Consider the following 576,716-nt stretch of genomic DNA (forward strand, 5'->3'; position numbering starts at 1 on the left):
CTCTTTAGACTCAGAAAATAATTCAAAATCTCCTTGCCCCATATATATATTTTATAAACTGAAGGTGGTCCTCAAGGCTAAGAAGGAAGATCTTACACTCTCTGTTCTAAGTTAAAACTCCAAATTCTTTGGCCCACTCTCCTAAGAGTGTATTCTTTTTCATGATTTAAGCAACTGTCTTCATCTCTAAAGCTTCCCCAGTCTCTTCATCTGTCCCTTTATGGATAACTAAAACTAGATTGTAACCTATTGTGGCTCAGAAAAGAGTACTTATACTTACTAAAAGGCCCCAAGTTAACCTAAACGCATCTAAATTAATAAGGTAAAGACAGTCAAGTAAAGTCAATAACTCAATTATTTTAAGATAGCAGTAGGAATAGCAGCTTTTTACTTCCAAGCATGAGAGAATGTGTGTACCTTACATTCAAATCAATAAAACCTGTTCTAGATCTCAATATTGAACTTTAGATTCTAATTAGATTTTAATTTCTAATGTTGGTATGCAATTCAGAATAACAACCAAAAAAGAAACACTTGAAATTGATGCAAGTAACTTCTACAACTTTATAATAAACAATCTTTACATAAAATGCAGTTCTTAAAACCCTCAAACTTCAAAACACAAAAATAAATTTCCATTATAGATTCCCCCTTCCAGTTCCAAAAGTGATTATTTTAAAGTATTCATCATGTAAAATTCAGCTGAAATAAGTAACAACCCCCCAGTGCAAGTATCAATTGGACACACAGATTTTGTGTACTGTTTTCATACTTTCCTCTTGCTTCTTTTCTAGATAAATGCAGAATATTATAAATATTCTCACTAGAAAAATCTGAGCAAGGATTCCAGCCTGAAAAGCAACTCAGAAAAGGTGGATCATCAAGAGACAGCAGTCTTCAGTGTGTTACAGGAGGCACTGACCAGAAGCCTCATGAGTTCATCCCACCAAAGATGGATCAACTGTGCTGTTCATACAGATAAACTCATTCTCCTTTACCAGATAAGCTACAAAAACTTCACTACCAACCATTTAAGTCAGAATATGTCTCACAGTTTTTAGCACAGTACTCTCTCCTCTCAAGAGAGGCTAATTCAAATACACTCATTAGCATCTTTGGTTACAAGAGGAATACAGTGCGTAGATGTTGTTAATAATGATTCTCCAATGGCTATGTAAAGATTGGGAAAAAATCCTGTAGGTAGATATAAATGCAACCTGCATTTTCTAAGCTCCTTAGACGTCTCATATAAAGTCCAGTTCCTTTTGAAATTTTGTACATGTCACTAGCAGCTATCTCTCCATGGGGCCAGCCATAAACTTCCTATAACACAGGTAATGTAATTCCTCCAGTCCCCTCCAGGGCGGGCTAGGTCTCCACGGGGCACACAAAGGACAAGAACATGTCCAGTTGGTTCTTCACAATAACTTCATCTGGATGTAGCTTGTGGGGTAAATAATGAGCCAAGGTCATCTCCCAGGCATCAACGAGATACACTCCAACCCCTGAGAACATCTTCCGGAGGATGGTGTCCAGCTGAAAATTGTACCAGTCACTGTTGAAAAGGCTCACCTCGGGCCCCAGCTCTTGGGCATTGGCTGTTCGAATGACTACAACGGTCTTAGGGCTTCGATCCAGGAGCTGGACCACGGCTCGACGGATATTCCTGAGCCGCCGGATGTACACTTCCAAGGGGAAGGTGCTGAAATGAGACCATATAGCTATGGCAACCACGGTGTTCTTCCCTCCCACGATGCCATTCAGCTCATTGGCCACATAATGGAGCTCATTGCTAAAGACAGTTGTAAAACGGATGGGTGGACCATGGCAGCGATATTTGAGCAGGATGTTGTGCTTCTGGTCCACCGCGAGGAAAGGACCCACATTCTTGGGACTACCCAAATTAAACTCCACTAAATCTGAAACAAAGAAAACTCAAATTCATAAAACTCAAATTCATAAATCCAAGCACATATATTATGTTCATTCTATACTTAGCAGCTTAAAAGAACTTTTTCTTAAATGAAAGCATAACGAAAAGGTACAAGTGCAAAGGGAATAATTATTTCACTGGCCTCAATAGACCTTTAGTCTAACATATTTATTATTTAAACTATCAGTGATACCTATGTCTGTACACCTCAGAAGCAAAATAACCTCTTTACCTCTAACCATTAGGCCAAGATATCTTCCTGTTTGCACCTACTGTTGAATATCTTAAAAATCAACTTGGCATTTACACATTATTCTTCTAATGGACAAATACTGTTTCTTCTAGGACAAGGGCTCTAATGTCTGCTTTTTTAAGAACACATAATAGTAACCAAATACCTCTTTTTGCAATACATGAAAGAAAGGAGCAACCCTGTTTCTTTTGACTTTCTATTTCACCCTATGGATGGAAAATCATAATAATACCTTAGAGAATGTCTATCTCTGTCACAAGAAAAACAAAGACAGCTGTACAAGTTAGAATTCCCTTCTTCCTCCCAATTATCTAAGTGGTGTTTCAGAGTTTATGTCCTCTGAGATCTTCTGAAGATCCCAGGAATCAGTGATTATTTCTCTTTGGTTAACCCTAAAAAATTCTGTCTATACAATTCATCACTTAACATAAGCCCCATAAGGGAAGAGGACCTGTCTCATATACTTAAATGCTCCTACAAGTGCCTTTCAGAGAACAGACTAAGTAGCTTCTGGCAACCCAAGTCAATTAGCACTTCTGAGCACCTACTCAGTGCCATGAACCAGCAAGGATCAGATGGGTAAGTCAACAGTCCTTGATCTCAAGAGGTACACAGTCAATTCTGAAGAAGTAACATCACACTATAATTGGCGTACATTCTTCTTACAGGTTAAAGGTGTCACTTTTCTCTCCTGCAGTCTCAGGCTCCTCTTTTAGATTTTCCTACCTGATTCATTACTACTTCACATTTGGCCCCACTTAAGTTGAATGAACTCAAGCTACCATTTTTTCTTTTGATTAAGATCAAGCACTGACACGAGGCTTTATCAGGTGAAAATCTGTCTGCAAAGGATATAGTGGAAAACAAGACACTCAATGTGATCACTCCGATGAAAGAAAATAATGAGCTACGTCATTAGAACTTAAGAAACAAACAACTACAGATTCTTGGAGGAATCTGCCTAGCCAGCATCAAAACATATTTAGCATTATGCCATTCAAATTATATCTCTTTTTCTCGTTTTTAATTCGTGCTTTATTGACTAAACTCAGCTATGCCTATTTCAAAAAAACAAGCAAAACGAAAACTGGAATTAACTTTCTACTTTGGGGACCATATCTACTTCCTTTCCTTCTAAAAATTAAGTCTGAAACTACGTTGATGTTAAAAAAAAAAAAAAAAGATGAAAAAAATACCAACAACAACTCACAACAAAACTAGGGGACTGTGCTTGGTGGAAAGCCCTGCCATACACAGCCCCCAAAAATAGTTCCCACAGAATTACTTGTCAGCTCTCTAAATTGTAAGCAGGGGCTTTAGTGCTGTTACCCGGGACTCATCCCTCCTAACCCCATCCACACACCTTCCACGAGGAGGAAAAGGCCCTTGAATAAAGATGGCTCTCCAGTGAGTGGCGTTTTATTCTGAGTCTGGATAGCACCCCCAGAGCCCAGCAGTGAAATCGGGAAGCTAAGAATGCTGGGACTGATCAAGACTCCCTCAGTAGGAGCCCGCTCATCTCAGAATCATACCAATGGTATGCCCAACGGACGACACTGGGAAGGTTTTGCTGAATGGATGCATTAAAATGGACCATAGTAAGTTTGTCTGCTTCCTTCCGGTGAAATCTATTACAAACTTGGAGTCTGACCAAACAACTAGGAGAGAAACGATTGGAAATGTCCACTTCTGTAGTAGAGCCCAGAACAGCAAAAGTAAAGGTCTGCTGTAAGGTAACACCGTCCCACTGCCTAATTGCGTGTGTGAAGAAATGAAGGATGGAGAAGTCCTTCATTAAGTCAATAACATGTCCAAGATCACACAGCTAATCAGTCTGAAACTTCACCAAGGACCCAGTGCTTCCATCAATACGTCAACTCCACCATGGATCAGAAACCATCACACAGCTCTTCAGGGTTAGGATACCTCTTTAGTCCTACAGAGAAATAATTACTTCCTTGGCTGGTGCCCTTCCTCAGGCACTGGTGTGAAGCAAGCTGATTCTGTGCATGTGGAAAAGAGTTGTAAAATAAAATGTTAAATACCAACCTGGAACAAACGTAGTAAGGTATTCAAACCATTGCCTGATTGTTGAATCTCCAAATAAGTACACCACTTTTCTTTGTAAGCATTCTGTGATGTTGTCAGGGTCATTAAACTGGCGCATCTTAAACTTTCTGGGCCTCCACTGGTCTTTGTAATAATATCCAGAAGGAAAAGTTCCTGAGCCTTGTGATATATCTAGATTGTTAGTTTCTGAAAAGAAAAAGGAAAAAAATAAGATATTCTGAAAGTCTCCTCCAACAAACTCTACATGGAAAATGCCCCAAGAAACAAAATTATGCCCCTATATTTGTTAGCCTACTTGTATATGGGTAAGATTTACTGTCATCACAATTCAGAGAAATCCCAGACTTTCCCCTTGCTACAAAAGGTTCTCCTTCGCACAAAAATAGGAAGATCTGAACTGTGTGTGAGGGTTTTGGTGGACAGAAGGGGAAAAGGGGACCTTGAGCATTCCTCTCTGATTATGCATGTTTCTATCAAAGCCAAAAATAAAAGCAGGCAAATATCATGGAAATGTGTAGATATAAATACTGTCCAGTATTATCCCAGACTAAGTTTCTCATACAAAAGCCTATGAGGTAAGTCACATCTTAAATTTATATTTTATATTTGTATAACTAGATCAGTCTCTTGCTCAGCCTATTAAAAGGGAAGTTTTAACCTATGGGTCCTATCAAATATGAATTCAGAAAACCACCACTCAATACAGAGAACAAACCAAATGTACACACTCTAAGGAATTATTCCCCAGAACACAGAAGGCTCAGAAGGTCTTTTTGCACAATGAACAGTATTTAACATGCAGCAGCAGGGGTGCCTGGGTGGCTCAGTCGCTTTATTGTCTGCCTTTAGCTCAGGTCATGATCTGGGGTCCTGGGATCAAGTCCCACATCAGACTACCTGCTCTGTGGGAAGCCTGCTTCTCCCTCTGCCTGCTGCTCCCCCTGCTTGTGCGCGCGTGCGCTCTCTCTCTCCCCCGTCTCTGACAAATAATAAAATCTTTGTAAAATAAGATAAAATGGAGCAGCCATTTTATACTCACTACACATGATGACACAAGTGTACTCACTACACATGATGACACAAGTGCCAGCACACGTTTCAGAGGGAGAGTCAACATCCTTCTGCCCTAACACCTCCCTCGGAAAATGCTTCTGCAGAAACAACACACTTTACATGCTTCAAAATAGACAGACTGGGATGGCGAATATTTCTTGTGAGTTTACTCTGCAATTAAACATATTATCTCATTCGATGCTCATGATAACCCTTTAAGAGGTAGGTGCTATTGTTACCCCTACCTTTCAAAACAGCTAAGTGACTTGACCTAGACCCAAAGCTCATAAGTGGCAAAGCCAAGACCTGATCCAGGCTGGTGAGCCCCAGAGCCCACGTTCTAACCACCGTGCAACATCACCCCTCAAAAGAATATGGTTGTAGATGGCAGCCATTTTCTGTTTGGCTTTCTTCCTGAAGCTGTACACTTATTCATTTCCAACACTTATTCGAATCTACATTCTTCAAAAACCACCAATTTCTTCTTGACATCACTTCCTTACACACCCCAAGTCTCCAACCTTATCATAATCCAGTAATTCTGCAGTCTCACCTGTTAAACCACAATTTGAAATCCAAATGTTTATACGACTCAGCAATTTAACTATGAGTCCCGTATTTGTGACTATTTTCAGTTTATCATATTGATATTATTCATATTACACAAAATCATTTTGGTTTTATTCTCTTCAAAGAAGATGCTCTATTTGATAGACAGTGCAAATTTCATCTTTTAACTTAGGCAGCTGCTAATTCTTTGAAGGTTCAGGGCCTAAGCAGAAAGGTAAACAGCATTTTTTTTTTTTAAACTTTACAAGAAAGAAAGAAAGAGAGGGTGAGGGAGGAAAATAAAAACTTTACTTGGAGTGGGGCGCCTGGGTGGCTCAGTGGGTTAAAGCCTCTGCTTTCGGCTCGGGTCATGATCCCAGGGTCCTGGGATCGAGCCCCGCATCGGGCTCTCTGCTCAGCGGGGGGCCTGCTTCCTCCTCTGTCTCTGTCTGCCTCTCTGCCTACTTGTGATCTCTGTCTGTCAAATAAATAAATAAATCTTTTAAAAAAAAAAAAAAAAAAACTTTACTTGGAGAATGTGATTGTCAAAGAAAAACTAGGGCGGGTAAATATTTATCTGGCTTATTCAAAAACAATTTCTCCCCATGTCACCAAGTGTGGCTTTACTATGTTACCATACCCTGCCTAAAGCTCCCTCATTACATCAGCACGTCAAGCTTACAAAGGCAGAGAGCTCTAGAGAAGACACCTGGGCCCCAAAGAAAACATTTACTAGACTGGGAATTAAGAGTGATTTTGAAGTTACCATTTTTACCATGGTTAATTTAGGAGACTTGGCTATTCTATGTCAAATACATGTTATAAAGAAAAGCATATATCACACAGGAAACAATTACCATTTCCATTCAAATATTTATTACCAGAGTTAAGTCAAGCAAAGCAAATCAATTACTGAACCTGCCATTGATTCTTTACACATGCAGCACTAGATAACAGAGCATATTTTTAAAGTAAAATACATGAACCTGCATCGCCCTCTTATGGTCAACTGAAACAAACACATTTCCTTTTTTTTTTTTTTTTTTTTTTAAGATTTTATTTATACATTTGAGAAAGAGCAGAAGCAGAGGAGAGAAGCAGAAGGAAAAAGAAAGGGAAAAGCATACTCTGCTGAGCAGGGAGCCTGATGTGAGGCTCGATTCCAGGACCCTGAGATCATAACATGAGCTGAAGGCAGATGCTTAATCCACTGAGCCACCCAGGCATCCCAACACCTTTCCTATTTTAATAAGACTTTAAGGAGTCTTAAGTTGCTTCAAAGTCAGCATTTCTTGGATCTCAGAATTTTCACATAAAATATGAAAGTCTCTAAAATTGAATATATAACCCTAATGTACTATGCATGTGGAATGCCTGGGTGGCTCAGTTGGTTAAGCATCTGCCTTCGGCTCAGGTCATGGTCCCAGGGTCCTGGAATGGAGTCCCACATCAGGCTCCTTGCTCAGCAGGGAGTCTGCTTCTCCCTATGCCTGCTGCTCCCCCTGCTTGTGTGCTCTCTCTCAATCTCTGACAAATAAATAAATAAAATATTTTTTAAAGTAATTTTAAAACAAAAATTACTTATTACTTAATTTTACAGTTATCTTAAATACTGACAATGAAGGAAGAAGTTTTCCTGGAGGTCGTTATAAAGACAGAGAAGATCTTTATGCAAAATCAGAAGGAATAGTTTCGATTACTTGCAGGTAAGGTCCCTGCTTCTCTAAACAGTATTGGCTTCTTTTTAAAAATCAAAGCTTGGTGGCGCCTGGGTGGCTCAGTGGGTTAAAGCCTCTGCCTTTGGCTCGGGTCATGATCCCAGGGTCATGGGATCGAGCCCCGCGTCGGGCTCACTGCTTGGTGAGGAGCCTGCTTCCCCCCCTCTCTCTGCCTGCTGGTGATCTCTGTCTGTCAACTGTCTGTCAAATAAATGAATAAAATCTTAAAAAAAAAAAAAAAAAACAACCTGTAGCTTATATTTTCCTCCAAAGGGTGTGATCCCATGTCATTCATTAGCCTTTTAAAACGAGGGCTATTTGGGCCACAAATGAGACAAAATGAGAGAGAAAATGCAGAGGGAAAAAAAAATTCCCTAAACTATCTAGAAAGAGCTGGGTGAGAGATACAGTGTGAATTAAGGGTGGGAGGTGTGTGTAAGTACATGTTATGCACAAGTCCCTTAATTTTTTGGCATGGTATTACCTACAGAACAAAGAAAAGGAAAAAGTAGGCCAAAGGAGAATGTACAGGTCATGAAAGGAAAAACAAGACAAGACAGAGAGGAAAAAGAATCAAACAATTCCTTGCATTAAGGAACACAGTGGGCACAGGAACACTAGGGTGTCATCTCAAGAAGACAAGAAATGAGGACGGCATGTGTGGAGCTGTTTAGGGATACCCTGTCAAGTGCTGGGACTGTGAGAAGGTCCTGGCTACACAGTCATTACTGGAGCTTGAGTGTGACTTTACCTTTGAGTCCCCATAGGAAATCCTGGGAATTTAATTTTTTTTCTTTATACTTTAGTCCTCCAAAAGCTAAGCATTTTATAGAGGAAAGCTATAAATAGGTATAGGTAGAAATACCTACATACTTAAAGAATGTTGAAAAGGACTTCAAATAATAGCTAGTCTAAATATCTTTTTTTTTTTTTAGTCTAAATATCTTTTAAAGGTGAAGAAAGTATGTCACAGAGTGACTTGCCAAAGTTTCTCAAAGAGTTGTAGGGACAGCTAGTGGTCAGGGCTATACTGTTCCCAAAGGCATACATTACACTACAGATACAGTTGTGGGAGTAGGCTTCCTACCCGCACATGATATCAATTAGTTAGATTTTATATGGAGGATATGAGCCCTTTGATTTTCTAAATTAGCCAAATAAAATGTATTCTGTAGGAAGTATTTTTTCCAACAACTGAAAGCGCTTGTCTTCAAAATAGTTTTGTCCAATTTGCTACGCTACCACATCAACAACAGAGTGACGTGTCATCCATTACAGCACCAGTCTGGTTTTCACCAACATCCAACAGTGTTTCATCATTCACTCCATCATTTGGATGCATAGATTTTAGAGAGTTGATGGATTCCACTACTGCAGACAAACCCGAACAGCAAGATGTCCTCCACCATACCTCCCAAGCAGGGTTAAGAGACACAGAAAAGGGGCCAGACCTGAGTCAGAGGCTCTGGTGTATGTTTGGCTCCACCTCCCCAATGTGAGACCCCAGAAATCACTTAAACTCTCATCTTCTTAATCCCCTGTAGGTGTCAAACTGAATGAGTCTCTGGAACTTGGTCTCATTATCTACAAAATGGTTAAATTACTAGTTGTTTTGAAGGGCTGTCATTAAAGTCTAATACTATAGTAGTATTAGTAGTCTCAATCATTTCTAAATACAGAGAACACTGGAATGTTGGAAATATTCTATATGTACTAAACATTCTGTATCTTCATGTGGGTGGTAGTTACACTTAATTCATTTTCTATTGCTGTGTAACAAACCACCACAAACTTAAGCAGCTCAAAAACAAGGGACATTTATTATCAAGAGTTCTGTCAAGAGTCCAAGACAAGGCACAGCAGGATTCTCAGAGTCTCACAGGGTGAAATCAAGCTGTCAGCAGGGCTGTGCTCCTTTCCGAAGATGAGAGAAATCTGCTTCCAGGCTCATTCAAATTTTTGGCCAAAACTATGGAAAGAACCTAGATGTCCATCAACAGATGAACAGATACAGAAGATGCAGTATGTCTACACACACACACACACACACACACACACACACACACACACACATATAATGGAATATATTCAGCCATCAAATAAAACAAAAGCTTGCCATTTGCAACGACGTGGATGGAACTAGAGGGTATTACATTAAGTGAAGTAAGTCAATCAGAGAAATACAATTATCATACGAGCTTTCTGATATGAGGAATGTAAGACACAGGGTGAAGGGGTTGTGTGGGGTAAGGAAGGAAAAAGAAACAAGATAGGACAGGGGAGGGAAACAAACTGTAAGAGACCCTTAATCTCAGGAAACAAACTGAGGGTTGCTGGGGTAGAAGGGAGGGATAGGGTGGCTGGGTGATCGACACTGGGAAGGGTATGTGCTACAGTGAGTGCTCTTAATTGTGTAAGACTGATGATTCACAGACCTGTACCCCTGAAATAAATAATACATTATGTGTTAATTAAAAAAATAAAAAATAAAAAATAAAAAAATAATTGTTGGCCAGATTCAGTTCCTTGTGGTTATAAGACTGAGTTTCTTGTTTCCTTGGTGATCATCAATCAGGGAATGCCCTTCAGTTCCTAGAACCTGCCTACCTTTGTGGCCACATGGTCTCCTCCACCTTTAGACCCAGTAACAAAGTATCTTCCTTACATGGAAGCCTTCTCACATTTCAACTCTCTTCAAGAAGAACCTGGTTCCTGTTCAGGGCTTATCCAATTAGGTCAGGTTTACCTAGGGTAGCATATTTTTTTAAAGTCAACTTGTTACATAATCAAATCATGGGAGTGATATCCCATCATATCTGCAGGTCCTTTCCACACTCGAGAGAAAAAGAATTATATACGAACATGGGTCCCTGGGAGTCATCTTAGAAGTGAACTACCACAGTTACAAAGACATATATAAATGCAAATTTCCATTGTACTATATATTTACAATCCATGCATTCTATTGTCTGTAAGATACCCCTCAAAAGATAAAATAGCAAAGGGCTACAAAGATGTGAGTGTTTATTCTATTGCTATTTGATCTAGTTTTATCCCAAACTCCCAGTAAGCTCCCCCAAAAATGAGCTCTAGTTTAGTTGGTGAGGTTAGAAGCCATGAAGGCTTTTATTAGGCTATGATGGTCTAGGGCCCATAGTACAGGTGTTAATGAAAAGTCAACAGCAATTCTGACACTGGGAAAGCCTGTCAGAAACCAGATCTTGTCCCTATGGTTCCTTAATTTGACTAGAATTATACCTATGCTTGGGGGTAGACAGGTAATCTTGAACAATTCAGCAGACTAAATATGCTTCTAAGAATAATTTTAACTTGTAGGAAAATAAGTTAACTAATACATTTAAAGAGCTGGTAAGGAATAAAAGCCTTCGAAAAACAGGATTCATAAGTAAAATAATAAAAGTAGGAAGACTGCAAACCTTTCCAAGACCAGGGCAAAGAAAATACAAGATGGGTCTGAAATATATTGTGAGGCCAGAAAATAAGGAAGTGCTTACACCGGGGGTGGGGGGGGTGGGAGCAGGGAATGACAGCATGTCAAAGGGGCACAGGAGCCTAATGGAAGAAGTTCCCAATTGCCAAAACCGGAGCAATTAGAGCAACAAAACAAATAACAATTGAATTAAGTAATAACGTAAAGAATGAAATAAATAGGGGCGCCTGGGTGGCTCAGTGGGCTAAAGCCTCTGCCTTCAGCTCAGGTCATGATCCCAGGGTCCTGGGATCGAGCCCCGCATCGGGCTCTCCACTCATCAGGGAGCCTGCTTCCTCTTCTCTCTCTCTGCCTGCTGCTCTGCCTACTTGCGATTTCTATCCGTCAAATAAATAAATAAAATCTTAAAAAAAAAAAGAATGAAATAAATAATCATGAGTCATAAGCCTGTAATGCCATAATTAAACAAACAAGAAAAAGGGGAAAACTCTTTCTTATGGAAAAATTCCAATTAATAACTGTCTTAGGAATGAGAGATTAAAAAATGAGGATTACATACTACAGAAATAATTGCTACTGGCAAGATCTACTAATGAATGTAAAAATTAGTGGGTGAAAGTGTAAGCAGAAACAGGACATTTACATCCTGTTTTAATATAGAGACATCTGGAGAGTAGTTTCCTGTGGCTACTATAGCAAGTTACCACATATTTAGTGGCTTAAAACAACACAAATTGATTCTCTTTCCATTTTGGAAGCCAGAAGTCCAAATTCCATATAACTGGGCCAAAACCAAGGTCTCAGTAAGGCCATGCTCTCTCAGGAGGAGCCAGGGAGCAATCTGTCTCATTGCCTCTTCTAGGGCTGTGTTCTCTGGCTCATGGCCCCTTTCTCCACATGTTAAGCCAGCAGCTCGGCATCTTCAAGTCTCTCCCTGCTTCCGTTGTCACACAGCCTTCTGCTTCTGTATGAAATCTCCCTCTGCCTCCCTCTTAAAAGGATACTTGTGGTTGCACTTAGGGGACACTCAGATTATCCAGATAATCTCTCCCCATTTCTAGACCCTTAACTTAATCACACATGCAAGGTTTCCTTTACCATCCATAGACAGCAACATTCACAAATTTGAAAGACTAAGATCTGGATATCTTTGGGGCCATTATTCAGCCTTCCACCATCTCAAAGCATCTCTCCAGAATACAGAATAAATATAAAGAAGAGAGAACCCTGACAGACACCATGTGAACCTAATGATCAAAGGTAACATCATTAACAATACCTATCAACATCATGTCCTCTCCTAAAAGGACACAGCATTTCTGTTCTGTTCTTCCAAAAATGCATGGTCTCACTCCAATCATTAGAAAACATTAGACAAATCCAAAGCTAGAAACATTCTAAAGAATATCTAACCAATGCTCTTCAAAGTTAAGAGTCACCTAAGATAATGTCATAGAGGGAAGACTAAGGAAACACGGTGACTAAATGCAATGTGGGATCCTGCACTGGATTCTGGAACAGAAAAAGGACATGAGTGGAAAAACTAATGAAATCTAAACAAACCCTACAGTGTAGTTAATAATATTATACTTATGTTAAAATCTTAGTTTTGAAAGTATTATGTGGTTATACAAGATGTTAGCATAAGGGGAAGCTGGGTGTAGGCCGTACAGGAACTTTGTACTATTTCTGTAACTCATATGTAAGTTTAAAATGATCTAAAAACCAAAAAAGCAGTGTTTAAAAAAAAAAAAAAAAGGGCGCCTGGGTGGCTCAGTGGGTTAAGCCGCTGCCTTCGGCTAGGGTCATGATCTCAGGGTCCTGGGATCAAGGCCCACATCGGGCTCTCTGCTCAGCAGGGAGCCTGCTTCCCTCTCTCTCTGCCTGCCTCTCCATCTACTTGTGATTTCTCTCTGTCAAATAAATAAATAAAATCTTTAAAAAAATAATAATAATAAAATAAAATTTTTAAAAAAAAAAAAAAAAGAGGAAGGAAGGAAGAAGGGAGGAAGATAAAGAGAGAGGAAGAGGGGCGCCTGGGTGGCTCAGCGGGTTAAAGCCTCTGCCTTCGGCCCAGGTCATGATCCCAGGGTCCTGGGATCAAGCCCCGCATCGAGCTCTCTGCTCAGTGCAGAGCCTGCTTCTCTCTCTCTCTCTCTCTCTCTGCTGCCTCTCTGCCTACTTCTGTTCTCTGTCAAATAAATAAATAAAATCTTAAAAAAAAAAAAAAAAAGAGGGAGGAAGAGAAGGCTGCTAGCCCATGAGTGCACCCTGCTGGTAACAAGTGTGAACTGCAGTGAAGTTCTCCTAAACTGGGTCTAATTATATAAAGCAATTACCCTTCTCTTTTCTCTCCAATTATGTTCCAGCTCTGAGATGGTCTTCTCAAAGCCAGGCTATTATGCTCCTATTGATTTATGGTTCCTTTCCTACTCTAAAAATCTATCAAGGGGATGGGATGCCTATGCAGCTCAATCAGTTTAACATCTGTCTTCAGCTCCAGTCATGATAGCAGTGTCCTGGGATCGAGTCCCACACTGGGCTCTCTGTTCAGCGGGGAGCCTGCTTCTCCCTTTGTATGTTGCTCTCCCTGCTTGTGCTCTCTCCCTCTCTCTGACAAATAAATAAAATCTTCAAAAAAAAAAAAAAAAAAAGATTTCCCTTCGGGGGGGAAAAAAAAAATCCATCAAGTGATTGACTTCAGCTCAGGTCATGATCTCAGGGGCATGGGACCCAGCCCAGCAAAGGGCTCCCTGCTCAAAAAGGAGTTTACTTGGTCTCTCTCCCTCTGCCCTTTCCCACACTCATTCTCCCTCTGTAGTAAATAAATAAAATCTCAAAAATAAATAAATAAAAATAAAAATCCATCAAAAGTCTCACTGGTTACTAAATCTGTCTTCTCTCTAAACAGAACAGTACATCACAAACCTACAACCACTTCTTGGCTGAACACCAAGACCTGTCAGATGCAGATAAACCATCCAAAGCTCCAGTCACTGACTATCCCATCAGACACCCAGGGACAAGGCAGGCTAGGCAGAAGGTTGAGACTGTGGCAGAGAAGGGTAGATGTGGTAGTGGGACGGGGCCTCCTGAGGTGTCGGACACGAGTGTGAGGAGTGCAGGGCTGTGGGGGATAATACGGAGGGGGAGGCCCAGGTAAATAAAAGTATTTCCACTGATGATGTTTCATATATGACTAGATTCACATGTATTATATACCCTGGCCCTGCGGCATCAGTGTTTGCAATATCTGTGTATGGGGGACTATACATACATGCTTTCAGCAGCTAAAAGGACTAAGCCTACCATCTGCATAAGCTTCCTTAATAATATTCATCCTTTCTTCCTAAAAGTCACCATAGCTATTTACATCTACTCTGAAAAAAAAAAAAAAATATATATATATATATATATATATATATACACATTTACTCCAGAATTTCATTGTCTTACTTTTAATATCCCATACCAATGAATCAAAATCACCTAGAAGGTTAAAACACAGATTCCTGGGCCTTATACCCCAGAGTTTCTGATTCAGTAGCCTGAGATAAGACCTGAGTATCTGCAGTTCTAGCAAGTCCGCATGAATGTCAATGTTGCTAACACAGAGATCACACTTTGAGAAAACTGCCATTAACTAACCCGATGCTTCTGATTTCAAAAATTCCTGACAGTTTTATACACATTCTTGAGTATCTCTAGTGCACTGATATTTGACAGAAATTCTGCAATAATGGGTACATTTTATCAAAAATGCTGTCCACGGGGCGCCTGGGTGGCTCAGTTGTTAAGCGTCTGCCTTCCACTCAGGTCATGATCCCAGGGTCCTGGGATCAAGCCCCACATCAGGCTCCCTGCTGCACGGGAAGCCTGCTTCTCCCTCTCCCTCTGCTGTTCCCCCTGCTTCTGTTCCCTCCCTCACTGTCTCTGTCAAACAAATAGATAAAATCTTTAGAAAAATAAATAAATAAAATAAAATGCGTTCAACATGGCAGCCACTAACTACACATGGCTCCTGAAGATGTGTGACGTAAGAACTAAATTTTAGACTTTATTTTATTTTTGTATTTAGTTATTTCATTAACTTAAATAGCAAAGTAGCTACCATATTGGACAGTGTAGCACTGAAGGCTCCTGAGGAGCCAATCAGAGAGGGGAAAGGAGGAAGAAGATGACTTTTACAGGAGTATAAATAGCAAAGCCCAAGATCATACACATAAGGTCTGATTTATTTTAATCAAAAAGCTCTTTCAGTATTTTCAGTTGTGCCCAGAAGTATATCCATGGCATACTAATTTAATGTCCACAGCATATTAAAAGGAGGAAAAAAGTTTTTATAATATTAGTGAAACCAGAGAGCCTCACCCATTTAGTAAGAAAAACAACAAATCATCATGCTCATTCCTTTTTACCTTTTATTCTCCTGGGAATCACAGTCACCCAATCAGGTCCACTGGAGTTGATTGGCATTTTGATATTGACACCACTTTAGAAGGAATAAAAACAGTACAAGCTTAGATTCAAGAACATTTATTTTCTAATATATGTGTATCTTCATTTGCAAATAAAAAAACAGGTATGATTTCACAGAACCCTAAGATGAAATATCCTTATAAATGTTAATCAGCACAATTCATAAACTATGTCTCTTATAATAAGCAGGTTATATAGATATATAAAGTGAATAAAAATTAAATAGGTTTTTAATTTTTCACTGCTTACCAGTGACAGTATAAGCTCCAAAATGACAAATTCTGGTCCGAATTACTTATTCCCTTTGGACTCAGAAAATGGCTCACACTGATGAGAATGTCACTATCTAATTTTCAGGCTACAAATCCTTGTAGAATTAAGTTGCATGTCAGATTCCTTAGGCCTTGCCCAGAACAGAGACAAGTCCCTACTGAAGACACCTGTCCCCAGATACAGGTTTGCCATACTCTGTTCATCATTACTATGACTCTGGAGTGTCTCTTTCCAAGACATACACTCCTCAAAGACACAGACTATGTCTCACTCACCTTTTGTCTTCAGCACTTAGCACAGGCCCTGTCTAGAGTCCAGGCTTGGAAAATATTTGATGGAGGGCTGTGTGAGAAAGTGGGGGAGAGTCGAGTCCAGGGGGAAAGTACTGAAAACTTGCTATAACTATGCCAGAAACTGGGTCACAATAATTACCTCCTATGCTTAGACCAAAAACAAATAAAATAAAATAAAATGCTAACTTTCTAATTTCTTTTTAATTTTATTTATTTATTTGACAGAGAAGGAAAGAGAGAACAAGCAGGGAGAGCAGGCAGAAGGAGACAGAGAGGCAGGCGCCCAGCTGAGCAGGGAGCCTGATGCAGGGCTTGATTCCAGGACCCTGAGATCACAACCTAAGCCAAAAGCAGACGCCTAATCAACTGAGCCACCCAGGCTCCCTGGAATTAAAATATTTTTTTAATAAAATAAAATAAATAATTCTTGGGGTGCCTGGGTTGCTCAGTCAGTTAAGCATCTGACTCTTGGTTTTGGCTCAGGTCATGATCTCAGGATCATGAGACTGAGCCCCAAGTCAGGCTTCCTGCTCAGCACAAAGCCTGCTTAAGATGCCCTCTCCCTCTCTCTCTGCCCCTCCTACTGCATGTGCTTTCTCTCTCTCTTCCTCTCTCCCTCAAAAAAATAAATAAACCTAGAAAAAATAAAGAGTAATAACTCTTAAGCTTCTACCATATGCCTGGCACTGTCCTAGATGTCAGGGATAAAACAGTACACAAAACACACAGCATCTCCTCCTTCATGGAACTGACATTCTAATGGGGGAAAGAAATAAAAAAACAAAGAAGGGCAGTACAGTTGGCCCTTAAACAACATGGGTTTGAACTGTGCAGGTCCATTTATAAGTGGATTTCTTCCAATAAATACAGTACAGTACTGTAAATGTCCCTTATTATTTTTTCTCTAGCTTACTTTACTGTAAGAATGCAGTACATAACATATGTAGCATATGAAATATGTGTTAATCAACTGTAAGGGTTCCGGTCAACAGTCAGATATCAGTAATTTAGCTTTTAGGGAGTCAGAAATTAGAGCAGATTTCGGACAGAGTCTGCGGGTGATTGGAGCCCCCCATGCCTGTGGTTTTCAGGCTCAACTGTATCGAGCACTAACTAGAAAATGGCTTAAATAAGTGGCATTTAAGAGAAGACATGACTTCTAAAATAGCATAAATAGACCACTTTCATGAGAAAGCCTTGAGGTAAAGAAAAGAAGAAAATTTCCCCCTTGTAATTTTCTTGTAAAAATGTTTAATATCAATTTGGTCACGGAGAAACAATAAAGGAGCAAATCCAAACTAAGGGACAACCTACAAAACAATGACATCAAAATTATTTTTTAAACTTTTTAAAAAGATATTATTTGTTATTTATTTGAGAGACAGAGAGAGAAAGTATGAGCAGCAGAGAGGGGGAAGGAGAGGGAGAAACAGACTGCTGACAGCAGAGCCCAACCCAAGTTCTTAATATTGCAAAAAAAACAAGCTAGAGACCTCTTCCAAATTAAAAGAGATTAAAGAGATAACTAAACACACTATGTATGATCACAGGTTAGAGTAGTTAAAATAAGTCTCTTTTTTTCTTTTTGAGGTTTATTTCTTTGAGAGAGAGACAGAAAGAGAGTGGGGGGCGGGAGTGCGTAGAGAGAAGGAGAGAAAGTCTTAAGCATACACCACGCTGAGCATGGAACATGACACCCAGCTTGGTCTCAAGACTCTGAGATAAGGACCTGAGCAGAAACCAAGAGTCCTACGCGCTTAAACCCACTGCGCCACCAAAAGTAAAAAACAAAAACACAGATTAATTAAACAAAAATAAAGAAGTAAATCCTTTTGAGAAATAAAAAGGGGCACCTGGGTGACACAGGCACTTGAGCACGCAACTTTTGGTTTTCACTCAAGTTGTGATCTCAGGGTGGTGGGATTGAGCCCTGTGTGAATGTGGACTCGGCTTAGTGGACTCGGCTTAAGATTGTCTTTCCCTCTTCATCTGCTTCATGCTCATACTCTCTCTCTCTAAAATAAATAGATACATCGTTATAAAATAAAAAAGACAGCCATAAAGGACATTACTGGAACAACCAGAGAAACGTGAGTAAGCACTACGTATTAGATATCAGTATTGTATCAGTGATAAATGCCCTAAGTGTGGTAACTCTGCTCTAGTTACATACTGGACAGTGCATGTGCTAGGAGACTCATACTGAGAGGTGCAACACCATGATGTCTGTAACTTACTCTCAAATGGTGGGAGGTAGGGGATGGGGATGGGGGGAATTACACAGACATCCGCCTACAGAGAGAAAGCAAGAGAAAGCAAATGTAGCAAAATAGTAACAACTGTAAATCTAAGTAACAAACAGGTGGATGGTCATTCTTACTATTCCTGTAGTGTTTCTAATGACTCAAAAGGTTTTTTTTAACACAAACTTAGAAAGAAAAAGATTAAATTATGCTGGAAATATATGGGAAGCTTTTCACATGAGAAGCTCATTCTTTCAAAAGGCCTTCCTTTATACTAATAAGATCATTTAAGCAAAGTATTGTTGTTCTTTCTAAAACCAACACTTTTTCCCCTTCGGATTGAAGAACCAAAGATGAGAGCACTTTAATTGTCCAGTTGTAATTTAGAGAACCAAAGCTTCTTCTTTTTTTTTTTTTTTAAAGATTTTATTTATTTATTTTACAGAGAGAAATCACAAGTAGATGGAGAGGCAGGCAGAGAGAGAGAGAGAGAGGGAAGCAGACTCCCTGCTGAGCAGAGAGCCCGATGCGGGGCTCGATCCCAGGACCCTGAGATCATGACCCGAGCCGAAGGCAGCGGCTTAACCCACTGAGCCACCCAGGCGCCCTGAGAACCAAAGCTTCTTAATCCTTTCTGAATTAAGCAATGTTATAAGCCACCAAGCAAAAAAGGTAAAAATGGTTATCAGTCTAACATATTCAGGCCATGCACTCAAAACAGTACACCCAAGAACACCTCAAAAGATCAGTTTCAATCTTTTGCTTTTTCTCCTCAGTTAGCTGGTACAAAACAGAGAAAACAATGCAAAAAATAAAATCAGCATCAGTACTATCAAATGTTTAGTTTCCAAAAATGCCACCTCAACACTATTTTCCCAGCAAACTTCGAGGAACTGGAATTTCCTAATGATTCTACCACAAAGTGATTCTCCTACAAAGAGCCATCAGCTAGACTTATCCAGGATATGCAAGTAAGGACAGGGACATACATTATTTCATCCTTCATGACTCATAGGTGTTTTCTGGTTTTTAATGGTAGGATTTGGTGTCAGGAATATTCTTAAATTTTACAAATTTTCTAGCCTTTTTCCTACTTTTTCCACATGAAATTTCAATAAACTACAAGCTATACTTCCTCTGTTTTGCTAAGCCACTAAGTGGACTGACAGCACAACTCTAAAAGGGGAGTAACTGAGCAGTGTTCACACACTGGCAAAAAGTACACAGAAATGAAATAATCTCCTGACCGTCACTGATAAAGAGTTTCTCTGAGATCAAACCCAAGATAAACTAAAGCTAAAGTCATTGTGTGCAGAGTTTTTCTCTACACTGAAGTAGCAGGAAATACATTGAGTAGTGCTCCCTCTGCTGGCCTTCTAACAGCATGGCATGGATCCACCAAATAAAGTATTTAAAACTGGTCAGACCAGGGTACCTGGGTGGCTCAGTGGGTTAAGCCTCTGCCTTCCAAGACTCAGGTCATGATGGCTCTGCTCAGAGGGTAGCCTGCTTCCCTCTCTGCCTGCCTCTCTGCCTACTTGTGATCTCTCTCTCAAATAAATAAATAAAATCTTTAAAAAAAATAAAAACAAAAACTGGTCAGACCAAAAGCTGACTCCAGAAGTGAAAAATCAAAGGCCTTTATTGTAGAAGCTCCTGTAGCCTTATATACCTTATGGTAGGCACTTCTCCCCCACTGAGGAAAGAGAGGACATAAAACATAAAATTTTTTAGGGTTGCCTAGATGTACTCAACAAAACTACCCCTCTGCCAGGGAATATTTTTTAAATTATGTATTTCATTAAAAAATAAAAGACATTTCTACATTCTTTCAAATAATGGGACATTTTGGCCATACGCTTTCTAACTTTTTTTCCTTAGGTATGCTATTTTACTTCAGAACTACATGGGATGTTGAAGAAAACATCTTAATTTGAACTGATCCCACATACATTCTAATCTGCACACTATTCCATATATTGATCATTATACTGAAAAAGTTTTATAATTTTGTTCAAAAACAAATTTGTACACAGTAAAACAAAAATTTCAACTATTAATTTTAAAAATAGAGTTGGGGGGCGCCTGGGTGGCTCAGTGGATTAAAGCCTCTGCCTTCGGCTCAGGTCATGATCCCAGGGTCCTGGGATCGAGCCCCACATCGGGCTCTCTGCTCGGCGGGGAGCCTGCTTCCTCCTTTCTCTGCCTGCCTCTCTGCCTACTTGTGATCTCTGTCTGTCAAATAAATAAAATCTTTAAAAAAAATAAAAATAAAAAAAATAAAAATAGAGTTGGCTATGATATTCCTAGCTTCCCATTCTTATCATTAAATCAACCCAGCAATGTTATCATATTCAGTCTATTTTCTTTTTTTTTTAAGATTTTATTTACTTATTTGATAGAGAGATACACAGTGAGAAAGGGAACACAAGCAGGGGGAGTGGGAGAGGGAGAGGGAGAGGGAGAGGGAGAAGCAGGCTTCCTGTGGAGCAGGGAGCCCAATGTGGGGCTCGATCCCAGGACCCCAGGATCATGACCTGAGCCAAAGGCAGATGTTTAACAACTGAGCCACCCAGGCACCCCCATACTCTTTTTTCTATCAATACATGTTTATATGATTTTAACAACTGATAATATGCCAATTGAACTTCTTTTTTTATTTTATTAGACATGAAGCTAAACCACTAGCCTGACTATAAGACCTCTAGTTCTTGGATGATTTTTTTATCTGTTCTGTGAATAAGTTATTTTTCTTACACAGCTCTAGATGTGCTATGTAGTTCTGAAGTAAAACACAGATAGGAGGGTAAAAAAAGCCTTTAATTTGAACTGGAATAAGCTCTTAGTTTCACTTTTTAAAAACTATTCACAAGGAGGCACCTGGCTGGCTTAGTCACTGAGCCAGTGGAGCATGCAACTTGATCTCAGGGGTTCAAGCCCCACGTTGGGTGCAAAGATTACTTAAAAATAAAAAGAAGCTATTACTCCCACAGCACCTGCTCATTGTTCTGTGTCCCTGCCAGTGGTCCCTTTGTGTTTCCAAACTTGGTTTTATAATTACAATCCATATGTCCTAGTGACATTGTACTTTGGTAAAAATGCCTGTTTTCCAAGTCTTTGATGTACATTAGATATTCTTAATAGGGCAATACACTTTGGTTTTGAGGTTTTCCTTTTTCCATTTTTCTTTGAAGTAAATATACATGTATATATATTTAGTTCTGACTTAATTCTGTTATTTATCATAAGGAATTTAACTAATGAAGTAAAGTTGCACACCTGTGACTTAAAACACACACACACACACACACACACACACAATTAACAAATTAAAAAATAAAAAGAACCTAAATAAAAATAAATAAAAACTATTCACAAAATACAAATATTTTCTTATTCACTACCTTTCCCAAAGTTCAGAGAAATATATGAAGGAAATAACCAAAACAAGAAAGTCTCCTAACTGGGACAAAAACAGTGGGAAAGGACCCTTAAATTAGCCCCTAGAACAAGGAGCACGTACCTCTGGAAGAAAGCATTCTCTGTAGCAGTTAGAAGGCCCTTCAGGTATCCACCTTTGAAATGGTTAATTCTACTACTGCATGGGAGCTTCTTTGGTTTGAAGCAGAACCAGGGTTCTCCAGTGTAGAGATCTGTAAAGTTACACAGGGGCAGATTCCCAGGAAGACACACATTGCACTCCGTGGTTTCAGAAATTCTTCCTGAACGGAAGAGACTCTTGAAATAGACCCTGTGTGGTTTCTCTTCCTGTAGGTGCTGAAGAACTCTGATCCCTTCGGTGGGGTGGACAAGAGATATGGACACTTTAACCTTGCCCGGCCACAGCAAAGTGAAAAAGACTTTGTAAAACCCATTCTGGTAGTCTACCACTCTGCCCACAGCCCCTGCCTGCAACTTAGGCGAGTGGATTCTGGCCTGCAGGTAATCTCCACCATATTTCTTGGGCTTTCTTTGAAAATCCTGTACGTGAACCAGCACTTCTAGCTGGCTTCCCACCTTGAAGAAGGCTGCAGAGTTCAAGATAACAAAGTAGCTGGAAGAAGGGTCAGTGCTCTTCAGAAAGGGGACCGGACCCACATCAGGCACCTGCCATTGTAGGGCAGCCAGCAAGGAGTCCTCCTCCATGCGCTCCCGGCTAGACAGAGTCTGATGCTCATAGCCACAGTAAGGATTCCGGTTAACTCCTGTCACCTGGGAGGAAACAAACTGTCCACTACTGTCGATGAATGTGGCTGAAACAGTCTCATGGTCCAAGTACTGAAGAGAAAAAAAAAACACAAAAACAGAAACCACAGACAGCTATAATAAATTTCCTTATATCAACCAAATGCACCTCTGCTTCAGTTTAACTTTAATAAAACTACTTGGGATGACATTGCTTCAAAAATCAGAGTTCAATACTTTATAAAAGTATAGAGCTAGCTTTTTGTAACACAGTGAAATCAAGATGAGGAATAAAGTCACAGGAAGATCTCCACACTTCTATGAATTTTACCTCCAGGAGCTCAATCAGGTTCCCACAGTCAGTATCAGCGGGGAAAAAAACCCTCATGGTTCCAACAGAAGAAGAAGAAAAGGAATCATTTGGAAATACAACAGAACATTCTGTTCTTGACAAGGTCTGCCCTTAAGAGAAACTATTTTACCAAAGCCTAATTTCTTGGGGTTTCATCAGCACCTAACCAAACTGGGGTAAGGGACATACCCAGGTCCAGCCCATTCTAACCATCTATCCAACTGGAGTTGTATAGGGTGAAGACTGAGAAGAACTCTTTTTTTCCTAAAGATTTTATTTATTTATTTATTTGACAGAGAGAGCAAGAGAGGGAACACAAGCAAGGGGATTGGAAGAGGGGAGAAGCAGGCTTCCCACTGAGCAGGGACCCCAATTCAGGGCTTGATCCCAGAACCCTGGGATCATGACCTGAGCTGAAGGCAGACATTTAATGGCTGAGCCACCCAGGCGCCCCTGAGAAGCACTTCTGAAATTCATAGTCCAGTAGCAAAGGCTCACCAAAGGACTGAGACTTACTCATAGGACTATAAAACACTTCACTTCTCCCACACCTCACCATCTCACAACTAAAAGCTTATTTATCAGAGTTCCTTTTACTCAGTACATCACATTCAGCTTTCAACAAAAAACTATAAGACATACTAAAAAACAAAAAAACATAGCTTGAAAACACAAATCAAACATCAGAACCAGGGGCAACTGGGTGGCTCAGTGGGTTAAGCCTCTGCCTTCGGCTCAGGTCATGATCTCAGGGTCCTGGGACTGGGCCCCAAATTGGGCTTTCTGCTGAGCAGGGAGCCTGCTTCCCCCCAACCCCACTGCCTGCCTCTCTGCCTACTTGTGATCTCTGTCAAACAAATAAATAAAATCATTTAAAAAAAAAAATCAGAAGCAGACTCAGATATGACAGAATTGTAGGAATAATAGACCAGTGATTTAAAACAACTATGATTTATATGCTAAGACCTCAAAGGGAAAAAGCAGACTACATGAAAGAACAGATGGGCAATGCAAGGAGGTGGAAATTCCGAGAAAGAATAGAAAAGGAATGCCAAGAACAGAGAATCCAAAAATGGACTCTCAACTCTATGCTCAACTAATTTCAACAAAGCAGGAAAGAATAGCCAGTGGAAAAAAGATGGTCTCGGGGAACCTGGGTGGTTCAGTCAGTTAAGCGTAGGCTTTTAGCTCAGGTCATGGTCCCAGGGTCCTGGGATCAAGCCCCACATCAGGCTCCCTGCTCAGCAGGGAGTCGGCTTCTCTCTCTCCTTCTGCTGCTCCCTCTGCTGTGTTCTCTCATGCTCTCTCTCTCTCTCTCTGTGTCAAATAAATAAATCTTTAAAAACATTTTTTTAAAAGATGGTATCTTCAACAGATGGTGTTGGGAAAACTGGACAACTACATGTAGAAGAACAAAACTGGACCATTTTCTTATGCCATACACTAAAATAACCTCAAAATGGATGAAAGATCTAAATGTAAGATAGGAATCCATCAAAATCCTAGAGGAGAACACAAGTAGCAACCTCTCTGACCTCAGCCACCGCAGCTTCTTGCTAGATATGTCTCTGGAGGCGAGGAAAACAAAAGCAAACATGAACTATTGGGACTTCATCAAGATAAAAAGCTTTGTTGCAAAACAAAGGAAACAGCTGACAAATCCATAAGACAACCTACCAAATGAGAGAAGATATGTGCACATCTTCAGATAAAGGACTAGTATCCAGAATCTTTAAAAAACTTACCAAACTCAACACCAAAGAATAAACAATACAATCAAGAAATGGGCAGAAGACATGTAGTCACTTCTCCAAAGAAGACATCCAAATGGCCAACAGACACATGAAAAAGTGCTCAACATCACTAGGCATCAGGGAAATACAAATCAAAAACACAGTGAGATACCACCTCACACCAGCCAGAATGGCTAAAATGAACCAGTCATTGGCAGGATGTGGAGAAAGGGGAACCCTCCTACACTGTTGGGAATGCAAGCTGGTGCAGCCACTCTGGAAAACCATACGGATATTCCTCAAAAAGATGAAAATAGAAACACCTTATAAGTCAGCAATTGCACTAATAGGTATTTATCCAAAGCCTACAAACAGTGATCCAAAGAGGCATCTGCACCCCAGTATTTATAGTAACAATGTCCACAAAAGCCAGTCTATAGAAATGCCCATCAACAGATGAACAGATAAGGAAGATGTGGTATGCATGTATAATGGAATATTACTTAGCCATAAAAAATGAAATCTTAAAATTTGCAACGATGTGGACAGAAGAACTAAAGGGTATTATGCTAGATGAAATATGTTAATCAGAGAAAGACAATTATATGATTTCACTCATATGTGTAATTTAAGAAACAAAACATAGAATCAAAGAGAAAGGAGGGGAAAATAAAGATGAAATCAGAGAGGGAGACAAACCATGAGAGACTCTTAAGGAAACAAACTGAGAGTTGCTGGAGAGGAGGTGGGTAGGGGTTTGGTGTAATTGGGTGATGGGCATTAAGTTGATGTAATGAGTACTAGATGTTACATGCAACTGATGAATCACTGAACTCTACCTCTGAAACTAAAAATACACGGTATGCTAATTACTTGAATTTAAATATAATAAAATGGGGGCACCTGGGTGGCTCAGTGGGTTGAAGCCTCTGCCTTCGGCTCAGGTCATGATCCCAGGGTCCTGGGATCAAGCCCCACATTGGGCTCTTTGCTCAGCAGGGAGCCTGCTTTCTCCTCTCTCTCTGCCTGCCTCTCTGCCTACTTGTGATCTCTGTCTGTCAAATAAATAAATAAAATCTTAAAAAAAAAAAAATAAATAAATAAATAAATAAATATAATAAAATGAAATTTTAAAACCCTACCAAATAAAAAAAAAAGGAAAAAGGAAAAGCCAGATAAAGCAGAGAGGATTTTTAAGGAGAAAAAATACTCTGTATGATTACTATAATGAATTATTATATGTATAATTATATAATTATAATGAATTACTACATGTATAATGACATGACAGATGTCATTATACACTTGTCTAAACCTATAGAATATAAAATACCAACAGAGAACCCTAGGGTGGTGCACTATGGCCCTTGGATGATCATGGTAGGTCAAGGTAGGTTTTTCCTTGGTTAAAAAAATGTACCATTCCAGGGGCGCCTGGCTGGCTCAGTTGTTAAGCACCTGCCTTGGGCTCAGGTCATGATCCCGTGGTCTTGCTCAGCAGGGAGCCGGCTTCTCCCTCTACCAGTGCCCACTGCTCCCCTTAGTTGTGCTCACTTGCTTTCTCTCCCTGTCGAATAGATATATAAAATCTTAAAAAAAGAAAATGTACCATTCTGGTGAATAATAATGATGGGAGAGGCTAAGATGTAAAGGGACTAAGAGTATATGGGAAATCTCTGTAATCTTCCTACTATAGTGTAAACCCTGGTAGTTGCTTTTGTTTTTGTTGGGCTTTTTTTTTTTTTTTTTTTGGTAATCCAAGTGCCTGAATTTTGACCTCAGTTTTGATTGCTAAGGCATGCACTTCAAAGAGGTAGCCACTTCTAAGACCCCTATCACAGAAAAACACAATGCCAGCCACAAGACTACACAAAGAGCCAGGTCACCACCTCCCCCAACAAGCTCTTTTGCTTTAGAGATCTTGGTAGATTTAGATAAGTGACCATTTCCTGTGTTCTAAATTTCACTTTTATGTTTTAAATTCACCAATAAAGAGTGAACCTGTGAAACCCCAGGCCCCTGTCCTTAGATTCCCCCCAAAATAGCAGAACCCCAGGTCCACACTCTTTATCTCTTTCTCTACCCATGACCTCACTGTGTTGCCCCAGGTGTGATGTATACCCTCCAGAACCTATGAATAATAAAACTTGTTGTTGTTTTTCAAGGTTTCCTGCTTGCAGTCATAGTAAGAACCACAAGAGTCAGTCCAGCAACAAGAGTGGTAATTCAGAGGCTGAGATGAGCACAAAACATTTCCTGTCAATTTTGCTTTAAGCCTACGAAAGATTCATTTTAGACCTAAAGACACCTGCAGATTGAGAATGAGGGGGTGGAGGTAGATGCAAATATATATCAACAGAAAATTCAGTCTGAGTAGCAATTCTTTATTGGAAAAAGTAGATTTTTTTGTTCTTGTATTGTTTGTTGTTGTTGTTTTTTAAGCAGGCTCCATGCCCAGCACTGAGCCCACTGTGAGGCCTGAACTCAGGATCCTGAGATCAAGACCTGAGCTGAGATCAAGAGTCAGTCACTAAACAAACCGAGTCACCCAAATACCCTGGTTCTTGTATTATTTTTCTTTGCTTGGTACCAGGGTAATACGGGCCTCATGAAATGATTTTGAATGTGTTCCCTCTATTCTGTTATTGGTAACATTTTTTTTTAAAGATTTCATTTATTTATTTGACAGAGAGAGACACAGCGAGGGAGGGAACACAAGCAGGGGGAGTGGAAGAGGGAGAAGCAGACTTCCCACTGAGCAGGGAGCCTGATGTGGGGCTCAATGCCAGGACCCTGGGACCATGACATGAGCTGAAGGCAGAGGCTTAACGACTGAGCCACCCAAGTGCCCCCTATTGGTAACATTTGGATAAAGACTGTCATTTATTATGTTTTTTTTTTTTTTTTTTTAAAGATTTTATTTATTTATTTGTCATAGAGAGAGAAGCGAGAGCAAGCACAGGCAGACAGAGTGGCAGGCAGAGGCAGAGGGAGAAGGAGAAGCAGGCTCCCTGCCAAGCAAGGAGCCCCATGTGGGACTCGATCCCAGGACGCTGGGATCATGACCTGAGCCGAAGGCAGCCGCTTAACCAACTGAGCCACCCAGGCGTCCCTATTATGTATTTTAACGTTTAGTACAATTCACCAATGAAACCATGAGGTCTTAGGCTTTTCTATGCTGGGAGATTTTTGATTCCTAATTCAATCTTCATTCTTATTATTGGTCCAAGATTTTCTATCTCTTGGATCCAAGATTCATGATTCAATCTTGGTGAATTCTGGGTTTCTAGGATTTATCTGAGTTTTTTCCTAAGTTATCTGATATTTTAGTATATAATTATTTACAGTAATCTGTTACCACACAATGTGTTTCTGTGGGTATCTGTTGTATTGTTTTCTCTTCCATTTCTCATTTTGGTTTTTGAGTCTTCTGTTTCTTCTTAATGTAATCAAACCATTGCCAATATATATTTTTTTAAACAGATCATTATTTTCAATATTTTGTTATTATTTATTCTTGTCTCTATTTATTTGTTTCTTATATTTTTGTTTCCTTCTCTACTAAACATTAGGTAAGTTTCTTCTTTTTCTAGTTCCTTGAGGTGTAAAGTTGTTTATTTCAACTTTTTTTTAATTTTTATGCTCTTTATTTTTATTTTTTTACAGATTTTATTTATTTATTTGACAGAGAAATAGAGAGCACACAAGCAGGGGGAGCAGCAGAGGGAGGGGGAAAAGCAGGCTCCCACTGAGCAGAGAGCCCCACATGGGGCTTGATCCCAGGACACTGGGATCATGACCTGAGCTGAAGGTAGACACTTAACTGACAGAGCCACCCAGGCATCCCTTTTTTTTGTTTAAGATTTTATTTATTTGAGAGGTTCCTGGGTGGCTCAGTGGGTTAAGCCTCTGCTTTCAGCTCAGGTCACGATCTCAGGGTCCTGGGATCAAGCCCTCTGTTTGGGCTCTCAGCTCAGAGGGGAGCCTGCTTCTCCCTCTCTCTCTCTCTGCCTGCCTCTCTGCCTACTTGTGATCTCTGTTTGCCAAATAAATAAATAAAATATTTTTTAAAAATTCCTTTATTTGGGAAACACAGTGCACAAATTGGGGCGAGGGGCAGAGGGAGAAGCAGACTGCCCCCTGAGCAGGGAACCTGACATGGGGCTCAATCCCAGGACACTTGGATCATGACCTGAGCCAGAGTCAAACACTTAACTGACTGAGCCACCCAGGTGCCCCTCAAATTTTTTTCTTAATACAAACACTTATAGCATAAATTTCACTCTAACATCTGCTTTTGCTTCATCCCATAGGTTTTGGAATATTGTCTTTTCCTTTTGTTTTGAGATAAATTTTGCTTTGCTAATTGCTTTCTTATTAGGTCAATTGCAGTAGTATAGTGCTTAATATTTGCATATTAAATATTTAATATTTATAGTGTAGATTTTTCAGCTTTATTTTATTGTTGATCTTTAGTTTTGTACCACTGTGGTTGAAAAATATACTTGGTATGATTTCAATTTCCATAAATTTTAATATTTGTTATGTCTGTTTTTATGATTTAACCAGGGTATTCTTCTGTGTGTACTTGAAGAAAATGTGTATCCTATTTTTCTTGGATGAAATGTTTTATATACATCTTTTATAACCATGTCTTCTGAAATATGCTTTAAGTTCTTGCTGAAAAAAAAAAAACTTTAATGAAGGCACTTGTTTAAAATAAAGCATATCAGGGGCACCTGGGTGGCTCAGTGGGTTGGGGCCTCTGCCTTCGGCTCTGGTCATGGTCCCAGAGTCCTGGGATCGAGCTCCGCATCGGGCTCTCTGCTCAGCGGGAGGCCTGCTTCCCTTCCTCTCTCTCTGCCTGCCTCTCTGCCTACTTGTGATCTCTGTCTGTCAAATAAATAAATAAAAATCTTAAAAAATAATAATAATAAATAAAGCATATCAGAAGAAAAGTGGTGGTGATGGGTGAAACACCTGAAAGGGATAAGAGAGTACATTTATGATGATGAGCTGAGTAATTATGTATAGAATTGCTGAGTCACTATATTGTACACCTGAAACTAATATAACACTGTATGTTAACTACATTGGAATTAAACTAAAAATCTTAATAATAAAAAAAAATTTTTGTTTTTTTTTTTTAAAGATTATTTATTTATTTGATAGAGAGAGATCACAAGTAGGTAGAGAGGCAGGCAGAGAGAAGGGGGAAGCAGGCTCCCCACCAAGCAGAGAGCCCAACGCAGGGCTCTATCCCAGGACCCTGGGATCATGACCTGAGCCAAAGGCAGAGGCTTTAACCCACTGAGCCAGTCAGGCACCCCAAAATTTCACTTTAAACGTAAAACTTTTCTAAAAAATTCTTTGGGGCATCTGGCTGGTTCAGCTGGTATAGAGCATGCAACTCTTGATATCAGGGTTGTGAGTTTGAGCCCCATGTCAGGTGTAGAGATCACTTAAAAACAAAAGATCTTTTTTCAAATAGTCTTTTGGGGTGCCTGCATGGCTCAGTTGATTAAGCATCTGCCTTCGGCTCAGGTCATGATCCTGGAATCCCAGGAAATATCCCCCGCATGGGGCTCCCTGCTTAGCAGGGAGTCTGCTTCTCCCTCTGCCCCCACCCTGGTCGTGCGCACGCTCTCTCTCTCTCTCTCAAATAAATAAAATCCTTAAAAAAAAAAAAAAAGTAATAGAGAGAACAAAAATGACTGAAAATTTTGTCTTACCAGAATTGACATCAGCATGTAACAGCCTAAGACATTCCTTTTCTGTTCCCCTTTCAACAACTCAACAGGCATCTGTCCACAAACAAAGGGGCCTTTGTGGGAGTTGTGGGGAACAGCACCAGATGCCAAGGGACTGAGGCGCCTCACCCACATGTGCATCCGGTAATAGGCAGACAGACTCAGGATAGGCTGCAGAAGAGCCAGTGAACCTGCCCCAACCCCTTATGGCCACAGTCAGGAAAAATCTGCAGATCCCAATGAATAAAAAAGAATGGGTGGAAATCCAGCTTTCCCTAGAGCAGGAGATTCCAGCATGCCCCTGGTGGTGTCATGGAGTGGTAATCAGAAACTCTGCTGGTGCTATCTCTCCCCAACACAGCACAGTGCAGATGAACTCTCACAGCACCCTCTCCCAAGCAGGAAAAGGAGAGTGGGAGTTAATGCCCAGCCATCCCTGTTGAGTGAGATGCCAGTGGGGAAACCCATTACTCTCTGGCAGCACCCAGAGTACTGAGGCTGGACCTCCACGACTGGTAGGAGGGAGAAGATCAGGAAAAAGGCAAATGAGAATATCAGAGGGCATTGAAGGGATGCAGTTCCTGCTGACTGGGCTCAAAACTTTAGCAGGAAGGTGGTCCATAAGCCTATGGGAGAACCTGACCTGACAATCTCCCCACCGAGCCCACGAGCAGCCCAACACCCTGAGTACTAAACTCACACCTCCTCTGACTCTGTAACAGCTCCTGGCATACACTTCCCAGGTAAGGTGGCAAGTGTAAGTCTGATAAATTAGTGCTATCAGAAAAACAGACTAATATCTATCAGCAAAGAAGAAACCAGAAACTTGAGTTATAGTGCCACTTTCTAGAAAACAAAAGAAGTTAACAACAGCTAGCCTGGTGGTTTATAAGACTCAGAGAAGAGATAAGAGCTTAAGAATTGTGTCACATGAAGAAGCGAAAATGTGGTGAAGACATAGCCACATAAGGAGAAGAAAACCCCAGATACTACAGGACAAACAGTCTACCCCATTTGAAGGTAACTAGCAAAGATTTGAGGTAGTATCTGCCTCCAAAAGAGCAATGCAAACTTAAAAGAACATGAAAAATCCAGGAAACACATCATCACCAAAAGATAACAGTAATCTTCCAATAACCTAACTCAAAGGCACAGAATTTAACAAGCTACCTGATAAAGAATTCAAAATAGCTGGTTAAGGAAACTCAACAATTCAACCAAGTACATCAGCAAAATGAGAAATCTACAAAGAGAGAGAAATCATAAAAAAGAGGTAAACAGAAATGCAATGAATGCAATGAAAAATGCCATAGAGAGCATCTCTATGTAGAGGAGATCAAATGGAAGACATAATAAGTGAGCTGGAAAACAAAAACTCTGAAATAACCTGATCAGAAATGAATAAGAAAAAGAGAATGAAAAAGAACACAGAATGCCTATATGATCTACAGGATAACATTAAATGTACAACTATTAGAATAATCAGTATTTGAGAAAGAACAGAGAGCCAGAAAGTTTATTTAAAAAGACAAGACAGGGAGCGCCTGGGTGGTTCAGTGGGTCAAAGCCTCTGCCTTTGCTCAGTTCATGATCCTGGGGACCTGGGATGGAGCCCCACATTGGGCTCTCTGCTCAGCAGGGAGCCTGCTTCCTTCTCTGCCTGCCTCTCTACCTACTTGTGATCTCCGTCTGTCAAATAAATAAATAAAATCTTCCCAAAAAATAAAAAAATAAATAAATATTAAAAAATAAAAAGATAAAAGCTGTCAACTTTCCAAACCTGGGGATACAGCTGGATGACCAAGTTCACAAAGCTAATAGATCACCCAATTATCTCAATGCAGAAAGACCTTCTTCAAGACAAAATATAATAACATTGTCAAAAACAAACACAGAGAATCCTAAAAGCAGCCAGAAAAAAGACTGTAATCTGAAAGGAACACCCATTTGGCTATCAGCAAGTTTCTCAGCAGAACTCGGTGCCAGGAAAAGTGAAATGACATATTCAAAGTGTTAAAAGAAAGTGTCGACCAAAAATACTGAGTCTGGCAAATTTAGCTTCAAATATGAAGGAGAAATGAAGACTGTCTCAGACAAACAAAAGCTGAGAACGTGTATCACCACTAGATCTGCCTTGCAAAAATGCTGAAAAGAGTTCTTCAAACTGAATGAATGAAGAAACTAATTGGTGACATGAGAATATATGAAAGTATTCTACAGAATAGTAAAGAGAAACATACAGTCAGATTTAGAAAACTGTAATTGTAGGGATGCCTGAGTGGCTCAGTCAGTTGGGCATCTGCCTTCATTGGGCATCTGCATCTCAGGTCATGATCCCAGGACCCTGGGATCAAGTCCCACATCAGTAAAAGGGTAGATAGAGCTTTGTATGCTACTGAAGTTAAGTTGTTATAGGGCTAAAAGGGACAGCTTTAGCTATAAGATATTTTATATAAATCCCATGGTAACCACAATGCAAAAACAGAACAGATTCAAAAGAGAAAGAAAGGAAAAACAGAGCATACCACTACAGAAAAACACCACTTTATAAAAGGCATAAACGGAGGGAAAAAGAAACTATGAAAATATAAAACAATCAGAAAGCAATTAATAAGATGGCATTACTAAGTCCTTATATATCAACAAATAACTCTAAATATAAGTAGACTGAATTCACCAAGAAAAAGGCAAATAATAGCTGAATGGATTTTTTTTTAAAGGACCCCCCCCCCCAAAAAAAAAATAGGTGGACTAAAGGTAACTTCAGATTTAAGGACACACACGGGCTGAAAGCAAAGAGATGACAAAAGATATCCCAAACAAGTAAAAACCAAAAGAAAGAGAGGTTGGTTATGCTTATATGAAACAAAATAAACTTTAAGCCAAGAACAGTAAGAAGTGACAAAAAAGGTCATTATAGAATGATAAAGAGGTCAATTCATCAAGAGGATGTAACAATCATAAATATATACCAACCCAACAACAGAACACCTAAATATATTAACATATATATTAAATACTAACAGAACTGAAGGGAGAAATAGACAACAATAAAAGAATAGTAGGGGACTTCAATACTCCACTGTCAGCAATGGACAGATCATCCAGACAGAAAATCAACAAGGAACTACTGGATTTGGACCATACATGCATTATATCAAATGGACCTAACAGACATTTATAAAGTAATCCCTATCAAAGTTCCAGTGACATTTTTAATAAAAAAAAAAAACAGGGAAAACAAAATTTGTAAAAGACCCCGAATAACCAGAGCAATCCTAAGAAACAAGAACAAAACTAAAGGTATCATACTTCTTGTTTTTAAACTACACTACAAAATTATAGTAATCAAAACAGTACAGTACTGGCACAAATACAGAATAGAATTAAGACCCCAAAATAAAGCCCCACATACACAATCACCTAATTTTTTTAAGCAATTACTATGCCCAATGTGGGGCTGAAACTCATGACCCCAAGATCAAGAACAAGTAAGCCAGCCAGGCACCCCTAGAATCAACTAATATTTGATAAGGGAGACACAAATACTCAATGGCATAGTACTCAAAAGCATAGTCTCTTCAATAAATGGTGTTGGAAAAACTGGACAACAAGCAGACAAATGACTAGACCCTTTCTTATACCACTCAAAATAGATTAAAGACTATGTTATAAGATCTGATATTATAAAATCCTATGGTGATAATCATATTGCAATATATAAATAGCCTATCAACACACTGCACACCTTAAACCTCCATGTTATATGTCATCTATCTCAATAAAAAGAAAGAAAAGAAAATTTTCCCTTATCTACTGATTGCCTATTGGGAAATACTGCATCCAGGGCACTTGGGTGGCTCAGTCGTTGGGTGTCTGCCTTCAGCTCATGTCATGATCCCAGCCTCCTGGGATCGAGCCCTGCATCTGGATCCCTGCTTGGCTGGAAGCCTGTTTCTCCCTCTCCCACTTCCCCTGCTTGTGTTCCCTCTCTCACTGTCTCTTTCTCACTCTCTCTCTCTCTCTGTCAAATAAATAAATAACATCTTTAAAAAAAATTTTTTTTAAAGGAAACATTCCATCCTCCTTCTCTTTTTCAGTTGTTGTAAGGATATAACAAACCATTAAGGACCAAACCATGCGTGCTCCTGACATACCCCCTTCTCCTTCCTACCCTTTTCCTCTCTTCCTTTCCTACTCTTAGTCTTGTTCCTTGGGTAGCCATCCCAGCTATTCAAGACCAACCAATTTCAGGATACAAAATCAATATACAGAAATCCTTTGGATGTCTATATACTAACAATAAAGCAGCAAAAAAAGGGAAATTAAGAAAACAATCCCATTTACAATTGCACCAAAAACAATAAAATATTTAGGAATAAACTTATCCAAGGAGGTGAAAGACCTGTAATTTGAAAACTACAAAACACAATAAAAGAAATTAAAGATGACATAAACACATGGAAAGATATTCCATGCTCATGGACTGGGAGAACTAATACTGTTAAAATGTCCATACTACCCAAAGCAATCCACAAATTTACTGTAATCCTTATGAAATACCAATAGCATTTTTGACAAAACTAGAACAAATAATCCTAAAATTTGTATGGAAGCATAAAAGATTCCAAATAGCCAAAGCAATCTTGAAAAAGAACAAGACTGGAGGTATCACAGGACACCTGAGTGGCTTAGTCAGTTAGGCATCTGCCTTTGTCTCAGGTCATGACCCTAGAGTCCTGGGATGGAGCCCCGTGACATCGAGCTCCCTGCTCAGTGGGGAATTTGCTTCTCTCTCTCTCTCTGCACCCAACCTGACCTGCTCATTCTCTTTCCCCTCTCCGTCAAATAAATAAATTAAAAAAAAAAAAACTGGAGCTATCAGAATCCCAGATTTCAAGATATACTACAAACTGTAGTAAGGAGAACAGTATGGTACTAGCACAAAAACAGACATATAGATCAACAGAACAGAATAAAGAGCCCATAAATAAACCCACGATCATTTGGTCAATTAATCTTTGACAAAAAAGCCAAGAATGCGCAATGGGAAAAAGACAGTCTATTCAACAAATGGTGTTGGGAAAACTGGACAGTTACATGTAAAAGAATTAAAATGGATCATGTTCTTACACCATACAGAAAAACAAACTCAAAATGGATTAAAGACCTAGATGGAAACCTGAAACCATAAAAAATCCTAGAAGAGAGCACAGACAGTAATTTCTCTGACACTGGCCATAGCAGCATTCTTCTAGATATATTTCCTCAGGCAAGGGAAAAAAAAGCAATGATAAATTATTAGGACTATGTTAAAATAAAACAATTCTTCATAGCAAAGGAAATAATCAATAAAACAAAAAGACAACCTACGCAATGGGAGAAGATATTTGCAAATGACATATCCATAAAGAATTACTATCCAAAATACATAAAGAACTTATATAACTCAACACCAAAAAATAAAAATAATAATAAAATAAAAGCAAACAATCCAATTTAAAATGGCCAGAAGATATGAACAGACATTTTCCAAAGACATCCTGCTGGCCAGGAGACACGTGAAAAGATGCTCAACATCTCTCGTCATCAGGGAAATGCAAATCAAAACCACAATGAGTTATCTCCTCAAACCTGTTAGAATGGCTAAAATCAACAACGTAAGAAACAACAACAGAAGGCAAAGATGTGGAGAAAAAGGAACCTCATGCACTGTTGGTAGGAATGCAAACTTGTGCAGCCACTGTGGAAAACAGTACGGAGGTTTCCTCAAAAAGTTAAAAATAGAAGTACTGGATGCCTGGGTGGCTCGGTCAGTTAAGCGACTGCCTTCAGCTCAGATCATGATCCCAGGGTTCTGGGATCAAGTTCCGCATCGGGCTCCCTTCTCAGCAGGGAGCCTGCTTCTCCCTCTGCCTGCCGTTCTGCTTGCTTGTGCTCTCTCTCTCTCTTTGACAAATAAATAAAATAAGATCTTTTTAAAAAAATTTAAAAATAGAATTACCAAATGATCTAGTAACTACATAATGGATACTTACCTAAAGAAAATAAAAACACTAATTCAAAAAGATATATGTCCCCCTCTATTTACTGCAGCATTATTTACAATAGCCAAGATATGGAAGCAGTCCAAGTGTCCATCCACAGAAGAATGGACAAAGAAGATGTGGTGTATATATACATACAATGGAATATCACTCAGCCATAATCTTGCCATTTGCAACATGTATGGACCTAGAGAGTATAATGCTAAGTGAAGTTAGACAAAGACATAATACCATATGATTTCACTCATATGTGATATACAAGAAAAAAACAAAGAAAGAAAGAAAAAGACAAATGAAAAAAACAGACTTTTATATAATATAAAGGACAAATTGGTGATAGCCAGAAGGAAGCTGGTAGGGGGATGGATAAAATAGGTGAAGGGGATTAAGAGTACATATATTGGGATGAGCAATGAATAATATATAAAATTGGTGAATCACTGTATTGTTCATTTGAAATTAATATAACATAGTCTCGGGGTGCATGGGTGGCTCAGTGGGTTAAAGCCAATCCTGGCCTATGAAAATCCAGGAGAGGTTGCTGCAAGTTTCTGGTGGATGCGCGCAGTCAAATCCAGACCATGCCAGTGTTCTAGTAACAGCTATCTGAATTTTAGCTGCAAATGGAAAAATGCAAGTAATCTCTTCAGAGAGTTATGATAGAACAAACTATCTCTTAAGCTGAACATGAACAAGGACACAAGCACCTACTGCTATGACAGCATCCTAAAATCCAACCATGAAAGAGGATGCCATGCATAAAAGCTAACACAAAGAAAGGAGGGTAGAGCTAAGAGACTTACAAAGAACTTACAGAGACTCCAGAGACTTACAGAAAAACAGAGCCTCAGCTGTGCCCAACTACCTCCTGACTCTACTATAAATGAGTAATATTTGTTAATATTACTCATTTAATAATACTAAAGTCAGCCAGAATCAGCTTTCTTTACTTGTAGCCAAATCCCTAACAGACTGGTACTATCTTTACAATCAGAAAAATATATATATTTAAAATATCAGTGAATAAGTGGGGAAAAAACAGGACGTGCTCAATGAGAGCTTCTCAGAGAGATACTAATGATCCCTTCTACAACTTTTGCTGGATACTGCTACATACACCTCCTTCTCATATTATGTGATATTTTTAATTAAAACTGAGTCTGTACCTTTCAGGAAATGATTGGATACTCTAATCACAAGAAAAGCATCATTAGGATCAGAAGCATAGGATGGAAAGGAGATTAAGGGATGGCAGACTGCCAAGCTTCAGAGCATTTCCTGCTCTCCATCCCCTATCCTAACCTTCTTTACCAATTTTCATCACAGTAATAAATTGAACAGTTCAGAAGTCATGGCAATATTCTCAACTTGGACAAGATGACCTCTTTAGACAGGGAAAATGTTTTACTGCACTCTATCAAAAGAACTATTTGTTATTGTCAATGTCAGAATTGTCTTAATTGTTTATCACTGCCCTCTATCTCCCTTCTCCCTTATTGCTGAGATAGTCTTGGTGCAGATAATTAGAGCTCTTAGTTGGCTTTCAGCTCGCAAGTTCTCAAGAACTAAAGCAGGAGTACTAGGGGAATTTTCTCACAATCCTTCCTGCAATAACATCAATGATGTGGGACTCTGGCCTACCCTCTCAAGTCTCTCTTTCTCCCTTTTCCTGCCTCCTCACTCAACCTAGACCCACACAAGTTTCTTTTTTCTATTTGTATACCCACGCTATTTAATGTGGTAACACACAAACACTCAAAAAACCAATGAAGAAGAGTGCGATGCACACCCCTGGTCTTGAAAGTTACTGCCCGTCTATCATTCTGCAGGCTCAGCTCCATCTCCCAACTCTGTTCTTCCTAGCCCCTGCTCACAAGCCTCCAGCGAGTACCCCACCTTCCAAACTCCACCTCCTCTACAGGCAAGAACTGCTTCAAGATCCTTCCCTCCAGCAGCAAATGCATCTACGTTGCCAACCATCACGATATTTTTCCTTCGTACGTCAGAGGAAGGAGCACAGCAACTTCTACGTAATCAATATTAAAATGATAACAAGAACACCCACAATATATGATGTCTCTCAACCTACATAAAGTTTTATGCTCCATTTGTGCTCTAGATCACATTATCTCCTCTCCTTGGTCCATTAATCCTTCTCCTCTCCAGCTTCTCAATGATCACTCTACCCTCAAATTCAAAGCCCTCAGACTTCCACTTCTAGCCAAGATAATGAAACAGTGAGATTTACCCTTCCATCTGAAACAACTTTAAAAAAAAAAAATATATATATATATATATTTTTTTTTTTTACATATATATATATAAGCAGCAATGATTTTCCAGACCCTGAACATTATACAACAAAGGACAATGATGCCTGAAAGATGGAAAACATGGGTGATCCTTTGCTTACAGCCTTGAAAGCATTTCCAGGTTACAGCATCGGGAGGGGATCCTGGGTAGAGCCTGGTCAACTACTCAAGTTGAAGGGACGTGGCCAAGTCTTAAAAGACCAAAGTGAATCCACAAGACAAAGTGGCAGGAGGAGAGATGCAGACAGAGAGAACTCAGGGGATCTGCAGAGGGTCCCTCTCGGGTACTCAGCACTGAGTACTGGAGGGCCAAAGTGCATGAGGAAAACTATGGAGGCTGAAGGAAAAACCTGAAAGCATGAAAGACAACAGTAATCAGAGCTCTCAAAGAGCCAGAATGCCTGGGGACACAGACATTCCACCTATAGCAAAAGCCAATAAGCAGAGAAACACTGTAATTAAGATGGACATGCAACCTGAGAAGCTTCACAGGCCAACAAAAGTAAAAGAGCAGCATCATTTTATCTAGAATCACTCCATAAATTTCAGTGACTTATGAGTGGCGAAGCGGGGGAGAGGGGCATACTAAGTTCATTCCTAGTGCCAGGCACTGGAGAGGGGTCAGTAGGACACAGTCCTGCCCTTGTGTGCATTCTGTAGTCTCTAAGACAGATTCATCAACTCCCTCCTCTGAGTTTTCCTTCAGTTTTTGGCCAGCAGTCAGCTAAAAGGTCCCCTCCTTGGGGCACCATGGTGGTTCAGTGGGTTAGAGCCTCTGCCTTTGGCTCAGGTCATGAGCCCAGGGTCCTGGGGATGAACCCCGCATCGGGCTCTCTGCTCAGCAGGGAGCTTGCTTTCTCCTGCCTCTCTGCCTACTTGTGATCTCTGTCAAGTAAATAAATTTTATAAATAAATAAATAAAATAAAAGGTCCCCTCCTTGAAAAAACCCTCTTTCAACCTCCTAACAACTATAGAGTAGTCTGCTTTCCTTTCTTGACTGTATTCTTCACAATTCCTAATAATCACTTATTATTACTATACAACTATGATTATTATTTTCTCCTATGCACATTTAGAATATGAGCTCTATAAGCGAAGAAATCATGTCTGTCAACTTCACCACTGTACCCTCTGTGACCAGCACAGTATATAACCACTGAAGGTACTCCAACACTTACTGAATAAATGAAAACAAGAGCTATGACCAGGATAAGTTTTCTGATGACCAGCATTTCCTAGGCTAGTTAGCCCCAAATCCTTAGATTTGGTTCCTTTAGTTATAAAGGAGCTTATGAAGTACTCATAAAAAGTACTCACCTCTACCTGAGTAACATTGACGACCAGCACCACCACCATCAGCACTGCAAGCAGACAGCAGAAAAGCCGTAGTTTGAAGAAATTGAGCCACATTGTCTGTCTGTGTCTTGATCACCCATGGCCGACGCCATGCTACCTTCACTCCTCAAAACTCCATGTCTTCGTTCTTCTGATCTGCAGACGAGCTTTTAGTTGAATTTGTTTTCCACTAGTATCATTAAGAGCTCTTTGTATGGAGGAGAGGCTAGGGTTGACTTAAGAAGCACACTTTTCTTCAGAGGAGTCCTTCAAACAGGGAAGATGAGAATACAGATCACCAACTCCAACAGCCAAGTGTGTGGTAAGAGGAAAGGTGCCACACTTCCTCTTCCTGAACCCTCTCAAAGGCCCAAAGTCATGAGGGGAAAGCAAAGAGCCACAGCACAGTAAGATCTGTTGCGCATTCAATTTGCTCAAACCCAATCCCAGAGTTCCATACAAATACAGTGATATTTGTCCTGCAAATTTTAGGTTTTAACTTTGAAGAAGGCAAAGAAGAATGTCTTCAAACCTTTAGGGATTAGAAAATTAAAGTCACTGTTAAATTTCTAGAGGTCTAAGTAGATAAAATCATTCCCCTTCCCTTATAGCTCAAGTTACATAACACCCCTAAAGTGATCGTATTTGACGAGCATTAAAAGGAAACCTGCTGATTTTATGAGGAGTTCTGTGAGACTGTGCAAACTATCCCCACCCCGTCTAGAAAACAAGGAGTGCTGTCCCCCTGCACAGCAGAAGATGTGAAACACCCTTCGGATGTCCAGCTCCTGAGGGAGGATGTTCCCTCAGCAGATTAACAGGGCCCAGGAGGGAAGACACTAACCCTGAAGATAGAGGAAAGAAAAGCTAAGCCTGACAATTAAGAGGAGACCCAACTCCCTCATCATAACTGCTAGAGGCAGAGGACTTCAGAGCCTGCCACTCCTACCTGTTCTCGCATAATGAATTCAAAATGCTCTCCCCAGTTTTTATTTTGGTATAGATAAACAGAAAAAAATACTAGTATTTTGTTTCTAGCTAGGCTCTCCATAGAGGGCAAGTGGAGAAGTCATGGTGAAAGGGTGCATAATTATGGCACAGAGGATCTCTGACTACCTCAACTGCACCGCAACGTTGTACTGGACCTGGCAAGCCGCCCTACTCCCTCTCTCTTTCACTCCACCTGGCCAGTCCATTCCCATGCCACAAGGACCACAACTCCTCCTCATCTCTGCCTCATAAAGGAGATAGAACTAAGCTATTCTAACTTGATCTCCATCCTCAGAAGTCCCACAGCACTTTCTTCTCACTTCACATCTCAGCATTTTCACTCCTCTGTATTTGTATGTACTTCCTGTTCCTCCAACTAGACTATACCAATCATGATTTAAAAAAAAAAAACAAAAAAACAGAGGGGCACCTGGGTGGCTCAGTCCATTGAGCGTCCGACTCGATTTCAGTTCAGGTCGTGATCTCAGGGTCATGAGATCGAGTCCCACATCAGACTCCACCCTTAGGGTAGAATCTGCTTCTCCCTCTCCCTCTGTTCCCCCTCCACAGCTCTCTGTCTCTATCTTCTCTCTCTCTCTCTCAAATAAATAAATATTTAAAAAATTTAAAATTTAAAATTAAAAAAAACAGAAACCAGGGCAACTGGGTGGCTCAGTTGGTTAAGTTTCAACTCTTGGCTTCAGCTCAGGTGGTGATCTCGGGATTGTGAGATCGAGCCCCAGAGCAGGGCTCTGTGATGAACATGGAGTCCGCTTGACCCTCTTCCTCTCCCTCTGCCCCTTCCCCCAGCGAGCTCTCTCTCTCAGATAAATAAAATCTTATAAAAACAAACAAACAAAAAAGGGACAACTGGGTGGCTCAGTCAGTTAAGTGACTGCCTTCAGCTCAGATCTTGATCCCAGGGTCCTGGGATTGAACCTTGTGTTGGGGATTCCTGCTCAGTGGTGAGCCTGCTTCTCCTTCTCCCTCTGTTGCTCCCCCTATTTGTGCTCTCTGTCTGTCTCTTTCTCTCTGTCAAATAGGTAAAATCTTAAAAACAAAACAACAAAAGAAAAAAAAAACACAGAAACCATGCATCAGAGAAAAAGCAACTTAGTAAATACAATGTATCATATTTCTTGGATTCACTCACAGTACCTTCCCCTTACATGATATATATTGATGCAACAATCCACAGAACAAAAAATTATGGAAGCCTACTCTGCAGCACACACTGTACTAAGTGCCAGAAACTCCCACGGAAAAGCTTACACTTATATCAGACAAAAGGTATTTCCTCTCCTAAATTACAAATATTTATCCCTCTGCAGGCTCCCTACACAGGGATACCAAGCACTGTGCAAGACCCCATTTGATGACCCCTCAACCCCACCCCTAACACCCAAGCACCCACTCACCCCAAAGTGCCTATAAATCCTAGGAAGAAATAACTATGAACCAGAAGAAATGACTCTGTCATCAGGGCCCAACTGCTCTTGTGTAGAAGAGCAGGAGTTGGCCATAAATATCATAGGCTTCCCTCATGCCCAGAGAGGGAGAAGACCAAAGACAATACTCCACGGAGATTCAGCAGCACCACAGTAAGCACTGTCTGTGTACTACAGAAACACCAGCAGCTTCGAGAAGGTTAGTGTTATTCAGAGCCAGGTGGCAGCAGTGCAGCTGCGGTCAGGGGTGCAGAAGGATGGCAAGGGCAGCAGACTCCAGAACTACGGGGACCACAGGGACATAGGTAGCAAAGCAAATGTGCAAGAAACCCCTTATGGCCAAGGACTTCTACTGAAAGTTGTTACTGGAGGGGCATGCAAGACCTGACTTCTAGACCCATCTGTATATCTAAGTAGATGTGGTCTAAGGGACATGTAGACCTCTCTCTGAAAAGACATATATGAAAATGTTCATAGTTGTTACCTCTGCACAGTTTTTTTTCTCCTTTATCTTTGTGTCCTAAGTTTTCACCAGGAAATAGAAGTAAAAATAGTACAAATAGAAAAAAAAGCAGGTTTCTAAAAGTAATAATTAACAACAAGCCATAAGAAGAAATACAGCATTAAACCAAATACAGAAAAACAACTGAATTTAAAATGAAAAATTTCGGGGAACCTGGGTGGCTCAGTGGATTAAGCGTCTGCCTTCGGCTCAGGTCATGATCTCAGGGTCCTAGGATTGAGCCCCACATCAGGCTCTCTGCTCAGTGGGGAGCCTGCTTCCCTCTTTCTCTGCCTGCCTCTCTGCCTACTTGTGATCCCTCTCTCTGTTAAATAAATAAAGAAAATCTACTACAAAATAAATAAATAATAAAATGAAAAATTTCAAAGTGAAAGAAGAAATCTCTAATCGTTCTCTACTGTTTTCCTACAAATAAAAAACCTACGCATTACATCAAGAAAGTTATCTAAAAAGACAGCAGGACAATATCATTCAGTATCTCAAACTGCCTTAGAATTGAATAAAAACAAAAGTGCTAGACAGAATGACTCTAAGGAAAAGTTTCCTAGACCAGCCAAAAATAAAAATTTATTACTGAATGTTATTTACCTTTTTTAAAAAAATTTCCAGTTCCCAAGAAGAGATTAGAGCTTACATCTAACTTTCCTTTCAAGCAATCATGACAGCGCTTATTCTTTTCTTGCCACATTCAAAGCATCAGTTGATGTTTCCTCACTTTTATACCATTCTTCCTGCTGCAACAAGATTACACACATGATATCCAGGTTAAAGATACCAAAATTAAGGAAAACATTTGAAATCAAGAGTATAGTTTTATCCCGCGATGCACAGAGAGATTTCAGTATAACAAAGTAGGAGAAACATTTCCTTTACTACTAATAAAAAATAGTAACTGGCTATTTATAGATAGATATAGATATAAACTTAAACATGGCAAGTTACTCCCAGATCTGAGCTGAAGGTCAAATTTTATAATTAGCAAAATAACTGAAAAAATATAAATCAAAGATAAAACCTCCATATGTTACTTTTCTTAAAGACTAGAATAATTATGTACTTCAACAACCCATCCTACCACTATAGAAAGTAAGAGGTATCTAGACAGATCCAAAAGTTATGATTAATTCAGGAGGAATTTAAATTTGAGCAGTCTTGTTTTCAAATCTTCCTAATGTGTCAGTCCATCATTTAGTCATGCCTCATATTTATGTTTGAAGGACAAGCAAAAAGTAAAATGCATGGTCTATTGGGTCTCTTCTGCCAAAGGTGATTAAGACTACTTCCAGCCAATCTAACTTCTTAATGGCCTGTCACAAAAACCCTAGACTGCCACTACGTATGTGACTTCCTACCCCATCTCATAAGAGAATTACAGAGTGACTGTTTACATCACTTGGAATTAAAACTGTCAGTAACATCAATGAGATAGTTCAGTACTAAAAAGAACATTAGGCAGCAAACCCCTCCCCTAGGGAATTAGACAACCATTTCACAAAGATAAGTTATTATAGGATAACTACACATCCAGTTTCTGGGACAGTCCCCATTCTATATACCCTGAACTGCTACCCACGTAAATATAATTGTACATGTCAGACAAAGTATATAGAATTTTAATCCAAAATACGTGGACCCCCTACACAGAAGACAAATCACAGATCTACACGGAATATACCCGAACTTAAATATTTCTAGGTCAGGGGCACCTGCATGATTCAGTGAGTTAAGCATCCAACTCTTTTTTTTTTTTTTTTAAAGATTTTATTTATTTACTTGAGAGAGAGACAGTGAGAGAGAGCATGAACGAGGAGAAGGTCAGAGAGAGAAGCAGACTCCCCATGGAGCTGGGAGCCCGATGCGGGACTCGATCCTGGGACTCCAGGATCATGACCTGAGCCGAAGGCAGTCGTCCAACCAACTGAGCCACCCAGGCGTCCCAAGCATCCAACTCTTGATTTCAGCTCAGGTCATGATCTCAGGGTTGAGATCGAGTTTCTTCCTTTCTCTCTCTCTCTCTCTCTCCCTCTCCGTCTGCCCCTCTCCCCTCTAAAAAGTGTATATATCAAACTTTCCAAATTGCAGCTGTATAACTCATAAACACAGAGAAAAAAACAATGGTTGCCAGAGGGGAGGGACGTGGTGGGGTGCAAAATAGATGAGGAGGATTAAGAAGTACAAACTTCCAGTTACCAAATAAATAAGTCATGGGGATGCAAATGTAATATAGAGAACACAGTCAATAATATGGTAATAATTCCATATGATGACAGACAATAACTACGTTGCTTGTGGTGATCGTTTCATAATGTATATAAATGTCAAACCACTATGGTGAGCACCTGAAACTGATATAATATTGTACGTTAACCATACTTCAATAAGTACAAAGAGCACCTATATTTCACAGGGTGCTGGGTAAGACCCTGAAACTTAACAGGCCAGGATCCAGAGAAAGAACTGGAGCCATATCCATGAATATGACAATGACTGGTCACCAAGTAAGGTCAACCCTTGACAAAGAGGAAGCACAGCAGAAGTCTGCAGGACTTGTTTCCCCTGATTCCATTTCTCTTTCATTTATCCCCACCTCACACACACAAAGTGCTGACTCACCACCCAGGCCTTCCCCTGCCCTTCTTCCAAAGCAGCACCCCATGCTTTCATGGGGGGGCGGGGAGCAGTTGGGAGAGGAGACTAGAAGAAATCAGTTAAGTAAGTCACAGAGTAGTAAGTGCTGTAAGAAAAAAATAAAGCACATTGATAGGCTGTGTTCTTTAAATTCGTATGCACATTAATATCATCCTGTAAGCTTTTAACCATGCCAATGCTTAGACCAGACTCAACTAACTGAATCGGAATCTGTAGGACCAGGGCCTAAGAAACGGGTTTTTTAAAAAAGGTCTCCAAATGACTACTCTAGTATACTGCCAAACAGGGGAACCGCCAGTATGAGGTGGCCAGAGGTGTTATTTCTATCAGCGGGTCAGGCCTTTCCAAAATGATCTCTGAATTGTAACTTACACTGTCCCCTCAGGACCATCCGATTCCGGGATAACAGGGACAGCCAACCTCACTTAGTTTCCCTTCTCAGTAACAAATAACAGCACTTTATCAGGCCAGAGACTGTGGAGAGAAGAGACGAAGTACCGGCAGAGGAAAGCAGAACCCAAACACCTTGGAGCGTGCTGCTACCTCCACTGCATGGAATCAGACAATTAATGATCAGAGTCTGGGAGTCCCGCCAGCTTCAAGCACACCCTGATGTTCCAAATGATAATCACACTGAGGAAGGGGAAGGGCCGCTGAGCAGTGTAGTTCTTCATCTTTAGGAAACTGGCAGCAATCCTCCTTTAGAGTGAATAATGAAAAGAGAGGAAAATTTTACAGACAATTACACACGAAATTTGTATAAATCCTGACTGAGAATGCCACTTACCACCACCCTAGTGGCCTTTAATCAAGCGGAGACGGGTGACAGGCGCGGGCTTCCACATCACACCTTGCAAAGTCACACGCTTCTCTCCCCATAGGACCTGAATCTGATGTCCCAAAGCGTCAGTTCAATAATGCCAGAAGAGTCCAAAGTGTGAGAGCATCGCCAGGCAAGTGGCTGCTGGGCCCCGGGGCAGCAGTGAGACGGGACAATGGGGCGGAGGAGGCAGGCGTCGCAAAGTGCCCCGCACCGGGTTAGGAAGAGGTCTTCAGCGGCTGCACCTGCCCGCGTTGCAGCAAGTCCGGAAAACTGAGCACCGAGATGCTCGCGTCAGCCCCGCCCCCTCCTGCGGGAGCCGCAGCGGCTCGGGCAACTCAGGTCCGAAGCTACGGCAGCCGGAGGCTCCAATTCTGCCCCCGCCGAGGACGGAAGCTTTCCCTTTCTGGCTCCAGAACCCGCAGCCGTGACCCCCCGAGTCTGCAGCTCCTCTACACCAGGCCGGGGACTCAGGGGTCGGCGCGTGCGGAGAAAGGGGCTTCTCAGACTAGAGGCGCCCGCGAGGCGCCAGGCATTGGGTCCCTCGAGCGGCAGGGACCCAGCCCGGCGCCTGCGCACAAGCCGGAGTCCCGCACTCACCGCCGAGCCCTGCGGTCCACTGTGCTCTCTCTGGCCGCTAGGCATTCGGAACGCGGGATCTGGGGAGGCTGCTCCAGATTGCCTGGCCCCTGCTTCCTGGCCCCGCTACGTCTCCTCACCCCCGACCCCCGGCTACAATTGGTTGAACTCCAGGAGAGGCGGGCCGAGGATGCTGATTGACAGCCGCGGGCGCCGTGCGCGGAACGCTGAGCCATGAGGCGAGGCAGGCGTAGTGGGCGCTGTTCGCGCAAAAGGCCGCTTTGCTTCTGCGCGGCAGAGGGTCATACAGCTGCAGCCCTGTGGCCCGAGCTCTAGCCCGCTCGGGACGGGCTTCTCTCGCCTTCGAACCTGAGGGTTCCCCAGGGACGGTCTGTTCAAGGCTTTTTTTCTTGTCAGCCAAAGTGACCATACTGGAGAAGCCCGTACTTGGGCCGTCTTCCCTGTCAGTGGCGGAATGTATTGTTTCTTCTGCCAGAAAAAAACACGATTGGCCACGCACGAGCTCTGGAACGGCAAGTCTTTCAGTCTTTCCCTGCTTGGAATTAGTCGGCTTACTCTATTTGCTCTTAAAACAGCCTCGTTCCTCTTACTCTCCCTGTACATAACATAGGTCTTCTGACAAAAATGCCTGCATACGTTCTCCCATCCCCCAAATCTGGGTCATCCTATTTTGGACGTTCTTCTACGCGGTAGAACGTCCATAGCTATGTGAAATTCAGAAACTGAGAGGAGACCTTGGAAGAGAGATAAAGGACCTGCTCAGGAAGCCGGAAGGGATTGCGGGCTGCTCTGTGTTCTTCAGTGCACAGTGGGGTTAATGGAATTTATCCCAACAAAACACAGACTCTAAAAACAGACCTGCCCCAGACTATTATCTCAAGGTTGAAGAAGAATTAATACAAATTGCAACTAACATTAATTATTTTTACATTTACTGACCACAATGGACTCTACGGGCTTATTCAGATGTTTTCGTGGGAGAACTACATGCATGGGTGACCAGACGGATGGAAGAAAAGCAGTTTCTACAAAACGGCCGCTCTTCTGGAGTAACCATTTCATTCTCCTTCCTGAAGAAAGCCTTCCAAGGCCTGTTCATAAAAGGTGACTTCCGTTGCCTCTGCTAGAAGATGGTCCCCATATGATAAATTTGTGCTCTCAGTCCTGTCTCCCAGACACCCCATCACCTATCTTTTACAGTTTGGCTGCAAATACTTAAACAGGAAGTGCTGACTTCTAAGTCATGGTTTGGGACCACATTAGTGACTTGATAAACCCTTTCTCCCACAGGCACTCATAATCCTGAAGCATTTGAGTCATCTTACCTGTATACAGTCATTTTGGCCACAAAAAAGAGTGACCAGGACCAAGGAGGCCTGCCTATCACTACTAGATAACTGCGTATCACTTCAAATAACTCTGCAAAGTCACCACACACCCAGTGAAAAATACTATCATACAAAAAATTCGCAATTTGGATCTTAGCCTGACTGGGGCTGACACACAGCTCTACCTCATACTAGCAGTGCCAGTCTAGGCAAATGATGTAACTTCTCTGGGCTCAATTCCTCAAGGGGCAACAGTATCTGCACTTAGGAATAAATGAAATAACAAAAGTCCCCTAGCACAGTGTCCCAAATCTCTTCCATTAAATTCCTTACCTCAGGTTATGACACGGCATAAGGAATTTCTGAATACTACATTTATGATAATCAGACTTTGAAAGCTGGATAAAAATGAGAACATAAGGTTTGTATGTCATGATACAAAACCATAGGAACTGTTCCTTTCTGACCTATCTGCAAAAAAGTTTTGATGCTAATTTACTCAGTTTTATTTCTCTAACAACGCATGGGTCTGAGAGTTAGATAAGCAAAAAAGCAAATTAAGCCAGTTTCTGATGTAGTTAATTTGGTGGGTACTTACCAGCAACCTGGCTCCATCTCTAATGGCAGAAACTTGGGGCACAAGCACTCCTGAGCCCATGTCAGTTCCTGATTCAGTTACTTTGCTTCTGAACCCTCTGAACAAGTGACTAAAATTTGGGCCCCCAAACCCCTTAAACCATTGTTCAAAATAAGTGACTACTGTCAGGTTAGGTACCAAACACTCTATTCCCAAAACACCATGAACCATGAGAAGATGTTGCCAAGGATAGGAGACTAGAAGGAAGAGGAATTTGGTGCCTGTATGAGTCTGTTCAGGCTTCTATAATAAAATGCCATAGACTGGGGGGGCTTAAACAACAGAAATTTATTTTCTCACAGTTCTGAAAGTTAGAAGTCCCAGAGCAAGGTGCAAGCTGATACAGTTCCTTGTGAGAGCTTTCTTATTGCCTTGGAGATATATACCTTTTGTTTCCTTCTTTTTTTTTTTTTTTTTTTTTTAAGGAACTCTGTGTGTGTGTGTGTGTGTGTGTGTGTGTGTGTGTGTGTGTGTGTGTGTACACAGGTCTAGAACTCAAGTACCTGGAGGCCTCAGGAGTTCTGCTGGGCAGTGCAAAGGAGCTTCTTTTCCTGCTACTTCATATCCTGTCTTTGAATGCTTCCAGCTCTCCATGCTGGTCCTCCTCCTTCTCAGGGGGCCATAACACCCCCTTGTGCTGTATGACATAGTCCTTAAACCACCTGGCCTGACTGGCAATCCAGAACATAGTCAGCCACAGGGAAGGTTAGGTAGCATGTCCTCCAAAACACTTCCAGCTTCACTCCCATCTTGTTTCTCTATGCCCCCCTCCTCTTATAAGGATAGCAGTCTCATTGGATTAGTGCCCTACCCTTATGACCTCATTTAACCTTAATTGCCTCTTGCTGAGAAAGGCAGTTTCAAGCAAGCAGTCCTTCATACATACCGCCTTAGCCTAGAACACGCCTTACCAAGAGATGAAAGAGTACTCACAGCTTGTGCTGGGCTTTTTGCTTTGTGTGGGACTTTCTTTGTGTGTTCCTTTATTTTGCTTAAGACACCTGAGAGTTCCTTCACTGCTTCCACCATTCGAGGACACACTAAGAAAACGGCCATCTGTGAATCAGAAAATTACCCTTACCAGACACCAAACCTACTGGTACCTTGATTTTGGACTTCTCAGTCCCAGAGCTGTGAAAAATAAATTTATGCTGTTTATAAGCCACTCCGTCCCTGGAATTCTGTTATAGCAGCCCAAATGGAACTATCCACTCAAAAGTTTTCCAAAATCACTTAGGTCATCTCCCTTTTTCTTATGCCTCTTCAGTGGATTTATGTCAATACTTAGATTCAGTTGTCGTAATCCACACTCCATCCTAAGATTGCCCTGACATCCTACTTGAAATTTTGGGGGTAAAATTTTCATATAGTAAAACTTCAGTCTTTGTGCACTAATGGTTTTAAAGCTCAGTATGTGATGATAAAAAGGTCAATTCATCAAAAAGATCTAACAGTTGTAAATAATAGATACAAATATTAGATATTATTTAGATAAATATCAGATATACTATATAAATATATAAAGCAAATACTACCAGAACTAAAAAGAGAAATACAGAGCAGTAATATTTGGAGACTTTAATATTCCATTCTCAACGATTGATAAAGTAACCAGACAGAGAATCAATAAGGGAACAGCAGATTTGAACAATGCTACAGACCAAATGGATCTAACAGACACATATAGAACATTCCATCCAACAGCAGTAGAACACATTCTTCTCAAGGGCACCTGGAATATTTTCTAGGATAGATCATATTAGGTCACAAAACAAGTCTCAACAAATGAAAAGAAGGTAGAAATTATATCAATTATCTTTTGCAACCACAATAAAATGAAATTAGAAAACAGTAACGAGGGGAAACTGGAAAATTCACAAATACATGGAAATTAAACACATTTCTGAACATCCAATGAATAAGAAATTAAAGGGATATAAAAAATATTTTGAGACAAATGAAAATAAAGACAAAATACCAAAACTTTTGGGATGCAGCAAACAGTTGGCAGAATTCTGTCAACTATTTTCAAATTTTAAAAATTTAACTTAGGGGCAGCTGGGTGGTTCAGTCAATTGAGCATCTGTCTTTGGCTGGGGTGGTGATCGCAGGGTACTGGGATTGAGCCCTGCATTGGGCTCCCTGCTCAGTGGAGAGTCTGCTTCTCCTTCTCACTCTGCTCCTCCCCCTCTACCTGTGCTCCCTCTCTCTCAAATAATAAATAAAATCTTTAAAAAGTTTTTTAATTTAGGGGCACTTTGGTGGCTCAGTTTTTAGGCGTCTGCCTTTGGCTCACGTCATGACCCCAGGGTTTTGGGATTGAGTCCCGAGTAGGGCTCCCCACTCTGCAGGAAGCCTGCTTCTCCTCTCCCATTCCCTCTGCTTTTATTCCCTTTCTCGCTGTCTCTTTCTCTGTCAAATAAATAAATAAAGTCTTTATAAATTAAATAAATAAAATTTTAATTTAAAATTTTTTTTTAAAAAAGGAGGATCAGAGCAGAAGGATCTATAAGGAGTAGAATAAAGGAGCAAAAGAGGTATGGCAGGGAGGGAGTGATAACTGATAGATGGTCAGACTTGTGAAACTATTGGGGGAAATCTTAGATGTGTACAGCAGATCTAGTGGAGCACCTAGAAAAAATGAGTGGGGATACAGCCAGTCTTGGGACTAAAAAAAATAAGGCAGTTTTGTTGTTTTGTTTTTAAATATTTTATTTATTTATTTGACAGAGATAGATCACAGAGATAGAGAGGCAGGCAGAGAGAGGAGGAAGCAGGCTCCCCGCGGAGCAGAAAGCCCGATGCAGGGCTCGATCCCAGGACCCAGGGACCATGGCCTGAGCCGAAGGCAGACGCTTTAACCCACTGAGCCACCCAGGTGCCCCAATAAGGCAGTTTTTAATTCTACGAAATTTTTTACAATACAAGAAAAGATGAGGCAACTGGGTGGTTCAATTTGTTGAGTGTCTGACTCTTGATTTTGGCTCAGGTCATGACTCCAGGGTCCTGGAATCGAGGGCTCCCAGCTCTGCAGGAAGCCTGCTTCTTCCTCTCCCATTCCTCTTGCTTGTGTTCCCTCTCTTGCTGTCTCTCTCTCTGTCAAATGAATAAATAAAATCTTTTTTAAAAAAGAAAGTAAAATATTTAAGAATAATTTAACCAAGGAGGCAAAAGATCTTTACACCAAAAACTAAGTCATTAATGAAAGAAATTGAGGAAGACACAAATGGAAAGGAATCTTGTGTTCATGGATTTGAAGAATTAATATTTAAAAGCTCTGTACTACCCAGAGCCATCTATAAATTCAATGCAATCCCTATCAAGATTCTAATGGCATTTTTTTTTTACAGAAATAGAAAAACATTTCTAAGATTCATATAGAACCACAATAGACCCAAATAACCAAAGCTGAAAAATAACAACAAAGTGGGAGGCATATTTCCTGATTTCAAAACTGTATTATAAAGCTACAGTAACCAAAACAGTATGATACTGGCATAAAAACAAACACATAGACCAATAGAACAGAGTCAAGAGTTCAGAAATAAACCCATGCATATATGGTCATCTAATATTTGACAAGAGAGCAAAGAATACCCAATAGGGAAAGGAAATTATCTTCAATAAATGGTACTAGGAAAACTTGATATTCATATGCTGAAGGATGAAACTGGATCTCCAAATTATACCACTCACAAAAATTAACTTGAAATGGATTAGACTTAGACAAAAGACCTGATACCATAAAATTTGAAAGTTGCTAAGAGAGTAGATTTTAAAAGTTCTGAACACATACAATTATAAAACTAGATAAGGTGATGGATATGTTAAATAACGTTATTGTGGCAAACATTTTACAGTATATACATATATCAAAGAATCATATTATATACTTTATACTTACATAGTATGTCAACACTTCTCAATAAAGCTAAAAAAATTTTTTTTAATTTGAAAAAAATTGCAGCAAATATATATAATGGAATACCACTCGGCAAGAAAAAGGAATGAAATATCAGATGAATCCCAAATAATTATGCTGAGTAAAAGAAACCATACAGAATAAGAGGGGTTATGAAGGAAATGAAGAATCTCTCAAGGGTGATAAATGTGTTCATTATCTTGATTACTGTGATTGTTTTATGGGCAGGTATATGAGTCAAAATTTATCAAATTGTCCACTTTATTTTTTTAAGTAGGCTTCATGCCCAATGTGGGGCTTGAACTCACAACCCTGAGGTCAAGAGACACCTCTCAAATTGTCCACTTTATTTTTTTTTTTTTTTTAAGATTTTTATTTATTAATTTTGACAGAGAGAAATCACAAGTAGACGGAGAGGCAGCCAGAGAGAGAGAGAGAGAGGGAAGCAGGCTCTCTGCTGAGCAGAGAGCCTGATGCAGGACCCGATCCCAGGACTCTGAGATCATGACCTGAGCCGAAGGCAGCGGCTTAACCCACTGAGCCACCCAGGCGCCCTCAAATTGTCCACTTTAAATACATGAAGTTAACTGTATGCCATTTATATCTCAATAAATATATATATTTTTATTTTTTTTTTAAAGATTTTATTTATTTGACAGAGAGATCACAAGCAGGCAGAGAGGCAGACAGAGAGAGAGGAGGAAGCAGGCTCCCTGCTGAGCAGAGAGCCCGATGCGGGGCTCGATCCCAGGACCCTGAGATCATGACCTGAGCCGAAGGCAGTGGCTTAACCCACTGAGCCACCCAGGCGCCCCAATAAATATATTTTTTAAAGATTTTATTTATTTGTTTGACAGGCAAAGATCACAAACAGGCAGAGAGGCAGGCAAAGAGAGAGGAGGAAGCAGGCTTCCAGCCAAGCAGAGCTTGATGTGGGGCTCGATCCCAGGACCCTGGGATCATGACCTGAGCTGAAGGCAGAGGCTTTAACCCACTGAGCCACCCAGACGCCCCTCAATAAATATTTTTTAAGGTATATAAATAATTTGGGATTCCCTGCCCTTATCAATATTTTGATTAAGCAACTGTAGTAGTCTGCTCAGGCTGCCATAACAAAATACCATTGATTAAGCGGCTTAAACAATACAAATTTATTTTCTCCTATCTTTAGGGACTGGAAGTCCAAGATCTGGATCTCAGCAGGTTTGCTTTGTTGAGCTCTCTCTTCCTGCCTTGCAGATGGCTGCCTTCTCACTGTGTCCTCAAGTGGCATTTCCTCTAGGCATGCACAAAGAATATCTTGTATCTCTTCCTCTTCCTCTTCTTACTTCTTACCAGTCCTATTGGATTAAGACCCCTTCTTTATGACCTTTCTTAATCCTAATTACCTCCTTGAAGTGCTTATCTCCAAACACAGTCACACTGGGAGGACTTCAACCTATAAATTTTAGCGGGGGATACAATTTGGTCCATAACACCAACAAACTATAGATCCTAACTGGGCCAAACTAGAAGGCTTGTGCTCTATTTACTCATTCACTCCCTAACTTTCAGCACCCAGTTTCAACAGTACCTGACAGTGTCCTCTGCGCTCTGTGAGGGATATCTCCTCTTCTCTACCCATCACCTGGAAGTAATAAAATCTATACCAGAAAAACTACTAAATTACCATTTCTTTCATTTCATATCTATTATCATAAGGCTAGGACTATTTTATTGTAAACTCATTTATATAACAATACTCTGGAACTTCCTTCTAATTCTCTCTGCAATTTGTTCTGAATTTTAATTACCCACTAATTGCAAACACAATGAGTAACAACCATCACTACTAACCACTATAATAAACAGACTAATCACTCAAACAAATGTACAAACTTTTTATTTAGAATTAGACTCAAATACAAATTAAATACAAATTAAATATAATACAAAATATTTAGCTTTCATAAAACAGACCATAACCACTTTAAATCATCTATTTCTAAAACAAAATTAAAGAGAAATCTAAAAATAGCTTAAAAATAAATTTACTTTTAAACTCTTTTTGTTAATATTAAAATTATTACAAAATACTCAAAGAAATTGAATTAGAAAATGAACAAAGCCACTACACAGAGATTCCTGCTATCTACTAAAATCAATTTAGGAATTAAAATGTAATATGATTTCCACTCATTCACAAATAAAAAGCACCTCATTTTAAAAAGACAATTATCTGTTTCACTCTAAGGTCATGTTTTGTTTACTTGACTTTTAATTTTAATATGGCACTGTAGGTTTGATCAGTGTAAGCAATATCACTAAAAATATTTAAGTGTTCCTTACAGACCCTTTCTGTTTTACTTTATTAATAAAGGGATCATATATTTAAAAGTTAAAACATTACAATATAGTAAGTGTCATTAATAAGATACATGGCAAAATAAAAATATACATTAAAAATGAAGTCTTTTGTTTTATTAATGGGAAACCGATCAGACTCATGTTCTATATGCCATCTTCACTCCAGAAAAAAAAAGTTTTATAGTTTACATTGTTATAAATCCAATTCTAAGAATCTGCACCAAAAAAAGTAACAAGGAGATAGTATAGTATCTTAAGCTCATGTTATATCTGAAAATACTTACAAAAAGTATAACTAGACTTGCATTAAGTAGATAACAGGAAAATACTGTTACAGAGTTTACATATCTACAATAACCCAAAACAAAAATAAAAGTCCACACTCAAGAATGGCACCCACATTATTCAAGAATAAAGTTATCTGCATATATGCAAACCAGTGTGTGGCTAACTATTTTCCTAAAACATGCATATTATGAGGCCTTTCATAATTAAGCTTATAGAACCAAACTATATGGTGTTTATATCAACCGTCATGATTGGACATTTCTGCACAACAAGAGAGTTAAAACTCTGTCATCTGTTGTTCTGTAAAACTGAAGAAGAAATATAAACAAACTCAGGATTTCACTAGAAAATCTTAGATATCTCAGCAACCTGTTATACTTCTTGTTATGAAATAAATGGATTCCAGATGCAATTATACTTTTACATTTTTAATCTCTAGAAGTTCTCTTTAAAAACCATTTTAATGGGCGCCTAGGTGGCTCAGTTGGTTAAGCGACTGCTTTCGGCTCAGGTTGTGATCCTGGAGTCCCAGGATAGACAGAGTCCCCACATCAGACTCCCTGATGAGCAGGGAGTCTGCTTCTCCCGCTGACCTCTCCCCTCTTATGCTCTCTCTCTCTCATTCTCACTCTGTCTCTCAAATAAATAAATAAAATCTTTAAAAAATGATCTTAATGATATCACATTTCTTAGAGAAAATTTACTCAGACTTCTGAACAACTTAGTCATTATCTACAAGCAATTTTCATTCAAGTGGTAGGATTCTAGCTCTAACAGTTTTTTTTTTTCCTCTTTCAAAGAGAATGAAAAATACGCAAAGATTTTCCTACTGACTCACTAAATGTATAATTGTGTGTAATAATAAATTTTGGAATACAATAACTTTTTAAGTTTTCACAGTTTATTACTACTAACTAGCTATAACATCAGCAAGTCACTTAATTCTCTATACCTTTCCATCCTTAAAACAAAGAGATTAGAATAGATAATTGCTAAGATTCCTTCCAATTTTCACATGGTAAGATGCTGTGCTTCTGGAGGAATATCTCGATATATTGAATTTTCTATATATGAAGAAAACTGATACGAACTAAAATAACACAGCTAAACTAATCCTCTCCTATAAGAAAAAACACAAAGACCATGTTGAAGCTCAACTTCCCAAACTTTACTAGATTCATTCTCTCTTTAGCCAGACCAATGAATAGCCCATGACATAACACCAAATATCTTACTTAATTACATAAGTTATTTTAAATTACACTGTAAACTTATTAAAATATATTGTCTCTGCCACAATTTTCCTGCATTCTAATTTACATTATTTTCATTCTATCTACATTCAAAATAATCTATACAGTTGAGTAGGGAGCAACTGAATATTCTTCCACTTCAAAACACTAGTAAAGTTAAATCTAATGACGAGCAGAATATTAACCATTACCATAAACTGTCAATTTTAAAATAAAAGCATACTAATATTATTTATTGGCTAGAAAAACAAAGCAAAGGTAAAAAAAGGAAATCTTGCCGACAAACACTAATATTCAATGAATTTAATTGTATTGTGCCATTTCTTAGAAAAAGAGGGAGAAGATATCAGCAGAAACCTACTTAGGCAATACTGAACCACAACATTTTAGGGACTTTTATGAGAAATTAATGTACCATAAATCAGCACTTTGGTATTTAGTGCAGTGCAAGTTGTTTTTTCTAACTATGGGCAGCAAATGAGGCACTTAACTGTAAAATAGAAAAATAGGGTATATTTAAGAAGAAATTCAAAATCATCCATAAAAGATAATTAGCATTATTCAAAAACTAAAAAATTCTATTTTTATTTAATGTGCATTCAACGTTACACATGCTTCAGTACAGAAAATTTTGAATGTAAGACGGCTGTTTCATTTATAAGAGACAGAAAATATTTCCTTTTCAAGAGACTCTGAATTTCTGAGAATGAAATCTAAGTCTTCTCAACCTGAGTGCTACATATTTATAAACCAAGAAAAATACATCTTACCCATACCGGAGAAAAGTTTCTAGCTATCAACAAAGTATAACATGTAATCCCCAACTTTATTCTTGAAGGATCATAAGTTTTTATTTTATATAACTTCGAAGAAAGGGATCTAGTGACTGTAACAGAAAAATGAATAGATATTTAGCACCTAAATTTAGAACACTTAAGTATTGCCATAGTTTTAAATAGTTGTATGTCCAAAGATTAGGGGAAATCAGATATATGCTGTTCAATGATACTACAACATTCTCAAAGATTAATATATTAAGCTTCCTTGATTTGCAAATGCACCCATCAATAACATTCAACACAATATTATCATTTCTTCCTGAAGTTACAGATATATATTCTTCTTAACAAGAAATAAGTGAGGTTTATATTTTTTTAACCACCACTAAATTGCCTTCCAAATGTGGTACTTTTCCAGAGATTTGGATAGAAAATAGACCTTTTAAAAAGTCATATTCTACCATTAATATTATTTTAACTGTTCTTCATTGTGAAGCAGAGGTCAAAAAATGAAGTAAATGGCCATGGACCTTCTGCTGAAATACATAAGCAAATATAATGCAGGGTCAGAGAAGATGAACATATGTTAATTTCTGGCAAGGAAGTTGGCACATAAATGCTTATCTGTAGGGTAAAAAAGCACTGAATGAAAAGATAATGTCTGCTGTGACATTATTCCAAGCAAATGGAGCCTAGCATCTGCTTTCTCCACATCTAAGAGATATTCTAGTCATGCCTCTTTAAATAAGCTTGATTTTAATTCCAGATGGAACACTTTACTTCATATGTTAAAACTGACAGATGGCATTAAAGTTTTCCATGAGTCAATTATATTCATTTCCTCTGAAAAATCTTATAATCTTACCTTTTCTCCCTATTTGCTCATAAAAAGGCTTTTCTTGATTCATAAGGGAGGACAAAAGGCTTAAAAATATATGTTCTTATTCCAAGGAGGCTGGAAAAATTTCTATAGTTCACAGTCCTTATACTTGTCATCTACACTCACTTTAACAAGTTGCATTCCTTACTGCATAATCAATTTCCTCACATACAGAAAAACCTAACTTCTCTTATATATATCTTTAAGGTAAACTGTTCAATTTTCTTGAAAGATATTCTAGTTTATTTTTTGAAAGGAAATGAGTACATTAAAAAACAAGAACACTGTTGATGCAATTCAGTTATTATGAAATAAAGTGCATATAGCTTTTCAACATAAATATTGTTTGACAGATTACAGCTAATAGCTAATAAAATCAAAATGAAGATTCAGCCCAGTCTCTAAAATATGAAAAACATGAGATAAGAATACAAATTATATATAAATAGTAAGAAAAATGGGGTGATATTCCCCTTCACAAAAAAAAGAAAAAAGACAACTGAAATTCTTAAGAAGCTTTCTCCTCCCAAGCAACCACACATGCTACACTGTAATACCAACATGCAATACCTGAAATTTAGAATCACAGTCTGACTGTTGCCCTTGAACTTCAGCATTTAATTTACAATTTTCTGGTGCCTGGCTGATTTCATCTTGCAAAGGAGGAGATATGCCATGAGTATCATCTACAGAAGCACCATCAGACAAGGCATCTAACTTTTCAGGGGAAGAAGGTATGTCAAGCTTACTATCTCCTGTCCCTTCATCAAAATTTGTCCTCTCATCAGCATCTTCTAGCTGTTGAACTGAAGTTAAATACTGCTCAAGTAGACTATTATCCTGCTCATTGTTTAAGCTTTCCTTATTCCATTCACTGTGTTCATCAGTGACATCCCCTGTATCTGACTCTTTGCTATATTTGACTGTGTCAATGGAATTCCCCATTATGGAACTTTCACTGCCTTCTGTGGAACTTTTCTCAAAATCCAGAGAATCCTGCAAACAGTGAACTTGGTCTGTTAGGGAAGAATGAAAACCAGAGTCTGGAAATTCTGGTAAAGTTTTCTCTTGAGGAGCCTCCTCAGGAGCAATGAACCAATCAGAATTTTGATCAGAAGAGGGCTCCTGACTTTGGGTGAATAATGGATGTTTTAGAGGGGCACAAGAGTACTTGATACAGGAGGAACATCAGTATGCCAAGAACTTAGACGCTGATCCACCATCTGTTGCCAAGCTTGTAGAGACCTTACCTGTAAACCAAAGGATATAATTTTATTATAAAACAAAAATCATGCCTGTTTTACAATGTTCTTTGAGCTTTTTCCCCCAACACTCATGAAGTTGGTAAATGGCAGATGGCATAACTGGAGTTAGAAATGGCCTGACTCCCCATATCCGTTCCACAGCAATCCCAGCCTAAACCAGACTGGTGCAAGTGGTACATGTTCTTGGTAACAAAAGGTCCTCATCAGGAGAATCAGGATGAGCCAAAGCAATTCTCTTGCTACTACTAGAAAAACAAACAGAAGCACAATAGCCTTGACTAAGGGGTCAATAATGTACTCAATAGAAACAGAAGTCTATTGAGTAAGACATGTTAGAGCCCAGGGTAAGTAGATTCTCTAAAATAAATATTTCAATGTAGATATCCATTTAGGATAGAATTTTTAAATATTATCTTACAATATAGCATATACAACTCTAAAATATCCAAAAGTACCCTGAGTTCTTGATAATATAGCCTTTACATTTTTAACGTACAATCAAAATCTCAAAATTTTACAATTAAATCTGCAAGAAGAAAGCAATATATAGAATCTTTTAGTTTCTCTTTGACCACCCTCCCAGGAAATCACTGACAGCAGTTTGATACATGTCCTTCTAGACCTTTTACTATGTTTTCAAATATACACAAAGTTTTTCATATCAAGCAGAACCTTAAGTTCTGCAACTTGCTGTTTTTCACTGAACAATGTTATTCTGGAGAACTTTTTACATCAGTCCATACTGCTACCTTATTCTTTTTAATTGTTCCGTAATGTTCTATGGTATTGTTATTCTATAATTTAACTACTCCCCTAATATTAGTAATTATAAAACCTTAGAAATCAATAACTATTTCTTAATCTTATGGATAAAATCCTATTATAGCAAGTTCTTTTATAAAAATATTTCTAAGAAATTATCAAGGAAATGTTTGATGAGATAAAATAAAAGTAAAATTGATTGTCTGCACAGTCCCTGAAGTATGTTATTAGAAGATTTAAACTCTCAAGAAGTCATGTGCACGTTTTAGGACATGCATATCAGAGCTATCATATACTATCTTAGTCACCTTTCATTCAAATATTCCGAAGAGGTAAAACAAGATAGATAGCTAGAGAAAACTTTTAATTGAGTATTTTCTGCCTCTTGGAAAGTTATAACACCCCTCGATTTAGTCACTTTCCTTCATCTTTATAGTTCTTTATCTTTCCCGTCAAAATTATGACAATATTTTTCTTTAAATAAAATCTAACAAAATTCACTGTTCTAATTCAGTTAGTGGCAAAGAACACATATTACATCCTTAACTTCGAGAAACTTCTCAATATGCCTGACTACTCTATGATTATCTCAATAAATCTAGAATTTTTCTTGGTTCACACATTAGGTAAATCAGCAGGAATGGGTTTACCTGGTTCCAAAGGAATCTGACAGCCTCTTCTTGTACAAATTTTTTAATACGTTCTTCATCTCTTTCTTTTCTTAATCTACAATAATTCAAAATCCATTACTGACACAAAGAAGATGCTTTGACTTGCGCCTATTGTTACAACTAATAGACACATGTACTGTATTAATAGTCTAATAACTGCCCTTCCCGCTTTAGAATATCTAAGCTGAAACTTTAAACTATGACTCAATGTAGAAGCTAAATGGATGTAAATAAAACTCAGATTATGTTGGTTCTACAAAGTATTGCTAATGATGAAAAATAAAATAAAATATTAAATGGCTCTTTATTGGGCCTTTATTTCCCAGCCAAAAACACCAAAGGCACAAGAGCCACAGAAAAGAGCAGCTGTTCAAAGGCTACAAAACATCAAAGGATTAGAATCACAGTTGACAAGCCATCTTCTAAGAGACTAATAGGACTAATCCCATCAAACTTCAGTCCCCATTTGCCCAGGTCCCTGACATATTCCTTGCTATCATCAAAGGACCTCCCCATCCATCACTTCCCCTTATTCATTAAATATTCATCTGGGCTCATTGCTGCCCTCTCCATACTTAGGCATGTCACCAACCTAAGGCTCCATTAGTTCTCTGTTATCGTCCACAATGTCACCACCACTTTGTTCTACTTCTGACCCAATTCCCAAGTTTCTCCTGACCCCCAATCTCTTCTCCTGTGCCATCTGAGACCTCAGATTTATAACTGGCAAACTCCCTTATTGTCTCAACCTCTATTGTGAAATCTTTGACCAAATCAGACCTACTGCAGATGACTCTGTAGCCCTCTCAAGTGGAAGCTATTCTGGGACACCTGGCTAGCTTGGTTGGTAAAGCATGTGACTCTTGATCTCAGGGCTCAAGCCCCATGTTGAGCATGGAGCCTACTGGGGAAAAAAAAAAAAGTGGAAGCTATTTTTTTCATTCAAACATCAGGGTCAGAAGATTGCTTCTACTGTCAACAACTGTTCTTTTGCCTTCCTCCTTGAAGAACTCCTGCCATCTGGCTAAATTTCTCTACTCTTTTTCAAGTACTAGCCTCCCAGAATCTGCCTGCAATCACTGAAATCTCAGCACCAGTCTCTTTCCACTTCATACCTATCATCATTTCTAGAGATCTCAGTATTCACATGGATGCCCTCTCTAACAGTAATCCACCCTACATCATTCATCCTCAAAGTCTCTCTCTAGACCCAACCATTTTGTTTTTATTTAAAGTTTTTTCTTTTTTTTAAAGATTTTATTTATTTATTTGACAGAGAGCGCTCACAAGCAGACAGAGAAATAGGTAGGGAGAGAGAGGAGGGAAGCAGGTATGCTGAGCAGAGAGCCAGATGTGGGGCTCGATCCCAGGACCCTGGGATCATGATCTGAGCTGAAAGCAGAGGCTTTAACCCACTGAGCCACCCAGACACCCTAGACCCAATCATTTTTGACTACACCATTTTCAAAAATGATTTCAAGCACCCACACAAACCACTAACCCCATCTTCCCAGTTCACTGGCTCTTGCACCGCCCCCCATGCAACAATCTAGACATCCAACCTTCATCCAGACCTCCAAACTAATGATCCCTGCCTCCTCCTGTCTCTCCTTTTACCTTCTGTAAATTCCAAGATCCACTGTTATAATGATTCCCTCCCAAATATCTTCAGGCTCCTTTGCCCTTCCCTCTCTCTTCTACCATATTCACCTGGGAAAAAAACCATTCCTGGCACACCATGCCTAAATCAGAATAGAACACCTGAAAATTGCTAATGAAACTCATACAGCCTCACCTATTGTTTTGCATTATAAGTTTTTCCTCACAGTAATAGTCCTCCATTTTCCCTTAAGTTCACTTTTAAGATGAATACCTCACACTTCACATCTCTTTTCTTAAACCTTCTACACCCTCAACCCTCTTATTTTCAAATGTTGACCATGTCTTCTGTATCACTGAAAAAAGAGAAGCATTCATAAAACAGAACTTCTGCTTCCCGTTACTGGGTATTTACCCCAAAGATACAGATGTAGTGAAAAGAAGTACCCCAATGTTCATAGCAGCAATGGCCATGGTCGCCAAACTGTGGAAAGAACCAAGATGCCCTTCAACAGACGAATGGATAAGGAAGATGTGGTCCATACACACTATGGAGTATTATGCCTCCATCAGAAAGGATGAATACCCAACTTTTGCATCAACATGGACAGGACCGGAAGAGATTACGCTGAGTGAAATAAGTCAAGCAGAGAGATCAATTATTATATGGTTTCACTTATTTGTGGAGCATAAGAAATAACATTGAGGACATGGGGAGATGGAGAGGAGAAGGGAATTGAGGGAAATTGGAGGGGGAGATGAACCATGAGAGACTATGGACTCTGAAAAACAACCTGAGGGTTAAGAAGGGGTGGGGGGTAGGAGGTTGGGGGTATTATGGAGGGCACATATTGCATGGGGCACTGGGTGTGGTGCACAGACAATGAATTCTGTTACACTGAAATTAAATTTTTAAAAAAAGCGCTATCTTAAAAAAAAAGAACTTCTGCTTCCCTCCCATCCCATCAAACCTACTATCTTACCTGCTTCTGCTCCTGCTCCTACCTCAGGCCACTCCCTCTCCTTGTGCACTGGATCCCTTCTTTCACCTTCTCAAGAACTTCAACCTTGCATTTTTCCTTTCTTTCCACTGCACTATCAGATTTTCCCTCTTTTTTAAATCATTCTATCAACACATAAACATGCTCTCTATCTCCCATCTTTTTTTTTTTTTTTTAAAGATTTTATTTATTTATTTGACAGACAGAGATCACAAGTAGGCAGAGAGGCAGGCAGAGAGAGAGAGGAGGAAGCAGGCTCCCTGCGGAGCAGAGAGCCCGATGCGGGACTCGATCCCGGGACCCTGAGATCATGACCTGAGCCGAAGGCAGCGGCTTAACCCACTGAGCCACCCAGGCACCCCTCTATCTCCCATCTTTAAAGAAGAATTTTCCTTAACTCCAGATTCTATTCCAGCAACATACCTCAAATGGGATCCCCCATAAAGGAACTGGCTACTCTCACTCTTTACCTCTCATTCACAATTCAACCCATTCCAAACTGCCTGATTTCACTACATACTGAAGCTGCTTTTAGGAAATTCACTAGGCAAGAAAGGGTTAACTCAGCAGACTTGGGGTGTTCTAACCCCACACATTCCAAAGAAAGGACTGGTGGGGAGATAATGTCCAAGTCCTTGGAATATCCTGCTTGATAAGAGTATCTGTATATATGTGGGGTTTGGGGCCAAACCAGATAGTTATGCTAACAGTGTGCTTTCTGGTGAATGAATATCTGTTTTGTTCACCTACAGTCCTGATAAGAGACATGGTATCAGTCTGACCTTGGGTAGGAGCTAAGGTGTAAGTAGTTAAGGTTAGTCACACAGGCACTCAATGCCTACAAGATTGACACCCAATGAAAACCCTGTAGTCAGGGCTTCAGTGAGTTTCCCTGGTTGGCAATATTTTGTATGTGTTGTCACACATCAATGCCAAGAGATTCAGCCCTATCTATACAACTCCACTAGAAGAAGACAAGAAGCTTGTACCTGCTCTCCTAGACTCTGTCCTATGCACCTTTTTTCTTTGCTGACTTTAATCTGTATCCTTTCATTTGAACACACCATAGTCATTAACAGAATAGCTTCCCCGAGTTTTGTGAGTCCATTTAGCAAATCATCAAACCTGAGAATAGTCCCAGGGTCCCCCAGTATAGTCACCAATAGCCTCCAGCTTCTAAATTAAACATATAATCCTCTGTTCTCCCTATGGCACCTCTCTTCTCTCCTAAAACATTTCCCTATCAAAGTTGTGACGCACACCCTGTCTTCCTAGAACACTGGCTGCCCCTTCCCAGTCTCTTTTACTGCTTCCTCCCCTTCCACTTGATAATATTAATAAATATTGCTTGCTGCAAAACTAATACTCAAAATAAATATATAAACTCCTAATTTTCCTGGTTGGCAGTCAGTAACGTCAGCCACAGAAGTGAGTAATAATTCCTACCATTGTCCCAGACTTTTAGTCCCTTTTAAGTCCCCACTCCTTTCTTTAATTCTGTATCATCTACTGGGCTCCATGTAGACTTTCTCATCTTCTCATTCCTATGCTTATTCCATTTTTCTTCATTTTCTGTACCTCTCTATGTTTAGGTTTATAAATGCCTATAAGACAAGCCATTGCTCAACATTTATTGCTGCACTGCATCAATGTACCAACAGCCATGCTAACAATGGAGATACATACGGCAGTTCCTGTCCTCAAGATGCTTTCAGTATGTTATAGGAGACAAGGAAACCAAGAATGGCAACAGGGTATGAAGCGTCCTGACCATGACAGCAATGGCTCAGTGTTCTGAATCAACTCTAATACTCTGACACTCCCAAATCAACAATACAGCACCTAAACAAGAACTTTTGACTTACCTCCTTATTTCATCAGTTAAGCAAACAATGTGTTCCTGCATTCTGCGCAGCCGAATTTCATGACGCACATCTTTAGCTTGGGGGTTGTAGTTCCTGACATAAAAGCCCCGCCAATAGGCCTGAAGTTTCGTGGCTGCTTCATTTAATTTCTGAAGGGCAACTTTATCTTGTCCCAAAGCAACAGATCTCTGGGTTAAAACCCCACAGGGAAGTTTCTCTGAAGCTACAGATTCTCCGCTGCCTGGCTGTGTATGGAAGACACTGTGTCCAACTGACTCAGGAAAAGATGTAAGACCATGGGCGTCATCCTTCAAGAGAGCACTAGTTACTGTTGGCTCCAGACATGGTAAGAGCCCATCTTTCTCATTTACCTCTGTAGGGATGACACTTTCCTTCATTTGAACAGAATTCTCATTTGTAGTCCAAAACGCCTTTTCCTCTTCCTTATTAAAGTCCTGGTTTTCCAGCCCTTTCACAGATTCCTCTGCAATACCATCATCTTCTAGGCCCAAGTTAATGCCCTGTAGCCTCAGCTCAACTGTAGGTGATACTGGAGAGAGTCCTGAAGCAACTGGCATAAAAGTGGACTCTGAAGAGAGAAGACTACAGTTTAACTTGTCCTCATCTGTCTGTATGTCTTCCAAGTGCAGATCATTTCGAGAATATCTTGTAGTGTGTACAGAGGTTGGAAAGTTATTCTTAACAGCATATAATTGATCATCGTTACTCTTAATCCCAACCCAAGAATTGACTTGGATGACGGGTTCTAGAAGAATCAACAAAGTATCATTGAAACCACTAAATATTTAAAAAGATTTTTAGTTGTATCTTTGTAATGAAATCTAACCCCTGAAATATAGTACAATATGATAAAATGCTTTGGTGATTTCCTCCAATATGCCTAAAACATCAATAAAAGACTTTTGTTTTTAATTATATCAATTCTTTTTTTTTTCTTTTTTAAATATCTTTACTTATTTATTTGACACAGAGAGAGAGATCACAAGTAGGCAGAGAGGCAGGCAGAGAGAGAGGGGAAGCAGGCTCCGGGAGCCCGATGCGGGGCTCAATCCCAGGACCCTAAGACCAAGACCTGAGCCAAATGCAGAGGCTTAACCCACTGAGCCACCCAGGCACCCCCAAACCAAAGACTTTTAAGAAAACAAATTCTTGCAATAATCATTAGAATATCAAAGTATCAAGTCAATAAAAAAGGCAGCAACTCTCTGAATATTTTTTAAACATTAAAAATAAAGCACAGTGAAGGAAACAACAAAATGGAAAGGCATAGGAGAAGATACTCGCAAATGACATATCTAATAAAGGGTTAGTATCCAAACATTTAAAGAATTGATATAACTCAACACCCAAAAAACAAATAATCTGATCAAAAATCAGAAGACAGGGTGCCTGGGTGACTCAGTGGGTTAAGCCGCTGCCTTCGGCTCAGGTCATGATCTCAGGGTCCTGGGATCGAGTCCCGCATCGTGCTCTCTGCTCAGCAGGGAGCCTGCTTCCTCCTCTCTCTCTCTGCCTGCCTCTCTGCCTACTTGTGATCTCTCTCTGTCAAATAAATAAATAAAATCTTAAAAAAAAAAAAAATCAGAAGACAGTGGGTTAAAGCCTCTGCCATCGGCTCGGGTCACGATCCCAGGGTCCTGGGATCGAGCCCCACATTGGGGCTCTCTGCAGGGCAGGGCGCCTGCTTTCTCCCCTCTCTCTCTGCCTGACTCTCTGCTTACTTGTGATCTCTGTCTGTCAAATAAAAAAAAATAAAAAAAAATAAATCAGAAGACATGAACAGACATTTCTCCAAAGAAGACAACACAGATGGCCAACAGACGCATGGAAAGATGCTCAACATCTTTCAAATGCAAATCAAAACTACAGTGAGATATCACCTCACAACTGTCAGAATGGCTAAAATCAGAAACACAAGAAATAACAACTGACGGCAAGGATGTAGTGAAAAAGGAACCCCTGTGCACCGTTGGCAGGGATGCAAACTGGTGCAGCTACTGTGGAATACAGGATGGAGGTTTCTCAAAAAGTTAAAAACAGAACTACCGTATGATCCAGTAATCGCACTACTAGATATCTACCAAAAAAATACAAAAACACTAATTCAAAAGGATACATGCACCCCTCTGTTTACTGCAGCATTATTTACAATTGCCAAATTATGGGAAGCAGCCCAAGTGTCCATCAATAGAAAAATGGATAAAGAAGAATGTGAAATATTTATACACACACACACAATGGATTAATATTCAACCATTATAAGGAATGAAATTTTGCCATCTGCAACAACACGGATGGATCTAGAGAGTACACTGCTAAGTGAAATAAGTTAGTCAGAGAAAGACAAATACCATATACCACTCATAGGTGGAATTTATTAAAAAAAAACAGATGAGCAAAGGAAAAAAGAGAAAGAGACAAACCAAGAAACAGACTGAGCCACAGAAAACAAACTGAAGGTTACCAGAGGAGAGGTAGATGGAGGGATGAGTGAAATAGGTGATGGAATTAAGAAGGGCACTTACCAAGATGGACATTGAGCAATGCATGGAATTGTTTAATCACTGTATTGTACATCTGAAACTAATATAACTCTGTATATTAACTATATTGGAATTAAAATTAAAAACTTAAAAAAATAATTATTATTGGGGGTTGGGGGCAGGTCAGGCCTATGGAATGCTTTGGTCCTGGGCTGTGGGTGAGCGTGGGTGATCCCCTGAGGAGTGGCCCTCCATCCTGAGGCAGTACTGGCGGCTCCTGGATGCTCCTCCCCATTTTCTTTCCTTTACCTCGTCTTCCCAGTGTGATTTTCTTGAAAAGGCATTTGACAAAGTACAGCCATCCTTTCCTGATCAAAACTCTTCAAAGTGTAGGGATAGAGGGTACATACCTCAATATCATCAAAGCCATCTACGAAAAACCCACCATGAATATAATTCTCAATGGAGAAAAACTGAGAGCTTTTCCGCTAAGGTCAGGAACACAGCAGGGATGTCCATTATCACCACTGCTATTCAACATAGTACTAGAAGTCCTAGCCTCAGCAATCAGACAACAAAAAGAAATAAAAGGCATCCAAATCAGCAAAGAAGTCAAACTATCACTCTCTGCAGATGATATGATACTATATGTGGAAAACCAAAAAGACTCCACTCTAAATCTGCTAGAACTTGTACAGGAATTCAGTAAAGTGTCAGGATATAAAATCAATGCACAGAACTCAGTTGCATTTCTTCACACCAACAAGACAGAAGAAAAGGAAATTAAGGAGTCAATCCCATTGACAAGTGCACCCAAAACCATAATATACGTAAGAATAAACCTAACCAAAGAGGCAAAGAATCTGTACTCAGAAAACTATAAAGTACTCATGAAAGAAATTGAGGAAGACACAAAGAAACGGAAAAATGTTCCATGCTCCTGGATTGGAAGAACAAATATTGTGAAAAGGTCTATGCTACCTAAAGCAATCTACACATTTAATGCAATCCCTATCAAAATCCCATCCATTTTTTTCCAAGAAATGGAACAAATTTCCTAAAATTTGTATGGAACCAGAAAAGACCTCAAATAACTAAAGGAATATTGAAAAAGAAAGCCAAAGTTGGGGGCATCACAATTTCAGACTTCAAGCTCTCTTACAAAGGAGTCATCATTAAGACACTATGGTACTGGCACAAAAACAGACACATAGATCGATGGAACAGAACAGAGAGCCTAGAAATAGACCCTCACCTCTATGGTCAACTAATCTTTGACAAAGCAGGAAAGAATGTCCAATGGAAAAAAGACAGTCTCTTCAACAAATGATGTTCGCAAAATTGGACAGCCACAAGCAGAAAAATGAAACTGGACCATTTCCTTACACCACACACGAAATAGACTCAAATGGATGAAGGACCTTAACATGAGAAAGGAATCCATCAAAATCCTTGAGGAGAACACAGGCAGCAGCCTCTTGGACCTCAGCTGCAGTAACTTCTTTCTAGGAACATCGCCAAAGGCAAGGGAAGCAAGGGTAAAAATGAACTATTGGGACTTTGTCAAGATCAGAAGCTTTTGCCCTGCAAAGGAAAACAGTTAACAAAACCAAAAGACAGCTGACAGAATGGGAGAAGATACTTGCAAACGACATATCAGATAAAGGGCTAGTATCCAAAATCTATAAAGAGCTTATCAAACTCAACACCCAAAGAACAAATAATCCAATCAAGAAATGGGCAGAGGACATGAACAGACATTTCTGCAAAGAAGACATCCAAATGGCCAAGACACATGAAAAAGTGCTCCACATCACTCGGCATCAGGGAAATACAAATCAAAACCACAATAAGATACTACCTCACACCCGTTAGAATGGCTAAATTAACAAGTCAGGAAATGACAGATGCTGGCGAGGATGCAGAGAAAGGGGAACCCTCCTATACTCTTGGTGGGAATGCAAGTTGGTGCAGCCACTCTGGAAAACAGCATGGTGGTTCCTCAAAAAGTTGAGAATGGAGCTACCCTAGGACCCAGCAATTGCACTACTAAGTATTTACTCTAAAGATGCAAATGTAGTGATCCGAAGGGGCACGTGCACCCGAATGTTTATAGCAACGATGTCCGCAATAGCCAAACTATGGAAAGAACCTAGCTGTCCATCAACAGATGAATGGATAAAGAAGATGTGGTAATATATATACAATGGAATACTATGAAGCCATCAAAAGAAATGAAATCTTGCCCTTTGTGATGATGTGAATGGAACTACAGGGTATTATGCTTAGTGAAATAAGTCAATCAGAGAAAGACAATTATCATATGATCTCCCTGATATGAGGAAGAGACAATGTGGGGAGTTTGGGAGGTAGGAAAAGAATAAATGAAACAAGATGGGATCAGGAGGGAGACAAACCATAAGAGAATCTTAATCTCACAAAACAAACTGAGGGTTGCGGGGGTGGGGTGGTGGGAAGGAGAGAGTGGTAGAGTTATGGGCATTGGGAAAGGTATGTGCTATGAAGTATGTAAACCCAGCGATTCACAGACCTGTACCCCTGGGGCTAATATACATTATATATTAATTTTTTTAAAAAATCTCAAAAAAAATTATTATTGTGACAAAACTAATAAAAATTAACACTTTAAAATATAGTAATCTTACATATGTGTCTGTATAGATACATACATAAAATATAAGACCTAAATGTTCACTTAAGTAAACAAACAAAAAATTATGAAAATGTGTATTTATTTCCCTTTTATGGTACTGAACAGATGGAAACAACTTGGAGAAAAAGGACCACAGATCGATCAATTTCATACCGCTTTCCTGGACTATCTGGCCATCTTGAACAGGGCTTGAATGCTCAGGTACAAGGGGTGCTTTTGTATCAACAGGAGCAAGAGAGGCTAGCTCTTCACTTTGGCTTTGGTTCATCAATTGTCTCTGGTGAAACCTAAAAATTAGTAACATCTGATGTGACTTAACACAAACCACAAAAAGAAAGTTTTCCTGCTTCTTACATAATCCTGTCAAAGAGGTAGAGATTTAAGTTTTCAAAGTAGGTATCTTTTATCACCACCAAATTACAAAGTCAAGTTTGAAAGCACTGGATAGAAAGGTTAAATCACAATCACATAGACAGCTTCATAGGCACACACATGCACAAACACTCAAAGGCAGGCTCTCTGATAAAGTGACTAGTTCACACTTCTAGCTTCACTTCTTAATGTTACTATTAAAGAACCCATGTGAAACACCTACATTAAAGGACAAATATATTTTTAAAAAACCCCAGTCTCCACACTGCTCGGCTCTCCCCACTCAGGAAATGACTAACAATGCACCTGCTGTAGAGCAGGCTGGACAGCACTGCACAGTTTAGTTCCCCTGCAGGACTGCTGCAGTGACAAGGGGCCTGAGTGCCCAGAAATGTGGGTCACAGCACTTGCCCCAGTCCTACTAACCATGCAGGAAAGACTGAGAGATATTTCCACTTGTGACAAGGTGCTACAAATAAAGGGGCTTACCTCTGTTTGCTCAGAATCTTCTCTAGTTTGGCATCCTCTGCAGTTTGAAGACCCAGTGTGGAAGTTAGAGGACAGATGGTAGCCAGATACTGCACAAGCTGGATATGCTGGCCTGGCCGGTATGCTCTCCCCTTGCCTTGACTATAGAGCCATTCAGCTTTCAAACTGGAGGTGGGGAACAAACAAGGACACCAGCATAGATACATTTTGAAGCAACAATGATTTTCCTTCTTAACTTAAAGCATCACTGGATGATTTTCATAAATAAAATTCAGTTAAGTTTGTTTTATTTTTTTCCTTAACCTTTCCTTCTGATTCATTCCCTTTGCTCTTCTAATGTTTTAAACCTCTGTTCTCGCTTAGGGGAACTTCCACAGAGTTGCACTCACAGCTCCAAATAACTTTAAATTATTTTCAAAGAAGCAATGAGTATTCCCTCTATTCACCATCAAACTAAAGTATGTAAATATATCAATTACATTTAAATCCATTAATTCATAATGACAGTAAAAAAAAAAGCTAATTGGTCACAGCTAGAGGACGCTAGTGAACCATCAAACTCATTACTTTTAAAAACTGGTTAAATAAAAAGTAAGAATTCAATATTAATAATTCTATCTTTCCTATACAATCTATACCAGGAAGGACCAAATAGAGGTATTCCAGCTAATAAAATGAATGGATTAAAATCTCACCATTTCTCTTGGAACACTGAAAAAATAAAATTAAGTTTAAAAATTTAAAAATTTAAAAAATAAAATCTCACCATTTTGAAGCTGGCTCAATCCCAGGACCCTGGGATCACGACCTGAGCCAAAGGCAGAAGCTCTAACCCACTGAGCCACCCAGGAGCCCCAATATTTTATTTATTTATTTGACAGAGAGAGAGAGAGAGCGCGCACATGCAGGGGGAGCAGCAGAGGGAGGGGGAGAAGCAGGCTCCCCTCTGAGCAGGGAGTCCAATGCTCCCTAGGACTCAATCCTGGGACCCCGGTATCATGACTTGAGCCGAAAGCAGAAGCTTAACCATCTGAGCCACCCAGGCACCCCCAGAGCCTTCATCTTTTAGAGATATATGCTGAAATATTCACAGTTGAAATTACATGTATTTTGAGATTTGCTTGAAAATAATATAGAACAGGGAATGGATAAAGGTACAGACGACAAGGTTGGCCGTGAGCTGTCAACTGTTGAAGTTGGATGATGGATTCATGGGAGGTCATTATACTACTGTTTACTTTTACACATATATTTTAATTTTTTTAATTAACATACCATTGCTTCAATTTCATCATTTTTTTAAAAAATTTTTAAAGGATTTTATTTATTTATTTGACAGAGAGAGAGAGAGAGAGAGATCACAAGTCAGCAGAGCAGGAGGCAGGAGGTGAGGAAGCAGGCTCCCTGCTGAGCAGAGAGCCTGATGCGGGGCTCTAGCCCAAGACCCTGAGATCATGACCTGAGCTGAAGGCAGAGGCTTAACCCCCTGAGCCACCCAGGCACCCATTCACTTTCACCATTCTTAAATCTACCCCTCAACCTAAAGTTGAGGTTGGATCATTTTGGTATGGTTTATTGTTAGAGCATTAACTTGGCATTAAATAGTCTCAAAATCACTTTCAATCTACAACCATTTACTTGGACCTTGATATTAAGGTATCCATATCATACAAACTATACAGTCCAAAACAGTCAAGCCACCCAAGTTCTATTATAGACTGAAATGAAACTGGCCTTTGATAACTGGTTAAATCATGCAAAAGAGTCATGGTGCAAATAAAATAAAATGAGATTAGTTTTCTGTGATTTGCCATTATTACAAGAAAGGAAAAGCTGTTTTCTAACAACGAGATATGAGGTATGCCTAACTGATTAACTGAACTCACTGAATCCTAATCTTAGTCTAAAGATAAAAATTTTATTCTACCTAATAAAAGTAATTCAAAGTATTTCTTCCACGAATGAGTCTATGTATTAAATAAAGATCAGGGCACCTGGGTGGCTCAGTTAAGCATCCAACCCTTGATTTCAGCTCAGGGTCATGGGATCAAACCCTGAGTCAGGCTATGCACTGGGCATGGAGCCTGCTCTCTCCCTCTCCCTGTGCACCTCCCTCTACCTGCATTGACTGGCTTTGTTGCTCTCTTAAAAAAAGAAAAAGAGGGGCGCCTGGGTGGCTCAGTGGGTTAAGCCACTGCCTTCGGCTCAGGTCATGATCTCAGGGTCCTGGGATCGAGTCCCGCATCGGGCTCTCTGCTCAGCGGGGAGCCTGCTTCCCTCTCTCTCTCTCTCTGCCTGCCTGTCTACTTGTGATTTCTCTCTGTCAAATAAATAAATAAAATCTTTAAAAAAAAAAAAAAAAAAAAAAAAAAAAAAGAAAAAGAAAAAAAAATCACTCAGAATGTATATATCTGCTCTAAATTTCTATAAGTTCTCCTACCAAGCAAATGGCTTGTTGAAAATGTTCCCAAAAAAGGTCCATGCGAGTAAAGGATAATCACCAACTTTAATGTTAGCCAGCAAGCAAAATTTCCAAGTTATAGATCATTTGTAGTTGGGAAGGAAAGAAAAGTGAAAATAAGAAGAGGAACAAAGTTCTGACTTGAATATTCAGTTTTAAGTGTGTGAGGAAAATCACAATCTGCAGAGCATCAACTACTGTAACATCTGTTTCTTTGGTTTTGCTTATCATTCATCAATAAACATAACATTACACAAGTTTATTAATCCGTAAAATAGTCTCCTAGGATGAAACAATCTCCTTGCCCATTAAGACATCACTGATATTCAAAGAAAAAATTAAAATTCATTCAGCTCTAACATTAATTTCAAACCACTGGAATATGATTCTTCTCTTGAAATTGAAGGAAAAATTTACATAACATAACATAAGCAACAACTATTAGGAGAGAAAATTTAAAACGATCTGTTTTTATGGCACCTGAGTGGCTCAATCAGTCAAGCATCTGACTTGATTTTAGGGCAGGTCATGATCTCAGGTTCATCAGATCAGGCCCTACATTAGGCTCTAAGGTTTGAGACTCTCTCCCACTCCTGCGCCACCCCCTGCCCACACTCACTATCTCTCACTAAAATAAATAAAATCTTTTTTAAAGGTTTGAGTTTTAAAAACTAGAATAAAATAATCTGCTTTCTCATTTAAAAAAAAAAGAGTATTATGGGGAGCCTGGGTGGCTCAGGGGGATAAGTCTCAGCCTTCGGCTCAGGTCACGATCTCAGGGTCCTGGGATGGAGCCCCAAGTAGGACTCTCTGCTCAGGGGGAAGCCTGCTTCCCCTCTCTCTCTTCCTGCCTCTCTGCCTACTTGTGATTCCTGTCAAATAAATAAATAAAATCTTAAAAAAAAAAAAAAAAAAGGAGTATTAGATGAAATGATACCTGGTATTTGCTTTAAAAATACTCCAACAGAGGGACGCCTGGGTGGCTCAGTTGGTTGGACGACTGCCTTCGGCTCAGGTCATGATCCCGGAGTCCCGGGATCGAGTCCCACATCGGGCTCCCAGCTCCATGGGGAGTCTGCTTCTCCCTCTGACCTCCTCGCTCATGCTCTCTCTCACTGTCTCTCTCTCTCAAATAAATAAATAAAATCTTAAAAAAAAAAAAAAATACTCCAACAGGACCACCTGGGTGGCTCAGCTGGTTAAGAACTGCCTTTCGCTCAAGTCATGATCTCAGTGTCCTCGGATGGAGGACTGAGTCCCATGTCGGGTTCCTTGCTCAGCAGGTGTCCTTCTCCCTCTCACTCTGCCTCTCCCCTCTACTCGTGTTCTCTCTTGCACTCTCTCTCAAATAAATAAATCTAAAAAATAAATATAAATAAATAAAGCCAACCAAAAATGTGGGGATCCATGAAACAAAACTGGCTAAGTTGGTAATTGTTGAAGGGGCATGGTGGGTATTTAGGTGTTCATTATGGTACTCTCTCCACTTCTGTATGTATTTTTAAATCCTTTCATAAAAGAAACATCTTCCAAGTTCTGCTCCCTAAATTCTCATCTCCAACTAAACAATAGAAAACTTGGGCCTAAGTCCTGGAAATAGTCAGAGATGGAAACAAATTCAGAAAGAACTCCAAATACTGAGGTGCTACAGAAGGTGTGGTCTTTCCACAGGTATGCCTCTATCTGAGATAGCACTCAGCCATAGTACCAACAGGGTGAGTGCTCAAATTATCTTTCCAGTGACACACATACTCAAAATCTGGCTACCTGAAGTCATCAAAGCACCCAGGATACTTTTCATGGTGCCTGGCTGGCTTAGCCATAATGAAGAAAATGTTTAATCTGGATGTTCCCTGCAAACAACAGGCTGGGTAGAAACAAAAAACTGGAAATTCCTTTCTATCCTTCAGGAATTTCCAAGGTTGACTGGGAAAATGTTCTAAACACTGCTCAGGCAGCGAATTTTAATAATAAGAGCTCTCCCCTTAGAATACTTCCAGAGTTGTTTTATTTATTTTTTTTTCCCAAATTATTTATTTATTTATTTGACAGACAGAGATCACAAGTAAGCAGAGAAGCAGACAGAGAGAGAGAGGGAAACAGGCTCCTCGCTGAGCAGAGAGCCCAATGTGGGACTTGATCCCAGGACCTGGGATCATGACCTGAGCTGAAGGCAGCGGCTTAACCCACTGAGCCACCCAGACGCCCCAGTGATTCTGTGTTTTAAAACAACTCTGGAGGGCGCCTCGGTGGCTCAGTGGGTTAAAGCCTCTACCTTCGGCTCAGGTCATGAGCCCAGGGTCCTGGGATCAAGTGGTGCATCGGGCTCTCTGCTCAGCGGAGAGCCTGCTTCCCCCTCTCTCTCTCTGCCTGCCTCTCTGCCAGCTTGTGATCTCTCTCTGTCAAATAAATAAATAAAATCTTTAAAAAAAAACAAAAACAGAACAAAAACACAGAAGCACTGTGTAGACTACAGTTGTCTCAGACATCAACTGCAGCAGCATTTTTCTCTACTATGTCATCAACAACAATCTAGGTTCCTTAGTTTGAATATAAGTATTTACTCATTCTTCTACAGAATGACATTTGGATTGTTTCCCAAATGTACCAAATAGCTCCAAAATGTCTGCAGCTATTACAAGTAAGGCTATTGTGAACATGCTTGTACATGTCCTATAGGATACATACACACAAGGCTACTAAACCGAGAATGGGACACTTAACTGACTGAGCCACCCAGGCATCTCTAAATATTTTATTTATTGTTTGACAGAAAGAGAGAGGGCACGCATGCATGTATGCAAACAGGGGGCAGGAGCAGAAGGAGAGGGAGAGAATCTCAAGCAGGCTCCACGTTCAGTGCAGAACCCAACACGGGGCCTGAACCCACAACCCTGAGATCATGACCTGATCCAAAAACCAAGAGTCAGATGCTTAACCAGCTAAGCAACTGAGGCACCCCAAGTCCTTTTACTAATACTGCCCTTATATATAAGATGGATTAGAAGCTTTTGTGGGATTGATCTAAGACCCTAGACAGCATCCATAATATGATTTTTTTAATTAACATTCAATATGTTATTTGTTTCAGGGGTACAGATCTGTGATTCATCAGTCTTACACAATTCACAGCATTTACCATAGCACATACCCTCCCCAATGTCCATCACCCTGCCACCCCACTCCTCCCCACCCCCTCCACTCCAGTATAATATAATTTCTATAGAAAATGCTCTAAGCCCCACAAACAACCAATTAACAAAAGAACTCTCAGAAATCAAATTGTTGTATGTTGGGCAGTAAGTTAAACTCACTGGCCCGACCTCTCAGACTGATATTTCTTTTCCTTTCTTAGAAAGGACAGAATATCCTAAACGACAAGCATATAGTTTGCTACATGATTGCATTAATGATCTTAATTTCTAAATGCACATTTTTAAAGATTTTATTTATTTATTTGACAGACAGAGACAGATCATAAGTAGGCAGAGAGACAGGCAGAGAGAGAGGAGGAAGCAGGCTCCCTGCTGAGCAGAGAGCCCGATGCGGGGCTTGATCCCAGGACCCTGGGATCATGACCTGAGCCGAAGACAGAGGCTTTAACCCACAGAGCCACCCAGGTGCCCCCTAAATGCACATTTTAAAAAATAGTTTAGTAATCTAGAAATGGTCTTTTCTTTTCCATAATAAATGTGACATTAAAGAGGTCATATTCACCTTTCCTTCTGAGAAATCACGTATCCATCTAGGACTCTGAGGTTTAAGCACCAGCTGACAATGTATGGCCGATAGTCAAATCCTGGAATGGATGGTGTTGCCATCACACAAGGATTGTTCATGATGGATAACTGTTCCAATTCAGTTAAGGATGCCAAGAAAGAGATCTGGAATAAAGGATATCTTTGTTGAATGAAATGGACCATTTAGTATTAAGCACAGGGCTTGCTTTGAGTACACATCTTTGGCAGTTTGAAAATATAACAATTTCCCTCTTGTTCTGAAAGGCAACACGTAACACTCTTAACATTATCCACCGACTTCCAAAATTCCATCAACATGGCCATCTGTCGTTGCAGCACAAAATACCTTACAAAGTACCAGCACTGTTTCCTAACAGAAAAAATCCTATTTTGAAAACATAATAGCAGCCAGAGAAAGGTGCACAGTATCCCTTTCTGATCCTTTTAATGTAGATATAACAGTTCCAAATGGAGTGAAAGCTGCAGCATTACAAAGGAAATTGAGCCTTAATGACCCACTGACATTAGGAAAAAGTAGAAAGAAAAAATAACAATCATCTTGAGTCAAGTGTTTCATCTTTTTGGTACTGTCTTCCAAGATGCTGAGTTTACAAGTGAGCTCACAACTTTCTCCTGAGTTTCTTCCGTACTTTGCAGCTTCCTGAATCCCACAGAATACCCTCAAATTTTACCTCATTTAAGTCCCGAATTTCATTTTCTGCCAAGGAAAGTATAGCAAGACTTCTGGGTAGATAAGCAGGTGCCATTCTAAGAGAGGTGATGATGTTTCCATGTAAAAGCAGGGTCTTCAAAGTAAAAACAGGACGAATTACAAATTAAAAGATTACTATTTATCTACTTTGACATAACCAAATGATACAGATAAAAATAAAGGAACCTATTTTATTATACTTTTCTTCACTTACAAGCAAAGACTATTAATGCTACAAGGGTCCTAGGTGGTATTCTGATCCAACTCTCTCTTTTCATGTCCACATTCTAAGCTCAAGAAAGTTTAAAGATTTGTCCAAGAACACATGCTTGGTGTGGTAACAAGCATTTTTTGAGATTTAAATTATTAAAACTTGGGCAATTTCCAACATACTGTTCATTTCCTTTTAAAACATCAAAATAGCAGTTGCCTGGGTGGCTCAGTTGGTTAAGTGTCTGGCTTGGCCTCAGGTCATGATCCCAGGGTCCTGGAATTGAGTCCCACATTGGACTCTCTGCTCAGCAGGGAGCCTCCTTCTCCCTCTCCCTCTGCTATTCCTCCTGCTTGTGTTCTCTCTCTCTCTGACAAATAAATAAAAATCTTTTTTTAAAAAAGTCAAAATAGAGGCGCCTGGGTGGCTCAGTCATCGGGCGTCTGTCTTTGGCTCAGGACCTGATCCCAGGGTCCTGGATCGAGCCCTGCATCGGCTCCCTGCTCAGCAGAAGCCTGCTTCTCTCTCTCTCCCACTCCCCCAGCTTATGTTCCCTCTCTCGCTGTTGTCTCTGTCAAATAAATTACTAAAATTAAAAAAAAAAAAAAAAAAAGTCAAAATAGGGGTGCTTGGCTGACTCAGTCAGTACAACATGTGACTCTTGATTTCAGGATTATGAATTCTAGCCCCATGTTGGGTGGAGATTACTTAAAAAGAAAATATTAAGGGGCACCTGGGTGCCTCAGTGGGTTAAGCCTCTGCCTTCAGCTCAGGTAATGATCCCAGGGTCCTGGGATCGAGCCCCGCAACGGGCTCTCTGCTCAGCAGGGAGTCTGCCTCCACCTCTCTCTCTGCCTGCCCCTCTGCCTCCTTGTAATCTCTGTATGTCAAATAAATAAATAAAATCTTTAAAAAAATAAAATAAAAATCTTAAAAAAAAAAAAAATCAAGGGGCAATTGGGTAGCTCAAATGGTAAGCTGTCTGACTCTTGATTTGGCTCAGGTCATGAACTTAGGGTCACGAGATCAAGCCCCATGACAGGCTCTGCACTGGGTGTGGAGTCTGCTTAAGAGTCTCTCTCTCCCTCTCCCTCTAACCCTCTTCCTCACAGGCTGTCTCTCTTAAAAAAAAAAAAAAAAAAAAGAAAGCAACCAAAATAAAGGGTGAGGAAAGTGAAAGAAAACATTCATTAAAACAATCACATATAGGGGTACCAGGTGGCTCAGTCAATTAAGCATCTGCCTTTGGCTCAGGTCATGATTCCAGGGTCCTGGGATCAAGCCCCACATCAGGTTCCCTGCTCAGCAGGAAGCGGGCTTCTCCCTCTCCCTCTGCCTGCTGCTTCCCCTATTTGTGCTCTCTTTCTTTCTGTCAAATAAATAAAAGCTTAAAAAAAAGAAAGATATAAAGCAAATTTTCCAAGATAAAGAGGTACCCACAACTTGTAATTTATAACTGCATTCTCTTGAAAACTAAAAACTTAAGGAACAATATGCTACTTGCAGATGAAGCTGACTCAAATTAAGTCAACAACAATGAAGAATAACTGAAGGCTTTGAAACCCAGGATTCTGATAAAATAATCATTCCAGAAAAAAAAATCCTTAGTTCATCTGAATTTTCTGTATCTGGACACACCAGATTGTTTAGAGTAATTGTTGCTAAAAATGATTTATGCTAAAAATGTGGGCAAAGTTGCTCTAATAATACTGCTTCTAAAGTTTAATGAGTTTATCTGATGCTAATAATATCCAATGATCCAAAAATATGGAAAAAGTCTGTATGTGATTGAAACTGTAATTGCAACTGTTACTTATTTTGACTACATGACAAATTCCTCTCCATAAAAAGTACTATATGCTACAGGTTTAACTTTTTAAATTGAAGTTACTTTCGATAATGTAGTAATACATATTACTCAAAAAACAGGATTCTCAAGTGTCAGAAAAAAGACTCAAATTCAGACTCAAATGATTATTCCCAATCTTACCAAAATGTTACATATTATATAGCTAAAGCTATTAGTATTGGCTGATTAGGCATAAAGGGGATTTCTTTATGTTCATAGGATGACAAATAAGAATTAACCTTAATTACATTAACCAGTTTTAGTTAAAATAAATCAATTATAAAAATAAATAAATTAATTAAAGAAACTAAAAATAAAGGATTGCATAGTTAATTCCTAGTGCTCTAATAGAAATTTTATCAAAATGTATACAATCTGTTCTTCATACAGAGTAGGCCAATTTTAGACCAATCAGATCACTTTCTTTTGGTATATTAGGATAAAATGTCAGAAATGATATGAAAATGTCAGAAACGATACACTTACCTTCAGTGATACCAATTTAGATAGATCACCTATCTGGGGTATGTTATTGTCTGATAAATCAAGGTGTTGTAGAGCTGCGCAGCTACTCATTTGTTCCATGGCCTATCACAAGAAAAGCATCACACTAGTTCATGAACACAAAACCAAAAAATGAAAATCTTCCCTAGTTCCTCATAGGAACTATGTCTCCTGTCTCCTCTGTTTATTATTGGAAGGATATGAGCAGAGTTTAGCAAAAGGAAGAAGTAGTAATAACAGAATTTGATAAGTTGTTATATACCAAGCTTCTACCTTCATTATCCCTCTGAGAGGAGAGGATCATATCATCCCAGATATTTACAGCTTGAAAAAACCTTAGTGATAACCCATGACAGCTGGTGTAGTATAGAGTTTACAAGGTAAGAGGGAAGTCAAACTACACGGATTCAAATGCTGGCTCTGCAACTTCCTTAAGAAAGTTACTTTACTTCTCAGTATTTCAGTTTGCATTTACATAATAATCGTAATGACTATACCTACTTCATAGGCTGCCATGACACTGAATGATTTAGTATAGTTAAAGTGCCTAGAACAGCACCTAGCATAAATTAACAAGTGAGCTATTAACATCATTTAACTGAGTCCCCTTATCTAACATATCAAAAGATAAGACATGGAGATATTTATTAAACAAAAATACGGAGTTACTAAGTGATGGAAGCAGGGTTAGAATCCAGATCTCTTGACTGTTAAGACAGTATGTTCTCTACTATACCATTAAACATTTACTTAGAGCTTAACTCAGCATGCTCTAGTACCCCTACATTTCATTCTACTCTTTGACAACTTTTCTAAGTATAATATAGATTCTTTGTGCACAAAAGAATATTATAATGCATATTTGTTTCAAAATAATTTTTTTTCAGTTTATGTTAACTAAAATTATCCCTGGGAAGTGGGAGTAGATACTTTCACTTCTTATTCTATTTATTTCTATACTGGTTTAATTTTTTTACAGTGAATACTTTTTTTACAGTAAATATTTTTATAAATTAAAAAAAGAAAATGCAACTATGAAAAAAGAAACAATTCACCTTCAGATTATTTCCTGCCAAATTCAGCCATTCCAAATGTACTAGGTCCTTCAGTCCTTCCACGTAGCCAATGCTATTATGAGGCAAATTTAACACCCGGAGTTGGGTCAGTTTGGCCACACCCATCATTCGCACCAGCCGGTTATTAGCCACTGATAACTGTAAAACGAAAACATATCATTATCTTAGAAATAAAATATGCATATTACTTTCACTTTTTTAAAAGATTTGTTTATATGACCAAACATTCCCAAATATACAAACTCATATTGAACTTCTCACATATTTTGTCTAAATACTCTATAGTGTAACTATTTGTTATTGTTGGTGTTCTAAATTGTTCCTAAGCAATGGAAAATACACATAAAGCTGAGCAATCAGACCCTCTCCAACTGTTCAAAACATTTTTAACAGAGCAACTACTTGAGTAGGGCCCAATATATGGGAGGAGCCCAACAGACATTTGCTGACAGAATGAATGAATGAACTCTTCACCTCCACCATGATGTAATCTAACAACACAATGTTCTGCCAACACAAAATGTTTCGTTTTTCTAACACTTCTTTTCCTAGTCTATTTTAAATGTGGCACATATGTGTTCATCTTCAAGGAAAATTGTCATGTAAAAATTTATGGTAACATTTACTGCTTTCTAGGACTGCAGAGTTACTTTTTGTTAGGTATTTTGTTGTTTTGTAGAATAATAAACACGTGTAACTATTTCCTCAGATGGCAATACCTACCTGTATTAATCGTCGGCATTTCTCAAGATTTTCCAATTTAATAATCTGATTTTTATCCAGAATCAAAGTATGAATATCAGCTTCACAAGGTAAGTTTGGACTTAATTTCTGTAGCCCCTGTCCTGACCAGTTGACCACTGATCCTTGAAAATAGAAGAGAAATTGTTAGAAAACACAATAGCTGAGCATAGAAATGGAATTATATTCATAAAATCTCTAAATTTAGAGTTAGAAAACACTAGAACATAATAAATATCAAGAGTTAAAAACTAAGGCAATCAAGTTCTAAATGACCACAGATTGAAAATGTTCACTTTCCCTCAGAAATATCAAATTAGGGCGCCTGGGTGGCTCAGTGGGTTAAGCCGCTGCCTTCGGCTCAGGTCATGATTTCAGGGTCCTGGGATCGAGTCCCGCATCGGGCTCTCTGCTCAGCAGGGAGCCTGCTTCCTCCTCTCTCTCTCTCTGCCTGCCTCTCTGCCTACCTGTGATCTCTCTCTGTCAAATAAATAAATAAAATCTTTAAAAAATATAAAAGAAAGAAAGAAAGAAAGAAAGAAATATCAAATTATACCCAGAAATTTGTGATACTCTGTTCAAGTTTTTATGATATAATAATACTCTGGAATTCTTCGCATTTAAATATTAACTATTGGGGCCTGGGGGTTCAGTCGGTCAAAGCACCAAATCTTGATTTTGGCTCAGATCATAAATTAAGGGTGGTGGGATGGAACCCCCAGTCAGCTCCACCATTAAGAGTCTCTCTCTTTCTCTCTGCCCCTTCCCCCAGCCCCCCCCCATAGCCAGCACAAGTGTCTACTCTCTCTCTCAATAAACAAACAAAAAAGCAAATAAATAAGAACTATTCCATATTTTGTGGCTAAGTAACGTTTGTCTTTTTTAAATGGAACTAATCCCTTGATAGAGATCAACCTGCTTGCAACCTAACTACTAGTATATCCTAAAGTGCCTAAACTATTTTTAAAATCAATGTATAGTTAATTTATATACAAAATGGGAACAATACACCTAATTAATTAAATTGAGGTGGGGATGAAAACAGAAACCACATGAATAAAACTTAGCCCCGCTCCTGGCATACAGCAATCAATTAAGTAATTTAGTTTCACAGACGTTCAAATCCTGGCTCCCCGATGAAGCGCTGTGGTATCCTGGGCAAGTTATTGTTCGCTTTGGGGCTCACTTTTCCACTCTACAAGATGCGGGTGATAATAGTATCTGTCTTATAATGTTGTTCTACAGAAAGAATGAGATCATGTTAAAAAAAAAAAAAAAAAAAGTGCTCTGTAAATGTTTACTGCTATTCCGGGCGCCTGAGTGGCTCAGTGGGTTAAAGCCTCTGCCTTCAGCTTGGGTCATGATCTCAGGGTCCCGGATGGAGGCCCCCCTCCCCTTCCGGCTCTCTGCTCAGCGGGGAGCCTGCTTCCTCCTCTCTCTGCCTGCCTCTCTGCCTACTTGTGATCTCTCTGTCAAATAAATAAAATCTTAAAAAAAAAAAAAGGTTTACTTGCTATTATTGTCAGTCAGTTTCCCTTGGTGGGCTGAGGAGGTGGAGTTTAAGAGAAGCCGATATCAAAAAGGGGTGGGGCCACAGAAACTGCCAATTTCAAATTTATACCCCAGATTAAGATTACTGTGGGAAATAATTATGCGAGACTGCTCTCCTGAAAGGTTTCAACGTGTTTTCATTGTCTAACGGATTCCAGCATTTGGGGACGGTCATGGGGAGTCCCTGAGAATTTGGTGAAAGCTGTGTACTGTCCAAGGAAAATGTAGTTTTTGCACACAATTCCACGGGGTCGACAGACCTCTTAGAACCATCGATGCTCTTCACCCCCAACAAGAAGTCACGGCCCCCAGATAATGACCCCCTGGTCTAAACTGTTAAGAGAGGCCTTAACCCTCAGCCCGGCCCCCGATCCAGAAGGCTGCTGCGGAGCCTCGGAGCTGTAACCAAAACAAAGGAGCTCGGCTCGTGCCCGGCGACTCCCGGCCACAGAAGCACCCACACCTCACGCTCCGCTGGGGAGCGACCAAACCGGATCCCAGGACCTGGTCTGCAGAACAAAGTGTGGATATCTGTGGGCTCTCGGTCACCCTCAATTTTATCACTGCCAAGGAACACTTCCAAAAAAGGATTTAACGTCGGTCTAAGAGCTATGTTTGAAAGAGGGTTTCCTGAACGGGATAAGAAGACAGAGGATAAGGGAGACGCGTAAAGCGACATATGGAGATCCGGGAATTTTTACTTGGGCATCCAGAATTCAAAGTAAAAATCCAAAAAAGGTCACCGCAGTCCGAAACCCACCATCCAGGCAGCCTCAGAAGCGCGGGAGCTAAGGCGCCCGGCCGCGCGAAGGACCCTGGGGATGTAGTTCCCAGCTCGGCCCTCTCCTCAAAGCTGCAGAGCTAGGCAGCACCCCGGAACTCCAACTCCCAGAGGGCAGCGCGGCTTCGCGACGCCCACAGCCCCGCGTCTAAAGAACTGGTACAGAACTGCACCCCCAAACCCAGGCTTCTTCTCTCGACCAGGTAACTATTTAATTTAGTTCCATGGTGTAAACTTTGGGATTCAAGGCGGGGGGGGTGTCGCCTTACCTTCTCCAGGAGGCAAAGCCGCGTCGACGCGCGCCACCGCCATACTTCCCGCTTGCTAATAATACCAAGCAACCGTCCTCCAGCTGCTCGGTGGAGTTTGGAGTCTGGAGGAGGGAGCCGGAAACTACAACTCCCAGGATGCACGGCAACCAGACGGCCCAATTGGTTGCTGGCGTCTAATGATGTGAAACTCAGGTTTAGAATCTGAACCGCAGTGTGTTTAGGAACCCTGATCTGACAGATAAGCCAACTATTGTTAGATGATCTTTCCCCTCCCTTTTCTAGACGTTTGTGAAATTTAACACTTTTACTTTTGAGATTATTATAATGTCGCTATTTAATGCAGATCGGATTTCAGCGCTCTCTGCTACAAGCCTCTATGGCGGCTGCCCCTTTTGACAATTCTGAATCAATTCAAAGTTTTCTACTCTGCTATAGGAATGACTTGGGCAATCTTGTTGAGATAGTCAAAATGGATATATTTCACTTGAAAATTTAAAGCATTCCCAGATAGAAGGTTTTGTGCAGTATTTTTAAGTGGTTCTTGAATATTTAACAGAACTTTAGACCTGAGGGTATATCTAATTAAGTATGAACCTGGAACGTTTGCAGGGAATATACGAAAGAATTTTACAGTATATTCTCCAAACTCAAGAATTACACTGCCTAACTCGAGGGGAGTAGGCTCACACTTTTGCTTTAACTATTACCTGCTAACTAGTATGATTTTAACTATTAACACAAGATCTTAGCGAATGGAGAAAGAAATGTAAACAATCTTCAAAGAAGACTTGAAGGAGGACGTGAAGCTGAGCTACGGCTTAGTAGATGGGGAGATATGCAGTATCAGATTATTATACAGTTCAGAGGTAGATGAAAAGACATTAGCATGGGCTGCAAGGTAGAGTCAGGTGGTAATGAAGGTGCTCTCATAGGAAATGAGAGACTAACCTAATAGCCGGACAGAATGTACAAAAGGAACTTCCAATCTCTATTACACATGCCTCCATTCCCTCTTGCAACCTTTATTCTGAACTCCCCTCTTTCTGAAACAGCAGTGTACCAAATCTCTGACAATCTGTGTTTGGTAAAATCCACTAACACTTTTAGATTTCTAGGCTCTTGATCCTGTGAACTTTCCCTCCTTTCTGGGATCTCCTCTGATCTCTGTGACTACACCCACCCTTAACGCTTTTTTTTTTTTTTTAAATTTCAAGTGTTTATTTAAATTTCAATTAGTTAACACATATGGTAAAATGAGTTTCAGGTATAGGGATGCCTGGGCGGCTCAGTCTGCTGAGGGACTCTTGATTTTGGTTCAGGTCATGATCTTGGGATTGTGGTGACTCGGGATCCAACCCTGCATTGGCCTCCACGCTCAATGGGAAGTCTGTTGGAGATTCTCTTTCCCTCTGCTCCTCCCTCCTGCTGTCACTCTAAAAAATAAATAAATGTGTTTTTAAAAAACTGAGTTTCAGGTGTAGAATTTAGTGATTCATCACTTACATGTAACACCCAGTGCTCATCACAAGTGCCCACCTTACTACCCATCACCTATTTAACCCATTCCCTTGCCCACCTCCCCTCCATCAAACCTGTTTTCTGTAGTTAAGAGTCTCTTACGATTTTGCCTCCCTCTTTTTTCCCTTCCCCATGTTCATCTGTTTTGTTTCTTAAATTCCACCTATAAGTGAAATCATCTGGTATTTGTCTGTCTCTGACTCACACCCAACTTAACTTTTTCTCACTCGATTTCCCACTGTTTTATTCTCAAGACAAATTTCCTAGTTCTTTAGAGGTAATTAAGACTAGGAATCTTTCTCATCTAACCAAGAGACCCCTTATTTAGGAAACACAATCTTATATCACAGGTGTAAGAACAAAGCAGGTTTGAATACCGCCTCCAACTTTGTTTGCTGGAATACCTGGTAAGGATTGAAGGGCGTCTCTAGCTCAGGGAGGGAGAAAGGATAATGACCTGGGAGAGGGATCCTGGAAGCTCAGAGGGCACCAAAAGGAGCACAGGTTCCTGCACGTTTATAGCAACAGCAGAACCAGAATTTTGTCTGGTTAATCTGACCTAGAATCCAGAGGGAAGTATTCCCTTTATGGAATCAACTAAGTATAGCTGTGGATCCATAAAAGAGTGGCCAGATGTTCCTGGGCACAGTCCCACATCCTAAGTGAACGAGCAACCCTTTAAAATCACACTTCAGGGGCGCCTGGGTGGCTCAGTGGGTTAAGCCGCTGCCTTCGGCTCAGGTCATGATCTCAGGGTCCTGGGATCGAGTCCCACATCGGGCTCTCTGCTCAGCAGGGAGCCTGCTTCCTTCTCTCTCTCTCTGCCTGCCTCTCAGTGTACTTGTAATTTCTCTCTGTCAAATAAATAAATAAAATCTTTAAAAAAAAAATAAAAATAAAATCACACTTCAGAAACTCTTGTGCTTAAGATACAGCATGTACATCTAAAATCAAATTGCTACACTGTAACTAAACTGTCTCATCTTGTGTATATATATTGAACTTTGCAAGTTCAATAGGATTCTACTAACCAACACTATGAACCTCTCAACAAAGTAGCATTTGGTGGGCGGGCGCGGGGTGGGGGGTGTCAGGCCTAGGCTCCATAATACTTTTCCTTTCTATCAGCAAGGCATACCTGATCTCTGCAACAGCGGATTGCCCTGACTTGTATCCTGCAGCTCTAAAGCATCTGCCCAGGGCTACAGGCAGAGAGATAAGTAAAACACCTTTTATCATGTTAATCTTTTCCTCAAATACTTTTCTCTTGTAATTCAACTTTTGAGGGCTAGCATAATCTATCTGTCCTCATCCTACCTCTCACCTTTCATTCCACTACTTTTCACTTGGTGTTTTTGAATGAGGGGTTGACAGAATGAAACTTGTGTTTAAAAAGGTTAAAAGGCTCATATAACAAGGAGGAACTGAAGAGTAGAAGAGTGGCAGGAAGGAGACTGTTCTAATAGTGGATGGTAACCTTTAACAGCAGTTTCAGTTTAGATAACACAAAGAGATGGGAAACTAAAACATTTGTGGATAGTGCAATGTATCTTGATAAAACACAGGAGGTCTTCTAATTAGGATGAAAGCTTATATTTTTAAAAAGTAAATGTAATAATAACTTCGAAGTTTTAAAGTTTAGATAACAAGTTTAGATAACACAAAGAGATGGGAAACTAAAACATTTGTGGATAGTGCAATGTATCTTGATAAAACACAGGTCTTCTAATTAGGATGAAAGCTTATATTTTTAAAAAGTAAATGTAATAATAACTTTGAAGTTTCAAAGTTTTAAAATGGCAAAGCTCTTAATGATGCAGACTGGCCAGGTCTAAGGACCCAGAGGGGTTCCCACAGGACCAGCCAACAGGATCCTTGGCTTCATGCAGGAAAGAAATCAAATTGAGCTGAGAGGAAGTGAAAGCAGAGTTTACTGAAGATATAGAGAGAGCAGATACAGATGGAGCATCTGGGAGACTCAGAAAGGAAAAGGAAAATGCATCTCGTCTTTGCTTGGGGTCTGGGTTTTTACTGAAGATGGTGGTGAGGTATACATGTCCTGTCAGGCATCTAGGAACTGGTCAAAACAAGGGCAAATACTCAGGTGTCCTCCATAAATCACTTACAGCCTGGAGCCAGGGATCTAGGTGTCAAGGTGTCTGGAGTCAGTGGTCTTGGAAAATATTCATGATGACCCCGACTTGTCACTGCTTAGATGTTACCTATTGTGCTGGAAGATGCCAAAAAAAATCATTAACTCCTTGACATTTACAAGGAGGACATACAATTATTGGTACTTTAAGCCATGTGTAGGGCAGGATTTCAGATCCTAGCAAGAATATAAGCAGGAAAAGGAGCAAAAAAAAAAAAAAAAAAAGTTTTCTTTCATGGGGTCCTTTTAGTTTCTGTCTCAATATAAAGAATTTTGACATTGTAAAGGTTTTTGAAATGTGCTAATTTTTACAATAAAAAAATCTTTATATGAAAGTTTAGGTGCCTTTCTTCTTTGGTTAGTATTCATTGGTAGATTCTTATGGTCCTACTCCCTTATCTGTGACCTATGACATGGAAGGAAAGACTGCCACTATGATATATTTATCCATGGGTTAGCTAGAAATCCTAAATGAGCACTATTATTTTTTATTATTTATTATTTATTATTATTTATTATTATTATTATTTATTATTTATTATTATTTAATAGGCATTACACACACATGATAACAAAACCCGAACAGTGCAAAAAGTTATACACTAATAGTTTCATATGTTTTGTCTGTTCACCTGTCTGGAAGAAAGGCTGCAATTTATTCAGATTATTGAAGTGGTCTGGAAATCGAAAAAGAAGGTTAGAACTGAAGTTAAAGAATTTCAGTAACAAAATTCTACAATAATATTTGGACAGAGAAGCTGGTTGCTCTTCCTTATTACTACAAAAAGGTTCCAATTAGGCTCTATCCAGAGATTAGGGGTGAACAAATAGGAAGCTCTTCCAGATAGAGGAAACAAAACGGGATGGGGAACCAGTGAATGACTTTCTCCACCATGCCCACTGGATATAAACTGCTAGCTTACCATTCTCTAAAGCAATAAGATTTCTTTGGTGGACAGAACAGTCTTCAAGTATCAATTATCAATAAATAGATAAATTAATTATAAATAAATGCAAGGGCCAAAATAATGAATATAAAGGACCTAGCCAACTCAAGATGAGATTATAAAATTTTTATTTTTTCCTGGTGTAATACATCAGCTAATACTTGTGGAAAAGAAAAAGTGGAAGTATAAACAAATTTCCAGAATAAAGCCTCTATGAGATATTTTTCAGGTGCCTTTTCATAATTAACTGGGTAAAAGTTGTCTTTGGTTTAAAAGAGTAATAAAAGGGGGCGCCTGGGTGGCTCAGTGGGTTAAGCCACTGCCTTCGGCTCAGGTCATGATCTCAGGGTCCTGGGATCGAGTCCCGCATCGGGCTCTCTGCTCGGCAGGGAGCCTGCTTCCTCCTCTCTCTCTCTCTCTCTCTGCCTGCCTCTCTGCCTACTTGTGATCTCTCTCTGTCAAAAAAAAAAAAAAAAAGAGTAATAAAGGAATCCTTGACATTTTTATTTTATTCATCATGTCTTTTGAAGTGTTTCCAAAAGGAATTAAACCTATAAAAGGGATTCATCATATTTCCAGTTGAAAATTAAGTGAATGTGTAAATAAGAATTTCTCTTTCCTTTGTACTTGGAAAACTGCTTAAATCTCAAAAAGTTCATTTATGAGTGGTAGTATTACTCCCCACCCCCAACTTGATTCACTTTTTTTTTTAATTAATTAATTTGAGAGAGAGTGAGCACAAGAGCGGGTGAGGGGCAGAAGGAGAGGGAGAAAGAGAATCTCAAGCAGACTCCCCACTGAGTGCAGAACCTGGAACCCGATAGGGGGCTCCATGCAGGGTTCAGTCCCACGACCCCGAGGTCATGACCTGAGCTAAAATCAGGAGTTGGTCCCCAACCAACTGAGCCACCCAGGTGCCCCTTGATTCATTTTTTTTTTTAAATGAGAGGGTATGACAGTTAATTTTATGTCAAGTTGGCTAGGCCACAGTACCCAGATATGTGATTAAACATTATTTTGGATGTTTCTATGAGAGTATTTTTTGGGTAAGATTTACATTTAAATTCACAGACTCTGAGTAAAACAGAATGCCCTCCATATGTGGGGTGGCCTCATCCCAACATCTGAAGATATGAAGAGAACAAAAGACCGACCTCTGCCAAATAGCATGGAATTCTGTGGCAGACAGCCTTTGGATTTAACTGCAACATTAACTCCTTGCTGGGTTTCCAACAGCCCACACTGCTAGTTTTGAACTTGGCAGGTTCCATAATCATGTGAGCCAATTCCTTACAATAAATCTCTTCCTATATATATGTGTGTGTACATACTATTAGTTCTCTTTCTCTGGAGAACCTGTAATACGGGGTGAGTGGGTGAGGGGAGGGGAAGAGGAATAATCAACTTCCAAGTAGCTTTTAAATACTGAAATCTTTTTTGGGGGGTGGGGAGGCATAGAGCCCAACATGGGGCTTGAATTCATAACACTGAGATCAAGACCTGAGTTGAGATCAGGAGTTGGATGCTTAGCTGAACGAGTCACCCAGGCTCCTCAATACTGAAGTTTTTATTCTATAATTATATAGGATGGTCCACCTCATTTGGGGCTCTGTTGACATCATATAGAGATATGAAAAACTTGTCCATTTGGAATAGACTTCTCTGAAGAGCAAGAAAATTCAGAGTTTAGGTGAATTATGTGCCTCTGAGAGATGGCATATAACAGTGTGGCTGGTATAAGTGATCCATCTACAGTAATGATTAGAATAGCTTTGCTACACAGTTGCTTATGCACAGAATGTAACAAATTTAATTAAAAAAAATAATATCCAAAGGAGTCTAAATATCTCGAGATGTCCTCTTTGCCCTTCAAAATACACTATTTTGAAATAATGTAGCATGTATCTGTTTATTCTTAAAAATATGTTATTGTAAAAATGTTAGAAAACAGGCAAGCAAAAAATAAAGTTTCCTTAACCCTCCTACTGAGAGAAGTCACTGTTAACATGTTGGTGTGTTTCTTTTCAATCTCTTATTGGTGGGAATATATCTAGATCCTTGCCTCTCATATTTTTTTAAAACAAAAATGAGGGGCGCCTGGGTGGCTCAGTGGGTTAAGCCGCTGCCTTCGGCTCAGGTCATGATCCCAGGGTCCTGGGATCGAGCCCCACATCGGGCTCTCTGCTGGGCAGGGAGCCTGCTTCTTCCTCTCTCTCTTTCAGCCTGCCTCTCTGTCTACTTGTGATCTCTGTCTGTCAAATAAATAAAATCTTTAAAAAAAAATGATTATATACTATACAAAATTTCAAAAAATATGCTTTGAGGGGCAACTGAGTGGTTCAGTGGGTTAAGCCTGTGCCTTCAGTTCAGGTCATGATCTCAGGGTCCTGGAATCGAGCCCCACAATTGGGTTCTCTGCTCAGCAGGGAGCCTGCTTCCCCCTCTCTCTGCCTGCCTCTCTGCCTATTTGTGATCTCCCTCTTTGTCAAAAAAATAAATAAAATCTTTTTAAAAAAATGCTTTGAAAATTTCTCTGTGATTTAATTTTGGCCATCTCATACCCTTTAAATATTTTTTTACTTTTTCTTCTTTTCCAATTGAAAGGATAATATCAAGCATAAAAATATAAAGCATACTGATATGCTGAGGAATGCAAATATATCTGTCAGCTTTTTCCTCTTCTGAAATTATACTTTTAAAATTTTGAAATCACTAGGATTTTCATACTTAACCACAATAAAAAGTCTATAATACAGAAAGAATATGAATAACAATCTCTTTAAACTAAAATATAAACTCCCAACGGGTGCCTGGCTGGCTCAGTCAGTAGAGCATGTGACTCTTAATGTCAGGGTTGTGAGTTAAAATTCCACTGGGCATGGAGCTTACTCAAAATTTAAAAAAAAAAAAAAAAAAAGGAGGAGAGAAAACTAGAGAACAGAGAATGTTATGAAGAAAATCACAAACTCCTTTTCATCCCTTCAAGTAAAATAAACTCAAAAGGCTACTTTATGTAGCTATTCTCCACAGGCAGTTGGGTAACTATGCCCTATAAGCTGAACCCTACCTCCTGCTTTTGTACAGTCTACAGCTTTTACATTTTATGTGGCTGGAAAAAAACAAAAGAATAGTAACAATTTATGACACATAAAATTATATGCAACTCAAATTTCAGTGCCCATAAATAAAATAGTTTTGGAATACAGCCGTACTTATTTACCTACTGTCTATGGCTGCATTTACAGAACAACAGAATATTCATAATTGACACCATATGTGTCATTCTTATCACTTCAGACTGCTGCTACATACTACAAATCACCAAAATATATTTTTACTTGACACCATTTCAAGTGCATGCATATCACCACACTGTGACATTTTTTTTTATTACTAACATATACCTGTCAAGCAAAATAAAAAAAGAAAAAAGTAGACTTAAGATATTCCATCTTCAAGATACAGTGAAATGTGATTATTTTATCAAATTAGATTGCAAGCATTATGTTTATTATGCCATAACCATTATCTGTGCTTAAAGAATACAATATATGTCTACCTTACCATACTAACCAGCCATCACAATAGTCCCAAATCACAGCAATCAACCAGAAAAGTTAGAAAAATTTAACAGATATCTCATCATAGTAAAATTTTTTCAAAGAAGAAAAGAAGAAAGAAAGCTGCAGTTGCTTAAGCAATGTATCCAGAGGGTGCCTGGGTGGCCCAGTGGGTGAAGCCTCTGCCTTCCACTCAGGTCATGATCTCAGAGTCCTGAGATCAAGTCCCACATCAGGCTCTCTGCTCAGCAGGAGCCTGCTTCCCTCTCTCTCTCTCTGTCTGCCAGCCTCTCTGCCTACTTGTGATCTCTCTCTGTCAAATAAATAATTTTTTTTTATAAAATGTATCCAGAAAAAATAAACTGGTTTAAGACCATTAGCCTTTAGGTAAGAACAGCTGCTTTAGGTGTTAAAGCTCTGGGAACAGCACTGATAGTCAATTTAAATTATTTAGTGAAGGAAAATTATTTTGAATGTTTTCCACGGCTCTTTTTTTTTCTTTTTTTTTTCCACGGCTCTTAATAAATGTTACTGATACAGCTGATTTGTGCCTGTTTGTTCAGAAAGTCAACGTCTGAAATGACTGATGAATAGCCTCTAAGAATAGGCTGCATGAAACAGGTGAGAATATTCATAAAGAAGTTGAGAAAACATTAACTGATTATACCTGAAGTGAAATCAGCTATGATGTGTTTCAACTTAAGTAAGTAGGAAAAGGATCAGCTTAACAGACTTAATAAAACACCTGTGAAAAGGTACGGTGTTATATACTATGGTTGCAACATCATTGTACTATCAGTCAACAGGTACTTTGTGGAAAACATTTGAATTTACCATGTGTTATTGAACCAGTAGTGCTAACACTAAACTACATTTGTTCTCATGGACTTCATTTGCTGTCAGTCTACGAATTCTTGTCAGAATTAGCAACTGAATATCTGACTTGCCCTACCACACAGCATTTGATAACTTTTTATTGTGATTTTATTTTAAGATTTATTTATTTAGGGGCGTCTGGGTGGCTCAGTGGGTTAAGCCTCTGCCTTCGGCTCAGGTCATGGTCTCAGGGTCCTGCGATAGAGCCCCCCATCTGGCTCCCTGCTCAGCAGGGAGCCTGCTTCTCCCTCTCCTTCTGCTTGCAGCTCTGCCTACTTGTGCTCTCTCTCCATCTCTCTGTCAAATAAATAAATAAAATCTTTTAAAAAGAAAAAAAAGATTTATTTATTTACTCATTTGAGAGCACATGAGTACAAGCTGGGGGAGAGCCCCAGACAGAAAGGGGGAGAATCTCAAGCAGAATCCCTGCTAAGCACAGAGCCCAGTGGAGGGCACAATGCCACAACCCTGAGATCATGAGCTGAGCTGAAATCAAGAGTGGGATGCTCAACGGAATAAGCCACCCAGGCACCCCTATAGGATTTTTTTTTAAGCTTAGGGTGAAGACTGAAATTGTTCTAAATGAAAAGAACCTCCCCCCAACCACTATCATGAAACACTGAGAGAAAGGCTTTAAAATTCATTTTTCGGGCAACTGGGTGGCTCCTTCTGTTAAGTGCCTGTCATCAGCTTAGGTCATGATCCTGGGTTCCTGGGATGAAGTCCTTCACTGGGCTCCCTGCTCAGGGGAGAGCCTGCTTCTCTCTCTGCCTCTGCTGCTCCCCCTACTTATACACTCTCTCTCTCTGTCAAATAAATAAAATCTTAAAAAAAAAATTCATTTTGCTAATTTGCAAATGTCGATCATTTAATGATGCTTCTTAATGAACTCAACCTAAAATTGTAAAACACAGCACTTAGATGCAAAATTTATTCTATGGTAAAGTCATTTTGACAAGAAAATAACAAGTTTAAACAAGTTTTATAAATTAAAACAAAAAGCAAGATCTCCATTCTCATACAAATTTGCAATGGTTATACTTTCAAGCTCAAACTACATTTTTAGCAGTACTGAAAGACCTCCAAGCAAATACAAAGGAAACTTACATATTTCGAGACCCATTTAACTGTGTAACTGAGCTTTCATTTAACTTTCAATTGGAAATAATTATTAATCATGCTAAAAGGAAAATTTCCAAAGAATAATCTAATTCTATAACTGCCTTCTAGAAGATTGACATGCTCAATTATCATATGGACTGATATCAATATTTAGCAGTATTTATCTGGGTGAAAACATATTTTTCAAAGATGAAATATGTAAAACATCATTACAGGTCAGGATAAGCAAACAATCACTAGAAATTGATTTTGGTGGTAGGGAAAAACTTTGGACCCTAATTCAGAGAAATGTCTAGGGGCACCTGGGTGGCTTAGTCACTTGGGTGGCTACCTTCACCTCAGGTCATGACCTCCAGGTCCTGGGATTGAGTCCCACATCGGGCTCCTTGCTGGGCGAAGAGTCAGCTTCTCTCTCTCCCTTTGCCCCTCCTCCCACTCATACACACACTCTCTCTCTCTCTCAAATAAATAAAATCTTTTAAAAAGAGAGAGAAATGTCCATCCTCCACCTCTCCCAAAAAGAATTTCATTTTTCTCTTTAGTAGACCTGTTTTATAAAAACTCATACTCAATACTGTGGTTATATTTAAATTTCATCAAAGAAAATACTGTGAACATTTTTTTCTCATTATATACCTACATAATGTCCTCAATCTTGCCTATTAGACCATGATGCCTAAAATATTTACTATTTGCAGATCTCTGTTTTAGATGAACTACAATCTGAGTAGGAAGTTAGCCAGTGAAAGAGAGGAAAGGGGCATCTGGGTGGCTCAGTGGGTTGAGCCGCTGCCTTCGGCTCGGGTCATGATCTCAGGGTCCTGGGATCAAGTCCCGCATCGGGCTCTCTGCTCAGCAGGAAGCCTGCTTCCTCCTCTCTCTCTCTGCCTGCCTCTCTGCCTATTTGTGATCTCTCTCTGTCAAATAAATAAATAAAATCTTTAAAAAAAAAAAAAAAAAAGAAAAGAAAAAGAAAGAGGAAAGATTTCCAGCCAAAGAAAATAGCTTGAGTACATGAGTAAGAACCAAAAGAATTAGTGGTGCCTGAGTGGCTCAGTTGTTAAGCATCTGCCATGGGCTCAGGTCATGATCCCAAGGTCCTGGAATTGAGTCCCTCATTGAGCCCCACATCCTGCTCCCTGATCAGCGGGAGGCCTGCATTTCCCTCTCTCTCACTCCCCCTGCTTGTGTTTCCTCTCATGGTCTCTCTATGTATCAAATAAATAAATAAAATCTTTTTAAAAAACAGAATATATGAAAATCGTAATCAGTTACTACATACATACTGATACAAACACCACTACTCTTGCATTTTTGAGCCAATTGGTAATACCAGTTTCTTCCTGAAGATGGCTCCCTTAAATTATTTTCCAACATCTTATTATGAAAAATTCCCAATATATAGAAAATCTGAAAGAATTCCATAGTGAGCACTCAAACTCACTACTTTGATTCTTTTTTTTTTTTTTAAGATTTTATTTATTTATTTGACAGAGAGAGATCACAAGTAGGCAGAGGCAGGCAGACAGAGAAGAGGAAGCAGGTTCCCTGCTGAGCAGAGAGCCCGATGTGGTGCTCGATCCTAAGACCCTGAGATCGTGACCCGAGTGGAAGGCAGCAGCTTAACCCACTGGGCCACCCAGGCGCCCCACTACTTTGATTCTTTTATCAACATTTTATCATGTTTGTTTTACAACATATCTATCCATTTATGTATCCCTTCATCTAGTTTGTTTTTTGACATTTCAGTACACTCCCCTCTATTTACTTAAGCCAGTATTTAGTACTCAATATGTACCTAGTTTCCTTTCTTTTAAAGTAACAGCTACATACAATGAAATGCTCAAATCTTAATGAATATTTCCTGAGGTGTTTTTTGTTTTTGTTTTTAGGATTTTATTTATTTATTTGAGTAGGGAGAAGAGCAGAGGAAGAGGGACAAGCAGACTCTGGTGCTGAGGGGGGCGCTGATGCAGGGTGGTGGTAGGGGGAGAGGGGCAGGAGGGCTTGATCCCATCACCCTGATAGCATGACCTGAGACCAACTGAGCCACTTAGGCACGCTAAACACTCTCTGAGTTTTGACAAACTGTGTAGTTAACCCAAAAATCTATACAAATACAGAACATTACACAGAAAGTTCGCTTCTATACTTCCCACTCAATCCTTCTCTTCTCACTCAGAAGCAACCACTGTTGTGATTTTTTTCCCATCAAAATTTAGTTTTGCACAGTGTAGAACTCAATATATATAAAATCATACAGTAAGAATTTTTTTTTTGGTAAGGCTACTTCTACTAAGCATAATGTTTTTGGTACTCATATGTTGATGTGTAAATCAAAAGTTCATTCCATTTTATTTCTGTGTAGTAGTCCATTGTATAAATATATATTATAGGGCGCCTGGGTGGCTCAGTGGGTTAAGCCGCTGCCTTCGGCTCAGGTCATGATCTCAGGGTCCTGGGATCGAGTCCCGCATTGGGCTCTCTGCTCAGCAGGGAGCCTGCTTCCTCCTCTCTCTCTCTGCCTGCGTCTCTGCCTACTTGTGATCTCTCTCTGTCAAATAAATAAATAAAATCTTAAAAATAAATAAATAAATAAATAAATAAATAAATATATATTATAGTTTGCTTATGTGTTTACTTACTGATGGGACACTCTATTGTTTCCTATGTTTTCCTGTATTTATTATGAATACAGCTGCTGTTCTTGTATAAAGTATTTAGGTTTTTTTTTTAAAAGATTTATCTTTTGAGAGAGAGGGTACACAGGGGGCAGGGGGGAGCAGACAGAGAGGGAGAGAATCTTAGGTGCATTTCCACTGAGTTTGGAGCCCAACTATGGGCTTAATCCCATGAGATCATGACCTAAGTGGAAGCCAAGAGTCAGATGCTTAACTGACTGAACCACCCAGACGCCCCTTATCTTTAAAGTTTTGTTTTGTTTTTAAGATTGTATTTATTTACTTGACAGAGAGAGAGTGAGAGCACAGGCAGGCAGAGCTGTAGGGAGAAGGAGAAGCAGACTCCCTATTGAGCAGAGAACCCATTGTGGAGCTCGATCCCAGGACCCTGAGATCATGACTCAAGCTGAAGACAGGCACTTACATGACTGAGCCAACCAGGTACCCCTGTATTTTTGAAGTTTTATTTATTTACATAATCTCTATACCCAATGTGGGGCTCAAGGTCATGACCCTGAGATCAAAAGTCATGGGCTCTTCCAAACCGAGCCAGCAGGTTCCCCTAAAGTATTTTTTAATTAAAAAAAAAAAATTAAATTACAGGATAATACAAACGGTGCTTACCCTTCCTATTTTCCAGGATTGAATTGTGGGACTTAAATCTTTCTATCCCAAAGCACATTATAATTCTTTGAAACTTTTTATTACAGTAAGTATTTAAAAGAGTCAGGGGCCTGGGTGGTTCAGTTAAGGGGCTGGGCTGCCCTCAGCTCTGGTCAAGATCTTGGGCTCCCTGCTCAGTGGGGAGCCTGCTTCTCCCTCTGCCTGAAGTTCCGCTGCTTGTGCGCTCTCTCTGGTAAATAAATAAAATCTTAAAAAATAAATAAGAAATAAAAAATAATAATAAATAATAAAAGAATACATAATAATGTAGAAACTGTTTTAAGAACTCTGCTACCCAATACCAGCTTCAACTCTTATCCAGTCTTGGTCATTTTTTCAACCATGCCCTTATCCAGTGGCTACTCTCTCATTTTTTTTTTAAGATTTATTTTTGTGACAGAGATCACAAGTAGGCAGAGAGGCAGGCAAAGAGAGAGGGGGAAGCAGGCTCCCCACTGAGCAGAGAGCTCTATGCGATGTGATGCAGGGCTTGATCCCAGTACCCTGAGATCATGACCTGAGCGAAAGGCAGAGGCTTAACTCACCAAGCCACCCCAGCACCCCTGCTCTCTCATTTTAAGACAAATCTCAAACATCATGCTATTTCATCTGTAAATATTTAGTATGTACCTGAAAATATAAGAACACTTTTTAAAATTGAACATGATCACAGTAAAATTAGAATACCTAAAGAACTAACAGTACATTTTAATATCATCAAAAATCCAAATCAATATTCAAATTACCCCCACGGTCTGTCCAGCATGTTTGTTCAAATCAGGCCTCAAATAAGACCCATACATTGCCATTGGTTGGAGAAGTTCTTAAATATCTTTTAATCTGGGCACCTGGGTGGCTCAGTTGGTTAAGTGTCTGCCTTCAGCTCAAATCATGATCCCAGAATCCTGGGATAGAGCAGGGAGCCTGCTTCTCCCTTTGCCCCTCTATCTCTCTCTCATGAATGAATAAATAAAATACTTCTTAAAAATTTCTCAGGGTGCCTGAGTGGCTCAGTCCATTGGGCAGCTGCCTTCAGCTCAGGTCATAATCCCAGACCAGGGATTGATCCCCACATCAGGATCCCTGCTCAGCAGGGAGTCTGCTTCTCCTTCTGACCCTATCTCCTCTTGTACTCTCTCCTTCTCTCTCTCAAATAAATGAATAAAATTTTTAAAAACAATAAATAAAAAATAAATAAAATAAAATATATTTTAATCCATAGGTAGAACCAACTTCAAGTTGTGCAACCAATGCAACTGAACGGGGCCTGACACTCAAGAGCATCCCACACCTGGGGTTTAATGCCCTGCATTTGCTGTCTTGGATAGTGGTAATTGTATCTTTGAATTTGTGTTCTGTAAGTGAAGTACAATGGGAATAATAGGGCATATGCCTGGGGTTTGGAGCCTCAGCTCACAGGTAGGTTCACTTCCTGCTGCTTCCTCACTTTCACACTGACTCCCAGCACCACACTCACCAAAGCAAGCCTAATGGCCTTCATTCAGCAAGCAGCTTGATGCCCACCCCCATCCAGGACCCAGGTACACAACACATCCCAGGGGATTGCCTGTTCACTGTGAGTTAGGCCAGGAACACAGTATAAGGAGATGGCCAGCTTGACAGTGCCTCCCTCACCACCCCAGCCCTGCGTTGCAGCACGTAACATGTTGGTCCAGATCTCACAGTAAGGGCAACCAAAGAGCTGGCTGGGCCTCGTGTGTTCCAGTACATGCATCAAGTCACAAGGCAGGTCCCTGGGCACCTGTGAGGGGCTACACTACTCTAGAGAATGTCCTTGCCTGAGGAAGCATGACATTAAACAGCAAATGAGAAAACAGCATAAAACATCAAGAGATAGATTACTGAAGAAAGGAAATAGCTTAATATTTTATATCTGTATCCTTCTATTGGAAAAAGGGGGTCCAACTTTCATTTTCACTGGGTCCTGAAAATTATTTGTGCAGGTAGTCCTGTCCCTAGGCTCTAATCTCTCTTTTTCCTTTCAATTCACATATTGTTGAAGAATTTAAGTCATCCTGCAGATGCCAATTGCATCCCTGTGGAATTGTTTCACAAGTTCCTGTCCCCTGTATATCATAGAATTAGTAGCTAGATATATGAAGACTTGATTAGATTTAGATTTTAAAGTTACTTCATAATTTTTATTTTAATAATACTTCACAATTTTATTTTTTAAGTAATCTCTATACCCAACGTAGGGCTCAAATCCATGATCCCAATATCAAGAGTTGTCTGTTCTACCAACTGAACCAGGTATGCACCCCATTAATGCTTCATAATTTTAAAGAAAGCTTCATAGTTTTTAATGCCATATGGTTTTTAAACCTACTAATTTTCTAATCTAGTTACTAGGCATTCATTTCAGAGCCTTCCCTGAAGTCAATGTCTGAGAATCTTCGGATTGACCAGCCTTCCAGGAACTATGGTGGTAGATTCTACTTTGGTTCAGTATTGCTCCAGATTCTAAAAAGGTATATCCCTCCCACACCTGTGAAGAGAATGCTATGGGGGGAAACACTAAAAATGGGGCTGAGTCGTTCCAAAGGCATTCATGTTTACATTCCTGTTACTGTCTTACTGGAACTTTATGAGGCTTTTAGCACTGTTGAAACTTCCATAGGCTTCTCTGAAATGACTGTCATGGACTCTATCTCCTTTAACCTCATCTGTTCAGCCTTCTTCAGACGATTCTCCCTCCATTCCCCTATCCCTTAAATACTGTATTTCTGGATTCTTTTTTGCTGATTCACTCTAGTCACTCTTTCTGGGGGTGGTAGACACAGAGAAGCAATGTCCAGATCCCTCTACAAGCAAGGGCTTGCTGTCAAACAGTAGACATTGATCATTGTCACTGGTATCCCCACCTATCAGTAGGATCTGGCTCAGCTACTAAGAACACCTTACTTGGGTCATGATCTCTCTGGGGCAACACACATCTGGTGACAACGTGGGAGTATAAACAGAGTTGATTATTTCGTCAAACATGGAATACTCGGGCAGTAACTGCTCCAGAGCTCCCACTGGGGTTGACTGAGGTTTGGTTGGGCCAGTAATTTATTTAACTTCTGCCACATATTGCTTTCTCCCCTGTCCTTTCACAGGACTTGATCCCTAATAAACATCTTACATCCTAAACACAGTCTCAAGAAATGCTTCCAAAGAAGGCAGCCTGTAATACTAGGTGATATCACCACACATTCTATCACCTGTATGTCCATTACTCTTAAAATATATCATATTACAAACACTCCTTTGAATTTGTTTAACTTCCTAAAACACAGCTCCACCTTAATGTACTATAGGCATCTTGAGCTCTGACTTTGCAAAATCGACCCTTTACCCCACAAACATGCTCCTTTCTTTTATCTGTCCTTTAGACAAATGATATCATTATTCACTAAGTTCCCATCTTCACAATTTCCTTACCTCCTCTATTAACTATCCATTGCTATGTCAACTCCTAAACATAATGGTTTAAAACAACAAGCATTTATGATCTCAGCGTTTCTCTGGGATAGGAATTCAAGACAGTTTATCTGAGTGGAAACATAAGAGCAAGGAACATGTTCTGTCCCTAAGCTTCCAGAGTCTGGAGCAAGGATATGTTGATTTCAGCCCAATGTTATTCATGTTAGACTTCTGGCCTGCAGAACCAAAAGAATGTATTTCTGAACTTTTAAATTACCAAGTTTGTGGTTAATTTGTTATAGTGACCACAGAAAACTAATACAGCAAGTAAGCATATGTAAGAGGTGAAGAAGCAATGAACAGAAGAATGATCTTTTCTCAGGAACTTTAAGAGGCGGAGAAGAAGGCCAACTTTGGTTCAGTATTGTTCCATAAGGAAATAAATGAGAAGAAAGGACAGCTGAGCCTTTTGCCTATAAAAGAGAATGTAAGGTGGGGTGCCTGAGTGGCTCAACTGCTTAAGTGCCCAACTCTTGGTCTCAGCTCAGGTCTTGATCTCAGGGTTGTAAGTTCAAGGCCTGCATTAGGCTCCAAATAAAAAAATAAAAGAAGGGGCTCCTGGATGGCTCAGTGGATTAAGCCTCTGTCTTTGGCTCAGGTCATGATCTAGGGGTCCTGGGATTGAGCCCCGCACCGGGATAGAGCTCCACACTGGGCTCTCTGCTCAGTGGGGAGCCTGTGTCCCCATCTCTCTCTGTCTGCCTCTCTGCCTACTTGTGATCTTTCTGTCAAATAAATAAATAAAATCTTTTTAAAAATAAAATAATAAAAGAGAATGTAAGGATAAAGTAACCAAAAATTTATGGATGCTGTTGGAAGCTGTCTTATACTATATAAAATACTTTTAGGGGCTTTTGTATACCCTCTTCCTATTCTAAGAGTATTTGAGCACAATTTATGGTGTGATAAACACAATGTGTTACAAAGAACCCTGTGTTGCCAACCCACGAATGCCCTCCAAGAAAGAGTAAAGAACGAACTAAAATCCCTAAGATCTAGTTTTCTGCTTTTCCTCCACAGAGCTACTCAGACCAAACTGAATTTTGAAGACCAGTAAAATAAAATCTTCCTAAAATGCTTGGGAAGGTACTATAAATTCTGGGGTTCTGTGGACCAATTCCTGCTTGTACATCTGGGCTCCATCCTCTACTCATATCCAGCTGGGCTTGGAGCTTGTAGAAGCCAGGTGGTTTTCTTCTCTCTCTCTTTCTTTTTCTTTAGTGATCAAACATTAATCAGCGGTGATTTAAAACCAAGAGAACTATATGAATGTCAGGTGACTAAGTTCATCAAGCCATGGAAGCCTGAGGCATCCATCTGCCTACAGTCTATTTGGAGAATGTCTTCCAAGTATACTAGGTATTCTGAAAAGCTGGTCAGAGCTGGTCAGACTGTCAAATTCCTCCTCTTCTCTTTTCAATTCCATGCTGATCTCTATTAATTCATTTTTTTTAAAGATTTTATTTATTTATTTGAGAGAGAGACAGTGAGAGAGAACATGAGCGAGGAGAAGGTCAGAGAGAGAAGCAGACTCCCCGCAGAGCTGGGAGCCCGATGCGGGACTCGATCCCAGGACTCCAGGATCATGACCTGAGCCGAAGGCAGTCGTCCAACCAACTGAGCCACCCAGGCGTCCCTATTAATTCATTTTTTAAATTTTATTTTTCACCCAAGGTGGAGATCAAACTCACAATCCCAAGATCAAGAGTCACACGCTCCACTGACTGAACCAGCCAGGTGGCCATTAACTTGTTCTTGAGACTGGTCCAACATAACTCTACAGCTTTCTTAATATCAGTCGGCCATGTTATTGGACTTTTCAAACCTTTTTAACTACCTTTTTAGAGTAAGCAGCTTATATAGGCAGCATCAGTCAATCCTTATATTAGGTTTCCTAGTCAAATACTCCCAACACACAATTCAAGAATTGTCTCTTGCCACTTCCCAACACGCTTGTTTCTAGTGTCACTTAAGGGCTCAAGCAATAGAAGCATTGGCCCTCCCTGTGGGCTTGGCGAGAGCTCCCTTTTCCAGGTCTCCAGACAAAAGCTTTGCCCTTCTCTGTGCAACCACCCACCAGTCCCTGGACTGCAGTTCGCAGAACTTGAAATCTACCTTTTCCCAGACAGGCAGCTGTCATTTTGCAGTGCTTCAGCGGTTACTTAATAGGGGTTTTGTAACCTGAATAAACTAATGAAAATTATTTGGCATAATTCCTGGCACAGAAAGAATTCAATGAATGCTAATCATAATTAATGCAAGGCGCCGTCATGTACAATTCGATTAGCAAGGCGTGGGAGACAGTTCAGATGTCATTACTATTTTCCAAAAGTGAAACGATAAAATTTAATTGTGTTGGTTGTGGAAATGGGCCAACATGGAAGGCAAAATGTGACTTTAAGTTTACCTGTGGGTATTGTCTGCAGATCACTAAACTATGGAGTTCACATTCCGTGCTGCAGGACGATAGCTCTAGGACACTTGGCCCGGGGAGACAGAATGACTCAGAAAACCACCACCAGCCTAAGTGACCGTCTACCTTCCTCTCGCTCCGAGAACAGGCACGGCTTCCAGAGGAAAGAGGCGGCGGTGATAGACGTCATCACTGAGCGCCGGGGTTAGCCAAGGGACTTGGGGGAGGAGATTGCCCTACTGCCTTATAAGGCTTCTTCCCATGATCCTCTCTTTCTTTTCACCATCTTTCCTTCTTCGTGGCTGCTGCAGCTATGAAGTGAGCAAGAGCTTGGGACCCCAATCCGCTTCCATCCTCGGGCATAGCTCCTCTCCCGCGTTCTGGGTTTCGCTTCTCCTTGCCGTAGACACTCTCCCTAATGGGCTTTCGCTTTTTGTTACAGGGTCGAGCTGTGCAGTTTCAGTGGGTACAAGATTTACCCCGGACATGGCAGGCGCTACGCCAGGACCGACGGGAAGGTGAAAGGCCACGTCGCTCAAACGCAGCTTGTGCTCTTAAGAGGAGAGACCGGTCTAATTCGGTCTGAGCGTGTTCATTTACCGCGTCGTTCTCGGTCCCTGAAAGGCTTGTTTCCGGGACCGTGTGGGCAGTGGTGGTTAGGATCAGAAGCCTCCTAAGTGAGCCATTCTTGAGGTTTGATCTAGGGTGAGGTCGGAAATGGAGTTTGGGTAACTCAGATGTCCGGGAAGTGGGCAACCGAAGTATGTGGCTATTTTAGGGGGACCACATCCTCTTAATGCCGGTAGGCACGGGAGCTAGGTGCCTCCTGGAATTTGATACCCCGCCCTCTCCTGCGGTGTGAGCTTCGGTTTCCCGCTTTCTCTGTAAGACAGGACAAACCCCAGAGCCTTCGCGGTGCCACCCCAAGTTGTGTGACCCAGGCCTGTTGGTCTCTTTGGGACAAATGAGGGGACAGAACTAGAGTATTGATTGTTCCAAGCTCAGCCTCCTGCGTTGCTTAGTTGAGGAGGTGACTTTGAACTCCTTTTCTACAGGTTTTCCAGTTTCTTAACGCAAAATGCGAGTCCGCATTCCTTTCCAAGAGGAATCCTCGACAGATAAACTGGACTGTCCTCTACAGAAGAAAGCACAAAAAGGGACAATCGGTAAGTACAGTGCAGTTCGATCTTGGGGGCTCTGAAGTTTAAGCATCAGTTGCTGCTCTGTGAAATTGTCGTAAATGAGACAGTCTGGGAAAGCGCCCTTAACCCTGTAAAGCACGAGTGATAAAAAATCTCCTTATACATCACAGGCTCACAGGAATGTTGAATTGAAATTTGAAAGCATCCCCTTGCCAGAGTCAATGTCATTTATGCACACTTGAGTTATAAGGCACCGTGGAGGTAATTAAGGGGTTCCAGTGGGTAGAAATTAAATAGTATGGCAACTTGGTTTTGAATATGTTTGTAGGATTAGTCCTAATGGACTTCAGTGGAATCTTGTAGCATATTAGTTTGTTCTCAAGACTGAATGTATTTTGAAGTGCTCTTTAGCTTGTTGGAGATTTTTGAGGAAAAAAACCCGCCATGGCAGTGGGGTTAGTATTCAGGAGGCTTGGGATATTTTAGTGAACACCTCCTGGGTGAAAGACAGCACAGATACTGTGGGAGTTCAGAGGAAGAAAACATTTCTAACTTAAAAGTAGATTTGACACATCCATTAGGACAGTCCTTTCCCAGTAAAGGAGTGGGGGGATTACCAGTGTTGCTGAGGATGTGGGAAAAATAGAACTTTTGTGCATTGCTGAATGTGAGATGGTACAAGCACTGTGCAGATAATTTCAGTTTCTCAAAAAGTTAAATGGAACTATATCCAGCAACCCCACTTCTAGAAATATACCCAAGAAAACTGTTAAGCGGGAACTTAATACAGATCATTTCTATGCCAATGTTCATAGCACTGTTACAATAGCCAAAGGATGGAAATGGCCCATAAGCGGGTGAATGGATAACAAAATGTTACATACATATGATGGAGTATTACTCGGCCTTAAAAAGCTGGTAACTAGCCAATATGGATTAACCTTTAAGACATTGTGCTAAATGAAATAAGCCAGATACAGAAGAACAAGTAACATATGATTCCACCTTTATGGGGTATCCACAGTGGCAAATTCATAAAGACAAAGTAGAGGTTACCAGAGGCCGGGCAGAGGAAGGGAGGAATGGTGGAGGGCTATTTAATGGATGTAGAGTTCGGAATGATGAAGTTACAGAAGTTACAGAAATGGACAGTGGTGGTAGTTACACACAACATTGTGAATGTACTTAATGCTGCTGAGTTACACGCCTACAAATGCTTTAAGATGGTTAATGTTACATATCTTATTTGCAAAAGTTGGAATTTTACTGTCTTGATTCCTGGACATCCCATACTTGGTAGGTTTCTTGTAATAAGTCATTTTCCAGTTGATTTTCTTCTAGTGACAGTCCTTCGGGTAAAAATAAAATAGGTGAGTTGAGGTTTGATAGTTTCTTTTTCTTTTCCGGAAATAAATTGTTTACCATAAACAGTCTTACTGAAATCACTTTTGAAGTGGCTCACCTGAGTGGCTCAGTTGGTAAATTGTCTTGACTCCTGCTTCCTGCTTAGGTCATGGTCTCATGGTTGTGGAATTGAGCCCGACTGGGCTCCAAGTGCAGACTCTGCTTGGGATTCTTTATCCCTCCCCTTCTTTTTTTTTTTTTTTTCAAGATTTTTATTTGTTTATTTGACAGACAGAGATCACAAGTAGACAGAGAGGCAGGCAGAGAGAGAGGGAAGCAGGCTTCCTCCGAGCAGAGAGCCCTATGCGGAACTCGATCCCAGGACCCTGAGATCATGACCTGAGTCGAAGGCAGCGGCTTAACCCACTGAGCCACCCAAGCACCCTATCCCTCCCCTTCTGCCCCTCTTCACTCGCACACACATGTTCCCCCCTCTTTTCTCCTAAATAAATAAATCTTGAAGAAAAAGAAAAAAAAAAACTTTTGAAGTACCATCCAGTTAACTTCATCAGAGTTTTACTTTTGTCTTTTTAACGTAGTAAAAAATGGCCAGGATTTGTCAGAGATTATTTAACTAATTATAATTGGAAAGTTTATCTGCCTGTTGTAGTATTTTACATATATTCTTTTTCTTCTTTTTTTTTTTTTTTAAGATTTTATTTATTTATTTGACAGAGAGAGATCACAAGTAGGCAAAGAGAGAGAGAAGCAGGCTCCCTGATGAGCAGAGATTTCCCGATGCGGGACTTGATCCCAGGATCCTGAGATCATGACCTGAGCAGAAAGCAGCAGCTTAACCCACTGAGCCACCCAGGCGCCCGTTTTATATATATTCTTTATATATTTATTTTCAAATGATTGCATGAATTATTTTTGTTGCTATGCTCTGAATGTATACCCTTTAAATTCATACGGTGAAATCTAACTCCCAGAGTGATGATACTAAGAGGGAAGACCTTTAGGATGCTTGCCCTCAGGAATGGAAATAGTGTTCTTACCTTTAAAAAAAGAAAAAAAAAAGTTGTTTATCAGGTTCTCAGTATGGTATTTTGTTGTAGTAGCCCAAGCTCACTAAGATAAATACAAATCTTAAGATTTTGTTTCCCCCATGTTCATGAAGCAAGGTTCATAAGTACACTCCATTTTTTTTGTTTTGTAGGAAGAAATTCAAAAGAAAAGAACCCGCCGTGCAGTCAAATTCCAGAGGGCCATCACTGGTGCATCTCTTGCTGACATAATGGCCAAGAGGAATCAGAAACCTGAAGTTAGGAAGGCACAACGAGAACAGGCCATCAGGTGAGGAAGCCTTCATTACGAGGATTTCAGCTGTTGGGATGGATTAAGGTTATGTTCAGATTTGTAGACATATGAATCTTAATTTATGTTATTTTGTGTTTTGATACTTGCATCTATATAGAGATTGCCAGTCATAAATATTAAAGTTTAATAATGCAGAAGTTTATAATATGGTATATACTTAATGACTTGTTGAAATTTTTTATGCAATTAAAGCTACTGCACAATTGCTAATCTCTGTTAAGCTGACTTGGTGGTTAATGACATTTATTGACAAACTCTTGAGATTTATCCTACAAATAATTGCAGATGGGGAAGGAATATGATATCCTTCCCAAAACACTCTAGCCCCTTACTAATAAACTCTACTCTTAGGGAGTAAAACACATTACCTTAAGTTATTTTTAACTCCACAGGGCTGCCAAGGAAGCAAAAAAGGCTAAGCAAGCATCTAAAAAGACAGCAATGGCTGCTGCTAAGGTAATTATGAGATTGTCTTGGATTTCTTATTTAAAGTAACAGGAGGGGCCCTGGCTAGCTCACATGTAGCATGTGACCCTTGACCTTGGGATCGTGAACTCAAGCCCTATGTTGGTATAGAGATTACTTTAAAAAATAAGTAATAAGTAGCAGGAAAATTTATTTTTAATTCAAATTCTGATTAATAAAAGCTTCAAGTTAAGGAATTCAGCACAGGGCTTCAGTGAAAACGATGTTTATAACCTGTTTCTTTTTTTCTTTTTTTAATATTTTTATTTATTTATTTAACAGAGATCACAAGTAGGCAGAGAGGCAGGCAGAGAGAGAGAGGAGGAAGCAGGCTCCCCGTGGAACAGAGAGCCAGATGTGGGGCTCGATCCCAAGACCCTGGGATCATGACCTGAGCCAAAGGCAGAGGCTTTAACCCACTGAGTCACCCAGGCACCCCCATAACTGGGGTGGAAGATTTCAGAGGTCCTTTTCCAGACAAAAATTGGGGAAGGGGAAAATAAAGGTGGCTTTTGTTTCTAAAGTTTTCAGTAACAGTACAGGGTTGGCCCAGCTTTTCTCCATGTTATCAATTTAGATAACCATAGTAAAATTTTCACAGCCATTGGTCTCAGGTGACTAAGAATGTCCTTTTTCTGTTCTGAGGACACAGTTCAGGGTCCCACACACATATCTCCTCACTTATTCCCTCCAGTCTGTGATGATATCTTTTTTTTTTTTTTTTTTCCCCGTTTACATACGTAGAAGTGGACTTTTGACTTCTTAGGAGGGTGACTTTTTTTTTTTTATTCAGTGTTTAGAATTCATTGTTTATGCATCACACCCAGTGCTCCATGCAGTATGTGCCCTCCATAATACCCAACCACCAGGCTCCCCCAACCCCCCCACCCCCCTCCCCTCCAAAACCCTCAGTTTGCTTCTCAGAGTCCACAGTGTCTCATGGTTCATCTCCCCCTCCAATTTCCCCCCACCTCAGTTCTCTCTGTCTCCCCATGTCCTCTGTGTTATTCCTTATGCTCCACAAGTAAGCAAAACCATATAATTGAGACTCACTGCTTGAAGGAGGAGGGTGACTCTTAAGAATATTGGGAATGTAGTTAAATAAGGGAAATCTAGAATACATAGAGAATCTGGACATGAGAAAGGTGATTTTAAAAAGTTGCATGGAGGGCACCTGGGTGGCTAAGTGGGTGAGGCTATGCCTTAGGCTCAGGTCATGATCCCAGGGTCCTGGAATTGAGCACCCCATCCGGCTTTCTGCTCAGCAGGGAGCCTGCTCCCCCCCGCCCCCCCTGCTTGTGATCTCTCTCCCTCTCTGTTAAATAAGTAAAGTATTTTAAAAAAAAAAAACGTTGCATGGAATAATGCCACATAACATGTTATCTTTTTTACAGGCTCCCACGAAGGCAGCACCTAAGCAAAAGATCGTGAAGCCTGTGAAGGTTTCTGCACCCCGAGTTGGTGGAAAACGCTAAGTTGGTGGATCAGATTTTTAAATAAACATCTGACTATAACTATATTGTGGGGTTTTTTTTTACTCTGAAAAGGGCATGTATTGGGCCTACATTTAATAGCCGAACTAATCTTTTTGATTATTTTCTTATTGAGTACCCTTTTCCATGGTAGACACATTTTTGTATTGGGCTTGCCTTTTGTTCACTGGTATTTCATCTCTTAACCATTAGTTGATAGCTGAGGTAGAAGTGGTTAAAACTTCAACTGTACTATTAATCTCTTGATTGCAGAAAATAAGCTTTAATGAAGAAAGAGTACAATTTCATTAGCATGTGAGTAGAATAACCTTAACAACTTTCCAAGATAGTTTGTTGAGCTGGGAATTAGAACCATAGTTAAAAATGCAAAAAGAAGGGGCGCCTGGGTGGCTCAGTGGGTTAAGCCTCTGCCTTCCGCTCAGGTCATGATCCCAGGGTCCTGGGATTGAGCCCCACATCGGGCTCTCTGCTCAGCAGGGAGCCTGCTTCCCCCTCTGCCTGCTACTCTGCCTACTTGTGATCTCTGTCTGTCAAATAAATAAATAAAATTTAAAAAAATGCAAAAAGAAAAATGGTAACCTGATGTTTAAGAAATACTTGTGTGTAAAATGTGATAAGGAGTAAATTTGAGTTAAGAATAGGCCTGTGGGGGTGCCTCGGTGGCTCAGTGGGTTAAAGCCTCGGTCTTCACCCGGTCATGATCCTGGGATTGAGCCCTGCATCAGGCACTCTGTGTGTCTGCTCAGCAGGGGGCCTGCTTCCCTTCCTCTCTGCCTTTCTGCCTACTTGTGATCTCTGTAAAATAAAATCTTGGAAAAAAAAAAAAAATAGGCCTGCGCTGGGATGCCTGGGTGGCTCATGTGGTTCAGTGTCTGCCTTTGGTTTGTTGTGATCCCAGGGTTCTAGGATGGAGTCCCACATCGGTCTCCTTGCTCAGCAGGGAGCCTACTTCTCCCTCTGCTTGTGCTCTGACAAATCTTTAAAAAAGAAAAAAGTAGGCTTGCTCTGGGGTGCCTGCAGTTCAAGGGGACTGAGCCCTGCGTTGGGCTCCCTACTTAGCAGGGAGTCTGCTTCTGCCTCTCCCTGTTTGCTGTTTGCATGCACTCTGTGTCTCTAAAATAAATAGAAAGTCTTAAAAAAAAGACAAGGCTTCCACTTCATATAAGGTAGATCATCTTGTGTTCCATGCTGCCAAGTTAGGACTATATACAATGAATAAGCCTCATCCTCATTTGAGAAACCTGGTTTCACACACAGAATACTTAGGTAAAGGTAAAAATCACATCCCACCCTCTCCACACACACATTCTATCCAAGGCAATGGAACTAAATGATTGTTCTGTGTAGATGATGTTAAATTCAAGCACTGTACTAGGTGCTGGGAATAAATATCCTTTTGGGGGACTTGAATACTAAAAATATGTGTAAAATCAATCCTAAAAAAAATATGCAAGATACACTGGCTCTGGTTTAGAAACGTAAGCTTTTGCTTGGGGAGAAGATTGTTTTTATTGTGGTAGTGTTTTCTTTATGAAATTACAGGGAAAAATAAACCATTATTTAGCTATTAACAAGGAAAGTTTAGCCAATCAAAATACCCAACTTGAATTTAGAGTTACAGAGTTCTAAAGTTTGGACACAAAGTTCTTTTTAAAGAACTGCTTCACATCTAATACAATGAAACTGCCAATTCTGATTACCTTTGATTACTGGGTAGCCTGCTGTCCAGCAGGAGCTAGAAATAAACACTGAATAACTGCTGGGAGTATGGCAAGTTTAGCTTTTAGACCAATTAGACCACCTGTAAAAATCTTTTTCTTCATATTGGCGCAAAGGCACAGAGGCGAATCCAAGTATGGTGGGATTCACAATGCTTTTACAGGTTTGGTTTTGTTTGGCAAAACCTGAATTGGGTGTAAGGGGATTTAAGTTTTTTCTATTCACTTACACGATTTGTTAAATTTTTATTTAAATATGTTTTAAATTTAAAGGGGGTCGATTTCACAGCTGAAGAGTGATGGCTGACGCAGCACACAGTTCTCGAAGCACTGATTTGAATATCCGCTTTGGATGCCCCACCCCAAGGAGGGTAGGGGCGCATCTCCACCTTCTAATTCTTCCTTACAGCGCTTGTCTCTATGGATTGAGTGACCCTAAATAAATTCCGTATCTGGTCGTTCTGTGTGTGACTCGGAGCTTACTTATCTACAGCCTGAGTCACTCAAGGATGCTCCTCAAGTATCTAAGCCATCTGCTAATTCCTGCAACCCCCCGCCCACAAGTACTAAAGAGACTGGGTGCCATCCTGTATTTTGAGCCCAGTGCATTCACCTGTTGTCTGCCCCTAACCTCTCTCCACAAAAGAGCCTCACCCAAGGACTGCAGACTCCAGCCTGAGGAGGACGGGTTGGCCAGGAGTTCTCAGGCGCCAATAAAGCACTGTCAGTACCTGCCCCGTGTCAAGCAGGATGTCAGAGATCTGTGGTCTTGTCTGAGCTGCAGATTAAACACATGGAGGATGACAGCAGCCATCACTCTGGGCTACCCGCTAAAAGTGTGAAACAGGACTCACAATGCACACTGGAAAATGCAATTCAAGTCGCCTCAGCCTTTTGTGCATTCAGTAAGTACTAAGTATAAAACTGAGAACTTCCCCCTAAATTTATGTAAAAATATGTGCGAATGAAGCTGCAAGAGTGCTAGCTACGCCTCCCCACTCTTTGCCAACATTGTTATCTTCCTATATAGAAAACTGCCCCTATGTACGATTATTCCAGAAAAATCCCGACTATTCCATGCGTGATTTGGAGCCAACAGTTTAGAAATTACAGTAAGTCCTATCATTAAGGGACTTGGATTTTAAACGTTAACTGATAATTCCTTTACATGTGAATGGGCTGTCTTTGGTCTTGGCGTCCATAGGCTTACATTTCACTAAAAGCCTTAAAATCTGATGCTTTCCTGTTGTCGGGGGATCTCAGAAGGTAGGCGGGGCAAAAACAGACTCGTCTATATCTCAGAGTACCTCGGACAAGATAACAACAGCCCACCAACTCCTACACGTGCTCAGAGCATGGGAAAGGGGAAAAATAAAAGGGGAAACTGCCAGGACTTAAGATGTCTGCTCGAAGCCACTTTAGTCTCCCAGGAAGGGCCTACCCGCTTCCAAAATGTCCGCCCGCAGTCCTCACGTCACTCGGTCGGCTTCTTCAAGCTAGAAAGCCAGTGCGCTCCAATCAGGACTCAGTCCCCGCACCCACTGCCCTTGATCACGTCACTTCCGGTGGTGCAGCAGCCATTTTGTCAGTCGCCTGCGGATCCCGCGCGCTGGAGAAGTGCAGTTCCCCCTGGTTACCAATTCGTCGGTTCTCCCTTCGCGCTGCGGGCGCCGTCGAAGAGCACTCACCACTGATACAGCCGTTCCTCCCTACAGTGCCACCGCCGCTGTTGCATCCGCCCGGAGCTAGTGCCCCGTCTTCCTCCCCCACCACTGACAGGCGCCCTCAGGGAGCCGCCGTCAGCGATGTCAAGCGAGGAAAGCTACCGGGCCATTCTTCGCTACCTGACAAACGAGCGTGAGCCGTATGCGCCGGGCACCGAGGGCAATGTCAAGCGTAAAATCCGCAAGGCAGCTGCCTGCTACGTGGTGCGCGGTGGGACTCTGTACTACCAGCGGCGGCAGCGGCACCGCAAGACCTTCGCGGAGCTGGAGGTGGTGCTGCAGCCCGAGCGGCGCCGGGGGCTCATCGAGGCGGCGCACCTGGGCCCCGGCGGCACTCACCACACCCGGCATCAGACCTGGCACGACTTGTCCAAGACTTACTGGTGGCGAGGTAGGACCTCGCCCGTGGCGAGGGGGCGGGCGGCGGCTTGTTGCCCAGGCAAGGCCCGCTGGCAGAGGCGGGCCTCTTCGTGCACGAGCGAGTTTGGGGGTCCCAGACGCCCCTCGCCGGGCCAACCTGCGCTCGCCGGCGGAGCGGCTGCCAGGCGGAGCCGAGAGGGTGGGGGACGCGAAAGGAGCCGTACTTCCCACAGGAAGGAGGCCTGGGAAGCTGGGGGCGGGCCCTGGCCCGGGGTGGGGCGAAGGGGGCTTCCCCGGGGGCCGGGCCAGCCGCCCGGAGGGGCCGGGCGGTGCGGGCGGCGGCGGCGGGCCCGCCTCCTTCGGCTGCGCAGGAGGCGGCGGCTCCCGCCCTCCCGGGAGGCTTCTCGACCGCGGGGTCGGCGGCGCTGCGGAGCGGTGCGTCGCGCCTCCTGAAACCCTGTAGTGCTGATGGTCTGGGGGAGGGACGGTCCGCCCCAAGCCAGGGCTGTTTGCTCCAGCCGTTTCCGCTGGGGTTCGGCCTGCGGTTTTGAGGTTCTCTGGACCTGCCTGCGCGTATTCCTCAAACCGTGCTACTGCGGCGTAAATAAGCAGTCAGGCCGTTGTGCGCAGAGGTGATCGGAAGGGACTGTGTGGGAACAGCCGTCTGCAAGTTCGATTATGAGGCGAGGACTCAATGTCAAGGATACCAGCCTGCATTCTGAATGTTTTCATGTCCTGCCCTCTGATACTGTGAAAAGCTCTTTGGAAACTCCGAGGCACTGTGTATACCCAGAAGAGATACGGTTACTCCGTTTGTAATAGTCAGGAAATAACTGCGCTCAAGTTTATCCTGACTCCTTGGGAACCAGGCAAGGGTCTTTACCTCTCTCACTGTCCACAAAGTTGATTTGCATTCATTTACGTGGACACTGTTCAGTTAGAATCCGTGAAAGATTTGCAGGCCCTGATGAGCGGTTATGTCTGGAAGGAATCAGCCTCTCACTCTCCTTATGGCTCAGGAGAAGTTAGGAGTCTTGGTTCCTTATCTGTGAGCAAAGAAACTGGACTACTCAGTACTTTCTTTTTTTTTTTTTTTCTTTTAAAGATTTTATTTATTTGACAGAGAAAATCACAAGTAGATGAAGAGGCAGGCAGAGAGAGAGGGGGGGGGAAGCAGGCTCCCTGCTGAGCAGAGAGCCCGATGCGGGACTCGATCCCAGGACCCTGAGATCATGACCTGAGCCGAAGGCAGCAGCTTAACCCACTGAGCCACCCAGGCGCCCCTACTCAGTACTTTCTGAAGTTCTTTTCGGTTAATGAGCTTTGTCATCAATGAACAATGTCATCATTAGTAAGAAACTAATGGGTGGTCCTTCTTTTTGTTCCTTAGAGTTCTTTCGTGTTTTCAAAAACGGTCCAGCTCTTGTCTTCTTAAGAGTTTTCCCGTCATTTATTTTCTATTTTAAACCAATATTTGAATGAAACTCCTCTAAAGGGAAAAAATTTTGAAGGGTGAATACGGAGTAATTGCATTTTGTTAGGGCTGGTTTGGTCAGACCTGGTTTTCTTGAGCAAATGTTTCAGGTTTCATACTTTATGACATCTTGGGGTGCCTGACTAGTTCAGTCCAAGAAGCATCTGATTCTTGATCTCTGGGTGGTAAGTTCAAGCCCCACCTTGGATTGTAGAAACCACTTAAAAAAAAATTTTTTTAAATACTTTATGACATGTTAAAAATGATAGTTATAGGGGTGCCTGGGTGGCGCACTGGGTTGAGCCTCTCTGCCTTCGGCTCGGGTCATGATCTCAGGTTCCTGGGATCGAGCCCCACATCAGGCTCTCTGCTCAGCGGGAAGCCTGCTTCCCCACCTCTCTCTCTGCCTGCCTCTCTGCCTACTTGTGATCTCACTCGCTTTGTCAAATAAGTAAATAAAATATTTTTTTAAAAAATGACAATTACAGCTTAAAGTAAGCTTGATCAGATTTTTATATCAGGTGTAGCTCTGAGCTCTTAGTTTGTTTTTCACTCCTTTACTCTTGATAAAACCTTGTAAGGTGGAAACATTTATAGCTCTATTTTACAGGTGAGAAAACTAAAAGCACCAGGAGGTTATATGTCAGAGGTCCTGCAGTTACCTTTGTAATTTCACACTCTTAACCACTGTTAATATGGTGCTGTAAGAGTTTAGTATTAATAATTTTCCTTCCCAGGACCTCTGGGTGGCTCAGTCGATTAAGCATATGCCTTTCGATCAGGTCATGATCTTGGGGTCCTAGGATGGAGTCCAGCATCTGGCTCCCTGCTTCTCTCTCTTCCTCTGCAGCTCCCCGTGCTTGTTCTCTGTCGCCCACTCTCTCCCTCTCTTAAATAAATAAAATCTTTAAAAAAAAAATGCCCTTCCCTGAATTTGTTATCTTTGAATGATAGCGAATGAAGTTTGGTGGGGCGGCAGGGGTTGTTTGGTTTTTGATGTGCAGTGTCTTAGGCAAAAAAACTGAGACCATGTTTACGTTTAATTGAAAAATGAAAGAGATACATTTGTTATTTGTATACATTTGTAAAATTAAAAGTCCTTAAGCAACTAGGTAGCTATTCTTGAAGTACAGTACTTATGGTACTAAACCCCTGGCAAGGGAGGCCCTGAGATCCTTTCAGAGGATCCACAAAGTCAATTATTTTAATGATAATTCTAAGGCATTATTTGCCTTTTTTACTCATTGTCTCCCAGGTATACAGTGGAGTTTTCCAGAGGCTCCATGACATATGATATATGGTATTAAATTGAATGCAGAAGCAAATATGATGATCTGTCTTCTGTTGAGCCACACATTAAGAAGATTTTCAAAAATGTAAAGTAGTACCCCTTTTCTTACTAATTTTGTTTTGTTTGGGAAAATAGTGATTTTTCATAAAATGCTATTTTAACATTAATGAGTTTTTGTTATTTGATGATCTCGTTACTTATTATTTTAGTATTTCTTCCTTTAAGAATTTGGAGAACCTACCTGGTTCAGTCCATAGAGCATTGGACTCTTGATCGCAGGGTCATGAGTTCAGACCACACATTGGGCATAATTTACTTTTAAAAAAGAAAAAATAATAATTCATAATAAGCATCAGAGAAGTTTGCCTCCCATTATTAGATTTTCATTTTAAAAAGTTTTTTTTTAATAGCTCTTCATTTTGATATTTAATACATGAACACTTGGGTTGTTTACTTGTTTCCACTCAAAATATACATATTCTAGAGCCATGGTTGTATCTGTTTATCTGAAAGCTTAAGATTTGATCAATGTAGGTGCCAAAAAAAGAACTATCCAGAGTCATTCCCCCAGAAGTTGTATCAAGGACAGTTTACTGAGATTCATTATATATTTTGCTTTTTCGGAATGCTGCCATCATAAGTTATACTCTAGTGCTCAGGCAGGTTTGTAGCAATTTTCCTCCTTTGAGCATAGTTGAAAAACTTGAGAGAGAAGGAGAGTGCCTGACATTTACATACAGCACATTTTGGGATGTAAAATGTTAATAAATATTCTTGTCCCCCTCCCACCCCCCTGCCGCAAACACATCCTCTTATTTTATCCTGTATTGAATTATGTGGTGCAGTTTCAAAATAAATGATTCTCTCCCTTGCCTCAGTCAGATGCTGATGGGTAGGGAATTTACAGTGAAATGCTTCCAAAAGCATTATTTTTGTTTAAACTATGGGATAAATGGATTCCACTGTTATTTAGCCTAGAAGAGGAGGTTGTAATCTCTAGAAAACCCACCAAAAACTGGGTCTTTGTAAATATTAGGTATAACTAGCCATTGTAACCTCTTTGAAGAAAACAAAGAAGGAAGAACTAAAACGTATGGAGCTAGAAGTGGGAACCCCCGAACTGGGGGTGGTCACTGTATCCAAAACTGACAGGGAAGGAGGTTCTTGAACAGCTAACAGGAGCAGATTGTTCAGGCAAATAGATCTCTAAAGCATTGGTTCTCAACCCAGGGACGATTTTGCCTCTCAGGGGACGTCTGGCTGTGTCTGGAGACAATTTTGGTTGTCATAAGTGGGGGTGATGGTGGTGGTGGTTGAGGTGTTGCTGTTGACATGTAGTTGAGGAGAGGTCAGGAATGCTCCTAAACTTCCTAGAATAAGAATGGACAGCACAGACCTTTGCACCCCTCCCCACAACCAACAAGAATGATCTTGGCCCAAAATGTCAACCCTGCTGAGGTTGAGAATCCTGCTCTAAAGAAACTGTTTCTCAAGTTGTTTTATTAGACAACTACCCACTAAGGTCTTTCATCTTTGTTTTTTTTGGTGTGGTTTTTTTTTTGTTTTGTTTTGTTTTGTTTTTGTTTTGTTTTGTTTTGTTTTATTCTGTGCTCAGTGAAGAATCTTTTAATGGTAACTTGGTGTTTTATGTGGGTTTTCGGTTTTTGTTTTGTTTTTTGTTTTGTTTTTTAGTACCATAGAGGTTGATCAGTGATTATTACTGTATTTAACAAATACTTATGTAGTAACTATGTGTCATATATTGTTCAAAGAGTTTTATAAATATTAACAATCACAGCAGCACCTTATTGTTATCCCATTTTACAGCTGATGACACAAAGGCATAGAGAGGTTTAGCAACTTGGCCATGGTCACAGAGCTAGTTAGTGGATTCAGATTTTGTTGCATAAGTAGTTTCAACCCTTTGCAGTAATGTAGTAAATTAACTACATTTATACCTTGATGCCTTTTAGTGGTTAACTTGAGTCAGTCTTTCAGTTTAATCAATTCTGGATTAACTAAAGAGGTCAGGTTTCAGAATCTGTAAAGATAACTTTAAGATGATCCCATCAAAACATTAACACTCAGATGAAAGGATTTGAAACATACCAGGTCCCTTTCAAGACAATTGTTAGACTATCATAATCAATAATTTTTTCCTGCAGATTTTATTATTTTCATCCTTTTCAAATGCTTCATTTGTAGTTTCTCCGATACCATTTGAACTCAACCAGTTTATAGTGTAATCAGACTTATGCTGTATGCAGAATATATTGAACTGTGTAGAATCATAAAATGTTTGGAAATACAGACAAAATTAATTAGGGAAAAAATGCCTTCTTTGTTCATTGTGAACATGGAAATTTCCACGGTTTTTGTTTTTTACTTCGAAATACATATTCTCAGGAAGCTTAGGTGGCTCAGTCAGTTAAGTTTCCAACTCTTGATTTTGGCTCATGTCACAAGCTCAGATTTTTGGGATCGAGCCCTACATCAGGCTTCTTGCTCAATGCTGAGTCTGCTTGTCCCTTTTCCTCCCCCTCAGCCCCATGGCCTGTACATGGGTACATGCGGTCTCTCTTTCTCTCTCTCACAAATAAATAAAATCTTAAAAAATAGATATATTCTCTTACATGTCTTCTATTCTTTTTTTTTAAAAATATTTTATTTATTTATTTGACAGAGAGATCATAAGTAGGCAGAGCAGCGGGCATAGAGAGAGGGGGAAGCAGGCTCCTTGATGAGCAGAGAGCCCCATGTGGGGCTCAATCCTAGGACCCTAGAATCATGACCTGAGATGAAGGCAGAGGCTTTAACCCACTGAGCCACCCAGGCGCTCCTCCATTTACTCTTAATTGTATGTAAAATATATATATATCCCTCTAGACTTTTCATCATTTTTTTTAATCTGCTCGCTACATACCTCATACTGGTATAGACTTAAGCATTTTCAGATGTTGGAATGTATATTGTCCTCTAAATGTGCACATGCAAATTCACTTTTTATGGAAGTTTTATTTAACCCTAACCCATTATTTCCTGTTATCTTTTGGGTTGGGGGAAGGGGGTCTTTAAACGAATACATTTGGCAAATTCTTATTAAACATATTTTTCACTATAGAACTCTCAGAGGTTTGAATATGATGATACCTATTATGTGCATGTAAAATGAGAGTATAATTTTCTGAATTTATTAGTCCAGTGTATATTTTTAAGTAAGTATGGGACTTTTTTTTTTTTTTAAGATTTTATTTATTTATTTGACAGAGAGATTGAGCTGTCATAATAAGCAGGGAGAGCGGGAGGGAGAAGCAGACTCCCTGCCAAGTAGGGAGCCCGATATGGGGCTCAATTCCAGGATGCTGAGATCATGACCTGACCCAAAGGCAACCACGTAACTAACTGAGCCATCCAGGTGCCCTGGGACATAATACAATTTGAGAAATATTGCTTGAATATTATCTGAAGGTTGAAAGTACAAGAAACCATGTTATAATTTGACATCTTGAACTTCTTTTCAGGAATTCACTGTCTATATCATTTTAGCTTATTAATGAGTCTTTCATTTACGTTTTACTTGGGATTGTGGGGAAGAGAATTTTCTGTCATAGTGATGGACAAATGTCTTCCTATGTAAATTAGCATAATATACTGAAAATCATAGGGATTTTGGAGGTCTAGTTGTGCAATTTAGTTTAGCATTTGACTTTGGACATGTTTCTTAACCTCCTAGAGCTTCATTTTCTCATTTGTAGGATGGAAATTAATTGGTCTTATTTTACAAGTGGTGTTCCTCCCTGCTCCTTACCCCTACCCCAACATGCTGAGCTAGAAGTTGAAATTCAGAATAGGGTTTTGTGAGTGGTCTGTATACAATCTAACTTTTGTTAGATTGTTTATGCTGTTTTTTCATACAGCCCTAAAATCTCATAAGCTTTCAAAAATGAGATTTATTTTATACTTTCCTCGCAAGTTGTGGTTGTAGTTCAGGTTGCAGTTGACTCCACCTGTCTTTTTCAGGCTCTGTCAATTTGGGCTCTAAAGGATGGCATTTATCTGGAAAATGCCGTCATTTGAGAGAGGAGACAAAGATCAGAGCCCTGGAGGGAAACCGTGCCTTTTAAAGCTTCTGAGATGTGGCACACATTATATTTATCCATATTCCATTGACCAAAGCAAATTGCATGGTCAGGCCTGATGTTAGTAGGGTGGAAAGGTAACCACATTATATTACTGTTCGTGAAGGTTATATTGGCATTTTCATGTAGTTCTTTAGCATGAATGAGTTGCACATGGAAATGGGCACTGTTTCGTAATCATCTTTTATGGTGGGGAAGTGAATAACTAGGAATAAACAAAAATAAGCATAGAAACAAACCATCATTTATAACCTTACATCTATGAAAAAAATGTACTTTATGTCCTAAAAAAATCACTTTTACATACTTTATGGGACATGTGTGTGTCTGGACGTATGCACTCAAACATATATCAGTACACATAACTGACAATAAATAATTTTCAATTTTCAAATGAGAACAGCATTAAATTTGACTTTTTATTCTTATATTTATTATAGGCATATTAAAGCAAGTGAAAGATTACATTAAACAGTGTAGCAAATGCCAGGAGAAACTAGATCGCTCCCGTCCAATATCAGATACTTCAGAAATGCTGGAAGAATTGGGACTAGATCTTGAATCTGGAGAAGAAAGTAATGAATCAGAAGATGATCTGAGCAATTTTACTTCACCTCCAACTACAGCCTCCAAGCCTGCAAAAAAGAAGCCAGTATCGAAACATGAACTTGTTTTTGTAAGTGGAAATTTCCATCTACCTTTAACATCTGTAATATATTAGTATTTATAGTCTTGGTAAATTTTTTTCTTAAAGTACTGAAATGGCTTGACCTATGGCACTGAGGTTGGAAATTTAAGTAATGCACTTAATGTCTCGGGTAATGCACTCTCTTGTTACATACACTAAAAGTATGCTAATACTGCTTTTTCATTAATCAAATATTCCTGTTGTTTCTTCTCTTCAGAAGTTCCTTGGTTTGTTGTTAATCATTCTTCCTGTCTTTTTAAATGGTATATTGGTACAGGTAGACAGAATACATTTCTGGAAGCAGTCTCTAGGTCGTGAAACAAGGTAAAATTAAACTGGCTAGGCCTTTCTTTTTTACCTGCAATCACTTTATACATCATGAAGTTTCTGACTGGTAAGAAAAGGCAGCAAGAAGTGAGATGCAGGTTTCCACTGGGTCAAGTAGAATGAACACAGCAGAAAATAGTGAGAATGACCTATTTAAATATATAGATAATAAATATTTTTAAATATATAGATATTTGAATATATAGAGAATAAATATTTAATTTTTATTTAAATATATAGATAATAAAGAACATCTCACTCTTTTCTTCATATTAATTAATGGAGTCTTTAAAAGTGAATAACATGTCATGTTTTAAATTCTGTTAAAGGTAGAGATACAAATGATATATAATACAACTCTTGGTCTTAAACTTATTTTGATAGGTTGACACCAAAGGAGTGGTGAAACGTTCTTCTCCAAAACATTGTCAGGCTGTCTTAAAACAGCTCAACGAACAGAGACTCTCCAACCAGTTCTGTGATGTTACTTTGTTAATTGAGGGAGAAGAGTACAAAGCTCATAAATCTGTTTTGTCAGCTAATAGTGAATATTTTCGAGATCTTTTTATTGAGAAAGGAGCTGTTTCCAGTCATGAGGCAGTGGTGGATCTTTCTGGTAAGAATTTTCTAATACTCTTGCTTTTGTTTATAAGTACCTACTGGAAGAAGTGGTGTGTGTGTGTGTGTGTGTGTGTGTGTGTGTGTGTGTGTGTGTGTGTGTGTGCGTGTGTGTGTGTGTGTGTGTGTGTGTGTGTGTGTGTGTGTAAGTACCTACTGGAAGAAGGTGTGTGTGTCTTAGAAACTCAGGATTTATGCTGCAGTGGGAGAAGCCCACCTATAGTAGTACACTAAGCCGAATTTAAAAAGTCTTTACTTTTAGCAAAGTTTCCAAGGTAGGGTTATAGAAAAGGCTGTCATTTTCTATCACTACCTCTTTGGTGAGACAAATGTAGTAGCAGAAAAATTTCTGAGATTAACATAGCTAAAAACAGTTTGAGAGAGATCCATAACTGCATCAGTGTTACATTACACTAAGTGAATATGTTATTTAAAAATTGACTGTTAAAAGAATTAACCTCCTGTATCTTATGTTGTGGAACATGTAATAGTAGAGCACCTTTGTAAGTCTGTTTTTTCTTATTTTTAAAGATTATTAGAATTCATTAGTTTGAATAATCAAGCTGTTAATATACATTAATCAAAATTCTAGGTCTGGCTTTTTTCTTTGCTTTTATTGTTATTGTAAATGAATAATTTGACTTTCTTTTGGCCCACTAGAACTTATATATTGGCTTAGGAGTCAACAAATGAAAATTTAGGAAGAATTAAAATAGGTAACCTTATTTATACATTTTTTCATAATATTAACTTACTGTAACTCCTGATTACTGAATTACTGACATCACTGTGTAAAATATTATTTTCCTTTTCCGAAACAAAAAAGTGACTTTATCCAGGTATATAAATACTTAACTTAGTTAACCCACTGGTCCTTTTCTACCATATATATATATGTGTGTGTGTATATATATATATATATATATATATATATTTTTTTTTTTTTTTTTTTAATTTAAAGTAGACTTCACACCCAATATGGAGCTCAAACTTATGACCCCAAGAGTAAGGGTTGCATGCTGTATCCACAGAGCCAGCCAGGCACCCCTACTCATGCTTTTAAAAATCACTTATTCTGGGAAGACAAATAACGTGTATTTTTTTCTTTGCTGTAACTATGTTTAATTATTTAAAAAAAAATACTTATTAAGCATCTGCTGTGTGTGAGGAACCAGCCTAGGCTCTGGGGATACAATGGTGAGCAAAGCTTTTCATGGAGCATAGAATTGCGTTACATTTTAGATTAGCGATATTTTCTTTTTTCTGGGTTCGATGACTTAGGAGAAAATATGTCTTATACTGGGCCATCTGAATAATAAAACTCATCACAGATGTAGTCTTTTGAAATAAGTTAGCTTTGGGATTTTTTCCCCTGTCTTTTATGCATCTTAAGCAGGAAGAGAGGTATATGAAGTGTTCTTTTTCAGTTTCTCAGCAGCTTAGCGAATGAAGTGTTTGCCCCAATTAACTGCAATACAGCATCGTAAAATTCCAATGAAATACCTCATTTGTTTTTCATCCTATATGCTTATTTTTATATATTGTGCAGCACATATAATGTAATTCAATAGGCAAAATAGATGGTTTTTATTTTGTTTAATATTAGGTAAGGAATATAAAACATGTACAGTATAAAAAGATAAAATGTACATCTTTTTAAATTACCCAATTAATGTAGTTGAATTAATTTGTGTTTTCCTTTGTTTATGCTTGTAAAAAATTTTTCTGTACTGTCATAAAGACATGTTCATAGATTTTCTTCTTAAAATTTTCATAGTTTTTCTTTCATATTTAAGTTTTAATCTGTTTGCAGTTTATTTTTGTTGGTGTGAAATAGGTGTTTGATTTCATTTTTTTCCTGTTTTAATCATCGCTTCTCTCAGAGCCCTCCAGTGAAGACGCCATCCTCCTTGTCAGTTCACCATTCAGATTCTCTTAACAAAACAGTCCCAGGAGTTTGGTGCTGATTCTAGGCTTTCTTCTAGTCTATCGGTTGTCTTTCCATACACTATTTTCACTTGTCTTAATTACGTTACCCTTACAATAGTAAGGGGAGTCTCCCACATTTATTATTCAGGTGGGTCTTCGTTTCATAACCCTTTGCTCCATAAAAACTAAAAGCAGCTTGTCAGTTTATACACCGAATAGTGTATTTTGATAGAGATTACATTGAATTAATAAAGTTTTAGAGTTATCCCTAACAATCTCAAACACCTTTTGTAGGATTACTCCAAGATACTTTATATGTTTTGAAACTATTGTATTTATTTCTTAAAATTATATAATTTCAGATTTATTTTGGGTGTATATTTTGTATATAGTAATACTGCTAAATTCTCTTAGTCATTTAGTCATTTACCTATAGATTCTTCGGAATTTTCCATATAAAGAAACAAATTATCTGCCAATAGTGTTGGTTTTGTTTCTACCTTTCCAGGTTTTGTATTTTGCAAACTTTTCTCTTGCTTTAAAGTGCTGTCCAGGACCTCAAAAAACCAATTGAATAGAAATGATAGGGGGTTTACTTATCTCATTTCCATTTCTAAAGAAGGTGCTTTTTTACCACAAAGTATATGACTTGGTAAATGTTTTAAATAGATAACCCTTTACCGTTTTAACATTAAGGATATTCCCTCTAAAATGGGTGCTGGTTTGTAATTCTCTGAGGAGGTTCCCAGGTATAATCTGCACAGGGAGCCAGTACTTATGAGGATTGTCTGGGGCAGCTGCAGGATGAGTAGATCTCTGTGCAGAATCTTAGAAGTTTATATAGAGGCCTTAACAGTGTTCCGTCATGTACTCAGGAGGCTTTAAGTGGGTTCAGTCAGGTACCCAGCCCAGAGGGCCTCAATACCAAGTTTCTATCTCAAAGATGTATTTTGGGGGCAACTTCTGGGAACAGAGAAGGCAAGTGAAACACATTTCAGAAACGGGAGTGGTGGAGTCCTCCACTTGTCTGGGTCCATCCAGCTTGAGGGTCAGCTGGAAGTCAAATCTTTTTGATGACCTCCTCCAGCAGTATTGACTTACCACGTATTTTTTCTGTATTTATTGAAACTGCCTGTATTCTTACCCTTCTGTTAATGTAGGAAATTACATGGATTTTCTGTTAAGCCAGTTTTTTTGTTCTTGAAATAAATCCGGGTTGGTCATATTATTACCAGCTTTTGTATAAATTGCTGTTTGGTTTGCTAATGTTGCCTAGAATACTTGCATGTATATTCACAAGTAACTCTTCTTTTTCACAGTTTCATAGTTTGATATCTGAGTTGCTCTAGTCTTTTTTTTTTTAAGATTTTAATAATTTTATTTGAGAGAGAATGAACAAGAGAGCATAAGAGCAGGGAGGGTCAGAGGGAGAAGCAGACTTCCTGCCATGCAGGGAGCCCAGTGTGAGACTCGATCCCAGGACCTTGGCTTCATGAGTGGAGCTGAAGGCAGATGCCCAACGACTGAGCCACCCAGGCACTCTGAGTTGGTCTAGTCTTATAAAATGTATGCTCCCTCCAATTTTTAGATACTCTGAAATATACTGTGGATTAGCATTATTTTTTCTTGAATGTTTGGTAGAATGGTGGATAAAATTGCCTGGGCTTATGCTGGAGTTGGAGGGAAGATTTTTAACTACTTATCTGGCATATTTAATGGTTAGAGAGTTACTCAAACTTTGTTTCTTTAAGATTTATTTATTTTGAGAGAGAGCGAGCAGGCGAAAAATTGGGGGAGGGGAGGACAGAGGGAGAGGGAGATGGAAAATCTCAACCAGACTCCCTGCTAAGCTTGGAGCCTAATGCAGGACTCTGTCTCACAACCCTGAGATAATGACCTGACCAAAACCAAAAGCTGAACATCAACCTATTGAGCCATCCCCTCATTTGCATTTTTATCATTTTTCTGTAAGTTACTTTTTACAGAGTTGTAAAATAGTCTAGTCAATAGCATTAAATCAGTGGTGCATCTTCAACACTGCTCTTAGTACCTGGTAATCTTTTTTTGCCTCTTACCAAGTTCTGACTAATTCTTCTTGACACACCGTTCAAAGAATAGCTGTTGGGTCACCTGGGTGGCTCAGTCAAGTTAAGCAGTGGCCTCTTGATTTTGGCTCAGGTCATGATCTCAAGGTCATGAGAGCAACCCCCACGTTGGGCTTCATGCTCAGTTCAGAGTTTGCTTGTCCCTCTCTGTCCCCTTTTGCCCCTCACCTGCTTGCATGTGCTCCTTCTCCCTCTAAAATAAGTAAATAAAGTCCTTAAAAAACAAAAAATTGTTTAAAAAAATAAGGGAACAACTTTTATTTTCTTTTACTGATTTCCCTTCATTAATCTGCCTTTTACTGTATTTGAGTGTCACTGTCTTTATTTTTTAAAGTAAACTGTACACCCAGTGTGGGACTCACACTTAGAACCATAAGATCAAGAGTCACATGCTCTGCTGACTAAGCCAGACAGGAGCCCCGTTACTATTTTTTTTGACTGTTAAGTATAATGCTTTTCACTCATTAGCTCCCAGCCTTCCTGACTTTCTGTTGTAAGCATCAAGGCTGTAAGTTTCCCTTTAGTACTGTAGATTTGTTGCTTTTAACCCTACATATGGTCTATTTTTATAAGCTTCAATTTACTTGAATAGAATGTGAGTCTTTTCATTTGGAACCAACATTCAATATATTGTGGCTTGTTAATTCTTTACTGATTATTTTGTGTGCTTGATCTATCAGTTATTGACAGAGGTGCTTTAGAATATTAATCAATGTGATTCATTTGCCTATTACTGAGTTTCCTCAGTTTCTGTTTTGTGTATCTTTTTTTTTTTTTTAAGATTTTATTTATTTGACAGACAGAGAGATCACAAGTAGGCAGAGAGAGGAGGGGAAGTAGGCTTCCTGCAGAGAAGAGAGCCTGATGCAGGGCTCGATCCCAGGACCATGGGATCATGACCTGAGCTAAGGGCAGAGGCTTTAACCCACTGAGCCACCCAGGTGCCACCTGTTTTGTGTATTTTGAGGCATGTTTGTTTGCATATAAGTTGCATATAAATTTCGAGTTACTGATTTAGGATAAAATATCTTTTTATTATTAGGTAGTGATCCTCTTTTATCTTTGTTGGTGATTTTTACCTCTACATTCTAATGTTGGCTCCTGTTATAAACATTTTTTTATTTTTCTATTTTGACTACTTTAGTAAATATTTTTTAGATACGTGAACAATATTTTCATTACTATTTCCCTAGCATGTCTTCCATCTTTTATTTTCAACCTTTTTGTATCTTTATGTTTTACATTTCTCTTTAAACATCATACTTCTGGGGCGCCTGGGTGGCTCAGTGGATTGAAGCCTCTGCCTTCGGCTCAGATCATGATCCCAGGGTCCTGGGATCGACCCCCGCATCGGGCTCTCTGCTCAGCAGGGAGCCTGCTTCCCTTCCTCTCTCTCTGCCTGCTTCTCTGCCTGCTTGTGATCTCTGTCAAATAAATAAATAAATAAATAAACATCATATTTCTGGATTTTGTTCTTAATCTAGCATGAGGATCTTTGCCTTTCAACTGTCCTGCATAAAAATGGTTGAACTTCCTGAACCCAGAAATTGAGATTATCCTTAATCAGTTGAGAAAAAGTCTCAGCCAGTATGCCTTCAAAACTTGTTTCTGGGGGCGCCTGGGTGGCTCAGTGGATTAAAGCCTCTGCCTTCGACTCCGGTCATGGTCTCAGGGTCCTGGGATCGAGCCCCGCATCGGCTCTCTGCTCGGCAGGGAGCATGCTTCCCTCTCTCTCTCTCTGCCTGCCTCTCTGCCTACTTGAGATCTCTCTCTGTGTTAAATAAATAAATAAAATCTTAAAAAAAAAAAAAAAAACTTGTTTCTGCCTCATTTTCTCTCTTCTGCCTTTTGAAATTCCAATTAGATAGACATTTCTCACTTTATATTCTGTGACCTTTAATTTCTCTTCTGTATTTATCTCTGTGTAGATTATCCTGGAAAATTTTAATTGACCCATTATTTAGCTGTATTTCATTTGCTGTTAAATTCATTTATTGAGTTTTTATTCCAGTCTCTTCTCCATTTTTTTAAATTTTTATTTTTATTTAAGTGAATTCTGTGCCCAACATGAGGCTTTGAACTCACAAACCTGAGATTAAGAGTCATATGCTCTACTGACTGAGCCAGCCAGGCATCCCTCTTTTCCATTTACTTCTTTTTCAGATGTCTCTTTTGGGGCGCTGCTTTTTATGACCTTTTGCTCTTTACTGGTGATATGCCACTCTTAACTTTCTATATTTGATTATAGCAGTACTTAAAATCTTTGCGGATTTGATTCATGCTGTTTGTTTCCACTAGCTCTTGTTCATAGTGCCTTGCTTGTGTGTTTGTTTGTTTGTTTGTTTGTTTGTTTTGATCTGTGCACAATGAATTCATATTCTTTAAAACTTTGTGGGAAATGTTTTGAGTTCTGGGTTGAAGTGTTTTCTACAGAGAAAACATTGGATTCTTAAAATGCTGAGGGCATTACCGGTCTGGGATTGCTTTAAATTCTGAGCCTGAGGATTTTTTGACTATGAAACTGCTATATATTCAACAAAAAATCCCACCAAATTAAGCTTGGTTTGTAGTCATGACTAATCAGGAAGGATTTCTTACTTCCTTCACTCAGTGTTGGAGTACCAAGTATATTTAAAGTAATACTTTAAATATTTCTCTCTCTCTCACTTTTTTAAAAGTAAGTAGGTCACATTAGGGTACCTTAGTTGGCCATATTGCTGGATGTGGAAGTCCATCCCTGTCATAATTTTTCTTTCTTTTGGTTCGTAACCCTCCCATGAGCTTCCCTGGTATAATCTGAAATTGGCCCCTGTACCAAAGAAACAGGCAGGCCATTCCAAGCTGGTAGGTGGCAGTTATAACAAGCAAAGGGCACTTATATATGAGGCTCGTCTTGGGCGGCAGCAAGATGAGTGGAACTCTGAACCTCCCCAAAACCAAACTTAAAAGATTAGAAAGATGCCTTAACTGGGTCCTGTCACATTAGTATAGATGTTTTCAGTATCACATCACTGTCTCACAGCTATGTCCTTAGAGCAGCCTCAGGGAGCAGGAAAGGCAAATGGCACCCTCATTCCAAGGATGGGGAGGGGTGAGGAGCCTTTGCCTTAGAGTCCAGGTCACAGGTCAGCTGGAGAGCACATCTTTTTGATGATGTTCTCTAACACTATCTATAACCAACTGTTGTGTCCAGTTTTTTCTTTTTTTTGTTTTTAATTTTGGTAAACACACATTATAAAGTTTATCCTCTTAATGACTTTCAAGTATTAACTCTGTTCACTTTGTTATGTAATGGATCTCTGGAACTTTCTCTTTTTTTTTGCAAAGTTGTCCATTTTGATTAAAATGTTTTGCAGAATCTATATATGTGTATGTGAAAAGGCTGGAGTTAAAAAAAATACTGAAATTATTTGCCATTTCTCTTGGCAGAATTATGAGTGACTTAAAACTTTTGTGGGTTTTTATGTTGTATAGTGAACATGACTGTGCCTTTGGAAAAAATTGTTTTACATATTTAAAGTGTTACTTGGAACAGGGTTAATTCTTTTGTGGGAAATTTTTTCTTACGACTTCAAACTTAAAGAAATTAAATAGGTGCTAAGTAGAAGTCCAAAATATGTTATTCTGTTTGTGGCTTTTGTTTGTTTTTTGAAAGAAACACTTACCTCAAGCTTAATTAACTTGGTCATATTTTGTAGCAAAAGTAACATGGCTTCAGCCTATTTAATTACCAGTTTACCTAGGATGACTGAATTAGCCGTAATGATGATGTCCATGTGTAGTGCCTTCAGTTTGCAGTGGGACTATTAATATACCTCACAGTTTAAGGCTTCCCTTCTTTGTCCATCATTTATGGACTACATTTTATGTACCTTCAGTCAAAACTGAAAAGTAGAGCAAATGTGAGTTTTTAAAAGGTTGCTCTCCCTCTTTATTTTGGTAAAAGATCTCTAAGATAAACTGTAATACCAGAAAAGCAAGGCATAGGACGGTGTATGTAATATGCTACCAACTGTAAGAAGGGGGAATAAGATTATTTGCTTAACTGTATAAAGAAGCTCTGAAAGCTGTACAGATTCATAATCATACTGATTGTGGAGATGGAGTTGGACTTAATACTCTTTTATCTTCCAATTTTTGAATCATGAATATTAATGGCTTTTGAAGGTGAAGTATTGAGAACTTAGAAATAAACTACGTTTATTTTCTCACATAAAATAAGAATGTCATAACTCCTGTGTGTAATTATTTCCTTCCTTAGACCAGGAATAGGCAAACTGTAGCCCAAAAGGGAAAGACTCCCTTCCCTCCCTTTTTGTAAATAAAGTTGTATTGGAATACAGCCATGCTCATTTGTGTGTGTAATATCTTTGGCCACTCTTTTCAGCTACAGTGGCAGAGTTAAGTAGTTAAAACAGACACCTTATGGCCTACAGTAATTATTAATCTGATTCTTTACAGGAAAATTGTGCGGACCCCTATGTTAGATCTTGTTCTTAAATTTTCAGTAGTACAGCCCTTTGTTCACGATCATATTTTTATATAGACTTATATTATTAAAATATACAGTTATACTTACAGAAGTGAGGTTAGGGGACAGGTTGGTTGAACCCTGCCTACTCACCTGCCTCCCTCTCTTTTTTTACCCTCCATTCTCCAGCAGCTGTTTCTTGAGGGGAATTTGAGGAACCCCCGGGGTTCTAAGGAGTACAGTTTGAAAATGACTGCCTTACAACAACTCTTTGAGGTAGTAAGTCTGATATTATTTTCTATTTTAGGTATTGAGAGACTCGGCTCATAGAAGTGAGTTAGTCAAGGCTTATTAAACAACCAGAACACAAAACAAGTCCAGAGTGTTTAATTGCAGAATAAATGGTCATATTTGCCTTTTTGCATTTGTATTTTATTTTATATTGTCATAATCATGTATTAATTGTTTTTCTAAAGTGTTTTAGTGGTTATTTAACTTTTTTGTACCCCCTCTCCTTTTTTTTTTTTGTTCCATGTAGGTTTTTGTAAGGCAAGCTTCCTTCCTTTATTGGAATTTGCCTATACTTCTGTGCTAAGTTTTGACTTCTGTAGCATGGCTGATGTAGCCATCTTGGCGCGCCATCTTTTCATGTCGGAAGTTTTAGAAATCTGTGAAAGTGTACATAAACTAATGGAAGAGAAGCAACTAACAGTGTATAAGAAGGGTGAGGTCCAAACGGTTGCATCTACCCAGGACTTACCAGAACCCAATGGAAATACTGCACCTCCTGTGGCTAGCAGCGAGGGAACCACAACATTATCTACTGAACTTGGGGATTGTGAAATTGTACTGTTGGTGAATGGAGAATTGCCTGAAGCTGAGCAGAATGGAGAGCCTGGACAACACCCTGAACGCCAGGTTTCTTCAGAGGCTCAAGCCACTCTGTCACCAGCAGGCTGTGTAACTGGTTCCCATCCTGAAATGGAGTCTGTGGATTTAGCAACAAAAATTGATGACACAGAACGAGAAACTTTAAACAGCAAAGATAGCACACTTTCTAATATACATCCCAAACTTTCAAAAGAGAATGTAATCAGTAGCTCTCCAGAAAACAATGGTATGGGAAATGACACATCCACTGAAGATATCTGTGCTGAAGACATTCCAGAATCAATGCAGAACCTTGGCCAGTCTTTAAAAGAGCAAGAAAATCTAATCGCACTGACAACAAAGACAGACCTGGGCCCTGATGATGAAACTTACAGAAGCAGGCTTCGGCAGCGTTCTGTTAATGAAGGGGGGTATATCCGACTACACAAAGGAATGGAGAAAAAGCTGCAAAAACGGAAGGCCATTCCAAAGTCAGCAGTTCAGCAGGTATAATGAAGAGGTTACCTTTGTGGTTTTCACTTTAAGTCAAAAAGCATTCTGTTCATAAACTTAATACCTGTCATGAGAATTATTTTGGAAGGAAGTGCAGTAGGTGTAGGAAAGCAATACCAATATTAATACCAAATAAAAACCAATGTTAATAAGAATATTAATTTGAAATATTATAACATGATTCTTGACTTTAAAAATTAAAATGAATTGGGATGCCTGGGTGGCTCAGTTGGTTAAGGGTCTGCCTTCGGCTCAGGTCATGCACCTGGCGTCCTGAGATTGAGTCCTGCGTCAGGCTTCCTGCTCAGCAGGGACTCTGCTTCTCCCTCTGCCTCTGCCCCTCTCCCCTGCTCGTCCTGTCTCTTGCTTGCATGTGTGTGCGCTCTCTCTCTCTTTCAAGTAAATAAATAAAATCTTTAAAAAAAAAATGAATATATTTACTTAGATTGTGTTTTTTGTCTCTTAATTAGGTAGCCCAGAAATTAGTTCAAAGAGGGAAAAAGATGAAACAGCCAAAAAGGGATACTAAAGAGAATACTGAAGAAGCAGCATCCCATAAATGTGGGGAATGTGGAATGGTTTTTCAGAGACGATATGCCCTTATAATGCACACACTGAAGCATGAAAGAGCTAGAGATTACAAATGTCCGGTAAGTAACTGGAAAGCTAATTGAAGATGGCTCTAACTTCATGATAAACAGAATGCAGTTCACTGATTCATTGTTATTCTACTACTTGTGTTCTCTCAGTAAACACTGAGAGACACTCAGAACACTGTCTACTTTATATTGCTATGTAAGAGTTATCTTCTGATTTGTATGTTATTTCTTTGATTCCCCCCCATCGTGAAAAAAAAAAACACAAAAAACAGTGATGTATCTTTGCTTCTTCCTAATACTACCCTAGTAAGACAGGACTGAGATTATCATTTTAAAAAATTATAAGCTCAGGGGCACCTGGCAGTCTCAGTCAGTAGAGCATGTGACTCTTGATCTCAGAAGGTCATTGGTTCGAGCCCCACATTAAGGGTAGAGATTACTTAAAAAATAAATAAACTTTAAAAATTTAAAAATATAAGCTCATAGAAGGGTAAAGAGAACAGAAGAGGAAACCTTAACAACTACACGCTGGCCCCTGATAAATAGAGGGAATAATTGATATAGCAGATTTGAAAGGTCTCATTCCCAGGCTTTCAGTGGGGAAAGCTTAAGAATCTGTCCAAATTGTATTATAGAAGTACCAAATGCCTCAGGAATTAGTGTTACTAGCTACTTTGAAAGTAGAAGTGAGTCTGGTTGTTAGAAACTTTTCAAGAAGCAGCTTAATCACCATTGCTCCCTCAGCCAAAGAGCGGTCTTCTACTTTCTGGGAGAGAGAAAACCGTAACTGCTCTGAGGGTGAATGCACTATCTCCAAAACAAACTTAATGAATGTTGAAATTTTCAAGTTCTCTTAACCTACCGAAGTCCCAGAATATTAGCAGCAGATTCTTAGCCCAAAAACAGGTTTCTCAGAGATGAGAAATCTGAAGCCCAGTAACAAAGGACCTGGAGGGTAGTGCTGAGCAAAGCCTGTGGTTGACAGCTTCCCCCGCACCCACCCGACTTACACAGAAATTCCAGTCAGTTTTTTAACATTTTGACGTGTCAGTAGATGTCAGGCATCATCATTATAATAAATATTTCAAGAAAGGGGTGCCTGGGTGGCTCAGTGGGTTAAGCCTCTGCCTTCAGCTCAGGTCATGATCCCAGAGTCCTGGGATCGAGCCCTGCATCAGGCTCTCTGCTCAGCAGGGAGGCTGCTTCCTCCTCTCTTTCTGCCTGCCTCTCTGCCTACTTGTGATCTCTGTCTGTCAAATAAATAAACAAAATCTTTAAAAAAAAAAAAAAAAAAAAGGATATTTAAAGAAAAATATTTCAAGAAAAAGGAGCAACTTTGGGGGATCCACAAATATAAAAGTCTCAGAAAAATTGGAAAATAGACTAAATGTCTCAGAAAATGATGCAAAAAACAAGCTAGAAAATGAGAGTAAAGAAATTTAGACAATTGGTTTAGGATGTCTAATATCCAAATAATAACAAACAGAAGATGGGGAGAAGGAAATCATTGGTGCATTAAGGAAAAATATCAGAATTAAGTTTCCTTGTGAAAAAGGGCATGTTGAATTCCCACAACCATGGATGAAAGTAAATGTATGTCAAGATAAATTACAAAATCTTCAAATCAAGAGATAAAGAAAAAAATCTTATAAATAATGATACAGAAAAAGACCCATAGAAAGGATAAAGGTCAGAATGACTTCAGGCTTTTCAGCAGCAATAATGGAAACTACAAGACAAAGAAAGGCATAATGTCTTTAAAATTCTAAAGGGAAGTGATTTCCACCTTAAAATCAATAGCCGGATTATCAGTTATTTGTGATGGTAGAATAAGAACATTTTTAGACATGCAAGGTGTCAAAAGTTTTACCTCCCAAACGCCTTTTGTCAAGAAGCTTATTGGCAGAGGTGTTCCATTAAAATGAACAAGACCTGGAAAACTGGGAAACATGGGGTCCAATTCTACAGAGTCCAAGCATAGGAAACAACCAGTCCAGGTTGAAACAGGACAAAATGCCTTGACAGAAATCTCTTTCTTAGGGTGATGTCTTTCAGTCTGCTCTTAGTAGATTAACTGAGGGAAGGGTTTGATGATGAATTAGCAGAAAATATAAAGAGAAATAAGCAAAACAGAAAAAAAAAAAGGAAAGAGAATCATAGTGTACTATATGACCTAGCTGTAGTAATAACTACATCATTGAAAAAATGTGAACACGAAAACTGGTCCAAAAAAGTAAGATAACAAGAAGCATCTGCATAGGTGCAGAGTGGAGGGGTGAAGGGAGAGAGCCCTCATCCATTATTCATGTTTCTTAGAGTTACCAAAATAAGCATCATAAGAGAGTTAAAAAAAAAAAAAGAAAAAAGGCAGAAAAGTAGTAGACCAAAAGAATTTTAAGGGTCATTACAGTTTTATCTTTCTCCTTTCTCTAACCCCTAGTTTTCCTCCATATAAATATTTACTACTCAAATGAGTACTAAGTACTATCTCTCTCTGTCCTACCATTCCTTCTAGACAGACCTGGTCTCCTCATTTGATGCCTTTCTTTATTGCTTCCTTGACTCCCTCTGTGGTTAGATTATAAACCTCCAGAGTAGGGGCTAGGTCTTGACCCCTTTCATCTTTGTATCTGATACTTAGCATATTGTTTTTTATTTAGGGTATGTGTTTATTGATTTGTATAATTATAACAAAATGGAAATTGAAATAGTCAAGTTTAACATTGTTACAGAATTACATTTAAATGGAATTTACTTTTCTTGTAGTTGTGTAAAAAACAGTTTCAGTACAGTGCTTCCTTGCGAGCACATCTTATTCGACATACCAGAAAAGATGCACCCACTTCATCCTCTTCCAATTCTACGTCTAATGAGACATCGGGAACATCGTCTGAGAAGGGGAGAACCAAACGAGAATTTATATGTTCCATATGTGGAAGGACATTACCTAAATTATATTCTCTTCGAATACACATGTTAAAGCATACAGGTGTAAAGCCACATGCGTGCCAGGTAAGGCCATGAAGTTTAATTTATTATATAAAGAAGATTTGCACTTAACTGATGATAATACTGACTTATTCTGGAGTCACCCTTATTCCTGCAAAATGTCACAGAGAATTCTAGGACTTTTTCAGTTGCCTGAATTAAGGGTGTTTCCCAGTTGTGTTCTTTCATTTGCTATTTAATTTGTTGGAATTTGAAATTAATCTACTAGGATACACATGCAACTCACTAAGATTCAGATGTACTGGGTGAGAATAACAAATTCATCATCCCGTTCATCCCTTTAACCTTCAACAGGACCAGTCTGGACTGGAAAGGAACCCATGGTTTAAACAAATCTCCTTAGCAAAAATCCTGCCTAAGCTGTGTGCTTTTTAGAGCTGAGGACTGAGACTATTAAATGCCCAAATAAAACTTCTAAGTAAAGAATCCTGTGATTAGCCAGTTTAGGGCTATTTGAAACAGTGAAAATTTTCTAATAGGCCCTATAGCCTTGTATATAAACATGATCCATTTTTTCCCCAGTGAAATTTTTAATGATCCTCTTTTTTTTTTTAGCTTTTTATTATAAGAGAATACAATAGACCCTCATGTACCCTTTATCCAGCTTTAGTAGTTATCAACACATAGTCAGCTGTGTTTTATGTATAGTGTCACTCACTGTCCCACTCCCCCGCCCCCTCATTTCTTTAGAAGCCATGTCCCAAGCATCATGTTATTCATAGACTTGAAAGTAAGTATTAACTGGGCCTCTGGTCTTTTCATGTAGAACTACTCAAAATGTGTGGTCCATGGAAGATAAGTACAGAAATTGAGAGTAGACATCTAGAAATTGTCATAGCAATTGACATTATTATGACATTTTTATCATATTTAACAAAAAATGGATTGAAGAAAGGAAAAAAAAACTCGTTCTTCATCACAGTTTGAGAAGCACTATTCTAGTCGGTGTAGCAAGAAATTAGTGTATTTTCTTGATTAAGTTCTCATGTCTTTTTTAATAGGTAAGGTATACTGTTTACTAGTCACACAAGGATATTGTGAGGGTCTTTTGTACTGCTTTGAGCTCCTCCAAGGATCACCTGGCTGTAAGAAAAGTAGCAATATTTGTTAAGTACTGAGTCAGAAGATGATCAGTCTGCTAATATCCTTGACATTTGTTTCAACTTTCAGTTTGTCATTTTGTTCATAAGTTTTTTTCTTTAAAATGGCATACACTTTCTCTCTCCTCATTCTTCAGAAACAGCCCTGACTTCTCTTTTCTGTTTTACCGGTTTAAACACCTGTGCTGTCTCAGGTCTGTGGAAAGACTTTCATCTATAAGCATGGTCTAAAATTACACCAGAGTCTCCATCAATCACAAAAGCAGTTCCAGTGTGAACTGTGTGTTAAGTCATTTGTTACCAAACGGAGTCTTCAAGAACATATGAGTATTCACACAGGTAATAAGAAATTTGTATTGACAAATAATTGACAGTTACACATTATATACTCTTAAGTTACTATTACACTGATTATGCTATAATTATTTTAGAAATTATATCAATATACTAATGGCTCTATGTATGCAGTTTTTTATTAATGAAAGTAAGGCTAAAGGTTTTCTTAAATCTAGTTTCAGAGCTGTCTTACTGGTATAAAAATATTCATTGTTTTCCTCAGTATAGAAAAAAGTGTACTGAGTATTAAATTATGCATAATTTAGGGGCACCTGGTGGCTCAGTGGGTTAAGCCTCTGCCTTCAGCTCAGGTCATGATCTCGGGGTTCTAGGATCGAGCCCCACATATGGCTCTCTGCTCAGCGGGGAGCCTGCTTCCCCCCAACCCCTGTCTACCTCTCTGCCTATTTGTGATCTCTCTCTCTTTCTGTCAAGTAAATAAATAAAATCTTTTTAAAAATTTATGCATAATTTAGATCCAGGCACTTAAAGAAATGGTCATGATTTTAAAAAGTTGATGGGGCACCTGTGTAGCTCAGGCATCTGCCTTTGGCTCTGGTTGTGATCCTCAGGGTCCTGGGATCAAGTCCTGCTTTGGGATCCCTGCTCAGTGGGGAGTCTGCTTCTCCCTCTGCCTCTCCCTCTCTCTCTCTCTCTGAAAGAAGGGTATAGTGGCTCTAGAATTTGCATTCAACTCTATATTACTACTCCAGATGATTATGCAGGTAAATGACATTCTTTTTTTTTTTTTTTAATTTTTTTTAAGATTTTATTTATTTGACAGAGAAAGATCACAAGTAGGCAGAGAAGCAGGCAGAGAGAGAGAGAGGAGGAAGCAGGCTCCCTGCAGAGCATAGAGTTTGACGTGGGGCTTGATCCCAGGAACCTGGGATCATGACCCGAGCCGAAGGCAGAGGCTTTAACCCACTGAGCCACCCAGGCTGCCCGGCACATGACATTCTTTGTGTAGTAGTAACCTTGCTAGTACTGTAGTTGAGAGGAAATAGAGATTTTGACCTTGTTTGTTGTTCTTCTGAGTAGATGACTGCCAAATGTAATAGCTTTTGTGTCCCCTTGATAAAATAACTTCCAAAGTAGGATGTAAATTGTTCTATTGGAAGAACACTTGATTGTTTGATTTATGTTGTGTTTTTTATTTTTTATAGGTGAGTCCAAGTACCTCTGCTCAGTTTGTGGAAAGTCTTTTCACAGGGGCTCTGGACTCAGCAAGCACCTAAAGAAACACCAGCCAAAGCCTGAGGTTCGAGGTTATCATTGTACTCAGTAAGTATTTAATAGGTAAACTGATCAGTTTCCTTGTGTTCTTAGTAGATATATTTGAAGGTTCCCCAAAAAAAGATACTTGAAGTCACTCTAGTTGATAACACTATTATATAATAGAGATTTGCTAAAGGAGTAGAACTTACACACACACACACACACACATATATATATCTGATGTGATAGATATGTGAATTAATTAAATAGGAGGAATCCTTTCACAGTGGATACGTAAACCATTATGATACACATTTTAAATGTCTTATAATTTTGTCAGCTATACATCTCAGATTCTCTTTTCTCCCTCTTTTTATTTTCCAAAGTCTCCTGAAATCTCTTTTATAATAAAGATAAAACTCACTTAACATAAAATTCATCATTTTAAAGTGTACAATTCACTGACTTTTAGTACATTTAGTACATTGTGCAATTAGACATCACCACTGTCTTACTCCAGAATGCCTTCACATTCAGCCAGGCTGTTACGACTCTGTCTTGGCCTTCTCTTCCTGTTTGTGCAGTCAGCCAGAGATGAAAGCCTAGGGCCTTCTCAGGTTTTCTCTAAATATGTGTTGCCCTGGGCAAGTACATGGACTTCTCAATTCTTGGGAGTATGTAAGGGTTTTTCAAAGCCCCTAATGCACCACCATTTCATTCCCTAGCCTTTTCTCCCAAGCCCTTGGTTTGTATAGTGTTTGAACCAACCACACTTGCCCTGTGCGGCAGAGGCAAATACATTTGCTCTTAAATGTTTTCTGCAGACTTCTCCTTCCCTACAAAGCCCTCTTACCAACATCTAACGATTTATTTTACTATTATATGTTTGCCTGGTTGCTTTACAGTTTTATTCAGTTTCCAGAGTTCCAGTAAAATTGATTCTCATAGTTTAGGCCAGTTTTGTCTACTGCTTTTGTGGAATAGTGGGCTTGTGGGGCTGCTGATTCTGGATATTTGCTGATATCACTTTGATCAGTCTTATTATAAAACAAAGATTTTATTATCAATAGATTTTTAGTTGCAAGTGAATGAAAACCTAATGTAAACTGGCTTGAAAGAAAGGCAAAGTTTAGGAGTCCAAATGGTTTAAGGTAAACGAGATTCATGCTCATCAGCACTTGATGTCTCCAAGGCTTTCTGGACAAGGCAGTCGCAATGGTTTCAGCCTCAAATCCTCTCAACTCCTAAATCACCAAGCTGCTTTTCTGGTAATTCCTATATATAGGTGCTGAGATCCACACCCATCAGATCTGGTTAAGTCATTTGATTATCCCTAATCAGTAATTATGGCCAAGGGAATGCCCGTGCTCTGATTGACTTAGGCCTGAGGCAGTTGCTCATTCTATCTGTGGTCAACACTGTGGCCTACTCCTAACACATAAACAGAGAAAGGGAGAGGGTAAAAGCGGAGATTTTAGGTGGAGAAAGAAAATCAATGTCTTATAGCCTTTGAGAGCTTTGCGTGGTTCTTCTAAAATGTTTCTAGTACTAGAAATAAACCAGCAAAGGGAAAAAAGAGAGAGAGGGAGACAAACCAGGAAACAGACTCTGAACTGTAGAGAACAAACTGATGGTTACTGGAGGGGAGGTGGGTAGGGGATTGGATCAAACAGGTGATGGAGATGAAGGAGTGCACTTCTGTAGAGCACGGGTGTTGTATGGAAGTGTTGAATCACTATATTGTACACCTGAAACTAGTATTACACTCTATGTTAACTAACTAGAATTTAAATAAAAATTTTTTAAAAATTAAAATGTTTCCAGTACTCCAGAGCTAAAAGAACTTAAAGCCCTGAAGCCTTATTGCAAGATTGGAATAGTAACAAATTCTTGTGTTTTAAATTGGCATCATTTTGTAGAGTTCTAGAAACCCATTAGTATACTGAGTCTTGGAAATTTGTTTTAAAAAAAAGAATAAAGTGATCTGATTGGTTGAACTTTATTATTACAGATGTGAAAAAAGTTTCTTTGAAGCTAGAGATCTTCGTCAGCACATGAACAAACATCTTGGTGTGAAGCCATTCCAGTGCCAGTTTTGTGATAAGTGCTATAGTTGGAAGAAAGATTGGTATTCTCATGTGAAGTCTCATTCTGTCACTGAGCCTTACAGGTAGTAAATTTGAGCAGGATCTGAACTTGCTTGAGATGGTATATGTACTTGGATTAATTCTTTTGGATGCTTGTGCTTTGGGAAAAAAAATTCTTTTTTTTTTTTTTTTACCCCCATTATAGGTGTAATATATGTGGCAAAGAATTTTATGAGAAAGCATTATTTAGAAGGCATGTAAAGAAAGCTACGCATGGGAAAAAAGGAAGAGCAAAGCAGAACCTAGAACGGGTGTGTGAACAATGTGGAAGAAAATTCACTCAGTTAAGAGAGTATAGGAGACACATGAACAACCACGAAGGTAACTGTACTTAATATTATGTATATATATAAGTAGAATGAAAAGCACATCTAATAGTCTCTCTATACCAACCTTCTTGCCTGTTACCTCATCTTCCTTTGATAAGAGTTGAATCCCCATATTATGTGGTACTTATTCAAGTGATTGAGGTGATCCTAAACCTGGGTGCCTAGTTATTATGTACATAGGTAGGTTCCTTCTTTAGTGAGCTTAATATTCTAGGTCAACATTTTTTTTTTAAGATTTTATTTATCTACTTGACAGAGATCACAAGTAGGAACAGAGGCAGGCTCCCCGCTGAGCAGAGAGCCCGACGCGGGGCTCAATCCCAGGACCCTAAAGAGGCTTTAACCCACTGAGCCACCCAGGCACCCCTAGGTCAACATTTTTATGCTGAACTGGACTATTGGAACCTTCTGTTACCTTATCCTAATATTATAGGATCACAGGGAAGGTTAAATGAGTCTGTGCATGGAAAATCAAAAGTTGTCTCTCAGTAACTTCTACTTCTGGGAACACCCGTGGAGAGATTAGTTTGCAGAATCTTGTTCATTCTAAGGTACACCATTAGATCCTGAGTAAAGACTGCCGTAATCCAGATAGAAAAGGGCTATTGGACTTAAAAGCATTATTTATCAGGGAACTTAAATATGTTTTGTTACTTGTATCTTATACACACACACACACACACTTCTGTCTCCCTCACTCTTTTTTAATAGGAGTCAAGCCATTTGAATGCTTAACATGTGGAGTAGCCTGGGCTGATGCCCGATCTCTAAAACGCCACGTCAGAACACATACTGGTGAACGGCCCTATGTCTGCCCCGTATGTAGTGAAGCCTACATAGATGCTCGAACACTCCGTAAACATATGACTAAATTCCACAGAGATTATGTGCCTTGCAAAATTATGCTGGAGAAAGATACCCTTCAGTTTCATAACCAAGGAACTCAAGTGGAGCATGCTGTTAGTATCTTAACAGCAGACATGCAGGAACAAGAAAGCAGTGGTCCTCAAGAACTGGAGACAGTGGTGGTGACGGGAGAGACCATGGAAGCACTGGAAGCTGTTGCGGCTACGGAAGAGTGTCCGTCAGTATCTACGCTCTCTGACCAAAGCATCATGCAAGTGGTTAATTATGTTTTGGCGCAACAGCAAGGACAGAAGCTCTCAGAAGTGGCAGAAGCTATTCAAACTGTTGAAGTAGAGGTGGCACACATTTCGGAAGCAGAGTGACTGTAGCGATGGAGATCAAAGAAGTGACATCCCATGTGTACTGAACTCACAGAACATCTGTTCACACTGCAGTGTGTGACTGTCTGCCCAAAGTTTGTAGGTCAAGGCTCTGGGCTGTTTGGTGATGTTTGAATTTCTGAACGGTTTGTCTGGCTAATGGGTTCTATTGAAAAATCCATTTATTGTAAAGGAATTGAAAGCAAATTTACTTGATGGTAATGGTTTATCATGGTGTACTTTTTATGAATTAATGTTTATAAAGGACTGGACTAAATTAAAAACTGTATAGTTTCACTTGCATTTTGACATTATTATATACTTTGAGTTTAAAAGGCTGCACTAGTCAGATCTTCTTCTCTTTTATTCTCAAAATAGAGAGGTTCTGTGATTTCATTTGCCCTGTTTATAGGTTCAAAAAAATTCTAATATAAAGCATTTTAGTAGGATGCGTAAGTATATTACATTTTTAAAATGCTTCAAATCTGTGATTCTTGACTTACTATTTATTTTAACCCCTTATAAGTCAGGGATTTATTCTATTTTAAAGCACTTAATGAGTTACATGTTGTAATCAAGTTTGCACAGTATACTTAACCTAGATGGGGAACCCTTAAGTAAATAGCTGATTTTTAAAAATGCCATTAAAATGCATGAAATGCCTATTAAAGCCTTACTATATACTATCTCTTCAAGGCAAGTAAATTGACCATGAGCAAAGGACACTGTTATTAAACATTGTTGATGGGAAATTTCTCCTTGATAACATGGGACAATGAATGAAAAAAAAACTCATTCTTTTGCTGAAGAATGAACAAATTAAAACTAGATTTGTTATGTTTGCAGCTTTTTTATCATGTTTAATCGTTCAATTTTGTTGAAAAACTGCAATTTAGAAATAGGATAGCAATACGGACCTCTACAGTGGTCCTGTGTGGATACTGTATAATTGTCAAGTAACTTCAGAATATTGAAAAGTCTTCAAGTCAGCCCTCATTTTAGTATACTGTATAAAGAAGTTAATTGATTATGGTCCACCAAATTGTTGAAAGTAAATTATTTTTAAAAGTTATGTGAGAATTAGTAATTTGTGTGTTTGATTTTTAAATTCCCACTTCTAGAAGCTATCCAGTTTTCTGACCTTCAAAATAACCTTGGGGAGATGCCACATTTCTCTCCTGTAGGAAACTACCACTCAAACTATAATTGTTAAAATTAAACTTTTTACTTTAGGTATTAGAAGCTAATATAAGGTATAAAAAATGAAGATATAAGCAAAATCACAAGTAAATCATTCCTAAAGCACAAGAAAAGAATGTGCCTTGATGTACATATATTATTAAGATATTTATTCCAGTTTACTTTAAAAAATGGCTGAAAAGATAAAGACTAAATGTGATGCCATGCATGCATTATACCTGCATATGTAATATTTGCATTTGCAAATTTCCCATTGTTCCTATAGCTGTGTGGCTGACTTTTTCAATTTTAAGTGAATTGACATACAGTCTATAACTTTATAATGGCTGCTTGTTTATCATACCTTTCAGTTAGTGAAAATGTATTTCAACCTAACTAAAATTTGGAATTGTGTCTTTTATGTTCCATCTTCACCATTGTTACTAGATTTAGTTAATTGTATAAGACCATTAATGTATGTCCAAAATTGTAAATAAAAGATGTTGAATCTTGTTTAAAAGCATAAGCTTTGGAGTTGACCTTGTCACTTTTCTCTTCATAACTCAGTTGCTGTCATAAATTAGTTATGTTATTAAAGTTAATCCATTTTTAAAGGCAAGGGGAATTGAATACATTAAAAAATAACCATTGGGTAAAAACATAATATTAAAACTTCTTACTCATAAACAAAATTTTCCCACAAAATTGGAAGTAGTGTGATTTACTAAATGTGTAGAGTTACAGGGTTACCGGTAGGCTCAGTTGGTAGAGCATGTGACTCTTGGTCTTGAGGTAGTGAGTTCAAGCCCCATGTTGGACGTGACTTTTCACAAAATGTGTAGCATTACATAAGTCCATGTAGAAACAAGTGTTAAGGTTGCAAAAATTCAGTTTTATGTTGCCATGGGGGAAGCTTCTGTATTTAATTTACAATTCTTTCTTAGAAACATGCATTGCTTTGTTGTCAGGTGACTCTCCGCTAATTGTGTGGGGACCCCTGGTTAAATGTACTTAAGACTCCTGCTGCCAAGCAGTTTGAGTCATAACTGTTAGTCACTGAAATGTATAAATTGATAGCAATGAATTAATTCTCTGACATGGGTTTTAATCTGTTTTATTAACAGTGGCTATATACAGAATTTCACAAGGTTGCCTAAACTGCTGAACTTAAAGCTAATCCAAAAGTTCAGTGTTTTGTCTTTTTTGATGCATTGATGCAAACTCTCTGTGCATGCATGATATTTCCTGCTTATGATTCTTCTTGTCAAACCTGTAATCTCTTGGAAATTCCTAAACAGTTTTACATCTAATGCTTCAAACATACATAATAAAAGCCTTTGCTTCCTCTTGATCCTATATATTGATCAATTAGAGTTTGTAGAAGCTTGTGGAGCAAAGATGCATAAGTAACATTTTTAAAAAAGATTTACTTATTTTTTTGACAGAGAGAGAGCACAAGCAGGCAGAATAGCAGGGAGAGGGAGAGGCGGAAGCAGACTCCCCGCCAAGCAGGGAGCCCGATGCAGGACTTGATCCCGGGCCCCTGACATCATGACCTGAGCTGAAGGCAGATGCTTAATGACTGAGCCACCCAAGCACCCCTAACTAACGTATTTAATCAGTTTAAATATACCATGCTTATAAAGTATTACTTGATGCTCTGAAGTTTAAATATGACTGCTTACTGAGTTTTTCCTCAAGAGTCTTAGAGGATTTTGGAGTATGAACTTACCTCCAATAGGGCCTCATCCAATAGGTGGCCTGTGCCACCCTCATGGGTTGAAGAATGAGTCCTTCCAGATCATTTTTTTTTTTTAAAGATTTTATTTATTTGTCAGAGAGAGAGAGGGAGAGCGAGCAAGCACAGGCAGACAGAATGGCAGGCAGAGGCAGAGGGAGAAGCAGGCTTCCTGCTGAGCAAGGAGCCTGATGTGGGACTCGATCCCAGGACGCTGGGACCATGACCTGAGCCGAAGGCAGCTGCTTAACCAGCTGAGCCACCCAGGCGTCCCTTTTCCAGATCATTTTTGAATTTGCTTCTGCTAGGTTGCTCAAGAGTGTTCATGGTTAGGTACTATTTTTATATTAATTCTCCGACTATGGTTTCCTGGACCAGCACCTATAAATTTGAACTTCAGGCCAGTTTGGGAGCAAGCTGGCTATTCTAAATCTTTTTTTTTTTTTTAAGATTTTATTTATTTATTTGACAGAGAACATAAGTAGGCAGAGAGTCAAGCATAGAGAGAGGAGGAAGCAGGCTCCCTGCTGAGCAGAGAGCCTGATATGGGGCTCGATTCCAGGACCCTGAGATCATGACCTGAGCTGAAGGCAGAGGCTTAACCCACTGAGCCACCCAGGTGCCCCTGGCTATTCTAAATCTTCAAGGGAGGTTTTTGCCCACTGACAGCCCAGGCTGGGATGGCCAAATACCCGTATCTGCCTGGACTGGTGAACTGAGTTTTTTTCCTGACTGTTCTTTCACTGAAGATGTAGCTCTTCAGTGGTCCCATTGTTTTGTTTTGTTTACTTTTTAAGTAGGCTCCCTGCCCAACTTTGGGGCTTGAACTCACAACCCTGAAATCAAGAGTCATGTGCTCTACCAGCTGAGCCAGCCAGGAGCTCCGATGGATCTCAGTATTGTGTTTAATTTCTTTTTCCAATTTCTGTAGACCTAAATGCTGATGGTATTGCCTTCTAGCTATCACAAGCCCCCCTCTGAGACTGCCCATCCATTCTACCACAAGACTACTACTACAAGTTCAACTCTCTTTCCTCTTATCTGGGGACTCTGGGACATTTCCTTTCTTACAAACTTAGTATTATAACTTTCAAAGGAGTTTGTTACATTTTATCAAGTGGAGAGTTAATTTCATGTAGTTTGACCTCTTCCAAAGTCTGGAAACCAAATAGCATCTCTTTAAATATTTTCCCTTCTGGTTACTTTGTGTTTCTGTAAGTTTTATTTCTACCCTCAATACCTCTTTCATTTTCCCCATCTTTTTCTCACTTCCTGATAACCTTCTTGGAGTTCCTCAACCTAATCTGTAACTGTTCTTACTCAATTATCTCTTCTTCATTTTAAAATTGTATTTCTTATCTTAGTATTTCCAATTAGTTCTTCATTTTCCTGCTTCCCTTTTCCATTCATCTTATCTTGCTGTTTGGGCGTGTTCTGTTCATTTTAAACTCTTACTGTGTCTATTCTGTGTGCTCTCCAAAAAAAAGGATGTGTATATACCACAACTTCACTATTCTACCATTGATGGATATTTGAGTCATGTTCAGTTTGGGGTTATCCTGAGGAATGAAAGATTTTTATCCTCTTGGTATATACATGGGCATGCATTTCTTTTGGATACATAACTTAACAGTAGAATTTGAGTTACTTGGATTTGTGAACCAAAATATTTCCCAAAGAAGTTATACCAATGTACTCTCACCAGTTGTGGCTGCTCTGCGTGCTTAGTACTTACTTTATCCATTCTGAGAGGGGTATGCTTAGTATCCCATGTAGTTTTAATTTACATTTCCCAGATGACTAGTAAAGCTGAACTCCTTTTCATTTATTTCTTGGCCATTTAGTAGCCTTTTTATGAGGCAATTGAATATCTTACCTATTTTCTACTTCTTTCTGAAAACAAGCTGTTCTGCAATTACCATCTCCTCTATTTTAGAGCTTGTCTTTTCATTCTATTAATGGTACCGGTTGATGAATGTTAAGTCTTTAATTTTAATGCGGTCCAGTTTATAAGCTTTTTTATGGTGTAGATTTCCCAATTGTGCACACAATTTTCTGAGTACTCTGATTTTTTCCATTGTTCAGCCATGCCATTTTATAAACGAAAGGTACATACATATGTAGATTTCTTTCTGGAATCTATTGTGCTTTTTTGCTTTATTTCTGTACACTTGCACAGATTCCTTGCAATACCAAGTTGCAACAATACTAAATCCTTATAGTACTTGCAACTACTGCTACTATCTTAATACTGTAGGTTTATAGTAATTTTAATATCTGATAGAGTAAACCCTCCTACTTTGTTCTTATTTCAGATTGTCTTGCATATTCTTTAACTATAAATTCTATAATGAATTTACCAATTTCTACAGTAAAATCCTGTTGGCATTTTCACTGGAATTGCATCAAACTTCTAGATCCATTTGGAGAGAATTGGTATCTTTTTTTAACTGAATTTTCACTCCACGAACACATTTCTTCACTTATGTAAGTCAATGTTTTAGTTTGTGTAAATATATTAGATACATTTTTATGCAATGGGCAAAATCTGTCCACAAAAAGCTACAGCAAAACATTCTAAAAGGTGAAATGTTTAAAATTTTCTGACATAGGAAGTAAGACCTTTTATCCAACAACCTTTCTAAATTCCCTTATTTAGTTTTTACTTTCTCCATACCCAATTATGTTATTTGGAAATAAGTTCTATTTCTCCAATTCTAACTTGCCTTATTGCTTTCTATAAGACCTCCAGTACAATGTTTAGTTGGTGTGATAGTTGGCATCCTTTTTTCCCATCTCAGAGTGAAAATCTGAAATTAACATGGTGAGGCAGATAGCTTCAGAATGGAGGCTTATTGCCAGAAAAACCAACCATGTGATTAGAGAGTTAGAATTTTAGCTCCACCCCACAATCTCCAGAGGGGAGGGTTCTCTAGCTCCTAATTCATTAATTAATCATGCCCACGTAATGTAGCCTCCACAAAACCTAGAGACTTGTGAGAGTTCCTTGTTGCTGAACATAGAGCTGTACTAGGTGGGTGTCACACCCCAACCACAGGGATAGAAGGTCTTGTGCTCCCGCCTTCCAGACCTTGTCCTATAGGTCTCTTCCACATGGCTTTTCCTGGGTTGTATCCTTTATAATAAAACTGTAATTGTAAGTATAACACTTTAAGTGAGTTCTGTGATTTGTTCTACTAAATTATCAAAGGAGAAGCTCCATAGAAGCTCCCAAGTTTGTAGTCAGTCAGGCAGAAGAGTGGGTGGTTCAGGGAAATCCAAGACTTGCAGCTGGCATCTGAAGCAGCTGCAGTAGTCCTGTGGGACTGAGCTCTTCACTTGTGGGGTCTGTGTGAATTCTGGGTCTTGCCATAAATGAATTGTACGTAAAAGTCTGTGGTGTTTCAAACAAAACCTCTCCTTCCCCAACCATCTCTCAGTGAGGTGGACACACCACTCTGATCTCCCATTGGCTCCCAGTCAGAGGGCTATTTATCTGGGAGGATCAAGACATCAGTCTTCCTTACTCTGCCCCCAGCTGTCTGTTTCTGAGCTAAGGCTGGTTATGTGTGGTTGAGAGGTGGCGTTTCCCGTCTTCCATCCAGCCACCACTTGTGAAACAAAGGTTCTACCTGGGGCAAAGTGAGCTGAGAATACTGAGGCTCTGACCACTGTTGTCTCTGTTCATGAGGTGGTGTTGCCTTTCTTAAATGATTTTTCTCGAACACATGTCTTTCATTTGGTGCTTAGCCATTTCAAGATACTTTAAATGGTTGCTTTTATATTTGTTTTTACAATTTTCACTGGTTTCGTTGCACAACTCATCTATCCTACAAGTTGATCCTCTTCCCAATCATTTTCAGTATTTCAGTATTCTTTTCAGGTGCACATGGGATATTCTTCAGAACAAATCACATGTTAGGCCATAAAACAAGACTCAATAAATTTAAGACTGAAATAGTATCAAGTAATTTTCTGACCACAACTGTATGAAACTAGAAATCAATTATAAGAGAAAAGCTAGAAAAAACATAAGCACATGAAGGCTAAACAATATGTTACTTAACCACCAATGGGACAACAAAGAAAGTAGAAAAGATAAAAAGAAAAGATTTTATTTCTTTCTTTGAGAAGGGGAGGAAATGAGCAGGGGGAGGAGGTGGAGGGAAAGGGAGAAGCAGACTCCCCACTAAGCACGGAGACTGATGTAGGGCTTGATCCTGGGACTCTGGCATCTTGACCTGAGATGAAGGCAGTTGCCCAACTGAGCCAACCAAGTGCTCGGCAGCTGCTTTGTCTTAAATTACTCCTATCAGAGAGTGTAACGTCTCTGGTAAAAGCGATGATTCTAATTTTCTTCCTTAGGGCAACACATAGCCAATGCCTGCCATAGTATTAAATGGAATAGAATGAGAATTTTTTTTTTAATAGTGCTTTCTTAAAAAATATTTATTTGACAGAGCACAAGCAGGGGCAGAGGGAGAGGGAGAAGCAGACTCCCCACTGAGGAGGGAGCCCAACGTGGGGCTCAATCTCAGGACCCCAGGATGACTTGGGCCAAAGGCAGATGCTTAACGGAGTAAGTCACCCAAGTACCCTGAGAAAAAATGTTTAGAAGTTGGGAAAAGTGACTTTTTTCCCTCCAAGTGATCCTCTGAGAGTATAACTACACTGAAATCCTGTCTTGAGAAATTTGCTTATATAGTTATATATGTATGAATGTTTATACACAGTTAATATTCATACAGAGCACTACAGTAGTGTTAGAATATTCTGGGGGTTTTATATCCAACTGAGTATTATATTTATGGTGGAGAGACACTTTGTGACTGAGTTAAACCACTGCTCACATCTTGGATTTTTTTTTTAAATAAACTTTTTCAAAAGAGCAGTTTTAGGTTCATAGCAAATTTAAGCAGAAAAGTAGAGTTCCCATACATTCTGTCCCCATAGATACACCTTTTCACTCTCAATATGCATCTTCCCTGGGGCACCTGGCTGGCTCCATCAGTAGAGCATAAAACCCTTGACCTGGGGGTTGCAAAGTTGGAGCCCCACGCTGGGTTTACAGATTACTTAAAAATCTTTAAATTAAAAAAAAAAAATTGCATCTTCAGGGATGCCTGGGTGGCTCAGTTAAGTGTCTGCCTCTTGATTTTGGCCCAGATCATGATATTGAGCCTTGTGTCGCATAATGATCTCTATTCCTCTACCTCTTTCCCCACCTCTACCTCTCAAAAAAAGAAAGAAAAGTGTCTTCACTTAGATTTGCTTTAATCATTTGGTAATGTTTCGACATCTAACTAGTACTTATTATTCTTTCAATGTTACTTTGTTTGCATTACTGGATTTCAAGTGTTCTGCTTGTTTTGATTCTTTTTTCTTATAGTCAAGATATATATATATATATATATATATATATATGTTTGTTTTATTTTATATATATATATATATATATATATATATATATATGTATGTTTGTTTTATTGAGGCATGGTTATGTGGGTAAATTCACAGTTCTATTGATCTATCCTAAACTTCTATCAACTATGATTTAGTTATGGAATTCTGAAAGCAAGAAGCAGAAATAAACCAACTCCAGGTGTTTGACCAGCATGAAATCAGGACAGTACTAGGCTCCCAGTGAAATGCGACTTGTGGCGCATTTGGATGATATACCAATTAGTGAGAGGCGCAAAGTTCAGGTAACTTTTCCTGCAGTAAAGTTATAGTGGTTATCCTCTGTATTTTACATAGTACACATCAGTTCTTATTTTTTTTTTAATATTAAGCAATGTGAATTCAATGGATACTGCAGATAAAGTACTCCGAGAGGATTTACCTTCAGGAAAAAAAAGATTTGGGGTAACACCACTCTTGGACTACATAAAAAAATGTACACAGCTATGAATTATTTCTGTGTCCATGTACAATAAGTGGTTATCTATTGTGATGTGATGTGGGTCAAAGCTTTTGGTCTAAGCAAGTTCTCACATAGAGGCACCTGGGCTGCTCAGTGGGTTAAGAATCTCCCTTTGGCTCACGTTGTGATCCCAGGGTCCCGGAATCAAGTCCCATGTTGGACTCCTTGCTCAGTGGGGAGCCTACTTCTCCCTCTGCCTGCCACTCCCCTAAGCTTGTGCTCTGACAAATATTTTTTTAAAAAGAAAAGTTCTCACATATCTAATTCAGACATGCTAGAATGACAGCAAACCTAATTCACCTTATTTAGGGATGCCTCTACTCCCACCCCTTTCTCCAATGATTCAGGTAATGTAGGATCAATGTAGGAAATTTGAAAAGAATAGGACAATGAAAAGAAGTAAAATAAATAAATAGATAAATAAATACAAACAAAAAGCAACAATTAGTACTAGCCAACAATGATTCCTGTGGGGGTGGAAGGGTACGTATTACCAGGGATTCGTCATGCAGTTGAATCAGGGATTCCCAAAATTTGTCTTCACTGTTGATGGTGGGCACCTTGGTATGCTGCTCCTCCCAGCAGCAGCCACACCTTCTCCTCAAAGATCTGAAATTTGGCCGCTGAGTCCCTCCTCTAAAATGTTAGATCTTTCCTTTGTTCACTTACTCCCTATGCCCTAGGTGGTAGATGGTCCCAGCAGTTGCTACTTCTGCTACACCTGAAAGTTCTCACAGTAATCTTTATGCAGATCTTCCTTGACTGGGGATGGTGTTATATTCCCATAAATCCACTAGAGTTGGAAATAAAGTTAAGTCAAAAATACATTTAATACACCTAACCTACTAAACACCAGAGCTTAGCTTGGCCTAACTTAGAGGTGCTCACAACTCCTACATTAGCCCACAGTTGGGCAAAACCATCTAACACAGAATCTACTGTATATGAAGTGTCTAATATCTTATGTAATTTATTGAATACTACACTGAAAGCAAAAAACAGAATGGTTGGGCACCTGGGTGGCTCGGAGGGTTGAGCCTCTGCCTCCAGCTCAGGTCATGGTCCTAGGGTCCTGGGATTGAGCCCCACATCAGGCTCTCTGCTCAGCAGGGAGCCTGCTTCTCCCTCTCTCTCTGCCTGCTGCTCTGCCTACTTGTGATCTCTGTCAAATAAATAAAATCTTAAAAAAAAAAAAAAAAAGAATGGTTGTGTGTGTACAGAATAGTTTTAAGTGTATTGTTTACTCTTTAACTAATGGCTGACAGGTAGCTTGCTGCATACTGCCAGCCCAGGAAAAGATAAAAAATTCAAAATTCAAAGTATGGTTTCTATTGAATGTGTGTGTGTGTATGTGTGTGTGTGTGTGTGTGTAATATATATAATATATACATTTCTTAATATAATCTCTACACCCAACATGGGTCTCAGACTCATGACCCTGTGATGAGTCACATGCTCTTCTGACTGAGCCACTAGACAGGTGCCCCAAACGTGTATCACTGTGCACCATCATGAAGCTGAAAAATTAGAAGTCAAACCATTGGTAAGGTGGGGACTGTCTGTATTAGTTTTCCCTTGTTGATATAATCCTGAAAAGGCCTTTGACAAAATCCAACACCCATACCTGATAAAAAGCACTTCAGAAAATAGGAACTGATGGATATTTTTAACATGCTAAAATATGTTTAGCCCTAAAGCCAGCATCTTATTTAATGGTAAAACACTGGAGACATTTTTACTGAGAACAAGAACAAGGCAAGAGTGCCTGTTATTTCTCTTATTCAACACTGTACTAGCAGTATTAAGGAATATAGTTAGGCAAGAAAATTTAATTAGAGGCACAAAAATTGGTAAAGAAGTAAACCCAATTCTATTTGCACGTGGAATGATGATATACCTGAGAAATCCTAGAGAAACAATGATAAAACTCAATAAAAGCATTCAGTAAGATAGCAAGACAGAATTAACATACAGAAATTGCCTTCATATCCTAAAACAACCAGCACACAGTGACAGAGAAGACTTCATTCCAATAACAATAAAGTATTGAGGACTAAGCTTACAGTATGTCAAACCTATATGAGAAAAAAAACACCCCAGAAAGACACAAAGGCAAAATTTTCTTGATTATGATGGCTTATTATCACAAAGATATCAGTTAACTAAAGTTAGAACCTGATCTCACAAATGCACAAGAATATACTCCAAATTAGTAGCGACTTACTTAATTTTTTTAAAAAAATGAAACAATACAAAAACACAAGAAAAACATGGGTAAATTCCTCTGTAATATCAGTATAGAGAAAGGCTTTCTAAATATTAACATAAAATAAAAAATTAATGGGTTTACTACATAAAAAATGAAAGCTTTCTGCACTGCAAAAACACACACACACACACACACACAAAAAACCAAAAAAACACTGAAATAAAAGCCAAGACAATTAATTGGGAAAACTGTAACATATCAAAGATAAAGAGTTAGTATATAAGGAATTCTTAAAATTTGAGAAAGGACCAAAAACCCATAGTAAAATGGGAATGGACATCAACAGACTATTTATTAAGATATTCAGATGGCCCTTGGCCCTTAAATATAGAGGATACCATACCTCATTCATAGCTTGAGATGCAAATCAAAACTAATCTGAAATACCATGTTTTACCTATCTGATTTGGCAAAAATTTTAAAGGATGACCTAAACATCCTGTTGGCACAGCTGTGAAATGAGGCACACTCTTTTTCTGGTGGGAAAACAAACTTGGTACAACCCTTTCAGAGGAGAATTTGGCAAAATCTAACAGAAGTACATATACATTTATATTTTGATTCAGAAATCCTATTTCTGGGAATTTACCTGAAGGAAGATACCTCGCAACAGTATGAAAATACACATGTACAAGGTTACTCAATTATAGCATTGCAATGGCAAAATAATGGAAATGACCTAAATGCCCATACATAGAAGAGTAATTGCATAAACTACAGTATATTCACACTACACAGCTGTTAAAAATGTTTTTGGACTAAAACCTCCATGAACTGGTATATTTTCCAGGGTACACTGTAAAGTAGGAAAAAACCACCAAAATATAAAAGAGTTAACTATAACATGCTATGTATCATGTAAGAAAAAAAAAGGGGGGGGGAAAGTAACCACTCATCTATTTATTCAAAAGAGACATAGGAAGGATAAAACAGAAACCAGAAACAGATTACCTATAGGGGATAGGTGCAAACAGGATAGAAAGGCTAGGAGAAAGAGAAAGAGCTAGGAAAGATAGGAAGAAAGAAACTACACACTTTTTGTATCGTTCCAACTTTTAGAACTATTTTAGTATTTTACATACAAAAAAACCCCATGAAAATTAGCACAGAATGGGCAGCATTCATTATGAAATACAAACAAAAACAAGTTAACTAATTTCATTACAAATGAGTAGCATAACCATACTGAAAGGGTAACAGAAAAGAAGCCACATTACTTTGTAAAACAGTATTTTGATTATGAACTTTAAGACTAAAAAAAAGGAACTATACACAAATACTGCACAGGTTGGTAAGCTGTTTTTTCATTGGTAAATATATGGTTAGTAATTATGAAAGTACTTTATGTGTATTCTAGAAATTGGCAAATAAAAGTAAACATATTACAGTGGATTTCTTGGTATTGGGTAAGTTTCAAATACAGGAAGACTAGAATGAATTCTGGTGTTGGGTCTGGTAGGGGAAATAGCAATATGAATTAATGGAAATACACGTACATATAATATATACATATATATACACACATACATATTGATCTAGAAATAAATATAGATGTGTACATTACAGATACTTTCTAGCTCTGTTAAGCAGGCTAGAAGCAATGGTACCTCAAGCACATCTAGTACTGATTTTGATTTCTAAACACCACTGTTTCTAGAAGGAACCATGGATGCTTAGAGAAATCACTAATTCCAAGGCTGGAAAAGAGAAAATCCAAGATAGGTGCAGTGTATCTTTCGGTGCCAGAAATTAAGGAAGTATTAAAAGGACAGAGACATCAAAAAGACATGAGGATTAACTGGAAGGGGTTTGTATGGGCAAGCCTGGGACATTCTTTAATACAAAATAAGTAATGTAACCTAAAGAATAATATAAGGATACACAGGCCTATTATCAGTAAAATAAATAAAAAATGAAGAGGGGGCTTTCTCCTAGCAGAATTTCAACTACTAAAAGCAGAAGAAATGTTGGGAATAGCAAACCATCACTTGGCAAATACTATACTAACAACTGTTTCAGGAAAAAACCATGAATACCTGCCCTATTAGTGGCCAAGAGTATGAGAAACAGAGTACTTACACAGTCCCAAGAATTTCCCAAGATACTTACTAATTACAAAGAAAACAGTAATTTGACAGTGGAGAAATCTGGCAGACAACACCTTAAGCAAGTGATCATTATTAACATTACTAGCAATAGAACAAATTAAATCATGCACTTGCTGCTACTTTGGGGACACATCAGTTCTGTGCTATTCTTGCCAAAAATTTATAAACTCAATTTAATCATGAGGAAATAGCAGGCAAACCCCCAACTGAGGATCTTTTACAATAATTGCCCTATCGTTTTAAAGAAGTCTAACGTCATGAAAGACAAACACTGAAGTGTTCCAGATTAAAGGACTAAAGAGAGACAGATAACTACACCATGTGGGATAATGAAGTGGATCTTTGACTACAAAGACAGTAATGGAGCAAATGGTGAAATGTGAAAAAAGTCTGCAGGACAAAATACAAATAATCAGCAAAGTATTATAATAATGTTAATTCCCTGATTGTGACAACTGTCCTACAGTTACTTAAGAATAACATTTGGAGAACATGGAAATACCTTGTAATACTTTCACAATATTTTCTAAGTCTGAATGAAGTTTAAAATTCAAAGAAGTACCTTCACATGACCAGGAAAGTAACTTCCCTCCACACTAAGTGAAGCTAACCTTGATTACGAGATCTAAGAAAAATATTTGAAAACCCACAGCCTTCATTTGTAATTATTGAAACTTGAATGAGGCTTAATTCTAAAATGTAGCTCAATTTGTTATTTACTAGGACCTGCACATGAAATGGAGCCAATGGATGGTAGACACTACCTTCTAACACTTAAGGATTTTCAAAGATATGCCTTGGCAGGATTTTCTACAGCACAGGACAGAAACACTTTGGCAGTGAAGGAGAGGGAGGATGTGGATTAAGTCTTTTCCAACCCCAGATACTATAATGCTATAGAACTATGTGCTAAGTTAGGGAGACTCCAATAATACTAATTTTAAATTTCTCATTACTTTGGCCAACAATCTGGGCAAGAGCAACAATCGTAACATCTGAATCTTCTTTTTTATTAAAAAACAAAAAAACAAAAACAAAAAACCCAGCAACAATTACATAGAATAGAAAATAAGAACACTATTGAGTTTGACAAATTTATTGGTATTTTAGTAAAGACATTCATCTCAGTCGTTTCTCTCCCATCTTGACCTTAGGTTAATATTTCACTTGAGTCAAGAAAAGAGTAAGTAGGAGAGGGATGTTATTTTAACATAAGCAGTAAAATGGACAAAAGTGGAAAGTTTGCCTACATTAAAGCAAGTTAAATTCATGTATCTTGATATAATTAAATCATGTAAGAACTAATAGTTCTATATACATTTCCATTGTTTTACTTGGGGCTTACTCTAAACTTAAATGCAAATGAACAAAATGTTAGGAATATATATATACAGGCTGCTTCTCTGGAGTTATTACCTATTAAAAGAGCTCAGCAAGTAGTTACCACCAATAAAATAGTCTGAAGCTGCCTCCAAATTAAGCACTGCAGGAGTATTCAAAGAAATCATTATACTGTTTCTTTATTTGTGACGAAGCTTTTAAAGATGTATTTAACTGTCACATTAAAAAATAATTTATACAAGAATTTAAAAAAAAACCCTAGAATACATAGGTCTAACAACATATATGTGGTCAACGAATCCATAAGATATGTTTAAAGATGCATTTTCTTTCTTTCTTCGGTACCTAAAATGTGCTTTTGAGGCCACTGGTTAATATGTATACACTTCAAATAAACCATATTACTGTACTAAAATAATTCTTGCATTAGGTTCAAATCAAATTTGCTTTCACAAGTTAGTAACTTAAATTAAGCTTAAACGAAGTTATAGCAAGTGCATCTTTCTCATTTTCATCTTCATACAATGTTGTTTTTTGGTGTTTCTACCTTTTAAAAATAAAAACAGCCAAATATTTGTATTATGTACATTTAAATTTTTGGTGGTGGTTTGTATTTTAAAAGAAACAGCTTCCTTACGATTTGCCTCAAGATCTGGTGGAAATGCTTACAGGAACTAGCTAGTAACAAAAACCAAGAGAAGCACATTCAAAATACTGATTTACTTTGGTAGCAAATGGTCTTTGAAGACTAAGGTAGACAAGACCCATTAAAGTGAAGTGGGCTATTTCCAATACTCAACAATTTACATAAAATTAAAAAAATTTTTTTGAAGAGCTAAGCATCTGTACCAACTGATAGCAATGCAATATCTAGTTTACAATGACTTGAAACAAAACAAATGCCCATTAGGGGGGAAAAAAGCCGTATTTTAATTTTATCTAATGTACTTTTTTCAGTCATAGGTCAGTAACATTTTCTTCCCAATACAATACTCCCTCTCTATAAGGCTGTTCCTGGGAGCCAGACACTTTAGGTTAATAAGGGAGTTAAGAGTAATTGCTTGCAGGTTAATAGACGATAACTTTTTGCGTTCCTCTTAATGTGCTAATAGTTGTGTCTAAAAAAATATGCAATTCTTAGAAAGGTACCATTTCTGATTTTTTATTATCTGTAACCTTTGGAAACTAATCACATGAAACTACAAAATTAGCAAATGTCTTGAAATCTGTATATAAAACATAAATTACCTCTAATTTCAAACTCTCATTTATTAGTGTACCACTCAATCTTTAAAAAAAAAAAAAAAAAAAAAGGCGGCTCCAAAGATAGTCTTATACCATTCTTTAAAAAAGGAAACTGTTCCTTTTAACTTTACACCCACCCCTACACCCCAATTTCAACACATCATTTAATTGTCTTGGTCATGGACATTTCCAAGATGAGATTTTATATTTCGTTCCCAGAGCTTCTGGTTATCAGAAAAACCATGCTTTCCTTTATTGAAGGAGTTTGGTCCTGCTGATGTTGGTGTATCCCTGTGTTAAAAGATATGAAATTTATTTAAAAGTTACATAAAGCCTTTTGGGTCATGTTTTTAATTCATTCAAAACATATTTGTTTAGTACCTATTATGAACAGAGGCTGAGTATCAAAAGCCCCTAAAGATTTTTTTTTTTAATATCCTTTCTGTAAGACCCAGTCCTAAAATTTCAGATTCAGTAGGTCTGAGGAGACCAACTTGTTTAACACTTAAGGTGATTCTGACATATAGCTAAGGGTGGCAACCACAACAGTTTTTAAAACTGCTGCTTGAAACCCTTTAATAGGGTCATGAAATCAACTGATGGCTTGCCATCAGCATTTATAAAAAATGAAATAGAAGAAAAACATGAAGACATATTAATAACACATAAAAAGGTTCACTGTCTGTAATAGATTTGTTTCAATTTTACCTCTTTGATATGTTTTCAAATATATAAACAAACAAACTGGGTGTTTAAACTGGGTTACAGTCAGATATATTTCTTACTTTAGGTTCCAGTATGAAAGGAAAGTAGGTAGACAGTCACTGGGACTGTTCCTATTTGAATCCTAGACCCCAAGTCTGAAATGGATGCTTGCATATGGACCTGGTTGTCTATGAGTTTATAATTTGGCAGAAATGGGGACAAACTATGGGTTGCTTTAAATCCAAACTTTCTGGGACGCCTGGGTGGCTCAGTTGGTTAAGCAGCTGCCTTCGGCTCAGGTCATGATCCCAGCGTCCTGGGATCGAGTCCCACATCGGGCTCCTTGCTCCGCAGGGAGCCTGCTTCTCCCTCTGCCTGCCATTCTGTCTGCCTGTGCTTGCTCTCTCCTCTCTCTCCCTCTGATAAATAAATAAAATCTTTAAAAAAAAAAAATAAATAAATCCAAACTTTCTGACTAGCCTCTAAGTTACCTACTTATGTATACAAAGAAAATAGGCATTATGTTAACTTGATATTAATGTTATTTCCATGACAAAAGAACCATGGCGGAAAATTAAAAATCAAAACACTTGTCTTATTTTGGTATTTGGCACCTTAATTACAAAAGGAAAAAAGGGCATGTACAATCAAGATTAAATGTAGAGAATAATATGACAGGTGAATGACTGAAAGCCTTTTTTTTAATACTGAAAAAACTTAAATTTTAGATCAGAAACATTTCTCACATATGTCTGAAGAAAATAAAGATTGTATGTATTTGAAAAGAAATATCCTTAGAATTATTATTTTTTAAAAGGTATTCAATTTCCCTTTCCAGGAGAGAAAATAAGATCACTGATAGCTCACAAAACAAAACTACTTTGTCCAACTATGCAAGAAAAGCCTAAACACTAAAGTTCATTTTAAAAGATCATTCTTAACAATTTTTATAAACAAATATATACCTTCCAATATTCTTCATCCTCATCTTTGCTTCTGGAGGCATTTCCTCTGGCTCACTCTGGAGGAGGAAAAAAAAAGATGATACATTACAGGTTTATTAAATTCACTTGATTACTAATAATACTGAATTTTGTATTGAAGTCTTCTAGCATTTTCCATACTATAAATTTTGGTAAAAGGAGAAAAGTATTTACCTTAACTACATTTTAAAAAGAAACACAGATCTTGTGTGCTGACTCTGCATAAATAGACCTCCTAGAACTCAAACCACTTGTTTACTGTGCGGTATACATTTTGCTAAGTGCTTTAATATGCTTTCTTTTAAACCCTTAACAATCCTCAGGGCACTGGGTGGCTCAGCTCACTGAGCATCCATCCGACTCCTGGTTTCAGTTTGGGTCTTGATCTCAGGGTGGTGGAATCAAGCCCTGAGTTGGGTTCCTCACTGGGGGGTGGGGGGTGTAGTTGGCTTGGGGATTCTCTTCCTCTGCCCCTCCCCTGACTCATGCATGTGCCAGCTCATTTGCACTCTCTAACAGATCTTTAAAAGAAAAACAAAAAAACCCCCTAATAATCCTACTAGGTAAGGATAATTATCATCATTTGCATTTTTAAAATTAAAATGAGATAAACAAGGGTAATTCGTCCAAAGTTAAAAAGCTAATAGCAACACAGCTGGATGCCAAAGCAAAGATTCTTGGGGCACCAGGGTGGCCCAAGTCATGATCTTGGGGTCCTGAGATGGAGCCGCCACCTTCTGCCACCTTCCCCGACCTGTCACCTTCCCCCATCCCCCATCTGGCTCCCAGCTCAGCAGGAAGCCTGCTTCTTCCTCTCATACTCCTCCTACTTGTGTTCCCTCTATCCCTGTCTCTCTGTCAAATAAATTAAAAAAAAAAAAAAAAAAAAAAAGAAAGTGTTCCAAGCAAAGATTCTTAACAACTTTATGGTATTGCTCCTTCTAAAAATGTCTCTTTTACTAAAAAGTATCTTTAAAGGTCATTCTTTCCATACTTCTAAAGATGTTAAAAAGATACATAAGTTAAATTCATTTTAGGTCTATTTTAAGTAGGCACCACGACTGACATGGGGCTTTAACTCATGACCCTGAGATCAAGAATTACATGCATGGTCTACCAACTGAGCCAGCCAGGAACCCCTAAATATTCTTTTTAAAAAGAGTATCCTTAAGATCTAGACTAAAGGAGCTTCTCCTGGTCAAATGTGAGACAATTTGGGCATTACTACCTATAGAATAAAGAATCCACAAACCTACACTTACATAAATAAGGGAAAGCTCTTCCTTACAGGAAGAGAATAAATGTGAAAGAGGTAAAACAATGAGCAAAATCATAATTTGGCAAACATTCATAATAACAGATTCTGGCAGGAATAATCAATGGATGCTAACACTCATGGGAGTGTTTAAAAAATTATGTATTTTCATGTATCCTTTCTTTTTCAAAGGACATTTTACAAAATAACTGCCCTGAACTTTTCAAAAACATTAATGCCATAAAACAGAAAGACCCAAGAATTGTCCAAACTAAAGGAGACTAAGGAGACCACAACTAAAAATATATTTTTACATTTCAAAATTAATTAAATGGATGCCCTCATTGTCCAACATACTAATATATATTCAAGGTTACTTAACTGTGGTCTGCAGAAAAAGGAAAAACCAAGCACACATTCTTTTATCTAAGAGACAAGTTAAAGTTTATATCCTTCACCATCAATTTGTTAATTTCTCCATTTGCAGAATGGGAATAACTACATTACATGATTCACAGGAATATAGGGAAGATAAAGTTACGGGAAAAGATGTCCAAACTGTGAGGCGTTCAAAACCAGTACTATGATGCAGGAGCTTTTCCAGCCTCCCTTCTTTGGCATATGCTGTTCCCTTCTTCCTATAATGCCCTTCCCTCATACATTCTATACATACCAAAAAAGAGCTACCTAGTCTCTTAAGAATATTAGAGATGACAGAAAACATTAAATACTATTAAATTTGTATTTTTCAAACTTTTTTTGAGGGGGTAAAATACTCTTTTCCTCAATAAAATCTTATTTGGGTCCCTAAGTATAAAACAGATTAAAGAATAGCTACGAGTGAAAAAGAGGGCAGTAGACTAGAGTCATGCTTGTTAGGGATCACTTAACACCACAGGAGCTCCTGAGACAATTCCACAGAATCCCAGAACTCTGAGTAGTAGTTTAAAAATACATGATTTAAACTGAGTCTTCATTTTATAGCTGAAAAACTAAGGCTCCCAAAGGTGAAGTGACTTATTCATAGGTTTTCTACTGGTTAGTAACTAGAAAAGACAGGAAAAGAATCCACGTCTTCCCATTGCCAGTCTAGTAGTCATGGTCTTTCCATGCTGTTGCATCTAGTTACTCAGATTCTCTTCCTTCCCTGAATTTCCATACCACTTTATGTCTTCAGATACTTTTGATTTTTATTTTGTACTATTTTATGCCCCGCTAGTCTGAATTCCTAGAGGAACATGTCTGATTTATCTTTATAATCTCACTGTGCCTAGCATACAGAAATCACTCCAATGTGTAAAATGAGTAAGTCCAAAGAACACATTAATAACTACAGTAATTTTTTACCTGATTTGGGCTCCAATCATTCCATAGTCATCCTTGCCCAAACTTCTCCACAGAAATCTCCAGTCCAGTCAAATGCAGCTGCTATTTATTTACTGCTCTCAAAACACTCAGCTTATAAAAGTAGTCCTAGGTTTGTCACAACGCTGCCTAATGTTTTGGTATCCAACTCCTATTTCTTCTCTATATATTCTTCCCAATCACTTCAGTCTACAGTATGCTCCTCAGAATGTATTAATTCTTAACCATACTGCTTTTGGGAGCAATTGCTCATGTACCCTGTTAATACTTAACTGTTACACAATGGGGTCACATTTTAAGTGGGGATTAGTTTCTAAAGTCAGAAATCAAAGAGAAGAATCAGTCAAAATGATGCTTAACATTCCACATCATATGTTATTGATAAGCATAAGAGAGGGACACTGTGAGAGGCATAAGGAAACTAGGACTGCCTAAGGGAACAGCAGATGAGCAACTCATGCTCACTCTGGAACACCTGCTTATTGAACAGACTTCTAGCAGAATCACCTGCACTATTAGCTACTCTTCTTGGGGATACCAGAGAAAGCATTACAGCTGCCTTTTCAAAGCTGAATGCATGCATGATTTCACCACTGAAGACTCCAACTACAGAATTATTAAAGACAGCAGCATTAAATTTCTGGTTTTGGACCCTACATATGTCCTAGCACATATGTGTACCATTACTGTTCATAATAAGCATTTGTTTATTTCTTTTTTCTTTCTTTTCTGAAGTAGGCTCCATGCCCAGTGTGTGGCTCAAACTCATGAATTTAAGATCAAGACCTGAGCCAAGACCAAGAGTCAGACACTTAACCAACTGAACCACCCAGAAGCCCTTGTTGATTTGATTCTAACTTGACTGCTCCCAAGGCAGTATTTTAAATAATCCTACAACAAAATAAAATCAATAGAAATATGCAGATTTCGTAGACATCACACACACAACTATTCAGAATTACAAAGAAAATTCACTAGTACCATTAATACAACCTATAATCAGCCACTAACATCTTCCTTGAAGAACTGGTTAAAGTCAAATAAACAAAACTAGTTGTTGACTTACATCTTCATCTTCATTAAAAGCTGCTGCTACTGAAAGGGTTTTTGGAGCAAGTGTTGGAACAGTTTCTTTAGGCTTCTGAAGAAAAAACACATTAAGAAGTATCCCATAATGTTAAAAAAACATATATAATGTTTTTACAGGCATGCTTAATGATACAAATAACTTATTTTAAAAGACTTGATTTTATGTTTTCATAGAAACCTATAGTAAAGAACTCAGAAAAAACTTCAAAGAAATCCATTTTTTGTTTTTAAAAATCTGGTTATCAATGGGTAGCTTTATCTCTATTAATTATGTGTCAATTTATTTTCATCCTGTAAAACATTTTCTAGTCAGGATAGAGAGTATCATTTAGCTAAGGGGTATCTGGAAAAGGTAAAAGAAAATGATTAGTAGTATTTTACCACAGTAACAAAAAATGAACTGCAGTGTGCCTTGAGAACATAAAAGACACCAAGACTCATCTCTCTACTGGTTAGCTTTCTGCCCTATAGCCTATAAACATGGTTCTCTTCAATCTAACCTAAGTTCAGTTGTCCACATTATCTTCATCCTCTCATCATCCATTTTATCTTCAAACAACTGCAATCTGGTTTCCTCTCATTGCCCCACGGCTTCTCACCTAGAATTGGGTGACCGTGGTTCTATAGGGTCACCAATAACCAGTGCACCACTTTTGACTCTAATCACCAGCTACTTTTTTAAACACTCCTACCTTGACTTCTTTGACAATGCTTTTTAGAGGCTATTCTAATTCTCTGATCTTTTGATCCCTCTTTGTTTCCTCCTGATCCCCCCTTAAATGACAGGCACCCCAGATTCCGTCCTTAGGGATTTTTCCTTTCCTTCTCTGTACTTCGCTAGTCAACTCCATTCACTCCCATAGTTTTAACTTCCAAATCCTATGTCTGCCCCAAATAGGATAGCTCCACTTAGAGCCCCAACGGGTACTTTAGTTTCACAATGTTCTAAGTACCTAAGCCAGAAAACATTTTCCTCAACTTGCATTCAATTGTGAAGTCTTGTTGCTTAAATCTCTATCTGCATTCCCATCAACTACTGACACTTAAGGCCCCTTAGCATTACTTGTCTCAACTACTGTTAGAAATACCATCTCCCCACCTTCTGTGTTTCCTCCCTCTAATCCTCTATAATGCTACCAGAACGATTATCTCTAAAATGAAAATGTGTTGTTCCCATAGCTCTGCTAGAACTTAAATAAAACAAAACTATATTATGTAAGTCCTTTATGATTCCGTTCTGTGGTCTTATTTGGGGGGCTTTCTACCCCTACATTTGGATAGCACTTTCCAACTACAACTTCCTGAATGGCTTCACATCTAAACTGCTTTTGCACAAAACTCTTTTTATCTAAGATGCCCTTTGCCTCCTGTCTACAGTTAAACCTAACTCAAACATCACCTCATCAGTGAAAACTTCTCTGATCTACTGAAACAAAATGAAGCACTCTTTCTTCTAGAACACAAATCCTTTTTGTAAATGTTTGCTTTTGAAGGAATAAAAATGTTAACTTGGAGATTATGCATAGAGCCTCTAGAAATATCCTTTACTCTTTTAAATACATCAGGTGTTTGATGTACATACAACAGATGACACAAGTAAGTGCCTGTTGATCAACTGCCTTTTCATATCATATAACCAAAAGCAATAGTTTCAACTATTTTTTCTATCTTAAAACTCACTTCCCCAAGATGACCCTGTTTATAATAAAGTTTACCTGATAAAAACAGGTTTTTGTTTTCCAAAGATTTAAAAGGTTTACTGAATAGGTTTTATCAACAAAATCCTCCTATCTAAAATGATCAGCAATTACTAAATCATGTTAATGATTTAGAAAAAGTAGGGATTTGGATATCTGATTTAGGGGTGTGCTGACCACAGAAAAACCTGTTAATCAAAAGCAACATCCATATGAAGGTGTATATGAGAATACATGTTTAATGGCTATCAAAAAAATCCTGCAAATATTTATGCAGTTGGTCTATGCAACTTCATTAAAAAAAAACTGAACAGAATGAATCACTCAAATAGGAAGAAAAGTCATGAAGTAATGAACTTAAAAGCTGCATATCTTTTGTTCAGAATCCATTTTTTTAAAGAAAGAAAGAAAATAAAGGCAAAACAACATAGGGTGGGAGTAGGAGTTCTGAGAAATGGTAGCTCTTTTAAAATCAGAAGTGTAACTCAAACACACTGACTCTGGCGGAAACCTGATCCACATTATATCCTTAAGGACTCTGAATGAAACATCAAACACACAAATAAAGCTATATGCATCTGGTAAATGAACATTAATTTTCACAGAACAGATATGAATAAACAATTCAAAAGCAATAATCTTAATAATTTCAGGATTATTTTCCTTATACAAGAATGTAACTATTTTCTAAAGCTAACAATAATACACTGGTTGGAACATATGAAATTGTCACTTTTGTAGGTCAGAAATAGTCAAATCTAGAAACTTCATGTTTCAATCTAGCATTTCAAAACTTTCCAGATACTCCATGGTTAAAAATTATTAATAATTCAAGTTTTATATTTAAAAGAAAGACTCAAAAGTTGATCCTAATAGGACAACATGGCTCAATGTCCATTTGTAGCTCCAAAGTAATAGGAAGTTCTTATTAAGTAATACCTCACTAGTACTGATTTCTACAGATATTATTTTTAATATTACCAGAATTGAAAGATAAGAAAAATAAATTCTTTCTGAAAATATTTTTCAGAGTTTTTGCTTAATTTGGAAAAATTCTAAGCTGTTACTTTATAAATCATATATTGCTTATATAGTTACTCCTTCTCCTATTCCAAACCTTTTTAAAAAAAGTTTTCTGGAGTTATAATATAGCCACACCATTCTTGAATGCAGAGCTAGTAACTTCTTAAATACTTACATGTAAGGTCACGCACTAATGTACCTTTTTAGACTCAATTTTCCATAATCCCCTATAAGCAAGTTCCTGAAACAAATTTTTAAGTCCCATTTTGAACATCATACAGGTAAAATAACAACTCACACTTGATCCAAGTTTGATGGATATGGCTGAGGCTTTCTTTGTCGTCTGACTACCTATGGCAAATCCAAACTTGGAGATCTTTGTAGGTTTTGTTGGGAGGTCTGCAGCTTCTTCTTCAGCTGATCGCTTCTCAGCGCTGCGACTGGAACTTTCCCCTCCATTACTGGAAGAAACAGTCTTAGTTTTCACAGGTTTTTCTGCTTCTTCTTCAGGTCCTGGTGAAGTCGAAACAACTTACCAAGATGAGCTATTTTTACTGAGCAGATTGATGGGAGCAGCAACCTCAAAAATCATCGTTATAAGGAAGATACCTCTGCAGTTGTCACCTACTGACCCAACAGTCTCTTCCACTGTTTGTTAGAGTATACAGCAGGAACTGAGATTGTGTGGCAGTAGAAGAGGCTCCCATGAATTAACTAGCATAAAATACAGAGCAATTTAAAATTATAAACACAGAGTTCACAAAATCTAAGACCCTTCAACTAAACACTATTATAAAAGTTATATAATTAATCATTTGTGGGATTTTGCTTTTTAGAAATTAAGGTCTGTAAGTTCTTCTACACAAACTAGGTTGTGAGCAACTGGTCACATCACAGAATAATACATCTGATTAATAAATTCTGACATTCTTCAATTATGTACTACTAGTTATACAGAATACCTAGTTATGAATGGCTTATTACCAGAACTACAATGTTAATACAGCCTGGAGTAAGTTTCTTGAGTGATGTGCTCCTCACGTACCTCTCACACAATTTTTAGAGTTGAAAAGGAAACTGAAGGAAGACATCAAGTCATTCCCTTTTATGTGATTTAAATTTTACTCTGAAACCTTAATTATCACCTATTTTAACAATCAGTTTTAGGTTTACACACTACTTTTTCTCAAGAAAGAAAGATGAGCTCATTAAAATTTCAAATAAAGCCATATGTAAATTTGGAATACAAGATGGTTTTCAGTGATTTTGCTTGTATTTGTATTAATCAGTGACAAAATAAGTTAGCATCTTGAGTATCTTTGGTCTTTTACACTAGAAAGCTATTTAAGAACATACTGAATGGTAACACAGAAATATGGTTGACTAAAAATTTTATTTTCTTTCCCCAATTCGCCCTATAGAATGTTTTCTGCTACACTAAACAGTTTATTTATGAAGAGAAGATGCTCTAAGCAATAGCCCTGACAACAGTTAACAGGACAAACAACTAGAATGGGGGGAAAAGTGCAAAATCAAACACAAATAGATGGACAAGTAACAGATTAAAATATCCAGAAGTGAGAGCTCTCAATCTATATAATTTTGAAATCATGAGGTCTCTAGATTAATAAGCACTTTGAACAGAACATCTAATTTTGTTTAGAGGAAAGATAACAGAACTCTTTATTCCCTTTGGAAGGCGGTGAAAGCTGTAATAAAATGTAGGGGAGGAATTAAGAAGGATTAGATGTTTTGGGATTTCCTTAGGAGACAAAGACAGCACTGGAATAGTTGCTGGAAGTGCCATTTACTTATTTAAATATGCAATTACAAAAGCACTTGAAGGATATAAGATCAATATTTAATAGCTGAAATACAGAAATCAATTTAGAATTTCTAGGGGCACCAGGAAGGCTCAGTAGGTTAAGTGTTTGCCTTAAGCTCAGGTCAAGATCTCAGGGTCCTGGGATCTAGTCGCACTGGGCTCCCCGCTCAGTGGGGAGTCTGCTTCTCCCTCCCCCTCTGACTCCCCATGGTCTCTCTCTCAAATAAACAAATAAAATCTTAAAAAAAGTTAATTTAGAATTTCTTAAAAAAAAAAAAGACTGTATTATGACAACATTAGTGTTTTCAAAGCCTAAGTATAGAACTAAAAGCATTATTTTAAATTTTATTCTGCATTATATTTACAGTTTTAATCAAGTATGAGTTTTACTGTAGAACCTAAACAATGATAACTATTTCTTTGTGACTGACTAAAATAGAAAATGCAGTCTCTATATATGGGAACACATAAAAACATATAGAAAATGCACTGCATTTACATAAAGAAACAATCTATACACTAAGGAACAAGTTTTGGGCAAACACAAACTGTGAAAAACATCAAAACAAATGGCATAAAGAACATTCAGTCTTGACTGCAATATACTCTGTTCTCTGAACTATGACCTAAGAGCTACACATAATTAGTCAAGATTTCCAGTTCTTTTAAAAAAAAAAACAACCACCTATCTTTTCTTAATTCTAGGTCTCCTTTTACCCAGAAAATAATTCTGGAACAAAGAATCTAGAAAAACTAAAGCATAAATAATAAACAAAGTGAAGAACATTAATCTCATTATAATATTAATACCATTAAGAGTGACAAATGGCTGAGTTAGTATGTGATAATATATGGAACACAATACTATCTGCCCAATCACACGATGCTAAAGAGAAAATTTCTATAGACACTGCTGTAGAAAAGGCAGCATGAACAGGGGAGTTGGGAAAACTACCACTAATTAAGTAATCAACTGGAAGCAATTCAATTTTATTCACACCGCTTTCTTGTCACCTTAAGAGGCAATCTATTAAGACCACCCACATCTCAGGTCCGTTCTGGAAATAGAACATACTATGTCTAACAGCTTATTTCTAAACATGACTAATTCCAGGGATGCCTGGGTGGCTCATTCAGTTAAGTGTCTCCCTGAGGCTCAGATCATGATCCTAGGTCCTGGAATTGAATCTTGCATGGGGCTCCTTGCTCAGTGGGGAGTCTGCTTCTCCCTCCGCCTGCCTCTTCTGCTTGTGCGCTCTTTCTCTCTGATAAATGAATAAAATCTTAAAAAATAATAATAATAATAAATAAATAAACATGACTGATTGCAGATCCAGCAAATTATTTTTGGACGTAGTAAATAACTAGCTATGTTCAACTCTAAAGAAGTTTGTTGGGGTTTTCTTTTCTTTTTTTTTTAAGCCACTGTAAATACATAATAGCTTTGAAAATATCCACACTTCAGAGAAGAGATGAGGGGAAAAGGAGTGAAGAAAGGAGGTGGGTGTACTATCAGTACTCATTACTTAACCTTAAATGGCTCAATGTGTCAGATGGATTGGAGCTTTTATTTTATCTTTAGGTAATCATCCTCTAACAATTATGTAATAAAATACACAGAATACTTAGGAAATAAAGCAAATGGAGTAAGCAATGAAAATGGAAAAGTGTGACACCCAAATCTACGTTATCATCAATGTGACTGTTATTACAGATTCTACAAGTCTATATAGAGCTCATCAGAAAGTTATTTCAACCTAATGTGAACTTTGAAATAAATCACTAAATATGAGCCTTAATTTCTAGGTATATTAGAGTGTTTTTATTTTTTTTAAAGACTTTATTTATTTGACAGAGAGAGAGACAGCGAGAGAGGGAACACAAGCAGCGGGGAGTGGGAGAGGGAGAAGCAGGCTTCCCCTCAAGCAGGGAGCCTGATGTGCGGCTCCATCTCAGAACCCTGGGATCATGACCTGGGCCGAAGGCAGACACTTAACTACTAAGCCACCCAGGCGCCCCTAAAGTGTTTTTCTTTAAATACAACATGTACTACACTTTAGCATTTGGGGCTTTTAATCAAGAACTGTTGTTTTCATTTAATGGGAATTATTTTATTTAATGGGATCTTTGTATTTTGGACCACGGAAAATAAAATTTTTACATGACCATGGATTAGCAATGTGAAAATTCTTGGCAACATGGCTTATATTTTAAAGAATGAGTAAATACGTGATCAGTTTTCTAAAAATAAGAGAATCACAATTTATAGCAAAACATGCATAAAATTATATAAATGTACTAGATTCTTCATCAAGGAATATTTTAATAAAAGGGATTTTTATCTAGTTTGCATTCACTCTGAGCTAACAAAGTGTGTAGTTAATGTGAAATCAAATGACACATGGTACTAGCATTTTTTTTTCTATTCCACTGAGTAGCAGGAGAGGAAAGGTGGCCCTTGGAGGACAAAGTTACCTTACTTAAAAGAAAAAAAAAAGTACCTAATAAGAAAGTTTAAGTCCATAACGATCTATCCTTCATAATCCATTTGTATTCAGCTTAAATGAGAACATATTCAAGACCCTCTTAGTGGCTGGGATAATGTCACTTTCATTAAAGTAGTTCTCAGCTTAAAATAGCACAAGATGGTCATGATTTTGATATGGACAGTTTTCTAAGATCTCTGTTTCAATGAGCCACAAAAATGTAGCTGAAGAGAGAATAAAAATCTGCCCAAAGCCTTATCTTTAGCATTATCCTCCTCTTTAAGGTGAGAACAAATTCAAGTACATAGCTTCTCTTACTGACATAAATTCATTCATAACTACTTACAAAAAGTTACACTCCCAACTTACTGGACTGTTCAACAGGAGCTAAAAATCAGCTCAGTAAGACCCTAAGACAAACTTGAGAGTGTTTCAAAATAGTGCCAACTTGCCACAAAATTAGCAAATCCACAGTATTACATGTTTTTATCTGACATTCAAAATCGATTTATATGCAACAGCACTATCTTCTTGTTAAGGCAGGCACACTGAAGGCATATTACGACAAAGTTATGAAGGGACTACTTATTTTAAATCACCACAAAGGATACCATAATTTTTGATATCATCCAAGTTAACTTTATACTACCACCCCGCATACAAAAACATGCTACAATAGAAACATCAACAGTCACACTAGAGTTAACTACCCCTAACTGAAAGGGTGATGGATAAATTACACAGTCCAGTTATGCTGACACTTAAGGTACATTTTGGTAACACATTAAACACATCTTCAATACTCTCAAGACACTTAAAAAGCTATTCTACAAAGTTAAAAGATAGTCTGAAAGCCAGTTAAGATTCTTTCCTTAGGTTACAGATCTTTGGTTTTCCTCACACTATTAGTTTTTTATCATTTTACTCAATAATACCTCAGATGATTTTGGGGGGGGGGGACCCAACCCTAATGAGATAGTACTATACGGTTTAAATTGCTGTTTAATTAAGTAACTAAACGTTACGTTTTTCTCAGTTTTTGTTCCCAAGGCAATTCACATGAAACGTCATGTTAGTAACGTCCTAATAACTGCCTTCATATGCTATTAATCTTCGATATTTTCTCAAACTAAATAATTTCAGGTATAAGATCTGAAGGAGTCAGAATAGAGAGTAATACTTAAAACGTTCTAAAAAGATATTATGATCACCTCGCACGTGTTAAGTTACTTGCCTTGTTCCGACAAGGGGGGGGGGGGGGGGGGGGGGGCTGGAGAGATGCTTCTTTCCCCTCATGCACAAGGCCCAAATTTACGGGGGTGGAGGATACAGAATGAAGATAGCTGTAACCTGAGTTCGCATCGTAACAAAATGCAGGAAAAGTCACACTAGCCTAGTAAGCCACCTAAATATCTGTCATGAGGTTAGCTAGCAATAGCCTAACTCAGAAAAAGCAGGCACTTTAAAGGCAGTCAAACCCTAACCCTAGACCCCGCAGTTTAAACAGGAGGGCAGGCAAAGGCATTCTTTTCCTCCATCTCGACTCAGGCCGTTACAGGGTCAGTATTCAGCTTGAAAATAAAAGGCCGAGGTCCACCTCCTCGGCGAAAAGGGAGAAGCCCAGTAACTCCCAGGTGTAACTTAGAAGCCAGCACCGTCGGAAACTCGGCCTGCGCCCAGTTCCTGCAGCCACTGCTCGGTGACTCCCACTGTGTGTGTGCGCGTGTGTGTTTTGTGTGCTGTGCGTCTCCGGTGTGGCGGTAGCGGCTCCTGCGCTGCCGCTCCCGGTCCCACCCCGAGTTCCGTCCCCCTTTCTGGTACCCATATGCCTTCTCCTCGGAAGCAGGGCCTCCGGTGGGGCCAGCAGGTGACGGACAGTGGCCGGCTCTCCCCCGGCAAGGAGGCGATGTGGGCCCGGATCGCAAAGGGCCGCGTCGGGCGTGCCCGGGTCTCGTCTGGGCCCAGCACCTGGCCGGGTGAGCGCCAGATCCGCCCATTCTCGCCCCCTTCCTACACCCCCCACCCCGGGGACCTCAAAGAAAGGCCCAGAGTATCCCACGCAGCCCGCAACGCTGGGGTTGTGTTCACCTCCGGCGGCTCCAGCTCGCTGCGGTTTCTCAGGCTTCTCCTCTCCCGCCTTCCCGTCCGCCATTTTCCCCGCCGCGGCCTCCCCTGCAGCCACGCCAAGGACGTCACGGCCCCGCCCAGCAACCATTGAGTGTCGGAGCTAGCCAACGAGGCAGCAGCGTAGAGCGGCCTTGGAAAGTGGAAAGAGGCCATTTTGGAAACGGAAGTGGATGTGACATCATCTGCGAGTCGCCTTTGAACGAAGAGCGGGGAGGGTTGGACTGCGTGTTTATGGGGGACTGCTTAGAGCTAGAGCTTACTTAGGATTTATGGTCCAGAGAAGTGGGGGAGATATGGGAGCACCACACTGCAAACGTTGGTGGAATCTTGTAAGGTTTCTGTAGACCAGGGTGTGACTACAGCTAAAGCGAGCCGGCTTATTCATTCTGGTCTTTCTGGATCTCCTGTGTTTTCTTTAAAAAAAAAAAAAAAAAAAAAAGAGGGCTGTGAGGGCTCCTGGCTGGCTTAGAGGAGCGTAGGGCTGATCTCGGGGTCCTGAGTGCCAGCCCCATGTTGGGTGTAGAGAGGGCTTACATATATAAAACTTACAAAACAAAAAACCTCAAAACACAACATTTATGGTGCGCCCTCTTAGGTTATCTTGCTTAATCCCAGCAACAGTCCAATGCAGAATCATCCTCTTTTTTAATTAGCTATGAGAATTGAGGCCAAAGAGAGTAATTTGTCTAAAGTCACGTAGCCAAATGGTTAAGTCTACTTTTTATGTAGGTCGTAATTGTTCTATCAAGTTAAACTGGGTGGCTCAGTCGCTGAGGTCATGATCCTAGGGTCTTAAAGCAAATCGCACACCCAGCTCCTTGCTCAGTGGGGAACCTTCTTCTCCTACTTCCCCTGCTTGTGTGCTCGCTCGCTCTGACAAATAAATAAATGAAGTCCTTTTTTTTCAAGAGAGAAGTTACTTCATTCAGTTAAGATTAGAGGCATTTCCACCTTAGAAAACTTTAGTGAATCCCTAGGGTTTGCAGAATGAGGTCCTAGTGTTATATTGGGCCTTAGCCCAACTTTCTAGACTCATCTTCACTTTCTCCCTATATTTACACTACTCTCTTGCCATATGAGGTCAATTCCTTGCCTAGGGGCCTGGAGTTTCTGGGTTTGTCCTATATTAAAAGGTGAGTGTTTACAGAAATTAGTCTTAAGAAGGGATGCTTGGGTTGCTCAGTCAGTTAAACATGTGCCTTCAGCTTAGGTCATGATCTGGGGTTCCTGGGCTCCAGCCCCTCATCAGGGTCCTCACTCAGCGGGGAGCCTGCTTCTCCCTCTGCCTGCTGCTCCCCCTGCCTAAGCTCTCTCTCTTGCTATCTCTGTAGAATAAAATCTTAAAAACACACACACACACACACACATTTTGAACATAGTCCAAATTAGCTAACTAGTTAATATTTACTTAGCATTTATGTGCCAGACTCCCTATTGTTTTCTATGAGTCAAGAACCACTTCTAATCTCCTTTTCACAGAGGAGGAAAACTGAAATTTCAAGCGATTAAGCAATTTAGGCATCAGAGCCTATGGTGGAGCTGGAACCCAGGGAGTAGGGCTAGGACTTGGGAGATCAGTAAGGTGCCCTAGAAGCCTTGTTTTCCTCACTCTATGTGCCAGTCCTGCCAGGCAATCCTAAACCCTGTTCTTAAGTACTATGCTGTTTTATCTTCATTGTATTGCAAATGGCTCAAGTATTAGCACCTTGCCACTTAGTTCAGTCAAAGGTTGAAATTCATTCATATCATACTTACCAATTCTAAGTTTACACATCACTTTGTCAAGGCCCTTCCTGATCGCACCCGAGTTTAGGTTAGGCATCCATTGTTTTTCCATTGCACTCCATACTTGCCTTATTATAGAGAGCATAATTTATACATTGAAAGCCAGGGCTTTTTTTTTTTTTTTTTTAAAGATTTTATTTATTTATTTGAGAGAGAAACAGTGAGAGAGAGCATGAGCGAGGAGAAGGTCAGAGAGCGAAGCAGACTCCCCATGGAGCTGGGAGCCTGATGCGGGACTCGATCCCGGGACTCCGGGATCATGACCTGAGCCGAAGGCAGTCGTCCAACCAACTGAGCCACCCAGGCGTCCCGAAAGCCAGGGCTTTAAAGTCAGACAAATCCTTTGAATTCTGAGACTACACTTAAAGGTTGAGTTTTGAGTAAATTTTCCTTATCTGTACAAAAGGTACTATTAGGCAACTAAGTTATAAGTACTATAATAGTTTAGTATAATACATCATAATAAAAGTATAATAGTTGTTTAAATAATTCATGTAAACTGTATATTGCTTGGTAGAGTAGGTACTTAATAGTATTCAGTAAAAGATTAAATCCTGCTTTAAGAAATGTATTGGATTGCATCTCTCATGTTAATTTCCAGTTCAGAAACTAGGTAGAAGTAGTTGGCTATCCATCTTTATTTCCTGTGTTTTCAAAAAAGTTAACAGTGCAGGTAGTCTATAATGAACATTTCCTAAACTTCTTTTCGTAGGAAAGAAGTACACATGTTCTCAAGTATAGTAGGACTTATCAGGTAGCAAGCGGCAGAAACCCAAATACTGGCTTGGGCAAAAAAGGGGAATTTATTAGAGGAATTACCAGGGTGTTGCTTGAAGTTTAAACAACCAATGAATGCTAAAGGCAAATCTATAGCTGGACCTCAAGAATAACCGGAAGCAGGCATTTAAACAGTGCCAAAGTTGGTCTTACTTTTACATGTAAGCTTCACTTCCTCCTATATAGCCTGTCTTCCTTCATAAAAAGGAATGCCTAAATAAAAAAAAAAGAAGGGGTTAAAAAAAAAAAAAAAAAAAAAAAGGAATGCCACCATCAATTCCAGAGCTTCCTGTCTGTCGATGTCCATCATCACAGTGATGCAGGTTTAGTTCTCAAATCCAAAAATCCTAGAATGAGTTGTGACTGGCCTATCTTAAAGTCAGATGCCCATCTCTAAGTTTGAGTGAGGTATCTCCTTAAGGATAATCAGCTGTGGCCAGGACAAGGTCTGTAAAAATATGGCAGATTCCATTCAAATCAACAGCTGGAGAAAAGGAAGTTTTTCCTATAAGAGGAAAGCTGAGGCACAGAGGTGGCTCAGTCAGTTAAACGTCTGACTTCAGCTCTGGTCATGATCTCAGGGTCCTGGGATAGAGTCCTTGATTCAGCTTCCTGCTCAGCAAGGGGTCAGCTGTGCCTCTGCTTCCCTGCCCACCCCCCAGCTTATTCTCTGTCTCAAATAAATAAAAATCTTGGGGGGAGAAGGGAGGAAAGGAAAGCTCTCTATACTGCAATAGGGAAGTGCTATATGTAAGTCATCAAGTAAACCTCCTTTTTCTTCCTTAGGGGACATGGAATGAATTCCATCTCCCCAAGGGATGTCTTAACCTTTTGTTTAACCAAGATTCAGTTAAACAAACTTCAGTGCCTATGACATGCCCAGAACTGCACCAAATGTCACTTTGAACCACCACCTGAAGTTTAAAATCTCTTCTGTAACAATTTTTGATAAAAAGGTAGTTGTTGACATTGCTAAAAGAACAATTAAGAAGGAAAATGGAGCGCCTGAGTGGCTCGGTCAGTTAAGTGGCTGACTCTCAATTTCTGCTCAGGTCATGATCTTGGGGTCCTGAGAATGAGCCTGCATCAGCGGACTCTGCCCTCAGCGGGGAGTCAGTTTGAGGATTCTCATTCCCTTACCCCCTGCTCTAAGTAAATATATCTTTAAAAAAAAAAAAAAAAAGGAGTACCTGGGTCTCAATTGGTGAAACATCTGCCTTTGGCTCAGGTCACGTTCCTGGGGTCCCAGAATGGGAGTCCCTCATCGGGCTCCCTGCTGAGCAAGGAGTCTGCTTGTCCTTCTTCCTCTACGCCCAGCCCCTATTCATGCAGTCTCTTTTTCTCTCTCAAATAAATAAAATCTAAAAAAGGAAATGGAGTCTTAGACTCAGAAATACTCGCAAAAAAGCTGCAGCAATGGTACAATTCTTTTACTGGGCTCAACAAACTTGGACAATTCTTTTTACTAAGATTATTGTTTATTTTTATAGTAAAATATATTTCCAAAGTTTTGCAGAAATTTAATTAATTGGGGAAAAACACTTCAGTTAGCTTGGAAGGACAACCTTTAAAAGAAAAGAACAAGTGAATTCCATTCAGGAAGAAACAGACCAGTAGAATTGTATTTTCACTCCATTTTCCACTCCTTTTTTTCTTCCAGTTTTATTGAGAAATAATTGACATTCATTACAGTATAAGTTTAGGCATACAGTATCGTAGTTTGATTTACATATATTGTGATCATTTATTTAAGTTATCAAATTTTCTCATTTAAGCCACCTTTTCTGTGTGTGTATATTTAGAGAGCCTTTTGGAGATGAATTAAAGGTCTTTGACTTCTTCAATCCGTTGACAAGCTCTTGAGAATGCTGAGAAATTTCCAAACAACCACTGTATTTTCTTCTAGGAACAAACTTCAGAGCCTCTTCCCAACTACCAGTGTTTTTCAGACATAACAAAATACGCATCATTTGATCTAAGGTGAGATTTTTGGTACCAGTATCCCACTGTAAATATCTATCTAATGGAAGGCGCTCCGTTGCCAGCTTCAGCCGTTTTGCCTTGGCAAGGGACGTGCCTGTCTGCATAGCCTTATCAACAAAAGATCCCACTATATAAATTTTATCATGCTTGAAAGTAGTCATAACATTAGGAGAATCTGCAGTTAAATATATAAGACTATCCTTTGGGAATAAATCTACATGAGACTTTTCTGTTGCTGTTAAAAGCAATTTGTCCCATTTTTCTCTGTAATGTTTAACTAACTCTTTATGATAAGCACCATCTATTTTAAGATTGCAGAAATAAAGATGGAAAGGATCAACATCCCTTCTGTTACATCCTTCACTTTCTAGAAGTTGGGAAACAGTATTTTGGAGTTCTTTTGGTTTCATGTAGTTATCATAATCCATGTCAAAAACCAAAGGTTGCCCAAACTGCATGGCCTGAGCACCTTTCCAGCCCATGGCAATGTCCATATTCCTATCCCAAAGTCGTAGAAATAGAAAGTTTTGCTGTTTATCTTCCTTAGTGGTTTCTAGCAATTGCTCTCTTATTGCTTTTTCCCTTGTTGCTGCTTTCCTTTCCTTTTTTATTTGATTAGCTTTTTTCTTTTTTTCCTTAATATATAAATATTTTAAGTATTTTTTTTTTGATGATTTAGAAACACATTCCATAGTAGTTTTGAGTTCTTCTTCACTGATGTGTTCTGGTACTTCTTTGCCAAGCAATCGCCACATCTCAATTAACTCCCTGATGGCAGCTAGAGGATCTTCATCCTTGCTACTTGAGACTGGTGAAACACCTTCTTCTTGCACACTAGACTTCATTGTAATTTTCCACCCATCCAGTCCCAGCTGTTCAGGAGGTGATGTACTCTCCGTTTTAGGATAGGACACTCCTGGTATTTTGGAAGACATGTATCTCTGTAGAATGGCTGAACATAAAACGCTTCTCTTCCTAGGAATGATAAATGGCACCAAATACCTGGCACAAGATCTTAAGGTGATACTACCACTCATTTTGAGGAAAATAGGCATGTAAGACCCCTATAAGAGAAGCAAAATGTAATGAAAAGTTAGACAAACATTTTTTAATTTTTTAAACCTGTCAACTAATTATGCAAGTATAAATTTGAGACACCAAAAGCAAATGACTTTTTAAAAAAAGATTTTACTTATTTATTTGACAGGCAGAGATCACAAGTAGGCAGAGAGGCAGGCAGAGAAAGAGAGAGGGGAAGCAGACTCCCTGCTGAGCAGAGAGCCCGATGAGAGAGCCCGATGAGGGGCTCGATCCCAGGACTCTGAGATCATGACCTGAGCTGAAGGCAGAGGCTTTAACCCACTGAGCCACGCAGGTGCCTGGAGCAATTGATTTTTTTAACACAAAGTGAGGACAACTTTATTTCCTGTACCATTAATTTTTCCTAGACTCCTGTGGCATAAAGCCTGTGATCAAACATCAGGCAAAAAGTTTACAACTTATTTGGGTTCTTATTTTATTTTTTTAAAGATTTTATTTATTTATTTGACAGATCACAAGTAAGTAGAGAGGCAGCTGCTGAGCAGAGCCTGATGTGGGGCTCCACCCTGGGATCATGATCTGAGCCGAAGGCAGAGGCTTTAACCCACTGAGCCACCAAGGTGCCCCTGGGTTCTTATTTTTTACATAAATTTCATTACTTCTTTAGGAAAAAGAATATCTTGAAGAAAGATCCTTTTTAGATTCTTATCTAGGGGCCCAGAATATCAACATTACTGGATAACAAAGTAATGTTCTGCTTATAGGGTTGAGATCATGATACTATTTCTTCTCCATTCTACTCTAAGTCCAGATAGAGACCCAAACACAAGCTCCTTAACATAAGCAACACATGAAGACAGTAAGACAAAGGGCAGAAAAGTTATAGGGTACGGACCTGCTGTATCAATAGGACCTGCTGTATCAATGCTCTCATGTTTTCAAAACAGAAATGGACAAAGATTTACTGATTTAAAAACAAAACAAAAAACAGGGGTGCCTGGGTGCCTTAGTGGGTTAAATTGCTCCCTTTAGCTGAGAACATGATCTCATGGATCCTGGGACTGAGCCCCATATGAGGTTCCCTGCTCAGCAGGGAGTCAGTTCCCCCCCCCAACTCCCCACCCCCACTCACACTGTCTCCCAGATAAATAAATCTTTAAAAACAAGAAAATAGACCTCTTTTCTCCAGTTCAGAGTTTATTTTGCAGCACATAATGTTACTATCAAACAAAATGTCCAAAATTAGGGCAAATATATATAAGCTCCACAATTTTATCCTAAAGGTCTGGACATCCACAAAACAATGAAGATGCTTTAAAATGTGAAACTAGTACAGGATTTGAAGGAAAAAAAAAAAAAAGGAAATCAACTTTTTACAAAATGCAACTGAAATACTTGAAATATTCCTTCTTCCCTCTGCTTTATTTAACAACTCGGCATGCTTCTTAGAGTGGTTGTCTAAGCTGTTCCCTGATGCTCACATGTCTTCCCCTCCTTTAAAAGCAGATGTGCCTCTGAATTCTGTCGTTAGCCTCCACCCCCATTTTTCCCCCAGTCTAAAATTCTCCATGTGAGGTCTGATCTATCTTTGTGGTTTTACCACCATGCATCAGAAGAAATACTTCAAATGCAACATATTAACATAATTGCTCTCCCTTCCCTTCCCAACCTGCTTTACCTTCTACATGGTTTCAGGGAGGGACACTGCCATTCATCCATTTGCTGAAGCCAGAAACTGGGGGTCGTTTTATTACCACCCTCTCTGACACCCACCACATCTAATCTATTTGAATTACAACCACTTTACTTTCTAAATAATCTTGAATCCATTAATTTCTTTTGAATCCCATTATCTTAATTGCATCCGCTAGCCTCCTGATTTGCTCTGTCACATCTCTAAGCCATTTGGAGCTGGTGCAAATCTAATCAATGCACTTGATACTTGTATCAAGTATTCCTCCTACTAGTTCTTATAGCACCCTCTACCTCTCTACCACAGTATTTCTAACACTCTTTGTAACGGCCAGGTTACTTATTTGCCTGACTAATGGTAAACTCTATCAGAACAGACTATTTATATTAACACTAAACACAGTACTTAGCAGTTTATGGCTCGCAGAGTCTCCAATGTGAACTTTATAAAAAAAATATTTTATTTATTTATTTGACAGAGAGAGACACAGTGAGAGAAGGAACAGAAGCAGGGGGAGTGGGAGAGGGAGAAACAGGCTTCCCACCAAGCAGGGAGCCTGATGGCAGGCTCAATCCCAGACTCTGGGATCACGACCTGAACCAAGGCAGATGCTTAATGACTGAGCCACCCAGGTGCCCCCTCAATGTGAACTTTTAAATCCACTGCTGCCAGGCACAAGTTCCAAACTTACACACATGGCTTTTAAAGTTTTCCACAAAATCATCTTTTGCTTACCTCTTCAGATATATCTTTAGCTATTCTTCACCTCAATCCTTAGATCAAGTATTCCTCCTACTAGTTCTTATAGCACCCTCTACCTCTCTACCACAGTATTTGTAACACTCTTTGTAACTGCCAGGTTACTTATTTGCCTGACTAATGGTAAACTCTATCAGGACAGACTATTTAGATTAACACTGAACCCAGTGCTCAGCAGTTTATGGCTCACAGGAAATCACTCAAGTATTTTTCGAATAAATATCCTGGACCAGGGGCGCCTGGGTGGCTCAGTGGGTTAAAGCCTCTGCCTTCGGCTCAGGTCATGATCCCAGGGTCCTGGGATCGAGCCCCGCATCGGGCTCTCTGCTCAGCAGGGAGCCTGCTTCCTCCTCTCTCTGCTTGCCTCTCTGCCTACTTGTGATCTCTGTCTGTCCAATAAATAATAAATAAAATCTTTAAAAAAAAAATATCCTGGACCAATGCTTTTCACATTTAAAATATGTTCAGACACCTTTAAAAAAAAAAAAAAGAAAAGAAAAAGAAAGAAAAGAAAAAAGTTTGGGGGAGGCAGCTAGCTAGCTCAGTTGGGAGAGCGCAATGATTCTTGATCTGAAGGAGAGGGTGTCCTGAGTGCAAGCCCCATAGTGGGTATAGAGCTTACTTTAAAAAATTCTCTCAAAGTTTGTTACTGTTTTGCTTTTTAAGTAATTTCTACACCCAATGTGGGCTCGAACTCAAGTCCACAAGATCAAGAGACGCAGGCTCTTCCGACTTACCCAGCCGGGTGCCCCATCTTCAGACACCTTTGAAAGAAAACAACAGTTTAGTGCACCTCGGTGTCTCAGTGGGTTAAGTGTCTGTCTTGGGCGCAGGTCAGGATCCCAGGTCCCGGGAGCCAGTCCCACATCAGGACCCCTGCTCAGCGGGGAGTCTGCTTCTCCCTCTGACCCTCCCCGGTCTCATGCTCCCACTCACTCTCAATCTCTCTGAAATAAATAAAATCTTAAAAGTTTTGTTTTGTTTTGTTTTTTAAATAAAGAGGGGTGCCTGGGTGGCTCAGCGGGTTAAAGCCTCTGCCTTCCGCTCAGGTCATGATCCCAGGGTCCTGGGATCCAGCCCCACATCGGGCTCTCTGCTCACCAGGGAGCCTGCTTCCTCCTCTCTCTCTCTGCCTACCTCTCTGCCTACTTGTGATCTGTCTGTCAAATAAATAAAAAATCCTTTAAAAAAAAAAAAGTAAAGAAAGAAAAAACAATTTAGACTCCCTGAGATATGATATTTAACGGGGAGTCCTCACCCCAATATGAGAAATACTGATTTCAGAAACCCGTCTTTGGAGTTTTGTCTTTGTAACCGGTAAAGATTTTTTTAGGATATCATAAAAATGAAAACTCAATTTTTAAAACAAACAAGGATATCATTTTTGGTAAACACTGCTCTGTTCCAGGGACTGTGCTACTTATAGTTTAAAAATCACTGGGCTTCCCCTCATCTGTGAGCCTTCTTAGCGCACGTGCTCCACTAAGCCCATTTTAGAAAGGTTTCCGCGTCCTCCCACCTCAACACACACAATTAAGATGTCAAGAAACATGCCCATACCAGGAGTGCGGAGACAGTGGCTCCCACTGGTGTCAACCGCGGGGACGCACACACGACGCAGCAGCCCGCGGTGAAGCGCTATGCCAGAAACCGCACCTCCCGCATCAACGCACGTCGGTTTAGTTTCCGTACCTTGCACGTCAGCCGTGGCCGGAAATCCCGCCCACTCTCTCCGGCGCTTGCCTATGACGTCAGGCCACTAGGGGAAAGCTTTCCAGCCGGAAAAGCGGTGCTGTTGTGGAGAATGCTGGCTGCTGCTCTGGGGCCGGTGCTCGCTAGGGACCATCTCGACTGTTGTGTTCTTGTACCTGGTTTAACTGGGTTACATCACCATTTTAAAAGTTTCTGTTCCTCTTCTCTTAACTTACTCTCTACTTGGTACACGTATTTATCAGCATTTACTCACGCAGTGCTAAAATAAAATGATGTTTTCAAAAGTCTCACTCAACTTTAAAAAACTGCTTGATGCAAGACTTAAACGTATGAAACTTTGTGAGCAGTTTATCAACAGCACCTGACACAATGTTTAGGACATGTTCCGGACACGAAGTATCTCTCACTCCCCTTAGCTCACTTGTTAAATTTAATGTGAAAATGAAATTAAGTCACACACTGCAATTAGTGGCCTTTGGGGCAAAATCCAGTCTGCAGGTGCTTTGTTTAGGTAGTACATTTTCAAGTGTTGTAATTTATTTGTCACTATTAAATCATTAGGGCCAACATCATTCACTGGGGGAAAGGACAGTCTTTTTCAAGGAATGGTGCCGAACAAAGTTGGACCCTTAACCTAAAACCATATAAAAATTAACTCAAAATGGATCAAAATCTTCAACATAAAAGTCAAAACTATAAAACTCTTAGAAGGAAACCTAGGGGAGAATTACATGACATTGGATTTGGAATGATTTCTTGTATGTGACCCCAAAAGCACAAGCAACAGAAGAAAACAGACATTTTGTACAAAATTAAAAACTTTGTATGTCAGGGGACACTACTGACAGAGTAACAGATTTGGAAGATGTGTAAGAAGTAAAAATGATAGAATTTAGTGACTGGTATTTGGGGTAGAAGAAGTCAATATTCTACTTTGAGTATTGGGACAGACAGTGATTAGTAGTGTGGGGAATGGGGGAAAAGAGTAGACAGGATGAGGGAAGAGCTGGTGAGAGCAATTTTATTTTTTTTTAAAGATTTTATTTATTTATTTAACAGACAGAGATCACAAGTAGGCAGAGAGGCCGGCAAAGAGAGAGGAAGGGAAGCAGACTCCCCGCCGAGCAGAGAGCCCGATGCCCAGGACCCCGGGGTCATGACCTGAGCCAAAGGCAGAGGCTTTAACCCACTGAGCCACCCAGGCGCCCCAGTGAGAGCAATTTTAGACATGATGACTGAGCTCCCTTCAAAGTCAGATGATGTCTCCTTTACAATATATGGCAGTTGGCTGCATGGGTCTAGAGTTAAGGAGAAAGGGAATGAACCAAACCTAAAGATTTGAGAGCTACGAAAGAGACTCTGAAACCAGTGTCTGTGAAACCATGTAGGTGGAAAAGATTACCCAGTGTCTGGGTAAAGAGGAAGAGTCAGCAAAGGAGACTGAAAATGAGCAGCTAGAGTTACAGCGGTAAAATAATCAAAACATGACAGAAGCTGAGGGAAGAGTGTTTCCAAGAAGAGTGACCCAAGAGGTTTCAGTTGGACCAACTAGGTCAAATGCTGTCTATACATCATGTAGCACAGACTGAGAAGCGTCCATTGCATTGGGACCATATTGTGAGGTTTGGAAACTGAAGCCAGATGAGAGTGGTTAAGGAATGAGTGGATTATGAGAAAATGGAGTTAGCAAGTGTAAATGTTTTAATGAAATTTGTCAGGGGCAATATACAATAGGTTCAGTTCCTAGGTGTGGCATCCAGGAAATTTTTGTTAGTTATTATTATTGTTACGTTGAGAGAGACTTGACCAACCAATAGGATTTTTAGCAAGGTAATTGTCCCGTTATTTATTTGCCTAATGGTAAGCTCTATATAAATAAAAGATAGTGAGAAGAGTGAACTTCCTGAGAAGACTGAAAGAGATGGTATTCAGAGGACAATTGGAGGGAATTGGTCTTGGATAGGAGGAGAAAATTCTACTTCCTTTATAACAGGAAAAAAAAAGAGGCAGGTGGGGATAGAAGTCAGTTTGTAGATATGGCAACTTACTTTTGAGTTTTCATTTCCGGAAACATTTAAATCTCTTATTTTTTTAAAGATTTTTATTTTATTTTATTAACAGACTGAGATCACAAGTAGACAGAGAAGCAGGCAGAGAGAGAGAGAGGGGGGGGGAGGAATCAGGCTCCCCTCTGAGCAGAAAGCCTGATGCAGGGCTCAATCCCAGGACCCTGGGATCATGACCCAAGCCGAAGGCAGAGGCTTTAACCCACTAAGCCACCCAGGCTCCCCTAAATCTCTTACTTATTTTGTATTTGTTTTTATGTTATTGGAAGACAACTGGAAGGACTTGTCTTGAAGAGTGAGAAGCAACCTTTACTACAGGAGGGAAAAACACGTGTGTCAGTTCACATGGATCATAAACACCGACTCAATCAACTCAATGAACAAACCCCTTTTGTTGCTTTCCTTAGGGGAGAAAACTAGGCTAGATGATAATTCATCATAACTTTCACCTCACATGAAATAAATTTAACTATTATCTCTCTGGCAATTTATTACCTAGTCTTTTTATTTTTCAAAGATTTTTTTTTTTTTTAATTTGAGAGAGAGAGAGAGAGAGCACCAGAGAGAGAACACGAGCTGAGCGGAGAGGTAGAGGCAGAAGCAGACTAAGCAGGAAGCAGGATGTGAGGCTCGATTCCAGAAATCTGGGATCATGACCTGAGCCAAAGGCAGATGATTAACTGAATGAGCCACACAGGCACCCCTACCTAGTTTTTCTAACACCAGTTGCAAAGTATGGTTCCTGGAGCAGCAGGATCAGCATCAGCATCACTTGGAAACTAGTTAGGCAAAATTTTCATGCCCTACCTACCAATTTTACTGAATGAGAAACTTTGACAGTGAGGCCCATCAATCCTTTGCCTTAACAAGATCTCCAGGTTATCCTAATGTACTCTAACATTAGAGCACTACTTTGTTCGAAGAAACATTGACAAGCAAGTAAGAAATTTGTTTTCTTTTTAATAAGGAGTCTTCCCTTAGCAAACAATATGTTCTCCTTTTTTTTTTTTTAAAGACTTTACTTATTTATTTGACAGACAGAGATCACAAGTAGGCAGAGAGGCAGCGGGGTTGGGGGGAGCAGGCTCCCTGCTGAGCAGAGAGCCCGTTGCGGGGCGCTCGATCCCAGGACCCTGAGATCATGACCTGAGCCAAAGGCAGAGGCTTAACCCACTGAGCCAACCAGGCGCCCCCTAATTGGATTTTTTAAAAAAGATTTTATTTATTTATTTGACAGAGAGATACACAACGAGAGAGGGAACAGAAGCAGGAAGAGTGGGAGAGAGAGAAGCAGGCTTCTCACCCAGCAGGGAGCCTGATGCGGGGGTTGATCCTAGGACCCCAGGATCATGACCTGAGCTGAAGGCAGATGCTTAACGAATGAGCCACCCAGGTGCCCCTAGTTTGGATTATTTTTTAAAAAATTTACAACAACCCATACAAGGTAGATAAAGCATTAACATTTTCTTCAAGATTTTGTTTATTTATTTGTCAGTGAGAGAGTGAGTGCTCAAGCACAAGACAGGGAGTGGCAGGTGGAGGGAGATGCAGTCTCCCCACTGAGCAAGGAGCCCATTTTGGGGCTCCATCCCAGGACCCTGCAATCTTGGCCTGAGCTGAAGTCAGATGCTTAACTGACTGAACCACCCAGGCATCCTTTTGTTCTCCTTTTTGTTAAGATGTGCTTAGTTTGGTATCGGAAAGTGACACCCAAATCTTGAAGCACTTTGCTTATGGAAAATGATAATAGCCCATTACCTCTATTTTCCACAAGGAAAATAAATCATATGGTGATATCACAAGATCTTAAGGTTTTCCTGAAGACCTCTCATACCAGTCTTTTCTCTTTCAGGACACATCTCTGGTCTGCAGTTTATAGCCAAGAACCTTGGTTTGGTTTTTTGTTTTTTTGTTTTTGGTTTTGTTTTGTTTTGTTTTGTTTTTGCTTCAAGTTGCAAAAAGAGATCAACATCCAAAGTCAGAGCACAGGAACAGATTAGGTCAACCCCTGAGAGGAGAAAGCTTAAACTTTATTATTAAAACAAGCATTTGTTTGTGGCAAAATGCTGATGTTTTGCAGAAAAAGAGAAAGCAGTTTCTAAATACACAAAGCTGTTTCTTTTTTTTTTTAATATTTAATTTATTTATCAGAGAGACAGAGGGGGAGAGAGCGAGCACAGGCAGCCAGCATGGCAGGCAGAGGCAGAGGGAGAAGCAGGTTCTCTGCTGAGCAAGGAGCCCGATGTGGGACTTGATTCCAGGACGCTGGGATCATGACCCAAGCCGAAGGCAGCTGCTTAACCAACTGAGCCACCCAGGCGTCCCCACAAAGCTGTTTCTTAAAGCAAGAGAAAGGGGCACCCGGGTGGCTTAGTTGGTTAAGTGAACAACTCTTGATTTCAGCTCAGGTCCTGATCTCAGGGTCGTGTTATCAAACCCCGCATTGGGGTCAGCACTGGGTGTGGAACCTGTTTAAGATTCTCCCCCCCCTCACCAAGGGCTTTTGAATGCACATGCTTTTGTAAAAACAAATAAATAAAACAAGAAAAAAATTGAATGATGAGATAAACATGCTCTTAGAGCAGAGATAATCTTATAACCAACAACTGGTATGCTACCTAGAGCAATCTATACTTTCAATGCCGATCCGATCAAAATTCCACAGCATTTTTCAAAGAGCTGGAGCAAACAACCCTAAAATTTGTACGAAACCAGAAGAGACCCCAACTTGTTAAGAAAATGTTGAAAAAGCAAAACAAAACTGGGGGCATCACGTTGCCTGATCTCAAGCTTTACTACAAAGCTGTGATCACCAAGACAGCATGGTACTGGCACAAAAACAGACACATAGACCAGTGGAACAGAGTAGAGAGCCCAGGTGTGTACCCACAACTTTGTGGTCAAATAATCTTCAACAAAGCTGGAAAAAATATCCAGTGGAAAAAAGCCAGTCTCTTCATTAAATGGTGCTGGAAAAATTGGACACCTCTGTGTAGAAGAATGAAACTGAACCATTCTCTTACACCATACACAAATATAAACTCAAAATGGATAAAAGACCCCAGTGTGAGGCAGGAATCTATCAAAATCCTAGAGGAGAACACAGGCAATAACCTCTTTGACATAAGAGGTTATTGTGACATAAGCCACAACAACTTCTTTCAAGGTATGTCTCCAAAGGCAAAGGAAACAAAAGCAAAAATGAACCTTTGGAACTCCATCAAGATCAAAAGCTTCTGCACAACAAAGGAAACAGTCAACAAAATTTGTTTTATTGGAATGGGAGAAGATATTCACAAATGACAGTACAGACAAAGGACTGATATCCAAGATCTATAAAGAACTCCTCAAACTCAACCCACACAAAACAGATAATCAGGTCAAAAAATGGGCAGAAGATAGGAACAGACATTTCTTCAAAAAAGACGTGAAAATGGCTAACAGACACATGAAAAAAATGTTCATCATCAGTAGCCATCAGGGAGATTCAAATCAAAACCTCATTGAGATACCACCTTACACCAATTAGAATGGCCAGAATTAACAAGACAAGAAACAACAAGTGTGGACAGGATGTGGAGAAAGGGGAACCCTCTTACACTGTTGGTGGGAATGCAAGTTGGTACAGCCACTTTGGAAAACAGTGTGGAGATTCCTTAAGAAATTAAAAATAGAGCTACCTTATGACGCTGAAATTGCACTACTGGGTATTTACCCCAAAGATACAGATGTAGTGAAAAGAAGGGACATCTGTACCCCAATGTTCATAGCAGCAATGGCCACAGTCGCCAAACTGTGGAAAGAACCAAGATGCCCTTCAAAGGAAGAATGGATAAAGAAGATATGGCCCATATATACAATGGAATATTATGCCTCCATCAGAAAGGATGAATACCCATCTTTTGTATCAATATGGACGGGACTGGAAGAGATTATGCTGAGTGAAATAAGTCAAACAGAGAGAGTCAATCATCATATAGTTTTGCTTATTTGTGGAGCATACGGAATAACACGGAGGAAATGGGGAGATGGAGAGAAGTGAGTTGGGGGAAATCGGAGGGGGAGAAGAACAACAAAAGACTGTGGACTCTGAGAAACAAACTGAGAATTTTGGAAGGGAATGGGTTGTGGGGATGCGTGAGCCTGGTGGTGGGTGTTATGGAGGGCACGTATTGCATCGAGCACTGGGTGTGATGCATAAACAATGAATTCTGGAACACTAAAAAGAAATTAAAAAAAATTAAAAAACAATAACCAACAACTGAGTTGAGTTGTTACACCATTAATTTTAGTTGGCATCATTTATCATGTAGTGGTCTAAAATAAGTCCTGAAATTCTTTGGCACTGTCTTTAAGAGGTGGAGCCTAATCCCCCTTCCCTTGGATTAGTGACTCATTTCTAACTAATAAAAAAAAAAAGTGGACCAATATGCAACTCAGAGAGCAGGTCATAAAAATGCAGTGCATTTCCTGCTTGCTCCTTCACCTGGATGATTCCCCCTGGAAGAGTTGCCATGTCCTGAAGACATACAAGTGACAAAGTCTCTCTTCTTCACTAAACTTTAGTTAGGCTCCTCTGAGCCCTCTTCTGGGCTAGTCCTTAACCTTGGTCTTCTGTGAGGCTGCAGAGCTAGTCTTAGCAAGAATCCTGCTAAATCAACTCTTTTAAAAATTTTTAAAAAAATTTCTTTTCAGTGTTCTAGACAACTCTTGACAGCTAATTAAGTTCCTTATTCCCCACTCTTGATGTCTAAAGCCCTGGCTTGCCTTTAGCAATAATCTTCCTACCCTAGTGTCTCCTCTTAGTAGTTTTCCATCACTGACACCCTACCTTTGCTATATTCAGAGTGAGTCCAATCCCTCTTCCCTATTGCAATATCCCTAATGACAACAGTTTCAAATTAAGTCTTCCTTACAATTCTAACAAATTGCAGAATATTTTTTTCTTCAGCAGAAGCAGTCTATGGAAGAGGTCTACATGGTGAAGAATCAAGGGCTTCTGCCAAATAGCTGTTCAAGCTTGACTGTACTCTCCTGAGAGATCCCAAGCTAAAATTACCCCACAAAACTCTTCCCGAATTTCTGGACAACAGAAACTGAAATAATAAATTATTGTTATTTTAAGCCACCAACTTTTGGGGGTAATCTGTTATGGAGCTATGGATAATAATATACCCAACTACCAGATTAAATAGCAAATTGGGAGTTATGAGAAATATCAGCTTCAAGTTAGTTAAGTGCAAGACAGAAGAGCTTTTATGGCAACTTCTAAAAAACTTTTTTTAGGTGCTTTTTACATTAACTGTTTTAAATGCACTCTAGATAGACTATGTTGAAAGGGACTTCAAAGCTTACTTCATTCATAAATTGTAAAGTAAAGGCTGGGAAAGAATAATTGATTTGTCCAAGGTTGAGGTTCGTTTAAAACCTGCATATCCTGATTTTATATTTCAGTGGGATTTTTTTCTATTATGCCATTTAAGACATGGTAGAGAAAGAAGAGAAATATGAAATAAGTCTTTGATTATAAAGATTTGTCTTTGTCTGGGATGCTATAACAGAGTATCACAGACTGGAAGGCTTAAACAAAGGTTTATTTCTCACATTTCTGGAGGCTGGGTAGTCTAAGAGAAAGGCACTGGCAGATTCAGTGTCTGGTAAAGGCTGCTTCCCGATTCACAGAAGGCTGTCTTCTTGCTGTGTTCTCACATGGTAGAAGGCAATTCTCTGGCATATCCTTCATAAGAGCACTAATCCCATTCATGAGGATCCACTCTCATGACTGAATCACCTTCCAAAGACCCCACCTCCTGTTATACTGAGGATTAGGAATTCAACATATAAATTTAAGAGGTACACAAATATTCAGTATATAACAGGAATTAGAATATATGCTAGGTTAAAAAACAATGTGAATAGAAACACTAGAAGACACTAGAAATAACTCTATCAGAAAAACATGTACGTCCTATTATATACAGCAGAGTTAATTTTTCTTTTTTTTTTTGAGTGTGCGCTCACACATGCATACACACACAAGTGGGAGTAGGGTAGGAGGGAGGGGGTGAGGGGGAGAGAGAGAGAATCTCAAGAGGGCTTCACACCTACTGTGCAGAGCCCAATGCAGGGCTCAATTCCAAGACCCCAAGATCATGGTCTTAGCCAAAAATTAAAAGTCAGAAACTTAAGTGGCTGAACCATTCAGACACCCTGTGGCAGAGTTAATTTTTCAAATGCAATGTCTGCTATGTGTTCTCTCTTACTCATCTATGGGCAGAGCTAAATTTGTAAACTCCTCCTTTTTCTCTTTTCAGAACTTATGGAACAGCCAAAATAAATTTTCACTAATAGTCACTATTTCATCAAATGGCATTTCTATACATCTAGTTGCTTAAGTCAAAAATCTGGGAATAATCCTTATTATTTCCTTCTTCTTATTTTTGACCTCCAACCACAAAATTTTATTCACAGAAACAAAAGTATTAGCATATAGCCCAAGTATTATGTAATTAAATACTATTATTTAAGTATTAGTGTTAACTATATAGTATTAGAAGTTAAGTATTAGTATCAAGTATTTCTCAGACTACTACCAAAATTTAATTTGGTCTCCCAGCCTCCAAGCTTGTCCTTCCTCTAATCTATTCCCTGAAGTGCAATCAGGATATTCTTTATGTTAAGCTGAGAATATACTTCTGTCTAAAACCATCCAATGTTTTCTATTGTTATGAGAATAAAGTTGAAAATCATAACCAAAGGACCTTGCAGCCTTGAGCAAGCTGCCTCTGTTTATTTCTCTAACTTAAGTTTCCAACTACAGACAAAACTTCTCTCCTTGACCAGATCTGAGCCAGGCTCCCATAAGCCCTCTTCTCAACTAGGCTCCAGTGTTGGACTCCATCCTTGGTCCACTAGTCCAGTTTTTTTGTTGTCGTTATCACTTAATCCAGGCTTAGCAAGCATTCTGCTGTCAGTTAGTGAAAATCTCCCATCTTTGGCATCTGATCATCCTCAGGATCTGGTAAAATTCATCATCCTCTAGGATGTTATCATCCTGGCTTGCCTTCAGTAAGAATTATGTTGAGTCAGTCTATTAAGAATCTCTCTTATGCCTGATGTTTCCTCTTAGCTAATTTTCCACTCACTGACCCTCACCCTACACTTTGGCTATAAGGTTTACCCCCCTCAATTATCCTTGTTGAATCAGAAGTTGAGCCTGATCTCTCTCCCTTACTGCAAAACCCCACTGCAATAATCCTTCCTGAATAAAGTCTTCCTTATGTCTTTAACAAATGTCATGAATTTTTTTCTTTAACACTACTCACCCATAATTTTTAAACTTCAACTGAACTGGACTTCTTTCTCCCACATCAAGTCTTTTGCATATGCTGTTCCTTTGCCTATGAATTTGTTTTCTCACCTAATTGCTAAGCATCATTTAAACTAAGCATCATTTTCTCAGGGAGGCATTCCCTGGCCCCCAAGGCTGTCAGCTCTCATACTAGATGTTCCATGGCACCTTATATTTTCTGCGCACTCGTCACACTTGCAATTTGTTGTTCATTGTAAGCTCCATAAATGTAAATGCAATGCTGGCCTTATTTGCTGGTGTCCTGAACAGCTACAATTGACAGGTACACAGTGTATACTCAAATATTAGCTGAAAGTGTGAGTAAATACCTTTAGTACATTTGAACAGAAGACTAATAAATTTAAGGAAAAGAACACAAAGATATAAAAGATAGAGTTTATGATAATTTTTATGTTCATTTATAGTTTTAATATAGCATTAACAACACAGAAATCAAAGACTTAGTATTTAATCTATATCAACTATAGTCTATTAAATCATAAGAGATATTTTCAAAAGATCCTCTAACTTGAATAATACTCTAAAATATTAATTTTGGTACTGACTGTTCATCAATAGGCTATGAAAGAGAACATATTCACTTTTCAAAGAAAGTAACAAATCAAACCTCAAGCCAGAATATAACACTGAGTATATTGGTTTCATAACATAATACTGTGAAGTATTATTTTTCTTTTAGCATCTACATTAGCAACATTTCAGTAAGACAAAAAAAAATCTTAGATGACAAAAAGCAACTTAAGCATTTTGCTTTCTTTTTGTGCAGCTTCTTGTTACTATTGGCACTCGAGAATAATTAATAGTTGTTTTGGCTTTCAAAGCTTTTTTAAAGTATTTAAAAATTGACTGGAGGCTAGAGGAAGGGGCTAGGGTGTGTTTTTCTGTACCAGCAGAAACCATAGGAAACTCCTTTCTTAAAACAGTAGTTGCAGGTTTATCCAAAGGCTTGGGACTTGTCACCCATTCACGGCAATGGTGCTTTATCCAGGCTAATAACTGTACATCACTTCCCAGCTGGTGTCCTACATGATGTTCAGAGTCAATGAGTGCAACAGCATATACTTTGTTCATCACTTCCCACTTTCTACGAACAAGTAAGTCCATAAAAACCAAGCCTCCATAACCATGTACAATGAAGGCAACATCCTTTCCTTCGGTCTTTGAGATGAAGTAATCCCAAATGTAAGCCATGTGTTCTTCAGGGGTGTTGCTGCATCTTTTAGGGATACACTGGAGGGGTTGCTGGAGAGAGAAAAAATTCTCTGCCTGAACGATTTTTAGGGAAGAGGACCCAATATTTTGTGTTAAAAGACCTTTCCACTCATTCTCCATCTTTAGGTCCACAAAATTGTCATTGGGGTTTAGCACAATTACATCATAATGTGCCTGCAACGCCATCTGAATACACGGTATCTGACTTCCATGTTGGAGACCATGATGTATTATTGCTTGCTGACTCCACTGACCAGCTCTAAAGGCCCCATGGTCTTGAAGAAGGACAAGAAGCACAGAATGATGACTTGTTAATGCTCTCTCACTCATGAAAAAGAAGCTTCTTGGTTCCTTATCAGCCTCTGTTGGAATATACACTTTTTGTAATTTGCATACTTTCTCCAGAAGCTCATAAATATATTGTGCAAGCAAATGACCAAGGGCTTGGTAGCGCTTGCTATTCCTCTCAAGGACATTTTTATAATAGTTAAAGACAAAAGGCCTTTGTGTCTCAGTGTGTCTCAATTCAGCTTTTTCATTGAAGTCATATTTAAGTTCTTCTAGTAAGTCAGATTGTTCAATCAACTTTTGGAAGCTCAGCTCCTGAGTCACTGGTAACCACTGAAAGTGAAAATCAATAATATGTCAGCAGTAGAAAAAATAAAATTTTCAGCTTGTTAAATTATTCTTGTGGGAAATCATGCTAAAATTAAGCACTTCACCAAGACATTACCTTTTTACCTTACACTAAAGACTTTAACTCAAAATAACTGTAAATGATACAAAGTAGTAAGACACAGTAAAGTAAGGGACAATGGCCAGACCATACATAATGACAGAACAGACCAACAACCATAGCATCTTGCCCAGGAAGCCAACCCTAATAAACAGCCCAGAAAGCCAGCCTGCTAGGAGTCAGAGTTGTAGGAAAGTCAGACCACTACCTCTAGTGACAATCTGAGAAGCTAAACAATAACCTCTGTTATAACTGGCCCCAAATGACCAGGACTTAACTAGGGACTGAAAAGGTTCCTAATTTTTATCCCCACTTCCAACTCAGGACCCACCAGAGGAGAGCCAAATGTGCATCTCTAAACAATCACAGGAGATATTCTGCTTCTAGTTAGCCCACCTGCAGTTTCCCCGGTCAATGGCCTCAGGACATCCCAATAGCCTTCCCTACTTTCTACTATAAAGCTTTCCCATTTTTCTGCCTGCCTTTGAGTCTTCGCCAAACTGTAAGTGATGGTGGCTGACTCTGTTGCTACAGTGGGTGCAGAATAAATAGGTTTTGCTTTTCTCCTCTGGTTGGTCTTAGTTTACTTCTACAGTAAGCATTTAATAAATTTTGCTGTTAAATAAATGTCAGGGGATGGCAATGGGAGTGAAATGTGAAACAGTACAGGTTATGATCAATTTATCTTATGATAGAGGATATGTTTATTTTGATGTCTGAGGAGAAAAAAGAAACTGTGACTAAAAAGTTAATTTAGGCAGTTATCGTGGACAGAGCTTAAAGGGAAAATAAAAGACATCGATAGGTTAAGTGGCTTGCCCTGAAGATTATTAATTAAATTATTAATTAAAATAAATGATTGGGTATGAGGTTGTCTTGACTCTAAAATTCAGGGTCTTAACAAGTACATGAATACATTCTCTGCTTAATTTCTTAGTACAGACACTGAGAATCCATTATGCACTTCCAGTAAGTATCCCTGAAAATGATTTTTAGTGCCACTCTAGCTGGCAAAATTAAGGCTTAAGGCAAAATTAAGATGGTGTTTGCTTGCTTTATTTTCTTGACTTTTTTCTCACTTTCTGAATCTTATTCTCTGATTCCTTTTTCTTTTAAGATTTTATTTATTTATTTGACAGAAAGAGCACAAGCAGGGGGATTGGCAGGCAGAGGGAAAGGGAGAAGCAGGCTCCCTGCAGAACAGGGGGAGCCCGACAGGGAACTCGATCCCACGAGATCTTGGGATCATGACCTGAGCAGAAGGCCGTCACTGAACCAACTGAGCCACCCATGTGCCCTTATTTTCTGATTCCTATATGTAACTGGCACTTTATGAAAGGGTTTGGTTGTCCAAAGTACCCAGCTTATCTAGACTTTTCTCTATTCTTTCCTGTTCTATTAAAAACTTTTTTGCTACTAGTGTGGCTGACCTCAGGTACTATTGTATAATTAATGTCTTTTTCCAAAGTATAAATGATAGATAGACCTAACCATCCTTTAAAAGGAGAAGCCTCGGGGCACCTGGGTGGCTTGCTGTTAAGCAGCTGCCTTCGGTTCAGGTCATGATCCTGGGATCCTGGGATCGAGCCCCTCATCAGGCTCCCTGGTCAATGGGAAGTCTGCTTCTCCCTCTCCCAATCCCCCTGCTTGTGTTCCCTCTCTCGCTGTGTCTCTCTGTCAAATAAATAAATACAACCTTTAAAAAAAATAAAAGGAGAAGCCTCTGGGATTAGATTGATTTAGGTTTAAATCCTACCTAGCTCCAGATTCTGAGATTGAGTGACTTTCAGCAGGTTGTTTACCTTCTATGAGTTTCTTCAGCTTCTGAATTTTAGTTTATCTATGCTATCTAAAATAATGATCCTTATTACTCTCTATCATGCTACTCTGCTTTATTTTTCTTTGTAGACCACATCACCACTTAATACATAATTGCTTGCATATTTTTGTTAAAAAATTTTTTAAAAACCATTTTATTTTATTTATTGAGGGGAGGGGAGTGGGTAAGGTAGAGAGAGAATCTTAAGGAAGCTCCAGGCCCAGTGCGAAGCCTTGTCTCATGACCCTGAAACCATGACCCGAGCTGAAATCAAGAAACTGACTGAGGCACCCAGGCATCCTTTGCTTCCATATTTGTAAATCATATGACTTCCCTCACTAGAAAAAGTTCTAGTAGAACAGAAATTTCATTTAACTACTATATCTTCAATACTTAGAACACCCTCTGGCACATATATCATTGATATTTTTTTGAATAAATACATGCAAAATATGTATAACATCATTTGTTTCACAAGGCTGTTGTGAGAAATTAACTAATATAGGTAAAAACCATCTTACACAGTGCCTTACACATGAAAGGTTCTGTGAAATTAGACAGGATGATATTCCTTTTTGAGATGAAATAAAAAACCATATATATAATTCTTTTTAGCCTTCCCTATTTACTTTAACATTGTGATACTTATCCATATTAAAAAATGTAGTTCTAGGTCGCTCTTTTTATCTGTGTATGGTATTCCATTGTTTGAATATACCATAGTTTAACTATTTTCTTGTTGAAGAACATTTAGGTTACTCTAATTTTCCAGTATTATAAACAAAGCTGTGATGGACATTTTTGTAGCTATAGTTTTGTACACATATTAAGAATTTCCTTAGGCAAAATACTTGAAAGGAGAATTTCTAGGTTATATCAGCATCTCTCACTTTACCAGACATTGATTGCCAAATTGCTCTCTGAAAAGGAAGGTCTATTTTATAATTTGACATGGATGACCAGGTTTACACAGAAAAGCAATAGTCTCTCAGATCTAAAATAGTGCTTACGGGTGTCTGCTTTGTTGGGTCAGAAGAGCATGCAAATTTTGATCTCAGGGTCGTGTCGCATGTTGGGGGTAGAGATTACTTAAATAAATAAACAAACTTTAAAAATACCGTTTATTCAGGTGCTGTGCTGAAAACCACCTTTTTCTATACTGAAATAAAGAGAAAGATAAAGTATATTTAAAACTCAATGAACTAGACAAAGAGTCTTGTTAGCTAGTGATTTAACTGTTCTTTTAATCAGAGAGTAAAATAAAATCAGTGTTTTCTAATAGCATATAGTACAACATTAAATTATTTTCCACTTTTGTTAAGTGCGTACTTAGTTGTTTGAGAGACAATTCTCAGGGGTAAAAAAACGAGAGTTTGCAAACTAGAAAAACCGAATTGCACACAGATATATAAAGGACAGGTGGGGATGGGGTGACCAGGAGCAAAGTAGACAGTATCTTGCAGAACGAAAAGGGATACAATTCTTTAGAATCTATTTTAGCATATTTTGCTTGGTTAATATACTCTAACCTGTAACTCTCCCCTAAATTCATATCCAACTGTCTACTCGATATATTTACTTAGATGTCAAATAGATATCTCAAGCTTAACATGTCCAACTACCCTCTTCAATCTATTCTCTCTCTACTCGTTACTACCTTAGTAAATGGCAACTTTATTCTTTCAGTTACTCATGTTGCAAACTTTCCTTCTCTTTTATATTCAACCCAATCAATCAGTTAACCTTTAAGTTCTGCTTTTTGAAATATATCTGTCAGTGAATCATTTTCATCCTCCACCTCTACCACCCTAGTCCAAGTCACCCACAACTCTTACCTTCATTATCAAGTCTTCTATGCAATCTCTTGCCATAAGCTTTTATCACCCTGCAGTCTGTTTTCCACATAGAAGCTGGAATGATCTTTTCAAAGCCTCTACACTGGATCTCACACCCTGTTCAAAATTCTCAATGGTTTCCCCTCTCTGAATAAAAGCCTAGATCCTGGGATGCCTGGGTGGCTCAGACAGTTGGTTAAGCGTCTGCCTTCAGCTCAGGTCATGATCCCAGGGTCCTGGGATCAAACTCCATATCAAGGGCTCCTTGCTCAGTGGGTAGCCTGCTTTTCTCTCTGCCTGCAGCTCCCCCTCTTTGTGCTTTCTCTCTCTCTAAATAAATAACCAAAAAAAAAAAAAAAAAAAAAAAAAGGCCTAGGTCCTTATCACCACCTATAAGGTCCCACATGGTCCTTAGCTACTCAATGTCATTTCCTTGTTTTCTTACTTGCTTACTCATCCAGCTGCATGAGCTGGTTCTTAGCTCTTTCTCAGGTGCGTTTCCCACCATGCTCTTACTTATTTCACTCTAGCCACATCTGACCTTTTCCCCTTCCACCTGTGAAGCAAGCTCCTATTTAAGGGCATTCCCCCTTGCTATGCCTACAGCCTAGCACTTTTCTCCTAGAGATCTATCAGGCTTTATTTCCTTCAAGTTTCTGACCACTTATTATCTGATCAGAGATCTGAGCATTCTATCTGAAAGGGCAAACCTCTCCAATTCTTCTTCATTCCCCTATGATTCTCTTTCTCTCTCTCTCTCTCTTTCCTTCCTTCTCTTTTTTCTTTAGTTCTTTCTTTTCTTTGCTGCCTCTCTCTCTCTTAAGCACTTAATACCTACCAGCTGACATAAATTTATTTTCTGTTCCCACCTCTCCTTCCTGCATTAGAATGTAAGTTCCACGAGAGCAGGGACAAAGACTTTGTTTTGTTCGCTACTCTTATCTCTAGTTCTTGGAATAATACCTGAATTTTAGTCACTTAAGTATTGTTAGAATTTTATGATTTTTGCTAAGGGCATAAGGAAGTAAAGAAGAAAAGTTCTCTAGCTGTATATACAGGAGAAAGACGCATACAAAGCTTTTAAAAAATTATAGAGGTTTCTTGAATAATTTTAAAGTTCATAAATGTCAATTGAGTAATCATTTTTAGAGAATATCCTATGCATCTGTATGTTTTCTCTTTTACAAATCAAGATGGTCCATTAAAATAAAGGAGAGAAATCAAACTTTTTAGTTTTTGAAAGAATGGATTGGAATAAGGCAGCTTAGTTTTTGGAATAAGATTTTTAGAGCTGCGAAGCATGTTATTGATATTCTTAGTTAATGTGTTTATTTTACAGAGAAGTGAGGCTTTCAAAGGTAAAACAACATGCTCAAAGTAATTCAGGCAGCTCTGGGAGCCCCAGGGAAGATTCATTTTTACCAGTGATCTTATAAATGCATAATATTTAGCTGTTTATTTCATTTATCCACCAAAAATTTAGTGAAGGCATTTGTTACACACTTAGTGTATTATATCACATGGCCTAGTCATTTTATATCGAATGGAATAATAGAGAATAGAATATAATCATTAGTGTGAATTGTAAATTAGGTTCTTTAGTAACTTGGTTTAGGTGGTTGACATAGCTGTTACTTTTTGTTCTAGGGAAGGCTATTGGTTTTGTTTATTTAAAAAATTGTGGTATAATATACCAAAATTTACCATTTTAACCATTTTTAGTTGTACAGTTCAGTGGAATTAAGTACATTCACATTATTGTGCAACCATTACTGCTACCCACCCACAGAACATTTTTCATGCTGCAAAATTCTAACATGGTAACCATTAAGGGATAACTCCTCATTTCCCCTTTGCCCCAGCCCCCAGCAAACCATTCTAATTTCTGTGAACTTGACAAGAGAGTGGGGCAACCGAATCACAGATGCAAATAATTTTAATTAGCTTGATTTTTAAGGAGCTCCTTTCCTATTTAGGATCATAAAATGGTTTTGCTTAACAATATTTTACATTTTTCACAGGTAAACAATAAGCTTTTATGAAAATATAATTTTACTTTGTTCCTGGGCTTCAGCACCAAAAAGAGAGTGAGAGAAAGAGAGAGAGAAGAAAATATAAATTTAAATCTGAGAAGTTAGGGTCTAACACCTGATTACACAGTAATATCTTATTATAGTAATTATAGTCCTTTGGTATACCTAAGGACTTTTGTATATCCTATGCTATTAGGAAGCATAGAATAAAGGATGTTAAAAGTATCTAAATACTTTTTTAATGAATATCATTTTATTTGTTTGTTTATTTGGAAAAATAAAACAAAGAATCCTTTAAAACATATTTTAAGAAAAGAATGACTATTTTGGTACGAAAGCAACATTATTATTTTCTCAACACAGAATGCAATTATGAAGGTTTTTTTACTAAAATTATGCCTGTTTATCACTCCATTTAGTAAATTATAGAAAATAGTACAAAATGATAAAGCTAATGAAATGATATTATGTAGAAGTTTCAAAAAAAGCAAACTAAATCCCATCCTCTTAGTATTCCTTCTCCCTACCTACCTCTCCCCAGGAAAGACTAACATAGCTGTATTTTATCTGCAAATTTAATCCTGAGGCAAAGACATATAAAAAACAAAATATTTGAGATAGAAAGAAAAAAAACTCAGATGTCACCAAATCTTGGGTTTCCCAAATTTGAGTATGCAACAGAATTTTCTAGGAGAGTTAAAAAAAAAAAAGTTTAGTGGACAATCATAAAGAGAAACAGCCTCTAATCACTGTGGACAATGCCAACCACCCCTAAATTTCCTTCAAACGCTTATCCCTCTCCAAAAGTAACCATTATGGACTTCTATAGTAATCACTGCTTTGCATTTCTTTATGGTTTTATATCCTAAGTGAACAGTCCTGGAAATTATAGTTTAGTAGTTCAGTTTTGTAGTTAAAAAATTACTTGATATGTATTCCTGGGAAAAATTTTAAACATACAGATTGTTAGGCTCCAATTCTAGGAGATTCTGATTTAAAAGTTTTGAGGTGGGACCTGGAGGTAGTGTGAAAAATATGCTCCCAAGTAATTCTGAAAATTAGATTTTTGAATTTACTGACTTTGTCCATCCTAGATCCTATGTTTCTTGATTTGGTTATTTAGAGGTAAGTGGGTACCAAAAGTTAAAGGCTAAAGAAGATGAGACTACCCTAAAGCCTCAGTTTTACAAAATAGTAACATAACATGAAATTTTTTTTTAAGAACTAACTAAATGTATTAAGGCACAGAAACGCTGAGTAAGCATTACATTTTAAGATAGACCACTTCAAAGGAATTAGCGGTATATGCACAAGATGCCTTGGGTTCAGCCCCAGGGCCAAATTTAGGGATCTTCAATTAAAGGGTTGTGCATAGATTCCTTTTACAGCTTTTTGGACAAAAGATTATCCATCTGCTGTTTGAATACCTAGAATTATTGGTATACTATACCTAGAATCATTGGAATACCTAGAATTATTGCAAGTTTTCATAACTTCTGGAAACAGGCTATTTCATTGCCGGGCAGTTAACAATGGCAGATTATCTTATAAAGAAACATATCTTTAAAACTAAACAACCTATATGTGTCTTTTCATGATTCACAGCTCTCTTCATTTATATGTGGAATAAAAATTTCCTTCACAGAATTCTCAGTATTCTACAGAAAAGAATCAATTACTAATGAACATGAAGTGAATAGCAACACAATAAAGTACTCCATACATCTCTGCAAAATTTAGGCTTTCCTGGAGCCCACGATTAGAAGTTCCAGATTGTTTAGTTTTTAAAACAGGAAGTCAAGATGTTCACCATGGCAAACTACACCCATTACAGGGGTTCTTGGGTGGCTCAGTTAACTGTCTGTCTTCAGTTCAGGTTAGGATGGAGCCCCAGGTTAGGCTCCTTGTTCAGTGGGGAGACTTCTCCCTTTCCTCCACCTTGCCTGCTATTCCGTCTCTCTCTTTCAAATAAATAAATAAATAAATAAATAAATAAATAAATCTTAAAAAAAAACCCCACCTCTTTACATTCATATTGTACTTAAAGTTAATTCACATGTGATGAGAAAGGGCCTTTTGCAAATTTTATTAAGTTCTCTTCAAATAAATTGTTAATCAAGGGATAAAATAAAGGGCTGATCAATTTCACACTGCTACTTTGTCTTGAAACTATTAAAACGGTACCCACTATACCCACTGTTTAGAACAAAAATACAATGAATACCTAATTTAATTCACTTTTAACGCTTAAAGAACCATACCTAGAATTTCTTGTTTTTTTTTTTTCTTCAAAGATTTTATTTATTTATTTGACAGACAGAGATCACAAGTAGGCAGAGAGGCAGGCAGAGAGAGAGGAGGAAGCAGGCTCCCTGCCGAGCAGAGAGCCCCATGCGATGCGGGGCTCTATCCCAGGACTCTGGGGTCATGACCTGAGCGGAAGGCAGAGGCTTTAACCCACTGAGCCATCCAGGCGCCCCAGGGCTGAAGAATTTCTAATCTCAAATGATTTTAAAGATTTATTTATTTATTTATTTGACACACGGAGAGAGATCACAAGTAGGCAGAGAGGCAGGCAGAGAGAGAGGGGGAAGCAGGCTCTCCACTGAGCAGAGAGCTGGATGTGGACTCCATCCCAGGACCCTGAGACCATGACCTGAGCAGGAAGGCAGAGGCTTAATCCATTGAGTCAACCAGGCACTCTCAAATGATTTTAATTTGAAAGGCTCTATACAGTGTGAGCTCAACGTACAAAACAGAAATGACCTAATTCCCAAACATACTAAGACAATCATTTTTGGGGGGTCTTATTTTTATTTAAAATGAGGAAACTTTCACTGGAGCATCGTAAAACACTATAAAATATCACTTAACCAGTCTTTCATAAAAGATAAAATGAGGTTGTTAAGTAACTTGCTCAAAAGCAAAAAGTGAACTTTTAGTCCTTTAGTTATTTGCAATGTAGTTAACTATAAGGCAGAGATGAATACTGTAACAGTAAAAATACTGGTTAAAAAGCAAATTTGAAATTCTTGAGCTTCAAGTTCATCTATCTTTAGATGTTATTCAAAACAAGTTCCAATTCAAAGAAACAAACTGGCTTTCTAAAGTAGCAGAAATAGTATATTTGGTTCAACAAATTTAAACAATATATTTGCAAGCTGAATTATTTAACTTCTTATAATTTCATTTCTTGTAAGTTAACTTCTTACTGCTAAACGTTAAAACCACTTAGTTTTATGGAAGCTGCTAGAAGTGGATAAGGCCTACTTACACTTTCCTGTATTATGTTCCCATGTCTCAGCTCTATTTCCATCTTTTGCAGTTAATTTGTTTCCTACAATATTGGCAAATGAATTAAGCTGGTTTGAATCTGGAATTAAATTGCTCAATTTAAAAAGTTGATTTTTGAGGCACCTGGCTGGCTCAGTTAGTGGAACATGAGACTTTTGATCTCAGGGTTGTAAATTCCAGCCCCAGGTTCGTTACAGAGATTATTTAAAAATAAAAATAAGACAAATCTTTAAAAAAAAATGTTGACTTGTAAGGAAACTTAAAATTGAGATATTCTTCTGTAAGCAGTGTTCTGATTTGTTAAACAGAAATAAAATAGGGTCTCTAACTGAAACTTTTGTAGTGAATGTTAATCTCATCAAGCCCTGAAATATTCCTGCCTTTCAACTACTCCTTCCCAGGGAAACACTTCCCTGAGCTCAAACAGGCTTTTGCATCTGGAGGCTTAAGTATACCTCAGCACAGATCCCAGAGTGATTAAGAGGCTTTGACTCAAGAAGAACAAGACTGGGCTCTAGTGGTGAGTTAGGCAAGTCCGTTTTTTGGCCTTGATGAATCGGGGGGAGGGGATAGGATGTTAAGCTCATGTAGCCCCAGGATCCCTTCTGACTTGGAACATTCCAATATCACTTTGCCTTTGATTAAACCGCTCTGCTGAATTTTGTTTAACTTACTGTGATTACAGCTTACACATTTAAAAATAAAGTGTATACATCGTGGCCAACAAAATAGGACAGTTTTCAAAACTGATGGGCCCTTTGAAAGACCTGAAAAAAAAAAGTAAATCAGTCTAAATATACTAGACTGAGTTCATTGAGGACTGGGCTAGTTCCCGAAGTACTGTAATAAAAGTTGAACGAATTTCAGTTTAAACCCATCCACTTTTATCACCTCAGCATTTCATGTTTTAAAAAATTGGGGTCTAGTTTTTATTTTTTTCTGGGCCTTTAAAAATGAATTTTGGGCGCCTGGGTGTTAGGCGTCTGCCTTCGGCTCAGGTCATAATCCCAGGGTGCTGGGATCGAGCTCCACATCCCGCTCCTTGCTCAGCAGGGAGCCTGCTTCTCCCTGTCTCACTCCTCCAGCTTGTGTTCCCTCTCTATGTCTCTGTCTGTCAGATAAATTAAGGAAAAAAAATGACGAATTTGAATTTAAAGAGATCGTTACTATGACATGTTTTCCTCAGCTGACCAAATACACTTCTACTCCACATGCTAAACCAATAGCTAGACCAACAGTGGACTTTACTGAGCTTGGGGACGCTCCTTGAGGACAAATATATGAGAGATCGTGAGTAAAGAGATACTGCAAAAAGGATAACATTTTAATTAAAGGAATAACGTTTTATTCTAAATTTTCTGCATGACCTCGCGAGATCCACTAAATTACAGGAATTTCTAATCCCCTCTTTCAATTTTCGGTCTACCCGGTCTTCAAAGTAAACAAAGCCTCTAACGATCTCGGGCTAAAAACACGCACGCAGCCTCACTTTCCCATAAGTGCAAAGATAATAAGAGAGACTGCTCAAAAAACGTACTCGCGGTGGCAAGCCGCAGAGAAAACAAGTCCCAGGAAGTGATTTCCGGGTGAGGTGGGAGGGGCGGCTGATTTCCGGTCTGAGGGCAGGCGACGGCTCTTGCGCAAGCGCTGTTCGTACTTTCCTGGCTTTTTTTTTTTTTTCCCCCTTTCTTCTCCCCTCCCCCTCCCTCCCCCAGTCTGAGGGGTCTTGAGGTGACAGCGACTGCAACTGCGACTCCAGCAGGAGGAGGCGAAGATGGACAAGGGGAAGGCTGGGCGACGTCGATCTTCATCCGGTGAGAAAGGGTCAGAGGAGGGCTGAGCATATTCTTTTCCACCTCGGGCAAATGGGAGGCACAGGCGGCGACGGGTGTTGCGGCCCAGATCTGTGGGGCTCGGGCTCCCGCTGGGACTCTGGCTTGGGCTCCGGCTCGCGCAGGGAGGGGAGGGGAAGGCAGGAGCGGTGGGGCGCGCACAACAGAAGACTCCCGGGTTGCCCCCGCCCCTGCGAGTTGAAGGCCAAGTCCAAGCTGTCATCGAAGCCTTGGTCGCTTTCCGCCCGGGGCCCCTTCCAGTTTTCCTTCTTCCCGCAAACGCCCTGCTTGAGTCTCATCGGCCCAGGGATCTTCCCGGGTAGCTTGCCGCTGTCCTGCCACGCCTTCCTTTAATTCCACCCATGTACCAGTTTCACTGCCAGCGCCTGACCCCACTTTTTCTCTTTTCCTTCGATTCTCCACTTTGCCTCTTTCTCGCCGCCTAATCTCGGGGCAGGGAGAAGCGGCTGCAAAGAGGGAAAGGCGGGGCTTGCTAATTGATCCTTCATCCCTCAGATAATTGCTGCTACGGGGTTTCGTTCTTCTCAGCAGACCCTCTTAGTAACCTTTTTCTTTTCCAGCCTCTTGCTGCTTCTTTCAGAAGTGATTAAAAAGTCAAACAAAGGATGTGAGGCCGTGCTTCCATTGTGTTTTTATTCTCAGCACATTTTTATTTTTGAAATTGTTATACGGTTTAAACGACTCTCTTCGGCTCGGGGTACTACATCTTGGAAACACAAAAGTGGAGTTAGAAGACATGGAGTGAAGCTCCTCCCAGTGACAAGTTTTTGTCAAAGATCTCATCCACTAAGAGTACCTCAATTCCTCGCGTTAAGTCCTGTAGACGAACCAGAGGAGGAGAGGGGGAGGTCTCTATCTTTAGTAAGCTTTAAGTCTAGTACACAAACACCCAATGAATCAATTATTTCGTTTTATTTTCTCCTTTCTTACGGTACCGTTTGCAGAGTCAGTCTTAACAATCCCAAATTTATTAGGGGTCCCTTGTGGGAGTGTATCTCAAGCATTTTTCTGCCTTATTTGCAAAGGAGAGGTAGACAGGATTTATGGGACATTGGAAAAAGCAATTAAAAATCTGAATCCCTTTTCATAAGCAACCGTTGTTGTCCTATGTGTGTGTGGCTGTGTGTGTTCTAGGGATATTCTTTGCCTTTGAAAGTATGTGTGTTACGTGTATATATAAATAGAGGCCTCCAGTAGATCAGTGTTTGTTTTAATATACATTTTTTTGTCCTCTAAGACCTTAATGTAAAATTTACAGGTTGGGAAGATGCACGTTGTTTATCTGGTGTCTTTTGTGTGCTCTCTAATAGAACTTTATGGGCTGTATTCCTCAGTTTAAGTTGCACAGTCTTTTTTCAAAAGACTTTTTTCATCTTGGTGTAATACATTTGGGGGGGGGTGGAACAGCGAGATATTAACCTGTTCCTTCAGCAAATCACATCTCCTTTCCCTTGTTACACTTAGAGTTATTTATTACAGTTAATTTGAAGCAAGTGGTTGTGGAAAGTAAAATTTTGAAAACGAAGCTGTTATTTCTTAAAAGACGTTAATATATATGTTAGCTATCCCTCTGGAGACTTTTTCCCCCTGTTGACTTTCCTTTTGGAACTGTCCTTTCTCAAAAGTAATTGCTATTGTATTAAACCCATTCTCAAATCTAATATTAACCTAGCTGTTGTTCTGTATTCATCTGGTTTTAAGAGATGAATATTAGTTTTTAAGAATGACTCTAAGTAGTGTATACTTAATTTTCACATAAATTATCAAGTAAAACTAATGATCAGTTGATTTGAAGGGATTCTGTGTTCTGTGTGACATTTATGGGCATATATTTGCCATTGCATTAGGAGTGTTTGCTAACTTGACCTCATGACTGGAAGTGACATTTATGGTCATCAGGATTTCATAACACCCAAAGAGGGGAATTTGATTAGTAAAACAGGAAGACTTCTAAGTTAGAAGCAGAAGGTGGATAGCAGTAGAAAGAAAAAACGTGTTAAGTTTCCTCTGTGAGACTGCACTAGGTTTCCCTAAATGTTCTTCTGAATAAGGAAGAACTGTGAAGGGTTGTATAGTGTTTTGCTCAGAACTCTTTTAGTTGCAAGTAGCAGAAACCCAGTTCCAGACGGTTTAAGCTACACACAAAATAAGAATTTATGGACTCTTGTAACTGATAACCATAAGAGTGGGATGGCTTCCAGCATCTGTGTCTGCTTTAGGCACTTGTTGTTAAGGTGTGGTCTAGAGGCCTCTGGGTTTCCTGAGACCCTACTGAGTCTGTGAGGTCAAAACTTTTACAATAATTCTAAGACGTTGTTTGCCTTTTCCTCTTATTCTCCTGCATATGTACAGTAGAGTTTTCCAGAGTCTGCATGACGTATATCATGACAAATTGAATGCAGAAGCAGATAGGGAAACCAGTTGTCTTTTTTTAAAAGGTTTTATTTATTTATTTGTCGAGGAGACAGAGAGAGAGAGAGAGAACACAAACAGGGAGAGTGGCAGGCAGGGGGGAAGCAGGCTCCCTGCTGAGCAAGGAGCCCAATGCTGGACTCCATCCCAACACCCTGGGATCCTGATGTGAGCTGAAGGTAGATGCTTAACTGACTGAGCCACCCAGGTGTTCCAAAACTGTTGTCTTTTATTAAGCCAAACATTAATTAAAGAGATTTGCTAGTAGGTAATATAATGCCATTCTTCTCAGTATTTTTATTTTTTAATATATATTTTTAATTTTTTTAAAAAGATTTTATTTATTTATTTGAGAGAGAGAGAGACAGTGAGAGAGAGCATGAGCGAGGAGAAGGTCAGAGGGAGAAGCAGACTCCCCATGCAGCTGGGAGCCCGATGCAGGACTCGATCCCGGAACTCCGGGATCATGACCTGAGCCGAAGGCAGTCGTCCAACCAACTGAGCCACCCAGGCATCCCTATATTTTTAATTTTTAAGATTTTATTTATTTATGTCAGAGACTGAGAGAGAGGGAGAGTGAGAGAGCACAAGCAAAAGGGAGGGACAGAGGGAGAGGGAGAAGCAGGCTCCCTGCTGAGCAGGAAGCCTGTTGTGGGGCTGGATCCCAGGACCCTGAGATCATGACCTGAGCTGAAGGCAGACACTAAACCGACTGAGCCACCCAGGCACCCCATCTCCTCAGTATTTTTTAAAAAATAGTTATTTTTCATAAAAAACCTTAGTCATGCTAGCATGCAATGAGTTTATTGTTTTTAAATGAATTGGTACATTTTAAAAAATAATTAAAAAATTTTTTTTATAAACACATAATGTATTATTAGCCCCAGGTGTACAGGTCTGTGAATCGCCAGGTTTACACACTTCACAGCACTCAGCACAGCACATACCCTCCCCAATGTTTATAACCCAGTCACCCTCTCCCTACCCTTCTCCTCCTGGCAACCCTCAGTTTGTTTTGTGAGATTAAGAGTCTCTTATGGTTTGTCTCCCTCCCAATCCCATCTTATTTCATTTATTCTTTTCTTACCCCCCAAACCCCCCCATGTTGCATCTCCACTTCCTCCTATCAGGGAGATCATATGATAGTTGTCTTTCTCTGATTGACTTACTTCTCTAAGCATAATACCCTCTAGTTCCATCCACGTCATCGCAAATGGCAAGATTTCATTTCTTTTGATGGCTGCATAGTATTCCATTGTATATATATACCACCTCTTCTTTATCCATTTATCTGTTGATGGACATCTGTGGACATCACTGCTATAAATATTGGGGTGCACGTGCCCCTTCGCATCACTACATTTGTATCTTTAGGGTAAATACCCAGTAGTGCAATTGCTGGGTCCTAGGGTAGCTCTATTTTCAACTTTTTGAGGAACCTCCATGCTGTTTTCCAGAGTGGTTGCACAAGCTTGCATTTGGTAAATATTTTTAAATTAAAGGAAAAATGTCATAAGTAAAAGAATTACAAAATCTCTGATTACCTTACTTTTCTGGAATGTGGCCATGGAATCAGGAATTAAGCACAAAACACCTCTGAACACTGAGAGGTGAAATTACAAAATCTATTTCTAAAGTTCACCCATGAGAAGCTTCTTATACTTTTTTTCAGAATATATTGAATCTGTATTTTAGAATTATTTGTAACCCCAATAAGCATGAATACCTTACTTCCAAGTTCACTGCATATCAAAATCAGTAAACTAAATGGGACACAGGTTAAAAAATCTGGCACCAGAGACTGGTCTACTAACAGCTGAATAAAATAATTAAATATGTGGGTCACTCAAGTGAGAATGGCCATTAGAAACTTTTAACAACAATAAAAGTATAGTAAAGTCATAGATAACAATTTTCAGATGAAATTTTGAGTTAAACAGGATAGTTCAAGTGAATTTCAGGTTTTCAATTGATTGCTTCAGGCAACATCCTTGAAAATCTGTGTAGACTCTTTTAGTTTTTTGGTGAAATTTTACATTCTTTTTTATTTTTATTTTTAATTTATTTATTGTTTAAGGGTTTATGTATTTATTTGACAGAGAGAGACATAGTGAGAGAGGGAACACGAGCAGGAAGAGTGGGAGAGGAAGAAGCAGGCTCCCTGCTCTGTAGGAGACCAATATGGGGCTTGATCTCAGGACCCTGGGATCATGACCTAAGCTGAAGGCAGACACTTAACCATGGAGCCACCCAGGGACCCCTCTTTTTTTTTATTTTTAAATTATTTTTATTAACCTGTAATGTATTATTTGCTTCAAGGGTACAGGTTTGTGATTCACCAGTCTTACACAATTCATAGTGCTTACATACCCTCCCTAAGATCCATCACCCAGCCACCTATCCCACCACCCCTGCCTTCCACTCCATAACCCTCAGTTTGTTTCCTGAGACTGAAAGTCTCTTATGGTTTGTCTCCTTCTCTGGTTTGGTCCCATTTCATTTTTTCCTCTCTTCTCCCATGATCCTCTGCCTTCTTTCTCAAATTCCACGTGTCAGCCGGATCATATGATAATTGTCTTTCTCTGACTGATTTATTTTGCTTAGCATAATACTCTTCTATCTGTCCACATTGCAAATGGCAAGATTTCATTTTCTTGATGGCTGTGTAATATTCCTGTGTGTGTGTGTGTGTGTGTGTGTGTGTGTGTGTGTACCACGTATTCTTTATCCATCAACTATCGATGGACATCTGGTGTCTTTCCATAGTTTGCCAAATGTGGACATTCAGATCACTATATTTGTATCCTTGGGGTAAATACCCAGTAGTGCAATTGTTGGGTCATGGGGTAGCTCTTTTTTCAACTTTTTGAGGAACCTCCATACTGTTTTCCAGTGTGTCTGCACCAGGTTGCATTCCCCCCAATACTGTAGGAGGGTTCCCCTCTTTCCGCATGCTCGCCAAGGTCTGTTGTTTCCTGACTTGATAGTTTTAGCCATTCTGACTGGTGTGAGGTAGTATCTCATTGTGGTTTCTTTCTCCTTTCCTTTTTTTTTTTTTTTTTTTAGGATTTTATTTATTTATTTGACAGAGAGAGAGTGAACACAGGCAGGGGAGTGGGAGAGGAAGAAACAGGCTCTCCCTTGGAGCAGGGAGCCTGATGTGGGGCTGGATCCCAGGATCCTGGGATCGTGACCTGAGCCGAAGGCAGACGCTTAACGACTGAGCCATCCAGGCGCCCCCATTGTGGTTTTGATTGTATTTCCCTGTTGCGGAGTGATGTGGAGCACTTTTTCATGTGTCTGTTGGCCATCTGGATGTCTTCTTTGCAGAAATGTCTGTTCATGCCTTTTGCCCATTTCCTGGTTGTATTATTTGTTCTTTACATGTTGAATTTGCTAAGTTCTTTATAGATTTTGGATACTAGCCCTTTATCTGATATGTCATTAGCAAATATCTTCTCCCATTCTGTCAGCTGTCTTTTGGTTTTGTTGACTGTTTCCTTTGCTGTGCAAAAGCTTTTGATCTTGATGAAGTCCCAGTAGTTCATTTTTGTCCTTGCTTCCCTTGCCTTTGGCAATGTTTCTAGGAAGAAGTTGCTACAGCTGAGGTTGCTGCCTGTGTTCTCAAGGATTTTGAAGGATTCCTGTCTCACATTGAGATCTTTCATCCATTTTGAGTCTATCTTTGTGTGTGGTGTAAGGAAGTGGTCCCTTTTCATTCTTCTGCATGTGGCTGTCCAATTTTCCCAATACCATTTGTTGAAGAGACTGTCTTTTTTCCATTGGACATTCTTTCCTGCTTTGTTGAAGATTAATTGACCATAGCTGTGAGGGTCCATTTCTGGGTTCTCTGTTCTGTTCCACTGATCTGTGTGTCTGTTTTTGTGCCAGTACCATACTGTCTTGATAATGACAGCTTTGTAATAGAGCTTGAAGTCTGGAATTGTGATGCCACCAGCTTTGTTTTTCTTTTCAACATTCCTCTGGCAATTTGAGGTCTTTTTTGGTTCCATACAAATTTTAGGATTATTTGTTCCATTTCTGTGAAAAAAGTTGATGGTATTTTGATAGGGATTACGTTAAATGTGTAGATTGCTTTAGGTAGCATAGACATTTTCACAATATTTGTTCTCCCAATTCATGAGCATGGAACGTTTTTCCATTTCTTTGTGTCTTCCTCAATTTCTTCCATGAGTACTTTATAGTTTTCTGAGTACAGATTCTTTGCCTCTTTGGCTAGATTTATTCCTAGGTATCTTATGGTTCTGGGTGCAATTATAAATGGAATCGACTTCTTAATTTATCTTTCTTCTGTCTTACTGTTGGTGTATAGAAATGCACTGATTTCTGTGCATTGATTTTGTACCCTGCGACTTTACTGAATTCCTGTATGAATTTTAGAAGTTTTGGGATGGAATCTTCTGGGTTTTCCACATAAAGTATCATATCATCAGCAAAGAGTGAGAGTTTGACTTCTTCTTTGCTGATTCGGATGCCTTTTATTTCTTGTTGTCTTTTTGCTGAGGTAGGACTTATAGTACTATATTGAAAAGCTGTGGTCAGAGTGGACATCCCTGCCGTATTCCTGACCTTAGGGGAAAAGCTCTCAGTTTTTCCCCATTGAGAATGATATTTGCTGTGGGTTTTTCATAGTTGGCTTTTATGATATCGAGGTATGTACCCTCTATCCCTATACTTTGAAGAGTTAATTAAGAAAGCATGGTTAACTTTGTCAAATGCTCATCTATTGAGAGTATCATATAGTTCTTTTTCTTTCCTTTATTAATGTTGTGTATCATATTGATTGATTTGCAGATGTTGAACTAAGCTTGCAGTCCAGGAATAAATCCTACTTGATTATGGTGAATAATCCTTTTAATATACTGCTAGTATATTAAAAGGCTAGTATTGTGGTGAGGATTTTAGCATCCATGTTGATGAGGGGTATTTCTCTGTAATTCTCCTTTTTGATGGGGACTTTGTCTGGTTTTGGGATCAAGGTAATGCTGGCCTCATGAAATGAGTTTGGAAGTTTTCCTTCCATTCCTATTTTTTGGGAACAGTTTCAGAAGAATAGGTAATAATTCTTTAAATGTTTGGTAGAATTTCCCTGAGAAATTGTCTGGCTCTGGGGTCTTGTTTGTTGGGAGATTTTTTGATGACGCTTCAATCTCCTTATGGGTTATGGGCCTGTTAAAGTTTTCTGTTTCTTCCTGGTTCAGTTTTGGTGGTTTATGTGTCTATAGTAATGCATCCATTCCTGCCAGATTGTCTGATTTGTTGACATATAGTTGCTCACAATATGTTCTTATAATTGTAGTTCTTTGGTATTAGTTGTGATCTTTCCTCTTTCACTTGTGATTTTATTAATTTAGGGCCTTTCTCTATTGTTTTTGATAAGTCTGGTCAGGAGTTTATCAATCTTATTAATTCCTTGAAGGAATCAGCTCTTAGTTTTGTTGAGCTGTTCTACTGTTCTTTTGGTTTCTATTTCATTGATTTCTGCTCTGATCTTTATTATTTCCCTTCTCGTGCTGGGTTTAGGCTTTATATGCTATTCTTTCTCCATCTCCTTTAGGTGTAGGATTAAATTGTGTACTTGAGACCTTTTTTTGTTTCTTGAGAAAGGCGTGTACTGCTACATACTTTCCTCTTAGGACTGCCTTTGCTGCATCCCAATGATTTTGAACAGTTGTGTTTTCATTTTCGTATGTTTCCATGAATTTTTATAAATTCTTCTTTAATTTCGTATTTGTCCCATTTATTCTTTAGTAAGATGGTCTAGCTTCCACGTTTTTGAACTTTCCAACTTTCTTCTTGTGGTTGAGTCCTAGTTTCAAAGCATTGTGGTCTGAAAATATGCAGGAAATGATTCCAATCTTTTGGTACTGATTGAGACTGATTTTTGACCCAAGGTGTGATCTGTTCTGGAGAATGTTCCATGTGCATTAGAGAAGAATGTGTATTCTATTGCTTTGGGATGGAATGTTCTGAATATATCTGTGAAATCCATCTGGTTCAGTGTGTCATTTAAAGCCCTTATTTCACTATTGATCTTTTGGTTAGATGATCTGTCCCTTTCAAAAGTGAGGGGGATGTTAAAGTCCACTACTGTTATTGTATGATTGTTGATGTGTTGTTTTGATTTTGTTGTTTATTGGGTTATATAATTGGCTGCTCCCATGTTAGGGGCATAGATATATAAAATTGTTAGATCTTCTTTTTGGATAGACCCTTTAAGTATGATATAGTGTCCTTCTCATTTCTTATTATAGTCTTTGGTTTAAATTCTAATTCGTCTGATATAAAGATTGCCTCATCAGTTTTCTTCTTTGTCCATTAGCATGGGAAATTGTTTTCTACCCCCTCACTTTAAATCTGGAGGTGTCTTTGGGTCTAAAAGGAGTTTCCTGCAGATAGCATATCGATGGATCTTGTTTTTTTATCCATTCTGATACCCCGTGTCTTTTGATTGGGGCATTTAGCCCATTCACATTCAGGTAACTATTGAAAAATATGAATTTAGTGCCATTGTATTGCCTGTAAGGTGACTGTTAATGTCTCTGTTTCTTTCTGATCTATGCTACTTTTAGGCTCTCTCTTTGTTTAGAGGACTCCTTTTAAGATTTCTTTTAGGGCTGGTTTGTTGATTGCAAACTCTTTTAGTTTTTGTTTGTTCTGGAAGTTTTTTCTCTCTCCTTCTATTTTTAATGACAGCCTAGCTGGATATAGTATTCTTGGGTGCATATTTTTCTCGTTTAGTGCCCTGAATATATCATGCCAGTCCTTTCTGGCCTGCCAGTTTTCTGTGGATAGGTCTGCTGCCAAGTTAATGTTTCTACTGTTATAGGGTACAGACCTCTTTTCTTGAGTTGCTTTCGGAATTTTCTCTTTGTCTCTGAGATTTTAAAATTTTACTATTAGATTTGGGTGTTGACCTGTTACTGATTTTGAGGGGGCTTCTGTGTGTCTCCTGGAATTTGATTCCTGTTTTCTTCCTTAGGGAAGTTCTCTGCTATAATTTGCTCCAATATATCTTCTGCCCTTCTGTCTCATTGTTCTTCTTCTGGGATCCTGATTATTCTAATACTGTTTTGCTTTATGGTATCATTTGTCTCTTGACTTCTCCCATAGTGACCCAGTAATTATTTATCTCTCTTTGTCTGAGCTTCTTTATTCTCCATTATTTGGTCTTCTATATCACTGATGCTCTTTTCTGCCTTACTTATCTTAGCAATTAGAGCCTACCTTTTTGGTTGCATTTCATTGATAGCTTTTTTGATTTCAACTTGGTTAGGTTTTATTTCTCCAGAGAAGGATTCTCTAGTATCTTCTGTGCTTTTTTTTAAGCCCAGCTAGTATCTTTATAATTGTCGTTCTGAACTCTAATTCTGATAGTTTACTAATGTCCATGTCAATTAGGTCACTGGCAGTTGGTACTGCCTCTTGGTTTTTTTTTTTTCCCTGAAGTGAGTTTTTCCATTTTGTCATTTTGTCCAGAGAAAAATAGATGAATGAGAGAACAAAATGCTAAAAGGGAAACAATGACCCCAGAAAAATATACACTAAACAAATCAGAAGACCCCAAAACTGGAGGGAAATTAAAAAAAAAGGAATATAATCAGGCTGTTGGAAAGAACAGAGCCACACACTAGATTTTGGTTGAATTTTGGTGTGCTAGAAGAAACTACCTCTTAAAATTTTAAAGAAAGAAAAACTTAAAAATACCCCAAATCAGGGTAAATACAATGAAGGGATGGGATATGATTGTAAAAATGAAAATTAAAAAAGATTTTAAAAAATGAATCAATAAGATTAAGTTGGTTGAAAAAAGAAAGAAGGAAAATTGAAAAAATTGAAAAAAATTGAAAAAAATAAAAAGGAGAGAATGTAATCAGATGGGTGAATAGAACAAAGTCATATACTAGATTTAGGGTATAATTTGGCCTGTTAAAAGCAACTGCATCCCAAAATTTTAAAGAAAGAAAAACTTATATTTACACAAAAAATAAGGTTAAATACAATGAAGGGGTAGAATATGACTTTAAAAATTAAAATTAAAAAATATTTTAAAATTGGAATTGATAAGCTCGTTGAAAAAGAAGAAAAGCTCAAAGAAAAATGAAATAGAAAATAAAAAATAAAATTTAAAAATTAACTTTGAAAGACTAAAGAATCATGGGAAAAAAGCCATGAATTCTATGTACTGTAGTCCCTTAGTGCTAGAGTTTTGCAGTTCTCATTAATCAGTAAACTTGGTCTTGGCTTGATGTTCTTGCTGATTGTCTTGGGGAGGGGCCTGTTGCAGTGATTCTCCAATGTCTTTGGTCCAGGAGGAATTGCACCACCATGGCCAGGGACGAGGCTAAATACTTTGCTTGGGTTTGCTCTCGATAGCTTTTGTTCCCTGAAGGCTTTTCATGCAGCTTTAGAGGGCAAGAATGAAAATGGCAGTCTCCCAATCTCTAGTCCCCGAGGAGCTGAGAGGTTGCACTCCAATCCTTAGTGCACCCTAGAGAAAACCAGTTAATCACTCCTGCTTCTTTGGTCTCTGACCACACTCTGTGCTCACCTGGATTGTGACAGGGCATTTCTATTTCTGGCACATGACCCCATTTGGAGTCTTCAGACCCAGCAGATTTCTGTGCTGTGCTTCATGCCACTCCTCCCAGGGGAAGAAGCAGAGTCTTCCTGGATCTGCCACTTGTTGGGCTGAACTGTGCTGCAGATCACGGATTATGGCAACCCTGAGCTGAGAACTCACTCCTTGGCTCACTACGGTCAGCTTCCCCACTTCAATACATGGGAGCTCTGCCACACTCAGGCACCCTCAGTCTTTCTTTGACCCTGAGGGTCCTGAAACCACACTGTCCCAGGAAGGATTCTACCCCTGCTTAGCCACTGGAGCAACCTCCCTCCCCAGAGTAGACTTCTAAAAGTTCTGATTTTGTGTGCTGCTGCTCTATCGCTTGGCTGGTAGCTGGCTGATGGAGGCTTTCTCCCACCCTGCAGTCTATCTTTCAATGTATTGCCTCAGATTCACTTCTCTGCATGTCCCGCCTTCCAGAAAGTCGTTGCTTTTCTGTTCATAGAGTTGCTGCTATTCTTTTCTTTGATCTCCTGTTGAGTTCATAGGTGTTCAGAATGGTTTGATAACTATCTAGCTGAATACCTGGGACCATATGAAATTTAGGTCTTCTACTCCTCTGCCATCTTGCTAGCACAGGCGCTCTCATTTAAGTTAAGGATACATATTTTTTTTTTTTTTTTGAGTACTTCAGTAGCAGGCAATGTACTGAGAATTTTACAAACTTTAGTTCTTTCAGAAGCCGCATAAGGTGGTTATTATTTCTGATTTACAGAGGAGAAAACTGGATTTTAGGGAGGGTAAATAACCATTATCAATAGCAAGTAAGAAACAGCTAATATTCAAAATCTGGTCTTTCTAATTACAAAATATGTAATTTTATCCTTTTACTGCCACAGGACATTAGGTAGTCTTACTTGGGAAAAATAAGTTTCTCTGGACAAATATGATTGAGAACTATAGTTATAAGAAAATTTTATTTATTGCAGGAGTTTTAGAGCTTTTTGCTGTTGTACATTGTGCCTCTTCAGGAGAGTAACTGAGCAGGCACTGTTGTTCAAACGTGCTTGATTTTGAAACTCTTCCCTCTGTCCAGTGTCATCTTGAGGATCTGAGTGTCACATGCTGATACAGCTTTTTTCAGTAGGCTCAGGCGATGTCTACATATTTTGCATTGTAAGTGTAATGAGCCATGATTGAAGTTCAATATCAGAATTTGTAATTAATCATGATTAAAAACTACATTATTTGTGTAGATGTTATCTGAAGCCATGGGAATGAATAGATTTACACACAGATGATATAGATTGAGAAAAGTCTTCAAAGTAGGGAGGAGTAGACATTGGTAGGCAGATAGGCAAATCAGGAGAGAGAGGTTTGGGAAGCAAGGCAGGAGCGTGAAAAGCAATGTAGATTAGAGGTAAAATAGTGTGAGGGTCCCGACTTTGGCAGTTAGGGGGTCACTTTGACCACTGGTTGTAGTAGGGACAAAAGCCAGATCTTAAGAGGCTGAATGAAACAAGGAAAATAGGATGCAAAAAAAATTTCTGAAACAAGTTGGAGTAGGAAATAAGGTAGAAAGGAATTTTTTTTCATTAGACTCTAGAGACTTAAATCAAGTTGGCAGGGAGTGGGAAAGGTGTGAGTAGAGAGAGAAAGATAGTAAGTAGGAGGTAACTGATGGGGTGAGGTTTCAAAAGAAACGGGGAGATTGGAATAGAAAGATAGCTTTTTTAAAATTTTTTTACAAAAAAATTCTTTAAAAGTTGTACTTGTATTTCATAAGAGGAAAAATAAAAATGTAGATCGTGTGTGTGTATAGTGAGATTATGCATTATATATACATGTGTGTATATATAATATATATTAAATTATATTATAATATACATTATATTATATATATGTGTGTATATATTATATATATATATATATATATATATATATAACATCCACACATAGTGATTTCTTTGTCCCTCACACCTTGTTTTGTGATTATAGTCCATAGATTTGCTATGCTGGACACGTGAGAGAAATCTTCTACATTCTTTAATTTTTGAAAAATTTCTCCAAAAAGAAAGGAAACAACAAATGTTGGAGAGGATGTGGAGAAAGGGGAAACCTCTTATACTGTTGGTGGGAATGCAAGTTGGTGTAGCCACTTTGAAAAACAGTATACAGTATGGAGATTCCTTTCAGAGCGGGAGACAAACCATGAGAGACTGTGGACTCTGAGAAACAAACTGAGGGTTTTGGAGGGTGGGGGTGGGGGATTGGGTGAGCCTGGTGGTGGGTATTAAGGAGGGCACGTATTACATGGAGCACTGGGTGTGGTGCATGAACAATGAATTTTGGAACACTGAAATAAAATAAAATTTAATTTAATTAAAAAGAAAAAAAAAGAAAGATAGCTTCTTGAGATGTGCAGAAAGGGAAGATGGATAAAAATACATAGAATTTTGAGAAATTAAGGCTATTAGAGTCATGCTTCTATGCAAAGTAAGGAAAAATAATCTTTGGAAAAAGGACTGTCAAGTGGTATTGGTAGCTCCAAATGGACTAGGTGGTCAATTAGGCATGAATAAAGAAATTGTTAAGTAATTTTGAAAGTCATTGAAACAAGTGTAAGTTTGGTAGTACTACTACTACTACTAAGTGTAAGTTTTGTAGTACTACTACTATTGCTAGTAGTAGTAGTAGTTGCAGTTACTATTATGTGACTTTCTTCAGCAGTGCTATGGAATCTAGCAGCAAGAATTTGGAAAAAAAAGAATTTAGTTTTAATTAAGGTTAAAGGGTAGGACAAGACATGGGGCAAAAGATGGGTTCACTGTGAGTGAGGAAATGAAAGGTCAAAGAACTATGGGTTGTAGAATGAAGTTCACTTCTGAGTACTTGAGAAGTATAACGATATTCCTTAAATCCATTCACAAATATATGTTGCTGAAATGAGGATATGTAGAAGTTTGTTGGAGTAAATTAAAGTGTCTCTTGTTTTGAGGGAGTTGATTTATGGAAGTTTTAGAGCTTCACAATGATGGTAAATTTTAGAGATAGAGAAGAAAACTATGAATTAAATATCAGAATTCTGGGAAAGTTGGAGAGGATATTGGTCAGTACATGGGAATCACAAATATAGCTAAGGTAATATAATCAACTTAGGGGAATTTTAAAGGAGAATTATTGGAATAAAGATAAAATATTAATTGGAAGTGGTGGTGGGAGGAGGAATAAATTGTTAATCCATACTTCTGATTTTATAAGTGTGAGAAGAATCTTGAGAGAACTTTAAAAAAATTAGTATAGTCAGTAAAAATCTAGGATTCAGGTAAACTAAGGTGGAGGAAATGCTCCAGGAAAAGATTCAGAATTTAAGAATGTTATACTGATTCTGGAAAGGAATTTAGTGGGCAAAATTTAGATGGAGAAGAATGTGGATGACGGGTTAGAACTGAATACATAAAACATGAGAGACCAGCAAGACAATAGGCTGTGGGGACTGACATTTAGGGTGGTGACATTTAGATCCCAGGTCTCATGATAGAAGACAGAGAATTTGAAAGTAGATAAGAGAGACATGGTAACTCAGGGAATGGGTTATGGGTAGGATTTGTAGCTTCAAAGATCCAGATTGGAGCTTTGTTATTATGTTGTTGTCTTAAAACTGCCTTTGAGGTGGGTAACTCTAATAGGAGTCTTTAATAATTTGGAAGGCTAATATGGGCTGCTTTATCCTACTTTGTATTTCCTAATAATGATAACTCACCTCTTGCGTGCACCTGGAATGTACTGTTCTTTCATCCATTTCTGCCTATCTAAAATTTGCTCATTATCTAAATCTTCAAAGCTCAGTTCAGTTATGTCTTTCCAAGAACTATATCCTAATTAGCTCAAACTTAAAACAAATCATATCTATTTCTGAACTTACATGGGTCTTAGCACCTCTTACATGATATTTATACTAGTTTCTATCATATATTTTAGCTTCCTAAATTGTTTTAACTTCTGCTGTTACTCTGTTAACTCTGACACAGGGACTGTCTTATTAATCTTATATCCCCAAAGCATCCAACATGCCTGGAGTGTACTGGTTAAGAAAGCTACCTCTGGGGGTGCCTGGGTGGCTCAATCAGCTAAGCGTCTGCCTTGGGCTCAGGTCATGATCCCACACTCTTGGGATGGAGCCCCGCATCAGTCTCCCTGCTCAGCGGAGAGCCTGCTTCTCCCTTTCCCACTCCTCCTGCTTGTGTTCCCTCTCTTGCTGTGTGTCTCTCTGTCAAATAAATAAATAAAATCTTAAAAAAAAAAGATAGCTACCTCTGGTATTAGACCAGTAATGAATCAACATGATGACTTTGGGAAAGTTACTTGGATTCTTCAGACATAAATTTTTCATCTGTAAAATGGTGATAATACTGTTATTGATCTAAGAAGGCTTTCATAAAGACTATTTGCATACTTAGCCTAGTGGCGGCAATGGTAACCATCATTATCTTAACTAAATGCTTGTGGAGTAAATGAGTGAGTGAGTGCTTCCACAATCTACTTAGGAAAAAGTCACATTTTTCAATTGTTTGACTCATTTATTTAGAAAGAGAATAATTAGATTTTCCTGTGTGCTAATACCAATACACTGAGGTCTCTTAAAGAGTAATATTTCAATATAAACTGTTAAAGTAATCATTACCATTTATTTTGTACTACTATATGCCAGACATATGCTAAATGATATAGGCTAGCTCACTTTAATCTTAATTGAAAAGTTGGATATTCTCCTTTGTTTTAGAGTCTCAAAAGTCATAAGTAAGCCAGGATAGAAATTTAGGTTGTCAAACTTTAAAATTGTTAACTTTTGAGTACCACACTATACCAGATAATCCCAAGAGGCATATCATATGTTTCTTTAAATGCCCCCAAACCAATGTAGTATAAGATGGTATAGCTCAATTATAAAAACCCCTAAAATTGTGGGAAGTCACAAGAATATTAATTTTAAAGGACATAAGGAAACATGCTGTAAAACAGGATAGATGCATTTTTTTTTGATAGATACATTTTTAACTCATGAGTCAGTTTGGGAGTATTAATCTATAAATTACAATTATATTAATATAATTATATGCAACATTAATATTAATATTATATTAATTATTGTATATACAACATACAATATTATAACAATAAAATATATAATTATATATTATTATATTATCTTGCTGTTATGTATTATGAACTTAGAGAAATTATTGCAGCTGTATAGATTTTTGAATAAGGTATAGTCCATTTGTTGTAACTGTAGTTTTTAAAGCTTTTTTTGTTTTGTCTTTAAGTTGAAGTAGTACAGCATGGTACACATATCTTTAGTATAGTTTGGTGACTTGTTGTACTTGTATAAAAATACTGTGTAACAGTCACCTAAATCAAGACATAGAACATTTCCAGCATCTCAGAAGGCTTATTTGTATCCTGTTCTAGTCAGTATTCTTTCTCTCCTCACGTACTCTCATTTCAAGGCTTTTGCCCATCTTGAAGATTTGTTGTCTTGCCTTTGCTTTGTAGTTCTTTATAATTTTTGTTTGGGTCCTTTGACAGATGTATGTATTATATAGTATTATTAACTGTCACCATACTGTATGTGGATAAATGTATTATAAATAATAATCTTCCAGTCTGTGGCTTGCCTTCTTACTCTCTTAATGATGAGGTTTGATGAGTTTTAATGAAGTTAAGTTTATTAATCTTTTCCTTTATGGCTAATGCTAATTGTGTCTTGTTTGAGAAATTTTTGCCTACCCTAAGATCATGAAGTTATTCCCCCCTTTTTGTTTTAGAAGCTTTATTTCTTTTATCTTTGGCATTTAAATCTATGATCCCTTTAAAATGAACTTTTGTTTATAGTGTGAGGTAGAGGTCAAGGTTTTTTTTTTTTTTTTAAAGATTTTATTTATTTATCAGAGGGGGGGGGAGAGAGCGAGCACAGGCAGACAGAATGGCAGGCAGAGGCAGAGGGAGAAGCAGGCTCCCTCCTGAGCAAGAAGCCCGATGTGGGACTTGATCCCAGGACGCTGGGATCATGACCTGAGCCGAAGGCAGCTGCTTAACCAATTGAGCCACCCAGGCGTCCCTAGAGGTCAAGTTTTATTTATTTTCCCTTTTGGTTATCAGATTGCTTCAGCATTACTTACTGTAAAGATCATCTCTTTCTTACCTAATTGTAGTGATATCTTTTTTTAAGTAAGTGACCAGATATGGATGGATTTGTACTGTTAATTTTTATTATGGAATCTGTGATATATTCCAGTAAATTATAAGTTCCTAAAAAGCTTAGACTGTGTTTAATTTGCTTATTACACTATCCCTACTGCCAAACATGCCAGGCACATAATAGACATTCAGTAAATATTTGCTGATTGAATGAAAGAATCATAAAGGAAAAATCCACAGGAAGTTTCAAAAATGTTGCTGAGGAGACAGTTAAACTCTTCCTAGTTGCCGAGATGCCTAGGTATGTAGTAGAACTGGAAGTCTTTTTGTAGAATATTCTAAACATACCTCTTACCTTTTGTTTAACCCTTCCTACCTGCAACCTCCCCTATTACAAATGTTTATCTGATCATATGGTTCAACCAGCATTTATTAAACACCTATTGGACTTTTGCCAGGGAATATCTTATTTAGTTCTTAGAGCATTTTCTTCTTTTTTCTATTGTCATCATACATATATTATTTAATGAAGGCATTTTGTGAGAATTTGCTATTCTTCTGATTATTTTTTGACCTTTATGTTTAGTCTGTTAGGTTCTGTAAAATGTATAAATGTATAAATGTATATTCTAACTCTAACAAGTTACTTTAAAACAAAGGATGGCTATGAAAGGATTTGTTTTATCACATTGTTTATTTCATTTAGATGTTAAATGATAATTTTTACCATGTCTTTGTAGAAATTGTCACAGAAGGAAAAAGGAAAAAGTCTTCATCTTCTGAGTTACATAAGGTATGCATTAGTTTTGCTTTTAATCTATACATTATCTTTAGAGTTACCAATAGTGAAAGTATTTTATTTGTCTTTTTAACAAAAATTTAAAGAAAATGTTATAAAACCTTAACTAATTAGTGTTTTGCAGGGAATGGTATATCCTAATTAATTTAAAGGTTATCAAAGAAAAACACTTTCTGGGATCTGCCTTGTTTAAATCATTGTAAGATGTGTCTAGGCCTTGTTTTAGATTTTATATAAAACATAAATGTATAAAGCATTTCTGTATTTCTTTGATAACTGGACATATTAGCATACCTCACATTCATTCATTTTTTACTGTAGATAGAGGAAAGTGTTCAAGTCATGTGCTGAAAATTACTAATTGAAATACCTATTAAAATTTCTTCCTTCCCTTCTTTTCTTTCTCCCTTCCCTTCCCTTCCCCTTCCCCTCCCTCCCTTCTTTCTTTCTCTCTCTCTTTCTCCCCCTTCCTTCCTTCCTTCCTTCCTTCCTTCCGTGTATGCGAATAGTAACAAAAGAAGCAAAGTGAATTTTCTACTTACGTTGGAAGTGTTTCAAAAATTTAGTTTCTTTTTAGAAAGATTATCTTTTTTCCCTAGAATTTTGTGATTTAAACACCGTAGTTCCCTGATATACCTCATAATTCATTAGACACTTTTTTCTGAAGCATTCCAGATTATGCATGGAGGACTTTTAATTTGGCACAGAGAACTTTAATTTGGCATATTTCATGGATTAAAGTGAAGAAATCATAATGAGGGCTGTGGGAGGGAATCAAGAGCATACAGACAAGACTGAACAGAGCATGTCTTTAGGTACTCTTCTACCTTGGCTTATTTCACATTTCTGGGTATGATTTCTTTCAAAATTCTGGATTTGGCTTAAGTGCTGTAAGTGAGGGGGAGTAAAAATAAATTCCTACATTGCTGTCATACCCAGTTTTAAATACCTCTGTTGACTACCTCTTCTTTTGTGTTTAATACCTCTAATGAAGTGAAATGCTCTGTTTTCAGTTGCTGCTTCATGCAGTTGAAAGTCCACCATTAGATATTCATAATATATTTCTCTTTCTTGTTTTTCGATGTACGACAGTATTTTTTTTTAACTTTTTCTTTTCTTTCTTTCTTTTAAAGATTTTATTTATTTATTTGACAGGCAGAGATCACAAGTAGGCAGAGAGGCAGGCAGAGAGAGAGGAGAAAGCAGGCTCCCCGCTGAGCAGGAAGCCCGACCTGGGGCTTCATCCCAGGACGCTGGGATCATGACCTGAGCCGAAGGCAGTGGCCTTAACCCACTGAGCCACCCAGGTGCCCCTAACTTTTTATTTTCAAATAACTTTAGATTTATAGAAAATTTACAGAAATAGTATAGCATTCACATCTACCCTTCACTCAGTTTCCCCTAGTGTTAATATCTATATAACCACAGTATAATGACCAAAATTTAAGAAATTAACTTTGGTACAGTACTTTAAGCTACAGACATTATTTGGATTTCTTCAGGTTTTTTTTTTTTTAAAAACTAATACTGTTTTTCGATTCCAGGATCGCACATTGCATTAGGCATCATATCTCCTTGATTTCCTTCATTCTATGACAGTTCTTCAGTCTTTGTTCTTTAATGATCATGACATTTTTAGAGTACTATGATTTTGTCAGTATTTTGTTGAATATTCTTCGGTTTGTCTACGCTAAACATTTTGTTTCAATCAGAAAAGAAATATTCTTTGGGTTTGTCTCTGGTCTCCCTTTTTTCTTTTTCTTTTCTTTTTTTAAAAAAGATTTTTATCTCTTTATTTGACAGAGGGAGAGAGATCACAAGTAGGCAGAGCAGCAGAGAGGGAGAGGGGGGAAGCAGGCTCCCCGCTGAGCAGAGAGCCCAATGTGGGCTCAATCCCAGGACCCTGAGATCATGACCTGGGCTGAAGGCAGAGGCTTAACCCATTGAGCCACCCAGGCACTCCTTTTTCCTTTTTAAAAAGTGATTTCTATACCCAATGTGGGGCTTGAACTCAAAACCCCAAGATCAAGAGTCTAATGCTCTTCCAACTGAGCCAGCCAGGTTTCTTTGGATTAGATTAAAGTTATGGATTTTTAGAAAGAATATCACATGATATGCCCTTCTTACTGTATCCTGTCAGGAGTACACAGTATACAATAATGATAGGTCTTATTACTGGTGATGTCATTCTTGACTACCTGCTTAAGATGGCTACTATCTGGTCATTCTGTTGTAAAGTTACTCCTTTACTTTGTAATAAATAGATATCTTGGGAGAGATACTTTGAATCTGTGCAGATATACTGTTTCTTAAACTTTCACCCACTATTTTACCATGTAGCAGTGGATCTGCCCTGCAAAAGTTGTGTATATGATATTGTTAGTGATTTTCTATTTCCCTTATTCCCTCTGCATTTATTAATTGAAGTTCACCTGTAATGGAGATCTGCCCCTCTTTTCTTCTTATTTATTTATTCAATTACCTATTTTTATTAATATGGACTCAAGGGTATTTATTCTATGGGTTATAATTTATTATAGCATTATTGGCTTTTCTGATTGAAACAAAATGTTTAGCGTAGGTATTGGAAGATCTTTCAGTTTGGATCCCGTGCCCTTTTAACGTGGTCCCCCCCCCCCTTTTATTTTTTTTGCACTTTTTTCTGGTACTCCATGATACATTTCAGGGAGTCCTGGTTCTTTCATTGAAGAATAGTATTTAGAAATCCAGGTCTGGGTACTAGGTGTACTCATTGCTTGTGAGGTGTCATTGTTTCTAGGCTCTCATTAGAGAAGACTAGAAAAATTTTTGTATACTAATCCATACAGATACACATATCTCTGTATTTCTGTATTTATCTTACATCTATGAAAAACCATGAGTTTAGTACTGATAATTTTTTTTAAAAGATTTTATTTATGGGGCGCCTGGGTGGCTCAGTGGTTTGGGCTGCTGCCTTCGGCTCGGGTCATGATCTCAGGGTCCTGGGATCGAGCCCCGCATCAGGCTCCCTGCTCCGCAGGAAGCCTGCTTCCCTCTCTCTCTCTCTCTCTCTCTGCCTGCCTCTCTGCCTACTTGTGATCTCTGTCTGTCAAATAAATAAATAAAATCTTAAAAAAGATTTTATTTATTTATTTGTCAGAGAGAGAGAGAGAGAGAGCAAGAGCGTACACGCATAAGCAGGCAGAGTGGCAGGCAGAGTGGCTCGCAGAGGCAGAGAGAGAAGCAGGCTCCCTGTGGAGCAAGGAGCCCCTTGCAGGAATTGATCCCAGGACCCTGGGACCATGACCCGAGCCAAAGGCAGTGGCCCAACCGACTGAGCCACCTAGGCATCCCCTGATAATTTTTTTTTTTTAAGGTTTTATTTGTTTGTTTGACAGAGAGAGAATGAGCATAGGTAGGCAGAGCAGCAGACAGAGGGAGATGGAGAAGCAGGCTCCTGGCTGAGCATGGAGCCTAATGTGGGACTCAATCCCAGAACCCTGGGATAAAAATGATGAGCTGAAGGTACACACCTAACCAACTGAACTACCCAGGTGCCCCAGTACCGAGACTTTGGATTCTAATCCAGCACCACAGAGTTTATTGTAGCCTTTTCCCCTTTTTTATTTTAACTTTTTTTCTGTCTTATTATCTATCATATATTTACTTATTTGTTCAACTCTAATCTGCACATGAAGTTATACTACTGCATTTAAAAATGTAGAATTTCTGGGGCGCCTGAGTGGCTCAGTGGGTTGAGCCTCTGCCTTTGGCTCAGGTCATGATCTCAAGGTCCTGGGATCAAGCCCCACAACTGGCTCTCTGCTCATCAGGGGGCCCGCTTCCTCCTCTCTCTGCCTGCCTCTCTGCCTACTTGTGATCTCTCTCTCTCTGTTAAGTAAATAAATAAAATCTTAAAAAAATGTAGAATTTCTTAAAAATTAGCATACTAAATTTTTATTAGTGATTTATATTATTGTTTTTTCTATCAAAGTAGCTATGGATATAAATTACTGAAAGGATTAGAGCTTTGATGGGTATAGGGCCAAGACCCCAATACATTTTGTGTTTAAAGTATTTCAAAAATATTTCTAAAGCAAAAGCAGTTTGTTGTAGAGAAATTAGGAAATTGAGTTAAGGGAAAAGGAGACCACTCAGATGGAACCAAAATTAATGCTTGGATGTATATCTTTCTAGTTTTTCTCTCTGTATATCCATCTGTAATAAACACATATTTATTATTTTTTTTAAAGATTTCATTTATTAGAGAGAGAGAGAGACACACACAGCAGAGAGGGAACACAAGCAGGGGGAGTGGGAGAGGGAGAAGCAGTCTTCCCACTGAGCAGGGAGCCTGATGTGGGACTCGATCCCAGGACTCTGGGATCATGACCTGGGCCAAAGACAGATGCTTTTCCACTGAGCCACCCAGGTTCCCCATCTGTAATAAACACATATTTAAATATTAAAAAATAGAAAATCACAGACTACTGTTTTATAATTTGCTTTTTCTACTTAACTACATATTGTGAACATCATTTTCTGAAATCTAATTTAAAGCATTTCTGGGTAGATACTTACTGAATATTTAACATGTATTTGACACTCTACTAGGCATAAGTATCAGGGAAACCATGGCAAACATTTTTAATGACTACATTGTATTCAGTTATATGGGTATATCACAGTTAATTTAACTAATATCCTATCATTGTTTTGAGGTTTTTTGTTTGTTTGCTTGTTTTGAGTAAACTCTATGTCCAGTATGGGACATACTTGTTTTGCTTGTTTTGAGTAAACTCTATGTCCAGTATGGGACTAAACTCATGACCCTGAGATCAGGAGTCACATGCCCTAGTGACTGAGCCAGCCAGGTGCCACTTGAGTTGCTTTTAATTAAAAACAAAAAACAAAAAACGGAACAGCGCTGTAGTCATTATCCTTGTAGCTAAATCTCTGGAACATAATTATCTACTAAATTATTTCTGGCCTTTTGATAGCTGAATTCACATTAATTCAAGACTGATCTCTTGATAAATGTGAAGTAAGAGTGTGAATACTTTGTGGAGATCCACAGTTTTTGGATTTATACATGGGAAGTTGCTACTCTATTCTGAATATTGAAAATTAAGACTTTTATTCTTTGGTAAGTCCTGGTTATACCTTTTGGCAGACTCCCAATTTTCCTTAAGTAATAGCTTCGTACTGATGTAGTATTTGAACAAGTAATAGATTAAACTTTTGAAGTTCTCTGTTAAAAACATGGCAGAGGTCATTTCAGTCTAAACAAATTAAAGAGCATATGTTTATAATAAATAACTTGTCAGTGGATTCCAGTATATTTTTTCCCCCCTGGATTATCTGCTTTTGATAGCATTCTCTTTTGAAGGCTATACTATAATGAATTATGTATAAAGTGAACCTAAAAGTAGCTGTGTGACTTGATCTGCTGAAGGGCTTGTTTAGTATTACATTTGAACATTAATAAATAAAACAAATGTTCTTGAGCTTTTTTTGGGAAGTTATTAGAGTTCTGATAATGTATTTAAATATAACCTGAAGGGGGATTTAGAACCCATTTTTGCCTTAAAAATTTCAGTTTGACTTTTTAAAGTATTAGAAGACTATTGAAAATACTTGAGAGTATTAGGACTCCATTTGGATTTTTGTAAATGGAATTATAGGCTTTGCAGAATCATGAATAGCTTAGAATCTTTGTTGATTGTACACAGCTGAGACCATGATTAAAATTTGTCTAAGAATAGATGAGATTGTTGCAAAAAGGCTTCCATTATTTTTTTTAATTAATCATTAAGAAAAAAGTGAGTATAGAAAATATTGACAGTAGTTAGTTGTACGTGAAATCTGCTTCTCCTATATTCATATACAGTATTAGAGTGAGAGATTTAAATCTGTAATTTATTAATCAGGAAGCTATAGGTGAGGTTTTTCTGGAGCTTTAAATATTAATATTTTCCCCTTGCCTTTAATAATTGCATTGTATTCTTATTAAAAAAAAATTTGGAAACTAAGAGAACATGAAAATAAAAATCACCTCTTAACTCACTAGAGATAATTACTGTTAAATATTTTTGTATATAACCTTTCATATTTTATTTCTACTCATGGGTATTTTATTTTGTCTTATGAAAGAAAGATCATTCTCTATATGTTTTTCTTTTATACTTATATTCAAAATAATTTCTTTTTTTCTAAATTTTAATTTATATATATATATTTTTAGTGATCTCCACACCCAGTGTGGGGCTCAGACTCATGACCCTGAGATCAAGAGTTGCATGCTTTTATTTTTATTTATTTATTTTTAATTTCTTTTCAGCATAACAGAATTCATTGTTTTTGCACCACACCCAGTGCTCCAGGAGTTGCATGCTTTTCTGACTGAGCCAGCCAGGTGCCCCCAAAATAATTCCTTAATATTATTAATCTTCTGGAACATGTTATTTAATAACAATTGAATAGTATCTGATTTGGTTTAGTTTTGCCATAAATTTGTTTAATTATTCGTTTATTATTGTTTCTGGTTTTTCTATATTAAAAGTAATATAGAATATATATCTCTGTTCATAATTTTTATATATACTTGGATTTTCATTTTTTATTATTTATTTATTTTTATACTTCGATTTTCAAAGCTTCTGATATTAGTATATAGAGTATTAATAAACATCCAGATTTCATATGTCTATACTTTGGAGGAATAGAGAACTACGTTTTTTGAAAATAGGATAGATTATGTTTTGTGTCCATCCTAATGGAAGTATGCATCAGTATTTACTAGGGTAAATAATTCATTCATTGATACTGAATCTAAATCATTCATAGGTAAAGTGATTGAACATAAATTATTGTGAAAAGGTAATATAAAATCTTCCATGGAAGACATAAGGAAAATATTTTTTTAAAGATTTTATTTATTTGAAACAGAGAGAGAGAGTGAGAGAGGGAACACAAGCAAGAGAATGGGAGAGGAAGAGAAGCAGGCTTCCCGCTGAGCAGAGAGCCTGATGATGCAGGGCTTGATCCCAGGACCCCGGGATCATGACCTAAACCGAAGGTAGCTGCTTAACAACTGAGTCACCCAGGTGCCCCAGACATAAGGAATATTTTATAAGAAACTGATTTTACAGAATACTCAACATGCATAACCAGCTCTTCCTTTTTCCAAATCTTAGTTGCTGTCCTTCAAGGTTTTTTTTTTTTTTTAGCTCTTCTTGCAAAAATATTTTTTTGAGAGTGAGAGATAGAGTAAGCTAATGGACCTGGGTAGGGGAGAGGGGCAGAGCAATCCAGGGAAGAAAAAGACTTGCTACTGAGTTGGGAACCTTATAGGGCTGGATCCCAAGACCCTGAAATCATGAGCTAAGTTGAAGTCAGACACTTAACTGCCTGAGCCACCCAGGTGCCCCATCCTTCAAGTTTGAACTGAGTAAATTTTTAGGTTATTACTAGGGCCATGTAACAAATGACCTCCCGAACTTAGTGGCTTGAACTTACTTTGCTCAGGAATCATCAGTCTGGGAAGGGTTCAATTGGAGAGAACTTTTCTTTGTTTTACTTGGGAGTTAGCTAGGTTGGCTTGGAGGCCAGGGCTTGTAAAGGTTCGCTCACTCACTTATCTTGATACCTGTTCTGAGAAGAATCAGTATCTTGGTGTATATCTGTGTCTTTTTAAATCTCTCCACTATAGAGGCTTAAGGATGTCCAGGATTTTTTTACTCATTGGTTCAGTTCTCCTGGGATATGTATACTAAGAGAAAGAGGGGAAAAAAAAAAAAAGAGGAAGGGAGAATACACAAGCATGTGAGACCAGGCTAAAGCAATACAAGTATTGCCTTTAATGATTTAGCCTTGGACATCACAGTCCTGCCCAGATTCAAGGGGGAGGAATGTAGACTGTACCTGATGTTAGAGGACTGTCAGTAGCACATCGGAAGAAGAGCATGTGGGATGTGCAATATTGGTGTGGCTATTTCTGGAAAACAGAGTATGCTATAAAATCCAATGTAGGCTAACTAACCTGCTCACAAAGAATCCATGGGTGTGAACAGCCTGAAGCCCTTACCTTTGAGGAAGCAATTGTTGTTCCCTAATTAAGAATATAAAGGAAATAATTTAGAGATAATACTGTCTTTTGCAGATGAAGAATTAAAAACAGGTACCTTGGGGCACCTGGGTGGCTCAGTGGGTTAAGCCGCTGCCTTCGGCTCAGGTCGTGATCTCGGGGTCCTGAGATCGAGTCCCACATCGGGCTCTCTGCTCAGCGGGGAGCCTGCTTCCCTTTCTCTCTCTCTCTCTCTCTGCCTACTTGTGATCTTTCTCTGTCAAGTAAATAAATAAAATCTTTAAAAAAAATAGGTAAATAAAAACTTTAAAAAAAAAAATAAAATAAAAACAGGTACCTTTTTATACAGATTAGATATAGATAATTAAGTTATTAGTACCTAAGAGGATCAATTCATAGGTACTAGTGAAATAAGGGTTGGGATATCCTTTCTTCAAATTTATTTTGTCCTCTTGACTTATGCTCTACTCTCACTGAAATTATTTTATGGATTGTTACTGATTATAGTTGATGTGGTATTTATTATATATTATATTTTGTAGGCTGAATTTGATACTTAACTATTGTTTATAACTTTAATGTGAAATTTAAGTTATTTAAGTTCTAAACAAATGATTTCAAACTTGTGGTTACAGTCCATACATTCATTTGTTTATTCAGCACATCATGAGCCATACACTTTGGAGATACAAAGTCTACTAGGTCAGGGTACTCTCTTTATTTTATTTAAAAAAATTAAAAAAAAAAAGATTTTATTTATTTGCAGAGGGGGAGAGTGAGAGAGGGAACACAAGAAGGGGAAGTGGGAGAGGGAGAAGCAGGCTTCCCATTAAGCAGGGAGCCCGATGTGGGGCTTGATCCCAGAATCCTGGGATCATGACCTGGGCTGAAGGCGGCCACTTAATGACTGAGCCACCGTAGCACCCCTATTTTTAATTAAAAAAAAATATTTATTTGAGAGAGAACAAGAGTGTGAGAGAGAGAGTACCCATGGGCAGTGGGGAGGAGCAGAAGCAGGGGGAGAAGCAAGACGTTAAGTTGAGCAGGAGCCTGGTTATGGGACTCAATCCCAGGACCCCGAGATCACAAACTGAGCTGAAGGCAGATGCTTAACTGACTGAGTCATCCTGGCACCCAGAGCACTCTCTTTTAAAGACCTCCACAGCCTGGAGAAGAGGGACATGTGGACAAATATTTATAATATAGTTTGATACATATAATATAAGTAACATAATAGAAATGTACCAAGTACTATTACCTAGAGAAAGGAATGCTTTGGTGTAGGAGTGACAGTTGTGTGGATAGAAGAATAATTTTGAGCTGAATCTGAAGTATTTAATAAGGGAAAAATAGAGGGAAGGGGAATTCATACATACATACAAAGGAAGCAGTACATACAAAGGTCTAAATATATAAAATAATGCGTGTTTGAAGGAAGTTGAGTAAATGGTGTGGTTGGGATGTAGAGTTGGTGATATGTGGGTGATGTTAAAGATCGCAGATTGTTAAAGAGTTTTATCTGTAAGTAGCAGGTGCCATTGTTGTTTGTTAAATGTAGTGATCATTAGATTTGCGTATTAGAGAACTATGGGGATAGCGTTTGAAAGATTAGAAGAGGTAGAGACTGTGGGTAAGAGATGGTTAGGGGGCTATTGGGATACTTAATTTATCTACCTTAATACTGAATGAGAGGTTTTAAATTTTTATTTATTTATTCTTAAAGATTTATTTACTTATTTTTGTGCACACGTGCGTGCACGCAAGAGAGAGAGAGAGAGAGAGAGAGAGAGAGAGAGAACAAGCAGGGGGAGGGCTAGAGGGAGAACCACACTGAGCAGGGAGCCCAGCACCAGGGGATCATGACCTGAGCCGAAGGCAGACGCTTAACCGACCGAGCCACCCAGACATCTGAATAAGAGGTTTTTAAAATAAAATTATATTTAGCTGCCTGTAAATTAAGCACTGAATTTAAAACTCTTTAAAACTAATTGCAAAACAAAATTAATAAAACTAATTGCCAAATGGGGCATGTGGTTGGCTCAGCCATTAGATCATACGACTCTTGATCTGGGGGTCATGAGTTCAAGCCTCACGTTAGGTGTAGTGCTTATTTAAAAAAACAAAAAACCCGCTTGACTTATTCTCCCTGATATGAGGAAGTGGTGATGCAACATGGGGGCTTGAGAGGGTAGGAGAAGAATAAATGAAACAAGATGGGATTGGGAGGGAGACAAAGCATAAATGACTCTTAATCTCACAAAACAAACTGAGTGTTGCTGGGGGTAGGGTGGTTGGGAGAAGGGGGGTGGGGTTATGGACATTGGGGAGGGTATGTGCTTTGGTGAGTGCTGTGAAGTGTGTAATGGCGATTCATAGACCTGGGGATAAAAATATAATATGTTTATAAAAAATAAAAAATTTAAAAACAGACAAACAAATAAAAAACCCAAAACACTAATAGCAAAATATTAAGGCGGGTTAATATAATGGTCCTGTTAGTTCGATTAACATGATTCAATTCTTATTTATATTTCAGTTAAATCAATTATTTTCTCATTCTGATTTCAGATAACACAGATGTTAAATGCGAAACCAGAAGATGTTCATGTTCAGTCACCACTGTCCAAATTAAGAAGCTCAGAACACTGGGATCTCCCTTTGCAGGGGGTAAATAAAAACTAATTTCTTTTAAGTACATAGTGTTGTTTGGTGTGTTTAAAATATTTTAATAAAACTGAATTTTCGTTTTCTTATATATCCTTGCTGGGGTTTTCTTATATTATTTGTAGTTTTTAATTTGTTTATTTCTGGTATTTGTTGAAGTGATGCTTTGAGATTAGGGTCTTCTTTAGTTTAAGTATACCTTATTTTGTATGATTATTTTCTTGAAATTTAAATCTCATTATTGGAAAAGATATTTTAAATTTATGAGAATATTAAGCTTATTGGAATCATTTGCTCTTTTGCTCTTGTTTTGTAAATTTGAGAGGATATATCTTAAAATGTGGTGGAACTATACTTTAAAAAGGTACTCTAATTATAAATCTGGACTTGGATTTTATTGCTATTAAGCATTATTATGGAACTTTCATGAATAAGGCTTAAGATGGCACTTTTTTTTCCCCTAAAGATTTCATTTGTTTGAGAGAGAGAGAAAAAGAGAGAGAGGGACAGGGTGCACAGGCAGGGGGTGGGGCAGACACAGGGAGAGGGTGAAGTAGGCGTCCTGTTGAGCTGGGAGCCGGAAGCGGGTCTCGATACCAGGACACTGGAATCATTACCTAAGCCAAAGGCAGATGCTTAACTGACTGAGCCACCCAGGTGCCCCCAAGATGGCACATTTTTTTTTTTTTTTTTCTTTTAAAAGATTTTATTTATTAATTTGACAGAGAGAAATCACAAGCAGACGGAGAGGCAGCCAGAGAGAGAGAGAGAGGGAAGCAGGCTCTCCGCTGAGCAGAGAGCCCGATGCGGGACTCGATCCCAGGACTCTGAGATCATGACCTGAGCCGAAGGCAGCGGCTTAACCCACTGAGCCACCCAGGCGCCCAAGATGGCACATTTTAAATATTTTTCCTTGTGCTAGTACAACTCATGGTCATTAAAAAAAATTTTTTTTTATTAACATATAATGTATTATTAGCCCCGGGGGTATAGGTCTGTGTATCACCAGGTTTACACACTTCATAGCACATACCTTCCCGAATGTCCGTAACCCCACCACCTTCTCCCTATCCCCCTCCCACCGGCAACCCTCAGTTTGTTTTGTGAGATTAAGAATCTCTTATGGTTTGTCTCCCTCCCAATCCCATCTTGTTTCATTTATTCTTTTCCTATCCCCCAAACCCCCCACGTTGCCTCTCAACTTCCTCATATCAGGGAGCTCATATGAAAATTGTCTTTCTCCGGGGCGCCTGGGTGGCTCAGTGGGTTAAAGCCTCTGCCTTCGGCTCAGGTCATGATCCTGGGGTCCTAGGGTTGAGCCCCACATTGGGCTCTGCTCAGCGGGGAGCCTGCTTCCCCCTCTCTCTCTGCCTGCCTCTCTGCCTACTTGTGATCTCTTTCTGTCAAATAAATAAATTAAAAAAAAAAAGAGAAAAGAAAATTGTCTTTCTCTGATTGACTTATTTTGTTAAGTATAATACCCTCTAGTTCCATCCATGTTGTCACAAATGGTAAGATTTCATTTCTTTTGAAGGCTGCATAGTATTCCATTGTATATATACCACATCTTCTTTATCCATTCGTCTGTTGATGGACATCTAGGTTCTTTCCATAGTTTGGCTATTGTGGACATCACTGCTATAAACATTCAGGTGCATGTGCCCCTTCGGATCGCTACATTTTTATCTTTAAGGTAAATACCCAGTAGTGCAATTGCTGAGTCATAGGGTAGCTCTATGTTCAACTTTTTGAGGAACTTCCATGCTGTTTTCCAGAGTGGCTGCACCAGCTTGCATTCCCACCAAGAGTGTAGGAGGGTTTCCCTTTCTCCATATCCTCGCCAGCATCTGTCATTTCCTGACTTGTTAATTTTAGCCACTCTGACTGGTGTGAGGTGGTATCTCATTGTGGTTTTCATTTGTATTTCCCTGATGCTGAGTGATGTGGAGCACCTTTTCATGTGTCTGTTGGCCATCTGGATGTCTTCTTTGCAGAAATGTCTGTTCATGCCCTCTGTCCATTTCTTGATTGGATTATTTGTTCTTTGGTTGTTGAATTTGCCAAGTTCTTTATAGATTTTGGATACTAGTCCTTTACCTGATATGTTATTTGCAAATATCTTCTCCCATTATGTCAGTTGTCTTTTGGTTTTGTTGACCTTTGCTGTGCAAAAGCTTTTGATCTTGATGAAATCCCAATAGTTCATTTTTGCCCTTGTTTCCCTTGCCTTTGGCGATGTTCCTAGAAAGAAGTTACTGCGGCTGAGGGAGGTCAGAGAGGTTGCTGCCTGTGTTTTCCTTAAGGATTTTGATGGATTCTTTTCTCACATTGAGGTCCTTCATCCATTTTGAGTCTGTTTTCATGTGTGGTGTAAGGAAATGGTCCAGATTCATTTTTTTGCATGTGGCTGTCCAATTTTCCCAACACCATTTGTTGAAGAGACTTTTTTCCATTGGACATTTTTCCTGCTTTGTTGAATATTAGTTGACCATAGAGCTAAGAGTCAATTTCTGGGCTCTCTATTCTGTTCCATTGATCTATATGTCTCTTTTTGTGCCAGTACCATACTACCTTGATGATGACAGCTTTATAATAGAGCTTGAAGTCTGGAATTGTGATGCTACCAACTTTGGCTTTCCTTTTCAATATTCCTCTGGCTATTTGATATCTTTTCTGGTTCCAAATGAATTTTAGGATTATTTGTTCCATTTCTTTGAAAAAAATGGATGGGATTTTGACAGGGATTGCATTAAACGTGTAGATTGCTTTAGGTAGCATAGACATTTTCACAATATTTGTTCTTCCAATCCATGAGCATGGAACATTTTTCCATTTCTTTGTGTCTTCCTCAATTTCTTTCATGAGTACTTTATAGTTTTCTGAGTATAGATTCTTTGCCTCTTCAGTTAGGTTTATTCCTAGGTATCTTATGGTTTTGGGTGCAATTGTAAATGGGATTGACTCCTTTCTATTTCTCCTGTCTTGTTGTTGGTGTAAAGAAATGCAGCTGATTTCTGTGCATTGATTTTATATCCTGAAACTTTACTGAATTCCTGTACAAGTTCTAGCAGATTTGGAGTGGAGTCTTTGGGTTTTCCACATATAGTATCATATCATCTGCAAAGAGTGATAGTTTGACTTCTTCTTTGCCAGTTTGGATGCCTCTAATTTCCTTTTGTTGTCTGATTGCTGAGGCTAGGACTTCTAGTACTATGTTGAATAGCAGTGGTGATAATGGACATCCCTGCCGCGTTCCTGACCTTAGTGGAAAAGCTCTCAGTTTTTCTCCATTGAGAATGATATTCGCTGTGGGTTCTTCATAGATGGCTTTGATGATATTGAGGTATGTACCCTCTGTCCCTACACTTTGAAGAGTTTTGATCAGGAAAGGATGCTGTGGTTTGTCAAATGCTTTTTCAGCATGTATTGAGAGTATCATATGGTTCTTGTTCTTTCTTTTATTAATGTATTGTATCACATTGATTGATTTGCAGATGTTGAACCAACCTTACAGCCCTGGAATAAATCTTACTTGGTCGTGGTCAATAATCCTTTGAATGTACTGTTGGATCCTATTGCTAGTATTTTGGTGAGAATTTTCACATATATGTTCATCAAGGATATTGGTCTGTAATTCTCTTTTTTGATGGGATCCTTGTCTGGTTTTGGGATCAAGGTAACGCTGGCCTCATAAAATGAGTTTGGAACTTTTCCTTCTATTTCTATTTTTTGGAACAGTTTCAGGAAAAGAGGAATTAATTCTTCTGTAAATGTTTGGTAAAATTCCCCTGGGAAGCCGACTGTCCCTGGTCTCTTGTTTGTTTGGAGATTTTTGGTGAATGCTTCAACCTCGTTACTGGTTATGGGTCTGTTCAGGTTTTCTTTTTCTTCCTGGTTGAGTTTTAGTAATTTCTATTTCTCTAGGAATGCATCCGTGTCTTCCAGATTGTCAAATTTTCTGGCATAGAGTTGCTCATAATATGTTCTTATAATTGTTTGTGTTTCTTTGGTGTTGGTTGTGATCTCTCCTCTTTCATTCAAGATTTTATTTATTTGGGTCCTTTCTCTTTTCTTTTTGATAAGTTTGGCCAGGGATTTATCAATCTTATTAATTATTTAAAGAACCAGCTCCTAGTTTCCTTGATTTGTTGTTGTTTTTTTGGTTTCTGCTCTGATCTTTATTATTTCTCTTCTCCTGCTGGGTTTAGGTTTCTTTGTTGTTCTTTCTCCAGCTCCTTTAGGTGTAGGGTTAGGTTGTGTATTTGAGACCTTTCTTGTTTCTTGAGAAAGGCTTGTATTGCTATATATTTTCCTCTCAGGACTGCCTTTGTTGTGTCCCACAGATTTTGAACCATTATGTTTTTATTATCATTTGTTTCCATGAATGTTTTCAATTCTTCTTTAATTTCCTGGTTGACCCATTGATTCTTTAGAAGGATGCTGTTTAGCCTTCATGTATTTGGGTTCTTTCCAAATTTCCTCTTGTGATTGAGTTCTAGCTTCAGAGCACTGTGGTCTGAAATATGCAGGGAATGATCCCAATCTTTTGATAATGGTTGAGACCTGATTTGTGACCCAGGATGTGATCTATTCTGGAGAATGTTCCATGTGAACTAGAGAAGAATGTATATTCTGTTGCTTTGGGATGGAATGTTCTGTATATATCTGTGATGTCCATCTGGTCCAGTGTGTCATTTAAGGGTTTTATTGTATGCCACGGATCACAGTTTAAGGTAACCCTGAGTTGAGCGCTCTCTCCTCAGCTCTGTCTCTGTAGCCAGCTTCCCTTCTCTAATACCTGTGAGCTCTGTGACACTCACACCCCCAATCCTTCTGTGACCCCGTGGGACCTGAGACCACACTGTCTGTGCATGGGCTTCACCCCAGCTTAGCCTCTGGAGCGATGTCCCTCAGTGGAGCAGACTTTTAAAAGTTCTGATTTTGGGGGCATCTGGGTGGCTCAGTGCGTTAACCCTCTACCTTTGGCTTAGGTCATGATCTCAGGGTCCTGGGATCAAGCCCCGCATCGGGCTCTCTGCTCATCAGGGAGCCTGCTTTCTCCCCCTCTCTCCCTGCTTGCCTCTCCACCTACTTGTGAACTCTCTCTCTCTGTTAAATAAATGAAAAAAAACGAAAAAAGTTCTGATTTTGTGCTCCATTGCTCTGCCGCTTTCTTGGAGCTGGCCCGTCACCCCGCGGTCTTTCTTCCCATTGCTTTTGATTCACTTCTCCGCAGGTCCTGCCTTTCAGGAAGTGGTCTATTTTCTGTTTCTAGAATTGCTGCTCTTCTCCTCTTTGATCTCCTCTTGGAATTGTATGTGTTTGGAATGGTTTGATAAAATATCTAGGTGATCTCCTGCTACCTGATATAATATCAGCCTGCTACTTCTCTGTGATCTTGACTCCTCCCCTCATGGTCATTTTTTAAAAATAGAATTTTTCTCAGATTTTCCAGTTTGTCCATTTGAGCCTGTATTGATCTGCTAGGCTAACATAAGAAAATATCACAGACTGGGTGGCTAAACATCAGAAATTTATTTTCCAATAGTTCTGGAGGCTGAAGTCCACGATTAAGGTGCCAGTAGGGCTGGTTTCTCTAAGCCTTTTCTCTTTGGTTTATAGATGGTCATTTTCTTGCTGTTTCTTCCTATGACCTTTTTTTCTATATACTTACATTTCTGGTACTTCTCTTCTTATAAGGATGCCAGTCCTGTTGGATTAAGTCCCTACCCTTACGACCTCATTTAAACTTAATTAACTTTGTAAAGGCCCCATTTCCACATATAGTTATATTGACAGTGAGGACTTTAATATATGAAATTGGCAGGAGAAGCACAATTCAGTTCATAACATTAGCATTTTAGGATAGCAGATTTTAAGTCATGTTGAATATGTTTTTATGTACAGACGAGAAAAATTAACCATTTATTCTAACTCGTTCTCAGAGGAAAGATTTGTCATTAATAGTAGTTGCTTTAACATTATTTAAAAATTTGACTGACATAATATATTTGTTTCTTATACAAGGCACAAAAACCAGAAATAATAAATGAGATAAGATGACTTATGCTGGGGTGCCTGGGTGGCTCAGTGGGTTAAAGCCTCTGCCTTCAGCTCAGGTCATGATCCCAGGGTTCTGGGATTAAGCCCCGCATCAAGCTCTCTGCTCAGCAGGGAACCTGCTTCCTCCTTTCTCTCTCTGCCTGGTTCTCTGACTACTTGTGATCTCTGTCAAATAAATAAATAAAATCTTTAAAAAAAAAAAAAGATGACTTGTGTTGAGATAAAAAGGAAAAAATTGCTTAAGGTTAGAAAATTTGGGGTGTATAGAAAGGTATCCGTAAAATAAATAAATACTCTTTCTCTGTTCCTTTTTCCTAATGGCAACCATCATTAATAGTTTTTTTCATCTCTTTGAAGAAAAAAAAATGCATCTGCCTACATAAATAATAATTTGTATATATGTTCATACAATACTCTTTCATATTTTGCTTCTTTTGCTCAGTAAAATGTTGAAATCCATCCCTGTTTTGCATCTATCGGTAGTTTGTTCCTTTTTATTACTAAGTAGTATTTCATTTTGTGGCTATAACACAATTTGTTTATTTAATTCTTCTGTTGATGGACTTTTGGGCTTAGTTTTAATTTGCATTTTCCTGATGACTAATGGTATTAAGACATTTTCATATGTTGATTGGCTATCATATATCTTTTTTGTGAAGTGTGTGTTCAGTTTTTTTGCTCTTTTAAAATAAATTTTATTGAGAGTTAATTTTTTGCAATTAAATTAATCCATTTTAATTCTTCTTTGAACTTTGACAAATGTATATGCTTTTGCAGCCATCACCATAATAAAAGGGTGTGTGTGTGTGTGTTTGTGTTTTTTTTCTTAGTGTACAGTTCTGAATTACAGGATCTTTATAGATTCATATAAGTATCATGACAATGAAGATATTATGCTGTCCCATTACTCCAAAAAATCCCCTGGTGCTGTCTCCTTTGTAATTATACTCTGTTCCCACTTTTAACCCTTGGTAATGTTGTTTTCTGTAGCTATACCTCTACATTTTCCAGAATGTCACATAAAATGGAATCCTAGAGTGTATAATGTTTTGAGAATGACTTTTTATTTAGCATAATGCCATTGAAATTCATTCATGTTTTTGTGTGTATCAGTAGTTTATTCTTCCCATTAAGGGACATATGGGTTGTTTCCAGATTTTGGGCATTAGGAATAAAGTTCCTATAAGTGTTTGCATTTTTTTTTTTTTTTTTTTTTGTGAGCATAAATTTTAGTTTCTCTGGGTAAATATTTAGGAGTGGGATTCCTGGGTCATATGTTAAGTGTATATTAATTGCCAAACCGTTTTTCAGAGTGTTTGTACCATTTTGCATTCTCACCAGCAATGTGTGGAGAGTTCTGGGTGCTCTGTATTTTTCTTAGCACTTCATATTGTCAGTTTGTTAATTTTTTTAGTTAATGGATTTTATTTTTAGAGTAATTTTAGCTTTACAGAAAAATTGAAGGGGTAGTACCAGCAATACCCATATGCCCCTCAATTCCCCTTCCCCTATTACTCCCACATACTTTCCTTTATTAATATCTTTGCATCAATGTGGTATATTTGTTACAGTTGATAAGCCAATACTGGTAAGTTATTATTATTTCTTGGATATAATTGACCTATAACATTGTATTAGCTTTAGGTATACAATATAATAATTTGATATATGTTTATATTGCAGAATGATTAGCTAATATATGTTAACACATAGTAATAGTTTTCTTATATATTTCTTAAAGATTTTATTTATTTATTTGACAGAGAGAAAGAGAGAGATCATAGGTAGGCAGAGAGGCAGGCAGAGAGAAAGGGGGAAGCAGGCTTCCCACCGAGCAGAGAGCCCAATGTGGGGCTCGATCCCAGGACACTGACATCATGACCTGGGCTGAACCCACTGAGGCTTTAACCCACTGAGCCACCCAGGTACCCCAGTAATAGTTTTCTCTTGATGAGACTTTTAACATCTCTTAGCAACTTTCAGGTAAATAATCAATATTGTTAAGTAAATCACCATGCTGTATATTGCATTCCTGGGACTTATTTATCTTGTAACTTAATGTTTGTACTTTTTGACCCCTTTCACTCACTTTGCCCACTCTCCACCTCTGGTAACTACAAATTTGTTCTTTTTATAAGTTTGGTGTTTTTCTTTTTTTTTTTCCCTTAGATTCCTCCTGTGAGTGAACTCATATAGTATTTGTTTGTTTGTTTGTTTTCGGTCTGACTTATTTCAGTTAGCATTAGGCCCTCAGGGTCCATCCTAAGTTCGAGATTTTTGGTGGCATCTTTAAGCTTTTCTATATATAATATCATGTCACCTGTGAATAGAGACAATTTTATTTCCTTTTGATTTGGTTGTCTTTTATTTATTTATTTTTTGCCTAATTGCAAGATTTGGTTAGTATTCTGTTAAAGTGGGTAGAGTTGGAATCCTTGTCTTCTTCCTGATTTTAGAGGAAAAACTTTCAGCTTTTCACGATTGAGTATGATAAGCACTGTGCACTATGATATATGACCTTTATTATATTTAGGTACATTCATTGAGAGTTTGAGAGTTTACTTCATTGAGAGTTTTTATTAAAGAATGGATGTTGAATTTTGTCAGATGCTTTTTTTTTTTCTGCATCTGTTGAGATGATATGTTTTACTTTTATTTTGTTAATGGGGTATATCACCTTCACTGATTGGTGGATGTTGAACCTTCCTTGCATCCTTAGAATAAATCCTATTTGATCATGGTGTATGATTCTTTTGTATGGTTGAATTGGACTTGCTAATATTTTATTGAGGAATTTTGTATCTATTTTTATCAGGGATATTGGTCCGTAATTTTCTTTCCTTTAAAAGATTTTATATGTTTATTTGAGAGTGAGTGTGAGAGGCAGAGAGAGCATGAGTGGTAGGGAGGAGCAGTGGGAAAGGAAGAAGCAGACTCCCCACTGAGCAGGGAGCCAAGTACAGTGCTCAATCCCAGTTAGGGTGCCAGTTGTAGGGTCCAAATCCTTTGTACCTTAGGCGAAGCTAGGAGTTGTCAATTCTTTCCTGGTTGTGTTCCATTTTGCCGGGGGTGGTGTTTATGGTTAGATTATCTCAGCTTCTCCTGCATGTTTCAATGCTTTTTCTCAATCCTGTAATATTTAGAGGAGTTGTTCAGCTAGTTTCTGGGTTTTTTCAGAGGGAGTTGTTCCATATGCAAATATAGATTTGTTATGTCTGTGGGAGGAAGTGATTTCAGGCTCCTTGTACATTGTCATTAAAATTTTTAAATTTAATTTTATTTATTTATTTGAGTGAGAGAGCGAGAATAAGCAGGAGGAACAGCAGAGGGAGAGGGAGAAACAGACTCTCCACTGAGCAAGGAGCCCAATGTGGGGCTTGATCCCCAGACCCTGGGATTGTGACCTGAGCCGAAGGCAGATGCTTACCCAGCTGAGCATCCCAGGTCCCCCTACAAGGTCATTTTGAACTGAAACTATCCCTGGTAGATTATTGTTGGTTGAAGTCCATAGTTTACATTAGGGTTCACATTTTGTCTAGTATATTCTGTGTTTAGACAGTGTATAATGGCATGTATCTGCCCTTACAATCTGATACAGAATAATTTCACTGTTAAAAAAATCTTTTGAGGGGCGCCTGGGTGGCTCAGTGGGTTGAGCCGCTGCCTTCGGCTCGGGTCATGATCTCAGGGTCCTGGGATCGAGTCCCGCATCGGGCTCTCTGCTCGGCGGGGAGCCTGCTTCCTCCTCTCTCTCTCTCTCTCTCTGCCTGCCTCTCTGCCTACTTGTGATGCCTCTCTGTCAAATAAATAAATAAATAAATCTTAAAAAAAAAAAGAAAAAAAATCTTTTGAGGGACACCTGGGTGGCTCAGTGGGTTAAGCCGCTGCCTTCGGCTCAGGTCATGATCCCAGGGTCCTGGGATCGAGTCCTGGATCGGCTCCTTGCTCAGCAGGGAGCCTGCCTCTCTCTCTGCCTCTGCCTGCCTCTCTGCCTGCTTGTGTGCTTTCTCTCTCTCTCTTTCTGAGAAATAAATAAATAAAATCTTTAAAAAAATCTTAAAAAAAAAATCTTTTGTGCTCCACTGATCTTTTTAATAATGTTCAGTTTCACTTTTTCTATAATGTCACATGGAATCATACAGCCCTTTTTGATTGTCTTCTTCCACTTAGCAATATGATTTTACCTTCATTAATGTCTTTTTTTGTGGCTTGATAGCTCATTTCTTTAAAAAAAAGAATTTATGGGGGGCACCTTGGTGACTGAGTTAAGCATCCAGCTTGTTTTTGGCTTAGGTCATGATCTCAAGGTTCTGAGATTAAGCTCATCACATCAGGCTCCTCGCTCAGCAGGGAGTCTGCTTCTTTTCTCCCTCTCCCTCTGCCTTTCCACCTACCCATGCATTCTCTCTATTTCCCTCACAAAAATAAATAAATCTTTAAAAAATAAAAAATTTTTCACAAGACTATTTCTTAGAGCTTTAGGTTTGCAGCAAATTGAGTAGAAAGTAGTTTTCATATGTCCCTTGCCTCTACACATGCGCAGCCTATCCCACTGTTCCTTGTTTTTAGTGCTGAATAATTTCCATTAAGTGGATGTAGCACAGTTTGTTTACCCATCACCTGTTGAAAGATATCTTGGTTGCTTTCAAGTTTTGGCAATTATGAGTAAAGACACAGTAAACATTTATGTGCAAGTTTTTGTGTGGACATGTTTTCTGAATTATTTCAATAAATACCAAGGATTGCAGTTGTTGGATTGTATGTTAAGTGTGTATTTAGTTTTGTCAGGAATTGCTAAACTGTCTTCCAAAATGGTTGTACCATATTGCATTCCCACCTGCATCTAATGGGATTTTCTGATGCTCCACATTCTAGTTGACATTTGGTATTGTCAGTGTTTTGTGTTTTAGCAATCCTAATACATATATAGTGGTATCTTGTTTTAACTTGCAGTTTGTGATGACATGTTTTCTTGAGTTTCTTTTCATATGCATATTTGGAAGCTGTGTATCTTCTTTGGTGAGGTGTGCCTTCAGATCTTTGGCTCTTCTTTTTTTTTTTTTCCTTAAAGATTTTATTTATTTATTAGAAAGACAGAGAGAGACCACAAGTAGGCAGAGCAGCAGGCAGAGAGAGAGGGAGAAGCAGACTCCCCGTTGAGTGAGAAGCCCGATACGGGACTTGATCCCAGGACCCTGAGATCATGACCTGAGATGAAGGCAGTCGCCCAACCGACTAAGCCACCCAGGCACCCCTTGATCTTTGGCTCTTCTTAAAATTGGATTGTTCTCTTATTTTTGAATTTTAGGAGTCTATTGTATATTTTGGATACTAGTCTTTTTATCAGATATGTGTTCTGTAAATTTTTTTTCCTAGTTTTTGTGTTATCTTTTCATTCCCTTAATGGACTTTTGTAAAATAGAAGTTTTAATTTCAGTGAAGCCCAAATTGTCATTTTTTTTTCTTCTTGGATGGTTGTTTAGGAATTATATTTAAGAAGTACTTGCCTAACCCAAGGTCACCTAGGTTTTTGCTGATGTTATCTTTTAGGAATTTTATAGTTTTGCATTTTAAATTTAGATCTGTTGGCCCATTTTGCATTAATTTTTGTGAAAGGTGTAAGAGTTATGTCTCTATTTGTTTCTACATGGATATTAGCACCATTTGTTGAAAATAATAGCCTTTCTGTATTAAATTGCCATTGTTCCCATGTCATAGATCAGTTGATTTCATTATGTGGATCTATTTCTTAGTGCTTTATTCTGTTCCATTGATTCTATTTGTTTATCGTTTTGTAGCTTTGTAATAAGTCTTGATGTTGGGACTGTAAGTTTCCTGAGTTTGTTTTTCTTCAACATTGTATTGGCTATTCTGGGTCTTTGTCTTTCTGTTTAAAATTTAGAATCATTTTGTCAACATCCACAAACTAACTTTCTGGGTTATTGATTTGTCTTGACTTTATAGATCAAGTTGGGAAGACAGCATTGGAATATTGAGTCTTCCTATCCATGTACATGAAATGTCTATTTAGATTTTTTTAAAAGATTTTATTTATTTGACAGAGATCCCAAATAGGCAGAGAGGCAGGCAGAGAGAGAGGAGGAAGCAGGCTCCCCACTGAGCAGAGAGCCTGATGTGGGGCTCGATCCCAGGACCCTGAGACCATGACCTGAGCTGAAGGCAGAGGCTTAACTTTCTGAGCCACCCAGACACCCCCTATTTAGATCTTTGATACCTTTTAATACAGTTTTGTGTTTTTTGTCGTATAGATTTTAAAAAAATCTAAAAAAAAAAATTATTATTTTTTTAAGATTTTATTTTTCTGTTTTTAATTTTCTTTTTTTTTTTTTTTAGATTATTTATTTATTTATTTGACAGACAGAGATCACAAGTAGGCAGAGAGGCAGTCAGAGAGAGAGGAAGGGAAGCAGGCTCCCTGCTGAGCAGAAAGCCCAATGTGGGGCTCGATCCTAGGACCCTGGGATCATGACCTGAGCCGAAGGCAGAGGCTTTAACCCACTGAGTCACCCAGGTGTCCCTGTTTTTAATTTTCTTAAAGTTTTTTTTATTAATTATTTTTATTAGTATATAATGTATTATTTGCCCCTGTGAATTGTCATGCTTACACATCTCATAGCACTCATCATATCACATACCCCCAACGTCCATAATCCAACAACCCTCTCCCTACCCCTGCCAAAACCCTCAGTTTGTTTTGTGAGATTAAGAATCTCTTATGGTTTGTCTCCCTCCCGATCCCATCTTATTTCATTTTTTTCCCCTACCTCCCACAAGTCCCCGCCCTGCTTCTCAAATTCCTCATATTAGGGAGATCATATGATAATTGTCTTCCTCTGATTGACTTATTTCGCTCAGCACAATACCCCCTAGTTCCATCCATGTATTGCAAATGGCAAGATTTCTTTTCTTTTGATGGCTGCATAGTATTCCATTGTATATATATTCCACATCTTCTTTATCCATTCATCTGTTGATGGACATCTAGGTTCTTTCCATAGTTTGGCTATTGTGGACATTGTTGCTGTAAACGTTGGGGTGCACGTGCCCCTTCAGATCACTACATTTGTATCTTTAGGGTAAATACCCAATAGTGCAATTACTGAGTCATAAGGTACTCTGTGTTCAACTTTTTGAGGAACTTCCATACTGTTTTTCAGAGTGGCTGTACCAGCTTGCATTCCCACCATAAGATTTTATTTTATTATTTATTTGAGAGAGAGCAAGAGAGAGTACATACGAAGGGGGGCAGGGCAGAGGGAGAAGCAGACTCCCCACTGAGTAGAGAGCACAATGTGGGACTTGACCCTAGGACCCTGGGATCATGACCTGAGCTGAGGGCAGCTGTGTAGTCGACTGAGCTACCCAGGCTCCCCAAATTGTCTCTTCTTTTAAAATAGATATATCCAATGCAACAAATTCCCCTCTAGTGTACAAGCTTGAGAAGAATGTATATTCTCTTAATTTTTTTTTTAAAGATTTTATTTATTTATTTGACAGACAGAGATCACAAGTAGGCAGAGAAGCAGGCAGAGGGAGAGGAGGAAGCAGGCTCCCTGCTGAGCAGAGAGCCCGATGCGGGGCTCGATCCCAGGACCCTGAGATCATGACCTGAGCCGAAGGCAGAGGCTTTAACCCAGTGAGCCACCCAGGCGCCCCTATTCTCTTAATTTTTTAAATTTGGAAACCAAGTGCCTAGCATGTAGTAGGCACTCAGTATAATTTATTGAGTCAATTTTTTAATTAAATTAAGTTTTTGTGTGTGTGTGTTCCAAAATTCATTGTTTATACACTACAAGTATTCATAAATGTTAATTGGATACAGTTGATTGATGGTGTTGTTCAGTTTTACTCTGTCCTTACTATTTCCTGCTTTCTGCCTGCTGGATTTGTTTCTGATGGAGTGGTATTAAAGTCTTCAGTTATAATTGTTGATTCTTTTATTTGTCTTTGTATTTTTATCAATTTTTGCCTTATGTATTTTGGTGCTCTATTGTTGAGCACATAGATATTAAAGATTGTTATGTCTTCTTGGAGAATTGACCCCTTTTAACATTATGTAGTATTTCTCTTTATCCCTCTACATTGATAATTTTTCCTTTTCTGGACAGTATAACTACTCTATCTTTCTTTTCATCTGTGTTAGAATGGCATATCTGTATCCCTTGACTTTTCATATTGTGTTCAGTGTATAGTGGGTCTTTTTTTTTTTTTGCTTTGGATTCATCTTTGAATATTTTTTATTTATTTTTATTTTTTATTTTATTTTATTTTTTTAAAGATTTTATTTATTTATTTGAGAGAGAGACAGTGAGAGAGAACATGAGCGAGGAGAAGGTCAGAGGGAGAAGCAGACTCCCCGTGGAGCTGGGAGCCTGATGCGGGACTCGATCCCGGGACTCCAGGATCATGACCTGAGCCGAAGGCAGTCGTCCAACCAACTGAGCCACCCAGGCGCCCCGTCATCTTTGAATATTAAACCACCTTTCTGCCCTAGAATAAATCTTAACTGCCTGTATTGTATTATTCTTTTCATGTATTACTTGTTTTGATCTGCTAATTTTTTTGTTGAGTGTTTTTGTTTATGTTTATTGGAGATGTTGGTTTTTAGGTTTTTTTCTTCTGGTACTGCCATTCTGTGGATTCATTATCAATGCAGTACTTACATTATAGAATGAATGGGGAATTGTTCACTTCTAGTTAATGGAATAGAGAATATTGCATTCATTTTCTTACTGAAATGTCTGATTTGCTAGGAAAACTCTCAGGGCCTTTAGAGGCTAGGAGTTAATGGAAGGGAGGGTGGCAAGCTGTGTTTATAAAATGGTAGCAGAAAGGATATGTGTAGCTTAACTATTCTATATCTTGACTTTGGTTGTGGTTACACAGATGTGCACATATGATAAAATAGCACTGAACTAAAAATGCACACATACACAAATGTTTGCATATAAAACAGGTGAAATCTTAATAAAGTCATAAATTGTCTCATTGTTAATTTCCTGGTTATATATTTTCCTGTAGTCATGTAGGTTGTTTGGGAAAAATGTCATTGAAGAGTATACAGGATTCTCCAGACCTTCCCCCATAATTCATCCAGTGGCTCAATAGATACTGGTTAGCAAATAATTTCAGTATTTTTTTTTTTATGTGTTTTCATTACATATTGTTTACTTTGGAAACTGGAAGAAGAGTCAATAGAGTTGAAATTCTGATATAAAGTTAAATCCAGACCAATAATCTCAATTGGTTGGAAAGTCGTCATACATTTTTATTAAAATAAGCTGTGACAGGGGTAAGTAGTTGTAAACAAAGTCAGCATTTTCCTCAAGATACAACTTTGGTCCCTTTTTAGTATCTAAGGAAGCACTCTGTTGAGATTGTGAGTCCCACACCACTTAGAATGCATGTGGAGTTGATTTTGTCCCAGAGAAATTCTAGCGGTTATTGTGGGCCATTTTATTTTATTTTATTTTTGGCCATTTTATTTTCATTAGCATAATATTTTATTTTGGTGTCCTTGTTAGAATGAGAGGGATAAGTTTATGTTACTGAATGCTTTGAACCTGTCTGTGAACAAAGTTTTTTTTTTTTCTTTCTAAAAGCCTTTTTTATATTTAAAATAAAATTCATGCTATCTTAACTTTCCTATTTGTGGTCAGGTAGCTTTCAGATTATGTATGGAAATAAATTCCCATTCAAAATAAGTTTGTAGGAGAATTCTTTGTTATCTGATTTTTTATTTTTCAGAGAGAGCATATAATAGGTTCATAGACTAAAAGAAAAACAAATCATAACTGTGAAAAATACAAATTATTAACCCAGCCTACAATTCTTAACTAATTTTTTAAAAAGAAAAAATATGCATATATTTTAATGTGATATTAACTATAAGAAACAAATGATCAAAGTCTAAGTGAATTTTATTTTCATTTGCTAACATCTGTGGATATACTTCAGGTTACCCTTGGTTATGGTAGGATTCAAGAATTTAGAGTTAATGACATTTTAATAAATCTCCCTCCTATTAAAGTTATCTCTAGTTTGCCTGAGTTTATCTTATTTTTGTAATAGTTGAAAACTCTCATTCTTTTTTGCCCCCTCTTTGGTGGGAATAATATTTTTGTTGTTTTCTCGGTACATAATCTGAGGCTCTGTAAAGACTGTAAAGACTCTGAAAGACTAGTACTTTCATCATTTTGTATAAAAAGGCAAACCTGATTATGGTATAATGAGTGGGATACAAACAATTCAATAACATAAAATGTGAAGGTTGCATTTTTTAAAAAAGATTTTATTTATTTGACAGAGATCACAAGTAGGCAGAGAGACAGGCAGAGAGAGAGGGGGGGAAGCAAGCTCCCTGCCGAGCAGAGAGCCTGATGTGGGGCTCCATCCCAGGACCCTGGGATCATGGCCCAAGCCAAAGGCAGAGGCTTTAACCCACTGAGCCACCCAGGTGCCCTATGAAGGTTGCATTTACTCTGAGATTAGTGGACCACTTCCAGGGAACTGGTTGGCCAGTAGTTCTGAAGAGTTCAACCCTTAAGCCAAATCATTCCCAGTACTGGTTGCAGGTGGATGTAAACAGATAATATTATTATTATGAGAATTATGAGAAGTGTGGGTATTAAGGAGGGCATGTTTTGCATGGAGCACTGGGTGTGGTGCATAAACAATGAATCTTGGAACACTGGAAAAAAAAATTAAATAAAAAAAAGTGTTGTCAGTAATAGAGATATGCAAAGCTTATAATGGTTTGTAGAAGAGATTGATTTACTTTGCTAGAGGTGAGGAAGTTTTCTTGGTGATACTATAATTGGGGCTAACTGGACAAAGAACTAGGGAGGGTAAAGCATATTCTAGTAAGGAAACATGTCCAAGGATGAAACTGCATAGCACTTTGAGGGAACTATGGATAGTTTAGTATTGTCAGAATACAAGATGCATGGGAAGCAGAAGTGAGAAATGAAAACACAATTATTATTATTATTTTCCTTCTTTAGGTAGTCAGAAGCACTTAAGAATTTAAGCAGAAGAATGACATCAGATTTGAATTTTTGAAAGATTTAACTTTCATTATGGAGCAGATGCTAGATTACAGATTAAGAGACCATTGGCAGGGAATCCCATTAGGATAACATTGTAAGAGTCCTGGTCAGAAATAAAAAGAGGCAGAACTAAGACAGTGATAGTGAAAATCGAGAGAAGATGTAGTTTTAATCTTGTTATATTGATAGATTTACATTTTGTAGTGAAATGAGAGTGACAAATGTGTTTAAGTTGGTATCATGATGGGGGCATTTCTGAGAATTTGTCTAATTTAGAATTAAAGTATTGGGAGGAACATGGGCTTTTATGGGAGAGAGACTTGGGTTCATTGGTCAAAAACTTCCCTTTCCTTTGATAAAATGTGTTTTATACCATGGAGGACTATGGTGATAATGAGAAAACATAATTTCTAGAGAATTAAAAAAAGTGTTTATCAAGGGCTGACATGTTTAAGACAGTGGTTTGTTTTTCACTACTTAAAATTTTTTTATCTTTTAAGAATTTATTTTAAATTGTGGTAAAATACACATAACATAAAATTTATCATTTTTTTAAAGATTTTATTTATTTATTTGTCAGAGAGAGAGGGAGAGAGAGCAAGCACAGGCGGACAGTATGGCAGGCAGAGGCAGAGGGAGAAGCAGGCTCCCTGCCGAGCAAGGAGCCCGATGCGGGACTCGATCCCAGGACGCCGGGATCATGACCTGAGCTGAAGGCAGCTGCTTAACCAACTGAGCCACCTAGGCGTCCCTAAAATTTATCATTTTAACCATTTTTAAGGGTACAATTCACTGGCATGAACTACATTTACATTGTTGTGCAACCATTACCACCATCCATCTCCAGAACTCTTTATGTCTTGCAAACCTGAAGCACTACCTATTAAACAATACTCCATTCCCCCCCACCCTGGCCCCAGGCAACCACCATTTTACTTTCTGTTTGTACGAATTTGACTATTTTAGATATTTCATATAACTTGAATCATACAGTATCTGTCCTTTTGTTACTGACTTTTTTTCACATCTTATAATGTCATCGTGTTGGGAAAAATCGAGTTTTCCTCCTTTGTTTCTGATTTACTCTTAACACTACTATCATATTTACAATACTTTTGACACCAGTTATGTGTGGGTTTTCCCCTACCAAGCAATGCTCTGTGACACCAGCTGGGTATTCTATAATTTAATTCAGTTATGACACTACTTGAAAGTAGTGTCAGACCCCACAAGTTAAGGGCTTGGTCCAGAAAGAATGCTTCCATCCTACTTCAGATGCCAGCCAGAAGTCCAGCTGTCACCTGTGCTTGTGATCGAGTGGCTATAAATCTGAGGTTCTCCCAGCTACCCCATCAGGTTTGATTACTTTATGCTAGAGATGCTGGGAGAACTCAGGAAAATACTTACATTTATCAGTTTATTAAAGAATATAGTAAAGAATACAATTGAACAGCTAGATGAAGAGATAACACAGGATGAGGTCTGGGAGGGTCTCCAGTGCAGAAGCCTCTGTCCTTGTGCAGTTCACGGGTGTGGTATGTGGATGTGTTCACCAACCTGAAATTACTCTGAACCCCATACTGTTGGGATTTTTATGGAAGCTTCCTCATGTGGGTATAACTTACCAAGTCTGTTTTCAGCTCTTTGCCCCTCTCTAGAGAATGGAGGGTGAGGCTAAAAATTCCAAATTTCTAATTATGGCTTAGTCTTTTTGGTGACCAACCCTCATCCAGGAGCCTTCCAGGAGCCCACGCAGAATAACCTCTTTTATTTTATTTTATTTTATTTTATTTATTTATTTGACAGATCACAAGTAGGCAGAGAGGCAGGCAGAGAGAGAGAGAGGAGGAAGCAGGTCCCCGCTGAGCAGAGGGCCCGACTGGGGGCTCGATCCCAGGACCCCGGGAACATGGCCTGAGCCTAAGGCAGAGGCCCCAGCCCACTGAGCCACCCAGGTGCCCCGAACAACCTCTTTAGTACAAAAGACACTCCTATCACCCAAGAAATTACAAGGGTTTCAGGAGGCCTATGTTAGGAATGGGGATCAAGGATCAAATATTATAACAAAAGATCCTCCTATCAATCCAGGAAATTGTAAGGGTTTTAGGAGCTCTATGCCAGGAAATGGGGCAGAGACCAATATATATATATTTTGTTCTCCGACAGTCATCAAGGGTTATCCATGTTGTGGCATGTGTGAAAGTTAACTTTTTAAGACTGAATAAAAAAAAGACCGAACAATATTTCATTGTATCCATTTTTTTTTTTTTTTTTACTGATGGGATACTTGAATCACTTCTACCTTTTAACTTTTGTGAATAGTGCTGCTATAAGCACAGGTGTACAAATCTCTTTAAGGAGAACAGTGTTTTAAACTTAATACATATGTATTATCTTCTGTCCTTGTGAGATAGCGACTATTATGTCCATTTTAATGATAAGGGAACTAATGGAGAGAAGGAAACTAATGCAGAGAAGATAAATAATTTACTTGTCTAGATTCATATTCTTTTGTATTAAATAATTTTAATTTTTGGGTCTAGTCAGATTAAATCTAAACCCTCTTAGTAAAATGTGTGACTCTTTCCTAAAATTTTCCGTTTAGCAATTCATAGGGAACCAGTTGTAATCCCTTCCAGTTGTTATAAATGCAACTTCAAAATCACAGACCCCATTTAACTTGGTATATAATAATTTTTATTTCCTTTTGTCTTACAAAATAATATGATTATGTAAGCTTTGGAGCCTCAAAATGTTGCATTTCCTAACTAAACTTACCTTGACATTTTAAAATACCCTCCTATTTTTTTGGTGGACTTATATTTCTGTACTAGCAAAAGAGCCAGGGGGTTTTGTGGATTGCACTTTTTTCTTTTGTGCCCTATTTGGCTGTTTATCTCAAATTTCTAAATAAAAGGAAATTTAAGTGACTTGTAATTGTTATATTGTCATACTTAGTATTAAATTCCATTTTTCCCCCCCCAGTGGAAAAGAAGCCTAAGAAATAAGGTCCTATCTCTAGACCATAAAAGTAGAAAAGGTGTCCGTGGACGTCCTGTCACTTCTAAAACATCACCAGAAAGGTAAGATAATGTGTGTATGACATAAGATGGACTTATATTGTGTATAAATAGTGTGACCATGGGTGATTCATCTAACCTCTTTGGGTCTCATTTACCATTCTTTTGAAATACAAAGACTGAATTCAAGATTCAATTCTGTTTCTCTTTAAGCTTGGACTTTCTGTGATTCTATGTCATTTTAACTCCTTGTTTTTGTGCATTTGGAACATCTTGATAAACTTTAGCTGATAAAACAAGAGTTAAATATAGACTGATTATAATGCTTGATTCATCATTTGTGGTCTGCAGTAAGAAGGATGCTCAACTTAGCAATTCTGGGACTAGTCATATTGTTAGTGAATTATGGTTATACTAGAATTAAATATTTGGGGGATTGTATTACAGTTAAAGGAAATTTAGAGCACTTTAGGATTGGACGTCTGTTAATGATTAAAAAGCTGTTATTGTGCAAAAGAGCGTTGAATTTTCTTATTTAGAATAGTGAATGAATGAAAAAATGAGTAGTAAAGTAAAAATTACAGTTACTGGGAGATCACATGAATTAGAATACATTAGTCTTGGAGTTCTTAAATTTATGTCAGAGGACTTTCTGAGGAACTTAGTCTTATTCTCCCTTTTCAAGTTAATTGTCTGTAGGAAATGAAAAACATATTGGTGATTCCATATCCTTACCAATAGTTAATTCTCTCCCTTTCTCTCTCCCTTCCTTCCTTCCATAGATGTCCCTGTGGGTGTGAAATGGTACCTCATTGTAGTTTTTATTTGTATTTCCTAATGATGTTATTTTTTTATGTGGTTGTTGGTCATTTTTTATCTTTTTTGGAGAGTAGTCTATTTAGATCCTTTACCATTTTAAAATTGTGTTGTTTCCATTTTTGTTGATTTGTAAGAATTATTTTTATAGTCTGTATACAGGTCTTTTTTTTTTTTTTAAGATTTTATTTATTTATTTGTCAGAGAGAGAGAGAGCACGCAGGCAGAGTGGCAGGCAGAGGCAGAGGGAGAAGCAGTCTTTCCACTGAGCAAGGAGCCTGATGCGGGATTCAATCTGAGGACCTTGGGATCACGGTCCTGAGCCCAAGGTAGCTGCTTAACCGACTGAGCCACTCAGGCGTCCCTACAAGTCTTTATCAGATATATGATTTGCAAACATTTTCTCCCACTCAGTGTTTCACTTTCTTGATGTTGATAGTGTCTTTTGAAGCACAGAAATTTTTTCATTTAAAAAAACTCTCACTTATGTATTTTTCTTTTGTTGCTGTGCTTTTGTTGTCTTAGGAAACTGTTTCCTAATCTGAGGTTATAGTGATTTAATCTTCGGTTTTCTTCTAAGAGTTTTAAGATTCTACCTATTAGATTTAGGTCTTTTATCCATTTGGAGTTAGTTTTTGGATATGATATGAGATAGGCATCCAAATTTATATTTTTGTTTGTGAATATGCAGTTGTCCCAGTACCATTGGTTGAATAGGTACCAATTTTTTGGGTACTTTTGTTGAAAATCAATTGACTATAAATATGAAGATTTATTGCTGGATTTGGAATTATATTCCATTGACCTATGTATCTGTTCTTATGCCAGTACCACTATGTCTTGATTACTACAACTTGGCATTGAGTTTGGAAATCGGGAAGTGAGAGACTTCCAACTTTATTACATTTTTCAAGATTGTTTTGGTTGTTTTGGGTTCCTTGTATTTCTTGTTGAATTTTAGAATCAGATTGCCAGTTTTAACAAAAAAGCCAACAAGAATTTTGATAGAGGATGTGTTGAATCTGTAGACTAATTTGGGGATTTTGGCCATATTTGATTTAATATTTAAAAGTCCTCTGATTCATGGACATGAATATCTTCCCATTTATTTAGATCCTTTTTAATTTCTTTCTACAGTGTTTGGTTATTTATTTTCTTCTTGATGCTGTTGTGACTAGAATTTTTTTTAAATTTTATTTTCACACTGTTCATTGTTAGTGTATAGGAGCTGATTTATAATATGCTGTGACTGTGTCTTACTAATTCTAGAAGTTTTTTGTAGATTGCTTGGAGTTTTGTTCATAAAGACAGTTTTACTTCTTTATTTCCAATTGGAGGCCTTTAATATTCTGTCTTTGCTTAATTGTCCTGGCTAGAACATCTAGTACAATGTGGAATAGAAGTGGTGAGAATGGACATCTTTCTTTTTTCCCCCACTCTTAGAGCAAAAAGTTAGTATTTTACCATTATCATTACCATTATTTACCATTAGTATCATGTCAGCCAGATTTTTCTTAGATGCTTTGCTGTCGTTTGAGTGTCTGTGTCCCCTCAAAATGTTTATGTTGACATTCCCAGCTATTGGATCAACATGGATGGGACTGGAGGAGATTATGTTAAGTGAAATAAGTCAAACAGAGAAAGTCAGTTATTATATGGTTTCACATATTTGTGGAACATAAGGAATAGCATGGAAGACATTAGGAGAAGGGAAAAACAAAGGGGGAGAAATCGGAGTGGGAAATGAATCATGAGAGACTATGGACCCTGGGAAACAAACAGAGGGTTTTAGAAGGGAGGGGGTTGGGGGGATGGATGAGCCTGATGGTAGGTATTAAGGAGGGCATGGATTGCATGAAGCACTGGGTGTTACACACAAACAAGGAATCATGGAACACTACATCAAAAACTAATGATGTACTGTATGGTGACTAACATAAAACAATAAAAAAAAAAAGATATTCTAATGCCCAGTGTGATGGTATTTGGAGATGGGGTCCTTAGGAGGTTGTTTAACTCATGAGGGTGGAGCACTCATGAATGGGATTCCTGCCTAAATAAGAGACCTCACAGAGCTTCCTAGTTTCTTCCATCATGTGAGGACACAGTGAGAAGTTAGCAATCTGCAGTCTCGAAGAGGGCTTTTACCAGAGCCTGACCATGCTGGCTGGCACCCTAATCTTGAACTTAGCCTCCAGAGCCATGAGAAATGAATGTTGTTTATAAGCCACCCACTTTATAATATTTTGTTATAGTAAACCAGATAGACTAATACCTATCCATTTTCATGATGAGGAAGTTCCTTTCTATTACTAATTTGTTGGAGGCTTTTTATCATGAATGTGTGTTGGATTTTGTCAAATGCCTTTTCTGCATTCATATTACATAATTTGTATCCTTTATTGACATAATGTATTAATAACATAATAACATAACTTTATTTTAAAATCTTAAATTAACTTTGATTCTTGGGACAAATCCCACTTGATCCTAATTTATTATCCAATTTATATGTTGCTGGATTCAGTTTGTTAGGATTTTGTTGAATATGTTTACATTTGCATTAAGAAGAGAAATTTAACTGCTGTTTTCTTTTTTTTTTAAGATTTTATTTATTTATTTGACAGAGAGAGAGAGATCACAAGTAGGCAGGGAGGAAGGCAGAGAGAGAGGGAAGCAGGCTCCCTGCTGAGCAGAGAGCCGTATGCAGGGTTCGATCTTAGGACCCTGAGATCATGACCTGAGCTGGAGGCAGAGGCCTAACCCACTAAGCCACCCAGCTGCCCCTAACTGCTGTTTTCTTAAGTTCTCTCTGTCTGGCTTTGGAATCAGGTTAATACAGGCCTTAAAGAATGAGTTGGAAGTGTTCTCTCTTCCTTTTGTTTCTCTGGAAGAATTTTTGGAGGGTCAATATTAATTTTTCTTTAAATGTTTTGTTTTTAAGATTGTATTTTTTAAATTTTATTTTTTTATTAACAGTTTTACTTATTTGTCAGAGAGAGAGAGAGCGCGAGTGAACACAAGCAGGGGGAGCAGCAGGCAGAGGGAGAAGCAGGCTCCCTGCTGAGCAAGGAGCTGGATGTGGGACTCTATCCTAGGACTCCAGGATGATGACTTGGGCTGAAGGCAGATACTCAACTGACCGAGCCACCCAGGTGTCCCTAAGATTGTATTTTTAAGTAATCTCTACACCCAACGTGGGGCTTGAACTCACAGCCCTGAGATGAATAGTCACAATCTCTTTTGTCTGAGCCAATTTTTCTTTGACTGTTTGATCAAATGCACCAATGAGCCATCTGGTCATTAGCGTTTTGCATGTGTGTGTGTTTGTATGAAGTTTTCACATTACAACTATAAATTTTTATTTGTTGTAGCTCTATTAAGATATTCTTTTTTTTAATGTCAGTTTTGGTAGCTGTGCCTTTCTAGGAATTTGTGCGTTTATAAGTTGTCTAATTTATTGACATATGCTCATTCAAAATATTCTCTCATAATCTTTTTAATTACTGTAATATAGTTAATGACCTCTTTTCCATTACCGATTTACTAATTTGCATCTTCTTTCTCTTTTTCTGTTCAGTCTTCCTAAAGATTTGTTAATGCTGTTGATCTTTTCAGTGAACCAACTTTTGATTTCATCAATTCTTCTTATTGGTTTTCTGTATTTTGTTTTATTTATTTCTACTATAATCTTTTTTCCCTTGTTCTTATTTTGGAAATAGTTTGTACTTCTTTTTCTAAATTTTAAGGTGTATGGTAAGTTTATTGATTTGAGATTTGTCTCCTTTTCTAACATAGACGTTTATAGTTTTAAATTTCCCCTGAGCTATATTACATATTAGCTAGTTATATCTCATAAATTTTGGTATGTTGTGATGTTCTTTTCATTAATCTTGAAAGTATTTTCTGATAGGTAAGATTTTTTGGACCTATTTATTATGAAAGTGTATATAATTTAATTTCAGCATATTTTTAAATTTCAAAGATTTTCTTCTGTTAATTTTTTATTAAGATATAATTGACACAACATTATATTATTTTCAGGTGTACAATGTAATGATCCAGTATTTGTATATATTGAGAAATGATCAGCACAGTAAGTCTAGTTGGTCCTTCTGCGTGCACAGTTTAACATTTCTTTTTTCCTTGTGATGAGAACTTTTGAGATTTACTCCCACTCTCTTAGACATTTTCAAATATACAATACAGTGTTATTAACTATAGTCACTGAGTTCTATAGTATGTTACTGTGACTGACTTGTCTGTTGTTAGTTTTTAATTGAATTTCACTGGGGTCTGAGAACATTTTGTATGATTTCCTTTCTTGCAAATTTTAAAAAAAGATTTCATTTATTTATTAGCGAGAGAGAGAGAGAGAGAGAGAGTATGAGCAGGGGGAGGCACAGAGGGAGAAGCAGACTCCCTGCTGAACAGGGAGCTTGACATGGGACTTGATACCCGGACTCCAGGATCATGACCTAAGCCGAAGATAGACACCTAACCAACTGAGTTACTCAGGCGACCCACCTTTCTTGTGAATTTATTGAGCTTTATTTTATGGCATCACATATGGTCTTGAGTCTTTTTGCAGAATATTTTGTGTATTTGAGAAGAATGTGTATTCTCTTCCTGTTTGGTGGAGTGTTCTGTAGCGGTCTGTTAGGTTGAATTAGTTGATACTGTTATTCAAGGCTCCTGTTATCCTCGATGATGTTCATTCTAGTATTTCTAAAAATTGTCAAGTGTTTTGAAGTATCGAACCATTACTGTTGAATTTCTCTCTTTTGTTTTATCAGTTTTTGTTTAATGTATTTTGTTGTCCTGTTATTAAGTGTATGGATATTTGTAATTGGTGTATCTTTCTGATGAATTAACCCTTTTATCAATGAAATGCCCCACATTATCTCTATTTTTGTTTGTTTTAAGGTCTATTGTGTCTGATATTGATATACTCCATTTGTCTTAAGATTGGTGTTTGCATGGTATACCTTTTTTCACCTTTTCACTTTGAACCTATTTCTTTCAATCCAAATTGTCTCATTGAGAGCATTTAGTTGGATCTTGTCCTGGCAATTTGAGCTGCTATATAACAAAGTACCATAGACTGGGAGGCTTACAAACAACAAATATTTATTTTTCATAGTTCTAGTGGCAGGGAAGATCACTATCAAAGCCCTAGAAGCTTCATTGTATATGAGGGCTTCTTGCTTTGTGCAAATAGCCATCTTTTCATTGTATCCTCAAAGGGTGGAAAGGGTCTCTCTTAGGCCTCCTTTATAAGAGTGCTATTTATAGGATTCCACTCTCATGATCTAATCACTTCTGAAAGGGCCCCCTCCAATACTATCACTTTGGGGGTTTAGGATTTTAACATAAGAATTTTTAAGGGAAACAACGTGGCAGATCTTGACTTTTCATCTATTCTGGCAGTCTCTGCCTTTTGACTAGATTGTTTAATCCACTCACAATTCATGTGAAAATGTCAGTAGGGCCATGCTTCCTCTAAAGCCATCTCGGAGGCTCCATAGCTCAGGGGTTAGAGCATTGGTCTTGTGTATGTGCTGCTGAAGCGAGCACAGAGCACTGATGTAGTGAAGGCATCAGGGAGAACCTGTTCTTGTCTCTCTCCTCTCTTCTTCAGGCATTCCTTGTGTTTTGGATGCATCACTGCAATCTTTTTTGTTTACATATTCTCTCCGGGTGTCTTCATGTTGTCTTTCCTTTGTGTATTTCTGTTTCTGTGTTCAATTTCCAGTGGTTTTTTTTTGTTTTGAAGATTTTATTTATTTATTTATTTGCCAGAGAGAGAGAGAGAGAGAGTGTGAGAGAGTGTGTACGAGAGTTGAAGCAGGAGGAGTGGCAGGCAAAGGGAGCTGCAGGCTCTTTGCTGAGCAAGGAGCGTACTGAGGGACTCAATCCCAGGACCCTGGGATCTTGACCTGAGCCAAAGGCAGGCGCTTAACTGACCGAGCCATCCAGGCATCCCTACTTTGTAGGTTTTATAAGAACTCCAATCATAATGTATTATGGCCTAACTTGTTGATGTCATTTTAACTTCATTACCTCTGTAAAGACAATATTTCCAAGTAAAGTAACATTCTGAGATACTGGGGTTAGGAGTTTAGACTGTCTTTTTTTCTGGGGCACAATTCAACCCCAAAAAACAATTTGAATGTGTGAGAGGAATTGAGCTTCTTTTGGGACCAGTGATTTCTTTTCTTGAGGAAATAAACTGGCAATCTGTCAGTTTCCTTTTTCTCATTCTTTATTGCTTCTTAAAAATTCAGTCCTTCCTCATTATTTTGTGTTGCCTTTTTTTGTGTGTGTGCAGCTTCTGATTATAGAACTATTCTGGTTTTCTATTTGTTCTTTTTGTTTGTTTGTTTGTTTTTTTAAAGATAAACTTTATTGGTATATCATTTACTAGAAGAGTATGTGTCAATTTTAAGTATAAGTTTTTATAATTTTTGACAGATACTGCTTTTTTATTGTAAAATTCACAAAACACAAAATTTACCATCTTAACCATTAATAAAAAGAATTATTTATTTGAGAGACAGAGAGAAAAAGAAAGAGCACATGGTGGGGAGGAGCAGAGGGAGAGAGTCTTAAGCAGATCTGTGCTCAAAATGGAGCCTGATGCGGGGCTCATTTTACTATTATTTTTCAAAAAGATATCTATCTATCCATCTATCTGTCTATCTATCTATTCATTTACCTATCAGAGAGTCAGTGAGTACACAAGCAGGGGAAGCAGCAGGCAGAGGGAGAAGCAGGTTCCCTGCTGAGAAAAGGGTGCTCAACTTACAACTCTGAGGTGAAACCAACAGTTGGTTACTTAAGTGACTGTATCACCCAGACACCCCCCATCTTAACCATTTTTAAATGTGTAGTTTAGTGGTTTTTTAAAAAATTATTTTTAAGGATTTTATTTATTTATTTGACAGACTGAGATCACAAGTAGGCAGAGAGAGAGGAGGAAGCAGGCCCCCTGCCAAGCAGAGAGCCCAATGTGGGGCTTGATCCCAGGACCCCGAGACCATGACCCGAACCAAAGGCAGAGGCTTAACCCACTGAGCCGCCCAGGCACCCCAGTTTAGTGGTTGTATTTATTTTTTTTTAATTAAATATTTTCTCGTGTTTATTTATTATTAATTTTTAATATGCCATTCATAGCTTGCTTTTTAAATTATTTTCTTGTAGTTTAGTGGTTTTAAATACACTTATAATGTTGTACTAACATCAATGCCATCCATCTCTACAACTCTTCATCTTGTACTACTTAAACTGTATACCCATTAAATGGTGACTACCAATTTCTCCCTTATCCTTCAGCCCCTAGCAACCACCATTCTACTTCATATGGATTTGAGTACTTTAAAGTGCCTCATGTAAGTGGAATCATTGATTATTTATTTGTGGTTAGCTTATTTTACTTGGCATAATATCCCCAAGTTTATTTATGTTGCAACATGTCAGAATTTATTTCCTTTTAAAGCTGGTTAACATTATATTGTGTGTGTGTATACCCTCTCTTTCTCTCTCTCTACACACACACACACACACACACACACACACACACACACACACCCCACACAGTTTTGCTTAGCCATTCATCTGTCAGTGGACACTTATGTTGCTTCCACATTTTTACTATTGTGAATAATGCCACTGTGAATGGGGGTATACAAATATATTGTCAAAACCCTGTTTTCAGTTCTTTGAAACTGGAATAGATACCCCAAAGTAGGATTGCTGGATTTTGTGGTAATTCTGTTTTTTGTTTTTTATTTTTTATTCACTGTGCTCTTTTCCATAGCAGATGCACCATTTTACATTGCCACTAGTTGTATGCAGGGGTTCCACTTTTTCTGCATCTTCATCAACACTTTTAATTTTTTCATAATAGCCATCCTAATGGTGTGAAGTAATAGGTGGTTGTGTTTTTGATTTGTGTTTCCCAAATAATTAGTGATGTTAAATATCTTTCCTTGTGCTTATTAAGCATTTGTATATCTTCTTTGGAGAAATGTTTATTCCAGTTTTTTGCTGACTTGGGCAGGTTTTTTGTTGCTGTTGAGTTTTAATTGTCTCTATATTCAGAATATTAATGCCTTATCAAATACATGACTTACAAATATTTTATCCCATTTTGTGGGTTGCCTTCCTACTTTTGTTCATAGTTTCTTGAGATGCTTAAAATCCTTAATCTTCATAAAGTAGTTTGTTTTGTGTTTCCTGTGCTTTTGATGTTATATTCAAGAAATCAGTGCCAAATTCATTGCTATGGTCATGAAGATTTTCCCATATGTTTCCTTTATGAGTTTTATAATTTTAGCTCTTGCATTTAGTTCTTTAATCCATTTTGTGTTGTTATTTGTATATGGAGTTGAGTAGAAGTCCAACTTCATTCTTTGGCATGTTTATATCCAGTTTTCCCAGCACCATTTTTGAAAATGCTGTCCTTTCCCCCATTGAATGGTCTTGGCACTCTTGCTAAAAAACATTTACTATATAGGGATACCTGTATGGCTCAGTCAGTTAAACATTTGACTCTTGATTTCAGCTCAGGTCTTGATCTCAGTGTTGTGAGTTCAAGCCCCACATTGGGCTTCATGATAGGTGTGGAGCCTGTTTAAAAAAAATTAAAAACATTTGCTATATAGAGTTTATTTCTCAGTTCTCTATTTCGTTCTATTGATCTGTATGTTTCTTATGCCAATACCACACTGTTTTGATTACTGTAGCTTTATATTAAGTTTTGAAATAAAGAAGTGTAAGTTCTCCAGCTTTGTTCTTCTTTTTCAAGATTGTTTTGGCTATGGAGTCCCTAAAGTTCCATAAGAGTTTTGGGATAGGTTTTTGTTTTTTAAATTTTTTGATACAGTTGCATTGAACCTATAGATTGCTTTGAGTAGTATTTACATCTTAACATTTAGCTTTCCTGTTCATGAGCATGTAATGTGATTACATTTATTCATGCCTTTAATTTCTTCTAGCCGTGTTTTATAGTTTTCATTTTATGTGTCTTTTGCCTCCTTGGTTAAGTTAATTCCTAAAGCTTCTTCTTTTTGATGCTATTATAAATGGAATTGTTTACATTTCCTTTCAGATTTTTCATTGTTAAATGTATAGGTATGCAGCTGATTTTTGTGTTGAGTTTGTATCCTGCCACCTTATTTGGTTCATTTATGTAACAGTCTTTTTGTGGAATTCTTCGGGTTTTCTATGAATAAGATGATACCATCTCTAAAAAGGAGTGAAAAAATAGAAGAAAAAATAGAAGTCTTTTTACTTAATCCTTTTCAGTTTTGGTGCCTTTATTCTTTCTTTTTTGGTCTCATTGGCTATGTACTGTGTTGAGTAGAAATAGCAAAAATGGGAATCATTTTCTTGTTCCTGATCTTACAGGAAAAGATTTTAGTCTTTCACCGCTAAGTATGATGTTTGCTTGGATTTTTCATGTATGGTCTTTATTATGTTGAAGTAGTTTCCTTCCAGCCCTGGTTGAGTGTTTTCATCATGAAAAGATACTGAACTTTGCCAAAATTTTTTGTATTAGTTGGGATGATCATATGTCTTTTTTCTATTCATTCTCTTACTGTGGTCTTTATATTGATAAATTTCTGTATGTTGAACCATTCTTGCATTATAGGAGTAAATCCCACTTGGCCATGGTGTGTAATGTTTTTAATTTGCTACTGACTTTGGTTTGTTATTATTTTTGGAGGAATTTTGAGTCAATGTTTGTAAGGTCTTTAGTTTTCTTTCCTTGTGGTGTCTTTGTCTAGCTTCAGTATCAGGGTAATGCTGTCCTCATAGAATAAGTTAGAATTGTTCTTTTAGCTTCCATTTTTGGGAAAAGTTTAGAATGATTGCCCTTACTCATAAAATTTTGGAATTTACCAGTGAAACCATCAGGGATAGGGCTTTTCTTTGTTGGGAGGTTTTTGGTTACTGATTCAATCTTCTTACTAATTTTAGGTCAAGTCAGATTTTCTTTTTCTTTGTGATTCAGTCTAGGTTTTCTATTTTTAGGTATTTGTACATTTCGTCTACATTATCCAATTTGTTGACATACAGTTCATAGTACTCAATAATAATCCTTTGTATTTTTGTGGAATCATTAGCAATGTCCCCACTTTAATTTTTGATTTTAGTAATTTGCATCATCTTGCTTTTTTTCTTCACTCATTTTGCTGAAGTTTGCCATGTTTGTTGATTTTTTAAAAGAACCAACTACTGGCTTCATTAATCTTTTCTGTTTTCTTCTGTATGTCATTTGCTCTGCTCTTTATGATTTCTTTTTTCTGTTAGCTTTGAATTTATTTTTTTCTTCTTCTAGTTCCTTAAATTGTAAAATTTGGTAGTTGATTTGAGGTCTTTATTTTTTATAAGGTAAGCATTTATAGCTAAAAAATACCTCGTATTACTAGTGCTTTTGTTGTGTTTTGTGAATTTTTTAAAAATTTCTTTTCAGCGTAACAGTATTCATTGTTTTTGCACCACACCCAGTGCTCCATGCAATATGTGCCCTCCCTAATACCCACCACCTGGTTCTCCCAACTTCCCACCCCCCACCTCTTCAAAACCCTCAGGTTGTTTTTCAGAGTCCATAGTCTCTCATGGTTCATCTCCCCTTCCAATTTCCCTCAACTCCCTTCTCTCCATCTCCCCATGTTCTCCATGTTATTTGTTATGCTCCACAAATAAGTGAAACCATATGATAATTGACTTTCTCTGCTTGACTTATTTCACTCAGATTTTATTTATTTATTTGACAAAGAGAGAGTGAGAGAGCACAAGCAGGGGGAGTGGCAGAGGGAGAGGCAGGCTCCCTGCTGAGCAAGAAACTGGATGCAGGGCTTGATCCCAGGACCCCTAGGATCATGACCTGAGCCAAAGGCAGATGCTTAACCAACTGAGCCACCCAGGCGCCCCTGTTTTGCAGATTTCTTTTGTATGTTGTTTTGTTTTCATTCATCTCTTAAGTATTTTCTAACTTCTTTTGTGATTTCTTCTTTGAAGCATTGGCTATTTAAAAGAGTGTATTGTTTAATTTCCACAGATTTGTGAGTTTCCATCTTTCTAAATCTGTTGAGACTTAATTTGTTCCTAGAATATGGTCTGTCTTGAAGAATGTCCTATGTATGTATTCTCCTGTTGTTCCTGTTGTTCAGATTGTTTTGTGTGTGTCCATTAGATCCAGTAGGTTTATTATGTCTTTTAAATCCTCAAATTTGTTGTCTTCTGTCAGATTGTATTATCCATTATTGAGAATGGGGCATCGAAGTCTCCCAGCTATTACTGTAGAACTGTCTGTTTTTGTCTTCTGTTAATTCATGCTTTATATATTTTAATGGTCTATTATTAGGTGTGTAAATGTTTATAATGGATATTTCATCTAGCTGTATTATACCTTGTATTAATACAGAATTACGTTCTTTTCTCTTATAATGCTTTTTGATTTAAAGTATATTTTGTCTGATATCCTTCCTCTCTTTTGGTAGTATTTGCATGGAATATCTTTTTCCATCCTTTCATTTTTAAACTATTTATGACTTTGGATCTAATGTGACACTTGTGTGGACAGTATATACTTGAATCACTTTAAAAAAAATTATTCTACCACTATCTTTAGATTGGGGAGTTTAATCCATTTACATTTAAAGTAAGTATTGATAAGGAGTGACTTATTTCTGTTATTTTGCTCTTTGTTTTCCATGTCTTATAGGTTTTTTTATTTGTCCCAACTTTCTTGCATTTTTCTCTTTTGTTTTGTTGATTTTTTTAATAGGGAGATGCTTAAATTCTTTTCTTTAAAAAAAATTTAAATTTATTTTTACTTTTTAAATTAACACATAATGTATTATTTGCCCCAGGGGTACAGGTCTGTGAATCATCAGGCTTACGCAATTCACAGCACCCACCATAGCACATACCCTCCCCAATGTCCGTCATGCAGCCACCCTATCCATATCACCCCAGCCCCTGGCAAACCTCAGTTTGTTTTGTGAGATTAAGAGTCTCTTATGGTTTGTCTCCCTCCCATACCATCTTGTTTCATTTTTTCCTTCCCTACCCCACACAGTCCCCCACCCTGCCTCTCAAATTCCTCATATCAGCGAGATCATATGATAATTGTCTTTCTCTGATTGACTTATTTCACTCAGCATAATACCCTCTAGTTCCATCCATGCCATTGCAAATGGCAAGATTTCATTTCTTTTGTTGGCTGCATAGTATTCCATTGTCTATATATACTACTTCTTTATCCAATCTGTTGATGGACGTCTAGGTTGTTTCCATAGTTTGGCTGTTGTGGACATTGCTGCTGTAAACATTCGGTTGCGTGAGCCCCTTCGGATTACTACATATGTACTACCCAGTTGTGCGATTGCTGGGTCATAGGGTAGCTCTATGTTTGACTTTTTAAGGACCCTCCATACTGTTTTCCAAAGTGGCTGCACCAGCCTGCATCCCCACCAACAGTGTAGGAGGGTTCCCCTTTCTCTGCATCCTCACCAACAACTTACTTGTTAATTTTAGCCATTCTGACTGGTGTGAGGCGGTATCTCACTGTGGTTTTGATGTGTATTTCCCTGATGCCCAGTAATGTTAAGCACTTTTTCATGTGTCTGTTGGCCATTTGGATGTCTTCTTTGCAGAAATGTCTGTTCAGTCTTCTGCCCATTTCTTGATTGGATTATTTGTTCTTTGGGTGTTGAGTTTGCTAAGTTCTTTATAGATTTTGGATACTAGCCCTTTATCTGATATGTCATTTGTGAATATCTTCTCCCATTCTGTCAGGTGTCTTTTGGTTTTGTTGACTGTTTCCTTTGCTATGCAAAAGCTTTTGTCTTGATGAAGTCTCAATGGTTCATTCTTGCCTTTGCTTCCCTTGCTGTTGGCAACATCTAGGATGAAGTTGCTGTAGCTTAGCATGAAGAGGTTGCTGCCTGTGTTCTCCTCAAGGATTTTGAAGGATTCCTGTTTCACATTGAGGTCTTTAATCCATTTTGAGTCTATTTATGCATGTTGTGTAAGGAAATGGTCCCGTTTCATTCTTCTGCATATGGCTGTCAAATTTTCCCAACACCATTTGTTGAAGAGATTATTTTTTTCCATTGAACATTCTTTCTTGATTTGCTGAAGATTATTTGACCCTGGAGTTGAGGGTCTATTTATGGGCTCTTTACTCTGTTCCATTGACCTGTGTGTCTGTTTTTGTGCCAGTACCATAGTGTCTTGATGATGACAGCCTTGTAATGGAGCTTGAAATCTGGAATTGTGATGCCACCAACTTTGGTTTTTTTTCCCAACATTCCTCTGGCCATTTGGGATCTTTTTTGGTTCCATAAAAAACTTTGGATTAGTTGTTCCATTTCCTTGAAAAAATTGGTGGTATTTTGATAGGGATTATGTTAAACGTGTAGATTGCTTTAGGTAGCATCGACTTTTACATTTATTTCTTCTTCCAGTCCATGAGCATGGAATATTTTCCCATTTCTTTGTGTCTTCCTCAACTTCTTTCATGAGTATTTTATAGTTTTCTGAGTACAGAAAACATCTTTGGTAAGTTTTATTCTTAGGTATCTTATGGTTTTGGGTGCAGTTGTAAATGGGATCGACTCCTTAATTACTCTTTCTTTTGTCTTGCTTTCAGTGTATAGAAATGCAACTGATTTCTGTGCATTGATTTTTATATCCTGACACTTTACTGGATTCCTGTATGAGTTCTAGCTGTTTTGAAGTGGAGTCTTTAGAGTTTTCCACAGAAAGTATCATATCATCTGCAAAGAGTGATAGTTTGACTTCTTTACTGATTTGGATGCCTTTAATTTCTTTTTGTTGTCTGATTGCTGAGGCTAGGACTTATAGTACTATGTTGAATAGCAGTGGTAATAGTGGATAGGCCTGCCATGTTCCTGACCTTAGGGGCAAAGCTCTCAGTTTTTCCCCATTGAGATACTCTCTAGGGGTTTTTCATAGATCGCTTTGATGATATCGAGGAATGTATCTTCTATCCTTACACTTTGAAGAGTTTTTTTTTTTTTAAAGATTTTATTTATTTATCTGACAGAGAGAGATTACAAGTAGACAGAGAGAGATTACAAGTAGGCAGAGAGGCAGGCAGAGAGAGAGGAGGGAGCAGGCTCCCCGCTGAGCAGAGAGCCTGATGTTGTGCTCAATCCCAGGACCCTGGGATCATGGCCTGAGCTGAAGGCAGAGGCTTTAACCCACTGAGCCACCCAGGCGCCCTGTGAAGAGTTTTGATCAGGAAAGGATGCCGTACTTTGTCAAATGCTTTTTCAGCATCTATTGAGAGTATCATATTGTTCTTGTTCTTTTAGTAATGTATTGTATCACATTGATTTGCAGATGTTGAACCAACCTTGCAGCCCAGGAATAAATCCCACTTAGTCATGATGAATAATCCTTTTAATGTACTGTTGGGTCCTATTGGCTAGTATTTTGGTGAGAATTTTTGCATCCGTTCATCAAGGATATTGGTCTGTAATTCTCCTTTTTGATGGGGTCTTTGTCTAGTTTTGGGATCAAGGTATTGCTGGCCTCATAAAAGGAGTACGGAAGTTCTATTTTTTGGAAAGTTTCAGGAGAATAGGTATTAATTCTTCTTTTAATTCCTGGCGGAATTCCCCTGGGGAGCTGTTTGTTTGGAGATTTTTGATCACTGCTTCAATCTCCTTACTGGTTATGGGTCTGTTCAGGTTTTCTATTTTTTCCTGGTTTACTTTTGGTAGTTTATATGTCTCTAGGAATGCCTCCATTTCTTCCAGATTATCAAATTTGCTGGCGTATAGTTGCTCATAATATGTTCTTGTAATTTTCTTTCTTTCGTGGTGGTTGTGATCTCTTCTCTTTCATTCATGATTTTATTAATTTGGGTCCTTTCTCTTTTTGATAAGTCTGGCCGGGGGTTTATCAGTCTCATTAATTCTTTCAGCGAACCAGCTCTTAGTTTCATTGATTTGTTCTCACTGTGCTTTTGGTTTCTATTTCATTGATTTCTTCTCTGGTCTTTATTATTTCTCTTCTCCTGCTGGGTTTAGGCTTCCTTTGCTGTTTTTTCTCCAGCTCCTTTAGGTATAGGGTTAGGTTGTATACTTGAGACCTTTCTTGTTTCTTGAGAAAGGCTTGTATTGTTATTAACTTTCCTCTCAGGACTACCTTTGCTGCATCCCAATGATTTTGAAGAGTTGTGTTTTCATTTTCATTTGTTTCCATGAATTTTTTCAATTATTATTTTATTTCCTGCTTGACCCATTTATTTTTCAGTAGGATGTGCTTTAGCCTCCATGTATTTTTTTTTTAAAGATTTATTTATTTATTTATTTGACAGATCACAAGTAGACAGAGAGGCAGAGAGAGAGAGAGAGAGAGAGAGAGAGAGAGAAGCAGGCTCCCTGCCGAGCAGAGAGCCTGACGCGGGACTCGATCCCAGGACCCCGAGATCATGACCTGAGCCGAAGGCAGCGGCTTAACCCACTGAGCCACCCAGGCACCCAGCCTCCATGTATTTGAGCTCTTTCCAAGTTTCTTCTTGTGGTTGAATGCTAGGTTCAAAGTATTGTGGTATGGAAATATGCAAGGAATGATCCCAGTCTTTTGGTACTGGTTGAGACCTGATTTGTGACCCAGGATGTGACCTATTTTGGAGATTGTCCCATGTGCCCTAGAGAATAATGTGTATTATATTGCTTTGGGATGGAATGTTCGGTATATATGATGTCCATCTGGTACAGTGTGTCATTTAAACCTTTATTTCCTTGTTGATCTTTTGCTTAGATGATTTGTCCATTTCATTGAGGGGGGTGTTAAAGTCTCCTGCTATTACTGTTGATGTGTTTCTTTGATTTTGTTATTAATTGGTTTATAAAATTGGCTGCTCCCATGTTAGGGGCATAGATGTTTAAAATTGTTAGATCTTGTTGGACAGACCCTTTAAATAGGATATAGTGTCCTTCATCTCTTATTATGGTCTTTGGCTTAAAATCTAATTTGTCTGATATAAGGAATGCCACCCCAGGTTTCTTTTGATGTCCATTAGCATGGTAAATTGTTTTCTACCTCCTCACTTTAAACCTCGAGGTGTCTTTGGGTCTAAAATGAGTTTCTTGCAGACACCATATCAATGGATATATATATTTTTTAATCCATCCTGATACAGTGTGTCTTTTGATTGGGACATTTAGCCCATTTACATTCAGGGTAGCTATTGAAAGATACGAATTTAGGGATGCCTGGGTGGCTCAGTGGGTTAAGCCTCTGCCTTCAGCTCAGGTCATGATCCCAGGATCCTGGGATTGAGCCCTGCATCAGGCTCTCTGCTCAGCAGGGAGCCTACTTCCTCCCCTCTCTCTGCCTGTCTCTCTGCCTGCTTGTGATCTCTCTCTCTGTCAAATAAGTTAATAAAATATTAAAAAAAGAAAGATATGAATTTAGTGCCATTCTATTGCCTGTAAGGTGACTGTTATTGTATATTGTCTTCGTTCGTTTCTGGTTTGTTACTTTTAGGCTCTTTCTTTGTGTAGAGGACCCCTTTCAATATTTCCTGTAGGGATGGTTTGGTGTTTGCAAATTCTTTTAGTTTTTGTTTGTCCTGCAAGCTTTTTATCTCTCTTTCTATTTTCAGAGACAGTGTAGCTGGATATAGTATTCTTGGCTGCATATTTTTCTTATTTAGTGCTCTGAATATATCATGCCAGTCCTTTCTGCCCTGTCAGGTCTCTGTGGATAGGTCTGCTGCCAATCTAATAGTTCTGCCATTGTATGTTACAGACCTCATGTTCTGCTGCTTTCAGGATTTTCTCTTTGACATGAGACTTGTAAGTTCTACTATTAGAAGATGGGGTATGGATCTATTCTTACTGATTTTGAGAGGCGTTCTCTGTGCCTCCTGGATTTTGATGCTTGTTCCCTTTGCCAAATTACAGAAATTCTCTGTTATAACCAGATTGGAAGAGACTTGAAACTGGGAGAAGAAATGAGGAAAAAAAAAATTAAACTGGTGAATAGAACAGAGCCACACACTTGATTTTGGGTGTATTTTTGTCTATTAGAAGAAACTGCCTCCCAAAATTTTAAAGAAAAAAAAAATATAGGGGCGCCTGGGTGGCTCAGCGGGTAAAGCCGCTGCCTTCGGCTCAGGTCGTGATCTCAGGGTCCTGGGATAGAGCCCCTCATCGGGCTCTCTGCTCAGCAGGGAGCTTGCTTCCTCCTCTCTCTCTGCCTGCCTCTCTGCCTACTTGTAATCTCTCTCTGTCAAATAAATAAATAAAATCTTAAAAAAAAAATCTATAAAAATAAAGGTAAACACAATGAAGATTTGGGGTATGAATAAAGATGTAAATTAAAAAAAAAGATTCTAAAAAAGGAGTTCATAAGGCAAGAATTTGGTTGACAAAAAGAAAGGGAAAGAAAAGAAGGAAACAATGTGACCAGGCTGGCGAATAGAACACAGCCATGTGCTAGATTTAGAGTATATTTTGATCTATTAGAAGAAACTGTGTCCTGAAATTTTAAAGAAAAACCTGTATGTATACAAAAAATAAGTTTAAATGCAGTGGACAGAATATGACTATGACAATGCAAAATAAAAAAAGATTTTTTAAAAGGTATTGATACGATATAATAGTAAAAATGTTAAAATAGGAAAGAGGAAAAATTGATAAGAAATAGAATAAGAAAAAAGTAAACTTTATTTTTTTTTTTTAAAGATTTTATTTATTTATTTGACAGACAGAGAGAGATCACAAGTAGGCAGAGAAGCAGGCAGAGAGAGGGGGGAAAGCAAGCTCCCCGCTGAGCAGAGAGCCTGACGTGGGACTCGATCCCAGGACCCTGAGATCATGACCTGAGCTGAAGGCAGAGGCCTAACCCACTGAGCCACCCAGGTGCCCCAAGAAAAAAGTAAACTTTAAAAAATTTAACTTTGACAGACTATAGAATCATGGAAAAAAAGCCATGAATTCTATGTATTGTATTTTCCTCTTCAGGAGTTCCACAGTTCTCATTGATCAGTCAACTTGGTCTTGGCTGGATGGTGTTGCTAATCTTCTAGGGAAGGGGCCTATTGCAGTGATTCTCAAAGATCTTTCCTTGAGGTGGAATTGCGCCACCCTTGCTGGGGGCCAGGCTAATCTGCTTGGTTTTGCTCCTGGTAGTTTTTTTTCCTGAACACTTTCTGTACCGCTTTGGAGAATGGGAATGAAAATCATGGCCTCCCACTCTCTGGCCTGGATGTGCTGAGACCACAGGGCCCTTCTCCTCAATGCGCCCTCAGAGAAAAGCAGTCAATTCATCCCATCTCCCTGGTCTGCTGCCGCACTCTGTGCTCTCCCAGCTTGTAGCCCTCTGTTTTTATCTGTGGCGCACAGCCCTGTTTGGAGTCTCCAAACCCAGCAGATTCCTGTGGTGCAGTCCCTGCTGTTCCTCCCAAAGGAGGAAGGAGGGGGTCTTTCCGAATCTGCCACTTGTTGGGTCCCTGCTTGAAGAGCAGTGACATGACTGTGACTTGGGTCATGGTTTAAGGTAACCCTGAGCTGAGAGTGCACTCCTCGGCTGCGTCTCTGTAGCCAGCTTCCTTGTTCCAATACCTGGGATCTCTGCCACACTCAGATACCCCCGGTCTTTCTGTGATCCCGTGGGTCCTGAGACCATACTGTCCGCATGAGGGCTCCACCTCCTGTTTAGCCTCAGCAATGTTCCTCAGTGAAGCTGACTTCTAAATGTTTTGATTTTGTGCTCCGCTGCTCTCTTACTTGCCAGGAGGCCACCACCCCCCTATCCCCCAGGCCTATCTTCCCATCGCTTCAGATTCACTGCTCTGCACGTTGTACTTTCTGGAAAGTGGTGGATTTTATGTTCCTAGATTTGCTGATCTTTTTCTCTTCTTATCTCCTGTTGAGTTTGTAGGTGTTCAGAATGGTTTGATAACTATCTAGCTGAACTCCTGGGACCTGCTCCCACCTTAAATTCCCTTCTTAATTCCTCTTGTATAGCTATTTTCTTTGTGGTTACCATGAGCACTACATTTAGCATTATAAAGTTGTAGTACTCTAGTTTGAATCTATTTGTTTCACTTGAATAATATGTAAAAACTAACATGTAAAACATGTAAAAAATTTCTTAAAGTTTTATCTCCTTTTAATTTTTGATTTTAAAAAATGACATCTTTATGTATATTTTATCCTCAAAAACAGAAACTAATAATTATTTTAAATGCATTTTCCTTTATATTATCTAAGGAACAAAATTTGCAGTTATAAACCAAAATTGGAATAATAGTAGCATTTAGACTAATTTTTTAAAAAATATATTAGTCATTTAAATCATATGGAAAGCAAAAAGTGTCATTTCAAACCAAAGTTAGACAGTTGCTCATATATTTACTTTTACTGAGATTTTTATTTCCTCATATGGTATTGAGTTACTCTGTAGCTTTTTGTTTCTTCTTACAGGATTTCCTTGAGCATTTCTTGCAAGGCAGTCCTTATGGTAACCAACTAGCAGCTTTTGTTTGGGCATGTCTTAATATCTCTCTACTCTTGAAGCACAGTTTTACTTAATATAAGATTGTTGGTTGGTGGGTTTTTTTTCTTACTTTGAATATGTCAGTCCACAGCCTTCTAGCCTCCAGAATTTTTGATGAGAAATTTTCCTATCTTTTTGAACATTTCTCATATGTGACAAATCACTTTTTTTTTGCTGCTTTCAAGAGTCTCTGTCTTTCATGAATTTGATTATAATGTATCTCAGAGTGATAAACAATAAAACAATAGAAAATAAAATAAAAATAAATAAAATTTTTATTTGTAAATAAAACCTTCATTTAATAATTAAATTATTAAATTATTAAAAATTACTAAATAAAAATTCATTGAATTATTTTAAATTGAATATGCCCTTTGATTTATTTTTTATTTTTTTATTTTTTATTATTTTTTAAGATTTTTATTTATTTATTTGACAGATAGAGATCACAAGTAGGCAGAGATACAGGCAGAGAGTTAGGAGGAAGCTGGCTCCCTGCTGAGCCGAGAGCCCAATGTGGGGCTCAATCCCAGGACCCTGGGATCATGACCTGAGGCGAAGGCAGAGGCTTTAACCCACTGAGCCACCCAGGCGCCCCTACCCTTTGATTATTTATGTGTCCCTGGCTGATACGGTCCCAGGCACAGATAATATTGTCAGCCATCCCATGTTTTTCAAGGGCAAGTGATAGAACCTCTAAGCCTTAGTTGCTTATATATTAAGTTAGGAGTACAGGCATCCTTCCATGTTTGCTGATTCTTCTGCCTGCTCAAATCTACTTTTGAATCCCTGTAGTGAATATTTCATTTTAATTATTGTGCTTTTAGTTCCGGAATTTTGTTGGTTTACTTTTAGGTATTCAGTCTCTTTGTTGATATTTCCATTTTTTGTCCATAAATCACTTTCTTGACTTTTCTCAGATTTTTAAAAAATTCTTTGATCATCTCCAAGATATTTGTTTTAAAGACTTTGTTTAGTAGATTTAGCATCAGGTCTCATTCAGGGACAGCTTTATTGATTAAATTTTTTTCCTTTGAATAGGTCATACTTTCTATGCATTATGATTTTTGTTGAAAACTGGGCATTTGTATCTAATAATGTGATAATTTTGGAAATCAAGTTCTCTCCCTTCTCCGGAGTTCACTGTTTTGTTTTTTATTATGTTTATTTTTTATTGTTGTAGGCTGTCTCTTTGACAAAGTTAATCATGTGCTATAAATTTAAGGTTTTTTGAGGTCTTATTTGAGCCTATGACTTTCTCTGTGTATATGTGGTAACTTTCTAATTTCATCCTTTTATTCATTTACTTTTGAATGCGTAGTCTTTAATGTCTGTCTCCCAAACAGGGAAAAGGCGAAAAATGAAGAGAGGAATAAAGGGACATTATTTTTTAAGTTCCCTGAAGTCACTTTTTCTAGAAAGGGTGGGGCTTGTTACAGTTTGGTAAGGTGCAACGGTTTGGCGATAACCATCACTACAATATTTTTCAGTATTGTCTTTGTGAACCTTGTAGATCAGCTAGTTAGCGTTTTCTGGGTGGTGGAGGTAGTTACAAAAAAAAAAAAAAAAAAAAGGAAGGGGAAAACTGGAGACCTACTATCTTGTTTGTCTTTGTCTTTTACAGAGTAAGATCACGTTCCTGAAGAATAGATAGGCAACTATAAAAGGTGACATTTTGAGAATAAGAAAAAGCTCTTGGAAATTACAAATAAGATTGAAGCAATAAAGAATATCTAGTAGAAGATATAGCTAAAATTTTCACCTGTTAAATAGATTAGGTAGAGATAGTAGAAAAGATAAGAAAAGTAGTGAATCAAACTGGTACAACATGTAAATAATAGAAATATCAAATAGAGAAAATAAAGTGAAGGATTTATCAAGAAAATATTAAAAGACCTCTCCAACATCTGAAAAATAAGTTTCCAGTTTGAAAAGCCTTAATGAATGTTACCACTATGCTGAGGGAGAAAAAAATGGAAAAAGAGAAACCTTAACTAATGCACATAATGAGATTTCAAAATATCAGAGATAAAGAAGAAATCTTAACAGCTTTCAGAGACCAAAAAAAAAAAAAAAAAGTCACTTACAAGAATTAACAATTATAATGGCATTGAAATTCTTAGCTGCTCTGGATGGGAGAATATTATGAAGCTGTATCTTTAGAATTCAAAGAGAAAATTATTTCCTGTCTATTGTTCTATACTCAACTCATCAAGTCTAAGAGTAGATTCAATACGTTTTTTAGACACAAACGTTCTCAAAAAAAATCACTTGCCATATACACTTTCTTAGGAAGCTCCATTATCCTTTATGACATGCTTCACTAAAATAAGCGTGTAAAAGGACAGATACCCCCCCCTTTCTATATATATATATATTTTTTTCCCCCTCCCCCAGCGGGCCAGGTAGTAAATAATTCAGGCTGTGTGAGTCACAGTCTCTGTCCCATATTCTCTTGGAGATGTTAGGCTACCTGATTTTTGGTTTTATTGAGAGGATTTTATTAATTATTATCAGTGAAACATAAATGATATTACATGGAAAAGTAAGTAAATTGTATAAAAATTTAAGTAATTTACTCCTAGAAAAACAAAACATTGTTCAGGATAAGAAATGTAACTGCAGTGGATATGTGGTTCAGCTTTGAAGAATATTCATATTAGGATTAACACTACAGATTGAAACACAATTTCTTATGTAAGTATAATGGGAATTTACTGGATGTAAGGGTGCATATTGCAACAAAGATTGTAATAAAATGCTCATGTTCTATCAGTGGATTTTGTTTAAAAGAAAAAAATCAGTGTTAGTAATTAGTAGGAAAATAGTAGAAAGTTTTAAAAATGGTTTCATTGGGGAGTAGAGAAGCTTGGAGAAGTTGGTTGTTTGAACATGAGTTCAGTAAACTTGTCATTCATGTGAAGGAAATCAAGTCAACAGTTAGATTAGAAAACTCTGTTTAGGGGACTTAATGAAGGTATTTTAGGCTAATTGAAATCTGAGATTTATTTCCTCAGTGACATATCTGGGATTATCTAGTACTTTCTTATATTTAAATTATATAACATATTATAGATGTAGCACTTTTTGGGGAGAAAGAAAATAATAGTTACCAGTATAAGTAAAGAGCAGCACCTGGATTACAAGGCAGTAAAAGCCAGACTTGAATGATCTTCTTTTACTTGGGATATTCAGGGAAGGCAGTAATTTTGTAATTAATATATGTAAATACATTTTTTTTCCTACACAGATAACTGCTGTGGTACCATGTGAAAGATAGGAGGACTTCCCCTGAGAAATAAAATGACCCATGATTGAAAAATAAAGAAATAATTACAAGAGAAGGAAAGGGACAATTGTAATAGGGAGAACACACTGATCATAGATCTTTAAGTATCTCAAAAGTTAGCCAGAAAAAGGCTTTTCTTTTTTCTATTTTTATTTATTATTTTTTTTAAAGATTTTATTTATTTATTTGACAGACAAAGATCACAAGTGCAGAGAGGCAGGCAGAGAGAGAGGGGAAAGCAGGCTCCCTGCCAAGCAGAGAGCCCAATGCGGGGCTCGATCCCTGGACCCTGGGATCATGACCTGAGCTGAAGACAGAGGCTTTAACCCACTGAGCCACCCAGGCGCCCCAAGCCTTTTCTTTTTTAGGGAGAAGTAAACAAGGCTTGAAATACTGGATTTGGGGAAGTAGAAATGAGCAACCATTGGGATGGTATAATAGATAAAAAAATGTTTTAGCTTGAGGTCAGTTCTATTCTAGGGGGGGGTTGTATGCTGGCTCAGGCTGAGAGGAGGTCAAAATTCACAGTTCTGGGGGAAAATTGACAGCTTTAACCACAGTTTGGTTAACAAGAATTATGTTCCTATAGATCAGTGGAGACACGCAATTCAGTAAATCGTGTATGAAGTTTAGGGGAGGAAAAAATTCCTGTAGCAACTTAGATTCAGTGGCTAGGCCTGTAAATAAACTGAGAAAAGACAGATTAATGGGTGGGGGGGAACAAGGATACCTGGTTGGCTCAATTAAGCATCTGACTTTGGTTTAAGTCATGATCTCAGCATCCTGGGATTGAGTCCCACACTGGGCTCCCTGCTCTATGGTGAGCCTGCTTCTCCCTCTGCCTGCTGCTCCCCCTGCTTCTGCTTATGTATTCTCTCTCTGACAAATAAATGAATCAAATCTTAAAAAAAAAATGGGAGAGAAACAGAGTTTATTAACATATGCATCACTATACATGTGGAAGAACTCAATGATTAAATCATGGGGCGGGGAGGTCAGAATTTGAGGTTTATTTTTTATTTTTTTAAAGATTTTATTTATTTGGCAGAGAGAACACAAGCAGGGGGAGCGGCAGCCAGAGGGAATGGGAGAAGCAGGCTCTCAGCAAAGCAGGGAGCCAAGTACGGGACTCATCCCAGGACTCCAGGATCATGACCTGAGATGAAGACAGACACTTAACGGTCTGAGCCACTCACGTACCCCAGAAGTTGACATTTATATAGTGTCTTAACAAAGAACAGTAGGGGGACGCCTGGGTGGCTCAGTTGGTTAAGTGTTGCCTTTGGCTCAGGTTATGATCCCAGAGTCTTGGGATCGAGTTCTGCATTAGACTCCTTGCTCAGCAGAGTCTGCTTCTCCCTCTGCCTGCTGTTCCCCCTGCTTGTGCTCTCTCGGTCTTTGGCAAATACATAAATAAAATCTTTAAAAAACAAAAGTAGGACAAAGTAAAAAGGGTTTAGGCTTTTAGGGGCTGCAAGCCCAAACATAAAATAAAATGGGAAGTAAATATATGGGGGAAACAAATGAAAGATAAAGGTTATTAGGTAAGGTTTGTTATGTGGATAGTTCTTGGTATCTGTTTCTGGGCTGGTCAGAATCTAGAATTGTGTCTTGGTGAGTAAGAATTCTGCCTTTCCTGGTACAGGAAAGGGAGATACCTTAATAAATTATGCCCTGTTTCTAGGCAAGTAGGGGGATGGTAGAGAGCTTTTCTTTATTATTTTTTTCCCAGTGTTCACACTATAAGTGTAGTCACCATACAATGTTATTACGTCATTACTTACTGTGCTGTTTAGGTTGTATTTTCTTCTTTGGACTTACTTATTTTATAACTGAAGTTTGTACCTCTTAAACCACTTCATTTGTTTCACTCATCCTCCCATCCCATCTCCCCTGTGACAGCCACCAGTTTGTTCTTTATATTTTAGAGTCTGTTGATTTTGTTTTTTAGATTCAGTATGTAGGTGAAATCATATAGTATTGGTCTGTCTTTGACTTATTTCATGTAGCATAATACACTAGGTTAATCCATATTGTTGCACATAGCAAGATCTCATTCTTCTATGGCTGAGTAATATTCTGTTGCATACACACACACACACACACACACACACACACACCACATCTTTTTTGTCCATTCATCTATTGGTGAATACATAAATTGCTATCATATCTTGGGTTTTGTAAATAGTGCTGCAATAAAAATAGGAGTGCATATATCTTTTCAAATTCATTTTCTTTGGGGAAGTACCCAGTGGTAGAAGTACTGGATCATATGGTATTTCTATTTTTAATTTTTTGAGGACCCTCCATACTGTTTTCCGCAGTGGTTGCAATAATATCCATTCCTATGAACAGTGCACAAGGGTTCCCTTTTCTCTTCGTCTTCACCAACACTTATTACTTGTTTTTTTGTTATTAGCCATTCTGACTGGTGTGGGGTGGTTTCATTGTGGTTTTGATTCATAGTTCTCTAATGATTTTTTAAAAAGATTTATTTATTTATTTATTTGACAGACAGAGATCACAAGTAGGCAGAAAGGCAGGCAGAGAGAGAGGGGGAAGCAGGCTCCCTGCTGTGCAGAGAGCCCGATGCAGGGCTAGATCCCAGGACCCGGAGATCATGACCTGAGCCGAAGGCAGAGGCTTAACCCATTGAGACACCCAGGCTTACCATGCATTTCTCTAATGATTAGTGATGTTGAGTATCTCTGCGTATGTTTGCCACCTGTATGGCTTCTTAGGAAAAAGGCTATTTAGGTCCTCTGCCCATTTGAAAAAAAATTATTTATTTGAGAAAGAGAACATGTGCAAGGGGAGGAGCAGAGGGAGAGGGACAAGAGACTCCCTGATGAGTGGGGATCCTGCCATGGGGCTTGATCCCAGGACCCTGAGATCATAACCTGAGCCCAAGTCAGATGCTTAACCAACTGAGCTACCCAAATGCCCCCTTTGCTCTTTTTAAAATTGGATATTTTGGTGTGTTGAGTTATATAACCCAATGTTAACTCCTTATCAGATATATCATTTGCAAATATCTTCTTGCATTAAGTAGATTGCCTTTTTATTTTGTAGATGGTTTTCTTTGTTGTGCAAAAGCTTTGTATTTTGGCATAGTCCTAGTTGTTTATTTTTGCTTTTGTTTTCCTTGCCTGAGGAGACATATCCATAAATAGGCTGCTAAGACCAATGTCCAAAATATTATTGCCTATGTTTTCTTGCAGGTGTTTTATGGTTTCAGGTCTCACGTTTAGATTTTTAATCCACTTAGAGTTAATTTTTGTGTGTGGTGTAAGAAAATGTCCAGTTTCCTCAGAACCATTTAGTCCAAAGACTTTTTTCCCCATTGTGTATTCTTGTTTCCTTTGTCATAGATTAATCGAACATATAGGCATGGATATGTTTCTAGGATCTATATGCTATTTCATGAATCTGTGTGTCTGTTTTTGTGCCAGCCCATATTGTTTTGATTATTGTGTCTTTGCGTAATATATCCTGAAATCTGAGATTGTAATACTCCAGCTGTGTTCTTTCTCAAAGTCAGTTTGTCTATTAGAGATTTTTTGTACTTCTATATAAATTTTGGGACTATTTGTTCCAGTTCTGTGAAAAATATTATTGTTTTTTGATAGGTATGCATTGGATCTGCAGATTTCTTTGGGTAGCATGGACAACTTAACAATATTAATTCTTCCAATCCGTGAGCCTGGTGTATCTTTCCATTTGTTTGTGTCATCAATTTCTTTCATCAGTATCTTACAGTTTGCAAAGTAGAGGTCTTTCACCTACTTGGTTGAGTTTATTCCTAGGTATTTAATTCTTTTTGGTGTAATTAGAAATGGGATTGTTTTCTCAATTTCTCTTTTGCTACTTTGTTATTAATGTATAGAAACACAATAGATTTCTGTGTGTTGATTTTTGTATTCTGCAACTTGACTGAATTTATTTATCAATTCTAATAGTTTTTTAATGGAGTCTTTAGGGTTTTCTATATATAATTTCATTACCTTCAAATAATGACAGTTTAACTTCTTCCGTACCAATTTGGATGCCTTTTATTTCTTCTCTGATTGTTGCAGCTAGGACTTGCAGTACTGTGTTAAATAAAAGCAGTGTGAGTGGGCATTCTTATCGTATTCCTAATTTTACAGGAAAAAAATAATAGATTTTCACCATTGAATATGATGTTAGCTGTGGGTTTTTTATATATGGTCTTTAATATGTTGAAGTATGTTTTTTCTATACCAATTTTGTTGAGAGTTTTTATTTTGAATAGGTGTTATATTTGTCAAATGCATTTTCTGCACCTATTGAGCTGATCATATGGTTTTTGTTTTCCTCTCATAATACTTGTTTTCCGCTTATAATACTTTTAGATAACAGGCTTGAGCAATGGAAACTTGATTAAGCAAAGGGGCCCATCGTGACCCCCAACCCCTTGGCTGAATGTAGACAGGCCCATCACTTGACCCACCTCAAAATATCAGTAGGCCCTAACTAGCCAGTGGGCTACTTAAAACCAGGCACAGGTAACAAAAAGAGGAAAATTCCATATATCTCATACATTCCACATTTATTTATTTTTTATTTTTATATATATATATTTTTTAAGATTTTTTTTTCTTACCTGTTTGAGAGAGAGAAAGTCTAAGAGAAAGAGAGTACAAATGTGAGGAAGGGCAGAGGGAGAAGCTCACACCCCACCAGTCAGGGACTCCCAGTGCGGGGCTTAATCCCAAGATTCCAGGATCATGACCTGAGTGAAAGGCAGATGCCCAACTGATTGAGCCACCCACACACCCCACTTTCTGCCTTTAAATACAGTCCTCTCTCACTGTCTCATTGCAGATAGTCTCTGATTTGCTGTCCTGTTTGTGGCTCCCTTGTTTTGTATTTAATAAACATCTCTTGCCTTTGTTTTGCCTCAGGTGAATCCCTTCACTGCCTGTACCACCAGCTTCCACCCATGTGGGTTGCCACACATTTGGGGGCTCCCATTTGATTGGGAGAGATACCACAGTAATGTGATGTGTCACATTGATGGGTTTGCAATTATTGAACCTTCCGAGCATCCCTGGAATAAATTTTACTTGAATAGTGAATGATCCTTTTAGTGCATTGTCAAATACCGTTTTTTAATATTTTGTTGAGCATTTTTGTATCTGTGTTTATCACAGATCTTGGCCTTTTTTTTTTTTTGCAATGTCTTTGTCTAGTTTTGGTATCAGCGTAATTCAGAGAGATTTTCTCCTATCTGCTCCTTCTCAGTTGTCTTTGGTTAAAGTGATCTTTATGCCAGATGTTTGCTCTATTCTCCAACGTTATGAGTTTGTTATCAAGTATTACAGTAGGTCTAGGACCGTAACACATTAAATGAGACAATTTAAATCATATCTCTAATAATTCCTAATAAGACATATGACACATTAGAATTATTTTATTACTTTAGATCTGTCTCAATGGTTGTGTTGATTTTGATGTCATCTGAAAAGGTGTGGGGCCTGGAACAGTGGTTCTGTCTGGATTCCTTTCTTCTGTTAACGTTACTGTGCAAGTAAGACCAGCTATAGTTTGTAGCACCTTGGACAAAATGGAAGTGCAGGGTCCCTTGTTTAAAAAAAAAAAAAAAAGAAAAAAGAAAAAATGCAATTGAATAAAGGTACTTATGAAGTGTTTTTACTCACAACACTTCTTACACCAAAATGCATGTGTTTTTTCCAGTACCATTTTCCAACTCTCCAGGTATAGCTGGATGTAGTGCTATTCAGTTCTGACACTCTGTGGTGAATTAGCATCAGATCTCACAATTTAAGGGCTCAGTCCCACAAGACTGCATTTATTTCATATGCCAGCGAAAGTCTCAGGTTGTCCCTGGTATTTCTCACTGGCTGGCTATAAATTGGGCATTTCCATGACTTCCTTTTCAGGTTTGATAATTTATTAGAATGGCTCACAAAACTCAAGACATTTTATTTACATTTATAGGTTTATTATAAAGGATACAATACAAGAACAGCCAAACAGAAGAGTTCTATAGGACAGGGTTTGGGCTGGGGGTGTGGAGCTTCCATGACCTTTTTGGATATGTTACCTCCCTTTGCATCTTGATGTATTTACCAGAGAATAAAAGACCAAATATATATTTACCATTATATCATAGTGCTAAACTATAAAATATTTTTCTTTCTTTCATTGTCTCTTTCTCAACTTACCATGGTGTATTTTATTTATATCTGTGCTGTTCTAAGTAAAGAAAAAGAAAAATATTAAATTATTACGATGAATCTTGCTGTTCACCTTTATACTGTTTAATTCTTTTTAAAATATAGATATGAGCATCGAACCAGTATGCACAATTACTGAAATTGTACAATTTATATTTCATAGTTTATATGGATATAAACTGTGAAAATATCTATATAAATATATATAGATATATTTTGTTCTTATCAGAAGAGTAGAAATATTGCACAAAACTAAACTTAGCAGCTTTTTATCACTTTTTGATAAATCTACATTCTATCAAAACTTTCTATTTTTGGCATAATAATGTATAAAGGATGAATGAAAGTAAAAAAGGAACTAAGAGTTGCCCTATCATTCCTTTTCCTGCTGTGTCATCATTTTCAGTGTAAGTGTTTGGCTAACACAGGGAATTAACCGAAGTAAGAAAGGATACAATAGGGCGCCTTAGTCATTTGTGTTTCTTAGATGCCATTCTTCTTTTTTTTTTTTTTTTTTCCTCTCGGAGCCATTTATTAGACTGAATGAAAAAATGTGGCCTCAGGACTTTTAGTGCCTCTGCTTACCTTTTTCTCACTTTGAATGTCATGGAACTCCCACATATGTTGAATCGAACAGAATTTTTTGCTTATGGACGTCTAAAATATTATATGTGAATGGAGTAGCTAGGAAAGGTTGGACATGCCTGTGGTGAATATTTTCTCTGTTCATGTGCATGCATTATTGTTTTGTGACTTTCACTTACAAAATACAGGTATGAACATAAAATTATTAAGAATTTCAAGATAGCAACAGCAGAGCTTTAAAACAAGCATGGCATGTGCAGGTTTCATGTCTGTGAAGCTGGTGCTAGATGCAATTGAAATAAGATGGAACTGTTTACTAAGAGCAGCCTCAGGGAAAAAAGAATTGTCATTAGTATGTGATAAAGAAGCTTAAAGTATTGCTGAAATTAGGTATATGTTATGGATTGAATGTTTGTGTCTATGTTAAAATCCTAATCCTTACCACTAGTGTAATGGTGTTAGGAAATGGGAGGCCTTTGGGAGGTGATTTAGTGATGAGGGTGGAGCTCTCATGAATAGGAGACCCCAGGCAGCTCTCTCATCTCTTCTACCATGTGAAGATGTAGTGGGAAGATGGCCACCTGTGAACCATGAAGCTTTTACCACAAATCGAACCTGCTGGTGCCTTGATCTTGGACTCCCTAACCTCCAGAGCTTGTTTTTTGTTAAGCCACCCAGTCTATGGTATTTTTGTTAAAGGAGCTGGAATGGACTAAGACAGTAAGAAAGGGGAATATGGAAAAGACATGCAATTTATTGTGGTAACTATCTGGATTATGGATTAAAATTATTCAGTTTGTTGTAGTTTCCTCAAAGTCCAAATCAGTGTAGTCCTATGTGTATATTAAGTACCAGTGTTTTAATTTCAAAGTATCAGCTTAAATACTTTTCTCCTTTAAAAGGTGCTTCCTAAGGCACTTGGGCAATTGCCAGGTAACAAATTCATACACTGGAAAGGTGGATTCCAAGGCATACTGTGGTGATGATGATTCTTTAAAGCCCTTGAACTTACTCTAATGAGTTTTTCAATCCAAATTTTAGCAAAGTATACTTATATAAATTAATAAAAATTTACTCATTTGATTCATTTAATTTGGCTTTGATGAGGAAAACCAAATAGGTAGATTCATTTTCTAAAGACAATATAAATATTTTTGTTTGTTCTTAATGGCTTTTATTTTTTATTTGTTAAACATTTTATTTATTTGAGAGAGAGGGACAGAGGCAGAGTATGAGCAGGTGGGGAGAAGGCAGAGTGAGAGGGAGAAGCAGACTCCCTGCTGAGCAGGGATCCTGATGCCAGGCTGGATCCCAGAACCCTGAGATCATAACTTGAGCCAAAGGCAGACATTTAACTGACTAAGCCACCTATGCATCCCTCTTAATGTCTTTTAATCCCTTTATTGATGTACATTTTATATCTAATAAAGTATACACATGTGTGTATTTTGATGACATTTTGAAAAAAGATTTATTATTTATTTATTTATTTAGAGAGAGAATGTACTCCCTGGGGCGGGGGGGTTGTGTCAGAAGGGCTGAGGAAGAGGGAGAGAGAATCCCAAGCAGACTCCAGGCTGAGCCTGGACCCCCATTCAGAGCTCTATCTCACGACCCTAAGATAATGACCTGGCCAGGAACCAAGAATCAGATGCTTAATCGACTGCACCATCTGGGCACCCCGGTTTTGATGAACTTTAACAAATTTCTATACCTGTGTTACCATTACCACCACAATCTGTGAACATACCCAATTCCCCAGAGACTTTCCATGTACCCTTTCCCACTTACCCCTCAAGCCCACCCACCTCTAATCCTACTTACTGATCTATTGTCACTGTAGATTTGTAGGTTTGCTTTCTAGAGTTGGAAATCTATGAAAACAAAGTATATATATTCTTTTTTGTCTGTTGTTTTTTAAAATATTTTATTTTTAAGTAGTCTCTACTCCCAGTATGTGGCTTGAACTTACAGTCAGGAGATCAAGAGTGGCATGCTCTATTGACTGAGCCAGCCAGATACCCCAGTGTCTATTTTTTTTTTTTCCTCTCACTATTCATATTACCCTCTTAGGTTCTTTGGCTAGGCCTTTGAATTAAGCTGATAAGACAGATCAACAGGAAAAAAACATACAAATATTATTTGATTTTTTAGAAAGTGCACATTGGAAGCTCTTAGGAAAAATGAAGACCTAAAGACATGGTTAGGATTGACAACCTGTATATCTTTTATTTTTTTTTAAGAAATTTTTATTTATTTTTAAAGATTTTTACTTATTTATTTGAGAGAGAATAAGAGAGAGCGTGGGCGGGGAGGGTCAGAGGGAGCTGCAGATTCCCTGCTGAGTATGGAGCCCGGTGCAGGACTGATCTTGGGACTCCAGGATCATGACCTGAGCTGAAGGCAGTTGCTTAACCAAATGAGCCACCCATGCATCCCAACCCATATATCTTTTTAACAAGGAACAATAAATTTGTGTAGTGACAAGACAAAAGAAGGGTTTATGTTTCTAGGCACATAAATTGTGGGAACGTGAGAAGTATATGGGGGAAACTAATGGGAGATAAAGGTCATTATTTGTAGCTTTGTTTGTGTAAATCTGTTTTGGTGTCTCCTCCCAGTCTGCAGTGATAAGGTTGTCTTCCTGGTATAGAAAAGGCACCTTTCTCATGGGAAATTTTAGGATCACCTTTAGAAAGGGGAAGGTCAGAGAGCCTTTCCTGCACTTGCTATTTCTCAAGTGGCTTTAGCTCAGAGTTATATCCCAACATGGCATATTTTGGGGTGACATGTTTTTAGCCCTTTTAAATCCATTCAACTCTTGGTGGACATTTGGATTGTTTTCAGTTTTTTCCTACTAAAGCTGCTGTGAATATTCATTTATAAATGCCTGTGTGGTTATTTTTTCAATCTTTGGGATAAATACCTTGGATTGCTGAATCAATGAAAGTGCATTTTTAATTTTGTTAGAAACTGTCAAACTGTTTTCTAAAAGTGATGGTGCATTTCATATTCCCACCAGCAGTGTAGGAAAAATTTACTTCCTCCACACTCTCCCTTGTTATAGATGTGCAGTGGTATTTTATTGTGGTTTTAATTGCTTTTGCTTGGTGAATAACAATATGGAGCATATTTTCTTGTACTTATTGGCCTTATTACCTTCTCCAATATGTCTACAGAAATTTTTTGCTCTTGTCCCCCTTTTTAAAGGTTTTTTTTTTTTAAATTTATTTATTTGACAGAAATCATAAGTAGGCAGAGAGGCAGGCAGAGAGAGAGGGGGAGGCAGGCTCCCCGATGAGCAGAGAGCCCGATGCAGGGCTCGATCCCAGGACCCTGAGATCATGACCTGAGCTGAAGGCAGAGGCTTTAACCCACTGAGCCACCCAGGTGCCCCTTGTCCCCCTTTTTAAAAGAGAAACCTTTTTCTTTAAATTTTTTATTTTTTTTTTAATAAACATATAATATATTTTTATCCCCCGGGGTACAGGTCTGTGAATCGCCAGGTTTACACACTTCACAGCACTCACCATAGCACATATCTTCCCCAATGTCCATAACCCCCCCACCCCCAACAACCGTCAGTTTGTTTTGTGAGATTAAGAATTTAAAAGGAACCTTTTTTTTAAAGATCAGAAACACAAGATAAATATTGAACATCTTTGCATATACATATTGGCCATTCATGTCTTTTTCTTGTGAAGTATTCAAATATTTTGTCCATGTAGAGAAAAAGCCTTTTTCTCTACCCTTCTCAGTTCTCTGACGCCCTGCAAATTAGACTAACAAAATATAGATTTATTAGACAAACGTAGAGTTTACTACCACATGGAATGTGCATCTATGAAGGAGAAATGCTGTGATGAGTAACTCAAAGGGGTAATTACAACTTGGGCTTATGTAGTGTCTAACAATGAATAATAAATTTCTGGAAAAGTGAGAAGACAAAAAAGTTTAAAGACTTCCAAGAAAGGCAAACGGTGGGAAAGTAAAAATATGAAGGAAGCTAATGGAAAATAAGGTTTAGGCTTGTTATATAGATTCTATCTCTGAGCTCATAAGAATTGCTAGTGATGAATAGTCTAAGCCTGCGTTTAGGCAAGTGGTGGATGGACAAAGATTTTTTATTTTTTGGCATTTGCTCTTTCTCAGTTGTCTTCAGTTCAAAACAGTCCCTGTGCCAAAGTGACATATTTTGGGGTGGCATATTCTTATTTCCTACAGCCACTGTTTTTGAAGGATAAGAAATGCTCTCAATTAAATTATGAAAAGAGAAACTAAAACACTGCTTTTATTCTGGCTAGTTTCCAGAACCAAAAAATAGGACTCCAAGTTTTGGGGAATGATTATTTTTTCTGATTTCTCAATTTTTTTAGCCCAATTATATAGCTAACTCATATATTCATTGAGTAAACTGCTTTTGTTAAAAATTGTAATTAAAAATTTTGAATTAAAAAGATTTTATTTATTTATTTGAGAGAGAGAGAGAGAGAGAGTGAGCAGGAGTGGAGGGGAGGGGTAGAGAGAAAGGGAGGACACGGGCTCCATCCTAGGACCCTGTGATCATGACCTGAGCTGATATCAGATGTTTAACTGATTGAGCCACCTAGGCGGCCCTTCTGCCCTGCCACCCGAACACAAAATTTATACTTTTTAAGAAAACCTAGTGTATGTGTTTTGTTCATAGGCCAAAAAAAAAAAAAATTCCTGCTGTAGTTATGTTATTTTCCTACAATTAGAGGTTTTCAAATATATAAATAGTACTCTAGAAAAATTATAGTTATTTTTATTTCTAGGTGTAATATTTTCTAGACTCTGAGTACATACATCAGTGATTATTTCCCCTGTAAATGAAATTAGATTTGATCCTTGAGCAATGTGGGGTTTAGTCCTGCCAACTCCCTTGCTCAGTCGAAAATCTGCATTTAACTTCCATTTTTAATTTTTTTATTATGTTATGTTAATCACCATACAGTACATCACTAGTTTTTGATGTAGTGTTCCATTGCATTTAACTTTGGACTTCAAAATTGAACTACTCATAGCCAATTGTTGACCAAAAACATAAACAGTTAACATATATTTTGTATGATCTATGTATTATATACTGTATTCTTTTTTTTTTTTTTAAGATTTTATTTATTTATTTGACAGATCACAAGCAGACAGAGAGGCAGGCAGACAGAGAGAAAGAGGGGAAGCAGGCTCCCTGCTGAGCAGAGAGCCCAATGCAGGGCTCCATCCTAGGACGCTGGGATCATGACCTGAGCTGAAAGCAGAGGCTTTAACCCACTGAGCCACCCAGGCACCCCTATGTACTGTATTCTTAAAGTAACCTTGAGAAAAGACAGTGTTACTAAAATCATAAGGAAAGGAAGAATACAATTACAGTACTGTACTATATTCATCCAAAAAAATCCTCATGTAAGTGGGCCTGCACAATTCAAACCCATGTTCTTCAAAAGTCAATTGTAAATTAATAGTATCATGGTTGACAGCTTAGAGAGGGGTATTTCGTAAATAGATAACTGGGTGCTTTTAAAAAGCCTAGGCAAGTACTTTAGCAGGAATGTGATATACAATGTTGTGTTAGATGGAGTTCTCTGTTTAGGTGTTCTCTATTCTTTATTTATAGTGTAAAATGTAATGCACCTACCAAAAAGAAATAAAAGGTAAACAATAAATTATTTATTGTAATTTAAAAGTTTTTTATAAGGCAAATATACTTTGGTAACCACCACACAGAATAGAAAACTACCCCAGAAGTGTCTTTGCAGTTACAACTCCTTTTCTGTCCTTTAACTTGCAAGGATGCCCGGGCGGCTCAGTCAGTTAAGTGTCTGCTTCAGCTCAGGTCATGATCCCAGGGTCCTGGGATTGAGTCCCCTGTTGGGCTCCTTTCTCAGTGGGGAGCCTACTTCTCCCTTTGCCTGCTGCTCCTCCTGCTTGTGCTCTCTCTGGCAAATAAATAAAATCTTAAAAAAAGTTTCTCTTGACTTTCTTACTTTTTATTGGCATAGTATTTCTACTTAAGTGTGGTTTCTAAAATACAAAGTTTAGGTTTTATTTTGCATGATTTGAATGTTGTTCTTCACTCTTAATTTCTTTTCCAATATCCATAGAAATTTTACGGCATTTAAATGTAGAAATTAAACATTTTTTCCTTAATATTTTGGGGAAAAAAGAAAATATTAAGGTAAAAATATTTAATTAAAAAAATTGTTCTGACTCATGCTTTAGGGTGTTACTAGTCAGCCAAATTACAATCACAACAAAACCAAATATACAAATATAAAATAAATATTTTCCCCAGAGGGGCTTTGCCCTGCCTTGGGCTCTGCACTCAGCAGGAGTCCACATGAGGTCCTCCCTCCCATCACCCTCTGTTCCTCCCACTCTCTCTCTTTCTCTCATAAATAAATCTTAAAAAAAAAAAAAAAAGAAAACAAATGAAGACAAGTAGAAAAAAAAAAAACAGAGATAGCTAGCTACCTTAAAATTTAAAGTAGAAGATTAATGAGTATCATTTGCTAAAGTGGCTTTATCCTGGTTTACTTAACCATTCTGCTGTTTCTGAGCATTGAATGTTAATTTTAGTTCACTGCTTTTATAATTATACCATGAAGAATACTCTGTGCATAAACTTTTCCCATTTTTCATACTTTTCTTAGTATAGGATTCCAGACATGGGATTATTTTGTCAAGAGTGTTATAAACACTCATATAAATCCTTCATCTAGATTCACCAATTCTTAACTTTTATCCACACTTGCCTTCTTTTAGCCTTTCCATATATGTATGTAATTGCATATCACATATACACATGTAGAGATAGAAATATAATACACATTTTTCCTAGAACCATTTGGAAGTAGCAGACATAGCATTTCAACCTGTGTTTCCTAAGAACAAGGACATTTTCTTACACATTACCACAATATATTATGAAGAAATTTAATAGTAATTTCATTTGTAATCTAATGTAGAGTGTAGAATTAATCAGAATTCCCTAAATGTCCCCACAATTTTTTTTTATTACTTCAAAAAATTTATTACTTTTTTTTTAGAGAGGGAAAGAGAGGGGTGGGAGGAAGGGGAGAGGGAGAGGGAGAGAGAGAATCTTAAGCAGCACGGAGATTCCATGCTCAGTGTGGAGCACAAGGTGGGGCTCAATCTCACAACCCTGAGATCATGACCTGAGCTGAAATGAAGAGTTGAACGCTTAACCAACTGAGCCACACAGGCACCCCTATTTTATTACTTTTTAATATATAGGATCAAGTTGAAGTTTGTGCATCATGTATTTTGGTTATTAAGTCTCATTGGCCTCTTAATCTTAGAATACCACTGTCTTTTTTATTAGAAATCCTGACACTTTTTTGAAGAGTTTAAGCAGTTGTCTTATATAATGTGCTATATTCTAGACTTTTATGATTCATGTAGGTTTGTCCTCATGGTTTAGATTCACCTTACATTTTTGATGAGAATACTTCATAGCTGATGTCATTTGCTTATTGCATCATATCAGAGGACACATAAGGTTTGCTTGTCCACCTGTTGGTGATTCTACATTTGATCATTGGTTAAGGTGGTGGCTGTTTGAATATTACTATTATAAAGGTGCCTTTGTCTTTTGTAGTTAATAATCACCTGTGAACCTAAATATCTTTTTTGCATTGGGCTGACACTATGGTGACTGAGCAGTTGTGGAAAATAAATCACAAAACAGAGTATATTTGTGTCATTGTAAATTCATGGTTATTAATCTCACTGGATGCCTAAACTGCAAGATAATCCTACTGTGTTTTTCTAATCAGCTTGTGTTTTCCCTCTCCACAGTGATGATTTGAAATCTTTCTCTTCCCAAGCCTTTGTTCCTTTACTTTTCCTATCACTTTGAAAAGGTGATCTTGGTTCCTTTTAATTCCTGGAAGAAGGAAAGGGGTGCCTCTTCTTCCATCGTAAACTGTCATAGTGGAGCAGTTAGGAGTGCTGGCAGTAGAGTTGAGAGTGTATGGTTTTCGATCCCACTTTCACTATTTACATTTTACTTTGGGCTTAATTATTAATCATTCTATATTAGTCTTAATTGCAGAAGAATTACCATTGTACCCCATAGAGTAATTTTGAGGTGTAAATGAAGTAACTCATTATAAAATGGTTAGCATAGTGCATGGTATATAGTGCATGTTAAAAAAATATTAGCTCTTATATAATTTCTTGAGAAATTTACTGTGTTAATTGTCTCTTTTTATCTTCAGCCTCTCCTATTCTGTTGACCTCTTCCCTAGGCACTTAAATTTACACAGATGTCTTTTGTCTTAAGCTAACTAACTAATGAACCAATGACTAAGAAAACTTTTCCCGCATCTTTGCTTGTCCTCAGCTCTTGTTCTGTATCCCCCTTTCAGTCTTATGTCAACTGCCTACATTTGCTGTTCCCCTTTCCTCCTTTTCCATTTACTCATTCCACTGTGTTCTGGTTTCTGCTCCTACGATTCCACTAAACTGCCCCTGATAAAGTCATTGTTACCCCTCTAAATTCATTTTTATAACCCTTAAACTTAGTGCTTCCATTTCATTCTTAATAAGAGATCAGAGTGATCTTTTAATAATGCAAGCTGTGAGCCCATCATTCTCTTGTTAAAACTAGTGAATTTCTATTGTTCTTGACATGAAATCTCAAATCATTGATATAGTTCATCAGTCTCGCCTCACTGTCCATCCCTGTCTTGTACAATTTCCTCTTCAGTCTGAGCAGTTGAGCCAGGTAAGTCTGATTTTCTTCAACTAGCTTTACTCATATCAGAGCATTTGCATTTTGTCCTTTTTTTGGACTTCTCTTTAGAGATATGAGTGACACTCATTCCACCTGTTTCTTTTGGATAGTGGCTAGCTTCAACTCAAAGGTCATATTCCAGGTAAAACCTCCCGTGACCTAATTCAGAATAAGTACAGTATCTATACTTCAACTTCTTATCATTTATCATACTTGTAATTAAGTAATTAATTGGGTAATTGTTCTCTGGAATGTAAGCTCCATGAAGGCAGGCACTGTAACCATCTTGTTTATTGCTGAATCTCTAGATTCTGCTTGTACAGTTGTTTGACTAGAAGGTACTTGGTAAGTATTTGTTGAATGAAGAATGAATTATTAGTATTTATTCATAGACATGTCACTCATCTCTTTATTATTTAATGATAATTCTAAAACTTGTAGATTAGAAAACAATTTTTTTTAACTCAAAATATTTGGAGTTTCAGTGCATTCTATGAAGGTTTCCCTGAAAATTTATACTGGTCTTCCAAATGGTCTGAAGATAGCCCAAAGTGGCAGCTACAAACAAGTGATCTCTTTGAAACCTAGTTTATCTTTTATTTATTTTTTTTAAGTAAACTCTAGGCCCAGTGTGGGACTTGAACTCATGACCCCAAAGTTGGGAATCACATGCTTTACCAACTGAGCCAGCCAGGCACCCCAAGATCTGTTTTATCTTTAAAATATATGAGCACTTTGCTTTGTTTCTTAATATTATTATTATTATTATTGTTATTTTTAATGATTTTTAAGTAATCTCTACACTCAGTGGTCCTCAGACTTACAACCCCAAGATCATGTCACATATCCCACTAGCTGAGCCAGCCAGGCACTTCAGTTTTTTAATATTCTTACATTTGTTAAAGAAACAATGCCTAAAATGGGTTCTGGGGAATAGAATAGACACTCTTATGATTAAACATTTCCAATTCTCTTAGACATTTCTTTCTTTTTTTTTTTTTTAAGGTTTTATTAATTTGACAGAGAGAGAGAGAGAGAGAGAGTACACAAGCAGGTGGAGTGGCAGGCAGAGGGAAAGGGAGAAGCAGGCTTCCTGCTCAGGAGCCTGATGTGGGGCTCTATCTGAGGATCCGGGATCATGACCTGAACTGAAGGCAGATGCCCAACCAACTGAGCCACCCCAACGCCCGCTTTCAGACATTTCTCATTTGATGTTGTTTTGAGTCCATTTGGTAGCCTGTCCACACTACTGCAAGAACTATTCTCTTATTATCAGCAAAAGATATATTGAATGGAGTAATGGCTAAAATGTAATGAGGCAAAAAGCTGAAGCTCCTTGCATTTATCAGTTATACCTTTGAAAAGGGTATAGGTACAGTAAAAGCAAATGTTTTAAATTGACTTATTTGTTGAAATAAGGTAAAATTAAGCTTGTATCTTAAGACTATGAAGACATAAGACTATGTAGACTTAAGACTATAGACGATGTAGTATTTCACCTTTAGTTTTAGAGATTTCATTTATTTTTAGAGAGAGAGTGTGAGCGCATGAGAGCAGGGTGAGGGGCAGAGGGAGAGTGCCAGAATCTCAAACAGACTCTCACTGAATGAGGAGCCCCATGTGGGGTTGATTCCACAACCCTGAGATCATGACCTGAGGCAAAATCAAGAGTCAGATGCTTAACAGACTGAGCCATCTAGGTGCCTCTTACCTTTACTTTTAATAATGCCTTTCTTTTAATAATGCTTTCCTAATCAACAAATACTAAAAACACAACTATAGTGCAGGAAGTGGTTGCCTCTTGTGAGTTATGCGTATGTGTATTGTTGTTTCACTAAAAGTATAAATAGGCGCAGATGGGTTATCATGGATTCCAACAGCTATATGTATGTGTGTGTGGCCACACTTGTAGTATACCAGAGAGAATTATGAAGAAAAGTCCAGTAAAAGTAAATAGACTTATTAATATATATTTGAGAATGGTTAAGCACATATTTTACCTATTTATTACTCTAGTTAATTGACTGAAGAACTGAAATTGAGAACTTTTGGAGGTTTTCTTTTGGTATAATTTGTGATTACTTCATGTATTATACAATGTTTAGTACTTTATGTATTAATTATTTATGTGTGTAACAGGCAACTCAAAGTTGTGTTGACGAATGTCCTATGGACGGATTTAGGACGAAAATTCAGAAAGACCCTACCTAGAAACGATGCTAATTTATGTGATGCCAACAAGGTGCAATCAGACTCATTGCCTTCGACATCTGTTGACAGCCTAGAGACATGTCAAAAATTAGAACTTCTTCACCAAAGCCTTAATTTATCTAAAAGGTATGTTGTTCAGTATTGATTTTGTTCAACCTACCACATTTGAAATAGTAGGAGTCCAATAATCTTAAAATTGTTAAGATTGTTGGGAATGATTTTTAAGAAGATCTGCATATACAGGTGTACCCCACTTGAAAGCAAATCTTAAAGCTGACAATCTACTTTACAAAATTAATGATAGTTTTACACTTCATTAAGTTGACATAAAATTATTTTTAAAGCCAAGTATCTTTAGTACATTTAACTTACTTTATAATTTGATTCACATATACATGTTTTTAGAGATTCATTTATGATATAAAATGAAGATACATAGATAGATAGATAGATAGATAAAGGACCTAGATAAAATAACATGTGAAAGGTATGCTAAAGATGGAGAAAATGAAGGTATATATATTTATCTATTTTTGTTTTAACAGAGTTTACAGAATTAATAGTTCAGTTTTTATTTTCTTTATCTTTAGCATACCTATTAAATATTAATCTGAGTCTTTACCACTTTTGACTTTGTGAGCTTTCTTGTATTTTACATGCATTTTTATGGAAAGGAGGTGATATTGAAATATTACCCCCAGATTTTTAATGATATGTGTACAGTTTAATTTATAAAATAAGACCAGTTTTGTTTCATACTTTTTAAAGGAATTGTATATGGAGTATATGGAGTTTGAATGAATGTGTTATCTTTCTTCTTAGACTTATTCCTATTTCTGTATCCCCTGTCTGAGTATATGACACCTCTTTCTTTCTTATCCTTTATTTATTTTTTTCTTTCGTATCCTTTATAGCTAGTCATTTTTCATGTGTAGTTGTTTTTGCTTCCTAAATATGTCTTGAAATGATCTCTTCTCCATTTTTATTGCCACTGCCCCAGTCAAGCCCTGATAATTTTGTGCCTTTATTACTATGACAGTATTGGGCTTCCTGTGTTTGGTGTTCTTGATTATTATTTCTCTATATTGTTGCTAAGTTACTCATTCTCAAAGGCAGATGTTACTTTCTGTTCTGTAGTTTAACATCTATCCATCTGTGGCTCAACATAACCATCAGGATAAAGCTCAAACTCCTTAGCTTAGCATACAAGGTCCTTAATGATCTCACCTTTGCCTATCTCTAGCTTTGTGTCTGTCTGCTCCATATTCATAACTGAGCTTTAATCTCTAGGGAACTAGTGGTAGCTCAATGAATGTATAGTCCTGTTTTATACCTCTGAGTTCATGCTGTTTGTTCTCTTATTTTGGAAACAATTCTCCTTTTCCCTTTTACTGACATCTTTTAGTCTTTAACATTGAACTCATATGCCATCTTTTTGGGACAGTGTCCTTGATTCCACACCCTAATTTGTGTTTAATCCGGTTTTTTTTTTTTTTTTTTGTCTTGTTAAGCAGCCTGGTCATATATCATAGCACTTATCACCCTTATATTTATATTGAGTAATGGGTTTGGGTAACATTTTCTGTATAGGACTTGCTGTGTGGAATAGGAGACTTATTCTTTTCTTCAGTTGTTGCTTAACCTTGACGTGATGCTTTTTGTCTTATTTTCATGTTTACTTAGCTAGAATTTCATTATTTCAGAGAGATGAAACAGAGGAAAGTTTATTTTTGGTTTTTAATTTCATCTTAAAGTTCAGCTATTAAGTAAACCAATATTATTCAGTCACACCAAAATAACATTTTTTAAAGAAATTTTATTTGTATTTTAGGATCTAAAATGGTTATGTTGCCTTTTATGTCAGGACATATACCCCTATTCCATTAAGAAAAGTTAGGTTCCAGTTCTTGGACTATCCCTAATTATATTTATTAATTTTTCTCTTATATCTACATGTTTGAAGTTTTAAGAGAATACATAATTTAGATATTGTGATGGTAAGATTTTTTGGATACTGTAGTATTCCTATCACCTTAAGTTTTCTTTAAGCTGGTATTAGTTGAGTGATAATTTATTCATTTAAAATTTAGCTTAGTAAAAGAAAAGAGCAAATTTAGAATATCTATGAATCACTTTTAAGAAATATTCAGCAGTTAAAATTGTTTTCTCTACATAGCTTAAGAAACGTAATACATTTTGAATTGTATCATCTAAGAGTGGATTTATAAGAACCTTATTAAAATGTTACATAATACAGTTTTTGAAAGGTATTCATCTAAGTGACAACAAAATGAAAACTAAATTAGTATTATAATTTTTTTGCTTGCTATATTATAGTTTTCTTACCAGATATAATTATGTTGTCGTTCAAAAAAGGTTGCATCTCTTTAAAAATTTGCTTTTAACATGTTTATATTAATAGCTCTTACCAACTTTTCTCATTTATTAAATTATTTGAATCTTACATATCTTGCTACTTACGCAGGTAAGGACTCCACAATTTATAACTTAAAAAATTAAGAATCAGAGAAAATAACCATGCAGAGAAACAATCAATAAATGGCATTAATTCTCAGGCCAGTATACTTTATGCTTCATCTCACTGCATTACAAAATTTGTTTCTGCTTTGGTTTAGCATATTATATTTTGAAATATGATTTCATAATATTAGTAAATCAACTTAAATAAATGTAATTTTATTTTACTTACTGTTACTACTTACATACTGAAGAAAAAAATTGGATAGACTGTGAAATGACCATTTTTTAGTCCTTTCTTCCATATTGACTTAGTATGAAAGATAAAGTATATACCTTTATATATTTCTTGTGAAAATTAAGAATCTTTTGAAATTCTGACTAGCCATGAAATTTCTATGGCAGTCCTAACTTATATAGTTCTATATCAAAGATAGTTTAGGTATTATGAACTTAGACATCAGTATATAGATTTGTATTCTGTAAGGCTCTCACAGAGTTCTGTTTCTTCAAGATACCCAAATTACGTGAGTTGCAAATAGTTGATGAAAGATGTTTGTGCTATGGCTGTGTGTTATGAAAATCTTGGTGTGCTATAGGCATTGCTAACTATTTAGTTATATACTTTTCTAACGTTTTCATCAAGATTGCAGAGTATGATAAATTAGGACAATTAAGCACCATTTGAAAGAATAGTTTATGACTTTTTAGGAGGACTTCAGTAATAGGAAAATTAAAGTGAGTTTCCTTGTACTATATACTTACTGTGTGCCATACTAACTGCTTTACATCTAATATTTCATTTCATCTTAACAACTTTGTAAGATAGATTTTCTCTTAATTTTAGAGATGAGAATGTCAATGCTAAGAGGAAAAATTATGGTAAAAACTTGACTAAGGTGTATTATTATGTGCTGAAATCAGAACGTGGACCTGTTTTTGTCTGACTCTAGAGTCATTGGTCTTAATTCCTGTACCTCAGTGCTTTTTACTCTTCTGAAATTTAACTTTTTTCATAAGTAACACAGGAATTAGATTTTATTACATTTTAAAATGATATCTAAATTATTGACCTTTAAATATTCTACTTATCTTTAATTTTTTTCTTGTGACATTTTGTTTACATTGTAATAGAGTGCTATCTTATTGAAAGATATACTGCTGCTGAGATAGTGCCTTAAACCTTCTAATAACTTAAAAGGCCCCCTAGGGTGCTTGTGCTTTAGAGATGCAGGTTCTACTGCAGTCTTGGTGTATTATCTTTTCAGATGGCTTTTGGGTTAAATTTTGATATTTTTCTCTTTTAGGAAAGACTTTAATCTGTTTGTTTAACTTAAAGGTCTTGTTTATCCTCCAGAGTTCTTTTTTCATATTTTCTTTGCTTTTTGCTTTCTTTAAATCTAGTGGCAAAATAAACTGTGTAAGAATATGGTGATCATTTATTACTGATAAGAGAATTCTGATCTTTAAAATTTACCATTTGCTTGCTGGTATTTGTACTTTTTTTGCTGATTATTCTCTTCAACACTTTGTATAAAGTAATCTTTTATGGACTCCATCTCTCCTTTTTGGAGAGAGAGCTCTTTTTAGGGACTCAGCATTTTAAAACATACTTAAACATGTTACAGTCAGGCATTTAAACAGAGATGCTAACTGAGAGCTGACATTTCTTTGATTTATCTCCTTATGTGCCCTGAATTTTCTATTTACTGAAATACTACAGTTTTTAGATTATTTTTATTATAAGCCATATTTTAGAATTCAGTAGTGATAGGGGACTGTAAAAAGAGTGTGTTATCAATTCTTAAAATAAGTTATCAATATATCAGATTCTCTCATATCCTAAAAATAAGTAAAATTTATTTGCATTAAGGTATTTATTTGGAAAGAGTTCTAACCTGAGTAAAATTATCTGTGCTAATATTTCTGTATTTTCCTTAAACTACTGAGAAACACAGATGAGTTTTCATTAAACTATAGTTGAAGTTTTTTTAGTGATTTATTTCATAGCAATTTCTAGTGTGAGGTAAGATGAAAAAAATCTCGAGACTCCTTGCTGGTTCTATATTGCCTCCATTCCCACATCACATTGAGGATTTTAAGGAGGTTTCTGTCAGGCATCAAATACACAAAGCAGATAGTAATAACTAGTATCCTTAGAGATTTAAATCATATGAGAAGTAGAAAACTATCTCTGCCTTCCCTCCCTCATAATTAGTGTTTGTACTAGATAACAGATTTTCTTCCCCTTCTTTCTTCAGTCAAACTCTTAGTTTAGGGAGTTGTATTTATGACTACATTTTGCTTTTACTTCATATATACTACTTAATCATTGCAGTACTTTTTTTGTGGAGATTGTGCTAGAAATGCATACTTTCAAAGATTTCCTGCAGTATCTATAGAAAAGCCCAGTTAACTGGATCCTTTGGCAACTTAGTATTAAGGATACGTGTAATGGAATAAAATAAAGAAACCAAAAGATAATAGGCCCAGGTTCTTCTACTAGGAAGAGTTATACCTTCAGCCATTTAACTTTTCTGAGCTTTGAGTTCCACCTGTTTAAAATAAAGAGCAGACTCAAATTATTTTAAAGTTTTCCTAAGATCTGAAATTCCATGCTGTCTGGAGCATAGTGTGAAAAGAACATAATGTTTCTATGTCGTAAAAATAAGTGAAAAAACCTCTAGGCACTACAGCAAATATGACAGAGTACAGGGAAGCTCACATTTCATTTAAACAGAAATACTCAGGCCCTTTCTAAGTGTTTTCTATTGTTTCTCATAAAGGGTCAGTAAAGTGCTGCAAGTGACATATTGATAACAGTCAAGGAGAATATCTGGTAAAGAGGAGATAAGAAAACTTAAAAAAAAAATGCAGTAACAAGAACAAAAACATCCCAGTAATTTGGTTTGGGTTGGTCAGTTCAGGGCGAAATAATTGCTTTAGGGCATAATTGTGGTGTGGCGAAGTGTATCAGTTGTTACATAATAACTATTGGCTAACCAAGAAAAGATTATATTTATCCTCTTCTGTTTAAGAAGATACCAGGCTTTGATATAGTACATTCGATGTGAACCCCACCAATTTTAAAAAGTTTGGAGCTTTAAAAAATATCCTTTAATTTTCTAGACATTTGATTTATTGGCTCTTCCCTTGGTGCTGTTAAATAAAGCATATATATTACCACCGGTATGTGTGCAGTTTCACTTATGGAATCTATCATTACCATTGATGCATTCTGAATGATTTATTTCCCGTTAGATTTAGCATTTCTCATTTGCCAATTACTAATATGTATTATTTATCAAGGACTTTCTGTTGAATGAGAAGAATAAAGATTTCTTGAATTTGTTTGTAGTAGTCTCTTTTTTATAAATACTGGAAAAGAGAAAGAATTTTTGAGAAAAATTGGTTAAAATTTTAAGCACCCCAATAGCATCCATTAGTACAGTGAAGCCATTATTGTGGCAGGCTAATCTGTGTCAATTTGTAAGACACAAGTAGTTCTAGAAATATAAAAAGATGTGTTCATACAGTGTATTTATGGGTTGATTTCTAGAGTGATATAGTTCTAATAGCTTGTGCTAAGATGAAAATGTTTGAATAGTCAACTTCCTAGAATACTTTTTTTTTTTTTTTTACTGCAAACTTCAGTACAGTACAGTGTTTGTTATTTTGTGTGACAGGATACCCAGAGTTATATTGACGAATGTCCTGGGAACGGAGTTAGGAAGAAAATACATAAAGACCTCATCTGTAACTGAGGCCAGTTTGGGTGATACAGACAACTTGCAATCAGAGCAGCTTTCTTCATCATCTGATGACAGCCTAGAATCTTGTCAAAATCTAAATCCTCACAAGAACTCCTTTTTAACTGAAAGGTATGTTTAGTGATAACTTTACTTAAAATAAATATTATATTTATTCTAATGAGCCTCTATTCTTCCCCCATAGATGTGTTATTGTGAAAAGTGAGGCAAATGTGCTCTGGTGGCTAGTATGACTTTTGTCCCCAGGTGGCTTGAGATGGCTGTTGGAACCAGCAGTCTGTGGCTAATAATCAGTTTCAAAAAAGTACAATATACTGTACTTGTGTTTTGGGAAAATAGATGCAGACTTTTAATGAAAATTGAGTTACCTATTTTGGTATTTTAATTTATTTGATATAACTGAAATCTATTCCTCTGACAGTTTTCTGTTCCTCTTCCACCTCTGTGCTATTTGTCTATCTGGCCGTCTGTCAGTCTGTCCATCCATTTGTCTGTCTCTCTCCATCTTACTGTATTCACCATGTTTATGTCAAGATTCTAGAACTGTCAAGTTTCTAGAATTGGCACTTAGTACTCAGGAACTATTTGTTGAGTGAATGGCTGAATGAATTCCTCAAAAAATGGTTTGAGATAGCTAAATTCTACTAACAACTGTAGCTTACTGAGCCAGTAAGAGAAATGGAAATCTGAAGTTGCTTTTGTTTTATTTATTTATTTATTTATTTATTTATTTATTTATTTATTTATTATTTTTTATTTTTTGATGTGGGCTCTGAAAATTCATTCTCTTGGTGGTAGTTTTTTTGATTGTTACATTTAGAATAGGCATAGAATTTGGAGCCAGACATCTGGATTCAGATCTTAGCAGTATTGCAAACGTGCTGATTTACCTTGGGCAAGTCACTTATTTTATCTTTAAAACAGGGGTAGTAACAAATCTTATAAGATTATTGTGCAGATTTAAGGAGCTAACTATGTAAAGTTCTTAATATTATGCCAAAAACTTAGTAAGTGATTAATAAATGGTGGTCATTATTTTTGTGTTTCTCTTATTGATGGTACTATCAAAAGTACCATTACTGGTGCTGTAGTTGATGCTCCTGAAGTCCTCTATGGTGAGGATGCCAGTATGGGATTCCGAGATCACTCTCACCCCTGTTACTATTACCAGTGCTGCCAAGGCAGTTGTCACAGCCACCCTAGTATTACCGTTTGGCTTAAGGAGGAGTATTATATTCCTTAAACCATGGAAATAAATTGCAAATATGGCTGTACCATGACTTTAGTATATGTGCCTGATTTAAACTGAATATAGCATGAACACAGGGTATGCTCAAGGATGGGACTCTTGCAGCCAGCCTCCTCCCTGCCTGCCTATCTTAGAATCAGGAAGAAGAAATATGAATTTAGATCTTCTGAGGAGACATGATATTCTCACATTATTGTTATTGCCATTATTGCGAAGAATGTAGTAAATATGCCAACTCTTCGTTACAGAGATATAGTGTCAATTAACAACTAAAAATTGGTGGGTAGGAGAATGGGAGCTATGACTGAAAATGAGGAAGTCTTCTCTGAAAATCTAGCACTTATGCCCTCGATGAAACCTGAGGAAAAATGTTTTGTGAAGGCTAAAGATCTTATTTTAATCTTAGCCTATCTTTAGTGTTCACAACTGTTATTGTTGACTATAATGACAACTTGAATGGAATTTATGCAGGAAAAAAATACTGTGTTTTATGCCAAAAATAAAGGAATAGTTAGAAAACACCAAGGCTGAAAAGGAAATCTGAATTAAAATGGTCTCTTTGAAGTAGCATGTTTATTTTTTCTAGATAGCAACTTATTATTTGAAAATACATATTATTTATTAAACTTTCTATTACTCTTTTAAAAACTTTTAACTAATATTTATTACCTGTTTATTATGATATTACACTGTGGTAAATGATATACCTGTACAATGTATATAGTATGGTGTTGAATTTTATCTCAATCTATTTGCTTAACTTCTTTCTCTATGCCTCAGTTTTACCTCATTTGTAAAATAACATGATAATGTCTAGGAATGCTGGAGAGTAAATGAGAAAATTTGCTTTTCTCTTGTAATTTGGTAGTTTGCCAATCAATACATAGAGATGTATCTACTTTTATAAATATGTGCTTCCTTATGAATGGGCATTCAGATATTTTTCATTTTTTATTTGTTTAGCATTGCCACAGTAAGTTTGTGTATTTATTTTTATAAACTCTTTTTAAAAAATTTTTTATAAATTCTTTTTTTCTCTTCTCTTTTTTTTCTTTTAATTTCCTTTTTTCTCTTGATTTATAATTTCTTAAAAATTTTTTATTTTTTATAAACATATGAAAAATTTTTTATAAATTCTTATATTGTCATTTTTTAATATTCTAACCAGAATTAAGTGTTATCATTGAAAAGTTTTTTTGATAACCTGTTGGCAAAAATAAATATAACTGTTCATATGAAATTGCTTTCATTTCAGTCATTTTTTATTTTTAGTGAAGATGGATTTTCTATTTTATGTGAGTTTTTGCTTAGTCTTTGTATGTATTGGGGTGTTCCATCTGTTTCTTATTGACTTGTAAGAACTTATTAAAGAACTTATTAAAGTTATTAACTCTGGGACGCCTGGGTGGCTCAGTTGGTTAAGCAGCTGCCTTCGGCTCAGGTCATGATCCCAGGATCCTGGGATCGAGTCCCACATCGGGCTCCTTGCTCGGCGGGGAGCCTGCTTCTCCCTCTGCCTCTGCCTGCCTCTGTGTCTGCCTGTGCTCGCTCGCTCGCTCTCTCCCTCTGTCTCTGGCAAATAAATAAATAAAATCTTAAAAAAAAAAAAATAAAGTTATTAACTCTGTTATATAACACATTGTAAAAATCTCTTGAAGTTTCCTATTTATCAATTTTACTTTGATCATAGTATCTTCTGTAGTTTATAAATTTAAAATTTTATTGTGTAGAATATGTTAGTTTATCCTTGGAAAGACCTCTTCAGTCTCAAGTATAGAAATAGGTTAGTTAGTTAGGTGGTATTTTAATTTGTGGTGATTTATATGAGATATCAGATTCAGAACAACCGCCTAGAGGTTATTTTCCTAATTGAAGTTCTGATTCCTTTTTTTTCTGGAATCTGGTATAAATTTCTTTGGGGGGTTGGGTTGCTTTCACCTTTTGGCTATTGTGACTAACACTGTTATAAACATTGGTGTACAAGTGTCTCTACCTCTACTTTCAGTTCTTTTGCATATCTACACAAACGTGGAATTTTTGGATCATATGGTAATTCTAATAGTAATCTTTTTAGGAACCACTGTGCTGTTTTCTATAGCAGCCATACCATTTTACATTGCATTAGCAGTGCAAAGGGTCCCAGTTTTTCCACATCCTCATTAAAACTCATTCTTCTCTTTTTTATGTAATAGCCATCCTAATGGGTGTGATGTGATATCTCATTGTGGTTTTGATATGGATTTTGTAATGATTGGTGATGCTGAACATCTTTTCATGTGCTTATTGGCCATTCATGTATCTTCTTTGAAGAAATGTCTGTTCAAGTCCTTTGCCCTTTAATGAATCACGTTATGTTTTACTTTTGAGTTTTAGTAGTTCTCTCTACATGCCAAATATTAATATCTTACCAGAAATATGATTTTCAAATATTTTCTCCCATTCTTCTCTGACTATATGGCATGAAGTTAGAAATCATTAATGGAAGGAAAACTGGAAGACTCAAAAATTGGTGGAAATAAACACACCTAAAGCAACCAGTCGGTCTAAGAATAAATCACAAGGAAATTAAAAAATGCTTAGGAATGAAAGAAAATAAAAACATGGGATGCAGCAAAAGCAATGCCAAAGGAAAAATATATAGCTGTAGATGCTTGCATTAAAAAAAGAAGAAATATCTCAAATCATCAACCTAACTTTATAACTTAAGGAAGAAGAAGAAGAAGAATAGTTTTGCCAGATACAGGATTTCTGCTTGACACTTATCTCCTTCAGTACTTTAATATGCCCATGCTTTCTGGCCATCATGGTTACTGATGAGAGAGCGCATGGAGTATCGCTGTTATATGAGGAGTTCCTTCTCTCTTGATACCTTCAAGATTCTCCCTTTGCCTGTATCTTCTGCCAACTTGATCATTAATGTTTCTTGGTACAGGTCTCATTGAGTTTATTCTGCTTGTAGTCCCTCGGACTTCTTGGATGTTTGTATTCACGTCTTTCATCAAATTTGGAAAATTTTTTGGTGATTATTTATTTTAGTAATTTCTCTGCTCCTTTATTTTTTCTCCCTCTGAGTTACCAGTGTTGCATATATTGGTCTACTTGTTGGTGTCCCACAGGTCCCTTAGGCTCTGTTGACTTTTCTCAAATTTTTTTGTCCCTCAGATTTGATAATTTCTATGATCATATCTTCAAGTTATCTTTATTTCTTTTCCCTTTCCTTAAATCCAGGGACTATTTCTTCTGCCTGCTCAAATCTGCTTTTGAGTCTCTTAATGAATTTTTCATTTTATTTATTTATTTTAAAGTTTAAGTAATCTCTATAGCCAACATGGGCTTGAACTCATGACCCCAAAATCAAGAGTTGCATGTTTTCCCAACTGACCCAGCCAGGTGCCCCATGAGTTTTTCATTTTAGTTATTATACTTTTTAGTTCCAGAATTTCCTTTTGGTTTATTAATATATTTCATCTTTTAATATTTCCATTTATTCATAGATCACTTTTTTGACTTTGTACAAGACTTTTAGCTTTTTGAGAAGCTTTAAGATGGTTGTTATAATGTCTTTGTCTATTGAGTCTGCTTTCTGGATTTTTTTCCCCCAGGGACATGTTCTTTTGTTTTTTTGTTTTTTTTCTCTTTGAATCATCCCATGGTTTCCTGTTTGTTTATATGCCTTGTGGTATGTTTGTTTGTTTGTTTGTTGAATCTTATAATATAGTAAGTCAGGAAATCAGATTCTTCCCCTTCCCAAGGGTTTGCTGTTTTTTTTTCTTCCCTTTTTTCCTTCTTTTTTTTTTTAATTGCTGTTTTTCATTATCTCTGTTCCCACACATCAGCTTGATATGTAAACATAAAATCTTCCCAGGTCTTTTCTGAGTTTATGCCTTTCCCTAGTATTTTTGTGACTTTTTGAATTCCTTTGTATATGTGATTATTTTATAATACAGCAATCCTTAAAAATTTGGTTCCCAAAAGGAGAAAATGGGAAAAATAAAGGAGGTACAGATAAAACAAAATAGGTGCTAACCCTTTAAGTTTCCCGGAAGTGCTCTTAGCTATATGGGAAATGTGTTGTAACATTGGTGGTGGTTGTTGCAACAATGGCTGCCTTTCTCTATGTCTCCTCATCCATGAGCAGAAACCGCCATCGTTAATGAGAATACAGATTCTCGGTATTTGGAGAATAAGGTCCTTCTTGCTTACCTTGGTAATTGTAAGCTGTGCAGCCTATTTTAGGAACTTGGGCTTTGCTGCTTGCTTTGTTCCTAGTGGTAGGTGACTGGATCACTGCTACTAACTTTGCAGCTCAGATTGACTGAAATTAACTGCAATTTACTGTTGATCCTCTTGACTAGTAGTTGCAGCTTTCAATAAACTCCGGAAAACCAAAACAGTTATATCAGTCAGATTCTACCAGTGTGGCCATTGTCTAGGTGGCAAGATGGTAGGTGCTTCCTACTCCACAATTCTCCTGTGGTCATTTGTATGTTTTATAGTTTACTGTACAGGGATACTAGATTTATTCTTGGTACCTGATTTTTTTTTTAAATGCAGCAATTATTATATAATATATTTCATTATTAGAAAATGATATAGTTAATAATTTTATATAGTTTTTTATTTCACAGATTTTTCTACTGCCATGAGTTTTATTAAAAACTACTGTGAGTGAAAGTATTTTGTGTAAAGATTTCATTCATTTTTTGGCTATTTTAATTAGTACTAAATTGTTTTCCCAATGGTTTCTATCAATTTATTTTAAAAAATTAATTTTGTTGACATATCATTGACAAAACATTGTGTTAGCTTTAGGTGTACAACATAGCGATTTGATATATGTCTGTATTGTGAAATAATTAACATTGTAAATCTAATTAACATCAGCTTGTATAGTTACTTTTTTCTTGTAATGACAACTTCTAAGGTCTAATGTCTTAGCAACATTCAAATGTACAATGCCCTATTCTTATAGTCACCATATTGCATGTACATTATACTCTAGCACTTGCCTTACAACTAGAAACTTGTACCTTCTTACCACCTTCATCCATTTGCACCCACTTCTCTCCAACCTCCCCATCCTCTGCAATTACCAATCTGTTGACTGTATTTAAGTGTTTTTTTTTAACTAAAGAGTTGACAATTTTATTTTCACATTTCACAATACAAATGAAAACTACTTTTTTTTTTCCTCCTACTAACTCCCCTGCAAAAACTATTCTCTTTGATAGGAAGGGGGAGCAAGTCTTTCTTGTCTTGCTGTTAGAAAACACCCAAAGTCACAATACCATGATCTTCTGGTGAAGTAGAACAAGTAACATAAAATAGATATAAAGAGGTTCCCATCTCTCCTTATCTGTCTGTTTGAGTCATTCCTGACCAAGTGGGCACCATCATGGGATGCATAGGAGGGCCCAGGCATCATGGGAATGTGGCTTCCCAGAGGTGGCCTCATTCCAGAAGCAGGTACACTGGCATCATCCCAGGAGGATGAGGGTCCATCATTGGCATGGGAGGGTCCCCCCATTGGGTGTTGGCATCATACCAGGGTGAGGAGGGCAAGGAGACTAGGGAGAAGGGAGACTAGGATCATTGTTTTTGCAGGAGGAAGAGCAAGGAATCCTGAAATGTAGCAGTTTAAATATTGTAGCAGTTGAAATGTAGGAGTATCAGGTATCCTGAAATGTAGCAGTTTAAATATTGTAGCAGTTGAAATGTAGGAGTTTTTTGTTGATCTGGTTCTGAGCTCGTCCATCCATGTCTGGTAGTTTTTTTATTCTCTTTGTGTTTCCTACTATTGTACTATGTTTTTCTGACAGATGGAGAGTCATGGATGAAGGATTTATTGCAGTAGTTACATAAGACTTAGGTATGTTGATCTGCAGGCTGTTGGCCACTCCCTGTGGTTTTTTTTTTTTTTTTGAGTTCTCACATATAAGTGAGATCATACAGTATTTGTCTCTTTCTGACTTATTTCACTTAGCATAATGTCCTCAGGTCCCATCCATGTTCTTGCAAATGGCAGGACTTCTCTTTTTTTGTGGCTGAATAATATTCCTGTGTGTATGTATCATATTTTCGACATTCATTTATCTGTCAGTGGACACTTAGGTTGTTTCCATGTCTTGGCTATTGCAGTAGTGCTGCACTGAACATGGGGGTGCATATATCTTTTTGAGATAATGATTTTGATTCTGAACATAAATATCCAGAAGTGGAATAGCTGGATCATATGGCTGTTCTATTTTTGAATTTTTGAGGAACTCCATAGTATTTTCTACAGTATCTGCACCAGTTTACATTCCCACATTCCCATCAAGAGTGCTCAGGGGTTCTGTTTTCTCTACATTCTTGCAATGTGTGTTACCACTTTTTTGTTGTTGTTGTTTTTGTTTTGTTTTGTTTTTTTGATAATCATTCTGATGGATATGAGGTGATATCTCATTGTGGTTTTAATTTACATTTCTCTGGTGATTAATGATGTTACACTCCTTTTCATGTTCCAGTTGGCCATGTGTATGTCTTTGGAAAAATGTCTATTCAGTTCCTCTGCTCATTTTTTTTTTTTAAAGTAGGCTCCATGCCCAGCATAGAGCCCATAGTGGGGCTTGAACTCAGCACCCCAAAATCAAGACCTGAACTGAGATCCAGAGTCAGGTACTTAACCAGCTGAGCTACCCAGGCACTCCCCTCTGCCTGGTTTTTTTAATGGAAAGTTTTCTATTGAGTTGTAGGAGTCCTTTATATATTTTGGGTATTAACCCCTTATTAGATATATGGTTTGTAAATATTTTCTCCCATTCCATGTATTGCCTTTTCATTTTGATGATGGGTTCATTTGCTGAGCAGAAGTTTTTGGTTTTGTTGTAGGGTTGCAAGGTTCTTGTATCAAAGAGTAGAAGAATGAATCTTGTGGACACAAAAGAGTGAAGTGAAGTGAAGGTTTATAAAGTGAAGATGAGAACAGAAAGGAAAGAAAAAAGCTCTCTAGAGGGAGAAGGATCTGGAATGGGTTGTCACTGAGGGCTGTTATGGCCAGTCTTTTATAAAAAACTAACCAGGGAACTTGGTAAATTTGTCAATACATGGTGGGTTTCTAAGTTTCATGAGAATATCTTGTCTATATTTAAACCAACATGGTGGACTGGTAAATATCATGAGCCTATTTTGTCTCTGTTTAGAACAATGAATGTGTTCCCTTGTCCTTGGTTAATATCTCATCTGTAACATTTCTCCACATCTGGGATTTCTGTGAGCCCGGACATGAGTTCCCTTCTTGTCTCTTCCTATCTAGCCTTGCCTATTCCTTACTCAGTTTGATGTAGTCTCACTTGTTCATTGTGCTTTTATGACCTTTGTTTTGGTATTAATTCCAAAAAATCATTGCCAAGACTGATATTAATGAGCCTACCCCCATGTTTTCTTCTAGGAGTTAGATGGCTTACAGTTTTAATGTTTTAAATTTTTAGTTCATTTTTTTATGTATGGTGTAAGATGGGGGTTCAGTTTCATTCTTTTGCATGTAACTATTTTTTCAATGCTATTAATTGAAGAGAATCTCCTTTCCCTATTGTATATTCTTGTCTCCTTTGCCATAAATTAATTGGCCATGTATGTGTGGATTTATTTCTGGCTCTCAATTCTGTTTTTTTGACCTGTGAGTCTCTTTATATGCCATACCATACTATTTTAATTACTATAGCCTTGTAATATAGTTTGAAATTAGAATGTGTGGCAGTTTTGTTTATCTTTTCAAAAAACTAGGTTTTACTTGTGTTGATCTTCTTTTTTTAATATGTATTTTTAAAGATTTATTTTTTGAGAGAGAGTGTATGCTCAAGAGGGGGAGGCGGCAAGGGAGAGAATCTCAGACAGATTCCCCACTGAGCATGGAGCCCAGTGTGGGACTTGATCCTATGACCCATGAAATCATGACCTGAGCTAAAACCAACAGTTGGATGCTTACCCACTTAAGCCACCCAAAATTAACAAGAATTAACAGAAGAAATTTTGATCTTTTCTATTGTTTTTCTTATTTCTGCTCTGATCTTTATTTCCTTCTTTCTGCTAACTTTGGCCTTAGTTCTTTTTTTAGTTTCATGAGGTGTAAAGCAAGGTTGTTTATTGGAGTTTTTGTTTCTTAATGTAGGCATTTATCACTACAGATTTCCTTCTTAGAATTGTTTTTTGCAGTATTCAGTAAACTTTGATATGTTGTACTTAAATTTTTATTTGCTTCAGGGTATCTTTTGATCTCCTTTTTGCTTTTTTCTTTGACAACTTGTTCAGGAGCATATTGTTTAATCTACATATATTTGTGAATATTCTAGCTTTTTCCTGTTACTGATTTTTAGTTTAATATTTTTTTGTGCTTAAAGATAGTTGGTATGATTTCAATCTTATTAAACTTGCTAAGACTTTTTGTGGTATATCATATGATTAATAATTCATAATCATATGATTATGAATGTTCTGTATACATTTGAGAAGAATTGTATATTTTGGTGTTATTGGATGGCATGTTCTATAGAAGCATTTTCAGTCTAGTTAGTCCAATGTATGGTTTTAGTCCAACGTTTTCTTGTTTTTTTTTTTTTTTTTTTTTGGGTCTGGATGATTTATCCATTGCTCAAAGTGGGGTGCTGAAATCTCTTACTAATATTGTATTAAGTTTTCATTTATAGTAATATTGTGCTCATTATATCAAAACTTGTTTTTCATACAACCTTCTATTTTATATATTTAATGGGTACCTAATAATATAAATTATTCCTTCTGAGGGTAAAATTTATTACTCCAAACTTTATTTTGTACTTAATTTTTAATATGTGAACCATGCTTGAAACATATAAACAATTCCCTTTGAGTTATTTTTTGATTACATATAGAGGTGCTTATCATGTACTTCTCTTCATGGAATTTTTACTTTTTAAACCTCTTTGATGTATTTAATACCTGTATCATTCTTTTGCTCATTTTGCATGTGCCCAATCCTGTGGTGTCCATATTTTTTTTTCCCCACAAAAGAATAGGGAAAATTTAATGGTAAAATAGGGAAGAGAACTTACTTCTCAAATCTTAGTTCAATATTCTTTCTTCTGTGCAGATTATATATGCCGCTATATGCGACTGTATATGTAACCTGTAAAACTGGATTTTTATCTTGAATATAAGTCAACTGGCTTCTTAATTCATTTGGATATAGAAGAGATGAATATAATATTTTCTTTTGCAGGGGTTCCCAATCAAGTAAGACTGTAGATAATAATTATGCAAAGCAGGCTTCACACCCTAAAGAAGAGCAAAGAGACGATGGCATTTCTCTTGTAATGTCTGATGCTCAACCTAAAGGTTTGTGAACCTTGAAAATTTGTTCTCATTTGAATTTTTATCTTTTGCATTTCTAATAATTTTTAAGTTATGGCTAACTTTATTTAATCTTACATTTAAAGGATTTGTGAAAGTAGAGGGAGGTACATTTAGCAACACAAAGAAAATTGCTAAATTTGTTATTTGTACACTATGGTATACATTTCTAGATTTATTTACTGAATCTATAAGTTAAATTTGAATATTATTTCTTTTTGTTGTTATTGTTGGGGCTGGATATACAGCTATACACTTAGAACGTTAGTTCAGCTATTTGTAAGTGTTGTTTACATGGATATGTCTGGTAATTCATATCACTGCTAACTCGATTATTATTCTTAGCTTCCCACTGTCTATCCTCCTATGACATACATTCTTTATTCATTAGAATTTCTCTCAACTCTAGGAGGATGCCAATACAAGCCACTATTAGCAAATTTAAAGGTAAATACATCCCAGACTTCTGAAAATTCTTTTTAGGCCTCCTTGCATGTAGGGTTAATGAACTGACCTCTTTTCTCCTTTTTGTCTTTCTTTTAAGATTTTAAAATAATTTTACAAAAATTCGCACCAAAACAGTTTACTACATTAGTCAGATGTGGAACTAACATCTTTAGGGGTCTCTTGGATTACTGATTACTTGAAACTAGTTGAGATATTTTGTTTTCTGAATGATTTTATAAATTATTCACTAGAAAAGATTTTTTTTTAATGACACTATGCAAAAATTCTTTATACTTTATTTGAAACACAGCTATTTACAATTTTTAGTAGCCTTTAAAAAAAAAAGATTTTATTTATTTATTTGACAGACAGAGATCACAGGTAGGCAGAGAGGCAGGCAGGGAGTGGGGGAAGCAGACTCCCTGCTGAGCAGAGAGCCTGACGCAGGGCTCGATGACCTGAGCTGAAGGCAGAGGCTTTAACCCACTGAGCCACCCAGGTGCCCCTAGTAGCCTTTTTTCATAGAAGAGGAAATCTTAAAAAGAAACTAGACTGATAACCAGCTTCAGCTCTTACAAGGGCAATGTAGAGAAAACATTGTAACTGTAGATGTAATCTTTCAATTGGTCACTAAGCACTAGCTACACATAATGAAAGACATTTATTTTCTTATGAATTGTACTTTTCCCCAAAATATTCTCATTAATGACCAAATAAAAAGTATTTGGACAAGCGGTCTCCATTCACGTACTTTCTAGACACCATTGGTAAACCCTTACATTTTACTGATTTCCTGGATAGAATAGGAATAGTTGAATAAAAAGCTTCTGATTTCTACCTTTCAGTATTACTTCAAAGTCACAGTGGAATTTTAGACATAGCAGGGGGAAAAAATGCATGATTAAAAAAAAAAAAACAGAAACACTTTATAGTTCCTTAGTACCCCTGAAGTTCTCTTCAGAGATAAAGTTTTTTTTAAGAAAAGTAGCTATTGAAACTTGATTGAAACTCACTCACCATAAGATGGAAACTTGTTTCCATCTTATGGGTATTTGTGTCCAATACCAGTTTTTGTTTTGTTTTGTTTTTTAGAGAGGGAAAAGGGGGAAGAGAAAAGGGGGAAGGAGAGTCTTTTTAAATATTTATTTTTTATCAAAAAAATTTTTTTGAGAGAGAGAACAAATAGGGGGAGAAAGAGAGAAAGAGAATCTTAAGTGGGCTGCATGCCTAGTGCCTGACGTGGGTCTCAGTCTCATGACCCTGAGCCAGAATCAAGATTTGGACACTTAACTGACTGAGCCATTTAGGCACCGTCAGTTAAAAAACCCCATACCAGTTTTTTAACATAAGCCCATAAATTAATGGGAATTCTGAATTCAACTCCAAGTGTACCATTCTTTCATAGTATACTGTTTGCCTTATAGAATTTGCTTTTATGAAAATAATATATTGGTACTATACAAACATACACACACAAGTATTTTTTTTTTTTTAAGATTTGATTTATTTATTTGAGAGAGAATGAGTGAGAGAGAGCATGAGAGAGGAGAAGCTCAGAGGGAGAAGCAGACTCCCCAAGAAGCTAGGAGCCCGATGCGGGACTCGATCCTGGAAGTCCAGGATCATGACCTGAGCCAAAGGCAGCTGTTCAACCAACTGAACCATCCAGGTGCCCCCCCACACAAATATTTTAAAGATTTTATTTTTAAGTAATTTCTAACTAAGAGGCTAAATTGGGGCTCAAACTCACAATCCCAAGATCAAGAGTCATATGCTGTACTGATTGAGCCACCCAGGCACCCTGTATTGGAAATATTTAATATTCTTTAGTTTATAAGAATTTGTCATTTCTTTAATTTTACATATAGTAAAATGTGTGAGTTAAATTGTATATATTATGTAGGTAGAATCCTATTTTTATAATGCCAAGCCCTATCTAACTTATTCTTATTTTCCATGAGATAGTCTTGGCTGATGTTTGAAAAGCAAAGAGACTGTTTGAGCGAAAACTCCTGTATAATAGGGTTTTTCTCAAGCCCCTTTCATTTCCTCAGTCTTTTTGCTGTAGTATTTATTTTTAGAAAATGTAGTTTGATACAGAAGTTGTATGTAGAAATTGTATTTGACTCCCTTTCCAGTTTACAAAGTTTACTCCCCCGCCCCGCAAAAAAAAGCAATTGTGCTTTTCAAAATACTATGTTTAGGAGGATATTTTATTTTTCTGGGGGAGAGAGCAAAGAGTATTTTCTTTGGAAATTGGAAGACTGTTGACCATCTTGGCATTTTGCTCTCAATCCTGACCAATGCCTGCCTTTTAAAGAATGACAAGAGATACTGTGAATGTCAGTTATTAGGTGTCTATGCAGCAAGAATAAGGGCAAGAACAGTTTGAAGAGAAGGTGGGTAGTATTGAAGAATTTTGAGTGAACAGAGAGGTCAGGCCAGTAACTGTTACATGAATTATAAGTTATAAATTCAAAGAAGCTGCCTTGGGACTCTGTTTACATATACTTTGAGTATGTAGATTCAGAAAGCAGTAGAATTCAGGAGGACCTTTAGTTAGTAAGGTAGAACCTTTTGGAAGGTATTTTTGTATAGTACATATATTTGATAACTGAAATACTAAGCATTTTTAGTAATAATTGACATAGGTTTAAAATAATGTTTTGTTGATTTACAGAAGGGAACATTTCTTTATCTGTAGGGGAGTAGATTTATTGGATACTTAAAATGAGATCTTGATTTTTAAATAGAAGAAACTGAATTAAATTGATAGCTTTGTGAATGATCACACATTATATTCTGCTGTTGAGGTTAAATGTTTTGCCTTCATTCATTCATTCATTCATTCATTCATATTTTTAAAGATTTTATTTATTTGTCAGAGAGAGAGAGAGAGAAAGAACAAGCAGGGGGAGCAGCAGGCTGAGGGAGAAGCAGGCTTGCTACTGAGCAAGGAGCCCAATGTTACTCAATCTGAAGTCATGACCTGAGCTGAAGGCAGATGCTTAACCTACTGAGCCACCCAGGTGTCTCTTGGCTCCTTTTACTTATTTATTTATTTATTTATTTTTTCCCCCTTGGCTCCTTTTAAAAGAGCAGTGGTTAATACTCATAAGTACTGTCTCTTTTCACTTAAAAAAATACATAATGTATATAACATTTAAATTTTAAAAAGACAACTAATTACTAAAATCACAATGAATTATCAAGATGTTTTAAACTTGTGAATTTTCTAAACTTTATTGTCACTTCCCCCTCTTTTTGTATTACAATCACATGTAATTGTAGGAAAAGGAAAAATATAGTTTGTTTTGATTTGGTTACTAAAGAATACTCCTTTTATATATATTTTCCTCACTTTGTATTTATTGTACAATGAACATTTACTTTGTGTAGGCAACTTAAAATAGGGTATTTCTTTACATTCATCCATGTCAGTATGAAAGTGTAATGGTGAATTTTTTTTAGATTAGTTTTGGAAGTCGTACAGCAATTTTGATGATGTTTATCCGAGCTCTTTTAAAAGGGATTCTTTCCGTACTGTTTGGCTATATTTTTGTTTCTTTTATTTTTTAAGAGCTCAGTAGTGGAAGTAGAGGTTGTGATCATCTTGAAGATGGGAGCAGAAATAAAGATGATACATTTTCTGATTCAAAAGTGGAACCTGCCCTGACTTCCAGGAAGAGAAAGAAAAGGCTTAGAAGTAATTTTCCTGGTTCTCATAATTCTACTTCTGCTTTGTATGAGTCAGCAGAACAGATAGTAAGTAGAGGTATTTAGATATCATATGAAATAATTTATTCTATGACAAAAATGAATTGACTGTGACCAAATAATGTTCTTATAACAATCCATTTTTATCTTTAGATTTCTTTCTATTTTTTGCCTATTTTTTTGATTCTCTGATTTTTGAAAAATAACTTAAATGTTTTTTAGTAATATAGCTATTGAAACAAATTTCAGATGTTATGAACAAGTAAAGTTAAAAATACTCTTCTCTGATAGCACTTCTTACTTTGGTAGATATCTGGTGGACTTGTTCTCTTTTATTTTCCCTTATTTTAACCAGATTTTATTAATGCTCCATTCATACTGTCCAGGCAATTGCTTTTTCACACACTGAGTAAAATTATTACCAGATTTCTTTTATTAGTAGTAATTTACTTACCAACTTCTTTAAGACTCTACCTAGGATTTAGGGAATTTGTTGGAAGTGAAGAATTACCATACTTATTAACACACACTATTTTCAAAACTTAGTGAACAGTTAATAGAAGTAAAAGAAGAGAATATTTTTACTCCCTTTAATTCACAAGGCCTTTTAAGGACTTTCCAGTAACTTTGAGTTACAGGTTTAGATTTAAATGGTGATAGAGATGTGAAGGCAGTGATTGATTTGATAGTTTTTTCAAATTGTTAGCCTCTTAAGTTTTTATTTTTTTGCTTTTGTTGATAAAGTCACATGATGTCATTTAGCTTTATTACTTACAAAATAAAACTGTAAAAAACATTTTTCTTATTCTAAAGTTGACTAGGTTGTGGGAGACCATCTGAACCACTTGTAAATAAGGGAATTTCCACATCACAGCATTTAAAAAAATGTTTGGATGTCTGATCAGACAGACCAAATTCTGTCTTTTTACTTGGGAGACCCTGGCAATAGTAATATAATATAATTATGTAGTTTCCTATTCCTTTGTTATAGAAATGATATTTTTACTTTTATATTCTCCTTTAAGAATTTAAACTTTCAAAAATTCTTTAGCCAAATCTGACTAATGCTAATTTTCTGTATGCATTTATGTTCAGAAAATACAAGAAAATGACTCAGCAGCATCTGCTGAATTTGAGAAGCCAAGTGAAAACTATCATCAAGACTCAAAAGTGCTTGAAGAAATTACACCTGAACCTGTAGAAACTGATATTGCTAAACTATCCTTACTTAATAGTCAGGAGTTGGCTTTGAGTGCTGCTCCCAAAAGTACCTCTGACTGTTCAACCACTGAAACTTTTGAGAGCTCTCTTTCCACTGATACTGTGGGGAATTCTACCCTGCTTGAGAAGGATGAGTTGAATACAATAGAAAAGCCCGTTTTAAGTGAACACAGTGAGGGGAACCAATCTCTGATATCAGTTGAACCAAGTAAGTAACAGTAGGATAATAATGTTTTTAAATTTTCTCTGCTTTACTTAGTTGTTTTATTTTACCTCTCAAATTTTAATGAGGCATTAGCTGTTTATGACATCCTTATGGAATATATTAACTTGAGGAAAAGAAAACTTGGGGTTTTGGGACTTTGTTTATAAATTTTGTAATGATTTAGGTAAACAATACAGTTTACTTGGAAGTAGGGTTTTTTTTTGTTTTGTTTTTGTTTTTTTAGAATTTTGAACTATAGTTTATCTCAGTAATTTTTTTTAAAGATTTGCTTATTGATTTTAGAGAGAGCATGCTTACACACGCGTACACACATGTTGGGGGAGGGGCAGAGGGAGAGACTCTTCAAGCAGACTCCCCTCTGGGCATGTGCTGAGATGCTCAATACCATGACCCAGGAGATCATGAACTGAGCCAAAACCAATACTTGGGCGCTGAGTCAACTGAGCCACCCAGGAGTCCCTCATCTCAGTAGTTTTTAAAAAGGATTCCAGAAGAGCCATTATTATTGACATTTTGGTTGATGAAGTTGAAGTGCAGAGTTTAGGTGCTATATAATAATTATCATTAATTTTGATTTAATTAATGTTCAAGTATTTGATATACTCACATGGTACACAAAACCTTTTTTTGCTTCCTCCTGGAAGCAACTAATGTAACAAGCATTAAAGTACAATTTATTTTTTAAAATTTTAATCTTAAATTTAATTTTTTAAGTACAGTTTAGAGTACTGGAACAATACATTTTTATTATTCTCGCCAGAACTTTTCCCTAAGTTCTTTCTCATGGCTTTATCCATTTTTAAGTATCTTCATCCTCCAGAAAGTAAGGTTGCAGGTAACTGCTAAACAATAGCACTGATATGGAAATATTGTATATAACTAGTATAAATCAGATAATGAATGGTAGTCCAGCTTCTAAGTTGGACAAAGTTAGATGATTAAATTTTAATGGAATTTTAAAGGTATATTGCATGAATTACAAAGTTTTCTTTTTGAAGTGTGTTTATTGTGACACATTTAAAAAACAATTGTTTCTTTTTAGTTGTTGTTTCCAGTGATGAAGAAGGACCTGTTGAACATAAAAGTTCAGAAATTCTTAAATTACAACCTAAGCAAGACCATGTCATCACTAATGAAAATAATACTTCTGAATCAGCATTGTCAGAACTTCCATTGATTACATGTGAATCTGTACAGGTAATTTATTTCTGCTTTCTCATAATTAGCAGTGAAATATGTACTACTGACTAACAACTGTTTCTTTCATCAAGCAGAATATTATAATAAAAATTACAGATTTCGTAGTTTAAATTTGAGATAATTTTCATATTCGTTTGAAAATATGTAATTTTATTGAAGTGAAAGAATTTTTTTTGGTCATTTATATTTTTTTCAGTCTAAATATTCTATGACTTGCATACTTTTTCTTTTTTTAAAAAATGATTCTGATTAGACATTTAACTACTTTATCAAAACATTTCCTAGAATTGAACAGTTTCCCATATTTATCTGTCCGGTCTTCCAGTAGTGTGGCTACCTGAACTTATTCCTTTTCCTCACATGCAATTAAGGTAGGATTATGTAGAGAAAAGAACATGGTTTCTGGAGATCACAGACCTGTGTTCAAATCTCACCTCTGTCATTTGGGCAAGTCACTTCTTTAAGTCTTAGTTAACCTATATGTTAAATGAGTTGATAATATCTACCTCACAAAATTATTTTGAGTATTAAAGGAAATAACATATGAAAGCATTTAGAATAGTGTCACAAACCTAGCAGTTTGGTAAGTCCTTTGTCTTTTCCTTCTTACAGAAGATAACAAATGGAAGTGCCTTGTTGGCTTAATGTCAGCCAGTTGTGTTTTGACATAGTATTTTAGAAAGTATAGCTCTAAAGTGAGGTTCAAATCATTTATTGTCAGTATTCTTATTATCATCCTTTTAATATCCTATTTTAAAGAAATGATTATCAGTGACCACCAGTGTAGAATTATGGTAAAACTTTTGTTGGTTTATTTTTTAATAATGTCAGAAGCTGTTATTCTCTAAGGTGTGATGAAGAATAGGGTCAGTTCTATAAAAAAAAAATATGGTGGTCTGATTATTGTTTCACTGGTGTTTTTATTGCCTTGGTGCTCTATATAGAGATCAGCTTAGCATCTGTGTTGGGAAATTTTGTTAAAATGTAACCATTTTTGCTTGATTGGGCCAGTAGCCTACTTGATGTCTTAGTTGTATTGGTAATAAAAACCATGTCATTATTGATAATGAGTTCAAATGTCTCAATGAATTATAGTTTCCTGGGCAGCATGTAAATTCATAATGCAGTATGAATGATCATATCGTAAGAAAATAACACTTTTTGTAGAACTGATGGAATAAGATTACAACCCAGGCAGAAAATAATGTGAAGACCTACTAAGACTTATAGGGCAGCATACCTTAATATCTCTACACCTTTCCTTGTTTCCAGTTTTAAGTGAAGTTATGAGAAACATGGGTTGGCCATTTTTAGGAAGCACTTAGTTTAGTCTTTGCAAAATGTGAGGCCCCAAAAAGGAATTCTTTTTATCCTGTCTTCTCATTTTATCACTTAAAACACACACACAGTTATTAGTCTGACTGATTAGAGTCCCTGTAGTTGATTTGTTATCTGTTCTTTAAGGGATAAGAAGAATTTTAGAGTGAGCAATAAAAGATAATGATAAAGATTTTTTATTAGGCAGATAAATGGCATTGTGAGCTGGGTTAAGAATAATGGGTGCTACATGTTTCACATGAGGATTAATCACATTTTCTAGAGGTAGAAGAAGAGTAAGTACACGTGCGTAGTTGCTGTAGTGGTCATTTATTTGGTCGTTAGTGATGTTAGGGTTAAAGGGGAATAGTGCACAAAGGCTAGCCAAATGTGGAGTTGAAAAAGTCATTTGAAAGCAGTTTAAAGTTCAGAAGAGATTGTAGGAAACAGCTGCTGCTAATACTTCCCAATAGTGTATTGTAATTTAAAAGCAGAGTTCTATAGTTGTTTGAGTGGAAGTGGTATAATTTTTGAGGTTTTGGGCAACTGGTTAGTTATTTTCAGACATAGAACATAGAGTAAACAATATAACATAAAGAACATAAAGCTAAACAATATAATTCTGTTTTTTTCTGTATTTGATATAACAGATGGTTCTTAGGCACTTACATGCCTTCAAGTGCATTACCTAAGAGCATCATCATGGTGTATGAAACAATTTTACATGGTTGAAATAACCCTTGACCTGCAGGTAGAAACCTGGATTTGACTTAATGTTGCTTCACACCAACTTCATGACCTTTGCAAGTCACTTAACCAATCGAAACATCTATTAGTTTTACTTATGAAATGGAAAAAAAATAACCAGAACCCAAACTACCTCACAGGGTGGTTGTGATTAAAAGAGATAATATATTTAGAAACTCATTTCGTACTAAGGTACTATATAAATCTTAATATATTTCTGTTGAGCTAAAATTGAATAAAACCTATTAGGGAATATTAAGTTTGAAATTATGGCTTTGATGCAGAGAAAGATATATTTCTAGAGCTTAGGCCTATGTAATTAATTTAAGATTCAATTATTAGGAGTAGTTTTTTCAAGGTAAATCATATGCTTTTTAAGAAAAAAATATAGATAATGATTTCTTTACAAGTACAGTATAAAATCTTTCACAAATTCATTAATAGCAATTTAAAGAAGTATTTGACTTTGAAAATCATTGTCAGCATTTGTGTAATATTTAGGGTTATATGCATTTTATAATTTATTCCTGTTAGGCTTCATCTGAATTATGTCCATATAATCCTGTCATGGAAAACATTTCCTGTATTATACCTAGTAATGAGATGGACCTGCAACTGGATTTTATATTTACTTCTGTTTATATTGGTAAAATAAAAGGAGCTTCTAAAGGTTGTGTTACAGTAAGTATATTTAATTTGTTTTTGTTTTTTCAGTTTTGGATTATGGACAAGACATTTACAGATTGTCTTTTTTAAAAATACAAATGAAAATGGAATTGAGATTTATTTTATATGGGACACTTTGAATATGTCATTATACCTACTTTGAGACATGACCTTAACTGGAGGAAATCCTAAAATCATAAGGGAACATCCTAAAATTATATCTTTGACACAGCTATTTTAATGAAGATCATGGATGAAAAAGATAATATGCAGTATTGATACTCATTGAGTTCTTAAACTTACTTGGTGGTAAAGTCAATTTTTATTCAGGGTATAGTTGAGAGCAAAAAGAAGAAATCCCATTTTGCTGCTTTAAATTGTAAACTGAGTTCTTCAAATTCCTAAATTTCTTTAAAGATCTCCAGGAGTAATTCCTAGACTGTATTTTACTCACGTCTCTGTATTTTCTTACTATTTCTGTTGTTAAAATTCTAACCATCCTTTTAGGCTTATCTGAAATATTTCCTCTTCCAGGAAACCTTTCCTGATTCCTCTCTTCTAGCCAGAACTAACTTCTTCCTTTAGTGTATACTTAGAGCACTTTGTTTGTACATCTGTTGTAAGATTTATTCTGTGGGTTTATAATTGTTTATATTTTTGCCTGAACTTCTCCATTGGCCTTTAAGCTTCTTGTGGTGAAGAGCCATGCTTTTATTTGCTTTTACACCTTCCATAAATGGTTCAATCCTAAATAAGCATGTGAAATGCTAGTTGAATTGCATTGACCATGTCAGATTATAACTCAGGTATTCTCCCAAAAGTTTTATTAATATGTCAGTATGTTAGGGATAGGGCCGAGAAAAATAAAATGGTAAGACATACACTCTCCTTTCATGGAATTTGTAGTCTAATTGAAGAGACAGACACATAAATAGATATTTACATTATGATAAAATGTTAAATGGAAATATGTACAAGAAGGGTGCATATGGGAATATCTGTCTGGAGGAATCCCGGAAGACTTGACAGGGAAGGCACATGATTTAAGACATAAAGTAGATGTTTACTTGGTGACTATGTGGGAGGATGGCCTAATTCATGTATACAAACAGCAAAATCTGGGATCTACAAATAATGGTAGCTTGTAATATAGTTAAAATTGCTTTGATTGAAAACACAAGAGCAATTTTGTTTAATATTCTCTGATCAGTAGCTTTTAGATATTAATGATTTGGGCATGCCTGGGATGGTTTTACACTTTATTTTCTTTTAAGGAATTTCATTCACTTTTTATAATGTTTCTCCCTTCCCCTCCCATTTTACTTTTTTATTTTAGATTCAGTTTAATCATTTTTTCTTCTTTTAAGTTGTTTGTAATGGTGAAAAGCTAAACAATATAAATATATGATAATAATTGAGTAGTCAGTGGAGAAAGTCCAACATAAATATTCAGCAGTGGGTTTTTATTAGTTAATGTTATTAACTGTATATCATACTTAGGTGGACTTGTGGGCAAAAAATAAGACCAAACAAAAAATTATAATTGAGTAAAGAAACTATTTTATTTTAAGAAAAATTTAAAGAATATCTATAATCTTGCTTATCCAGAAATATTTGACATCAACTCTGCTGTCAATATCATTCCATATTCTTCATATTAGATATGTATATTATGTTTAAAGCAGAAGTATATGACATATATGCTGTTTTGTAACTTACCATTATTAAGTTAGTTCATATATCTATTTTGGGGTACTTGGGTTGTCCGTAACTCCTGACTGTTGAAACATTTCGGTTGCCCCAATATTTACTATTAGAAGTAGTAGGGGAGTGCAGATATTCAATAAATGTCATAAAGTAGATTTTCAAAATTTGTTTCATGTTTGTTGGAACAGTTCTTATAATTGAAATAAAAACTTAAATGTCTAATTAAAGTAAAGTGATTTAGTAAATCAAAGCAAATATATACAGGTAAAATATGTGTATATGAAGAAAGACCTAGAGGAATTCTGTAAATATTAAAACAGTATGTTACTAAGGAGAGCGCATAAGCAAATTTAACATATAAAAACAATGAATAACATGAAAAGGGGAGAGAAAAAGGTAAAAGTCTTAAAACTTTCAAGGATCCAAAAGACTTCTTATATATTCCTTTTTCAGATACAGTTCATAATGTTTTGTAACAGAGAAATGAAAGAACTTTTTTGTGGGGGAGTAAGTAAGAGAATTAAACTCAGTCATTTTCCAGATATTTAATGAGTCTCTACTAATGTGTCGTTGTAGATTAACTGAAGATACTGTTCTCACTCTCATGATAGTTACATTTTAGCTAAACTAAAAAAAATACCTATATTGGGAAGCTATTTACATAAATTAGAGCTCATTTTTTTATAGTTGGACCTTTATTTTTTTTTTTTAGTGTAAAGAATGCTGCAATAGATGTAAGCACTTCATTTTTTTGTTTCTCAGCTTTGTTGATAGTAGGGCAGTTGTTTATTAAGTAAACATTGTGTTCAGAGAACTGTACTGGCCATTTTTAAGAAGTTATAAAATAGGCATGGTATGATTTCAGAGAACTGGGTTTATCTTACTCTCACAAAAATATGTCTTATCTTCCTAACTGGGGATTAAGTTTTTGCTGGGAATAGGGCTTTGCCTTTGGGAGAGGTTACATGTTGGCTTAGTCATCACACAAAGATATAAATAATTATCAGATCCTTGCTGAAAGATTTGATATAGGACAAGAATACTTACTGTGGAAGAATGAGAAAATAATGACAAAGTAGAGGCCAAGATATATAGATACACTATTCTAGTTCATAAATTTGTAGTACTGTCTATAAAATCTCAAAAGCAAAATTCCTTATACTCATTTTCTATAAATAATTATTTACATTTGATGAGATATATTTTATGAGATTAAAGATTTAGTAAATACGTTCAGAATTTGGCAAGGGAAAATATACACCAAATATATATAGCAGTTGTGTGAAAGTGACAGGATAATAAGGTGCATTTGACTAAATTAGATAATATACTTAATCAGATGTTAGTGTCTAATGATAATAGTTCCTTTTGAAAGATTTCAGCTTTAGATAAGAGCTTATTGAATTTAGGTTCAGTAATTAACCTAAATTTACCTACTTACTTTGTGTATAAGTGGTAGAGACAGGATTTGAATCCCAAACTCAGCTTTTAATTCATATGGACTTCTGGCTGAATTTTGCTTTAGTGGCTGACTTAGACTCTGAAATATGAATTTTATATGTATTAAACTGCAATATGAAATAATTTTTAAATTGGAAAAAGAAATGAGTCACAATAATCCTATGGTTTCACTGGACATTGTTTGCTACTTATTTGGAATTCTGTTGGTAGTTAATTTAGGTAGCCATGTACCAAGACCATTTTTAATTTTGTTTTGTGCTCACAGACTATACCCCTGATGTGGTAAACAATTTCATAAATGTATTGATCAGAAGAGAAACCCAACTGAAGAATAAATAAATAGCCATGAATTCATTTTGACATTACTGGAAAAATGAATTTAAAAGCCTATTTTAGATGGAACATTTAAGATTTTAGGTGCTCCATGACCTTGAAAGTTTGTTATAAAAGCAGTACTTAAGGTCAGATATATACAAAAATTCCTAGAGAAAATTAGTGTCCTGGCACAGAAGGACCAGCAAGAACAAAAACTGTGCTGCACTTTCAGTCAGAAGTGAATTTGTAACATGGAAAGATGAATGCTGGGAATGTCAACAAAGCCAAGAATCAAACCCTGTTTTGTGGTTTATTTACCAAAGTCACTGACACCTTGGGGTTCTCTTGGCAGTTTCTTGGGACTTTGACTTATACCTTTCATAATATTCAGGAAACATTTATAAAAGATACATTAAGTAAAGTCTTACTGGTTTTTAATAAATGAACATATTGAGAGTTAAATTATATGCTCAGGGTTCTTCAATAAAATTAGGTCTTTACCAAGAAAACCCCAGCTAAGTCTTTACAGTGAGATATTTTCTTGGCTTATTTTTAAAAAGGCTTAAACACTTCTTTTGGAATATTTTAAAATAAAATTTAAATTTATTTGTACACCTAAAAAAAATTATTTGTACACCTAACGTGGGGCTTGAACTCACAACCCCAAGATTAAGAGTTGCATGCTCTATGGACTGAGCAAGCCAGGCGCCCCTTGAGCACTTTTAGTATAGACTTTGAATACATGCTTGTGGTTTGAAAAAGAAAAAAACAAAACAAAACAAAACAAAACCTGAAAATTTTGAATAGTAACATATTGACCGGTAACTCATTTTTTGCTTTTTTATGTTTCCTTTAGTTCACGACAAAGTATGTTAAGATCCCATTTCAAGGTAAGCTGTCATTGTCTTTATGATTTCTTTTCACTGTAATTTTGAACATAAAATAGCAAAAACTCTGAAACCTTTCTGTAGCCAGATTTCCATAATTTTTTCAGTATAGAAATTAAGTAAAACTAAGGTTAATAATGTATTTCAAGTTTGATTCCTTTTATTATAATTTTTTTCTCACCATAGCACATACCCTCCCCAATTAATATATTTCAAGTTAACACTTTTTTTTTTTTAAAGATTTTATTTATTTATTTGACAGAGAGAGATCACAGTAGACAGAGAGGCAGGCAGAGAGAGAGAGAGGGAAGCAGGCTCCCCGCTGAGCAGAGAACTCGATCCCAGGACCCTGAGATCACGACCTGAGCCGAAGGCAGCGGCTTAACCCACTGAGCCACCCAGGCGCCCCGTGTTAACACTTTTTAAATCAGCTTTAAAAGAAGTTAAAACATTTTATTAGACTATTTGAATATATTTTATAACTATTGTTTTAAACACCAGTAATATTAAGAGACTCAAAGTAACAGAAATAAAGTTTTGATAGCAAGAAGATTTTGGTGTGATGAAATGTATGAAAATAGGAACTGTAAGGAAAATTTATAATGTTGCATACAAACATGTAAAATGGTTTTGCATAGGGGTTAGGAGAAATTTTTTTATACCATTTCTTATCTGAGTAAGGCACAATAGATTGGTAACTATACTTGCAATATACAGAGACTCAGAACATTTTCTATTTTCTCCCCAACTAAAATCCTTTCAGAATAATAATGACACCAAGAAAACAAATAAGAAGCAAAAGAGAATAGTCTCTGTAGAGATTGAATTATGAAAAAAATGAGGAAGAAAAATAGACACAAATAGCACTTTACAGATTGACTATGGAAGAGAGGAAGCTTTTGTTCCAAGACTGAAGATGTGATTGAAGTAACTTTAATTGGACTCCCCACAGAGCCACATATGGAATCCACAGCTATATATTACAATAATCTAATAATTAGGAAGTTAGTATTAGTAAGAATATATAAGACAAGGCACAGAATAAACAAATTGATATTCCTAATTAGGATATTTTAATAAGTTATTATGGAATAATATAACATTTAGAAGAAACAAAGACCTGATTTAAAAGAAAATAATAATTCCTAGAAGAAAGTATAGTAATCTATAGTTAAATATCTATGTAACAACGCTCCTCCCATATCCTTTTTTTTTTTTTTTAAATTGAGGTATAATTAACATGTAACATGATACTGGTTTCAGATGTACAACATGTTTTGTTATTTGTGTATATTGTACAATGATCCCTAATATCTGTCTAGTTAACATCCTCCCCATACATAGTTGCAAAAGGTTTTTTTTCCTATTGAGATTGATGACTTTTAAGATCTCACTTAGTGACTTTCACATTTGTAATACAGTAACTGTAGTCACCATGCTGTATATTACATCCCCATGACTTATTTATAACTGTTGTTTGTACCTTTTGTCCCCATTACCCATTTTGCCCACCCACACCCTGCCTTTGGCAGCCAGTAATCTGATCTCTGTATCCATGAACTTGTGTTTTTTTTTCTTTTTTTTTAAAATTTTACATGTAAGTGATGTTATGTGGTATTTGTCTTTCTCTGACTTATTTCAGAGCATGAATGGGAGGAAAGGGCAGGGGGAGAGGGAGTCTCCCAGAGAACAGATTCCCTGCTGAGTGCAGAACCCAACATGGGACTCCATCTCAGGACTTCTGAAATCATGACCTGAGCCGAAGTCAGACACTTAACAGACTGAACCACCAAGGCGCCCCATAAAAATCTTTTAAAAACGAGGCATGCATATGAAAGGTTTTAATAGACAAGGAATGTAGAAGTCTAAATGCTTATTCTTTTTCTACAGTAGCTCAGGGAAATACTAATTTATATATTTATATTATCTATTATGTTTGGCTGTGACTTAAAGAAAATAACTTAATTTTCCTTCATGAAGAAGAAATCCAGAGATAGGCTGAACAGGGCTGATACAGTGTTTCTTTGGTCTTCGGAGGCCCAGTCACTTTTGTTTTTTTACTGTGTCATTCCTGACATACGACTTTCATCCTTAAGTTTGTTTCATGGACAACTGGCTGCTCATATTTCAGTCATCATGTTTGTGTTCTAGGTAGAAAGCAGGAGGAAGGGGAAAATGGTAAAAAAGCGCACATACCACCTATCTCTTGCCTTTTTAAGGAGCCTTCTTGGATGTGCATGCCACCTTACATTTTCTTAGGTAGAATATAGTCATATGATGACACATCTACTTGCAAAGAAAGCTAGGAAATGGAGTCTCTAAAAGCTGAATATCTTGCCTCCTAGATAATATTAGGGTTCTCTTACTAAGATCCCTAATAGTGGGTAGGAAAAATGATAGGCAACTCCTGCTTTCAGTTTTTTCCATAGTCCTGTAACAAAATAAACCAAATGTTGGGGAAAATTTGGTAGTGAGGTCTATTTTCCTTAATGGTGGTGTTAAATCTCCTTTTTTAAAAAGGGAAACTTTCTCAAGCAGTCTTTGTAAAGAAAATTATGCTTTTATACTAAAAGGTTGGTACCTTTGGATTAGTAGTAGCTGTCTATATTTCACAGAAATAGTATCAGTTATTTGGGTTTATGAGCTGTGTGAGGAAGAAGTGCTAAGTTTTCTGAAGGTTCCTACTCTTGTAATTTAGTCTGTCTTTGCTGCCAGTTTCACTGACAGTTTTTGGAATGGGGGAGTTACAGTGCCCATGAATTAGAAGAACTAATGTTATTAAAATGTCCGTACTACCCAAGGTGATCTGCAGGATCATTATAATACCTATCAAAATTTTAATTACATTTTTCATAGAGAAAAAATTCTAAAATCTCTCTGGAACAACAAAAGATCTCAAATAGCCAAAACAGTCCTGAGAACATGGCTGGGGTCATCACACTTCCTGGTTTTAGACTATATTATAAAGCTGTAGTAATCAAAACAATTTTGTACTGGCGTAAAAATAGATAGACACATAGAACAGTGGAACAGAATTGAGAACCCAGAAATAAACGCATACTATGTCTCAATAACTGGTGTTGGGAAAGCTGGATAGCCACAAGCAAAAGAATGAAACTGGAATCCCATCTTTACTATATGCAAAAATCAACTCAAACTAGATTAAAGCCTTATGTGTAAGATGGAAAACTATAAAACTCTTAGAAAAAAAAAAACAAACAACATTAGGGGTTAGGTTTTTTCGCATCAGTCTTGGCAATTTTTTTTTTTTTTTGACTTTAAAAGCAGAGGCAACAAAAGCTAAAATAAACAGGTTGAACACCACCATACTAAAAAGCTTCTGCATAGCAAAGGAAACCATTAGCAAAATGAAAAAGCATCCTAGGGAACGGGAGAAAATATTTGCAAACCACATATCTAAGAAAGGGCCAGTATCCAAAATATATAAAGAACTCTGAGAATTCAAAAGCAAAAGTCTGATTAAAAATCAGGCAGAGGAAGCCATCCAAAAAAAATGAAATCTTGCCATTTGCAATCACAAGGATGGAACTAGAGGGTATTATGTTAAGCGAAATAAGTCAATCAGAGAAAGACGATTATCATATGATCTTACTGGTATGAGGGATTTGAGAAACTAGACAAAAGATCATAGGGGAAGGGAGGGAAAAATTTAACAAGACTAATCAGAGAGGGAGACAAACCATAAGAGACTCTTAATCTCAGGAAACAAACTGAGGGTTGCTGGAGGGGGGCGGGTAGGAGGGATGGGGTGCCTGGATGAGGGACATTGGCGAGGGTCTGTGTTGTGGTGAGCGCTGTGTGTTGCATAAGACTGATGAGTCACAGACCTGTACCCCTGAAACAAATAATACATTATATATTAATTTAAAAAATAAAAGGCAAAAAAACCCCAAAAACAACAACAACAACAAAAAAACAAAATAAAAAGAATGATCATACTTAAAAAAAAATTAGGCAGAGGAAGAAATGTGAATGTGAATACACATTTTTTCCAAAGAAAACATACAAATGGCAAATAAGCACATGAAAAAATGCTCAGTATCACTAATCATCACAAAAATGCAAATGAAAACCACAATGAGATAGCCCCTCATACCTGTTAGAATGGCCATCAACAGAATGACCAGAATTCAGCAAGTGTTGATAAGGATTTGGGGAAATGGCGCACCCTTGTACATTGTCAGTGATACTGTAAACTGCTGTAGTTACTATGGAAAACGCTCTGTAGGTTCCTCAAGAAATTAAAATTAGAACTGCTATATGATCCAGGAATCCTACTTCTGGGTATATATCCAAAAGAAGTGCAAACAGGATCTTGAAGAGATGTATGCATCTGGCATTACCCACAGTAGCCAAAATATGGAAACCGCCTGTTTGTTGACGGTGGATAAAAGTGTGGTTTATATATACAGTGGAATATTAGTCTTGAGAAAGAATGAAATCTTCCCATTTGTGAGAACATGCAGGACATTGAGGGCATTAGAGTAACTGAAAAAAGTCAGATGGAGAAAGACAAATACTGCACGATATGCTTATATGTGGAATCTAAAAAAGCTGACTCACAGAAATAGAGACTAATGTGGAGGTTACCAGGGACTGGGACATGGAGGAAATGGGAAGATGTTGTACAAGTAGTATATACTTCCGGGTGTAAGGTCAATAATGTACACAATGGTGATTACAGTTAATAATACTGTATTATGTACTTGAAAATTACTAAGATAGTCCATCTTACATGTTCTCATCATGAAAAAAAATGGTAGTGATGGAAGTGATGGAAGCCAATGCTTCAGTGGTAATTGTTTTGCAGTAAATACGTGTATTAGATTAACATTAGACAGCTTAAACTTATACAGTGTTATATAATTGTATCCCAGTAAAGCTGGAAAAAAAGAGAAAAGTCATAGTCAGTGTAAAAAAAAAAAAGGACAGTAAAATAAAGTAGGGTAGCTAGGTAGAGAGAGAGATAGCGATAGGGAGAGACAGATTGGACTTTAAAGGGCAAAAGCCAGTAGGAAAGACTGGACAAAATAAATGCAAAGAGAAAGGGAACAAAAGAGCGAGGAATAGAAAAATATTTAAAAACACAAGTAAGGAAAAATGGAAGGAGGAAGGAGAAAGAGGGAGGAATGAAAGAAGGAAAGAGAAAGGTAGAGAGAAAGATGAATGAAGGATGGAAAGGAAGTAAGAAGAAAGGTAAGCAAGTTACAGGCAGGTTAAGAATAGAGAAAGACTGTGGAGTCTGAGAAACAAACAGGGTTTTGGAGGGGAGGGAGGTGGGAGGTTAGGTGAGCCTGGTCGTGGGTATTACGGAGGGCACATATTGCATGGAGCACTAGGTGTGGTGCATAAACAATGAACTCTGGAACACTGAAAAAATAAAATAAAATAAAATAAAATAAAATAAAATGAATAGAGAAAGAAAAGGATGGTGATTAGATTGGGCTGAGAAAAGAAATAGAAAAAAATATTAAAGAGGGAAGAAAAAGGAAGGGACAAAAGTAGGAAGTAAGGAAAAAAGGAAGTTTAAAATGATAAGCCTGTAGGAAAGAGTAAATACAAAAGAAATAAAGAATGTGGGAGTAAGAGATGGAAAGAAGGGTTTGAAAGAAGGAGCTAGTAAGAAAATTAAGTACAATTGTGGATAGTGGGGAAAGAAATCTAAAAAGAACTCAGCTAAAATAGTACGATAAAATAAGACTGATGAATGGTGACAGCTAGATAGGAAAAGTAGTCAGGTATGTGAGGAGTAGATATAAAACGTAAAAATGGATAGATATAGATTGATTGATAGAAGCAATTTTAAAAAGGATTATCCAAGAAAATGCCAATAAATAAAGAGGTAGTAACAGAGTTTGAAAGGAAAAGAAGTTATGTAAAATGTTTTTAAAAGGAGTAGTGAAATAGTATAAGTAGGCAGGCAAACATGCAAACAAGCACAGAGGCAAAAATAGAAATACAGAAAAGGAGCAGGAAAAGACATGAAGAAATGGAATAAGGGAAGGAAGGAATAAGCAAAAGGAGGAAATATGAAAGAAAGAAAGACGATGTTTAAAGTGGATCAGTTGATTATAAGAAAAAGTTAAAAAATAGAATGGTGTGAGAACATAAAGATGACTAGTTAAGTATTTGAATGCTTATTGTAAAATGCTTTTCAAACTTCAGTGTTGAGTGATATGAATCACCTGGGTTTTTTGTGTTTTGTGTTTTGCTTGTTTGTTTTGTTTTTTTTGGTAAGCCAGATAATCTGATTGAGTGCATCTAGAGTGCAGCCTGATACTCTGCATTTCTAACAGGCTCTGATGTGATCCCAGTGTCAAAGGTGGAGAACTAGATTTTGACTTGCTAGGATACAGTGCGAGTAGGAATAGTAAGAGGTTTGTTTCAAATAGGTACTCATCTTGAGTTTGTACTTAACCGATACTTGTATTTCTACTAGTTCAGATGCTTGTTTTCTTAAAGTTGGACCGGATGACTTTCAGGACTTCTTTATACTACTTTTCTATGTTTATTTGAATTAAGAAAAAATCCTCATAGAAGTTTCTTTTAGCTTACTAGGAGGAAGACCTAGAAATTTTGAGAAGTAAAACCTAGAAGAATTGTAGTTTAGTTATTTATTTTTTTAAACCTGGAAGAATTTTATAAGAAATATTATCTGAGACCATTCAAAAGCTCATAATATCTTTGAGAGTCTTTTGATATTAGCTAGTCTATATAGTGGAATGCAGATATTTTGGGAGAAGAAACAGAGGAATAAATTGACTTATGATAACATTTGAGGTCTTGGTTGATGGTATTGACCAAAATAGAAATACATAATTTTCTAAGTTATATTATGCTTATTTTTCTGCATAGATCAGATAGTTGTTATTGTCATTGTCTTCTTTTTTAAAAATTTAATTTAATTTAATTTTTTTTTCAATGATCCAAAATTCATTGTTTATGTACCACACCCATCTTCTTCTTCCTCCTCCTCCTCTTCTTCTTCTTCTTGGCCTTTTTTTTTTTTTTTTTTAAAGATTTTATTTATTTGACAGACAGATCACAAGTAGGCCAGAGAGGCAGGCAGAGAGAGAAGGAAGCAGGCTCCCTACTGAGCAGAGAGCCCGATGCAGGGCTTGATCCCAGGACCCTGGGCTCATGACTTGAGCCGAAGGCAGAGCCTTTAACCCACTGAGCAACCCAGGTGCCCCTTGGCCTTTTTTCTGTACTGGAAAATAATACTTTTGTAAAATTTCACATATCATTCTTTTTGAAGAACATCGTGTTTTCAAGAAGAGTCATAAAGTGTGTAAGTGTTGTATTCCTAATGTTATCTTCTTTTGGTTTTAGTATCCTTGAATGAGGTTTCATTGCTAGTGGATGCCACACATTTAAAGAGGTTTGGGTTATGGAAAAATAAGGACGATGATCACAGTAAAAGGAGTCATGCTATCCTTTTCCTCTGGGTCTCTGCAAATTATCTTCAAGAGATTCAGACCCAGCTAGAAAACTCCATATTAAGCCAGCAATGTGAGTATGACATAATTTGTAAATTTTGGAATAACCTGAGAAGTCCTGTAAATAAAGTTGTTTTCTTCTAAAGTAATTTAATAGAATGTGATTATTTCATTGAGTTGAAATTAAGTTCATTGAATTAAAAGAGATTTTAACCCTTAATGTTATGCAAGATAAATTATTTATTCTACATAATTTCTCCTGATAATTTTACTCAACCAAGAGAAATTATCTTTTAAAATAAAAGGGATGCCTTATCCTAAGTCAGTTGCCATCCTCGGCTGTCTTTCTTACGAGTTTCTTGCCCTTGTTTTCTAATAACTTGTGACAGTAATCAGTGGCAACGTTAAATAAAATATAGAGGTCTTTTATCTTCAATATTTTCTTGAGTTTTTCAGAAAACTCTCTTTACTTAAATATATCATTTTTCTAAGACTGGATTGAATACTTTTGGGAGAATGCTCCCAAAACTGTGTATTTGAATGTATTTTAAATATCTCCCAACTTTGCTTAGTTTTCAACTTCTGAAGAGTCTAACTTAGAATTGCATAAATCAAATTAGTAAGGTTTGTTTTTACCTCTTTGATCTTTCTACCTTGCCCTCTGTATTCCTTTGCATATAAAATGTGGTAAGTAGTGAACTGAATTTTATACCTTTAATATTACAGTAGTCCCTTCCTTTATCCATAGAGGATATGTTCCAAGACTCCCCCATAGATGCCTGAAATGACATATAGTACTGAAATCTATACATACTATGTTATTTCCCTCTACATGTGTACCTATGAGAAAATTTAATATATAAGTTAGATACAGTAAGAGATTAATAACTAATAACAAAATAATTGTAACAGTATACTGTAATAAAAAGTTAAATGAATGTGGTCTTTCTCAAAATACCTTATTATACTGTACTTACCCTTCTTGTGATGGTGTGAGAAGATAAAATGCTTATGTGATGAGTTGAAATGAGGTGAATGACATAGGCATTTTGATGTAGTGAGAGCCTACTACAGACACGATGGCGATAGGCCAGAAGGAAGATCGTCTGCTTCAGGACTGTGGTGGTTGACCGTGGGTGACTGTAACTGTGGAAAATGAAACCATGGATAAAGGAGGACTACTGTGCTTATTTTGATGTCCTACTCCAAGTTAATTGGGAAAATTTATGATTAAATAGAGAAGTTGGGGAAATAAAACTAGCCATTTATAATTATTATGGGGGAATGAATGTCATCTGAGACCATTGTTGAAATGAATGATGAAACAAAATGATTTTGAAGGAAGTGTTTGATCAGAATACTTTTTTAATTGGTAGATTTGACAAATGGAGGATGGTAGAGAAAATAATTAAATGCTTAGTTATTATTCATTCATTTACTCATAAATTCATTAATAAATGTTTACTAATACTAAATGCCAGATAGTAGAGATACAGCAACCAATACCATTGTGGAGTTTCCCTTTTAATGCAGGAAGAGTTTAAAATTTGTGAGTCTTGAATCTCAGTTACTAATGGCCTATTTAGGGATTTAATTTGTCTGAGTTATTAACCAATATACAAAATACTGTCATTAATGATTAAATTATTTTAATTTTAATCCCCTTGAAAAATAACACTACTGATAAAAATTGGTTTCTTATTTCTTTTATAGCAAAATCCAGTGAATTCATTTTCCTTGAGCTACACAGTCCTATTTCACAAAGAGAAGAATTGAAATTGAAAGATATTATGACAGAAATAAGTACAACCAATGGAGAATTAGAGCTTTCTTATCCATTATCTTGGGTTCAGGCACTTCCTTTGTTTCAGAACCTCTCTTCAAAAGAAAGTTCTTTTATTCATTATTATTGTGCTTCAACTTGTTCTTTTCCTGCTGTTGCTGCTGAAGAAATGAAGAGGAAATCAGTATCTCAGGTAAGCATATAATTTATATAATTGGCAGGGTTCAGTAAAAATTTTTTCACTGAAAATAGAGTGATCTGAAAATGCTGTGTTTGGTCAGGAGGGCACAGGAACCAACCTGAAAGAACTCCCAATACCAAAGCTAGAACATTTTTAATTTAATTTAATTTAATTTTAAAGTAAACTTGACTCCCAACATGGGGCTCACACTCAATGCTGAGATCAAGAGTGGCATGCACCACGAACTGAGCCAGCCAGTCGCCCCACAGCTAGGAACAGTTGGATCAATAAAATCAATAATGATAATGTGATTGTTACCAAAGAATGTAATAAATACCCATAAATCTGTATTAATACAAATAAATACCTGAACTAATGAGTGAAAAATAAGTACTAATGGTGGATAATTGATAATTTTTTCTTAGGAAAGGATTTGAATTAATAAATGTAAAAGGAATAAGAAATACAAAGCCACCATAGTTAATGTTGTTGCAGGCAAGGTCCACCAAGAGATACTAAATTTAATGGTAAGAACTTAAGGAGAAAAAGGATATGTACATAATCTTAAATTCTCTCAGCCAAAATATTTATTAATCATAAAGTAACTTTACAGTGGAGAAATGCGGCAGACATCACCAGGAATAAGATACTATCACATCATGCACTGAGAAGGGTACATGACTTCTCTGGTATTCTTCCCAATATTGTGTAACCTCAATCTAATTACGGGAAGAATCAGACAAACCCAGTTATAAAATAACTGACCAATACTCTTGAAAATATCAAGGTCATGAAAGGGAAAAACAGGAATTGTAGGATTCTCATACAGAAAAAAGATACTGGTAGAAACACTAGTGATATCAGAATAAAGTCTACAATTTAGCTTATAATATTATAATAGTGTTAATTTCTTAGTTTTGATGGTTGTAACTGTGGTTATATAAGATGTTAGTATTAGGGGAATCTGGAAGAGGCTTGTATATCTCTGCCAAATACCTCTAGAGAGAAAAGTTTTTTCGAGTTTGCTGTGGCAAATATGAACTTTTTATCTCTTAAATTTTATTTGTTCTAGCTATTATATCTTTTGTTCATTTTGAACTGAAAAGTGTTCACATTTTTCTTTAATTCTAATGCCCATATCTATAAGTAACACTTCAAGTTAACCTTTGACCATTGTATGGACAATATCTTTATTTTTTTTTTAAAGATATACTTATTTATTAGAGAGGGGGTGCATGTGAATATGGGGAGGGGCAGATGGTGAGAAAGAATCTCAAGCAGATTCCCTGTTGAGCATGGAGCTCAACAAGGGGCTCACTCTCACAACCCCGAGATCATGATGTGAGTTGGTATCAAGAGTTGGATGCTTAACCGACTGAGCCACCCAGGTATCCCTGTATGTATAGTATCTTTTGATCAAAAGTATTATCTTGATTTCACAATATCTTTGGAGAAATTCTAAATGTATAGATATAACTCATTGATACTGATTTCTTTTAGTCATATTTTTAAAAATTAGTCTAGGTTTTGACTTCATTCTTTGAGAGTTAATGCGTATTTATGTATCTATAAGAAAACCTTTTCTTTGCCATTTTCTGTCAGCCTTCAAATACAGATACAGCCAAGCCTACTTACACCTTCCTGCAGAAGCAAAGTAGTGGTTGCTACTCACTTTCTATTACATCTAATCCAGATGAAGAATGGCGAGAAGTCAGGCACACTGGGCCTGTTCAGAAGTATGTACTGTGTCATACCTGTTTGTAATAGGTAGACATATTTGTAGTTTTCACTCATGTTGCTGATTTTAAATAGTTTACCTTTTTCTTCTTAATTGGGGTATAACTGACAAACAATATTACAATAGTTTCAGGTATATAATATTGATTTGACAGTAGTTTACCTTTTTAAATGTTTTGAGTTTTGCTTTTACACTGATAGTAATAGAAGTAATATTTTTTTTTGAGAAAATTTAAAAAATTTATTAAAACAGTCAGTGCCATTTCGTTTAGTTTTATGTCAGTAAGACATAAATGGTAACCAAAATGTCAAATTTGGTAAGATTAAAATATTTGTTGAAAATACTAGAGTGCAGTATATGGTTTTTATGACTATATAGTCATAAAATCAGTTATCATATACCAGTCAGATATACCATATCTGAATATATGGTAGGAAATGTGGGGTTGCTTAACTGAGGTGTAACTCAATTTAATGTACTTTGAAGTTTATTAGAACTTCCTTTTAATAAGTTGCTACTTTATTCATATTTCATCTTATATATGTCTTGTCATGGTGGCCAGAATAGGGAGTCTCTGCATTTGAGGGTGATTTCTCTTCCTATGTATGATTCCTTTTTTCTGTTAAGAAAAAAAAAACAACAACAAATGAAAGAACAGAATAGAAAATAGCCCATAAAACAGTAACTTTTATATTAGCATTTAAAATTTCACATATTTTTATATGATTTAGGTGCTTTGCTTGCCAAGATTAAGTCAATTACAGGTGACTTCGTTTTGAAGTCAAGATGCACACATTATTTCTGGTTTAAGATACACATATTATTATATTTTTATTGTTGACTATATTCATGCAAATGATGACTATCATGTATATTCCAAGATTATACCTAGAATCTCAGAACTGCTCATGTTTCTGAGATTTAAGAGAAGGTATCAGAAAAAAGATGCCTAATTAGTGGCTCTCTGTTTTCTTCTTCTTTCTGCTTGTGTTATAATTACTTGTTTCCTTTATATTCTTTTTAGTTTTACATTGTAAGCACTTTGTTATAGGAGACCTGCCTTCTCTGCTCCCATGTTATTTCTTTATTGCTCTGCTGTTACTGTGGACTAGCCACCAGTAGGAGAACATAGTTTTTGACTGTTGGCTTCTAAATGGAAAGGAACTAATCTTGGGGATTCAAAATTAGAGCTGGAAAGTGGACTTAGGAAAATCTTTTATTGTTTATTACATCAGTTTGTTGAAAGTTAAACATTGTACAGAAGAGAGATATCTTTGATGGTATTACAACTGATTGTGATATATAAGGTATTGATTAGGTGAATATGATACTAGCCCCACACAGGATTGGAAATGAAAAGACAGTGAAAGTACTATTAGTACCTTGTGAAAATAAAGAAGGAAAATAACTGTCAGTTATTTTTACTCTGTACACTTTAGTTATTGAATACATAGCCCTATTAGTGTTCTATATAACAAATCTCTTTGTTATATACTGTTATATACTGGAATTTTCACTACAATATGTTTAAACTTTAGTTTTACTTTTTAAGGTTGATTGTATATCCTCCACCACCTACAAAAGGGGGATTAGGAGTAACTAATGAAGATCTGGAGTGCTTAGAAGAAGGAGAGTTTCTTAATGATGTAATCATTGATTTCTACCTTAAGTAAGTACAGTGATGAATGATCTTCTCATTTATCAATTTTGATTTGAATCTTAAACCACATGTCTATCACTGAAGTTTTTTTTTAACTCTAACTAAAAGTAACCTGCCAAGAATTCAAAGATTTTTGCTTACAGCATTTTCTATAGTTGACGTCAGTTTCATTTTTTTATCTCTTGAAGATGCTATGTACTCCAGAAGAGTTACTATTTTTTGTTTATTTTCATTTTTGTTTATTTGTTTACTTCAGATTTATATTTCTTCATTATATTTCTGTGATGAAGGAAATACTTAAAAAATTACAGGTCACTTTGGGAAGGGAAAAAAAGCAATTCTGTAGTGATCTCTTGTGACTTTAAGCACTGTAAGAGTTACCTGTCATTTAAAAAACCCATACCACTATTCCATTAAAAAATAATTTTCAACTTTTTGTAGAGCCAAGCTGAAGGAATAGATAGGAAGGTAAGCTTCATCTTACTTGAACCCTCTTGTTTAACTAATAATACTAGCCTTATTTAAATAATCTTCTACCAGGGCCTCATGAATTATGAGGTTTTCCAGTCTGTTTGGAAAGAACAGGCACTATTTTTGTGGCTAGCTACCATTCCCTCTAATCTTTTCAGGTAGTTCTCTCCCTAGCCTTTTCCTTACATGCATGTGGTGATGAAAATTCTGCATATTCAAGGAGGATTCTCTGCAGATGTCTGGAATTTTCTTTAACTACAGCTCTTCCCTTTTCAGTATTCTGATCTGCAAATTCTATCTGCCTTGGTCTCTACCATCTTTCAGTGTCTCCTCAACTTGTAGTCTGTCACCTGGGTTACTCAGTCCCATGCTACAGGCTGGACAACATATTAAGCTGGTGCATTAGTGGAACTCACCGTGTTTATTTCCCATTTCTCAAAGATCATTGTTCTTTGTTGCCTGGTGTCCAGTGTTCTGAGAACTATTGATTCATATCTATTTTGTCTGATTATTTATTTATTTATTTATTGCTTCTTTCATCCAGGAGGGTTAATCTGGCTTCTGTTATTCCATCTTGGCTGGAAGCAGAAGTCTCCATTATCAGTTACTCTTTACTCTCCCTTCCCCCTCTATATACTCAGTTGCCAACTTTATTTTTTCTTTTTCTTTTTTTATATTAACATAGAATGTATTATTTCTTTTAGGGGTACAGGTCTGTGATTCATCAGTTTTACACAATATACAACACTCACCACAACACATACCCTTCCCAGTGTTCATCACCCAGGCACCCCATCCCTTCCACCCTCCTCCCCTCCAGCAACCCCAGTTTGTTTCCTGAGATTAAGAGTCTCTTATGGTTTGTCTCCCTCTCTGGTTTTGTCTTGTTTCATTTGCCAGTTTTATTAGATTCTGTCTCTCAAATTCATTTATTCTTTTTCTTCTATCATCATGTCATGATTTTCTAGTACCTCTTACCTGGATTGTTATTCTGTCTTTTATTTTATTTTATTTATTTGTCAAAGAAGAGAGAGAGAGGGCGAGAGAGAGCGCGCATGCACACAAGTAGGGGGAGCAGCAGGCAGAGGGAGAGGGAAAAGCAGGTGCAGGGCTCGATCCTAGGAGTCTGGGATCATGCCCTGAACCAAAAGCAGCTGCTCAATGACTGAGCTACCCAAGTGCCCCTTTTTCTGTTTTTCTAATGTTTCTCCTTGTATCCTTTATCTCTGTTTTCCTGTCCATTAAGTATATTATGACCAGCAATATTCTTCGTAAGGTATTCTATGAATGCAATTCCCATTAAAAATATATATTAATTTCTTACTACCTGTCAAAATGAGTTCAGACACTTTGGCATTCGAGAGCCTTAATAATTTGACACTATCTTTTTAGCCATCTACTAATAACCCTGTATGTATTACATAGTCCAAAAAATATTGAATTATAAATAATTTACTAAATAAAGCCCATTTTTGTTCACTCTTCTGCCTTAATGCACTGTTTGTCCTGATTCCGAACACTTTCCTCTTTATCTCAATCTTTTAAAGTTTCATTCCTCTTTCAAGGTTTCTCTCAAGTGATACCTTCCTGAAACTTCTCCTGATCTTCTAAACAGATATTACTAACTCCCATAATACTTCATTTACTTCTTTTGTAGTACTTAAAATATTTTGCCTGATTTTTAAGTTAGTTGGTGATATTATGATCATTCTCCTTCTCCTTATGCTCTTACATCTTATTTATTTTTGTATCCGTATAATAGTGTCAAGCTTATATTTGGTGAGGTGAACTGGATCATATTCTTAGTTTTTTTATGTTTTATTGGAATTAACTAATACAATTTTATTTCTAATTTATTTCCAGTAGTACTTTTCTATACTTCCTTTTCACTGAATTGCCTGTATGTCTCTCTCATCGACTTCCTTTCAGAGGGGATTCTAACTTTATTTTTTAAACAACTTTCTATTTATTTTTTAAATTAATGAATAACTTTTAAGTAGTAAAGTACATAAATTGTAAGTGTACAATGAATGAATGTTCACATATATATGCACCCACATAATCATCATTCAGATCAAGATACCATTTCTAGCACATCAGAAGCATCCTTTTTGTCTCCTTCCATGTAGCAAAGCCTTCCCATAACCACATTAAAAAATTTCAAGTTGTGTTAGTCTTTTGTGCTTTTTAAAAAAAGTGATTACAATGTCATTTTTGAACCTGTATAAGCTATTAAGAATAGCAGAATTCTCTAATTATGAAGGGCTTAAGCACTAAATCATTGAATTATAAGCTTATATTGAAGAATTCTTTTAGTAGAAATGGACTAAGGATTTATAGGTTAGGCATATCTCATAGTAATTAAAATTTTTCTAGATTTATTATAGGAGTGTCATGGTTTCAGTATTTGATTAATCTTTCCTTCTATACTCTCCTTTGTATTTATTGTAAGCTATATGGTGACAGCTACTTCCCCCCACTTATTTTATATGTTAGTGTACATATGGTGCTTGGTATATGTTAGGAATTTGATAATACATGTTAAGCAAGTAAAAGAATCAGCAGGCAGTTTCTGCTTTAAGCAGTCTTGATGGGAGATGAGGTAAAGAACGAACCAAAAATACTGAAATCAGAGCAAATTGCGATGACTTTGACTCTAATTGGTCATAAAAACGAAGATTTCTGGAATACATAAGATAACTGGAAGAAGACCAGGTAGAAATCTAAAAACAACTTTCTTTTGTGGTGTTGCTGTTTTACAGGTATCTTTTATTGGAGAAGGCATCAGATGAACTTGTTGAACGAAGTCACATTTTTAGTAGCTTTTTCTATAAATGCTTGACAAGAAAGGAAAATAATTTAACAGAAGACAATCCAAATCTTTCGTAAGTCATACTTTCAATGTACTGAAGTTTTAAGAGGAAAATATGCTATTTTGATGTTTCTAAGTGAAAAAACTTGTTACATTATTTCCTGGAGTGAGCAGTATTACCACTTATGCATGTTTTTTTGCTCTAAGATATGCTTCTTACCCTTCCACTGTTCTGTTCCCTGAAACAGGAGGCTGACTCTTGCAGGCTGCATTTCCAAGTGCACGTTCTGTGGGGACACTGGAGGTTGGAGGGCAAGGAGGGAAAAAGTCAGGTTACCCTCTTTGCCTTAGGTAGTGATTTGGCAGTGGCTCTATTTCCTCTGTGGGTTGTGTCTTTCAATGAACAGATCTGTAAGAATGCCAGCTCCTATGTGGAGTTGATACTGCTTCTTCCTCTTTGCCCTTTAGTGTAGGGGTATAGTAATTTCCTCCTATGCTAGTCTCTTGTTGCCTCTCTGCTCTCTTTTTGGCTTTGCACTTTCTTTATCATCACTATAGACAATTCTCTACATTACATTTTTTTTAAAGATTTTATTTATTTATTTGACAGAGAGAGAGAGAGAGAGAGATCACAAGTAGGCAGAGAGGCAGGCAGAGAGAGAGGGCAAAGTGGGCTCCCTGCTGAGCAGAGAGCCCCACACAGGGCTCAATCCCAGGACCCTGAGATCATGACCTGAGCTGAAGGCAGAGGCTTAACCCACCGAGCCACCCAGGCGCACCTACATTACATTTTTATCTGTCTTAAAATATAGTGACTTTTGATTTTCTGGTCAGACTGTCACCAAAATACTATTCTTCAGTTAAACTACTGTAAATTATACAAAATACTATGTTTACATAATTTGGCTTACAGTCAGAATTAATGGGGAGGGATATTTGGAAGGGGAAAGTTTATTAAATATATTGATATTAAACATTTTTGATGCCTTCCTGTTCTATTTTATGTATATAGAAATTCATGGTTAGTACCATGCTTTTAATCTTACATTTTTTTATAAAATTACTAGTCAGTGTTTGGCATAACCACCTAGAAACTGATGAAATGAAAGCAGGTAGGATCTGTTGTAGTTTTAAATTTTAGGATAATTTTTAAAAATTAAAATTTGATATTATATGTTTGATCATATATAAAAGGAATATAAAACAAAGACACATAAGTGGCATATTCCAGAGTAAGATATATATATATATATATGATACTAAGCTTAGATATTACTATACTTAGTATATTATACACACACACACACACACACACACACACACACACAGATGACCCTGGAACAACACGGGTTTGAAACGTGTGGTGCCCTTATATGCAGATTTTTTTTATAGGTACAGTATATGTATTAACTGTAAATACTGTAAATGTATTTTCCTTATGGTTTTCTTGATAACTTCTTTTAGATACCATCTATTTATTTATTTCTTGTTTATTTATTATTTTCTCTAACTTACTATATTATTTTAATAGTACATTATATAATACAGTACATGATAAAATACATATAACATGCAAAATATGTGTTAGTTGATTTTATGTTATTGGTAAGGCTTCTGATCAACATGAGACCCTTAGTGGTTAACATTTTGGGGAGTCAAAAGTTACATACATGGATTTTCAACTCCATTGGGAGTGTGGGTGCCACTAAACTCTTCATTGTTCAAGGATCAACTGTGTGTGTATGCCTGTGTGTGTTTGTATCTCTCTCCTGGACAAAAATTCATACTAATGCTTGGCCAGATATATATGTTATTAGTATTCACACAAAGAATTTCTATAAATCAGTAAAAAAATTAAAAAGCCCAGAATCAAAGTGATAAGGGATACAAACCTTTAAAAAATTTTTTAAAAAAATTAGCATATAATGTATTGTTTGTTTCAGGGGTACAGGTCTATGATTCATCAGTCTTATACAATGCACTGCACTCACCATAGCACATACTCTCCCTAGTGTCCATTACCCAAACACCCCATCCCTCCTACTCTCTTCCCCTCCAGCAACCCTCAGTTTGTTTCCTGAGATTAAGAGTCTCTTAATGGTTTGTCTCTTTCTTTGGTTTCATCTTTCATTTTTCCCTCCCCTCCCCTATTATCCTTTCTGTCTTGTTTCTCAAATTCCTCATATCAGTGAGATCATATGATAATTGCCTTTCACTGACTGACTTATTTTGCTTAGCATAATACCCTCTAATTCCATCCATGTTGTTGCAAATGGCAAGATTTCATTTTTTGATGGCTGCATAGTATTCCATTGTGTGTGTGTGCGTGTGTGTTGTGTGTGTATCTATCTGTCTATCTCACATCTTCTTTATCCATTCATATGTTGTTGGATATCTAGGCTCTTTCCATAGTTTGGCTGTTGTAGATATTGTGGACTATTGTGGGTCTTTCCATAGTTTGGCTACTGTGGATTGCCATGAACATTCAGGTGCATGTGCCCCTTCAGATCACAACATTTACATCTTTAGGGTATAAACCCAGTACTGCAGTTGCTGGGTCATAGAGTAGCTCTATTTTCAACTTTTTGAGGAATCTCCATGCTGTTTTGCAGAGTGGCTATACCAGCTTGTATTCCCACCAACAGTGTAAGAGGGTTCCCTTTCTCTGTATCCTTACCGACACCTGTCATTTCCTGACTGGTTAATTTTAGCCATTCTGACTGGTGTGAGGTGGTATCTCATTGTGGTTTTGATTTGTATTTCCCTGATGCCAAGTGATGTGGAGCACTTTTTCATGTGTCTGTTGGCCATCTGGATGTCTTCTTTGCAGAAATGTCTGTTCATGTCTTATGCTCACCTCTTGATTAGATTATTTGTTCTTTGGTTGTTGAGTTTGATAGGTTCTTTATAGATTTTAGATACTAGCCCTTTGTCTGATATGTCATTTGCAAATATCTTCTTCCATTCTGTCAGTTGCCTTTTGGTTTTATTGACTGTTTCCTTTGTTGTGCAAAAGCTTTTGATCTTGATGAAGTTCCAGTAGTTCTTTTGTCCTTGATTCTCCTGCCTTTGGTGATGTTTCTAGGAAAAAATTACTGTGGCTTAGGTCGAAGAGGCTGCTGCCTGTGTTTTCCTCAAGGATTTTGAAGGATTCCTGTCTCACATTGAGGTCTTTCATCCATTTTGAGTCTATTTTTGTGTGTGGTGTAAGGAAATGGTACAGTTTCATTCTTCTGCATGTGACTGTCCCATTTTCCCAACACCATTTGTTGAAGAGACTATCTTTTTTCCATTGAACATTCTTAACTGCTTTGTCGAAGATTAGTTGACCCTAGAGTTGAGGGTCTATTTCTGGACTCTCTATTCTGTTACATTGACCAATGTGTCTGTTTTTGTGCCAGTACCATACTGTCTTGATAATTACAGCTTTGTAATAGAGCTTGAAGTCTGGAATTGTGATGCTGCCAACTTTCAACATTCCTCTGGCTATTCAAGGTCTTTTCTGGTTCCATATAAATTTTAAGTTTATTTGTTCCATTTCTTTGAAAAAAGTTGATGGTATTTTGATAGGGATTGCATTAAATCTGTAGATTGCTCTAGGTAGCATAGACATTTTCATAATATTTGTCCTGAATCATGAGTGTGGAACATTTTTCTTTGTGTCTTCCTCAATTTCTTTCCTGAGTACTCCATAGTTTTCTGAGTACAGATTCTTTGCCTCTTTGGTTAGATTTATTCCTGGGGATCTTAAGGTTTTGGGTGCAATTGTAAATGGAATTGACTCCTTAATTTCTCTTTCTTCTGTCTTGCCGTTGTTGTAAGAAATGCAAATGATTTCTGTGCATTGATGTTGTATCCTGCCACTTAACTGAATTCCTGTATGAGTTCTAGCAGTTTTGGAGTGGAGTCTTTCAGGTTTTCCACATAAAGTATCATATCTGCCTGGAGTGAGAGTTTGACTTCCTTTTTGCTGACTCAGATGCCTTTTATTTCTTCTTGTTGTCTGACTGCTGAGGCTAGGACTTCTAGTATTATGTTGAATAGCAGTGGTGAGAGCGGACAGCTCTGCTGTGTTCGACCCTAGGGGAAAAGCTCTGTTTTTCCTCCATTGAGAATGATATTTGCTGTGGTGTTTTTCATAGATAGCTTTGATGATATTGAGGTACGTACCCTCTATCCCTACACTGTGAAGATTTTTGATCAAGAAAGGATGCTGTACTTTGTCAAATGCTTTTTCAGTATCTATTGAGAGTATCATAAAATTTCTTTTATTAATGTATTGTATCACATTGATTGTTTTGAGGATGTTGAACCAACCTTGAAGCCCAGAAGTAAATCCCACTTGGCCATGGTGCATAATCCTTTTAATGTACTGTTGAATCCTGTTTGCTACTATTTTGGTGAGAATTTTTGCATCCATGTTGATAAGGGATATTGGTCTGTAATTTTCCTTTTTATGGGGACTTTGTCTGGTTTTGGGATCAAGGTAATTCTGGACCCATAAAATGAGTTTGGAAATTTTCCTTCCATTTCTATTTTTTTGAACAGTTTCAAGAGAATAGATATTAATTCTTAAAATGTTTGGTAGAATTCCCCTGGGAAGCCATGTGGTCTTGGGCTCATGTTTGTTGGGAGATTTTTGATGACTGCTTCAGTCTCCTTACTGGTTATGGGTCTGTTCAGGTTTTCTATTTCTTCCTGGTTGAGTTTTGGTAGTTTCTATGTCTCTAGGAATGCCCCCATTTCTTCCAGATTATCTTATTTGCTGGTATATAGTTGCTTATAATATGTTCTTATAATTGTTTGTATTTCTTTGGTGTTCGTTGTGATCTCTCCTCTTTCATTCGTATTTTGTTAATGTGGGTCCTTTCTCTTTTCTTTTTGATAAGTCTGGCCGGGAGTTTATCAGTCTTTAAATTCTTCCAAGGACCAGCTCCTAGTTGTGTTGATCTGTTCTACTGGTTCTTTTTTGTTGTTGTTGTTTCTGTTTCATTGATTTCTGCTCTGGTCTTTATTATTTCTCTTCTCCTGCCGGGTTTAGGCTTTCTGTATTGTTCTTTCTCCAGTTTATTTAGGTGTAGGGTTAGGTTGTATACTTGAGACCTTTCTTGTTTCTTGAGAATGGCTTGTATTGCTATATACTTTCCTCTCAGGACACCTTTTCTGTGTCTCAAAGATTTTGTACAGTGTGTTTTCATTTTAATTTATTTCCAGATTTTTTTTAATTCTTTAATTTCCTGTTTGACCCATTCATTCTTTAGTAAGATGGTCTTTAGCCTCCATGTATTTGAGTTCATTCTGACTTTCCTCTTGTGGTTGAGTTCTAGTTTCAAAGCATTGTAGTCTGAAAATATGCTGGGAATGATCCCAGTCTTTTGGTACTGGCTGAGACCCGATTTGTGACCCAGAAGGTGATCTATTTTGGAGATTGTTCCATGTGCACTAGAGAAGAATGTGTATTCTGTTGCTTTGAGATGGAATGTTCTGAATTATCTGTGATGTCTCTCTGGTCCAGTATGTCATTTAAAGCCTTTATTTCCTTGTTGATCTTTTGCTTAGATGATCTGTCCATTTCAGTAAGGGGTTGTTATAGTCCCTGCCTATTGTTGTATTATTGTTGATGTGTTTCTTTGATTTTGTTATTAATTGATTTATATAGTTTGCTGCTCCCATGTTAGTGCCATAGATTTTTAAAATTGTCTAATCTTCTTGTTGGACAGACCCTTTAATATGATATAGTGGCCTTCCTCATCTCTTATTATGGTCTTTTGCTTAAAATCAAATTTGTTTGATATAAGGATTGCTACCCCAGCTTTCTTTTGATGTCCTATTAGCATGGTAAATTGTCTTCCATCCCTTCACTTTAAATCTGGAGGTGTCTTTGGTTCTAAAATGAGTTTCTTGCAGACAGCATATCAATGGGTCTTTTTTTTTTTTTTTAAATGTTTGCTGATACCCTCTGTCTTTTGATTGGGGAATTTAGCCCATTTACATTCAGAGTAACTATTGAAAGATACGAATTTAGTGACATTGTATTGCCTGTAAGGTGACTGTTACTGTATATTGTCTGTATATTCATTTCTGGTCTGTTACTTTTAGGCTCTTTCTTGGCTTAGAGGACCCCTTTCAGTATTTCCTGTAGGGCTGGTTTGGTGTTTGCAAATTCTTTTAGTTTTCATTTGTTGTGGAAGCTTTTTATCTGTCCTTTTATTTTCATTGCCAGCCTGGATGGATATAATATTCCTGGTTGCATATTTTTCACGTTTAGTGCTCTGAATATATCATGCCAGTCCTTTCTGGCCTGCCAGGTCTCTGCGGGTAGGTCTCCTGTCAGTCTACTATTTCTATCATTGTAGGTTACAGACCTCTTGTCCTGAGTTGTTTTCAGGATTTTCTCTTTGTCACTGGGACTTGTAAGTTTTATTATTAAATGATGGGGTGTTGACCTACTTTTATTGATTTTGAGGGCAGTTCTCTATGCCTCCTGCATTTTGATGCTTATTTCCTTCCCCAAACTAGGGAAGTTCTCCCCTGTAATTTGCTCCAATATACCTTCTGCCTCTCTCTTTCTTCTTCTTCTTAGTTCCCAATTATTCTAATATTGTTTTGTCTTATGGTATCACTTACCTCTTGAATTCTCCCCTTGTAATTCAGTAGTTGTTTATCTCTCTTTTTCTCAGCTTCCTTATTCTCCGTCATTTGGTCTTCTATATCACTAATTTTCTCTTCTGCCCCAATTATCCTAGCAGCCAGAGCCTCCATTTTTGATTGCACCTCATTAATAGCTTTTGTGATTTCAACTTGTTTAGATTTTAGTTCTTTTATTTCTCCAGAATGGGATTTTATTTCTTTAGAAAGAGATTCTCTAGTATCGTCTATGCTTTTTTCAAGCCCAGCTGGCATTTTTATAATTATTTTCTAACTTTAGTTTTGACATCTTACTAATGCATATTGATTAGGTCCTCATCAGTCAGTATTGCCTCTTGTTCTCTTTTGGAGGTGAGTTTTTCCACCTTGTCATTTTGTCTAGAGCAGAATAGATGAATGAGAGAACAAAATGCTAAAATGGTAACAATGACCCCAGAAAAAAAAATACAGTAACCAAATCAGAGAAAACCTGAATCCAGTGGGAGAAGAAAGGGAAAAAAAATATATGATTGGCCTGATGAATATAACAGAGCCACACAGTTCGTTTTGGGTGTATTTTTGTCTGTTAGAAGAAACTGCCTCCCAAAATTTGAGAGAAAGAAAGAAAGAAAAAAAATATGTAGGTAAACATGTGAAGTGATGGATTATGACTGTTAAGATGAAAGTTAAAAAATATATATATTTTTTTTTAGTTTTAATTTTTTTTTATGAACATATATTTTTATCCCCAGGGGTACAGGTCTGTGAATCAACAGGTTTACACACTTCACAGCACTCACCATAGCATATACCCTCCCCAATGTCCATAACCCCAACCCCCTTCTCCCTGCAACCCCTCCCCCCTGCAACCCTCAGTTTGTCTTGTGAGATTAAGAGTCACTTATGGTTTGTCTCCCTCCCAATCCCATCTTGTTACATTTATTCTTCTCCTACCTCCCTAGCCCCCCATGTTGCATCTCCACTTCCACATATCAGGGAGATGATATGATAGTTGTCTTTCTCCACTTGACTTATTTCGCTAAGCATGATACTCTCTAGTTCCATCCATGTCATCGCAAATGGCAAGATTTCATTTCTTTTGATGACTGCATAGTATTCCATTGTGTATATATACCATATCTTCTTTATCCATTCATCTGTTGATGGACATCTAGGTTCTTTCCATAGTTTGGCTATTGTAGACATTGCTGCTTAAAACATGCTGTGATGTCCATCTGGTCCAATGTGTCATTGTTGATCTTTTGCTTGGATGATCTGTACATTTCAGTGAGGGGAGTGTTAAAGTCCCCAACTATTATTGTATTATTATTGATGTGTTTCTTTGATTTTGTTATTAATTGGTTTATATAGTTGGCTGCTCCCACGTTGGGGGCATAGATATTTAAAATTGTTAGATCTTGTTGGACAGATCCTTTGAGTATGATATAGTGCCCTTCCTCATCTCTTATTGTAGTCTTTGGCTTAAAATCTAATTGATCTGATATAAGGATTGCCACTCCCACTTTCTTCTGATGTCCATTAGCATGGTAAATTCTTTTCCACCCCCTCACTTTAAATCTGGAGGTGTCTTTGGGTTTAAAATGAGTTTCTTGTAGGCAACATATAGATGGGTTTTGTTTTTATATCCATTCTGATACCCTTTGTCTTTTGATTGGGGGATTTAACCCATTAACATTCAGGGTAACTATTGAGAGATATGAATTTAGTGCCATTGTATTGCCTGTAAGGTGACTGTTACTGTATATGGTCTCTGTTCCTTTCTGATTAACTACTTTTAGGCTCTCTCTTTGCTTAGAGGACCCCTTTCAATATTTCCTGTAGAGCTGGTTTGGTGTTTGCAAATTCTTTCAGTTTTTGTTTGTCCTGGAAGCTTTTAATCTCTCCTTCTATTTTCAATGTTAGCCTAGCTGGACATAGTATTCTTGTCTGCATGTTTTTCTCATTTAGTGCTCTGAAAATATCATGCCTGCTCTTTCTGGCCTGCCAGGTCTCTGGATAAGTCTGCTGCCAATCTAATATTTTTACCATTGTATGTTACAGACTTCTTTTCCCGGGCTGCTTTCAGGATTTTCTCATTGTCACTAAGACTTATAAATTTTACTATTAGGTGACAGGGTGTGAACCTATTATTAATGATTTTGAGGGGTGTTCTCTGCACCTCCTGGATTTTGATGCTTGTTCCCTCTGCCATATTGGGGAAATTCTCTCCAATAATTCTCTCCAGTATACCTTCTGCTCCCCTCTCTCTTTCTTCTTCTTCTGGAATCCCAATTATTCTAATGTTGTTTCATCTTATGGTGTCACTTATCTCTCGAATTCTCCCCTCATGGTCCAGTAGCTGTTCGTCCCTCTTTTGTTCAGCTTCTTTATTCTCTGTCATTTGGTCTTCTATATCGCTAGTTCTTTCTTCTGCCTCATTTATCCTAGCAGTGAGAGCCTCCATTTTTTAATTGCACCTCATTAATAGCTTTTTGATTTCAACTTGGTTAGATTTTAGTTCTTTTATTTCTCCAGAAAGGGCTTTTATATCTCCTGAGAGCCTTTCTCTAATATCTTCCATGCCTTTTTTGAGCCCGGCTAGAACCTTGAGAATAGTCATTCTGAACTCTAGATCTGACATATTACCAATGTCTGTACTGATTAGGTCCCTAGCTTTCGGTACTGCCTCTTGTTCTTTTTTTTGTGGTAAGTTTTTCCGCCTTCTCATTTTGTCCAGATAAGAGTATATGAAGGAGCAAGTAAAATACTAAAAGGGTGGCAACAACCCCAGGAAAATATGCTTTCAGAAAGTGGTTGATTTTCTGTTTCTAGAATTGCTGTTGTTCTTCTCTTCAGTCTGCCGTTGGATTTGTAGGTGTTTGCAATCTTTAGATAAGCTATCTAGCTGATCTTCTGCTATCTGAAGTAGTCGCAGCCTGCTACTTTTCCGCCATCTTGTCTCCTCCTTGAAATATTATAAAATATTTTTAAAAAGGAATTGGTAAGTAAGAAGTTGGTTGAAAAAAAAAAAGATAGAATGTGATCAGACTGGAGACTAGAACAAAGCTGTAAGCTAGATTTAGGGTCTATTTTGGTCTTTAAGAAGAAACTCTATCCCAAAATTTTAAAGAAAGAAAAACCTATATGCATACAAAAAATAAGGTTAAATAGAATGAAGGGATAGAATATGACTATAACAATGAAAATTTTAAAAGATTTTTAAAAAAGGTATTTATAAAATAATTTAAAATAGGAAATAGGAACAATTAACAAAAAATAGAGGAAGAAAAAAATAATGAAAATTTTTAAAAATTTAACTTCAGAAGACGAAGTAAACATGGGGAAACAGCCATGAATTTAATGTGCTCCGTTCTTCTAGCACTGGTGTTTTGCTGTTCTCATTGATCAGTAATTTTGATTACTGAGGTGGAGTAGTACTGCCCTAGTCAGGTCAGGCTAAGTGGTCTGTTCTGTTTTGCTCTTGGTAGTTTTTCTTCTCTGAACACTTTCCATACAGCTTTGGAGGATGAGAATGAAGATGGCGGCTTCCCAGTCTCCCACCCGGAGTTGCTGAGAGCTCGGGGTCCTACTTCTCAGTGCACCCTCAGAGAAAAGCAGTCAATCACTCCTGTCTCCCTGATCTCTGGCTGCACTGTGAGCTCACCCAGCCTGTTACCGGGCATTTCTGTATGTGGCACACGGCCTCGTTTGGAGTCTCCCAACCCAGCAGATTACTGCAGTGTGAATCCATGCCACTCCTCCTGGGAGAGGAAGGGTGGGGTCTCCCCAGATCTGCCACTTTTGGGTTCCCTGCTCCAAGAGCAGTGGTACCACTATGCCTCAGATCACGGTTAGTGGGAATCCCAAGCTGAGAGCCCACTCCTTGGCTCTGTCTTTGCAGCTGGCTTTCCTGCTTACCTGGGAGCTTGCGGCACTCAGGCACCCCTGGTCTTACTGTAACCCCAAGGGTCCTGTGTCCTGAGGCCACACTGTCCTAGCGAGGGCCCCACCGCCTGCTTAGCCTCTGGAGCGATGTCCGTCAGTGGAGCAGACTTCTAAAAGTTTTGATTTTGTGCTCCACTGCTCTGCCGCTTGCTGGGAGCTGGCCCCTCCCTCAGTGGCCTGTCTTCTGGTATATCACCTCGGGTTCACTTCTCCACATGTCCTACCTTTCAGAAAGTAGTAGCTTTTCTGTCCATAGAATTATTCTTCTCTTCAGTTTCCTATTGAATTTGTAAGTGTTCAGAATGGTTTGACAACTATGTAGCTGAATTCCTGGGACCAGATGAAATTTAGGTCTCCTACTCTTCTGCCATCTTGCTCTTCCTTTTCCCCCAAAGGGATATAAACCTTAATGGTAAATAAATCCCTGATAAGATGCTCATACTACTAGTGTTAGGAAATCTCAGACTAAATGATTCACAAACTCATTACTATGGATTATGAGATGCTGACAGATCTGGCTTCTGTCCATCTCTTATACACATCTCGTGATATTCTTTCCACTCACTTATCCTACTTCATGCAGCTAAACCTGCTTCCTTTAAATTTTCAAATATGCGAAGCTCTTTCCTATTTTCTCCCAGCACTTTTTTGTTTCATAACATGATCTCTAATCATTTGTTTGCTTGTCCTAAAATTAAATTTCATGAGGTCATGAACTACATCTGTCTTATTTTCTACCCTTTCCTCAGTGCCTTTTGCTCAGTGCTTGGTACATAGTAGGATCTCAAGAGAATAATAATGTATCTTACTGAATGGGAAGAGAAGTGTTAGACATTTAATTGAACATATTCATTTTCCAAAGAGTTAGGAACTGAGAATAAGTGATTATGTTATGTTCCTCATATTCTGTCCTGTTCTCCTTGCCCCATGCAGTGTCTCATAAGTTACCAATCAAATAAGGTTAGCATAGTCAGGAAACCAACACCAATATAACAAAAAAAGAAAACCATTTTTCTATCTTTAAGATTTTCTTTATTTTTAAAGAATTTATTCATTTATTAAAGAGAAAGAGCACGAGCAGAGGGAGGGACAGAGGGACAAGCAGACTGACTGCCTGCTGAGTGAGGAGCTGGACATGAAGCTGGGCTCAGTCCTAGAACCCTGAGATCATGACCTGACCCAAAGTCAGATGCTTAACTGACTGAGCCACCCAGGTGCCCCATCTTTAAGATTTTCAAATGGAAAAACAGATTAATAGGCTATGCACTAGTTGAAAATAATTGTTTATAATCACTGGAATGGTTGGGTCATTCTGAAATAAGAAAATGCTGTAAACATAGGACTTCTGATTATTTTATAAAGTTAACTACATTGTATCTAATTTCTGCCGCTTGTTTTCAGCGCATTCTAGATTCCATCTCCTTCCTAATATTTATCCCTCTGAGTTTGGTTAGATATTCAGATGAATAGGGATGGGTCAGAGAAGTCTGATTCCTATATTACTTGGAACTTTAAAAAAATAAATAAAGAAGAACTTAATGATTTGTTTCATTCGGTGCATAAAAAAGAGGTTCTTGAAAGGACTGAGCCAGAAGTCACATACCATCTCTTTTATATCACTGTTAAATACCACCCCTTTCCTGAAACTTTTTTTGATATTCAAACTTGGTTTGATATCATCCTTCCTTAGTTTTCCTGATAAAGAAAAGATAAGTATTTCTCTGTCCTGATTCTTTTCTAGATGGCTTTTCTAAATGCTGTAACGTAATTTCTTTATAATCCTTATGACATTTATACTTCAGTTATTTGTTGTAGTTGTTTTCTGCCCTCATTACTTTATAAATTCCATAAAGGTAGTGTGGGTGATTTTTATTAATTGCTCATAGAAAACTAATATTTATTGCAGAAATAAAATGGAAGATGGATGAATGGTGGCTATGTTTAACTCATTATCTTATAATTTCCTTATATATGAAATGGAAGTAGATGAATGTCGTCTTTAAAAAAATCTAAGAATATATGCCTCATTCCTCCTCTTCCATTAAGTTTTGATACCTCCCTCATCACATATAAAACATTTAGATGAGTCTCTTAAGATTCTTATCATGTCCACATGAAGCTAAATTGAATAAATAAGTATAGCTATTTTTAGTTGCCGAACTACTTTTGAAATCTATAAAACATTTTATAAATTGCTTTTATTCTTTTTATATTATTATTTATAAATGTGATTAGGATTAAGAACAAACTAGACTTAATGAAAAGGGGTGAATATTATATATCTTAATGTGTTTTAAATATTACATATCTTAAAGAGGATGGTTAAGTAAACTGACTCTAGCATTTTTTCAGTGTATGAAAATGACTCTTGAAATCTGTATCTTAAAGTTTAAATTTTTTATATGTAAAAATCTTTCATATTCTCAGAATGGCACAGAGAAGACATAAAAGAGTAAGAACATGGACTCGTCACATAAACATCTTTAACAAAGATTACATTTTTGTGCCTGTAAATGAGTCGTGAGTATTTCAGATTATTTAAAAACAAAATTGGAGCATACAGAAAAATAATATTTTTTCTTATGGATATGTAAGTTACAGGTATTATTTTTAATTTTTTCCAAAGAAATGGCTAGAACTATGAGTTACTTAACTTAAATTTTGATTTGACAGTGGCTATATTGTAAATATAGTGGAAAAAAAATGACAGATACCCACAAGACTATAATGACTTAGACATTGAGTTTTTCTTGGACTCAAAAGATTTTCTGCATAAAAGATCAAAAGGTTTTGGGATGGATCTTAAAATATTTAAGAGAACAAGCTCTTCAAGCACAAATAGAAAAAAGTTGATGTTGTGAGTCTGTCTATTTATTAAAGCAGTTTCTCAGTAGGAAGCACTGATTAGATGAAATAAATAAATTTGAAATAGCTCAGATTTTACCCTAAGTAGTCTTTCTGCTTATTGAATTACTTTTGGAATGTGTATTCCATATTGTGTCAAATATTACAATGGGCTTTTCCAGAATTGGTATGAAAATTGTCATACCCACTTTCTCAGCTGTAGGTCCTGAGCACATTCTTTTGCATTGTTTGGATTTTGTGTTATTAAGATTGTATTTCTTTTCAACAGATCTCACTGGTACCTTGCAGTCATTTGCTTTCCATGGTTAGAAGAAGCTATATATGAAGATTTTCCACAAACATTATCCGAGCACTCCCAAGTTCAGCAGTCTCAACATGACAACAAAACAACAGGTGGTAAACTTAATGTAGTGTTTTTAATAATAATGACAACAACAAAATAATTATAGTGAACAATATAAAGTTAAAAGATACTTCATGACAGTTTTTTATTATGACATTTATTAGAAGAAAGAATAAGAAATCTGAAATTTTCAAAATAGATGCCCAACCTCATGTATAATCAGATGTAATTCTTAATTTATACTGTTATGTCAAGTTTTATTGTAGCACTTTTTGTAATTTTGCTAACATGACTAAGAATTCATGTTATGGATCTGCAGGCATAGACCAGTTTAGGTCTTTTGCCTCCTTGGTTAAATTTATTCTTGGGTATTTTATTATTTTTGGTACAAATGTAAGTGGAATTATTTTCTTAATTTCTCATTCTGCTATGTGTTATTAGTTTATAGAACTGCAACAAATTTATGTATATTAATTTTGTGTCCTGCAGCTTTACTAAATTCATTTATTTTAATATTTTTAGTGGTGAAATCTTGCATTTTTTTCTTAACAAATGAAAACAATTCTTGTTAACACTAGTAAATTGACTAGGTAATATCAGGTCTCTTAAATTTTTCCCATGATTTTTCTTATGTTACAACACAAATCTTAATTAAGTATGCAAATAAGCTCACTTTTTTGAGAAAAAAATGAAAATTATGTTTTGTTTTGTTTTGTTTTTTTTTAAAGATTTTATTTATTTATCAGAGAGAGAGAGGGGGAGAGAGCGAGTGCAGGCAGAGGCAGAGGGAGAAGCAGGCTCCCCGCTAAGCAAGGAGCCCGATGTGGGACTCGATCCCAGGACGCTGGGATCATGACCTGAGCCGAAGGCAGCTGCCCAACCAACTGAGCCACCCAGGCGTCCCGAAAATTATGTTTTTAATAGCTGTAGTCTAAACAGTAAGCAGAATTATTAATAGCCATTATCATTAATACTGACCCAAACCACATCTAAATATTTTGCATTAGACATAAATAAACACTCATAACTGCTTTATTATTTCTAACCAGATAATGATCTACATACTGCTTCAACACTGTCTTTGGGCACAGAAGATTCCCAAGTAAGTATATTCTTTTAGGTATAAAAGAGGGAAAACCCTTGAATGTAATAATTTTATCTATAAAATAGGGCATAGTGAGGTATGGATTATGATAGATATTGATTTTTTTAATTAAAAAATTTTTTTTATAAACATATATTTTTAACCCCAGGGGTACAGGTCTGTGAATTGCCAAGTTTACACACTTCATAGCACTCAGCACAGTACATACCCCCCACAATGTCCATACCCCCATCACCCTCTCCCAACCGCCCCCCGCCCCCCAGCAACTCTCAGTTTGTTCTGCGAGATTAAGAATCTTTTATGGTTTGTCTCCCTCCCGATCGCATCTTGTTTCATTTATTCTTTTCCTACCCCCCAAATCCCCTATGTTGCATCTCTACTTTCTCATATCAGGGAGATCATATGATGGTTTTCTTTCTCTGATTGACTTATTTCACTAAGCATAGTACCCTCTAGTTCCATCCACGTCATTGCAAATGGCAAGATTTCATTTCTATTAATGACTGCTTAGTATTCCATTGTATAGATATACCACATCTTTATCCATTCATCTGTTGATGGACATCTAGGTTCTTTCCATAGTTTGGCTATTGTGGACATTGCTGCTATAAACATTCGGGTGCACGTGCCTCTTTGGATGACTACGTTTGTATCTTTAGGGTAAATACCCAGTAGTGCAATTGCTGGGGTCGTAGGGTAGCTCTATTTTCAACTTTTTGAGGAATCCATATACTGTTTTGCAGAGTGGCTGCACCAGCTTGCATTCACACCAACAGTGTAGGAGGGTTCCCCTTTCTCTGCATCCTCGTCAGCATCTGTCATTTCCTGACTTGTTAATTTTAGCCATTCTGACTGGTGTGAGGTGGTATCTCATTGTGGTTTTGATTTGTATTTCCCTGATGCCAAGTGATGTGGAGCATTTTTTCATGTGTCTGTTGGCCATTTGGATGTCTTTGCAGAAATGTCTGCTCATGTCTTATGCCCATTTTTGATTAGATTATTTGTTCTTGGGTGTTGAGTTTGCTAAGCTCTTTATAGATTTTGGATACTAGCCCTTTATCTGATATATTGTTTGCAAATATCTTCTCCCATTCTGTCAGTTGTCTTCTGGTTTTGTTAACTGTTTCCTTTGCTGTGCAAAAGCTTTTGATCTTGATGAAATCCCAATAGTTCATTTTTGCCCTTGCTTCCCTTGCCTTTGGTGACGTTCCTAAGAAGAAGTTGCTATGGCTGAGGTCGAAGAGGCTGCTGCCTGTGTTCTCCTCAAGGATTTTGATGGATTCCTTTCTCACATTGAGGTCTTTCATCCATTTTGAGTCTATTTTCATGTGTGGTGTAAGGAAGCGGTCCAATTTCATTTTTCTGCATGTGGCTGTTCAATTTCCCCAACACTATTTGTTGAAGAGACTGTCTTTTTTTCATTGGACATTCTTTCCTGCTTTGTTGAAGATTAGTTGACCCTAGAGTTGAGGGTCTATTTCTGGGTTTTCTATTCTGTTCCATTGATCTATGTGTCTGTTTTTGTGCCAGTACCATGCTGTCTCGATGATGACAGCTTTGTAATAGAGCTTGAAGTCTGGATTGTGATGCCCCCAACTCTGGCTTTCTTTTTCAATATTCCTCTGGCTATTTGAAGTCTTTTCTGCTTCCATATAAATTTTAGGATTATTTGTTCCATTCCTTTGAAAAAAGTTGATAGTATTTTGATAGGGATTGCATTAAATGTGTAGATTGCTTTAGGTAGCATAGACATTTCACAATATTTGTTCTTCCAATCCATGAGCATGGAACATTTTTCCATTTCTTTGTGTCTTCCTCAATTTCTTTCATGAATACTTTATAGTTTTCTGAGTATAGATTCTTTGCCTTTTTGGTTAGGTTTATTCCTAGGTATCTTACGGTTTTGAGTGCAATTGTAAATGGGATTGACTCCTTAATTTCTCATTCGTCTGTTTTGTTGTTGGTGTAAAGAAATGCAACTGATTTCTGTGCACTGATTTTATATCCTGACACTTTACTGAATTCCTGTACAAGTTCTAGCAGTTTTGGAGTGGAGTCTTTGGAGTCTTTGGGTTTTCCACATGTAGTATTATATATGATGGATATTGTTGGGCCATAATAAATGTGTTGTTTTATGGTTCTTTGATATATTTTTATGGGGATAGGAAACAGAATAAGAGAAGTTATCATTCTTCTTGCATTTGTGTAGCTTATTTTAACTTTTTTTATTTGTTTATTCAGTAATTTGTTAGTTCATTTTGGTTGGTTCCTTTTCAGAGTATTTTTTTTAAGTTTTTTTTTTTTTTTAATTTATTCATTTGAGAGAGACAGAGAGAGGGAGAGGGAGAATTAGGGTCCACACTGAGCCAGCCGGGAGCTTGATGTGGGGCTCGATCCCAGGACCTGGAGGTCATGACCAGAGCCAAGAGCAGATTCCCACCATCCGAGCCACCCAAGCGCACCTTCAGATGTACTTTTATTCTTCATCATGTTAGCATTTTTTAAGCTAGTGTAATTAGTAATCTAAACCTAAATATATATAAATGTATATATATTCAATATATATTTATATATGTTATATAAAAATATATCTATACTTACAAATTATTTTTTTGGGTGTAGTTTGACATACAGTACTACATTAGTTTCAGATGTACAACATAGTGATTTGACAATTTTAAATGTTATGCTACGTTTACTGCAGGCGTATAGCCACCATCTGTCACTATACAGTGCTATTGCAGTGTCACTGATCATATTCCTTATGCTGTGACTTTTATATCTATGATTATTTATTCCATTACTGAAGCCTGACTCTCCCACTCCCCCTTCACCCATTTTGTCCATCCCCTGATGCTCCGCCCCTCTGTATTTCTCTATGTTCTCTGTATTTATAGGTTTGATTCTGCTTTTTGTTTATTAATTTGTTTTTTTAGATTTCACATATGAGTGAAATCTTATGGTATTTGTCTTTCTCAATCTGACGTATTTCACTTAGTGTAATAGCCTCTAGCTCCTTCCACATCATTGCTAATAACAGACTTTCATTCTTTTTTATTTCTAATACTCCTCTGTGTGTGTGTATGTATGTGTGTGTGTGTACATCTTCTTTATCCATTCATCTGTTGATGGGCACTTGGACTGCTTTCGTATCTTGGCTATTGTAAATAATACTGCAATAAACATTATGGTGCACATATCTTTTCAAATACGTGTTTTCACTTTCTTTGGATAAACACCAAGTGGTGGAATTATTGGATCGTATGGTATTTCTTTTTTTAATTTTTTGAGGAAACTCTGTATTGTTTTTCACAGTGGCTGTAGAAAACCAATTTACATTCTCACCAACAGTTTATGCGGATTTCTTTTTCTTCACATTCTCCCCAACACTTGTTATTTTTGTCTTTTTGATTTAGTCCCTTCTGGCAGGTGTAACGTAGTATTTCATTGTGCTTTTAATTTACATTTCCCTAATGATTAGTGATGTAGAAATTTTTTCTTGTGTTTGTTGGTCATCTGTAGGTCTTATGTCTATTCAGATCCTTTGCCCATCTTTAATTGGACTTAAGTGTGTGTGTTAAATTGTATAAGCTCTCTATGTATTTTGGAAATTAACCCTTATCAGATCTGTCTTTGGCAAATATCTTCTCACATTCGTTAGGTTGCCTTTTCATTTTGTTGATGGTTTCTTTTGCTGTACAAAAGCTTTTTGTTTTGATGTAGTCCCAAAAGTATCTTTTTGTTTTGGTTTCCCTTGCCTAAGGAGACAGATCTCGGAAAATGTTGCTAAGGCTGATGTCCAAGAGTACTGCCTGTGTTTTCTTGAAGTAGGTTTATGGTTTCAGGTCTCACATTTAGGTCTTTAATTTTGAATTGAGTTTTGTATATGGTGTAAGAAAGTGATCCAGTTTCATTCTTTTGCACATAGCTGTCCAGTTTTCTTGACACCATTTAATTGAAGAGGCTATCTTTTGTTCATTGTATATTCTTGCCTTCTTTATTATAGATTAATTAACCATGTGGGTGTGGGTTTATTTCTGGGCTCTCTATCCTATTCCATTGATCTATGTGTCTCTTCTGTGGCAGGACTATACTGTTTTGATCACTGTATCTTTGTAGTATAGCTTGAAATCTGAGGTTAAGATACCTCCAACTTTGTTCTTCTTTCTCAGGATTGCTTTGATTATTTGGGATCTTTTGTGGCTCCATACAAATTTTAGGATTCTTTTTACTAGTTCTTTGAAAAATACTATTGGTATTTTGATAGGGATTGCATTGAATCTGTGGAGTACTTTGTGTGGTATGGACATTTTAACAACGTTGATTCTCCAGATCTGTGAACATGTTATGTCTTTCCACTTGTTTATTTGTCTTCAATATCTTTCATGAGTATTTTACATTTTTAGAGTAAAGATCTTTCACCTGTGAGGTTGTTTATTCCTAAATTTTTGTGCGTGTGTGTTTTGGTATAATAAATGAGTTGTTTTCTTAGTTTCTATTTCTGCTATTTTGATATTAATGTATAGAAATGCACCAATTTCTGTATTTTAATTTTGTATCCTGCAACTTGACTCTTTTCATTTATGAATTCTAATAGTTTTTTGGTATAGTCTTAATGTTTTTCTGTATATAGTGTGTCATCTGCATAGTGACAGTTTTACTTTTACCTTACCAGTTTGGTTGCTTTTTATTTCTCTTCTTGTCTGATTGTTGGACTTCCAGTACTGTGTTGAATAAAAGTGGTGAGAATGAGCATCTTTGTTCCTGGTCTTAGAGGAGAAGCTTTTAGCGTTTCCCCTTAAGTATGATGTTAGCTATGGGCCATCATACATGAACTTTATGATGTTGTTGAGCTATGTTCCCTCTAAGCCCACTTTGTTGAGAGTGTTCATCATAAAGAGTGTTCACCATGAGTGGATGTTGAATTTTGTCCAGTGCTTTTTCCACATCTATTAAGATGATCGTATGGTTTTTATCCTTTAATTTGTTAGAGGGATGTGTTACCTTGGTTGATTTGTGGATACTGAACCATCCTTGCATACCTGGAATAAATTCCACTTAATTGAGGTGAATGATTTTTTTAATGTAGTGTTAAATTCAGTTTGTTAGTATTTTGTTGATGATTTTTGCATCTGTATTCATCAGAGATATTGGCTTGTAGTTTTCTTTTTTTGTGGTGTCTTTGGTTTCAGAATCAAAGTAATGCTAGCCTCATAGAATGAGTTTGGAAGCTTTCCTTCTATTTTTGGGGGATAGTTTGAGGAGAGTAGATACTAACTCTTCTTTATTTTTTTTTTTTAGTTATTTATTTATTTTTGAGAAAGAGAGCAAGCAGGGAGAGGAGCAGAAAGAGAAGGATAAGCAGACTCCACACTGAGTGCAGAACCCAATGTGGGGCTTGATTTCATGATCCTGAGATCATAAGCTGTGCTGAAACCAAGAGTTGATTGTTTAACTGACCAAGCCACCCAGGTGTCCCTAACTCTTCTTTAAATGTCCAGTAGAATCATCTATGAATCTATCTGGTCATCAACTTTTTGATTGTTTTTTGATTACTGATTTAGTTTCATTACTAGTAATTGGTCTGTTCAGATTTTCTATTTCTTTCTGATTCAGTATCGGAAGATTGTGTCTTTCTGGGAATTTATTCATTTCTTGTAGGTTTTCCAATTTATTGGCATGTAAGTTTTCATAATCCTTCATATTTATTGGGTGTTGTTATGTCTCATCTTTCATTTCTGATTTTATTTGAATTGTCTTTCTTTTTTCTTGATGATTATGGGTAAAGGTTTATCATTATATTTCTATTTTCAAAGACCCAGCTCTTGGTTTCATTAATCTTTTCTGTTGTTTTTCTTTTTAGTTTTAATTTAATTAATTTCCTTTTTTTTTATTTAAAGGATGAAAGAATTTTGTTTTGTGTTTTGTTTTGTTTTTATTTTTTTATTTTTAAATTTATGTATTTATTTATTTTCAGCATAACAGTATTCATTGTTTTTGCACGACACCCAGTGCTCCATGCAATCCGTACCCTCTCTAATACCCACCACCTTTCCACCCTGATTTTTATTATTTCCTTCCTTCTAGCTTTGGTCTTTGTTAGCTCGCTCTTTTCTAGTTTCTTTAGGTGTAAAGTTAAGATTGTTTATTTGAAATTTTGTTTATTTGAGGTAGGCCTATATTGCTATAAACTAACTTCTTAGAACTGCTTTTGTAGCATCCCAAAGTTTTTGGACTGTTTTGTTTTCATTTTCATTTGTCTCCATGTATATTTTTGATTTCCCCTTTGATTGCTTTGTTGTCCCATTGGTTGTTTAGTCATATGTTGTTTAGGCTCCACATTTTTGTGTTTTGTTAACTTTTCTTTTATAGTCCTCCAAACTGGCATGCATGGTCTACTTTTGGTGTCTTAATTGACCAAAGTAACCACCTAGTGATTTTTTTTTTTTTTTTTTTTGGTAGGTACAGAGAGCAGTAGCCTTGCTATCCTGGCATAGGCTTATTTCTTTACCCTTACCGGTATAGGGTGGGCAGAAGAAAGGAAGTTTCCTTTTCTGCTGTAACAGTGACATGATTGGGGAGTTTCTTCTTGCTTATAGAAACAGGCTTCCCAGGAGTGGCTGGGTGGCTCAGTTGGTTAAGCATCTACCTTCAGTTCTGGTCACAATCCCAGGGTGCTGGGATCAAGCCCTTCCTTTTTCCCTCACCTCCCCACAGTCTCTTTCTCTCCCTCAAATAAATAAATAAAATCTTAAAAAAAAGAAGTAGAAGAAAGAAACAGCCTTCCAAATTAGGTTCCTGGGAACACTTGTTCTAAGATGCAGATTATGATAAAAAGATTATAAGGTCAGTTGGGTAAATCCTATGTCTTAGTCCTCTCTTAAAGATTCATGGTTACATTAGAATAATAAAGGTACTGAGAAGATTTCATTAAAGAAATCTGCTTGAAGTTTGATCTGTTGTTTCTCAAATTTGTCTCCACCAACAGCATATGTTGAGTTAGAAAATGTAGATAAGGGTAGATTAAATTAACTTGTTTATCTTTGCTTAAGATGGGGACTCTAAATAGAAGTAGTTAGAATTCTAGGTTGTTTTTAGGCCATGTTAAAGTGCCATAACTTCTTGAGGCCACATGTAAAAGTGTATATATAAGATACTCTCACCAGTGTAAGAACATAAATCAGTGAATTTCTGAAAAAAATGACGTTGGTTCACTTTAGATGATGAAAAGAGCTCTTACTTGAAATTTGAATTTCAGAGTATTTCAAACATTTTAAAGAGTAACTGCATATTAATTTATTCAAATTGGTTTTAATTATAAAGTCATAAAAATGCCTATTATTTCAGAGTACAGAGACAAATCCATCAGTACCAAAGAAAATGTGTAAAAGGTAGGTACATGCTGTAATAATAGTTTTTTCATATTTAAATTTACTCCATATGCAGATATGTACACCTTGATTTCTTTTTTTGCTTTTCATAGGCCATGCATTCTCATACTAGATTCCTTGAAAGCTGCTTCTATACAAAACACAGTTCAGAATTTACGAGAGTAAGTAATGACAATTTTACCCTCATTCTGTTACCTAAAATCTCAATAATTTTGAAGTTACTGTAAGAATTACTGAAAAGACTATGCCATGAATTATATTTTACTACGTATTTAGATGAAGTCTACAAATATAATCAATCATATATATCCCCATGTATGTTAATATTCAAGTATTAATATTTCTCAAATATTAACTGGTATATATTGAAAGAAAATTCAGAATTTGCATTCATAACGGAACAGTAAGTGTAATTTTACAAAGGAACATTGCAGGTATTAGTGATTATCAAAAATATCATTTTAGAAAAAATAAGAACTTTTTCATATTTTTATTACTTGTGTGTGCACGTGAGTGTGTGTGTGTGTATATGTATAATTTTGTAATTTACTATAGGATCTGGAAATAGCTTCCAGCTAAAGTTTTAAGGTAATTTATCAGTTTAATTCATAATATAAATGAGTTTATATATATGAGTTATGAAGTTGAGTTGTTGAAAAAAGTCTAGATTTTAGTCTCAAACTCAGATAATTTTAAGTAGTAACACTTAAAGCCTTAAAACACTTGTACTGTTAAATTTGGAACTTTGACTTGAGGCAACACATCTGGCAGCAAATGTTTTTCTATCTTTGTGTTGAATAGTAATAGTAAAGGGATTTCTACTAGAATCACTCTACTTTTTGATGATTCAAGGTATTTAGAGGTAGAATGGGAAGTTAAACGAAAAACTCATCGTGAATTCAGCAAAACAAACATGGTGGACCTATGCCCTAAAGTTCCTAAACAAGATAATAGCAGTGATTGTGGAGTATATTTACTGCAATATGTGGAGAGCTTTTTTAAGGTATGTAAAGATGTAAATAAATCTTTTATTCACAATTAGTAGGATATAATCACAAATTACTGGGTGAGCAAGAAAATATTACAGTTAATCAAGAAAGAAAATAATTAAACCACATATAATCCAGATATTGGAGTTATTTAACAGAGAAGAATTTTAAAATGGTTTGAATAATATGTTAGAGAAAACAGTCAAAGATGAACAAAATGGATAGAGATGGAATCTACTAAAAAATCAAGTGGATATTCTAGAGCTGAAAATGCAGAATAATATATCTGAAATTAAGAACTTACTGGCAATAAGCATTGGGTGTTGTAGATATGTGGTGAATCACTAAATCCTGCACTTGAAACTAATATTACACTGTATGTTAGCTAAGGGGAATATAAATAAAAACTTAGAAGAAAAAGTAAAACGAACTTATTAGTTGGGTTTAGTAGCAGACTTGGATGCAGCAGAAGACAGGATTAGAACTTTAAAAAAAAAGGGCAATGGAAGGAATTCCACTATATTTCAAAGAGAAAAAAAAGAACATAGAGATCAGAATATAAAAGACAAGTGTGATACAGGTCAAAAAATGTAATTTACATGTAATTAGAGTTCCAGAAGGATTAGGTTGGGAGAGAGAAAGGCAGACAAAAATTTGAAGAAAAAATTTCAAAACTAAAAGGCCCATATATCGGGGCACCTGGGTGGCTCAGTCAGTTAAGCGTCTGCCTTCTGCTCAGGTCATGATTTCAGGGTCCTGTGATTGAGTCCTGCGACAGGCTCCTTGCTCAGTAGGAGGTCTGCTTCTCCCTCTCACTCTCCCCCTCACTTTCCTTCTGTGCAAGCACTCATTCTCTCTCTCAAATAAATAAATAAAATCTTAAAAAAAAAATAGAAGACCCATATACTCAAGAAGCTCAGAAAACCATAAGCTAGATAAATACAAAAATAAGCATGAGTGTTAAACTTTCTAGCTCATCAGTGATACTATAAGTAGCTGTATTAAGGAAGAAATTTTAAAAGCAAGGAGTCACTGTTTGCTTTTTAAACTGTCCACTCATTACTTCAGTCATTACCAACATTATTTGTGAAGCCCCTCTCCACTATCTTTAGGCCGGGGGGTTGAGACTGGAAGTTCTAGCCCTCTAATTGCGTTGTTGGTTGTCCTGGCAGCCAGCCCTATTTTTTGGTGTGGTGTTCATGAAAATGGGTATAGGAGTAGAGTATTTTTGACTAGTACTGAATGCACTTTTAGCACATAAGGATTATAGTATATAGTTAGAACTTTTCATATAGTTGGGGAGGAATGGTAATACATAGGTTTAGGTGAATTATATATTATATGAATTATATCTCAGTAAAGCTGTTATTTTAAAAAGCTAGCAATTTCTCATTTCTTGTAAAATGAAAAAAAAAAACAAATTTGAATTGTACTGCTAAAGTGATTGCATTCTTTCTTTTCTTTCATTAGGATCCTATTGTTAATTTTGAACTTCCAATTCATTTGGAGAAATGGTTTCCTCGTCATGTAATAAAGACCAAGCGGGAAGATATTCGAGAGCTCATTTTGAAACTTCATTTACAGCAACAGAAGGGCAGCAGTAGCTAGTTAATCTGTACAAACATGACACAGATGTTCTATAAGATTACTGGAAAGCCGCTTATCAGCATTTGTGTTAGTCAGCTCACAGAGAAGAAAATAACTTGTGGTAGTTTTATAAGTCATTGAACAGTATCTAAAATATATAAGATATATTATTAGATTGTTGAGATCTCATAGATGCAGTGGAAAATGGGGGTGGTATAGATAAACTTATTAGATAGAAATTAAAATTTCATAAATATTTGATATTTTTCTGATTAAATGTTTCTGATTATGCAATAGCATATGTAAATGTGGGAATGTTTTTGTAGATAATAAAACTATGTGATCTGTACTTCCATATAACTGGGAGTTGAGGGGAGTTAGGTCCTCCCTGGTGCCAGCCCCAGTGCTTGTCAAGTTTTTTGGCAAGTCACATTATATTGTAATTCTCTTCTTTGCAGCTCAAGCATGCAGTATGAATACTGTGTATTTTTTTAAAGAAGAATTTAGTATTAAGGCTTCAGAAAATGCCATTTACGGCATCCCTTCTGTATAGTGTAAAAGAAGACACAATGTTAGGAAGATGATAAAAATTGACTCTTTCAAAGCGCAGCTTTTTTTTCTCAGTTGCTGAATGGAACCGTTACTCTGCTGTAAATTGTTATATGTTTTCTTTTTCTTTTGATGTCGTATGTGGGGATCTGAGAATTTAGTTCATTCATTCAGAATGAAATTTGGAACAAAAAAATTTTAACTGTCCAAAACAGATTTATAAAAATTACATATGTAGCTCAATTAGTTTATTTGAGGTATAGCTTTATCAATATTGACTTCTATCCTATTCTGATACCTTAGAATGTATGTATACAGTTTCTGTAAGTGTAGAAGATAAAATTGGTGTCCTCATAACTTTAATTAAAAATACCCTCAAAATCTTATTTATTAATTGTTAGAACTAAATATATAATTTTATAACTCTTTACCGAGTATTCATCTGCAAAAGCCAGATTGCTAGAATTGCTTTTATATTTTTAAATTGTAGTTTTTAGAGATCTATGATCCCCATGGAGCTTAAGTTTTTATTAAATGTTCAGGTAACAGTTTTGAATTCATGTGATGATGGTGGTATTACATGGTTAAAGACTTCACAAGCTTTTGATGTTATCAGGAAAATTTTGAGGGGACAATGATACTGTATTTTCTCAGATAAGAAACATGTTTTCTAAGAGTTATTTTGATCTTCTGTTTTAAGCATCTCTTGGATTTATATTGTTAACTGTATATAAAGCAGTGAAGCAAAGGCAATTTAAGATAAAGCTAAAAGTTGGAACACTTTATTTCAAAATCATGTGTATTTGAATTTGTCAGTTAATCCTCAGTGTTTTTGAGTTTTTGTTAAACTTGTCATCATCTTTATATTGTTAAAGATATTTGTCTTTTGGAGATTTCTTATAAAGATGGTTATAATTACATGTTTTCATTCCCAACTTGTGTGTGTATGGGAGGGGACTTTTTAAAAAGACTATTAATTATTTCATACATCTAATTTTGAGAAAGCAAGTGTGTAATACATCTTCTTGTGACTTCTTAACTTTTTGTTTGTATGTTTTTCAAAGGTACCACTGTCCTTTATCATGTTTTGAAGATTGTTTAAAATTCATTTTCCTAAATTCATGTGGAAATGATGCGTTGATTATCAACATTTTATATTAAACACGTTTCCAATTCATTAAATCAAGGTGTAATATTCTTTTCTTAAGAAACATGAGCCATTCTTAGAAATAAATTTTCAAATTTATGATTTCCAGTTCATATCATATAACTGATGCTTAGATTAATTTTTCTTTCTTCTTTAACAGGCATATAGTTAATTTGTTCATTCAGGAAACATTTTTAGAGTATCTATTAGTAGGCAATTTGCTAGGTACAAAAAAATGAACCCCAGCTTTTGTTCTTGAGTCATTTATAGTCAAGTGGGAGAAATGAACATATGAATAGTTTTAATATTCCTGGTAAAAACTGTAATAGACTTTCTTGGAAGCTCAGGAGAGAGTTTATCCTAGTTGTGTGTGTGTGTGTGTGTGTGTGTGTGTGTGTGTTAGTGAGAAGTGGTAGAAAGATAGTAAGAGGGTTGTCACTGGACAGGGAAGGTCTTTTCAGAGAAGATAGTACTACTTTTAATTTACAACTCTTGGGATAAAAAAAAGGAGTAGTTTTTTTTGTTTGTTTGCCTCCTATCTAAGCAAGACTTAGAAAAAGTTTAATGCCTCTTATAATCAGCTTGTTTTCTTTTTATGTTATGGGAAAAAATATGGGGAAAAAAGGGAGGAGCTTTTTTTTTTGGTTTGTTTGACTCCTATCTAAGCAAGACTTAGAAAAAGTTTAGTGCCTCTTATAATCAGCTTGTTTTCTTTTTATGTTATGGGAAAAAATATGGGGAAAAAAGGGAGGAGCTTTTTTTTTTGGTTTGTTTGACTCCTATCTAAGCAAGACTTAGAAAAAGTTTAGTGCCTCTTATAATCAGCTTGTTTTCTTTTTATGTTATGGGGGGAAAAAAGGGCTCATACAGAGCCCTTTCTAATCTGGTTCCAGTCTATGTGCTGTCCTCATCTTCCAGTGTCACCTACTTTTTAATCATATAAAGTTACTCACTTATGCTGTAATTGCTTTTGGCTTAACACCAAACTTAAGCCTTTTCTTCATAGCAAATTATCTTGAGTTTTCTTTCTTATCACTAGTGTTTCTTTAGAAATGTACTGGGCTAAAATAAATGTAAAATGTCATTTGTATTCAATATTTTTTTTAATTGTGAAAATGACCTCTAATTGTTGAACTATGCCTGGTATGGGAGAACTGTGAGTAGACATGCATACTTTGAAAGCCTGCTTGACCAGAAGTATATAAAATGGTATTGGAAAACATGTGTTTTTTCCTTCCTTCTATAGAGTCCCTTGTAACTGAACTTGTCCTTAGAGAAATTTGGAAACTTTGCCTAGAGGCCAATAAAAGACAGGCTTTTGTGGGTATCAGGCTTCCTTATGTTGGTAAGGAAGAGACCACCCAGCTGGTCTCTTCTTTTACAACTGAGTGCATCCCTTTTGGGGACTGAAGAAATTGGGGTCAGGACTACTTTAGGTTTCTCAAGAGAAATGTGCTTTAGATCTTTACCAAACAGTCCCCCCCCCGCCCCCAGAAAACTTCACTAGAGGTACATGACGTAAGATGTAAATCCAGTGCTATTTGATAGTAAATCCTAGCTTTCCCAGGGACTTTGATGAATTTAATTGCTTTCTACTAGGTTTATTTGATAAAAACAACTGTCCTAATACAAAGAATTTTATCTGGTCCTATTGTGGTAAAAGATACCCTTTCTTTTTTTTTTTAATTTTTTATTTTTTATAAACATATATTTTTATCCCCAGGGGTACAGGTCTGTGAATCGCCAGGTTTACACACTTCACAGTACTCACCAAAGCACCTACCCTCCCCAATGTCCATAACCCCACCCCCCTTAAAGATACCCTTTCTTGGCTAGGAGTTCCTCATGTACATAAGCACACCGGGCGTCATGTTTACTAGCTAACACAGTTATCATGTGGCTATCATTTTTATTGTATGCTTAGTATGTATCAGGCAATATTCTAAGCATTTTCTGTGTATTTACTAACTTAATCCTCACAATAACCCATCATGGGTTAGGTTTTCTATTCCTATCCCATTTTATAAATACAGAAGATGACATTAAGTGGTTATAACCAAAGATTTTCAAATTTCTTTTTTTTAAAATAGATTTTATTTACTTGTCAGAGAGAGCACAAGCAAAGGGAGCAGCAGGCAGAGGGAGAAGCTGGCTATCTTCTGAACAAGGAGAACGATGATCATGACCTGGGCTGAAGGCAGACACAACCAACTCAGCCACCCAGGCATCCCTGATTTTCAAATTTTTTATCAAGGAGAAAAATTTACATGATAGTAACTATGCCGAAAAGAAATAGCTCCAGGAAAACTAGCTAAAGTTGTACCTAGCTCTGTATTTCTGAAGTAGATAGGTATAGTCAGTTTGGGCTTGTAAATCTTTTGCTTACATATCATAAGTCCTAGGGGCACCTGAGTGTCGCAGTTGGTTGAACTTCTGACTCTTAGTTTTGGCTCAGGTTGTGAGCTCAGGGTGGTGAGATCAAGTCCAGAGTTGAGCTCTGCATTCAGCTTGGAGTTCTGCTCGAGACTCTCTCTCCCTCTGCCTCCACCCCACCCCCACTCTCTCTCTCTCTCAAAATAAATAAATAAATGAATCTTAAAAAAACAAAACAAAACAAATCATAGACCCTAGAAGAACCCAGAGAACTTGTGAATCTGTCATGTTCAACCACTAGATTCATAAAAATTGTGAAACTCTGTGAATCATACGTGAAAGAGTATTTTTAAGTGGACTCCTTGTTAAAGGCAAAGAAAGAGCCATAAAGAGCTTAGCTGGGTAGATTAGAATAAAGAAATTGTCTCTCCCCATCTGTTCTAATTAGCTTATCTCTTCCGCTTTCGTAGCTGTGCTGGTTATTTCAGGAAAGAAGTGACAGGTATTTTGAAAGGACACCGTTTTTATTTAGCTAATTTATAATGGTTTTGGAATGTTTGTCATTTCTCAAATATAAACTCTTAAATGTTAGACTTTTCTTATAATAATTTGTTACTGAAAGTTTCAAGTCTTTTCGGGTGTTCAAGTTAAGGATTTTGGTTTCTTCTCATTTCCTTTGATTTTGGCCCAAATGATTATGTTTCCTCATTTGGGGAAGATTTCTCTGGGTATTTTGATATTTGTCGCGATAGAAGGAAACCTTACATCATTAACAGGTATTTAAAAATCTATATATTTTTTCCTTATATTTGTATTATAATCTCTTTAAAAATAATATTATATGATACAACTGTTGTAAGAAGTTGAACCAAATGCTATTATTTTAGTGTTTGTTATTGCTTCATTTAAACTTTTAAAAAATCTCTCCAATAATTTTGGTTTTTTTTTTCTTTAGTAATTTCTACTTCGGACTTACTTCCTCTCATTTCTTGTGTTACAATTGGATATATAGTTATTTCAATAACCAAGAATCTTGAAATAAAGGAGTAGGAGTTAGATGGAGAAGAAATTGATAGCTCACTCCTCCACTCTTGAGGCATACATGTCTGTAGTCCGATCATGACTTTAAAATTGAAATACGGCACAAAAGTCAGTTTTTATTTGTTACCTTTCATACTGTATCTTTGTTCATTATCAGAAGACTTGTCTATGCTTTCACTCTGTAGCACAAACCTACATGTCTTTAGAAGATATCCAAGAACCCAAGAGTACAGTTTCTTTTTTCCTGACTGACTCAGAATCCACAGACACTTCTCCTTCTACTGAAAGGAAACTACCTCTGGACCACAGAGAAACTGAGAAACAGTGGTTGCTGAGAAGAAGGCGATCTATTCTGTTTCCTAATGGTGTGAAAACCTGTCTGGGTGAAAGTGTGACCGAGGTTGTGGCAAACCATGTGAAATATTTTAAAGTACGAGGTAAGTGAGCATCTAAACCTTGGGGCTTCATGATGCAATTCAAACATAGTTCTAACATGTGTGTCGTATCTTGTGAAAATTCAAAGTCTGTGATAATTTAGACATACTGAGCCAAATATTATCTTTGTATTAGCTATGGGAAAGGGACTTGCTGAAATATAGTATTTATACAGATTCAGAGGAAAGTTTAAGAGTGGAAATGGCTAAAGCCTTTTAAGCATGTCAAAAATACCAGTTTATGTTATTGGAAAATTTAATTATTTTTTCTTCATCATTCAGTAATTTGTTTAAATATACCTGCAAAATGTATTGTCCATGGCATACTTACCTATTTGGATAATTAGTTACTTTATATACATGAAAATATAATAAATTTCTATATTTTATAGTGCAGACATTCTGCAGATTCATGATGATTATTCTCTGGTTGGTATACATAAACCTTATCATGTCTAAAATGATGGCACTTCTCACAGTGGACCTGAAAGCAATTAACTAGGATTTTATTTATTTATTTATTTATTATTAAGATTTTATTTATTTATTTATTATTAAGATTTTATTTATTTATTTAGAGATAGAGACAGCAAGCATGCAGAGGTGGGGGTGAGGGGTTGGGGGGAGGACTGGCAGAGGGAAAGGCAGAGATAGTCTCAAATAGACTCCACACTGAGCTGGAGCCTGATGCAAGGCTCTATCTCATGACCCTGAGATCACAACCTGAGCCAAAACAAAGAGTCTATGGGATGCTTGACTAACTGTACCCAGGATTTTATTTTTAACTAAACAGTATTATCCTTGATCAAATCCTTTTTTAATATGTGTATAAGTTCTGTATTTACTAACCAAAATAGCTTAATTGACCATAGTATGTCTCTGAGTTTCGAGGGTATCTCACACTTTTTGCTGCTCAGGAGACAATAAAAAGCCATAAGATGGGTGTGATGCTAGCAAGCTAAAGTAGAGGTAGATGATTAGACAGCAGGGAAATCATACTTGCTCATTTATGTATTTATTCAACAAATGTTTATTGAACACACATTTTCCATGCCCTGGGCTATATGGATCCTCAGTCTAAGCTGCTGCCTTATCTTCTTTTTTACTTTCCTCTCTCTTGTCCTTTCACTTCTCCTCCCTCACCAAACCTTAAGTCTTTTTATTTTTATATATTTTTTCAAAGAAAGTATTTTTTAGTTTTTATTTAAATTCCAGTTAGTCAAATACAGTGCAATATTAGTTTCAAGTACACAAGTTGAGGGATTTAACATTTATATACAGCACCTGGTGCTCATCAGAACAAGTGCAGTCCTTAATCGCCAACACATATTTAACTCATCCCCCCTGCTTCCCCTCCAGCAGCCCTCAGTTTGTTCTCTCAAGAGTCTGTTTCTTGGGGCACCTGAGTGGCTCAGTGGGTTAAGCCTCTGCCCTTGGCCTGGGTCATGATGCCAGGGTCCTGGGATCGAGCCCCGCATCAGGCTCTCTGTTCGGTGTGGAGCCTGCTTCCTCCTCTCTCTCTGCCTGCCTCTCTGCCTACTTGTGATCTCTCTCTCTGTCAGATAAGTGGATGAAATCTTAAAAAAAAAAAAAAAAGAGTCTGTTTCTTGGTTGGCCTTTTTCTATTTTAACCTTTGCTCATTTGTTTTGTTCCTTAAATTCCACATATGAATGAAACCATGCAGTATTTATCTTTGTCTGACTGACTTATTTCACTTAGCATAATACGGTCTAAGCAATTGTTTTTAAAATAAAAAATTAATACCAGATATTACATATATTTATATATCTAAATTTTTTTATTAAAGTGGCACTCTATTAATACCTTTTTTTAAAGCAGGTATTTATATTTCTTAATTTTATTTTGGTACTATCAAACATCACTAAGTAATAAGCTTTCCTTTTACCTTTTTAATGGAAATCTATTGACTGAGCCTTTGTGTATGGGGTATGTGCCAGAAGTGGCAAATTCTAAAGAGGGTGGAAAGAGAATAAAGGATTGAAGATGAGTGAGAATGACAGTTTATAACTTAACAAAATATGATTTCTACTACCTGGATTTTTACTTTTAAAATAAATAGATCAGAATATCTATATAGCTATTGGTTAAATAGTGAAGAGGAAATAACCACTTAAGAAATGTTGTTATGGGGATGCCTGGGTGGCTCAGTTGGTTAAGTGTCTGCCTTCAGCTCAGGCCATGACCCTGGGATCCTGGGATCAAGTCCCACATCAGGCTCCTTGTTCTGCTTCTCCCTCTGCCTGCCACTCCACCTGCTAGTGCGCTCTGTCTCTAATAGATAGCTAGATAAATAAATATATAAATAAAATCTTGATATAACCACTTAAAAGAAAAAAAGAAATGTGGTTATATCAAGTCAGGAAACAACAAATGTTGGCAAGGATGTGGAGAAGGGGAACCCTCTTACACTGCTGGTGGGAATGCAAGCTGGTACAGCCTCTCTGGAAAAGAGTATGGGGGTTCCTCAAAAAGTTAAATAGAGATAACCTAGGACCCAGAATTTGTACTGCTAGGTATAGGGTACAAACATAGTGATCCAAAGGGGCACCTGCACCCCAGTGTTATAGTAGCAATGTCCACAATAGCCAAACTATGGAAAGAGCCCAGATGTCAGATGAATGGATAAAGAAGATGTGATACACACACACACACACACACACACACACACACACACACACACACACTGGAATATTGCTCAGCCATCAAAAAATGAAATCTTACTATTTACAATAATGTAGATGGAGCTAGAGAGTCTTAAGGGAGTGAAATAAGTTAGAGAAAGACAATTATATGATTTCACTCATATGTGGAATTTAAGAAACAAAACAGAGGACCAAAGGGGAAGGACAGGAAAAAGAAAAGATGAAATCAGAGAGGAGACAAACTATAAGAGACTCTTAACTATAGGAAACAATGTGAGGGTTGCTGGAAGGGAGGTGAGTGGGGGGATGTTATAACTGGGTGATGGGCATTAAGGAAGGCACTTGATATAATGAGCGCTGGGTGTTATATGCAACTGATGAATCACTGAACTCTACCCTGAAACTATTAATAGAGTATATGTTAATTAATTGAATTTAAATGAAATAAAATGAAAAATAGGAACAGATCAGCAAAAAAAAAAAAGAATAATTGTGGTTATATCTTTTAATTTCTTATGTTTATAAATTTAAGAGATGCTATTGAAAAAGAAGCCAACAAAATGAAAAGCATTCCTAAATAATTGATTTTCAAATACAGATCTTATGAATGGAATCATTGGAAAGGGACCTCACAGAGCTGAAAGCGTTGGCACAAGCAGATCAAGATGGTACCAATGTTGGTACAGTTGTTACTGTCATTTGTAAAGAGTAAATGTGTTTTTGAAAATTAGGAAAAATGAATATTTCAGCATAGGTTGTAAAGAGATTTTATAGATATAATTGAGGTTATGCACTCAGAACAAAATGTTTGGAACTTAGAGGGAGAGATCATTCAATGTCCAACTAAGCTAATTCAATTTAATGGTTTGCCCAATTTTTTCTTCATAGACTGTCTGGCTTCAGTTGCTAGTTGGTGTAACACACTTGAAAAATATCTTCAAGTTTGTTACAAAGTTCTTCAAACTTGAAAAATATCTTCAAGTTTGTTACAAAGTTCTTCATAGCAAGAAGCGACTGCATTTAATCTAATGATTTGTAAAATTGAAAACTTGAAAAATATATTCAAGTTTGTTACAAAGTTCTTCATAGCAAGAAGCAACTGCATTTAACCTAATGATTTGTAAAACTAAACAGACATTGAGGGTGCTTGGAATTGAATGCAGTTAGTAGTATCCTCACATTTAAAAAATTCCACTTGTAGTTGCAGTTTTAAAATACAGCTTTATTAATGTATACATTGAAGGATTATGAGCTGTGTATTTAAATTATACTATTTGATTAGTTTTGAAAAATGTATTTACCCTTGAAATCATCTTGCAGTTAAGAAAATGAATTTATCAGTTACCTCCAAATATTTTCTCATTTGCCTTTGTAATCTCTCCCTCCCTTAGCACTTCCCTTTATCCTGGTACTGAGGCAATCGCTAATCTGTTTTTTTTTTTTTTATCACTATGAATTGTTAGCATTTTCCTCACTTTTATATATGAATGTACAATATGTACACTTTTTTATCTGGCTCAGTGTAATTATTTTGAGACTCATCTATGATTCTTTTTGTGTATCAGTAGTTTGTTACCTTTTATTGTTGAGTAGTCTTCTATTTTAGGGATATATCACATTTTGGGATAGTTTAGTTGTTTTCAGCTAATGGTGATTATAAAGAAAGCTGTTACGAACATTTGTTTTTAAGTTTTTGTGTGAACATATGTTTTCTTTCTATTGGTTAATAGGAGTGGAATGGCTGGGCCTTATATGTTTAGCTTTTTGTGACATTTCTAAAATGTTTTCCAATGTGGCTGTACCACATAATATGTAATAGATTTCCAGTTTTCCACATTCTTGCAATACTCGGTATAGTCAGTCTTTTTTTTTTTTTTTAAAGATTTTATTTATTTATTTGACAGACAGAGATTACAAGTAGACAGAGAGGCAGGCAGAGAGAGAGAGGAGGAAGCATGCCTCCCGCTCAGCAGAGAGCCTGATGTGGGGCTCGATCCCCGGACCCTGGGATCATGACCTGAGTCAAAGGCAGAGACTTTAACCCACTGAGCCACCCAGGCACCCCTAGTCAGTCTTTTTGAACTGTAACCATTCTAGTGAATATGAAGTGATCTCTTACTGTGGTTTTAATATTCATTTTTTTAATGGCTAATGATGTTGAGCACCTTTTTTATGTACTCATTCACCATTTGTGTATCATTTTTGGTGACAACCCAAATGATTGGGTCATTTGTCTTATAGAATTGTAAGAGTTCTTAATGTATTCCAAATACAAGTTCTTTGTCATATATATGTTTTTATATGTTTTGCATACAGTTTCACCCAATGTGTGGTTTTTTTTTTCTTAAGAATGTCTCTTGACAAAGAAAAATTTTAAATTTTGATGAAGTTCAATTTATCTTTTTTTTTTTTTTTGGATTATCCTTGCCTTCAGTGTTATATCTAAGTTTGCTTAACCCAAAGTGACAAGTATTTTCTATCTTTCCCTATAGACATTTTATAATTTTTAGGTTTTGTATTTAGGTCTATGATCTACTCTGAGTTAATTTTTATATATGGTGTATATTGATCAAAGTTAAAATTTTGCATATGCAAAGACAGTTGTTCCAGCAGCACTTATTTAAAAAGATTATCCTTGGGGCACCTGCGTGGCTCAGGTAAGCATCTGACTCTTGATTTAAGCTCAGGTCATGATTTCAGGTTCATGGAATTGAGCCCCACTCTAGCTCCATGCTGGGCATGGAGTCTGCTTGAGAGTCTCTCGCTCCCTTTCCCTCTGCCCCTCCCCCTGCTCATGTGCTCTCTCTAAATAAATAAATAAAATCTTAAAAAAAAATTACCCAAGTGTTGGGATGAGATTTCGGCAACTAATGAATCATTGAACATTACAACAAAAACTTAGGATGTACTATATGTTGGCTAACTGATCATAATGAAAAATAAAAAACAAAATGCAAAAAATACATAAATAAATACAAACATGAGGCAATAAAAAATTTATCCTTTCTTGCCTTTGCACATTTGTTGGAAATCAATCTTCTGTCTATGGTGGGTCTACCTCTATAGTCTTCCTTCTTTTCCACTGATCTCTTTGTCTATTTTTATGCCAATACCATACTGTCTTGATTATAATAAGCCTTTAATAGGAAAAGTTCTTCAACTTTGTTCTTTTCTTTCAGATTTGCTTGGTGATGTGAGGTCCTTTGTTTTTCATATAAATATTAGAATCAACTTTCCAACTTATACAAAAAGGCTGCTGGAATTTTGATTGGAATTGAGGTGAATCTGTTAGTCAATTTGGAAAGAATTGTCATCTTAACAATAATGATCTATGAACGTGATATATCCCTCCATTTATTTAGGTCCTCTTCAATTTCTCCTGGCAGCTTTTTATAATTTTCAGTGTATTGGTCTTACACATCCTTTTTTATCAGATTTAGTTTACTTTTTTCATGCCATTGTTAATGTTATTTTAGTTTCTGATTGTTCCTTGCTAGTATATAGGCATACAACCACTTTTTGTATATTGACCTTTTATTGTGTAACTTGCTAAATTCACTTATTAGCTCTAGTAGTTTTTGTGTATTCCTTAAGGTTTTCTACATAGATTATTATTTATTTGCAAATAAAGATAATTTTACTTCTTATCTTCCAATTTATATGCCTTTTATTTCTTGCCTTATTGCACCAAAATGTTCCATATGCTTTGGACACCATGATTTTGAGAGGAAAATACCTTAAAGAAAGACTTTGTTCCATACTGGATTCCTACGTACTGGGTAATATGCACAGCCTGAGTCCTAGTAACAGGATTAAAGACAGATTAAATGCAAGCATTTTTTTCTTCAGAGTATTGCCATTACATTTTGCCTTCCTCCAGCAGTTTGCAGGGCAGGCTTTCTCTGCCACAAGAGAGGCATTTGTAGATCACCTGTTTTCTCAAAAATCTTCAACAGTCACTAAAGAGGATATGAAAATTGTTTGACAAGGTTGGCATTTCAGAACAGGTCTACTTCTAGGCCATAGCAAAGTGTGTGGCAGTTGTCTCTGGTAAAGTTTTGCCCTTCTTAGTACCTCTTTTCCTGGGATGTGCTGATTTTACTCTTCATTCTACTGGCTGCAGTGTCCTATGTGGGTTTTCTCTCTCTCTAAGCTGCATGAGGGCTCTAGGCTACCCCCCAACCCTGTCCTCACCCAGTTCTCCTCCTCTATTTAAATGTACATGTTCTGAATTCTGTATTTCATGTTTGTTAATTGGACATTCTTGTCAGATAGCTCACAAATGGAAAGCCATTGGATAAATTAAGGATATATTACTTTTCTGGAAAGAATTACTTTTATAATTTTATTGAGACATAATTCACATACCATACAATTCATCCATTTAATGTAAAGAATTCAATGGTTTTCTAGTATATTCACAGAAATGTGCAACCATTATTACACTGAGTTTAAGAACCTTTCATCACCTCAGAAAGAAACCTCATACCCTTTAGTCATTACTCTCTAACCCTTTATTTCCTCTGTCCCTCTTCTGAGGTCTAAGCAACCACAAATCTGCTTTTTATTTCTATAGAGTTATCTATTAAGGATATGTCAGATAAATGTGATAATATAATGTGTGGTCTTTTGTGACTGACTTCTTTCACTTTGCATAATGTTTTCAACTTCATTCATGTTGTAGCATACATTACTAGTTTATTTTTTATGGCCAAATAATAGTATTTCCTTATATGGCTATACCATATTTCATTTATCCATTTGTCAGTTGTTGGGCATTTGGGGTGTTTTCAGTTATTTAAGTGTATACTTACAAGTAGAATTTCTGGGTTATATGTTAAACATAAACATAAAGTTAAACATAAAGTTAAACTTTATGTTTAACTGTATGAGGAACTGCCAGGTAATACTTTATCTAAAGTAGCTATATCATCTCAATTTCCTAACGGTGATGTGTGAGATTCTTATTTCTCTATCTTTGCTAGCACTATGATTTTCCTTTAAAAATAAAAATCACCACCATCTTAGTATGTGTGAAATAGTATTCCCTGGTTTTGATTTGCATTTCTTTAATGATTAGTAACATTAAACATTATTTTATTTGCTTTTGTCATTGAATATATTTTTTTGAAAAATATCTTTGAATCCTTCCCTTTTTTCAGTTTTTAAAAAATTATTGAGTTGTAACCATTCTTTATATATTCTAGATACAGGTTTCTTATCAGGTAAATTATTTGAAAGTATTTTTTCTTATTCTGTGGTTTCTCTTTTCACTTTCTTGATGGTGTCTTCTATGCACTAAAGTTTTTGATTTTGATAAAGTCCAGTTTATCTATTTGTTCTTTTTCAAAATTAATTTAGTTATTCTAGGTTATTGTAATTCTATATGAATTTTAGAATTAGCTTATCAATTTCTATAATGAAGTCAACTTGTGTTCAGATAGGATCGCTTTAGATCTGTAGATCAGTTTAGTGATACTACCATCTTAATGTTAGTGATTCATGTGTGGATGCTTTATTTTGCATTTTTCTGAAGGTGAATGATAGCGCTTTTTCACATATACATATATTTCCTTTGTAAAATGTTTGTTCCAGTCTTTTACATGTTTTGAAAATTAGATTGTTTGCCTTTTTATTAGAGTTGTAGAAATTCTTTAAATATCCTAAATACTGGTTCTGTGGGAGATATATATATTTTGAATATTTTCTGCCAGAGGTATGGCTTGCCTATCCATTTCTTTTTTTTAAAGATTTTGTATGTTTATTTGATGGAGAGAGACACAGCGAGAGAGGGGACACAAGCAGAGGGAGAGGGAAAAGCTGGCTTCCTGCTGATCAGGGCTCATTCCCAGAACCCTGGGATCATGACTTGAGCTGAAGGCAGATGCTTAATGACTGAGCCACCCAGTCACCCCTGCCTATCTATTTTTTATTTTATTTGATGAGTAGTTGTTTTGATAAATTCTAATTTCTTTTTTTTTCCTTTTGTAGTTGTTGCTTTCTCTGTCCTATCTATGAAATCTTTGCCTGTCGTCAAGTTATACATATTCTTCTGTGTTTTCTTTTAGGAACTTTGTAATATTAGCTTTCATATTTCAAATTATTTTTTGTGTATATTATAAATAAATTATTGAGATTTATTTTTCTTTCTTTATAGATATATACTCAGTCTTATAATATTTTTTATAATTTCTTTGTATCTTTTTTTCATAACTAGACCTTATAGACATTCATTTTTTGTGACAACAAAAAAATTATTTATTTTGCCAATTGAGACATTCACCTTTGCATTGTCTTCTAGTGGGCACTAAATTTTCATTTGAAATTTTTAAGAAGCGAGGAAGAATTCTGAATCTACAGGTGGTCAGCTCTTCCTCAGTCAACCATGGCTGGATTCTTCTGAATTCTGTAATATCAGAAGTTCTGAAGAGCAGTTATAAGGATGCAGTTTGCAGTTAGTTCACTGAAAGAGAAAACTAAGTTTGCAACCAAAGTTTCATTTTAACCCTAAAAAATCAACTGTTGGAGGAACTTTAAATATTCATATATTTTCCTCTCTGTTAAAGTGTAATTTTTTTTTTTTTGGCTTAGACTATCTTCTTCTATCAAAAAAATATGAGACAAACAGAATCCATTATGATGATAACACTAATATTCATGTAGCACTAAGGACTTTATAAAACTCTCAAAGGTAGATAGCTAAGGCAGTAATGATTCATCTAGTCAAATAAGAGAGATGAGTACATTGAAGCCTTAAATGGCTAGGTAAGTTATCCCTGGTTATGAAGCTAGTACACGGTGCGGCTAGTGCTAGTATTCAGTTAGACTTTCTGACTCTGTGAGTTCAGGGGCTTTACCTTAATATGCTATTGGGTACGCCTTCAGTTTTCTTGGAATGAAAAATAATGGTCTTGATCTCTATGCATTTGCATCGATCTTTCTCCCTCAGCACTCTGTTCCTCTTCCCTCCCATCTCAGTCTGTCTGTTGTCCACAGTGTCTGGCATTTAGCCAATGAAATGACTGCAGGATAGTTCTATACAAAATGTGCAGACAACCTGTTTAGCATCCTTTCAGATTTGATCCTTTGGAATAATTTAGCAGATAGATTGAATTATTTTTTATTTTAATATAGCAGTACCTTTCTCTGGAAGATTATTTTAATATTTTTAGTTCTCTTATCTTTAAAAAAATTTCTTTATAGTATAATTGACATACAATGTTACATTAGTTTCAGGTGTACAACATAGTGATTAGACAAGTTTCTGTATTATGCTGTGCTCACTATAAGCGTCACTACCATTTGTTACCATACAATGCTGTTACAATACCATTGGCTGTGTTCCTTATACTGTTCCTTTTATTCCTGTGACTTATTCATCCCATAAATGGAACCCTGTATATCTCACTACCCTTTACCCATTTTATTCATCCCCTCATCCCCAACCCCTCTGGCAATCACCAGTTTATTCTCTGCTCCGACTTTTTTTTTTTTTTTTTAATAGATTTTAACTTTTTTTTTTTTTTTAAGATTTTTGTTTTTTTATTCAACAGCAATCACAAGTTGGCAGAGAGGCAGGCAGAGAGAGAGGGGGAAGCAGGTTCTCCACTGTGCAGAGAGCCCGATTTGGGGCTCAATCATGACCTGAGCCGAAAGCAGAGGCTTAACCCACTGAGCCACCCAGGCACCCCATATTTTAACTTTTAAAGAAGTTTCAGATTTACAGAAAAATTCAGCTGAAAGTCCAGAGAGTTACCTATACTGTTACTCTTCCACACACACATTTAGTGTAGTACATTTGTTACAATTGAGCCAATATAGACCCATTCTTCATCTTCTTTTTTTTTTTTTTAAGATTTTATTTATTTATTTGAGAAAGAGAGAGAGACAGAGATAGTGAGAGGGAACACAAGCAGGGAGGAGAGGGAGAACAGGCTCCCCACCAACCAAGGAACCTCATGGGAGACTCCATCCCAGGACGCTCGGATCATGACCTGAGCAGAAGGCAGACACTTAACTGACTGAGCCACCCAGGAGCCCCTTGCACATCATTCTTTTTTTTTTTTTTTTAAGACTTTTTATTTATTTGAGAGAGAGAGAGAGTGAGAGAGAGAGAGAAAGAGTGCACGCATGAGAGGAGAGAGGTCAGCAGAAAAAGCAGACTCCCTGCTGAGAAGGGGCTTTGATGTGAGAATTGATCCCAGGATTCCAGGATCATGACCTGAGCTGAAGGCAGTTGCTTAACCAACTGAGCCACCCAGGTGCCCTTGACACATCATTCTTAACTGAACCTCATAGTTTATGTGCAGTTTATGCTGATTGTGTTGTACAGTTGTGGGTTTTGAGAAATGTATAATGATATATATCCACTATTACAGTGTCCTACAGAGTGGTTTTCCTGCCCTAAAAAAAAAAATCACTGTGCTCCATGTCTTTATCTCTCTCTCCCCACAATCCTGGGAACCACTGATCTTTTCACAATTTTCATAATTTTGCCTTTTCCAGAATATCATATCATTGGAATCATATAGTATATAGCTTTTTCAGATTGGCTTCCTTTACTTAGAAATATGCTTTTAAGAATTCACTGTGTCTTTTCATTGCTTGGAGCCTCATTTCTTTTTGTCACTGAATAATATTCCATCATATGGATCTTATTTATTCTTCTACCTATTGAAGTATTCTCAATATCTGTTCCACTTTTATAAAACATAAACATGGATTTTTTTTTGAAAGATGGGGAAAATACCCTGCCTATTTGATGTGAGCCTATTTGTAAGGGAAAGGAGTGGGGAGTTCAAATTCTCTTCATATCTGAAAAGTTTAAACTGGACATGTATCAACAGAAGAGCTTTGACTGAGAATCATTCCCGTGCTCCTCCAGAAAGCACAGTATGGACAAATGTCTTGGGAATCTGAATAAACAGATTCATGATTGTTGTGAGAACCTCAAAGTGCATTGATTTTCCATAAAGTACTTCTCTGTCTGTTTTCCAGTATGTCAGGAAGCTGTTTGGGAAGCCTTCAGGACATTTTGGGATCGACTGCCTGGGCGTGAGGAATATCATTACTGGATGAATTTGTGTGAGGATGGAACCACAACTATATTTGACATGGGCACAAATTTTAGTCAGTCCGTGGAACATAGAAGTTTAATTATGAAGGTAAGGGTACTAACAAGGGAAGAATAGCTGGGCTATTGTAGGAGCACTTATACACAGTTAAAGCCTGAAGGTAGAAAGAGCAAATGCCAAATCCCTACTTTACTTTTTGTTGTTGAACTAGGCTATTTGAGTGAGCTGTCATAGAGCATAGCCTAGTCTTTATATCCCTAGCTCTGGCTGTTACAGCAAACATTGTTAACCCAGTAAGAGCCTCAGGCTTATGTTTATAAATGTAAATATTTGGAAATAATATTCAGCAATGGTTTAGGCTAAGAATATAAATCTGTAAGAGTCTAGCATTCTTGACAAAATTTTGCACACTATCAATTTGGAGTACCTACCAATGACCCTAGTTAGGATAGAAGTTGTAGTTTGTTAAGTAAATGTTAAATATAAATATAATTCTAATTAGTGAACTTGCTTACTTGTTCTCCTTCTTTTAGACTTAGTTTATTCTTAGCAAAGGATAAATAAGCATGCATATAGACAAATAACCTGCCTGCCAACACTCTCCTTCTCTCTCTCTTTTTAAAATTATTTACTTATTTTAGAGAGAGAGAGCACAAGTGGGAGGAGGGGCAGAGGAAGAGGGAGGGAATCCCAAACAGACTTCTCACTGAGTGTGGAACACCACTTGGGCTTGATCTCACGATCCTGAGATCATGATCTGAGCCAAAATCAAGAGACAGACACTTAACTGACAGAGCAACCCAGACGCCTTTCACCGTCCCCTTTTCCTATAGCATGCATGTATTCATAAGAAAATGAAGCTGGTTAGATATATGTGGTAAGTTGCTCATTCAGGCTGATATGCCCTATATCTATCCTTGTCCATCAGTTTGAGTCCTACCTGTCCTCAGTTGAGATAGAACCTGCCTTATGACGAATCAACCCCAGTCTCATAGATTTAACTCCCATAATTCTTTGAGCTCCCATAATTCTTTAATGTTGTACCACTTGCATTTTATTATTATTAGTTATATGTGTGATTTCTTCTACTAGACTATGAGCTGAAGAGCAAGGATTGTGTCATTATTTGTCATTTTGCATTCCTGTGATAAAATAACTATGCGATAGATATTTGTTGAAATAAAAGTGTATAAGCACTAATTGCAATGTCTTTTTCCTATTTGTTGCAAATAATTAGAAACTTTTACAAATATTATCTTAAATACTTGCTTTAAGTATTATATACCTTAGAGAGACTGAAGAAAGAATTATTGACTGGATAACTCTGAGCTTTTATTTCGAGTCTAGTAAAATTGGATTAGAACATCTTAAAGTAATACAATATATCATCTGATTCTTTTTACTTTAAGAATTTTATTTTTAGTAGAGACATTCTTTCAACATTTGGCCCTACATTGGGATGATCTCATTAACTAGAAGCAAATTGGGAACAGAAATATGGTCTGATAAATATGGGTGGACCCAAGACAAATCTTGCAGGGTTATAAACATTTCAACGTTGTGCAGGTTTTTGTGGGTTTTAAAATACATTCAACTTTTAATCATGGTACCTCACATTTTAAGTCAAGGTGTTACATTTTTTTCTTCTGTCACATTAAAAATTTTTAAAATTTATTTACTTTTTTAAAAAAGATTTTATTTACTTATTTGAGAGTGAGCAAAAGCAAGAGAGAGAGAGAGAGAGAGTGCAAAAGCCAGGGAAGGAGGCAGAGGAAGAGGGTAGAGCAGTCTCCTTGCTGAGCAGGGACTCCGATGCAGGCCTCCATCTCAGGACCCCAGGGATCATGAGCTAAAGACAGACACTTAACTGACTGAGCTGCCCAGGCTCCTCAATTCTGTCACATTTAAAAAAATATATTTTTATTTACTTATTTACTTGAGAGAGAGAGTCCTCTGTCACATTTTGAAATGTTCAATATTAATAATTATGAGAATAGCTACCAGTTGCTTAGTATATACCATGTACCAGGCCACATATTAAGCCCATTAAAACATTATATTTAATAAACAACAACCCTACAAGGAGGTACTAATATCCTCAATTTATAGATAAGCACATTAAGCATCAGAGTTATTTCTTATTCTAGATTACAAAACTAGATGGGCTGGAGCTTAAATTCAGACCTGCTTCTCTTTTTAAAAATGTTTATATTTTTTCTGTTTACCATTCGGCCTCCCTTCTCAGTAATTACCAGTTTTGCAAACTGCTAAATTTGGTCATATGGAATATTGGCAAATTTGCTAATATGGAGTAGCTGTTCAGTAAAAAAATACACACACACACACACACACACACACACACACACATATTTACACTTATATTACTGTTGCCATCTCAACTGTGCCCAGGTTATAGGACCAGTTGATAGAGCAGCAAATACATAGGATATAAAGTTAGTATTACCATACATGAGCACGTGATGTTACATTGGAAGGTATTTTTCACAAGTGGAACTTTTCAGAAGGGAAGATTAGAATGCATTGGAAGTATACTTTCAATGACTATGTAATAAAACATGCAAACAAAGTGGGTGTTACGTCACCTGAATTGAGTCTTAAATAACAAGTACAAGTTAGCTGAATGAGGAGGAGTTTGGGAGGAACAGTTCAAGCAGAGGGGACAGCATAAGCCAAATGTTTGTAGGGAATGACGAGGGCCACTCTACCAGAAGGGTAGATTAGAAGTGATAGGAGATCAGACTGGAAGAGTAGAAAACTCTGTGGACGATAGGAAATCATTGAGGGATTGTAAGTTGGTGAGTCACAGGCTGACTTGACAGTTTTGAATTTTAAAAAGGTCATTATGGTTTCTATACACCATAGGATGGATTAGAGGGATCAGGGGGACTAGTTACTACCCTTACTACCCCATGCCTGAGGAACTGAGGGTCCTAGCTAGACACGAGATACAGGAAGCATGAGGGATACAAAGAGGGAAAAAGATGAGCAGGACTCTGATAGGTTGGATGGGAGTAGGAGAGGTTAAGGGAATGGCCTGGAAACCTCCTTGTTGATAGTTTGGATGACTAAGAACAAGAACTCGGGGAGAGAAGCAGTTTTGTAGATGAGGTGGGAGATTGAGTTCACTTTTGAATATGTTGTTTTGAACCACCTGTGAAATGCGAATTGGCTGACCTTTAGGTATGAAGCCAAAGAGAGTGGTCTGGGTTATAAACACAGCTTGTAGGAGTCACCAGGCCCAAGGTGGTAATTGAAAGCATTTAGAGTGGCTGAGATTATTCTAGGAGACTTTGTAGTGTAAGGAGAGCAATGGGTTATTTATAAATATCATGAGAGTTATTTGGAATAATAGTCTTTCCATTTTATAGATGAGAAATTGAAGGATTTTGGGTTTTGCCTCTGTTACGAAGCAAGAGAAAATGGGACTTGAAACTAGGTCTTCTAAGTTAGTGTTCTTTTTATTATGTTGGTCTCAGAATAAAACCATTAATTTAGAGGAAACTTAGGAACAATTTGCTTTGGAATGCCCCAGAAGAATAATCCAATTATTGGTACAATATATCTTTTTGTCTGAATTCTGGATAAACAAATTTAGCATTTATTTTATCCACGTATTTATATTATTCTGGTTTAAGATTTTCTATAAATGTATTAGATCATAAAAAAAACTTTGATTCTAAGTCCATGGAAGGTTGTAGTAGAATTCTACCAATCTCCAATTTGTAGATCTTTTTGGAATGATTAACAAGTGAAGTCTGTTAATCTGTGCCCATTAAGAAAAAGCACAAGAACTTTTGGAAACATAAACAGAGGCTGAGTGCCAGGACCTTCCCATAGTCCTAAAACAAACTTGGCATTGTTAGTACCTTGCTTTAACTATTTGTCTAACCGTAGAAAATAACAGCATAGATTTATAGACTAACAACGTAATGTTAGAGCATTAGTGTTTTCTATGCAATAAATTCTGTTTACTGCTTAATAACTGTCATGAACTCACAGAGTCATTTTATTTTTGTTTTCCTTAGAAACTGACATATACCAAGGAAACTGTAAGCAGGTGAGTGTCTTTTTCCCCCCCTAATTTCATGTTTGGCAACAGAAACATGTCATGCCTACTCCAAGATTCACACCAAATTTAATGGCCCCTTTCTATTTTCTTGCCAGTTCCTGCAATGACCAGGGCTGTGGGTTAGCCCCAAATGCTTTTCTGCATGTTGAGGCCACTTTCCTTTCAAGACTACCGTCACAGCCACTGTGCTTGTTTATTTTCTGACCTTGCCGGGAGGCAGACTTTTTCCTTTCTCTTGGGTGAGAAAACAGATTTCTGGAAGTGGAATATGGAATGATCTACTTTTGTTGAGGCTTGTGGTCTAAGAGTAAAAATGTTACAAAATGGTACACCTTTGTGGCAGATAGTTTATTAAATGGTGGTCGGTGGTATGGATCACTTTACAGAGAAATGATGATTATGAGCTTGAAGTATAGGAATAAAACAACCTTGATGAATCCTCCAATATTAGGATTCTTGGCTCTATTAGCCTTTAGTCTTAGGATTCAGGTCATTTCTGCCTCCCGAGCAATAGTGGTACAAAACAGCTCATGGAAGATGAGAAATTTTGAGTGTATAAGGATTAATGATTTCAATTCTATCCATACTCAAAGTATCAAGATTGTGCCAGTATGTAGGTAATTCTATAGAAAACATTATTATGGCATAAAATCCAGGTCAGAGTCCAGAATTTTTCTTCAAATTAGGAAGACATACTGAAAAGCCAGTTAGGTGAGTCAGTGTCTATAGAGATCCAAACTGGGCAGCAGAGTCCAGGCAAAAGCATAGTTGGGGTTTACAGGTGGGTGCTAGTGGGGTATACGTAGGTTTCAAATCAAACTTGAGTAAACAAGAGGGAAGGGGATTCTGTGTGATCTCACTTGTTCATAGAGCTAATGTTATCACTGAGTCTCTGGTGGGACAGCACCCACTTAGATGTTGGGCCATGTGGTTTCTTTATTTTTTTTTAATTTATTTTTAATTTATTTTCAGCATAACAGTATTCATTATTTTTGCACCACACCCAGTGCTCCATGCAATCTGTGACCTCTATAATACCCACCCCCTGGTACCCTGACTTCCCATCCCCTACCCCTTCAAAACCCTCAGATTGTTTTTCAGAGTCCATAGTCTCTCATGGTTCATATCCCCTTCTGATTTACCCCAATTCACTTTTCCTTTCCTTCTCCTAATGTCCTCCATGTTATTCCTTATGCTCCACAAGAGAGTGAAACCATATGATAATTGACTCTCTCTGCTTGACTTATTTCACTCAGCATAATCTCCTCCAGTCCTGTCCGTGGATAAGTTGGATATTCATCCTTTCTGATGGAGGCATAATATTCCATTGTATATATGGGCCATATCTTCTTTATCCATTCTTTTGTTGAAGGGCATCTTGGCTCTTTCCACAGTTTGGCATTTGTAGCCATTGCTGCTATGAATATTGGGGTACATAGGGCCATGTGGTTTCTTGGGTGTTGACTCTTTACCCCTGAAAAACAGAGTTTGGTAGTTCCTTGTGATTGCCATTCAACACACAGGCAGTGAACTAAATACTCTGGAGAGTCCCACCGGTCCTAGTAATCATCATGGTGAAAATGATAATGAAAATGATAGCGCGTTTTCCACCAATTATATGGTTAAGAAGCTTGTTCTCATGGCATTAAAGCTGGAAGAAGCTCTGAAGTTTACTTGGGAGGTGGATGTTAGAAGTGTAGAGCCTGTGGGTTATTATAAAGTGGTGGAAGGAGGGTTATCTTAAGTAGGTTATCTTAAGTAGGATGGTCATAACACTGTATGGGGTTGGGTTGGCTTATCACACACTTACCACACACCCAGTTGGGTAGCTGGAAGAGGCTTAAGGTATATATAGTATGTGTAGTTTTGTGTCTTTCTGTGGGTCTCACTTCAACTGGGTGCATTTTTCAGTAGCTACCTAGTATTTCTCACAGTGAGATTATGTATAGGAAAAGGAGAAATTTTGCGCTATGGTCAGTTGTCTCCTACTGTGTTAATCACATTCAAACAAATTCACGAATAAGCATCATAGCAGGACTGACTGGATTATATACTTATATTGGTAAGGCACTGTCTGTACTAGGTATAATAAGGGACTCAAAATATTATTTGCTATTCTTAGAAAATTATGTATAAAAATAACATATGAAAATATAAGTGAATTTTGAGAATTTTAAACTCTAAAGCATCTTTCCCATGTAACTAAAGCAGACCAGGTTGGGCTGGGGTGAGAACTGCCAACCGTGGTAGTTACTGAAAAGGGTGACCTCGGGTTAGGTAGCAGTGGGAGCTAAACCCTGGGAGTCCCCTAAGAATTCACTAAGCCCATCTTTCTCCCGCTTGAGTATTACAGTGATCCACTGAAACCTTTAATTTGCCCATCATTTTTCTATATTCAAATTTATTTTTATGATTTTTTTTGAGATTACTATTGTATTCTCTGAGATTCTTATGTTGGGTTTTATTGCTGCTCTAGCAAATTACCACAGACTTCGTAGTAAACAACACAAATTTCCCCTACAGTTATGTCATTCAGAAATCTGACATGGGTCCTAAGCTGTTGCCAGGTTTGCATTCCTTTCTGGAAGATATAGGGGAGAATCTGTTTTCTTGCCTTTCCAGCTTCTAGAAACTACCCACATTACTTGGGTCATGACTCCCTTCCATCTCCAAAGCTAATAATGGCTGGTCAAGTCTTTCTCCCATTTCATCACTGACACTCTTCTGCACCTTTCTTCCACATTTAAGGATCCTTCTGATTATGCTGGATCCACCTAGATAAACCTGGTTACATTCCCTATTTTAAGGCCAACTGATTAGCAACCTTAATTCCCCTATGTATGTAACTTAATATATTCACAGGTTCTGGCGAGTAGGATGTGGCTGTCTTTGAGGGGCTACTATTGCACTTACCATACTTTTTTTCTTTGATTTAAATTGCTGCTTCTTTATGAACTCTGACCCACCTGCTGACATATGATTTGGACCAAATACTCTGTTTTCTATCACTTTAAGCTTCCCATATAATCATTTGCCCTGTGTCTTAAAAAAATTTTTTTTTGATTGGATTATTTGTTCTTTGGGTGTTGGGTTTGCTAAGTTAATCCAATCAAGAAATGGGCAGAGGACATGAACAGACATTTCTGCAAAGAAGACATCCAGATGGCCAACAGACACATGAAAAAGTGCTCCATATCACTCAGCATTAGGGAAATACAAATCAAAACCACAATGAGATATCACCTCACACCAGTCAGAATGGCTAAAATCAACAAGTCAGGAAATGACAGATGCTGGCGAGGATGCGGAGAAAGGGGAACCCTCCTACACTGTTGGTGGGAATGCAGGCTGGTGCAACCACTCTGGAAAACAGCATGGAGGTTCCTCAAAATGTTGAAAATAGAACTGCCCTATGACCTAGCAATTGCACTACTGGGTATTTACCCTAAAGATACAAACATAGTGATCCAAAGGGGCACATGCACCCGAATGTTTATAGCAGCAATGTCTACAATAGCCAAACTATGGAAAGAACCTAGATGTCCATCAACAGATGAATGGATAAAGAAGAGGTGGTACATATACACAATGGAATACTATGCAGCCATCAAAAGAAATGAAATCTTGCCATTTGCGACAACATGGATGGAACTAGAGCGTATCATGCCTAGTGAAATAAGTCAAGCAGAGAAAGACAACTATCATATGATCTCCCTGATATGAGGAAGTGGTGATGCAACATGGGAGCTTAAGTGGGTAGGAGAAGAATAAATGAAACAAGATGGGATTGGGAGGGAGACAAACCATAAGTGACTCTTAATCTCACAAAACAAACTGAGGGTTGCTGGGGGGCGGGGGGTTGGGAGAAAGGGGGGTGGGGTTATGGACATTGGGGAGGGTTTGTGCTTTGGTGAGTGCTGTGAAGTGTGTAAACCTGGCGATTCACAGACCTGTACCCCTGGGGATAAAAATATATGTTTATAAAAAATAAAAAAATAATAAAAAGTTTTTTTTTCCAGCTCACTTAGGACCTTACATCCCACTTTACCTCTTACACATCTCCCTATCAGTGTTTCTGTTTTTCTTAAGTCTTCAGCTTCTCCCATTACTAACTCCTTATTAGCATTTGAACACACTCAAGTCTCTCTCATGTTACCTATTTACAAAAGGCCCTTCTCCAGCATTTGCAGTATGTTATAGCTGGGTGTCTTGAAAGCATCTCCACTCAGCTCCAGTCCATGCTTAACCCCATGCCTTCTGGACTTACTGTGAAGTCTCAAAAACCAGTACAAACCACCACCTGGGATATGTGCTCACTGAAATGTTGTTAAATGAATAACTGAGTTTCTGCTCAATTATTCAAGTTTATTATCAGGTCTCTGGTGATATTCTTGGTGTAAAGACTGTTCTTTGGCTTTTTTTTTTTTTTTTTTGGTACCTCAATTAACTTACTTTTGTCGTTGAGGATGTCTGTCGCAAAGCCAAATAATGTGTTTTTTAAGCAGATGTGTTACTCGGTTTGGGACATGTGTCCCTATTCCATTACTCTCTGTTATCTCTTCTATTTGTTTAGCCTCTCATATTTTTATAATGCTTCTGCATATATAATATTTTATTTAGTTTCCATCATACCTTTGGGAAATTGGTAGTGTAGGGAAGTATTCTTGTTTTCGAGATTAAGTTCTTGTGGCCCAGAGGAACTGAGATATTTTTCTAAGGCATAACAAAGTTAATGATTACTTCTGGGACCAGTACCCAGGATTCCTGGCCCTGTGCCTTGAGTTCTTTTGTTGTCCTGTGCTGATCACAGTTAACAGATTCAAGAGTAAAGCAAAGTAAAGAAAATTGTCAAGGGAAGTAGTAATCTAGATGGGAAATTATGCTTGGCTTGTTTTTAAACTTATGCTCAGTGTGTCTCTGATATCTTTTGGTACCATCTCACCTGAATTCTGATAGGATTAGGTAGTAGACGTGAGGAATAAATTAATGTGCTGGACGAGCTGAGGAAAAGTAGAAGGTTGTTCGCTGCTGGTATAGGCTAAAGGTCTTAGCTGAACAATTTCACATTTGTGGTTTGGCCTAGAAATGGAGTAGTATTTCTGTCTCCAAACTCAATGCAACTTTGTGTCCTTGTTCTGTTGTGACATTTTAGGGGATCCCTGCAGGAGGCATACCTAATGAGAACATGTTGAAAGGATTCTTGTTAAGTGGTTTTTTTTTTTTTTTCCACTGTTTTTTGAAAGGAGAGTGGGAAAATGAGGGATTAAGCATTGGACTGTTAGACAAGAGATTTGAATTACTGAGCATTGCCTACTTACCATCGTTAAAATGTTATTCTGAATTTAGTAAGTGAAATCTAGTTCTACTGAAGTAAACAAACTTCTCTGTTGTGAATACTTCCTTAGAGAAGTATCTGAAATTTAACTTATTTACTTATTTTTAGTTGCAGTACTTCTCTTCTTAAATTAAAAAATTTTATTTTTAATTGAAGCATAGTTGATATATAATATTATATTAGTTTTAGGTGTATAACATAGTTATTCAACAATTTTATACATTATAAAATTCTTACCACCGTAAATGTGGTTACCTTCTGTCACCAAAGTTATTGTTATATTATTGACTATATTTACTGTTATTCATCTTTATCCCTGTGACTTATTTAACAAATGTGATCTTGATGTGGGGGATAATTTGACTGAAATCTGGTGAGGTCTTGTTACTTTGCCATGTCATCCCAGCTTCCTGTTCCAGTTACTGTGTTATGCTTTGGCCCCTCTGTCTTACTTTGACCTTTTTGCTCTTCATGTCTGGTTGCTCTCCAGAGCTCTCCAACTTTTACTGGGTTTCCCTTTCTTTTTCTGGGACCTTATATACTTTGACTTTTAGGTTGTTAAGTTTATGTAGGCCATTATTATTACAACCAAGTGAAACCATGTTGGTTGCCCTTCTAGTCAATATGGTTCACGTAAAGGCCATGTTGTGAGGAATTAAGATGAGTGAGAGAGAGGTTTTTGGAATCCGATGGGCCTGTTTTACATCATAGCTCCTCCATTGTCTAGCCGTGTGACTCTGAACAAGTTCTTAACCTCTTCTAATATTAGTTTCCTCTTATTATAAATGAGGATAATAGTATTTTCCCTTTAAGATTGTTGCTGGAATTAAATGAGTTAACCAAGAAGAAACACTTAAGACAATGCTTGACACATGATAAATTTAGTGGTACTCCTTCTTGCTGTTGTTATTGTTGAAAAGGTAACTAGATATGGTTAGGAATTTTAGGCCTTGGGCCATATCAAATCATTGTGTCATCCAGGAAAAATTGCTTTATTCATTTGGACTTTATTTTTTCTTCTATTAAATGAAGGTATTGGCAAGGCATTTTGCCTTGTGACAACTGATAGACTCTTTTCAGATCTAATTATGTTAATATCTGTCTCAAATGCATTTGAATCTTATTTATTTTAGCTCTACTCCCTGCAACCTGAGAAGTCTCTTGATACTTTCTCATCATCTAGGCCCTTTCTCCATTCATCCCGCATCATAATGACTTACCCAGATATCGTATTCCTTGGGTTTTTCTAGATGACAGACAGCTCACTGAGAAACAATTTGTTGCAAATGCTTCTAAATAACAAAAAGTGATAGTTTTGTTGTAAGGGCTTAATATGTTATTCTTTCTAGATAGTATTTTCAAAAAGAAGAAAAATCTTTATGAGATTTTTTGAAACTCAATTTCTCAAATTTTCTTTCTTTTCTCTTTTTTAAAGATTTTTTAATTTTTTAAGTAATTTCTATACCCACTGTGGGGTTGGAATTCACAGCCCTGAGATCAAGAGTTGCATGTTCTACCAACTGAGCCAGCCAAGTGCCCCAGTTTCTCAGTTTTTTTTACCAAAGCCTGGGAGTTTGGGGAACATGATCCTAGTTGACTTCCCCAGTCCAGTTCTAATGATAAAATATCTTTGAATTATCATATTTAATTTCTTTTTTTTAGGTTTTTTTTTTTTTATTCATTTATTTGACAGAGAGAGAGATCACAAGTAGGCACAGAGGCAGGCAGAGAGAGAGGGTGAAGCAGGCTCCCCGCCGAGCAGAGAGCCCGATGCAGGGCTCGATCCCAGAACCCTGAGACCATGACCTGAGCCTAAGGCAGAGGTTTAACCCCTGAGCCACCCAGGCACCCCCATATTTAATATCTTAATTTTAATTTTAACTTTATATTTAATTCCACAATGTAATCATATTTGTTTTAATATAAAAATGTTTTGAATTATACATCAGTTCTTACTTATTCCTCACCTGCCTATGCTTCAAGTAAAATTGATGCTTCAACATTTATGCTGTGTTTATCTGGTGGCTTTGAGTAATCTCCTGTCCCATCACCATGACATAATTTAGAGAGCAATAGGGCAATTTAAAGGAGTTGTCTGAAGATGGGACTCATTGGCACATTGGCAAGTTTGTTGTGGAGACATTTTTTTTAAAGATTTTTATTTATTCATTTGAGAGAGACACAGAGAGAAAGAGAGAGGGAGAGAGAATGAACGGAGAGCAGGGGAGGGAAATGCAGGGCTGGATCCCAGGACCCTGAGATCATGACCTGAGCTGAAGGCAGACACTTAACTGACTGAGCCACCTATGCGCTTCTATGATGGACATATTTTTGCCTATAATTGAATCACCTTAGGAAGCTCACTAGTATAAAGCTGAAGATAGTTTTCAACTTTTAATAGATATGTTTTGTGGTGGGTATTATAGAGGGCACGGATTGCATGGAGCACTGGGCGTAGTGAAAAAATAATGAATACTGTTATGCTGAAAATAAATAAAAATAAATTTAAAAAAATAGTAATGTAATCACCATCCAACAGATGGAATCACCATGGAACTCCTTTGTAAAAGGTTAACAGAACATCCCTTTTCCCTTTGAACATATCACAAATTTTCAAGTTTTGTAACTTCTTAAGGGGCATCTAGCTGGCTTAGTCAGAGAGCATGTGACTCTTCATTTTGGGGTCATGAGTTTGAGCCCCACATTTGGTGTAGAGATTGCTTAAATAAATAAAACTTTGAAACAAATAAAACTTCCTAAAATTACTACACTTTAAATTTTATATTTTTGGATTAAGTAGAAATTTGGACTTGGAGAAATCCACTTTCTTTCCTTTAGAAGGGACTTCTCAGATTATCTTTAAAAAAAAAAAAAAAAAAGTTTATTTATTTATTTAAGCAGGAGGGGTAGTGGGAGAGGGAGAAGCAGACTCTCACTGAGCTGGGAGACTGACTCTGGGCTTAGTCCCAGGATTTGATCCCAGTACTCTGGGATCATGACCTGAGCTGAAGGCAGACAAATGACTGAGCCACCTCAGTGCTGCTCAGATTACCTTTTGATCTTCTCTTGTAGTTGCAAAGCAGCATGGTTAAAGGATCGCTGTGTGACTTGCAGCCTGTTAGCTCTGTGGCCTACAGCAAGTCATTTCTCTAAGCTTGACTCTCTTTATATAAAAAAAATTATGACTTCTATGATCTCTCCAATGACATGAGGTCTGTGCTTATATTTTTTTCCTTAGCAACAAGTAGTCTCCTGCCTGCATTACTTGTTACATTTGTAATCATTTATTTATTGCCTATTTCCTGTAACACTGTGACTTTAATAGATCATGTGTTTATCCACAGCTGTATGCCAGATGTCTTGTCCACTCCTTGGCTAATAGTATTTGTTTATTCTTTCATTCTAAAAATATCTGTTTAGTGCCTACTAAATGGCAGGTACTAGTTTAGGCTGGAGGTAGAATAAGAATATGGCAGGCAAGGTTCCTATTCTCATAGAATTTATATTCTTTTTTTTTTTTTTAAAGATTTTATTTATTTATTTGACAGAGAGAAAGATCACAAATAGGCAGAGAGACAGACAGAGAGAGAGATGAGGAGAAGCAGGCTCCCTGCTGAGCAGAGAGCCCAATGCGGGACTCGATCCCAGGCCCCTGGGATCATGACCTGAGCCGAAGGCAGAGGCTTAACCCACTGAGCCACCCAGGCGCCCCTAGAATTTATATTCTTACAGCAGTCCTCTTGAATAGAACTTTCTGTGATGATGGAAATATTCTTTACTATGCTGTTCCATATGGGAGCCATTAGGCACATGTGACTATGGAGCACTTGAAATGTGGCTAGTGTGAAGGAGGATCAGAATTTTGAACTTTAGTTAAATTACTTAAATAAATTACTTTAATAAATTTAAATTATTTAAATTATTTAATTTACTTAAATTAACACATATGTCCAGTGACTACCATGCCAATGCCATTCTAGAGGATTAAGAGATTGGAGACAGAAATAAAGAAGTAGATAGATAAGTCGACACATAATTTCACATACTGATAATAACTGAGAAAAAATCAAACAGGCTGATAGAATAGTAAGTAGGGGAGTACTTTATGTAGGGTGATTCTACTTGAGCAAAAATCAATAAATGTAAAATAAGTGAATTATGAAGACTATTATTTTTAAACTTTGTTAAATAAGTACTTACTTGGGTTTGGGAACCAGGTTTGGAGATGTAGTGAATTCCTTTTTTGGAAAACAGTCTTCAAAATATATTCACATATTTCTATCATCTTTATTAACTTTAAACGTCTTTTTTAACCTTAGCCCTGAATTATCATCTCTGTTTCCTGTTGGTGATACCTCAACATCGGGAGGTATGCTCTTGTACATTTATTCACTGTTCTTTGTTGTTGTTTTTTTTTTAATTAACGTATAATGCATTATTTGCCCCAGGGGTGCAGGTCTGTGAATCATCAGGCTTAACTTTTCTTTTTAAATTATTTATGGCTTAAGATGATCTTGCAAGCAAGCACACATTTCAGCTCACATTTAAAAAATACTAGGTTTCTCTTTCCTTATGTGTTGTTCAAGAATCTCAAGAAGAAGTAACTGTGTTTTCATTTATTCTATGGCACTATGTTGTGAGTACTTAAAGATATTTAATTATTAAGTCTAATAAAAATCAGAAAGCTACTTAAAACAACTGTATGACCTAAAGAATTACTTTAAGGCAAACACTGTAACCACTACCTAAGTCAACAGCTCCACCATTTGTCATTTGTCCTGAAAGAGTTTCTCAGAATGAGGATTTTTCAGATTGTATTCTGTGGGGTACTTTAACATGTTCCTTTGATCTCTGTATCTCCTATGAATTGGTAGGTGCTTTCTTCATTTTTAATTTTTTTTAAAAAATTTTGTTTCTTAGAAATTTCAAACATATGCAAAAAATAGAATTATACAATGAGGCCAGCTTCAACAATTATCAATTCATAGCCAGTCTCCCAACCATCACCCACTTCTCCTGTCTGGTGGTATTTTTTCTTTTTTAAATTAACATATAATTTATTATTAGCCGCAGGGGTATAGGTATGTGAATCATTAGGCTTACACACTTCACAGGACTCACCAAGGTGCTATTAACTTTTTTCATTATCTGTCCCCTTTAATAGATAGCTCTTTAAGGAAAAAAATTTTGTCTGTATCCTTAGCAATTGCTTAGTGGCTGACATATTGTAAGCTCATTAAATGCCATTGAATGAATGAATGAGTTATAATTATATTCTGTTCTAGGAGACTCTATGCAAATGTGTCTTAAGGTTTGAATGTACTGAATTTCCAGGATGAAAAAGCAAATGACTTACAGAAATGGTTTTGAAGTCAGATTGGTATTTCCTGATATGATTCTGAATTCATATGCTGACTTTGTTTTTCTACTTAGGTGCTGTTCTCAGTGCTCCATATCCAGAGGTGACTACCTCTGAAGGTACCTCAGAGAGCAGCAAGGAGAGGCCTGAGGAGAGTGTGAGTGATGCTGTGTTTTGTTATTTCATTTCTGACGTGGAGAACAGGGGTTAAGGGAGACTTATATTCCATTGCCAAACTACACAAGACTTCATGTGGTTTCCTTTACGGAAATATTGTGGATTCTAAAACCAGTGTATTAAAAAGAATCTAAAAATCCTTGGACAGCCAAATCAATCTGCTTTGCAAGAGAGCTTCAAGTTGTAAATGAAATGACTTGGAACCTGGAGAATTGTCATCATGGTAAACTCGCTGTCTCTTGTGGGCTATGTGACATAATTTACCATGGGGTTTTTGCCTATGTTCTTCTATCCCATAATAGATCAGGACTTAGTCTTCTCTTCTTCAGAGGAAAAGGGTATAGATTTTATGTAGCTGAAAAATCAAGAAATACTGTGCTTAATAATGATGCATTTAAAAAAGAGTTTTTTAAAAATATTTTTTCTCTTTTTCTTTTCTTTCTTTCTTTCTTTCTTTCTTCTTTTTTTTTTTTTAAAGATTTTATTTATTTATTTGATAGACAGAGATCACAAATAGGCAGAGAGAGAGAGGAGGAAGCAGGCTCCCTGCTCAGCAGAGAGCCTGATGCAGGGCTCGATCCCAGGACCCCAGGATCATAACCTGAACCAAAGGCAGAGGCTTTAACCCACTGAGCCACCCAGGCGCCCTGAGAAATGTTTTTTTAAAAGTACTAAGGCTGCCCAGGAAGCTGGAAATATTTTGTTAGAAATTTTGTTAAACATGAATTATTAAAATTTGGGGTTCATAATTTTAGATTACTTAATGTAGTACAAACTATGATTGAACACATTCACTAGAAATGTGTAATTTAGTTACCTCGTACCTTTTCTTTCCAGGTTGGACATTTTAATTTATATGAAATGCAGTTAAGTCACCCTACTCTGCCCCACCACTTTCTCTGTCACCGAATAAGGGTGGTAGTAATGTGGGATCCATGAGTGGATGCTGGAATCCATACATTCACCTTCTATAAACTTTCTCCAGAGTAGATGGTGCTGGGAAATACTGTCATTCAATAAATATTTATGAATGAATGAGTAAAAAGTGATCCTGTGGTTCTGAACTTGAAGCAAAATAGTTGTGGGGTTAGGTCTGGAAATATTCATAGAATGAGACAGAATTCCCTGTAATAGAAGTAAAAGACTTATATATAATCATTTGGAATATTAATATCCAAAAGAGAAGACTATTTGAAGCCAACTTATAGAATGAGTAAGAAAACAAAGCAGTATAGATCCCTATCAAGAATTAGATTGCTTGTATGTCTAGTTCAAGATGAAGCCTAAAGGTTCACTCTTACAGTTCAGTTTTTTCCCTAGTACATTTTCCATCTACTATTATAGAAATGATATACTTTATTTCTGTTTTGTTAGTAGTTTCCCTATAAGTTATGTAATATATATATTATTATGTGTAGTATTTATAATATTTATATTATATATATAAAATATTTATCCTGGAAGTTACCCCATAAATTGTAATGTTTAATCTAGCAAAATTTAAGTTTTTCAAAATCTTCATCCTTATCTTAAGCAATGCAAGAATATTAGAACATTGTAATTCAAATAATCACCCTACTGCTTTATATTCTATTTTTTGATATTTTTTTCTTTCTTTCTTTCTTTTAATTCTTTCTTGTCAATCCCACAAATTAGATTGTATTATATTTGTTCTTTTTAAAAATTAAAAGAAAAGATTTTATTTCTTGGGGCGCCTGGGTGGCTCAGTGGTTTAAGCCGCTGCCTTCGGCTCAGGTCATGATCTCAGGGTCCTGGGATCGGGTCCCGCATCGGGCTCTCTGCTCGGCAGAGAGCCTGCTTCCCTCTCTCTCTCTCTGCCTGCCTCTCCATCTACTTGTGATTTCTCTCTGTCAAATAAATAAATAAAATCTTTAAAAAAAAAAAAAAAAGATTTTATTTCTTTATTTGAGTGAGAGAGAGAGAAGGGGGAGGAACTCAGGGGGAGTGACAAGCAGACTCTGCACCAATCTCAGAGCCCCATGGGGGGCCAGATCCCAAGACCCTGATGTCATGACCTGAACTGAAATCAAGGGTCAGATGCTCAACATTGGATGCTCAACAGGCTGAGCCACCTGGAGTCCCTGTATTTGTTCTTTTTTTTTTTTTTTTGGACTGTGTTATATTTGTTTTGGATAAAATCTATTTTACATTTACATGGAAGTTTATTATTTTATTTTCTTAAAATTCTTTTTTGCACTTTAGATCTGTCTGTTAGGATAATTTTCTTTTGGAAATATATACTCCCGATGTTACTTTAGTAAGAGTCTCTCATTTGTTCATTTTGAGTTTTTGATCATCTGAAAATTTCTTTATTATCTCCTTATTCTAGAAAGAAATTATAAATCTGTACTAAATTCTAGACTGAGGGTTTTTTTTTTTTTTTTTGGTCATGTTTTTATTTCACTATATTCTACCGTTTGTTGTTGCTACTGAGAACTGTCAGTTCAGTTGTTTTTCACTTGTGTATCAGTTTCCCTCTGGCTGTTTTCTTTGTCTACTTTTAAGATCTATCTCTGTCTCCTCTCTATATATCTTTGTCTATATACATCTAATCATAAGACGTTAACAGCTGAACGTTTCTTAGAATTTATAGTATTTGTAAGGCTTTACATTAAGGAAGTACAGCAAATCCAAGGCAAAATAAATAATTATACTCCTATACCCATTTTTTTGTGAAATACTATATATTATACCACCATATGTGCACGCATGCACACACGTTCGTGCACATACACATGACTTATATATACTTTTACATAGGTATACTATAGTATGCACTATAGTATATATACTACAAATATATATACTGGTATACTATATGGCATTTGGCATTCTGCAGTTTCACAAATGGTATAGAGAAATTCTTAGCTATTATCTTGTGTGCTAGAAACTCTGGCCTCTTCCTTTTCCTCCTTATGTTTGTTAACCACTCTTTTATATTTCTATTTCTTTGTCTCTCTGCATTAGATTCAGGTATGTGTTTCCTAATTCTTCAGGTACCAGTTTACTAATTCTTCCTTCAGCTTAGTTTGATTTGTTATTCAAATTGTTTGTTGAGTTTTCAGAATCCTTGCTTTATGGGGGAACCTTTTTTTTTTTTTTAAATTGAAGTATAGTTGATACACAGCATTACATTAGTTTCAGGTATGTGGCGTAGTGATTTGACAAGTCTGCCCTTATTCGATGCTCACCACAAACGCAGCCATCATCTTCACTATTATTTGGGGGTCTTTGATCTGACCTTTCAACACGTACACACCTTTTACTTTTTATCCTATCCCTTTGTGGTATATAAAACTAAAGCCTAGATTACAAAGTATCAGGGGATATACCATGTATTCACACAATACTGATTCACGTCTCTGGATTTTTCTAACCTGTTTTTCCAGACCCTTTGGCATTTTCTTTACTTTCTTATAAACCAGCTATGCCTTAAAAACTTTTAAAAAATAATTGTTCATCACTTAAGGTATTCTTTAGCAGCAAGATTACTAAGGATATTTCTTTTATAATTGTATGGCAAATGGAGTCTCTGTTAAGCAAGATAAAAGTTAGCAAGATAAAACTCAATATCAAAAATGCAAAGTTTTATATAAAATTCCATAAGACTAAGAATTTTTGTTGATGTTAGTTTCTGTATGAATCAGTAGTAGGATGCAGTTACTGGGGTGAAACTAGTAAAAGCTAGTGTAATTTTAGGTTGCATTTATAGAAATACAGAATCTATTATAAGGGAGGTGGTGTTATCCTATCATATTTTAATTGATCAGACCTGACTTGTGTATTCCACACTCTAAGGAAGGTATTAAGAGCCTGAGAAATGTCTGGAGGAGAAGATCTAGAGAAGTCAGGGAAGTTCTGATAGGTGGTTTTACTCATTTGAAGGGCTCTCTGGTGACTACAGTTTTTATATATGTCTTAGATAATAGAACAGATCAGTGGTGGAGCTTATAGGGAAAGATATTTGGGCTTAATATTAAGAATTTTGGGTAGAAGAGGGTGAAATGGGTAAAGTGTGTCAAAAGTTATAAATTTCTAGTTATAAAATGAATAAATCATGGGAATGTAGTGTACATTATGGTGACTATAGTTAATAGTATGTGTTGCATATTTGAAAGTAGTTAGGAGAGTGGATCTTGAAAGTTCTCATCACAAGAAAAAGAAGTTTGTAACTGTGTATGGTGATGGATGTTAGCTGGGTTTACTGTGATGATCATCTTGCAATACATACGAATATTGAATCATCACATTGTACACCTGAGACTAATGTATGTTATATGTCAATTATACCTTAATAAAAATGCCCCCAGATATGAGTGCCTGATAATGTGCCAGTTACTCTTTGAGGAGGCATACTGATGAGTAAACATACAGTATAATGACCTTGTGCTATGTGCTATGATAGGGTAAATGCAGAATGAAATAGGAGAACATCAGGAGCATTGGGTCAGTTTTGAGGGGCTCTTCTGAGAAGTTTTCTGGTGCCGGTGAGGTCTGAGTTGAGGTTGAATAGAAGTTACCAGTAGAAGAGAAAGGGGAAAGGTCTTGGCCTGAGGTCTCAAAACAAAGGGAAGATTACTACTTAGGCCAGAGAGAATTAGCACATTCCTCAGTCTACAAATAGGAATTTAGCTTGGCTGGAGAGGATAGTGAAAGGTGCGGGGAAAGGAGATGGGGCTGGAAAAGCAAAACAGGAACCAAGTTGTAAAGGGCAAAGAAGAAAGAAAAAAAATTGAAGAGCTTTCCAAACATGAGAGCTTTTTTTGTTTGTTTGTTTTGTTTTTAGATTTATATCTTTATTTGAGAGAGAGAGAGAGAGAGAGAGAGAGAGAGATAGAGGGCACTAGGAGGGGGCAGAGGCAGAGGGAGAGGGAGCAGCAGATGCTCCACTGAGCAGGGAGCCTGATGTGGGGCTCCATCCCAGTATCCCAGGACACGACCTGAACCAACACAGATGCTTAATTGTCTGAGCCACCCAGGTGCCCCAAGAGCTTGTGTTTTGTTTTGTTTTGTTTTGTTTTTGTTTTGAAATGTAATGGTCTGCCTTTGAAGATCAGGACTCTCATCAGAGCCATTTAAACAGGATGAGTAACCATTTGTCAGGGATATTCTAGAGAGAATTCAGGCATCCAAAGGAATAGTAGGATCTTTGAGGTTCTTTCCCAGTCTGAAATTTTGAAGGTCTCTGATTATATGATATATCAAGGATAAAAAATGATACACTGAAAGAAAGTCTCTGTAGTCTCTTCCTGACTCTGCCATTGTCTTGCCAGGACCCCTTAGGCTAGCAAGTCTTCCATTCCAACCCCTTGTGTATCACAATGGAGGGTGGATTAGCTCAAGTGTATCTTCCACGTAGCAGTTCTTACCGTAGTGTTGTAGTAGTGATATTTTCTTTCCCTCATTCTACATTTACTAATTGGAATTCTTTAAGACACTGTTGTCGCTTCCCATTTATTTATTAAATCATGTATTTCTATCAATATGAATCCATGGATACTTATTTTATTCTTTGGATTATAATCCATTATTTATTTTGTTCAAATTGTTGGAGCTTTGGCCACTAGAAGACCTGGATTTTAATGTTACAGAGTACAAAACGTTCATTGATACAGTTTCAACTTCCATGTAGTCATTAATCTTTAAGAAACCACAACTAGGGGCGCCTCGGTGGCTCAGTGGGTTAAGCCACTGCCTTCGGCTCAGGTCATGATCTCAGGGTCCTGGGATCGAGTCCCGTGTCGGGCTCTCTGCTCAGCAGGGAGCCTGCTTCCTTCTCTCTCTCTCTCTGCCTGCCTCTCAGGGTACTTGTAATTTCTCTCTGTCAAATAAATAAATAAAATCTTTAAAAAAAAAAAAAAAAAGAAACCACAACTTGTTGAATTTGGTGTACTATCTAAAAAGAATCTCCACAATTATCTGAAAAGGTTGTTAATGTAATTCTCCCTTCCCTAATACTTTTCTTCATGTATTTCAACTAAAGCAATGTATTATAACTGATGGAATGTGGAAACAGATACGAAAATCCACTGTCTTCTTATTAAGCCAACCAAATTAAAGAACTTATAAAAATATAAACAGTGTTACTCTTCTCATTCATTTTTATTTTGCAAAATGTTTTTCCTTTCTATAGCATGAGGAATGTATTATTTTTTAAATGAATTAATAAATATTTTTAAAATTTCCCCTTCAATTTTTTGTCTGATAAATATCTATGGATAAAATCCACAAAAACCACATTTCTTTGTGTTTTGAATGATTTTTAAGAGTCTAAACGGGTCCTAAGACCAAAAAGTTTGAGAACAACACTCCTAGGCTATTTTTAGATGATACTATTAGCATAGTCAACTCTTTTTAAACTCACAGATAATGTGATAGAAAATGGTCAACTTTGAAGGTTTTCTGTCTTTCCTTGAAGTAGCCATTGTGTGTTCAAAGGAATGTACAAATGCATGGCAATTTTAATGTTTTCCTATGTCTTAAAGTCCATCCTATTAGTTCCAAAGTCAAATATTGTATAAAAGGTCATCATTAGAAGTTTCTTCTGACACAGTGTCTGATATGTACTGATCAGTAGATATTTGTTGATTTCATGAGCAAACATCGACATTTATTGTTTTTTCTCTAAAAATCCAGATTAGCAATGAAATTGAGAATGTGATAGAAGAATCCACAAAACCAGCAACTGAGCAGATTGCAGAATTCAGTATACACCTTCTGGGAGAGCAATACAGGGAAGAACTACAGGATCCTTCCAACTTCCACCACCAGCACCTTGCGGAAGAGTTTATTTCAGAGGTAGATGATTTTGGGTTTGTTTTTCCTTCTTTTCTTTTCTTTTTTCTCTTCTTTCTTTCCCTCCCTCCCTCCCTCCCTTCCTTCCTTCCTTCCTTCCTTTCTTTCTCTCTCTCTTTCTAATTAACAAGACATTTTCCTGGGGTTGTAAATTTCCCATAGTCACAAGACTGGTTAAAGGTAGGTTAAGGAATTAAGCTTTTCTATTTGCTTCAGAGGGCTGCAACTTAGCTATTTCTTCAGAACACTCTGTAAAAAGGTCACAGAAAGGCAGGTGAGTTTATTTAATTGAAGCAAAATCTGACACACCTTTACCATCTGCTAACAAATAAATACTGTTTCCAAACTTCTGCTGCATAGCCAAAGAAGAATGTGTTCAATGGCATGGTTTTGACTTGACAGTATTTAGAGAAATTAGTATGTTTAAGGAACTACACACATTGTATTGTTTTTCTTGAAGGATCATTAAATTTAATTTGTTTTAATTTCCAATTAAAATTCTTTTTCTAAACTGAAAAATTTGGGGCAGTCAACACATAAGTAGTACACAGTACCGAGTTCAAAAGGACAAAAGAGTATCTGGTGAAATGTAAAGTTCCCTCCTATCTCTGTTCCCTGGTTGGAGGTGTTTTTAAAAAGGTCTTTCTTTAAAGAATCATGCCTTAGACTATCCTGCAACTTTAATTTCTGGAAGAATTCTATATGGGACTTGAAGTCAGGATTCTTTCAGTCAAAAATGATCCATACTTGGCCCACTTCTTGTGCGCCTTTGCTCTGGTGTAGTAGGGCATTGAGTGCCCATCTCCCCTTTCTGTCCAGTGACAGGGCACAGCATTCCTTCCTGTTTACTTCTTTTCCTTCCCTCTTGATGGGGTTCTCCTCGCCTGAGTTTTTCAATTCCATTACATTGGACTCATTTCCTTCCCTAGACACTATGTCTAGAGGAGAAAAAGAAATGTGCATCTCTCAGCCAAACAGCATCACTGCAGCCATCCGACGTAGGGAGTGTAAGCCAGACGACTATTTTTCCTATCTGTGTGGCCAAGTTGCAAGGCTGTATGGTATGTAGAAAAAATGTCAGCCAGGCCAGTGGCCACCTGGCATCAGATGTCTTGGATTAGCTGTCTGGTTCTCTGTGCTCTTGGAGTTAAGGAAACTTAGTGAGCTTGAGTGTTTAGATAAACAATTGCACTAAATGACCGTGTATTTAGAGGAAGTCTAAGAAACAGTCTCAAAAACATCTCCAGCAGAGACTTTATGAGGTAGATAGCTCTTGGCTTGAGGTGATTTGGGGGTCATGAAAGGTCTGGGTCTATCACGTAATGGTTTCTTTGGCATATCTCTATAGCCCTGTCCCCTTACTTACAATGAAATGTCTACCAGCAGCCACTTCCTGTGTAAAGCAGCTGAGTTAGAGATTTTGTCTCTGAAAGGTTCTGTGTTTAATGCAGATTGAAGGGGGTCCCTCTAACTCTCTCCCTGCAGGTTGCAGTTATAGGTACTGCTCCTTTAATATTATTTCCTAGGCAATATTATGGGAAGATATTCAGGGAAAAAGAAAGCCTAATTGGAGAGGATTGTGGTTCAGGAGCAATTACTTTTTTCTTTATGAAAAGGGTAAGATAAGCTTGGGACAACACCATGTATGATGTCAGAGAGAGAAAAGTAAGCAAGAAAGGTTAGGAGCATTGATAGCTGATGATAGCCACAGTATTAACACAGTGTCCTTGCATAGTGCCTATGGTCTACCTGTTGCTTTCAATCTGTTAGCTCACAGCAACCATGTGGGTAAGGATCTCCACTGTACAAATGAGGCCAGGAGGCCAAGTAAATTATTCATACTCCTTTCAACCTCTAAGAGTAGAAAGGAAAATCAAGTCTCCTCCTTCCTTTCAAAGTGTTCCTTCCTTTATACCATATAGAGTCACCTTAATTTTAGTTCAGGTGAAAAGTTAAAGTGAGCTTCACAGTTTTCCCAGTCCTGGTCTCAATTCTATAACTTTTTTATCATGAGATGGGGGAAGAAGAGGCATGTAATTCATTGGGAAGAATATTGGCTTTGGTGTTAGAAAGATTTGGGTTGAATATATTCTGATTTAGTTATTTACCAAATATATGACCCTGGGCAATTTAGTTGACATCTATCTCAATTTTCCCATATATGAAATTGGGAAAACATGTATCTCTTGACATTTCAAAGATGAGGAGTAATATTATAAAGCACCAGGCACATAGAAGTCATTTAATAAATAACATGTATTATTAATCTTGATGTTAATAAAGTGGAATGATTCTTCCAACTGGACACCTGTACAATAGCTAATTAGATGTGATGAATTAGAATACTTGTACGTGGTTAGACTCAAGAGATGACAAAACTCAAAATGAGATGGGTCTAGCAATAATAATAACAGACAGTTGTTTAACATTTTGCAATTAATGGAATTCTTTCAGGTACATTCATTTTAATCTTATGAAAACCTATATGCTTGATGGGCAGGGCAGTATTAGTTCTATAAAACAAGGCTTGTATGCAGTTACTTTGCCAGAAGAAACAGCTGAGAAAAACTCATTTTTGGATTCCTGTCCTGCAAGATTCCATCTCCACTTTCTTCCTACAAGAATTATGGCATTTCTCTCTTTCCTCTAAGAGAATAAAACAAGGCAAATTATCATAAGTAAAGAGTTACTTGGGTTTGGATTCTTTATCCTTAAGACATTGAGATCTTCAGTGAGCCATTTTTTTTTTTTTTTTTAAATCCCACTTTCCCGATTATATTAAGACTTGGTTTTAGAAGCAGATTCCCAGAGATGGCTCGACAGTCCACTAACAACTTCTTTCCTTATTCTGATGTTGGCTCCGTAGTGACTTATCTGCTGAGACTGTCACCTTCTGAAGTGTGGGCTAAGTGTTCAATGTTGTTAAAATATGTTTTTATGCATCACCGGACTATTTTTAGATTTGTAGTCCAGTTAGCATTCTTTCCCTCTCTCCAGTCACTAAGCTCATCTTGATTTACATGGCTGGATTTTAAAGGCTCAGTGATAAAACTGGTTCCTGTAGATGTTTTATAATTTGATCTTTTAAAAAACAAAAGATTTTATTTATTTATTTGACAGAGAAAGACACAGTAAGAGAGGGAATACAAACAGGGGGAGTAACAGAGGGAGAAGCAGGCTTCCTGCCAAGCAGGTAGCCTGATGTGGGGTTTGATTCCAGGACCCCAGGATCGTGACCCCTGCCGAAGGCAGACACTAATGACTAAGCCACCTCGGCGCCCCATAAATTGATCTTTTGGCCAGTTGAATTACCTGGTCAAAGCTTCATAACCTTCCTCATGACACCCGGTCAACAGGGCCTCTCTCCTGGGGGCTGAGCTTTTAGCTTGTGGACTAGTTTCTAATGTTGACTTTGCTTGCAGTTAGTTCCCCTTGTCTGGTAGGAACAGGAAACAGATGCCATCAGATACTTCACACTCACAGAAAACGAACACATGACTGTTTGTCAGTGTGTATGCTGTGGCCAGATTTCTAATCCAAACAATTACATTTAAAAATGTTGTTAAAGCTTTTTTTGTTGTTGTTCTTGAGACTAATGCTTTTTTTTTTCTACATTTTATCCCACAAGAGAAAAAGCAGTGCTTTGCCAGTAAGAAGTTGCTTTTCATAATTTGGAAAAAAATTAATATTAAAATACATTAAAACTTTAAAAGACAAAAATGTAAAAGAAAAATATGACAGTGTTGTGTTAAAAACTATTTTCTAAAATGGTAAGCTATTATAATTTTCTTATGTAACTTTCTGCCTACGATGTATCTGTATATGTATATAAGCTTCTACTAGTTATAAACAGTGCATTTTATAGTCAACTCTTAAAAACAGTACTTTCTATGTGCTTTTCTACATTTCTACATAGCTATAAACTTTATTTTTATTTTTAACAGGTTGAGAATGCATTTACTGGGTTACCAGGCTATAAGGACATTCGTATACTTGACTTTAGGTAAATAGATTCTAAAAATGTGCATATTTAGTAGCACTCTTTATTTCAATGTAATATCTTTTTGTGTTTATTATGTATGCTCTAAAAACAAATGAATGTTGTAATTCAATACTATTTCTGGTAAATGTGTTTTCTTAATGATAGTTTTTCAGGAGAGGAAACTGAATTAGAAAAAGGCAAAAGAATATATTCAAGGAGACCTACTAGATCTGTTGTTGGGCAGATAAGAACTTCAGAATTCATGTTCCCAGCTTTCCGTTGACAAGTTACGCTGCTTTTCCTTGGCAATGAGGGGAGCCTGAAGTCACATTAGAGATTATCTTGGCTTCCTACTAAATCTTGTCAGTGTTCTGCTGAGGTGACTTTGACATCTTACTGTAAGGCCATTCTGGAGGGGATGCATTTGTCTTCATTTCAAACATAACAGTTCTAAGTAAATCAGAGGCCTCTTTTTAAGACATCTCTTCTCTGCTTAAAACAGCATAATACTTGTCAGTGTTTTCTGAGTGAATGCTTTGTATCAGGGACTTTATATTCCTGAGCTAACTTAATCAGAATAAATATTATTATTAATACTCATTTTGCAGAGAGCAAACAGGTTTAAAAGGATGAAGTATTAGCCTGAAGTCAGAAAGTTTGTAAATTAGCGGTGGGAGAGGGATTTTGACACCTGGTTGCTGCCTTTACAGCTCTTACTCTTAAACCCCATGCTAGACTCAGTACTGGGAAGGTTTGGAGCATTTGGAGAATAGTTGTGACCCAGCTGTTGCATTCAGGGAAGCATGAGTAAGGGAACTGTGTAACTTCAAAGCATAATCTCCATAGGGCCTACATCTTACCTTTGGCATATTCTCTAATCACAACTTCGGGGTTTACCAGAAATACTAGCAAGCACTTACATAGTAGTTACAGTATGCCAGGATCATATCTATATAACTCATTTATTCCCAGCAACCATGCTATGATATAGTTATTAGTATCTTCTTTTTTTTTGTTGTTTGTTTGTTGTTGTTGTTGTTCCAATAAGGACACCAGAGCACAGGGAATTTCAATAATTTACCCAAAGACACTCAGCTAGTTATCTGTGCAGGGGAGAGGGCAAGCATGGTAAATTGACCCACCACCTACTCTCATATCCTGACCTGTCTCCAGTTCAACCTTAGCACTTCTCATAGAATACCGCCTCCAGTTTGACTAAAGCTCATAGGAGAACCCAAGAATGTGAAGCCCTTGAAGACCTCTCTCATCTGGCAACACGTAAAAGACAACATGGCCTTTGGAACCAACTTCCCTGAGTTGAAATCATGCTTTTGGCACTTCTGGCTGGATGATTTTAGATAAATTACACATTTTTTAAAGTTTCATTTATGTAAAAAAGAGAATTTACTATTAATTCTGCTTTACCAAAAATACTTTTGAAATGCTGGGTAAATTATGTAGCTTCTTTGTTCCTCAGTTTCTTTCCTGTAAAATGGGGACTCTAATGGTCCTTAATAATCTTAATGACGATTAAATGAATGAATGAATGAATTTTTATAAAACACTTAGCACAGTTTTCTGGCACATGGGAAGATCTATTGTCTGCTACATAAAATAAATAAATATTAAAGGCCATACAATACCCTGTGTTCAGTCCTGACCTTTCCCAGTCCCTTAGTATCTTTCTGTATAACATCCAATTTTCTTTTATTTTAAATTACATGACACATTGTCTACCAAAAAAAAAAAAAAATGTTTCCTAATTTTGCTAAATACCAGCAACTGGTGTTGTCTGCGGATCTACTGAAAAAAAAAAAAATTTACAAGAGAAAACCTTATATGAATGGTTTAAAGATAGTAAATATTGTCAGTTTAAAGATAGTAAATATTGTCGGTTTTAAAATAAAATCTTGTCTCCCCTTTTGTTTGCTACTTTCAGTGTACATCAGTTTGTCAACATCTAATGCTATGCAAACATTTTGATTTAAAGAAACATTGTAGAGGAAATAGATTAAGAACTTGCACTTTGATGAATGATGTGACAATTATAACTGTCTTAAACTCTACTTAACATTTTCAATTTTTATTTTCAGGTCCCCCAAGGAAAATGGCAGGTAGAGTACTTTTTGGTACTTTTCATACAGTCCACTGATTGAAAAGATAGTTTAGAAAATTCGGTAGCCCTAGGTCCAAGGGAGCATGGCTCAATTCTTTTATAACTTTCAAAATTAGCATCCATCTCCTTACAGATTGGGGGTTGGCAAACGTTTTTACTTAAGGGTCAGTTAGTAAATATTTTAAGCTTTTCAGGCCATTTCTTCTCTGTTGCAACCACTTAACTCAGCCATCAGATGAATATAGATATAGATAATACACTGAAAATGAATGAGCATGTCTATATTCCAATAAAAATTTATGGAAACTGAAATCTGAATTTCATGTAATTTTCACATGTCCAAAATATTGTTCTTGTTTTTATTTTTTCAACTACTTAAAAATATAAAATCTGTGAACTCATAGACCCTGGGCTGGATTTAGGTCGAAGGCTGTAGTCATAGACTGTCGACTGTTAAGTATTTGAGTTACACTTAATTTAAAACAGGAATAAAACCCACCAGTAATGTAAACACTCTCAAGGTACTATGTCTGTCATTCGATAATATAATCAAGTGTCACTTTAAGTGGTATATGAGAGGGAGAGAGCTGATCTCTGTTGTAGTTCATTTGCAAAAACAGCTGCTCTCTGGAATTTCTTAGAAAAGGCATAATATAAAAACATAGTCAATACCCTTTCTGGAGGTTGCTTGTCAGTTTTTGTTTTTGGATTCAAATTTATTTAAAATTCATTTTCTCTTACAAGATTGATATGTTTAAATAGAATTCATGAAGCAAATTTATGTGTAAACTATGGATGTGTTTAGACATACAGTAATACTACCTCATTGTAATATTTTTTATTTGAAAAAAGCTTTCTGACTTCCTCATTTTTATTTATGTTATTTAAGTAAGTGTTTACTAAGTGCCTCCTAATAGGACAAACCCTATACCTACAAAAATTAATAACTCGGTTTATTTCCTCTAGGAACACAGAATCTAATGAAAAGTGCTTTCAGAGATCTGTCAAATTACTGGTTCTTTCTTATTTTTTCATTTTATTTTCTTAATATCCCCTTGAGTAGTGAAAATGAGGATTAATATTCATTCTCCTTCTGGAAGTGAGGATATTTTGCCCAAGACCGACAAACTGATTTGCCATAAGTTATATAACTAGGAGGTTTCAGATATTTTGACCAAGGTACTCAGAATTTTGGTTTCTGTATTTTAAGTGTATGTAAACTGTTCTGTGTGTATATGTTATACGTATATGTGTTGATGATCATTACTCAACCGAAAGGCCTGATTGTTTAGTTGTTGCCCTCCTGGCATGATTAGAATATTAAAACAACCCAAACTCTCATGTTTAACCCTGAGACTTTTGGTCAGGGTTATGAGAGTTTTTGGTCATGTTATGACCAAAAGAATGATATCCAGTGACTGAGTGCTAAGTCCTCTATAGGGACACAGATACCAATATGAAGATATTAGATTTTATGAGAGAATTATTAACCTAGGTTAACAAAATTGTTCAGTATTGTCAGTTATTACCCTGTTGATGGAATTGATTCCTAACATTTTGGTATACTTGTATTCTGGACTGTGGATGAATAAATGTGTGGCACAGAAATAGTCTATTTATATAATACATAACCACTCTCTTTCTCCATCTCTGTAAGCATTTATATCCATATGGAATTTTCTATTTGCTTTGTACCTCTCCAGGTGGACACATTATTTTAAGTTAGTAGATTACCCATTTGAAGTGAGTCAGTAATCCATCTGCCTGGTATACTTCAAAACTTCAGCTCCAGGCTTTGTAAGAAGAAATTTTATAGGATATCTGAGTTTCTCTGAAATATCTTTATTTTGGTAAAATGAGGAATGATACTATTATTTCTTACATTGAAAATCTGCATATGTCACACAGCCAATCAGGGCATTTGAGTTAAGAGAATGAGAAAGGATAAATTTCACCTCCACGTGATTGATGTTTCTGGAAATAGCTGTCAGAAAGAGAAATTTTCCTTTATATAGCAGCTGGGTTAGTCTAGTTTAGAAGATGAAAGATGGTAATACAGTGGCAGCTGGTTAACTTGGAGGTGCTGAGTGTGGAGAGCAGACAGCTTTCTTTAATCAGATTGTTTTGTCTTGCAATGTGCATTCTGCTTCTTATGTACTTCCTTGGGCTCTTGACTTTCTTTTATTCTGTCCCTCATCCTGAGATGTCTCTCTGCTACATTTACCATGCCAGAACTCAGTCTGTTTTGGGTCATAGGGACATTCTTGGCTCCGAAGATAGATGGTTTCCTGATACCTTCAGCATTTCTTTGAGTTCTCTTCCCAGGACAAAAACATAGTGGTGAATTGCAGCATATCTCTGAGGCATTTTATCTTCTTTAATGAATTTATCCTCGCTAAACAAGGTAGACTACAATAGAGGTGTTATTTTTATATGTCTAAGGGAAATGTTGGGAGGTGGATTATATTTTGTCAATAAAGGATAAGGCCAGTAATCTAACGCATACTGCTTAATTTGCTCAGATTTCTTGATCCAGGAACATTTCTCTTAATCTTCTCCCTGTGATATTTAAAAGTCATGAAAGGAACATGGTAGAGTCTCAGTGAAGCTCTGATTCTCCTTGTCTAATTTTCTGCATAGCATGGGAATGAACTCAAGTGCTAAGTGGCACAGACATTTTTCTCCATTTTTTCCTTTATTAGTGCTTTCTGTCTTAGCATGAAATAGGTTGTGCAAAGACCCCAAGAAGCTCACCTTTCTGGAGATGTAGTCATGGTCTATCCCAGAGTTTAGAAAGAGCATGCACTTCTTCAGGATTGGGTTCTGGTTATGAAATAATATCTCTAAAATGATTATGCATTGGGCACCTGGATGGGTCAGTTGGTTAAGCTACTGCCTTCAGTTCAGGTTATGATCTCAAGGTCCTGGGATCCAGCCCCTCATCAGGCTCCCTGCTTAGCAAGCACTGTTTCTCCCTCTCTCTCTGCCCCTCCTTCTGCTTGTTCTCTCTACCTCTCTCAAATAAATAAATAAAATCTTTTAAAAAATGATTACTCAGATGTCACAAATGTATGAGGATAATGCATGCTTTTTAGGGTGAAAACTTTAGAGACGTTGGTATTTAGAGACAAAATTTTTCAGATTAAGTAGGGAGTATCATACTGTCATTTAAGTGGCACAAATTTAGTTCCCTTATCTGCCTGCATTAGTGAATAAAATTGACCATTTTTTTTTTTTTTTAAATTTTCACAAATATTAATTGAACTACTATGAGCCAAGCATTGTGCTGGAGGCTTGGGACACATACTGTGTGGCAAGTTCTGACCAGTAGGTGTCTCTCTTACTGTTTTATTCTTCCTCAGGGCCATCATTTTGGTTATTTTAGCATATTTTTCTGAATTTATATCTTTACAAAAGAAGATCAGGAATTACCCATGAAGCAATATATTCTGACATGAAAAATTAAGAGACTGAAAGAAGTTCTAGACAACAAGCTGATGTCTTACCACTTTGTAGAGCATTAGGATGTCAAAATACTCAGTTACTATATTTGAAGCCCCCTAAACCACCCCATTAGAAGTGGTAGCTTATCAGATCTGGGAGGAAAACCTTGTGGAAGTTACTCAGATTAGGCCAAAAACATCAAAGAGGCCTGGCTACTTGTATGGCTGGGGAGGGATGTCGCTTTCATGGTATCCTCTATAGTTCAGGGTATGAATCTGCAGGCAGCAGGCTCAGGACAGGTCCTGTACTCTCAGGAAGGACAGGTCTCTTAAGACCAATTCATGCTTACTAAATCATAAGGTATGATGCATTGTCTGGGATGCCAACTGATTTATTTAAGGCAAGAGATCTGCCAACTGACCAATTATTGCATTGTCTGGCTTATGCATTCTTTCCCTACAGAAAGTTTCCTTTGCAAGCTTGAAATAAGAGAAAAGAAGTTGGGTGATTTTTTTTTTTTTTAAAGATTTTATTTACCCATTTTTGAGAGAGAAGCAGGCTCCTCACTGAGCAGAGGCTCCATTTCAGGACCCTGGGATTAGGACCTGAGCCAAAGGCAGACCTTTAGCTGCTTAACTAAGTCACCCAGGTGCCTGGAAGTTGGGTGATTTTAATGGCCAGTATCATCAAGACGTGCTAGCCTGTTGTGGCGCCTCCAATCTACAGATCTCTTTTTATAAGGAAGCCACAATACATTGGCCTGAAGATTTCTACTAAATAGTGAAATAAATTAATTGACTAATCCCTTTTCCTAGACTCCATGAGCTCATTCTTATGTTGATACTTTCTGTTCAGATTTGTGAATACCTTAATTAGACTGTAGTTTTCTTTTTATATTCAGACGAGTTTAGATTTCTATTTATTTAGTAGGTACTGGGGGCCCCTCAGTGCCAGGTACCATGCTGAACACTGGAGATGGAATCTCAAGGAGAGACTGAAAGGCAGTCACTTTAAACAAAATCTTTTTACAAAATCACAGAAGCCGTATATTCTTTGATTATATATAATGATGTATAAGGAAGTTCAAAGGGAGAAGTACTTAAATTATTTGTATGCTTTGATTCGGGAGTCATTTTACTCCTACAGAATCTCTGAAGGAAGCTGTCTTTCTTGAGTGTTTATCTTTGGGAAAGTAGTGTTCTTCTGTCTTCCAGAAGTATCTTGGTGTGACTTGCTGGGTCCACTTCTGATGGCTGTGTCTCATCACAGACTGGTGGGAAGCCAGGGTGATGACTAGAGCAAATGATGAATATTTTGAGCATAATGAATTTCTTAAGCATAATGAATCTTTTGAGCATAATGGATTTTTTGGGTAATAGTTTAAATAAACCTGCTGAGAGTGTAGCATAGTAGTTCAGAAATCAGGTGCTGGAGTCAGGGTGATCTGTGTTTGAATCTTGACTCTACCACTTACAAGTTTTAAAATTTTAGGCAAGTCTTGTAACTTCTTTAAAGCTCAGTTTCTTTAATAATAATCTGAAGATAATAAAACCTTCACAGGGTTATTACGAAGATTAAATGAGATAAAGCATATGAAATACCTGTCACATGGTAAGCACTGTTAAAATGTTAGCTTTTAGTTGTTAGAGAAATCTGAGAGTCTAGAAGGAGTATTTTTATTGGCTTAAAAATTTCAGTCTAGTGTCATTTCTCCAAAATGATTATTTAAGAAAATATCAAATGGCATGTCAACTACAATTTATGTATTTTTACTCTACCCTTTATTCTAAGAAATCTCTTTGTTTGCTTATGGAAAGGTAAATAGTAAAAAAGCCCAGTCTCAGACAGTTATTTGTTAGCTCACTAAGGTTTTATTCAGCTCATTAGTGAAGGAGCCAGTGGAAAAATGAAAGCTAGTTAGTAGAGCATTTGAAAAACAGAAATTTATATAGTCAATTTGGGAAAGGTTTAGGGTAGTAAAATCATAAACTTTGGAGTCATCATTGCTACCAGGCCAGAAAAACCCCAGATAACTTCTTAATAGTTTTATTACAGTTTAGTATCAAACTTTACAGGACTGTAAATTGTCTGGACTATCAAACAAAATTCCATCTCCTGAGAGACTTAGAAAACTGTCATATTAGAAAACATTCTAGCATGATATTAAAAAAAAATCACAAGTCATTAATTTGCTTTATTTCCAAGTATTTCATATTTTCCTTCCCAATAACTATGTTTTAGTAACTTAGTAATTAAGCTTCTTCATTGCTTCAGGACCCACCTCTAATCGTGGAGTACATAATCTATACAACAACAATAAGAAAGAGAGATGAGAGGATTACCCCTTGTTGGATGTAGTTAGAAGATTTTGTTTTGTTTTTTTAAATCTGGGAAGAGAAATGCTAATAGGGAAAGAAGGAGGCTGGCTATTAGTGGAGAGGAACTGTTGGCTCCGAAGGAGGAAAGAAGCAGGGAGAAGAACAGGTTTACGTCATATAATACAGGGTTGAGAGCTATGAACCTCTGTTCTCTCGGAAGCAGGAAGGGATGGCAAAAGGTTGTCCAGGGTCTGCAGAGAATGGTTGTGGAATCCATGCTTTTTGAACCTCCCCCAGCCCCCCATCAGGTGTAGTGTTTGTACTCCATGGTTTCAAAGCTCCTTTCTTTGTGCTTCCTTAGCAGGGCCTAATCTGTCCTCTCTTTCCATCCATAGTGGCATAGATGTTCATTATGCAGTTACCTTCAATGGTGAGGCTATCAGCAATACCACCTGGGACCTGATTAGCCTTCATTCCAACAAGGTGGAAAACCATGGTCTTGTGGAACTGGATGATAAACCCACTGCTGTTTATGCAATTAGTAACTTCAGAGATTATATTGCTGAGACACTGCATCAGAATTTTTTGATGGGGAACTCCTCTTTGAATCCAGATCCTGACTCCCTTCAGCTTATCAACGGTGAGTTGATATCCATCAAAAAGTCCTTGTACAGCTTTAGTTTCCTTTCCAGTATACTCTGGTGAAAACCCATTTCCTTAAATATCTGTGGTTCTGAGCATTCTCTAGATTGCATGAGAAAGGAGCCATCCTGGTATGAATGGAGCTTTAGCCATGCAGCTATTTGGGATAGATCAATCAGGAGCTCTTAGGAGTATTGGTAGACAAAAGGCCACAAACAGTGGGGGAAATAGGGAACAACATGGTATTTTATTAGAAATAGTTTAGGGAAATGGGAGCAGCTTATAAGAAAAAGAGAAGTAGAATCTGCAAGCATGAATTGGAACAGGTTATAGTGCTGCTGGGGCAACCAACACAGTAATTCTCCACAGGCAAATTGACTGGTGTTAAGACTTAAAAACCAGAGAGCAGGAGACAAAAGAGCAGCTCAGAAAAGCTCAGGGCAGATCTTGGTCAAAGAAGAACTGATACTGGTTGATAGGCAGAATCCCCGAGAATTCAGTCCTAAGTTTGAATTTGGATAACTGGAAAGATCCAGTTATGATCTGAAATCAAGGGTTCATCAAGGAGGGTTTGAGTACTTGGGATTTAGAGGCTAAAAAGGGATCTAGTTAATCTCAGACTAAAGTTTACTAAGAATCTGGTTACTGGGGTGCCTGGGTGGCTCAGTGGGTTAAGCCTCTGCCTTTGGCTCAGGTCATGATCTCAGGGTGCTGGGTTCAAGCCATGTCTCAGGCTCTCTGCTCAGCAGGGAGCCAGTTTCCCCCCTCTCTCTGCCTGCCTCTCTGTCTGCATGTGGTCGCTCTCTCTCTCTGTGTCAAATAAATAAATAAAATCTTTAAAAAAAGAAAAAAGAGTCCGGTTACTGGTGTTGCAACAGTTTAACTCATCAGGGACATGATGTCCTATTAAATTACCTACTCCTTCATGTTTATTTCTTTATGACATCTTCTTTCATGGGTCGTTTAGCTTTTAAGATGTCCATGGAGTATATTTTACTGAAATGATTGCATGGGAAATGTACCAGCTACCAAACAGGAAAACCCATGAATGAGAGACAATACTAACAATGATGCATTTTTATAGTCTCTTTGATTCCCACATTTTCTTAAGAGAAAAGAATCTGTATCTTTTCAGGCAGTTATCACCTAGGCCTGTGTGTGTGTATAAATAAACAAACACAAATACAGACGAGAGAGAAAGAGAGAGAAAAGCTTTAATGAAATTTTACTATGTATAATTCCTTACTTCCTAAAGAAGATTTTTTTTGAGGGCTTCACTAAAACTTTAAATTGCTTTTCAATTATTTTGGCTGCGAGACTGACGTTTCCTTAAAACGATAATGTGCTGAAACAGAGCCCCAAAGTGGCCTGGATGTCATATGGGCTATATAGGACTTTGAAATGGAGAAACTATTTATTTATTCATTTATTTATTTATTTATTCATCTATCTATCTATCTATCTATCTATTTATTTATTTATTTATTTATTTATTTTAAAGAGAGCATAAATTGGGGGAGGGGAAGAGGGAGACGAGAGAGAATCTGAAGCAGACTCCCCACTGAGTATGGGGCTTTATCTTACCACCTTGAGATCACGAACTGAACAGAAACCAAGAGCCAGAAAGCTTAACCAATGGCTCCTAAAGTGGAGAAGCTCTTTCTTCGTAGATGATAGTGATAGTGGGCTATCAGTTCTAAAACATGAAAGAACCTTTGTATTTTGGAGCAGTGCGATATCCTGGGCTTACTTTCTCATATACTTCTTTCTTGTTGTGGAATCTTGTTGGAATACCTCAGCCAGATAAAATAGTGAAAGGAGGCTTGTTATAATCTGAAATTGCTGAAGTCCTTTTGGCAAAGCTGGTATAGACTAGCTGGGAGCTACCTAAGGGGACAGCAAGTAGGCAGAAGGTTCTAGAAATCTGGATATTGGGATCTGAGAAAAAAATGAAGCCGGAGGTCATGACTGAAGGAGATGGGAAACTAAACTGAGCAGAAGTTACTAACACCAAGGTTATTAACGAGGGTAGTGGTGAATGGCATGGAGATTAAGGTATGCAACAGGAAAAGTGAGATTGTTTAGGAAACTAAATCCACAAACAGCTTAGGAAGGTCTTCTTTTTATGGTTGTAGAGCTAACTTCTAAAAAGGAGTTTAGCAATTGAGAATTTCTAAGCAAATTTAACAAAACTTTAGGATATACAGGAGAAACTAATTCAGATATATTGATCTTTCATTAGATGTATGTTTCAGTTGCACAAAATTTTGTGTCTAAATCTATTTCTATTGTCATGCCAACTCAGAATTCTGAATGGCTGTTGCTTTCTAGGTAACCTGGTCATCATTTCTTAAAGATAGATAATCCTTGATCCATGGTACTTATTTTCTATAGAGGACAAGATAGCTGAATACACAACTGAAAAAGAGTTTTGGAAAATACTTAAGTCAAACAGGGGTTTTTACTTCTCATTGATCCCTTTTAACAGCTGAATAAAGAGAGATCCTGCTTCTGTTTTTAGTGCATACACCAGATCAAGTCGTGGCAATCCTTATTTTTCTTTCTTTAGCTTTTATAGATTCCCTTTCCCCTTCAGGCAAATCAGTTTCTTCTTTGTATCCCATACATTGTATATATGCCACTCACATCATTTTATAATTTGTATGTGTCTCTCTGACATAGGGAATACTTGCATAGGAGAAGCTTGACTTTATTAATGTTTATAGTCTCAACTTTATCAAAGTCTGTAGTAACTAGCAAGGATTCAGTAAGCCTTTGTTGAATTATGTTATATATTCTGCTGTCTTACCTTTATTGCTCTTTAATATTGGTATAGAGGTAAACTCTCTGGTGTCCTAACCCATTTTTCAAAGATACTTTCTGTCAAAGAGGAAATCTTTTTTTTTTTTTTTTTAAGGATTTTATTTATTTCTTTGACAGAGAGATAGAGAACACAAGTAAGCAGAGCAGAGGGAGAGAAAGATGCAGGCTCTCTGTGGAGCAGGGAGCCTCATGCAGGGCTCAACCCCAGGACCCTGGGATCATGACCTGAGCCAAAGGTAGCCACTTAACCAACTGAACCACCCAGACGCCCGAGGAAATAATTTTTTATAATTCTTAGTATCAAGCAAATAAGTTGGAAGTTCAGTTTAACATCCTTATTAAAATGACAAAAAAAAAAAAACAACTTAAAATCTGCTTTACAGGAATCTTGAAAAGAGTAAATAATGCTTGAAGGAAGAAAAAGAAAAAATATAGGAACATCTTAAATGTAATAATGAGAATATTTTATGTTGGAGTCTTATAAATCAGATAGATTTTGTTACTACTAATGCCGGCAGGCCAGGTTCAAGGACCCAGAGAGGGCCCCACAGTAACAGCCATGAGCGTCCTTGGTGACATGCAGGATAAACATCAAGCACAAGCTGCAGGAAGGGAGAGAGCAGAGTTTACTGAAGATATGGAGAGAGAGCAGATACGAACACAGTATCCGGGAAACTTGGAAAGCGAGACAGTTATGTCTTTACTTGGGGTCTGGGGTTTTTAGTGAGGACTGTAGTCTGGTGTACATGTCCTCTCAGGCATCTGGGAACCAGCTAGAACAAGGACAGTGTTCCAGGTGTCCTTCATAAGCCTCCTATTCCTGGGAGCCAGGAAGTCTTGGCATTGAGATGTTTGGTGCCTGTGGTCTGGAATACACATACGATGGCCTTGTCACGTCATTCTCCCGTGGCCCTTCCTTTGATGTTATCTGTTGTGCTGGAAGACTCTAAAAAAATCATTAACTTCTTGTCCCTTACAAGGAGGACATATACATGTTCCATGAGGCATGTGTAAAGTGAGAGTACAAGTCCTAGTAAGAACAGAAGCAGGAAAAAGAGGAAAAAGCAGATTTTTATGGAGTCTTTCAGTTTCCCTATCTCAATATAAGTAAAATATCTGAATAAAATAACAACACTTTATGGGGCACCTGGGTGGTTGAGTGGGTTAAGCCTCTGCTTTCGGCTCAGGTCATGATCTCAGGGTCCTGGGATCGAGCCCCACATCTGGCTCTTTGCTCAACAGGGAGCCTGCTTCCCCCTCTCTTTCTGCCTGCATCTCTGCCTATTTATGATCTCTCTCTCTCTCTCTCTGTTTGAAATAAATAAAATCTTTAAAGAAAATTTAAGAAAAAACCCACCATTTTCTAAGCAAGTCTCCCTTATCTGTTGTGCCAAGATCTAAACTATTAAAAAGGAACAGCCTGGTTTTTAGTTGTCCCTGAAGCTCATATACAATATTGCCTCAACTAAAAATGTTCTTTCTTCAGTGAGAGGAGTTTTACTTCCTGAAACTGAAGACCTAGTTTGGAACACCCAAAGCTCAAGTCTTCCGTCAACCCCACCATCCATTCTGGTAAGTATGTTTCTATGTTTTATGCCTAGAATCAGGCCTTCAAACTTCTCTTCTTCATACACTCACCTGCTTACTTTGGCATCGTGAATTTCCTGAGCTGTTCCTATTTCAAATATTTTCTTACATCATCCTTGGAACATTATTCACAGTTGTCAGCTCCAGAGTCCGAAGTATTGGTTCAGAAAATTTAAGCCTTCTGCTGTAATTAAATGAAGTCTGCACTGGTTAATTGCCAAGCTCTACATGTGCTATAAACCTTACTTATGGTTTATGATTATTTGGTAATAATTAAATTATAAGTACCTACTGAGTTGTTCTCTAAAAGTTACTCAGAAGTAGTTTTTATAGCCAAGACTATAAATCGGTGTACATAGGTACATAGAGTATAGATTTGTGTTCTGAAGATTGTATTGAAGAAAAATGTCAGACTCCAAAGCATATAGAATAGCGTGTGTATGGGAGAAAGAAAGAATAAAAATAGCAGCCAGCCGACAAATGACAGGGATTCAAAATCAGGACTCCTTTTAATCTGTAACGAAAACATTCCCATTTGCGCAGAAACATCATGGAATGAATGTTCCTTTTTGTTTTTACCACCCAGCTCTCCTGGGTGATCCTTTATCCCCTCCAAACCCCTCCACTTGCCACTTCACCCATAGAGAGGCATCCAGTACCCCTAGACATGACCTGGGTACAAAGCATTTGTGAATCTTTTGTTACCACATAGAGTAGGGGGACTCCCTTCTACATTCCCTACTCCTATTCCCCTGAGACTTTTCTGTCTCACAGAAGCTTTTTGAAATACCTGTTTCTTGACTTTAATCTTGCAATGAACATTTGCAAAGTTGACCCCAAATTCACTTAGCCATTAATACAAGCAGCCATTTCTTATACTCCATTATAGAGCAGCTCAGTATTGAAATGTGGTGTCATTAGAAATACTCCTTTCACTGAGTTCCATATTTGAGAAAGAAGGTAGTGGGGATTGACACTAGAAATTACATTATTTGGTGTTTATTTATTCAATCACTTATTCATTCCTTCAAAAGTATTTATCATGTGCTTTTCACATGCCAAATGCTGGGGAAACTAAGATGAATAAAGGTGTGGGTTTGCCCTCACGAAGTTTCCAGTCTGGTAGACAGACTTTTCCACAGGTAAGGTGATGCAGTGGTAGGAGTCCATCCTGAATGTAGTGGCAGAGGATGGTGATTCGCTGTAAACATGGCACCACTAGTCTTCAGTCCTCACCCTATTCGTCTCAGGCTTTTCTAACCACAGAATGATGTTGTAAAGATAGGAATTTCTGTATGAGGCAGAGGTTGCCAGCTGGAAACCAGCCAGCTGGATCCAGATGTAAGCATGTACTTTGGAGCCAATTTTTTTTTTTTAAGATTTAATTTATTTATTTGACAGAGAGACAGCAAGAGAAGGAGCACAAGCAGAGGGAGTGGGAGAGGAAGAAGCAGACTTCCTGCTGCACAGGGAGCCTGATGCAGGGCTCAATCCCAGGAAGCTGGGCTCTTGACCTAAACCAAAGGCAGACACTGAATGATTGAGCCATCCAAGCACCCCCCTGGGGACAAATTTTTTAAAAAGCTAACATATAACAATTAGGATATTTTTGCAAGAAAATGTAGATTTCCAACTTCTTTTGAAAACCAGGAAGATCTGGTATTCTTAGGCTGATGTCTCCCTGTTGCAGTAGTTAAAGTAGTTAAGGTTTGGCTGAAAGGGCCTTGTCCTTTAATGAAGATAAGCACTGACTAAACGGGCTCACAAGGTGTCTGCAATTTGGCTCCATTTGCATAAAAGCCAACCCCTCAGCTTTTTGAATAGTGCTAACTGTGGGGGCGTTCAGTGACAGTTTGAGGAGACAGTGGGATTGTTAATGGACGATAATTAGACATGAAGAAAAAGAATGATTAATTAGAAGTGTGTGGCTATTGATTTTCCTTCTTTTTGGGTGGCAAACTGTTAAGATTTTGTTCTTTTATAGAAAGGAGGTTAAATTTTTTTTACAGATTTGATTTTTAGAAATTGAGGTAAAAATGTTGGGATATTGAATTTGACACCTTTTGGCATCCTAACTTGGAAAATCGCATGTTGCACAGTATGCTTTCTATAGCACTAGCAAGCTTTTCAATTGGCATTCACAGAAGTGAAATTGGGCCAGTGTAAGTTAATGTGCTACACCAAACTAAAAGAATTCTTGAGTTGAATTTGTTACTATGGGAACATCTATTCCCATAAAAATAAATGAAGTGCTATTACTGGCATATAGATGTTATACCTTTCGCAATGTATGACAAAGCTTCATTGCCATGCCATTTTTTAGAGGGCACTTATTTGGAGTAGAAGGTCATCCTTATTTAAAAAGTCAAGTTGTGGTAGTTCAGTCAGTTAAGCATCTGACTCTTAGTTTCATCTCGGTTCACAATCTCAGGGTCCTAAATTGGAGCCCCACTTCGGGCTCCCACTCAGGGTGGAGGAGTCTATTTGAGATTCTGTCTCTCCCTCCGCCTTTGTGCCCTGTCCTCCCACTCGTGCTGTCTTTCTCTCATTAAAAAAAAAAAAAAAAAAAATCAAGTTGCCTACTTTCACTTTTTATGTGGCCTATTTATGACTTGACTTTTATTAGAGATATTCTGTATTACTTTTAATTTTCATGGAATGAAAAGGCATTTCATTTGTAGATATACTGAAATTGTGTATATTGTTGGAGAATTTCTTTTTCATTAAGGATGGAGCTGTTTTCCTAACGTGTGTCAAGTCATAAGATCTGTCTGATAAAACTCAATTTTTTCAACACAGGTTAAAGTGCTTAAACATTTCACTTGGCATTTTGAAAAAATTCACATATAGAATTTGAAAGGGTATAAATATGTCTGACTTAGCTGGATGAATGTATGGTTTTAACACATCTCTAGATGTGGTTTTAGAGTGAATTCCCTGGTATGGTATGATTGTCATCATCCTAATTAATTTTTTGTGGAACAAACTTGGCATTGAGCAAATGGCCTTCTTGCTTCTCCTTGAATGCATTTCTGGTTTTAGATACTAGAAAAAGAAATGGGAAGGAAAAATGTTTTCAGGCTATACAACCTCCATATTCAACATAGTAGATATTTACATATTAGAAAATGGGCTTTCCTCTCTCTCTTTGCTCTGTTTACCTGGGTCTTACAGACCTGTGGACATAGGCTAACCTGAGTAAGAATGGACTGCCAAGGCTGTTCTAGTTTCTCCTCTGGGAATCCTTTCGCCTTCTGGTGATGTATACTTAACACGTATCTTTCAATGAACAGTCTGGTATAGTGGGCAAAGCACTGGGACTGAGAACTCTAGAAACTCAGGAGTGTAGTTCTGATTTTTTTTCTCAATTTTCTGTGACTGTGGGCATTTCACTTCCATGAGACTCAGTTTCTTATCTTCATTAGGCAAGTTTAAACTACATGATTCGTGATTCCTATTCTAGGGGTGCCTGGGTGGCTCAGTGGGTTAAAGACTCTGCCTTCGGCTCAGGTCATGATCTCAGGGTCCTGGGATTGAGCCCCGCATCGGGGTCTCCGCTCAGCAGGGAGCCTGCTTCCCCCTCTTTCTGTGCCTGCCTCTCTGCCCACTTGTGATCTCTCTCTGTCAAATAAATAAATAAAATCTTAAAAAAAAAAAGATTCCTATTCTAAAATGTGACATGTCTGTTTTATTCACACATTTGTACACACTCACCCCCCTAACATGGTTCTGAGAGTCAGTTTTCAATATGTGAGGTGGGAGTGTTCCCACACAGCACCATGTAATTCTCCAGACACCAGCTGGGTGTTCAAGGATTCAATTCAATTCTGACAATATCTCCTCAGAGATAGCATCAGATTCCACAGATTAAAGGTTCATTTCTGTCCACTTCCACTTCAGACACCAGTTGTTGCAAGCCTACATTGCTACCTGTGCTTTTGACCAACCAGCTATAAATCACAGGTTCCCATGACCTCTTTCTCAAGTTTGGTTAATTTGCTAGGATGGCTCACAGAACTCAAACATTTTATTTACCAAATTACTGATTTGTTATAAAAGATAAAATTCAGAACAGCCTGATAGAAGAGATGCATAGGACAAGGTATGTGTAAGGGGTGCAGAGCTTGCAAGCCCTCACCAGGTATGCTGCTCTCAGGCTTCTCTAGGTGTTCACTAAGCCAGGCTCTTTGGACTCTATCCTTGGATTTTTATGGAGGCTTCCTTAGAGAAGTATGATCAATTAAATCATCAGCCATTGGTAACTGATTCAACCTCTAGCCCCTCTCGCCTCCATGGAGGTCCCAGGGTGGGACTGGAAATTCCAACCCCTTAATCACATGGTTGGCTTTATTGGCAACAAGTACCCATCCATAAGTGCCCTCTAAAAGTTACTCCATTAACATAACAAAAGACACTTTAATAACTCTCAACACTTAGGCAATTCCAAGGGTTTTGGGATCTGTGAGCCAGGAATTATAGACACTAAAACCAGATATATATATTTATAAATTACAATATCATACCTCTTTTCCTAATATAAGATTTATAACCAAAGGAAAGTCTTTTAAGAACCTGAGTTTTGGGCAAGACAAAAGCTGGTAATTTTTCTTAATTTGTTTTCCTTTCCCACTCTGGACTTCAATTTGTTGACTTTTCATTTATCTGGAATTGAACTCTTGCTCTTTCCATTGGGACCATTCTTTTTTTCCTTCCCAAGTTTACTGTGACATAGTTGACATATAATATTATATAAGTTTAAGGTGTACATGATGATTTGGTACACTTATTGGGAAATGATTACCATGGTAGGGTTAGTTAACACTTCATCACCTCACATAATTACCTTTTCTTTTTCTTTCTTTTTTTTTTTTTTGTGGTGAAAACATTTAAGATCTCTCTTAGCAATTTTCAAGTATGTAATACAGCATTGTTAATTATAGTCACCATGTTTAACATTAGATTTCCAGAACTTATTCATCTTATAACTGGATGTTGCACCCTGGGACCCACATCTCCTCACTTCCCCCCCCCCCCATGGAAATCATTATTCTTGTCTCTATTTATGAGAGTTCCGCTTTTTTAGATTCCACATATAAGTCACATCAGGCAGTATTTGTCTTTCTCTGTCTAGTTCATATCACTTAGCATAATATCCTTAAGATCCATCCATGTTGTCACAAACAGCAGGATTTCCTTCTTCCTCATGGGTGAAAAGTATTCCAGTGTGTGTGTGTGTGTGTTTGTGTGTTTGTGTGTTTGTGTGTTTGTGTGTGTGTGTGTGTGTGTGTGTGTGTGTGTAAACCGCATCTTCTATTATCCGTTCATCCTCTGATAGATACTTAGGTTGTTTCCATATCTTGGCTATTGTGAATAATGCTGGAGTGAACAAAGGGGTGTTGGTATCTCTTTGATATACTGATTTCATTTCCTTTGTGTATGTATCCAGATATGAGATTACTCTATCATATGGTGGTTTTATTTTTAATTTTTGAGGAAACTCTATATTGTTTACCATAATGGCTGTATATTCCCACCAATATGAACAGGGTTCTCTTTTTCCCATATCATTGCCACACCTATTATCTCTTGTCTTTTTGATATTAGCAATTTTGACAGGTGTGAGGTAATGGCTCATTGTGGTTTTGATTTGCATTTCCCTGACGATTAACATCTTTGAACATCTTTTTATATACTTACGGCCATTTGTAGGTCTTTTTGGAAAAATATCTATTCAAATCCTCTGCCCATTTTTATTTTTTTTAATTTTTATTTTTTTTAATCAAATTATTTTTCCAGTGTTTCAAGATTCATTGTTCATGCACCACACCCAGTGCTCCATGTAATACATGCACTCCCCAATACCCACCACCAGGCTCACCCAACCCCCCACCCTCCTCCCCTCCAAAACCTGCAGTTTGTTTCTCAGAGTCCACAGTCTCTCATGGTTCATCTCCCCGTCCGATATCCCCCAACTCACTTCTCCTTTCCAACTCCCAATATCCTCCATGTTATTCTTCATGCTCCACAAGTAAGTGAAACCATGTGATAATTGACTTTCTCTGCTTGACTTATTTCACTCAGTATAATCTCCTCCAGTCCCATCAATGTTGATACAAAGTTGGGTATTCATCCTTTCTGCTGGAGGCATAGGACTCCATAGTGTATATGGACCATATCTTCTTTATCCATTCATCTGTTGAAGGGCATCTTGGCTCTTTCCACAGTTTGGTGACCTTGGCTATTGCTGCTATGAACATAGGGGTACTGATGGCCCTACTTTTCACTACATCTGTATCTTTGGGGTAAATACCCAGTAGTGCAGTTTCAGGGTCATAGGGTAGCGCTATTTTTAATTTTAAGGAATCTCCGCACTGTTTTCCAAAGTGGCTGTACCAACTTGCATTCCCACCAACAGTGTAAGAGGGTTCCTCTTTCTCTACATCCTCTCCAACACATGTTATTTCCTGTCCTGTTAATTTTGGGCCATTCTAACTGGTGTAATGTGGTATCCCAATGTGGTTTTGATTTGAACCTCCCTGATGGCTAATAATGATGAAAATTTTTCTAAGTGTCTGTTAGCCATTTGTATGTCTTCTTTGGAGAAGCCTCTGTTCATGTCTTCTGACCATTTTTTGGATGTGATTATCTGTTTTGTGTGGGTTGAGTTTGAGGAGTTCTGTATAGATCTTGGATATCAGCCCTTTGTAGTGTCATTTGTGAATATCTTCTCCCATTCTCTGGGTTGCCTCTTTGTCTGTTGACTGTTACCTTTGCTTTGCAGAAGCTTTTGATCTTGATGAAGTCCCAAAAGTTCACTTTTGCTTTTGTTTCCTTTGCCTTTGGAGACATGTCTTGGAAGAAGATGCAGTGGCTGATGTCGAATAATACTGCCTATATTCTTCTCTAGGATTTTGATAGATTCCTGCCGCACGTTGAGGTCTTTTTTCCATTTCGAGTTTATCTTTGTGTATGGTGCAAGAGAATGGTCAAATTTCATTCTTCTATACATAACTGTCAAATTTTCCCAGCACCATTTATTGAAGAGACTGTCTTTTTACCACTGGATATTTTTACCTGCTTTGTCGAAGATTAGTTGATCAGAGAGTTGTGGGTCCATATCTAGGCTCTCTACTCTGTTTCACTGGTCTGTGTGTCTTTTTTTGACAGTACCATGCTGTCTTGGTGATCATAGCTTTGTAGTAAGGCTTGAAATCAGGCAATGTGATGCCCCCAGTTTTGTTTTTCTTTTTCAACATTTCCTTAGCAATTCAGGGTCTCTTCTGTTTCCATACAAATTTTTGGATTCTTTGTTCCTGCTCTTTGAAAAATGCCAGTGGAATTTTGATCAGGATGGCATTGAATGTATAGATTGCTCTAGGTCATATAGACATTTTCACAATGTTTATTCTTCCAATCCATGAGCATGGAATGCTTTTCCATCTTTTTGTGTCTTCTTCAATTTCTTTCACAAGTGTTTTGTAGTTTCTTGAGTATGGATCCTTTACCTCTTTGGTTAGGTTTATTCCCAGGTATCTTATGGTTCTTGGTGCTATAGTAAATGGAATTGATTCTCTAATTTCCCTTTCCATATTTTCATTGTTAGTGTATAAGAAAGCAACTGATTTCTGTACATTGATTTTGTATCCTGCCACATTACTGAATTGCTGAATGAGTTCTAGTAGTTTGGGTACGGAGTCTTTTGGGTTTTCCATATAAAGTATCATGTCATCTTCGAAGAGAGAGAGAGTTTGACTTCTTCTTTGCCAATTGAATACCTTTTATTTCTTTCTGTTGTCTGATTACTATTGCTAGGACTTCTAGTACTATGTTTAACAAGAGTGGTGAGAGTGGACGTCCTTGTCATGTTCCTGATCTCAAAGGGAAGGCTGTCAGCTTTTCCCCATTGAGGATGTATTCACTGTGGGTTTTTCATAGATGGATTTTATGAAGTTGAGGAATGTTCCCTCTTTCCCTATAGTTTGAAGCATTTTAATCAGGAACAGATACTGTTTATCTTGTCAAATGCTTTTTCTGCATCAGTTGAGAGGACCATGTGGTTCTTTTCTCTTCTCTTATTGATTCATCCTATCACATTGGTTGATTTGCAAATGTTGAACCACCCTTGCATCCCAGGGGTAAATTCCACCTGGTCATGGTGGATAATCTTTTCAATGTACTGTTGAATCCTATTAGTTAGTATCTTGTTGAGAATCTTGGCATCCATATTCATCAGGAATATTGAAATTCTCCTTTTTGATGGGGTCTTTGCCTGGTTTGGAGGTCAGGATAATGCTGGCTTCATAGAAAGAGTCTAGAAGTTTTCCTTCTGTTTCTATTTTTTGAAATAGCTTCAGGAGAATAGGTATTATTTCTTCTTTGAATGTTTGGTATAATTCCCCAGGGAATCTGTCAGGTCCTGGGCTCTTGTTTTTTGGGGGAGGTTTTTTTTTTTTTTTTTAAATCACTGCTTCAATCTTTTTACTAGATATTGGCTTGTTCAGGTTGTCAATTTCTTCCTGATTCAGTTTTGGAAGCTTAACGTATTGGCATATGGCTGTTGATAATAATTTCTGGTGATTGTTTCTATTTCCCTTGTGTTCTTCGTGATTTCCCCCTTTCATTCATAATTTTATTAATTTGGATCCTCTCTTTTCTTTTGATTAGTTTGGCCACTGGTTTATCAATTTTACTGATTCTTTCAAAAAACCACCTTCTGGTTTCATTGATGTGTTCTATTGTATCTCTGGTTTCTATCTCATTGATCTCTGCTTTAATCTTGATTATTTCCCTTCTTGTGTGTGGGATTAGCTTAATTTGTTGTTGATTTTCCAGTTCTTTAAGGTGTAAAGAGAGCTGGTGTATTCTGGATTTTTCAATTTTTTTTTGAGTGAGGCTTGAATGGCTATGTACTTCCCCCCCTTAAGACTGCCTTTGCCATATCCTACAGGTTTTGCACCAATGTGTCTTCATTCTCATTGGTTTCAGTGACTTGTTTAAGTTCTTTTTTGATTTCCTGGTTGATCCAAACATTCTTAAGCAGTGTGGTCTTTGGCTTAAGGAATCTCCAAACACTCTTACAAGTGTTTGAATTCCTTCCAAACTTTTTCCTTGTGGTTTAGCTCCAGTTTCAAAGCATTTTGGTCTGAGAATATGCAGGGAATAATCTCAATCTTTTGGTATCATTGAGCCCTGATTTGTGACCCAGTATATGGTCTACTCTGGGAAAGTTCCATGCGTGCTTGAGAAGAATGAGTGTTTTGTTGTTTTAGGGTGAAGTGTTCTGTATATATCTATTAGGTCCATCTGGTCCAATGTGTCATTCAAAGCTCTTGCTTCTTTATTGATTTTCTGCTTGGATGATCTGTCTGTTACTAAGAGTGGCATGTTAAGATCCCCTACTATTAATGTATTCATATCAATATGACTCTTTATTTTGATTAACAGTTGGCTTACGTAGTTGGCTTTCCCATGTTGGGGGCATAAATATTTATAATTGTTAGATCTTATTGGTGGATAGACCCCTTAAGAGTGAGGTGGTGTCCTTCTGTATCTCTGGCTACAGTCTTTAGTTTAAAATCTTATTTATCTGGTATGAGAGTCACTACCCCAGCTTTCTTTTGAGGCCCATTGGCAGGAAGGATGGTTCTCCATCCCTTCACTTTCAGTCTGGATGTATCTTTAGGCTCCAAATGGGTCTTTCATAGAGAGCATATGGATGTCATTTTATTCAGTCTGCAGTCCTGTGCCATTTTATGGGAGCGTTTAGGCCGTTCATATTGAGAGTGATTATTGAAAGATATGTTTTTTATTGACGTCATGTTTCCTGTTTCTATAGATTGTCTCTGTAAATTTCTGTTCTGTGTCACTCTTGGGTTCTTTCTTCTTTTATAGAAGACCCCTTAATATTTTTTGTAGTGCCAGCTTGGTGGTCACATACTCTTTTAAACCTTGTTGGTCTTGGAAGATCTTTATCTCTCCATCCGTTTTGAATGTCAGCCTTACTGGATAAAGTATTCTTGGCTGCATATTATTCTCATTTAGTGACCTGAATATGTCTTGCCAGCCCTTTCTGGCTTGCCAGGTTTCTGTGGACAGGTCTGACATTATTCTGATGGACCTTTCCCTATACATAAGGAAACTCTTCCCCCAGCTGCCCTCAGAACCTCCTGTCTAAAATTATGATTCATCAGTTTCAGTGCCTCGAGGTCTTTCTAGACTCATTGATCTGGGGAAGGGGGGTGTTCTTTCTACCTCTAGGACATGAACAGTGGTTCCATTCCCCAGATTGGGAAAATTTTCATCCAGAATTTGTTCAACTATATCTTCTAGTCTTCTGTCTTCTTCCACCCCCTCAGGATCCCAATAATTCTGATGTTGGAATATTTCATGGCATCATTTATTTCCCTAATTCTGTTTTCATGGCTTCTAAGCTGTTTGTTCTATGCCTCCTGATCCTTTTTCTCTATCATTTTGTCCTCTAGATCACTAATTCTATCTTCTGCCTCTGTTACCCTAGCTGTTAGAGTAGTTAGATTAGATTCAGTCTCATTGATAGCTTTTTTAACTTCCGCCCTGGTGGCTCTCACTGCTGCCCTTAGAGATTCTATGTTGTCACTAATGGGTTTCTTCAACCTAGCCATTGCCTGGATAACTGTTACCCTAAATTCCCTTTCTGACATACTGTTTATGTCTATATCCAATAGTTCTGATGGAGAGGGCACAGTCTCTGAGTTTTTATTCTGTTGGGTGTTCCTCCTCCTAGTCATTTTGGTGAGAGATGGTTGAGGGTATTTATTGCTGAATATATCAACCATGATCCAGGGAAGGTTCACCCTGGAACACTTCAGAAGAGCAATTGGAAGTCACCACCAAAAAGAAAGAAAAAAGAAAAAAAAATAGACAAAGAGAAAGACAGAAAGAAAAAAAAAAAAAAAAAGACAACCCAGGCAGAATGAGCCCCAAAAGTAAGATTTATAAGGTATATAAACAAAAACAGACAAACAAAAAGACTGACAAAAGTAATTGACAAGAAAAAAAAAACCCAGTCAAAATGAATCCCAAGAATAAGATTTATATAATATCAGAACAGAAACAAATACACAGAAACACTGACAGAAGAAAAAGATGGGAGGGTGGATATAAATCCTAGATGTGGGTAAGGAAGTTTATTTTGGTTCTTCCTGGATGTATCTTGTTATCTTTTTTAAAGGACTCAACTTTCCAGAGATAAAGGGAGATTAAAACTAGTTTATATATAAGCGTAGTATTGAATAGGGAAAAAGGATTACCCTGAAGCTTACACACACACACACACACACACACACACACACACATATATGTATATATGTATTTTTTTAAAAAAAAGAAAAGAAAAATAAAAACACAGGTATATGTATGAAAAAAGTTCAAGTTAAAACATTATTATGGAGTATGTTGTATTAAACCTCTAATTGTAATGGTAGTTAGGTTAAAGAAATTAAAAGAACAAGAATTGTGAGAGTGAATTAAAAAAAAAACTGTATCTCTGAAATATACAGGTTTTAGGGCAATACTGGGAGCTTAATATATTGTTTTCTCCTGATATTGGGGTTTTATAGTTTTATGGGGATCGTGTGGTGGTTGTCCTCTCATTCTTTTGACTGGCTTTCTGGGGTTTTTTCAGGCAGTCTTGCTTGGGTTTTCAGGCAGTCTTGCTTGGGTTGAGTCCTCCTGCTTCCTATCAATGGGCTGGGCTCTGTTGAGACTGGTTTTTCAGGCTTTTGTTCTCTGGAGGTTTTTGTTTTTGTTTTTGATGGCTTTTTGTGGCCTTTAGAAGGTTTAGTGGAAAGCAGACTGCACCCAGACCTCCATCTCAGAGAGAAGCCTCAGCCTGCTCCCCTCTGGGTGGTCCAGAACACAGAGACTCCCCCTCCACAAACCCCGCTGAACCACACAACCTCTCACAGGCTGTGCGTGTCCCCAGCCACTGTCTCAGGGGTCACCCGAAGGGCCCACTTGTCTCTGCACCTCCCTGTCAATACCGTGCCAATACCGTAAACAATATTGATCTAGGGAGTCCACTTTCGGTGGTGCCTTTGCCAGGACTGCTGTCTGGGACCAGGCCCATGTTGCTGGTTCGCTCAGTGGCACAGTGGCTGCTGCTGCTGAGGAGTCCAGCTAGAGACTGGGCTGAGAACCTTCAGGCACTGGCTGGGAGTGTCCAGACCCTTGGCTGGTCCAAAAGACTGCTGGTTAGCACCCATGCAGAACTTTCTCAGGCATGGGTGGGGAGTGACTGGTCAGACCCCGGTCCAGCAGTGCATGCAGAGTGCAAAAGGCTGTGGTACTAGAGAGCACCCACCAGACTCCTGTAATTGGTATCTGTACATTGATCCTGCTGTATCCTGTAACTTTACTTAATTCATTGATTAGTTCTAGCAGTTTTAAAAAAATATTATTTATTTTAGAGAGAGAACATGATTGGGGGGAAGAGCAGTGGGAGAGGGAGAGAATCTCAAGCAGACTCCCTGCTGAGTGCAGAGATCACTGTGGGGCTTGATCTCTACAGAGCCTGTTGTGGGGCTCAGTCTCACAGCCCCGAGATTATGACCTGAGCTGAAACCGAGTCAGATGCTTAACCAACTGAGCCACCCAGGTGTTCCAATTCTAACAGTTTTTTTTTTTTTTAAATTTATTTAGTATTTTATATACATAGGATCGTGCCCTCTGGAACAGACCATTTTACCTCTTCCTTTCTGATTTGAATAACTTTTATTTATTTTCCTTGCCTAATTGCCCTTGCTGGGACCTCTAATGTTATACTAAATAAGATGTAAGAGTGAGACAATTGTCTTATTCTTCATCTTAATAAGAAAGCTTCAGCCTTTCAAACTAGGTTATGATATTTGCTGTGGGTTTGTCATTCATGGCCTTTATTATGTTGAGATATGTTACTTCTGTACCCAGTTTGTTGAGGATTTTTATCATGAAAGGACTCTGAATTTTGTCAAATAATTTCTGTATCTATAGAGATGATTGTATGATTTTTTTATTCTTTAATTTAATTTTAATTTAATTTTGACAGAGAGAGAGAGAGAGAGATCACAAGGAGGCAGAGAGGCAGGCAGAGAGAGGGAGGGGGAAGCAGGTTTCCTGCTGAGCAGAGAGAGTGATGTGGGGCTCCATCCCAGGACCCTGAGATCATGACCTGAGCTGAAGGCAGAGGCTTAACCCACTGAGCCACCCAGGTGCCCCTTTCTTCATTTCATTAATGTGACATATCACATTTATTGATTTGTAAGTTTTGAATTGTCCTTCTATCCAAGGGATAAGTCCTCACCTGATCCTGGTGGATTATTCTTCTAATTTGCTTTGAATTCAGTTTGCTAATTTTGGGGGGCAATTTTTACATTATGTTAATCAGGGATATTGGTCTGTCATTTTGTTTTCTTGTATCTTTGTCTGGTTTTGCTATCAGGGTAATGCTGGCTTTGTAAAATCAGTTTGGGAGTGTTCATTCCAGTTTGATTTTTGGGGAGAGTTTGGGAAGGACTAGCATTAGTTTTTCTTTAAATGTTTGGTAGAATATCAGTGAAACAATCTGGTCCTCCATGTTTGTTAGGTCCATTTTGTCTAAAGTATAGTTCAAGTCCATAATTTTCTTTCTTTCTTTTTTTTTTTTTAATATTTACTTGAAAGTTTTTTTTTTAATTTTTTATTATTTCAGTGTAACAGTATTCATTATTTTTGTACCACACCCAGTGCTCCATGCAATCCGTGCCCTCTCCAATACCTACCACCTGGATCCCCCCACCTCCCACCCCCCGCCCCTTCAAAACCCTTAGATTGTTTTTCAGAGTCCACAGTCTCTCATGGTTCACTTCCCCTTCCAATTTCCCCCAACTCCCTTCTCCTCTCTAACTCCCCATGTCCTCCATGCTATTTGTTATGTTCCACAAATAAGTGAAACCATATGATAATTGACTCTTTCTGCTTGACTTATTTCACTCAGCATAATCTCTTCCAGTCCCGTCCATGTTGCTACAAAAGTTGGGTATTCATCCTTTCTGATGGAGGCATAATACTCCATAGTGTATATGGACCACATCTTCCTTATCCATTTGTCCGTTGAAGGGCATCTTGGTTCTTTCCACAGTTTGGCGACCATGGCCACTGCTGCTATAAACATTGGGGTACAGATGGCCCTTCTTTTCACTGCATCTGTATCTTTGGGGTAAATACCCAGTAGTGCAATTGCAGGGTCATAGGGAAGTTCTATTTTTAATTTCTTGAGGAATCTCCACACTGTTCTCCAAAGTGGCTGCAAGTTTTAGTTAATTTTACTACTTTTGTCTTTTTTACTAGCTTTATAAGTGATTATTCCATTACTTTTATAATATGTTTAACTTTTGCTATGAGATTTTTACTTTTGCATGGTTTCTTGTCATTAATCAGTATCATTTCTTTTCAGCTGAAAGAAGTCTCTTTAATATTTCTTGTAAGGCCTGTTTAGTGGTGATGAACTCCTTTAGCTTTTGCTTAGCTGGAGAATTCTACCTCTGTTCTGAATAATAATCTCACTGTGGGTGAATATTCTTTCCCTAAAGTACTTTGAGAATTTCATGCCACCACTTTCTGGCTTGCAGAGTTACTGCTAAAAAAAATCTACTGATAGCCTTATGGGTTTCCCTTGCATGTAGTAAGTTCTTTTTCCTTATGCTGGATTTAGGAGTGTTTCCTTATCTTTGTCTTTTGACATTTTAGTTATAGTGTGTCTTGGTGTAGAGCTCTTTGAATTCATTTTTTTTGGAACCCTCTGTGCTTCCTGAGCCTAGATGTCTATTTCCTTCCTAGAATAGGAAATTTTTCAGCCATTATTTATTCAAATAAGTTTTCTGCCTCTTCTCTCTCTTCTCTTTCTCGGGCCTCTATAATGTGTGTATTATTCTATTTGATGTTGCCCCACAGGTCCTTTAAGGGATTTTTGCTTGTTAAAATTATTTTTTCTTTTTGTTGCTCTGTCTGGGTGAGTTCCATTGCTTTGTTTTCTAGCTTGCTGATCTGTTTTTCTGCTTCTTCCAATTTGCTTTTGAACCCCTGTAATGTACTTTTCAGTGTAGTTATTGAATTTTTCAGTTCTGACTTACGTTTGGTATTTTCTTACATTTTCTCTCTGTTGAAGTTCTTTCTGTGCACATCCCTTCTTCTCCTGAGTTTGGTAAGCATCTTTATGAAAGTTGTTTTGAACTCTTTATCAGGTAGATTATTTATCTCCATTTCATTAAGGTCTTTTTCTGAGGTTTTGTCTTATTCTTTCATTTGGAACATATTTTTCTGTCTCCTCATTTTAATTGATTCTGTGTTTGTTTCTGTGTATTAGACAAAACAGCTACCTCTGTTGTAGGAGTCTTGGGGTAGTGGTATTATGTAGGGGATGACCCATGGGGGTCAGAAACACAGCCCCCTTCTGGCCACTAGAACCAGGGGCTCCCTGAGTTTCCCCTGTGGGGGCTGTGTGCACCCTCTGACTGTGGTGTGGCTGAGCTGTGGTGGAGTGGTTGGGTGGGGTTCTTGCCCAGCCTGTCTGTGATATATTTTTGGCAGGAGTTGGGAGCTGGGGAGGATGTGGCACTTGTCTGGCTGGCTAAGACTTGACTGTGACATGGGGTGTGGGGTGGTGATGGCCTGGCTGGTTGTGATGTGCTGTGATGTGGGTTAGGAGTCCTACGTGTGCTAGGAGGTTGGAGGGTGATTGCCAAAATGGCACTTATCTGCACCAGTGTTAGTAAGGTACAGTGGGATTGCAAAAATTGTACCTGCCAGTGCTTCTGTCTTTAGAGAAAGCCCTAACAGGTTCCTTTCTTTTTGGCATTTGCTTTAGGATTAGTGTGTCTCCTTCACATATGGTCTAGGCACTTTTCAAACTTCTGCTTTTAATACCATAAAATCCGGTAATTCCAATACTGGGTATTTACTCAAAGAAAATGAAAATACTAATCAAAAAGATAATTCACCCCCACGTTTATAGAAGCATTATTTCCAATAGCCAAGATATGGAGCAATCTAAGTGTCCATCAAAAGATGAATAAAGAAGATGTGGTGTGTGTATATATATGCCATGGAATGTTATTCAGCCATAACAAGAATGAGCTCTTGCCATTTGCAATAACTTGGTTGGACCTAGAAGGTATTATGCTAAGTGAAGTAAGTTATACAGAGAAAGACAACTACCATATGATTTCACTTTATGTGGAATCTAAATGCACACATATACGCATATGTAAAAGAACAAATAAACAAACAAAAAACAGAAACAGACCCATAAATACAGAGAACAAATTGGTGGTTATCAGAGAGAGGATGGTAGGGCTATAGGTGGTTATCAGAGAGAAGGAAGTCTTCCAGCTATGGGATGAGTAAGTCATGAGGATGAATGCACAGTATAGGGAATATGGTCAATGATATCTTAATAGTATTGTATGGTGACAGATTGTAGCTATATTTGTGGTAAACATAGCATAATGTATAGAATTGTAGAATCACTATTTTTTATACTAAAACTAATATAACATTGTTAACTATATTTTACTTAAAAAATATTAAAAGTTCCCTCTGAAACAAACAAACAAACAAACAAACAAACAAACATATCGCTGCTTTTGCACTGGGTCCTGGGGCAAGCAGGTCTGTAAGTGAATCCTTAAGGGCAGGTTCTCCATTCCCTACAGTTCTGGACATAATCCCTGATGGTTTTATGTTTCGGGGGCTGGTCTCTTAGGTGCAGGACCCAAGAGGTGGGGTGCCTAATGTGGGGTGCAAACTCCTTGCTCCTTGGGGGGGAAGTTCCATATTTTTAAGATTTCATTCTTTTTTTTTTTTTTTAAAGATTTTTTATTTTTATTTATTTGAAAGAGAGAGATCACAAGTAGGCAGAGAGGCAGGCAGAGAGAGAGAGAGAGGAGGAAGCAGGCTCCCTGCTGAGCAGAGAGCCCGATGCGGGACTCGATCCCAGGACCCTGAGATCATGACCTGAGCCGAAGGCAGCGGCTTAACCCACTGAGCCACCCAGGCGCCCTAAGATTTCATTCTGATTGTGGATTATAACTCTTTGGGTGGGGTTTTTAGTGAGAGCGTATCTCTGCCTCTCCTACCAAACTCAGTGTGGCTCTTTTTTGTTGTGGAGATGCTGTTAATCTACTTTTTAGGATTTTTTCAGAGGAAATTATTCCATATGTAATTGTAGATTTGTTGTGTCCATAGGAGGAAGTGTGTTCAGTATCTTCCTATGCCAACGTCTTGGACCCAACACCAGGAAATTTCTTATAGGGTCTACCTGATAGAAAATATAACAATTCAGCAACTAAAGAAGTATTTTAGAGACCCAGCCTGTAATACTATCAGCAGAACATGATCAGCCTGTATCCTCTATGGGAGTATTTTTAAAGTACGTCTGGGTCCTATCCACAAGCAATTAAGTTAGGATCTCTGGGGTGTGAGGCTTGGACATTGGGTTTTTAAAAAGCTTTCATGTTATTTTAATGCTATTTAGAATAAAGAATGATTCTTCTTTTCTATTTTTCCTTTTTAGTTTTCACCCAGGAAATATTTTATGAATTTCTTCTTTACATATGGCACTTTTTATTTTTTGTTGTTTATAACTCAGCATAGATTGAAGTATAAAAATTATCACCAAAGGCCATGGCCATTTTACCTATTAGTATCACCACTCAACTTTTTTGTGTAGATTTGTCTTTATATGGTTACATATTTAGCATGTTCGAGGATTGTGTTTCTGTCTACTTTTCTATTCCTCAAGTTAAATTTTAAGGTAAGATTAGTACTCTATTACCATATTAATAAAAAGTCACTAGAAAGAGAAAGTTGTATTTTGTAAGTGGGATACCATTTCATAGATATTGCCATTCTTTTGAGGTACAGATCACATTTTGATGTGGTGACATTTCTTACCAAAATGAAAAACCTTACATAGTTAAATACCTTTTGGAATGATTAATAAAATTGCTAACTGTTCTCTCCTGCTGTGAGAAATGTGCTTAGGTCTTTGACATCAAATTATAGATATTAGTAATTATGTAGAGTATTTAAGCTAAAAAGACAGAAAAAGGGACATCTAAAGCAGAGAAATAATATTTTTTCCACAAACTCACTTTGGAATCTTTTGAATATATTATCTCATCTCTCCCAATTTACAGATGTGATTCAAGAGGTTCATGTCTTTTTTCTAGATTTCTAAACTAGTATATGGGTTGAATAAGGGTTTGATGATAGCTCTGTTTGATTCTAGAGGCCATGTTCCCACCCTCCTCCCCATCAATATTACATTGTCTCTGTGTCCTTAGAAAATCTGGGAATGTGTATACATAGGTGATATTTGAAATCATTTTTATATGTTTCTTTTATCTATGATATGATTTAGCCTTTTTTTCCCCCCAGGATAATACCCTTCAAGCTGAATGGCCCTCAGCAGATGAATCTACCACCAGCAGTATTTCACCACTTGATTTCAGCTCTGGTCCTCCCTCAACCACTGGCAGGGAACTCTGGTCAGAGAGCCCTTTGGGTGATTTAGTGTCTACACCCAAATTAGCCTTTCCCTCGAAGGTGGGCCTCAGTTCTTCCCCAGAGGTTTTAGACGTTAGCAGCTTGACTCTTCATTCTGTCACCCCAGCAGTGTTTCAGACTGGCTTGCCTGTGGTTTCTAACGAAAGGACTTCTGGATCTCACCTACTAGAAGATGGTAAGGGATTCTAATTACTTTTCACAGTTTTATACTTTATTATATCAGATGACAGGGTTTTGAAGAGAAAAAGAGACTAAGGTTAATAGAAAAACATAGTAGCATCTATTAGGAGGAAATGGCTTGGGGAAGTCATATGAGAGAGGGACTGGTCAGATTTAATTGGTTGGAATGGAGACTCCAAATAGGTAAATAATAAGAAATGAACTTGGTGGGCTGGGATGGCTATCAATTAATAGATATTTTGAACATCTTATTAAAGGATACATAATTTAATTAAATTACTATTAAAGAACTACTTTACTTGAATAGTGTAAGGTAAACGAATAAAATCAAAGAAGATTATTATAGTAGCTTTTAGTAGGATTGGTTATGGGGGCCATGTATAGAGACTTTAGCTTGCGTTAGGCTTGCGAAAGGGAGAACTGAACTAGGGTAGCTACAGCAGAGACTAAGAAATGAAAATCAAGTGGGTGATTTAAATGTAGTGGAGGAAAAGAAAAATGTGACTTATGAATGGAGTATATAGTGAAAGAAGAAGTTGAACAAAGATATAAATAATGAGTCCAGGATTTTAAACATTGGGTGAATTTGGAAGTGACTGGACAATAAGGGAAATGGGAATTGAAAGACAAAATTTCCTAAGGGATTTTCTCCCTTAGTTTTTACTAGATTCAGTCTTTGTTGTCAGTATGGTAACCAGCAGTTCTTCATTTCCATGGAGTAAATACATCAAGTGTTTGAAGATGAATCAGTTCAATAGCTGAGATCTTGTTATACTCAGGGATGGGGGCTATATTCATGATGATTGTACCATATCACACAGACATAATGAGATCTTCTTGCTTGCTAATTTATCGGAGTAAAAATAAGCAACTGAATCTCCTAACTTAATGAGAAAAAACACAAGTAGCCAGCTTTATTAGGAGAACTGGGAATACATTTTGGCAACTCTGTAGATTAATTAATGGAAGATTTTATTTTTAGGATTAATCAAAGTTGAAGGGTCAGAAGATTTTCTTTCTGTTCAGCCACTGCCTTCAAGACCATTCACTCAGCCAGTGCCAAAGGAAACAATACCATCTGTGGAAGATTCTGGAGTGTCTTTGACATCCTCACCATATCTGACTTCCTCTGTTACTTTAGATCTTCTTGCTAAAGAAGTAACTATATCTTCTGGTTTGGACTCTTTGGCCTCCAAAAACAAAGGCCAATTAGAAGTGAGCACTTTGATGCCAGACACATCCATAGAAAAAGAGTTTATATTTGAAAGTGGTTTAGGCTCAGGGTCTGGGCAAAGGGTAGATCAGATTACTTGGCCATGGAATGAGACTTCATTAGAGAAGAGTTCTGAACCACTGTCTAAGTCATGGCTTGAAGATCAGGAGTCACTTTTGCCAACTGAGGTTATAGATGAGAAATTAGTTCTAGATGACAAAATAGATTCTACAGGACAAAGTATTGACTATTTAAAATATGGGCATTTTGATAAATCCACAAAATTTGCAGAGGAAGAACTCATTGGTGGGCCTACTGTGCCCATCTCTGCAGAAACTACAACTCAATCTGCATCTCTAGTTCTCTCCAAACAAATATCAGAGGTACCTGACATTGATTATTACCCGGTTACCAAAGCACCTCTCCTAGTGACATCTATAGCAACCTCTGCTTCTACTGATAAACCAGATCTACCGTTTCTAAAGGAGGATGTGGAACAAACTACAGAGTCATCCAACCATGAATGGTTTGATAACGAGATTTCAGTAATGAAGCCAGACATGCAACAGTTGGGGACTGTATTGCCAGAATCAGATGTAGTTTGGGCAAGAACTTCTTCCTTAGGGAAATTGTTCAGAGACACGTTGGCAAGTACACCACAGACTACTGACAAGCTCTGGTTGAAATCTTCCATAACACAGTCTACCAAATTGTCTCCAACCACCAGCTCCACCCTGCTAGAGGATGAAGTAATTATGGGTGTTCAGGATATTTCATTAGAACTGGACCGGATAGGCACAGATTACTATCAGTCTGAGCTAATCCCAGAGGAAAATGGCAAGGTTGGTAGTTATGTGGAAATGTCTACAAATTTCCACTCCACAGAGAGGGCTATTGTGGTACAGCCCACGGAAGGAGGTGACTTGAGTCATACCCAGACTGCAGGAGCTTTGTTGGTTTTCTTTAGCCTCCGAGTGACAAACATGATGTTTTCAGAAGATCTGTTTAATAAAAACTCTTTGGAGTATAAAGCACTGGAACAAAGATTCTTGGAACTGGTAAGCATTAGAAGTGGAACATGGGCATTAGTGAATAATCATGTATGAACTAACTCTCTTTTCCCTAAACACATAAGATCCAATGAAAGTGTGGTCTGCTGTGAACATTGATTTACAAATAGTGTCATGGCCTAGGGTAGGTAGAAAAACAATAAGTTAGATACTAAGAAATGGAAAACACCAACATGGCACAAGGGTGATGTAGAAACTTAGATACTGAAGATTGAATTCCATGAATTATGGAACTGAAACAAGCTTAAAAATTTTTTTTTTCACATGTTACTGTAAGACCAGTATTTTGTACATACTTTTGATACCTACACTGTTGTGATTCTTTAGTGAAACAGAGAGAATAAACTCTCTGGGTGTCTAAAACTGTCAGTTCCATTGGTTCCTAAATAGCACTGGGAAAATCTCTCACTCTCAAATAACTCAAAATTTATACTATTACAGATGAACAGTTTAAATAATGTAAATAGAATATAGTTTGGAAAAGTAGGGGAGGGGCTCATCCTTTTTTTTTGAGTGGGGGTTGGTATATTTTGAACAAAATGCAAAACCTTGTAAACTGACTACTTTTCTTTATTGTAGCTGGTTCCCTATCTCCAGTCAAATCTCACAGGATTCCAGAATTTAGAAATCCTGAACTTTAGAAATGGCAGTATTGTTGTAAACAGCCGAATGAAGTTCATGAAGTCTGTCCCTCTTAATGTCAACAATGCTGTATACATGATCCTGGAAGACTTTTGCACCACTGCCTACCAGACCATGAACTTGGCTATTGATAAATTCTCCCTTGATGTAGAATCAGGTAATGGTATTGAATACTATGGTGGTTTCTAAGTGGAATCCAGTGATTATTCTTGTGTATTTTCCTTTATACTGAGTCAAGGTGAATTTATTACTTGAAGGGAAAAGGATACTATGTCAGGCAAAATATTCACATCTTGGTGATTATTAAATGATCTTTTCATAGGACATCAATATCATTCTTATTTTTTAAAAAAAATATAATAGTAAATGTAAAAAATATAATAGTAAATGTATTTTTATTTTTTATTTTTTTAAATTTTCATTTCTTCTTATTATGTTCAATTAGCCAACGTATAGTTTTTGGTCATTAGTTTTGCTCATTCTCTTTTTAAAAAGGTTGTTCACACACATTATCTTGTTTAGCTCCCATTCCCTTTTCTACCTATTCTGTCTAGCGCTAGCTCTCTCTTTTTCTTATCCACTGGATCTGCTCTGGCTGCATCTCTAAAGTTGCCAAGCTCAAATGATTTTTGGCTCTCTTTCCTTCTATATTATTTTCCTAAGGTATTTTATCCATTTCCATTGTTGTAAGTCTTATATAAATGTCAATAATTCTTTTTTTTTTTTGCAAAAAAGATTTTTTATTTTTAAATTTTTATTTGCAAATCAGACTTATCTTCTGAGCTCCAGAATCAAAATATAACTATGTATTTGATGATCTCACTGTAGATGTATCATCCTATGTATATTGAACTTAAGATATCTAAGAATGAGCTCTTGTTTTCCATCTCTCTCCCTCTTTTAACTAAGTCTAATCCTTTAGTCAGCTTCACCATCTTGAGAAATGGAAGTCATGTCCATTGAGCTACTTAAATCAGAAACCTAGGAAGTCATTCTGATACCTGTTTCTATTACCACCAAACTTACGTTGGTTCTGAATATTCTAAATATATCTCAAATCTGTGTACTTCTTTCTCCACTGCTGCTAGTCTAGGCCAATCATTCATCAGCCCACATTTGAACCAGTTTCCCTACTACTTCTCCCCTATCCCTCTCCCAGATAGCAGCCAGAGTACTCTTTCTAAAACATCAGATTATTTCACTTTCCTGCTTAAAATATTTCAGTGGCTTCCTGGTTCAACAGCCACAAGGTCTGGTCCCTCTTTTCCTCCAGTATTATCTAGTGAAACTAACTTCTTGGCTAAAGTACTCATATTCAAGAAACTTTTTTTTTCTTTCTTTCTTTCTTCTTCTTTTTTTTTTTTTTTTTTTTTTTTGCTTTAAAGCCTTTGTGCCAAGTATCTTTAATCTCCAGAATAGCAAGAAAATCAGTAATTCTCAAAATCATATTAGATTCTCTGGAAACATACTATGCTATGCTATTTATTTATTTATTTATTTAGGCTAAACTTCACGCTTTTCATCTAGATGAGCCTATGGATTTTTTCCACCTATTTCATCTGTCTTTTGTATCCTTGTCGCTGTTTGCCATTCACAGGTTGCCATTCACCAGTGAACAACATATAATGAAACGAAGTGGGATGAAAGACCCATCATGGTCAATGTCTTACATGATTTTTGATCATTTATTGTCCTAATTTTTTAAAATTTTTATTTTTATTCTCACTTACTCAAAGAAAAATAAAGTTACTGAAATCAAAATATTGTTAAGAATGGCCCAAGGAGGTCCAGGGCTGATATATTTTTCTAACATTGGCTTCCACAAATCTCAAATGTTCTTAGCTGCTCTTATTGGGTTATACACACGCCTGAGGCTCCTATCAATGTCTGGGCTTTGTTTCCTGTTCCATGTTCTCACTATGGGATAGGGCATTTAGCATCACATATAGAATAGAGGTAGCCTGTGGTAGGTTAGGGTTGGTGCAGATGAATGGTACATGAAAACTGTGTTCAATTTAGATTGACAACTACATGGCATAGGTTTTTAAGTGTCTTCCTGCTCCCTTGGTAAACAATGAAAAAGCTTACTCAGGTCATTGAGTTTTATGCTTTGGCTCTGGATTTTTAGAGATATTTAACAACAGCTCATGAATCCAAGGATGAGTCAGAATTTTTTTGTGGTATTAGCGGTGATGGTGTATTTTAATGTTTCAGGAAGGGGGGTGTCTCTTGTTACTTTGGAGGGGGGTAGTGTTACTGGAGGGACTTCATGTACTCGTTCCTGTGTTTTGCCTTTTCTTGTTTCATTCTCTAGCGGGTTTTTTTTTTTTTTTTTAATGTTTTAGGTGATCAAGCCAACCTTTGCAAGTTTCAGGCATGCAATGAATTTTCTGAGTGTGTAGTCAACCCCTGGAGTGGAGAAGCAGAGTGTAGATGCTTCCCTGGGTACCTGAGTGTGGAAGAACTACCTTGTCAGAGTCTCTGTGATCTACAGCCTGACTTCTGCTTGAATGATGGAAAATGTGACATTATGCCTGGACATGGGGCCATTTGTCGGTATGTTGTAGTTAGAGATTTTGTTTTCCCAAGGTTATGGATACTTCCTCCATATAGATACTTCTTGGATGGGTCTGATGAGTCTATACCTATGATTTTAGGATAATCACAGCAATATTTATTATAGAAGTTTTATCTAGGCAATAGATGGATGCCCTCTAGTTCTCATGTGGAGAGTGGGTCAATTAATAGGGCTCAATTATACCCAGATTGATTGGTTATTTTATTTTTATACTTTTAAGATGCTGTAAGAAAAACATTATTTAAATGTGTCTTAATTAGAGTACTTGAAGTAGTTGGAGACCTTTGTGTTGGTTCTTAGTGGTGATGATAAGGCAATTTATATTCAAATTAGGTTTAGGCTAAGATAATACTTTACACTGTGAAATTTTATTGTCTACTTGGATATTTTCTTTTTTTTTTTTTTAAAGATTTTATTTATTTATTTGTCAGAGTGAGCATGGGCAGACAGAGTGGCAGGCAGAGGCAGACGGAGAAGCAGGCTCCTACTGAGCAAGGAGCACGATGTGGGACTCGATCCCAGGATGCTGGGATCATGACCTGAGCAGAAGGCAGTGGCTCAACCAACTGAGCCACCCAGGTGTCCCAACTTGGATATTTTCTTAATGCCTGTGGCTTTCTCTTGGTCCTACTGAATGTTTGAAAATAAAGAAAATCAAGTATTTAAAGTCTTTGAAATTGCAACAAATATATTTTAAGTAACTTAGGTCCATTTTTTAATAAGGCAGAACTACAGAAACTCCAGCAGACAGATGAACAGATTTGGGTAGTCTAGCCATTCTCCCCGGTCATTTTCCTTAAACAAAATAGAACAAATCAGCCTCTGAACCATACAACAACTAGTCACATGGTTGTAAAAGGAGAGAATGCTGAGAACGAGCAGAGAAACATGAATAAGAAGACAGTTTATGGATGTCAAGATGTGCAAATATTATAGATGCCAGACCCGGAGGATATAAGTGGGAATGATCCAGACTCTTCTGTTCAAAAAAGTACAAAGTTTAGCTAGAAAACTCAAAGGAAAAATAGTCTTTTTTATTTTCAGAGAAGTTAATATTATTCTGAAAACCAGTCATTTCCTTGCTGTTCTCAGAATTTAAGACACGTTTGCACAAGTCTGGAGCCTGGGTGTTGCAGGCATCTCTGCAGTATGGTGAAAGAACACTAGGAGTTTAGAGACCTGGGTTCTAGACCCAGAGCTGTTGCTGACTAATTGTGTGATCTCAGTCACTTTCCTTTCTAGGTCTGTTTTTTGTTAAGTATAAGTAAGGAATTTAATTAGAACACTTTATATCTACCCAATCTTTTATTTAGTTATTTACAAATAGTCAGGGAGGACATACTGGGTCTGTATGAAGCACTAATCACAACCTTAAATTGTATGATCATTGAATCTATTATGTTCACTTCTTTTAAAAAAAATTTTTAAAAGATTTTATTTATTTATTTCTGGAGAGCGATCACAAGTAGGCAGAGTGGCAGGGAGAGGGAGAAGCAGGTTCCCCACTGAGCAGAAGGCCCACTGTGAGGTTCCATCCCAGGACCCTGGGATCATGACCTGAGCTGAAGGCAGATGCTTAACTGACTAAGCCACCCAGGCGCCCCTTTTATGTTCACTTCTGTACTGAAGCTTCACTTGGTCAGCCTTTATTTTGTTACCTTTCCCCAGTCCCGCCAAAGGTTCTGCCATTGTTGTTTTCAACACAGTGATTCTGTTTTTGGACTTTGTCACTTCTCATTACAGATGCCGGGTGGGTGAGAATTGGTGGTACCGAGGTGAGCACTGTGAGGAGTTTGTGTCTGAGCCCTTGGTCATAGGCGTCACCATTGCCTCGGTGGTGGGGCTTGTCCTCGTCTCTTCTGCTTTTGTCTTCTTCTTTGTCAGGACTCTTCAGGCTCATTATGATAGGAGGGAAACAGAGAGGCCCATCAGGTAAATAAGATAAATTGCTCTCTAATGGAATAAAATGTTCCTTTTAGTCATTTATTTTGTACTTCTTATATGCCAAATATTGGATAATGATCTGGGTGGAGGAGAGCTATAAAGTTGAATAAAAACATGGTCCCTGGCCTGAAAGGGTGTTAGATTAGAAACAAACATAAGCAATGGTATGAATAAGATGAGGGATAAATTGCTTTTGCCTGGGAAGAGAGTCTTAGAAGTTTTAATGATGGTTATGATATTTAGCCAGAAATAAGAGTAGATATTTGCTCTGGGGGTGGCTAATTGAATGATCATGAGCAAAGTCACAGGAATCCATGAATCTCAAGGCACACTGAAGGAGTGGCATTGTTGAATGTGGTCAAAATGCCTCTTTCCTGGTGGGAAGTGGTTAGAAGGGTGATGGACACGAGGTGAGGCCCTTGTGTGAGGACCACATTTGTTAGTTTGTTCCTTTTGGTTCATTCCAGTCGTAATTAGCCAGACTTCAATGTATTTTTAATTTTTAATTATTTTTTTAAAAAAAGATGTATTTGTTTATTTGAGAGAGAGTGTGCATGCACATGCATGACTGGGTAGAGGAGCAGAGGGAGAGAACCCTCAAGGAGACTCCCCACTAAGCACAAAGGCCATGATGGGGCTAGATCTCACCACCCATGAGATCATAACCTAAGCTGAAACCAAGAGTCAGAGACTCAATTGACTGAGCCACCCAGGCACCGCATAATTAGCCAGATTTTAAATCTGGCTAAGAGTCTGACAAGTACTGAAATCTGGTTCTCTGTTTAGTAGCTCCATTAATAGGAGAAATAAAACTTGCTCAACTTAGGAGGCTAGGGATTCAGAGACCTTTTAGTTGTTATGTGATTGAGATCCCCACTTGTACTTTGCTTCTGGGTTTCTAGAGTCTATAAGGGCTACGCTTCAGGTTCAGGTTACCTTCCCTCGACCTCTGGCATGGCTAAGAAGTTACCTCTCCTAGGTGCCTAGAGTACCCAGGAGGACATACTTCCATCATTGTTCTTAAACTTTTTATTGACTCACTTTGCATTAGAGTATAATCTCATTCAGGACAGAGTTCCACCAAAGTCTTCATATCATCAGCATCTGTGATAACCCTAGGCACATAATCAATGCTGAGTACATATTTGTAGCTCTGAATTGAATTTCACTAAGGTCTCCCTACATTTATTTTCTACCAATTCTCTGTGTAGTTACATGGTTACATACTGATTTTGATTTACATACTCAGGGAATGATGGAGCTGTATTCATTTAATGATATGCTATCTGTTGACATATTTCCTCATTAATATTTATTAATAAACACTGTGGGGCAAATAAAGATAGATGATACGTGAAACAGTAATTCCTTAGGACCCTTGCCATGTAGTTGGGGACATGATAATGACAACACCTGATCTGGATATTTCTCATAGTCACATTCCTACATTTGTATCCAGGTCACCTCTTTTTCTTGCTCAATAGAAACCTTACCGCAGGTAAATAGTCTTCTAAGTAGTTGAGCATCTGAAGAACCTGAACCAACCATCCTTTCCTTTTTGTGGTTCCAGCAGGCAACCCGACAGCCTCTCATCCATTGAAAATGCTGTGAAGTACAATCCTGTGTATGAAAGCCATGTGGCTGGACCCGAGCAGTATGAGGGACCCTATCCTCAGCACCCCTTCTCTAGTTTTGCAGGTGGAGAAATGATTGGTGGTCTGAGCAGGGAAGAAATCCAGCAAATGTATGAGACCAGTGGGCTTTCCAGCGAGGTAGGAAACTTTGCTTTTCTGTTGCTGCTCTGCTGGGGTGTGTGTGTGTGTGTGTGTGTGTGTGCGCATGTATGTGTGTGTGTGTGTGTACATGCACACATGTGTGCGCATGCATGTACATGGGCTTCAGGAAAGGATGAAAAATATTTCATGATCAGTTTCTTTCCTCATGATATCTTCCAGGTGATGTGGTATGCAGGGGATATATAATTCTGAGCCGTAACTCATTTCCCACCCAGTGGCTTCTTTTTGCATTATTAGCAAATGCTTTCTCTCTCCTCCCTCCCTTCCTTAGGAATATATCTCTGGGTTTTTAGGAGTGATTCCTGCAATATCCAAACCCCCCATCTCTCTGAAAAGGCCATTCTTTCCTATAGCTCTCCCTTGGATAGCCCAGAAAGCTAGAACTCCTTCTAAAGAGCTGTTGAGGCTTTTCTAATGTAATGTATGGTCTTTTTTTTTCTTTTCTAAGGAAATTCAAGAAAGAATGAGAATTCTGGAACTGTATGCCAGTGATCCTGAGTTTGTAGCTTTCGTGAGAGAACATCAAATGTAAGCATCTGATATAGTCTTCTTCTCAGGTTCCTTGCAGGGTGCCTTCTAGTAGGGGCACCCGCGTAAGTACATAATTCCTGTCCACATGACGTGGGTTCCAGGGATAACCGATGTTTGTTGAGCTCTTTACAGTTCATATGCTTCCACACGGATTACTTCATTTATTCTTCATAATGGCTTTTTAAGTTGAACGTCTTGTATTTAAATTTTTAAAAAGATTTTATTGATTTATTTGAGAGAACAAGAAGGAGGGAGCGAGAGAGAGTGCATCTGAGGGTGGGGGAGGGCAGAGGGAGAAACAGACCCCCTGCTCAGCAGGGAGCCCGATGTGGGGCTCAATCCCAGGACTTGGGGATCATGACCTGAGCTGAAGGCAGATGCTTAACCTACTAAGCCTCCTAGGCACCCCTGTATTTAATTTTACAAATGGGGAGAGGAAGCCTCGGAGAGATGAAGGGACTTAAGACCATAATGATAGCAAATGGCAGAGAAGATTTAAAACTAAGACACTGTTCTTGTCTAGAGATGCCTGGGCTGTTCATATTTTCTCTCTTGTTACCACAGATATCACATGTGATTTAATGCTATGCAATATTTTTCATAGACAGTTTCTAAGAAAAGCATTTGAGCAGCCATAAATCCTCACATATTTTGATGTATCTTTCCATTTCTGTCTTTGTAGACACTTGTCAGTATGCTTTGAATTACACAAATCTCATTAAGGTATACATTTTGTCCTTATAAAGTTCATCTTACATTTCCCGCTATCTCTTTCCATTTGCTTTTCTCAGCATGCATTTTGGGCAAGTGTCTGTAATTATTTTTCTTTGCTCCCCAGGATCCATAACCAGCCTTAGGTTATAAAAATAAACTATCTTGTAAAGAGACCATTATAGACATTAATTGAGTATAGTGGGTGAGATATAATTTGGCTTTGATTTTTGGTCCTGTTGCCCTCATAAAGGTACCTCCTTATGTATGGGTTCCACCGAGGCCAGATATCCTCATCTGGCTTTTAGAAGAGAAAAACCAGAGCAATTCATGCATGCTTACAGAAGAAATTGATGAAAGCTCATGATCACACAGAGCTCTGATGGGAGCCCCTGCCCCTATGCTCTGAATCCCTTCGTTCCAATAGGCAGCCCCTCACTCATGGTTCTGATTAACTGTAACCTAAGGGAACTGAAGAAGATGCTTATTTATTTATTTTTTAATAAACATATAATGTATTTTTAGCCCCAGGGGTACAGGTCTGTGAATCACCAGGTTTACACACTTCATAGCACTCATCACAGCACACCCCACCAATGTCCATAACCCCACCACCCTCTCCTGACCCCCCACCCCCCAGCAACCCTCAGTTTGTTCTGCGAGATTAGGAGTCTCTTATGGTTTGTCTCCCTCCCAATCCTATCTTGTTTCATGAAGAAGATGCTTATTAATTCCATGTACATGGTGGAGACTCCTTTAAAAATCTCTAAACATCTGAAAAAAATTTAAAAATAAATTAATAAAAATAAAATAAAAAAGAAATGCAAAAAAAAAAAAAAATCTCTGAACACTGACTTGGCCCCATTGTCAACCTTGCTGAATGCTGTTAGAGCAATATTACTGGGAGTCTACCTTTTTTTTTTTTTTTTTTAGATTTTATTTATTTATTTGACAGAGAGATCACAAGTAAGCAGAGAGGCAGGCAGAGAGAGAGGAAGGGAAGCAGGCTCCCTGCTGAGCAGAGAGCCCGATGCAGGACTTGATCCCAGGACCCTGAGATCAGGGCCTGAGCTGAAGGCAGCAGCCCAACCCACTGAGCCACCCAGGCGCCCCGGGAGTCTGCCTTTTAAAGACCAGGACTTCTACTCCTCCCTGAATCTCCAGCCAGCAGATGGCCTATTGCTCCATTTCAGTGGTATCCAATAGAAAGAACATGATTGATGTTGCCTAAGACTATTTTTAAGTTCTTTAGAGCCTTGAGTGTGCTTCCTGAGTTAAAAACGTATTTCATCTAGACTAGGACATCCAAAGAAAGGATTCAGGAGAGCCTAATTAGGGACACACAGATTAACTACATGCTACAGTTCCTTATGGTAACTATCTGCCATGGAAATAGAAATGAAAAAGAAAAAAAAAAGAAATATACCAAAAAAAAAAAAAATCAATGTAACAAAGAAGATTTAAACAAAAAGATCCTGTGAAACAGAAGAAAGCCCATGCAGACACTGTAACCTTAAGAGGGATGTTTACTGAGGGAAGACAGCATTGCAAAAATGTTAGGCCTGCCGTCCATATGACATTTTCAATTTCACGTAGTCTCAGCATCTACGAGTATCCCAAGAAAAAGTGGGCTTGATTTAGAATTCATAAAAGCTTGACAGCGTCTTCACAGAGTGGGGTTTCTTTTTGTTGTTGCTGTTTTTGTTTGTTTGTCTTATTTGTTTTTTAACTTGGCAAAGCCCAGGAAAACTTCCCTGCAAGGAAAGAAAATAGAAAGTATTAGTGATCTTAGGAACATAGTTTGGTGATGTATCGTAACAAAAGTGCATTACAGGGCATTCTTGCTTTTTCCATTAATTGTTCTCTGTTTTTTGTTTTTGTTTTTTCATGGCAGGGAAGAGCTTTAACCAAAACTTCTATTTTGAAACTGATCAGAAGCCTAGAGAAGATGGAGATCCCTTGCTACCTCTGTCATATAATTAACCTGGATTTTAAACTCTGTTGGAAGAAGAATTTTCTACTCAAAAAATTAAGTTTGGAGACCAATTTTTTTTTCCAGCTTAAAATTTCAGAATATAGTAAGAAATATGGCAATTTTTATACCTACAAAGACCAAAAGTTTTATTTAAAGAAACTGAAAATGGTATGAGTTCTGGGAAGTATTCTACAAGGAAAAAAATGACCCGAGAATTGGGGCTGGATTTGGGGTCTGCTTCTGAATCTCTGAAGGTGTGACTCAGAAACGGTGGTTCAGGTTTCCCTGGAGGAAAATAAGGCAAGACTCTTTCAGGAGAAGGCAGGTTTAGTAAGTGAATATTTGGTAGTATGTCTGTTATTGTTAGAATATTGTGGAATGAAAAGCCTTTGAATTAGTTTTATAAAGTTTGTAGTCAGACACTCATTTAAATAAAAAACATTAAGTATTTTTGGCAGTTAGACTGCTGAAGGAAAAACAACATTTTTGTGATAGTATAGAATTAGGCTTGTACTTTTTCTACCAGAGTTTTGAATTTCCTCAGCATGTGAATCAAGACCACATTATTGTTAAGTATGTCAGTATCCTATTTTTTTTTTTTTTTTTGGTTGTCAAGGGCAATACATATGTATAGTGTTTAATGGGTTCCTGTTAGACTGCAGATGAATTTAATCATATGGACAGGGAGGGAGTAGGCATTGGTCAAAGTCACAGCACTGTTAATATACTTTGCTGATTGTTGGGTGGACTAAGTCGAACTAATGGGCTCCTTGACTCTTCTTCTGCTATCTCATGTTGTCCTAGGCAAGTCCTGGATTTTTCTAGTTCCTGATATATTAATTGGGAAAGCAGCACTAACTACCTCACATAGTATAGGTTAGCTTGTTTACATTGCTTCTTCTTATGTAATAGTTTGTGTCTAAATTCATTCCTGCTTACATGAAACATGACAGGACTTTTACTGCAATTAAAATTTTAAAAATTATATAGGTAGGAAACATCCACATATTATATAAATCTTAATTGAAAATTGAAGTTTTCCTCTTTCTCTCTAGTAAATTTTCGAGTGGGTAGCTTTGGAGGGTGCAAGGAGAGGGCCAAATAATCTTCACTATTAATATCAAATTGCATATACAAATAGCTTATTATTGATATAGTTATTTTATGTTAGATATCTTCATGTTTGCCAAAAACAATCTTGAACATTTTGATTTCTTTCTGATCAGATTTAACCAGATTAGACTGACTATAAGATAAAATACTTAATTCATGTATTTTTTTTTCTTAACTTGATGATTGCCAATGTCACTCATTATGGAGATATCCAAAACTAAATCTCTGAGTACATGGCATAGTAAAACTATTGAAAGTCTAGAAGATATCCAGCTAGTTTGCAAAGTATGTATGGTGTGTGTTGGTATGAAGGTTCCTGTATCTCGGTATTCCTTTTCATTCCCTACTCACTTAATGGATTTTCTACGAGTTCAGAGTAGACACAAGCCACTGCTTGGACATTTTCTACTGGGCTCATTTGAAAGGAATTGATAATTAATTATCTTTAAAGCATTATAAATGTTAATGATATTTGCCATTACTAAATGCTTAATTTTATTTCTGAAACTTTCAAAGATTTCTGTTTAACCTTCTTGTGTTTCAAACTTTTTTCCTAAACTTATATGTGTTAAATGAAAAGAAAATTTGTCTTTATCACACATTAACCCTAGACTGCAACAGTTTGAATGTCTGCTTGCTGGCAGAGTTCTAGATGGGCATAGAAGGAGTCTGGGGCAAGTCACCACCTGGAACATAGGAAAAGCACAAATTAAAAGAGCTAAAGAAGATTGTTGTTTTCTAGAGGCTAAGCAGTAAAGTGGGAATTTGAGAATGCTGACATGTCTCTGGCTCTCCCTTTTATATGACCTTTTTGTGTAAGCACAGATCATTCAGCCCTACATGAATGTCTGCTCCACACCTATTAAATGGAAGAATAAGGGAACTCCCACATCTCAGGGATAATGACTTTGCCCTACTCTTGCTATAGCTGAACCACAGTGGGAAAGATCAGAGAATGCAGCTTCCAAGGTGACAATCCATAGGGCTAAAGGAGCTATTGCTCTAACGGGGCAGAGGACATTGAAAGATCTTCTTTTTAAAAGAGCTTTCCCTGAGGCAATTTAATGGAATGTTCATTTAAAAGTATAAGGACTTGGGCGCCTGGGTGGCTCAGGTGACTAAGTGACTATCTTCAGCTCAGGTCATGATCCTGGAGTCCCGGAATCAAGTCCCAGATGGGGCTCCCTGCTCGGCAGGGAGTCTGCTTCTCCCTCTGTCCCTCCCCCTTCTCATGCTCTCTCTCTCTCAAATAAATAAATAAAATCTTTTAAAAAAATCTTAAAAAGTATAAAGAATTAACTCTCCTTTGGGTTGTATGGTTTTTGGAACATGCTCATTAACCTAGTAATAGAGTATTTAATAAAAATATCACCTTACTTGAAAACAATAAAATGCAGTTAGCACTAAAAGTATATGGTAAATAATTCACACTTTTTGGATTGATAAAGTGCTTTGGAGTATTGTACATATAGCCTTCATAACTGAGTGTACATTCACAATTACTGTTTTCCTGGGTCTGGATGAAGGGGAATTTGTTTGATTAATAAGACTCAATTTCTACCATGGCAATGTTTAAGGATGTTTGTTCACATTTATGTGCCCTAAAGTCTCATTTAGTACTTAATAAAACAAGTATAGGGTTTACTTGATTTTATTCCTACTTCTTTGTTTTTTCTTCTCCAGTATCTAGTTATTATGGGTTGGCAGCTCCCCCTCCCCCTCCTCTTGGTTACCATAGAGTGATTATAATGTAGTTGAACAACCTGACTCTCTAGAAGCTTTTGTTTTTTTCCTCATTTGCTTAAGGTAGGGATGGAAAGAAAACTAATGGAGTTGGTTAAAGAAAGATTGCTGGGGGATGTAGCTAGTACCAGCTGTTCTGTAACTAGAGAAGGAATTGGTGACCTGTCTAAAAAGAACAGATAATACATAAATATGGTGTTAGCAGTCCAAATCAATCCTGCATGGGAAAGGCAGAAGGAAAATCAGCTACCACCGAAAGCAGCAGCATCAGAAACCTCAATTTTCAGTCTCTTTCTTTCCTACATTTTCATCTTCACTTTCTGGCAACAGGGCATGAGGAAGTTCTAAATCAATCTTGGAAAGAGGAAAGTGGTCTTAATTTGATTCCAAAGACTGAATTATAAAAACACAAATAGGGAGAAATGTGTCTAATAAAAATGCCCATTAACTGATTAATTAGTGACCTAGTTTTAGTTACTAATTAGGAGAAACAGTGAGTAATAACTCTGTTTTTAATAAGCTTTGTTCAGGATAAGCCCTAGTCACTGTTAGCTCTTGGCCTTGTGATGCTGGTCAGCTTTCTAGGTCCTTCAGTATATGTCCCAAATGAGCTAGTTCTTATTGGACTCTGTTCCATGAACTAAACTTTAAATTATCTTTTCACCAACATACACACATGTTTTATGTCCCCCACTTAAAAAAGAAAAGAAAGTGGGTTAAGCTGCTGCCTTCGGCTCAGGTCATGATCTCAGGGTCCTGGGATCGAGCTCTGCATCAGGCTCTCTGCTCAGCAGGGAGCCTGCTTCCTCCTCTCTCTCTCTGCCTGCCTCTCTGCCTACTTGTGATCTCTCTCTGTCAAATAAATAATAAAATCTTTAAAAAAAAAAAAGAAAGAAAAGAAAAAGATTTATTTATTTATTTATTTATTTTAGAGAGCATGCTTGGGTGGGGTGGGGGCAGAAGGGAAGAGAGAGAGAGAGAATCTCAAGCCAATTTCTCACCAAGTGGGAATCCCAATGCAGGGTTCAATCTCATGACCCTGAGATCCTGACCTGAGCTAAAACTGAAAGATGAAAGCTCAACTGACTGAGCCACCCTGGTTCCCTGTGTCTTTCCCCTCTGCCCCGCCTTCTCCCTTCTTATTTTGGTGCAAATAAATCTGTGCTAAGATAATAATAGCTGTTAAGGAATCATGATTTTTAAAAAAGATTTTATTTACTTATTTGAGAGAAAGATAGCATGTGAGCAGGGAGGGGCAGAGGGAGAGAGGGAAGAATTTGAACCAGGCTCTGCACTGAGAGCAGAGCCCTATGTTGGGGATCAATCCCAGGACCCTGAGATTATGACCTGAGCAGAAAATCAGAGTTGGATGCTTAACCAACTGAGTCACCCAGGTGCCCCAAGGAATCATGATTTTCTAAGTAACAACAAAATGGTATGTGGGCTTTCTGGATATAGTTCATGTTTCCAAATGAATAACTCTTATTGTCAATATTGCACACACCATGGCAGATTTGGGGAAGAATATGCATATTTTGGCAGGTGGGTGTTTGAATGAGTCTCAGAAAACCCTTTTCTGTACCATGTACGCTTTTATTCCATTATTCATTAATGTTTTTATAATTTTTAAAATTTGTGTCACTGACTTTCCACTAAACTGAATTCTTTAATGTTAGAGTCATATCTTGCTAATTTGTTATTCATGAAGCCAAAGAATGGTTTGCCTACTGTAGACAGAGTTTGTCTACAGTAAATATTAACTCAATTGGCTTGAGATAGTGGGTTATATGTAGGTACCTATTTTATGACTAGCAAGCAAATGATTAATTTGTATCTTGGGAACAAATTAGGTGGACCTGGGAGGGGTTTACAAACTGTTTGGAAAGAAATGGTTTATAGAGATTTTAAAGTAACCATAAGTGTGTCAAGAGACTATGGACTCTGAAAAACAATCTGAGGGGTTTGAAAGGGTGGAGGGTGGGAGGTTGGGTGAACCAGGTGGTGGGTATTAGAGAGGGCACAGATTGCATGGAGCACTGGGTGTGGTGCATAAACAATGGATCTTGGAACACCGAAAAAATATAAAATTTAAAAAAAGAGTAAGGAATGTGCTAGCATAGTAGATACAAGCTTCTTGTGTGTGGTTGGTGAGGGAGTGAAGATCAGGGAGCTTGCAGAGACAAGTTTGTAGGAATAAAAATTTGACTTTACTTTGTATTGATAGATTAGGGAGCATAATGCATATAGAAAACATTGTTTAATCTTAAAATACAGGTGTTTTTAAAAAAAATGATCTGATTTCTTATTTATTTCTTTATTGCACAGAGCAGAATAAAATAAAGGCACTAGGGAGCAAGATGTGACTCAGTTCTTCCCTTTTTTCAAACCAACCAACCACAACAAAGCACTACCAGAGAGAGGGATAAGTTGGTTAAACCTGCCAGTTTTATTTATGTTCTTGTAATCATATCTTTTGAAAGTGATGCTGTGCCTTTAAAATTAATTAATTAATTTTAATTTAATTAATCATGTTTATCCTGCACATAGCAGCAACTGATTTTGTTATTTCCTCTCAGGTTCCCCATGTTTACCATAGGGGAAAATTCATAACTAAATCCTAGCAAAGTGGCTGGTGTCTCTGTGCTCCAAAGGAAAACTCCTGAAGTGGGAAAGCTTCATGCCAGATTCCTCCAGGTCATGATATAACTTCTTGGAAGCATCTATTTGGCTCCATGCTCCTAAAGGGGCAGGTATTCGTTTTGCTCAGTGTCAGATCATTTGTAAATACTTAGAGTCATATTGCTGCTTATGTGATACCATCAAAAGTTAAATATTTCATTCCCTATAATGAATGAAGGAAACACATTTATGATTCAGATTTTTTTTTTTTTTAAGATTTTATTTATTTATTTGACAGACAGAGATCACAAGCAGGCAGAGAGGCAGGCAGAGAGAGAGGAGGAAGCAGGCTCCCTGCTGAGCAGAGAGCCCGATGTGGGACTCGATCCCAGGACCCTGGGACCATGACCCGAGCCCAGTGCAGAGAACTTAACACACTGAGTCACCCAGGTGATTCATGATTCATGATCCATGAATCAGATTTTAAATTGCTATTGCTCTGAAGTCACAGAAAATAAAACAAATTCAAAATTTTTTGAAGTTTGAGGAAAAATTAAATTGTAATTATTTGAAAAAACAGACATGAGTTTAATCTCCAAATGATTCTTATGAATTAGTAGTTATGATGCCCCTTTCCCTACCCTTTAAAAAATTTTACCATGGGCACCATTTTTCCACTTAACTTTTAATGGAGAAAACTGTGAAATTTCTTTTCCTCAAAGAATCTGTGCTTTTTTGCTGTCTTAATACCTTACTTACTATAAATAAGAGAAGCCTGATGATAGAAACTAAAGGAAAAAATGATTCTTTTCCTTTTTTTATGCTATTTGGATTTGGAATACCTCAGATAAAATAAGTATCTAGGTCACATTCTACCATTTAGCGATAATTTCATTTTAGATGAATAATCAATCAGTAATTCACATTGCAGTCTCCGTTGGGAAAATGGATTTAATGGCCTGTTTCCAGAGCCAGGTTAGATTCTTCAAAGTATCCACATGAAGAGAGTGTTGGGTTGGAACTGCACCTTTAAGATGTTCCCGTTTCTCTTAAAAATGTTAATGTAAAGATAACTTATTTCTAGAGAGATTTATTTTCCTTATGAAGTACTCTCCATGACAGTAGTGTAATGATCTCTCTTCCTCAAAAAGAAAGCTCTAAAACACATGTTGAGGGTTGGAAATACCTTCTGTTCAATACTGTGAGCCAGGAAAATTTTCCATTGCTTCACTTTTTCTTATTTTACTTTCAGATTTGCCAGTGATGTTTCAAAATCAGCATTTAACTTGGAATTGAAAAGCTGCAAGCTTAAATGGACTTTCCATTAATGAACAGGTTTAAACATTATTCTATTTTGAGGATCATCTTAAATTAATTTTGACTTAAAAATAGTTGATATTTTGGAAAGATCTATAAAATCAGATGATTTCTCTCAGTTTTATTAAAGCAAGGTGGAGAGAATAGAAATAGAAATCCAGTAATGTTAGGGCACATGTTATAAACACAGTGGCTTTGCCGGAATTTCTTCAGGGCCCAGGTAGGAGCCACATTGATTGATGGTATTTAATCATTTCTTCCTGACACAGGCCTGTGATACATTGTGCTGCCCTTATCTATACATTTACATCAGGACCTCACAGTGACCATCACTTGGGATGGCTGAGCAGTGTACCAAGCAAGAGCCAGATCCCTGCTGTCTGTTCCAGAACTTACCAGGAAAAGATGAGAGCTACATGACAACCTGCAGAGATAAATATGTTACAGTTCAGTTACTCCAGAGTTTCCTTCTAATTGCGTTAAAAACATTTTGGCACTAATGCTATTTAATTTAGAATAGACGATTGGGTAAAATTATTACCTAAAATTTTCATTGTTGAGGCCATCTTTTATTGCAGACTTATGTGAATTGAAACACAATATTTTGGGGGGAGAGGGGTAAAGGGAGAGGGGAAGAGAGAGAATCTTAAGCAGGTTCCATGCCCAGCATGGAGCCCGACGTGAGACTCTATCTCATAACCCTGAGATCATGACCTGAGCCGAAATTAACAGTTGGACTCTTAACCAACTGAGCCACAAAGGGCTCTTGAAACACAATGTTTTTAACCTCTCAACTTTTATATTGATTTAAGGGGCAATAATACTGCCATTCCCAGGTTATAAAACTATTCCTCAGAACCGGAAAAGGAAGTAAAATACCTTGAGAACTCCATTTGAAGTTTCTTTTTATTATCTAGGAGACTGGAAAATGCAGTAATTCTAGCCAACAGAGGTAGTCATGAGACCTGATTTTCCAGTATTAATCCATTTGCCAAAATTTAGACCATGTACAGAGCTCACAAGCCACCCAGGTCTGAAAACCTAACTCCCATCTCAGCCACCAGTGAGGTGGGAGGTACTTTTGTGTTGATGGGCACATGTAATGTCTCCATCCCCACCTCATCTTAATGTGACTTCTTGACCCTCTGCATGTTTTGAGTTGCTGATGGCTTCTAGCTATGGCATCTTCTTCTTCCCTGGCCACAGTGATCTGTGTGTACTCATGGTTACTATGTGAGCTCAGTGTCTGCTCCACACTCATCACCGTCACAGAGAACTTGTGTCCGAGGCTGGCCTACACAGTGCCAAGTGGATGGGAGGGCATGTTGGGCTGAGTGGCTGGAAACAGAGACTGACAGTGCAATCTGTTGTTAAAGTAGCTAGTAGAGGTGTGGCAGATGAATAATATGACATCTTTTCCCCTAGCCCTGAAACTGGTCACTTTTAAGATGAACACTAAATAAAATCAGCAGGTCTACATGTCAGTATTGTCATCAAATTTACCTTCCTAAAGGAATAAGGTGTTTTTTTTTTTTTTAAAAGTAAAGTTATTGTTGTTCTCTTTCATATGCCTTTCTTTGGTCTGCTACTAGTTTGGGTGTCCTATGTGATTCTGGAATTATTGAAAAAGATGGCGACTTTCATTTAGCCATGGTTAAATTTTATTCCTTTCTAACAGATAGGTAGGTTTCCTCCTATTCATATATCTGGGTTTAGAGCATGCAAAATAGCTTCTATATTTGACTAATCGAAACATAAATGTAACTTTGGGCAAAATTGCTTCATGAAAAGTTGCCTGATTATCTGAGGATTATCCAGGGTCTAATCTTACTCATTCCAGGGGATGTTCTTACAAGTCTCTAAACGCCTTTTCTCCAGAGAGTTTTAGAAGGGTGCAGAATAGAAAATAAACACTGGAATAATTAATAAACATTGGCTAAATAGGGAACAAAAATAGAAGAAGAAAAAGTAGACTATGATAAACACTTTAAAAAGTTCTGGCCATATTTGACCTAGGCTTCCCCAAAGGAGTTAAAATCATAGTTTATTGCTGGATTCTGATAACTAGGGGTTGGGGACTTGGGCAAGGAGAAGATGGCAGCGATCAGGGACATGATTTGCAGTCAACTATGCTGGTCAGAATCTGAGACACACTTGGTGGTGATGGTGGTGGGGAGGAGGTGGTAAAGGGTCCAGAAAGGCTAATAACTAAGGCACAGATAATGGTTTCAAACTTAGGATGGGCTGAGGTTAGCATCAAGACAGACAAGCCAATGGCAGTTACTTCTTAAGTCAAGTCAATGTTAGCCAGAAGTTGCTGCAAAATGCAGAAGTCCATCATTGGAGCTCTGAGGTCCAAATCAGGGTCCAAGATAGAAGAGCCCATAGCAGATGAAAGAAAAAGACGTCAATGAACAAAGGAACAGTCTAGCAAGGGTGCCCGCAATGTGAAGAAATTTCCTGTTCCTGCTTCTGGATTTAAATGGCTCCTGAGAGGGGCACCTAGGTAGCTCAGTCGGTTAAATGTCTGCCTTTGGCTCAGGTCATGATCCCCGAGTTCTGGGATTGAGCCTCACATTGGGCTCTCTGCTCAGCAGGGAGCCTGTTTTTCCCTCTGCCTCTGTCTGCCGCTCTGCCTACTTGTGCTCTCTCTCTCTCTGTCAAATAAATAAGTAAAATCTTTAAAAAATTGGCTCCTGAGAGACAAGAATTTCTCCCTTGGTGCTGCCTGGGCTCTGCTACACAAGCAGGCATTGGAAGAGCCTGAGGCAGGGAGGTGAGGACAAGGATCATTAGTGTGAAATGACAATGAAAATCAAGGGTGCCTGGTTTCCCAGGTAGCACCCTGTGGTGCTGGTCATTGAGTTACTTGGCTATTCTGAATTGTCAATTCTGAAATTTGCAGAAGGCCATTGATTTAGTCTAAGAGTTCTTTATTTTGTAAATTAGTCTAAATGAAAATCCTACCAAATGCATTAAAATGTGATTGGAAAGATCCCATATGCGCACAAAATTCTGCCTTATAATTGTAATAACCTCTGGGCATTTTACTGAAAAATGAACATAAATCAACATCTAATCAATGGTATAAAAAGCAAACTGCCTAATACATCTTGTAGCTCTTTTTTAAAAAGATTGATCCATTTATGTTAATAGGCATTATATTTGTTGGTATTTATTTGTTTTACAAACTTCTTCCTGCCTTTATTCTTGAATGCCTGTTGTTGCTTGTTCCTATTGAATGCTGCTCTCAAAAAAGCCATGCAGTTGCTTATTTTCAGTTTGCATTCGTAATGAGACATCTCTATTCCCTACTAATTATGAATACCTTATTTTTCAAAAGATTTTAAAAAAATATTTTATTTATTTATTTGACAGAGACACAGTGAGAGAGGAAACACAAGCAGGGGGAGTGGAAGAAAGAGTAGCAGGTTTCCCGGGCAGCAGGGAGCCTGATGTGGGGCTTGATCCCAGGATCCTGGGATCATGACCTGAGCCAAAGGCAAACAACTAATGACTGAGTCACCCAGGTGCCCCTTTTTAAAAGATTTTATTTATTTTATTTGAGAGAGATGGAGAGAACACAAGTGAGAGGAAAGGACAGAGGGAGAGGCAGACTCCCCACCGAGCAGGGAGCCCGATATGGGGCTCCATCCCAGGACCTTGGGATCCTGACCTGAGCCAAAGGCAGATGCTTAATCCACTGAGCCACCCAGGCACCCCATGAATACCTTATTTTTAAAGTTACCATTTACTGAGTGTGTTTGGGGCCAAGTGCTTTATATACATTATTTTTGTATCTGCCTTCAGCAATGTTTGCAATCTGTTAATAGTGTTAAATTAGTCTTTTTTTTTTTAAGATTTTATTTATTTATTTGACAGACAGAGATCACAAGCAGGCAGAGAGGCAGGCAGAGAGAGAGGAGGAAGCAGGCTCCCTGCTGAGCAGAGAGCCCGATCCGGGGCTCCATCCCAGGACCCTGGGATCATGACCTGAGCCGAAGGCAGAGGCTTTGAATCACTGAGCCACCCAGACACCCTGTTAAATTAGTCTTAATGCTATTCAAAATTGTGGGACTTCATAGTAATTTAGACCCAAAATTTAACATGACTGATTGAAGAATAATAAACGAGATGCCAAGTTTTCTGAGTTGCCAAGACATCACCCAATTAATGCTGTGACATTAATGTTGGACACAAAGGAAGGGCTGAGAAAGTGTATTTTTCCTTCTTTAAGATAGTTTTTAAAAATACAGAGTAATAGGGGCACCTGGATGGCTCAGTTAGTTGGGCGTCTGCCTTTGGCTCAAGCTGGGATGGAGATTGCATTGGGCTCACACTGAGCCCCTGCTCAGCGGGGAGACTGCTTCTCCCTCCCCCTGCTTTTGTGAGCATTCTCTCTCTGTCCCCACTCTCAAATAAATACATAAAATCTTAAAAAAATTTGGAGTGTTATAAATCTTCATTTGAGGAAAATTGGAAAAATATGGAAAAGTGTAAAGAAAACAAATAATCCATAGTTTCCCTCCAGAGACAGCTATTATTTGGATGTCTTTCCTGCTAGTCTTCTTTCCTCTTTTAACCTACTATTATGCAAAGAGCATTTTCATTAAAAATTCTTTAATCACATATCAAAAACATTCTACCATGTAGATCAGAGGTAGCAAGCTGGCTGTGTGTGGGCCAACTGTTTGGACTTTGCAATATTAACAAATATTTGAATTAGTTGACAAAATATTTAATATCAGGAGATTTCCCACCACCTAGCCCACTTCACTTGTCTGGGTGACCTATTTGGCCACTTTGCTTTGAGAGTGCTGAGATTGTTCTACCAAAAGTTATGTTAGCCATTCACATATTGTGATTTATTTTAGGTTATTTCTGTTTTTAATAATTGCCAGAATGACTAATGGAAGGAATACCATTGTATTTTCTGAATTTCTGAATATTTCCTAAGAAAGATTTGTAGATTTATTTATTTAATTGAGGTTTCAAGTTTTTTTCTTATCATGCTTTCTTGGCAATCAAGCCATAGAACCTTCTTTCCATTTGGCCAGTCTGCTTATAGTATCTGCAAAGCAGGTTCTTGGACTGACTGCAAGGGTGTTCTCCAGACCGGGCCTCCTGCTGGCCTGGCATGGAGGGGCTGTCAGCCATCAGCATGAGAGCATGTCCAGGCTTGACTTTCCACTCACCTCTTTTGCTAAGACTTTGGCTTAAGTGAATTTGGCCAGGATATCTTTTAATTTATTATTTTAAAAACCAAAGATGAGTTAGTACAAGTTAGTTTTGTGATATTTGGTCACTTTTTACTCGAGTATAAGATTATTATTAAAAAGTAAATTTTTACTAGCATTCTTTAAAAATATTCTTAATTTTTTATTCCGAGTTATAAACTTTTGGGTGTTGTTCCAGTTTATCGCTTTACTGTAATGTTTAGGAAAATACTTTTTAATAAAAGTCTCTATTGAAACTTTTAACACCTTGTTGTGGGAAAGTCAAAGATGCATGAAGCATCCTTCCTCTTGGAATCTAGTTGGGAAGACAGAACTCAAAGAATATAATCAAGTACATGACTGGATGGAGCAGGTTATTTCTATGGCTCAGGAGAGTCAGAGAAGAGAGGATTCATTGTGGGGTCAATAGGCTGAGCCAGGATGGTTAGTCCTGGGTTGAATTTAGGTTCTAGCAGACTTTACAGGTGATAGGGTGAGAGTAGCTGCAGCATGAGAGGAGACTGGCCTACCAGGGTAGAGCGTTCAGGCTGGGAAGCAGTGAGGGGGTACATTTAGATGGGTGGGAGGTACTGCGGCTGTAAGGTGTGGACCACCAGACAGACCATGGTAAATTTACTCTGATGGACAATAGGAAGCTCTTGGAGGTAAGAAACATCCTGATGGCAGACCTTGGGGGACTTTGTTTTTCTTTCCTGTCACTGTGATTTATAGGCATATTATTGTACTTCACTTTATGGGGGTTTGCAGATAATGTATTTTTTGCTAATCGAAGGTTGATGATGACCCTGCTTGGAGCAATTCTGGTGGCACTATTTTCCAACAGCATTTGCTCGTTTCATGTCTCTGTGTCACATTTTGGTAACTCCTGCAGTATTTCAAGCTTTTTAATGATTGTCATATTTGTTATGGTGGTCTGTGATAAGTGACCTTTGATGTTAGTATTGTAATTGTTTCAGGGCATCATGAACCATGCCCATATAACATGGGGAACTTCAGTGACAAATTTTGACTGTTCTAATGACCAGCAGTTTCCCCATCACTCTTCCTCTCCTCAAGCCTCCCTATTCCCTGAGACACTGTATTGAATCTAGGCCAATTAATAACTGTGCCATGGCCTCTAAATGTCAAGTGAAAGGAAGTGTCAATTGATATGGCAAACTTTATTGTTGTCTTATATTAAGAAATTGCCACAACCTTCAGTAACTACCATCCTGGTCAGTCAGCAGCCATCAACATTGAGGCTCAATTGAAAGCTCAGATGATGGTTAGAATCTTTTTTTTTTTTTTAAGTAGGCTCTATGCCCACCCAGTGTGGAGCCCAGTGTGGGGCTTGAACTCACCATCATGAGATCAAGACCTGAGCTGAGATCAAGAGTCTGACATTTAAACAATTGAGCCTCCCAGACACCCCGATGGTTAGTATTTTATAACAATGAAGTATTTTTAAATGAAGGTATGCACATTGTTTTTTAGACATAGTGCTATTGTACACTCAGGAGACTATAGTATAGTGTAAACATACATTTTATATGCAGTGGGAAATTCATTTGACTTTATTGTGGTATTTGCTGTATTGTGGTGGTCTGGAACCAAACCTACAATATCTTCAAGGTATGCCTATATAATATTAGAACACAAAAGGAATGGACATAAGGAGGCCAGTTCAATGGTGGTTGTCATAGTTCAGGCATGACATTATGAGGGTAGGAATGTGGAAGATTTTATAGAAATGAATACATTGAAGAAATTTTATATGGGAAAAGTTGACAAGATTTAAAGAATGCCTAGATATGGAGTAAAGGAAAAGAAAAAAAATTAGATAACTCTTAAATTTCAAGTTCTGGGCACCATAAACATTTTGGGGTTTTTAAATAGAAATGGGGATGCTTAGATTGTATTTTATTTTATGGCAGAAAGGATTATATGTCCAACTTTAGAAATAATTTCTATTTCTCCCTTGGCTCCCTCTGCTGCTGAGGTTTTGCTGATATGAGAGTGCTAGATGATGAGTTTGAGTGTAAGGAATAGTGAGTTAACAGGTTACTTTCGAAAGATACAAGATTTTCTTCTAAGATTAATGAACTATTTATGTTCCAACCTAATTAATTAATTAGCATAATTTTACCAAGACAAAGATCATGAGTTTTGTTTCCTGTTGTTCCCATGTGGACCAGTTCATTTTGCTCTGCTCTTTGGCAACATACCTTGCTCCTAATTGTAAACGAACCAGTTTACAAATTCATGTGGTTAACATCAGAGATTAGGAATTTGAGAGAATAAATCAACACTAGTCAATTTCCACTTCCAAAACATGTATATACATATCTATGTACCTATGAAGGCACACATACTCACATGTGTATATACAAACATCCAGATGCCTTTCTTATAGTGGGTTAGTGTATTTTTTTAGAGCCTTGACCATATATTTCTTTACTGGATTATTTACTCTTTAACAGTAGATGTCAAAGGAATAGGAAATGACTAAAAATTAATAGATTAGTGTGTCTTAATTTTAAAGGGTTGAGTTGCATTGTAGAACATGGGAGAGAGATGTAAACATTACTTTGGATAATTTAAACACTGTAACATATAATTGCATACATTTTAAGAGAAGTAAAACTAGTAATTTTGAACTCCTTGGCAAAGAAATTAACAAGATTAATTTTTTAAAAGATTTTATTTATTTATTTGACAGACAAATGATCACAAGTAGGCAGAGAGGCAGGCAGAGACAGAGGAGGAAGCAGGCTCCCTGTTGAGCAGAGAGCCCGTTGCGGGGCTCGATCCCAGGACCCCGGGATCATGACCTGAGCCGAAGGTAGAGGCTTTAACCCACTGAGCTGCCCAGGTGCCCCAAGATTAATTTTTTTAACAAAAAAGTCAGAATCCATTTTAAACACCATCCTAGGTTTTCAGATGAGCATGAGAGGGGTACCAAGTATCCCGGCTACATGCAAGTCATAACAGGCAGGAAAAAATGATTTCTTTTTTCATATTTGTGTATGAGATGAGCTCTCAGTTGGTCTAAGTGAAAAAGCATCATCGAATAGCAATGGTAGCCAAGTTTCCTTGGGAGGGAATAATGACTAAACAGCCCACAAACATGGCATCACCACACACTAACCTGTCTGCAGCATTGACCTCATATGACATAGTCCTAAATCCTTCTTTGTAGGGATTTGTGTTCCAAAGAAATGGCAAGAAGAGTGAATTGAGCACCTTAGGGTCAAGTGAATCCAAAGAACAAAGTGATACTTTGAGGAGCAGCAAAGATACTAAATTGGTTAAGACAAAGTCATTCATAGAGTGCAAATGTAAAGAGAAAGGTGGGAGACTGAAGTGGAGCAAAAGACAGAGTGGAGCAAGAGCAAGGTAGGAATAAAACAAGGGGATTCCAGATTAGGATTGCCTATGATTTGCTTTTATCAATGGCTGGCTGAATGTTGCATGGGTAGTTTGGTTTGATTTAAAGAATGGGGTGAGTAACACAAGACCTAGGAACTTAATTATAATGAAATAGCTTTACCTTTATTTGATTTCATAGTTTCTGGTGTCCTGTGTTAAAAATAAGAAAATAGGGGCACCTGGGTGACTCAGTGTATTAAACCTCTGCCTTCAGCTCAGGCCATGGTCTCAGGGTCCTGGCATTGAGCCCCACATCAGGTTCTCTGTTCAGCAGGGAGACTGCTTCCCACTCTCTCTCTCTCTGCCTCTCTGCCTACTTGTGATCTCTCCCGCTCTGTCAAATAAATAAATAAAATCTTAAAAAAAAAAGAAAATAGTAGATGTAGCCAAAACCAGAACAATGGGGGAGGAGTCAAGATGGTGGAGAAGTAGCAGGCTGAGACTACTTCAGGTAGCAGGAGATCAGCTAGATAACTTATCTAAAGATTACAAACACCTACAAATCCAACGGGAAATCGAAGAGAAGAAGAACAGCAATTCTAGAAACAGAAAATCAACCACTTTCTGAAAGGAAGGACTGGCGAAGAAGTGAATCCAAAGTGACAGGAAGATAGACTGTGGGGGGTGGGGGCCGGCTCCCGGCAAGTGGCGGAGCAAGGGAGCACTAAATCAGGACTTTTAAAAGTCTGTTCTACTGAGGGACATCGCTCCAGAGGTCAAACCGGGGTGAAGCCCACACGGGGTCAGCGTGACCTCAGGTCCCGCAGGGTCACGGAAAGATTGGGGGTGTCTGAGTGTCGCAGAGCTTGCGGGTATTGGAATGGGAAAGCCAGGGGCGCCTGGGTGGCTCAGTGGGTTAAGCCTCTGCCTTCGGCTGGGGTCATGATCTCAGGGTCCTGGGATTGAGCCTCGCATTGGGCTCTCTGCTCAGCGGAGAGCCTGCTTCCCTCCCTCTCTCTGCCTGCCTCTCTGCCTACTTGTGATCTCAGTCTGTCAAATAAATAAATAAAATATTTTAGAATGGGAAAGCCGGCTATAGAGACAGAGCCGAGGAGGGAGCTCTCAGCTTGGGGATACCTTGAACCAGTCGCAGGCTCGGTGAGCTCAGAGCGCGGCCAGAGGCCAGGGAGATGGGAGTAATTGGGCGCTGTTCTCTGAGGGCGCACTGAGGAGTGGGGCCCCGGGCTCTTAGCTCCTCCGGACCAGAGACCAGGAGGCCGCCATTTTTATTCCCATCCTCCAGAACTCTACGGAAAGCATTCAGGGAACAAAACCTCCTGAAAGCAAACCAGAGCGGATTACTCAGTCCAGTCCCTGGTAAGGGCGGTACAATTCCGCCTGGGGAAAAGACACTTGAGAATCACTACAACAGGCCCCTCCCCCAGAAGATCAACAAGAAATCCAGCCAGGACCAAGTTCACCTACCAAGGAGTGCAGTTTCAATATCAAGGAGAGCAGCAGAATTCCAGAGGAGGAGAAAGCAAAGCATGGAACTCATGGCTTTCTCCCCATGATTCTTTAGTCTTGCAGTTAATTGTTTTTCTTTTTCAATTTTTTTTCTCTTCTTCTGCTAAATTTTTTAAAACTTTTACCCTTTTCTTTTTTAACGTTTTTTAACTAGTTTATCTAATATACATATATATATTTTTCTTTTTTATATTTTTTCTTTATTCATTTTCTTTTTTTTTTTTTCTTTTCTTTCTGAACCTCTTTTTATCCCCTTTCTGCCCCCCTCACGATTTGGGACCTCTTCTGATTTGGTTAAATCATATTTTCCTGGGGTCTTTGCCACACTTTTAGTATTTTTACTTGCTCCTTCATATACTCTTATCTGGACAAAATGACTAGGCAGAAAAATTCACCACAAAAAAAAAGAACAAGAGGCAGTACCGAAGGCTAGGGACCTAATCAATACAGACATTGGTGATATGTCAGATCTAGAGTTCAGAATGACGATTCTCAAGGTTCTAGCCGGGCTTGAAAAAGGCATGGAAGATATTAGAGAAACCCTCTCGGGATATATAAAAGCCCTTTCTGGAGAAATAAAAAACTAAAATCTAACAAAGTTGTAATAAAAAAGGCTATTAATGAGGTGCTATTAAAAAATGGAGGCTCTCATTGCTAGGATAAATGAGGCAGAAGAAAGAATTAGTGATATAGAAGACCGAATGACAGAGGATAAAGAAGCTGAGCAAAAGAGGGACAAACAGCTACTGGACCATGAGGGGAGAATTCGAGAGATAAGTGACACCATAAGATGAAACAACATTAGAATAATTGGGATTCCAGAAGAAGAAGAAAGAGAGAGGGAAGCAGAAAGTATATTGGAGAGAATTATTGGAGAGAATTTCCCCAATATGGCAAAGGGAATAAGCATCAAAATCCAGGAGGTGCAGAGAACCCCCTCAAAATCAATAATAATAGGTCCACACCCCATCACCTAATAGTAAAATTTACAAGTCTTAGTGACAAAGAGAAAATCCTGAAAGCAGCCTGGGAAAATAAGTCTGTAACATACAACGGTAAAAACATTAGATTGGCAGCAGACTTATCCACAGAGAGCTGGCAGGCCAGAAAGAGCTGGCAATATCTATTCAGAGCACTAAATGAGAAAAACATGCAGCCAAGAATACTATATCCAGTTAGGCTATCATAGAAAATAGAATGAGAGATTAAAACCTTCCAGGACAAACAGAAACTGAAAGAATTTTCAAACACCAAACCAGCTTTACAGGAAATATTGAAAGGGGTCCTCTACACAAAGAGAGAGCCTAAAGTAGTATATCAGAAAGGAACAGAGACAATATACAGTAACAGTCACCTTATAGGCAATAAAATGGCACTAAATTCATATCTCTTGATAGTTACCCTGAATGTTAATGGGCTAAATCCCCCAATCAAAAGACACAGGGTATCAGAATGGATAAAAAAAAAAACAAAACCCATCTATATGTTGCCTACAAAAAACTCATTTTAGACCCAAAGACACCTCCAGATTTAAAGTGAGGGCGTGGAAAACAATTTACCATGTTAATGGACATCAGAAGAAAGCAGGAGTGGCAATCCTTAGACCAATTAGATTTTAAGCCAAAGACTATAATAAGAGCTGGTTCTTTGAAAGAATGAATAAGATTGATAAATCCCTGGCCAGACTTATCAAAAAGAAAAGAGAAAGGACCCAAATAATAAAATCATGAATGAAAGAGGAGAGATCACAACTAACACCAAAGAAATACAGACAATTATAAGAACATACCATGAGTAACTCTATGCCAACAAATTTGACAATCTGGAAGAAATGGATGTATTCCTAGAGACATATAAACTACCACAACTGAACCAGGAAGAAATAGAAAACCTGAACAGACCCATAACCCGTAAGGAGATTGAAACAGTCATCAAAAATCTCCAAACAAACAAAAGCCCAGGACCAGACAGCTTCCCGGGGTAATTCTACCAATCATTTAAAGAAGAACTTATTCCTATTCTCCTGAATCTGTTCCAAAAAATAGAAATGGAAGGAGAACTTCCAAACTCATTTTGTGAGGCCAGCATCATCTTGATCCCCAAACCAGACAAGGATCCCATCAAAAAAGAAAGCTACAGACCAATATCCTTGATGAACACAGATGTGAAAATTCTCACCAAAATACTAGCCAATAGGATTCAACAGTATATTAAAAGGATTATTCACCACGACCAAGTGGGAATTATTCCAGGGCTGAAAGTTGGTCCAACATCCGCATCAATCAATGTTATACAACACATTAATAAAAGAAAGAACAGGGGCGCCTGGGTGGCTCAGTGGGTTAATGCCTCTGCCTTCAGCTCAGGTCATGATCTCAGGGTCCTGGGATCAAGCCCCGCATCGGGTTCTCTGCTCAGTGGGGAGCCTGCTTCCTCCTCTCTCTCTGCCTGCCTCTCTGCCTACTTGGATCTCAGTCTGTCAAATAAATAAATAAAAAATCTTTAAAAAAAAAAATAAAAGAAAGAACAAGAACGATATGATACTCTCACTAGATGCTGAAAAAGCATTTGACAAACTACAGCATCCCTTCCTGATCAAAACTCTTCAAAGTGTAGGGATAGAGGACACGTACCTCAGTATTATCAAAGCCATCTATGAAAAACCCACTGCAAATATCATTCTCAATGGAGAAAAACTGAAAGCTTTTTCTGCTAAGGTCAGGAACACAGCAGGGATGTCCATTATCACCACTGCTATTCAACATAGTACTAGAAGTACTAGAAGTCAACATAGTACTCAGCAATCAGAAAACAAAAGGAAATTAAAGGCATCCAAATTGGCAAAGAAGAAGTCAAACTGTCACTCTTCGCAGATGATATGATACTTTATGTGGGAAACCCACAGGACTCTACTCCCAAACTGCTAGAACTTGTACAGGAATTCAATAAAGTGTCAGGATATAAAATCAATGCACAGAAATCAGTTGCATTTCTATACACCAACAGCAAGACAAAAGAAAGAGAAATTAAGGAGTCAAACCCATTTACAATTGCACCCAAAACTATAAGATACCTAGGAATAAAGCTAACCAAAGGGGCTAAGAATCTATACTCAGAAAACTATAAAGTACTCATGAAAGAAATTGAGGAAGACACAAATAAATGGGAAAACGTTCCATGCTCCTGGATTGGAAGAACAAATATTGTGAAAATGTCTATGCTACCTAAAGCAATCTACACATTTAATGCAATTCCTGTCAAAATACCATCCATTTTTTTTTCAAATAAATGGAACAAACAATCCTAAAATTTATATGGAACCAGAAAATACCTCGAATAGCCAAAGGAATATTGAAAAAGAAAACCAAAGTTGGTGGCATCACAATTCCGTACTTCAAGCTCTATTACAAAGCTGTCATCATCAAGACAGTGTGGTACTGGAACAAAAACAGACACATAGATCAATGGAATAGAATAGAGAGCCCAGATATAGACCCTCAACTCTAGGGCCAACCAATCTTCAACAAAGCAGGAAAGAATGTCCAATGGAAAAAAGACAATCTCTTCAACAAATGGTGTTTGGAAAATTGGACAGCCACATGCAGAAAAATGAAACTGGACATTTCCTTATACCATACACAAAAATAGACTCAAAAGGGATGAAAGACCTCAATGTGAGAAAGGAATCCATCAAAATCCCTGAGGAGAACACAGGCAGAACCTCTTCGATCTTAGATGCAGCAACATCTTCCTAGGAACATCGCCAAAGGCAAGGGAAGCAAGGGCAAAAATGAACTATTGGGATTTCATCAAGATCAAAAACTTTTGCACAGCAAAGGAAACAGTTTACAAAACCAAAAGACAACTGACAGAATGGGAGAAGATATTTGAAAACGACATATCAGATAAAGAGCTAGTGTCCAAAATCTATAAAGAACTTATCAAACTCAACATCCAAAGAACAAATAATCCAATCAAGAAATGGGCAGAAGACATGAACAGACATTTCTCCAAAGCAGACATCCAGATGGCCAAGAGACCCATGAAAAAGTGCTCCACATCACTCGGCATTAGGGAAATACAAATCAAAACCACAATGAGATACCACCTCACACCAGTCAGAATGGCTAAAATTAACAAGTCAGGAAATGACAGATGCTGGTGAGGATGCGGAGAAAGGGGAACCCTCCTACACTGCTGGTGAGAATGCAAGCTGGTGCAACCACTCTGGAAAACAGATGGAGGTTCCTCAAAATTTTGAAAATAGAACTACCCTATGACCCAGCAATTGCACTACTGGGTAAATACTCTAAAGATACAAACGTAGTGACCCAAAGAGGCACGTGCACCCGAATGTTTATAGCAGCAATGTCTACAATAGCCAAACTATGGAAAGAACCTAGATGTCCATCAACAGATGAATGGATAAAGAGGAGGTGGTATATATACACAATGGAATACTATGCAGCCATCAAAAGAAATGAAATCTTGCCATTTGCGACAACACGGATGGAACTAGAGGGTATCATGCTTAATGAAATAAGTCAAGCAGAGAAAGACAACTATCATATGATCTCCCTGATATGAGGAAGTGGAGATGCAACATGGGGGTTAAGGGGGTAGGAGAAGAATAAATGAAACAAGATAGGATTGGGAGGGAGACAAACCATAAGTGACTCTTAATCTTACAAAACAAACTGAGGGTTGCTGGGGTGAGGAGGGTTGGGAGAAGAGGGGTGGGGTTATGGACATTAGGGAGGGTATGTGCTATGGTGAGTGTTGTGAAGTGTGTAAACCTGGCGATTCACAGACCTGTACCCCTGGGGGAAAATATATTATATGTTTATAAAAAATTAAAAATTAAAAAACAAAACAAACAACAACAACAAAAAACCAAACAAAAAAGCAGAACAATGTATTCTGATTTGTGTTAAAGATTTTCAGCCATATCTGGGAGAAGATATTTAAGACCCCTGTTAAGGGTGCCTGGGTGGCTCAGTGGGTTAAGCCTCTGCCTTCAGCTCAGGTCGTGATCCCAGGGTCCTGGGATTAAGTCCCACATAGGCTCTCTGCTCAGTGGGGAGCCTGCTTCCTCCCTCTCTCTCTGCCTGCCTCTCTGCCTACTTGTAATCTCTGTCAAATAAATAAACAATTTTTTTTTAAAAGACCTGTTAAGAAACTTTTATTATAAGTCACTGGAACTAACTCCTGCTGCTGAACATAGGCATTTTGGATAATTTATTTGGCAAGGGTGTTCTCACCATTCAGACCAGAATGTCCTTAGTCTTCTATACTTTTCATTCATATTGACTCCTCTCTTTCTTTCTTTCTTTGCTTCAGGGATACAGGTCTGTGAATCATCAGCCTTCCACAATTCACAGCACTCACCATAGCCCATACCCTCCCCAGTGTCCATTACCCAGCCACCCTATCCCTCCCCTCCCATATCCTAGCAACCATCAATTTGTTTCCTGGGATTAAGAGTCTCTTAGGTTTGTCTCCCTCTCCAGTCCCATCTTGTTCCATTTTTCCCCTCCTATGTTCCCTACCACCCCATTCCCTGCCTCTCAAGTTCCACGTATCAGAGAGATCATATGATAATTGTCTTTCTCTGATTGACTTAATTTCACTTAATGTAATACCCTCTAGTTCCAGCCACATCATTGCAAATGGCAAGATTCTGTTTTTTTTTTTTAAGGATTTTTATTCATTTATTTGACAGAGAGAGAGAGATCACAAGTAAAAAAAAAAAAAAAAAAAGATACTGACCTCTGGAAAACCCAAAAAACAAAAAACAAAAACAAAACAAAACAAAACAAAAAATACAAGTAGGCAGAGAGGCAGGCAGAGAGAGAGAGGGAGAAGCAGGCTCCCTGCTGAGCAGAGAGCCTTATGTGGGGCTCCATTTCAGGACCCTGAGACCATGACCTGAGCCAAAGGTAGAAGCTTAACTCACTGACCCACCCAGGTGCCCAAGATTCTGGTCTTTTTGATGGTTGCATACTATTCCAGTGTGTGTGTGTGTGTGTGTGTGTGTGTGTGTGTGTGTGTGTGTATTTATATATCTATATCTATATCTATATATCATCTTCTTTAACAATTCCTCTGCTGATGGATTTCTAGGTACTTCCCATAGTTTGGCTATTTTGGACAGTGCTGCTATAAACATTCAGGTGACATGCCCCTTCAGATCACTACATTTGTATCCTTAGGATAAATACCCAGTAGTTCAATTGCTAGGTTGTAGGGTAGCTCTATTTTCAACTTTTTGAGGAAACTCCATACTGTTTTACCCATTCTGTTTTCCAGAGTGGCTACACCAGCTTGTATCCCCACCAACAGTGTAAGAGGGTTCCCCTTTCTCTGCATCCTTGCCAGCTTCTGTCATTTCCTGACTTATTAATTTTAGCCATTCTGACTGGTGTGAGGTGATATCTCATTGTGGTTTTGATTTGTATTTCCCTGATGCCAAGTGATGTGGAGCACTTTTTCATGTGTCTGTTGGCCATCTGGATGTCTTCTTTGCAGAAATGTCTGTTCATGTCTTATGCTCACTTCTTGATTAGATTATTTGTTCTTTGGGTGTTGAGTTTGATAGGTTCTTTATAGATTTTGGATACTAGCCCTTTATCTGATATGTCATTTGCAAATATCTTCTCCCATTCTTTCAGTTGTCTTTTAATTTTGTTGACTGTTTCCTTTGTTGTGCAAAACCTTTTGATCTTGATGAAGTCCCAATAGTTTATTTTTACCCTTGCTTCCCTTGCTTTTGGTAATGTTTCTAGGAAGATGTTGCTGTGGCTGAGATCGAAGAGGTTCTGCCTGTGTTCTTCTCAAGGATTTTGATGGATTCCTTTCTCACATTGACATCCTTCATCCATTTTGAGTCTATTTTTGTATGTAGTATAAGGAAATGTACAGTTTCATTCTTCTGCATGTGGCTGTCCAATTTTTCTAACACTATTTATTGAAGACTGTCTTTTATCAATTGGACATTCTTTCCTGCTTTGTCGAAGATTAGTTGACCCTAGAGTTGAGGGTCTATTTCTGGGCTCTCTATTCTGTTTCATTGGTCTATGTGTCTGTTTTATGCCAGTACCATGCTGTCTTGATGACGACAGCTTTGTAATAGAGCTTGAGGTCTGGAATTGTGGTGCCACCAACTTTGGCTTTCTTTTTCAATATTTCTCTGGTTATTCGAGGTCTTTTCTGGTTCCATATAAATTTTAGGATCATTTGTTCCATTTCTTTGAAAAGAATGGATGGGATTTTGATAGGGATTGCAATAAATGTGTAGATTGCTTTAGGTAGCATAGACATTTTCACAATATTTGTTCTTCCAATCCAGGAGCATGGAACATTTTCCCATTTCTTTGTGTCTTCCTCAATTTCTTTCATGAGTACTTTATAGTTTTCTGAGTACAGATTATTTGCCTCTTTGGTTAGGTTTATTCCCAGGTATCTTATAGTTTTGGGTGCAATTGTAAATGGGTTTGACTCCTTAATTTCTCTTTCTTCTGTCTTGCTGTTGGTGTATAGAAATGCAACTGATTTCTGTGCATTGATTTTATATCCTGACACTTTTCTGAATTCCTGTATGAGTTCTAACAGTTTTGGAGTGGAGTCTTTTGGGTTTCCCACATAAGGTATTGTATCATCTGCAAAGAGTGATAGTTTGACTTTTTCTTTGCCATTTCAGATGCCTTTTATTTCTTTTTGTTGTCTGATTTCTGAGGCTAGGATTTCCAGTACTACGTTGAATAGCAGTGTTGATAGTGGACAGCCCTGCTTTGTTCCTGACCTTAGGGGAAAAGCTCTTTTTTCTCCCAGATATTTGCTGTGGGCTTTTCATAGATGGTTTTGGTGATATTGAAGTATATATACTTTATCCCTACACTGTGAAGAGTTTTGATCAAGAAAGGATGCTATACTTTGTCAAATGCTTTTTCAGCTTCTATTGAGAGTATCTTATGGTTCTTGTCCTTTCTTTTATTACTGTATTGTATCACATTGATTGATTTGTGAATGTTGAACTAAACTTGCAAACCAAGAATAAATCCCACTTGGTTGTGGTGTATAATCCTTTTAATGTACTGTTGGATTCTGTTGGCTAGTATTTTGGTAAGAATTTTTGCATCCATGTTCATCAAAGATATTGGTCTGTAATTCTCTTTTTTATGGGGTCTTTGTCTGTTTTGGGATCAAGGTAATGCTGGCCTAATAAAATGAGTTTGGAAGTTTTACTTCTATTTCTATTTTTTGGAAACAGTTTCAGGAGATTAGTTTTTAATTCTTCTTTAACTGTTTGGTAGAATTCCCCTGGGAAGTCATCTGGGCTTGGGCTCTTGTTTGTTGGAGATTTTTGATGACTGCTTCAATCTCCTTACTGGTTATGGGTCTGTTCAGGTTTTCTATTTCTTCCTGGTTCAGTTGCAGTAGTTTATAGGTCTCTAGGAATGCACCCATTCCTGCCAGATTGTCAAATTTGCTGGTGTAGAGTTGCTCATAACATGTTCTTATAATTGTTTGTATTTCTTTGGTGTTGGTTGTGATCTCTGCTCTTTTATTCATGATTTTAATAATTTGAGTCCTTTTTCTTTTCTTTTTGATAAATTTGGCCAGAGGGTTTATCAATCTTATCAACTCTTTCCATGAACTAGCTCCTAGATTTGTTGATTTGTTCTACTGTGCTTTTGGTTTCTATTTCATTGATATCTGCTCTGATATTTATTATTTCCTCTTCTGCTGGATTTAAGCTTTCTTTGCTGTTGTTTCTTTAGCTCTGTTACAGATAGGGTTAAACTGTGTACTTCAGACCTTTATTGGTTCTTGAGAAAGAATAATTGAGATCCCAGAAGAAAGGCCCTTTCCTCTCAAGACCACTTTTGCTGTGCTCCAAAGATTTTGAACAGTTGTGCTTTCATTTTCATTTGTTTCCATGAATCTTTTAAATTCATCTTCAGTTTCCTAGTTGACCCATTCATTCTTTAATAGGATGTGCTTTTGCCTCCATCTGAGTATAGATTCTTAGCCTCTTTGGTTAGGTTTATTCCCAGGTATCTTATGGTTTTAGGTGCAATTGTAAATGGGTTTGACTCCTTAATTTCTCTTTCTTCTGTCTTGCTGTTGGTGTATAGAAATGAGTTTTTTCCAACTTTCTTCTTGTGGATCAGTTCTATTTTCAATGGATTGTTGTCTGGAAATATGCAGGGAATGATCCTAATCTTTTGAGATTGGTTGAGACCTGATTTGTGATCCAGGATGTGATCTATTCTGGAGAATGCTTCATGTACCCTAGAGAAGAATGTGTATTCTGTTGCTTTGGGATGGAATGTTCTGAATTATCTGTGATGTCCATCTAGTCAAGAGTGTCTTTTAAAGCTTTTATTTCCTTACTGATCTTTTGCTTGGATGATCTGTCCATTTCCGTGAGGGGGGATGTTAAAGTCCTCTACTATTATTATATTAGTGCTGATGTGGTTCTTTGTTATTAATTGGTTTTTATAGTTGGCTGCTCCCATGTTAAGGGCATAGATATCTACAATTGTTAGATCTTGTTGGACAAAACCTTTAAGTATGTTATAGTGTCCTTCCTCATCTCTTATTATATTCTTTGGTTTAAAATCGAATTAAAAAGGATTGCTGCCTCAGTTTTCTTTTGATGTCCATTAGTGTGGTAAATTGTTTTCACCTCCTGATTTTAAATCTGGAGGTGTCTTTAGGTCTAAAATGAGTTTCTTGCATACAGCATACCAATAGGTCTTCTTCTTCTTATTATTTTTAATCCATGCTGATACCCTGTGTCTTTTGATTGGGACATTTATCCCATTTACATTCAGGGTAACTATCGAAAGATATGAATTTATTGCCATTGTATTGCCTTAAAGGTGACTGTTACTGTGTATTGTCTCTGTTCCTTTCTGGTCTCTTACTTTTAGGCTGTCACTTTGCTTAGAGGACCCCTTTCAATATTTCCTGTAGGGATCTCTGGCATTTGCAAATTCTTTTAGTTTTTGTTTTTCCTGAAAGTTTTTATCTCCCTTCTATTTTTAGTGATAGTCTAGCTGGATATAGTATTCTTGGCTGCATATTTTTCTCATTTAGTGCTCTGAATATATCATGCCAGTCCTTTTTGGCATGATATCCACAGAGGTGGATGGATCTGCTGTCAACCTAATATTTCTACTATTATATGTTGTAGATCTCATGTCCTGAACTGCTTTCAGGATTTTCTCTTTGTCACTGAGACTTTTAAGTTTTACTATTAGATGACAGGGTGTGGACCTATTTTTATTGATTTTGAGGGAAGTTCTTTGTGCCTCCTGCATTTTGATGCTGGTTCCCTTCACCAAATTAGGGAAATTCTCTGCATAATTTGCTCCAGTATATCTTCTGCCCCCGCCTTCTCCTGGGATCCCAATTAGTCTAATATTGTTTCATCTTATGATATCACTTATCTCTCGAATTCTCCCCTTGTGGTCCAGTAGTCTTTATCTTAGTTATTCTCTGCTTCTTTATTCTGTCATTTGGTCTTCTATATCACTAATTCTGTCTTCTGCCTCATTTATCCTAGCAGTAAGAGCCTCCATTTTTTATTGCACCTCATTAATAGCTTTTTTGATTTCACCTTGGTTAGATTTTTATTCTTTTATTTCTCCAGAAAGGGATTCTCTAATATCTTCCCGCTTTTTTCAAGCCCAGCTAGCACCTTCATAATCACCATTCTGAACTTTAGTTCTGACATCTTTCTAATGTCTGTATTGATTAGGTCCTTAGCCATTGGTACTGCTTTTTTTTTTTTTTTTTTTGAGGTGAGGTTTTCTGCATTGTCATTTTATCCAAATAAGAATAGATGAATTAGAGAACCAAATACCAAAAGGGAAGCAATGACCCCAGAAAAATAAACACTAAGCAAACTGGAAGAGTCCCAAAAGTGGGAGAAATGAAGAAAAAAAATTAAACTGGTGAATAGAACAGAGCCAAACACTTGGTTTTGGTTGTATTTTTGTCTGCCAGAAGAAAATGCCTCCCAAAATTTTAAAGAAAGAAATACTTATATGTATGTATACAAAAATAAGGGCAAACACACTGAAGGGATGGAATTTAACTGTAAAGATGAAAATTAAAAGAACTTCTAAAAAAGGAATTGATAAGTACTTGGTTGAAAAAAGAAAAAAAAAAAAAAAGGAAAGAATGTGAAACTAGAAGAAAGCCAGAAACTAGAAGAAAGCTAGATTTAGGGTACATTTTGATCTATTAGAAGAAATTGTATCCCAAAATTTTAAAGAAAGAAAAACCTATATGTATACAAAAAATAAGGCTGAATACAATGAAGGGATAGTATAGGAATAAAAATTTAAAAAGATTTTTAAAAAGGTATTCATAAGATAAAATGGTTTAAAAAGGTTAAAATAAGAAAGAGGACACATTTTTAAAAGTAGAATAAGAAAAAATAGAATTTAAGAAATTTAACTTTGAAAGACAAATCATGGGGAAAAAAAGCCATGAATTCCATAATCTGTATTTCTGTATTTCTGAGGTTTTGCAGTTCTCATTGATTGATGAATTTGGTCTTGGCTGGATATTCTTGTTGATCTTCTGGGGGAGGGGACTGTTGCATTGATTCTCAAATGTCTTTGCCCAAGGTGGAACTGTACTGCCCTTGCCAGGGGCCAGACTAACCTGCTCGGGTTTGCTCTCAGGAGCTTTTGTTCCCTGAATGCTTTCTGTACAGCTTTGGAGGATGGGAATGAAGATGGCGGCCTCCCAATGTCTAGTCCCATAGGAGGTGAGACCTCAGGGCTCCACTCTTCAGTGTGTCCTCAGAGAAAAGCAGTCAATCCCTCCCGTCTCTGGTCTCTGGCCATGCTCTGTGCTCACCTGGCCTGTGACTGAGCATTTATGTCTCTGTCACACAACCCTGCTTGGAGTCTCCAAACCCAGCAGATTCCTGCTGTGTGCTCCTGTGCCACTCCTCCCACAGGAGGAAGGATTGGGTCTCCTGGATCTGCCATCTGCAGGGTCCCTGCTTGAAGAGCATTGGCCCAACTGTACCTTGGATCACAGTTTAAGGTAACCCCCAGCTGAGAGTGCATCTCAGATCTGTCTCTGCAGTTAGCTTCTCCTCTCCAATCCCTGGGAGCTCAGGCACCCCCAGTTTTTCTGTGACCCTGCGGGTCCTGAGACCACACTGTCCCTGTTAAGGCTTCTTCCCCTGCTTAGCTTCGGGAGAGACATCCCTCGGGGAGCAGACTTCTAAAAGTTCTGATTTTGTCCTCTGCTGCTGTCTCACTTGCCAGGAGCCAGCCCCTCCTCCCATGGTCTTTCTTCCTGTATGTTACCTTGGATTCATTTCTCCCCACATCCTACCTTCCAGAAAGTGGTCACTTTTCTGTTCCTAGAATTGTTGCTCTTCTCCAATCTCCTGTTGAGTATGTAGGTGTTCAGAATGGTTTGATAACTATCTAGCTGAGCTCCTGGGACCTGATGATGTTGAGTCTCCTACTCCTCTGCCATCTTGCTCCTGTACATTTAAATTCCATACTGGCTCTTTTCTTGGTGATGGAGAGATACAATAGAGGCAGTTCAGATAAATTTCCTGATCTGGGGTGTGTGTGTGTGTGTGTGTGTGTCTGTGTGTCTGTGAATAAATATAGACTTCTATTAGAAATGAAAGTGTCTGACCAATCCATGTATAACAAATGGCAAGAGCTATAAATTGGAGGGAGACACTGTTCTGGGAGTAGGGATAGTTAGGACTTCACTTTCAGTCATGGACCCACGGATCAGTCACAATATAACTGTGATGTTTGTTAGGTTACCTCTCTCAGTTTGAATTCCTCATTTGAGAAGCAAAGAAGTTAAAAGATTAGCAACTCAAATGTTATGACTGGTGCTTGCACACTGGGGTTTATTGTACTTGTTTCCCTACCTTTAAGTAAGTATGTTTTAAAATGGTCATAATAAAAAGTAAAAAAACAAACAAAAAAGAAACAAACAAAAACTTAGAATGTACATAAAAAGCAAAAATATCATCTCACCTTCTTCCTGGGTTTTACAAAATGGAATCAGGCTTGTTTCAAGTTCTTTTGAGTAGGAGTCTTATGCAATCAGTTTCTTCACCTGGAATGATTTTTCCAAATGGATGTTGCATTTCTTTTTTATCATATTTCTTTGGTCAATGTATCCAGAAATGTACTTGTATTTCACGGACTATTGTGAGTGGCCTCACATGATTTACAGTGATTTATAGTCTTTTCATATCAAAATCAATTTCAGGTCAGTAGTTTGAAGGATATTACATTCATATGAACAATTTCAGAACAGGCTGGAAACAGCAGCTCTTTGGATAACCATATGATTTCCCATAAAGGACACCCTTTATTGAAAGGTGATTCATGCTCAGTCTCTGTGGAAATTTAAATTTCTCCACCAGTTTTTCTTCAGGATTCCTCTATCCACACCCAGCTTCAGATATGAGACAATAAACCAATGATTTGATCAGCTTACAAAGATAAGTTGGATAGTTTTTTTTTTTTTTAAATGTAAAAACTTCCAGCAAAGTACTGCTCTTAATATGGCAATGTCAGTGGCATCAGCAAACCATTCTACCATTTCAGGCTTTTGTGTAAGCAGGTATTCATGGACACTGAGTAAAAGACTCCACAGCAGCCTACGGAGTAGCAGAAGTGACAGAAAAAGCCTGTTTTTAGAAAAAAGACCTACTAATAGTTTGATGATAGGGAAAATGTAAAGGCTTGATATTAGGATTATATTGGAAATTCTTGCCTTCTGTGATAGCCACAAAAGCTTCTTTGTCAATCTGAGTGCAATTCTTTTCAGTATGGGACATTATTTATGAGCAGAACTCCGTGACTGCTGGCATATCGTGCTGAAGTCAGTTCCAACTTTATTAGATGAAATGTCAGAGGTAAGGAACAGGAGTTTATATTCATGCTCATATGCTAACCCAGATTTTAAAGTTGAAAGTCTCTTGACATTTTGGAAATTGTCCTCCGAGAACTGCCAAAAGAGCCTTTCCTATTAGGTAATGCTGACCTGGCAGTACCTGCCTTTTGTGAGAGGAAAATATGGTAGAAATAGAGTAGCAACAGGAAGCCTAAAAACTAGTTTTGTACTGAGGAACGAGAACAGGTTGCCTAGTTATGGTTTAATATATCTCTTGCTTTCATCTATATTTTGAAATAGCCTATGGCTACTTCTAAATTGAACCCTCTTAAACTTTTCAATTGTTTCATCACTGGTCAGAGAGCACAATGTAGATAAAGGGTCAGAGAATTCATACTCAGAAGGTATGAGCTCAAGTCTTGACTTTTTCATAAGCTGTATGATATATATTTTTAAAAAGATTTATCTGCTTGAGGATTCTCTCTCCCTCTTCCTCTCCCCAATCCCTTGCTCATGCTCTCTCTCTTTCTAAAAAAAATAAGTAAATCTAAAGCAGACTCTACTCAGCTTGGATCCCAATGCAGAGCTCAATCTCACAATCCTGAGATCAAGACCTGAGCCTAAACCAAGAATTCAGCTCTAAACTAACTATACTATCTATTGGCCCCAGGGTAAGTTTTTTCTTCCTGCTCTTTTTTGTTAAGAAGTTTCCTGGCTATTATTGACTGGAGCAAAATAATTTCTAAGTGAAGCATTCCTTAACTGTGAACACTCCTCACAGACTAAGAAATATTCATGTGTTCACCACAGTGTCCTGTCTTTGTTGTTCTACTTGAACATCACCCCACTTTGTAAGATCCCAAGAAGAACAATCCAGAATGTTCCTCATTGGAATGAGGCCATAAAGTAGTGTGTATATATATATATATATATATACTACTAAATGTAAATATAAATCTATATATACTAATAAATATATATATATATATATATATCATCCCAATTGCTCATTTCCCCTCAATCCTACTTACCATTATTATTTGTTGATAGTATAACCAGTGTGATCCACTGGATATGTATAGTTGACATCCAGGCTCTCCTTTAAATCTTCTATCTTTTTTTCTCCCCCTCCCTTAGAAAAAAAATTGAATGACCAAATAAAGGGTGGGGAGTGTTGATCCTCATGGGCTGGAACTCTTTCATTCTTTTTTATGTTTGGAATTCCTTCTAGAATACCTTGAGGAATTTGTTACCAGTTTCTACAGTTAGACTTTCTTACTAGTATGTGCACCGTGGCACTAATTCCTCTTGTAATTCCTTCCATCTGCAGGAGCCGTACTGTATAAGCACACCCCCAGTTTTAGCCAGGTGAATGGTGGGAGCTTTATAATCTCTTACAAAGAGAACAGCTGGTGATCTTAACATTTCTGGTATATAGGTTCTTGTGAAAAAATAATGCAAAAGTTATCTTTACTTTGTGTGGTTTTATCACTGCATGAGTGACTTGCGCTTTACTCATGGACATTTATGAGTACTGTTACAAATTCAGCTTTGTGTTGGCATTGTGGTTCACTATATTCTAGATCTCTCACTGCCTGGTGAATGTCTATGGAAATTCTTGACATTATTCTGATGACTTTAAAGAGCATATCTCTGTCAGGGTGGTCTCTCCTTCCTGTTTGAAACTTTCTTGCACCTGTAAGCAGAGCACTGTAACTTTGCTCAGTTTAAACAAGGATCATTGCTTCTTAATTGAACTTCAGATATCCTAGAGTTCCTGTACTCTGTTCATGCTGCTGGCTTTTTTAGGCAACATTTATGTCAGATCTTTCCCAATTATTTTATTTATTTGTTTATTTATATAATTTATTTTCAATGTTCCAGAATTCATTGTTTATGAACCACACCCAGTGTTCCATGCAATGTGTGCCCTCCATAATACCCACCACCGGGTTCACCCATCCCTCCATCCAATTCCCCTCCAAAACCCTCATATTGTTTTTCAGAGTCCACAGTCTCTCATGGTTCCTCTCCCCCTCCAGTTTCCCCCAACTCCCTTCTCCTCTCCATCTCCTTATGCTCCACAAATAAGTGAAACCATGTGATAATTGACTCTCTCTGCTTGACTTATTTCACTCAGCATAATCTCTTCTAGTCTTGTCCGTGTTGATACAAAAGTTGGGTATTCTTCCTTTCTGATGGAGGCATAATACTCCATAGTATATATGGACCACATCTTCCTTATCCATTTGTCCATTGAAGGGCATCTTGGTTCTTTACACAATTTGGTGACTGTGGTCATTGCTGTTATGAACACTGGGGTACAGATGGCCCTTCTTTTCACCACATCTGTATCTTTGGGGTAAATACCCAGTAGTGCAATTGCAGGGTCATAGGGAAGCTCTATTTTTAATTTCTTAAGGAATCTCCACACTGTTTTCCAAAGTGGCTGCAAAAACTTGCATTCCCACCAACAATGTAAGAGTGTTCCCCTTTCTCCACATCATTTCCAACACACGTTGTTCACTGTCTTGTTAATTTTGGCCCAATTACTTTCTACGAGATGTCATGATTATGCAAGCCTTTTTTGGGTCATTACAAATGTCAAATTAGTTTATCCAAGTGACCCTGACAAATGAACTCTGCATTCAAGATACTCTCTTAACAGTGTTGTCTAAGAAAGTCTTTTTTACTTTGCAAAAGCTACTCTGAACTCACAAAACCCTAAATTCACTACACTAAGGAACAGGAACACAGATCTATTAAGCCTAGTAATGATTCACCACGTCTCAGGAATGGTAAATAATTGACATCAACAGAGTCAGTATGTTTTAGGATGATTACAATTTTGTCTCACATTTCCTGACTTATGCTTTCAGTAGTTGTCAGAAAAGTATATAAATTTCCTTATGATCATCACTGGCCAAATGTAATAGACTGTATATAGATACTATTGCCAGGGTAGATGATTCCTCAAGAAGGATGTAAAGGGGGGCGCCTGGGTGGCTCAGTGGGTTAAGCCGCTGCCTTCGGCTCGGGTCATGATCTCAGGGTCCTGGGATCGAGTCCCACATCGGGCTCTCTGCTCGGCGGGGAGCCTGCTTCCTCCTCTCTCTCTCTCTGCTTGCCTCTCTGCCTACTTGTGTCTCTCTCTGTCAAATAAATAAATAGATAAAAATCTTTAAAAAAAAAAGAAGGATGTAAAGGGCAAAGAATTATAACAAATGACATAAAGTATTAGGAAGTTAGATGGAGATGTAGATGAACACTGTCATATGAAAAGCTTTTTAAATTATCCTCACCAAAAAAAATCCTACACAGTTTATAGAAAAAGAGTGGTCCTTAAGACTATCATAAAGAAATCATAGATTACTACAGAGGAAATCAGTTCTGATCGAAAACATATGCTTTCTTGTCTTTGCAGTTTGAACAGGTTCTGTGCTCTTGGTGCTGCATGTACTGTTTGAAGCAGAAGGGAAGTTGTTGTTCTGCCATTTGTAAAAGTCAGACTCAGTCATGGCCAGAACTGGGGAGTTGAGGGCTCCCAAGTCTCTTGCCTTTGGAATATGTGAAAGAACAAGAGGTTTTGCCAAGACTGGCTTTGCTTTCAGACTTCCCCTTCAGCACACTCCAGAGCAGTCAGAGTGTGTGGTATTGAAACCAACCCACTGTCAGGATGTTTAGGATACATGATGAAATGCTGTGAGTTAACAGGATATGGCAATGAATCTTCAGCTAGTCTGGGGAGTTTTGGTTAAGAACTGGTTTTATTCAGTGTATAGAGCATTAAAACTTTTCTTCTGCAATGAATGATAGTTGAAATACTTGCTCTAATTGCCTAAGCTATTCCATGGCTATAATTTCAGCAAATTTGGAAGCTGTCCTATTACCTGTGTCATGCCATCAGGATACTATTTAATTACTCATCAAGTTTTTATTGAGTGACCAAAGGAACAGTAATATTTTGGTAAGTACTTGGACAAATATATTAAAGATTAATAAGTCTGAAAGATGTCTCAGTTTTATCCAGGGAAAAGCTTAGGCACTAGAAGAATTAGAGTTGGTAATTATGCAAACATGCTTTTCTGGTATATGAGCAGATGTTGTTAGTTTTCATACCATGGCTAGATTGCAGTATTATACCTCTTGCCACTTTTAGAAACTTCTGGTACAGAAAAAGGAAGATGTGCATACAAATTTCCATGGGTGTGAAAAGGCAACTGTGTAGAATATGTATAAGAACTCAGAGCCTTCAGATCATTACATTTGTATATTTGGGGTAAATGCCTAATAGTGCAATTGCTAGGTCATAAGGTAGCTCTATTTTTAACTTCTTGAGGAACCTCCATACTGTTTTCCAGAGTGTCTGTACAAGCTTGCATTCCCACCAACAGTGTGAAATTGTTCCTCTTTGTCCAAATCCTTGTCAACGTTTGTTGTTTCCTAACTTGTTAATTTTAGCCATTCTGACTTGTGTGAGGTGGTGTCTCATTGTGGTTTTGATTTTTATTTCCCAGATGATGAGTAATGTTGAACATTTTTTTCATATGTCTGTTGGCCATTTGTATGTTTTATTTGGAGAAGTGTCTGTTCATATCTTCTGCCCATTTCTTGACTGGATTATTTGTTTCTTGGGTGCTGAGTTTGATAAGTTCTTTATAAATCTTGGATATTAGCCCTTTATCTGATATGTCATTTACAAATATCTTCTCCCATTCTGTCAGTTGTCCTTTGGTTCTGTGAACTGTTTCCTTTGCTGTGCAGAAGTTTTTTTTTATCTCGATGAAGTCCCAATAGTTCATTTTTGCTTTTGTTTCCTTTGCCTTCAGAGACATATCTAGCAAGAGGTTGCTGTGACTAATGTCAGAAAGGTTGCTGTGTATGTTCTCCTCTAGGATTTTAATGGATTCTTTTTTCACATTTAGGTCTTTCAACCATTTTGAGTTTATCTTTGTGTATGGTATAAGAGAATGGTCCAGTTTCATTCTTCTACATGTGATTGTCCAATTTTCACAGCACCAGTTGTTTTAGAGACTGTCCTTTTCCTGTTGGATATTCTTTCCTACTTTGTTGAAGATTAGGTGACCATAAAGTTGAGAGTCCATTTCTGGGTTCCCTATTCTGCTCCATTGATCTATATGTCTGCTTTTTTCTGCCAGTTCAATACTGTCTTGATGATTACAGCTTTTTAATATAGCTTGAAATCTAGCATTGTGATACCACCAACTTTGCTTTTCTTTTTCAATGTTCTTCCATTTATTCAGGGTCTTTTCTGGTTCCATTCAAATTTTAGGATTATTTGTTCCATTTCTATGAAAAATATTGATGGCATTTTGATAGGGATTGCATTGAATGTATATATTGTTCTGGGTAGCATAGACATTTTAACAATATTTATTATTCTAATTCATGAGCATGGAATGTTTTTCCATTTGTTTGTGTCTTCCTCAATTTCTTTCATAAGTGTTATGTAGCTTTTAGAGTACAGTTTCTTTACCTGTTTAGTTAGGTTTATTCCTAGGGATCTTATAGTTTTGGGTGCAATTGTAAATGCTATCAATTACATAATTTCCCTTTATTCTGTCTTGTTAGTGTGTAGAAATGCAACTGATTTCTGTGCATTGATTTTATATCCTGCCACTTTACTGAATTCCTGATTGTGGGATGGCAATTTTGGAGTGGAATCTTTTGGGTTTTCCATATAAAGTACCATGTCATCTGTGAAGAGCAAGAGTTTGACATCTTCATTGCCAATTTGAATGTCTTTTATTTCTTTTTGTTATCTGATTGCTTAGGTTAGGACTCTAGTACTATGTTGAACAGCAGTGATAAGAATGGGCATTCCTGTCATGTTCTTGATCTTAAGGGAAAAGTTCTCTGTTCTTCCTCATTAAGAATGGTTATTTGCTGTTGGCTTTTCATAGATGGCTTTTATGATATTGAGGTATATTTCTTCTATCCCTACACTGTGAAGAGTTTAAATCAAGAAAGGATGCTATACTTTTCAAATGCTTTTTCTGAATCTATTGAGAAGATCATATGGTTCTTGTCCTTTCTTTTATTCATATGATATATCACATTGTTTGACTGGCGAATGTTGAACCACCCTTACAGCCCAGGAATAAATTCCACTTTGTCCTGGTGAATAATCCTTTTACTATACTGTTGGATCCAATTGGATAGTGTCTCAGTGAGAATTTTGACATTAATATTCATCAGGGATATTGATCTATAATTTTCCTTTTTGGTGGGGTCTTCGTCACTTTGTTGAGAGTGGAGTTCAAGGTAATGCTGGGCTCATAGAAGGAGTTTGGAAGTTTTTCTTCCATTTTTACTTTTTGAAAGAGCATGAGAAGAAAAGGTATTTGTTCTTCTTTAAATGTTTTATAGCATTCCCCTGGGAAACCATCCGGCCCTGAGCTCTTATTTGTTAGGAGATTTTTGATTACTGCTTCAATTTCCTTGCTGCTAATGGGTCTGTTCAGGTTTTCTATTTCTTCCTGGTTCAGTTTTGGTAGTTTATAATAGTTTCCAGAAATGTATCCAACTCTTCCAGATTGTCTAATTTGTTGGCATATAGTTGCTCACAATATGTTTTTAAAATTATTTCTATTTCCTTGGTGTTGGTTGTGATCTCTCCTCTTTCACTAAAGATTTTATTAATTTGGATCCTTATCCAAAGGGGTTTATCAATCTTATTAATTCTTTCAAAGAACCAGCTTCTAGTTTTGTTGATCTCTTCTAATGTTCTTTTGGTTTCTATTTCTTTGATTTCTCTTCTAATCTTTATTATTTCTCATCTCCTGCTTGATTTAGGCTCTATTTATTGTTGTTGGTTTTTTTTTTTTCCCCTCCAGCTTCTTTAGGTATAAGGTTAGCTTGTGTATTTGAGACTTTCCTAATTTTTTGAGAGAGGCTTGTATTGCAATGTGCTTCCCTCTTACAACTACCTTTGTTGCATCCTAAAGTCATTGAACAATTGTGTTTTCATTTTCATTAGTATCCATGAATTTTTAAAAAATTTTTTCTTTAATTTCCTGGTTGATTCATTCACTCTTTAGTAGGGTGCTCTTTAACCTCCAAGTATTTGACTTCCTTTCCAAATTTCCTCTTATGATTGAGTTCAAGTTTCAAAACACTGTAGTCTGAAAAATTGTGCAGAGAGTCATCTCAATCTTTTGGTACCAGTTGAGACCTGATTTGTGACCCAGTATGTGATCTGTTCTGGAGAGTGTTCCATGTGCACTGAAGAAGAATATGTGTTATGTTGCTTTAGGATGGAATGCTCTGGATATATCTGTGAAGTGCCTCTGATCTAGTATATCATTCTCATTTCCTTATTGATTCTACTTAGATGATATATCTATTGCTGAGTGGGGTGTTAAAGTCCCCTACTATTATTGTATTGTTACCAATGTGTTTCTTTAATTTGGTAATTAACTGGTTTGTATAATTGTCTGCTCCCAAGTTTATAGTAATAGTGTTCACAATAGCCAAACTATGGCAAGAGCTCAGATGTCCATGAACAGGTGAATGGATAAGGAAAATATGGTATATATATGTAATGGAATATTACTTAGCCCTCTGAAATGATGAATATTTACTATTTACATCCATGTGGGTGGAAATGGAGGGTGTTACACTGAGTGAAATAAGTCAGTCAAAGAAGGGTAATTATCATATGGTTTCACTCATATGTGGAATATAAGAAACAGCACAGAGGCTTTTAGGGGAAGGGAGGGAAAACTGAATGGGAAGTAACGGGGAGAAAAACCATGAGAAACTCTATAGGAAACAAACAAGGTTGCTGGAGGGGAAGTGAGTGGGGGTGAAGTAATTGGATGATGAGTATTAAGGAGAGCATGTGATGTGATGAGCACTGGGTATTATACAATACTGATGAATTACTGAACTTTACATCTGAAATTAATGAATGTACTATTTATTAGCTAATTGAATTTAAATAATCATAATAAAAAAACTCAAACAGCCTATGAGTTTAGGAGGGGAATTCATAGGTTGGGAGTCAAGAATTTTTCCAAACTTCAGAAATTCACAATATACTTGATACTGTGTAATTGGAATACTACAGGAAAATGGAGATCCACTGAGTAATGTTTCCAGCATAATCACAAGAATTCTACTATTTATTTATTTATTTTAACATAATCACAAGAATTTTAAAACTTCCTAGGCTAAATATTGACTCAGCCCTATCCTGGAGGAATTGCTATACTGGTAGAGAAACAACCATGAGCCCAGGTTAGGCCTAGCCCTAAGTAACTTCATTCAACAAGTAGTTGAATGCTTGCTTTGTGCAGTGTACTGGGAAGGATGAACAGGACATAAAGATGAATGAATGATCCATAGTCTGATGTCGAGGAACTCACAGACTAGCTGGGAGGCAGACATGTTCTTAATTAGCAATGAGAAACTGACAAATCCTGTGATAAGTATGTGAATAAAGTGCTGTGGGGGCACAAGAAAGAATAAGTTAAGTGCCAGTTAACAACAGTAAAGAATTTTTGCACTGGAATGTCCTTACAGTTTACCTAGTTCTTCTCCAACCAATGCAGGACATAGCATAGCATCCTGGAAGATGGTCATTTAGTCCATGCTAAAACCCTCTTCCAGAGGCAGCTCATTCCATTTTGAGGCAACTCTGTTTAATTTATTAATTAAAATGAACATTGCTTGAACCTTCATCAGGCATTGTGCTGAGTCCTTTGTCTCTGTTACCCCATTTAATCCTTACCTAAGAGTAGTTACTTTTAATATCCTTCTTTTCACAGGGCTCATTTGCCCAAGTTTACACATCTAATAGTGACTGGAACCAAGGTTTATATTCAATGTCTGATTTCATTTTATTTTATTTTGTTTTTTTAAAGATTTTATTTATTTACTTGACAGAGAGAGATCACAAGTAGACAGAGAGGCAGGCAGAGAGAGAGAGAGAGGGAAGCAGGCTCCCTGCTGAGCAGAGAGCCCGATGCGGGCCTCGATCCCAGGACCCTGAGATCATGACCTGAGCCGAAGGCAGCGGCTTAACCCACTGAGCCACCCAGGCGCCCTCAATGTCTGATTTCATTAATTAATTTTTATTTTTTATAAACATATATTTTTATCCCCAGGGGTACAGGTCTGTGAATCACCAGGTTTACACACTTCACAGCACTCACCGAAGAGGGAGACAAACCATAAGTGACTCTTAATCTCACAAAACAAACTGAGGGTTGCTGGGGGGAGGGGGTTTGGGAGAAGGGGGTGGGATTATGGACATTGGGGAGGGTATGTGCTTCGGTGAATGTCTGATTTCAAACCTGTGTTCTTCACCATTCTGATACTTTCATAATTTCCTATTCTTTCCATCTTCAGAGAAAAAGAACAAATTTAATTTATCTCCCTTGTGACAGCTGTTCAAATATTTCAAGAGAACGTTCATGTGTCCTTGTGCCCCTCCTCCTATGCACACCTCTTCTCCAGTCACTCCCTCTAAGTTCCTTCAAATGGGTTCCTCCAAAGACATACACTTTAGACCATTTACCAGCCTGGTCACCTCTAAGGGCTCTCCTATATGTTGATGACTCTTCTCAGATGGAGTCTGCAGAATTACCACAGCATTCCAGAAGTAGTCCGTCCACTGTTGAGTAAAATGGGAGTGGTATCTCTTTACCTGGAAAGTGTTCATTTTTAATGACAGCTACATCCCTATTCTGGCTCAGGCTTAGTTTGCTGTCAACAAAGTTCATTGGTCTATTTTTCTCCCCAATTTTTTTTTGGCCTTAGTTATATTTATCTATAACCATGCCTTATTTGCAGCTTCGAATATGTTCAATTCACATGGTGTTTGAGTCAGACTTTAAAGAGAGATACTGTTGGGAATATTTCACCTTCACTTAGGAAGAAGCTGAGTAGGTGCATTTTAAAGATGCAGGTGGCTGAGCAGAGTTTCTTAGGGCATTCTTTCACTCCTCTGCCCCTGAAAGTTTTTCTCACATACATGATGGCATCCGGTCAACTCCTGTGAGGAGTTATGTCATCTAACTTTTCAGGGAGGGCAAGGTATATTCTCCCCAGGAATTGGCTCAGGCTCTTTAGTGTATTCCATTTTATCTCATCTTCTTGGAGCTCTGTGACAATAGAAAAGCTGCAGGATGAGGGATTATATTCTTCTGGCAGGAAGAACTAGGCCAAGTGTTGTGAAAGACTTGTTCTAAATACCATTTTGAAAGATTACTTAAACATTAATTAGAACCTTATTTGGTGACACTAGTCATCTTAATATTAAGTAGTAGCTTGTATAAATGTTTAGTAACTAAAATGTGAAAACTTGAATATCTTGTCATATAAGTGTTTTAAGGCCTCTGGAAATCTTGAAATGCTACCTCAAGGTTGAGATAATTTAGAAAATCACAAGATTTTCAAGGCGAGCCAGATTTTAACTATAAATCCTAGGTGCATTTATACTGTTTCAAAAAAAACTATAGTTACTTGAAACAGTAGATTTAAGAATTAAAGTATATATTGTGAGAACAAACAAAAAGTCACAGAATGATTAAGTGAGAATTTTTTATGCTGATTAAAATTTGAGGAATATAGTTAATTTTTCCAGGGCTTCCCTTGGAATGATCACCATGGAAAAAGGCTATGTTTCAAGTCAAATGTTATGCTCCACATTTGCAAGTTACTTATTTAAGCAAGCATGGAGAAACCATATTTCTGAACCATATTTTGATGCTTGGGTTTAATATTTTGACAAGTGACCTCAATAAGTTGTTTGAAAAGATTATCAGAGGTTATCAGAGGGGAGAAGTCAATCCAAATTCTGAAAAAACAGCTCTTGCTCATGTTTATTTCTGTGCTTCTTTATTGGAATAATCTCTATCTAGGTCAGTGATCATCAAATTTTGGTCTCTAAACCAGCAGCATTAGTAACACACAGGAACATGTCAGAAATGCATATTTGCAGATCCCAACCCCAAATTTGCTGGATTGGAAACTAAGAGAATGGCATCAAGCACTATGTGTTTTCACAAGCCCTGTAGGTAATTCTGATGGTTACCTTGTTTGAGAACCATATATATATTGTTTCAAGCTTTTTAGAATTGTTCAGTAAGTATAAGGACAAATTCTAATGGAATGGAATGAGGAAAAGCTTCTATTTCCACTGTGATTATTACAAGCAGTCAGAGAAATGGTCCATTTAAGAGATGTGTACTTGGCAAGGAGAAACTTCATGCTGTTCTTCACCCACTCATTTAAAATAATGATTTTTTTTTTCTTTAGGAAATCAAAGTAGATTTCCTGGAATGCCTAGAACTTATACTGTTAGGACAATGCTTAACTCAGTTGTTCAGTCAAATTCTTCACCCTAAGACAGAGAGAAATACGCCTAAGAAAAGGCATCTGAAGATAAGAAATGCTTACTCCTTGAAGGGCTGCATGAGATAGTGACATAAATCTGTGTATCTGGAAGGAGCTTGGAGAATTTATTTCATTGTCTTTAAAAGGAATAGTCTTCTCAAATAGGTAAGATTTTTTCTCTGATCTTAAAAACCTCCAAAGACAATTGTAATCATTTTGTTATTAAACTCAATGTTTAATAACCATAAACATCAGAAAATGCATTTTTGTGTTTCCTATGCTATTTTCTATGTTAGGATCACATGGCAATTCAAATATTGCCTAAAACCATTTTTTATGGTTGACGGTTCTGACACATCAGTTGCCAATTTCTGTTGTTCCAAATGCTCATAGCTGAGCAACAGCTTGAGAGCAGATAATCCTCCAGGGCTTATGAAAAAGGAGACAAAATGACCCTGCCCAAATCAATACAGACTCCTCTCATCCCAGCCCAAATCTCTTTAATCTGAATATTGGAAAAGAGTAAATCCTTGATGTTGGGTCATTAGTCTCTGAGTCTGTGTGTGTGTGTGTGTGTGTGTGTGTGTGTGTGGATGTGTATATGTGGGTGTGGGTGTGGGTGTGGGTATGTAAAGAAGCTGTGCTTCCTCTCTAAAACTAGTGGAGTCACTTATAAAGCCTGTACACATTTTAACAGAGTAAAAGGAGCAAGTGAAATGATTTCATATTTTATCCCTTGTCTCAAGACTGTCCAACCAACCATTTTAAAAGGCTCAAATTTTAAAGTATAAGAAGATGTCAAACAATACTCAAATAAATTTTTAGGAATGGAATCACCACATTACTTGAAGATTGTGTTTGACCTATATACCGTAGGTACTTAGGTACTTTCAGCTTATAAATTAATATTTGTGATATATATATCACATATATATATCACAAGGATATACACGTATATATATCACAAGTACTAACTTATAAGCTGAAAGTACCTAAGTACCTATGGTAACTATATATATATATATATATATATATGATTATAGTCATATGGTCATATGGTCAAGTAATGGTACATTTTATAATAATTGGTTAAGATTTATTGTTTTGTTATCAGGAAGATGTTCTGAGAACATTTTTTCCTGACCTCTTGTTAGCTGCAATGACTTCAGATAATATAAAATGTAAGTTTTGCCTATTGTCTGGGGTAATGTCCTGTCAAGCTGACCATTCTCTATATGTTAGAAGATTCTTCATTTACTGACGCAGTTCTTCATACTGTCTCCAGGAAAACAGGAGTCTGTCATTATGAAAGTCTCATAATGAGTTTAGGGCTTTCTGTGGAGGTGGAGAGAAAAATACTATTTCCATTTCACAAGTGTCTGTTACTTGTTTCTTACACAAAAGAGTAAAAGTGGGGGGGATCTGGGTGGCTCAGTTGGTTGAGTGTCTGACTGTTGACTTCAGCTCAGGTCGTGATCTCAGTGTCCTGGGATTGAGCCCGTCTGGGGCTCAGAGAGGAGTAGGCTTGAGAATTTTTCTCTGTCTCGATCCCTCTCCCTCTGCCCCTCCCCTACTCATGTATTCTCTCTCTCTTTCAGATGAATATATAAATATTTACACAAAAAGAGTAAATGGGATTCAAACTGTAAAGATATCTATACTAAAAATAGACCAGGGTTTCCATATCAGGGTCTCCTAAAGACATCAATTTAATTCTACTAAATTGAAAGAAAAAATATGTTCTCTAGGTGACAAAAATATAATGAACTATAAATGTCTTTTTAAATGTTCTAGCAGTCACATTAAAAAGGAAAAAGAACCAGTCCCATTAATTTTAATAGTATCTTTTATTTAACTCAGTGTATAAAAAATATTATGATTTCATCATGTAATGATTATGAAAAATGAATGGAATATTTTACATCTTTTTTTTTTGGTAATGTCCTCAAAATTACAACCCACCTCAACTTGAACTTGTCATATTTCAAATGCTCAATAGTCACATGTGCTGGGTGGCTACCACATGCAACAGCACAGCTCTAGAATCTCCTTCTTCTACCCTTACCAACCACTGGAACTCCCCTTGCCTATGCAAACCACAAAATGTCTTTGTGGATGTCAAGTTACCTGTCCCTGGTTGTATTCAAATAGAGGCTGGGCAACCACTGTTTGGTAGGAATATTGTGACCAAAAATTGTCAAATGAATGTTTGGGTAAGGAAAGCCTTAAAAGGCCCAGAGTTCTGTGATGCTATATTACTGAGAAATGAGATATGGAAGTATGAGTTTGGAAAAAACTTCCACAGTAGCCATGCTACTTCCTGCCATTATCGCCTGATTGGTGATTTACTTCTTCTCTACTTCTAATATATATTCTCAGTAAAATACAATGTATTAGTTGCTGCGCCTGGGATGCATTATCTGCAGTGGGTAGGATAAGCATGATCCCACTCTCATAGAATATTCAAGCTATCTCATCGTTCCTACACTTCTTTATCCCTGATTTCTAGAATCCCTCTTCCTTGTTCGGTATGATTCACCAGGAGCCACAAACCTACTGAAATGAAAACAGTGGTCTGACTTTGTTGCGATATGAAATGTCAATCCATCCCCAAAGGGCAGTTTTCAGTGATGGGAGAACTGAAGTTGGGATTTCCTGCTTCACTGATGTGATTAAGGCATTAAAAATAGAGAATATTCTTTATAGCACTAAAATAAAGTGAAATCTGCTGACATTCAGACACATGTACCACCTGGAATTGTAATTTGCATTAAAAATTCCTTTGCTGTCAGCCAAGTGCCAGGTAGACACTTAATCTCCTTTGACTCTCTGCTGTACCTTTTTGTGTCCTATCCAGGAATTCTGAAAGAATTAAGTTTCTTCTGAGTTATGGTTCAAAAATTATGATGCTTCTGCTTTAGAGAAAGAAAAAGCACAGAACCTTCAAGAGTCAGAAAAACTAGTATTTGTTCTAGTAGAAAAAAATGAGGGTTTATGACCAAGGAAAACCATTTGTAGAAGTATTTTAAGGATTTGATTATGATTCTGCCTAGTAAATTTAAAAATACTCTATCTCACTTTTACTTGGTTCTTAAAATGTCCCAAAGTATTTTGTGAATTCCATTTCTAAATTCCACTTACTCAACTTTTCTGGAATGTCTTCTAATGCCTAAATGTTACCACCAGAGAGCAGCAGAGATTTTAGGTAGTTAAACCCTAAATACGAGAAAAAAAGGAAATTTGGCCAGTTGATTTGATCTCAACTCTCAATTAAATGGCTATGAGGAAAAAGAGGTGGTGGATTAATCATCAGACTTTCTCTTCCCTTCTCCCCGACCCTTTCACCCTTTTTTTCAGTGTGTGTGTATTAGTACATGATTTTAGTAACTTATGACATGGATTGGGAAGAATTGATTTTGGGGATATGGATCAAAACAACTCCTATTCCACACTCATTCATACCATATACTGAACAATGACTCTAAAGGCAGTGAATCAGAAATTTGAGGATGTTCACTACTATCTTATGTAGACCAGGGGTCATAAACTACTGCCTACAGACCAAATCCAAACTCTTGACTGTTTTTGTAAATAAAGTTTTATTAGAACAAGGCACACTCATTTGTTTATGTTTTGTTTATGGCCACTTCCATGCTACAATGGCAGAGTTGAGTAGCTGTGGCCATATGAAACCATATGGCCTGCTAAGCTTTAATTATTTACTATCTTGTGTTTTGCAGAAAAAGTTTGCTAACCCTTGTTCTACACCTCATTTGTGTTTTAAATTTAAGTTACAGAAACTATGGGGAAGCAGGAGGAGTCCCAGATTGGAATTTCAACAATATTGTTCTATTCCTAGTTCTGCTACTTGGGCAAGTCCCTTACCATTTCTAGCCCTCATAGGTGTCCTTATTTGTAAATGGGAATGGGGATGGGGGATGTTGAATTTGGTAGCATCTGAGATCCTTTCCAAAAATTCTATGACTTTTTTTGTCTTTTTTTCCCAACATATCTATGGTATATAGAGAACAAGTTATTTTGTGGAGGTGTCATTTTTCTTGGACTATATCCCCCCAGGCTCCATTTTTAATCCCAGAGGATTTGCAACATGCCTGGGCCAGCACTATACATCAGGGAAGTCTGATGTCAGACCTACATATCCTTGAAAACTGACCTAATTTCACTTAAGAGAGCAGGAGAAAGGGTGAGGTCAATGCTTAGATTCTTTACCCTAGCTAAACAGGACTATATTTTTCTTTTTCTAAATTCTACCCTTTGACTATATTCCTAGACTACCTTCTCTAATCTTTTTTGAAAACCTTGTTTTTCAAGTAAAGTTATTAAGTGTGTACTAAATACCAGCTCAACACCTTCTACAGCTTTGTTTTTTAATGTCTTATTGGAATGTCTGGTAATCTAAACTAGTATTGGTTTCCAAATGCAAACACGAAGGAAAGTATGTGAAGTAAAATTTTTAATACAACAGATTTGATTCCACATTTTGGTTTATTATTCTTATTTTGATTGATTTATCAGTTCATTAATTTAACAGATTTTCACTTAGTAATCTAATTCATGTTGGAAACACACCAATGGGAAAACAGAAGATGCTCACTGTGGGGACTTTGGAAAACAAAGAAAATGTGAGACAGAACCTAATTTAAAGTATTTGTACCTGAGCCTGTTTTTTTTTTTTCCCCAAACTGTAACTAGCACCCCTCAATAGCAAGCCTAATGTTTGCATTTCTTTGTTTATTTATTTCTAATTTATGGAATATTTATCAGAAGTTGCCTTTTCAGGTTTCTGAAAAGAACTGATGAGGTTTTCATGACTCACCTTTCTGATGTCTAGAAGTTTTTACAGTACAGTTGTATATAAATGTATTATTGCTTCTACCATCTTAAGGGTCTTCAAGTCTGTGTAGTTAAGATGCTGTTAAATTCTGCATCAAAAAAGAAGATAGCTCGTTTTAAGAGATAGACATTATGATATAGCCATTTGGCGCTTCACATCTGAAGACGAAAGTGTTGACGTCCTTAGCTGCTTAAATCCTTTTTGCACCAACTGGCTGGATGAGTCACCTCACAGGCCCACTGCTTTCCTACTTCTTTCCAGGCTCAGACATATATATGAAAGATATGGAATCAGGAAAGCTGAGTTCAAATCTCTGCTCTGCTTGTTCCTAACTGGGTGGTTGGGGCTGACTCACTCAAAAGTCTGAGAGCCTGTGTCCCCATCTATATGATAGAGGTAAAATACCCACTGTGCCTAGAGAAGGCAGAAAGACAATGTGAGGTTTAAATAAAAGCATGCTGTCAAACCCTAATAACCAATGCAAATGCAAGTCTAAGCTGTAGTTGAAATGAAGCCAGGCAGTCAGCATGTGGTCATAGCCCTTAGGATGGACAATTGACCTTGAGACCAACTTATTTAGTTGGGCTAACTGGCTTTTCCTGTGGGAGTTTAGTAATTCACTAACATGGACTATTGAGTTCTTACAGTTGTCAGATCAACAAATATTTGCTTGATATTAACTATAGGCATGCTGTTGGGCTTGTGTTGTAGAAAATATAAGGAAGCTCTCTGTCCATGAGAGCTTACTATTTAGAAGGCAAGGCTATCAATCAAGTGTAACAGGAAAACAAACAACTTTACATTTTCAACAGAGGGATTTATTTATTTATTTATTATTTAGACTGTGAAAGAACCACGTACTCTAGGGATCTCTCACTTTTGAAGGCCACTTATTTTGTAAAGTGTCCTTCAGTTTGGCTTTGTCTGATGTTTCTTCATGATCAGATTCAGGTTACACATGTTTGGTGGAAATACACAGAAGCAATGCTGTGTTCTCCTTCATGCATCTTATCATGTGGCACACATTTTTTATCTTTCCTAATATTGAGCATGTTTACTTTGATTATTTTCTTAGAAGACTGTCAGATTTCTCTACCATAAAACTCATCTTTTCCCCTTTATAGCTACTAAGTACTTGAGGAGAGAGTTTGCTTTGGGACTATGTAAATATCCTGTTTATCATCAAACTTTACTTAATCAGTATCAGTATAAATTCTTGGTTCTATAATTTATTCAGTAAATTATAATGTTACTGCTATTATTTTGATGTTAAGATTGTCCCTTTTTTGGCCAGAGGTGGCCTCTTTAAGCTGGCTTCTGTGTCCTTTGGGCATGTTCCCACCTTTCTTTGAATACTTTCTTACATTCTGTCCCTAAAAGATATTCCAGGCTCATCTTATTCTTTCCCTGCAGTGCCCTTAAAATCAGCCATATCTCTAAGGATCTCTGACTCTTTCTAATGGAGGATGACATATTGACAGCTCATTGCTACTGGGATGTCATTGCTTTCAGATCCTAACAGAGGAGATTTAAAAAAATTTTTTTTAAAGATTTTATTTTTTTATTAGACACAGAGAGAGAGAGAGAGAGATCACCAGTAGGCAGAGCAGCATGCAGAGGGAGAGGGGGAAGCTGGCTCCCTGCTGAGCAGAGAGTCTGATGCAGGGCTTACTCCCAGGACTCTGAGATCATGACCTGAGCTGAAGACAGAGGCTCAAACCACTGAGCCAGCCAGGCTCCCTAACAGAGGGGATTTAATACAGGCAATTAATTAAAGCAGTGATAGGGAAACTGGTATCAAATAGCAGTCTGTGAGGCAACCCAGAATAATCACTAACACTCTTAGACTGGAGGGACAAAAGGGGGAAGCAGTGTGCTCAGGAGGTCAAGTCATCTGGAAGAAGCTAGAGAAACGCTGGACCCGTCCACAGGAAACTTGTGTACTGGAAGAGAGGCAGCTGCTGGAAGTCATGTGAGGAGGAGAGGCTTCTTCCTTTCTCTTGCACTGGTTGTTTCTCAGTACCTCCCATTGGCCTGGTGTGGCCAGAGTCCAGCTCCACAGGATCCTGGGAAGAAAGCCTGAGATAGAATGCAGAGAAGAGGAAGGCTTAGAATAGAACTGAGGGCAAAAGGCCTGGACTGGCACAAAGTCACATACATCCCGGCAGACTGGTAATTGCCATTTCAACAAAGCAAGTAAAGTGTTCTTGTGACTCGAAGTAGCAACATCTTCTTTGATATAGCCCGTTAAATTTAACATGTTCTCAAGAATCTTCACCCTGGGTATTAGAACCCAGGCAGTGACTGGGTTACATATTTCCAGAGCATAGATGACTGCACTTTAAAAAACCCAGGCTCTGAATCCCTCTTCCCTCCTCTTTTCAGACAATCTCTACTTCATGAGAAGGGAACACTTAAGCACTAAACTGAGTCAGAGTCTGAATCAGCTTTTTACCAGAAATATTTCTACCTTGCATGCTTGTGGTTGAATTATGTCCTCCCAAAAGATGTTGAAGTCCTGATCCCCAGTCCCTGAATATGTGTGATTTGGAAATAGAGTCTTTGAAAATGGCCAAATAAGATGAAATCATTAGGGGGAGCCTTAATCTAATATAGCAAGTGACCTCATAAGAGGAGAAAATTTGGACAGACACACACACACAGGGAAGATGCTATGTGAATATCAAGGCAGAGATCAGAATGATGCATCTATAGGCCAAGAAACGCCAAAGATCACCAGTAAACCACTGGAAGCTAGGGGAGAGGTGTGGAGCAGAGTCTCCTTTATAGTCTTCAGAAGGAACCAACTTTGCCAAATTGTTGGTCCCAGACTTGTAGCCTCCAGAACCATGGGAAAATAAATTTCTGTTGTTTAAATGCTTAAGTTTGTAATATTTTGCTGTGACAGACCTAGCAAAGAAATATATTGCTATGGAGGTGGATGTTAGCTACTCCATCGTCTTTCAGTAAAGTGATATGTACTTGGTCTCCAGCAGTGCAAGGTGGGGTAATGAAGGGATGGGAGGAGAGGAGGAATGCCCTGAAGACTGACTTTTCTTCTTCACATTTCTGCCTAGGAACAACATAGTCAGCCCTGAACTTGTTGCTCCCCATTCCTCCTCTGCCTTCCCTGGTGGCAGGCCTGCCTTTGGCCATTATTGACAATGGCACCAGGGACTTGGCCAAGCTGATCGCCAGCTCTCCCTATGAAGGTATTCAGGCCTGGACTCTGTAGCTAGCTGGTCAACAGCTGGGAGCAGGGATTACACATATTATTTTCTTTCCTCCTACTTAAGGAAGCTTGGCCTCCTGCTTCAGGCCTCAGGTTGACTTTAAGTCTGACCCTGGCTTACAACCTGCATAGCGGAGAAGAGAATGCAAGACAATGTGCTGCTGGCATGACAGTCAAAATACCACCTCTGTTCATGTGACAACATTCCCTCGCTTTTGAAGATAGAAGAAGAAAAACCATTGCTATTCTGGCTCATTAGTTTATTTGATTATTTTTGTCTAAAAATAGTCTATAAAAATAATCTTTCAAAAAATTTTTGGCTAAAGCTGAGTATGGGTTTAGGTTTATATTGGCCAAGTTTCTAACACTTAATATGCTGAGGATTAATTATATACATTTCAGAAATTTACTCATTAAATACTGAAGATTAACATCACATGCCTTGGGGGATGACACATAACTAGAAGTATGCAATGTTGCATTATGTGGTAGATATGGTATAATTCTATCCCCAGAGAATTGACCTTTAGGAAATTTGGCCTCAGTATAGGATATATTGCTGACATATGCTGTGTGTTAGTTCATGCTTGTTGTAATTATATGTAACTCACTACACAATGCTTTGTTGCTATTAACCTTATAAGTTTGGGCCTATAAGGATTGAGATGATGTAAAAATTTAAGCCTCCAAGTACTTAGATGTGAAACATGTATCGCTGATGTTAGAATAGATGACAGGACAAAGGCTCTGGGTTCTTGGACTAAGGAATAAGAAATAGAGCCTAGAGCTTAAAACATTATTTACTTTCATGACCATTTTTATAGAACTGACTTAATGGGCTTTTTATTACTAAGGATGACTATTTCTTCTGTTTTCTTTATATAAGAGTAAGAAGTGAAGTAATTTTTAAATGCTTGTCCATCTGCATATCTATTATTTAGGGATACCTGGATGGCTCCGTCTGTTAAGCCCCTGACTCTTGATTTTGGCTCAGGTCATGTTTTCAGGGTCCTGGGATTGAGTCCCACATCAAGCTCTGCACTCAGCAAGGAGTCATTTGAGGATTCTCTCTCTCTCTTCCTCTGCCCCTCCCCTGCTCTCTCTCTCAAATAAATAAATAAATCTTAAAAAAAATATGCATATCTATTATTCAAATGAAAAAATGTTTTCTCTTTTTCTTTTTACCTATAGTATGCTAGTCCCTTTTTCTATTTTGAGCCCTCCACTCCATTTTTCATAGTCTCATATGTAGGTTGGATGTGTGGAGGATAACATCTTCCTGAGTTCACAGACTTTATCATCGGATATAGGTAGAGCAAAATCAAATGCCCTGGTGCTCTTTCTCTCATACCATACCAGCATCTCAGGAGGAATATTGAGCCTCAGGATAAATGTGTCATTTCCTGGTGGAGTATCAATGTTACTACGATGTCTGGGAAATAACATAAATTTCATATTAAAACACCCAGATTTATTGTAGAGTAGATAATGTAATCTGTATGATTTAAGAACATAGGACACTCTAGTGCCTGGCTGTTATTTTCAAGATGTAAACAATGAAGTGTAATATTTACAATAGACTATTTGGGCTCAGGTGAACCACTTAAAACCTTGTTAAACCTCGTTAAGCAGCAAGTTGTTGGGGTGCCCGGGTGGCTTAGTTGGTTGAATATCACACTCTTGATTTCAGCTCAGGCCATGGTCTCAGGGTCAGGGTCTCAGAGTGTGAAATGGAGCTTGCCTGGGACTCTGCATTCAGCCTGGAGTCTGCTAGTCTGTCTCCCTCCCCTTTATCCCTCTGCTCCCTTTCTCCCTCCCTTCATTCATCCTCTCTCTCTCTCTCTCTCTCAGGAATCTGAATGTCTTTTATTTATGTGACTTATAGCTATCAGTAGTTACATACTAGAAATCAAAATTAAACACTAGAAATAATATTTAAATGCTAGAAATTAAAACTGGGAAACTGAAAAAATAACAATAACAAACCCATTGTACATCAACTTAATCAATTATTTTTAGTGGAAAATAAGTGTTTTCTCAAACAAGCAAACGTCAATAAGAAGGAGAGTAGCTTTATTTTTTAATTTTTGGAAATATCTTTAATGCCTGGCTTAATAGATGATAACTGGATTCTAAAATCTTATTCTGTATTTAATTTGTTGTGATTTTTTTAAACTGAGACATGCAAAGAAAACCTGGCATAATGTAGATACACAGTGGGAAAGGGAGATGTAGCTTTTGTTTTTATTTTTGGAGATGTAGTTTAATGGCCTCTTTGGGTAATTGTGAGTAGTCTTTAATACTACACTAAAATTTGAAAGTGGTAGTTTCTTAAAGGTTGGTTATAATGTTGAATTTAAAATCAAATCAGCAAACTTTTTAGGGTGCCTGCGTGGCTCAGTCAGTTGAGTCTTGGCCTTTGGCTTAAGTCATGATCCCAGAATCCTGGGATCGAGTCCCCCATGAGGCTCCTTGCTCAGTAGGGAGCCTGCTTCTCCCTTTCCCTCTGCCTCTTCCCTTGCCCATACTCTTCGTCTTTCTCTCAAATAAATAAATAAATATTAAAAAAAAAACCAGCAAACTTTTCATACTCTGTATTAAAATCCAATTATACTTCTTGTACATTAAATAGTTACTTAACTATGAGTGATTTTATAATAGCATGCAGTGGTCTTGGGAAAAATATTGGTTCACTGAGTTAATCACTTCTTCCAAAGGTGGATATGTTTCATTATTCAATGTAAAAAAACAAAATCACACAACCAATCTTATTAGAAAAGTTCTTAAATATTGAGAAAGTATTAAGTTCATTTTAGTAGACACAAGTTTTCCAACATTCTAATTTTTACTTGTATTTTATCTTTGGTAGCATGTACCATGAGCTATTTTCCTAGAAGTGGTGGGCTTACTTTGTTGATTTTAAGAAAATACCTGCCAAATACCCCAGTCTGAATAATCATAGTTTGTTATTCATTCTTTTATTTTTATTTTTAATTTTTTGTTACTCATTCTTTTAAATAAAAACGATATCAACAGAAAGAAGAATAATATGCCCCCCCCAAGATGTCCTGTTCCCTGGAACCTGTGACTCTACTACTTTACATGGCAAAAGAGACATCGAAAATATGATTCAGTTAAAGATTCTGAGATAGGGAGATTATCCTGAATTATAATGGTGGGCTCAGCGTAATCACAAGTACAGAAAGTGGCAGGAGATTTGAAGATGCTATCTGTCTAGTTTTGAAAATAGAGGAAGAAGCTACAAACCAAGAATGCAGATGGATTCTAGATGAAAAAAAAAAAAAAAGACCCCCTCCCCCCCACCTCGAGCTTCTAGAAATTGCTTACTGTTACACCTTAATTTTAGCCCGGGGTGATCTGTGTCAGGCTACTCACTTCCGGAAATATGAGATATTAAATTTGTGTTGTTTTAAGACACCAAGTTTGTGATATTTTGTTACAGCAGGAAGAGGAAACTAATGCAGTATTCCATGAAAAAGCAGCTAATTCAGCTCACAAGTCAATCACATAAGTATTTTTCCAGAAGATAATATACTTGAGTAAGAAGCTAAAGTGTGTGACCGTACTTCTATTCATTTTCTTGCAGAATATTAAAAAGACACATAGTCAAGCAACAAGATGTAATAAAATTAATAATTTTTACTACTTATCAAGGACAGTCTTATGTGAACCCTTTTTTTCATTTCTTCCTGTGAGTGTATGAAGGTAAAGAATACACGACTATTAGTAAGTTTGGTGTCACGATCTTGATTTCTGTGAAGGTTCTAGTGGTTTTACTCTTTTACTTTTGCATCATCAGTGGAAATACCGACATTCAGAAGGCAAATAATGCCTTGGGATTTTGTGAAATGAGTTTTGACCTTGTGAACTTCCTAAAATGTTTGGGAGACAGCACAGTGTCCACAGAGTGAGGACTGCTGGGTAAATCCTCATATTATAAGACATTCTCTTTTAGCCATACTGCTCCTCCCTCTCTTGGAGGGATGGCAAAAGCCAAGACACTCTCCACAGACTTTTGGAAAATCCCTACTCCCTCCCACCAATTCTTTTATACTGAGTAGATAGGGTTGGTATTGGGATGGTGGGTGATGGTGGCAAGATTAGGTCTGGAGAGGGTGTTTGTGCCTGAGGGGTACAGAATATTTTTTTTTTTTTCCTCTAGTGTGAGGTCACTCAGTTGAAGAGGCTTTGAATTTTGCAATGGGGTTTAAATTGTAAGTGAAAGTTCTATTTTCAAGAGAATCCCTGCTTCCGCTTTAGAATGAGTTAAATAGCATCCCAAACCATGCTGGGTTTTAAAAACTGAATACAAATCAGGAAGCAATTTGGAAAATGTTTTCTTGTAACCCACTGTGAACACTTTATAGAAGTCCAGATGTGCTTCTGAAGAAGTGAAAAAGCACAGTGATACAAATGAAAAATATGCTAAGATCCAACACTACCCTGAACTCCTGTAAAAGCAATCATGGACCTCTGTTTTAATTCCTATGTTTGGTCTTCTGCACACAGTGGGTGCCAAATAAATACAACTCACTGACTGATGGAAGGATAGGAGAGAAATTGGATGAACTTGATGATGGCAAAATTTCAAGTAGGAAAAGCTGATCCATTGCACTTAGCCCCTTCAGGGAAGCAGTAAGGTTATATGCCTAAACTGTGAGTTTGTATATGGCTGTAGTACTTTCATGCTGTGTGATTTCAGACAAATTAACTATTTTGAGCCTCATTTTAATCTCTTGTGAAATGAAGATAATAAATGTACCTAATGTTTATTATGGGGACCTAATAATGGTGAGGTATGTAATGGTGAGGAATATTTTGCAACATGCCATTCAAATTTTAATTCCAATATAATCATTAACCCAGATGGCATCATTGCAAATGTGAGGGCAGTTTGATAGTGAAAAACAGGGCAGAGGAGGGAGAGTCAGGCCCAAGGGTCATGACACCTTCCTTGCCTCTCAGCATGGTCCTCAAAGTCCAAGCTGAGACTCTGCCATTTCTGTGTGACCCTGGGGATCATTTCCATATATTTTCCTAGTGCATTCTAGATAGATTGGAATCACATGGAGTGGCTGTTAGATATGTAGGTTATAACCGCCTGCAAGCAGATTCCTGGCCCTCCCATCCAGACCCTCTGAAATAATCTTTAATGCTAGAGTCGAGTTTCATTTGTCAACAGGTCCTGATGTTAACATGATTCTGATGTACATTCAAGTTTGAGATCTGCTGCCTTAAGCTCTTTGTGACTCAAGTTCCTCATCCATACATCTACACATCTATATTTTATCAGACGTTGTCAGGTCTCCTGGATAGCACCAGAATGATAAATTTCAATTATTTTTTTCACGATTTAAGAAGTGTTATACTTTTATCTTCAACCAAGAAATCAGCTTATTTTTTTTTAATTTTTTATTTTTTATAAACATATATTTTTATCCCCAGGGGTACAGGTCTGTGAATCACCAGGTTTACACACTTCACAGCACTCACCAAAGCACACACCCTCCCCAATGTCCATAATCCCACCCCCTTCTCCCAACCCCCCTCCCCCCAGCAACCCTCAGTTTGTTTTGTGAGATTAAGAGTCACTTATGGTTTGTCTCCCTCCCAATTCCATCTTGTTTCATTGATTCTTCTTCTACCCACTTAAGCCCCCATGTTGCATCACCACTTCCTCATATCAGGGAGATCATATGATAGTTGTCTTTCTCTGCTTGACTTATTTCGCTAAGCATGATATGCTCTAGTTCCATCCATGTTTTCGCAAATGGCAAGATTTCATTTCTTTTGATGGCTGCATAGTATTCCATTGTGTATATATACCACATCTTCTTGATCCATTCATCTGTTGATGGACATCTAGGTTCTTTCCATAGTTTGGCTATTGTGGACATTGCTGCTATAAACATTCGGGTGCACGTGCTCCTTTGGATCACTACGTTTGTATCTTTAGGGTAAATATCCAGTAGTGCAATTGCTGGGTCATGGGCAGAGGACATGAACAGACAATTCTGCAAAGAAGACATCCAGATGGCCAACAGACACATGAAAAAGTGCTCCATATCACTTGGCATCAGGGAAATACAAATCAAAACCACAATGAGACATCACCTCACACCAGTCAGAATGGCTAAAATCAACAAGTCAGGAAATGACAGATGCTGGCGAGGATGCGGAGAAAGGGGAACCCTCCTACACTGTTGGTGGGAATGCAAGCTGGTGCAGCCACTCTGGAAAACAGCATGGAGGTTCCTCAAAATGTTGAAAATAGAAATCAGCTTATTTATTTGAAAAGTCAAATACTATATGTTGGTAAGTGAATTTAAATAACAGAAAAAAAAAGTCAAATGGATTGGCAGATGGTGGAGAGTAATCAATGAATGGAAATAATGTTTATTTTCTGTGATGATTTCTACTATTTTAGAAATGGAAATATTTACTCTTTTGCTCTGGCCAAAATGTTCATTTGGTGATGAATTAATTTGAGAAGCAAGGCACAAGATGTAACTAACAGAACTGGCGAACATGCAGAAAAGGCCGTCTCGTGATTAGGTCTGTTGGAAAGAAACCTCAGACTTCCACGGAACAGCACGACTGTACTTAGGGGTGGAAAGGCGCACGTAGTGAGCTGCTGACAGCAGATCTGGGGTTATCCAAATGCAGTCGAAGGGAACTGGGTCCCAGTAAATGCTCTGCTTCAGCCTGTGGAATCCTTCTTTTCTCATTATCATCACCAGATGATATAGTCAGGTCTTCCTTGGCACAGGCTGCTGAGCTGGACCCTGTGTTCACATGGTGATCAATTTTCCTGAGACAAACTTCTGTGCTGCCAGAAGCAAGGGACAGTTTCCAGATGATGGCTATGGCTGCTCCCTCCTCTACAAAGCTCAGATATCCTCGTATGATGACCATATGTCCTGGGGTTCCTAACTGAGACTCAATTTAATGTAATCTTATTCTTTTCAAAAAACCATTAATTAAATTTCTAACTAAATCTGACATAATTGTTCTTTATTTATAGGAATACATGTATTATTCCTATAAATTATAATGTTTTATATATATATACATACAAGTAATTAATCAGAAAAAAAACTTCTCTGTCAGATCAGATTTTCCAAATTTTGGCTCAGGAATCATGGTCATCTATGAGGTCAGGTGGAAGACAGAACTATTCAGTGGTGTTATAACGAGAAGGTAGAACTACTTAATAATGAGCAAACCGAATGGATACAGACCAGTTTGGTGTGCTACAGACCAGTTTGGTGTGTTTATATAGGCATGTATAAACATGTCTGGTTTCTTTTTTTTTTTTAAGACTTTATTTATTTATTTGACAGAGAGGAGACCACAAATAGGCAGAGAGGCAGGCAGAAAGAGAGGGGGGAAGCAGGCTCCCCGCTGAGCAGATAGCCCAACATGGGACTCGATCCCAGGACCCTGAGATCATGACCAGAGCCGAAGGCAGAGGCTTAACCCACTGAGCCACCCAGGCACCCCAACATGTCTGCTTTCAACCAGTGTTCTTCTAAAGTCTTTCTGTTAGTGGAATTTATTTTTTACAGCTGAGGTATCATGCATGGTTAATGTTGGCAGATGGATTTAAGAGAAGTAGCAAGACATGCCTTGCTAGTCATTGAAATGCTTCTCACAGCATTTCTTCTTGCTTCCCATCTGTTGCTTTCTTCTTCCATATTGATTTTTGTGGACAAGACTTCACCAGTCATTGTTGATCTGAGTTTCCTTTGTGCTCTTATATCTTGGACAGTGTATCAAATACTTTTTTTCCCTTCCTCTTTAGATGTGAACTGAACAGTATTTTTAAAAAGTACTTAAAGAAAGTATTTTTAAAAAACCATAAGTGACTTTTAATCTCACAAAACAAACTGAGGGTTGCTGGGGGGAGGGGGTTTGGGAGAAGGGGGTGGGATTATGGACATTGGGGAGGGTATGTGCTTTGGTGAGTGCTGTGAAGTGTGTAAACCTGGTGATTCACAGACCTGTACCCCTGGGGATAGAGTATTATGCCTCCATCAGAAAGGATGAATACCCAACTTTTGTAGCAACATGGACGGGACTGGAAGAGATTATGCTGAGTGAAATAAGTCAAGCAGAGAGAGTCAACTATCATATGGTTTCACTTATTTGTGGAGCATAACAAATAGCATGGAGGACATGGGGACTTAGAGTGGAGAAGGGAGTTGGGGGAAATTGGAAGGGGAGGTGAACCATGAGAGACTATGGACTCTGAAAAACAATCTGAGGGTTTTGAAGGGACGGGGGGTGGGAGGTTGGGGTACCAGGTGGTGGGTATTATAGAGGGCACGGATTGCATGGAGCACGGGGTGTGGTGCAAAAATAATGAATACTGTTATGCTGGAAATAAAAATAAATAAAATAAAATAAAATAAAATAAAATAAAATAAAATAAAATTTTAAAAAAAAAAAAAAAAGGCAAAATCATTGGTTCCAGGTTTCAGCTTAAACCCAGTTTTAGTTCCTGTCCCTCTTGGAGCATTTAGAACCATTTAATATTTTCTCCTTTTGCTGGATTTTTTAGGTGACTGTGATATGAGAACCAAAAATTGCTGTGTATGATCTGACAAGGGATATGTTTTTCTGACTTGTGCATTTATTTATATTAAATGTCTTATAAATGGGGATAAACTATGTTGGATCTCATTATTAATTTAATGAATCACTTTTTTTCCCCTCTGTGTTGGGTAAGGGGCCCATGGAGTCCTTGGCTTTCATAGGTCTCTAGAGAGAGGACCCTTGACTTTCTACATGGCCCCAGGACCCTGAAACTCTCTCAGCTGATGCTATAACTTACCTTGGGCAGAGAAATCTGTGAGGCTGTCCATGGTCTCTTCTGCTGTAGTATTCCTTCTCTGGCTTCTGACCACCACACTCCCAATCCCATTGGGTCTCTTAGGAATCAGAAAGTAGGCCCCCTTTCTCTTTTTCTTATATCCCAAAGTTGAAAGAATCCTTCTCACATCTAAGGGGCAGGGGTGAGATTCGCTTTCAAATTGCTGTCCAAGTGTTATGTCTGCCCATCTAATCTCCTCAGTCTAGAATGCAAAATCCAGAGAGGCTCATTTCTGGATTTTGCTTTGTTTGGTTCTGTTTTCTGTCCCACCAAAACTTCCTTTGAGGCAGCCAGCTGGCTGATGCAGGAAAACAATGAGCATAACACATCTTGAAATGTCAGAAGTACCACACTGCGTTGGCACTCATTCTTATCTCTCTCTTGACATCCTTGAATTCCCTTTGAGTAATTATTTACAAGTAATTATATTTCCTCCCTCTGATATATACTCTGGAAACTAAAAACAAACCTGTAGTTCTAACTGAGGCTTTCCCGAGGAATCTCCTTGCAAAGGCAGTCTGTTCACTGCCAACTCTCATAGAAACTCTTCCAGATAACATTTTCTTCATTTTGGTTCCTGGTGCAGAATTCAAGCTTTTGAAAGACAATTTAAAAAGAATATTGTGGGGTGCCTGGGTGGTTCAGTTGGTTAAGTGACTGCCTTCGCCTCAGGTCATGATCCTGGAGTCCTGGGATTGAGTCCTGCATCAGGCTCCCTGCTTGGCAGGGAGTCTGCTTCTCCCTCTGACCCTCCCCCTTCTCATGTTCCCTCTCTCTCTCTCTCTCTCTCATTCTCTCTCTCTCTCTCAAATAAATAAATAAAATCTTAAAAACAATACTGTGAAATTTAATGGGTTGAATTGCATCCTCCCAAAATATATGTTGAAGTCCTAGCCCCCCAGTATCTGAGAACGTGACCTTGTTTGAAAACAGGGTGCCTGCAGATATAATTAGATGAGGTCATATGGAAATAGGGTGGGCCCATAATTCAACATGACTGGTGTTCTTATAAGCACATGGCCATGTGAAGATAGAGGATTGGAGAGATGCATCTATAAGCCAGGGAATGTCAAAGATTGCTGGCAAACTGCCAGAGGCTAGGGCTAGGCAAGGAAAGGATTACCCTACAGATTTTATAGGGACATGGCCCTGCTGATACCTTGGTTTCAAACTTGTAGAACCCAGAACTGTGACATAATAAATTTCTGATGTTTTAAGGCACTCATTTGTGGTATTTTATCATATCAGCCCTAGGAAACATAATCTGTAGTATGTAAGTCTTTGATATTGAACTTAGATTTTTTTTGAGTTAAAAAAAAATAAGCTATAATATATAAGAATAACGTATGTAAATTGAAAGTCCACAAACTTTAAGTGTATTGTTCAATTTCTATATGTAAATAATAGCTTTTTAATTGAATTTTTTCTTCTGTTGAAGATTTATTTGAGAGAGAGCATGAGCTTGTGTGGGGGGAGGGGCAAAGGGAGACAGAGAGAGAGAGAGAGAGAATCTCAAACAGACTCCACATCTAGCATGGAACCTGATGCAGGGCTGATCTCACAACTTTGAGATCATGACCTGAGTTGAAATCAAGAGTCAGACTCTTAACTGACTGAGCCACCAGGCCCTGCATGTAAATTTTAGTAGATTTTTTTTTTTTTTTATGTATACCTATGTAACCATCATCCAGACCAGTAGATAAAATATCTCCAACACTCAAGATGGCTCTCCTTGGGCGGCTTCCCAGTCAATATCATTTTCCTTGACCCTGAGAAGTAAACATTATTTTGACTTCTATCCCTGTTAGTTGCACTTATTCTTGAACTTTGCAAAAATGGAATCATAAATATGTACTCTTTTTGGTTTAGCTTCTGATCAACATAAAGCCTATAAGATTCTCCATGTTGTTGTATGTGCCTGCAGTTCATTGACTTTAGAGTTAAGAATAACATAGTTTTCCATATTACTTAGGGACAGAATTAGCTCCTTAACTTTATGATGTAAAGTTCCTCCTATGAATTGATTTAATTTATGATATAGTTTAATGAACTAGAAATGGCTGGAGCTTTCGGCGTAAGAGAGTTTCAATGATTCTGATCTTTAAAAAATAATTAAATATACATGTGCTGAACATCTTTCACTTGGGAGGTTGGAATTAGAAATTGTAAGTGAATCACACAATGAGAGCCATGCTTGTAAACTGCATGCATCATTGAAAAGACCCATGTGGGGCTCTTGCTTAATCCTGGGACATAACAGGAGAAAAACAAACATTTGTTCAGAAATCAGAGTAAATTCCCTTTGATCCAGGAATTACATTTCTAAGAATTTATGTCAAGGAAATAACTAGATGTGCAAAAAGTTTAGTTAAGGGGATGTTACACTTATTACTGCTGATAGGCGAGGGGAAGAGTGAGAGAGAACATGAGCAAGCAAGAGAGAACTAAAGTGGGAGGGAAGCAGCTAAACTCTCAAACTTTCTAAATTAAGACACATCACAAAATAACAAGTGTTTCCATTTATCAAATTTAATGCATTGCTACTTAAGCAATGAAATATTTACAATGCTTAAAAATTATCTATGTGTTTTAGAAGTATCTTCAATGATGTGAACATATTGCCTGTATATATGTTTATTGGTAAAGTTGTTATTAAACAACAAACACAGGATGATCTCATTTTATAGGAACATCATGTAAATACAAAACAAAAGACTAGGAGGCTAAATACCAACATATTATTTAATGGTGGTTACTGCTAAGGGGTAGGATTATGGGTAATTTAAATATTCTTCTTTGTGCTTTTGGTTTCCCAAACTTCCATTAATATTTTTGAAATAAGAAAACTATTTCTTAAAAAAAGAAAAGGATGGGGAATAACTACCTATCTTAAGTCAATGTTCACATTGCTTTAGATGATTTTATTTGAAAACATAGCAATTTTGGTTCATTAGAATGTCCATCTGAGATAATTTTTAACATGGCCCACCTCTATTTTACATTATTTCATACAAGCAAAGCTTAACTTTCTTTTTTCTTAATATATTTTGTGTCTATCTCCAGAAAGAATCCAACCTTTTAAATGTAAAACATTACAATATATATTCAAGTTTATGAATATGAAACTTACGAGCAAACCCTGTTTTTCATTTTAATGTGATACTAAGAACTGGATGGGAAGATCAGCTTGCATGACTCACCCAACGGCTCTGTTTACTTTTGGAAAGAAGAGGCTGTCTCTCTGAAGCCTGGGGATGAGTGTACTTAGGTTTCTTGGGGAGAGGATGGATTGAAGGGGGTAAGGAATGAGAAGTGGGGCTTGCAGGCATTTGAACCATTCAAAGCTGGATTCCAAACCATAATTTCATATTAGGACTGAATGTGCAAACTGAGACCTTCAGGTCCTTGTGGAATTTAAAGCGTCTGGGGCAGAAGACTGGGAATGAGGAATAAATGAATTACAGACCAGGAAGGTGCATCTTGATTTGAAAAGAGGGGCTGTGCATTTGTACTTTGTAACTTCTTGTTTTTGTGTCTTTTTAGATATGCATACGCATATCTATACATGTATATGTATATGTATACTGTTTTTAGAGAGTATATCTCTTTTGTCTCTTAGAGATGGAAGCAGATGTCTGCTTTGGTAAGACTTTCAATATCTGGCATTCACTACAGTTTTATGAAATTTATTGGTTTTGTTCTCTGTCCTCAAATATAGTACATTTCCACTTAAGGTCAACAATTTTATGGATATTGCAACAGAATAAGAATATTTTGTTTTTAATCTTTCTTTGTGTCCATCATATTAATCTCTTGAACTCTGTCTCTTTCTCTCTTTCTCACAGACACACACAGAGACCTAAACCAGTCTAACAGAGGCATTAAAGACCCAGAAATTTTTCCATTAAATTTTATTTATAACTCCCCTCCTTTCTATTTAATTTCTTCATCAAACACTACTGTTCTTTAGATCAGGACTAAGAAAGCAGAAAACCTCTCCCCTCCCTATTCCGCATTTGTTTTGTTTGTTTGTTTTCTGCAGGTATAAACTTGTTATCTCCCCGAGGACATGTTGATTTTCATCCATTTCCTGCTGAGACAGAGGTAAGGCCTATATATTGAGACTGGACCTGAAATGTGGGCAGTGGGCTACATTATAGTGAGACATATGAAGATAAACACACAGGCACTTAGATGTGTTTCCACCATCAGAGCTCTCAAGAACCCTGATGCAGTCAGCACTTGGCTCTGTGAGACCAGGAATCTAGGGATGGCTGGCCCTGTTTTTCAATGACTTCAGGTCTCCTGTTGGTATCAAGTTCATTACCTGAGCTGGTGGTTACTAGGGAGCTGGGGTCTCAGTTTTAGGGATACTTTGTCTGCAGTCCTGCTCTTTATAAAGTGCTTCTGGCAGTAAACCCTCTAATTGCTATGGTAGAACCTTCTCATGGGTTTTAGTTATTTAGAACTCAGACAAGGAAATTTGCTTGGCTTGTTGTAGTCTTTTTTCTGTGAGTTAAATTTTTTATGTTTTTACCATTGATGTCTGCTTTTGTAATCTTATCTCTTCTTTTTCCAATTGATTTTCCAGTGGATGTGGTCATTTTCATGATTTACAGTTGCCAGACTTAGCATATAAAAATACAGTATATGTGGTTACATTTGAATTCCAGATAAACAGCAAATACTTTTTAGTATAAGTATATCCCATGTGATATTTGAGGCATATTTACACCAAAAATTATTGTTGTTTATCTGAAATTTAAATTTAATAGGTATTCTGCCATTAATCTGTTTTCATCTGACTTAAGACCCTGTCCTTATTTAAAACCTTCTCAAAGAAGAAGGAGATCAAGTCCTTGTGGTTACAAGTTGTTGGAGAAGAAAGTTAAAATTTTGGTGGAAATGAGTCTTCTGGGATTATTTTTGGAATTTGATATGTTCTACCTAACCTCTGGGGCTTTGTATATGACATTCTTTATGCCTGGATTTGCCCCTTCCTCTTTTCGTCATCCAACCCTCTCTTTGTCCTCTTGTTCCTGCTCTGCCCTGGCTGCCTGGGTCCTACTCTTTTGTTAAGTTTGTGTTTTGAGGTCATTTCTTTCCTCTGAGCACCTTTCCTTGATGACACAAATAAGTGCCTGTCCTGTGTGTGTGTACAGCACCTTGGGCTTCCCTATCATACAACTTGCTTGTAGCACTCAGTCTGTGAGGAGAGGACTGTATCTGTCCAGGTCATTGTTGAATCCTCAATGATGTCTAACATAGGCTGTGAATGAATGAATGAATGAATGAGTGAATGAATACATATGGAGGACTATGAGTAAGGAGGAGTGAATTGGTAAACTGGAGAATCTTCACTAAAAAATGTGGTAAGAGGCGTGCCTGGATGGCTCAATCATTAAGTGTCTGACTTTGGCTTAGGTCATGATTCCAGGGTCCTGGGATCAAGCCCAGAGTTGGGCTCCCTGCTCAGTGGGAGGCCTGCTTCTCCCTCTTCCACTCTCCCTTCTTGTATTCCCTCTCGCTGTCTCTCTGTCTGTCAAATAAATAAAATCCTTTAAAAAAAAACTTAAAAAAAATATGGTAAGAGAAAATGAAGACACATGCTTGATTCTAGGAGAATGGACCAAAGCAGAGGGGAAGGGTAAGAGGGATGATTTTAAATAAAGCAAATGCCTTTCAACAATATTGTTCCCTGGCTCAGACTCCATGGGGTCATGCTTAAGTCCCAGGGGAAGGTGATTGCCTGTATGAGAGCATCCATTTGAGGTGTAAAGGCTGTACCTCCACAGTGTGGCCGTGGCAGTCTTAGAACAGGTGCTACATCTTTAGCAGGTTGTGGTAGTGTAGCTCACAACCCTGTGGTCCTCCAAGATAGGCACTGTCACATTTGTGAGCTTGGGCAGGCCAGAGGAAAAGGCAGCTATTCATGGCAAATACAAACCAGAGTTCTTGTACCCACTGAAGGCTCCCAGCATTCTTTGAGATTTATCTGAGGGGATCAGAGTTTTGGCAGAGTTGTTGGAGAACAAAGCCAACAAATCCTGTTTATGACATATGGTGACCGTATTTTTACCCTCCAGTTGGTGTGGCCTGGGAGACATTCACTGTATCCATATTTACTAGCTTCTTTGTTTAGAATACTCATAAATAAAGATGATGGCTAATTCTTCCTCATGTACTCTTCAGCATCGTTTATAGTTTCTCTTTGCAATTAAATTTCAGGCTCTGAAAGAGTGGAGAACTTTATGAGACAGAGGAAAATCTGATAAACTGGACTTGTCCTCACTTGGAGCAGGCTTATGACCATATGTCATGTAATGGTGTTATTTATTAGCATTTTTAGGAGAAACTATTTGCTTCTAATAATAGAAGACCTTTCAGATAATTAACTGTGCTTGCTGCTAATTAAAATAGCGTACAGTTGCACAAAATAGGAAAGCTATGACTCTTTCTCCTGCTTTGAATATGAATTTGAATAACAATGAGTGAATAACAGATGTGATTATATGAGGAACACATTCTGATGTCCCTTAATGGTATATTTTTTTCTCTTGACTACCTGTTACAAAGCTAACGGTTAACATCTTCCTGCTGAGACAGTAAATGAAAGGAGACACAATGTTGTTTACAAAAATATTTTTTATATTTGTTTTTGACCATAATTGAGAAGTAAGTAGTTGTAATGGGTGGGCAGAAGCAGGGTTAAGATACTTATGGTGAGAGTAGTTAGCATCTCACTTGCCTCTCAAATCTATTTGCAATTATGAATTTACATAAAGGCTGTGGGCCATTTGTAAAATGAGACTGAAACTGACCTGCTCCCTTCTACTCAGGTCCTCTTGACCTGGGTCATTCATCATAGCTACCTGGGAACATTTAATCCCCTGATCTGAAAGTATGTCCCTGGCTAATTAAACCAGAATCTTTAGGGTAGGCAGGCATGACCTTTTTGAGAAAATTTTCCAGGTGATTTTAATGTGCAGTCAGGTTGAGAACCACTATTCTGGAATGTACAAAAATTATTTGCAGACACCCGAGTGTTAACAGTAGAGGCCAGATTTCAGGAAAAGGCTGGTGGTCTTTGAGATAGAATTTTCTATGAAGACCTGGAAGACCCAGCAAGATGATGGTTGGTGGGATTTGTGCTAGTCAGCCATCCTTGCAGCTCTGTGCATGTGTGTAGTGTACCCACACACTCAGCAAGAGGGCTCTGTGTGTTATACATATCTGTACGTAAAGAGGCCAGTGCTTTTTTCCCCCAGTGTCTTGGAAAAGACATTTTTGATGCTTGATAACCTGTTGAAGGAATGTGAATTATGGAAAAGGAAATAATGAGCCAAACCTGGCCCTTCAAGTGTGTGTGTCTGTGTGAGAGAGAGAGAGAGAGAAAGAGAGAGAGAGAGAGAGAGTGAGAGGGGAAGCATGAAGGGGAGAGGAAGAGGAAGGGAGAGGGAAAAGATGGAGGGAGAGATAGAGAAAGAGAAAACACGAGAGCTGAGACTCAACTATTTTGAGACTCAGTTTTCCTGGGAACTTATTCTGACCAAGCATAAAATAGAGAAGAAGCACTTGCACTTCGCAGAAACACTGACACCTGGGTTAGTGGGAGGGGCAGATGGATTGTGAAGACTTCTCTGTGGGACTTGTGGAGTGTGGATGCGAAATCTTTGCTTAGCTAGTTTTGGTGGTAAGTTGAAGAGTTGTATCACCCAGGAACACCCCTTTGGATTTTTGGATAATTTGGGAGAGGCAATGACTGCTTGGTTTGTAGATCTTGGAAGATTTTATGGACCACATGGATCCCATTATACCACAGAAGGCAGGCAATGTTGTGGCCTAAGGCTGACTCAGAGAGGGAAACTTCCATGAAGATTTTATGTCTCAATAATATGTCCTCTATGGTGTCCTCCCAATCCCACCCACTTAGTCACATTACAGCTCATACTGTATTAACAGAATAGGCCAGAGGGAGAAACATCTGTTGTGCATCTTGTCCTAATGGCATCTCTGACAACTGGTCCATAACTCCTCTCTAAGTCCTTTCCTGGAGCAAGGTTAGCTTCACACTTGAAGACCTCAGGTTCCCTGTGTTTTATAGGGAATGTCATGGGTTCCTACTTGGGAGTCCTGAAAATACAAAGGTGAGAAGTTATAGAGACGATAAATTTGTCTAAATGGTTTGGGACCAAAGAAGGAAGAAATATAATGATAATTTGAAAATATCCATTCAAGACCATTCTACTCAAAGAAAGTATTTCATTCATGCTTTGATCATGAAGGAGGATTTAAAGCTTTTCTTGAGGTCAGGTTCATTAATTTTATTTTCTACTTCTTTGATACAAAGCTTCAACAGCCTCTGCCTTCTGCAACTTAAATGCACCAATAATCTTCAGTATCAGTAATTACTGTGATGCTATAGGAATTATAAAGTCTTGCTGTGGGAACCTCCATAGTTCCCCTTTTTATTTCACAAAACAAGATAGGGTGACAGTAACAGCTTTTGGAGTGGAAGTTTAGACTTGAGTAGTGCTTCAGGGGAATGACCTGAAATCTCAATCATGCTCTTTGAATTGGGTACAACAGATTCAGCCTGGGAGTGAGTCTATAGTAAGATCACTGAGATTTTGCTTTTAATATTAGTGGTGCTGTAGCTGTGAACCCCATTCTCTTGGGTTATACACTAATACAGAGTAATTGAATATATCTTTGTCAATTGCTTGCTAGTTTAAGGTTATATGGGTGCAGCATAGGAATCTGTACTCATGGAAGTTTTGCTTTCTTTAGGAAAACAAGTCACAGAAACTTAACTTGTAGGGAAAGACAGAATATAATATATATCAATACAGACAGTTAAGAATATAAGTGGGTAAGAACAGATGGAGAAGGTTGCTTGGACTAGGTAGGATTGAGAAAGGCTCTGAAGGCTAGGAAGGATAAATGAAAAGGTGAAGGAAATGGCATTTTGGGATGGGAAAATAATTAAACAGATGTATGGAGGTAGGAAAGAGAATAATATATTTCAGGAACTTTGAGGAGACTATTAGCTAGAATATTCATTCCCTACGGTTGCTGTAACAAACTACCATAAATTTGGTGGCTTGAAACAATAGAAACATATTCTCTCACAGTTTGGAGGGAGGGTAGAAGTTTGAAAGCAAGTTTGGCAGAGTTGGTTCTTTCTGAAGGTCTTGAGGGAGAAACCATTCAATGCTCATCTCTTAGCTTCTGGTGTCTGTCAGCAATCCTTGGTGTTCTTTGGCTCATATATGCACTACTCCAGTTTTTGCCTCTGTCTTCACATGTCTTCTTCGCCGTGTCTCCATGGCTTAAATTTCCCTCTCCCTTCTCCACAAGGACACCAATAATTGGATTTAGGGCTCACCTTAAATCCAAAATAATTTTACCCAAAGATCCTTTGTAAAGATATTATTTCCGTAAAAAGATCATATTGATAGGGGTTAGGACTTAGACATATCTTTTGAGGGAGACACTATCACCCACTGCAGATAACAAAGGAGAGAAAGGTTGGATGGATAGGAGAAGTCTGATTGTGGCAGGTCCTAAGCTAAAAAAATATTGTAGTGAGGATTCTAGTTCAAACATCTCAGCTATCAGTCAAAATAAATGTGTTTGGAGGAAAGATCATGGGCTCAGCTCCTATAGGGTAATTTGCATTAAAGACTGGGGAGAAATCATTATGAAGGAAAGAAAAACAGGGTACATATGATGGTTAATTTTGTGTGTATGTGTGCAATGGTTAATTTTTTGTGTCAGTTTTGACTGCAACATAGGGTGGCCCAATTAAACATTGGTTCTGGTTGTGTCTGTGAGAGTGTTCTGGGTAAGATTAGTATTTAAATTGTTGTACTCAGAAAGGTAGACTGCCCTCTCCAATGTGGGTGGACATCATTATCCAATCCACTGAGGGCCTGAATACCGAGGTTGAGGAAGGAGAAAATCCTCCTTTTATCATTCTGCCTGCTTGCTGAACTGGGGCATGGTCTTCTCCTGCCCTTGGATTGGAATTTATACCATTGGCTTTCCTGGGTCTCTGGCAGATTTTGAGATTTCTTAGCCTCCATAATCATAGGTCAATTCCTTATAATAACCCCCTTATTGGTTGAGTTTCTCTAGAGAATCCTGATATAGTACAAGAGCTTAACCTAAGAACTATAGGTCATCATTAGGGGTAAGAGGTGATTTGAGTACATCATGGGTAGTTTTCCTAGGTTGGTCTTGAGTTTAACCCTCTCGGACCCCTATTTGGATCTTAAATCAGAGCCAGATCTTTAAATCTACATAAAGCTGAGGTCACAAGGCAGGACTGTGATCCATTCTAGCATAGCGTGCATAGATAGAGTAATGACCTCTCAGATTTTCAGAGAAACTAGTAGTGGAATATTGTGCTCTGGAAGTAATAGGGACAAAAGATTTTTCCTCAGTTACCTGAAAATTAGGATCAGGAAGGACCTGGAATCAACGTAGCTAATATCAGGACCAAACAAGGTTAACCAAAACATGGGTGTACTATGCAATAGATCAAGCAAGGAGACACCATACCATATCCTTCCTGATGCCTGCTTCTTCCTACCTAAAAGTTTTTGTGTATGCATCTTGACTTCCCAACTATGTTGCGATCTCCACAAGGACAATAATCATGTTTTAGGTTTTAGGTTTATATGTTGGACATACAACACATAATTAATGACTGCTTGATGGGTGGATAGAAACAGATCACCAATTTGCCATATCATCTATCATTTCCTTATTATTTCCAGAACCATAAACAAAGTGAAATGAACATAACTCTATACATTAAAGATGGTGAAGGAGGTTTTGTTCTAAAATGGAAGGATGACATGTCACTATAGGGATTTTTATTGTCCTATAAATTTCTGGCATGGACTGCCAGCCACAAAACTGTGGTGAACTTGATGGAATCAGGACAGTGGGTAGAAAGGTGAGACTCAATGAGAGTATCAAAACTCACTCACTAAAGGGTGTTACTCAGAAGCATTTCCATTCTTTTCAGAAGCAGCTAGAGAATGGAGGGTGTACAAATTGTGTGAGTTGTGGCTCTAGTTTATTAGAGCTGAGGTTTAATGTAAGACTTCACATGAAGTTCTTAACATTTTGATTCGTTTAATGTTTCAGCCTTTTTCTTGAGAAAAAAATAGAAATAAATTGAGAACTAACGTATACCAAAATCTGAATGCATCTTTTTCAGGAAAGATAAATTTCATATTCTTGCAATAATGGTGTGAAACAAATGATACTGTAGCATTACACAAATGATATCATATAGATGATACAGTATTATTATAAAAAATTTGTCCATAACTTGTGCCATCTTGGTGTTTAATATTACACTAAAGAACAGAGAGGTTCTGGAGAGCAGAGAAAACCATCAACAAAATGAAAAGACAACCTACCAAATGGGAGAAAATATATGCAAATCATATATATGATAAGGGGTTAATATCCAAAATATATAAAGAATTTAATAGCAAAAACCAAAAAACAGCCAGTGTGATTAAAATATGGGCAGAGGATATGGATAGACATTTTTTTCAAAGATGTCCATATGTCAAATGGCTATCAGACACATGAAAAAATGTTCATCATCACTAGCCATCAGGGAGATTCAAATTAAAACCACATTGAGATACCACCTTACACCAGTTAGAATGGGCAAAATTAGCAAGACAGGAAACAACATGTGTTGGAGAGGATGTAGAGGAAGGGGAACCCTCTTACACTGTTGGTGGGAATGCAAGTTGGTGCAGCCACTTTGGAGAACAGTGTGGATATTCCTTAAGAAATTAAAAATAGAGCTTCCCTATGACCCTGAAATTGCACTACTGGGTATTTACCCCAAAGATACAGATGTAGCGAAAAGAAGGGCCATCCGTACCCCAATGTTTATAGCAGCAGTGGCCATGGTCGCCAAACTGTGGAAAGAACCAAGATGCCCTTCGATGGACAAATGGATAAGGAAGATGTGGTCCATATACACTATGGAGTATTATTCCTCTATCAGAAAGGATGAATGTCCAACTTTTGTAGCAACATGGACGGTATTGGAAGAGATTATGCTGAGTGAAATAAGTCAAGCAGAGAGAGTCAATTATCATATGGTTTCACTTATTTGTGGAGCATAACAAATAACATGGAGGACATGGGGAGATGGAGAGGAGAAGGGAGTTGGGGAAAATTGGAAGGGGTGGTGAACCATGAGAGACTATGGACCCTGAAAAACAACCTGAGGGTTTTGAAGGGGTGGGGGTGAGAGGTTGGGGGAACCAGGTGGTGGGTATTGGGGAGGGCACGTATTGCATGGAGCACTGGGTGTGGTGCAAAAAAAATGAATACTGTTATGCTGAAAAGAAATAAAAAAAAATATGTCCATATGTCCAGTTGATACATGAAAAGGTGCTCAACATCACTAATTGTCAGTGAAATGTGAAGTAAGACCACAACGAGGTATTACCTCACACCTGTTAGAACGGCTTTTATAAAAATGACAAGCAATGAAAAGTGTTGGTGAGGATGTAGAGAAAAGGCAATCCTTGTGCATTATTGATGGGAATGTAAATTGAAATATCACCATGGAAAATAATATGGAGATTTCTCAAGAAATTAAAAATTGAATACCATATGATCGGGCATTTCCACTTTTTGGTATTTATCTGAAAGAAATGAAAACACTGATTCAAAAATATATGTGCACCCCCATGTTCATTGCAGCATTATTGACAATAGCTAAGACATAGTAGCAACCTAAGTGTCCATCTATAGATGAATGGATAAAGAAGATGTGGTATCTATACACACAATGAAACATTCAGTCCTAAAAAAGAATGAAATCTTGCCATTTGCAACATATGAATGGGCCCTGAGGACATTATGCTAAATGAAATAGGTTAGACAGAGAAAAACAAGTACTGTATGATCTCACTTACATGTGAATCTAAAAAAACACCCAGAACAGAGCTCATAGAATACAGAGAACAGATTAGTGATGGGGAGTGGAGGTTGGGTGAAATGGGTGAAGGTGGTCAAAAGGTACAAACTTCCAGTTATAAGATAAATAAGTCATGGAGGTATAATGGTCAGCATAGTGACTATAATTACTATATTGTATATTTCAGAGTCACTAAGAGTAGATCTTAAATATTCTCATCACAAGAAAAAAGTTTTAATTATGTGTGGTATAGATGTTAACTAGACTTATTGTGGTGATAATTTCACAATATATACAAATAATAAACCATTATGCTGTATACCTGAAACTAATAGAATGTCATATTTCAGTTACAGCTCAAAAAAGAAAAAAAGGAGATGAATAGCTCAAAGGACATTGAAGAAGTATTTTAGCAGGAGTGACCACTATAGAGGTTCTGATTTTCTTGCGTCTGTTTTCTTTCTAGAGGTAAGGATAATTTATAAACTGTTAACTTTTTAGGCTCTGCATGAACTCTTGGAAAAGTTTCAGACATGTATTGAATTTACTTTTTTTGTTTTTTAACTACCAAAGATTCCAATGAGAGGGGAGAAATTAACCAGAAAGTTTTATTACAAGAGCAACTTTTATGAATAAAATATCATTAACCATGGTTTAGAATATTAGACTAATAACTTTTTAAATATAGCTGTGTATCATTTATGGACACCAGTCCATTAACCCGAGTTATCAATTCTATTTTACCTTTAATAACACTTAGGTTTTGAGGCAAACAATGAAAAAAACTTTTTTCTCTGGCTTGTGTTTGTAAAATAACTTCTTGCAATCTGTTTTATGTGCATATGCACATATGAAAAGAAGTAAAAACTTATTAGAGACTTTATTCTTATATTTTAACTATGTGTAATTAATTTCCTGCCCATGAAAAATATTTTTCCTTTTAGTTAATTATCATTTAGTTTCTCAAGTTGTTCTTGTAATATTCTCCTGAATTACTTTCCTACCTGCTATAAAGTTTTATGAAACCATTCATTACATGTTAGGAAAACATAGAGATTATGCTGAGTGAAATAAGTCAAGCAGAGAGAGTCAGTTATCATATGGTTTCACTTATTTGCGGAGCATAACAAATAGCACAGAGGACATGGGGAGTTAGAGAGGAGAAGGGAGTTGGGGGAAATTGGAAGGGGAGGTGAACCATGAGACACTATGGACTCTGAAAATCAATCTGAGGGTTTTGAAGGGGTGGGGGTGGGAGATTGGGGTACCAGGTGGTGGGTATTATAGAGGGCACGGATTGCATGGAGCACTGGGTGTGGTGCAAAAATAATGAATACTGTTATGTTGAAAATAAATTAAAAAAATAAATAAAACAATTTATAGTCAAAATAAAAAAAATCCTTTTGTGCTTTTAAGGATGCTATCAAGAAAGTAAAAAGACAATCCAAAGAATGGGATAAGATACTCACAAATCATATATTTAATAAGGGATTTATATTCAGAACATGTAAAGAGCTCTTACACTCAATAACCAAAAGACAAATAACCCAATTAAAAATGGGCAAAGATTCAAATAGACATTTCTCCAAAGAAGATAGATACACAAATGACCAATAAACACACAAAAAGATGCTCAACATTATTAGTCATTAAGGAAAGGCAAATCAAAGACACAATGAGATACCACTTCATACCCACTAGGATGGATGGTTTTAATAAAAGACAGACAATAAAAGTATTAGTGATGATTTGGAGAAATTGGAACCCTCATATATTGCTGGTAGGATTGTAAAATGGTGCAGCCACTTGGGAAATTAGATTGACAAGTCCTCAGGTGGTAAAACAATTACTGTATGAGCTAGTGATTCCAATCCCAAGTATATTCTCCAGAAAATTGAAAGCCTGTGTCCACACAAAATATATACACAAGTGTTCATAGCATTATTATTCTTAATAGCTAAAGAGCAGAAACAACCCAAGTGCCAGTCAGCTGAGGAATGAATAAATAAAATATAATAAGTTTGTATGAAGGAATATTATTGTGTTGTGTTATGGACTGAATTTTGTCTCCTGCCCAAATTCATATATAGAAGTCCTATATTGATATGAGGAGGTAGGGACTTTGGGAAGTAATTAAGTTTAGATGAGGTCATGAAGTCATGAGTCCCCATGATGGAATTATGCCCTTATAAGAAAAGGAAGAGACACTAGAGCTTCCTCTCTCCACCATGTCAGGATACAGTGAGAAGGGGGCCAGCTACAAGCCAAGGAACAAATCAGCTAGCACCTTGATATCAGACTTTCCAGCCTCCAGCACCATGAGAACTAAATGTTTGTTGTGTAAACCACCCAGTCTATGTTATTTTGTTATAGCAGCCTGAACTAAGACAGGTTGTATGAAGGAATGAAGTATTGATATATGCTACATATGGATGAACCCTGAAAAAAATCATGTTAAGTGAAAGAAGTCAGACACCAAAAACCACAAAAAAAAAAAAAAAGAAAAGAAAAGAAAAGAAAAGAAGGGGCACCTGGGTGCCTCAGTGGGTTAAAGCCTCTGCCTTTGGCTTGGGTCATGATCCCAGGGTCCTGGGATCGAGGCCCACATGGGGCTCTCTGCTGAGCAGGGAGCCTGCTTCCTCCTCTCTCTCTCTCTGCCTGCCTCTCTGCCTACTTGTGATGTCTGTCAAATAAATAAATAAAATCTTAAAAAAAAAAAGAAAAGAAAGAAAAAAAATAGAGGGAACTGGTCCATTAAAACCAATCCCAAATCAGCTAGCGGAGATGTGATTCAGCTTCAGCATTGCCAGTCATTTCTCTCAAGACAGATTGTAAGAGAGGTCATAACATCTCCCTTAGAAGCAGACCACTGTGCACATGCGGGAGCTCCCTGTTTCCGTCTTGCACCTGTTGGGTCGGTGGGACCTGCTTAGACTTGTGAACCCAGAAGAAGTCTCCAGCAGCGGCTGAAACTGGTGCAATAGTACCTGAGTATTGGGAGCATCATCTTTGTTTTTTTCTTTTAAACTGGTCTAGCAGTCTTGTCTTTGCTTGAAATCTTCTAGCAAGAAAAAGAATGAAAGTAATTCGACTTAATCTGATGCACTAACTTCTTACTTCTAAAAGCACTTAAAACGTAAACCTTTGGATGAGGATGGTAGCAGTTCCTAATTACTGAAATCCCTTGTCCTATAATTACTGAAATCCCCATAAATGGGTAATGGCAAGTGTCATGAGGTTGCCTGAAAATTTTCTCTTAAATTTATTTCTTTGGTTCTGGAGACATGAACATTGCACAAATTTGCCATTTTAACTATTCTGAGGTGTACGGTTGAGTGGCATTAAATGCATTCCCTGCATCGTACATGAGGCTACTTTTTAAAATTTATCTTTTAGTCGGTCACCTTTTCCCTTCAGAATAGGAAAGTGCACTCCAAGTCCTTCCACATCCAGTTCAGGGACATCAGTATTATTGTGGAGAGAACCCTGACACCAATCAGATAATTCTGAATTGCTTCATCCAGTACTTTTTGGGTAGGTTGTGTGAAGTCGGGATTAGCAAATCCTGGATGAAAAAGAATGCAGGTCCCAAGGATCCATCATAACCAACGTCAGTGGAAAATTCTTTCTTTGAGATTGCCTTGATTCCAGTAGACTGTTTAATCCACTTGGCTCTCCTGTGTCATACTTGCTGATTCTTTTCCTAAATCAGGGCAGACATAATTACAGCCCTTCTTTACTTCCATAGCTGTTTCCAGGGATTGCTCTAGAGGAATTCCTACTTCTCAGCCTCTCGGCAGTTGCTGAATGAAATATGTTATAACTTGCCCTGTGATTGGAATGTGCCCTCCACAGCTGCAGATCACAGGTCCCTCAGCTCCAGGAAGGACAGGAGTGGTACCATCTTCACTATCTGGTCACCACATCAGTCACTATCGATTTTCTTACTTGTTTTGATGCTCAGGATGCTGCCTATGCAAGAGCAGCCGGCATGGCTTTGTATAAGCCTGAAGTTTTGTAGGGCTTGAATGTTTTTTTAACAATGTATTCTGTTTTCGGGAGCATTTAGTGGAGGTTTAATCAGCAGAAAGCAATGACTTTCAAATTCTGCTTTACATATTTAAAGAACACTTGCTCCATAGACCTTTCCATCAAGTGACAGTCTTCAACTATACCATACTGAGTTGGCCACTTCATGGTACATGTTGCTTTTCCTATTACTTCATGCCCAATAAAGAAATCCAGGTTCACATTGCCTTTTCCCAGGAAGCTAAGATGGCCATAGATGTCCATGTCGCAGTAAGATCCCGGCTGGACCACAGAGAATTCTGTATAATTGTTTTGAATGGAGGTTATAGGGGAAGCAAGATAACACTTTGATTTCCAGGTTATTGTTTGCATCATTATTATTCTTTTTTACCTTCTTTTGTTTCAAATTTTTATTTTAATTCCAGTTAGTTAACATATAATGTAATGTTGTTCCCAGGAGTAGAATTTAGTGATTCATCACTTACATATAACACCTAGTGTACTCATCACAACAAATACCATTCTTTTAAGAAAATACAAGTCAAAGAAGTCATGTGATGAAATGGGGAAGGACAGCAAGGTTTTGAGGACACTGAGCCTATCAGAAGCAGCTGGTGTGCTCCTGCCCCTGGCCTGCTGCTGGAGGCATTTTCTCAGTGGAGGAGGATGGCTCTCCAGAGTAGGGAAATGGGGATTGGTACAATGAAGACATAGTAAGATACAAAATAAGACCAAAGAGAAAAAGCCAAAACAGGTCCAGAAATTGGTTCAAGTCTGACTCTGTGGCTAAAGAGGCAGCTTTTGTTATTTTGGCTTGATTCTTAGGAAAGAAGTGTTGGTGACCAAAATGAAGATCACAGCTGGGTACTCTGTGTTTGAGTTGTGGGTGCATACAAGATGACTGCTTTATATATTTGGATATCAATATATTCATAATGCTCTATTGTAATTACATTAAATTGTAGTACACTAAAGACTCCATGAAGTCAGAGACCTTGTTCATTTTGTGAACTGCTCTATTCCCGGTAGCTAGAAAAGTGTCTGGCACTTAGTAGTTGCTTTTAGATGCTCAGTACATGTTGAATGAATCTACTATTTCAAAGATGAAATTAAGCACAGCAGGAATACCTGAACCCACATGAACCCTATCATATCATTGACCCCTTTAAAGGGCACCTATAAAATTGATGTTGAAGTTTGGTCATAAGTTAAATGTTTGTGTCCTTATTTATTCTACTGTTCTCTCTTGGAGAGAGTTAGCTTCTTAATTCTTTCTTCTTTCCAGTGAAAGCCAATTGTCATATCCTTTATTCATATTAAGTATAATGTCAAGTATTTCAAGGCAATAGTTTTCCAAAGGTAATTAAATTTTCTAAATTGATGAGATGATAGCTTAGTATAGCACTTAAATAATAATTTTTATAATGGGGGAAAGGTTTCTTTTTCTGTAATGGATTGGTTTTATTTATTTATTTTACATTCATGCATATTTTAAAAATTTATTTTTTTAAAATTAACATATAATGTATTATTAGCTTCAGAGGTACATGTCTATGAATCATCAGTCTTACACAATTTAAAGCACTCACCAAAGCACATACCCTCCCCAATGTCCATACTTAGCCACCCCATCCCACTCATCCTCCTCCCCTCCAGCAGCCGTCAGTTTGTTTCCTGAGATTAATTTTTTTATGGTTTGTCTCCCTCCCCAGTCCCAACTTATTTAATTTATCCCTGCCTTCCCCCCACAACCCCCCTCCTTGCCTCTCAAATTCCTCATATCAGAGAGATCATATGACAATTGTCTTTCTCTGATTTACTTATTTCACTCAATGTAATACCCTCTAATTCTATCCACATCATTGCAAATGGCAAGAGTTCAGTTCTTTTTGATGGCTGCATAGTATTCCATTGTACATATACACCACATCTTCTTTATCCATTCATCTGTTGATTGACATCTAGGTTCTTTCCATAGTTTGACTATTGTGGACATTGCTGCTATAAACATTCAGGTGCATGTGCCCCCCTTCAGATCACTACATTTTATCTTTAGGGTAAATACCCAGTAGTGCAATTCCTGAGTCATAGGGTAGCTCTATCTTCAAATTTTTGAGGAACCTCCATGCTGTTTTCCAGAGTGGCTGCACCAGCTTGCCTTTCCACCAACAGTGCAGGAGTGTTCCCCTTTCTCTGTATCCTTGCCAGCATCTGTCATTTCCTGACTTGTCAATTTTAGCCACTCTGACTGGTGTGAGGTGGTATCTCATTGTGGTTTTGATTTGTATTTCCCTGATGCCGAGTGATGTGGAGCACTTTTTCATGTGTCTGTTGGCCATTTGGATGTCTTCTTTGCAGAAATGTCTGTTCATGACTTATGCCCATTTCTTGATTGGATTATTTGTTCTTTAGGTGTTGAGTTTGATAGGTTCTTTATAAATTTTGGATACTAGCCCTTATCTGATATGTCGTTTGCAAATATCTTCTCTCATTCTGTCAGTTGTCTTTTGGTTTTGTTAACTGTTTCCTTTGCTGTGCCAAAGCTTTTGATCTTGATGAAGTCCCAATAGTTCATTTTGCCTTTGGTGATCTTTCTAGGAAGAAGTTGCTGTGGCTGAGGTCAAAGAGGTTGCTGCTTCTGTTCTCCTCAAGGATTTTGTTGGATTCCTGTCTCACATTGAGGTCTTTCATCCATTTTGAGTCAACTTTTGTGTGCAGTGTAAAGAAATGGTCCAATTTCATTTTTCTGCATGTGGCTGTCCAATTTTCCCAACACCATTTGTTGAAGAGACTGTCTTTTTTTCATTGGACATTCTTTCCTGCTTTGTCAAAGATTGGTTGACCCTAGAGTTGAGAGTCCATTTCTGGGCTCTCTATTCTATTCCATTGATCTATGTGTCTGTTTTTATGCCAGTACCATATTGTCTTGATGATGACAGCTTTGTAATACAGCTTGAAGTCTGGAATTGTGATGCCACAAACTTTGGTTTTCTTTTTCAATATTCCTCTGGCTATGCAGGGTCTTTTCTGGTTCCATAAAAACTTTGGATTATTGGTTCCATTTCTTTGAAAAATATTGATGGTATTTTGATAAGGATTGCATTAAATGTGTAGATTGCTTTAGGTAGCATAGACATTTTCATGATATTTGTTCTTCCAATTCATGAGCATGGAACTTTTTCCTATCTTTGTGTCTTCCTCAATTTCTTTCATGAGTACTCTATAGTTTTCTGAGTACAGATTATTTGCCTCTTTGGTTAGGTTTATTCCTAGGTATCTTACAGTGTTGGGTGCAGTTGTAAATGGGTTTGACTCCTTAATTTCTCTTTCTTCTGTCTTGCTGTTGGTGTATAGAAATGCAACTGATTTCTGTGCATTGATTTTATATCCTGACACTTTTCTGAATTCCTGTATGAGTTCTAGCAGTTTTGGAGTGGAGTCTTCGGGTTTTCCACATAAAGTATCATATCATCTGCAAAGAGTGATAGTTTGACTTCTTTGCCATTTCAGATGCCTTTTATTTCTTTTTGTTGTCTGATTGCTGAGGTTAGGACTCACAGTACTATGTTGAAGTGGTGACCTTGGACAGCCCTGCTTTGTTCCTGACCTTAGGGGAAAACTCTCAGTTCTTCCCCATTGAGAATGAAATTTTCTGTGAGCTTTTCATAGATGGCTTTGATGATATTGAAGTATGTACCCTCTATCCCTACACCATGAAGAGTTTTGATCAAGAAAGGATGCTATACTTTGTCAAATGCTTTTTCAGCATCTATTGAGAGTATCTTATGGTTCTTGTCCTTTTTTTTATTACTGTATTGTATCACATTGATTGATTTGCAAATGTTGAACCACCCTTGCATTCCAGGAATAAATCCCGCTTGGTTGTGGTACATACTCCTTTTAATGTACTGTTCGATCCTGTTGGCTAGTATTTTGGTGAGGATTTTAGCACCCATGTTGATGAGGGATATTGGTCTGAAATTCTCCTTTTTGATGGGGTCTTTTTTTGGTTTTGAGATCAAGGTAATGCTGGCCTTATAAAATGAGTTTGGAAGTTTTCCTTCCATTTCTATTTTTTGGAACAGTTTCAGGAGAACAGTTTTTAATTCTTCTTTAAATATTTGGTAGAGGGGTGCCTGGGTTGCTCAGTGGGTTAAAGCTTCTGCCTTCAGCTCAGGTCATGATCCTAGGGTCCTGGGATCGAGCCCCACATCAGGCTCTCTGCTCAGTAGGGAGTCTGCTTCCCCTTCTCTCTCTCTGCCTGCCTCTCTGCCTACTTGTGATCTCTGTCTGTCAAATATATAAATACAATCTTTAAAAAAATATATTTGGTAGAGTTCCCCTGGAAAGCCATCTGGCCTTGGACTCTTGTTTGTTGGGAAGTTTTTGATGACTGCTTCAATCTCATTACTGGTTAAGGGTCTGTCCAGGCTTTCTATTTCTTCCTGGTTCAGTTTTGGTGTTTATATGTCTCTAGGAATGCATCCATTTCTGCCAGATTGTCAAATTTGTTGGTCATAATTTGTTCTTATAATTGTATTTCTTTGGTATTGTTTGTGATCTTTCTTCTTTCATTCATGATTTTATTATTTTGGTTCCTTTCTTTTTTCTTTTGGATAAGTCTGGCCAGGAGTTTATCAATCTTATTAATTCTTTCAAAGAACCAGCTCCTAGTTTTGTTGATTTGTTCTACTGTGCTTTTGGTTTTTATTTCATTGATTTCTGCTCTGGTCTTTATTATTTCTCTTTTGCAGAAATAATAAGGCTTTTTTTTTCCTGTTCTTTCTCTAGCTTTTTTTAGCTGTAGTGTTAGGTTGTGTACTTGAGACCTTTCTTGTTTCTTGAGCAAGGCTTGTATTGCTATATACTTTCCTCTCAGGACTGCCTTTGCTGCATCCCAAAGCTTTTGAACTGTTGTGCTTTCATTTTCATTTGTTTCCATGAATTAAAAAAAAATTCTTCTTTCATTTCCTGGTTGACCCATTCATTCTTTAGCAGGATGCTCTTTAGCATCCTGTATTTGAGTTTTTTTTTAAACTTTCCTCTTGTGGTTGAGTTTTGGTTTCAAAGATTATGGTCTGAAAATATGCAGGGAATGATCCCAGTCTTTGGTACTGGTTGAGGCCTGATTTTTGACCCAGGATGTGATTTATTCTGGAGGATGTTCCAGATGCACTAGAGAAGAATGTGTATTCTGTTGCTTTGGAAAGGTATATTCTATATATATCTATGATATCCATCTGGTCAAGTGTTTCATTTGAAATCTTTATTTCCTTCTTGATCTTGTACTTAGATGATCAGTCCATTTCAGTGAGGGAGAGCTGTTAAAGTCTCCTACTATTATTGTTGATGTGTTTCTTTGATTTTGTTATTAATTGGTTTATATAATTGACTGCTCCCACATTAGGGGCATAGATATTTATCATCTATGGGGCATAGATAATTGTTAGATCTTCTTTTTGGACAGACCCTTTAAGTATGATATAGTGCCCTTCCTCATGTCTTATTATAATCTTTGGCTAAAATCTAATTTCTCTGATATAAGGATTGCCACCCCAGCTTTCTTTTAATGTTGATTAGTATGGTAAATTGTTTTCCACCTCCTGACTTTAAATCTGGAGGTGTCTTTGTGTCTAAAATGAATTTCCTGCAGACAGGATATTGATGGGTCTTGTTTTTTTAATCCATTCTGATACCCTGTATCTTTTGATTGGAGCATTTAGCCCATTCACATTCAGGGTAGCTATTAAAGACATGAATTTACTGCCATTGTACTGCCTATAAGGTGACTGTTACTGTGTATTGTCTCTGTTCCTCTCTGGTCTGTTACTTTTAGGCTCTCTCTTTGCTTAGAGGACCCCTTTCAATATTTCCTATAGGGATGTCTGGCATTTGCAAATTCTTTTAGTTTTTGTTTTTCCTGAAAGTTTTTATATCCCTTCTATTTTTACTGATAGTCTAGCTGGATATAGTATTCTTGGCTGCATATTTTTCTCATTTAGTACTCTGAATATATCATGCCAGTCCTTTCTGGCCTGCCAGATCTCTGTGAATAGGTCTGCTGTCAACCTAATATTTCTACTATTATATGTTATGGACCTCATGTCCTGAGCTGCTTTTAGGATTTTCTCTTTGTCACTGAGACTTTTAAGTTTTACTATTAGATGATGGGGTATGGACCTATTTTTACTGATTTTGAAGGAGATTCTCTGTGCCTCCTGCATTTTGATGCTGCTTCCCTTCACCAAATTAGAGAAGTTCTCTGCATAATTTGCTCTAGCGCCCCCCCCCTTATTCTGGGATCCCAATTATTCTAATATTGTCTCATCTTATGATATCCCTTATCTCTCGAATTCTCCCCTTGTGGTCCAGTAGTTGTTTATTTCTACTTTTCTCAGTTTCTTTATTCTCTATCATTTGGTCATCTATATCACTAATTCTCTATTCTGCCTCATTTATCCTAGTAGTAAAAACCTCCATTTTCTATTGCACCTCATTAATAGCTTTTTTGATTTCAACTTGGTTAGATTTTAGTTCTTTTATTTCTCCAGAAAGGGATTCTCTAGTATCTTCCATCCTTTTTTCAAGGCCAGCTAACACCTTGATAATGTCATCTGAACTCTCATTCTGACATCTGACTAATGGCCATGTTGATTAAGTCCTTAGCCATTGGTACTGGCCCTTGTTCTTTTTTGGGGGGTGAGTTTTTCCACCTTATCATTTTATCCAGATGAGAAGAGATGAATGAGAGAACCAAATATTAAAGGGTAGCAAGGACCCCAGAAATATATACACTAACCAAATTGAAGGAGACTCAAAACTGGGAGAAGAAACGAGGAATAAAATAATTAAGCTGGTGAATGGAACAGAGTCACACAATTGATTTTGGGTGTACTTTGTCTGTTAGAAGAAACTGTCTCCCAAAATTTTAAAGAAAGAAAAACATATGTGTACAAAAATAAAGGTAAACACAATGGAGAAATGGAATATGATTGTAAAAATGAAAATTAAAGAAGATTCTAAAAAAGGAATTGATAAGACAGGAAGTTGGTTGAAAAAAGAAAGGGGAAGAAAAAAATGAAAGAATGTGACCAGGCTGGAGACTAGAACATAGCCATGTGCTAGATTTAGGGTATATTTTGATCTGTTAGAAGAAGCTCTATCCCAAAGTTTTAAAGAAAGAGAAACCTATATGTATACAAAAAATAAGTTTAAATACAATGAAGGGACAGAATATGACTATGGCAATGTAAAGTAAAAAAGATTTTTTAAAAAGATATTGATAAGATAAAATAGTTAAAAAATGTTAAAATAGGAAAGAGGAAAAATTAATAAAGAATAGAAAAAGAAAAAAATAAACTTAAAAAAATTCAACTTTGAAAGACTATAGAATCATGGGGAAAAAGCCATCAATTCTATGTATTGTATTTTCCTAGCTCTGGAGTTCTACAGTTCTCATTGATCAGTCAACTTGGTCTTGGCTGGATGGTCTTGCTAATCTTCTGGGGGAGGGTCTTGTTGCAGTGATTCTCAAAGGTCTTTACCTGAGGCAAAATTGCACTGCCCTTGTTGGGGGCCTGGCTAATCTGCTTGGTTTTGCTCTTGGTAGCTTTTGTTCTCTGAACAATTTCTGTATGGCTTTGGAGGACAGGAATGAAAAAGGTGGCCTCCCAATCTCTGGCCCAGATAAGCTGAGACCTTGGGGCCCCACTCCTCAGTGTGCCCTCAGAGAAAAACATTCAATCACTCCCATTTCCCTGGTTTCCAGCCATACTCCATGCTCATCCAGTTTGTGACTGAGCATTTCTATCTCTTGTGTACTCTCCCATTTGGAGCCTCCAAACCCAGCAGATTCCTACAGTGCACTCCCACAATGCTTCTCCTGGAGGAGGAAGGAGGGGGTCTCTCCAGATCTGCCACTTATGGAGTCCCAGCTCAAAGAGCAGTGGCCCAACTATGTCTTGGATCACAGTTAAGATAAACTCAACCTGAAAGCCCCCTCTTCATCTCTGTCTCTGCAGATGTTTTCCCTGCTCCAATACCCAGGAATTCTGCCACACTCAGACACCCCTGGTCTTTTTGTGACCCCAGGGGTCCTGAGACCACACTGTTCCCACAAGTTCTCCACCTCCCGCTTAGCTTCAGGTGCGACTTCCCTCAGTGAAACAGACTTCTCAAAGTTTCAATTTCATGCTCTGCTGCTCTACTGCTCGCCAGGAGCCTGCCCCTCCCCTGTGGTCTATCTTCTTGTCACTTCGGATTCACGTCTCTGCCCATCCTACCTTCCAGAAAGTGGTTGATTTTCTGTTCCTAGAACTGCTGCTCTTCTTCTCTTTGATCTCCTGTTATGTTTGTAGGTGTTCAGAATGGTTTGAAAACTACCTAGCTGAACTCCTGGGACCCAAAGATATTTAGGTCTCCTACTCCTCTACCATTTTGCTCCTCCCCTAGATTGGTTTTGTTTTAAAATTCTTATTAACATTGAAAATTTTGGAAAATAGTGTGGAAAGTGATTTGACTTACACTGGAACTCTAGAGGAAGAATAAAACTCTTAGCAAAAAAGATAGGATCTCTGTGGGCTCACACAGGATGGAATCTATATTTTTCCTTTCCTCTTTCAAAAAAATTTTTTCCTCTTCTTTTTTTGAAGAGGTGACAAAGAATGATTCATTTTTCACCCTGACTCTGAGGGATATGTTGTATGTGGTGGTATTTCTTCCTCTTGCTCATAAAGAAGTCATACTAATAGTAGCCAAGATCTTATAGCATCCTTAGTGTGTGATTTGATTTTGAGGAGAATAAACTAGGTACCACTCAACATTCAAACAGCATGCAACAGTATTTGACATATTAGCCTAGTTGTGGGCAAAGTTGGCCATAAATTCCAAATATCTCCTAAATCAGTCACTCAAAGAACACCTGCAGGGCACACACATACACAGGAAACCAGCACTAAAAACGCCAGCACTCAGGACCAGGCAGGTCATGGTCACCAGCCACTGGTAAGCTTTGGCAAAAGCATCTAATTGTCATTTCCAAATTTGGGGTTTGCTTTGTGTCCAGAGCCCATATCAAACACATTGTTGCAATCAAGCAGATTGTCTGTCATAGTAAGTTTCATGGAAATGTTTTCTTGCACTTCTCTGATGCATATAAATGAGGTGAAAATCCCATTTTGCTTTCTTTTGAATATGAAATATTAAGATTATAAAGGATGGTGTGTTCACAACATAGTAGCACTTGAAAACATATTCTGTAGCTGAAACCAAATCATATTCTTCCCACAAATGAATTATCTAGCACTATGAGTTTCTGAAAAGCCTATACAGCCAGATTTATGTCTTCTTCTGTTGTTGTTAGTTTAAAGTTGTTGTGACATTTACTCCCTATTTTCCTTTCAAATGTAACATTGGCGAAAATACTTTGTAAGCTGTGATGTGCCTTTCATGTGTAAACTACCATGATTTCTAAGAGTTTAAAAATTGCATTTGGCACTATTTATAAAAAGGATTTTTGGGGGGGGGTTATGATTATGTTTCTGGTTGCATTTCACTCAGCAGATGTCCCTTGTCAGGGGCATACATCTATAAGAACCAAATTATTCCATCTGCTTGCAGTGCTACATGTGCTGAAGAAAGGGCTTTGTAGCTACCAGCAGAAGCCAGATCTAAATCTGTGATTCAAAAAATGCCAAAGGCACTTCTGCTCAGATAATTGTATGAAGCCAGGTGGGATTAATTAGGGACATTATAGACTCATGACTGAAGTGCCAGCTTTGGCTCCATTCTCATGGCTCCTTGACACCACTGTTAATCTCAGAATTTTAGATACTGATAGTAGAGTCCACACTCACCACCACCATCAGGAAACTTGGAGGGGGTTTTTAAGATATCAGGGTCTATGCATCTCCGTGCTACTTCCCTTTTGTTTGTATTTGTAAGGAGTTGCTCTGGTAGGAGGAACAGGGCAGGGGGAAATCTTGTATGGAGGGCAACGATGATAAAATAGCCAAGTCTTTTCATGGTGGTCAGGTTGGTGGCAGCTGCTGCCCCAACCAGTTCTGAGGCTTTGGGAGCTTTATCTACTTTCTCCTCCTGATCCAGCCTCAGTCCTTGAGAATTTGGACCCGAATAAAAGGAGCTAAGGCTTAACCAAAGACTTGGGGCAAAGAGCCATTTGTGTTTTGTTAAAGACAAGGTTGACCTGGGATGCCAAGAAATATCTGAATCCTGACTCCAAGCAAGGAGGTGGAAAGCCAGAACTCTGCTGTGAAAGGTTAGCCAAAGTGAATGGGAAAGATGGAGTAAGCTAGGCAGACCCTGGAGAACTCTGCTGAGGCATTGAAGAAATGATTCTTCAGTTTCTTTTGGCCTAAAATGTGACTGATGGGAAAACAGTTTGCCTTTCCTTTAGATTTTCCTTGCCTATAGCTTCTTATATTTTAACTTGTTGAGCTATATGAGGACTTAGAGACCCATGGGAAGGGAGTGATCTTTTCTGCCTTATCACCACCACCATCATCTTATCACCATCACCGGATGATATTTTGATGCACTTGTTTAGGGAGTGTCCTAATACAGAGGTCTAGACATCAAGCTGTAGGGGTAGAAAACTTCCATGGAAATAACAGACCATGTTTGTACATTAAATGGTTATTTTCAAAGACAAGTACACATATATTGGTTCACATGTGCAGTCAGAATAATTGGTCAATGAGGAGGAAGGAGTTATTGCATCTGGACTATGACCTAGGTTTCCTCTGACTACCAGGGAATGTGCCATGTGGGTTGGGGGAAGAAGGCAGGTAACCCTAACTAATATCCTAGACAAAATGATTCTGGACCTCCAAGTAGATACACTAAAAATATATGCTTGTAGGAGGATCCTTTCTATGGATGTCCTTGAAAATAGACATAAAAGCTCAGGTATAAAGCAGAGATGTGTCATAAACAAAACCCTTAATACTGTAAGCTTACTGAGTAAGAGCTTGACTTGTGATACTTTGTATTAGTTCAGGTAATCATCAAGTAGAGAAGAGGAAACAAAGGAAATGGTTCCAAGTACACATGTCCATTGCTTAAGATCCACTTTCTCTTAAGATCCACTTTCTTAGCTTTTTAAAATTTTGGACAATTGTACACATCTAATTTATGGAGAAGAATAAAAGAGGAAAGTTTTAAATCAGATTTGTTAAGTATTTGATGATTTTTTCCCTATTTTTTATTGTAGTGAAATATATATAAAAAATTTACCATTTTAACCATTTTTAAGTGTGACATTAAATACATTCACACTGTTGTGGAACCACCATTGCTATGCATTTTCAGAACTTTTTCACCATTCCAGATAGAAACACTATATCCATTAAATAATAGGTCCCTGTCCCTCCTCGTCTAGCTCCTGGTGCTTCTGTTCTACTTTTTGTCTCCATAAATTTGCCTATTCTAGGTACCTCACTTTAAGTAGAATGATACAACATTTGTCCTTTTGTGTCTGACTTATTTCTCTTAGCATAATGTTTGCAAGGTTTATGCATGTTGTAATATATATTAGCATTTCATTCATTTTTAAGGGTTGATAATATTCTGTTGTGTACACACACACACACACACACACACACACACACACCCCATACTTTTTTAATCCATTCATCTGTTGATGGACATTTATATTGTTTCCATATTTTGGCTATTGTGAATAATGCTGCTATGAAAATTGGTATATAAGTATCTATGGAGTCCTTGTTTTCAATTCTTTTGGATATATACCCAGAAGTGAAATTGCTCAATCATATGATATTTCTATATTCAACTTTTTGAGGAATAATCATACTGGTTTCCACAGTGACTATACCATTTTTACATTTCCAATAGCAATGCAATGCATCTGGATTCCAATTTCTTCACACGCTTGCCAACATTTGTTCTGTTTTCTTTTCCTTCCTTCCTTCCTTCCTTCCTTCCTTCCTTCCTTCCTTCTTCTCTCCCTCTTCCTCTCTCTTCCTCTCTCTGTTTCTTTATATTTATTTTTTCTTTCTTTCTTTCTTTCTTTCTTTCTTTCTTTCTTTCTTTCTCTCTTCCTTTTTTTTTTTTTTGATAATTGTCACCCTAATGAGTACTTTAGCTACTTTTTAGCTAAGTCTCATTATTAAATAACACTATATTGTCTCTATGTGCAGCTAGTTCATCTTTTTGGGCAGCTTTGCCTCTGGAACAGCTTTGTCCCTAGAATAAAACTTCCAAGACTGAGCTGCTTATCTCTTTGGAGTTCTTTGTTAATTTCATTCCCCTTTTGTTACCTCTAGCCAATGTCTTTGGGAAATTGATGGGTAAATAATAGAGAAGCTTGCAGAGCCATATTGACCCACTAGCATAACCTCATTCAATAAAAATAGTAAAGGAACAATAAATTCACATCAACTTTCTTTACAGGCAATAAATTCACATCAACTTTCTTTCTCTTGTATGTCATCTTATTCAGCTTTGACTAACCACGCAGATAAAGGAGGATTTCACATATTTTGCCTGATCCGCTGCTCTGTTCATTGTTCTGATCTTTTTGGTAAGGTTTGCCTTCTAGACAGTTGAATGGCATATTTGTATAATAAAAGTGACTTTTCTTTTCTTTCTTTCTTTTTTGTTTTTTGAGAGTGAGAGAGAGAGGGAATGCATAAGCAGGGGGATGGGCAAAGGGAGAGGAAGAGAGAATCTTAAGTAGGCTCTACCCCCTCCTCAGAGCCTGATATGGGTCTCAAACTCTAAGATCATGATCTGAGCCAAAATCAACAGACACTTAACCAAATGAACCACCGAGGTGTCCCCAAAGTGATTTTCATTTACTAATGAGATTGTTATTTTGAATATAATATTCAGTAAATTATCATGAGGAATTTATATTACTGATTGCTTGAGCTATCATTGCCTTAAAAGTGCATGTACATTCTGAATATCACAGATTGTTTTTGGTTGTTATGTTAGTAAAAGTAACATCTGCTCCCTCTAGATCGTTAGATCCTATCTGCTTCTGTTACTGATGAAGCCCAAACATTCAGACTACAGTTGGCACTACAGTGATGGAGGCCAGGCTGGGGCCTGTTCTCCCTACTGGGTTGTTGATAAAGTTGTCTGCCATTCTGCCAGGTTGTGGGGGCAGAATGCTGGCAACACTATTGTTCAGGATTTCTTAAGCTTTGCCAGCTGGCATTGATATCATCCAGGGGATAAATATGACCCTAACTCCCTGCTACATAAAATACACACATATATAACATTCATTTTGATTCTTCTGTGATTTACTGAGTGCTGTAGAAATCTCTAAATATTATCAGTTAGAAGAAGCTGAATATAATCTGTCCTTTGCTTAAGTTATCTTTTTTTTTAATAGAATGATTGATGAAGATCTTAGGGTATTTTTGGCACTTTATGTAAATGGCCAGTTTTATAAAATACATATAATGGTATTTAGATTCCTCACTTAAGCAACTAGGATCTTGAGTTGAAATCAGAGTTTCTAGAGGTATTGGCGATTTTAAGAGACTATTTTTCTAAAACTTAATTTTATTTCTTCAGTGTTCCAAGCTTCATTGTTTATGCACCACACCCAGGGCTCCGTGCAATATGTGCCCTCCTTAATAACCACCACCAGGCTCATGGTTTGTAAGTGACTGTATATCCTCTAGGATCTTGCCAATCAGAGTGTGGCTGGGACCAGCAGCATCACCTTCCCTGGGAAATCATTAGAAAGGAAAGATCTTAGGTCCTTTTCCAGACCTGCAGGAAGAAGAATTTGCATTTTAACAAAATCCTTGAGTGATTTGTAAGCATATTAAAATGGAAGATGTGATTGTCTAGAAGAGTATTTCTATTTAAATTTAGAGAAAGATTCTTTTATATCAAGTCATAGAAGTCTAAAATGCATAAGATGCTCCTTTTCCTCTTATAACTGAGTAAAAGGATGCTGAAAGATGAATCTTAGGTACTCTATCTTTAAGTGTCTTTTCATGGAATTTTGGCAGAATTGTAACTGAAATATGATTTCCAAGCCCATTTAAGTTTCTTTATGATTTACTCTTTATCAGTAGTAACCTTAAAGTGAGTTTTCAAGGATGTGGTTCTTTTCATGAAGGATGGCATGGATTATAAATTGATATACTTTTTGGGATTGTAACATAATTTCTGTTCCTCTAGAGCCTCTGGAGAAAGACTGAGGAACGATATGAGACATTAATAGGTTATTGCAACATCTTCTGTCTTAGCTAGTTTAACAAATACAAGGATTTTATTTATTTTAAAATTTTAGTTTTTTAAATTTTTTTAGGTTTTTAAGTATAGATTTTATTCATTCATTTATTTATCTACAAAGTATTAAGTAAGGGCTAGAAGATGTTTTTTTTCCAAAAAGAATTTTTTTCATTTTAGAAATGTTTTAGAATAGGTGCAAATAAAATTTGGGTAAAATAAATCCTAGCAATTGAGAAAAAATATATTTTACTTCATATCTATTACTACTTAATACTGTTTTATATTGAACTGCTATATGAACTTATCATACATGAAAGTATGTAAATCAAACAAGGCAGTTTTTAATATACCTCTTTTAAATTTTGGAAGTTTGCATTTCACAGTATTTAGAATTTTCACCCTCAGGTGCATGTACCCCATTCAATGCATATAATATGAAATTTTTTTCATTTTCATTCCACAACTTCAATAAGTAGGTCTTACATTAGAACAAAGGTTTAAGTCCATGTGTAAATTCTGGCAATACTGGGGCTTGACTTTTCCAATTATTTTTTTCTGCTAAAAATGTCTGAAGATGTTGAGTTACTGAGACATCTTTACTATTATGCCTTGGAAAGCATTTCATGGTATGTTTGTAGAACAACTGCCACATCTTAGGAAGAAGACATTAGCTCATGAGAGAACATAAATTTCTAATACAGAATTGCTTTGATGTTTAACAAGAAGATGATGGTGAAATTAAACACCACATTCTCTTCCTCACTTTTTCTGGTAACAATCATTGCGCTTAGCAAAATTAAGAAATCTCAGACTGTTCTATATGTTAATACTGTATCTCAGCCCTGAACATGTATACACACCCATGGCCTGTTCCTAGAAATAGAGAAGAGGATATGAGGTCATTTGTGATAAACATTCTGGTACCAGATTATTCCAAAGTGTTTGCTGACAAAATTCAAAATAACAGTCACTTGGCCACTATTACAGCTGTGTGTGAACTGCTTGTTTTTAAGAAAATATTCAGACATGAAACTGACACTAATTTTGAGAATTTTTTTTGTTTTATGCAATATATAAGTAGAGTCTGATGTGACTATAATTCTCGTGTTTATGAGAAGGGTTGGTTCATAAACAATCCCAAGTAGAACATCATGATTTTATTAGATCTCACAACCTTTTCTAATCTCTCTCTCCTAGAAAAAGTCAAGCACCCAGACAATTAAAATAAATTGATCATTTCATATTGTTAGACATTAACAGAAATTAATGAGCTTTAAGTTTGTACTGTTCTTAAACTACTGAATTTTTACCACATTCAAGGACCTGGGAAATCCAGTTTCTTCTAACACAGTGGCATTCAGTGTAGAGAATATGAGGCAGTCCCATATATGAGCAGCATGGAGGAAATCTATGTCCCAGCACACAACTTTATTCTTCCAGTATCATCTGATTTTATATTTATGAGGATAAAATATACTTAATACTTGTTTGGGTAATAATGAAATTATTGAGCACAACTTTTTTTTTTTTTTTAAAAGATTTTATTTATTTATTTGACGGACAGAGATCTCAAGTAGGCAGAGAGGCAGACAGAGAGAGGAGGAAGCAGGCTCCCTGCTAAACAGACAGCCTGAAGTGGGGCTGGATCCCAGGACCCGGAGATCATGACCTGAGCCGAAGGCAGAGGCTTTAAACCACTGAGCCACCCAGGTGCCCTGAGCACAACTTTTTGACTCTTCATGTTCCTGTGGCTTGCTGGGGTATAAAGGCCTGACAATGCATCAAATATGGGCTATGTATTCTCAAGTGTTGCCTTGACTCAAGATTGTACATCTCTAACCCTTGGCACATGAATATTACTACTATGTCTAATTGTATGGCCCCAACAAGTCTACTTTACTGTTCATTTCTTTGAAGAGCCATGACATGAGTGTGAGACACTTAGAGAACCATTAGGCATCTTCTTGACTGTACTTTCAAAAATGGTTTTCTTAAGAAGGTAGACATATTTCTGATAGGAACATCAGAAGTGGAAAAATAATGGGTCTGGGAGTCAAACATGTAAAGACAGTCTACAAGATATATTAGTACATCTTGTCCCTTTAGAAACACTGCCACTTTCCCCTCAAGTACAGCTCTTTAAAGTTAATATAGTTTAAAAATTGAATTTTGGGAAGGACTAGTTGGCCCTTGATAGTTAAGTATATATAATGAAACAAACAAACAAAAAAAACCAAGAAAGACATCACATTGCTTTATTTCATGGACTAACAGCTGGGATGCTCATTTACTGTCTTTTTCAGGCTAATAAAATTTTTCTAAAACAGCCTTCCAAATACCAGTAGGAAAGCCAAGATTTTTTTTTCTAGAAATCAAATGACTTCTTACAATACTATTTTATGGAATCTGCTGATTATTTTACCATTTGGGGATAAAGATATAGTCTTAAGAGCTGTAGAAATTCAACTCTAGAAATTCAAATAACTGCTTCTCATGCTGTGCTGATACAAACATAGACTTTCATTGCATCTTCATTTTATTGTACACCAAAACCAAAGCACAACTATCAGGCAAGTAGTTGTCAGATGACAGCTTAGCCTGGGTTTGCGTGTCAATTTTCTGTGTATGTTTACCACTGATGTTTCCAAACCTCCGTATCCCCTCTCATCTCTTTATTCTCCCTGAAGAGACTGTTGGTGGAAGGAGGAAAAAATGGCAGCATGACAGTTGATATTGTATTAATTAGCCCACCCAGGGTTTGATGGAGAATAGGATGAAAACACTAGATAAATAAAGAGCTCTTCTTGGGGCATGAGATGAAAAGTCATACATCAGCATTTACTGATAAAGATACTTGAAAACTTTGCCAGATAAATCTGATGAATACAGATCTGGATTTTGTTACTTTTGTTTGGGATTTCAGGATTATGTGTGCAGATGTTTCTAATGAAAGTAAAAATTATAATATCTATTTCTTCTCTATATTGTTGATTTCGGCTGTGCCTCATTTTATACACCTTTTCATTAATTAAAATAATAATGGTAATAGGGAAAACTGTTATTTATTGAGTATGCTAACTCTGACTAGTAATTATTATATTTTCCATATATAAATTAAATAATAAATTTAAGATATTTCCACCAGTGGTGGGGGGGGAAGGTAGTTACTATTATTACCTGCTTTGAGGAGGTGAAGAAACTGAGGCCCAGATAGGTTTAGTAATTTTCCCCAGATTATACAGCTAGTATGGGGGTATCATCAGGATTTATTTCCAGAACCTGTTTCCTTCACCACTATGTTATATAGCCATTCACTCATGGGCAGAACACACAGTGTTTTTTACCTCTGGCAGCTATATGTATTGTCTGCTGGCATATCTTGGATTCACAGCAGACACTGGCAGTGAGATGCCAGTAAACAGAATCAGTTTCTTACATGATATTCTTGGAACGGACATGGTGAAAAACTGTCAACATGGTCACATGGTGAGTCACAGGTAGGATTTCTGTGGTTAATGGCATGCATATGAATAGTTCTGGTCCACACTGCCCTGAACAGTGTGTGAAAAATAAAACAAGTGAAATCCATGACTCATTTCCAGCCAGTCCTCCAGCTTTTACTTGGAAAAGTCCCAGGAGGACAGAACAAAGATTTTGAAATAAAAATTGTACAAATTTTAGGATTCTTTGTTCTAGCTCTTTGAAAAATGCTGGTGAAATTTTGATTGCGATTGCATTGAAAGTATAGATTGCTCTAGGCAGTATAGACATTTTAACAATGTTTATTCTTCTGATCCATGAGCATGGAATGGTCTTCCATCTCTTTGTGTCTTCAATTTCTTTCCTGAGTGTTCTGTAGTTCCTCGAGTACAGATCCTTTACCTCTGGTTAGGTTTATTCCCAGGTATCTTATGGTTCTTGGCGCTATAGTAAATGGAATTGATTCTCTAATTTCCCTTTCTGTATTTTCATTGCTAGTTTATAAGAAAGCAACTGATTTCTGCACATTGATTTTGTATCCTGCCACATTACTGAGTTGCTATATGAGTTCTAGTAGTTTGGGGAGGGAGTCTTTTGGGTTTTCTATATAAAGTATCATATCATCTGTGAAAGAGTGTTTGACTTCTTCTTTGCCAATTGAATACCTTTTATTTCTTTTCTTTATTTTGTTGTCTGATTGCTGTTGTTAGGACTTCTAGTACTATGTTGAACAAGAGTGGTGAGAGAGGGCATCCTTGTCATGTTCCTGATATCAAAAGAAAAGCTGTCAGCTTTTCCCCATTGAGGATGATATTCATTGTGGGGTTTTCATAGATTTTATGAAGTTGAGGAATGTTCCCTCTATCCTATACTTTGAATCATTTTAATCAGGAGCAGATGCTCTTTATCTTCCCAAATGATTTTTTTGCATCAATTGAGATGACCATGTGGTTCTTCTCTCTTCTCTTATTGATATTTTCTATCACATTGATTGATTTGTGAATTTTGAGCCTCCCTTGCATTCCATGGATAAATCCCACCTGGTCATGGCAGATAATCTTTTCAATGTACTGTTGAATCCTATTAGCTAGGATTTTGTTGAGAATCTTGGCATCCATACTCTTCAGGGATATTGGTCTGAATTTCTCCTTTTTGGTGGGGTCTTTGCCTGGTTTGGGGATCAGGGTAATGCTGGCTTCATAAAAAGAGTCTGGAAGTTTTCCTTTTGTTTCTATTTTTTGAAACAGCTTTAGGAGAATAGGTATTATTTCTTCTTTGAATGTTTGGTAGAATTCCCTGGGGAATCTGTCAGGTCCTGGGCTCTTGGTTTTTTGGGAGATTTTTGATCACTGCTTCAATCTTGTTGGTTCAATCCAAAACAATGGGAAGATGGACCGCGGGGGGAGGGGCCGGCTCCAGGCAAGCGGCGGAGCAACGGAGCACTGAATCAGGACTTTTAAAAGTCTGTTCCACTGAGGGACATCGCTCCAGAGGCTAAACCGGGGTGAAGCCCACACGGGGTCAGCGTGGCCCCAGGTCCCGCAGGCTCACAGAAGGATCGGGGGTGTCTGAGTGTCGCAGAGCTCCCAGGTATTAGAACAGGGAAGCCAGCTACAGAGACAGAGCTGAGGAGTGAGCTCTCAGCTCCGAGTTCCCTTGAACCGGTCATAGGCTGGGTGAGCTTGGAGCGCGGCCAGAGGCCAGGGAGATGGGAGTTATTGGGCGCTATTCTCTGAGGGCGCACTGAGGAGTAGGGTCCCGAGCCCTTGGTTCCTCTGGGCCAGAGACTGGGAGGCCGCCATTTTCATTCCTGTCTCCGGAACTCTACAGAAAGCATTCAAGGAACAAAAGCTCCTGAAAGCAAACCCGAGCTGATTACTCAGCCCAGCCCCTGGTAAGGGTGGTGTAATTCCGCCTGGGGAAAGACACTTGAGAATCACTAGGACAGGCCCCTCCCCCAGAAGATCAATAAGAAATCAGTCAGGACCAAGTTCACCTACCAAGGAGTGCAGGTTCAATACCAAAGAGAGCAGCAGAATTCCAGAGGAAGAGAAAGCAATGCACGGAACTCATGGCTTTCTTCCCATGATTCTTTAGTCTTGCAATTAATTTAACTTTAAAAAAAATTTTTTTTCTTCTTCTGCTAAATTTTTTTAAACTTTTACCCTTTTCTTTATTAACGTTTTTAAACAGTTTATCTAATATATATATATTTTTTCTTTTTTATACTTTTTCTTTATTTGTTTTCTTTTTTCAATTGTTTCTTTTTTTTTTTTCTGAACCTCTTTTTATCCCCTTTCTCCCACCCACAATTTGAGGTCTCTTCTGATTTGGTTAGAGCGTATTTTCCTGGGGTCTTTGCAACCCTTTTTGTATTTTACTTGCTCCTTTATATACTCTTATCTGGACAAAATGACAAGGTGAAAAAATTCACCACAAAAAGAACAAGAGGCAGTACCAAAGGCTAGGGGCCTAATCACTACAGATTTTGGTAATATGTCAGATCTAGAGTTCAGAATGACGATTCTCAAGGTTCTAGCCGGGCTCGAAAAAGGCATAGAAGATATTAGAGATACTGTCTCAGGAGATATAAAAGCCTTCTCTGGAGAAATAAAAGAACTAAAATCTAACCAAGTTGAAATCAAAAAAGCTATTAATGAGGTGCAATCAAATTTTTAGGCTCTCACTGCTAGGATGAGGTGCAATTAAAAAATGGAGGCTCTCATTGCTAGGATAAATGAGGCAGAAGAAAGAATTAGTGATATAGAAGACCAAATGACAGAGAATAAAAAAGCTGAGCAAAAGAGGGACAAACAGCTACTGGACCATGAGGGGAGAATTCAAGAGATAAGTGACACCATAAGATGAAACAACATTAGAATAATTGGGATTCCAGAAGAAGAAGAAGAGAGGGGAGCAGAAGGTATACTGGAGAGAATTATTGGAAAGAATTTCCCCAATATGGCAAAGGGAACAAGCATCAAAATCCAGGAGGTGCAGAGAACCCCCTCAAAATCAATAATAATAGGACTACATCCTGTCACCTAATAGTAAAATTTACAAGTCTTAGTGACAAAGAGAAAATTCTGAAAGCAGCCTGGGAAAAGAAGTCTGTAACGTACAATGGTAAAAACATTAGATTGGCAGCAGACTTATCCACAGAGAGCTGGCAGGCCAGAAAGAGCTGGCATGATCTATTCAGAGCACTAAATGAGAAAAACATGCAGCCAAAAATACTATATCCAGCTAGGCTATCATAGAAAATAGAAGGAGAGATTAAAACCTTCCAGGACAAACAGAAACTGAAAGAATTTGCAAACACCAAACTAGCTCTACAGGAAATATTGAAAGGGGTCCACTACACAAAGAGAGAGCCTAAAGTAGTATATCAGAAAGGAACAGAGACAATATACAGTAACAGTCACCTTACAGGCAATACACTGGCACTAAATTCATATCTCTCAATAGTTACCCTGAATGTTAATGGGCTAAATCCCCCAATCAAAAGACACAGGGTATCAGAATGGATTAAAAAAACAAAGCCCATCTATATGTTGCCTACAAGAAACTCATTTTAGACCCAGAGACACCTCCAGATTTAAAGTGAGGGCATGGAAAACAATTTACCATGTTAATGGACATCAGAAGAAAGCAGGAGTGGCAATACTTATATCAGATCAATTACATTTTAGCCAAAGACTATAATAAGAGATGAAGAAGGACACTATATCATACTCAAAGGGTCTGTCAATTTTAAATATCTATGCCCCTAACGTGGGAGCAGCCAACTCTATAAACCAATTAATAACAAAATCAAGGAAACACATCAGCAATAATACAATAATAGTAGGGGAATTTAACACTCCCCTCACTGAAATGGACAGATCATCCAAGCAAAATATCAACAAGGAAATAAAGGTCTTAAATGACACACTGGACCAGATGGACAACACAGATATATTCAGAACATTTCATCCCAAAGCAACAGAATACAAATTCTTCTCTAGTGCACATGGAACATACTCCAGAATAGATCACATCCTGGGTCCTAAATCAGGTCTCAACCAGTATCAAAAGATTGGGATCATTCCCTGCATATTTTCAGACCACAATGCTCTTAAGGTAGAAATCAATTACAAGAGGAAATTTGGAAAGAACCCAAATACTAAACATCATCCTTCTAAAGAATGAATGGGGCAACCAGGAAATTAAAGAAGAATTGAAAAAATTCATGGAAACAAATGATAATGAAACCACAATGGTTCAAAATCTGTGGGACACAACAAAGGCAGTCCTGAGAGGAAAATATATAGCGGTACAAGCCTTTCCCAAGAAACAAGAAAGGTCTCAGGTACACAACCTAACCCTACTCCTAAAGGAGCTAGAGAAAGAACAAGAAAGAAACCCTAAACCCAGCAGGAGAAGGGAAATCATAAAGATCAGAGCAGAAATCAATGAACTAGACACAAAATAAATAAATAAATAAATAAAAACCAATAGAACAAATCAATGAAACCTGGAGCTGGTTCTTTGAAAGAATGAATAAGATTGATAAACCCCTGGCCAGACTTATGAAAAAGAAAAGAGAAAGGACCCAAATAAATAAAATCATGAATGAAAGAGGAGAGATCACAACTAACACCAAAGAAACACAGACAATTATAAGAACATACTATGAGCAACTCTATGCCAACAAATTTGACAATTTAGAAGAAATGGGTGCATTCCTAGAGACATATAAACTACCACAACTGAACCAGGAAGAAATAGAACCTGAACAGACCCATAACCTTAAGGAGATTGAAACAGTCACCACAAATCTCCAAACAAACAAAAGCCCAGGGGAATTCTACCAATTATTTAAAGAAGAAATAATTTCTATTTTCCTGAATCTGTTCCAAAAAATAGAAATGGAAGGAGAACTTCCAAACTCATTTTATGAGACCAGCATCACGTTGATCCCAAAACCAGACAAGGATCCCATCAAAAAAGAAAACTACAGATCAGTATCCTTGATGAACACAGATGTGAAAATTCTCACCAAAATACTAGCCAATAGGATTCAACAGTACATTAAAAGGATTATTCACCACGACCAAGTGGGATTTATCCCAGGGCTGCAAGGTTGTTTCAACATCCACAAATCAATCAATGTGATACAACACATTAATAAAAGAAAGAACAAGAACTGTATGATACTCTCAATAGATGCTGAAAAAGCATTTGACAAAGTACAACATCCCTTCCTGATCAAAACTCTTCAAAGTGTAGGGATAGAAGTCACATACATCAATATTATCAAAGCCATCTATGAAAAACTCACCACAAATATTATTCTCAATGGAGAAAAACTGAAAGCTTTTCTGCTAAGGTCAGGAACACGGCAGAGATGTCCATTATCACCACTGCTATTCAACATAGTACTAGAAGTCCTAGCCTCAGCAATCAGACAACAAAAGGAAATTAAAGGCATCCAAATGGGCAACGAAGAAGTCAAAATACCACTCTTTGCAGATGATATGATACTATATGTGGAATACCCAAAAGACTCCACTCCAAATCTGCTAGAACTTGTACAGGAATTCAATAAAGTGTCAGGATATAAAATCAATGCACAGAAATCAGTTGCATTTCTTTACACCAACAAAAAGACAGAAGAAAGAAATCAAGGAGTCAATCCCACTTACAATTGCACCCAAAACTATAAGATACCTAGGAATAAAGCTAACCAAAGAGGCACAGAATCTATACTCAGAAAACTATAAAGTACTCATGAAAGAAATTGAGGAAGACACAAAGAAATGGAAAAATGTTCCATGCTCCTGGATTGGAAGAACAAATATTTTGAGAATGTCTATGCTACCTAAAGCAATCTCCATATTTAATGCAATTCCCATCAAAATACCATCCATTTTTTTTAAAGAAATGGGAACAAATAATCCTAAAATGTATATGGAACCAGAAAAGATGCTCGAATAGCCAAAGGAATATTGAAAAAGAAAACCAAAGTTGGTGGCATCACAATTCTGGACTTTAAGCTCTATTACAAAGCTGTCATCATCAAGACAGCATGGTACTGGCATAAAACAGACACATAGTTCAATGGAACAGAATAGAGATCCCAGAAATAGACCCTCAGCTCTATGGTCTACTAATCTTCGACAAAGCAGGAAAGAATGTCCAATGGAAAAAGGACAGCCTCTTCAACAAATGGTGTTTGGAAAATTGGACAGCCACATGCAGAAAAATAAAATTGGATCATTCCCTTACACCAGACATGAGAATAGACTCAAAATGGATGAAAGACCTCAATGTGAGAAAGGAATCCATCAAAATCCTTAAGGAGAACACAGGCAACAACCTCTTCAACCTCAGCCGCAGCAACTTCTTCCTAGGAACATCGCCAAAGGCAAGGGAAGCTTGGGCAAAAATGACTATTGGGATTTCATCAAGATCAAAATCTTTTTCACAGCAAAGGAAACAGTTAACAAAACTAAAAGACAACTGACAGAATGGGAGAAGATATTTGAAAACGACATATCAGATAAAGGTCTAGTGTTCAAAATCTATAAAGAACTTAGCAAACTCAACACCCAAAGAACAAATAATCCAATCAAGAAATGGGCATAAGTCATGAACAGACATTTCTGCAAAGAAGACATCCAAATGGCCAACAGACACATGAAAAAGTGCTCCACATCACTTGGCATCAGAGAAATACAAATCAAAACCACAATGAGATATCACCTCACACCAGTCAGATAGGCTGAAATTAATAAGTCAGGAAATGACAGATGCTGGTGAGGATGTGGAGAAAAGGGAACCCTCCTACACTGTTGGTAGGAATGCAAGCTGGTGCAACCACTCTGGAAAACAGATGGAAGTTCCTCAAAATGTTGAAAATAGAACTACCCTATGACCCAGCAATTGCACTACTGGGTATTTACCCTAAAGATACAAACGTAGTGATCCAAAGGGGCACGTGCACCTGAATATTTATAGCAGCAATGTCTACAACAGCCAAACTATGGAAAGATCCTAGATGTCCATCAATAGATGAATGGATAAAGAAGAGGTGGTATATATACACAATGGAATACTATGCGGCCATCAAAAGAAATGAAATCTTGCCATTTGCGACGACATGGATGGAACTAGAGGGTATCATGCTTAGCGAAATAAGTCAATCGAAGAAAGACAACTATCATATGTTCTCCCTGATATGAGGAAGTGGAGATGCAACATGGGTGCGGGGTTACGGGGTAGGAGAAGAATAAATGAAACAAGATGGGATTTGTTTTGTTTGTTCACAAAACAAACTGAGGGTTGCTCGGGGGAGGGGGTTTGGGAGAGGGGTGTGGGGTTATGGACATTGGGGAGGGTATGTGGTATGGTGAGTGCTGTGAAGTGTGTAAACCTGGTGATTCACAGACCTGTACCCCTGGGGATAAAAATACATAATATGTTTATTTAAAAAAAAGAATGATAACCTTTCAATTAAATAGAATATTATTCCCCCTACTCCTGACCCTCTTTTTTCTCTTTTAGGTTCAATTCAGCAAAAGGTTATTGACCAAGGCTAATATAAGCAAATTTCTGTGGTTTGAAGGGTGAGGCATAATCCCTGTCCTCATGTGCACAAATAACCATACTACAAGGAAGCCTGTGATAGAAGATATGGTAAACATAAAAATGAAATAAAACAGTACACAGATAAGGGAGAGATTATTTCTGACTTGGGAGTGGGGGACCAAAGCTTCAGGGAGAGGGTAGAATTTGGAAGCATTGAGGTGAATAAGAAAGGTAATTTATGTAGAGGAAACAGGGTAAGCAAAGGTGGAAACTACAGAGCAGGTTCAGGTGGTGGTGGGGTAAGGCTAGAGGTGAGAAGAAGGAGGAACAGGAAAATGATGTAGGGGATTAAGACAGGAGACCTTCAGTCTAAATTATCTGGGTCTTTAATAGTATGTAGATCTGTTGGCAACAGACACCAGTGCAGGGGTGAGCAAGGAAGAGTTTTCGAAATCTGACTAACCCAATCCTCAAGGCAAGATTTTAGGTGTTTAGCTCTATGTGAAAGATGGCTCTATTCTGGAAGGTAAAGTTGAGAGCCTTTTAAAATCATTCAGAGAGAGAGACAACAAGGACCTAAATCCAGAGTACAATGAGAATGGAAAAGAAGGCATGGGTGGAGGTCAACTCAGTGTGTGCAATTGGCTGTGCTGGGGACTGAGAATAGTTCATGCTTCTTGCCTCTGAAACTTCCAGTTCTGTTGAATGAGACCCTCTCATGCAACTGACTGAAACAGAAACCAACAGGGACCAACTTATTTCGTACCCCCTCCATCTCCCCTTTTCTTTTTAGTGATTTGTCATAGGGGTTATAAGAGAGAGATTATTTCTTGAAATAATCTGAAATATTTCTTGAAATAATCTGATGATGTTTTTCAGCTATCTATAGAATATTTTTAAAAATGTTTTTAAAAGATTTTATTTATTTATTTGACAGAGAGAGGGAGAGCACAAGGGGGCGCAGCAGGCCAAGGGAGAGGGAGAAGCAGACTCCCCAGTGAGCAGAGAGCTGGACAGGGCTACATACTGGGACCTTGGGATCATGACCTGAGCTGAAGGCAGGCACTTAACTGACTGAGCCACCCAGACAGCCCCCTCTATAGAATATTTTTAAAGGAGTAAAGTAGAAAAGCAATCTGTAAAACATTTGCTGTTAGAATAATAAAATTAGTAGAGTATGATATAGGTGGAAGAATTCTTGGGGTGTATTTGTTTTTCTTATTAAGATTAAAAAATCAACCAGTTCAATTGTGTAATAAGTGTAATAAATACTACTGTGGGTGAATTTAAAATGTTTGAACTCCTTTATCTCCTCGGATCACCCAGAAGTTTCATTAATTTAATATTGCCCGTAAAAATAGCTTGGGTCTGTTTTATTGAAGGAACTTTCTGACATTTTCTCAGTGCTTTTATATCTGTCCCCTATCTAAATGGGAAGGACAGAGACTTGCATATTTAAAAGCAAGGGGTTTCCTTCATTTCCCAAAATTTTTCTGATATTAAAAGAAGATTCTAAGTCAGTTCTTTTCTATCTTTATGTCAAACATTATATTTGTTCTAAGCTGATTAAAAATGTAGCTTTCCATTAGCACAAACTTGGCAAAGCATCTCATTAGAGATTTACTGAGGAAGGAAGTGCTGGTAAGTAGAAAGAAGAACTGGTAGTAGAAACAGGACAATGCTCTTATTTGAATAAATGAAATGCTCTAGATTTCAATTTTTTGCTTGTAGGAATAACAGAACAATTGAAGAAGGCAGAACAAATGAATATTATTGAAAATTCAGCTAATTTTCACTGTATTGTCCTATAATCAGACTTGATATATAGTCACTTAAAGATGTGTACAAGATACTCCTAAATATTTAATCTCTAGTTTAAATAGAGATTTAACTAATAGATGTAACTAACCTATTATCTGGCTAATAGATTAGATAACTAGAGATAAGTGGAGATAACTAGTTCTAGTAGTTAGTAGCAGAACTAGTAGAACTAGCTAACTCCCATTTGTTGGCACAAATTAGTTGCTTTCCATAGAGGTAGGTAACTCACATGCATAAATTCTTAGTTTCTTAAACTCTCCTCTCAAGATACTCAGCTTCACTCATTCTGGTTCCAGGTATATTTGAATATTATTTCATATTTACCAAGTCATATTATACATTTCTTTCTTACCCAAGGAATTTATTAAGGCAACATGACTTTTCTAGGATTAAATTATGTTATTATTGAAGGAAATAGACTGACAGTTTAAGAAATTAGGAAAGCCTCTTTGTCCAACACAAGAAATGCAAAATGTTAAGTGAGAACTTTCATTTTTCAATTAGTATTGCTATCATTAGTTTATTTTTAAAATTATAAATGGTGTATTCTGATTTTATAGAGTGCATGTTAGAAAAATGGGCTATTATTACCAGTTTCTGGGTTTAATGTCTTTCCTCTAACAGAGTGAATGATCTTTGAGTTCTAATTCTAAATTCCTAAGAGAGGACTCTTACAGATCAGGTATGGTACCTGGTGTCCAAAGATGATCTCCCACTGAGCCATAATTCCTGGTATTCATGCCTGTAATAGTTTCTTATTGCTATTGTGGCAAACTGGCACAGATTTTGTGGCTTAAACAATGCCAATTTATTAGCTTGGAGTTCTGTTGTTCATAACTCCAACATGGGTTTCAAATAAATGTCATGGGCTAAAATAAATGTCAGTAGGGCTGCATTCCTTTCTGGAGGCCCTAGAAGAGAATCCATTTCTTGCCTTTTCCAAGCTCACCACCCCTTCCTCTATCTTTAGGCTAGCAATGACAGACTAAGTCTTTCTCACACTGCCATCTTTTTGGTTTTCTGGAGCTGGGAACATTTCTCCATTTTGAAGTACTCATATGATTGCATTAAGCATACTTGGATGATACAGGATATTTCCTTATGTGAAGGTCCATGTTGCTGCTTCTTCTTCTTCTTTTTAAGTAGAATTTACCCTCAGTGTAGAGTGCAACACAGGTCTTGAACTCATGACCTGAGATCAAGACTTGAGCTGAGATCAAGAGTCAGATGCTTAACCAACTGAGCCACCCAGCTGCCCTGTATGCCCATAGTTTTAATCATATTTGTAAAATCCCTTTTCCCATGTAAGGTAACATAATCACAGGTTCCTGAGATTACAATATAAACATGCCTGGAGGGCCATTTTCCTGCTTACTCTAATGCCCTTATAAGATAAGTACAGGCCCAGCTGATCTGTAATTGTGAGTGCATGAGAGATGTCAAGTGACACTTTCCACCTGAGTCCAGCAATCCACTAAACATTGAAAGATAAATTATTGTTTTAGGCCATTAGGTTTCTACACAAAACTACATAATCATACAAATTGGAATGAGTTTTCCATCCTCTGACAAATCAACTTTGGCCAGGGGTTAAGGTCGTTGTATCTGTTAGGTGTCAACTACAAAGGGTAGAAATTAACTCAGGTTAATTTAAGCAGAGGAATCATTTCTCAGCTGCTGGCTTGGAAATTTCTGCATTTGGTTTGGTCCTCACTTAGGAATGTTTTGACAATTGTGTTTAGGTACTTTTCAGTCTTTACTTTCAATTTAACATTCCAATTTACAAAGAAAGTCAACATCTTCCAGAATTGTAATGAGGATTAAAGAAGCAGGATTGGAGGCTAAGCATCCAAGAACAATGCCCAAATATAATGTCCCAGAAAGAGGCCCAGTGAGAATATTGCTCCACCATCACAACAGCCAAGTTCTAAACATGCGATCTCTATTAGTAGCACCAAAGGAGCTGATTGGATATTAAAACCCCAGAAAGTCTATCTTACTTCAATTGCCACTCTACCAGGAAAAGTTCCTGGTAGATCTTATTTCCCTGTGTCACTAGCTCTTGATTCAAAGTCCAGAGTAAGGGCATCTAGTTTGTAGAATGCTGCCAAACTTTAGCTACAAGAAGGCCCTGCCTCATCACCCCTCACTACTCATTGAAGGTTTTGTTGAAATCATTTGGAATTTTAGTTTGGATTTTTAAAAATATTTTTTAGAAGTCTTTTCTTAATTTTATTAGAATTATAACAATATCTCAGCATTTATATAGAATGAAATATTCCCCTCCCCCAGTTTCATTGCTGTCTGCTATTTCCTATATACCATTTTGTCTTTCTTAAATATTTTGGTAATTTTAAGCCATTTTTCTGGTAGACACTCTTAAGTAATATTTTTTTAAAAGGTTTTATTTATTTATTTGACAGAGAGAAATCACAAGTAGGTAGAGAGGCAGGCAGAGAGAGAGGAGGAAGCAAGCTCCCTTCTAAGCAGAGAGCCCAATGCAGGACTTGATCCCAGGATCCTGAGATCATGACCTAAGCTGAAGGCAAAGGCTTAACCCATTGAGCCACCCAGATGCCCCTCTTAAGTAATATTTTTCAGTAAGAATGAATGAGTAGCAATTTTTTTGCACATTTGAAAATTCCTCTTTGGCCCTCATATTTATTTTTTATTGATTGATTGAATTTACTTATTTGAGAGAGAGAGAAAGAGAGAGAGAGAGAGAGAGAGCAGAGGGGAGGAGCAAAGAGAGAAGACAGAATCTCAAGCAGACTCCAAACTGAGTGCAGAGCCCTACCTGGTGTTCAATCTCATGACCCTGACATCATGACCTCAGCCAAAACCAAGAGTTGGTTGCTCAACTGACTGCAACCGCCAGGACCTGTATCAGATTTTAAATCCCTTGAATACTTATTGAAAATAATTGTTTTATGAGACATAAAACAATAAAAGCTGAATGCTTCTGGTCAAAGATACACAGCTAGAAATACACAGCCCTGCAATTACCTATTAGTTGATTCTGCTATTCTCTTACCATTGTTATATTCTGTCAACATACTGGCATAGCTCCTATTTTAGGGGAAATGTCCTGTGTTAAATACTCCTTCTTCTGTGGCTTCATTAGCTTTGTATGCATATCCATATCAATATCCTTGCCATATTTAATTTTAATTTGATTTGTCTGTCTCTCCCACTAGAGGATAAAGGTAAGGACTTCTGTATCTCCTTGGCTGGTAACAGTATGCACTCAAAGTTGTTTTCATTGATCCTGTCCAAGATCAAAGGTGTTAAGTTGGACTAGATGGGTCAATAAAGCAGGACTTTAAAGAATGGGCAGTTGGTGATGGTTCCAATGGATAAGCTAACATTTGAAAAATGATGCTTGGTAGAAAATAAGAGGGTCTAGAATGGGGGGCTCTGAATCAGTCAGGACCCCAACAGGAAAGAGAACACTCAAATTAGGACATTTCCAGATAGATTTCTTTACACAGGGCCTATCTTTAAAAGTGAATGTTCTGGGGTATAGGACACCATAGGAGATGATGCTTTACCCTGGGATTAGGGGCAATTGGACTTTACTGCCCTAGGCCCAAGTAGACAAGGGAAGGAACTGCTCCCAGGAAGAGTCATGTAGAGGCCTTTCTGAGAGAAGTATACCTTGGTCAAGGCACACAGTGAGGCAAGTAGTTGGGGAAATAGGTACCCTGTTCTTACCGCCTCCTTCCAAGCCAATCTCTTTTTGTGTTTCCCCACTAGCTGCCCTGGTTGATCCCATTTGGAATTCGAGAGAAGGGCACCTGTTGATACAGTTTATCCAGATCAGTGTCCCAGGGTAGAAAGTAGGCTAGAGAGTAGATCTGGAGGACAAATCAAAGGTGTCCAGCATTAGACATGAGACTGTGAGTAACACTGAGGATTAAGGTTGTCACCAGATTGGAGGGATATAGGGGAGGGAGTTATTAGCTCAGTATGTTATTGCCTCACTGCAAACAACCACAAAATGTAAGTGATATAGAAAAATAGCATTTATTTAGCTTATATGCTTGTTATTTTCCAGGTTGGGCCCAATTGTGGTGGTCTGGCTGGAGCAGCTTTTACCTTGGGCTTCTTCCTCCTGGGCCATCAATGTGATCTTTGAATGCTTTTGTCAGAGGGATGACAAAAGGGCAAGGGAATAAGGCCAATTGTGCATGTGCTTTTTAGGCTTTTGGTCACTTTACATGAAATATTATTCTTTTGGCCTGCACAAGTCACATGACCAAATTTGGATCAGAGAGAATTTGAGACTACTTCCAAACAGTAATCTATCATACCCACCAAAGATGCTCCAGCATTGTTCTTCCTGTTATCATTTGAATATTGGTTAAGGATATGTTGACAAATTATATAGGATTCTCTAATGGATCTTGCAGAGTTTTTTTCTAGCACTGTCTCTCCTCAAAGCTATATAGTTGCCTACCTAAAAAAAAAAGGAATGTATTAGCAGTAGATTCTGGCTAATTCATGCACATTCAGCATCTCCATAGAACCCAAATTAAAATGTAATTCAACACTAGGGAGGAGAGTAATTTTTTTCTGCATTATTCTTGGAAATGTCCATACCACATTGATTCATATAATATTCTAAAGCTGGCAAATAAGCACTAGCAGTGGTGTTAAAGGAATAAAAAGAATCTTTTAGGAAGCTATATGATATTTTTGGGATGCCTATGTGGTTTGATTTCAAATATAACTTGGCAAATCCATTGGATTTTAAAACTTTGTAAGTAAGTAACTGAGTTTCAGGTTGAGAATGATACAAGTGAAAATACTTTAAGTTTCATTGCTTTTAAAGGTTAGAATGTGTAATAAATTGGCATGCAAAGATGAATTATTCCATTCATTCATTCATTCACTTCTTTTTATCATTTAATCAGTTGAATTTTATTGAGCACCTACCAAATTCAAACCACTATTATGAAATCAGACAATGGTGGTTAAAGAGATTAACTATATATTGGCTAGCTGAACTTAATAAAAAATAAAAATAAATATAGATTTTGTTTGTAAATTTTAAAAAATAAAAAATAAAATTTCTGTACCCAAAAAAGAGATTAATGAGATGTAATTTCTACTATCAATAAATTTATAATCTTGCTGGGGAGATTATAGGGAAGAATAACAAAGACTTGAGTATATATTCTTTATAGCTCAACAGAAAAGGATCCGTGCCTTTTCTGTTTTGGGAGATTTTTGATTCTTAATTCAAACTTTTGTTCTTGTTTTTGGTCTAAGAAGATTTTCGATTTCTTGGATTCAAGATTCATGACCAAATCTTGGAAACTTGTACATTTTTAGGAGCTACCTTGGTTTTTCTAATTTATTTGGTTTGTTTATAATTACTTATAATAATCTGTTATCACACTATGTATTTCTGGTATTTGTTGTATTGTTTACCATTTCTTTCTTTCTCTCTCTCTCTCTTTTTTTGTAAAAATGAGTCAATACTCCTAATGTTATGTCATTGTTTATTTTGGTGTCTATTTTATTTATTTCTGATTTTCCCTTGTTATTTCCTTTCTCTACTAAATTTTAGGTAAGTTTCTTTTTCTAGCTCCTTGTGGTGTAATGTTGTTTATTTGATTTTTTTTCTTAATACAAGCATTGATAGCATAAAAAGTTAAAATTAAAAATATAATTACCAAATGACCTAGTAATTCCACTATTTGATATTTACCCAAAGGAAACAAAAACACTACTTCAAAAAGATATATGTACCCCTGTTTATTGAAGCATTATTTACAATAGCCAAGATATGAAAACAACCTGAATATTCATTGATAGATCAATGGATAAAGAAGATGTGGTGTAGCTAGGTAATATGGAGTACTATTCAGCCATAAAAAAGAATGAAACATTGCCATTTACAACATCATGGATGAATATAGAGGGTATAATGCTAAGTGAAATAAGTTAGTCAGAGAAAGATAAATACCCATATGATTTCAATCATATGAGGAAACTAAGAAACAAAATAAATGAAAAAATTAAAAAAAGAGACAAATAAAAAACCAGACTCTTAAATATAAAGAACAAAGTAGTGGTTACCAGAGGAGAAGTAGATGGGGGGATGGGTGAAATAGGTGGAAGATTAAGGTATACTTTCTTTGATGAGCACTGACTAATATATAGAACTGTTGAATCACTACATTGTACACCTGAAACTAATATAACACTGTACATTAATTATACTGGGATTAAAAAATACATTAACAATATTTATTCTTCTGATCCATGAGCATGGAATGGTCTTCCATTTTATGTGTCTTCTTCAATGTCTTTCATGAATATTCTGTAGTTCTTTGAGTACAGATCCTTTACCTCTTTGGTTAGGTTTATTCCCAAGTATCTTATGGTTCTTGGGACTGTAGTAAATGGAATCATTTCTCTAATTTCCCTTTCTGTATTTTCTTTGTTAGTGTATAAGAAAGAAACTGATTTCTGTACATTGATTTTGTATCCTGCCACATTACTGAATTGCTGTATGAGTTCTAGTAGTTTGGGGGTGGAGTCTTTTGGGTTTTCCATATAAAGTATCGTGTCATCTGCGAAGAGAGAGTGTTTGACTTCTTCATTGCCAATTTGAATACTTTTTATTGCTCTTTGTTGTCTGACTGCTGTAGCTAGGACTTCTAATACTATGTTGAATAAGAGTGGTGAGAGTGGGCATCCTTGTTGTGTTCCTGATCTCAAAGGGAAAGCTGCCAGCTTTTTCCCATTGAGGATAATATTTGCTGTGGGTTTTTCATAGATAGATTTTATGAAGTTGAGGAATGTTCCCTCTATCCCTATACTTTGAAGTGTTTCAATCAGGAACGGATGCTGGATTTTGTCAAATGCTTTCTCTGCATCAATGAGAAAACCATGTGGTTCTTCTCTGTTCTCTTATTGATTTGTTCTATCGCATTGATTGATTTGCGAATGTTGAACCACCCTTGCAACCCAGGGATGAATCCCACCTGGTCATGGTGGATAACCTTTTTAATGTACTATTGGATCATATTAGCGAAGATCTTGTTGAGAATCTTGGCATCCATATTCATCAGGGATATCGGTCTGAAATTCTCCTTTTTGGTGGGGTCTTTGTATCAAGATGGATGGGAATGGATGAGATTATGCTGAGTGAAATAAGTCAAGCAGAGAGAGTCAATTATTATATGGTTTTGCTTATTTTTGGAGCATAAGGAATAACACGGAGGACATGGGGAGATGGAGAGAAGGGAGTTGGGGGAAATTGGAGGGGGAGATGAACCATGAGAGACTGTGGATTCTGGAAAACAATCTGAGGGTTTTGGAGGGGTGGGGGGTGGGAGGTTGGGTGAGCCTGGTGGTGGGTGTTATTGAGGGCACCTATTGCATGGAGCACTGGATGTGGTGCATAAACAATGAATTCTGGAACACTGAAAAGAAATTTAAAACATAAATAAAAATTAAAAAATTCATTAAAACATTTTAAAAGATTTTATTTATTTGACAGAATGAGATAGAGAGAGATAGCACAAGCAGTGGGGGTGGGGGGCAGCAGGCAGAGGGAGAAGGAGAAGCAGGCTCCCTGCTCAGCAGGGAGCCTGATATGGTGGTTTAACCCAGGACTCTGGGATCATGACCTGAGGCAAAGACAGATGTTTAACAAACTGAGCCACCCAGGTGCCCTAAAATTTGTTTAAAACAGATGAAACACATGGCTTGGTACTCAGTACATAGTATTGGGTATTTAAAACAGTTGAGTGTGAATAAGAAATAATTTATTCCAATGGAAAAGCTTATGGTAAGTTTCATGGAGATGATATATGGACTGAATTGTATAAAGGTAAAATTTCAGTAAGTGAAAAAGATGGAGAAGATAGTAAGAGTATTTTAGTTGAGGGAGCAACATTGATGTGCAAAATTTCCTAGCATGTTTGGATAATAGTGGGTAGTTGTGTATGGCACAGCATAAGTATCTGAAGAGATGTAGTGGAAAGATGGAGATAAAGGAGGAATTTTGGTAGGGTTGTGTGGAAACCTGAAATTGAGGCTAATTTTAACCTTTGGTCTGTGAACATTGGGGAGCCACTGAAGCATTTAAAGAGGGAATATAAGCAAGTAAACGTTGGAGTTAAATGGAATATTACTCAGCCCTAAAAAGAATGAAATCCTTTCATTTGCAACAACATGGAAGGATCTAGAGAGTATAATGCAAGAAAAATAAGCCAGTCAGAGAGAAATATAAATACTATATGATTTCACTTATATATGAAATTTAAGAAACAAAACAAACCAACAAAAATAAAAAACCAGATTCTTAGATACACACAACAAACAGAGGGTTACTGCGGGGAGGTGGGTGGCAGGTTGGGTGAAATATGTGAAGGGGATTAAGAATCCACAATAGCCAAACTGTGGAAAGAACCTAGATGTCCATCAACAGATGAATGGATCAAGAAGATGTGGTATATATACACAATGGAATACTATGCAGCCATCAAAAGAAATGAAATCTTGCCATTTGCAACAACATGGATGGAACTAGAGCGTATCATGCTTAGCGAAATAAGTCAAGCAGAGAAAGACAACTATCATATGATCTCCCTGATATGAGGAAGTGGTGATGCAACATGGGGGCTTAAGTGGGTAGGAGAAGAATCAATGAAACAAGATGGGATTGGGAGGGAGACAAACCATAAGTGACTCTTAATCTCACAAAACAAACTGAGGGTTGCTGGGGGGAGGGGGTTTGGGAGAAGGGGGTGGGATTATGGACATTGGGGAGGGTATGTGCTTTGGTGAATGCTGTGAAGTGTGTAAACCTGGTGATTCACAGACCTGTACCCCTGGGAATAAAAATATATGTTTATAAAAAAAAAAAAAGAGTACACTTATTCTGATGAGCATTGAGAAATATATAGAATTGTTGAATTGCTATATTGTACACTTGAAACTAATACAATACTGTCTGTCAACGACACTATAGTTAAAATTAAAAAAATTTTTTAAAGTTGGAGTTAAAAGCAATAATATAAGCTGGGACCAGTTAGGAAACACTAGCAACACACCAAATAAAAGATTAGTGTTAGGAGCTGGATTATGGCCATGGCAGGAGCCTGGGAGAGGAGATGGGTACGGCAAATTGCACTGAAGCCCACTTGAAGAGCTTTTGCAAACACATCGTATGGGTTAAGGAGAATTTCTTTGACTCCAACAGTTCAAACCTGGGTGACTGTGAGGATGCTAGTGCCATTACTGGGAAGGGAACTCAGGAAGAAAAGACTGGTCTGTTTTTTCAGTTTTACAAATGTTAAGCTTGAGGTCCAGAGGGCACATCTATGTGGCAATAGCCTTTAGGGAGTTGGCAATTTGAGTCTGGCACTTCCAAGAGGGTGTTACAATGGGTTGTAGCCTGAAAATCTTGCCTGTTCTAAATTTGGAGTGACCAGATTATTTTTGAGTGGCAAAATCGTGAGCATTACAGAGACTCTCTAACAAGCAATAAACTTTTTATGATATAGTATAACACTCAATCTTTTTCTCTGATTCTCTCTTGCCATGCCATTTTAATCCTTTTCTCCTCTCCTCTTTCTGCTTCCCGAAGGCCATTAACCAAGGATAGAATGCTTTCCTTTCTGAGGCTTCTGCCCAGTTGGGTAAGACCCAAACAAACAATACATTAAGTACAACTTGAAAAGTTTTGCTGTGCTCTGAAGCTGAATTTGCAGGTTTGGGATCATGAATTTCTGAGGTCTATGCCTCTGCTCTAGTGCTGTCTGGGAGGCGTTATATGGCCACTGTGACTGGTGCCTCTAAAATGGGACAGCCAGACAGTGTTGCACAATCAGCTTCCAACTAAAGGATATTTTGAGTATAAAACTTTGATTTCAAAAACAGTCATGGGCTCTGTTCCTTCACTGCAGCCTTTGCTCTGAGCCATTGTCTGCCCCAAACCTGACTGTTGAAGGCTCTGCTTTCCATTTTGTACTCACTAAAATATTTTGGATCTATCACATAACTGTACTGTTCTCTTTTTAAACTGTGGCAAAAAAAATATGACATCAAGTTTCATCTTAACCATTTTTAAGTGTACTGCTCAACAGTGGTAAGTATTTTCACATTGTGGTGCAACCAACACAATCTATAGAACTCTTTAAATCTTGCAGAACTGAAACTTGTTGCCCATTAAACAATAACTCCAAATCCCCCTTCTTCCCCTAGCCCATAGCAATCACCTATCTACTTTCTGTACTTATGAATTTGACACCTCTAGGTATCTCATATAAGTGGAATCGTAGAGTATTTTTTGTGATGCTTTACTTGTTTTGGTCCATCTCCTTCGATGGGATTTGAACTACCTTGTGATTTGTTACTTTGTGTACCCATGGCCAAGATAAAGGCCTGGACCCCAGAATCCCACTGGTATTAGGCTGGGCCTGTGCTACCCATCCTGAGGGAAAGTTAGATGTCATAAGAGAACACTTTAACTGAATGCAATTCCATCCGGCCCCTCATGAGATCATGAAACTCAGGGAATTCTGAAGCTTAGAGCATTCAGATCTGTCTTATGGCAAAATATGCTCTCACCCACAGCTCTGGAGACAGATTAAATACCAAGGGCTAGAATCCAGGCTCCTGAAAAACAAAAGAGTCTAAGAATGGCAATTCGAAGAGTTAGAATATAGCATTGAGGATATAACCATACCAGAAGTTTGGCATTTATGTTGTATTTTTCCTCTAAAGATAGTAACATGCTAACCAGATAACTATTCTTAACAGTGAGGCAAGTCATTAGGAAAATAGCAATCTGACAAATGAAACTCCTGTAGTAAAAGTCCCACTGCAGGATGACACTGATTTGAAACTGAAGATGTCACTCTTGGAACTTGTAAAGATCCCTCAGTCATTGATGCTCTACAGTATGAGAAGAGTTTCTTTAAACCACTGTCATGGTGGATGTAGGCCTGGGAGTATGTGGGCACTTCAGAGCCATAGTTCTAGCAAGAATCTGAAGGATTACCTTGGTAAAATCCATGCTGGGAGTGGAAGTGTGTATCCTGTGTTTAGAGTTCTTTGGATAAAACCTTTACTACCTGAGCAATCCATTATCTTTGCTTGGTTCTCTGTTGTACCCCAAGTTCTTATCACAAGGCCTCACACACAGCAGGAATTTAGTAAATATTTGCTGCATAATACATCTGAGATCATTCTTCTTTATTTTTAAATCTCCAAACCTCTCATTTCTCAACCTGCAATTTGAGCCCATATCTATCATCATTAACACTTCGGAAAGCATCTTAATATATTAAACCAATAGTATTTCTAAGATGCCAAGGAGATTGAGGAGGTGCAACAGGGTATGGGACCTGCATCCCCCATTTGAGTAACCTGGCTATTAGGATTTCTTGTGATCTCTCACCAATTTAAGAGTTTGTTTTTATTGCTTAATAAAATGTACTGTTGGAAAAGCTAGTGTAAGCATTTTAGTTTTAGGGGGAAAAAGAGAGAAGTAGAGAGACAGATAGATGGACAGAGACCTGCTTCAACTCCCTATTTTATCTATTGAATGGAAGTACGAACAGCTGGCAATATACTGGGGCTAGATAGGAACTAGTTCACGTAGAGAGCAATGACTTGCAGGGAGTCAGTACCCAGGTTAATTTTCAACAACGAGATTCTCAGTATGGTCCAATTCCCAATATGTGGGCAAAACAATTCCCAGTGGGGACTTGGAAGGAGGTTGGAAACTGACTAGAGAGGTGTGACCTGTTTCCTGGACCACTGGTCTAGAGCCAGATTCTCTGCTTTATTCCAAAGGTGAAACTGAGCCAGGGAAGGACTCATAGGAAAGAAAGGAATCTTTTTGTTTTATTTGTTTGTTTGGGTTGTTGTTGGTGGTGGTTGTAGGGAGTGGTGATTTTTGGAGATGTGTGGCCACATATCCTCCAAGCAGTTGTTGAATGATGTTGATTATATTCTGGGTTGTACAGCAGGGCTAACACTGCTGACAGCACAGCTTACTCATTTTTCCCCATTGTCATGTCCCTTCATGTGCACGGTGTTTGGAGCCACGTTCTATATCTGTGTATCATCAGTCTTCCTTGTTAGTTTGATGCTATGTTATTCTCAGACATATCAGAGGGAATTCTTCTCTGGGAAGTATGTGCAGTTAGCAATGAGTAATAACAACTTTTATTTATTTATTTAAAGATTTTATTTATTTATTTGACAGACAGAGATCACAACTAGGCAGAGAGGCAGGCAGAGAGAGGGGGAAGCAGGCTAACTGCTGAGCAGAGAGCCCGATGCGGGGCTCAATCCCAGGACCCTGAGACCATGACCTGAGCCAAAGGCAGAGGCTTAACCCACTGAGCCACCCAGGCGCCCAGTAATAACACCTTTTAAAAAACTTTCTCTTCTTGTTTCAAGTAAATGTTTTTTAAAGGTTGATATCTATATTTCTGCACTGTGACTAGTTTTGGATTGTGGGGTTTTAAGGAGCTGAGATTATGCCTTTGACATTCTCAAGATATAATGGTTAGTACAACGTTAATTTATTGAGTGTCAACGTGAGAGGAATATAAAAGGAGAAATGACAGTCTTTGTCCAAAAGGAATTTTCAGTGTAGATAGAGAAAACAGACACATATATGAAAGTTAGTGAATAAAGCTCTATAATATGAGGTAATTGTTTGGTATTACAATAAGTGCATCAAACAAAGAAACTGATAAGGAAAATCTGTGTTCCAAGGTAGCTGACCAATCCAGCAGGGGAATTCCAGTCCCTACCCCAGGGCTATAGCAGGCTTTCCCCTAGCCCCACCTGCTGCGGCCACCAGAGTGGCACAGATATGAAAGTAAAAGTGTTGAACTACTTCCTTTGTGGTCAGGGCTCAGACCTTGAGAGATTACTCTCCTCTGGGCCTGCTGGCATGAAATAAATCTCCAATCCTCCGAGGTCTCTGAGTGCCACTTGGTTGTTTTGGGCCAGGATCCAGTCCATGTTCTGTACAAAACGAGCAAACAAAATCCCCAAAAAACCATTTTGGATTGGAAACTCCACTGAGGAAGGAAAACAGGCTGGATCCCAAAATGACTGGCTCAGTATTGGTGTGCCTCCAAGGGAATTCCTGGACAGACCATTGAAATGGTGGAGATGGGGGCGCCTGGGTGGCTCAGTGGGTTAGGCCCCTGCCTTTGGCTCAGGTCATGATCTCAGGCTCCTGGGATCGAGCCCTGAGGGCTCTCTGCTGGGCAGGGAGCCTGCTTCCCCCTCCACCTCTGCCTACCTCTCTACCTACTTGTGATCTCTCTCTCTCTCTCTGTCAAATAAATAAAATTAAAAAAAAAAACACTTTAAAAAGAAAGGGTGAAGACAGTCTTTCCTTCTTCCCTAAGATTCTTCCTAGGGGTCAGTGTGGGGTTCAAATTGAATTCCCAAAAGTGAAGTTAATGCATGTGTCTATTCCAATACATTTCTAGTTAATTACCATCCCGCAAATTGACACAGGCTTACACTAGGTCTTTCCAAGAGGGAGCTAATCAAGGGGAAGATAAGTGGGAGGATGAAGTTGGGCTACAGAGTGAGAGCTTGTTACCTTGGTTGACAGAACAGGTATGTCCTGCTGCATGGGACTTTCTCCCAATAAAAGAAGGACTCAACTGAGGTCTGAGGAATGAAAGACACAGCTGGCATTATGCACAGCTGTGCCTTTGTCCCACTCATTTGGGATTCCGAGTCTTTGCTTTGAGATACTTCAGCTCCTTATTTCTGGGGAACACAGGTTACTTTATTCTTCTCATAATCTTATTCTCATTTCAATCTCTTTCTGTACCAAGACCTCAATACTATAGGATCATCTCTTCCTCTCTGTCTTCCTATCTCTGATTTAACTGAGTAGAGTGGATGGTATCACTTTTAAAGAAACATCGGCATAACTTGGTCTAGATTTAAATTGGATTTGATTTTGCCATCAGCCTCAGCCAGACTTCAGTTCTTTTATCTATCATCTATCTATCTATCATCATCATCTATCTCTATCTATTTATCTATCATCTATCTATCTATCATCAATCTATGTATCTATTATCTATCTTTCATCAATCATCCAGTTCCGGTAGCTTTTTCTTCTAGGAGTCTTTGAACACCAATTTGACCTCTTTCAGTGTAAAGCAGTTGTTTCTGTTACTTGTCCATTAGGGAGTAGAATTTTTTTTTTTTTTTTCATCCTAAACCAGTGTTTTAAAAATAGCATCAACTTCTTCAGAAACACCTGGGCAACATATAAACAAGCAAATTCCTGGCTCCCAGGCCCACAAAGATTACAGAGGAGCAAGAATGAGGCAATCCAATTGGTTCTTGTTACACTACACAGTGAAAACCTGTGCCTTCAAGGCATTGAGAACTTGGCTTGGGTCAGGTTTGTCTTCAAACAGATGAATTAAGCTCTCAGTACATTTCAAGGATTTGGTGAAGCAGCTCAGAAGTGAAACTGGCTTGACATGCTACTGTGGGGCAAGGTGAGTGATAATCATATTTCAGACACACTCATCTCACCCCAGTCACTTCCTACAGATTTAATGGCTTTCCACAAAGCTTCAAGTAGAAGCAGGAAACCATTCTGAACCTACACGTTCCCAGCACCATCTGAGTCATCTCGAAATGTCCTAATTTCTATAATAACCTTTCTGGCAGAGCAAGTCAAAGTCAGGAAGCAGGTAAGCAACCTGCTTTCCTGTGCTGGCAAACACATATATTTTGATAAAGCTATTGCCATGGTTAATAGAATGTAATTAACTATTCAAATTCCATTTTAGTCACTGGGACTTCAGAGTTGGTTTTGGAATGGTAGAGATTTTCAGAGGTTTTTCCTTGCCTTAAGCTCAGGATTGGTTTAACAGAAGACTAAGAGGCAGTTATTGCTGTAGGAAATCTGTGTTGCAGGAGCTAATTCATATTTGTTTAAAATGTCTTCTCTTCAGGGGATTGGCTTTAAGATATGACCATTAACTTAAAGAATATAACCACTATGGGGCACCTGGATGGTTCAGTTGGTTAAGCATCTGCCTTCAGCTCAGGTCATGATCCCAGGGTCCAGGGATTGAGCCCCACATTGGGGTCCCTGCCCAGCAGAGAGCCTGCTTCTCCCTCTCAAGCTCCCCTGTGCTTGTTTTCCCTCTCTCACTATCTCTCTCTGTTATCAACAAATAAAATCTCAAAAAAAGAGAGAGAATATAACTACTACTTCACATAACAAAGAATTGCATTTTATGTAGAGCTGTCAGATGTGAAAGGTACATTTTGGAATATGAAAAGTTATAATACAGATCCTTCAGGAAGAATTAGAACTAAGCACATAGTAGACACTCATAAATGATTATTGCTGAAGGAGGAGTGGGATTTGAAGGATGAATTGAATATCTATTGATTGAGAAACAGCTTTGTGTTGAGAATAAAAATGTCTTCTTTATCAGCTGATATTTATGATGAAAATATTTCTTGATGGTACTTCAGTGGTAAGTAATGATTGTTTATTAGTTGACTCACTTTAAACACTGTATTTTGTTTTGCTTTAGTAATCAAATATGATAAATAGTGTTGTTGTTGGACAGCAGCTGTGGTTTTATTCCCAAAGGGATACTTTGCTTAGATTTCTATCTTTTGTGTTATCAGCTGGTACTGTTTGTAGATGACAAACAGAAGCAATTCCTCTTTTAATGAGTTTGAAAGTGTTGTAAGATTGAGGATGAAGGTTTAACGTTGTTGATTAGGCAAACTAAGCTGTCTGACTTTTTTCTAACTCCTCTGTATGGGCGGCTGATTTTCCAAAGGCTAACTTTCGATAGAGATTCTTGAGGCTACTATAGCTTTTTTATTAAAAAAACAACAAACAACAAACCCCTGCTATTTAAAGAAAATGGTGTCTGGGGGAGTATATTTGTGGTTTATGAAGTTGGAATGACAGGTTTATGATAAATCAATGGTGGCTACCTTTCTACAAAACTTTACATTGAAATTTTAACAAGGTGAAGTCTTCAAATAAAATATTAATATTTTCTATTCATTTTGTTTTGGAAAATGTGTTTATGAAAGGAAATAGAGTGTAACACAACAGTATTTTAGCTAAGCAATAAAAGTGCATGAGGTCGTCTGGAAACTTTCCAGGAGGTCCTGAGTCTTTGGGAATGGTGGGCAAAATGCGTCAAAGTTGGGTATGAAGAAGTTAGTGTCAGACTTCACAGAGCTTCTATGCACCTCTGGAGGCAGCTTGATCTACAAATATCCATTCTCCTCCTTGGCTGTTTTTATGGAGACTGTGTGAACTGAGGTGCTGCCACACTCTTGTCATGCTGCAAACCTGTGGACAAAAGGAAGAAAAACAGGAATTAGAAAGAGGCGTTTGAACAAGATATTCTTCACTGTCAACTGAGGGAGGAACACTGTATGATGTGAAGAAGTTCCTGGGTCAGGGAAGGGCAGATGCTCTTTTAGGCTGGTTATCTGTTCACAAGACATGAGGTCTAGCTTATGTCACTAGGAGTGTACATTTACAATGTAGTGAGGAGGGTGGTATTCATGGTAAAGAGTAAAATTGCCTTCAGATACTTTAGAGAAAATAAGTAAGCTCTAGCACTGAGTAGAAACCAGTCTCCTCTCACATTATCTCTTTCTGTCACCCACTTTCCTCCATCCATCAAATTAGAGAAAATGATCCTTCTTCAACATATTTTAATGCCTAATAGAGTATTCTGTTGGACATGAACCACCAAAGAGATACAAAGCTGAAAACTTGAGACCATAGCATACCCCTCCCTTGGTGGAAATTTGGTAGGAAAAAAAGGTTATCAATGAGGCTGTGAAAATTTCAAAACACAAGATAGGACCTTGGGAAATTAAAATTCTATAAAAGCTTTAATACATAATTTAACTCTCTGGTACATTTTTAATTGCAATTAAATTAGATTTATATATTAATTTTGGAGAAATTTGTATTTCTATGATACTGTTTTTTCAATCCAAGAACATAATATACATCTTTCCATTTCTTCATATCTTATTTTGTATCTTTCAATAAGATGTAAAATTTTTGTACTATGGATGTTCATATAAAAGTTTTGTTAAATTTACTCCTAGGTATTTTTTCTTGTTGTCTTTAAGAATAGACATTCCCTTTTCCATTTCTCATTGACTATTGCTAAATAGGGAAAATTTGTTGATTAAAAAAAGTTATCTCATACATAGCTACCTAACCAAGTCACATAAATTCTCTCTCTTTTATTTAAAAGGCAGCCTTATCAACAAAGGGATTAACCTTGTTTTCCAATGATTTTTACATGGCATTTAATTTTCCTAAAATGTGTGTAGCATTTGTTAGTATCTGCAAGACAGTGAACAGTAGTGATTATCTCTGTCTGGTTCTTGGTATGAAGGACAATGATTTTAGTTTTTTTATTGTTTACAGTATCTGCTATTGAAATATAATAAATAACTTTTATTAGTTTTAAGCAGTTTCATTTTGCTCACTGTCTTTATTAGAGATGGTCTTCTTCTGAGTATCTTTTTCTGAATTTATTGATATCATGTGGTATTTCTTTTGTGATTTCTTGATACACTTTATTATGTCAATAGATTTTCAGTCATTGAATATCCTATCACTTTCTGGAATAAGTTCTATTTGGCTATAATGTATTGTTCTTTGCATGCATTGATGGATCCTATTTCATAGTATTTCATTAAGAAGATCACATAAAATAGGTCTAAAATAAGTATTTTTAAGCTATCCAAGTTAGAACTACTTTGTCAGCTTTACATGTAAATGTGTAAATATTTGAAGTTGTGTCTGCTTTCTTTCCCACTGCCACGGTGAAATTCTGTCTGTTCCTTGAGGTTCACCTCAGTGGCATTTCATCTGTCAAACCTGTCCTTTGTCTTGGCCCTACTGCATGAAATCACTCCTCATGTTGAAACTTAGCAACATGTTGTGGTGTTAAAGAAAAAGATTCAAAAACTTAATATAACATTTACATAAGTACATGGTGAGCCCTTGTCAAAGATTTATTTAACTCATTAATGCAGGAGTCAGCAGGATAATAAATTGGTACAGAGGGCTTTTAAAGAACATAGAATATTATAGTTTGTTGGTGATGGCAAACTAAATAAATTGGCTAAGTTAGAGATGAAATGGTCAATACTCTCAAGGGCAATAAAGTAATGTTATTTAGGGTTTTTTTTTTTTTCTTGACTGAACAGAACTCACTTGCATCTCTGCTGGAAAAAGCTACAAGTTTTTACATAGCTTTGTAGAATCAATATTAAATAGCAAGTCAAACAAAGGTACATTCTCCAAGTGAAATTAATAATCTTTGGATGGGTCTGTGAGATCATGTTCAAGTATGACATTGAAAGGATATATAGCCTTCCTTTTGCCAAATTTCTGTTTTGGATACTTTTTTCTTAACACTAGTAAGTATTACTTGATGTTTCAATTGTTTGTATGTCTGACCTATGGTAGCATGGTGTAGGGGGAAATATATGCGTTTTGAATATGTTATATAATATAAGGTTTGAATCTTGACTCTGCAAGCCCATCCCTTACCCGTATATGGTTTGGGCTGTTGAGGAAGGTGTTTGGCATAATAAAAACAGATTTAGGGCTTGGGAACATCAGGAAAAAGCACAGTTGGCACATCTCTGGCATTCTCATATGGTAATAACTTAATATGACCATATTTCAGTCGCCTAAGGATAAAAATGGGGTCACAAAGACACCAGGAAGCCAAAGTTCCTGTTTTTTACTCCAGTTGCCTTTGTACACCCTTACGGAGAGACCCTCC

At 37.5% G+C, this 576,716-nt stretch overlaps 9 protein-coding genes and 3 pseudogenes across 23 annotated transcripts; 4 read left to right on the forward strand and 8 right to left on the reverse strand.

The window, feature by feature from the left end:
* Positions 1–457: 457 nt before the first annotated feature.
* NXPE3 (neurexophilin and PC-esterase domain family member 3) lies at positions 458–47,174 on the reverse strand. 7 transcript variants are annotated; one of them, XM_032350290.1, is made up of 8 exons: positions 46,428–47,174; positions 46,013–46,114; positions 43,580–43,725; positions 40,013–40,562; positions 21,839–22,593; positions 15,446–15,519; positions 4,236–4,442; positions 458–1,919 (listed from the first exon to the last, which is right to left on the reverse strand). In XM_032350290.1, exons 4-8 carry the CDS (start codon positions 40,103–40,105, stop codon positions 1,369–1,371), a joined length of 1,680 nt encoding a protein of 559 aa, XP_032206181.1. In that variant the 5' UTR covers positions 40,106–40,562; positions 43,580–43,725; positions 46,013–46,114; positions 46,428–47,174; the 3' UTR covers positions 458–1,368. The 7 variants fall into 7 exon arrangements, with proteins under 7 accessions (XP_032206181.1, XP_032206189.1, XP_032206174.1 ...); XM_032350298.1 differs by lacking the exon at positions 46,013–46,114 and having other exon boundaries at positions 40,013–40,297; positions 43,626–43,725; XM_032350283.1 differs by lacking the exon at positions 46,013–46,114 and having other exon boundaries at positions 43,626–43,725.
* Positions 47,175–49,537: 2,363 nt separating this feature from the next.
* Positions 49,538–50,181, reverse strand: LOC116594796 (annotated as a pseudogene).
* A 6,013-nt stretch (positions 50,182–56,194) lies between these two features.
* Positions 56,195–85,724, reverse strand: CEP97 (centrosomal protein 97). The gene is given in 12 exon segments (XM_032350342.1): positions 56,195–59,651; positions 59,654–59,743; positions 61,171–61,246; positions 65,657–66,422; positions 70,988–71,121; positions 71,696–71,860; positions 77,874–78,040; positions 78,589–78,702; positions 81,155–81,256; positions 82,228–82,386; positions 82,972–83,114; positions 85,591–85,724. Coding segments are annotated over 12 exon segments (2,574 nt in total). The 5' UTR covers positions 85,634–85,724; the 3' UTR covers positions 56,195–59,036.
* Positions 85,725–105,239: 19,515 nt separating this feature from the next.
* On the forward strand, positions 105,240–110,862 carry RPL24 (ribosomal protein L24). Its single transcript, XM_032350356.1, has 6 exons — positions 105,240–105,332; positions 105,457–105,532; positions 106,070–106,180; positions 108,720–108,856; positions 109,273–109,336; positions 110,740–110,862. The coding sequence occupies exons 1-6, from the start codon at positions 105,328–105,330 to the stop codon at positions 110,818–110,820; spliced, it is 474 nt and encodes a 157-aa protein (XP_032206247.1). The 5' UTR covers positions 105,240–105,327; the 3' UTR covers positions 110,821–110,862.
* A 3,271-nt stretch (positions 110,863–114,133) lies between these two features.
* Positions 114,134–145,559, forward strand: ZBTB11 (zinc finger and BTB domain containing 11). Its single transcript, XM_032350331.1, has 11 exons — positions 114,134–114,671; positions 121,985–122,220; positions 122,944–123,175; positions 132,221–133,059; positions 133,536–133,715; positions 136,431–136,676; positions 137,968–138,112; positions 139,276–139,393; positions 141,339–141,497; positions 141,620–141,795; positions 142,515–145,559. The coding sequence occupies exons 1-11, from the start codon at positions 114,362–114,364 to the stop codon at positions 143,030–143,032; spliced, it is 3,159 nt and encodes a 1,052-aa protein (XP_032206222.1). The 5' UTR covers positions 114,134–114,361; the 3' UTR covers positions 143,033–145,559.
* Positions 145,560–157,326: 11,767 nt separating this feature from the next.
* PCNP (PEST proteolytic signal containing nuclear protein) lies at positions 157,327–173,477 on the reverse strand. Of its 2 annotated transcripts, XM_032350384.1 has the most exons (6): positions 173,349–173,455; positions 167,486–167,663; positions 167,248–167,410; positions 164,207–164,281; positions 160,503–160,558; positions 157,327–159,123 (listed from the first exon to the last, which is right to left on the reverse strand). In XM_032350384.1, exons 2-6 carry the CDS (start codon positions 167,539–167,541, stop codon positions 158,997–158,999), a joined length of 477 nt encoding a protein of 158 aa, XP_032206275.1. In that variant the 5' UTR covers positions 167,542–167,663; positions 173,349–173,455; the 3' UTR covers positions 157,327–158,996. The 2 variants fall into 2 exon arrangements, with proteins under 2 accessions (XP_032206275.1, XP_032206267.1); XM_032350376.1 differs by lacking the exon at positions 167,486–167,663 and having other exon boundaries at positions 167,248–167,462; positions 173,349–173,477.
* A 4,091-nt stretch (positions 173,478–177,568) lies between these two features.
* TRMT10C (tRNA methyltransferase 10C, mitochondrial RNase P subunit) lies at positions 177,569–183,141 on the reverse strand. 2 transcript variants are annotated; one of them, XM_032350406.1, is made up of 3 exons: positions 182,986–183,141; positions 182,163–182,189; positions 177,569–178,996 (listed from the first exon to the last, which is right to left on the reverse strand). In XM_032350406.1, the coding sequence occupies exon 3, from the start codon at positions 178,985–178,987 to the stop codon at positions 177,716–177,718; it is 1,272 nt and encodes a 423-aa protein (XP_032206297.1). In that variant the 5' UTR covers positions 178,988–178,996; positions 182,163–182,189; positions 182,986–183,141; the 3' UTR covers positions 177,569–177,715. The 2 variants fall into 2 exon arrangements, with proteins under 2 accessions (XP_032206297.1, XP_032206286.1); XM_032350395.1 differs by lacking the exon at positions 182,163–182,189.
* Positions 183,142–193,314: 10,173 nt separating this feature from the next.
* LOC116591533 (putative protein FAM172B) lies at positions 193,315–198,686 on the reverse strand. Its single transcript, XM_032344523.1, has 2 exons — positions 198,624–198,686; positions 193,315–194,409 (listed from the first exon to the last, which is right to left on the reverse strand). Exons 1-2 carry the CDS (start codon positions 198,684–198,686, stop codon positions 193,315–193,317), a joined length of 1,158 nt encoding a protein of 385 aa, XP_032200414.1.
* A 6,423-nt stretch (positions 198,687–205,109) lies between these two features.
* SENP7 (SUMO specific peptidase 7) lies at positions 205,110–369,164 on the forward strand. 7 transcript variants are annotated; one of them, XM_032350432.1, is made up of 25 exons: positions 205,430–205,701; positions 223,299–223,351; positions 228,340–228,485; positions 233,994–234,092; positions 254,207–254,304; positions 295,631–295,828; positions 301,867–302,061; positions 312,435–312,550; positions 316,593–316,777; positions 317,825–318,158; positions 319,219–319,373; positions 321,975–322,121; positions 326,446–326,479; positions 333,830–334,009; positions 335,650–335,912; positions 337,503–337,636; positions 339,191–339,307; positions 342,532–342,654; positions 355,581–355,673; positions 356,287–356,411; positions 357,411–357,463; positions 364,814–364,857; positions 364,950–365,018; positions 365,710–365,860; positions 367,317–369,164. In XM_032350432.1, the coding sequence occupies exons 4-25, from the start codon at positions 234,003–234,005 to the stop codon at positions 367,452–367,454; spliced, it is 3,042 nt and encodes a 1,013-aa protein (XP_032206323.1). In that variant the 5' UTR covers positions 205,430–205,701; positions 223,299–223,351; positions 228,340–228,485; positions 233,994–234,002; the 3' UTR covers positions 367,455–369,164. The 7 variants fall into 7 exon arrangements, with proteins under 7 accessions (XP_032206360.1, XP_032206305.1, XP_032206334.1 ...); XM_032350414.1 differs by lacking the exons at positions 205,430–205,701; positions 228,340–228,485 and adding an exon at positions 205,124–205,319; XM_032350423.1 differs by lacking the exon at positions 228,340–228,485.
* LOC116567728 lies at positions 308,552–312,182 on the reverse strand (annotated as a pseudogene).
* A 1,727-nt stretch (positions 369,165–370,891) lies between the features above and the next one.
* Positions 370,892–456,878, forward strand: IMPG2 (interphotoreceptor matrix proteoglycan 2). The gene is made up of 18 exons (XM_032350482.1): positions 370,892–372,980; positions 384,639–384,805; positions 388,762–388,793; positions 398,460–398,509; positions 399,574–399,656; positions 406,334–406,495; positions 410,437–410,495; positions 412,568–412,588; positions 418,748–418,992; positions 423,304–423,389; positions 441,837–442,140; positions 443,128–444,416; positions 445,008–445,227; positions 447,416–447,626; positions 449,392–449,580; positions 451,163–451,364; positions 451,837–451,916; positions 454,525–456,878. Exons 1-18 carry the CDS (start codon positions 372,740–372,742, stop codon positions 454,535–454,537), a joined length of 3,654 nt encoding a protein of 1,217 aa, XP_032206373.1. The 5' UTR covers positions 370,892–372,739; the 3' UTR covers positions 454,538–456,878.
* Positions 456,879–530,147: 73,269 nt separating this feature from the next.
* On the reverse strand, positions 530,148–531,027 carry LOC116591540 (annotated as a pseudogene).
* Positions 531,028–576,716: the final 45,689 nt, after the last annotated feature.

The sequence above is a fragment of the Mustela erminea genome, chromosome 1 (assembly GCF_009829155.1).
Source record: "Mustela erminea isolate mMusErm1 chromosome 1, mMusErm1.Pri, whole genome shotgun sequence".
NCBI lineage: Eukaryota > Metazoa > Chordata > Mammalia > Carnivora > Mustelidae > Mustela > Mustela erminea.

Bases quoted from the DNA above. Each gene is read 5' to 3' on its own strand.
- ZBTB11 (XM_032350331.1), top strand. From the start codon at position 114,362: ATGTCAAGCGAGGAAAGCTACCGGGCCATTCTTCGCTACCTGACAAAC. The intron at 123,176-132,220 runs GTAAGAATTTTC...TGTTCCATGTAG, and splicing joins GGCAGTGGTGGATCTTTCTG to GTTTTTGTAAGGCAAGCTTC. The intron at 133,716-136,430 runs GTAAGTAACTGG...CTTTTCTTGTAG, and splicing joins CTAGAGATTACAAATGTCCG to TTGTGTAAAAAACAGTTTCA.
- SENP7 (XM_032350414.1), top strand. From the start codon at position 205,280: ATGGACAAGGGGAAGGCTGGGCGACGTCGATCTTCATCCG. The intron at 339,308-342,531 runs GTAAGTACAGTG...GCTGTTTTACAG, and splicing joins ATCATTGATTTCTACCTTAA to GTATCTTTTATTGGAGAAGG. The intron at 342,655-355,580 runs GTAAGTCATACT...TCATATTCTCAG, and splicing joins GAAGACAATCCAAATCTTTC to AATGGCACAGAGAAGACATA.
- RPL24 (XM_032350356.1), top strand. The intron at 105,533-106,069 runs GTGAAAGGCCAC...CCTTTTCTACAG, and splicing joins ACGCCAGGACCGACGGGAAG to GTTTTCCAGTTTCTTAACGC. The intron at 106,181-108,719 runs GTAAGTACAGTG...TTTGTTTTGTAG, and splicing joins AGCACAAAAAGGGACAATCG to GAAGAAATTCAAAAGAAAAG.
- LOC116591533 (XM_032344523.1), bottom strand. From the start codon at position 198,686: ATGGTGGGAAACGCACCTGAGAAAGAGCTAAGAACCAGCTCATGCAGC. The intron at 194,410-198,623 runs GTAAGAAAACAA...TTTCACTTTCAG, and splicing joins GCAGCTGGATGAGTAAGCAA to TGGTTACCAGTGACTCAGGA.
- NXPE3 (XM_032350298.1), bottom strand. From the start codon at position 40,105: ATGTGGCTCAATTTCTTCAAACTACGGCTTTTCTGCTGTCTGCTTGCA. The intron at 15,520-21,838 runs GTACGTGCTCCT...TTCCTTCTAAAG, and splicing joins GAGAATGCTTTCTTCCAGAG to TGGTGTCAATATCAAAATGC. The intron at 4,443-15,445 runs GTAAAAAGGAAT...TTTTCTTTTCAG, and splicing joins GATTCCCAGGAGAATAAAAG to AAACTAACAATCTAGATATA.
- IMPG2 (XM_032350482.1), top strand. From the start codon at position 372,740: ATGTCTTTAGAAGATATCCAAGAACCCAAGAGTACAGTTTCTTTTTTC. The intron at 384,806-388,761 runs GTAAGGGTACTA...TGTTTTCCTTAG, and splicing joins ATAGAAGTTTAATTATGAAG to AAACTGACATATACCAAGGA. The intron at 449,581-451,162 runs GTAAATAAGATA...TTGTGGTTCCAG, and splicing joins GAAACAGAGAGGCCCATCAG to CAGGCAACCCGACAGCCTCT.
- PCNP (XM_032350376.1), bottom strand. From the start codon at position 173,475: ATGGTTGCTGGGCGGGGCCGTGACGTCCTTGGCGTGGCTGCAGGGGAG. The intron at 164,282-167,247 runs GTGAGTTGTTAT...TTTTTTCTTCAG, and splicing joins CCATCAAACTTGGATCAAGT to AAGCCTAAAGAAACTGTTCC. The intron at 159,124-160,502 runs GTATATATTTGT...CTTTTAACACAG, and splicing joins AGGATGAAGAATATTGGAAG to GGATACACCAACATCAGCAG.
- TRMT10C (XM_032350395.1), bottom strand. From the start codon at position 178,987: ATGCCTATTTTCCTCAAAATGAGTGGTAGTATCACCTTAAGATCTTGT.